A 576,716-nucleotide genomic window follows, 5' to 3' on the forward strand; every position below is an offset into this window, starting at 1 on the left:
GCCCTATGCAACGTTCTCAGTATAAGTCACTGATAGCTTCACAGTAATTTAACATCTGGGTATGAATACACACACCTGTAATTCTAGCTACTTGGGAGGCTGAGGCAGGAGGAAGGCAAGTTTGAGGTCAGCGTGGGCAATCTGACAAGACCCGTATCTCAAAGAAATTTTTAAAAAATGGCTGGTGGCTGGGGACATAGCTTATAGCTTAGTGGCAGAACACTTGCCTAGCATGTGCAAGGTCCCGAGTTCAATATTCTGTAGTGCAAAAAATAAAAAATTAAAAAAAAAATAAAGGACCCAAAACAAAAACTGCTTGTTAATGGGCTGAGGATGCAGCTCATTGTCAGAGCACTTGGCTAGCATGCCCAAGTCCCTGGGTTCAGTGCCCAGCACCAAAACAACCAGAACAACAACAAAACACTTATCAAATCACTACCCACAAATCATTTAGAAGCAGAGGTAACCATAGAAAGTAAACACACATATACTGCTTTTATTATTATATAGTTGTTAGTTGAATGAAAACAAATAGCTAAAAAGTTTTCCAGTGATAGAAAAACATACTTGGGTAAGTTATGGCACAATTTTTTGTGTATTCAGACAACAAAAATGTGTATTTTTGCACCAACTGCAAATGCAGAATTAATAAAACTAGGGAAATGAAAGGTCAAAAGGAGCCTCAAACACATCCACTATTTTAAGATTTTAGATAAAGAAGCAGAGAATAGAAAAAAAAATAAAAAAGAAAGAAACCAACATATACACCATGATAACAGTCTTTTTTTTTTTTTTTTAATGACTTCCTATTTCATCTCTTTTCTAAAAGCATTGGGACCCTTATTGTAGATTATGTATCATCTCCTCTTTGGCTATAAGGTGTGTAGTTTTGTTAACCAGAGACATCAATGAGTTCAGTTTCTGAGACCAGTCATTTAATAAATTATTGGGATCCTTGGGTCTCTGGAAGTTGATGATTCCTGCCAACCTATCTACTTTAGCAAAGATGGTCTTGTTAACTACTAGATTCGAGAGAAAAGCCTCTGACTCCTGCAAGAAAAAGACAAGTTGAATTAAGACAGAATAATTACACATGATAAAGAAAACTTAAGGAAAGCATTTTTTAAATTCTTCATCCAAGAACATACAAGGCTAAAATCCATTACTAATAGCAATTGCTGACTATAAAACGATAATGTACTTATCCTAACTAATGTTCTTCTTTTTTTTTTTTTTAAATATTTTTATTTTTTAGTTTTCGGCGGACACAACATCTTTGTTTGTATGTGGTGCTGAGGACCGAACCTGGGCCGCACGCATGCCAGGCGAGCGCGCTACCGCTTGAGCCACATCCCCAGCCCCTAATGTATGACAGTCAAAGGTATGAAGGGAACCTCAGTCTCTAGGGGGTCAGGGCTGAGTCGCATGTGCATTTCTCCAGACTCAACCACTGGTGCAGGGGACCAGAGCCTTGGCAAAACGTGTGTCAGTTAATTTCCTTCTCTATGTTTCCCCTTGAAAGGCACTCTGGTATAGCTTGTTGCCAGTGTAGAATTCATGCTCTACCATCTGGCACATAGCCATGGGTAAGACATTTTACTTCTAAGACTCTAGTATCCTCATCAGTGAGAACTGTTCCCCAATTTTCCTACAGAATGGGCTTTCCAGAGCGTCACACACTGCCGGATCTTTGTGTGCTAGTGTACATTCTGTCACCGTGAAACGCAAACCTGAAGGCAGTGCTCCTCTAAAAGCCCTTTTCAGATGAACTGTAGTCAAGTCTTCCTCAGTTTTTTTGTTTTTTAGGTGCTTAGGATCGAACCCAGGGACGTGTGCATACTAGGAGAGTGCTCTACCATGAGCTGCAGCCACAGCCCCTCCTCACATATTCTATTGATGCAGTTCATTTTTGTGGAAACCTAAACATATTTATTATATATACATGTCAGACTTCAAATTAGTCAATGTAAAATTAATATTTAAGTGAAGGATTTTTTTGGGGGGAGGGAAGTGATAAGGAGTATTTTGGGGATTGAGCCCAGACCACTGAACCATAACCCCCGTCTATTAAGTGATGTGAGCCACATCCCCAACCTTTTATTTTTTACTTTTGATGCTATTTTAATTAGCATAAATAATATCAGTAAAAAATTATTACTTAGGCTATTTTTTGGTACTCAAGCTTGAGAAACTTTCTATCACTAAAACTTACAATTAAAAAAAAAAAAAAAACAAAATTCTTTTTTTTTTCTTATTTAATGTTTACAAGTTGACTGATAAATTAACCAGACAATGATGGATAACCCACACAATGATGTTTACTACTTACATCAACAGACAGATCGAGAAGTTGTGCCATCCTTTTCATTGTTATCCGAGTATAATATTTGGCCATTATTCTAATATTCTGGTACAGGACAGAGGGCGGGGAACACATAACAGCTGTTAGTAAGACTGAAAGTCCATTCATTTTCATATCCAAATTACTTAAAATTTCAGACTCAAAGCTTTTAAGCTTCCTGATGTAGGGGATGGTATTCTTTTTTTTTTAGTTGCGGGGGGGGGGGGGGGGCTGGGAGGGAGGGATATGTGGGAGGTGGTGGTATCATGGATTGAAATCAGGGGTACTCAACCACTGAGCCACATCCCCTGCCCTATTTTGTATTTTATTTAGAGACAAAGTTGCACTGAGTTGCTCAGAGCTGAGCCTGGCTTTGAACTTGTGATCCTCCTGCCTTAGCCTCCCCAGTCGCTGGGATTACAGGCATGCGCCACGACACCTGGCTGGGGATGGTATCTTATTCTCCTATGTGCCCCAACACTTTGTATTGTATCTGGAACATAGACGGCTCAAAAGAATATTTCTTATGTGAATGAATCAATATTGACACAATTCTGTGAAGATCAAAGTTCAATTTTAAGACATATTACCCATTTTGAAGATAAGCAAGTAAGTATTAGAGTAAAAACATCTCTTTCCCCCATTCTTAGGAAATGCCTTCTGGTGTTTGTTTTTTGAAACAGGGTCTTGCTATGCTGCCCAGGCTGGGCTCGAACCTGTGATCCTCCTGCTCCAGTATCCTGAATAATTGGGATTATAGGTGTGTTCTACCATACTCAACTCGTTCTGGTTTATACACTATAAAATTTTGTCTTCCTCAAAACATTCTAAAATACAATTACCTTTTCTGAAAAGCCAAAAATAAGAGGGAAAAAAAAAAGATTAGAGGAGTTAAGCTCTGACACACTATGGGAAATACAGAGCACACATCTAAACAATAAACTTTATACATTACTACTACCTAGGGCATAAAGGGGAAACAAATCCTAAGGTGAAGAATTAAAAACATAACATCCTACTAATTAGAATTAAAAAAAATCCTGAAGAATCAGTTGATTACCAAATTTAAAAACTAATATTTTAGCTGAGCATGGTGGCGCATGCCTATAATCCCAGAGGCTCGGGAGGCTGAGGCAAGAGGATCACAAGTTCAAAGCCAGCTTCAGCAAAAGCGAGGTGCTAAGCAACTCAGTGAGATCCTGTCTCTAAATTAAATACAAAACAGGGCTGGAGATGTGACCCGGTGGTTGAACACCTCTGACTTCAAAAGAAAAAAAGTTTAGCCAGGTGCAATCGCACATGCCTATAATTCCAGGAGACTTAGGGAGGAGGAGGCAGGAGGATCACAAGTTCAAGGCCTTCCTTAGCAATTTAGTGAGGCCCCAAATAACTTAAGACCCTGTCTCAAAATTTTTAAAAATTATTTTCTTAAAAAAGTGCAGGGGTAGAGGATGTAGCTAGTGGGAAAGTGCTCCTGAGTTCAATCCCCAGTACTTTGAAGGAAAAAAAACCCCATGGTGGCATGCACCTGAAATCCCAGCTACTTGAGAAGCCAAAGCAGGAGGATTGAGTGTTTGTGAGGCCAGTCTTGACAACACAGCAAGACTGTACCAAAAAAGAAGGAAGAAAGAAAGAAAATTTAAGTGGTACGGTGTTTGCCAAGTGACTTGGAGGCCAAGGCAGAAGGATCACAAGTTCAATGCCAACCAATAAAAAATAAAAAGGGTAGGACATGGCTCAGTGATAAAACACCTCTGGGTTCAATCCCAAGATGATGCAGAAAAGTAAATTCACTAGTTGAAGGTTAAAATAAAAACTGGCATCTCTATCATGCAGATTCTTACATGTTCAACAACTCTGTTCTTCAAGTCTTTCCACCTTTTTTCACCTTCTTCTGTAGAAGCAAAAACATCAGTTGCAGGACTCTCAAGGGAACCTTTCCTTAATTCCATCCCATAGTCTTCAACAAGTGTAGACCAACGCATCAACTCCATTGTAGTAAAAAGCTTTAAAAGATCCCTGTGAATTATAGAAAATTTAATATTCTAAATCCATCAAAATGAAGGTTTACCATCCCCAATCCAAAAATCCAGAATCCAAAATGCTCCAAAGTCTGAGATCTTCTGAGACCTGACATGATGCCACAATTAGAAATTCTAAACTTGATTTCATATATTTGAAGGCAGGTTGTGATAATTTTAAAATGCCGAACTTATGTGTGAATAAGTATAAGAAAACGATTGATTTTTGGTAGTACAAAAAGTCACAGGAATAATGGTGTGACAGTGTTACTTTTGCTTTCTGATGGTTCAATATACATAAACTTTGTTTCATGTACAAAACTATTAAAAATATTGTTATCAGCCAGGCATGGTGGCATACACCTGTAATGCCAATGACTCAGGAGGCTAGGTCAGGAAAGTCACAAGTTCAAAGCCAGCCTTAGCAACTTGGCTAGACCCAGTCCCAAAAGAAAAAATAAAAAGAGCTAGGGATTTAGCTCAGTGATAAAGTGCCCCTGATTTCAATCTCCAGCATCCCACCAAAAAATATGAGTTTAGGGGCTGGGATTTTGGCTTGGTGGCAGAGCACTTGCCTTGTGGGTGTGAGGCACTGGGTTCGATCCTCAGCACCACATAAAAATAAATAAGTAAAAATATTGTGTTCATCTACAACTAAAAAAAAATATTTTAAAAGTATGAGTGTAACATACTCAAATCAATAAATGTAATTAATTGAAAGCCACATCACAATGAATGGGGAAAAGCCAAAAGTACTTCCTCTAAAATCAGAATAAGACAGGACATTCACTCTTATCACTCCTATTCAATATAACACTAAAAATTCTAGCCAGAGCCAGCACAGAAGTGCACACCTGTAATCCCAGTAACTCAGGAAGTTGAAGCAGGAGGATCCTAAGTTTAAGACCGGCCCTCAGCAACTTACTGAGACCCAGTCTCAAAAAAAAAAAAAAAAAAAAAAAAAAATCTAGCCAGAGCAATTAGGCAAGAGAAGAAAATAAAAAGAATAAAAACAGGAAAGGAAGAAGTCAAATTATTACTGCTTGTAGATGATATATATGATCCTACACTCAGAAGATCTAAAAACCTCCACCAGAAGGCTACTAGAGCTAAATAACAAATTTAACAAAATAGCAGATACAAAAATCAATAGCTTTCCTATATACCAGAAATGAAGCTGTTGAGACAACCTAGGAATAAATTTAATCAAGGAGGTGAAAGACATGTTTAATAAAAACTATAGAACACTGAAGAAATTAAAGAACACAATAGAAGATGGAAAGAAATCCCATGTTTATGGATAGGCAGAATCAAGATTATTAAAATGGCCATATTACCAAAAATACAGATTCAATGCAATCCCCAATGACATTTTTAACACAGTTTGGGGAAAAAAAACAGTCCTAATATTCATGGAAAATAAATATTAAAAAAAATTCTCTCTCTTTCTCTCTCTTTAATAAAAAAGATATTTAAAAAAAAAAAAAAAAAGAAAAAAATAGAAGACCCAGAATAGCCAAAGCAATTCTAAGCAAAAGAAAACAAAACAAAAATGATATTGGAGGCATCACATTACCTGACTTCAAATTATACTACAGAGCTATAGTAATAAAAACTACTGGCATAAAAATAGACATAGAGTGTGAAACAGAAAAGATGACAACACAGAGACAAACCCACACAGATACAGTAATCCCTGACAAAGGTGCCAAAAATATGTTGGCAAAAAAGATAGCCCGTTTAACAAATGGTGCTAGGAAAACTGGCTATCCATATGGAAAAGGATGAGACTATATCCCTCTCTCTCATCCTGAGCAAAGAATTAACTCAAAGACCTAGGAATTAATCCAGGAACTTTCCAGCTCCTACAAGAAAATGGAAAGTCAATATTCCAACACACAGGTGGAGACAAGGATTCTTTAATAGAACTCCTAAAGTTAAAAAAATAATACCAACAATTAATAAATGGTACAGCATCAAATTAAAAAGCTGCACAGCAAAGGAAACAAGAATATAAAAAGAGAACCTACAGAATGGGAGAAAATCTTTGCTAACTATTCTTCCAAAAGAGGATTAATAACCAGAACTCAAACTTCCAACAAAAAACCCAAATAACCTAATCAGTAAATGGGCAAATGAACTGAAGACACTTCTCTAAGGAAGAAATACAAATGGATAAAAAACACATAAAAATATCCTAAACATCTTTATCAGTCAGGGAAATGTAAATCAAAACTGCACTGAGATTCCATCTCACTCCAGTTACAAAGGCACCATCAAGCATACAAACAATAAACTCAGTGTGGTGGTGCACGCCTGTAAATCCCAGTCACTTAGGAGGTTGTGCAGGAGGATGACAAGCTCAAGGGCAGTCTTGCAACTTAGTGAGATCTTGCCTTAAAAATTAAAAAAGGCCTGGGCATGTAGCTCAGTGATAATCCCTAGTTCCAAAAGCAAATTAAAAAAAAAAAAAAAAAAAAAAAAAAAAGAGGGCTGGGGCTGTGGCTCGGTGGTAGAGCACTTGCCCTGCACACATGAGGCACTGGGTTTGATTCTCAGCACCACATAAAAATAAATAAATAAAATAAAGATATTGTGTCCATCTACGACTAAAAAAAATTTAAAAAAAGAAAAGAAAAAGAATATGAACAATAATAAATGATGGATAGGATATGGGAAAAAAAGGAACACTTACACTGTTGGTGGAATTGTAAATTATTACACTATGGAAATTATTATCACTATGGAAATCAGTGTGAAGTCTCCTCAATAGCATAGGAAAGGAAGCCAGGCATGATACATGCACACCTATAATCCTAGCTTGCTTGCAAGGCTAAGATAAGATGATTCCAAGTTCAAGGCCAGCCTTAGTAGCTTAGTGAGACCCTGTCTCAAAATAAAAATAAAAACAGTAGGGATGGGGCTGTAGATCAGTGGCAGGGTGCTTGCCTAGGATGTGTGAGGCACTGGGTTCCATCCTCAGCCCAACATAAAAATAAACAAATAAAGGCATTCTGTCCATCTACAACTACAAAAAAATTAAAAAATAAATGAAAGAAAGAAACAAAGACAAGACTAGGAATGGAACTATCACATGACCCAGACACACCACTCCTCAATGTCTATCCCAAAGAATTAAAGTCATTATACTACAATGATTCATGCACACCATATTTATAGCAGCACAATTCATAATAGCCAAACTATGGAACCAGCCTTGGACTTTAGGTGTCCATCAACAGAGAAATGGATAAAGAAAATGTGTATATATGCAATGGAATTTCATTCAGTCATAAAGAATAAAATTATGCCATTTGGAGGCAAGTGGATGGCACACTTTTTTATTATTATTATTATTATTTTTTTAGAGAGAGAGAGAGAGAGAAAGAGAGAATTTTAATATTTATTTTTTAGTTATCGGCACACACAACATCTTTATCTGTATGTGGTGCTGAGGATCGAACCCGGGCCGCACGCAAGCCAGGCGAGCGCGCTACTGCTTGAGCCACATCCCCAGCCCGTGGATGGCACACTTAAGAGCTTTATGTTAAGCAAAATAAGCCAAACTCAAAAAGTCAAGCGTTCTGTTCTCTCTCATATGTGGAAGCTAGAGAAGAAAAAGAGAAAAAAGGCAGTGATATGGACTCATGAAAATGGAAGGGAAAACAGCAGAGTAAAGAGAGCAGGGAAAGGGAGAAGGGGAGGGAAAGAGGAAATACTAGGGAATGACAAGGACCAAATTATATTGTGATAACAAATGCATGTATGAATATGTAACAATGAGTCCATTATGTATATTTATAGAAAATAATATAAAAAATAGAAAACAAAGGGAAAAACACTGTTGAAATTACGTTCAGGCTATGTTTATGAGGTATATATGAAACAAGCAAATTTTGTGTTTAAACTTGGGTCCCATCCCCAAGATATCACACTGTGTATATGCAGATATTTCAACAAAAAACTCTTGAAATCAGAAAGCATATCTGTTTTACATGACAGATTATCAAAAGTGTGTTTTTTGGTACTGGAGATTAAACCCAGGACACTTTATTGCTGAGATATACCCCCAGGCCTTTTTTTTTTTTAACTTATTTTTTAGTTTTCGGCAGACACAACATCTTTATTTGCATGTGGTGCTGAGGATTGAACCCAGTGCCGCACGCATGCCAGGAGAGCCCGCTACTGCTTGAGCCACATCCCCAGCCAACCCCAGGCCTTTTTATTTTTTATTTTGAAATAGTTCTCGGTAAGTTGCAGAATCTAGCCTTGAACTCACAATCCTGCCTTAGCCTCCTGAGTCTCTGGGATTACAGGTGTGTGCAGGCTGAATTTGGAAATAGTTCCGATCTCAAGCATTTCAGATAAAGAATTTTTAGCGTGCATAATAGCAAACTTCAAAAAGTCAACAGTTTTCATACCTTTCTATTTAGTAAAAGAAAACAAATTGAGGGCTTGGGTCGTGGCTCAGCGGTAGAGCACTCACCTAGCACATGTGAGGCCCTAGGCTCGATTCTCAGCACCACATAAAAGTAAATAAAATAAAGGTATTGTGTCCAACTACAACTAAAAATTAAATATTAAAATAAAGAAGACAAATTGATTGCTATTCAACTGATTTTACTATCACTTTGCCCATAATTCCAAAAAAAAGCACTGCCCTACATAACATTCTGCTCTCTCCTGTCAATCTCTGAAATAACTGTAAACACACTAATGAAGCAGATTAAAAAGAAAAAAAAAAACAACCTCTTAAAACGTAAAAACCCATCATGCTTATTGTGAGCATATCTGTTTTACATGACAGATTATCAGAGTGTGTACTTCCAAAAAACACAAGTCCTGGACTATTAACAATAAATTTATAAAAGAGCTAATTAGCTGCTCAAGTTGGCTTGATACAAAACTTCTAAATAAGTAGTTCAGAATAAACTATTATAATCTCATTACGTTAATTTCTAATGCAATACTAAAAACACCTTACCACTTAATTATTTCTAGTTTTCACAGATAAGAGAACATACAACCTTTGTGAGTTTGGCTTATTTTATTTAACATAATGCTCTAGTACAATCTATGAGCAATCGATTAAGGACTGTACACTCAGGTGAGACAATTTTCTTTCAAAATGGTTTTTCTAATGAGACATACTATGCTAATTACAAAAGCACTTACTTGTACTTGGGAATTTCTTCTAACTTCTTGTCACCACTTATTCGGTGAACCAAATCTGACTGTTCATTGTCAAAGGGAGCCAGGATAACATAGAGAACAACACTTTTCAGAGCCTAAAAACGTTAAACAACATAACAGATTATATTCAAGACTAAAAACGTAATGGAAACTTTGGCAAAAACTGAAAAATTATGGAATGATTATACATATTGGGACCTGCGACCCACCAGCAGAACGGGCCCAGCAACCCGCGGAGGGGCAGAGCCGCCCCACACGCCTGCAAGGTAGGCGGACCTGCGACCCACCAGCAGAACAGACCCAGTGGCCCGAATCTCCCCGGTTGGAGGAGGGGCAGAGCCGCCACCAGCGCCTGCTAGGTAGACAGACCTGCAACCAACCGACAGAACAGGCCTAGCGGCCCGCGGAGGGGCAGAGCCGCTGCCCGCGCCTGCAAGGTAGGCGAACCTGCAACCCACTGGCAGAAGAGGCCCAGCGGCCTGCAGAGGGTCAGAGCCGCCTCCCACGCCTGCAAGGTAGGCGGACCTGCGACCACTGAAAGAAAAGGCCCAGCGGCCTGCCGGCGTGGTAGGCACATTGCCCCAATTGGAGGAGGGGCAGAGCCACCGCCAGCGCCTGCAAGGGAGACTTTGCAACTATACAAGAGCAATATAAATATATAGGGGGAAAAATCAATAACACAACAGTTTCACCAAGCAGAAAGAAATGCGAACAGTATGAAAAGACAAGGAAAGAAAGGACCACAAACAATGCAGGTCAACTCAACTTTAGAAGAGGTAATATCTGCAGCAGATGGAATGTCAGATAAAGAATTCAGGATATACATGCTTCAGATGATCTGGAGTCTCAAGGAAGACATTAGACAGCAAAATCAGACAATGAAAGACCACTTCAACCACTTCGACAATGAATTACATAAGCAAATCCAAGAAGCAAAAGATCCAACTATACAGGGAGATAGAGGTTATCAAAAACAAATAAACAGAAATCCTAGAAATGCAGGAAGCAATAAACCAACTTAAAAACTCACTTGAGAATACTACCAGCAGAGTAGAACACTTAGAAGATGGAACATCAGACAATGAAGACAAAGTATTTCAACTTGAAAAGAACATAGACAGCTCAGCAAGACTGTTAAGAAACCATGAGCAGAACATTCAAGAAATATGGGATAACATAAAGAGACCAAACTTAAGAGTCATTGGGATACAGGAAGGTATAGAGGTCCAAACCAAAATGAGCAATCTATTCAATGAAATAATACTAGAAAACTTCCCAGACTTGAAGAATGAGACAGAATCCCAAATCCTAGAAGCCTACAGGACGCCGAATGTGCAAAATCATAAGAGATCCACACCTAGACACATTATAATGAAGATGCCCAACATACAGAATAAGGAGAGAATTTTAAAAGCTACAAGAGAAAGGAAGCAGATTACATTTAGGGGTAAACCAATCAGGATAACAGCTGATCTTTCAACACAGACTCTGAAAGCTAGAAGATCCTGAAATAACATATTTCAAACACTGAAAGAAAATGGGTTCCAACCAAGAATTGTGTATCCAGCGAAATTAAGCTTCAGGATGGAAGATGAAATTAAAACCTTCCACGATAAACAAACGTTAAAAGAATTTGCAGTTAGAAAACCATCTCTTCAAAACATCCTCGGCAAAATATTACAGGAAGAAGAAATGGAAAATATCAATGAAAACCAACAGCGGGAGGTAGTGCAGTAAAGGGGGGGGAATAATCAAAGAGGAAAACAAACCATGTTTAGTAACATAAATAAACAAATATGGCTGGAAGAACAACCCATATCTCAATAATAACCCTAAATGTTAATGGCTTCAACTCACCAATTAAGAGACACAGGCTAGTAGAATTGATCACAAAACAAGACCCAACAATATGCTGCCTTCAGGAGACGCATTTGATAGGAAAAGACATACATAGACTGAAGGTGAAAGGTTGGGAAAAATCATATCACTCATATGGACTTCGGAAACAAGCAGGAGTACCCATACTCATATCAAATAAAATAGATTTCAAGCCAAAGTTAATCAAAAGGGATAAAGAGGGACACTACATACTGCTCAAGGGAACCATACACCAAGAAGACATAATAATCATAAATATATATGCCCCAAACAATGGTACAGCTATGTTCATCAAACAAACTCTTCTCAAGTTCAAGAGTCTAATAGACCACCATACAATAATCATGGGAGACTTCAACACACCTCTCTTACCACTGGACAGATCTTCCAAACAAAAGTTGAATAAGGAAACTATAGAACTCAATAACATAATTAACAACCTAGACCTAATTGACATATATAGAATATTCCACCCAACATCAAGCAGTTACACTTTTTTCTCAGCAGCACATGGATCCTTCTCAAAAATAGATCATATATTATGTCACAGGGCAACTCTTAGACAATATAAAGGAGTAGAGATAATACCATGCATCTTATCTGATCATAATGGAATGAAACTGAAAATCAACGATAAAAGAAGTAAGGAAAAATCATGCATCACTTGGAGAATGAACAATAGGTTACTGAATGATCAATGGGTTATAGAAGACATCAAGGAGGAAATTAAAAAATTCTTAGAGATAAATGAAAACACAGACACAACATATCGGAATCTATGGGACACATTGAAAGCAGTTCTAAGAGGAAAATTCATTGCTTGGAGTTCATTCCTTAAAAAAAGAAAAAACCAACAAATAAATGATCTAATACTTCATCTCAAAATCCTAGAAAAAGAAGAGCAAAACAACAGCAAAAGAAGTAGAAGGCAAAAAATAATTAAAATCAGAGCTGAAATGAATGAAATCGAAACAAAAGAAACAATTGAAAAAATTGACAAAACTAAAAGTTGGTTCTTTGAAAAAATAAATAAAATCGACAGACCCTTAGCCATGCTAACGAAGAGAAGAGAGAGAACTCAAATTACTAGCATATGGGATGAAAAAGGCAATATCACAACAGACACTTCAGAAATACAGAAGATTATCAGAAATTATTTTGAATCCTTATACTCCAATAAAATAGAAGATAGTGAGGGCATCGATAAATTTCTTAGTCATATGATCTGCCCAGATTGAGTCAGGAGGATATTGACAACCTAAACAGACCAATATCAATTGAGGAAACAGAAGAAACCATCAAAAGACTACCAACTAAGAAAAGCCCAGGACTGGAAGGGTATACAGCAGAGTTTTACAAAACCTTTAAAGAGGAACCAATACCAATACTTTTCAAGCTATTTTAGGAAATAGAAAAAGACGGAGAACTTCCAAATTCATTCTACCAGGCCAACATCACCCTGATTCCTAAACCAGACAAAGACACTTCAAAGAAAGAAAACTACAGACCAATATCTCTAATGAACCTAGATGCAAAAATCCTCAATAAAATTCTGGCGAATCGGATACAAAAACATATCAAAAGAATTGTGCACCATGATCAGGTAGGATTTATCCCTGGGATGCAAGGCTGGTTCAATATACGGAAATCAATAAATGTTATTCACCACATCAATAGGCTTAAAAATAAGAACCATATCATCTTCTCGATAGATGCAGAAAAAGCATTCGACAAAGTACAGCATCCCTTTATGTTCAAAACTCTAGATAAACTAGGGATAACAGGAACATACCTCAATATTGTAAAAGCAAACTATGCTAAGCCTCAGGCTAGCATCATTCTGAATGGAGAAAAACTGAAGGCATTCCCTCTAAAATCTGGAACAAGACAGGGATGCCATCTCTCACCACTTCTGTTCAACATAGTTCCCGAATCGCTGGCCAGAGCAATTAGACAGACAAAAGAAATTAAAGGCATAAAAATAGGAAAAAAAGAACTCAAATTATCACTATTTGCAGATGACATGATTCTATACCTAGCAGACCCAAAAGGGTCTACAAAGAAACTATTAGAGCTAATAAATGAATTCAGCAAAGTGGCAGAATATAAAATCAACACGCATAAATCAAAGGCATTCCTGTATATCAGCGACAAATCCTCTGAAATGGAAATGAGGACAACCACTCCATTCACAATATCCTCAAAAAAAATAAAATACTTGGGAATCAACCTAACAAAAGAGGTGAAAGACTTATACAATGAAAACTACAGAACCCTAAAGAGAGAAATAGAAGAAGATCTTAGAAGATGGAAAAATATACCCTGTTCATGGATAGGTAGAACTAACATGATCAAAATGGCGATATTACCAAAAGTTCTCTATAGGTTTAATGCAATGCCAATCAAAATCCCAACGGCATTTCTTGTAGAAATAGAGAAAGCAATCATGAAATTCATATGGAAAAATAAAAGACTCAGAATAGCAAAAACAATGCTAAGCAGGAAGTGTGAATCAGGCAGTATAGCGATACCAGACTTCAAACTATACTACAGAGCAATAGTAACAAAAACAGCATGGTACTGATACCAAAACAGGCAGGTGGACCAATGGTACAGAATAGAGGACACAGAAACCAATCCACAAAACTACAACTATCTTATATTTGATAAAGGGGCTAAAAGCATGCAATGGAGGAAGGATAGCATCTTCAACAAATGGTGCTGGGAAAACTGGAAATCCATATGCAACAAAATGAAACTGAATCCCTTTCTCTCGCCATGCACAAAAGTTAACTCAAAGTGGATCAAGGAACTTGATATCAAATCAGAGACTCTGTGTCTGATAGAAGAAAAAGTTGGCTCTGATCTACATATTGTGGGGTCGGGCTCCAAATTCCTCAATAGGACACCCATAGCACAAGAGTTAATAACTAGAATCAACAAATGGGACTTACTCAAACTAAAAAGTTTTTTCTCAGCAAAAGAAACAATAAGAGAGGTAAATAGGGAGCCTACATCCTGGGAACAAATCTTTACTCCTCACACTTCAGACAGAGCCCTAATATCCAGAATATACAAAGAACTCAAAAAATTAGACAATAAGACAACAAATAACCCAATCAACAAATGGGCCAAGGACCTGAACAGACATTTCTCAGAGGAGGACATACAATCAATCAACAAGTACATGAAAAAATGCTCATCATCTCTAGCAGTCAGAGAAATGCAAATCAAAACCACCCTAAGATACCATCTCACTCCAGTAAGATTGGCAGCCATTAGGAAGTCAAACAACAACAAGTGCTGGCGTGGATGTGGGGAAAGGGGTTCACTTGTACATTGCTGGTGGGACTGCAAATTGGTGCAGCCAATTTGGAAAGCAGTATGGAGATTTCTTGGAAAGCTGGGAATGGAACCACCATTTGACCCAGCTATTCCCCTTCTCGGTCTATTCCCTAAAGACCTAAAAAAAGAGCATACTACAGGGACACTGCTACATCCATGTTCATAGCAGCACAATTCACAATAGCAAGACTGTGGAACCAACCTAGATGCCTTTCAATAGACGAATGGATAAAAAAAATATGGCATTTATACACAATGGAGTATTACTCTGCATTAAAAAATGACAAAATCATAGAATTTGCAGGGGAAATGGATGGCATTAGAGCAGATTATGCTAAGTGAAGCTAGCCAATCCCTTAAAAACAAATGCCAAATGTCTTCTTTGATATAAGGAGAGTAACTAAGAACAGAGTAGGGACGAAGAGCATGAGAAGAAGATTAACATTAAACACGGACGAGAGGTGGGAGGGAAAGGGAGAGAGAAGGGAAAGTGCATGGAAATGGAAGGAGACCCTCAGGGGTATACAAAATTACATACAAGAGGAAGTGAGGGGAAAGGGAAAAAAAATATAAGGGGGAGAAATGAATTACAGTAGAGGGGGTAGAGAGAGAAGGGGGGGAGGGGGGATAGTAGAGGATAGGAAAGGCAGCAGAATACAACAGACACTAGTATGGCAATATGTAAATCAATGGATGTGTAACTGATGTGATTCTGTAATCTGTATACGGGGTAAAAATGGGAGTTCATATCCCACTTGAATCAAGTGTGAAATATAATATATCAAGAACTATGTAATGTTTTGAACAACCAACAATAAAAATTAATTAAAAAAATGATTTTACATATTAATTTTAAATTTTGAACTCCAAAAGTACTAGGGGGAGCGAGGCCCAGTGGCACATGCCTATAATCCCAGTGACTCAGCAGGCTGAGTCAGGAGGATCTCAAATTCCTCAAATTCAAGGCTAGCTTCAGTAATTTAGCAGCGCCTTAGGCAACTTAGCAATATGTGATCTCGAAATAAAAAATAAAATTAAAAAGGGATAAGGATGTGGCTCAGTGGTTAAGCACTGGGGAATTCAATCCCTGGTACAAAAAAAGCATTAGGCGGGGGGGGAACCTTACCAGGCTGAATTTTTAATTTCTTTCTGGAATATTTAGTTTTTATAAATCCATTAAGATAAATATTTGCTACTTTCTAATTTAAATTACTACCTCGACTAACATTTTTTAAAACTTTTTTTTTTTTTTTTAATGTGCTGGAGATCCAATCCAGTGCCTCATGTGCTAGGCAAGCACTCTACCAGTAAGCCACAACCCCCAAAACATTCATTTTTGACAAAGGTATACAGGAAAAGTTCTTACAATAAGCTGGCAGCATAAACACAGAATATACACATAAGCTACTTAAAACAGCCTTTGTAAATGAACTTTCCAATGTAATACTGAATCTTATTTGTGATCTTTGTTAGCAGGTGACTAGCTGTACATAAAAAACATTAAACTGGAAACCATGGTGCACACCTATAATCTCAGCAACTCAGGAGGCTAGGACAGGAGAATCCCAAGTTCAAGGGTAAGCCTAAGCAAGGAGACCCTCTCTCAAAATGAAATCTAAGGACTGTGGACACAGCTCAGTGGCGGAGACCCTGGGTTCAACTCCCAGTGCTGCAAAACAAAACAAAACAAAAAATTAAGCCTACGTATCTTCAAAAGTGATATGTAATTTAAATTATTACCCAACTAGTCTTATACAGTAAGGATATACTGAATAGAAAGAAGCACCACAGAACTGCACTAAATTACTACAGTTACAATGTTTTGAAATAAGAAGACCCAAGATCTTCTAACAAGCATCAGTGTCAATTATTAGAATATCTTACCTGTTGCCACTTTTCGCTTTCTGCCTGTATACAGGGAGTATCATATATTGCTCTGTAGTGCTTACAAATAGACAAATAGGATCCCTCATGCTGATCCAGTTGAATCATTAAATTATAGTATTTCAACTTTAATTTCTGAAAAAAAAGTTGTCAAAATAAATTGGGGTTCATGGGTCTTATTCAAACTCTATTAAAATAAACACACAGTCACAAATATGCTCACCTCTGTGTTTTCTTCCTGGAAAAATTTGGTATTAATTTTCTTGCTGATAATTTGTGTCCGAATATAATCCTTTACGGCAAGGCAGAGCCTCATTTGCTCCAGAATAAATTCCACTCGCTCTTTTTTTTCCATTGACCCATAGGTTTCCACCTAGCAGAATAATTCCCCAAATAATATTATAATATTTAGTTGCAACAAAATTAAAAAGGCCACTGTCAAATAAGAATCTTCATGAACATACAGTAATGACAATTAGATAGCTCAATGGTAGAGCACCCTTGGGATCATTCTTCAGTACTGAGGGGAAAAAATGATTTACACCATATAATGTAAAGAATAAATAGGGGCTGGGGATGTGGCTCAAGCGGTAGCGCGCTCGCCTGGCATGCGTGAGGCCCGGGTTCGATCCTCAGCACCACATACAAACAAAGATGTTGTGTCCGCCAAAAACTAAAAAATAAATATTAAAAATTCTCTCTGTCTCTCTCTCTCTCACCTCTCTGTTTAAAAAAAAAAAAAAAGAATAAATCAGATTAACACGATGAAAAATGTTTCTGATGTAGTATTTGGTGTATAAATTCATAAAATCCAGGATGACACTCAGACAAGAAAGAATGAAGGCTATTATTATTTTATTTTGATCTGAAAATATTTTCACCATCTTTGTAATTGTTTATTTAGGAAAATTACAAATACACAAAATGACCACTGATGTTTCATTTACACAACTTTATGTACTCTCCACATGTCAATTACTTTGAAGCAAATCTTGTTCAACATATTACATGCAAATATTTCAGTATATATCTCTAAAAGATAAATTTTTTGGGGAAAAAAAACCTTATAGAAATATTTCTTGTATCACCAAGAATCTAGTCATTCTCTAAGTCTCATGTATTTTAAAAGGTGAATTAGAATCCAAATAGATTCACATGTAATTGGTAGCTACATTTTTCTTTTTTTCATTATCATTTACTTGATGAAGAAATCAAGTTAATCATGCTATCCTTTATAAAAGTATACACAGAGTCTAGATATTGCTGACTGCTTCTCTGTGGTATCATATCCATTCTGTGAACTGATAGTTAAACCTAGAAGCTTTTAGGGGAGGCTTGAGATTTTTGTGGGCAAGACTGTTTCAGAGAGGAAGTTTGGATCATGTTATCACATGACCTTCCTGGTTGAAAAATAGAACCTGGAAGCAAAATGGGAGACAGTAAAAACAAAACAAAACAAAAAAACCCTCAGTGGTTGCCAAGGTCTGGGGAAGGAAGGGATGAACAGGAAGAGCACAGATTTATAGGACAAAGAACCTATGCTGAATGATATAACCATAAGTGTTATGTAGCATACATTTCTGAAAACTCACAGAACATGCAACACCAAGTATGAACGCTAATGTAAATATGGACTTGGGAATGATAATGATGAGTCAATGCCTCAAAATAAAAAAATACAAAGGGCTAGGGACACAGCTCAGTGGTAAAGTGCCCCTGGGTTCAATTCCCAGTACTAGGAATGGACAGACAGGGACAGAACACAAACACACACACACACATACACACACACACACACACCTAAAAAACCAATTTGGTTCAGAAATTTATCAGATATCAAACACTCATTAGGAATAAAGAAAATGAACCAGGTGTGATGATACACACCTGTAATCCCAGTGACATGGGAGGCTGAGACAGGAGGATTCCAAGTTTGAGACCAGCCTTAGCAATTTATCGAGGCCCTAAGCAGCTGAGTGAGACCCTGTCTCAAAAAAACAAAAAAAAACAAAAAACCCCAAACCAAACAACAATACCATATTCCTAAGGCATAAATAAACAGTGCATGAATTAATTATTTTTTCTTTTCTTGGTACTAGGGATTTAACCCAGAGGATTTTACCCCTGAGCCACATGCCTATGTGGCTTTTGATTTTTAGACAGGACCTCACTAAGCTGCTGAGGCTGGCCCTGAACTTGCAATCCTCCTACCTCAGCCTCCAGAGTTGCTGGGATTATAGGTCCATGCCACTGTGCCCGGTATATTACTTATTTTATTTAAATTCCAAAGACAACTCAAATGTTCAAATAATGGCACATGCACACACACACACACACACACACACACACACACACACACACAAAATCAAGGTAAATGTGTTTGTCCTAACTTTTCTTCAAAACTTTTTAGAAGTTAAACGTAGTTGGCTTATTATATTATATAGTTTCCAGTGGCCTGAATAACCTCGCCCTGTTGCATTAATTCTTACTCTTGGTGATTCAACAAAAAGTGATGAGGCATCAGTCAGCTACTTCCATAAGACATTGGTAACTCAACAACTTGCTTTACAAATTCCAAATTGCAGCACCTTACCTGTAATTCTTGTAAAATGGAGGCTGCCTCTTTCACGTCACCATTTTGCTCTTTTATAGTTGCTAATGTTTTAGTCAGTCGAGCACGCTCAATTTCAACATAAATCTAGAGATAAAAGAAATTTATGTTATCAAAATTTCTGTAGAAAAGTGTTAAAATATGTTATAATTTAAAAGGTATGGGCTGGGGATGTGGCTCAAGCAGTAGCGCGCTCGCCTGGCATGCGCGCAGCACTGGGTTCGATCCTGAGCACCACATACAAATAAAGATGTGTCTGCCGAAAACTAAACAATAAATATTAAGAAATTATCTCTCTCTCTTAAAAAAAAATTTTAAAAGGTATAATTGAACTATTATTAGGTATAGGAGTACTTATCTTACTGCTGTTGTGCACTCTATCTGCCATGTATATATCTCACAAATACAATTTTAAAGAAAATGTCTCTATGAAATATTATCTATATTTTTCAGTTTTGCTTTCAGAACATAAATATGAAATGAGTATGTTTTAACTTATAATAGGACCATAAGCTATATAAATGGCACAAAAAAATGAAAAGTGGCTTTAAAAGAATTGATTATTTGAAAAATAACATACTTCATAAAGAGGAAATGCAGTTCAATGTCTACAATTCCACAATTCCACCATTGCTCTAAGTCTGATTTATCTATTTATCTTTTCTTTTCTTTTTTTTTTTTGGTGCTGAGGACTGAACTCAGGACATCATGCAAGCTAAGTATGTGCTGTACCACTGAGCTACACCTCCAACTCAATTCATCTTTATATATAAGACTACTTTAAAAATATCTGATCGGGCTGGGGATGTGGCTCAAGCGATAGCGCGCTCGCCTGGCATGCGTGCGGCCCGGGTTCGATCCTCAGCACCACATACAAAACAAAGATGTTGTGTCCGCCAATAACTAAAAAATAAATATTAAAATTCTCTCTCTCTCAAAAAAAAAAAAAAAAAAATCATAAAAAAAAGAGTTGAGAGTCATAGTTAATTTAAAAAAAAAATTTAAAAAAAATATAAAAATATCTGATCTTGCTAAGTATTAAAGTTTTTGGCATTTTTTGTAAATATATCTAACGTTAGCAGACTTATAATTTCTAAGAAATTAAACATTAAAAACTTAACTATAACCTTAAGAATCTACTGAATGAATCTAGACACTCTGCAGCAACCCCTTCCATCCCCCACTCCCTAAAACCTTAATTTCCAATAATATTGAAGTACTTAAAGTTTCCTAAATATACCATGTGCTTCTTACTTAGGTACCTTTGTATATCTTTCCCCCCATGTCTAACATACCCTACTCCCCACACCCTGGCCCTATATATTTTCTATTCATTTTAAAGTTACATAAAATTTGGAGTAAGTTCACTAATTCCTAGAAAAATCCGGTCTTACTAAGACTGATACTATTTAAATATATTCATTTGCATTTGAGAAGATACTAGAAAGGAATGTACAAAAATAATAACAGCTGTATTAAGCTGATACCATTTTATGAATTTCTTATAAAAATAAACATACACCCACAGATACTTAAAACTCACCTTTCCTTCTGTAACCATGCGGAGAGTATCGATTAATCGAAGTTTGACTGGGAGGTCTGTGATTTCTTCAACGTAAGTACAGCACTGTTGAACCATTTTTGCAACAGCCTAAAATATTAAAATTTATTCATAAGTAAAATTCATCCCTCATATAGGGAAAAAATGTATTCTAATGATGGAAAGGCTAAATGTCTAAATTTGGTCAAATTTGATCTTCCCAAGGGATTACTGTAGATACTGAAATGCCTATAAAAAACATTAAATCACATCAAAACCTTTGATACCTAAGAAGTACTGAATATCTAGGAACAATTCATAAAGTTTAGAAAATCTCAGATGCAAAGATGCAGCTTAGCATAAAAGCATGAAAAACATGGTAGCAGACTGAAGGGGAAAAACGGGAAGAGAAAAGAAGAGTTCCACAGTGGCTGGAAGTCCTGAGCAGCAGACACTGTGATGGAAGACAAGAGTCAGTGCATGAGTAGAAGGTAAAGAGTTCCATCCTCTGGGTGAGAAGGAGTCAGTCACCCATATTCACCTCAGTAAAATATGGCACTCATAGTCAGAATATCCTGCCCTTGGTTTCCTCAGAGGTAGTGTAAGAGGACTGGACTACATTCCCTCCACCTCTAATACTCTATGATCTAGGTCAAAGGTTGGCAAACATTTTCTGTAGATTTTTGGAAATATTTACCAAGTAACTACTTGTAGACCATATAGTTTCTGTGGCAAATACTCAACTTTGCCATTGTAATTCAAAGCTGACAGACAACATATAAACAAATCAATGTGGCTGGGTTCCAATAAGTTTATTTACAAAAATAGGTGGCAAGTGGAATTTGGTCTGTGGTGCATCACCTGCCAATCCCTAATCTAGATTTTAAATATCACATCATAATTACTGCTAGTAACTAAAACACTAAAGCCATCAAGAAAAATGGCAGGTATCATGTAAGACAGCAGAAAAGTAAACAGCATCCTTCCATCTTGGAAGGATTTCCATGAAAAATAATGAATGTTCAAATAGCTCAGGTCATACTTTAAACTATCTGAAAAATCAGTCGTTCAGAGACCAGGGGTTCCAGAAAACTAAGGTTGTTTTGTTTGTGTTTTTATTTTGAGAGAGTTTCACTATGTTGTCCAGCATGGCCTTGAATTCCTAGGCTGCTGATCCTCCTGCTTAGCCTCCTGACTAGCTGGGACTACAGGAGCACACCCAGCATGCTAGCTAAAGCTCAGGTTTTACTTACATTCACCAGCAAAGCAAAAACAAAGCAAAACAAAAAAAGCAACAACAACAACAAAATCAAATGAGTTAAAGACAAAACAGTATTATCAATATTTTAATTTGAAGTGAATATACTGCTGCTTTCTGAAAAAAATGTAGGTATGTCAGTAAGTCTTTAGGGAAGTAATGGTTGGAGTGATCCCTAAGCTCAGGTGATGGCAAGTAAGAAACCCTTAATGGAGCAATGTAGGAAAAAAGGTTACTTTCCAAGCCTGCTTATGCAAAAAAAGAACAATTTTAGGTAAGCAATAATTATGAGTCCCTAAGCACTTGCCCTATCTATGAAGATTTAACGTGTCATAGGGAAAAGAACAGACCAGTTCTAGTTCTGGTGTCATTAGCCAGCTGTGAGAGTGACTCCATTCCTTTCTCCAAGAAGCCCTCCCTAACATACTAACCATATAATTTCTTCCTCTGCTATCCCTTATACCTTTCATTACTCTTGGGCCACTTACTTATTAAATACTGCCCCATGTATGTGTATAATGTTTTATCAATCTTAAGGATACATACTAAAGGCATATCTTCATACTTCTGATTTAGATTCCTCACTAAGCTACAAGCTACTTGAGGTCAAGACTGACTAGCTTGCATGTTTCTTTATGTCCTCACATTCCAAGAGCCTTAAATATAAATCTTAATTTCTTCATCCAAAAAGTAATATGTTAAATAATACCTCCACTAGTTCAAATTATATGACACTATAAAATTAAAATTAAAGCTGTATTTTAGAGTATGTGTTTTGGAGAGTGATTTTATTTTTTTTATTATTTATTTATTTTTTTTTTTGGCGGTGCTGGGGATAGAACCCAGGGCCTTGTGCATGCAAGGCAAGCACTCTACCAACTGAGCTATATCCCCAGCCCCTAGAGTATGTGTTTTTATGTGAGTAGGTACTGTGTACTGAACCCAGGGTCTCTGGCATGGTGGGTAAACACTCTACCAGTGAGATATATCCCCAGCCCTTTTTTGGGGTAGGCAAATAGGTTTTATTCAAAGACAGCTCTGAAGGAAGTTGGATGAAACTTCATTGTTTCAAAAGTTCTATCTCCAAAGAGCTCTGCCCGCCCCCAACATTTTTTATTGGTACGTTATGGTTGTACATAATGATGGGATTTATTCTTACATATTAACACATGTACACATATGACAATATAATTTGGCTAATACTACCTCCTAGCACTTCCCTCCTAACTCTCCACCTCTAGCCCCTTGATTCCTTTCCTCTACTGATCTCCCTTTGACCTTCATGAGATGCACCATCTTTCTTTTCCTTTTTCCTCTCTAGCTTCCACATGAGAGAAAACACACCCTTGATCTTCTGAGTTTGGCTTATTTTGCTTAATACAATGGTCTCCAGTTCCATCCATTTTCCTACAAATGACATTTTTCTTTATGACTGAATAAAACTACATTGTGGGGTTGTGGCTCAGTAGAAGAGTGCTCGCCTACCATGCATGAGGTACTGGGTTTGATCCTCAGCATCATATAAAAATAAAATAAAGATATTGTGTCCAAAGGGTCCTCAGAGAGCTCCCTTGCCCTCCCACCATGTGAAGACTGAGCCAGAAGACAACCGTCTTCAAACCACAAATCTGGGTTCCATGTCAATGTCTTTGTTTTTGACTTCTCACTTCCCAGGAATGTGAGAAATAAATGTTTTTGTTTTTTTTTTTTAAAAAGATATCGTGTCCACCTAAAAACTAAAAAATGAAACAAAAAAAAACAACATTGTGTTTGTTTGTATGCCACTTTTTTAAAATCCATTCATCTGTTGACAGGCACCCCAGGCTGGTTCCATAGTTTGGCTGTTGTGAATTGTTACTATAAACATGGGTATGCCTCTATTACTGTACATAATGACTTTAGTTCTTTAGGATAAATACTGATTGGTATAGCCCTTTCTATTTTTATCTTGAGATAGGGTCTTGTTAAGTTGTCCAGGCTGGTTTTCAACTTGCAATCCTCTCCTCAATCCCCTGAGTAGCTGCAATTACAGGCATGAGCCACTGCACCCAGCTAGAATGTGGTTGTTGAACTGTCCAAATACTACATAAATAGATGTTTTTGTTTCTTTTAACCCTAGATGCTTTAAGGCTTCTAATTAAGTAGCTCTTTCAAAACTGTCCCATACAAAGCCAAGTCTTCTAGAAAACGGAAAGACAATTTTATCTAATAATCGTCTCTTAAACAACAGAACTGAGCACCAAAAGGTATATTTCAATGAATTTAACATTCACATATATTGGACCTCTCCAAAACTACAACTTTGCTAATTGTTAAATTTAGATAAATTAAAAACAGCCACATCAAAATAAATACTTACATCTGTAGTCACATAAATGCAACAGTTTTATTTGTAAAATTGCTGAAAAGAAAAATGCTATCACTACCAACAATTTCCACATGCAGAGAAACTAGACAAATCCTAGTTTGTTTTAATTAATTAAGCAAGACTTGGTAAGTGGATATTTAAGGGTTCTTCTAGTGAGCCATTCCATAATATCTTTATTTTACTTATTTATTTATTTTACGTGGTGCTAAGGATCAAACCCAATGCCTCAAGTGTGCAAGGCAAACACTCTATCATTGAGCCACAACCCCAGCCCTGCTATTCCTTTCTTAAGAAGTTGAAATCTGTGAGTTAAAGGTCTTTATTCATGGAATGTCTAAGATTTGGCATATGGGAACGTAATCAGATAGCTAAATATACTGGCAATTTACAACCTGTTGACATAAATGGGTGTGCAAATTTTTATAATCTAAATTATTGACCTGCATGTTTTTTCTTTACCCCAACTCATTCCTGACAGGTAGGCTCAATCTTTTTAACGTCTGGATTACTGTTTCAATACAAGCCAAGAAAATAACTTTGTAGTAATCAAAATGTTACCCAACCATATATTGTTTACTTTGGTGTAAATACTGGTAAATAGTGGTCAATAGCTTTATATTCCTAAAAAACTAAAAAACCAAAAACCAAAAACTCAGAATCTATTCAAGGCAACAGCTCTATAAGGATACAGTAGTACATGCCTGTCATCCTAGCTACTTGGGAGGCTGAACCAGAAGGATCACAAGTTCAAGAACAGCCTTAACAACTTAGTGAGAGCTTGTCTTAACAAATAAAAAGGGCTGACAATTCAGCTCAGCAACAGAGTGTTCCAGGGGTCAATCCTTAGTACCGCCAAACAAACAATAGATTCAAGCAGTTAAACACATAATTAAATTAGAACATTAGGGCTGGGATTGTGGCTCAGAGGTAGACTGCTTGCCTAGCATGTGTGAGGCACTGGGTTTGATCCACAGCACCACATAAAAATTAAAAAAAATAAAGATATTGTGTCCACCTATAACTAAAAATAAATATGTTTTTTAAAAAAAGATTATAACATTAAATTAAAAAAATCAATCAAGAAATTAGACAAAGCTGCACGTTTATTTTATTTTTTTGGAAGTTGTAAATGGAGAGAATGCCTTTGTTTATTTTTATGTGGGAGGATCAAACCCAGTGCCTCACACATGTTAGGCAAGCACTCTGTCACTGAACTATAGCCCCAACCCACAAACCTACATCTTTCAGTAAAATTTCATAAAAATATTCAAACAAATAAAGAAAAAACAGAAGTCATTTTGGGAATATGGCTAGAATTTTAAAATACCCACTAGAATGTTGTACTATTGACTTAACAAATTTTCAGCAGATTCATAGTTTTCTAAAAGTCCTTATTAAAATTTAAATATATTTGCTTTTTAAGCAATTATGAACTCACCTGTTTTAACTGACTCCGCCTTTTTGACAGAAGCATAATATTTTCATTAAGTAAATCCCATTCTTTAGCCTCATAGCACATCTTCACTACTGCAACTAAGATACGGGATGTAGAAACCATATCGGAAGCCTGCAAGAATGGAAATATATTAAAGGTAAAAGGAACAATGTAAGTGACACTAATGGTAATTGGGATTTTCACTATAATCTACTCACAGTACGTGTTTGTTTTTCTAAAGAGAGAAGGGTTTCAATAACTTCTTGAAGTCTTCCTTCCTAAAACAAAAGATAAAAATGAAAAACATGAAGATAACAATGAAAAATGACATCACCAACACAAACCAAATGTATCTGACCTAAACTGAGATGTTTCTGAAACAGAAATAGAAAAAAAAAAAAAGGCCTATTCTAGACAGGGGGAAAAAAATCTACAATTATCTTGTTTCTCTCCATTTCATAATAGTGCTTGCTTCTCCAGTGAATTCCTTAAGGCAGTGGTTCCCTACTTGGTTCCACAAGTTTTTCTAAATATGTAGAGAAGCCTAAGGAAAACTAAACCATAACAACAATGATGTCTCACCTGAGAAAAATGCCAAGTTTTTATTTTGGATTCTAATTTATCAAACTCAAGGGTGGTGGCACATGTTTATCTTTGCATTGAGACTCTAGCTGGTAGCTGCAAAACACTTTGAAGAATAAAAAGGGGAAAATAATTGCTTTCTTTACAAACTTACTGTACAGATGTTTTAAAATATGGAGCTATGAGAATAAAAAAAAGATATTGGTGCTACAAAGATAGGAAGCTCTGGCTTAATTTTACAAGGATTTTCACTCCAGTACCAGGGATTGAACCAAAGGGAATTCTACTACTTAGCTACATCTTCAGCACTTTCTATTTTTTATTTTGAGACAGGGTCTTGCAAAATTGGCCATGATGGCCTGGAACTTGCAATCCTCCTGTCTCAGCCTCCTGAAGTCACTGGGATTACAGGCATGCACTACCATGCCTAGCTTCAGTGACTTTTAAAATAAATTAGTAATTATGCTTACAGGGAAAGACCACATGAGAATACCTATACATGCTACATGAAAGTCCATGCTCTCAAGCAGATATTGACCCAACTGAATAGATCCCTTTATGTCAACTGATATAATAACCTCTCCATACCTCTATCATATGCAAAAATAGAACATTCCCCCTGGTACATACTTTATCAGAAACCATACATTTTGATTAAAAAAAAAAAAAAACCGCAGCACAAAAACTGAAATGATTAAGATATTCATATCAATAACAATTATGTACACAACTCTGCCAATGAACTGGAAACAATGAGTCGTTAAAAGTTTTTTGATTTAAAAAATTTTAAATGAAAAACTTAATGACATTCATAAATGATGAAAGAAACTATAAGAGTTTTTAAAATTAAGGGCCTAAATAATGTTAGAACTTTTCAAAATACTGCTGGCAAGTTTTAAACTATGTATTTTCTCTTCTGTTTTAGGTGGTGCTGGGGATGGAACACAGGGTCTTGTGCACACTAAGCACACTCTACTCTGTGCTAAGCCACATTGCAAGGCTAAACTGTGTATTTTCTATGCAGCACAGAATATGTACTGCACAACTACTGCCTGAACTTACTTTAAATCCAAAACCTGCACATTAACATATTTTAGCAATATTTCCTATGCAAAGGGAAACCCTAAAGAATCATATACAGAATAAACGCTGGCCAAATGTTCATCAGAACAACAATGAACAAATCTATAAATTTTCCAAAGTTGAAGGCTAAAAAAAAAAAAAAATCTTAAAAAAAAAAAAATCAAACAATCTTAGGACTAGAACGACGGCTAGAGATTACCTAATGCCATCCATTCACTTCAGAAATTAAAAAGGCTGAGAACCAGTTTAAGTGAGTTGGCTCAGTCACAGTGTATTAGCAGAACCAGACTACCAGCCTCTTCCCTCCCAGCCCCATGTTTCCTCCACTACACTGCAGTGCCCCCCCAACATACTAGTTGAAATCATGCTCTTTGTTTTTGATCAAAGTAATCTCCACAGGGAAATGGATGATATCTGGAAAACAAAGTATAAAAATTCAAATGCAAAATACATCTTGTTTACTGATAGTCATCTGTCACATTTACAATTGCTGTGATTATGTGACTATGATATAAAGAGTTTATTTTATTATATGGTATTCTAATTCAGAAGCACGGGTACTGCCAGGTGCCATGGCACAAGGCCTGTAATCCTGGCTACCTGGGAGGTGCAGGAGGATCCCAAGTTTGAGGATGGCCTCAGCAAGTTAATGAGACCCTGTTTCAAAATTTATGTATTTATTTTTTGAGGGGGGGGAGCGGGGGAGGGAGGGAGGGGGGAGAGAGAGAGAGAGAGAATTTTAATATTTATTTTTTTTTAGTTTTTGGCGGACACAACATCTTTCTTTGTATGTGGTGCTGAGGATCAAACCCGGGCCGCATGCATGTCAGGCGAGCGCGCTACCACTTGAGCCACATCCCCAGCCCCGTTTCAAAATTTAAAACAAGTAAAATAAAAAGGGACAGAGATACAACAAGAAGTGAGCCCTTGCCTAGCACGCACAAGATCTTGGATTCAATCCCCAGTACCTCAAAAACAAACACAGACACACACAAAAGCATGGATACTAAAGAACTGCACCCCATATGAGAGGGAGTCAGATTACTCTAAAGCCATGGCCTTCAGCATCAACAAGACATTAAATATCATCTTCTCAGAAAGGTGTTCTTGGCCAAGGCTCTGTAAAATCAGCAATCATTTAGCACCTCCTTTAACACTCAATCTTACTGACTTTCTGCTTTGCAATTACTCCAAATTATACTCTATTAATATTTACTGTCTTAGTACTCTCACTAGAATATAAACTCTAAGAGCAGTGACCAAGTCTCTGTTGTTGTAGCTCAGTGGGCCGCTGCATCACCAAACCAAGCACCTAATGCTGCGTCTGCAGATTTATGGTATATCCCTTAAAAAAAAAAAAACTTTAAAAAAATAGTTATAGATGGACAAAATACCTTTATTTTATTTATTATTATGTGGTGCTGAGGATTGAACCTAGTGCCTCACATGTTAGGCAAGCGCTTTATCACTCACTGAGCCTCAGCCCGGGCCTTAGTATACCCTTTTATATAGTTTTGGTGGGGCGAGCAGTACAGAGGACTGAATCCAGAGATGCTCTAACTACTGAGTTACATCCCCAGTCCTTTCTAATTTTTTATTTTATTTAGGGACAAGGTCTCACATTGCTGAGGCTGGCCTGAAACTTGTGATCTTTCTCAGTGGCTGGCCTCCTGAGTGGCTGGCCAACCTTTTATACCTTTTAGCAGATTTTTTTTTGTTTTATTTTGTGTTTTTTTTTTTGGTGGTGCCGGGGATTGAACCCAGGGCTTTGTGCAATCAAGGCAAACACTCGACCAACTGAGCTATGTCCTCAGTCCCCAGAATTATTAATGTATGTATCTCGCCAACTTAGAGGTTTATAAGTTTCATTAGGCCTGGATCCTTGTTTAAATTAAATTGTTGCTTTCCTTAAAACAACTTGCACATAGTATGTGTTCGTTCAATGGATGGACACTGACCTGAACTATTCAGCTGATATAAAAGTATGGATACTAAAGAACTGTCCCCCATAAGGAGTCAAGACAATTGTTGATTTTTACTGTCAAAATAAGGACAATGTACAAGTTATATGGCTGTTAATTTAATGCTATTTGAGGAATACCACCAAAAATTTCACTAAATTTCAAATCATCCCACTTTATTTTCCCAATTTTCAATATTCAACCCTATGGTTAAATGCCTTCCTCCTTCCTGTCTATTCACAAAGCTCCTGAAATTCTACTTCTGTGATGCTGCCTTTCAACTCATAGGGAACAAAAAGGCTATAGCCATCCAAAACAAACTTGTTAGAACATGCGGCTTCTGTGACTCATTCTTCTCACTAAAATAATCCTTGTAAATGAGGTAAATGACTAATAAGTTTGCTGAACATCAATGCATGTTGGATATCTGTAAAGTTTGTATGTTTGCCTCCTTCAACTCCTAAATGGATCCAATCTGTTAATGATTTGTTAAACAACCTAAACAAGAAAAGGACTAATAACAAGTTAACACAAACAGCTGAAACTTAAAGTCAAATGACTTATTTCTACAAAAAGTAAACTGTTTAACAATTTCACCTCCTCTTCACTGTCAATATTAACCTTGAGAAGCTGTATGTGACCAAAAGAAATGATAAGACATTAAGGGGAAGGAGAACTGAAGGATATAGTATTCAACTTAAGAATGTAAGTAGTCCCCAGATAACCATGTCAAATATACCAGAATGAAGAAGAGAATGGAAAACCCTTTGTGCACTAAGAGCTGCCAAAACCTTATCTTTATAGTTCAGAAAAGGCCCACTTTAATTGTTAATTCCTCAATATAAGGGGAAGAGATAACCATCAAGAACTAGTATCAGGGCTGGGGATGTGGCTCAAGCGGTAGCACGCTCGCCTGGCATGCGTGCAGCCCGGGTTTGATCCTCAGCACCACATACAAACAAAGATGTTGTGTCTGCCAAAAACTAAAAAATAAATAAAAAAAAAAAAAAAAAAAAGAACTAGTATCACTTTTATAATTTTATCTACCTGACAGTGTTCCCCACAATGCCAAAGAAGCATTAGAATGAAATGGCTAAAAATAATGCTCGGGTCTACACTGATCTGCTTACTACCTTGTACTCTGTCAAAAAACTTGTACCTCTTGACCCTCAATTCTTCAGAGAAATGAGCCTACTAACAGCATCCTCTCCATAGGACTGATACAAGAATTAAATCAATAGTTATAAAGATATTCCTGGAATATAGTATGTACATCATTATCATAGTAGCTAACATTTTTAGAAACTTATACAGCAATAAAAACCAGTTATTGTTATTTGCTAGGCAGGTCAGTATGTAGACACAGAATTGTAGATTCAAATGGCCTAGACTTGGCAATTTTACTACTAAGGTCTAGACTTTAGTTTGCTTTTTTTTAAAGCTTCTGCTATATAAGGTTTTCTCACCTAAAATATTCTTTTTTTTTTTTTTTGGTACTGGAGATTGAACTCAGGGGTACCTGACCACTGAGCCACATCCCCAGCCCTATTTTGTATTATTTAGAGATAGGGTCTACTGAGTTGCTTTTAACTCGTGATCCTCCTGTCTCAACCTCCAGAGCCACAGGGATTACAGGCATGCACCACCTCGCCCAGTACCACCCCACATATTTTTTTTTTTTTCAGTTGTAGGTAGATACAATACCTTTATTTTATTTATTTATATGTGGTGCTGAGGATCAAACCCAGTGGGTATTCTAGCGCTCCACCACTCTACAGCCACAACCTCAGCCTAATCACCTCATATATTCTTATTAAGTTATACCAACAATTTTTATCTTCAAATGTCTTCCACAATTAACATAAAAATTGTCTGAAGGAAAGTAAGTGCAAATTGATGATCCCTTAAAGAGGTGTGAAATATTGCAAAAAGAACACTATTCCCGTTGCTAGGAGACCTGAGCTCCCATAAACCATGTGAGCTGCCTGAACTCTATCTTCTAACCAGTGAAATAACAAAACTTCCTTCAGAATTTTTATTGATGGATTAAAAAAAAAAAAAAAGAATGTATTGGGGCTGGGGATTTAGCTCAGTTGGTAAAGTCCTGCCTAGCATGCATAAGGCCCTTGGTTCAATCCCCAGCATCACCAAAAAAAAAGAAAAAGAATATATGTTAAAATGTTCCACACATTCCAGAGTAGAAATGCAGTGTTACTTTTTTTCTCTTCTTTTCTTCAGCAGTACTGGGGACTGAACCCAGAACTGTATGCATGTTAGGCAAGTGCTCTACCACCGAGCTATATTCCCAAACCTTTTTATTTTATTTTATAGACCCTGCCCTCGAGTTTGCAATACTCCTGCCTCAGTCTTCCCAGTAGCTGGGATTACAGGCATGCACACCCACATCTGGTTAAAAAAATAATAAAAAAATTTTAATGTCTGGCAGAATTCTTAAAAATTAACATAAAATGAGGGCTGAAGTTGTGGCTCAGCAGTAGAGCGCTTGCCTATCATGTGTGGGACCCTGGGTTTGATCCTCAGCACCACATAAAAAATAAATAACTAAAGGTATTGTGTCCAAATACAATTAAAGAATAAATATTAAAAACAATTCATATAAAAATTAACATAAAATGAATAATATGAAAATCAGAGTAACCTTATTTATGCCTTTAATTTTACCTAGTGTAGTAGGCCCAAACATCCTTTGTTAAAAAACTTCCATTACTTATCTAACACCCAAAGGTATCTGGCCTTTGAGTGTGCAAGTCTTTTCCACTGTCTTGAACCTAACAATGTCTTAAATGAAGACTACATATGTGATCACTAGAACAACTGTGGCAGTGAGGCTTTTTTTTCCCTTACCATTCTAAAAGCTCTCTGACCACAGGAGCTCTAATATCTTTATACTTTCCAGATCTAACACTAGGTAGGTTTTGCACAGAGCAGGCTGTTATCAGAAGAAATTGGTAAAGAGAAAAATTTTTTCCCCTCCCAGTCTCAGTTGCACTTCTCCTAAAGCAAATAATTTGTTTCTTATTTATGGACACTATCCTTCTATGAATTCCAAGCAGAGGTGCAGATGCTGATTTGATACAATGTCTCACTAACTTGCCCAGGTTGGCCTTGAATTTTCAATCCTCCTGCCTCAGCCTCCAGAGTAGCTGGGATTAAAGGCTTGTGGCACTGCCCAGCTATCCACATTAGATATTAGATATCCATATCTAAGCATTAAGGTATTTCACATGGAAATTCATATTCCTGATTTCTCCCTCAAATTACCAGCATTGGTTAAGATCCATCTTCATCCTTAAATGGCAAATATCAACTGAAGATGGAAAATTGTTCCTCTCCCTGGGAAGTGCTCAGAAGTTCAGGTTCCTACTACATTTGACTCAATAGGTGAAACAAGATAGGAAAGAGCACAGCTTTAGAATTGGTCTATGGATTTGCATGCTGGCCCCACTACTCTATTAGCTGTATGATCTTGGGGTATGTGACTCAACTTTCCCGAGCTTCAGGTTCCTTGTCTGTAAAATAAGAGTAATAGTAATACCTATCAAATAGGGCTGAAGTGAGGATCAAATGAGTGTGTGTATGTAAGCACTCAGCAAAGTGCCCAGCACTATAGAAAGGACCTAATAATTGCTAATTGCTGGCAGCTCTCATCCGCCTGAAAATGTAAGCATTTTAATTTCTCCACCCTTATGAATAGATGTTTCTTTATATTACCTGGTGGAAAGCTCAGGGACAAATTTATGGCTACCCCTCAACAAGCATACCAAACCTAGTTAATATAGGCATATCAACTTCATCTCTCTCCACCCTTGCTTTTTAAAAGTTCTATTAAAGCCAGGCGTGGTGGCGCATGCCTGTAATCCCAGCAGTTTTGGAGGCCCAGATAGGAGAATCTTGAGTTCAAAGCCAGCCTCAGCAATTTTGAGGTACGAACCAACTAAGTGAGACCCTGTCTCTAAATAAAATACAAAACAGGGCAGACGAAGTGGCTCAGTGGTCGAGTATCCCTGAGTTCAATCCCCAGTACCACCCCCCAAAAATCCAATTAATTCATTTTCTTAAGAAAAGCATTAAAAAGGCTTCCATAAGAACTAAATGTGATGCAATGCTTGACACTCCCCTTGCCTATGAATTCACTAACTGTAACATTCTTTACAATAAGTTTCTTTTTTTTTTTTAAGACATTTCTTTTTTTTTTTTTTAATACTTTTTTTTTAGTTTTCCGCGGACACAACATCTTTGTATGTGGCGCTGAGGATCGAACCCAGGCCCCACGCATGCCAGGCGAGCGCGCTACCACTTGAGTCACATCCCCAGCCCTACAATAAGTTTCTTAAGGAACAAAAACAATATTCAGTGAAGGCATCCCAGGTGAATAGTAATACATGTTTGTGGCTGAATTGATCTTCAAGGACTGGGTATAATTCTTGGCAACAGTCCCCGATGGAGTTGATTCTGCTGCAACCAATCCCTATGAGGCACACCTAAGTCCTGAATCCTAGATTCTGCCTATTACTAACCTTGGACACCTAACTCTTGAATCTTGGATTATGTGAAATAATTATACACAAAGTTGCACGACACAGCACAGGGTGTCAAAATGTTTGGACCAAGTTAGTTTCTCTTCCATGGTAGAGGGGTTGGGGGTGTAGCTCAGAGACCTAGCATATGCAAGCCCCTGGGTTCAATACCCAGTACAGCAAACCAAACAAACCAAACACACACATGCGATTCCATGGTAGATAAGCATGTGGGCTATTTGTTCATCATCTCCCCTAATGGGCACTCTACCATTCAGCTACATCCCCAGCCCTTCAGTGCCTGCTTTTCTTCCTTCCTGTACTTCCCTAAGAATGACTCCTCCCTATCTCGATCTTACTACTTACTAAGGCTCAGTACAAATGTCAGCTTCTCCCCTGCGTGTTCCAGTGACACTCTACACTTGTAGAGCTCACCATCACGCATGACCTGACTAATTCGTTACATACAGGCTCGCCGTAAGTACAGGGGTCCTAGGTTAGTCATCTTTGCACTATCTCTTTCCTTCTCCTCCGGGTCAAAGGCCGGCACATTGCCAGGATTGACATAAATTCATTCGGTAACAGCAATAAAACCAAACTCTCTGATCTAGCCTGAATGCTGAAGCGGCCTTCACCTTTGCAAAATTCTACACGCAACGTTACTTAGAGCTTTCAAGAAAAGGGAGAAGGTACAACCGGTCCCCACTTGTACGGGAAGAAGTGACCACCTGTCGGGGAGTCTGGGAAGCTGGAAGCATTGGCGTCCTCTGGCTGCGGAGTCTCTCGGTGGCGGGGCAGACTTGGAGTCTCCCACCCATACAGGCCTCACCCGGGATGGGCAGGCAATAGGGGATGTGCGCTCCAGCCCGCAGGCCCCCTGAGGCCTAAGCAGGCTCGGCGCCGTGACTCAGCCCCTGGCGCCCGCCAACAGCCAGCCGGCCTCCCCTCACCTTGGCCAGCTTCTCGCACTCGGGCAGGCGCTGATCCACCGTGGCGCTGTAGTCCACCTCCATCTTGACGATGCGCCCATCAGCCCGCTCCGAGCCGCCGTCCGCCATGGTCCCAGCCTAAGAGTCCCCTGATGTCCCTCTGCTTCGGCCACCACTCGTCACCCACACCGGAAGCCGCCCGCGCACCCACACAGGCAGTGCGTCGGGAGCCCGCTCGAAGGACCCCCGCAAGGTCCCCTTCTCCGGCCGCCAGTCAGGCGCTACCGCGGACAGCCCTGGGGGCGGAGCGTCGGGCGAGGGGGCGGGGCTCGCCTCCCGCCCTCTACCGCCGACGTCTTGTTTTGTGCTTGGTAACGTCAGACTTTTCATCTGAAATTCGTGCTTAGGAAAGCGAATGTAACAGAGTGGCACATCCCAGGTCTTCTCACACCCCTGCTTCGAATTATAAATTTCTCGGAATCGCGGGCAAGTCACTTAACTTTTCTCGGATCTCGGTTTTTGTCATTTGTGCGTGAGGAACCTGAAATAAACCCTCCAGACAGACGTTGTAGGGTTGTATCTGGTCGAGAATCTTGGCGACTTAATCTGTGGGGTTTCTGGTGGCTAATAGGGGAAGATATGGCAGCGGTTTAGTGATACAACACAGTGCTTTTTGTTTTCGTTTTCACTCTAACCCACTACGTAGGAGGAATCATTAGACATTTTCTTTGTTATCCTCTTATGAACATCAAGCTAGAAAACGTATGTGAGTCTATTTCAATTCTCAAGAAGTTTTATTTGTTATCATCTGCATCCCCTGGGTCCATATAAAATAGCTTAGGATCCTAAAAAAAAAATTTAATGAGGTTGTATAGGGTATGGTCATATGGTCAACAGTAGCCAGGGGGGAAAAAATGAGAAATTCTGAAGTATTCTCTTATAGTAAAGATTCTCAGTTTAATTCGTGTCAATATCCCTTTATATATTCTGAATAGAACTTAATTTAATCTCTTGCAATGACAATCATGAATAATATGACCCATCTATAAACGAAACAAGATAATACTGTAGCAGTGATGTAAAGAGAAATAAATTTTAAAGTACTAAAATATGTCCAAGGTTTTAGGTTCCATCCCCAGTAATGCAGAATAAAACAAAACAATAATGCTGGGTGAGTGGGATTACAGGCGTGCACCACCTTACCTGGCTCTACTTGCCTTCTTAAAACAGCTACTTGGATGTCCAAGAGACACCTGAAACGTACAACCCAGCTGCTTTTCTTTCCCTCTGGCCTTGCTTCTCCCTAACTGAGGATATAACTCAGTGGTAGAGCACTTGCCTGGCATGTACAAGGCCCTGGCTTCAGTCCCCAGCAAAATATAAAGAAAGGAAAATTCAAACAAGTAGTCATCTTTTTGCACCCATACCCCAAAACAATAAATTTAAAAACTGCCTATGGATGCCTCAAGCATCATAAAGTCCTGCAATTGGCAATGTGATTTTTCCAAAATCCTGAATAACTTCTTTGTAAAGCTCTATGTCAAATTAAAAAAAGTAGTCTTCCTTTTTTTTATGCAGAAGAAACTTGGAAATTTTAGTTCACATTAAAAAATAGCTTAGTGTATGTAACGTTAAATTAGACATAAGTGCCTGGTGGGACATTGAAAAGTCTGATGGAATGTAGGACAATATTTTTACGGTTTGTTTTTTTTTTTGTGTGTGTGTGTGTGTGTATGTGTGTGTGACACTGGGGATTGAACCTGGGGGAGTACATCCCCAGATCTTTTTAAAAATTTGAGACAGGCTGGGGCTGTGGCTCAGGGTTAGTGCGCTTGCCTGGCTTTCATGAGGCACAGGGTTTGATTCTCAGCACCACATACAAATAAATAAAATAAAGGTCCATCAACAACTAAAAAATATTTTTTAAAAATTTGAGACAGATTCTTGCTAAGTTGCTCAACCTGGCTTTCTACCAGAGCCTCCCAAGTAGCTGGGATTACAGGCATGCAACACCATGCCTGGCTAAGGACAGTATGTTATTGTGTAGGCTTATTGCATTGCAGGTTGCCTAGCATCTCAGGTACATGCTATCTCCCTCCCCCCCCCCCCCCCGCAATGATTGTGCCACCTCCACATTCCCCTACAAATTTCCAAAACACATTCTGGGGGTCTGTGTTGTTGAGACATACTAGGCTAAGATGCTGTCTCCATATTCTGTTTTAATTTTTTTTTCCTTTTTTACCAGTACTGGGAAAGAATCCCAAGTTAAGTAAGTGCTCTACCACTGAGCTACATTCTCATCCACTTTAAAATTTTTAAAAAAATAATAATTTTTTGAGACTGAGTCTTGCTAAATTGCCCAGGCTGGCCTTGAACTTGCAGTCCCCCGTCTCAAACTCCAGAGCAGCTGGGGTCACGGTGTGCAACACTGCTGCTAGGTGAAATTGGTTTGACTAAAGTAGACAAAAGGATCTGGTAATGTGATTTTTGTGTGAAAGTTTTGAGAAGTCAAAAAGTAACAAAGAGGGCTGGGGATATGGCTCAAGCGGTAGCGCGCTCGCCTGGCATGCGTGCGGCCCGGGTTCAATCCTCAGCACCACATACCAACAAAGATGTTGTGTCTGCCGAGAACTAAAAATAAATAAATAAATAAATATATTTTTTAAAAAAGTAGCAAAGAAAAGAGGGAGTAGGCAGATTTATGGTTCCCAGAACTCAAAAAATAAGAGTGAGCCGGAGGTCTAAGAGGCAACTAGGAAATTGAGAAAACTCTAGATGGCTTCCAAACCAAACTGAAGCTCTTCCTTGCTAGGCTTTGAGGTAACAGAAAATAAAAAGCGATTTGAAATCTAAGGAAACAAGAAGTTGAAACAGTTAAGTTGATAAAGAGGGAGCTCAGTAGAAATCTGAGCAATGGTCAGAGAATTGAGAGTACTGTATGATAGAAGCATTGTGAATTCTTTATTTGAACGAGTCTGATTAAATCTGTGGCTTTGTGAGGAAGGAGTAGGTTTCAGAAGAGAAAAATTGGCTGTGGAGGAATAAGGTATCTAAAAGATGAGGGGGGGGGGTTATTCAGAAAAAAAGGCAAAATGAATATTGCAATACTCATTATTAAAAATGATGTGCCCACATATTAATGACAATGTTTGGTGTATTTTTTGTATTTGGCATTTCTGGCACATTCAGCTTATAGAATGACTGACCCAAGGTTCCTGCTTTTGTGAAGTGAACATTCTCATGGGAAGATAGAAAATAAACCTGTAAATATGTGCTGGGGTGGGGAATTGATAAGCACTTGGGAGGTGGTCAAGGAAAGTGTCACCAGTGAGCCCAGACTGGAAATGAGGGGGGTGTGTCTTGCAAACATCTGGAGGATGAAGATGCTAAGAGAGGCTACAGCAGGTGCAAGAATCCTCAGGTGTGCACAACCAAAGCCTGCCTGGACCCTGGGAAGGAGAACAAGAACGAGGAATTGGTTTTCATTCTGAGTGAGATGACAGTCCACTGGGGTTCAGAGCAAAGGGGAGACTTGAGATGACTTAACATTTCAAAGACTCAGTCTGGCTGCTGTGTGGTGACTAGATTGGGGCAGAAGTTGGGAGACTAGTCGGGAGGTTATTGCAGTAATCCAGGAGGAAAATGATGGTGATGTGGGAAGAAGCAGTGGAGGGTAAGAAGTAGCTGGATTCTGGATATATGTTGAAGATAGAGCCACAGTAGGATTTGCTGATGGACGTTGAGAGGAGAAAGGTTAAACATGTCTGCAAGATTTTGGCCTGAGTGTCTGGAAGGATGGATCTGCTATTACAGCAGATTAGGGAGAAGCAAGGCTGGAGGGACAGAAAAACAGCTCGGTTTTGGATGTATGTTTGAGGATCTTTTGGATATTTAAGTAACCGTTTTAAGAAAGCAAGTAAAGAGCCAGGTGCTGTGGGGTGTGCCTGTAATCCCAGTGGCTTCGGGGGCTGAGACAGGAGGATTGAGAGTTCAAAGCCAGACTCAGCCAAAAGCGAGGCACTAAGCAACTCAGTGAGACCCTCCCTGTCTCTAAATAAAATACAAAAAAATAGGGTTGGGGATGTGGCCCAGAGGTTGAGTGCCTTTGAGTTCTATCCCCAGTACCCATCAACCCCCAAAAAGACAGCAAGTAGAGCCAGGTAAGGTGGTGAATGCCTGTAATACCAGTTACCCAGGAGCCTAAGGTGGGAGGATTGTAATTTCAGAGCCAGAACCAGGCAATTTAGTGAGCTCTTGTCTCATTTAAAAAAAAAAAAAAAAGGGGGGTGGGTGGCTGGGGATGTGGCTCAAGCGGTAGCGCGCTTGCCTGGCTCGCGGGCGGCCCGGGTTCAGTCCTCAGCACCACATACAAACAAAGATGTTGTGTCTCTCTCTCTCTTAAAAAAAAAACAACAACAACAAAAAAAAAAAACTTGCAGCTGACTGGCACCTGATCCCCCAACCTAAAGGATCAACTGCAAGTTTCAAAAAAAAAAAAAAAAAAAAAAAAATCCCACTAAACCATAAAGAGAAAGGGCTGGAGATGTAACTCGGTGATGTAACTCGGTGGTAAAGGATTCCTGATTTCAAAGGCTAGTACTGAAAATAAAACAGAACAAAATAGGCAAGTGGATATGTATCAGTTTCAAGCTAAGAAAAGTCATTGGGCTAGAAATTTGGAATTGGCAGCCATTGCTATATGAATGGTATCTAAAGCCATGAAGCTAACATTACAGAAATGTTCCTGAAATGTTGTGTATAAATATTTGTTTTTATAAATTGCCTATCTTAAAGGTAGCTAGGGGAATTGCTGTTTTTGAGACTGTTGTGAATTATTTTGATGAAAAATTACATTATATTTTACCTTTGGAGTAAATCTCTTGGTCTTGTGTTGGAATTGCTTCCTGCCAGATGAATTAAGAGTCCCAGAATATGATGGTTCAACCTGATTTTTTCACTTTGCAATGATGTGAAAGCAATATGCATTCAGTAGGAATCATACTTTGAATTTTGAGTCTTTATATTTTCCTGGGATATCAACATGCATACCCAAGAATCTTGTGATACTGGGCAGGACAGCTGCTAGTCAGCGCTTAGATCACAAGGCTGAAGACCCATAGTTTAGAGTGGACTGTGTTGTTACCCTATGCAAAAAATGCATTTTTGACTTAGGTATTTTCAATGGGTTATGGGTTGATTGGGACACAACTCCATCAGAAACTAAGGAGCATCTGCCTAACAATTCAGAGTTACTATATTCCTTTCCTTTTGTTGCTGTAACAAATTAGTGCCTTAAAACAACAGAAATTTATTTTCATGGAAGTCCAAAACCAGTGTCACTAAGCAAGATTGAGATGTGGCACAACCACGCCCTCCGGAGGCTCTAGGGGACAACCCATTCCTTGCCTTTTCCAGCTTTTGGTGGCTGCCAGCCTCCTTCGGTTTGTAGCTTCATGAGCACTTTACCTCTTCCTGTGAAGATGAGATCTTCCTCTGGCCCTCTCTTTCACAGACACTTGTCATTATTTTCAGGGTTCACACAGATAACCCAGATTAATCACCTCATCTCAAAATTCATAATCGCATCACTTCTGCAAAGTCCCTTTGTCCATATAAAGCAACAACTCTAAGTTACAGGGATAAGACTCTTTGTCTTACTACAGTAGCCTAAACAATTTTTAAGCTGGGACATTGATAGGATTCATTACATACCTTTTTTTTTTTTTTTTTTTTTTTTTTGGTGTTGGGGATTGAACGCAGAGTGTCACGCATGCTGGCTAACATCTTTACCACTGAGCTACGCCACAGCCCTTTTTTAATATATTTTATTTAGAGACAGGGTTTTGCTGAGTTGCTTAGGGCCTTGCTAAATTGCTGAGGTTAGCCTTGAACTCATGATTCTCCTGCCTTAGCTTCACCAGCCGCTGGGATTACAAGTGTGTAGTTATTTACTTTTTTTTTTTAAATTTTTTTATAAGTTTATTTTATTTATTTATACATGGTGCTGAAGATCGAACCCAGGGCCTTGCACATGCGAGGCGAGTGCTCTACTGCTGAGCCATAACCCCAGCCCCCACTTATTGACTCTTTTTTTTTTAATGTTTATTATATTTTTTGGTATAGATGGACACAACACAATGCCTTTATTTTTTTATGTGGTGCTGAGGATTGAACCCACTCATGCTAGGCAAGCACTCTACCGCTGAGCCTCAATCCCAGCCCTTACTGACTCTTAATAGCAAATAATGTCCTCTTTTTTCCTCTGGCAGCATCTAATATGTTCCACATAAAGTGAAATTACATGATGTTTCTATGCATTTCTAGATCTATACTGACATCAATTAATGATAACATGTTAAATATTCTTTGACATTAAACCGGGCATGGTGCATAACCTGTAATCCAGCTATGTGAGAGGCTGAGGTAGGAGGATCCCACATTGAATTCCAGACTCAGCAACTTAGTGAGACCCTGTCTCAAAATTTAAAGAATATTAAAAAGGGCTGGAGAATGTAGCTTAGTGGTACAGTGCTTGCTTACTATCTATAAGTCCCTAAATTCAATCCCCAGTACTAGGGGGAAAAAAAACACTTTGAAATTCAAGAAAAGTTATGATTGCACAGTTGCCTCTCTTGAAAAACAATCAAGATCAAAATCAGTGTTTTCTTTCATCAGTATAATTTCTCTCCAGTGGGTTAAGCTTACAAACAGCCTCATAGTGTGAACAGAATATAAGATTGAAATTCCTTCCTTCCTTCCTTCCTTCCTTCCTTCCTCCCTCCCTCCCTCCCTCCCTCCCTTCCTTCCTTCCTTCCTTCCTTCCTTCCTGTGAACCCAGGACCTTGAGCATGCTAATACACACTGTACCATTGAGCTATACCTCTAGACCCTGGATTGGGTTTTCCTCTCCAAATAATGTTGCGATGCTAGACTTTGGGGTCTCACATGCCTGAAATGGGGAACTAATAACAAAAAAGTACAATGGTCTGAACACTGTACTTTTTTCCAAGTGGTTCTGTAGTAAAGACTTAGAGAGAAAATTAGGCCTTTATTCATCTCAGAATATTCCAATGTTTTACCAGTTTCTGGGGAAAAAATAGGTAATTCAATAAAAAGTCAAACTTTGATGAATCTATCACCAGCTTATTTATTAAAAAGAAGAAAAAGAACACCTGCACCTTTGGCTGTAGAACCTCCAGGTTTTTTCTGTGTGAAACAATTTGTAGCACATCATTGTCAATTCATTTTTATTTTATGAGCATTTACTACACAGCTACAAGCAATTCCACATCAAAGACATTCTTTGCATTTAATAGAGGCCTGATAAATGGGTCTACATGTAAGAATCGCCTTGGGACTTGCTTTGTATAGTTTTATTAAGAAAGTATTCTAACATTTGCTCAACAACCAAACAAGAACAGACATAGAGGGATTTAAACACACAGTTATACTTTGTTGGAATTAAGCAATTAATATTTAACAAAATAAAAATTAATTACAAAGAATAACATTTTATTTTCTTGAACTGCCCAATAAAAATGGGGTGCAGGCCAAAAGAACAAGTCACCATCCTGAAAGAACTCCCCAATGGCCAATTCAGACAACTATGAGCAACAAAATTAGTAATGTAGTATTGGTTGTAACTCAAAATATAAAATAAATTTGGCTGGGTGTAACATTTACCTAGCATGTGCAAAGCCCTAGGTTCTATCCCCAGCACTACACACACACACACACACACACACACAGACACACACACACACACAGTTAAGAAAAAAAAATTTTTTAAGGGACAAATAATTCAGAATTCCTCATTATAGATGTGGATATTCTTCCCTTAAGGAGGTGGGACCATATTGTACTCCCTCCCTTACAATATGGTGGGGGCTGGACTTAATGACTCAGAATAGAGCATGGAAAGGGAAAATAATAATTTTACTGTGGAAAAACCTGGCAGATATTACCTTAACCAAGTGACCAAAGATAATGTTAAAACAAACACAAAAGAGTCTTTATCAAGACCCTTTGATACTTTGGTCATGTAAAGCTGAAAATGGGAATAAAAGCAGAGGGACATCTGTGACATAACGATTTTTATTTCTTCTTTCCTTAGTTCTTATTTTGACAACCTGAAAGGTAGTCTCAATGAAAGCTTCCTCTTGGTGTAGCTAAACATTAGACAGGATTAACAAATGTTACACTAATCACCCATCACCCCCACACCAATAAGCCAAATGTGTGTGTGTGTGTGTGTGTGTGTGTGTGTATGTGTGTATGTATGGTGTATGTATGTGTGTGCACGCGCACCTTTGAGAGGTGTACATTTAGTGGGAAAGGCAGGAATGCTGACAAAAGTCCTACAGTGACCTCCACAACAAAAGAATTACCTGTCCCAGTACTGAGGTTAAGAATGCCGCAGTAAGCCAGGCACGGTAGCACACGCCTGTAATTCCGGAGGTTCAGAGGCTGAAGCAGGAAGGCGTGAGTTCAAAGCCAGCCTCAGCAATGGCAAGGTGCTGAGCAACTCAGTGAGATCCTGTCTCTAAATAAAATACAAAATAGGGCTGGGGATGTGGCTCGGTGGTTGAGTGTCTGAATTCAATCCCTGGTACCGCCCCTTCCCCCAAAAAAAACCCCACACTATTACATGCATATATCTAATAGATGTTTCCTGAGTGTCCAGCGTCCCTCACAGCATGCTTCACTTTACAGATGATGGAGGCAAATGTGTCTCCTCAGAGGCCCACCACCATGTTGGGTGTTGGAGAACAGGTGAAACCCTGGAGAGTAGGTTACAACAGTATATATGAAGGCCACACTTGCATAAAAACAAGAATCAAATGAGTAGTTCAGAAAAGTGTTTTGGGATTGTCTAGGAAGGTAAAGAGTTTTCTAGAATGGCTCTTCTTTGGAGGTAGGGCTTGCCATGGGCCTTGACTAACCCATAGACCTTATGGGTAGGAGAAAGGGAAGACGGGAAGAAGAACCATAATATTTTGCTTTGGAAGTACCAGGGATATTCTAGAAATAAAACACAATTGGAGTAGAGTCCCAAAAGCCATACTCTTTTTCAGGGACTATGTACAGTACAGGTGAGTCAAGCCCTTCATAGTTTTTTGTTTTTTTTTTTTTTTTTTTGCACACAGGCTAAGTGGTTTCAACAAGGAGGGCCTCATCAGAAAGCACTTGAGACAATAGGTTGGAAAACTCATGATTTTGATTTTGAAGTGCACCTGCCCCCATCCTGTGTTCTGAGTACACTTGCCTCCAGAGGTTGTCACTTATCTGAGAATATGTGCTGTCACAGACGCCCACAGCATACTGTTCTTTTCCTTTTGGTCATATCCCTCTGGTAACTTTACTCTTTGTTCCCCTTTTTTGCTCTTTGTGCCCCACCCTTATTGTTTTTATACATGATGATCACTAGCCACATATTGCACATTGTTAATAATGCATTCTTAATAACCATATGATGACAGCAACACCTTCAAGACCCTTTGTAAGTATGATAGCATCGGTTGAAAAGAAACAAAGATATATATAATTCTCCTGCCATACTTGCTGACGACTTAAAACATTTTTAAGTAATCGCTCTTTGCCAGTAGGTGGCGCTCTCCCCCTTAAAGTGAATGAGTTCTGAATGAATACTCCCCCTACGCCCTCCACCTGCAAGCATGGTTGTAGTGAATACTAATCTGTCCCAATTCCTGTCCAGATCTTTTGAATTCATCCTCTTCATTCTCTGTCTCGTCCTCCCCACGTCTCATATAGTGGTATAATAACATAATCACCTCTTGCCTCTGCTACTTCTAACCCATCCAGCACATTGCCATCAGAATCACTTTCCAGAAACACAGATTATCCATGCTTGGGGGACGAGCTGGGGAGAGGGATTCTCCGTGAAGGCAATGAGATGAAGCAGAAGGGTCAAACCGGAATGATGAGGCTTTCTCCAGCTACCAGATTTGTCTCGTGTGGCTAGGGAAGGGTAATGAGCTAATTGTGGAAAAGGGATTCAGTGCCTTGACGCTTCTGCCAAGTAGACCACAGAGAATCACTAAAAGATTATGAAGGTGGTGGGATTAGAGCTTTGTGCTTGCACAAGATTAATGCGACCAGGCATGTGGATGGGCAAAGGAGAAGAGAATCCAAAGGAGATGTCACCTTACAACAGGAGGAATGGGACAGGAAACAGAGTTATCCAGCAGTCTTTGTGAGTTTCCTATCTGCAGATTCAATCTATTGCCGAAGGAAAATATTTGGAAAAAGGCTGGATGTAGTGGCACACAATTGTAATCTCAGTGATTTGGGAGATTGAGGCAGGAGGATCACAAGTTCAAGGCCAGCCTTTCTCAAAAAATAAAAAAGGGCTGGAGATGGAACTTAGTGTTAAAGTGCCCCTGGGTTCAATCCCCAGCACCACAAAAACAAATAAAATACTGGGGTAAAAATGCATGTGAACATGTACAGATGTTTTCTCTTGTCATTTTTCTCCACAGTATAACAACTATTTATACAGTAGGTATATTGTATTATTTATTGTAAGTAATTTAAAGATAATTTAAAATATATGGGAGGTTGTTTGTAGGCTGTGTGTATATATTATACTGTTTTATAAAGGGAGTTGAACTTCTTGGATTTTGGTATCCACAGAGGATCCTTGAACCAGTCTTCCTGTGGATACAGAAGGACATGTGTACATGACAATTTACAGTTTGGGAAACTCAGAGTAGTTCCTTCACTCCATCAGAACCCTTCATTCTAGAATCAATGTCAGGAAACACCTTGGAAAACAGGAATGGAGCCCACACACCTGGCTGTGATGTCCTGTGTGCACGAGGATGGTGGCAAATGTATTGCATTGCCTTGTTACTTCTGCAAAAATGATCAGGTGCCCAGAGCTACACTTGTTTTCAAGTAAGAAGTAGAAAAAAGAAAAACAGCTTGAGCTGCTTCGTATCACAGACTTTCAATGTGTTATTATTCAACACTACAGTGTCAAATTTAGATTTTCCACCTCGAGGAATTCGGTTTAGCTTTAATTAGTTGCTGTGAATATTTCTGAGCCAACTCTGGGAGGCATTTATCTAGAAAATAGTTTCACTTAAATATAAACTGGATATAGGGTGTCATTTTCCTAGCAGGGTTTGTATGATGTTTAAAGTTATAAATTAATTGTAGTCATTGCAATGACCTTAGCCACAAGCCCATCATCATTATATTGGTTAGTGGATTTATTGATCATAATTTGTAATATTATACTATTGAGAAACCATCTGTAGTGCCATCCAAGCTCTTTGAGTAGCTGTAGGACCGTTAGGGTGTGAATATTGTTTGGAGAAAAGATGATGCTTACAATTATTCTCATACAGGCAACGGATGCATTTTTTCATCTAGCAACTTTTCAGAAAAACAAGCTCCAAAATACCAGACAAATGAAAAACAGACTTCAGCAGCAACTTGCTGCTTCCTGAGTAACTAAAGAATGTGCTTCTTGTGGTTAAAATGAAGGATCTGTTTAATATGGATGAAATAACAACACTCCAGGCATTTTCATTGACATTTCACTGTGACTTTCTGAACTTAGGAGTGCTGACATGAAAACCTATTCTTTCTGCTCGGCAAAGCCTGCAGTCAGATTGCAAAGCCGGGGCAGAAGAGGTCTAGGCGACGTCGGGTCCATGTCTATTTTTCTATTTATACTTATTTTTCATTCGCACTACCGCACTTCCCAATTTCCTGGGATTCCTTTTCTGAAACCAGTTAAGAACCCAGGAAGGGTTCTCAATCCCACCGCCTCTCCGCATTGGCCTTGCCTACTGGATTGTCGTGGAAACGTTAGTGGTGGGTATTTGTAAAGACTTTCCTAAGGTCAAGGGACACTTGTGTACCTTGGGTCCAGAAGCTTCCCAGAGTGGCTGGGTAGGGCACTGTGGCACCTAGGATATATTTGAAAACAGACTCAAAGCCCCCTTTTCCGATGCTCCCCGGAGCCTGGCGGGCTCGGCTCCGGGGCAGCCCTGCAGTCTGGCAGCAGCCCGGGAGAGACATGCTGTTTTGTTTAAATCCTCCACATTCTTTGCCATTTCCCCATTGGCCGGATGGGGCTACCCTCCCCGCCGCGGCCGCTGCTGATGTCAGCCTCGTCGCGTTCGCTCCTCCCGCACCCACCTCCCCGGCCCCAGGCACACTGCAGCTCTGCGCGGACTCTCCGGCCCCAGCGAGGTGGCTGCAAACTCGCGGGCACGCACCGCGCTCGGGGAGCCAAGGGACTCGGGGGAGGGGACGCGCGCGGAAGGCGCCAGCTTCCTCTCGCCCGCCCCTAGCAACAGCCAGTCGAGGTTGGAGGCACCCGGGGCCCCAGCACGGCAGAGCCGAGGGGTGGCGGCGGCGGTTGCTTCCCTTTTCTCCAGCCGAGCCCTGGAACGACTCAGGGACTGGCCCTAAAAAGAGCAGGAAATCTTGTTTACCGCCCGGAGAGAGGAGCCGTTCGAGCCTTTGTCTGGAAAGTCTGCATCTCCGGATCCGGCTGCAATGTGTTCCTGGTGACATTAGCACTGGGCAGACCGGTCGGAGGAGGCGGGTAGCCAGGGTCTGCTCTGCTTTCGAAGGCGGATCGAGAGAGTGACTTTTATGCATTTGTTTTAATTTATGGAAATTTCTTTTTTTCCCCTCCCTCGCTCGCTGCCGGGCATGTCCTGATCCGGCGGCCGCTCCTACCGCCCCAGGCTGCCGATCGTAGCGTTTCCAGCGGGTCTCCCTCCCTCACTCCCGACTTTGCAACACCGCGTTCCGGGAGGACCGACCTCGGCGAGGAAGGAGGCGGGGGAGCCACGAACACCGGACCCAAACCTTGACATGCTCTCGGGAGGAGAGGAGGAAGCCAGGAGCTGAGCGCACCGCGAAGGCTGCTTCGCCGCGGGTTCCGAGGAGCGCCCTGCCTTGCGCCTGGGCGGCAGCCTTGTTGGTCTGGGGGGGCGTCCCCCGCTTCCCGCCTCGGAGGTCCGCGGCCGGCAGGACCATGCTGCTGAAGGAGTACCGGATCTGCATGCCGCTCACTGTGGACGAGGTAGGTGCCGCGCCGGGCCTCGCCCGTTCCCGCCTCCCCCGCCCCGAGGTGCCGGTCTCCCGCCGCCGCCTCTCGGCCCGAGGTCCACTGCGGGTGTCAGGGAAACCCGGGTGGCACATTACCTCCCAAACCAGAGGGTTGGAGGGGGAGGAGGCAGAGGATTTGCCATTTCCACTTATCACCCCAGCGCGGGAGGGCGGCGTTGGGTGGGGCAATGGACTCCAGGTGGGCTCTTTGGAGGCGCCCAGAAACCAGACTGCTGGGGATCACAATGCGCCAAAAGGAGCTGGTGCGCCCCCTCCCTCCAATTAAGAAAACGAATAAAGCAAACCCAAGAACCCAAGCGCGCTCCGTAGTTGGGGTATCGGGAGCCCCCTGCCCTGGCTGTGGGCCCTGCCCTCCTGCCCGCCCTCCGCTGTAAGGTCGGCGTGCGGGGTGCTCTCAGGATCTAGAGGCCCGGAGCCCTGGGGGTCCGTCTAGGCGACTGGTGGTCGCTGCTGGCCTGGGCGCCGCTCCCGCCACGCGCGCGCATCAAGCCTCGGGGACCTGGGTTGTCCTTTTGCAAACCACCTGGATAGGAAACTTTCTGCGTCTCTTGTTTCTTCCGCCGCGGGGAGCGTGGTCTGCGGGCGAACCCGGAGCCGCGGGGGCTGCGGCGCCACCACAGGAGGGCGCTCGAGCACGCGGTGCCGGGCCAGGGTCCCGGCTCCGGGTCCTGCAGCTGCCGGGCGGGGGCTCGGTCTCCAAACGCTACTCGGCTTCCATTCTTCGGATCCCCCCAAGCAGCGAGCTCCATCATCCAGGAAATGGTGACTCATGAGGGTTATTCTGGCCCGGTCTTCCCTTGCGTTCCCCTTCTCCCTCCCCACCTTTTTGGTGATTTCACAACTGCTTAGCGTCTGTCCAGGGACAGCGAGGAAGCGTGAAGCCAGTCGAAGCAATTTGAAACTCACAAGTGTGTTTTGGTGTGGCAACACAAATGAAATCAGCGACCAAACTGTATTCGTATTTAAATACAATGCATTTAAGCGATCAGATATGTTATTGAGTCACTACTTTGTGAAAGGGGAGGTGCATTTTGTAAAAGGTCTATCTTCGTTTGTCATCTGGAACAAATGTTAAGACAAGGTCCTAATACAATCCAAGGCAAGATCAAAGTAGCCCGGAGTTTACAAAAGGTCTCACAGGGACACTGGCTGCTAAGGAGGGCGAGCTCAGCTCCCACCATCACCATCAACCAAGCTTGGGAGTTTGCTGGCCTTTGAGGAGGGTCATGAAGGGTGGAAGCCTTGTGGGTGGGCAGAGGTGTCTTTGGGGTGGGGCTGGGGGGTGAATCTGACCTTGTAAATGGAGAACAGCACAGCTTTGTGGGGCATGAGGGAGGCAAATGAATAGAAAAGGTGGAGATTTTGCACCTCCTGGGAGAACCCTTCAGAGTGGAGGTGTGTATGTGTGTTTGGTCTCCTGAGGATGGATAGGAGTTTGGAATCTCTGAACATGTTGGGACTGCATGAAATGCCCCCAAAATGCAGGTGATAGTCAAGAAAAGAACCAGTTCTAGAATCTTCTCTTTTAGCAACAAAATCTCTTTATGCTGGTTTATTTACATATTTATTTATTTATTGCGGTACTAGTGATTAAACCTAGGAGTGCTCTACCACCAGGCTACATTCCAGCCCTTTTAATATTTTATTTTGAGACAGGGTCTTGTTAAGTTGCTGCAGCCGGCCTCCAAGTTGCCCTTCTGGGGATTACAGGTGTGTCCAGCATGCTGGGCTGGCCTGGTGTTTTTCCCCAGGCGGAGTGCTTCCACAAGTACCCAGTGAAGTAATCTCATTTGAGTGACATAGGAGGAGGCCTTTCTTAACTGGCCAACAAAATCAGACTCCACCTGTACTAAATGTATAATTATAAATTATTTTGTGTATAATTCATTTGGACTAAAACAAGCATGATTCAGTTTCTGTGAGGTCATATGCTGAAGTCATTTTCTACTTTGTCAGAGGAGCAAAGGGGCAATTTACACAGGAGGGAAAGAATTCAGATTAATCAAATCGGATCATGGATAAGGAACGTAGGCCTAGCTTGCCACAAGTTAGGTCCCTGAGCTGAGCTGGTAGCAGATCCTCTGGTCTCCATCACTGCTCCTGGCACCAAGTCCCACTGACCTCACCACTGGACACTGGGAGGCAGCTTAGGTGCCTTTGAAGAAGACCTTCATCATCAGCTTAGCTAGACTTTCGGAGGCTTAGTCTATGCTTCAGTTCTTAATTCACTTTGGACCCAGTTCAACCTATCTGGAACTTCTGCATCTTGCTTCTGTTTAACCACCACAGTTAATTAGTAGCAGTGTCCGGTTTTGTTTTTTTTTTCCCCCAAATGAAGCAAATGCCTGTGTTTTGGAGAGTCAGTGTCTGTTCTTTGTCTCTGACCTTATCATTTGCCTATCTAACCTACTGCTGGTGCTGGGGAGTTAGGGGGCTGCTGTGTTATTATTCATATTTTGCAGATGAGTATACTTGTGTGCTCAAAGCTACACAATTAGTTAACAGCCAAGCCAGGAGAGTCCTGGTTAGGCACATTATTTGTTTTTCCTTAATCTGCTCTTTGCCTGTCAGTAGCATTGAATCCAGGAAAGGGAAAAACTATTCCGTGAAAAGAGATAGTTTCAGCACCCTCAACTAGATGAAAAATCAGAGGCCTTGAATTGTTATAGATTGTACTGACTTCTAATATTTCTCTAGCCTTATTTTAACACATAAAAATGTCCTCCAGTTCTAAGAAAAAAGAAGAGCCATGAGAGATCAAAGAAAATGAAGTTAAAATACAGTCTAGATCAGATGCTGTTGTGTGCAAACATTAATTTTGGGGCTGGGGATGTAGCTCAGTAATAAAACATTTGCCTAGCATGCACAAGAGTCTGGGTTCACTCCCCAGCACAACAACAACAATCATAAACACACACACATATATATATATAGAGAGAGAGACACGTGTGTGTGTGTGTGTGTGTATATATATATATATATATATACACATATATATACATACATCATATACATGTATGTTCATATGTATCTATATATTTTTAAAAAATATACAGATATATATGAATTTTAGAATAAAGAATTACAGCTGAGCATGGTGGCACATGCCTGTAATCCCAGGGACTTGGGAGGCTGAGGCAGGAGGATCTCAAGTTCAATGTCAGCCTCACAACTTAGCAAGGCCCTAAGCAACTTAGCAAGACTCTTGTCTCAAAGTAAAAAAACAAAATGGGCTGGGGATGTGGCTCAGTGGTTAAGTGCCCTTGGTTCAATCCCCAGTATGAAAAAAAAAATTACAAGAGGTAACATCCCATAGATTAATAATAATAAAAAAAAAACTTCATCGGGGTAGCCTCATTTGTGTTAAATGTAGTCCTCTCTGAACTAAATATAAACCTTTTGGAAAATTATGAACAGGGAAGGTCCCTAGGGACTGATGGTTGCTATAAAGAGAAAGTTGTCATTGTCTACATTTGAAGCATTTGGTGACATAGATTCTAGAATTTTAGACTGAGAAGAGCTGTTTAGCAGAGATGGTTTGTACTTGAGCCACTTCATTTTACCAAGAACCCTAGGACTTCAGAAGGCACAGCAGTTGCCATCTCAAGGCTAAGGACAGAATTCAGGCTGGAACCTGGGTCTTCCAGTTTCTGGAGGGAAGCTGTTTAACTGTTAGGCCACAGTGTCTGCAGTTTTCCCCCCTTGGGAAGTCCTTGTTGGAAGACAGTGTTGTCCCTAAGTCCTAGGTGTACAGCAGCTATGCTGGGCAGTCCCTAGATGAAGGTGCTTTGAGGACTCTGACCTTGTGTCTGCTTAAGGGACATATAACAGTATTTGGAACTGGAAGGGTGACTAGGGGACTCTATATTTGGAACTGCTTTCATATAACAAGACACTGGTTGTCTCCAGATGGTATGGTTTTGTGGGCGGCATTTGGATGTGTAGCTTGTGAAAGGTAATAGTGGAGTTTAGGACCTCCTTGCCCTCCCACCGTTCCTTGGGGCTGCTACTGGTCCTAGCATCCTACTCAGCATCCTCAGGATTCCCTGGAGCATGTGGGGGATCATCCCTCCCTGAGAAAGGTACTTATTAGTAAGATAAATGCCTCCACCAGGCGCAGTGTGGAGCACACCTGTCATCCCAGAGGCTAGGGAGTCTAAGGTAGGAGGATCATACTTGGAGGCCAGCCTCAGTAATTTAGTAAGGCCCTTAGCAACTTAGTGAGACCCTGTCTCTGAGTAAAAAATAAAAAGGGCTGGGGGTATGGCTTAGTGGTTAAGCCATACCAAAAGTAAAAAGATAAACACCTCCCACGAGCTAAACACATCCTAAAACTGCCCAAGACAGGCATCCTTCAATTTCTATTACTTCTTTTCTCTCTCTCTCTTTACTGTATAACAGTTCCTGTTGTGATTGCATTAATATTAATGTGTGTACTTTTAGAGATTTGTGGTCTTTAGGGATCTGGTGCACAATGAAGGAAAACAGAAACACTCCCCTCCCCTTTAAGAAATGAAGGAAGAGAAAGAAGAAGGAAAAAAACAACTTTTTCATACAGAATATTATTTTGTTCTTTGCCTGGCAGGGAGCCAGTGCACTTTACCCAGGCTCCTCCGGTCCCTGGAGAGTTCTCTTACGTACATTTCTGAGAACAGATTTGGGATTGGGGTGGTGCCACCTCTGGAGAGACACGAATGGAGATGCCAGAATGCTCCCAGAGCTCCTTGTTCTCAGTGTGAACAATCTATTGTGAAATGCATCTGGAAACACTGGGGCAGAAAGTCTTAAAGGAACTGAAAACGTTGGATAGTATCATTGACTTTGCTGCTTGTACAGAGTGGCACCCTTGAATATAAAGTCCTTAGACCTTCCTCAGAGCTCCCCATCAATGGACTTTGGGAAATGTATTTTTAAGAATGAACACTATTTTGACTTTTTTTTTTTTTTTTGTGGTGCTGGGGATCAAACCCAGGGCCTCACGCATGCCAGGCAAGCGCTCTCCCACGGAGCCTCATTCCCAGCCCAGACCCTCCTTTTATTTTGTGGTTTTGGACCTTTTTCTTTTTCTTTTTTTTTTTTCCTGACTGTTGGTTTAGTGGGAGGGACTGGTGCCAGCTCATGTCTTTGATTTCTGGGTGACCCAGGTAGCTTTTTTGCCTGTTCCACAGCCAGGGACAGTGCTCCTCATGCCACCCGGCTATATTGCAAGGCTGTGTCCTCAGCGGTGAGTGGCAGGGAGGGGAAGGAGGGCAGGATGAGTGTAAACCTTTCACCACTAATGGAGCAGCAAGGGGCAGATGCTGTCCTGCCAGCAGGTCAGCCAAGTTGACTTTGTGCATGAAGGACGCCGTGTTTTCCCTGCGCTTTGGGTGTGCATGACTGTCACATGAAACAGATTCCGGGCCTTGAGGGAAAAAAACCCCACACTGTCCTTAATGAAACCCCAGTTAAAAGTGGTAGTAATTAACTTTTGCTTTTGATTACAAAGACAGCGAGCAAGTCCCCAAGGTTTTTAAAAGTCAAATTAGAAAACCCTGCGTTTGATGGAATGAATATTATTGATATTCAGAGAAAAGCGAGTAGTCTTCCTTTCAGAAAGGCTATTATTTCAAGAGAATGAAGAATACTCTTTTTTTGTAGGTGTTGTTTCCCTCCTTTGGTACTGGCCATCTAACCCAGGGCCTTGTGTGTGCTAAGCATGGGCTCTAACTCTACCTCTGAGTTAGAGGTACACTCTCTACTCTACACTCTCCCAGCCCCTCCAGACAGCTGCAAAAAAATTAATATACTTTCAGAACTCAATCAGAGGTCTCCCCCCGGCACCCTAGAGTGTCTGGGAAGTGTATGCATGGGGGAGGGATCACAAAATTGTTGTTTTTATTCTTATTTATTTATTTATTTACTGGTACTGGAGATTGAACCCAGGACCACTTTATCACTGAGCTGCATCCTCAGTCCTTCTTGTTTCTTAATTTCTTCTTTTGAGTCAGGTTCTTACTACGTTGCTTAGGGTCTAAGTTACTGAGGTTGGCTTTGAACTTGTGATCCTCCTGCCTCAGCTTCCCATGCTTGTTTTTATTTTTTAAAATATAAAAAGTATATGCACAATGACAGACAGTCGGTGTGTTTTTCAGGAGTAGTAATTACTGGAAAAAAATATGTCCAGGTTTTTTTTTGCTGTAGTCACCTGAGTGAGGGCACAGGTGCCCTGGGAGGCCTGAGGGACTCTGGCCTGATTTCTGTGGCTTAGAGGTCTGCGGGGTTCAGGCATTTCTGAAACCCATTCTGAAAACTAGGCAACACTCCCGCCCCTGTTGGGAGAAAAAGACTGAATTCTAAAAAACAGCTGATTTATGGAGAAGTCAGGACAGTTGTACGCATTTTTGGCAAATTCCATCCCTGGGAGAGAAAAGGCAGATTTCAGAGTGCAGACTGCCAACCACCTGGCCTGTCTCACCCTGGAAATCAGGAATTTTGTGGGATTCCCAAGTGGAGATGTTTTCATAGGTTAACAAGACCAAGTATATGATAAATATTAAAACTACCAACCAATTTTAAATGTAAAGTTCTTTGAAAGAAATTATCTTGGAAATTTTACTTTTCATTCTATACAAACTCCAGTATATAGAAAAGTGCAGTTCATACAAACAGGGTTGCAGGGGCGCACCTCCAGGGGCACTATTTGCATGGAACCCAGTGGGAATGGAGGCTGGCAACCAGCCAGCTGCTTTTGTCTGCCCGTCACCCGCCCAGCCACTGCCAGTGTCATGCTTCAGCTTGACAATCTAGAGCAAGCTTGTGAGTCTATAAGGGGAATGTCATCTCAGAATCATCTTTCTAGATCATTCCATCCTGGGCTGGGGATAGAGCTCAGGATAGAGTGCTTGCCCAGTATGTGCAAGTATGGGTTCAGTTTCCCAGCACTGCAATAAATAAATAAAATAAAATAGTTTCCCTTATTATTTTCTTTTCTTTTTTTTTTATTTTAATATTTATTGTTTAGTTTTTTTGGCGGACACAACATCTTTGTTTGTATGTGGTGCTGAGGATCGAACCCTGGCCGCACGCATGCCAGGCGAGCGCGCTACCGCTTGAGCCACATCCCCAGCCCCTCCCCTATTATTTTCTATCTCCATTTCCCCATGTGCTGATTTTCCTCTTGGCATTGATCCTAATTCGTTCTTATTTTGTTATTCGTTTCCAAGGTCATCTTTTCAACAGGTCGTCCACATGAGAAGACACTGATACAATAGTTTAACTTATTTTCTTTGCATATTGAATCCTAGTGTGCATTTCCCACTCCCAGCACATCTCAGGCACTGGCCACTTGCAGGGCTCAAGCGCCACATGTGGCCTGTGGTTGTCACATGGACAATGCAGTTCTGCTCAGCAGAGGGTCCCACACAGGGTAAATACATGCTGGATGGATGGATGGAAACTGGGAAAGCCAGAAACTGGTGGGAAATCTGACCTTAAATATCTTTCTTTATACTGTTTAAAATTTTTCTGTTTAGGGGCTGGGGTTGTGGCTCAGCAGTAGAGCACTTGCCTAGCACGTGGGGGGCCCTGGGTTCGAACCTCAGCACCACATATACATCAATAAGATAAAGGTATTGTGTCCAACTACAACTAAAAAAAAAAAAAAATTCTGTTTAAAAAGTTTTGGGCTGGGGTTGCTCAGCAGTGGAGTGTTCGCCTGGCATGCGTGGGGTACTGGGTTCGATCCTCAGCACCACATAAAATACAATAAAGATATTGTGTCCTCTTATGATTAAAAAAACAAAAAGTTTCAACCACCTAAAATTTTACCAACTAGAGATTCTTTTATGTTAAAAAAACCATCCTCCTTTAAAAATTCCTTTGCAACACCCCTGAGAGGCTTGAAGTCCGTCATTCCAAGGAGTTAAGCAATCTGGCTTCTTTCCTTCCAACTTCCAGAGGAATATTATTTTTTTTTAATTACTATGTACCAGACCAGTGGTTTAAAGCAGCATCCGTCTTGTCATCTCCCGGTTTCTATCTGCATATGACCTGGCTGGATTCTCCGCTGAGGGTCCCAAAGCTGAAATCAAGGTCCCCCTCTGGCTGCCTTTCTTTCTGGAGCTTGGAGTTCTCTTCCAAGCCTGTATGGTTGTTGGCAGAATTCAGTGTCTTGTATTGTAGAACCAAGGTTGCTGGCCATCAATTAGAAAATGGCTCTGAGAGGCCACATGCCATTTCCTGCTCTGTGGCCTCCTTCACAGCCTGGCACTTTGTTCTTTCAAGGTCAACAGTTGAGCTTCTGCTTCAACGTTGAGTCCCTCTTCTCTCTTTTTCTGCAAGTACTCACCTGGTTAGGCTAGGCCCACCATATTCAAGGGAGGGGGATTGTGCCTGTGCAGGGTGTGCCCTCCAGGCAGCAGGAATCTTGGGGGACCATTCTGCTCACCACCTGGAGATTAGTGAAGTGAAAGTCTTCTCTGGAGGACAGAAGTAGTTATTTCTTGAATCTATAAAATTAGGGATATGGAAGTTCTAGGTTGGCCCTTTGGGCATCATGAAACTATTAATTTTTTTTCGGTACTGGGGATTGAACTTGGGGGCCCTCAACCACTGAGCCACATCCCCAGCTCTATTTTTTGTATTTTATTTAGAAACAGGGTCTCACTGAGTTGCTTAGCGCCTTGTTTTTGCTGAGGCTGGCTTTGAACTCGCCATTCTCCTGCCTCAGTTCCTGAGCTGCTGGAACTACAGGCGTGCGCCCCCATGCCCTGCATGAAGGTATTCTTTCCACAGATACTTTATTGAAACTCCTGCCGGGAGGACGTAATAAACAAGGCAGATGCGATCCCTGGCCTTCTTGAGCTCACAGGCCAGAGGACATTGGAGAAGATTGGAGATGGTTGCACAATTCTGTATCTACATCAAAAACTTTGAATTGGTATTAAAATACATCTCAATAAGGCTTTTTTTTTTTTTTTAATAGAGATGCTTATAAATTTGTTTCAGCAGTATAGACACCTATGTTCACAGAGGATCATTGATAGAAAGTGCTGACTGGGATATGAGTGAATTGAGAAGTTATGATCCCTGTCCTCAAGGAGATGGCTCTGGTTGTCCCGAATTTAAATGGCCTTCTGAAGGGAGCTTGCCCTCTTCCACAGCAGTGTGGGAAAAATATCTGCCAGATTTGGACCAGAATGACCGCAATGTAGGTCAGAACATAATACTTAGGGGAAAAAAATAATCACAGCTTGAAAGCTGTCCTATGGCCAACCGCAGGGCTGCAGAGTACCAGGGGGCCCTTCACTGACAGAGCATCCCTCCCCCAACATAGGGATCAGAAGGGGGGCAGAGACTGCTGGCCATCCTGAGCCAGAGGAACAGCCCCTCGGAACTCAGGTCTGTTCTGGAATTGGCTCCAGGGGCACCTCTGCCCCACATGTGCATTGACTGGGACAGCAGAATGAATCCTGGAATCCACAGCTCGGAGACGTCTGTACTGGGAGGAGAGTCCTTTGCCATACTTGTGTTTGGTAGATGACCTTCAAACTTCTGATCATGGGCTTTATTCCAAAGGTGGCTGTGTCTCAGTACCCAGGTTAGGCTGGGCCAATCTCCCAGGATGGCCCATCTCTAGAAGAAAGTCTCAAGGCAGGGGATACACTGTCGTGGCCACTGGCTTCAAACCAACGACAGAGGAAGGATTCTGGGGTCACCCACCACTTCCTGGCTGGCTGCAATGTCATGTAAGGCTGTTTATTGACTTAGAGACACTGAATTTGGAGCTCACCAAGATTTTGACATCAAATATTAAAGTGACTCATTCTTTAATTTCCCAGCACTTTGACCTAAAGGGCCTGTTCTGAAACCCTGTTTCAGACGTGAGTAGAAGTTGACTCATATCTACACAAGGAGCCAACCAAGTTCTTGATCACATTTCTCTAATGACTTTGGATCTTTTTTCTCTTTTTTATTTGTTCTTCTTAAGTTTGGGTGAAGCATGACCTTCCAAACTTCGTCATCATCTTTTATTCCTTTAGTGATCTCTCGAACCATCTATAGGATATTGTTTCTCTCCCAGACTGAATCATCTGGAGAAGAGAGGCCAAACAGACGTAATTTGATGACAGCCTATAATAATGTTGTTTAAGTACCTAATCTAGCGGCTAATCTCCCAAGATTGCTCCCCTACCCCATGTCATTCATACATGTACACACACGCACACGCACACACCCCACACAGGTCTGATCCCTGGATTTCTGAGCACTTTGTGCACTTATTTAAAAGAAAAGTTATTAACTGAGGAATGAGAAATCCCTATTAACTTGGGTGCTGCTATAATTAAGTTGTTTAAGTTTTCAAATATACTAGGTCTATTTGCTGGACTTTTTTTTGGAGGGGGTGTGTGCAGGGTTTCATTAAGTTGCTTAGGACCTTGCTAAGTTGCTGAGGCTGGCTTTGAACTTGGATCCTCCTGCTTCACCCGCTCTCATCTGCTGGGATTACAGGCGTGCACCACTGCGCCAGGCTGGATGTTTTATATTTCTCAACACCTCTCCATTATTTTCTAGTTTTAATTATATAGCAGAATATATTTCTTTATTCTTTTTCTTTCTTTTAAGGTGCTGGCCTTTGAATCTAGGGCTTCAGGCATGCTAGGCAGGTGCTCTACCACTGAACTATATCCTCAGTGCTATTTTTTATTCTTAAAATGACATCTGTTAAAATTAATTAAAAAAATGACATCTGTCTCTGGCGAAAAAAGAAAATGATTACAACTTGTGTAGTCATTTTACAGAGACAATGATATGACCTGTTCATGAGTCTTGTACCAGGTTTCCTGAAAAGTCTTGCGTGGGACTAGAGTGCCCGGATAGCTGAGGGGTGCCCGCCTCATCCTGCATATCTGAACCATCTCTGCCTCTGTGTCTATGCACATTGTGAAAGCACTTGCCCTGCTCTCGATGGTAATGGTGAGGAGCTAGACAGTTGTCCTGTGTCACAGATCTTGGTCAAGTGTGGCCTGGCAGCAGTTTTGCTGTTGTGTTTATAATGAAATAGTCAGCTCTGTATTCCTTGGCACTGCATCTTATAAAGGATCTGTTTGGAAACTGTGGGTGTTAAAACTTTGTGGTTTTTTTTTGGCACCAGTGATTAAACCCAGAGGCGCTTAACCACTGAGCCACATCCCTAGCCCTTTTTATTTTTAATTTTGAGACAGGGTGTGACTAAGTTGCTTAGGGCCTTGCTAAATTGCTGAGGCTAATTTGTGATCTTCCTGCCTCAGCCTCCAGAGTCCCTGGGATTATGTGCATGTGCCACTGTGCCTGGCTAAAACTTGGTTTCTTTCTAAGCGTGCCTGGGGCCTTGAGTTCAATCCCCAGCATCACACACACATACACACACAAAAAAAAAAAAAAAAAAAAAAGAAAGAGAGAGAGAGAAAGAAAATTTGGTTTCAATTTTATGTTCTTGGACTTATAGGAGTCAATTTTCATATGCAAAGGAGGGAAAGCGAGAAATTGCATTTGTTGAGAGACTTCCTGTTTCTCTTAGACTTCAGAAAAGTCTTATGAGTTAGATATTATCCTACCCATTTTACAGATGGGGATCATGGCTAGTCAACAGCAGACCTAGATTGACACCTGAGCTCATCCAACTCCTTAGCTAAACATCCCAGGGCTCTTTCTTCTACCCAGTTCTGCCTTTCTGAGATTCCTAACGGTAGAAAGGAACTTTCGAGATTATCCAGTTGTTTCATAATAAAAAAAACTCAATTTCATAGAGAATAAATTCAGGATTACCAAAGGAATAATTATGTCACAGCAAGAGGAAAAAAGTGGTCCATAAGTTTAATCTTGTATTAAAAGGTTCAATTTTGGGATGTACCTGTGGCAGAAAGGACCTGGGTTTTTTTTGATCTCCAGCACCAAGGGTGGGGGGGGAGGAAAAAAAATCAGTTTTACCTAAGTATTAAACCAAGTGACATTCCTCTGTTCAACTAAAATAAATGAATCATATTCCTCTTTGAAATAACTTTTGTACTTCATGCTCCAAAAAGAGAACCACCTCTACGCTCTTAAATTACTCCTTTTAATGGCAATAAAAACCCTTGGCATTCACAGGCCTCATGTGCAAGCTCTCATGAGCGCTTGTGAGTTCCTCCAAATTGGTGTCTGAGGATAACGACTGGATCAGACAAGCGTGCTGTGCTTCCATACGTTTAGTGGAAAACTTAAAATTGCATGTGGAGGCAGGCAAATTGGGAGGTATTAAAATGATCAGGTACCACTCACGGTTATGGAGTTACCATTCCAGCTGAGATGTTGCTCCTTGGAAGTTTTTGGCTCACTTTTATTTACTAGCATCGCCTCCTGAGCCAGTTGACAAGTTAATATCCTTCTCTCACAGTCACACTGTGTGGACTAAAATAAATGTTTCACTTGATAAGATTGCTATTTTGAGGAGCTGTAGCTCAGTGGTAGAGCATTGCTTAGCATGTTCAAGGCCCTGGCTTCAATTCCCAGCACCGCAGATAAATAAATAAATGAAAATAAAGATTTTAAAAATTTAAAACTATATATATATGTATATTTTGAAAATGGAGCTCTAAAAGACTTTTTTCAGAAATTGAGAATTCTTACAAAGACATTTACCATGATCAAGAATGTTAATGATAGGGCCGGGGTTGTGGCTCAGCCAGTAGAGAGCTTGCCTAGTATGCGTAAGGCCCTGGGTTTGATCTCAGCACCAACCATATAAAAATAAATAAATAAACGAAAGGTATTGTGTCTGACTACAAGCAAAAGTAAATATTTTTTAAAAAGAATGTTAATAATAGTTAGTATAGCGAATTTTATGCCATGTATTTGACTGTAATTTTCTTTTTCTTCTTTTTTTTTAGTACTGCGGGTTGAATCCAGGGATGTTTAATCAGGGAGCCACATCTCCAGCCCTTTTTTATTTAGATAGGGTCTTGCTGAGTTGTTTAGGGCCTCGCTAAATTGCTGAGGCTTTGAACTCACAATCCTCCTGCTTCAGCCTCCTGAGCCACTGGGATTACAGGCGTGCTCGGGGGCCCTTCACTGCAATTTTCAAAAATAAAAAAATCAGGGCTGGGGTTGTGGCTCAGTGGTAGAGCATTTGCCTAGCACGTGTGAGGCCCTGGGTTCCATCCTCAGAACCACATAAAAATAAATAAAATAAAGTTAAAATAAAAATAAAAAATAAAATATCGGAAAGTGGCAAGGATGTACAGGTGCAGTTAAGTGTGGTCCCCTTCCAATAGTTTAGGTTTTAACGTGTTTATTTCCATTACTGATAACATCTGTGACTGTCCTCTGAGGAATCTGAGGAAGGGTTTCTTCTGTTGTTTTCAGCATATTTGATAAACATACATTTCATTTCATTTATTTTAAACATTATTTTAGTTGTCAATGGGCCTTTATTTTGCTTAGGTGCTCAGGATCGAACCCAGTGCCTCAGACATGCTAGGCAAGCACTCTACCACTGAACCACAGCCACAGCCCCTAAACCTACATTTTAGTGTCATTAAGTGCACTCACATTGTTGGGTAATTATTGCCATCATTGTGTTAGTCTGTACTGTGTCACTGTAACCAAATATCCAATATAACCAACTTGAAAAGAGTTTATTTCATCTTACAGTTGGGGAGTTTTTTTCAATCCCTGGTCGGTTGGCTTGTTGCTCTGGGCCTGTGGGGAGGCAGTACTTCGTGGTGGGAGCACATGGCTAGGAAGCAAAGAGAGGAGGAAGGTGAAGGCCCAATATCTCCTCAGGGGGAACACTCTCCCAGGGACCTAACTTCCTCCCGACAGGCCCCACCTCTTAAAGGTTCCACACCTCCCGATGGTGTCTTAGTTTGGTGACCAAGTCTTCTATACGTGGGCCTTTGGAGGGACACATATCCAAACCATCGGGACCATGCACTTTCAGAACACTCTTTAACTGACAAAACTGTACATCAAACACTGACTTCTCATTTCCCATCTCCCATGCCTCTGGCAACCACTCATCTACTTTGTGTTGCAAAGAATCAGACTCCTTTGTAGGTGGTCAATTTTTTTTTTAAGCATTGGCTCTATTTTATTTTAAACTCATACATCTTGAAACAAACTGAAAAAACCTAAATTAAGGAATTTAAGTAGTTTTTTTTTTTTTTTTTTTCTGAACTCTGCCTTCTTTAAAGAAGGAAAATGACAAGATGGGCCGGTATGTGTTTTGAATAGCATTAATGAATCAATGAGTGACCTACTCCTTTGCAGCAATAGCCGAAGTGCTTGACAATTTTAATTCAGGAGAACTACTGTGTTGTGATTGAACAGAACAAATGCATTTTGTTCAGAATATTTACTAAAGCAGGTGAAAGTACTGATGCATTTTAGAAGCATTTCAGATGAGCAGGGTTGGCATAGACAAGTGTTCTACTAAAGTAGAAGACAGAATATTTGATGAAAGATAATGCTTTATTCCTGAACAAGGTAGAAGTAGACATTAATTGGACTCTTTCTCTGAGGAAGAAAGTGCAGTTAAAATGTTAGCTTATTTTCTTAGAATTTTATAAATGTTTAACCTAGGAGAAAAAAAGAGTTTAAGTCAGTCTGATGGCTTATTAATAAATTAACTTTGTTACATTTTCATTCTTGTCAATTCTCCTAGCGATGTCTACAAATAGAGCTTTCAATTCACTAAACTCACTTGCTAATGGCCTAGATTTCATTAGATTTTTTTTTTTTTTTTCTTTTGAGACAGTCTTGCTATTTCCCTGGCTGGTCTTGAACTCCTGGGCCCAAGCAATCCCCCTGCCTCAGCCTCCTGAGTAGCTGGGGCTACAGCTTGGACATCTTGAAAACGGGGGTCATCAGTAAAGAATTTTGTGCTTGAGGCCGGGCGCTGACAGCAGCATGGGAGGCTGAGACAGAAGGATCACAAGTTCAAGGGCAGCCTCAGCAAAACAAAGCACTAAGCAACTCAGTGAGACCCTGTCTCTAAATAAAATACAAAATAGGGCTGGGGGTGTGGCTCAGAGGTCGAGTGCCCCTGAGTTCAATCCCTGGTACCAAAAAAAAAAAAAAAAAAAAAAAAAAAAGAATTTTATGCTTGAACCCATTAGTGTATCTTCTGAAATCTGTAAATTCACCATAGTTAGTGCTCTGGGAACATAGGAACATTTCGCTGAGTTTGTCCTGATCTGATGCGGATGAAGAGCCTCATGTGACCTTGACATCATACATGCGTCACCATTCTGGATGATTCTATTCTTCATAGAAACTCTGTGGTGGCCCACAGTGGTTTTCAGTCCTTAAAGAATGCTGTGAAAATAGATGGTTCTTTCGTTTAATGAGACAGGTTTAAAGATATGAAAGGGGTTATTTAATCCTCCCACTCCCAAGGGCAAAGAGTGTGGTAACTAGAATTGCATTTGGTCTTCCGGGTACACGTTGTACCTGGCAAGCTGGAGACTCAAACCCTGGCCTATTGAAGGCTGTGACCAGTTCTGATTTTTTGATAGGATGCTTTTGCCCCTCAGAAAGAGGCACTGTGTCCAAATGAAAAATTTTCAGATTCAAGATTGAATTGCTCACCTCTTCTGGATCGGGCCTGACGGAAACTTGGCCGTGGCTGAGTGTAATTATGGTTTTGGGGTGGGATGACTATGGCGCTGCAGATAGGGATGCATTTAGGCACGCTTTCTTGCCAGGATCTGGCTGAAAAGGAGCTGGGGGGGGGTTGTTTTCTTTAAAAATAATAATTAGGCAATTAGTTGTCCAAATGGAATAATCCCCTTAAGCCTTTTCAAGGAAAGCACTTCCGAAGGGTCAAGTCTGTTTAAAATCAGCCATTATTTACCGAGGTGCTCGGCCCTTCGCCTACATTCTTCGAGGTGTTGTTTCTCTCTTTTTTTCAAATATTGGCTCTATTTGTCAGGAACCATCTTGTTTTTTTAAGGAGGGGGTTCAGGACTGGTTCTGAGATCAAAAGCAGCCACATCACCGGGCTGCCAGCAGCTTCCTTGTGGACTCATGCTAAGGACTTCCTCAGGGTTGGCCTGAAGGTGGAACGGCCCCAAGGGCCTTCCAGGCCCTTTTTATGTTGGAGACAAGTTAAGAAAAAAGTAAGAAGATGTATGGGGCATGTGGGAGCCAGGGTTAATGGATTGTGGTTTGGGGCCTGGAGCCCAGGCCTGTGCTGAAGGCTTCAGGGCTCAGCATCTGTCACCGTGGGCACCTCTCAGAGTCCCAGGCTGGGGAGACCTGCCCATCCTGACACAGACTGGACGGCTTTCCCTATCACCCCTAGACTCACATGTGGGTGTGTCTGTCTGCAAGCAGGACAGGTCAGCTTCCTTTCTGCTTTCCTTGGATCTTTTTGGATTGCAAATTGGCCACACCTCAAAATGTTGACACTGTAAATTCTGGCAATGCCCCTCCCTTCCCACGGGAAATATCATCCCTGAAAAGAGAGAGCAGTGCTTTCATATGTGATATTCCTTCCACCTTTCTCTGTTCTTTTACTTAACTAGTTATCACCTTTGAGTTTTATCTGCCTGAGCCAAAGTAACTATAAATAGCCCTACTTTGGGGTTTTGAGCCAGTCTCACCAAATTGCTCAGGTTGGTCTCAAATTTGTGATGCTCCTGAGTAGCTGGGATTACAGGAGTGTGCCAATGTCAGTCAGCGGTTTGGAGGCTGTTTTCCAGGTGGCCCTTGGGAAGACCAGAGGTATCCCTAGGATCTGAGTTTGCTCAGTGGCAATGTTGTGGCATAGTAAAACGTGCTGGGGCTCGTGCATCTGCAGCCTGCGGGGACTGTACGTTGCTGATTTAACCTTGTGCTCCAGGCCTGATGTTTCTGTTGCTATGGCAGTGCGCCTGTTGCTTGGTGTCAAGATGGCCATTGAAAATAGATAGGCCAAAATAACGGCTGAACAGGTGTCCGTGCCCCGTGAACTTGTTTGTAAAACTATTTTCTCAAGAAGACCAGTGCAAAGAAATCACACAACTGTGCCCTTCGCTGCATTTTTATAGTTTAGTGTGGGTTTTCTTTTCTTTTTTTTTTTCGTTTCCTTTAACACATTCCTCCCCCCTTTCCGTTTTATTTATAGACTTTTTCCTCCTTCGAGTAGTGCTATGCCAATTTTCTGTAGTAACACCAGAAGATTTCAGCTCGTTTCATTTAGCAGCGGATCTCCTTTCCTTACTTTGCGTAATTGGAGCCCTCCTCCTAAAAATAGCCCTTCTTTTCCTAAGGTGATTCTCATTATAGCTGATGTATTCTTTATTTAAAACAGAAGACCTCTTCTTCACGTGCCCCTTTTAATTGATGTGTATTTGTTCCCTACATAAATTTACAATAGATGAAATACACACATACCATATATGTAACAGCTGGACATAGTGGTGCACACCTGAATCTCAGTGACTTGGGAGGCTGAAGCAGAAGGACAATAAGTTACAGAGGCCAGCCTCAGCAACTTAGTGAGGCCCTAAGCAATGTAGTGAGACCCTGTCTCTAAATGAATAAATAAATAAACAAAGAGGGCTGGGGATGTGGCTCAGTGGTTAAGCACCCCAGTGTTCAATGCCTGGTATCAAAAAATGAAATAAAATAAAATAAAAAGTTAAAAGGGAGGGGATGTGGCTCAGTGGTTAAAGGCCCCTGGGTTCACTCCCCTCCACACAAACAGCCTTAAGAGGAACCTGAGCGTTAAGCCAATTCAACTTCCTACCCACTGTAAGACTTGTTTCTTTTGATCTGGGTGATCATCTTGTCTTTTGGCTTAAATGGGGGGCATGGCGGGGTGCTGGCTCTTGTGTGGTAGAACCTCTTCTTTGAAATCGTCCACTTTGACTTGTTAGCAGATACTTTCCTCTGTTCACTTGATGTCTCATTCCCTAGAACTCTCGTGGTCCTTTGCCCCTCTTTGCTGCTAACACAAACACTCGTCCCTTCCACATCCTGGCTCTTTAAATATTTAAGCAAGTCTATAATGTGGTCCTCAATCCTCTCTGGCACTGGCTTCATATCCACAATTCCTTTAGTGATTCTATTTATTTAATGGCTTGGCTTTGAGTCTCCCTCACCATTCTGTGGCCCGTCTTTGTTATTGCCCTTTAAACAATGTTGATCACAATGTTCTTTTTTTTTTTGGTACCAGGGATTGAACTCAGGGGCACTCAACCACTGAGCCACATCCTCAGCCCTATTTTGTATTTTATTTGGAGACAGGGACTCACTGAGTTGCTTAGCGCCTCACCACTGCTGAGACTGGCTTTGGTCTCAGCCTCCTGAGTGGCTGAGATCACAGGCGTGGTCCACAGGGGCACTGGACTGAACACAATGCTCTTGAGCAGGGGTCAGCCAACTTTTTCTGTAAAGGGCTAGAGATATCTTAGACTTGCAGGCCATAAAGTCTCTGTCTCAAACACTCAGCCTGGGTTTGTGACACAGCAGGCACAGACAATACAGAAATAAAAGAGCACGGCTGCGTCTGACATTTTAGTTACTGACACTGAGATTTTCGCGTGCCACACACTATTATTCTTTGATTTTTTTTTTTTTTCCCAATCATTTAAAAATGCAAAACCCATTTGTGGCTCAAGGGCCATCCAGAAACAGGTGGTGCAGGGGGTTTGGCCTTTGACCATGGTTTGCTGACCCCTGCTCCAGAGTAGGTGCTAGAGGACCGTGCTGAGATCGTGGGAGCTGTTCACCTCGGCAGCGTGTGCATGTTGGTACTTCAGTGTGAGCACTGCCATTGTCAGAAGCTGCCTCAAATTGCTGACTGCTCTTGATAGGGCAGGAGCTGCACTTGGTCTTCTCCAGGGCTCTCCTGGTGAAGCTCAGTGTCTCCGCCCTGTGTGTGTGAGAGCTACCAGAACCAAGCACATTTCCAGCAGCCATAGCACAGGTCTTTGATATCTAGACTTGGTGAGTGGCATCCATTGGTTTCAATTGTGACCCGTTTTATTTTTTAACTTTATTTATTGCTTTTGTGGTACTGGGAATTAAACCTGGACACTCTACCACTGAGCTGCATCCCCAGCCCCTTTGTTTTTCTTCTGTATTTTTTTATTAGTGCATCGTAATTGTACACAATGGTGGCGTTTGTTGTTAATATCTATATAAGCACACAATGTAAGAATGTAATTTGGCCAGTATCCTCAGGCCTTTTTATTCTTTGAGACAGGTTCCTGATAAGTTGCTTAGGGCCTCGGTGAATTGCTAAAGCTGGCCTTGAACTTTCAATCCTTCTGCCTCAGCCTCCTGAGTGGCTGGGATTACAGGCGTGTCCTCTCGTGTCCTATTTACTGACTGGTTTTGATGCTTGCTTCTGTTACCTGTTGCATTAGCTGCTCCTCTTAGCTCGGTGGCAGATGAGGTGCGTATGCCACTGACTATTCAGAAACATCTAAATCACAAGATGAAGTTCATTACTGTTTACCTTTGTTGCAGAACCCAGGAGGCATTTGGGTGTAGAAAATGAAACCCTCAATTATATTAATAAGCTTAAGAATGGATTATTCCCTACTTCCTCATTAGTTTTAATTTTAAAAATGAGGTTCTTATTAGATATTTTGTGGAACAGTTTAAGTCAGATTATAATTTAGCATGCAGAGGAGAGAATTTTAGAAAGAGAAGAATCCAATTTATTTTAAGTGTATAAACATTTAATTAAAGTGATATATTTATCTTTGTGGACATTGACTTAGCGAGGCTTTGCTTTCAGGGGAAGGAAAACACAGAGGGCCCATGACTGAGGAACATTCCAGGGTGCCAGATCCAGTGTTAATCATCTCTCTTCTCCCTGGCAGTCAGCCTTCAAGGTGGATTCTGCTGTCTTCATTTTACAGAGGCCGAAATGGATGTGCAGGGCTTTGCCCAGAGTCACCCAGATAGTCAGTGGTAGAGCTGGGTTCAAACCTAGGGATCTTTGGTTACAAATCCGTTTCCTTTCTCCCAAACCACCATTGTTTTCCACAGTCAAAGGGACGTTGACATTAATTCATTATCAAGTTAAAGAGTTGGTTGGGGATGTAGTTTCGCCATGGAGGGCTTGCCTAGTGTACATGGGACTCTGGGTTTGATTCCCAGCACTACCAAAAAGTTAATGGGATCCATACACTAAATATCCTAAAATAGATATGTGTTCCTGAAGTATTTGCTAGGATGATAGGTTTCTGGGTCATGCTTCTGAGAAAATTATGTAAGTTAAGAATAGTGACCTCCAAGTGATGGGACCATTCTAGTCAAAACTTGCGTACTTGCCATGTTTGTGTAAAAACATTTTAGATGTAAAAACAATTTTAGATGACCTTTAAGCTGTTTTAAGTCTTGATCGGAAACTTTGGTTGTTTATAGAAAGCACATACGTCTATCTAAACTTTATCTTGCAAAAAGGCGGTTCAAGATGTCATGTTATGAATATTCAGAAACTCAGATGTCATAGAGCCTAGATGGGAATGTGTGATAACCTCAGGGTGGCACTGAAATCAGAGCTTTCCAAATACATGACTTCAAGCGAGAAAGGAAGCTTCTTCAACAGGTCTGTGCACTTCATTAAGCACCCTGTCACCCCACCTGCATCCGAGTCCTCACAGTAGATGGATCAAAGGGAAATGAAACAGATTTGCAACTGAAGCTCAAGGGAAAATGTAGTTAATAATTGTTTAATTGTAAGAAATGGATCCAATGAACAAATTGGCTGGTTCTGGGAATGGCAAAACCCTTGCTGAGATTGTTCTTCGGGGAAGCTGGTTTATGGCTTCCTGGAGCAGGTGGGTAGCTACTTGTCACTTAGATTTTGGGGTCCTAGAGGGTGTTGATTGATCATTCCTCTAATGAGGGGTTGGCAGTGCTGGGGGTTGAACCTGGGGCCCTGTGCAGGCCAGGCAAGCGTTCCACCACTGTCCTGTCCCTCGTTGCCTCTTTTTGAACTTCCCACAGTGCCTTTCACAGAGCATTGCCCTTCGTGGTTCAGGCTGACTAACAGCTTATGGTCAGTAATATTCAGGCTTAATTTTGTTTGATTGTGGCTTGAAGAACAGGAAAAATGCATTGCTTTTTTTAAAAAATTTGGTTTCTTAAAATTGCATAGTAAATAAACAGGAAGCAATGCCTCCATCAACCCATTGCCCAGCTGAATAAGTAGAAAGACAAAAGTTCATTTAACATTCTATGTCCTTCCCTGATTCCAAACCCTTTATACATATGGATCATAGGAATGCAGTCTTCAATAGATTGCTGATTTTTATTTTTTAACTTTTTCTATTTTTTTTTTCCCATTGAGACTAGGGTGTAGTTCAGTGATAGATCCCTTGTCTAGCAGGTGCAAGGGCCTGGATTCAATTCCTAGTATGCAAATCCTCCTCCTCCTCCTCCTCCTCCTCCTCCTCCTCCTCCTCCTCACTGAGGTATAATCCCCATGCCACAAAAGTGCAAACTTCAGTTTGATCTGTAAGTACACAGAGTTTTTTTTTTTTTTTTTTTTTTTTTCGTATATTCCTAGGGTTATGCAGTCTTCCCCATTATATTAAATTATAGAACATTTTCATCACCTTTAAAAGAAATGCTGTACCCACTGGTAGTCACTCCCCACTCCCTCCTTTCGCCAACCCTGTCAACTGCTAATCTACTTTCTATCTCTATGGATTAGCCTATGTTGGACATTTCATATAAGGAGGTCATGTAATATGAGACCTTTCCTGTTAGACTTCTTGGCTCAGCATAATGTCTTCCAGCTCCATGTTGGATCATGAAGCACTGCTTCATTCCTTTTCATGGTTGCACAGTATTTCATCATACCCATGTAGAATATTTTGTTTATCTATTTATCATTTGATGGGTCTTTGGGTGGTTTCCACTTTTTGGATAGTGTGAATAGTGGTGCTATAACATTCATTTAAGAGCTTTTATTTAAACTTGTTTTTGATTCTTTTGGATGCATACCAAGGGGTAAAATTGCTGGGTCAGTAAAAATTCAAGGTCTAATTTGTTGAGGGAGTGCCAGACTCTTCCTCGCTGACTGCACTGTTTTACTTTCCCACTGATAGTGTCGGAGGATTCCTGTTTGCCAACACTTGTTACCTTCTTTTTAATCCTAGCCATCCTAGAGGAAGTGAAGTGGTTTTGACCTATAGTTCCCTAAGGGCTTATAATGTTGGGCACATTTTCCATGTCCTCTTCTCCATTTGTGTATTTTCTTTGAAGAAATTTCTACTCAAATCCCTTGTCCAGTTGCCTGTGTTTTATTGTTGAGCTGTGCGAGTTCTTGATGTCTTCTGGATGCGAGGCCCTCGTCAGACATGCCGTTTTCAAATATTCTCCCCCATTCTGTGTGTTGTCTTTTCATTTTCTTCTTAGTGGTCTTTGAAGCACAAGTTTTAAATTTTGATGAAGTACATTGTATCTATTTTGGCTCTGCTTCCTTGTGCTTTGGGTTTGACATCTAAGAAACCTTGGGTAGTTCAAGGTCACAAAGATATATACCTATGTTTTCTTTTAAGAGTTTTGTAGCTTTAGCTGTTGCATATTGGTCTTTGACCTCTTGTGAGTTAATTTTTGTGGGCAGCATGGGGTTGTGGCCAGATCCACTCTTCTGCAGGTGGATGTCCGTTTGTCCAAGTACCACCTGCAAGGCCAGCACTTACCACTGAGCTACAGCTCAGGCCTCCAAGCACCATTCGCCCCCAAGTGAAAAGCTTGCTCTTTTTCACTCACATTTTGATCTAAGGTTGATGCATAGAACCACAAATCATTCCTTTTTTATTATTATGTTTCATCCTTTATATGAAAGTACCATAATGTACTTATCGGTTCTTTGTTCCGTGTACATTGGGTTGTTCCCAGGGGTTGCTATCATGAACCCCGTTGCTGTGAGCCTACTGAACGTCTTTTACTACTCGGGCGTGAGATGCTCTCTAGAGTTTGCTGAAGAGTGTAGAGTACACATACGCTTTCTGAAGCGATTGCAATATTTATGCCGCTATCGGCAATGTGTTAAATTACATTTGGGAAAACTTAAGTTTTAAGCATTCTGTTTGTTTTGTGTCTCTGAAAAAAAGTCATTACTAAGAAGAAAGAAGTGGTATTTGCAAATAATTTGCCTGTTAGGCTTCTGATAGCTTATTAGTAAGAATTATGTTAAACAAGCAAAAGGCCAATAGCTAAAGAACCTAGTATCTCATTAATATCTCTTTAAATTTTAAAATAGTAAAGCATGTGAGCCTGGCTTGGTAGTGCATGCCTGTAATCCCAATAGTTTGGGAGGCTGAGGCAGAAGGATCTCAAGTTTGAGGCCAGCCTCAGCAACTTGGTAAGGCCTGAAACAACTTAGCAAGACCCTGTCTCAATCAATCAATCAATCAATCAATCAATCAGTCAAAAAGTCTGGGGATGTAGCTCAGTGGTAAAGCATCCCTGGATTTAATTCCTAGTACAATAAATAAATAATAAAATAAAATATTAGTGTATGCCTTAAATAGATCTTTGACAGGTTGAGATCATGGAGGTTTTTTTGCAAATATAGGAGTCTCCCCTTATTCACAGTTTTGCTTTCAGAGGTTTTAGTTAACTACAATCAACTGCAGTCTGAAAATAATAAATAGAAAGTTCCAGAAATGCACAGTTCATAAGTTTTAAACTGTAGACTGTTCTGAGTAGTGTGATAATGTGTCATGCTGTCCCATTCCCTCCCTCTTTGGATGTGAATCATCCCTTTGCTTGGCGTGTCCATGCTATATATGCTACCTGCCCGTTAGTTACTTAGTGATGTTCTCACCTCCCCCAACCACACTTTATTTCATTTTTCTTCAGCCTTTTTGCGTTCATGTACCTCTCTGGGGGTCACTCCTATTAGATTAGAATTTCCTAATAATAAGATCCATGTTGTCACATTTTCCAAATCCCCTGGGGTCAGCATAGCCTCTTTTACAATATGACTCTAAGTCCCCTTGTGTGACATTTAAAGTCCTCCCGGTTGCCTGGCATGCATGAAGTCCTGGGTTCAATTTCCAGTACTGCAAAAAAATTAAAAAATTAAATGAAGTCCTTCTAGGCTGACTTTGCCTAGCATTATACTCTGCTTTTCGTTGTATCTTGTGCTTTGGCCAAATCAAACTAATTACAGTTCCCCAAATGTACTATGTAGTTAACTTTTAATATCTCTTCATTTTATTGCCTTAGCTCTCTCAAAAATCAGAGCTAATGAAATGTTGGCTATTACAATTACACGGACATGGTTATATAATGGCTCTGCGACGCCCTTAATAAATGAGATCTACAGTGTTACATCTGTTGAACCCAGAAACTCATTCAAACTTTATTCTGTCTGATGCTTTATAAAGTTTTTCAAAGATCACATTGTACTCTTCTTTCTTCCTGATGATTTGCAGAGAACTTTGTTCAAGAGGGATAAAGTCCCAACGTAGAGGCCTCAAATATGCAATAGTCTTGTCTTTTGGGATGCAAACGTTATTATTCAGGCAAGCATGATTTCTTAAAGCCAAATTTGAATAAGCTTTGTACTTATTATATGCCTGAAAGTATATTGCCATTCTTTATTCTTTAGTGCTCATATGTTGAAAAATAATTGCAGAATCGAAGTGAGTCCCTCTTGATGGCATTAGTGGCTTTATAAGAAGAGGAAGAGGAATCTGAACTGGTATTCTTGCTTTGTCCCATGTGTGATGCCCTCCGCTATATCATGATGCAGCACAAAGGCACTCTGCAGATGCCAACACCATGCTCTTGGATTTCCCAGCCTCTAGAATCATCAGCCAAATCAACTCTCATTCCCAGCCTCAAGTACTTTGTTACAGCAACAGAAAACAGCAGCATTTATTCCGTTGTTTTATTTACAATGAACTTTGCAGAATGTCACCTCTATGAGGTATGTTTAGCTAAGTATACATAAACTTAAGAAAAACAAGGTGGTCATGAGGGGCTGGGGCCTGTGCCTTGTGTTTCCCCCGAGGCTCCTCTGTCTGCCCATCCTCTTGTCCTGGTTCCCAGGATGCAGATGCACTTGGCTTAGTCCCATCGTGTTTAATTTTTGCTGCACTGTCGTCCTCTTTTCAGCTCGACACCTACATCACCCTTCAAGAACAACTTCCATCAGTGATCTATGTCCTTAAAAGGAAATTGTCATGGCCTCCAGTGCACTCCTGGTTCTAGAGCCCAATGTGATGTCAGCAAGGAAAGCAGAGATGGAGCTGATTTGATCTACACTTAATTTCTTGTTTGCCAGCCTCGAGTCTCCTAAAGCTCATTGTCCTACAAACCTAAGTGTTTAAAGATCCAAATTCTAAATCTCTCTCCTCCCTCTCTCTCTCTCTCTCTCTCTCTCTCTCTCTCTCTCACTCTGTCTCTCTTGCTAGGGATAAAACCTTGGGCCTTTGCACAAGTACTATACCATTGAGTGGGGTCTGACTAAGTGCCCAGCCTGGCCCTGCACATTTCTCCTGCCTAAGCCTCCCTGGTAGCTGGGATTACAGGTGTGTGCCACTGCCTGGCTCCAGCACGCTTTGTACTGAAGGCAGAATTTCTCACTTGTTCAGTTGGTCTGTTTACGACAGCATTGCTCTGTCTGTCATGGGAAAAGACATTTAATTTAAGCAGCATATTCTAACTTTGCTTACTAAGTAGTGACCTAAAAATTACACTGCAGGAAAATGGAATTTCATGCAAAAAGTTCCTATCACAAGAGAATTGCTTTATTTAAAAATTTTTTTATTTGGGCAGGTAGACAGATTTCTACATGTTTCTGGAATCTTGCTGGAGGGAAGAAAGCAAAAAAGGAAGAAATCAGCAACTGGGGAAGGTGTCAACATAGGACTCTTTCCTAACACAGCCATGAGGAAAATGAGGGCCCTTACCAGAGAGAATAGGTGCTGGGGTCGCCTTGGGTTGTGTCCAGAGATGTTCCAATCCTGTGAGAAATTTGTGCTGCCCAGGGTTAGAATTTCAGTTTAGGTAATTAGCTATTTTATGCAAGCTTACCAGGTAACAGACAGAGGACAGCAGCCTCTTGGTCCAGGTTAACATTTGGTCATTCAGTGATACTCAGACTGTGGCTCCCACTGTAAGAAAGCACGCCTGGGGGAGAAGAAGGAAGGCAGAAAAGATGGCGGTAGGAGGTTGGAAAGGACAGGAGAAAGGTGCACAGGGTGGAAGAGTGGAAGCTCTAGATGGTTCATCGGTTCCGTCTCAGTAGCACAGAATCTAGATGTTTCCTGTTTCTGGGGTGGAGCACCAACATGGTGCATCTTGTACAAAGACAGATTTATAGCCAGCAGCTATCATCTCGAGTTGCTGTGCCTGACGCCTGGCTCCCTCTCTGTCTTGGCTTCAGTGCTGTGCTTCTGATCCAGTCAATCTTTTGTACAGTTTCTAGTTCTGACCTTCGATGTGGTGATCAGGAAATTTCTGAGAAAGGGAAGACCCTCTTTTCCCCGAATGAGAGGGTACATCGACTCATTAAAACAAACAGTCTTTTGCTCCAGAACCACCCACATCTGGCTATCCATGAGGCATGGAGTTATCAGAGACAAATCACGTCCTCATTTTGCTTGAGCTCTCTGGGCCTGACCTGAGTCTGTCTTTGATCCCCTAGAGGTAGCAGAAATAGCAATGTGTTTCAGATCAGAGCTAAAAAAAGGCATTCCATGGAAGGGAATATATTTTATTGATCAATGATTAGGAAGTCTTTTTATGACCTGCTTTGTATTAGATATGATTTGAAAACCTTCTGAGGAACATTCTCAGGAATTACTAAGTCACACATCAGGCCAGAAGTGAAAAAGTCTCAACATGTGACTAAATTCTTGGGGGTGCATAGAAATTAGTCACTTTGATTTTTCTACTTGTGTTTTTTATTTCCTTACTTTTAATGTTTTCTTCTCTTAGAAGCACTTAGTGTCTTGGCACTCAGAGTTATTTTCCAGTATTTCCTCTGGTCCAATCAATAACTCTCTACTTATATAGTCACTATGTGGTGGAAAGAAAATCAGAAATGCCTAATGTGGGTGCCTAATTGATTAAGAAGCCACTAAGAATTGCACTAGCCATGAATAATGCATTATCCATGATGTTAACTAGAATATACTGGGCTTGTCCCTTTTGGAGCTCTGGAGAGTCCTTCTGGGTACAGAGAGGAAGGTGACACTTCAGGAGACCTCTGCGCACCCCTCTAGCCTTTCTCCCTTCCAGGTAGGCTGGGTAAAGGCTTCCTTCCTCCTGGTGCTGATGAGAACTTGGCAGGAATGGAAGGCTCTGTTTATCTTCCACCTGTTTGGATCCCTCCACTCAGACAGCTTTCTCTCCATGCCAAAGACTTGGGAACAGAGAACAGTAACTTTTGGAACCCACCTTTGTTGTTCCAAATCTCTTTTTACCATGTGGTGCTGGGAAAAGTCAGGTTGCTATTCCAGATGGGCACCTCCATTCAGATCATGGCTGCTCAGTTGCTCTTCAACAGTGTCAGGAAAGTTACCTTCATTTTCCCATGCCTTAGTGTCTTTGCCTCCTTGAACTGCGGCAAAGATGCAGCGTCCATTCATCTAGTAATTATTTATCGACTTCTGGGAAGACAGTGTTGAATGAGCCAGCAGATCCTTCCCTGCCTGGCGCTCACAGTCTAACAGGGCCAAGGCAATTAGAGACCTTCTAGAAATAATATTGAGAAGCTAATTCCACATGTCGGTGATACATGAGGCCAACAGGAAATGACCTCAAGTTGAAGCAAAGACTCAGTGTGACAGATGAAGCCAAGAACCTGTGAAGGCGTAGAATCCAGGCAAGGTGAGCCAGTGGAACTCTCAGGAAGTATGACTCAGTTGTGACTGTCACTGAGAAGGCACAAACCACATTAACTGAAGAAAGGTGTGCCAGCACAGGCTGCCAAAGAAACAGGGAGACGCAGAGAAGAAAACAAAGCAGCACATCCAGGGCCTGTCCCAGGGGAGGGGAGGCCTGATCACCTGTGCAGAGAGCCTGGGAAGAAGCAGGCGGGTGGGGCTGAAGCAGGGATTTAGAAACTGAGTTTGAATTCCAGTTTTGCCATTTATTGGGTATTAACCTCAGACAAGTCACTCCACTCTCTCAGCTTTAGCTTGGTCAAACTATCTACTCTGAGCTGCCTGTAATCCTGGCCACTCAGGCCTCTGAGGCAGGAGAATCTCGAGCTCAAGGCCAGCCTCAGCAACTCAGCTAGATCCTATCTCAAGACAAAAAAAGAAAGAAAGAAAGAAAGAAAAAGAAAAAAGGTTGCAGATGTGTGACTGATGAGCCACAACCCCAGCCCTATTGCTTTATTTAGAGACAGGGTCTCACTGAATTGCTTAGTGCCTCGCTTTTGCTGAGGCTGGCTTTGAATTTGCGATCCTCGTGCCTCAGCCTTCTGAGCTGCTGGGGTCACAGGCGTGTGCCACCATGCCTGGCCTAGCTTTACTTTTTTCTAATATCAGAAAGAATCGGGTGAAGAAGAGCTGTGTTTTAATTATATTATTGCCAAGCTGCTCAGTGTTTTGCCGAGTTGAACGAAGTCCATTGATCTTTGCGGAGGAACGTGCGCTGCGGAGCCGAGTCAGCCTGTCTGTGTTATTAACTTGCTCAGAGCTTTCTGTGGCCGATTGTTTTTAAAAGCCCCCAACAAAACAGAGGCTTTTATTTAATAGAAATATTGTCAGGATGGCATTGAGATTGGGGTTTGATTTTTCAAATCTTTCAATCTAAATTGAATGAAGTCTTTTCTCTGATTTTTCTTTCTTTCTTTCTTTTTTTTAAATTTTTATTTTTATTTGTTTATTTTCATGTTGTGCTGGGGATCGAACCCAGGGCCTCATGCATGCAAGGCAAGTGCTCTATCACTGAGCTACAACCCCAGCCCTCTGATTTTTTTTTTTTTTTTTTTAATGTCTATAAGAATCACATGTTGGAGAAATAGGGCTGTCCCCTGAAACATGAGGGAAATTGGTTTTAGGATCCCAAGGATATCAAATCCAGAGGATGCTCAAGTCCTCATAAAAAATGCCACAGTGTTTGTATAGAACTCAAGCACATCCAAGTATTTTTTTTTTTTTTTTTTTTTAATGGTACTGGGGATAGAACTCAGGGATATTTACCACTCAGCTACATCTCCAGCCCCCCTCCCTTTAAAAATTTTTTTTTAGTTGTAGTTGGACACAATATCTATTTTTCTGTGGTGCTAAGGATTGAACCCAGGGCCTCGCACATGCTAATGAGCGCTGTATCGCTCAGCCCCAGCCCCTCCCTAGCCCCTTCTTATTTTCAATTTTGAGACAGCATCTCACTAAGTTGCTGTGCTGTCTGCAGACCACCTTGCCTCGCCTTCAGAGTAGCTGGGGTTACAAGCATGCATCACCATGCCTGGCTTTCCCACATACTTTAAATCATTAGTAGGTGATTTATAATACCTAATGCAATGTAAATGCTATGTAAGTAGTTTTTATACTGTATCATTTAGGGATAATGACAAGGAAAAATGTTCAGAATAGACATTTTTTAACAAGAATATTTTCCATCCATGATTGGTTAAATCTGCGGATGCAAGCTTGCAGATATGAGGGCCCATGGTGGTGGATCCTGGCCCCTGGGGAGGTGATATTTGCTTCAAGTGTCTTGTGACTTCACCCTGCAGGTAGAGCTTTCTTTTCCAAAAATAAGAACTTGGGTTTCACAACATCTGTTACTATTATTTACAACCTACAAGGTCTGTTGGCATTTGAGTGAGGGTGGGTGGCCAGGTGAGTCTGTGGGTTTCTGTTCAAGAGGAACACACAGAGAAAGTGGCTCTTTGCAAAGTGAATTCCAGATTTCTGCCCTCCAGTCAGGAAAATGTGGCCCATGGCTCATGCTCAGGCACTCGGAGCTCCTTCTGCAGCCCCTTCATCCTCAATTTGATTCAGTGCAGAAACATCTGGATCCATTTCATAGATGAGGTTCTGAGTGGATTCCTTGCAGCCATGAAAGTTAGGCTTCTCTAAAATTGGTTTAACGCCAATCCTAAACCTATTGGCATTCCAGTTACATTTTACAATTCTTCATGTGCCCCTTGAAAAGTAAACTTTCTAGAGAAAAGAGAATCACTGGTCCATGGTACAGGTACAAGGGGCCCTCAGAAATGGTCACAGCTTATTTGAGGTGTGCCACTGATTCAGGGGGCCCATTGCCTACCCCCTACCCCCAAATCCTTGCTGGAGGCTGCTGGTAGCAAACTTTTCCTTCCCTTCCCTTCTCCTCTCTCCTTCTCTGCCTTCTTTACTTCTGCAGTACTAGGGATGGGCCCCAGGGCCTCGTGCATGCAAACATTTGTCAAAGTATCAGGGAGTAAATGCATTTGACTTTGCCAGTCATACTGCAATCACTTGGCCCTGCTGAATGCCAGTGAATAGTTGTTTAAAAGTGACTTCAGAGAATATGATAGAGGATTGAATGTGACCGCCTTAATGAAAAAACTTAATAGGCCACCAGCCTACAATCCCTGGTTTGCTGACCCCTGCATAGACCATCATAAACTTCTTAGATCTTTTTGAGTATGAAAATCATCATTTGGAATAAGAAATTAATTTGACTATAAATGGTATATATTTCAGAAAAAAACAAGATTCCATATTTACAGATTATAACATTTTCCTAAAACTTATTTTATTTGTAGATAAATGTCGCACGTTTAATTCCTGAAAAATGAGTTCCTCTTAAAGGCTCAGTAAAGGTATCCATGTTTGAGATAAAAACAAATTCATTGATTGATGACTGAATTTCTATTCATCTTGAAGTTTCTTTTTACATGCGGTGAGTTCCCAGCACCAGGTGTGCACACCCATCTCCTTTGTAGCACATGGAAGCTATGAGGTCCCTATGAGTCCTTAATGGCTCGGGAGTGTCCTCTACTAATCGTGAGGTTCCGTGATTCACCTGGAAGGAGTCGGGTTGCCCCGGATGAGCCCAGGCTACTCCCAGGGCTCTGGGCATTGCCAGGCTCTGGCTACTTTATTCCTTGGATACATTGGGCACTTTCTCACTACTAAATCCTCCTCTTCACGAGAGTGGGATCTGGATTTGTCTCTTTTCAAAGTCATCTTTCATTACACACGAATATTGGCTGCACCTCGAACTTGGCTGTGAACTGATTATTCTCACCAGGGCCTGTTAACGAAAATTCCATCACTCCCACAGCTAAAAATAAATCATATTTAACACTTAGAAGCAAAATTCCAGGCAAATGTATAATCTGATTTGATTGAGTCTTTGTTGAAAATGTTAATGGTGAAATCAAATGCTTACCTTGAAGATGAAAGATTGATTCCTTCCTTTCTCTGACAAGGTGGATGGATAGAAACCAGTTCTACCCATCAATGGCTGTAATCAGAGAGGTCGGTAGATGCGTATGCATCAGAAATGCCATTAGTTCATCTTGGCATGCGCATTTCCCCCCATTTGTGGCAGACTATCATTGAGGATCAGTCTAATATTTAAACTGTGACGCTCCTTTAAGGATTTAGGAATATTTAGTGCTTGCAGCCAGTGTCTGTGTGGTATGAAAACATACTGCGCCTAGGATTTACAGATATTAATTGTAGTTATCTGTGAGAGATGGGATTATAGATGATTTTGAATTTTCTTCCTGGCTGGAGGTGTAGCTTACTGGTGGAGCACTTGCCTAGCATGTACCCTAGAAGTCCTGAGGTTGGTTCCCAGCACTGGAAATAAATAAATAAGTTTAATAATGAATATATATTACTTTAAGAAAACAGCCGGGCGCAGTGGCACATGCCTGTAATCCCAGCAGCTCGGGAGGCTGAGACAGGAGGATCTAGAGTTCAAAGCCAGCCTCATCAACTGTGGGGCACTAAGCAATTCAGTAAGACCCTGTCTCTAAGTAAAATACAAAATAGGGCTGGGGATGTGCCTCAGTGGTTGGGTGTCCCTGAGTTCAATCCCCGGTACCCACCCACCCCCAAAATATAAAAGATTTAAACTTTTTAAAAAATATATATTTTTAGTTGTAGATAGACACAACAACTTAATTTGTTCATTTTTTTTTGAATGTGGGGCTGAGGATTGAACCCAGTGCCTCCCACATGCGAGGCAAGTGCTCTACCACTGAGCCACAAACCCAGCCCTCAAAGTTTTTTGACTGTAACCAAAGTAAATATATTTTAAGTTTCTGACCCAGAACACACGTGCATTTGTGTATTTATAAAATCAAGACAAGAGTTTCGTGAAATATCAGTTAACCTTTTTGTACTTGTCCTAGATGTTTCTTACTTTTTAAATCCTGTTTTATTAAAGAGAAAGAAAGGCAGGAAGGGCAGAATTCGTGTATGAATCAACTTCATGAACTGCTGCTGGGAGAGTTGAAAAAGACTTCCACACTGGGGCTTAAACCCAGGCCTGGAGCATGCTAGAAAGACGCTCTACCACTGGGCCACATCCCCAGCCCTGTTTATTTTATTCTGAGACAAGGTCTCACTAAGTAGCCAAGACTGGACTTGAACTTGCCATCCTCCTGCCCCTGCCTCCTGAGTAGCAGGAATTACAGGTGTGTGCCCGCATGCCTGGACAAAAAGACTCATTTTAGTGTAATGGTTGCCAGTCTAATATTTTATGGGTCAATTAAAAAAAAAAACCCTTTGGGGATTGATATAAGTTCATCTACTTTTTATATTGTAAAGTAAGGATATTTTAAAGCTTCCTAAGTAATCATTTCTAGCATCATTATTCTTATATTCATTTGTTGTGTTATCAATTTGTTGAATCTATGAATTTTGTGAATCAGGGTATTTTCACATAAACATATCCCTGGTTTTACCTCAAGCTTTAATTCCTCCCATCTTTTAATGTCCTTTGGCCTCTGTGTAGCCCCAGCCCTGTTCAGGACAGGGACCCGGCTTGTCTGGCAGTTTGGCTCTAGGGTACAGTTAAACTGAAAATATTCCTTGATAGTACAATGAGTTTGCACCGTGAGCTTGCCGTTTCTAAGTTGTGGTTTTGGCTAGAGTTATTAATAAAGACTTGGACACTGAGCAGAATACTAAGAATAAGAAAAGGATATGCTTAAAATAGATCTCTTGTGCTTCGATTTGGTGTCATGATAATCTGTAAAACTGGGTGGGGAACCTAGCCAGGCACTGTACCACGGAGCCACACCTACAGCCCCCAGTCTTCTGTCACCTTGAATGCTAACACAGACTTCTCCCCGACCACAACTTAGAATCATAAACGTGAAGAAATGCCTGATTCACACGTCTCCACACATTGGATATCTCCAAGGAAGATTTGTCATTCTGCAAGATGAATCACTCTGAAAAACTTTTCCTTCCTTTGTCTTGAGCCATGACTTTCTTGACAGACAGCTGTAAGTGTATTTCTGCAGCACTTTAAAGTCTCTTTAGCTCCTGCGGACTCTATCAGCTTCTGCTCTCTCTGACCACACCCACCCCACCTCCTATTTACCAGGTGGATTCTCCGCCAAAAGAACACAGTCCTGTGCAGCTCTTGGGAAACTGAGCTGGGTGTTCCTGAAGAGGTCAGATCTCTAAGATGTTTTCTATAATAATAGCTAACATTTTTGTGGGCTTGCTATGTTCTAGAAACTTTGTTACAAGCTTGCAGAACATGACTTCATTTAATTCTTTTTTTTTTTTTAAAGAGAGAGTGAGAGAGGGAGAGAGAGAGAGAATTTTAATATTTATTTTTTAGTTATCGGCGGACACAACATCTTTGTTTGTATGTGGTGCTGAGGATCGAACCCAGGCCGCATGTATGCCAGGCGAGCGTGCTACCGCTTGAGCCACATCCCCAGCCCTTCATTTAATTCTTAAAAAACAAAAAACCCACAAGAAACAAAACAACCTTCCCTATTTTGGCTTCTTCAGAGATCTTTGTAAGTGTCAGGGGCTCTTTTGTATGGATTTCAGGTTGTACTGCAAGCTGTTTTACTCAATCAGCCTACCTCTATTTATTGAGTGATTATTATGTGCCAGATAGTTGTCTGGACCCAGACACACAGCAGTGACTCTAAAAATCTCCATGCCCTCATGGTGCTTATATTCTGGAGGGTGTTGGGGAATCCTGACATGGCCTATGGATGTAGAAAACGAATAATGTTGGAGTTAAGGCGGGAAGAAGGACCTGAGAGTGGAGTTGGGTGAGTGATGGGCAAGGTCTTTAAAGCACCCACATTCAAGCTGAGTCCTGACTGAGCGGCAGCAGCTGCACTTGTAGACATTTGACCAAAAAAGCCATTTGCTCCTTCTCTAAATGGTTTTTCCTTTCCTTTTTTTTTTTTTTTTTAAAGTAGTTTCCCTGTCTCCTCCTTGCCGTCAGCCTCAGATAGGGACTTGGCTGAGCCAGATCAAGGGAAGCCCGAGCCGGAAGGAGGTGGAGCTACAAATGGGGAGTAGAGTTAGCAGAGGCCTTAGCCGCAGGCTGTGGGAGTAGGCGTGGACCAGGCACTTGCCTGTACCTGCCTATGGGCAGGTGCATGTGGGCCTCCCTGGGCGATGGGAGCACCCCGCCTTTTGCAGAGGGTACAGCCAAGAGTTGCTGGTATTGGCACAAGCAGAGGTCCAGGCTGGATGGGAAGGTGATCAGTCAGCTGATAACTCTGCAGAGAGGGCTCTGCATCCTATGCCCACAGAGCATTTCCAGAGATCACTCTGCGGTCCCTGAGTGACGACTGCCTCTTTGGATCTGGTAAAGCCTGACCATTTGCACGTGCCTCTTCTGCCTGGGAACCCCCCTGCAGGCAGTTTCCCAGAGGCCTGTTCCAGGCAGTCTTTATTGAGCCCCCTAGTCCACGCTGGAGTCCATAGGGAGGCTGGCCAAGGGTTAGAAGCCCTGAGCTCAGGCTCTAGTGTCAGACTGCCTTGTTTTGACCCTGGATCCCTTTGGGCAAGTTGGGCACCCTCAGTAACTCGTGTGTAAAATGTAATTCATAATAGTACCTAACCTAAGATTCTTGTGAAGAGAAAAGCCACCCAGCAGTGTCTGGCCCCCGAAGTGTTGCTGGTTTGATATGTTAATTTCCCTCACTGAACTGCCCAGTCCTCCAGGCAGTCTGCAGTTTTGTAGTCCCAGGGCTACAAAATTCACTCAACAACATTTACTTCCAGGCCCTGGCATGCAGGGGTTGCAGCCACTAAGAACACAGACAAATTCTTGCCCTTTTGGGGCTGCCATTCTGCCAGTGGAGACAGACTATAAGCTGGTGAACACAGATATAAATAATTCAACTTCAGATAGTGGTAAGTGCTAAAAAGAAAAAAAATAAATTGGGGTAACATGATCACTCACCTAAGATGTGTGCATATGCGTGGAAGGTGCTCCGAGGAGGCTTTGGCAAGGATTTCACATTTGAATAATGATTAGACTCAAATGACAATCTGGGGGACAGTGTACCGGAGAGGAATCAGCCAATGCTGGAGTGACCTTGGTGTGTTTGAGTAAGGTAAAGCTGAGGGAGCCAGGAGGAGAGCAGAAGGCGGGAGGTAAGGGAGGGGACCCACTGGGCAGGCTGTGTAGACAGAGCCTTGGGACTGGCGGGGAGTTTGGAATGTGTCCCTCTTGCGATGGAGCTGCAGAGAGTTATCCGCCCAGGAGGGAGGTACGTATGCTGATGTGGCGAGTGGCGAGTGTTTGCTCTGTGGTGAGCTTTGCAAGGTTTGAAAGCAGGGAGGGCCTGGGAGCCCTGGAGTTGCGGGGATACATCCTGATGGCATTTGCTGAGAAGGTGGGTTCAGTTTTAATGATGACCTTCTGTCACAGGTTGATTAGTGTCCCCTCAATTCATGTCTACCTAGAACCTCACAATTGGACCTTATTTGGAAATAAGGTCTTTGTAGATGTAATAAGCACCTCAAGAGGAGATCATCCTGGATTCAGGGTGGGGCCTACTCCTAGTGATTGGTGTCCTCATGAGGAAAAGGCACAGAGACATGGAGAGGAGGCCATGTGAGGACACAGCGGAGGCTGGAGTGATGCAGGTGCAAGCCAAGAAGTGTCTGGGACTACCAGAAGCTGGAAGCGGCAAGGAAGTCCCCTTCCCTAGAACCTCTGGAGGGAGTTGGACCCTGCTGACACCTTGCTTTTATACTTAGACCTACCCCAGAACTAGGGGAATACGTTTTTGTTGCTTGGTAACCAGCTTGTGGCACTTGGTTACTTTGCCCCCAGGAAACTAATATAATGACTGACAGGTCACTAGTCTCTTAGGAAGATTTGCACTGGGGTGGGAGACACAGGAGATGGTCTGATCAGGACCCATGGCCACTCTGTAGACCTCCTTTTAGCCGATCATACCAAGAACTCAAAGAAGCACTAGGAGTACAGGGGAGGCCCCTAATGAATGAATGAATGGGCCTGAGAGGGGCTGAACCTGCCTCTGGGTCACTCTTACAGAGCCTCAGCCATGGTAATTGTGACTGGCCACGTGCTGAGTGTAGACAGGGTCACCACCCCTCTGCTGTGTGCCTTCTAAGCCTCTCTGGACTAAGAAACCAGATTAAGATCTTTGTTAAAATTTCTGTAAAGAGGACGGGTTTCCTGAGCAAGGGGCTTGACGCCTAGAAGGTGTGGGTTTTAGAATGCAGACTTTGTGCCATTGATGTGTTCCCCCCCCCCCCCCCCCCCCCCCCCCCCCCCCGGGCTCAGCAATGATGGTTCCTTCCTCCTTTCAGATGTTCCTCCAGCCAGTTAGAAGAATGGGAGATGCAGTCCAGAATCAAAACCGCCGGCCCCAGCAGCCGAGAACAGGCCTGTGGGCAGCTTCACTCTCCTATTCTCTTGTGTTCCCAGTTGAAAGTGCCGAAAAAGGAGAGGAAGTGTGAGGCCACCAATGTTTAATTTTATCGTAATGCTGCCAGAGGTCCACCCGCTGTGTTCCTATAAATTTCTCCTGGCCTGTCCTTGCAGAGAGTACAGGGACAGTGATTGGGCACTTTTTTCCAATTAGATAACGAAATGCACTCCCCACAAAACTCAGGTCCAAATGGTAGGGCTCCACAGGGCGTGGGTCTCTCCCAGGAAACCCGGCCCTTTGTCTTGGTGACACAAGCACCTGGTTAGGTTTGGACACACAGTAGATGCTGAATGTTTCCGTAATTGAAATCAGGATGAAACGGCAATACACGAGGTCCACCACCTAGCATGTCCTTTTACTTATGATTTTTCTACTTTATAGTGGTGTGGGACTTAGCATTTTGATATTTTCCTGTGTCAGCAATATGAAGTCAGATATTGTCTTAAGATGCTGGGCAGCTGCAGGCAGCTTCCAATCAGCCATAGACGAAGAGAACATTCCACTTATGATGTTTTTGGCTTTGGTGGGGCTATCAGGATGTAACCCATTGTCAATCCTGGAGAATCTCTACTTTATTTGACTGTATAGTCAAGAAGCATCTGATTTTCCTAGGAAATTGATCAGGCATGCATTACCTGGATGGCATCCGTTTCTTTTTTTCTTTTTCTTTTTTCACGTCATTTTGTTGCTAGGAACTTTGCAGTGTTCCCATATTATGCTGCTCTTTCTTCCTAAAAAGAGTCTCTGCTTATATCTAGAGTCTCCAATTATATCCAAATGTTCTTTGCTTTCTAATGTTACCAAAACCCTGCTCCACATACTGTCTTCTCTTTCTCCCCACCCCACCTCCACTCTCACCCTTTTTAGTCACTGTGTAGGGGAAAGAATATTCTACCGGGATCCAAACAGAAGGGAGTCTGAATTTTAGATCTGCTGCATAATAAAGGAGTAATCTGGGAAGCAGTTTAACCACTTTGAAGTGCCTTAGAAAGGTTATCCATAGGTAGACGGTAAGCCCTTAGACCAATGTCCAAGTACTCAAGGGTGTGGATTTCTTTGCTCTCTTTCTGTGTGTTTTTGATTCCTGGTCTAATCCTGATTTATTCCAAAATTAGGATTCTCTCTCTGGGTATCATTCCTTCATAATTACTCAGATTTATGTTTTTCTACTTGCTTGAGCTTTATGAGCTTTTATCCTTAAGTGATCCACTGATCCCCTCTATCTAATGACCGGCTTAATATCATACCAAAGTATTTCAAATCTTGCACTTCACCCATGCAACCACTTGACTCTTCTAACCCATTGTTTCTTTCTTTCTTTCTTTGCTGTGCTGGGGATCAAACTGAGGGTCTTGTGCATGCTAGGCAAGTACTATGCCACTGAGCTACATCCCCAGCCCAAATCATCATTTCTTGAGCAAGCCCTTTTTGATCTGATATTTTATCTTAGTTATTATCATTGCTTCTAAGTTTAAATATATTTTTTGAACCAATACATAAAAGGTATCAATTTCTGTGTCATTAATTGATCACCTGCCTAATGTTGATTTTTTTTAAAATCAAGCACTTTATACAGTTAATAAAGGAAGTATAGAATAGAAGTCAGAGCAGCTGTGTTTGCTGTTGGCCTGGCCAATATGGCACCACATTCACAGGAACAAAAGTTTAGAAATAATAGGATGACTTTGTCCCTCCAGCTATATAGTCTCAGTTCCTAATATTTATTTACCTTTTTGTCCATTGGTAGGGCAGAGACAATTCTGTGAAGCACATGTTTGAAGGTTTGATTATTATGGAAGCTAATTTCTCAAAGAAATAAGTACATTCTCCAGCTTGGACAGGGGTATAACATTACTCTCAGACATTCATTCATTCATCTTTTGACTAATGAAACTTCATATATATTTATGATATACTACATGGGTTTTTTTTATACACACACATTGTGGGATGAGTTTTAAAAATTTAATTAACTAATTTGTTCTTTGTGGTGTTGGGATTCAAAACCAGGGCCTCATGAAAGCACCCTACCACTGACCATATCTCTAGCCCACCTAGGGAATGAGTAAATGAAGCTGATTATCATATCCATTGAACATAATATTTTCCTAAACATGCTTGGGTGCATTCAAGGATTGCAGGGAATTTTTACACCCTGTTTTCTGATTTGGCATCTTTTGCCACACTTCTTGCTTGTAAGTAATCCAACCAGTGATGAATAAAGAGAGATGATAAAGGGGCGGGGGGCAGAAGAAGAAAAAAATAAATAGCACAAAAAAAGAAGCAAATGAACAATTTGGGAGGCTGAGATAGGAGGACCTTGAGTTCAAAGCCAGCCTCAGCAAAAGTGAGGTGCTAAGTAACTCATTGAGACCCTGTCTCTAAATTAAAAAAAAAAAAAAAATAGGGCTGGTGATGTGGCTCAGTGGTCAAGTGCCCCCTGAGTTCAATTCCCAGTTCCCAAAAAACAAACAAACAAAAAAACTTATGAGGCAAGAAGGAGGAGAAAAAACGTCTACTAAGATGAGACCCATCTCAGCCTGAAAGAGCATGAGGCTAGTAAGATGTGCCTCTGTATGAAAAATTTAAGAGGGCTCCAAAATAATTCCACAGTACTTTAAAATATCAGATTAATGCAAAATCCTCCTGCTGAACAAAGTATCAAGATGTTAAGACAGGATCTGACCCTGCACTGGCAACTCAAGGTATTTGCTTCTCTCTTATCTCGAAAGGAAAAAGATTGCTAATTCCTCTAAGCCTAGATTTACTTTGGGTTTGAGTTCCAACTCCATTGTAACCTTCTCTGTGACCTCAGGCGGACATCTTTACCTCTCTGAACTTCCTTTTGTGAAATGGAGAAAATGCTTTTGCTTTCAGGGCTTTGGGATAGTTTGAAAATTACACCTTGTAAGGCACTGGGTGGGTAGTGACATCCAATAAACAGCAGGTTTAAATAATTCATGATCATTCACAGTGAGTAAAGACCCTCAGGAGATATAAAGGGGCCCAGCTAAGCACATCCTGCGTGTGTCAGGGTTCACAGGGCTTCGTGGCACTTCCTAGGTTGTTTCAGAGTTCAGCTTGAACATTCACACATCCGCTCAGCGCTCTGTAACCCATTTCCTGTTTAGTCATCGCCCCTTGCCTGGCCGGGCTCTAGGCGGGCAACAAGGTGCCCCAATCATCTTGAGTTTCTCTAAGGCATTCCCCACACTGATGCCCCACGTGGATGGCATCTCACCTCGTCGCCACTGGCACTGCCTGCAGCCTCCGATGCTGTGTGGAGACGGGTTTCGGCTCCTATCATGAAAGCCTGAAGCTAACACAGGAGGGGACCTGTGGACCCAGCTAGGACTGGATGCAGAAACTGGAAAGCAGCTCATTTGTTCCCTGGAGCTGTCTGGGGCAGATGGAAGCAACAGTTTGGTCTTGTTCTACTCGGATCATAGCTGTGGAGACCAGAAAGCGGAGCCCCTCTTCAGTTCTTCTCCCTAGTCCTTCGAATGTGAGATGAGATGGGGAAAATGATGAAAGATGGTTGCTAAAATAACTTATTAGACTTTAAGAGCCTTAGTCCTATTGATCCTTGCTCCTGTCTGAATATTCATCAGGGCGCCTGCTGCTCAGAGGGAGAGATGGGGTGGGGTGATGGGAGCTGTGGGGGGTCTACACACATCTGCTCTTTGGATTTAAGCTCTGCTTTGCCACTTAAATCAGTTCACAAGAACTTATTGAACTGAGTGCAAAATGATACTGAAAAACAGGAGAATGGGACTTTTGTCTCTGAGGGTGTAGTTGGGTACAACTATGCAGATCCCGAGGCGAACTTAGTTTCCCACTTCTGCTGTTTTTCCATGTTCTCTTATTTCTGCCCTAGAAATATGGCTGGCTTCCCCTGGATTAGAACCTCTAAGGCCGGCGGACATGGTGGCACATGCCTATAATCCCAGTGGCTTGGGAGGCTGAGGCAGAAGGATCTTGAGTTCAAAGCCAGTCTCAACAATTTAGCGAGACCCTAAGCAACTCAGTGAGACCCCATCTCCAAATAAGATACAAAAAAGGACTGAGGATGTGGCTCAGTGGCAAAGCACCCCCGGGTTCAATCCCCATTACCAGAAAAAAATAAAAAATGACTACATGTAAAGCTTATGTGGTCAGTCTGTTCTGTGACGTTGTCAATCCTCAGGAACCTCGAATAGCTGGTAGGGAATTGAGCGGGCATTCCACAGATAGTAGCAAAAGATAAAGATGAGTCCGCAGAACAAACAGCAACAGCTTGTCTTTATTTATAAGTTGGGATTTTTTTTTCCCATTGTTGATTTTTTTCCCCATTTGATTTTTTAAAAATATTGCATTCGGGTTGGGGGTGTAGCTCAGTGGTACAGCATCTGTCTAGCATGCGCAAGGCTTTGGGTTCCATCCCCAGGACCAAAATAAATATATACCTCCAAATCTCTCCCTAATCCTGGCTCTTGTCTATTACAAAAGGCCATCCCAAGTTGCCTTTCTAGCAGACTGGTAGTCAGTGATCCTGTCTCTCCTGAGGGCTAAAACCCTGCCCTGTGGCTGGCGGTGGAGGCGCTTCACTGTCTGGCCCTAGGCAGCTCACCAGGGCATCTGCCCGGCCTGCTCCTGTTCCTTTCTTCTCTGACTCAGCCTCTTCAAGAGTGTAACCCGGCCCACACTATAATTTCTGCTCGAATTGTGCCCTGTCCCCAAATCTCTTCACCCAAAATGGCCCTGATTAGCTCTTGTTCTGCCTCAGATACCCCTTCCTGGCCGGGCTCCCCCAATCATGCTTAATTGCTCTGCTTTCCCATTGGACTCTGTTTCCACTCAATTCACCTGTTGGTCCTGGCGCTCAGTCTCTGACTGTGATTTATCTGTTTACCCTTGTCCTCAGTTCCACCGCCAGCTCCTGGAGGAGAGCAACAGGGCTTTTCATGTCAAATGAATAAATGAATACAGTTTGATACAGTGGAAAAAAAAAAGCAGCAGCTGCTGCAAAATAACCCATTAAAAACAAAAGTATGGGGCTGAGGTTGGTGGCTCAGTGGCAGAGCGCTCGTCTCGAACATGTGAGGCCCTGGGTTCGATCCTCAGCACACATAAAATAAATGAACAAAATAAATATATTGTGTCTATGTGTAACTAAAAACCAGACAAACAAACAAACAAAAAAGTGGCAGAGCGGACTCTGGTTTTACAGCCAGGAGACCCTGGGTTCGAGTCTTTGTCTAGTCACGATTCAGCTTTGTGATGCTGTAATTATTTTTAGATTTTTTTTTTTTTTGCTGTGGAGACTTCAAAAAAAAAAAAAAAAAAGCATGAATAGCGCAATCAACTCATGGTCAGTCTCTTTTCTTGTAAAACTATCCCACTTGCCAGGAGACTTGGGTCACACCTGTAATCCTAGAGATTCTGGAGGCTGAAGCAGGAGGATTGCAAATTCGAGGCCAGCTTCAGCAATTTAGAGAGACTGTCTCAAAAAGTAAAAAGATCTGAGGATATAGCTCAGTGGTAAAGTATCCCTGGGTTCAATTCCCAGTAGCAAAAAACAAAAAAAACCCAACCTGCTTCCTGTTAGCCCCCTGGATTATTTTGAAGCAAACCCCAGGAGCCACACCACTTCATCTATTATTAGTTTAACAAGAACATGACAATTTTAATTGAATGCAAACACAACATGAACCGTGTGCAAAGAAAAGGTCACCATGAACTCCGATCATGGGGAAGCCTTTTGAAGCAAATCATAGAAGACAGATGTGGATTTTGGCAGCCAAGGTTGGTAACTGGGAAGCTGTTAGGCATATATGTCAGCAGATCATCAGCAGATTGTTTAAGTGGGAATGGGAGCGGGACAGGGAGAGGAAATGGGAAGGGAAACCGTGGCCTGGAACGAGAGGTAGCTTTTTGGAAACCTTTTGGTTTTATGTAACAACGTGTGGTTTTGAAGGGTTGCATTCACAATTGTGGTGTGGGCTGGGGACAGTAGTACTCCTTACGTAATGCCCTTCAGCCCTGTCTTTCCAAGCACTTTCCTTATTAACTAATTTCTCTTTGAGAAATTGTGACAGGCACATTTAAAGAAACTGGTTCCTGCACCAGCTACCAGGCTCTAGTGGGGGAGAAATGAGAACTCAACTTTTCCACGAGCAGCTCTGTACCAGAGTGACCTGGCAACTCTGCATTTTTTCCCCACTGGGCTTAATCCTTATTATGAATAACAGAGGGGAGCTTTGTTATGCAGGGGAGTGGATTTCTGCTGCTGGGAGAATTAGCTGCAATCTTATTCAGAAGGTGCCTTCTGATGCAACAAGGTCTTTTGAACTGTGCATAAATAGGGGCCTTTGTTTGGGCATTTGGAGCACAGGCTAAAATTGCTCCAGAAGTTCCCAGCGACTCCAGGTATCTTTGGCTGATTTTTTCCCTGAGGCCACGAGTGGTAGTTTTCTCCATAGTGTTTTAGTTTCTGCCTCTTCAGCACTTCCCAAAACTAGGGCACAACCAACCATTTTACTGGAGACTTTTCTGCTTGGAGAGGAAAGCAATTCCTCTGTGTCCAAAGAAATGAAATGAAAATATATGCAAGCTAAGCTAGGATAACCCACAGAAATAGAGTTGTTAGGAATATGGAAAAGAAATAACTTAGTTTCTAATTAAAATTTATTTATATTTAAAATAATATTTGATCTAACTGAGCATGGTGACACACATACCTGTAATCCCAGCAGTTGGAGAGGCTAAAGCAGGAGGATTGCAAGTTTGAGGCCAGCCTCAGGAACTTAGCCAGACCCTACCTCAAAAAAATAAAAGGGGCTAGTGATGTGGCCTAGTGGTAAAGCACCTCCAGGTTTGATCTCCAGTAATGACACACACACACACACACACACACACACACACACACACACACTTGATCTATAGCCTGCTCTCTTGCCTTTGAAACCACCACTATGAGAAGAAGATACCTCTGCTTGGAAGGTGTTTGTTTTCCTGTTTTTTTTTTTTTTTTTTTCAACCTGGGATCCCAGATAGCACATTACTTTTCTGTCAAGGCAGACTTGAAATGAATTTGGCAACTTAATCCAGGTGTTACATTCGCTTTTGTCCCCTTAGCGTGCATGTGTCACTGGGTGTGTGAATATCTGTAGATCTTCTACCCAAAGAAAGGTGGTTTTTATCATAAGGAACAGAGAAGAATGGGACAGCTTCCAATTTTTTTTTTTTTTTTTAAAGGACTGTGGGGCAGCTCAGGGGTAGAGCACTTGTCTAGCATGCACAAGGCCTGGAATTCAATCCCCAGCACAAACAAACAAACAAACAAACAAAAACAAAAAACTGGGCAGCTTTCCTGACTTGCCAGAGAGGGTGTGTGATCTCTGCCCTGGATGCAGGGCATCGTGGGCAGCCCGTGGAAGGCCTGGGTTAGGAACCTGCCTTTGGTGGTGCTGCAGGCTTTACTCTGGTCTCCTCTCTCATTCATCTCAGGTGCATTTCTATCCTCACTGGTCTTTCTAGAACCACTGGGTCATTCTCTCTTTCTCATGCTTCTACTCCATCCTGAGAGCTATTTTGTTCTGGCACAAAGTCCTCTGTCACCATTCACAGTTTATCATTTTTATGTCACCAGCCTGAACCCCCAAATTACGGATCAGCCTGTTGTCCCATCAGATCAGCTCCAGTTGCTTCAGGTGTTGCTGGCTTGCAAAAATTAAAGAGGGCCATAACCACAAGCTTTCAACTGCAGACCACCCAGGTACCACCCACCAAGGGAACTTCAGACTGGCTCCAGCTGGTTCCAAGGCCCTATTGACATTCTGGATTACCTAGGTGTCTTTATAATGATAACAAACACACCCACTGGGCTCCATGACAGATCTGACCATGCCCAGATTAGAGAAGAAAAGATGGCACCCTGATTCCTGGAGACTCCCTCCCTTTTCTGTGAAGCACTCTGATAACAGCATGTGTACCACGCAGCCTCATCACCCAGTCCTAAAGTCCAGGCCCCAGGCCTACCTGGTAGAAGGTGCCTATAGAGCATGAGCTCTCCTCCATTCTTTGGCCATTGAATAGAACTCACCACCTGCTAGAACTGTTAGGTTGCTTACAAATAGAAGGAGGTAGGAGCTAGGAAAAGCAGCTACCCTGGCCAGTGATGCTTCCTAAGCTGCAGAGGCAGATGCATCAATCTTCAAAGCACTTATTGCTCTGCTCCTAACTCAGTGTCCAACATTTTATCTCTTTGCTCTTCCTCCCTGTCACCTGTGCATTGTCACCCACGCAATTAAAACCATTTGGTGGCACTTATTTAATTTGCACTTTCCAAGGGGTGATAGAGCAAGGTCCCTTGTCTTGTGTTTTCTCCTCCACTTTGGAAAGTCTTTGCTTTTGGAAAAAGTTAAAAGTGACCCAGGGGAGGGCTATTGGTGATGCTGAGACACACATCCCTTTAAAGCCTCAGCTCAGGTATTGTCAATGTCATCTGGAATTTGTCACCTTGTTGTGTTCTAATCACTCATTTGGGAACCTTACCAAGGATCTGAGGTTATTTGTTAAGCTGCTGTTAAAATAAGCTTTTCTTTTAAAGGGGAGAAAAAGTAAATGTAATAAGCACATCCCCTATATTTTCTTGGCAGATAGCAAAGAAAAAAATCTTCTTATCTTTACCTTGACAAGACATCTAGCCTTGTTGGGGGATTTTGCTTACAGGAGAACATCAGCCTTATCATATGGACATCTGGGGGAACTGAAACTCAACAGTTTTCTCTGTTTGGGGATGGGGAGTAGGAGCAATAAAATAATTAGGTACAGCGAGTTGTCAAAATAGTCCAATAGGAAAGCTAATGTGTCTCCTTTTAAAAGGTGAATCCTTTGATACACCTGTCACAATTGGTGCTAAAATGATATTACAAACACATAAAACTTTTGGACTGTGTATGTAGTGCAGTGGTAGAACACGGGCTTAGTCTAAACAAGGCCTGGCATCACAAAACAATAAACAAGCAACTATATTTCTGTGTTGGCCCAGGTTTTGAGTAATTGCTTAACTGTTTATCTTTCTAGAGATGAGATTAGTATGGTAGCCAGAGATTATTACCAACAGTTAAACAAAATAACGAGTCATATCCGGCAGCACTCACATTTCTAGTACACCCAATTAAAATCTCACTTCCAACACGGTGCAGTGTCCCACACCTGTAATCCCGGATACCCGGGAGGCTGAGGCCGAAGGATCACAAATTTGAGCCAGCCTTGGCAATTTAGCAAGGCTGGGGATGTGGCTCAGTGGTAAAGCACCCCTGGTTCAATCCCCAGAGTGTGTGTGGGGGTGGGGCGAAGGGGAAAATCATACTTCATGTTTGCTTTCATGACTGAGAATTAAATTTAGAATCTGTTTCCCGATTCATTTGTCTTTTTTTTTTTTTTTTTTAATTGGGTACTTTAGATGTTTTAGATGTCTTGTGTTTTCTTCCCTTTGCTGCCTATTAGATATTTAAGAACTCCACTTAGGAAGAAATAGGTACCTGAAAGGCAATCCAGGGCACGCGTCATGCCTCTCTTCCTCAGACCAAAGGCTGCGAAGGAGATTTTTATCATTAAAAAAAATAAAATGTTTTATTTTTCTAAATTGATGGCGGTGCTGGGCAAATAACCCAGGGCTCTGCCGGTGTTGGGCAAGTACTCTACCAGGAGCTGCTCTGCAGCCTGGAGACTTTTTTGCGAAGTTGTGGTAAAACAGACATGACATGAAAATTTACCATTTTGACCATTTTTAAGTGTGCCGTTTAGTGACATTAAATGCTCTCACGGTGTGGCACGCCATCATCCCATCCATTTTTAGCACTTTCTCACCGTCCCGCACGGAGCTGTACCCAGGACAGGATCACCCCAGGCCTCTCCCCCACGGATACCTCCCTTCCTCTCTCCCCATGAATCTGCCCATTCCCAGTAGCTCATTGGCGGAATCATCCAGATACCCTTTGGGTCTCTTTTCCTTCCCTTAGCACAGTGCTTCCCAGTTTCCTCTAGATATCAGCGTATTTAGGATTTTCTTTTTAAGATTCAATCACATTCCTTTTTATGTATATACCATGTTTCGTTTGTCCATTCATCTGCCGGTAGATGCCCAGGAGACACCTATTTTATTTTATTTTTTTCAGTGCTGGGGATTGAACCCACGTTCTCACTTGCTAGACAAGCCCTTTACCCCATCCTCCTGCCTTAGCCTCCTGAGTAGCTGGGCTTATAGGCATGCACCACTGTACCTGGAGTGGAGGAGTCTTTAAAATTTTTATTTTCAAGGGACTTGGGGGGTGTAGTTCAGCAGTAGAGCTCTTTCTTACAATATGCTAGGTCCTGAGTTCAGTCCATAGTACTGCAGGGGGAAAAATATATGGCCATTTAAAAGTCTTCCATTTTCTGCAGGACATGGTGGAGCATGCCTGTAATCCCAGCAGCTCAGGAGGCTAAGGCAGGAAGATCGGGAGTTCAAAGCCAGCCTCAACAACTTCGAGGTGCTAAGCAACTTATTGAGACCCTGTCTCTAAATAAAATACAAAATAGGGCTCAGTGATCAAGTGCCCTTGAGTTCAATCCCGGTACCCCCCCCCCCCCGGCCCCCGCCACCAAAAATAAATCTTCTATTTTCTAATATCCTGCTATTCTTTGGCCTTGGAGCTAATCTGAAGACCTTTCAAGGTTTCAGATGTTAAGGATGCAGCAATGAATGAGCTCACCTAGGCTTTCAGGGAACTTTCTCTTCTGGTGGGACAGACAGATAAGAAAATTGGCAACTTTGGTTTGGTGGGTGGCCACCAAGCAGAAGGCACAGGAGGACCCGTCTCTGCAGGTGGGCAGGGGAGCCTGAGAAAGGAGGCTGTTGCTCAAATTCCACGTTCTCTTACCTCAAAGGCTGGAAATAGGTGTGTGCAGACTTTTTATTTCTTTGAGATAGTGAGGGTGGCAGTGGTGGTCTTGCTGTGTTGTTCAAGCTGGCCTTCAACTCCTGGGCCCACCTCAGCCTTCCAAGTAGTTGGGCCTGGCCAAGTATGAGCAGACTTAAAAGGTTATGTGCACAAGAAGAATCTTTGAGTCATGCTGCAGTTTCTCGGCACCTAGGCACCGTCTCCTGTCAATCGCCAAGGTTTACCACTGAAGACTTCTCCACCTAACAATACAGCACAACTTTCTCACTCATTGGGCCATAAACAGGAGCATGTGTGCGATGTGGCCAACTTTCAACCAATATTCTCATCTACAGTACAGTACTTAAATTTTCAAAATCGGTTGTATTTCCATTTGTACATACAGGGAAATGGGAGAATATAATTAACTTGTCGTGGTGGAACGCCTGACATTTAGCCAGCTGCTCTTCTGTCTGTATTTCTTATGACTCTGTATATGATATTGTACAAAATTGCTTGGCTTTTCTATGTGTCTGACACTGTGGGAAACTGGGAAGGTCCTCAGGGCAGGGGACTGATTTGTGTGGTTTATTATTGACTAGAGTGGTGGAATCTATGTGCGTTTGGAGGGTCGTAGCTGCTGAAGACGGCAGGAGCATCTGCCACACCCTTAACTCAGAAGAACAGACGAATGCCCATATTGGCCATTTGAGAGTTTCAGAGACAGCTAAAGGATGCGTCTTGCTTTCTAGATACTCCGTCTATGTAGCCTGCACTGCCTCTGTTCCGTTCTGCTGTTCTGCTCTCCAGTCTGTGTATGTGTCCCCAGTTAGATCATCATTGGTGGCCTGTTTGTTTTCGTAATCTCCAGCTCTTCAGAACATCTGGCGATAGTCTGCTTTGAAGAAACCTACATAAGAGCAGCAACAGAGGGAAAGGCATTTGCTTGAGGCCTTTGCAGACATGTCCTTTGATGTCAGCGGAGGTGGGACTCTTCTTTACCTTTTCAATCTCGGGCCCTAATTTCTTGCTCTTTAGGTGACTCTGGATCCAAAAGAATCATCCTTTTTTTTTTTTTTTTTTTCAGTACTGGGGATTGAACACAGTAGAGCTTTACCACTGAGTTAAGTTCCCAGTTGTTTTTGAGACAAGGTCCTCACTAAGTTGCCGAGGCTGGCCCAGAACCTGTGATCCTCCTGCCGCAGACTGTCCAATGGCTGGGGTTGCAGGTGTGCACCACCACGTCCAGCTGGGTCTGAAGGAATCTGAATTCACTTTACATGTCTCAATGAATGTCCTTTTTGTTAATGATACCCCCAAACCATAGTTTCAGCCTTAGACTCTTTCCAATCTTGCAACTGTACACTAGATAATTGTATCTGAATATCCTACACTACCTCAAAGTCCTCCATAACCACAATTTATCACAACCTCCTTCCCCAAACCTACTTGACCCTTATCTCCTTTCATGACAGCACTATCTTCACAATTGCTAAGACCAGAAGAAAACAGAAGTTCTGTGTCCCCCTTTTCCACCACCTGTTAGCCTCATTTGTCCCTTCTTAGCCACAAGTGGTGTGCTCCAAGACCCCTAGTGCATGCCCGAAACCATGGGTAGTGCAGAATCCCATGAATACTATATTTTCCTTAAGGTTTAATTTATAAATTAAGCACAGTAAGGGATTACAACACATGTAATAGTAATGTAGAACAATTGTAACCACATGCTGTAATAACATTGCCAACGTCACTTACTCTTGCTTTGGGGGCTGATATTAAATAAAATAAAGGTTACTTAAACATAAGCATTGCAATATTGTGACAGTGACAGTTGATCTGTCTTAGGGCTACTAAGTGACCAGCAAGTGGATCGTGTATATAGCTAAGATACTGGACAGAGGGATGTTCAGGTCCCTGGTGGGTGGAGAAGGTCATTGTAAGATTTATCACCATATTCTGAATGGCATGCAATTTACAACTTACAAATTATTTATTTCTGGAATTTTTCATGTAGTATTTTCAGACTGTAACTGAAACTGCAGGTAAGGGAGGACTACTGTAGTTGGCTCTGTCTTTCAAATATCTCTTTGAGTTGACCTCTACCCTCTTTGTCTACCAGCCCTGCTTTTATTTATTTATTTATTTGGACATAGCTTCTTGCTTTTTATTTCTTTAAGTCATCTTCTTTTTGCATTGCCATATAGTTAACTTTCTACCTCTTTTTTTTTTTGGACTGGGGATTGAACCCAGGGGCGCTTAATTAACCACTGAACCACATCCCTAGTCCTTTTTATTTTTTATTTTGAGACAGGGTGCCACTAAGTTGCTTAGGACCTCACTAAGTTGTTGAGGCTGACCTTGAACTAGGGGTCCTGCTGCCTCAGCCTCCTGAGTCACTGGGATCACAGGCATGTGCCACTGCATCCTACTAAAACTCAGATTTGGTTGTCATTCATCCTCTCAAAATTCTTTGTTGACTTCCCTCAGCTGTAGACGAGCTGCCAACTTCCTACTGAGGCCTTTCTGCTTTCCCAGGCGGCCCCTCTTGAGCACACCTGCCTGCCAGCGCCCCGTGTCTCTCCTTTCCCCAAATGCTGCCTGAGTTTCCCTGCCTTCTTGCCTTACCACTGTCAAATCTCTGATTCAGCTGAAGGTCCCAGACATCATCACCTTAATTCACCATTTCTCTTTCTGCTGAAGCCTTCCCTTCCCTTTCTTCCACCTCAGGCTGACCTTCGTTCCTGTAGTTTGGTTTTAAACAACTTTATTGAGATAATTTGCATATGGTGAACTCACTCATTCTAAGCATACTGATGAGTTTCATTAAATCAATATAAATCCATATTTATGTGCAACCATCACCACAATCTGGTGTTAGGACATCTCACTAGCCCTCGTTGTAGCTGAGCCCCGTTCTCACCCCAACCCCATGCCTCCAGTTTTATTTTTTTCTAGTAATTTTATTTAAAAAGTTATATAAAAAGTGATCATTTGAGTCTGTGTCTTCCTTCAGTCCACACAATGTTTTTGTATTCATACATGTTGCTGAGTATATCAGTAATTTTTTTTTTAATCGCTGAGTAGAATTCCTTTATATGGATATATCACAGTTTGTTTACGCAATCACTCATTGATGGATGATATTTGGGTTGTGTCCAGCTTAGGGCTCTTGTGAGTAGAGAGTCTGTGATCTTTTGTGAGTCTTGGCGTGGATGCATACTTTCTTTCGTTTTGGTTAGAATTGTGGGGTCTTGTGTTACAGGTATGTTTAACTTTTACAGAAACTGCCAAACTGTTTTCCAAAGTAACTATTGTGTTTGTACATTCTGACCAGCAATGTTTGAGGGTTTTGGTTTTTCTACATCCTTGCCAGTACTTGGTATTTTCTGTCTCTTTGATGATTGTTCTAACGTGTGTGAGTGGTTGCATCTGAATGTGGTTATAATTTCCATTTCCTGTACTCTTTATTTAAAAATATTTTTTTTAGTTGTAGTTGGACAAAATACCTTTATTTTATTTATTTGCTTTTTTATGTGGTGTTGAGGATCGAACCTAGCACCTCACACATGCTAGGCGAGCACTCTACCGCTGAGCCACAACCCCAGCCTCTCCTGTACTCTTAACTATTTTAAGACTGACTGCTTTAAATTATAGATGTATTGGGATGGATATCATATATCTATCTATCTTCTGATAATCTGTGAGCTGATCTAACCAGCTGACTGGAGGGGCACTGTGCCATTGGGTAGAGAATATGGTAAGGATTTAGGGTTTGTTGAAAGAATAACCAAACTGAAACAATGAAAAGGGACCAATCCTTACATTATTTTTGGTAACAAAAAACACTGATAAATTGACTCCAGAGATGATATAAAAGTCTAATCATTTCCCCTGAGCAAACCCTTTGCCACAGTTTCTCAGAAGTTATAAACTTGGCTGGCAGTATAACTCAGTGGCAGAGTGCTCGTCACATGCATGAGGTCCTGGGTTCAATTCTCAGCACCACACACACAAAAAAGTTATAAACTAGACAATTAAATTTTACTCTTTTTTTTTTGTTGTTGTTGTTTGTTTGTTTTCCTTTGCTTTCTTCACCCATGATGAGAAGCAAATGAATAAAATAGAGACAGAATAGGAGGAGAAAAGAGAGTCTCTCTCCATGACTAAGTGCTGGTAGAATAGCTTGGGATAGGGCCATGTGGTTTGGTTACCCTGTGGTTCCAGGTGTGGGGGATTTTACCTCCACTGTGACTTCCTGCTGCTTTTCCAATCCTGGCCCCCAGCTCTGCCCGTTAGAGCAGGGGGTCTGCTAACATTTCCTCTAAAGAGCCAGAGAGTAAATATTCAGGCTCTGTGGGCCAAGAGACAACACAAATGATCCTGTGTAGGTGTTTATGTAATGACAGACAAAACAAAGTCCATGCTCTTATTTCAGGTCTACTAATACGAAGAGGGGAATTCTTCAGGGGAAGATAAGATTTCTCTTAATTAGAAGTTCAAAGCGGGGCTGGGGATGTGGCTCAAGCGGTAGCACGCTCGCCTGGCATGCGCGCGGCCCTGGGTTCGATCCTCAACACCACATACAAACAAAGATGTTGTGTCCGCCGATAACTAAAAAAATAAATATTAAAATTCTCTCACTCTCTCAAAAAAAAAAAAAAAAAGTTCAAAGTTAGTGTTTCCTAACTTCTTGGTAGAAATGTGGGCCTGTTCTCCTATAGAGCTTCACGGGAACACAGGACCTGCCTGCCTGAGAATTCACCAGGACGTGTTGTCTGGATTTTCCTTTATGAACTTGGAGAACTTCTCAGAGGAGGAAGCAGGTCAGGAGCATAGGCTGTGGGGGTACTCTGGGTTTGAATTCCAGCTCACCTCCAGATTGCCATTCTCCTGCCTCAGCCTCCCAAGTTGCTCAGATCACAGGCATGTGCCACTGTGCCTGACTCTGATTCTTTCCATTGCTATCTGTTCCCTCATCTATAAAATGAATAACCCCTGGATGAGGTGATGCACACCTTTAATCCCAGCGACTCTCTCGAGGCCGGGGCAGTTTCAAGGCCAGCTTCAGCAACTTAGTAAGGATGTAAGCAACTTGGTGGGACCCTCTCTCAAAATAAAAAAAAAATTTAAAGGGGCCAGATTGTAGCTCAGTGGTACAGCACCCCTGGGTTCAATTCCTATCACCCTCCTCCCAAAATAAAAGAGTAATAGTACCTATTTCACAGGATTGAAATTAAGATTGAACACAAAGACTTAGAATGATATGTGGCAAGTTTTATTCTTCTGATTGTTTTTCAGACCATTACAAGTTGTAAAACCTTTCTTAACTCATGGGCAGTACAAAAATGGCTGGCAGTCTGAATTTGCCCTGCAGATAGTCTTGGATCCCTGCATTAGAGTGTACACTGGAATTATTGCTACTTACTTTCTGAACAACAATTGCTTTTTTTTTCCCTAATTGCAAAACACCATATGCTCACCTCAGGAAACTTGGAAAACACAGAAAAGCACAATAAAACAAAAGTTATTCAGAATCTCTACCACCCAGAGATGCTTCATCATTTATATGTTGCTCTAGATTCTTCCAGCCTGTCAACTATACATAATACACATACCTTTTCAGATAAAACCCTGCTCCATGTTCTGTATGTTGCCTGGTATTCTTTTCACTTATCCACATAGCTTATTGTTACTAATATTTTTCTGTAACTCAAATTTTAATGACTGCTTCCTATTCTGTTACTCAAATATACTAAAGGCAGTTCCCAATGGCTTTTTCAGCATTAGTTTTAACTATAAATTAGTACATACATGTTTGTACACATCTCTGATTAATTCCTTGGGATAAATTACAAAAGCGTATCAGGGGGTTAAAGAATACCCACATTTTTTGCTGGGTGTATTGGCGCACACCTGTAATCCCAGTGGCTCAGAAAGCTGAGGTAGGACCATCTTGAGTTCAAAGCCTGTTGTAGGGACAGACGAGACAGGGCATCGAAGACAGCAAGAAACAGTTTTATTTGGCTGCAGCCAGGTTCAGAGGGCACAGCTTTTGCTGTAATCAATTAATCCCCTGAACCCCGAGTTCAGGTAGTTTCAGAACTTTACACCCAACATGTAAGGGGAAGGGCTCAGAAGTTCACATGAAGCAGCTTTTTCTTTCACTGTTCTGGGCAAGTTAGCCCTTCAAGGACAACACCTGAGAAGGGGAGAGCTTCTTCTCCCCTTTCTTTCCTCCCAAACCTGCCAGCTGTTACCATGGAGCCAAATTGGTAACTTCTCTTATCTTAAAAATGTAGACATCTCTGTGAAGCCCCAGCTCAAGGCCAGAGACCTTGTTTACACATTTCTACAAACTATTATACTGGATACATGTTTGTGAAAAACTACTAAGGGGGTGTTCAGCACCTAGAGTGCTGATTTCTTCCCAGCCAGTGGCCAAGTAAAACAGGGAAACACGAAAATATTGAACTCTTGTAGAGACTCTTTTGCTTACAGTCCTAAAATCAGCCATGGTGAAGATTTCTGGAGAAGCCCAATAAGACTTGTCTGTGAAGAAAGGGGGTGCCACTACAAGCCAGCCTCAGCAACTTAGCAAGTCCTTAAGCAACTCAGCAATACCCTGTCTTCAAATAAAATTTAAAAAGGGCTGGGGAGACTAGGGTTGTGGCTCAGTGGTGCAGTGCTCACCTCTCAAGCGTGAGTCAGCACTGGGTTCGATCCTCAGCATCACATAAAATAATAAATAAATAAACAAAATAAAGATATTGTGTAAAAATGTGGATGTGTAACCGATGTGATTCTGCAATCTGTATTTGGGGTAAAAATGGGAGTTCATAACCCACTTGAATCTAATGTATGAAATATGATATGTCAAGAGCTTTGTAATGTTTTGAACAACCAATTTAAAAAAAAAAGGGAAAAAAAGATATTGTATCCATCTACAACTAAAAAGGATTTTTTTTTTAATTTTTTTTTTTTTTTTTTAAGGGCTGGGATGTGGCTCAGTGGTTAAGTGCCCCTGGGAGCAATCCCTGGTATGGAACCAAAAGAAAAACCCCACACTTTTTAAGTCTTGGTGTACTTTATGATTTTTCCTGTAGGAAGTCAAATAGTTTATCCTCTTCCTATGTGCTATGTGTGAACACTGTCCTCAACCCTGGTCTTATAATTTTACTTGATTATTGAGTTTATGAATTTAAAAAAGTAAAACATTTCTTGTTTTGCCAACTCAAGTATTTTAAAATGAACCAACAAAAATGGAACTTGCATTATGTGCCCACTAGAAAGATTAAGCCTGTGTGTATATTTTCCCTTATTTCCTTCTGTTATTTTAGGAAAAACGCATTATAAATTAAAAAAAACAAACAAGTCTATCATTGTCATCCTATTTTACAGTCCAGGAAACTGACTCAGAGTGGTTAAGTTACTTGTTTAATTAGTAAGAACAGATAAGTGGCAATCCTGGGGGTTCTTTTGCTTGTTTTGGCGATTCCAGCCTTTCTTCTCTGGTAGGCATTTGCTTGCTATCTCTTTTCTATGTTGTATTTTAGATGTGCCTCTTGCAACTAGCATATAGCTTAATTAAAACAAAATCCCAAGACTAATGTTTTTTTGTTGTTGTTGTTTTTGTTTTTGGTACCTGAGATTGAACCCAAAGGCACTCAACCACTGAGCCACATCCCTAGTCTTATTTTTTCTTTTATTAGAGACAGGGTCTCACCAAGTTGCTTAGAACCTGGCTTACTTGCTGAGGCCCCCTTTGAACTCCTGGCTTTGAACTCTCCTGAGCTGCTGGGATACAGGCATGGGCCACTGCAACCGACTCCAAGTCTGATATTTTTAAACTAGCCTTATTTTTTAGGTTTGCATTGATAGTAATTGTTGGCCTTTTAAAAATTATTTATCTTTTTGCCTGCTATTTCCTATTCTTTTCCTTCATTTTCTCTTTCTCTTTCCCTCTCTCCTTTGAATTGTAGTTTATCAATTGCTCCCCCACCCCTTTTTTTTCTTCTACTGGCTTTTTTGTCTTTAAATGTTTATTGTGAGTACTTAGGATTTAATTTTGGACTGCTATCTATCTCACACATCCCATTTTATTTTATTTTTTAAAATTTAATGTTTTCTTTGTATTTTATTTGTTTCCCTCAATCTTTGCTTATCACTTCTACTTGGTCTCATATACACAGAATTTATTTTTCTTTTTTTGGTACCTGGGATTGAACTCAGGGGCACTCAACCACTAAGCCACATCCCCAGCCCTTTATTGTATTTAATTTAGAGACAGGGTCTCACTGAGTTGCTTAGAGCCTCACTTTTGCTGAGGCTGGCTTTGAATTCACGATCCTCCTGTCTCAGCCTCTCCAGCTGCTGGGATTAATGTGTGTGCCACCACACGGGCCAGAATTTATTTTCTAGCAATGTATCTTTCAGTGCATTTTTCATCAAATGCCTGTAAATGGTAGACACTCCCAGCTCTTGTTTGAAAACGCCATCCTCTGTCCCCATCTTTCAGTGACTCTTTCTTTGTAGGGAGAGTCTTCCCTTGATGATCTGAAAATACAATATCCCATTTGTCTTCTGAGTGCTCTTTTGTTCCTGAGAAGTCTGTCTGTTTTCCCTTTGTGGTAATATTTCATGTCCCTTTGACTGTTCTTGAAGGTTTCTCTTTGTCTTGGATATTCTGCAGTCTATGTGTGTATGAATTTATTTTTATTAATTCTGCTCAGAACTCAGTATTGTTTACATGGAGGGCCCCATGGCTTTCACAAGTTTGGGAAATTCTCAACTATTATCTTTAAAAACAGTGAAGCTGAGATCTCCTGTTTTGGGAAGCAGAGTCGACGTCAACTGACAACCCCAGATTCTACCTTTCAGGGTTCACTCCAAAGGTACACTTTCCCTGGGCCAATGTCTGAATAAACGTGGGTGCCCAGGCTCGTCCATCTGTGCAGGATTGACTTTGGTTCAAGGATTCCCCAAAGCTTTTACTCTCTCTCTGTCTCTCTTTCTCTCTCTCTCTCTGTACTGAGGGTTGAACATAGTGCCGCACATATGCTAGGCAGGGGCTCCACCACTGAGCTATGCTCCCAGCCCCCAAATCTTTCTTACAATTACATTTTACTGAGTCTCTTCCAACATGATATTTCTTCCTTCTCTTTGTCTTGCCTGCAGTGAGGTCTGAAGGCTCTTCCTGCCTCCTCCTGCTTCCTCCTCCTTCCTTCGTAGCTATTTCCCCAACATCTTCTCTTGGCATTTGCTTCTTGGAGAAACCAGATTCACACAATATCTCCATTTTCATCATTTAGTTCTTGTATGTACATGGACCTACTCATTATACTTTCTATGCCCTTAACTATTCTTTCATTCCTTTTAATGTAGTTCTCTCTTATCTATTTTTTTTCTGTCATTTATCTATTTCACACCTTTTTGTCTGATGCCCTTTGAGTAACTTCCTCAGATTCATCTTCCATTTTACTCAATTTTCTCTTCATCTATGTCTAATCTGGTATTTAACCTATCTATTGACTTTGCAATTCCAGAGATCACAGTATTTATTTCTAGGAGTTTTATTTGGTTTCTTTTCACATATTAAATTTTTCATTATATATGCATATTTTTGTATCAATTATTATTGTCATTTTAAAAATATTTTTGAGTTTTAGATGGACACAATATCTTTATTTATTTTTATGTGGTACTGAAGATCGAACCAGTGCCTCGTGCATGCAAGGCCAGCACTGTACCACTGAGCTACAGCCCCAGCTCTTTTTTTTTTTTTGTATTTTAGTTCCTCCTTTTCTGTCTCTCTCTCTCTCTCTCTCTCTCTCTCTCTCTCTCTCTCTCTCTCTCTTTCTCTTTCTCTCTCTCTCTTTTGGCACTGGGAATTGAACTCAGGGGCACTCAACCACTGAGCCACATCCCTATCCCTATTTTGTATTTTATTTAGAGACAGGGCCTCACTGAGATGCTTAGTGCCTTGTTTTTGCTGAGGATGGCTTTGAACTTGCAAGAACTCATAATCCTCCTGCCTCAGCCTCCTGAGTCACTGGGATTATAGGCGTTCGCTACCACATCTGGCCATTGTGTTTCATAGTTTTGAACATACTTATTTTGTATTATTTTTAAAATTGTTATTTTATTATTCTAAGTTCCCTGCCTTAAGAATCATTTTTGTTGTATTTGCTGTTTTCTGCTGATGGTGTATTCTAATTTTTAATTTCTTCTAATATTATTTCTAGTGGGGATTATTTTTTTTTTTCTGTGGGAATCTCATGAGGTCTGATTGTGGGACCCTTCCAGAACACTTTGTATTGCTTCATCTAGAGATCCTAAGAGTGCCACTAGCTTGGAGCCAATGTTTCTGCTAATGTCTTAGTTTGGAGCATCCTAAATCATCTTGCTTAAGGCTCAGATCTATTTTTCAGGGGAGGACTTTATTTTTCCAGATAGAGTCCAAGGACACAAAATTGTCCTCTGTTCCAGGGGATAAGCTTTCTGCTTTACTCTTTCTTTTCACTGAGGAAGCAACCCTTAGAGGGCCAAGTCCTTTCATGGTTTTGTCTAACTCCCTGCCTTAGGGTGGCTCAGCATTTCTTTTCCTTTGTCTGCTTGTATATAAAAACGAAAGTGTGAGATTTACCAGGAAAGTCTCAGAACACTGGTTGCAGTGGTTGCACTTGCACCCCTGTAATCCTAGTGGCTCGGGAGGCTGAGGCAGGAGGATTGCAAGTTTCAAGCCTGCCTCAGCAACTTAGCAAGGCCTGAGCAACCTGGCGAGTCTGAGTCTCAAAATACAAAAATAAAAAGGACTGGGGATATGGCTAAGTGGTTAGGCACCCCTGGGTTCAATCCCTGGTACCAAAAAAAAAAAAAAAAAAAAGAGAGAGAACCACTTTCCAATTTCACTGTTCTCTCCTTTCTTCTTCAGGTTATATTTGATCTGTATTCCTAGGCGTTTGTAATGGGAGGGTTTTGGTCTCTGCCCTGCCAGTGCCTTCACATCATCTTAGTTTGCTGCCCTATTGCAGAACCAGAAGTTACACTTGCCACATTGAGTTCTGGGATTTAGGGTTCTTAGGGGGCCTGTTTCTAAGCAGTGTCATTAGTGAGGTTCATCAGCTCACCCATCAGTGGAAGAGCAGAGTGTGGGAGATGCATATATAGAGATGCATGTTTGTCCTGCAGGGTTTAAAAAGAAAGCTACATTTATTTTCCAATCCATGGTAACTTCGTTGGTAAATTCAGATGGTTCTGTAGAACTTTTTTTTTTTTTTTCAAATAACATCTTAGAAAGAAAAAATAATTGTTTTATCATTATTGTTTCTTCTACTGCACAGGCCTAGTAGCAGAACTCCTTTTTTTTTTTTCCTACCTTCATTCTCTCAGCTTTCCCACCATCCTTCTCAATTTGTCCTTTGTCAATAAGGCAGAAAAGAGAGGTTGAAGTGATGTATGGGTATAATCCACCCTGCTCTGCTAAAAAGATAAACCTAAATGAAGTGATTTATTACCAGTGGCAGGTATTCTGCACCCAGGATTGTCTGTCAAAGTGAGTGCTTATTGATTTTCCATACCTTCCCTGTCAGACTCTGGGTTGCCATTGTTTGTTGGACGTGGTAAGTGGTGAAAGGTGGCAGTGTTCTTGCCCAGGCACTCTGCCGTGGGGGTCAGCCTTCATTCATGTTCTGGTGCCCTGAATTCCTCCTGCCTTTTGCCTTCTGCTGTGTGTATGGGAACAGAACCCTTCACTGCTACTTAAAATGCCTCAAATGAGAAACAAGATAAGTTTGGAAAATGCTGCTAGCATCTTCCTACTTGATTCAAATTGATAATGGGTCCCAAGAGAACAGCACAGGATAATAGTGCAGCTTTGGGGATAGGATATGAGTAAGTCCACTCTGTGTTAGATAAAAGATACTGAGCATCCCATGGGAACTAATGAAATAGAGAGTCTCCTGTCACTTCAGGGGATCACACACTTATCACATGAGATGTGTCTTTCCTGTTTTTTTTTTTTTTCCTTCAACTCATCCCATTGTGTTGCAAAATGATGAAGCAAAAATTTTCTGGCAAATATCACATAGTCTTTGGAGTCAAGGTCAGTGTCTTTGAGCTTCAGCAATATCCGGATAATAAAGAGATTGTCTTAAAAATCTTCGCATTTTTACTTGGGTGCCGTGACGCATACCTATAATCCCAACAGCTCCAGAAGATCACAAGTTTAAAGTCAGCCTCAGCAATTTAGCAAGGACCTAGGCAATTTAGGGTGACCCTGTGTCAAAATGAAAAGTAAAAAAAAAAAAAAACAACAACAACAAAAAAACAGATGGGGATATGGCTCATGATTAAGCACCCCTGGGTTCAATTTCTGGTGCCAAAACCAAACCAAACCAACCCTTAGCATTTTGAAAAGGCATGAACCTTAGATCTTTTAATCCAGTGTTCTAACTTGATGCCTGAGGATATTCCCTGACTTGCTCAGGGTCACAGAACCAGTCAGTCCCATAGCCAGCATTGCAGCCTGGGTCTCTCCAGTTCTTACACATCACTGTTTCTGGGAAGGCTTCTGTTTCATTCCTCTCCTGGGTAACAAATGTTCCATGTGCTTTCCCAACAGACCTCTCAAATTTAAAGAAAACTGTGCTGCTGGTGGCTCTCTGGGTTTGTTATCATTGATTGTTCCTTTGACCAGGAAGGGAGTTCTGTTTATTTGGGTGGAGTGGATTTAGCTTCGAGTTTTCTTTTTCTGTTATGTGTTTAAAATATAGTAATCTACACAAGAACAACTCATTTTAGGTACTTTCCAAGTACATTTTGTGCTAGGGAAAAAGACTGCCTTCATGAAATGAGATAGAGCTGGAAAAATTATTTATATGAAGTAATGATATTTCATAATTGGTAAATTTTTTAAGAAGTCTGTTTGGTTTGATTGCTAAATAATGATAGACAAATACAAAGATTATGTGTATTTATAGTCTGTGCATATACTGATGATATTTAATATTTAGCATTTATATTTTAAAACTGTAAGCATCCTGTAGTAATTCAGAATTATAAATAGTTGGGCTTAGTAAGTATCAATATATAGTAGCTAAAGAAGGATGGATACAGATAGCATTTCTTTGCACCTCTGATTGGCAGATGGGGGGATTGAAAGCTTGGTTCTGGCCAACTTAAAAAAAAAAATTTTTTAGGGCTGGGGATGTGGCTCAAGCAGTAGCGCGCCCACCTGGCATGCGTGCGGCCCGGGTTCGATCCTTAGCACCACATACAAACAAAGATGTTATGTCCGCAGAAAACTAAGAAATAAATATTAAAAAAAAAAATTCTCTCTCTCTCTCTCTCTCTCTCTCTCTTTCTTTCTTTAAAAAAAATTTAAATTTCTTATTTGCAATACTGATTGATCCCTTAGTTGAATTCATGGAATATATTTCCATAATGTGCATTTGTGACAACATTGATTCAGCTTTCCCTAAGTCAAAACCAGCAGTTCTCACAAGTCAAGCAAGGTTTTAACTTCATGGTAAGATCATTTTGTATTTCACACAGCACACTGACACTCTGAAGCAGCAAATTCAGTTTCCAGAAAGTCCTTAACTTAGGGTCAGGAACCGTTGCCGATATCAGGAGAGGCTGCTTGAATGTGACTACAGTGGTAAAAATGAAAAGATATTACATATGTTCACATAAACAGAGAAAAACATATAGATCTGTGTTGTGTTCATTTGCTTCCCAGTGTTCATTGGTGGTTTGATTATTCATCTAGCTGAGATGTAAGATCTTTTGAGCTTCTAACATAATAGTTATTCATGAAGGCATTTAGGCTGATGGCTTTCTCAGAACGTCCTGCTGTTCATGATGGACTTCATCTATATTTCAACGAATTTCTAAATGGGGGAAACAGAACATTTTTCCTTTGATTAATTCATTGGTTTTTTGGTCCTTAAGGACTCATAGGCTGGTGAACTCTAAAAGGAAGTCAGAAAAGGAGAAACGGTAAATTGGAATTGGAATCGTAGAACTGGCCCCATGAAAATCTTTGAACACTGTCCTAAATTCAACATCTGAAACACAATGGACCTGGTGAAGATTTATGAAAGCTCATTTAAAAAGCTAATTTAAAACTGCACAAGAGAAGCACAGTGTTATGAGTTTTAATAAAATTCTTGTGCTGTTTTTGACCATTATTTTACAACTCTCTGCTGTTGAGGAAGTTACTTTTCCAAAGAATCCAGTACTTTGCCTAGCAAGTTGCTGCCAGTTAGGTCACAGAGGTGTGCTTTGCCTTCCTGGTCTGTTAACTGTAAAACTAACTTATATATTATTCATATTATATATTATTATTAATTAATTATACATACAAATTTTTTGGTGGTGATGAGGATGGAACTCAGGGCCTGTGCATGCTAGGCAAGTACTCTTCCACGGAGCTACCCCCACCTGTAAAGGACAGTCTTGAAAAGTGCTAAGGAAAGACTTTGTGTCCTGATGGCAGCACCAGTGTGAAGCCCTGTTAACACCTGGCTGAAAGAGACTTGGTATCTGACATGAATCTTCCTGCTTTGTCAGTAGCCTGGGAGATTCCACCTGCCAATGGTGACATGCTCCCAACTTGGGACACGGGTGTCCACGAGCTAGTAAAACCAACCTTTTGTTACAGGATCTTTACAGAAGTCAGTCTATCACCCAGGAAGGCAGGGCCCCTCCTTGAACTGTCCTTCCTGCCATCTCTGTGAGGCAGAACAGGGAAGTGAGCCTCATCTCATTTTTGGAGGCACGGGCTGGGCTGGTGTCTGTGTCCTCTCTGCCTACTCGACCTCACGGGAGTGCTGAGGACTTCCAACTGGAAATTCTTTCCCCAGGATCTACCAAATGCTCCAAAACGTCACGGAAGCTTACCTCCCAGTGTCTTGGGTCTGGTTCCCCGGAAGTCAAGGGATTCTCCTGGAGGTGATCTATGGGGTTGGAGGTGGAGTGGGGAGGGTGGCAGGCTGGGGCAAAGCTAAACTCCAGGTGTTCTTGGGGAGCTTGGAAGCATGACTGGCACCGTAGAGTTGACTGGTTTCTGGGCACCTGGGCAAGGGTAGTCTTTTGTACCCTGCTCTCGTGTCAGCCAGTGATTGGTTTGAGCTAGATTGGCTCCCATTGGCATTTGGGACCCATTGGCGGCCGACATTCAGAGCAACCCGTGCCTTATGCCTCGTGTCTTTAAAGGGACTCAGGCAGGGTACCTAGGCACTGCCCATGACAGCAAAGAGAATAGGACCAGGCATTGGTCTTTTCATAGCACATCTTATTTTAAAACACAGCTCACCTCTCCTGCAGGTGTTCCTTTCAAAGTGTCCCTCTTACCTCCATATTCAATATTGTCAGCCCTCTCTTTTAAAAAGCTCCACCCCTGGACACAGGAATGGAGGGTCAGATGCCTGTGTCTTCTGCATGTGTGGCTTTAGTGCTCCCACCGGAGGTTGCTGGAGACTCTCTGGGCCCTGGTGCTGGCAGGAGGGAGATGATGAACACTTTAATCCCCAGCTGTCTTCTAACCACTTTCTTCCAGAGCCAACTGGAGGCTAATAGGCCTCAGCAGCGAGTATTAATTTTACTGCTCCCCAACAATCCAGCAACCAATTTGGTTTTATACAAGTATGTTCCTCTTGTTAACAAGGCTTTGACCTTAGTTTTTGCAAAATAATAACCAGCTCTTCTTGTGCCTTGAGTCCTTCTTGAGCCTGCTTTATTCCATTTTAGCTGAAAAGGGCTCTGAGCCACCTGGGACTTATTTTTGTGAACTCAAATTTCTTTCCAGTTTCAAGGTATGGGGAGGGCGGTGTGGACAGGTAAGAGAGGTTTCATTTGTACCTTTTTCATCTTTATTCTGACCTGGGAGATTGAGTATTAACTTAATGGAAGTTGTCACAGGTTTTTGAAAGGGCCCTGCTTGGTGACTGAGTGACTGTTAGAAAATTCTGAATTTTGGGCCCAGGTCACTCTCTTGCTATGCTAACCTGTCCCTTTAGGAATCAAATGTGTTTTGCTTTGCTTGTGCCCCAAACAGATCTTTCTCTACAGGTTATCTTTACTCAGGGAAAACACCACACTCTATCTAAAAAGCAAAGTCACCTGCCAGCCACCACCAGGTATATGCTATTTGGATATTGTGTCAAAATATCTCCATGATCTAAGAATAACACTCCCAAAAGGGTCAACCTGATCTTCTAGAAAGTTATCCCTAGGACAGTGATTAAAAATTGGTAAACAAGGGCATTTTAGACATCTGGGATGATTCTTTTTTTTTCCCCCTCCAGTTCTCTGGATTGAACCCAAGGTCGCATACGTGCTAGCCAAGTGCTCTACCACTGAGCTACACTCCCAGGCCTTTTAATAAACATTTTTATTTTGAGACAGAGTCTCACTAAGTTTCTGAGGCTACCCTTGAACTCGCCAATCCTCCTGCCTCAACCTCTGGAGTGTCTGGTATTACAGTCGTGCACCACCATACCCAGCTGAGTTGGTCCTTAACTATTAATGTGTAGAGACTCCTATTGGGTCAGAAATGAGCTTAATTCCGATGGTGTCATTGCGTGCATTGCATATCATGCTGTGTGCCAGGTCCTGGGCTCAGTGCTGAGGCAAAGACTACTAGGCAGAGAGGCTTCTGTCCAATGTTAGCCTGTGAGGAAAATGTACATCGATAACTAATCCCATTGATGTACATTTCACTGTGCCTGGAATAACCTTTAAAACAGAAACTGCAGAAGGCAGTGAGAGGGGAATGTGACTGGTCTAGGTTTCAGGTAATACTTAGTGAAGGGTTGTTTAGAGTTGTGGAAATGGCTGGGTAAAACCCCCAGCTGGGGAGGAGAATACAGAAGCCAGGTTTGTTTTGGTCACGGTCATTTGCAGGTTCAGTAGCTGAGCTGGAGATACCTACCAGCTGTTAGAAACACTGGGGTCAGAGACACAGCTTCAGGCCAGCTCTGGGAGCTGCTTAGGCAGGCGATGGTGAAGCCACAGGGATGGCGAGGAGGCTTCCTTGAGAGCCTGTGGAGAGGACCAAGAGAGGAAAGAGGCTGGGCTCTGGGAGACCACTTGGACCAAGCCTTCCCTCAGGCCTGTCACCTGCAGGCCTTAAGACAGTAGTGACTGTGATGAGACCATGTTAGTAGTTTGTTCCTCCAACACTGCAATTGCGCCCATCCCTGCAGGTGCCCAGGATGACTCTACAGTCTGTGAGGACTCCCTTCCCAAAGAAAGTGTTTTAGTCTCTGTGACCAAAAATCTGACAAGAACAATTTTATTTTATTTTTTTAAAGAGTGAGAGAGAGGGAGAGAGAGAGAGAATTTTTTTTAATATTTATTTTTTAGTATTTGGCGGACACAACATCTTTGTATGTGGTGCTGAGGATCGAACCCGGGCCGCACGCATGCCAGGCGAGCACACTACTGCTTGAGCCACATCCCCAGCCCCGACAAGAACAATTTTAGAGGAGGAAAATTTTATTTGGTGCTCACAGTTTCAGAGGTCTCAGTCCATGGACGGCCAACTCTGTTGCTCTGAGGAGCAGCCCAGGACATGGCCACAGGAAGCAGAGAGCGCACTTGGCTCACCAGGGACAAAAATATAAACCCAAAGCATGCCCTCAGGGACCTGCCTCCTGCAGCCACACCTTACCTGCCTTCAGTTACCATCCATTTAATTGCTATCTAGGATTTAATTAATGATTAGATAACTCACATCATCTAATCATTTCACCTCTGAACTTTCTTGCTTGTCTCACACATGAGCTTTTGGGGGACACCTCATTAACCCTGTAAACATGTAGATGCTCCCGTGGCCTATGCAACCTTCCTGCCTTTCAGCGCACACTGCACATGCCTGTGTTCTCCATCCTGGACTCCAGTTGTGGGGCTCCAGCCACCAGCACTGCATCATCACCCACAGCCTATTAGAAGCACAGACTCAGCAGCACCCCAGCCTGAAGCTACCCAGGGCACCTGCCTGTGGAAGGGTGAGAAGCACTGATCTGGTTACCAACTCAGTATCCCGAGGCTGGCCGGGACCCTGGCACACTCAGGCAGACTTCCCTGACTCTATTGGCAGCATTCACACCCGTGGGAGTGGAAGTCAGGGTAGGCACCCATTGCAGACAGCTGGGGCCTACTGGGACCTCACCTCTCCGCTGTGCCTTGTTGAGAGATTCTGCTTAAGCCTGGACCCAGGGTTCCTCCATGGAATTAGCACATTGCCTCCTTCTTCTCTGGTTCACTGTCTGTATCCCATGTTTAGGGACATAGAGGAAGCCCCAGAAAAATAAAGTAGGAAAAAAGCCACCAAGAATAAGGAGAACAGAACAAAGCAACAACAGGATTGAGAGATTAAAAAAAAAAAAAAAACAGCCCTCATTGCCATACAATTTATACTGATTTTAAGTGAATTCCTGATCTTAAGTGTACAACTTGATGAGTTCTAACAAATATATAGTCACATGACCACTCCACCATCAAGATCTAGAACATTCATCATTCCCTCTCCCTACCCCCAACTCCAAGCAGACATTGATCTAAGCAGCTACTGAATGTCTTGGTAGTTTGTTCCTTTTTATTGCTCAATAGTATTTCTCTGAATGGATATACCACAATCCGTTTACTCATTTACCACTTGATGGACATTTGGATTGTTTCCAGTTTTTGATGATGATAAGAAGACTTGTCATCAATATGAGTTTTTTTCTTTTTATTTTAAAGTAATTTTAGATTTACAGAGGCGTTGCAAAGATTATACAGAGAACTCCTATATAACCTTTTATTTAGCTTCCTTTAATGTTAATATCATGAGTAATTATGATACAAGCATCAGAACCAAGAAATTTAACATTAGTATCATACTATCAAGTCCAGATTTTATTCAGATTTCATCAGTTTTTCCAGAGTATCCTTTCTCCATTCCAGGATCTTATTACTATATCAAATTGCATTTAATCATCACATCTCTTGTCTCTAAACTTTGACAATGTTTTTGTCTTTTCTTCTTTTTTAATAACTTTGACAATGTTGATTCATAATGGTTGGGTGTTTGCAGAATACCCTTCAAATTGCATTTGTTCGATGTTTTCTGATCATCAGACTAGAATCTGGGTTTGGGAAAAAATACCCCCATAGTCCTCAACCCATAATATCAGGTTGTATGTGATCTCAGTTTGACGTCTCTGTTGAAGCTAACCTTGATTGCTTGGTTACCCACTGTCACAGTTATCCACTGTAAAGTCTCTAATTTCCCTTTCCACACTCTGTTCATTAGAAGTGAGTCATTCAACCCAGCTAACATTAAGGCAAGAGTAATTAAGCTTTACCTCCTAGAGGGAGGACTACTGAAGGATTTCTAGATGAAGCTAAAACCACCCCATTCATGCATACATATTTTTGGAGAAATGCTTCAAGCCTAGGCCAGGATCCTGTTCACCCCCTAGTTTGCCAGTTAATTTTAACTTTTATCAGTGGATCCTACTTCTTTCATCTATTTATCTCAATCCTTCCATGTTTATAACATGGAATTTTTTCCCTTTTCCATTCATTTCTCTATCCCATCATTTATTTATGTCAGTATGGGTTCAGAAATATTTATTTTGTTCTCTGGGTGAGAGGTGTTTCTAAAGTAGGAAAACAGCCTCTCTGGATCACAGGGAGGATGGAGTGAGGAAGATGACGGGCTTAGGGGATGAGCCAATGGCAAAGAGATGAAATTCTGAGGTGGTCAGCAAGATTGAGATGTACAAGGGGGGCCTTGGCAGAAATGAAGTCCTCAAAAGCAGACACAAAGGGAGCTTGGGAGCTTGATTTCCTTCCATGTTAGGAGGGAGAAACGGAAGGAGCTCACATTAATTAGCTTTTGCCTTCTCCGTCAAGATGTCTTCTGGAATTTTCATTTCGCTGGCCAACCTTCCGGGCCCCTGTAGCAGTGTTTCTCCCCGTCAGCACAGCACTGTCCACATTTGAATAAATGAACTGTAGTAGGAGCAGTCTTGGTGCTGGAGGATGATTGACAGCATCCCTGGCCTTTACCTCCTAGACGCAAAGAACGTGCTCTCCCGTTTCCCCAGAATGTCTCCAGGCAGCGTGGGGAGCAAGGTCACCCCGTGCGGAGAACCACTGATCTAAAATAGTATCCACAATCCTGGCACTTCACAAGATCCCTGAGCATCACCTTCGAAAGGCTAAGACCACGGTCTTTGCCTGTTCTTTCCCTGCAGAAGAGCTGAGGTGCTGCGGCGGGAGCCCCACCAATCAGGCAGCAACGGGGAAGGACAGGCCCCTTTTCTTAGGGATGGCTGAAGGTCTTTAGCCCATAAGCCACCAAAGTAGGAGGAAATGGAGTTCTGGTTGGCAGCAGAGCCTCTGAAATGGCTGTGCAAGGGTTGCTGTGTTCATAGCCCTGCCTCGCCTCGTGGTGGAGGGTTGTTTTGCTCTCCCTGTGGTTTCTGTGTGGGCCGTGAGAAGCAGTTTGGTTATTATGACAGTTGGGGACACACATAAGCTCTTCTCACAGGTTAGTTCCTGAAAGCCCATTTGTTAGGAACCCAGCGCGACACCTACTGAGCTGGGTGCACACTGGTTCCTGGTCAAGTTCTTTCCTAAGGCAGAGTGTGGGGGGGGGGGCGTTGGGGACTTTACTCTCTTTAGACCTCTTATTATCTAAAGATGCTCATATTTCAGCTGAACTTTTTTTTTTTTTTTTTTTTTAACCTTTGATAACGTTTTACAAGACCATTTCAAACTACCAAAGGTGGCAGAGATGAAGGAACAAGGCCAAGGCTCAGGCCTAAACGTCCTTGCACAGCCGCCGGTGCCATCTGTTGGCGGCTGGCAGAACTGATGCCCTTTGCTGTGATGAAGCTTTGTTGATTGCACAGAAAGTTGAAAGTTGGCAGCCGAAAACCCTCTTTCCACCTGGGAGCATAGGATTGGCAGGATTAGGGAGAATGGAAGGGGAGGGAATGCAGGTTGCTTTGCAGGTCTGTGTCAGGAATCAGATGGTGCCAGAAATCCAAAGCTGAAATAATTTTAGGAGGATTTTTCAAGGTACTGACTGAGATGCCTTTGGGACCTGAAATCCATTTTGGAGCCAATTGTCAGTTAAGGAATTGGGCTTTGGGGAGTTAACAGAGCAACAAAGAGCTCTCTAAGGGCGGGGGGGCGGGTACAAACAACAACCCATGGTGTCATCTGCAGAGTTCGAATGCAGTCATTATTTGTCAAATTTTATTATTGAGGGATGCAACTAACTCACTCTCATCAATGAAACTAAGAAAATCACCTGCAAAAGATCTCACATTCTATCTTTTCTCTCACAGTGCTCATTGTATATTTGTTTCTATGGCAATCCATTTAGGCCAATGTAGCTCCATGTTTCTGATGACAAAACTGAGATCCCCAGAGACTAAGTTTTGTAGGTCCAATATATCTGGTTGATAAAGAGAACCAGAATTTGTCCATCCAGGGGGTCCTCAGCCTGGCTGCACATTAGAATTCCCTGGAAAACTTTGAAAGTCCAGTGCTTAACCTCTCTCCAGATGTACTGATTTGACTGAGCTGAGCAGGCCCTGGTCAGGGTTCTCCTTTTGGACCAGCGGTGGATCTAGCACCACCTGGGTCTAAGTGTTGCTGCTGATGGCGGGTCTGTGGACCAGCAGAATCTGTGCTGTGGGAAGATTCTTAGGTGATTCTTGTGCCCTTACAGAACTGCCCATCTTTGTTGAAGATGTCTGCTATTATTTTATTTTTACCATATTGGTGGCATTCAAGGTGTGCTTCGGATGGTGTGCATCCATCCCATGCCTGGGGCTTCCCACTGCCCTTTGAGTTCCTTATGTCCCTGACCAAAGCCACGAGAGAACCTGGGAGCTCCCTTCCTCCTCCTGGTCTTGGTCATCGCTGGAGTAAAGCCCTTCACAGCCCCCAAATTCTGGGTGCGTCATAGCGTAGTCACCAAGCCAGGGCTGTGGCTGCCTTCAGTTTCCTCCTGGCGAGAGAGATGGCACTCCTGTGCTGGATTAACCCACCATGAGGGGTCAACTTTTATCCAGGTCCCAAGATGCTCTAGCTCAGATTCTGATTGTATTGGAAGTGACTTTGTTTTCTTTTTAAAATAGAAGGTCCTCAGTAAATGTTTTGTTTTTGAAGATTGGAATGAATTTGAGGCTCTGTGGGCACCTGGGACACATTGGGTATTGTACACAGGCTTCATCCCAGTTGGCCTTTGTGTCATTTGCAGGGTCCCGACTCTAGACGGCCTTCTTTCTCAGCAAAGACCCACCACTGTCCTTCTAAAAGAAATCTTTTAAGTTCATTTCTTGAAATCCAATGCCATATGAGAGCCAGTCAGACCTTTTCTAAATCTGTAGTTCCTTTTGGGTAGTGCCTAGAAGAGACACAGCGGTCCCTGTTCAAACTGTTTTTGGGGAACACAGAGCCCTGGCTCCGTTTCCACCCCTTCTCTGCTGTTCTTGACAACAAGCCCCCTTTGACGGAGGACACTTGTGAGGGGGGCAGAGCAGTTCCCTTTTCTATTTCTTCTTTTCTCCACGCTTCCCTCCACCGCTCTCCTGTACTGCTTCCAAACTTTCTCCCCAAAAGAAAACAACAAACCAAACTTGGAGGAACAAGGAAGGCTTGTCCCCATGGGTGAAGTTCCTTGAAAGGATGTCACTGAAAAATGGTTTCTGTGGCCCCTTTTCTTCTGGAAGCGTTGGGAGGTCTCTGAGGACCCGGCCTGGAGAGACCCGGGGCGCTGGTTAAATGCACACAAGCCCCCTTCATCAGTCACCACAGGTCCCTAGACCTTGCCAGTGCTTGTCAGCCCTCTGAATTCAGAGGCTTGGAAAGGGCCCCAAACTGGACTTGTGGCCTTCTTTAAAAAAAGAAAAAAATGTTTTTATTTCTTCCATCTCCTCCTCTTCTCTGCTGCTCCTCTCCCACCCCCAGTGCTTCTCTTCTGTTGCCCAGAGCAACCCCAGCAGCTGCTACCTCAGAGTGGAAGGTTACTGAGTCTTTTTTATTCACCGGTGCCACACAAAGAAACAGGGTTTTCTGAAAGCCTTCCCAGAATCAGACCACCTTTGGCATCTAGCTAGCAGCTCTGCATCAGGCCCCCTGAAGCTGAGACTCTGCCCGGCCCCACCTTTGGAGGTGTCTGTTTACCAACAGTGCTTTGTCAACTCTTTAACACGTTCCCTTATGTTCACACTGGTCCCCTCTTGTAGGGCGGAGGGTGTTACTGCATGGGATAGAGACCCAGGCAGGCGAGGGAGAGGACTGAATGATTCCCCTGTGTGGACTAGGCGGCCAGGCTGTAAGGTTTTTCTCTTTTGCCCTTTACCATAAGAGAAAAAGGAAGTGCCAAAGTTGTCATGGAGATAAATCATTAGCTAGAGTAATAGAGCCATCTTTAAGCAGGGGGAGTGGAACTGGCCCAGTCTTACATTAAGATATCTGAATCTCAGTCTGCAAATGAGCACATGATGTGATTCCTGATACTCATTCTTGTGATTCTTCAGAACCTCATTTGGAAGACACTGTTTGAATACCACAGCACTCCTCTGGACACAGAGACCAAATCGAAGATGATGACTTTTTTTTTTTGAAGGGGAGAAGAAAACATAAATTTGGAAACATAAAATAATGCTCTTTTATTTTTCTTTATTCATTCTATCCTGCCTCCTGATTTCTAAAAAGTACAGCTCCTTTAGATGCCGACCACTGGCGTGTCTTTTGAGATATTTGTCAATGACATGTGAAGCGTGCGCTGAGCGAAGGCATTTTCTCCTGCAATGTTCATTTCTATTTCAATGGTTTGCCTCAGTACTTTTCTTTAATTAATACTGTTTATGCTCACTGATGAATAATTCAGAGTCATACAAGCAACAGATGTCAGAGGATTCAAAATGACTTTCCCTGAATTATTTATTATTTCCAAAAAAGTAACAGGTTTGTTGAACAAGTAATTGGCAACACAGATGTAGATCAAGGTTTGTCAGCAGGCAGCGAGGTCTCCTCCATCTTCCCCTTCTGTGCATGTTGGTAACTGGGACTGCACTGTAGAAGGGAGTTGTGCCCCTGTGCAGGGAGCTGTTGATGCAGACAGGCTTGGTTTCTGGGAATGTCTATGCATGATGAAACCAAAGGGGAACTCGTCCAGAAATACAAAGTGAACGTGGCCCGCAGCTAGCTCTCAGACATAATGACTTCACACAGGTATCCAGAAAAAAGACGCATCTCTGTATGTAAGGATATATTAAGAATAGGGGGAGTGGGGTTGAGGCTCAGTGGCAGAGCGCTTGCCTTGCATATGTGAGGATTTGATCCTCAGTACCACATAAAAATAAACAAATAAAATAAAGGCATTCTGTCCATCTACAAAAAAAAAGAATAGGGACTCTCCCTATTCTCTAGCTGCAAAGAGGCTAGAGACCTGGAAAAAAGAAACAATCTGTCAGATGTCTACAAGTTTATGTGTAAGAATGAATGTTCTCTACAATGATGTTTAATAACAGAATTGTAAAAAGAAAAAGTCCAACAGTTAAATAAATTCTGTTAGATCCAAGTCATGGAATATTATATAGGCATTAAAGTTATATATGTGTGTGCACATATATATGTGTATATATATGTATTCTCTCTTTTTTTTTTTTTTTTTTTTTTGGTACCATAGATTAAACCCAGAGGTGCTTTACCACTGAGCCACATCCCCAGCCTTTTAAATTATTTTATTTAGATGCAGGGTCTTGCTGAGTTGCTTAGGTCCTCACTATGTTGCAAAAGCTGGCTTTGAACTTACAATCCTCCTGTCTCAGCCTCCCGAGCCGCCACTATGCCTGGCATACATATTCTTTTTTTTTTTTTTTTGGTACTAGGACTCATTTTTTTTTTGGCTCAGGCTCATTTGACCACTGAGCCACATCCCCAGCCCAATTTTGTATTTTTTTTATTTAGAGATAGGGTCTCACTGAGTTGCTTAGTGCCTCACTTTTTGCTGAGGCTGGCTTTGAACTCATGATCCTCATTTTTTTTTTTTTTTTTTTTGAGAGAGAGAGAGAGAGAGAGAGAAAGAGAATTTTTTAATATTTATTTTTTAGTTTTCGGTGGACACAACATCCTTATTTTATTTTTATGTGGTGCTGAGGATCAAACCCAGTGCCCCATGCATGCCAGGCAAGTGTGCTACTCCTTGAGCCACATCCCCAGCCCCAACCTCATTTTTGATTTGGAAAAATATCAGCATAGTAAATAGGTGATGATATTAGGTGAGAAAGGCTATAAACCAATATGGTTTCCTTTCTGTAGAAACATATATGCATGTGGTTTTAAATACATGGAAAAAAGTCTAGAAGGACCTACTACCCCCAAATATTAATAGTAGTTAGTTAGGAGTAGCAGGAGACAGGGTGACTTTGCTTTTGCTTCACATATTTATTTTCTCATTGTCTCTGCTATAACTGTGCATGTATTAGTCATTGTAAAGGTCAAGCTGCTGAAACAAGACATCTACCAGTATCGTGATTTGAAGAAGGGAATTTCTCTCATTTAACAGTATGAGATAGGAGAGTTTCAGTGGGCAGGTGGCTCGGTTCCATTCAGATACACATGGACCCAGGTTCCTTCTAGCCTGTGGCTTTTCCATTCCCCAAGGCCTAAATGGCCAAGGCTGTCATGAAGAGGAAGAGTGGGCCCAAGAGGTACACAACAGCTGTCTCAAGGTCCTGGTCCCAAAGTGGCCTGTATCACTCCTACTGCTATCCTTTGGCAGGGACATAGTCCTGTGGCTATACCCCATGGCCAGTTGCAAGGCAGGCTGGGAATAAAACCCTCATGATCATCTGTGTGTCCATCTGCAGCATACTATGTCAAGGAAGGAGGAGGAAATGAATTCTACTGACAGCTTTCAGTTGCTGCTAAATATATTGTCTATATAATAAAAAAATAATACAAAAAATTTAAAGGAAGTAGAATTTTGGATTAGATGACCTCGAGGGCATTTCTTTTAGGAATTAATTATACAGAGAGGTATGCAACTGGAATATTATCTTTCCAGGGGTGACAGTTTTGTTGAGAAAGCAGACCAATAAAAATTAGAATAGGCATAGGTAAAGGGCCTGAGGAATGTTCAGAGAGTACAGAGGAGAAAGTGGTCTAGCCACTAGCCACGCTAACAAAGAGAAGAAGAGAGAGAACCCAAATTACTAGCTTATAGGATGAAAAAGGCAACATCACAACAGACAATTCAGAAATACAGAAGATAATTAGAAATTATTTTGAAACCTTATACTCTAATAAAATAGAAGATAGTGAAGGCATCGATAAATTCCTTAAGACATACGAGCTACCCAGATTGAGTCAGGATGATAAAACCAACCTAAACAGACCAATATCAAGTGAGGAAATAGAAGAAGCCATCAAAAGACTTCCAACCAAGAAAAGCCCAGGACCGGATGGATATACAGCAGAGTTTTACAAGAACTTTAAAGAAGAACTAAAACCAATACTCTACATCTATTTCAGGAGATAGAAAAAGAGGAGAACTTCCAAATTCATTCTATGAGGCCAATATCACCCTGATTCCCAAACCAGATAAAGATACCTCAAAGAAAGAAAACTACAGACCAATATCCCTAATGAATTTAGATGCAAAAATCCTCAATAAAATTCTGGCAAATCGGATACAAAAACATGTCAAAAAGATCGTGCACCATGATCAAGTAGGATTCATCCCTGGGATGCAAGTCTGGTTCAATATAAGGAAATCAATAAACGTTATTCACCACATCAATAGACTTAAAGATAAGAACCATATGATTATCTCGATAGACGCAGAAAAGGCATTTGACAAAGTACAGCATCCCTTTATGTTCAAAACACTAGGAAAACTAGGGATAACAGGAACTTACCTCAACATTGTAAAAGCTATCTATGCTAAGCCTCAGGCTAGCATCATTCTAAATGGAGAAAAACTGAAGACATTCCCTCTAAAATCTGGAACAAGACAGGGATGTCCTCTCTCACCATGTCTATTCAATATAGTTCTCGAAATACTGGCCAGAGCAATTAGACAGACAAAAGAAATTAAAGGCATTAAGATAGGAAAAGAAGAACTTAAATTATCACTATTTGCGGATGATATGATCCTATACCTAGAAGACCCAAAAGGGTCTACAAAGAAACTACTAGAGCTAATAAATGAATTCAGCAAAGTGGCAGGATATAAAATCAACACACATAAATCAAAGGCATTCCTGTATATCAGCGACAAATCTTCTTAAATGGAAATGAGGAAAACCACCCCATTCACAATATCCTCAAAAAAAATAAAATACTTGGGAATCAACCTAACAAAAGAGGTGAAAGATTTATACAATGAAAACTACAGAACCCTAAAGAGAGAAATAGAAGAAGATCTTAGAAGATGGAAAAATATACCCTGTTCATGGATAGGCAGAACTAACATCATCAAAATGGTGATATTACCAAAAGTTCTCTATAGGTTCAATGCAATGCCAATCAAAATCCCAATGGCATTTCTTGTAGAAATAGATAAAGCAATCATGAAATTCATATGGAAAAATAGAAGACCCAGAATAGCAAAAGCAATTCTAAGCAGGAAGTGTGAATCAGGAGGTATAGCGATACCAGATTTCAAACTGTACTACAGAGCAATAGTAACAAAAACAGCATGGTACTGGTACCAAAACAGGCGGGTGGACCAATGGTACAGAATAGAGGACACAGAAACCAATCCACAAAATTACAACTATCTTATATTCGATAAAGGGGCTAAAAGCATGCAATGGAGGAAGGATAGCATCTTCAACAAATGGTGCTGAGAAAACTGGAAATCCATATGCAACAAAATGAAACCGAATCCCTTTCTCTCACCATGCACAAAAGTTAATCAAAATGGATCAAGGAGCTTGATATCAAATCAGAGACTCTGCGTCTGATAGAAGAAAAAGTTGACTCCGATCAACATATTGTGGGGTCGGGCTCCAAATTCCTTAATAGGACACCCATAGCACAAGAGTTAAAAATGAGAATCAACAAATGGGACTTATTCAAACTAAAAAGTTTTTTCTCAGTAAGAGAAACAATAAGAGAGGTAAATAGGGAGCCTACATCCTGGGAACAAATCTTTACTCCTCACACTTCAGATAGAGCCCTAATATCCAGAGTATACAAAGAACTCAAAAAATTAAACAATAAGAAAACAAATAACCCAATCAACAAATGGGCCAAGGACCTGAACAGACACTTCTCAGAGGAGGACATACAATCAATCAACAAGTACATGAAAAAATGCTCACCATCTCTAGCAGTCAGAGAAATGCAAATCAGAACCACCCTAAGATACCATCTCACTCCAGTAAGATTGGCAGCCATTATGAAGTCAAACAACAACAAGTGCTGGCGAGGATGTGGGGAAAAGGGTCCACTTGTACATTGCTGGTGGGACTGCAAATTGGTGCCGCCAATTTGAAAAGCAGTATGGAGATTCCTGGGAAAGCTGGGAATGGAACCACCATTTGACCCAGCTATTGCCCTTCTCGGACTATTCCCTGAAGACCTTAAAAGAGCATACTATAGGGATACTGCTGCATCGATGTTCATAGCAGCACAATTCACAATAGCTAGACTGTGGAACCAACTTAGATGCCCTTCAATAGATGAATGGATTAAAAAATGTGGCATTTATACACAATGGAGTATTACTCAGCACTAAAAAATGACAAAATCATGGAATTTGCAGGGAAATGGATGGCATTAGAGCAGATTATGCTAAGTGAAGCTAGCCAATCCCTAAAAAACAAATGCCAAATGTCTTCTTTGATATAAGAAGAGCAATTAAGAACAGAGCAGGGAGGAAAAGCATGAGAAAAAGATTAATATTAAACAGGGACGAGAGGTGGGAGGGAAGGGAGAGAGAAGGGAAATCGCATGGAAATGGAAGGAGACCCTCATTGTTATACAAAATTACATATAAGAGGATGTGAGGGAAAAGGGGAAAAAAAAACAAGGGAGAGAAATGAATTACAGTAGATGGGGTAGAGAGAGAAGATGGGAGGGGAGGGGAGGGGGCATAGTAGAGGATAGGAAAGATAGCAGAATACAACAGTCACTAGTATGGCAGTATGTAAAAACATGGATGTGTAACCGATGTGATTCTGCAATCTGTATATGGGGTAAAAATGGGAGTTCATAACCCACTTGAATCAAATGTATAAAATATGATATGTCAAGAGCTTTGTAATGTTTTGAACAACCAATAAAAAAAAGAAAAAAGAAAGAAAGTGGTTTAAGGGTCATGCTTTAAGAAAAAAGTTGGCAATTTTGTTTCATTGAACTAGCAGGATTATGTGAACTTCTGAAAGAAGTGAAACTCTGTTTTGTGTCATTTTTAGCTAGTGTGACCTCCTATTACACCATAGAACAAGTGAGTCATATTTGCCTACTGACCTAGCAATAACTTAAGATCTTAGTTGACCTTCATTTAACTATTGTTTATTCTAATTCTTGTTTTAAAAACTTTTTTTTTTTTTTTTTTTTTTTTGTACCAGGGATTGAACCCAGAGGTGCTTAACCAATGAATCACATCCCAGACCTTTTTTAATTTTTTTTATTTTGAGGCAGGGTCTTGATAAATTCCTTAAGGCCTCACTAAGTTGCTGAGGCTGGCCTTGAACTTGCAATCCCCCTGCTTTTCAGTCTCCTGAGCTGCTAGGATTACAGGCTTGCACAACTGTGCCCAGTTCTATTTTTTTAAATTAAAAGATCCTTGTTTACACACTTTGCACGTTTAATTTTCCCCCCAATACCGGGGATGGAACCTAGGACCTCGCCAGTGCTGGGCCAGGGTTTTGTCTATCACTGAGCTACGGCTCTTACTCCTATGGTGATTCTTGGTTAAATACACAGGATTTAACATAAATGAGCTTGGAAGAGCTGCAATTTAAAGGAAACTCTTGATTTCACAATGTAAAAGCTATCTTTTAAGTTGACATTTATAAATATGGGTTTTTAAGTTTTTACTATGGTTATTTCAAGTAGGATATGTCTAGATTTATTGGGAAGGCAAACTAAAAACATAGAGTTATAGGAATACTAACGTTAACTTCATCACAGTAGGATCAAACTTTGCATATTTTTGGACTTCCATCAGATTTTTCAGGCCTGGAGTTTAGAGGAATGAAATTAAAGATATCCTGGTTATATGCACAGAATCTCCTGAGGTCAAATGGTAGACTATGGTCTAGACTTACCTCGACTGTGGTCCCTTAAAACACTGTGGAGAACACACACCTCTGAGTTGGTGATTTTCTGATATTTCAGGATATGCAACAAAATATTTAAAGGGAGGCAGAATCATGTGGTGCTTTGGTAATCTTTTCAGGAAAATCAGGTTTTTGAGAGCTCTATAAGTCAAGAATTATTGCAAATGAGGCCCAGATTTGAAAATTACTGTTTTGCAAATTGTGCTTATTCTAGAAAGACAGATATCCATAGCTGGGAAGAACTTTAAAAATTGATCTAGTTGCCTGATTTTACAGATGAGGAACTGAGACACGAAAAGGTCAAGTCATCTGCTGGGGTTACGGAGTTCATCTGTGACAAAATTAAGGACTACGGTGCTCACTTCCAGTTCTCTGGTCCCCACACCCCACACTCTACAGGTCCTCTCTTTACATGATGGCTCTGGTGATAATCCAGCTTGCTTTCTACCAACGAAGGGAACCTCAGGTAGAATCTCCTCTCACCGATGCTGATCTGTAGGAGTGATGGTTTTGGACTAGGGATGAACCTGGAAAGAGAGATCCTGCCCCTTTCTGGATGCTTTGTGTGCAGAACACCTACAGGGATGATGAGGGACATCTCTTGATTCAAAGTAATAAAAAAAAACAAACAACAACAACAACAAAAAAACAATGGGCTGGGGCTATAGCTCACTTGGTGGAGTGCTTGCCTAGTATGTGTGAGGCACTGGGTTTCATCCTAAGCACCACATAAAAATAAAACAAAGGTATTGTGTCCACCTACTACAAAAAATAAAAAAATAAACACTTCTGGACTTGCAGCCTACTTTTTAAAAATATTTTTTTAGTTGTTGATGGACCTTTATTTTATTTATTTATATGCAGTGCCGAGAATCGAACCCAGAGCCTCACACATGCCAGGCAACTGTGCTACTGCTGAGCCACAGCTCCAGCCCTCAGGCCTATTTTGTAAAGGAAGTTTCACAGCCAAAACATTCTAGATAAATATATATATTTATTCTAACTCTTCTTCAGAATGCAGAGAATTGATATCTCACAATGACAACAAAAATAAAATATTTCTTTTTCAGGAAGTGGTCAAAGGGCTGAAAAGCAATACTATCTTTTATTTTTTTATTATTTTTTTAAATATTTATTTTTTAGTTTCAAGTGGACACCATCTTTTATTTTTATGTGGTGCTGAGGATCAAACCTAGTGCCTCATGCATGCTAGGCAAGTTCTGTACCACTGAACCACAAACTCAGCCTGGCAATACTATCTTTTAAAATATTTTTTTTTTTGCCCGTTTTTTGATCAACATTAAGATGAATTGCCACTTTGGGGGCTTGACTCTGGTTTAATTGTAACTTTTTTTTGGGGGGGGGGAATGTTTTATGACTTACAGGCTTATTGATTTCAAAGACCATAAACCCACCTGCCTGCCTGTCCATCATCCACTCGTTTGTCTCAGTGGGATGTTTCCACTGAAGAAGGGCCAACATCTTGGAGGGGTAGCTGCCAAGTCCCCAGGATTTCATACTGTGGCATGTAGATCCTGATTTTCAGAATACAGCTCTGTCACTTCAGTCAGCTCTGATGAGGGTCTATAACGTGGCCAGCCCTGATGGCTGTCGTGTGGTCCCCATATTCTCATCATACATTCTCTTTCCTGTGTGATGGGCATCATACTCAGCTCTGAGAGTGGCGGATGACTCCCACTCCAACTTTGCCAAATTCGATTTCTGTTGAAACTTGAGGTCATTTAAAGCCAACTTTTCTCTGGATTGAAAACATTAGCCTTTGTTGAAATGTTTCGTTGTTCTAAATTGGGACTATCCTGTCTTGACATCAAATCGTTCAGTCACCACATAAACTGGCATAATTCTCTCGGGGCTGCTTGTCAATGTTAATTTACATCTGACCTTGTTCTGGAAAATATTTGAGGCAGTGGAGCCCTAATTTTGAACAGGCTGGCTCTTGCTTTACCAATTAGCCTAGACCTGTGAAAATGTTAGTCCAAATAACCTAAGAAATAGGGGAGACAAAGTAGGAGAACTAAGAAAGTGTATAGATTTTATATAAACTTCAGATACCTCCCTTTAAAATACTAGCCTTTATTGATTGATTGATTGGTACCAGGGATTGAACACAGGGTCCTTAATCAGTGAGGCCCTTTTAAAGATTTTATTTAGAGACAGGTCTCACTGAGTTGCCTAGGGCCTTGCTAGGTTGCTGAGGCTGGTTCTGAACTCAAAATCCTCCTGCCTCAGCCTCCTGAGCCATTGGGATTACAGGCGTGCACCACCAGACCCTGCTAGACATTCTTTCGACTCTTTTGACAAAAAAGGTGGTTATATCTAGTATTTCCATCTTATGGATAGGGAAATCCAAAACTCAAGAGGCTGGAAAGGAGTGGCAAGCCAGGATTTGAGCCCAGGTAGTACAGCCATGGGATCCTGGCTCCCGACCACTTAACTGTAATGCCCTGTTATGCATTCGCAGGTGGTCATTCCATTGGAGCATTTGTTATGAGCACAGTGGGAAATGTGTGGAGCACGCTGGAAACTGTAGATACTTACAGGTTTATCTGGATTTGTGGATTAATTCCTATCATCTCTGCCAGGCCTTCAGCTAGAATTGTGTGAATGGGAGGCATTGGGTCCCTGAAGTAGTGGGCGTTTCTAAGAGGTAAGTGACCTGCAAAGTCAGTCTTGATCATCAGGAGTTGAGGATATTGGAGCTATAAAGAGACATTATTAAAGATGACTCTTAAGATGTCAAGAGGAAAAAAATGGCTTCTTACATCACACACACACATACAGAATATACAAATAGCACTGCTAGCTGAAGGCTAGTTTCTTGGGGGCAGTTTAAGTGCATTAGATTAATCTGCAGAGTAGATTAAGGGACTGTGGGATTTAATAACCTGTGTATTAAAGAAGGGCCGTGCCAATAAAAATGTAACCACTCTAATTGAATTTGGACCCAATATTAAAATTATTCTTTTGGTGATATTTTCTAAATGCATTAAATAAAATAACAAAAGTTGCAATTGAACTTCACCATGTGAAGGTTCTTAAGCACTAAATTATGTTTGTAGCAGTTTTTATTGTATTTCTTTGAAATGTACTAAGAAAATTCTCCTCTTATATAAATTATGGTCATGCTGCTGTTTAATGTGCCAAAAACTGTTCTCAGAGTCTTGGCAGGATTTTGGAATATAGTATATTACCTTCATCTTGGGCTATCTATATAATGAACAGTCAGTATATGTTGATGATGGTGTTTGTTTTATGAGCTGTCTTCTCCCTTTTTGTGAAGGAAACAATAGGCTGATGTACAATATGTGACGCTCAGCATGCCTTGGATGAAAAATGGTTGAAAAGTGCACCTTTTCCTCCTGCTCCCATGGCGAGTCTGTCTATAGTTTTACTAAGCTTGTGTCTGTCCAAAGGTCCTAACAAGAGGATGACACTGATCTGAGAGAGCACAAGTGTTTCTCTGAGATACTGCAGCCACATATTCCATGGGCCTCTTTAAGTTCCAGGGACTCCAGGGAACCTTGTGGAATCATGAAACAGAAATGGTAATTATGAGTAAGGGGGTCTTTATTTTTTCCTTTTGGTGCCGAGGATTAAACTCAGTTCCTCATGCATCATAGGCAGGTATTCTACCACTGAGCTATACCTTCCAGCTCTGGGTCTTTTCTTTCTTTTTTTACTGGGGATGGAACCCAGGGACAACTTTACCACTGAGCAACATTTTTTTTTTTTTAATGTTTTGAGACAGGGTCTTTCTAAATTGCTTAGGGCCTCACTAAATTCATGAGGCTCACCTCAAACTTGCCGTACTACTGCCGCAGCCTCCTGAGTCACTGGGATTACAAGTATGCACCACTTCTATATAAGGACAGCAGATGGTACAACTTTAGGGTGGGAGGAGGCAAGGAGGAATACAGGTGACTGAACAGTGTCTAAGCATTTGGAATGGTAGGGGCAGGCATTTAGGAACATTCCAGAAACCCCCTCTTGCTCTTCAGGCAGTCTTCTGGAGTCTTATAGTGGCATGTTCCATGTTAAAGAGTATTGTACAGTGCTGGGGATATAGCTCAGTTGGGAGAGTGCTTGCTTCACATGTACAAGGCCCTGGGTTCAATCCCAGGAAAACACACACTCACACATGAGTATTATACAATTTATTCTTTTTTTTTGGCACTGAGGATAGAACCCAGGGCCTTGCACATGCTAGGCAAGTGCTTTACCAAGGAGCTACATCCCCAACCCTTTTTATTTTATTATGAGATACGGTCTTGCTAAATTGCCTAGGCTAGCCTTGAATTTGTGATCCTCCTGTCTCAGCCTTCTTAGTAGTTGTGATTCCATGTATGCACCATCATGCCCAACTATAAAAATTATTGTTAAATAGTTACATAAGCTGGTGCAGAGGAGATGCCTATAATCCCAGTGCCTTGGGAGACTGAGGCAGAAGGATTGAGGATCACAAGTTCAAAGCCAGCTTCAGCAACTTTGTGAGTATTTTTACCCTGTCTCAAAGTAAAAAATAAAAAGGGCTGGGATGTGGCTCACTGGCAAAGCACCCCTGGGTTCAATCCCCAATACCAAAAAAAAAAAAAAAAAAAAAAGTTATATGAGGAAAGAAAACCAATGACATAAGATGTGAGTACTGGTTAGACCTTTAGCACATATAAAAAACAAAAAAACACACCATTTAAGTCAGATCCTTCTCCACCACCACAGAAAAGAACCCTTCCCCTTTTTTTTGTCATTGCTCAGAATTTGAGAAAATTCTTTCATTTTCCAAAGCAATCTGAAAGAATCAAGTATTTCTCTGTGTCCATCTGAGCTCAGCAGGATGCCCAAGTGAGAGGTGCTTTATTCAACTCCTGTCCAAAGATCTATTTCTGATGGAATTGTTAATTTGCAAAGTCTAGAAAGGGGAAAGTTTAAATTTTTTCAGCTGCCAAACTTTGGACTTCATGGTGAATCATCGGGACAGACTTTATAGGCCAAGTGTGAGTGAGCACTGCTCTGGGCTGGTGGAGGAGTGTGACAAGTTTATTTAGACGCCTGTCTAGAGTTCACAGACACAGGGGCCCAAAGATCAGCCTCCAGAGCCTGCGCGATCCCCTCCCAGGAAACCTTCCCCTCATCCTACTACAGGATCATCATACACTGCTCACGGAGGAAAGCGAAGCTGTGGGTTTTTTCCTTCTTTCTTTCTCGGGGGTATCTGGGAGGGAGAATGCTTACTCATTGGATTACTAAGTAGCTTAAAAAGAGCTGTTGCAGGCAGGATTTCACCCTTGCTGAAGTTTTTCTTTGCACCTAGAATACTGAGCAAAAAGAAAGGAAAAGATGAAAGAAAAGCCCCTCTTTAAAAATATATTTGAGCGGGCCCATCCAAGAGAAAACAGAGGTTTCTCAACTAACAAAGAAGTGGCTTTACTACAGTGGGGAATTAGAAGGCTCCACAATAAAATTATTTGGAAATGAAGCATCAGTTGGTGTGTCCCAGGCACAGGCGCATTGGAATGTACCTTGTGCTGTTGGAAGCTGGCAGCCTGGTTGTTATGCAACATGAGGCGAAGGCCTGCCAGGTGCCCTCAGTGTGCCCCGAGGAGCTGCAGGTTCTTTTAAGTCTCTCAAGTCAGCCAGTCTTGCCAGACAGATTCCACTGGCCTGGGATATGTTGGGCACAGGAATCAGGTCTTATGATTTTACAGATGACATATCTACCTTTGGGACTTTGTCCTCAGTAACCTTCATCAAATCTGAGGGAAGTCAAGGGTGTCTCTCTTCCTCTCTCTCTTTATTAATTTTTGAAATTGAGGTAAAATACACAATAGGAAATTTGCCGTCTTAATAATTCGGAAGTGTTTAGTTCATTGGCATGAAGTAGATTCACATCAAAGTCCTATCACTGTCATCCATCCACAGAATTGATTTCATCTTTTCCAGCAGAAACTCTGCACCCATTAAACAATAATGCCTTCCCTGTGTCCCCAGCTCCTGGCAGCTACCATTCTACTTTCTGGCTCTGAACTTGGCTATTCTAGACCCCTCATATATGCAGAATCATACCGTATATGTCCTTTTGTTCTAGCTTATTTCACTTAGCATAAGGTCCTCAAGGTTTATCCATATGGGAGCAACATGTTGGAATTTTGTTCCTTTTTAAGTAATATTCTATTGGACGTCTCTATCACATTTTGTTTATCCATTCATCCCTTAGTGGACACTTGAACTACTTCCTTTTGGCATTGTGAATCGAGCTTGCTGTGAACATGAGTGTGCAAATATCTGAGCCCTACTTTCAGTACTTTGGGGTATATGTCCATAATTGGAATTGCTGAGTTATATGGTAATTGGGCTCCCTGCACCCAAGAAAGAAGATTATCACGAGAACCTAGCACTGCCCTAAGATCAGATTGCTTATTCTGCTTCTTTCTCCTCATGGTTTCAGTGGGAAAGGGTGGCTTCTTCTTAGGCTGATGTCACTGTTGTAAACCTTCTCAGCCTCAACCTATATCTTATCACTTGCACGGCCCCCAAACAAAGGCACAGAGAAGATGACAGAGTGAACTGAAGATCACATCATGCAGACAACTCTCTCCCCTTCCCTTTCTTTCTTTTTTCTCCTTTGGAGACTACAGTCTGGGTCTAGATTACACAGCTACTGTAGTTTAAATTCTGAAATCAATGATGCTTCACATGAGCTGCACACAAGAATTACCTGCTTGCTTGTTGATGTCCAAATCTCACCTCTAGCAATTCCAACTTAATTGGTTTGTGGCCTGGCTTGGGCATGGGGATTTTTTAAAACCTCCGGTTATATTTGCCCGAGTTCCATAGCACCCAGGTGAATGAGTGAGCCAGAAGATTTTCTCTGTCTTCTTTTGGTTTTTCTTTAGAACATATCTATAAATCTGAAAAATCTCAGTCCCAATTTTAAAGACTTTGAAGTAGGCTCTTCTGATTGTTTTTATTTCTGTTTTTGTTTTTGCAGTGCTAGGATGGCACCCAGGGCCTTATGCATGCTAGACAAATAGTCTACCACTCAGCTATCCCCCCAGCCCTGAGTTTTTTTGTTCTTGTTTTAATTATCAAGGCTGCATGATATAATTTGAAACCAAGAACAAGGAAACCTGGGTCATACTCTTGTGTATGTCATTAGCTAACAAGGAATGATGAATTACTTGACGGGATCTCAGTTTTTGTTTTTAATTGTGGCTTTAATATTACAACGTGGATCAGAAAGCCAGTTAGAAGAGTGAGATTAATGATATTTTTAAGTGTCCCCTCTAGCCCTAATATGCTTGTGTGAATGAACAGGTGGAGTTGATGGGGAATGAGGGAGGCTTGAAGAGAGTCCACGGCATTAACGTCATCATGTTCTAGTACCAATGAGCACCTCGATAAGAGGCTCCCCAAGGGTGCTACCTGGAAGTTTTTGGTGCCCAGAAGCAGTCTGCAGGATATCGGTGAATAAAAGGATAAGAAATAAAGATCTCAGAGGATCTGTAGTCAATAAGAAAGCAAGATTGTCATACCAGGGATACAGTTAGAAAATGTTGGGATTTTTTTTTTTTTAAGTGATGGGGAAGACACAGCAGCAATCTGGTTCCACTAGGGCAGAGGTCTTTGTCTCCAGGAATATTGTCACCATGGGGCCACCATCCACATCATGCCTGGGAACTATTGAAACCAACATTTCTTCCAGGATTTTTTTTCAGACTTTATACTTACTTCTTTCCTCCTCTGATCCTATTCAAGGGCTATGAATGGCTCAGGGTTTTTGTTTTAGTTTCTTCTCCTCTCCAGATTAACACAGCCAGCGTGGTCAATTTGTGGTGCCAGGAGCTATCTTGGTGTAGAAAACCAAAGAATACAGTCTTGCCCTGGGTGCAAAATTTTATTTCCATAGGGATTTCTTAGGCTTCTGGGAAAGTGAGAGAGAGGTGACCTCCTCTCAGCTAAGCCTCTGGATCTGGGAGCCCAAGCCAGCCCTGTAGCTTGGAGCTGTCAGGATGACGCAGAGCAGCGTGTGAATGTAGCCGGCTGCTGCAGCTGTTGCACTTGACTCTGGGCAGACCGTTCCCAGGAACCCACAGGACACCAAGAACCGTGATGTAACCCAGATCTGCCAGATGTGGGAGCCAGCATGACTCATGCAGGGCGATTCATTAAGAAATGTTTTCTGGGTCATCGGGGCGCAGAGCATGGTCTGCCTCCCCTGCCATCTGGGCTTGGAGGAACCAACTCCACACACTAGGAATCCCTAGGTTCACTAACATCTGTCAAAAATTACAGCCTGGTTTTCTGAGCTGATGTGGTGCAGAGCCCAGGCGCTCTGATGGTCTCTGGCTTGTAATTTGTTAAAGGCTTTCACCTCTTTGGGTAGCAGGGGAAATCAGATAATAAAAACATACGTGTTAGGTTGCTGTGAGGTTTCCATACAACCTATTGAGATCAGAAATGGGTTGGGATGTTGCGAGGAATCAAAACCTCTGTGGCACTGTGCCAGTGAAATACCAGGAATTGTCCTTTTTGTTAGATGTGTGCATATACCTCATGGGGACTAACAAGCATTGTAAGCTGACATTTAAAAAACTCCCTACCAGGCTGGGCTCAGTGGTATATGCCTGTAATCTCAGCTACTCAGGAGGGTAAAGCAGGAGGATGGCAAGATCAAGTCCAGCTGGGCAACTTAGCAAGACCCTAAGCAACTCTGTGAGATCCTGTCTCAAAATAAAAAGGACTGGGGGTGTGGCTCAGTGATTAAGTGTCCCTGAGTTCAATCCCCAGTTCCCCTCTCATCCCCGACCCCACCATCCTGGCCCCTGCCAAACAAACAAACAATAGTTAACTCCTTATCAATACATAACAAACAGTCAGAAAAATGTATGTATTCATTACTGGGTAAATTTCATGCCCAGGGAACTGTAGTGGGTTGAATGATGGCTCCCCAGAAGAGGTGTCCCCCAAAGCTGTGAATGCTATCTTATTTGGAAAGAGGTCTTTGCAGATTTAATTCACTTTAGAACCTCAATATGAGATCATCCTAGATTACCAGGCGTGGACCCTGAATCTAATCCTAAGTGTCCTTAAAAGAGCCAGAGGAGAAGATACATTCACATGGAAGAGAAGATGGTGTGAAGGAGGAGGTAGGACTGGACTCCTGAAGCCACTAGAAACCAGAAGAGGAGGGCGGTGGATTATCTCCTGCAAACTTCAGAGGGAGTGTGACCTTCCTGACAACCTTGATTTAGGATTCCAGAACTATGAGAGGATACATTTTTGTTGTGTACATTTCCCACATCTGTGGCCATTTGGTATTTGCTGAGGAAATTTATACACCCCGGTCAAGAAACAGATTGTAACCAATAGGAGATGCACCTCAAGACTATCCCTACTTTACACCAGCCCAGGGTACCCAGTGTCCTGACTTCTTACCCCACAGGCAGGTTTTGTGCCTTTTGAACGTGATTAGATGGACACATTCAATACCGGCCCAAGATGTTGGACTTCTTTCCTAAAGCACTTGGTGAGATGTGTTATAGCATGGTGTGTTTGATCGTCTTCTTGCTGTATACAGTTGCCCTTCCTTATCTGTGGTTTCAGTTACCCGTAGTCAAGTGCTTTCTGAAAATACGACATGGAAAATTCCAGAAGTAAACTATTCACAAGTTTTAACTTTTATTAGAGTACTATTATTATAATTGTTCTCTTTTATTTTTAGCTATTATTGTTATGCTCTTACTGTGCCTAATTAATAAATTAAAATTTTATCATAAATATGAATGTATACATAGAATAAACAGAACATATATAGGATTTCATACTGACCACAATTTCAGATATCTGCCTGGGATCTTGGAACATATTCCCTACAAATGAGGGTGGGAGCTGCTGAACTCCATGTCTCAGAAAAGCCCATTATAGGGCTGAGCAAGCAGAGCATACCAGTCTCTGGGAATCAGAGTCGGGGCTGCTGACTGTGAATTTTAAATATTCTTAACCCATAACTGGAAAGATGAATGGCACAGCTGTTATATCCTCCATCTCCAGTCTCAGAAATAAATTTGCATCTTTTAGGAGCTCCAGTTTTAATTCTCCTCTCCAACTTTCAAGTTTTATGTTCTGTAACTTAGAAGGCACTCACATGATATGAAGCATTTCTAAATATCCTGCTTCGATGAGTGTGTGGAAATAGTGCTGGTGCTATGGAGAGAACTTAATTAAAAGCCAGGGTTCCCATCTGTCTTAAGAGAAACTACCTCTGATTTACCTGATGCTCCCAAACCTTTATGGAGGTGGTGGAGGATGGGTGTGGTGACCCCAGCTCCAGGAGATATTTTCCCTACAGACCTGAGATGGGTGTGCGGTGGTAGCAATCTAGTCTTCATTGTGAAAGATAAGTCTTTGTTTTCCTAATACAAAAGCAGGGCACCTTCCTGACAGAATAGGAAAAGCACAGGTCCCCCAGAAAATATCCACCAAGCCGTCACCCTCAGTTAACCATCATTGAATATATTTGCATATACAATTCATATGCAACCTTCTTCCTGCACAGTCATTTTATGTCTGTAGTTAACTGTCTCTTGATGCCTGCCATGTGCCTGTCCCTGGGAATATAGCATGAATAAAGGGGACACAATTGTCCCCTGCCTGGTGCTGACCTCCCAAGGGGAGCTTACATATACAATAAGTATGTACAAAAGTGAGATCTTAATGGCACATGCTTATTATCAACTTCTTCCACTAAACAACATGTGTCACCTCTTTCCATTGCAGCAGATATTCTGACATAACTTGTGTAGATTTATCAGTGAACAAAACAAGAACTAAATCCCTAGTGGGGGTTTTGTTTTGGCAATCAGGGGTGCTTTACCACTAAGCTGTGTCCCCAGCCCTTTTATTTTTTATTGTTTGGAGACAGGGTCTCACTAAGTTTCTGAGACTGGTTTTGAACTTGTGATCCTCCTGTCTCAGTCTCCTGAGTTGCTGGGATTACAGGCATGTGCCACTGCATGGCTTCCCCAGTGGTTTTGCATGTTGGTGGTGACCAGCAACATCCAATATGGTGACTGCTCTGTCAGCCTGGGTCCCTGAGTGCCTCTGAGAATCAGTATCCCTGTTGACTTGCATAAACAAGTAATGAATTTTGGCTGCTTTGAACCATGCAGGAGGTACTATTCGGTTTTTGTTGTTTTAATGAAATGCCTGAGGTGGCTAACTTTGTAAGGAAAACAGGTTTCTTGAGCTCACAGATTTGGAGGTTCAGGGTATGGTGTCTTCATCAGCTCAGGTCTGGATAGGGCCCTTTCAGCTATGTCACATCATGGTGGATGGCAATTGTGGGAGCCTCTGGGGGGGTCTAAGTGATTACATCTTGGTATAGGAAGCCACCAAGAGACTCAGGGTCAGGCTCAGGCTTTTTTGAAACTCACCTTCAAGAGAATTCACTCCAAGTCACAAATATTCCATTCTAAAGCCAGTGCCCCAATGAGCTTAGGACTTCCTACTGGGACCCACCTCTTAAAGACTCCATCTCCCAACATCCTCACTTTGGGGACCAAGCCTTCAATACCTGAAACAAACCACAAAGGAAAAAAAAAAACCCATAGGAGAAATCCTGAGATTGTTGTTACCAAGCATGTCCTGACTGATAGAGCTACCTGTGAAACATATAAAGCATCTTAAGGATAGAAAACAATTAGCTAGTTCTATTGTGTCATCACACTGATGTTAATAGAGAGGGGTTTTATTTGTTTGTTTAAATCCAAGTCTTATCATCACATACCACTGGCATTTAAAGGTACAGAAGAGGGGAGCAAAGATGGTGATTGAGTAAGATCCTCCAGTTGATCTCTCCCACAGACACATCGAGCTGGACAGCTATTCCCACAAACAACTACACTCAGCTTAGCTAAGGAAATCAGGTGAGAGACCATAGCGCCTACTTTTAATTCAACAAAACCAAAAAACACATGGAAGAAGGCAGGAAGGAGCCATCCATGTCTCTGGTTTGGAGAGGGAGAGAGAGAGAGAGAGAGTCCAAGCCTTGGACTTTAGGTTACTATAGAAATGTCCTTCAATGTGAGACAGTTTATCTATATTTGACCATCTTTTATTTGATTATTTCCTACTTTTTACACTTACAGTTTTGGAAATGCTAAAATATAAATCAGTTTTTGGTGTTGCTGAGAATTGAATTCTGAGCAGCAAATGTTGCTGGAATTATAGAGAGCACTCTTGGAGTAGTGCCACGTGTAGTACTTGTCCTTAGAGGAAAAAAATGCCAGGGAGCACAAGTTGCTGGGAAAAAGGAGCCAACTTTCAAAATATCACCCCTCTAACAAATGTGTGCGTGAGGGAGAGCTTTCTTTTCCCCGTTATTTTCTTCTTATTTCCTCCCACTATTTAAGTACAAATTCTTTTGTATAATAATTCCCCCTTGGAAATTATATGAAAAATATTTTTAGTTCTCTAGCTTCATTACCAAATATGCAGCTCTTAAACTAGTTCCAAGCAGCCTCTAAGTCCCATGCGTAGCTGTCTTTGAGTTGAGTCATATTAAGGTTATTGCTCGTCTTGGTGAAAACCACATTGCATTGGGCCCATTTGTGATGAGTGTCACTCAGATCCCAAGTCCCAGTCTCCCATGGTTGCTATGGAAGAGTGAGTCAACTGTCAGCCCAGCATTCAAATTGGGCTCAACTGGGAAGTGGAGACACCCGCTGATCCCCACTGGCAAAGCCTTCCTGAGCACCACAGGCGCAGTCTGTTCTAGAAAGAATGGGTTTGCACTGTCAGAGCTCTTCAAGATTTCAACCTCAGAGGCAAATGTGGTGATGCAAAAGAATATGATCACAGGAGGTTACAGCATTATTTCTGTTTTGAATAGAGATAAGAAAGTTGAGAGTGGACTGGGATGTGGCTCAGTGGCAGAGAGCTTGCCTAGCATGCACCAGGCCCTGTGTTCAATCTCCGGCACCACAAAAAAAATCAAAATAAAGAGACAGCTTTAAACAGAAAAGTGGATTTTTAAATTCTGAAGTAATACATAACTATTCCAAATATATTAGAGTAAGAGGTCCTCTTTGAGCTTTTTTAGTTTTGTTCCTCTCAGCAGAGCTTATAGTTAAAAAAAATGTGCTATTTACCCTTTCAGACTTTATTTTATGCATGTACAAATAACAGAAAGATGTATCTAGATTGTTTTTAATATAAATGATCACATTAAAACACTTTACTATAAACTCCCTTTTCAAAAACTTAATTTATAGCTGGACGTGGTAGTGTGTCTGTAGTCCCAGCTACTGCGAAGCTGAAGTAGGAGGATCACTTGAGCCTAGGAGTTCTGGGCCAGCTGGACAACATAGCATGACTGTGACTTCAAACCAATCATGCACTTGATTTAGAACAGAAGTCTCTCTGTGTGCAGGTACACTTAAATCTACTGCATTCTTTTTAGCAGCAGCTCATTAAACAGATGAATGAAACTTTATTCCCTTAATGACTGACATGCAAATAAGTCTTTGCCTCCATAAACTCATCTGTTTCTTTATGTTTTTATGCATTTGTGTGAATGTTTTCCCAGGTTGGATTCCTTACGTGGCATTGTTTGTCCAAATGAGGCACACTCTTACTTCTGATAGTCATTGCTGGCTGGCCTTTCTTAAGGTATACCAGTTTATAGTCCTACCAACAGTGGATGGGTGCCCATTTCTCCGCATGGTTTCCCATACAACCTTTTAGTCTTTAAAAATTTTGCCAACCTGTTGACTAAAAAATATGATTTAATTTGCATGTTCCTGATACCTAGTTGAGGTCAGGCATCTTGTGTTTTTTATCAATGTGTATACTGTTTTTGGAAACTAGTCTCCTCGTTTCTCTTGTTCACTGTTTCCTTTTGGGTTGTTTATCTTTTTAATTGATTTTAGGAACTTTTTACGTATTATCACTATTAATCTTGGGTATTTTGTCAAATACTTTATCTTGGACTATTGCGGTTGTTGGTATGAGAGTGCATAAGTTTTGTTTATAGTAATGTCTTTTATAGTAGAAGAATTTTAAATTATTTTAGAGTTGATCTGTCAATTTTCACTTTTGTTGTCTCCTGAAATTTTATGTTTTGTTTTGTTTTTTAATACCAGGGATTGAACCCAGGTGTGGTGTTAACCACTGAGTCACAACTCCCAACCCCCACTTTTTTTATTTTGAGACAGGGTCTTGCTAAGTTGCTTAGGACCTCACTAAGTTCCTGAGGCTGGCTTTGAACTTGCAATCCTCCTGCCTCAGCCTCCCGAGCTGCAGGGATCACACCCAGCTCATGTTTCAATTTGAAATTCCTTCCACATCCTCAGACAATAAAGATATTTTCCTCTAGTTTCTCACATAGTGACTTTAGAATCTGACTCTAAGTAAGATATAATTCCAGTTTTTCCTTTTGCCCCTGGTTTTTATTTTTAATGTTCTTCAGTAAAACTTTATTCCTCTCTTCATATAAGCCTAGCACATTTTTATTGTTATTGTTAAATGTATTTGTAGGCATTTTGCGCTTTTTAAAAAAAATTTATTTTTATTTTATTTTATTTTTTTAAGTTGTTGACGGACCTTTATTTTTATTTATTTATATGTAGTGCTGAGAATCAAACCCAGTGCCCCACACATGCCAGGCAAATGCGCTACCACTGAGCTTCAGCCCCAGCCCCAGCCCCAGAATTTTGTGCTTTTGGTTGCTACTGCAGATGGGAACTTTTCCAGAAAAGTCTGATGATTTGCCCAGATTCATTCAGCAAACAAGTGGACATTATATTTTCTGTTGATGTTTTACCATCACATTAGTCTGAATAGGACGGCAGTCCCGAAGAAGCCCACCTTCTGTGTGTTGTGGTCAGAGGCAGGTGGTCGGTGGTGGGTGGTGGGCTGGCAATGATGGGGGCAATGGGTGGGGGAGCAGGACCTTGGCTTTGTGTGTCTGGTGACCTGAACCTTGTCCATGGCTCCCCTTGACTGTTTTTTAGCAAATGTCTCCAGCAAGAAAGCAGTGTTGCTCAATAAAGGGAACTATGATTTTACCAAGGGATATTGAGTGAGTTCATCTCCCATTCTGATTGTGATTTTTCCCCAGTTACTTCTATCTCCTTCTCATCTGCCATATTTTCAGACTATCTATAGAGTTGCTAGATAAAATAATGGATGCACAGTGAAACTTGAATTTAAGATGTCCTGCTTGAGACATAGTTGTATTAAAATATTATTCAATGTTTATCTGAATTCAGATGTAACAGGGTACCCTATGACTTTGTTAAATCCTAATCCTGGAGACAAGAGCCCTACCCTCCAGGAATTTACCTTCTGGGAGGGAGAGACTCTACCAGGAAAAACCCTACTGCAGCCTGAGGGGTTTTCCAACTAGATTCCAGGCTCTTCTCTCCCACATGGCCTGACCCCTGCCAGGCTCATTTCTCACTGCTATCAGCCAAGCCTATTTAAGCTCTATATATCCTCCTGCCTTCTTTATTATGTTTACTTTTTTAAAAACTGTGATTTAAAAAAATTGATGTAACATCAATTTACCTGCTTAACAATTGTTTTTTTCTGTTGCAGTCTAGATTGAACCCAGGGCCTCATTCAGGGGCTAAAATTGAGGCTCAATGGCAGAATACTTGCTTTGCATGCATGAGGCCCTGAGTTCAATTCCCAGCACTGGGGTGCAGGGGGAAGAGGAAGGAAATCTTGCCACATGCTACAACATGGATGAACCTTGAGAACATCATGCTCAGTAATGGCATACATAAATAAGTCAATCACAACAAGACAAATTGAGTATAATTTCACTTAGGTGAGGTATCTAAAGTAATCAAACAAAATAGAATGTTGGCTGTCAGAGGTGGGGGACACAGGGAATATGGCAACAGTGTTCAATGACTATAGTCATCAATCAGGATGAAAAAGCTGTAGATTACTGATGTACAGCATTGTATCTATGGTTAACACCATAGTGTATATTTTAAAATGACTGGGCTGGGGTGTAGCTCAGTGGTACAACCTCTGTGCTGGGGATTGAACCCGGTCTCCATAGGTTTAAATAAATGCTTATATGCTGTTTCTCAACTCAGCAATTCTAGACCTATCTATTTTCTCCCCACTAATGTGGAGAGACAGAGGTTTTAATTTGCTTGTGCTATCCCTCAATTCTCCAGCCCTTCCTAATAGTTAACAATTTTAAACTATTATTTTTGTTCTTCTCTTGGTGACATTTATTACTCTGAATAATACATTTCTGTTTCTTTATTTATTTTTTTAATTTTAGGGAATATTCTCTTTCTATTCCAAGCCTTTTGTTTCCTTCCCTTGTTCTCTCTTGTTTACTTTACTTTGATGTTGTCAAGGTTCTGGATAAACAAACATGACATGTCTGTACAATGGGATGTTATTTGGCAATAAAAACTATGAAGTGCTGATACAAGCCCCAACATGGACAAACCTCATGCCAAGTGAGAGAAGCCAGACAGGACATGCTTCCCGTCATTCAGTTTTGCTCCTGTGCAACATCCAGTAGAGCTAAACCCACTGGGCTATTGGATTCCTTTTTTGGGATGATGAACTCTCTCTGAAATTAGAGAGCATTGGTTGTGTAACCTTGTGACTATCCTGAAAACCACTGAATCTTACACTTTGAGAGGGTGAATTCTGTGGCCTATAAATTATACCTCAGTTTTTAAAAGAGATTTATCAAGGATGATATTCGGATCTCTGATCCCCTACCTTTAGATTGTTGATAAAGTTGGACACTCCTAAGGCACACTGATGTGATTCCTGCCAGCTGAACACTGTCCCTCAGGTCTGGGTGCTCATCTTGCTTTCGCTATAGAATCAATATCAAAGTCCACAGCTCGGGGCGGCTGGGGTTGTGACTCAGTGGTAGAGCACTCACCTAGCATGTGTGAGGCCCTGGATTCAATTCTCAGCACCACATATAAATAAATAAAAATAAACATATTTTTAAAAAGTCCACAGCTCATCCGAAGGCCAATATCAACCTTCAAATGAATCCTTTTTTCTTAAGTACCATCAACAAAAGCTTCTTCCCCCCGGCCCCATGGATAAAACAACAACAAAACCAAACCATAACATACTTTCTTCATTTGTAGCTGTAATGTGCCCTTGGTCACATGGATGACATTGATCTTCAGCTCTCAGATCTATTATGGTCTTTTTCTTTTCTTTCTTTTTTTTTTTTTTTAATTTTTTTAGAGAGAGAGAGAGAGAATTTTTAATATTTATTTTTTAGTTTTCGGCAGACACAACATCTTTCTTTGTATGTGGTGCTGAGGATGGAACCCAGGCCACACGCATGCCAGGTGAGCGCGCTACCGCTGAGCCACATCCCCAGCCCCCTGTTATGGTCTTTTTCCAACCCACCAGCCACAGTCCTCTCTCCTTTGCTGCCTTAACATTTTCTTTCTTCCTTATTTTTGTTTTCTCTTTATTTTGCTGCCTTTTGAATTTGTATACCATCTTGCTAATTCCACATTAAGGAAGGATGTCGAGGGGAAGTAAGATTTCTGCATCTTAGCGTGCCCAGAATGATCTTTATTTTGATTTTCTACTTTGCCATCTGTACTATCAGTGCCTTAGTTTACCCATTTGAGTTAATAGTGAGGATTAAGTGAGTTATTGTGGGCAATGCTCTTTGACAGTTTCTGGTACATCATAAATTTATTTGGGATGCACCAACTGTCGATGTTCAAAGTTGAGGTGCATTAGATGGACCACAGCCTTCCGTACTCTGAAAATATCACATAGATTAACACTAAAGTAATAAGAGGAAAGTCAGTGTGGTGAAGTAAACAATCCTACTACCTTAGTTGTGCCTATGAGTAATTCCTTAGCATTCTGCTTTCATAAAACCATAATCAGTGGTTTAGGATTTACTTGTCCTATTTTTTTGGGGGGGGGGGTGTAGGTCACTAGGCTGTCCTCAGCCTAGTAAAGCACAGTCCTTTCCAGGAAAGGGATTTAAATTGTAATGTAAATTCAGTTTAGATATATGGAAACATTTTGGAGCTACTTACTAAGGAGTCTGGGATTCGGGATAGTGAAGATCTGAGGAAGAGAGACTGGCTCAAGTACGAAAGCAGAAAAGCCTGAAAGCCTCCGTGGCAGTCTATTGACAGCTTGACCGAGTGGAAGAGGATTCCCAGAGGCCTCCGGGCCACTGTCAGAAAGCGGTGCCTGCGGTGGGTGGGAGCGCAGGTTCCTGGCCTCACCTTGGCCTCTACTCATGAGAGAAACAACCCTACGCTAGGGAGAGGCTCCTGCCCCGAGTCTTGGACTAGTGTTGGACTCGGGGAAGGTCGCTGGGAAATTTGAGGGAGGTTGAGTGGCAGGGGCAGCGCCTGGGCAAAGGGAAGCGGGAGGAAGAGCAGAAAGTGCCTGGGCAATGGGAAGGGGAGAGAGTAGGAAGTGCCTGGGCAAAGGGAAGGGGGCTCAGAGCAGGAAGTGCCTGGGCAAAAGGAAGCGGGAGGAAGAGCAGGAAGTGCCTGGGCAATGGGAAGGGGAGAGAGCAGGAAGTGCCCGGGCAAAGGGAAGCCGGAGGAAGAGCAGGAAGTGCCTGGGAAAAGGGAAGCGGGAGGAAGAGCAGGAAGTGCCTGGGCAATGGGAAGGGGAGAGAGTAGGAAGTGCCTGGGCAAAGGGAAGGGGGCTCAGAGCAGGAAGTGCCTGGGCAAAGGGAAGCGGGAGGAAGAGCAGGAAGTGCCTGGGCAATGGGAAGGGGAGAGAGCAGGAAGTGCCTGGGCAGAGGGAAGGTGGGGGAGAGCAGGAAGTGCCCGGGCAGAGGGAAGGTGGGGGAGAGCCGGAAGTGCCCGGGCAGAGGGAAGGTGGGGGAGAGCAGGAAGTGCCCGGGCAGAGGGAAGGTGGGGGAGAGCAGGAAGTGCCCGGGCAGAGGGAAGGTGGGGGAGAGCAGGAAGTGCCTGATTTCTGAGGCCCAATGCCCTTGGCCAGAGTGTCTGAGGAACAAAACCCTAAAGGAGAGGAGAGGAGGCCCTACTCCAGAGCCGGAGGAGAAAGCTGGTGCCCCAGTGCACGAGGCCTCCACACTGAGCTCCAGGGCTTTATTCCCAGAGCAGCGGAAGAGACTTGTGTTGACAGCACCAAAGTCAGACCTACAGTGAGGAGAAGGGAACCCAGTGGGCTTGGCCAGTCCACCCTGGAAGCCCCTCCAGGGCCCAGGGGGAAGTGCGGGTAGCCTGGGCAGCTGTAGGAGGGAGAGAGCCAGTGGAGGTGAGTTGCTGAGGACGCAGTCTACAGGACTGAGGCCCCAAGGAGGATGGCCCCGGGTTTCCCTCAGGTGGAGCTAGGTGAAAGGTGATAAGAACTGGGTCAAATCATGCCTCCAGTGGAACCATTTGTCTCACCAAGGAGTCTGCCCAAGTGTAGCAAAAGGGACCTGCTCACGCTCACTGAGCTGGTGGTGGAGTCCAGGTGGCCTGGTTGTGGCCTGGAGAGGAAAGTGGGCCACATTGTCCACTCAGAACCGCACTTGGGTAACGTCTTTATAGGCCTGGTATTTTCTCCAACCTTCCAGGAGCCTGTGGAACATCCTCCCCGCAAAGCAACCACTTTACTGAACATGAGACGTTTTCATTTTGTTTCTACCTTGAATCTAGAGCAAGTAAAAACATGACAGCGCACTCCTGCAATCCCAGTTCCTGGGGAGGCTGAGGCAGGAGGGCTGCAAGTTTAAGGCCAGCCTCAGCAACTTAGCAAGGTCCTATGCAACTTAGTGACACCCTGTCTCAAAATAAAAAACAAAAAGTTCTGGGGATGTGGCTCAGTACTACTTGGTTCAGGCCCCAAGTACTGTAAAAAACAAAACAAAATCCCATGACAACAGTATATAAATAAAACACCTATATTGTTACTGTGATCTTCCTGTTCACTCAGGTAGCTGTATGAACAGCTTTTATTAAAGCAATTGAGAAGTTGTGGAGGCCGATGGCTTTGCTGTTTACTCCAGGAGCAGGCAGTCAAGTGGGCAAACTAGTGAAAATGTCCATGGAAATGGCGAGAAAGTCTTTCTGGAATCCCTTTCTTCCTGGGGCAAAGGGAAGTCCTGGGAAACATTTTAACAAAGCAGTGCTTTTGGTATTTTTAATTTGGGTTTTCTCTTTGCTTGGGCAGTCTTGCTAAAGTTTTATCCATTTTGCTGATCATTTAAAAGAACCAACTGTTGGGCTTATTAATTTTCTATTCTCTAGTTCATTAATTTCCACTCTTGTGTTATTTCCTTTTTTCTGGCTTGCTTTGGATTTAGTTTTTCATTTTGCAGTGTCTTCTGGTGCAGGATAGGTTGTTGCTTTGAGATCTTTTTTCAGTACATATATTTACCACTTTATGTGTCTTTTTAGGAAGGCACTGCTTTGCCTGCACCCTACATGTTTTAGGATGTGTGTAATTCTTTTTATTCATATCAAAGTGTTTTTTCACTTTTCCTTGTGATTTCTTCTTTGACTTATTGGCTATTTGAGTGTGTTTTTTAATTTCAGCATATTTATGAATTTTCCCAATGTTTACCTTCAAAGACCTAACCAGGACTGACTCTGCTTACCTTCTGAGAGAAGACTAGGTGGGACACTTTCAATATGGTATGGCTGTAATCTGAATTTTCCAAATTTCTAAGTTCACTCCATTGTTATTGAAGAATGTGTTTTATATGGATTTAGTTCTCTTCAGTTTATTGAGATTTGTTTTATGGTCTAGCATACAATGTATTCTGAAGACATCTTGCAGGTGCACTGAGAAGAGTTTATGATTATACTGTGTTGAGTGGCATTTTCTATGAATTTGTTAGGTCTACTTGGTTTATAAGTATTTGTTAGGTTCCAGTCTTCTCTGCCTAGTTGTTCTCATTACTGAAAGTGGGAAAATGAGATCTACAACTTTTATTACAGTTTAATTGTGTATTTCTACCATCAATTCTGTCATTTTTTGCTTTATGTATTTCAGGGCTTTGTTAGGTGCATACCTGTTTATAGTTGTTCCTTCTAAGGAATAAGCTTTTCATTACAAAGTGTCCTCTGTAGCTCTTGTAACATTTTTTTGCTTTTAAAATCTACTTCCTCTGACATAGCTAGTATAGCTAATTCAGTTTTCCCATGGTTACTGTTTGCCTGATATTTTTTCCATCCTTTTAATTCAAACCTGTTTGTAGCTTAGAATCTAAATTGTCTCTTGCAGGATCCTGTTTTTTTTTTGTTGTTGTTTTTATTGTTGTTTTCTTTTTTTGTACTAGAGAGTGAACCCAGGGGTGGTGTACCACTGAGCTACATCCCTGGGATAGGATCTTGCTAAGTTGCTAGAGGTCTTATTAAGTTGCCCAGGCCACCTCAAACTTGTGATCCTCCTGCCTCAGAGTCCCAAGTGACTGAAATTACTGTGATGCACCACCATGCCCAGCTGTATCTTGTTTTTAAAGTTGAATAATAACTTCAACTTTCTTATTGGATTGTTTAATCAACCCATTAGTTAGATTTAATTTTGCTTAATTTTATTATTGTACATTTGGATTTACATCTGCCAGTTTACTTCTTGCTTTCTAAATGTCTCCTACCTTTTTTGTTCTTCTGTCTTCTACCTTTACTGTTTTCTTTTGCATTAATCAAATATTTTCTGCTGTAGCATATTTTATTTTTCCCTCAGTGCTGGGAATTGAACACAGGGCCTTATTCATGCAAGGCAAGCATACTACCACTGGGCTTTATTTATTTATTTATTTATTTATTTTAAAGAGAGAGTGAGAGAGAGACAGAGAGGGAGAGAGAGAATTTTTTAAAATATTTATTTATTTTTTTAGTTCTCGGCGGACACAACATCTTTGTTTGTATGTGGTGCTGAGGATCGAACCTGGGCTGCACTCATGCCAGGCGAGCGCGCTACCGCTACCGCTTGAGCCACATCCCCAGCCCCCACTGGGCTTTATTTAGGAATGAAGCTAGTTAACTAGCTAGTTCCAGCTAGTTAATAATGTTATTGACACTATTTTGTTTTCATTTGAATTGGAATTAGTGTCTAGGGTTACTTGTGATATTTGAGGTACGTTTATATCATTGCCCGCCTATTTGTTTATTTTTTAAATAAAAGAAGAAACAGCATACAATAGCAAAACAGGAAATTCTCGTCAGTCCTTCTATTTTTCCCCATCAATCTGTAATATTAAGTGTGAGGCTTAAAATATAGTAGCTATCTGTGGTTTCCCACCTGTTTCAAAGCTTGATTTTTTTTTTTTTCCATAAAAGGGGAGGCAATGATGCTTATATGTTAGTCAGCGCACACCATGCCTGTCTCCTGGCATAACTGTGCTGAGACTTGGTGACAACAGGCTTGTAATAACTTAACACTAGGCTAGAGTGTGCAAGTCAAAGCAAAGGAAAGAATTTTAATTGCCTCTGTCATTTTGGCAAGATGATATTTTGTTTTATTTTTTTCCTCCTAACCTCTTATGACTGTAAATTATGTTTTGTTGTGCTTTGTTTAATCTTACTGTGATGACAAAAGTACTACATGTTCATGGAGACTATTTGAAAAATTCAAAAGAAAATAGAGATTCTATAACTCAGAGATAACTACTCTTAATATTTTGGAGAGCCTGCTCTCTTTCTCCTGAAGTGTTTATGTCTATACGGAGATATAATATTTAAGTGGCATTCATTTGGAGTTGTTTTATGCCTAAGAGTTACACAACAGTGTCTATTTGTTTTGTTTCTGATTATAGTTTTGCATATATTGTGGAAGACTTAATATGTATCCTGCCTTTTGTTGTTATTTTCCTTTTTAAAATTGTTTGTGACTGTAGCTTTGCTTTCCACTGTGACCAAAAGTGTGTACGGAAAGTTCTTTTAAATTTCCCAGTGTTGGGGTTTGGATTTAGATTTCAGATGCACCTAGTGAGTTTTTATGGGTGAGAGAGTGACAATGAATTATATAATTTCTTTGTGGACCTTATTTAGGCTTTTATTGTGGTCTATTTTTGTTAATGTTTTATGAACACGTGCAAAGAAAGGATAGCTTGTTGTTGTCAACTGACACCAGTTTTTGTTTGTTCTTCCCTGCTAAGACTTTGATCATCCTCTGTGACCATTTCTAAATCATTTTGTTATGATTGTGTCTTTTGCAAGTAAAATGTCACTACATTTAATTTTTTCCATCCCAGTATGAAATATGTACACACACACATTCTCTCTCTCTCTCTCTCTCTCTCTCTCTCTCTCTATATATATATATATATATATATATATATATATATATATATATATATATAATTTTTTTTTTTTTTTTGTTGTTGTCAGCGGACCTTTATTTTTTATTGATTTACATGTGGTGTTGAGAATTGAACCCCACACATGCTAGGGAAGCACTCCACCACTGAGCCACAATCCCAGCCCTGAAATATATACTTTAAATATGAAAAGTATGATTTGTTTGAATCCTTTATTGTAGCTTAGACTGTGATCTTACTTCTGCTATCTTACTTTATTTTTTAATTACTTTGCCTTCAACTTCTGTGGTTTGCTTTGTGCACTGTGTCTTCTCTAGTGATCTGACAGTTCACTTACTGTTGTAATTCTTGCTGTCACCTTTAGGTACTGGTAAAGCATTCTTAACCTTTGCTTTTATGATTTTCAAGGTCAAGGTCATTAGTACTTGGAACAGTACCTTTCCTTTCCCCCTTTATGATCTTTGGGTCTCCTTACTTCCTATGATAATGTGTGGAACTCTGAATGCTATCAGTACTTCTTTTACATCATTAATTTTGCATTAATTTTGGTGTTCAGTCAATATTATATTTATCATGATTATTTGGATGTCTTCTCTACCTTAGTTTTCCATGTCTTAGGCTCTTTGTTTTGATACTCAAACATCTAGAGCAGATCTTCAGTCTGTGGTTGTTTTTGAGAGCACCTGGCTGGTGGCATGCTTTCTAGTTCTTGCATTGCATGTAAAAAATAGTTTGACCATGTGCAAAATTTCATAGTAACTCTCTTTTCCTCTCAGATCTTCAGATGGTGTTTCTTCAAGTTATGGCTAGCAACACTCACTTCTACCCTTTACCTAACTTGCACTGGAGCTTGCCAGCATGCCATTACCTTGTAAGAGGTAAACTCTGTCCAGTTGTTGACCCTCTGACATTTCTGCAGTCTTGCAGCCCCTTTCTTGTTTTCAATAGCACTAGGCAAATCTCAGCCCTCTTCAGGCTCTTTCCTTTTTTGTCCTTCCTCCCTCAGATCATCACGGTTGAAACAGTGTGTTCCAGGTAGATATTAATTAGTGATTCAGAAAGGTCACTTTATTATGGGCAAATTCATAAATCATGTTTATACCTGTTTTTTTAAAATTAGTATATTTAATGTGAAATGAAAGTACAGAAGAAAAGGACAAGCAAGAAAAAGTGAAGTAAGATTTTATGCACCTTTCCAGATTAGGTGACACTAATTGTTCTGGGTTTATCCTCTCCCTATAAATTTAAGATATTGTTTTTAGTTTAGGTTTTTTCTTTCTTTTTTTTTTTTTCCTTCAAAATTGTTGCCTTTTCTAGTCTGATTTTTTGCCTGTGAGCAAAATAACTGACATAGAGGAAAAAAGACATATTCTGGCTCTTGTTTCAGAGGTTGCAGTCCTTAGTGGACTGCCTCCTTTGCTGTGGCCTGAGGTGAGGCAGAACATCATGGCGGGATGGTCTGGTGGAGGAAAGCTGCCCAGCTCCTGGCAGCCAGGAAGTACAGGAAGAAGGGTGAAGGGGAGTGGACAAGATAAACCCTCCCAGGACTTGCCTCCAGTGACCTCCAGTGAGGTCTCACCTCTCAATAATCCATGCAGATTATTGATTCATCAAGTGGATTTTCCACTGATGAGGTGAGAGCCCTCATGTAACACTCATTTTCTGAAAGCCCCACCTCAAGACATGGCTGAGACACAGGATTTTATGGGGGACAGAATACTATGGTAATACCATAGTATTACCCAATCATGAATTTTAGTCTTTGGGGAGAAGATGTGGCTCTCATAGGCTAGGGAAACAGGGGAAGCATCTTCTTCAGATTTAATTGACAAAACTTATAAATTCTGCCAATATATGTCACACCAGCTGAAACTAAATTCTTTTTTCCCATTGAAATAATTTACTTGCTATTTGAATGGTAAAGTAAATTCAGAACCAACACCTACTTTTGTTTTCTCATACTAATAAAAATTCAGTTCAACAAACATCTGAATATTTATTGTGTGCAATATACTGATGATAAACAAAAAATTATTTTTAAATTCTCATTCAAGAATGGGGCATTGATTAAATCATACTCATATAAGGGGATGTTTTACAAAACCATTGAAAATTTTTGAAGAATATTTAAGGATATGGGAAATGCTGATAATATATTCAGTTAGAAAAAGCACATTACAAAGTAATATATTCAGTGTAATTTCCATTTCATCTAAAAAACTCAAAACTAGAATTCAAAACTAGAAAGAATATGTTTCTAAATGTTAAAATTGTTTATTTCTGGATTTGTTAAAAAAAGCTTTACCATATTTTAATTTTTCTGTAACGAAAACAAGTTGGCTTTATGATCGTGGTGGTTTTTTAGTGACAGAATCCTGCTGTTTAGGATTAGGGAATGGGCACATTAATCCCCACTTCATGGATCTATTTTAATCTTTTGGGAAAGTGGTATCAAAGCTAGGCCTTGAAGGGATAATAGAATATTAATGGACAAATAGGCAAAAAGAAGGTGGACACACTGAGAGGAGTGTCACACTGGGAAAATGTACAGCAAATGAAGTGGGAGGCTGGACCGGTGACGCGAGGCCTGGGCAGGAGGTGCATCGGGGCTGGGAGGAGGAGCCGGGAGTTTGGGGAGTAGTCTGATTTTGCTGCATACACTGGGGGAAGTCATGAAAGGTTTAGTTTTTTTAAAAAAATATTTTTTCAGCTGACAATGGACTTTTTTACTCTATTTTTATTTATTTGTATTTATACCTGGTGCTGAGGATTGAACGCAGGGCCTCACACATGCCAGGCAAGCGCTCTACCACTGAGCCACAACCCCAGTCCTGAAAGGTTTATGTTTGAGGTGAGAGAATCCTAGGAATGGTAGATTTGTGTTTTATATGGGTGATTCTGGAAGGAGTGAGGACGAAGAATTGGATCCTGGAGATGAAAGACAGGAAAACAGGAGGGACTTGGCTCCTGGTGTCTTCTCTTTGGCTGGTCCTTCTTGGTTGCTTTCTGAGTTTTCTTTGTGCCTTCACCCCTTCATGGCGGGGAGGCTCCTCAGCACTGCTCCCATTCTTGTCAGGGCAAGGCTGCCCCCACCATCTGCAGGCTGTGTCTTCAGTCTTGAGCTCCAGCCCAGATCTGCTTCATTCCTAGGTTTCAAACCATATATGTGAATGATGTCCAGGTCACCTTCATCTAGTTGTCCCGTGTCTTCTCAGCCTCACAGAAACTTCTGTTCTTTTTTGCAAACCTGCTTCTCTCTCTGCCTGGTCCCTGGCATAGTCTTCATTTTCCTATCCTGTCAGTTATACAAGTCAGAAACTTATATGTCCTCACAAAAGACGCAAACAAGGGCTGGGGTTGTGGCCCAGCGCCTAGCATGTGTGAGGCTCTGGGTTTGATCCTCAGCACCACGTTAAAAAAAAAAAAAAAAAAAAAAAGATATTGTGCCCATCTATAATGAAAAAATAAATATTAAAAAAAGACACAAACAACTACTGTGTGGTTCCCTTTATACAAAGTACCTAAAAGTAGGCAAATGAAGCTGCTGAGAAAGGGGGAACTGGGAAAAAAAAAATGTACAGAGCACCAAATTTCACTTCTAGCAGAGGTTGCCCAACAGTGTACTTAATGCCACTGATTAAGGCTGAGGCAGGAGGATCACAAATTCAAAGCCAGCCTCAGCAACTTAATAAGCAACTTAATGAGACCCCGCCTCAAAATTTTAAAATGAATACAAAGAGCTGGGGATGTACTCAGTGGTTAAGCGCCTCTGAGTTCAATCTCTGGTACAAAAAAAAAAGAATATAATAAATTATTTTTGTGGGGGGCTGGGGTTGTGGCTCAGTGGTAGAGAGCTCACATAGCATAATGTAAGGCCCTGGGTTCCATCCTTACCACCACATATAAATAAATAAATAAAGTTAAAAAAAATAAATTATTATTTATTATCATTTTCATTATAACAAAAACCTGCTCACTTTGGTTGGATTCCAGTTCCCAGTTCATCCTATTGAAGGGACCCACTTTGGGGAGCATGGGGGCAAGAAGGAGGAAAACTGTTCAGCCCCTTCTGGAAATCAGTGTGTCCCTATGGAAGCACTATTGGAAGCAGTGGTTCGTTAGTCTTCTCTGGAACCTCATGATGTTATTTCTATGGGAGGATGAATTCGGAGCTTTGAAGCACTGCAGCCTGGAAAGGAACTTCTAGGTCACCATCCCCTCAGATTGGAGACTGATTAACTTTGGCAAGTCTAAGCACAAAATATGCTCATTTTTTGCAGAAGATTGGCCCTGGGTTCAATTACCAGTACCACAAAATTATCAAAAACTTCAAACCTTATAGAAATGTATTTCCCATAATCTTCTCTTAGGTGATCACCTTTAATTATGGACGCTTATATTTTTTTAGATTTTTCTTTTTCTACTCATATACTAGTACAATTGTTGCATTTTAACAAAACTCCTGCTCTACCTACTGTTTTGCAACTTGCTTTTTTTTTTTTTTTTAACTATACATCTGGGGCATCTTTGCATTTTGGCAAATAGAGACCTATTTCATGGGCTGGACACTATGGTGCATGCCTGTAATCCCAGTGGCTTGGGAGGCTGAGATAGGAGGCCAACCTCAGCAATGGCAAGGCACCAAGCAATTCAGTGAGACCCTGTCTCTGAATAAAATAGATAAATAAGTAGATAAACAAAATAGGGCTGGGGATGTGGCTCAGTGGTTGAGTGTCCCTCAGTTCAGTCCCCCGTAACAACAACAACAAAAAAGACCAATTTCATGAAAAAAATTTTTTTAGTTATAGATGGACATAATACTTTATTTTATTTATTTATTTTTATGTGGTGCTGAGGATCAGTGCCTCACATGTGCCAGGCAGATACTCTATCCTACCAATTTAATGGCTATATTGTATTTCATTATTTGTATATACCATGATTTATCTAAATGTTGCCCTTGATGGACAATTGGAGTCTTTCCAATTTTTGGCTGTTGCAAAAGGGTTTCTTTAGGATAAGTAGGGAGAGTAGGTTGGGCAAATGGTATGAGCATCTTATTTATTAATTTTCAGTACTGGGGTTTAAACCCAGGGTCTCATTCATGCTGGGCAAGTGCTCTACCACTGAGCTATTTACCCAATTCACAAACATCTTACATTTTAATAGATATTGCCAAGTCATCTTCCTAAAGGTTTTAACAAATTTCCTATCCTATCAGAGTGTTGGTTCCCTTTGCCTTACTCCAACATTGATTTTCTTTTTTTTTTTAAGAAAGAGAGAGAGAGAGAATTTTTTAATATTTATTTATTTATTTTTTAGTTTTCGGTGGACACAACATCTTTGTATGTGGTGCTAAGGATCGAACCCGGGCCGCACACATGCCAGGCGAGCACGCTACCGCTTGAGCCACATCCCCAGCCCTAACACTGGCTTTCTTAATCGTAACAAATCTTCACTGATAAAATTTTGTAGTTTTAATTAAAAGAAAAAAATTTTTTACATGTCCTCCCCTTGAACAACTCCAGGGAGATACTAATTATTTGAGGTTGGTCATTTCTCATTTTATTGGTCATTTGTATTTCCTCTCTAAATTCCTGTGTAGGCCTCTATTGATGATGCACTTGATTTCCTCATTGCTGTTGCCTGCCAGGAGGGAAAATTCATTTCCTGCCTCCAAAGCCCAGTGCAAATGATTGTACCCTGTCTCAAGGCTGGGCAGTGACATCCAACTCAGGATTTGTGCTACGAATGACCCACGTCCTTTCTCAGCTGTTCCACAGACTTCTCTAGTACTCAGTTTCCTCACTTGAACACTGATGTTGTCATTTTGCCTACCACATAGGGTTGTCTTCAGAATTAAATAGAATGATTTTCATAGGAAGTACTTGGGCCAGGCCTCTCATGGTGCAAATGTTCAGGAAGTGCTTTGTTGTTATTGCTATAACAAGTTCTTTTCCAGCCTCTGCCTTCTGTATCTTATCAACACTGAGAGGGTATTTTCTGAACAGTATCAATATTGCTTTCAGAGCAGCAGCAGTGTTGAGGTGGCCAAGGGTATAGGGTAAGTCAAGTATCTGGAACTGGAGCTATGTTCTTTTATCTTCTCTGTTTCTACGATCATTTGGGGCATGAACACTAATGAGGTGAGCTCACCCTGAATATATCACTTTCCAGTATTATTTGAGGGTACACCTCTGTTCACTCTCTTTATTATAACTAATTTATAAGTAATTGTAGGTTGCAAATTGTCTGGCTAAGTGCAGCTCACAGATTTCTCATGTTTATGGAGTATTATGGTACTTTGTGTATATTTCTTCTTCTTTTTCATAATTTGAGCCAATATTTAGAAGCTGGGGCATTAAACATAAAAGTCTCATTTCTGGAGAAATGAGAAGTAGAATTGGCTTTCTGCTGCCTGTTCTGAAAGGGGCTCTCCGAGGGCTTGCTTGGTTCCCTCTCCTTCCCATCCCGTTCATCTGGACCCTACTTTTAACCCAGAGTCACACTTGCCCCTGTTGATTGCTTATGCTGGACTTATACTTCATGGTATTCATGTCTCTACTAAAAGTAGGAAACTAAGAAAAAAAAACAAAGTAAAAGGACCATATTTGTTTGCATAAGTAAAGGATATTTCTATGTATTTAATGATGAAGAAAGTGTATATGTTAATTTTAGCCATTGACTTCATTCATTGACCTGACCTGACAAATCCCTGGAGCCAGAGATGAGACACCTTAAATTAATCACTCCCTTCTGCCCTAGGAGGCAGGCACTCCAGGGCCCTCTCTAATTCTTTTACCCCAAGTGTTCTGGACCTTAACCTGGGGAACAATCCATTGAGTCTCATGGTCCTATACATAGGACACCTATAAAAATTTAAATTGAGCTATTTTATAGGAGTTGCATAAAATTTTGTAGATGTCCTATGTATAGAATGGTGGGACATAATGGGTTAAAACATACTGTTACCTGGGCCTCCCCTTAGAGACAGGATTCATTTAGTAGGAAGTGCTGCCTGGGTGTTGGGTGTTTTGTTGTTGTTGTTGTTTTGTTTTGTTTTTTAAAAAAGCTCTCCTTGGACTGGAGTTGTGGCTCAGTGGTAGAGCACTTGCTGACATGTGTGAAGCCCTGGGTTTGATCCTCAGCACTGCATATAAATAAATAAAATAAAAGATCCATTTACAAATAAAAAATATTAAAAAAAAGAAAAAAAAAAAAAAAAGCTCTCCTCTGTGCAGCTTGGGTTGAGAAATTCAGCCCCCAAAGAGCAAGAGAACTTTTCTGAATGGGTGAAGAAGAGGGACATTTATTGGACTTGTGTCTAGGGGCATCATCATTAACATGCTGCTTCCTAGAATCTCTAGGTTTTCCCACAAAAACTGAGAGTCAGATGAGTCCTGGGATTCTGCTGCCCTTGGAGATGACCTACCCAGGAAGGCCAAGTAGGTGAATGAGACCATCTGGGCTGGTAATTCTTAGGAGAGAAATTCTTCCATCTTCTCCCTGGTGCATTCTTTTCTTGGACTCCCCATCCAAAGACCTAGAGGATCAGGCTTTGGCTGTAGACTTGGAGATGGGCAAGCATCTGGCTCTGAGACCTCAGTCAGCTTTCCCTGGGTAGAGGGGCCTGCCAGTTTCTGGCAGCAGAAGCCCCTTACCAGAGCTCTGCATCCACCTTAGGGTTTACAGCCAAAGCTCCACTAGTGTGAGCAGTGCCTTCACTAGGGCAGTCTGTCTCCCACTTCCTCCCACAGCATGGTCCACTGTGGCCAGTGAGGACCTGGTGCTCACGCCCTGGCATCTGGTCCCACCATCAGTCCCAACATGGTGGCCTCCTGGTTTCCAAGCACACGGAGTTGAGTGCTCCATCCCACGTTCTTGGGCACTTTGCACTTCCTTTTAGAGTCTTTATATTTTGTTATTTTAGTATCATTTGTTGTTTGTTTGTCTATTTCTCTTGCTAGAACCTGAGCTCCCTGATTGCAAGGACTGTATTCAATCCATTCTTATATTCATGGTGCCCAAGACATAATTGGTGTTCAATAACAATTTTCTAATGCATTTGATTTTTAAGAATTTTACCAGCTCTTTTACTATAAGAGTAGCTGTTTTCTATATGCTATTGAAATACAAACGAGAGAGAGAGAGAGAGAAGTTTGAAATGTGTCTCATATCTGAATCATTCCCACACCTATTTGACTATGGAGCTCTTTAACTTCCTATGGAATTGTCATTCCTTACTCTCATTCTGGGTAGATACCATTTATTAGTAGGTAGTGGAAGGCTTTTTACCTTTTGGGGGTCATGGACCTTTTAGGAAATGTGTGATTGAGGAGTGGTACACAGTTCAGGCACCCCTGAAGCCCATCCAAGATACTCTCCATGGTCAGGAAAAGAAAAGAAGGGAGGAAATTTCATGTGTGAGGGATCCACATAGGCCAAGACCCAAGAAGCTGGAAGAGATGGGGCTGTTCCGTGTTGATCATTTTGACCCTGATGGAGAGGTCTTGTGAGGAGGAGGAACCAGGGCTGAGTTGGGGGAAGCCACGTGGAATGCTTTAAATGCTTGGGGAAGAATTAGCAGATCCAAGGAATTGATTGACTCCGAAAATCAAGGCAGGTGCTGGGGCCGAGGATGACTTTACTAACAAAGTCTAGAGCCATGGTGGAATTATTTACAGAAACAGGAAAGCCTTGGAATGACAGCTTCAGCATGTCGTGTAAACCCATGTAGTGATCATGTCGAAATGCCCCAACACGCCTTTATTGTCTAGTGCTGAGTCTCTAGTCTCTAGTCTGGAAATTCATTTTAAGAATTGAATTTGCCATCTAGCTGGGCATCCTACCTTGAACAGTTAAAAATCAGATTTGTCTGACTTCTAATTTTAGAAGGAACTGGGCTGACCTTGATTCCGCTGTTGCTAACAGGAGCCCTGTTACCTGGGTGACTAGATTTACAATATGTCAGTATGCAAATACCATCTGCCCATGAGGAGAAAGCAGGAAAGGCCTTGCTCCTCCAGGGGCTGTCAGCAGTTCTGGAAATGTCTCCCTCTGGGAATGGACAGGAGGGCTTGCCGAAGAGAGCCCAAACCAGGGGAGGCGAAGTGATGCTTCATTTTCAGAGCCTATTCTTCATGCTTTCCCCACTGAGGAGTTTGGGCTACCCAAGGACAGCTCTGCAGGCCCATCATTAGAGGTGCACGCACCAAGCTTGAATTTCACATTTCTTCTCATAGAGGGAGCAAAAGACAAGTATGTATGTGTATACACACACACACACACACACACACATACACACACACACACACATTGCTCCAGTGGATCACAAAACACTCAGATCCAGATAATTGGAGTAGCTTAATGAAGACTTTGACCAAGCAATTCCTGCCTCCCCAAAGGCCATTAGGAATCTGTTTTCCATCTGATAAGAGTGTGAGCTACACAAAGAGCCAGCTGATCCTGATCCCGTGAGCTTTGAAGAAGGGTAAAATGACTCCACCTCCTTCCCCTGCACTTCAGGTCAGCTGAGTAAACCAAGGGATTTTTCTCCCATGGAGCATCTATATTCAGCTCTTGTCCTGTGTATTGTCTCAGGCTGGGGTTTAGCATCACATTTGGAAACATTCAACCCCGAAGGCAAGGATGTTCTGCTGTTCTTTTTCATGCAATAACTGTCACATCAGCTGTCAGCTGCAGGAATCTGTCCCACCCACACATTTGGTGAGTCCAAATTAGGTGGACTCATTAATTTTAATTTTTATTTTCAAATCTCAAGGACGTCCATGTGCGGGTGAGCGTCCTTTAATGGCTGTGTGTTGGAATTTGCGTGGGAGGAAGACTTTCCAGGAGCAGGAAGGAGGACCTTAGGCTCTTGGCTTCTAGTGACCAACTTCCCCTGCGGCCTCTTCCCTCTTGCCTTGCTTTTCCCACCTCGTTAAAAAACTCTTCCTGGAGTCATCTTAAAACTGTCAGCAGCATGCAGGAGTGAATAAAGTCCCTTTACTTACCAGAAAAATCTCACCCAGCCTTATAAAAAGCCTTTCTCTGGATGTCGAGCACATGACCAGGGACATTGATGCCTGATCAGATCCTAGAGCCAGGCTGCCTGGGTTCACATCCCAGCACTACTACCTACTAGCTGGTCACCTTGGGCAAGTTTCCTAACATCTCTGTGCATCAATTTCCTCATTTGCCAGCTAAGCATAAAAACTCTTACCTACCTTATGTAGTTGTGAGGATTAAATAAGAACAGTATATCCACTAGAGCAATGTGTGTTTGTGTGTGTGTATGTGTGTGTGTGAGAGAGAGAGAGAGATGCTGTGAGCGAGTAAATTCCCTGGATGTGATTGCAGGCTGTGATCCTCCAGTTCCCTCTTGCCACATGATTTCCTATCTGCACAGATCAAGCCTTACTGTCTTTGGGGCACCCCTCCCCCACAGCCATGCTGGTGCTGCTCTGTCCTTAGCTCCTTGCACATTTGCAGTCTGTGCTGCCTGATTAGCACACTTAGTTAAGCTGTCTCTGCATTCCCCTTCTTGTCCCTAGCCTGAAGTTTACTTCTTTGAGGTTCCTCTAGAGTAGTGTAAGATGCCCCAAGGCCAGAGAGTGGCCTGGGCTGTTTGTTCAAAGGATGATTGCCCAAGCCTACAACAGTGATGTGGGTGACCAAGGCCAGACTTGTACCATAGCTTACTGTTGGCCTTTGAAGCCACTTGTTTGACCTTCTTGCTTCTATAGGTAAACTAAAACCTGAAGTAGATATGAGACATTGTAGGTAAGTACAATTGCTCTGTAAAAAAGTCTGTTTTTTCAACAGGTTACACATTGTTACCCTATGACCCAATGATTCCTTTCCAGAGAAATGAAAGCATATGTCCTTACAGAGACCAATATACAAATGCTCATAGCAACATGACCCATGAAAACCAAAAGGTGGAAACAACCCATGCGTCCATCAGCTGGTGAATGGATAAAGAAAGTATTATATATCCATACAAATGAATATTATTTGGTGATAAAAGGAAGTTTAATTTTTAAAATAAGGGCTGGGATCTAGCTCAGTGGTAGAGTGCTTACTTAACATGTATGAGGCCCTGAGTTCAACCCCCAACACTGCAAAAATAAATTAATAAATAATAAATTACAAATAAAATGAAAGAAACCAGTCACAAAAGGCCACCTATTGTATGATTCATTTATAAGCAATGGGCTTATAAATAGAGACAGGAAGTAGCTTAGTGGTTGACAGAGGCTGGGAGTCAGGAGAGAGGGGAGTCACACTTCATGAGTATAGGGCTTTATTTGGCATGATGGAAGTGTTCTGGAATTAGGTAGTAATAATGGTTGCATAGCCTTATGTATGTACTAAAAACCACTGGGAGGAAAGCGTCTGAGCAACATCCATATTGTCTACTGCAGAGTTTAAAGTCTTTTTCAAGAGTAGCTGCAATCTAAAATAGAGTGGCTTAATTCATATGAAAAATGCAAATTATTAAGATTGATTTTGGGGGCTGGGGATGTAGCTTGGTGGTAGAATGCTTCCATAGCATGTGCCAGGTCCTGGGTTCTGTCCCCAGCCCTGCAGGGGGTAAAAAGGAAGTATGTTTTTTTTACCCCAAATCTTGGAGTCTAAGTTATATACACCTGATTCATAATTGAGTTCTGTAGGACTCTACGGCTTACTATATTGCAGTTCTATAATTTACTATGCTACTGGTTGGGCCACTAAAATAACACTGAAAGCAGCTTCTATAACAGAAATAGAAGCACCCTTTCAGGTTAGGCCCACCTCTACCACCTCCAGGCTTCCGTGGTCCTAATTCATAGCTGCGCCTTTGTGGTGCCCTGAACTGTTTGCAATGTGTTTGGGCCATTTTGACCTTAAAAGAGGCTTGATGTGTTGAGTTTGCACCTGGAGCATTTCCAGGGAACACCCTCCAACCCCCTGAAAAATAGCCATCTCAGTTCATTGGTGTTTCATTAGGAGTCTACTAATTGCTCTGCTGGTTTAAATAAGTACTAGGGTTGAAATCTCTCCCAGGTCTGTCTTGGTACTTATTTGGAAGATTTGATGCCCAAGTTCTGCCTCAAATGGGCTTTATAAGAATAAAGAGATCCCAGAGAAAACCTAGAGTTGACCTTAAAATGCTCTGTGATCACTTTTCACCCATTAGGATGGCTATTATCCAAAAAATGAGAAATGAGTGTTGGTGGGGCTGTGGAGAACCTGGAACCCTTGTGTATTGCTGATAGCAATGGAAAATGGTGCCACTGGTGTGGGAAACAGTTCAGTGGTTCCTCAAAAAGCTAAGTATAGTGCCCATAGTGCACACTTATAATCCCAGCCACTCAGGAGGCTGAGGCAGGATGATTGCAAGTTCAAGTCCAGCTTCAGCAACTTAGCAGGACCCTGTGTTAAATAAAATATTTAAAGGACTGGGGATCTAACTTTGTGGTAGAGTATTTGCCTAGCATGTGTGAGACCCTGGGTTCGATCCCTACTACCACAAAAAATAAAATAAAATAAATGTGGGATTACCCTATGATCCAGTCATTACACTTCTAGGTCTATGTTCAAAACAACTGGAAGCAGAAAAACTCAGATTCTTGTATGCAAATAAAATTCATTATTCACATAAGCCAAATGGCAGAAGCAGATAAATGAATAACCACATGTGGTCTGTCCGTACGATGGAATACCATTCAGCCTCAGAAAAGAGTGAAATTCTGACATATGATACAACATGGATAAACATTATGAAACATTATGAAATTTGAAAACATACTACACAGGGAAATAAGTCAGATGCCAGGAAACACATATTGTTTGATTCCACTTTATGAGGTCTCTAAAATAGACAAATTCATAGAAGAAACAAGACTATTAGAGAGTGGGAGAAATAGGGACTTGTTAAATAGGCACAGGGTTTCTGTTCGAGTTGATCTAAGAGTTATGGATTTCAGCAGTAAAATGGTTTTATAATCTTTGAATGTACCTAATGCCACTAAAATGTATATGCAAAAATGGTTAAAATGAGTAGGTATGGTGGCACATGCCTGTAATCCCAGATGCTCAGGAGGCTGAGGCAGGAGGATCACACATTTGAGGCCAGCCTCAGCAACTTAGCAAGACCCTAAGCAACTTACTGAGACCCTGTTTCAAAATTAAAAATAAAAAGGACTGGATATGGCTCAGTGGTTAAGTGCCCCTGGGTTCACTATCCCCTAAAAAAAAGTAAAATGCATGTGTTATATATATATATAGGCAAGGAAATAAAGACAAGACTCCTATTTTAAAAAAACAAAAACAAAAACAATACTTTTTGTTGGTCATTTCATCTGCTTTCTTTTTTCTCCCAACTCTTTGAAACCATGGTAAATATATTTCCCCGTGGTGTTGCCTAGGGGACCTGTTCGCACCCTCCCTCAGGAGGATGTACAGAGACAGAGTGACTGCCCCCTATTGATGCAGTGAAGGACCGGCCACCACTGGACCTTAAAAGTACTCATTGATAGAATCTCTCCAGGTCATTAGAATGAGTCCAAAGTGCAATAGAAGCTCAAGAAGATAGATTTTTTAATGTAGCAGTTCCTGGAAATGTACCCATCTACTCTGTTTTGCCTGTCTTCATTATCTGTCTCTGGAGAGCAGGACTTGTCAATCGTTTGCATTTCATTCCGCTTTTCTATTCGCGCCTCCCTGTCTACAAGCACCAGGTCCGTGGTACCCTCAGCCTATCCCCAAAGTGGGGTGAGGAAAGCTGCTAGAACCTTCCAAGCTTAGATCCATAGATAAGACTTGGTTCTGCTTCTCTCTCAACATTGCTGGATAGTTACCCCTGGAGTCTTGCTGTGCCAGCTAGCACTTAAGCAAGCAAAGAAGTTTGGTGACCTTCGGGTTGAAATTCTCTCCTGAGATCTTGAAGTAGCTTGAATGACTGTGAAAATGTTAAGGACAGCCACTGTTCACTTGTATGCAAAGCAGCAAGTGCTCTGCTTTGCATTCTGCTCTCGGGAAGGTCTCAAAGACACTGCAACTGACTACTGTCATTCCTTGGTGTCTTTCTCCTCTGAACCTGTACTACAGCTCCCCAGGATGCTCTGGGTTATTTTCATAACTGATTTCATGAAGGGTTGACTTGAAGTCAGCAGCACCCAAACAGGGAGTCCTCTCCTTCTGGAAAGACCCTGGTACCCTGATAGTTGATGAACCTCTGTTCTCAGGACTCCACGATCATGAGGCCAAGGTACTGAGATGATCATTGACAGAGGAGTTGGAATTAGATGGTGCAGGTTCCATGTCCCAGCAAAGTTCTGTCTTGGTTCTTTCCCTTTTGGGCCCGGTTATTGGCTACAGGTTTATGTTCCACAGCAAATGCCAGAGTCTGGATTGCTTGCAGAAGGTCAGGCCTGTCACCAGACCTCTTCATTTACTTGAATTGTGTTCAGTTTCACTTTTCTTGGCAAATCGTTAGAGAGCTCTGATTCCTGCAGCTGGTAGCCTTCTGTCTTCCAGGCGAAACCCTCAAGAAACCTTCTTCTTGGCCAGACACCAGGTCTGTTGTTCACAGCTCTGCTTCCAGTGTCTGTGAGGCCTGGCACACAGGACATGCTTGTTGAAAGAAGGATCCAGAAGGTACAAGTTTTAAGACAGTCTCCGAACCAATTTATGGAGGAACCCCATGTTCTGCCCCTAGAGCCAACTCCCCTAATGACTTTGAGTTCAATTCTACAAGTTCCTGTCTTTGCTCTCCTAATGGTTCTTCAGGCCGCCCACTAATGGCTGATTCGTTTAGCTTCTCATTTATAAATACAAAGCATGACACATACCTACTGCCTATTTTATATTATAAAAACTCTGTAAGTGCTGCATGATACCATTTTGGCTTTTCCATTTGTTAGTCAAATGAATCCTTGGGGCCAGACTACCACCCCCTAATGCAATCAGTGTTGGAAGATGCATCGAAATGTGTGCTTTTACTCATCACATGCTATAAAGCACATTGTAACTCTCCTGTGCTCTAGTGTAGATGATTCTCTGAGGGGACTGAGTGTACTCCAAACAATCTGCAGTCTTGCAGCCATCAAGGGGTAATGGTGTGTTCGCATCTGTATAAGATATATTGGGGCCCTTCCCTTGGAGTGAGTTGCTTGATTTCTATTCAGTTCAGTGCAAAACTTTGATGGGTTAAGCGTCACTGTACAGTGTTGCTTTATATTAGTTTGTCACAAAAGGGGGATTTTAAAAAAATTTAATATCCATAACCCAGCTTCTTCTTAGATCTTTTTATCAGCTTTTTCATTCCTACACCCTGGCATAATGACCTAGGTATTACGTAAACAAGACACCTCAGAGGACTGCTTATAAAAATCCGGGAGAAAAGATAAATATGTGATGATGTGCTGATATCCTGAAATATGAGCTGCTGGTTTGTATATTCTTTGTGGGATCGGATATTGGTTTTTGTGGGTTTATTGACCTGACAGAGTGACATCTGACGAAACACCTAAGAACTTTACACACTTTTTTTTTTCCCTCCAACTTCCCTGTCTGCATGGAGAAATCTGCACATTGAATCACAGAGCTTGGAAGACTGAGGGGTTAGCTGATTATGTCCTCACCCTGGGCAGAGCCCAAATCAGTCCCTGGAGGTAAAAGTAGACACTTTCCCCAAAAGAACTGGAGTTGCTCTTGCTGTAGTCAATCTCAGATTGAACCCAAGAGAAACAACCCAAGGGGAGGTCAAGGTCAATGAGGAACATGTCCTTGTAGACAGGTGTTAAGGTCAGAAGAATCAGAATGTGTTTTTGTTCAGGTAATCATGTTTTTCCTTCTTCTAGGGTCGTTAGCTGCAACACATCATGAGCAGCACAGACCAGAACTCTGTAACCATTAAACACTAACTGCCTAGTCCCCTGCGTTTCTAGTCCTGATATACACCATTCAACTTTCTATCTCCATGAGTTTGACAACTTCAGGCGTCTCATATCTGTGGAAGTTCTCACACTCTTGAGAATGCTTTTGAAAATGTTTGATGTCACTACCATCAAATGAAACTTCTGCAGAAGGAAAAGATAGTCTTGGGCAGATGGTCATAGTTTTCCTTTGATTTCTTTCTTTTTTTGGATGCAGTTTCTCTATGTTGTCCTTGCTGGTCCCAAATTCCTGGGCTCAGGCAAATTTCTTACCGCAGCCTCTCAAGTAATTGGTTCTACAAACATGCGCCACAGTGCTTAGTTAGGTTTTCTTTGGCCTCTGCATTATAAAAGTCTTTGGCAGTTGCCTCCCTGTCTTTCACTTCGTGGAACTGCAGCATAAGAGGGACATGAATGGAACAGATCTGCAAATCCAGGTCAGACATGGAGCAAAATAGAAGGAATGGTAGCTGTGGCAGTTTATATACAGTTTGATAATTTAGGAAGCAGTTGCATTTGTGAATTTTTTCTTACTTTATTCTCACCATGTCCTGTAGGTATTTTATTAGTCCCATTTTTAATGTCAACAAAATGTGGTTTGTCTAAGGTTACAAAGCCAAACCAAGGGCAGGATCAGGACACTGGCTCCACGATTTCGTTTCTAAAACCCCTGTGCTCTCTGCTGCAGCACACTGTGAACAATTATCACCTCTCTGGAGGCCCAAGTAAATAGCAGGGAAGGAAGGGCTTCTCCAGGCACCACCCTAATTACCGTGCTCTGCCTCACCGGCTTGAAAAAGCCTGGAAGCTTGTGGCCTGCTCTTGCCTCCTGACCAGCCAGCCTCCGTAGTCCTTTTTTTTTTTTTTTTTTTAATATTTATTTTTTAGTTGTAGTTGGACACAATACATTTATTTATTTTTATGTGGTGCTGAAAACTGAACCCAGTGCTTCGCACGTGCAAGGGAAGCATTCCACCACTGAGCTACAACACCAGCCCCCAGTAGAAATTTATGAGTTGCCAAAAGAGCTATGAGTTTTCTAATAGCCACACTTTAAAAAACATTTTAAAAAAATACCGGTAAAGTTATTTTTAAGAACATGCTGTAAACATGGTGAAACTAAGAACATGGTGGCCCACTCCTGCAATCAGAGTGACTTTTGAGGATAAGGCCAGTCTGGGCTACTTAGCAAGACCCCCAGCAAACTTAGTGATACCCTGTCTCAAAATAAAAATAGAAAGGGCTGGGGATGTAGCTTGGTGGTAAAGCGCCCCTGGCTTCAATCCCCAGGACCCCCCACAAAAAGAATATATTCTAGTTAGCCTCATATATCTAAAATACTACCATTTTAATAGGTATCAGTAGAAAAATTACTAATGAGTTAATTTTTTTTTCTCCTACTCCTCCTTTGGTAGTTAATCTTTAAAATCTAGGGTGCATTTCACTTCTACAGCAGTCTTGTGTCACATGCTAAATTTTCAATGGAGATACCTGATCTGTGTTTAGATTTTATAAAATTTCCAGTTGAAAGAGTGAAGTCATATACCCAAGATGTTTGAAATATAGTTAAAAGTTTTTAAATAAATGAACCAAGCATCTTTCTTTAAATTAAAATTGAAGAAAATTTGACATGAAGTCCCTCAATTACACAGGTCACATTTCAAGTGGTCACTAGCCACATATAGCAAGAAACTACTATACTCTAGTTAGCTTACTAGGTAGGTCCAGACTGGGCCCTGTACCCATGGATGGGGGTTAGCAAACTTTTTCTGTGAAGGGCCAAATAATAGCTAATAGTTTTATCTTTTAGAGCCATACATCCATCCTCTGTGAAAATTTCTGTACTCTGCTGCTGTAGTGTGAAAGCAGCCACAGAATGAATGAGCATGGATGTGTTCCAATAAAACTTTATTTAAAAAGCAGGCACCAGTGCACATAGTTTGCCAGCCACTAAAGCAGAACATTTGTCTGGTACTTTAGCTATGCTGTGGGATTATCGAAAACAGCTCTAGCCTCTAGCTTTTTGAGATGAGGCTATTAAAACCTGGGTCCTTTGCATCTTCTTCCCTGTGTGTAATTACAATTTTGACACCACCTGGCGTGAAGTTGGCAATGAGCCTGAACCCTGTGTGTTCTACCTTTCAAATGTTCTCTTCAATGCGTGCCTTGCACACCATGAAACAATTGCTTCACTGTGCTCTGAGGTTCATGTATTGAGATGGAGAGGACCGGAAGAAAGGTTTCAACAAATGCACCAGGGGCGATATGGATAATATGAGAACCTTGCAAGAATGCCAAATTATATCACCCTCTGCTTTTTCCTCTAGACACACAGCCAGACAGAGTGGCAAGAATCAGACACATTTCACAGATGGAAAAGTAACGTAATTTCATGTTGAGTCGGAGGCACAGGTGTTTCTCTGCCTGTTAGGTTATGTGGCATCCATTCATATTGATTGTAAAGGCCAAAGTAATTATAAATTCTGATTTTTTACTTGGGGCCTCGTCATCCTAAGTCATATCCTCAGGGAGTAAGTCCTCCTAGACAAAGTCATGTTTATTAGAAAGCAGTGGCTTACACTTGTCACATCCTGATGTTTGGAAATGGAGCTGGGATTAATGGAGGAAGAGAAAGGGGACAGGAGAGGGAGGACACTGGTCAGTTGGGAGGAAGATGACACCCAAGCATGCTAGAACTCCAGAGCCCAGCAGTTGGAGAAGCATTAAGTGAACGTCCTTTGTAGCTTGGAATTCTGTTAAACCTAGGACTTTGGGTCCTGTATTTCTTTAGGTAAGGATGAGGTTGAAGGTATTGATAGTGCTCAATTCATAATCCTTTGCCATACTCAGAATTGGGGCTTGGAGTCACCTTTTTGAAGTCTTAGTTTAAGGCTGAACTGGGAAGTTATTCAATGGTGCTCAGCATTATAGTTTGTAAAAGCATTACCTGATGAACCAGCTCTGCTTCTCCAGACACATTCTGTAGTTCTCTCTGGTACAAATTCTGCAGCACTTTGAAACACACCACTCCATGCACGAGTGAGAAAAATCTGAATCCCCATGATGTTATTTGACTATGGAGATAATTATTTGGGGTAGCTATTCTGATAGCTCACACAGAGGCTCAGCTTGCAGTGTGGTGCTGTCTCTAATCATGATTGCCTATAATGATGATTACCCAAACTCTGGAATTATAACAATAGATTTTACAAAGTGAGAGCCTAATTGCTCCTGCATTCCATATTGTGATCACAGATTAAGCAACTTTGATCTTTCAGTCAGACTTTTGTTACTCAACTTCTGAAATAACAAAGTTCAGAGGCATGACTTTCTGACAACCCCCATCCTTTTAAATCATAGTGTTTTAAATCAGACTTGTTAAATCAATTCACCTGTGAAAGATATAAGGCCCAAAGACAGGTGGAGTAGAAAGAGTATTATTGACCTGTGGTGCACAGATCCCAGCTCTGTTGTGTAGAAACTACGGAAAGCCTTTGACTTCTCTAAGACTTAGTTTCCTCAATTGTAGAGATCTACCTGGCTGAATCATTGTATTAGAAATGAATACAAAACACTTAATCAGTACCTCTTGCTAATGGGCAGTCACTAAAGTTATGCAATGCTGTCATCATCATCATCATCATCATCATCAATTCTGTTACCAAGTCTGAGGTCTTCAGAACCCTCTGCGTCTTTGGATTTTGAGGCCTTCCTTCAACATACAAGTTTGTTTGCAGTAGTGATCAGAGATGTGATATTTTTACTCAGTTAAGGATGGAACCTTGTAAGACATTAGTACAAAAAAGGCAAAAAGAAATAGGCCTCCTAGCTGGGCACTGTGGTACATGCCTGTAATCCCAGCGACTCAGAGGCTGAGGCTGGAGATGGCAAGTTTGAGGCTAGCCTCAACAATTTAGCGAGGTCCTAAGCTGTTATATCAGATATAGACCTCCAGGAGCCGAATCCCATGCAATCACACAAGAGTCTTTATTGCAAGCTGGAGCCTGGACTCACAACCATTTCTGACACAGCAGTCCCAGGGAGTGAGTCCTTTGTTCAGTGAGATTTTATAGGTTTTGGGGGGATACTCTATGCATCACAACATCACACAGCAAATCATTCCATACTGCGGGAAAGTCAAACAACAACTCTTAACATTGATGAGCACATTCACTGGTGGGAACAAGTTGGGTAGGGGTGATTGGTTAGTACAAGAGGGGGATTCCTTTGAACTGATTGGTTTAGGCCACGAGGGGTGTGCGTGCTAAACTACATGGTTTCCCAACATGTTATCAACCACCATAAACTCCTGGGAGGGTCATCTGGCATTCCAGGTATTTTCCCTGTCTCATACTGATTGGAGGTTGCTAGGGGGGTTGCTATGGGTCCTCACCTAGCCTAACTGAGTCGGGGACACCTGGCGCCTCAGACTTCTGTTATTTACAAACAACTCAGCAGGGTGGGTATGTGCCTAGGAGTGCTCTGGGGGGTTTTCCAAGGACAAGGGTCATGCCCCCTTCCTTGGATAGGCTTTGCTCTGAGGTAGAGGCTGGTTTCTCAAAAATGGAGTCACATTAGTTTCTCAAAGCAACTTGGTGAGACCCTGTTTCAAAATAAAAAGAATAAAAATGGCTGTAGATGTGGCTCAGTGGCAAAGATCCTCTGGGTTCATTTCCCAGTACCAATGGTGGCAGGGGGGTGGGTATGTGTGGGTAAAGAATAGGCCATCCTAAAGAAGGGACACTCCAGCCTGGCACACCTTAGTCCTGAGCAAGCACTGACGAATTCCCCCACCGGGCTCTGCCTCGGGATTCAGCACTGAATTCCCCCTTATTCAAACACTCACTCAATGCTGAATGTAGTTCTAGAATGCTCTGGGATTTGGCATTTTTAGGAGGATCCTCAGTGATGTAGAAAACAAGTGGTTTCAGGGCCAAACTGTTTTGCTGCTTATGTCTGCGAATCAATTTGTGCTTTAAAAACAAAACAACATCATAAACTGCCTCTGGATGGCCCAGCTCCAATGACCACAAACAAAGAGCAGAGCCAGCCTGATTTTCTTGGGAGGGACAGAGAGGACAGTCACAGAGCCTTGCCTATCTGGGTGTCTGGGCTTGAGTATCCAGCCAACCCCCGCACCTACAGGTCACCCCCAGACCGATGCTGTCACAGTGAGCTAAGGCTGGCGTCGGCCCTGCGCTGGAGACGCTAGAATGATCCGTGAGGCTGGGCCCTCCACTGGCCACCCGTGAATCAGCCTACACTGCCTCCCTGATCTGTTCTCATCCCTGCAGAGCAGGAAGCACTTGAACTGAGCCCAGCCAGGGCTGACTCGCTTCTGGCTAATGGCTTTTCTGTGTCCTGTGTTGACCTTGGTACTATACATTTTTTAATATGTGAGTGAGTTGGAGCTTTTGCAGATGGTCTGATGTTGGCCCAGCTCCTCTGTAAACCCCACACACTTGAAGATATGGACTTTTGGTTAAGGATGTCTGTTCCTGAATCTAGTCTACCCTTAGATGAAAAATCGAGATGAAAGTCGCGTAACAGCAGCATCCAGAACTTTCATAATGTTGTGCTTCCTCCATTGCCATCCAAAACACTTTTATCCCCCCGCCCAAAGAACCCTTCTACCCATTGTACTAATTTTCTAAGGCTGCATGACTAATACCACGTGTTCAGTGGCTTACAACTGTCCTAGAGGACAGAAGTCTGAAGTCAAGGTGTTGTCAGCAGGGCCTCTGCTTCCTGGAGGCTGTGAGGGAGAGTCTGTTCTTTGTACATGGCCATCATTTCTTCACCTTTCTCTGGCCTCTCTGACTCTGTCCAAATTCCTCTTTTCATAAGAAGGACACCAGTCACATTGGATTAGGGCCCGTCCTAATAACATTTTAGCTGGATTACCTCTGTAAAGACCCTATCTCCAAATAAGGTCACATTCTGAGGTTCAGACTTAACCATGTGAACTTTGGGGGACATACTTCAACCCACAATGCCCGTAAGCAGGTTCAGCATCAGTATGTCATTCTTTTTTATGGCTGAATAATTTTCCATCAAACAAACATACATTTTTTCAACATCAAGTCCAAAGTACCTGACAGTGAAGGCCATGCCCCTGAGCAGCTAAGCACCGTATTCAGGCTCCTGTTCCTGTCAGTGTAAGGTGGGGCATCGATCTCAAGGTATAGCAGATCTCCAATCTGCGAGCTTGTTCTTACTGCCCACTTTGAAAGAGCATTATAGTCTTTTTTTTTTTTTTTTTTTTCTTTTCCTTTTTGGGGCCTTTATTTTTGTTTATTTATATTGGTGCTGGAATTAAACCCAGTGCCTCACCCATGCAGGCAAGCACTCTACCACTGAGCTACAACTCAGCCCTGAGCATTATAGTCTTTGGAAACAAAAGTAAAAGCAGAACTGGACCTCAGGGAAGCTGGGTCAAGCTTTTGATCCTGATCCTAATTCCTCTTTAAAATGGATTTGATCTTCCAGTTTCCTCTTCCTGCTCTTATCCTCAGCACTCTCTTCTCCCTGCATCTGCACAAATGCACTCACATTGAAAGCATTTTTAAACACAGACCTTTCTGAAGAGGGGTGTGGCCCAGATGGGAAGCATAGTCCTTAGAGAAGACCCAGCCGGCTCCAGCCCACTCCTGTCGTCATGGTTACTGGGCCTGGCCCCTCAGCCTGGAGCTTCTTCACACTCCCCTCCCTGCATCTGCCTCAGCACCAGAGGGTCCTTCCACCGCGGGTGCACTGCTGGCTCATTCATTTCTCTCTCATGCACGTAGGCCCGGGAGATGTCTGGCCAGAGTCCTTTTGAGAACAAACCAGAGTCGTCATTAGCTTGCTGCAGACTCAAGGCCCGCTCCCAAGTCTCAGAGTCTTGGTGGCAATGACTTCTGTCTGTGTTACCTCATGCCTCATCTGCAGGAGGGACTGAGCAGGGTCACATCATTCTGCCTCTGACCCTCAACAGACTAGTTTCTCATGCAAACATCGTTTTCCTGCCTCCTGTCTCCTCACCCCATCAAAATAATTTTGTCATTTTGAAAGTGCACTGGGGAGCGAAATGCCGGCTGGCCCCAGCATTTTCAGAGAGGCAGGAAGGAGAGCGAAACATCCTGAAGAATAGAAAATGTTCCTATTGTATGTTTCTCCATTTTGTCATTTTTAGAGTAGGACATGTGGCTTCTGAGACTTGGGCTGGGAGGCCAGGCACCTACTGTGGAGTTGAATGAAAAGGAGTTAAAGATACTGAGGTTGGTTCTCATGTGATGTGCCCTTCTAGAGCTTAGGTTCTTAGACTTGGTTCCAGCCATCGTTGGCTTGGATATCTGGAGCTTGAAAAAGCTTCCAGGATCCCAGCAGCTTGGGAGGCTGAGGCAGGAGGATCACAAGTCCAAAGCCAGCCTCAACAAGTTAGCGAGAAACCTGCCTCAAAATGAAAAGGGCTGGAGATGTAACTCAGTGGTCAAGCACCTCTGGGTTAAATTCCCAGTACCCGCCCGTCTCTCCCCTCAAAAAGCTTCCAGGAAGCCAGGCACAGTGGTGCACACTTGTAATTCCAGCAACTCTGGAGGTTGAGGCGGGAGGATCACAAGTTTGAGGCCAGCTTTAGCAATTTAGTGAGGCCCAAAGTAACTTAGTCCCTATCTAAAAATAAAAAAAAAGGGGCTGGGGATGTAGCTTAGTGGTTAAGCTTCCGTGGGTTTAGTTCCTGAACTGGGGGAAAAAAAATAAAAAAGTTTCCAGGTGGTGTCCACATGCCTGTGAGAACTGCTATTCTAGGGCCTCCAGGAGAGGTGAGCACCTCCAGGGGTAGTAGAGGCACATAATCGTCCACGTCCAGCAATCCTGCTGGTTAGGCAGAAAGCAGGGACAGAAGCAACACACCCTAGGCAGCCTTTGGCCAAGCCAAACAGTTGACATGGACCTTAGCTCCATGTAACCCTTAGGCCCAGGATGGAACGCGAGACTCCTGCACTCCCCTCTCCTGCTGCTGTGGAAGGGCTGGTCAGCGCTGAACCTTAAAGACTGCCAGCCACCCCAGGGAGCCCTTGCCAAGGTGATGCGGAACACTTGCAGGAACATGCCGTTTCTGCATTCTGCTCACAACTAGTTCTCTTCCTAGTTCTTTTCTCCCAGAGAAAAGTCACATTAGGCACGAGTGCCTGCTTTCTTTTCTCGGCAGAAGGTGCTGATGTCATTAGTTGCTCCGGCGCCACGGTGGGAGGGGGATTTGTCCGAGGCAGGCTGGGGGGCTGACCTCTTTGTCTCTGTCTCTGTGTGCTTTGTAGTACAAAATTGGACAGCTGTACATGATCAGCAAGCACAGCCACGAACAGAGTGACCGAGGAGAAGGGGTAGAGGTCGTCCAGAATGAGCCCTTCGAGGACCCTCACCATGGCAATGGGCAGTTCACGGAGAAACGGGTGTATCTCAACAGGTAAGTCAAGGCAGTGGGCGATACACACAGGAGTCCCTCGCACCTGAGCCCGTGGTGCCATTAAGATAAAGGCTGTGAGTGTCCAGGAGAGAAAAGGTCACGTGGAGAGCCATTCACCCACCCTCTAAAGCCAGCAATCTCATTGCTTCCAAAAACAGACCCCACCCTCCGTGCATTCTGTGAAGTGGACTCCAGCTGCATTTTCAATGGAACTTACCTCTTCCCTTTCCCGCCCTTGGATGACACAAGATGAAATCTGACCTTAAGAATCAAATGACTTGTCTTGTCCCTTGTTTGGCGTCAACTATAGAAAAAGATGCCTAGACATTGTAGGGAAAGTCTGAGGGTGGCAGTGGTCTTGATTAGGAGGATTTCTATTTACTGTCAAGCAGCTACTCAGGTGTCCACACAGAGAAATGACAAAATGAATAGGCACCTGTGACCAGAGTAATAGTGAACCCAACTTTTCCCAAGTAGAGGCTGTCACCCTGCATTGGAAAGGAATCAGAAACCATCACTTTCTAATGCAAAAATACCATTTGTTTTGTGAAATGTATTCTTAATCTTTTGCTGTTTTCTTATCGCTGGTGGCACAGTTGATTATTAGGGCTCATCTGATCTTATCCACACCCAGTACACCTAGCCAGGCCTCCTTCTTCCCTTCACTTCTTTCCTAGGTCACATGAAATACATCGTACTAAAGTTAGCTTTCAACCCCAGCAAACCAGTGTGGTATTAGCTTTTCCACAGCTGACTTTATACCCAGCTGTGGCCTCTCTGGTTGGCCTATTTGTGATTATTCAGAGCCTTTCCAACTTACTCGCTGGCCAGCACCCCCAGTTCATTCACTGACCCTGTGAGTATTCATCCATTCTCCATGACTTGTATGTGCACAAACGATTCTCAGAGGAGCCATATTTGGATTTCACCATTCCAACATGGGCTTCACTCTCTGGCAGGGTGAAATAGGCCATTCTGTTAGCAGAGCAGGTGGAAGTTCCAGGTCAGTATCTTGGTGGCAATGGCCTGGGGCTGATAAAACCAAAGCCTTTTTATCTGCCCAGAGATGCAGTAGCAGGGAATTCCTGAGTCATAATGAAATGCAAATGAGATCGATCCCATTCATTTATTAGAAGCTGTGAATTCCCAGGATTTGGAACCAGTTCTACCAGCTGTTGATTTACAAGGAATCTCTGAGCTCTGGGTCTGGCCTGAGGATGGCTTCCTTACAGAGACAGATTTCTCTGTATGAGGTTTGGCATTCTTCGTGTGGAGGGTGTGAGGCAAATATTGAACAGTTTTCCCCTTTGGGATCACCTCTGTAGAGCAAGAAGGAGTGGAGGAAATGCAGAAAAATAGAAACTATGGAAAATTCCATTTCTTGGCAGGCGATTACATTCTCTTAAGTTATTGCCTGGGGAATGTTCTCTATGTACCAAAATCAAGAAAAATTTTAGAAACTTTGTAACTTTTGCTGAAACAGAATAAGAAGTATCCAGCTGTCTCTGTCATATCTGTTTTCTCTATCAAAATATATGATATTTATTTTAAAGGAGAGTCATAAACATCAGTAAAAAGGAAATTTGTTATAAATAGAATATGTGGACTTCCAGTAATAGTAACTAAAAAGATTAATGTAGACCCTCCCCCACTTCCTATGACAAACACAGGATGAAATATAACAATATAAAGCTGAACTCAAAACAAAGAAGGGGAAATCCTCAGGTAATAGAGAACGGGGGAGACTTGAACCACAGTGGTAAGCATACCGGTGAGTGAGGAAAAAGCCACGGGACATCAGAATCCAGCGTAGGCCCTGACAACTTGGGGTCAGGGGTGTCATCCCATAAGGGGGCAGGAAATGTGGCCTCAGGCCCACACAAATGGGAAGTTAGAATTGAGAATCGGGCATTAAAATCAGTCAAGGACTGAGAGGGGTTACTACCCAGAGATCCACATTGAAAGAACTACTGAAGGATGCACTTAAGTAAGAGGAAACTGAGTTCAGGAAGAAAAGAGTTATCTAGAAGTAATAAATAAATTGGTAAACATTTGAGCAAATATGAATGAGCAGAGAATATTTTAAAAATACTAACAATGACTAATTTGGGGGTATATTTATAGAATCTAAGTAATAGACAATAGAAGATAAAGGTAATTATGGTAACAAAAACACTCTAAGGTGCTAATATTGTTTAGGAATGGCAGAGAAATGTTTGTTGATTTAGTCTTTTTAAGGCAGGTAAGTACTTTCAGAATGTAAAGTGAGGGACTAGTAAAACAATAAATAACTTCTGAAAGAAAACATAATCAATCCCTAGAAGGCAGGGGAATTAAAAAGGGAAGCCAGCTGTGGATGTTGCCCAGTGTTAGAGCATTAGCCTTGCAGGCATGTGCCCCTGGATTCAATCTCCAGCATCATAAAATAGATAGAAAGAAAAAAAAAGGTATGCCAAACAGAAAACATATATTTTTGATGTCAAACTAAATAAAAATCTCAGATACTCACTTATTCCATTACCCTTGGAGGTAAGATCATGTGACCTAGTTCTGGCCAATTAAACATAAGGTCTTTCCCCAACTCCCAAGAGAAGGATGTTCAAGGGATTCTCTTTCCTCTTCAAGAGGCCTTTGATCTTTTAAGAAAGGGAGGAGGACCCTCTCAATTCTTGCAGTGCTGTTTCCCAGTTGATGCCAAGGCCAAAAATAAAATTCTTTTAACATAGAGGATCAGTTGCTTATATGATTTCATGCCAGTGTTTTCTTTATTATTTTATAATAAAACAGCCTTCAGGAAAGAAAATGAAGAAAAAAGAGGTGACTCAGGAGGGTGACTTCTGGGAAAATAATTGGTAGAACCTACCACATGAACCTTGATAACAAAACTGAAAAATAATAGGACAGAAAGAAGATTTATAGATGAATCTCAACTAAAAACAGGGAATTCCTGTGTAAAACATTAGCAAATCAGAATAATAACAACAAACCATGACTTGCTCAGATTTATCCCTGAAATTAATTTAACATTTAGCCAGGTATGGTAGAGCATGCATGTGATCCCTATAAAACCTGCAGGATTTATTGTACACTGTAAGTTTTAATAAAACTTTAATGAATTATGAATATGGTGTTGTCTTGCCAACATGATTTGGGAGTCTAAGGTAGAAGGATCACAAGTTCCAGGCCAGCCTCAATAATTTAGTGAGGCCCTAAGCAACTAGCAAGACCCTGTCTCAAAATAAAGAATAAAAAAGGGCTGGAATTGGCTCAGTGGCCCTGAGTTCAATCCCAGGTACCAAAAATGAAAATAAATTAGTAAATTAACATTTAATAAATCTTTCTGTGTACTTGTCCACAGTATTCAGGAACAAAATAAGGATCCTTGTTATCACCTTTTCTGTCTCACATGTGAAAGTCCTGGTCAATGCAATAAAACAAGGAAGGAAAGCTGGGGATACAGCGCAGTGGTAGAGTGTTGGCTCAGCATGTACAATACCCTGGGTTTGATTCCCTAGCCCCCTCGCACAAAGCAATAAAAACTTATTAAAGGAAAGGAAGAAACAGAGTTTCATTTGCAGATATGATTGAGTAACGGAAATTTCAGACATCCCAGATAGGTTAGCATCATATAGGAATGCAAGATTGCTGAGTATAAATTAATATACAAAAATCAATCAAGACCAGAAGATAGGAATGCCGGAAGAGAGATGTAGGCTCCATTTGTAGAAGACATTTTCAAACACACAAGTCATCTGAGAATGTGGTTGGTGCCTTATAGTCAATTATGCTGTTGTGGGGTTACTCCGGCATAACTGGGACACTCATAGGGTGCCTTCGCAGATTCAAACACCAGGCAGGTAGTTAAACACAGTAGATGGCTGGTTCAGTGGACAATCTGGAAGACCCTTCAGAACTCTCTACATTCAGAGTATTCAATAGACATTATCCTGACTCTCGCTCAGCATACACAAGTAACCAAAGAGGCAGAAGAAAAAAGAAGTATTTTTAGTTTCTTTTATACGTCTAAACTGGGTCCATCACTTTATAATCAAAAAGGCTTTTGACTTTTTTTCAAAGAGAATAGGCATACATTTTAGGACCAGGGAGGCTATGATTTAGCAATAGAGAAAGAATAATGGCAGGACTATGAATTAATAAGATGAATTCCTGTAATCATAAAACCAAAGCTATTACTTGGAAGTCACAACTTAGTCAAACGAACTCCTGTCCTGCACGCAGAGTTGTTTGACTACCATATTGGCAAGACAACACCATACTCATAATTCATTGAAGTTTTATTAAAACTTACAATGTACAATAAATCGTTCAGGTTTTATAGGGAAGCCCTTAATTAAGTAAGAACAACCCTATTTCCTGATTGAGGTAGGGTCCAAGGATACCTGGTTCCTACATTCATGAGTCTACCTGTCCATATTGTGAGTGTTCATAGGAGAGCAGGTGCTAAGAATGGACTGGCAGTAGCTGAGATGTTCCCAGTACCCCACTTAATAACTCACATGATTAAATATAGTCTCCTATGGACCTGAATTCATGAGCTGGCTAAGTGAATGGATCTATATGTGAAGTCAAATCGCATTTACAAACTGCTCTGTTACCCAAGGTTACTATTAGAGGCACTGGAAATACTCAAAGACTGTGTAATCATGACCTACTCCCCAGTTAATGTGGAAAGAAGAAAACTGCACAAAGGGGAGTTAGATTCAACAATAATTATTATCAAGCAAAGCCCAAACATCTGTGTTCTCTCTGGCTGGAGCATAAGTTACTTAAGCTGAAAAAGCAGAAATAGAGACTGTCTTCTAAGCAGAAAGAGTATTTCATGGAATAATATTAGGGACCCACATAATTATCTGGAGGCAAAAGAATGGGGAGGAATCCGATGGCTCCAGAGGACCAAGAGCGCAGTGATGACCGCCATCTCCAAATACAACCAGACTGCTTCCTTCTGCCACCTCTGCTGCCTCCAGCCATCACCCCCACGGTTCTGTGGATGCACCCCAATTGCCACTTTGTTCTTTCTATCCCTTGTTTCAAAATTTCAAATGTAAGCATCCTGTGGGTTTACAGACCCAGCCCTGACGACCAATAGCAGGGAAAAGAACTTCCAGACTGTTTTCCAGAGGCACTAGACCTTTTATTTATTTATTTTATTATTATTTTTTAAATTGTAGTTGGACACAATACCTTTATTTCACTTATTTATTTTTATGTGGTGCTGAGGATCGAATCCAGGGTCCCGCACGTGCGAGGCGAGTGCCCTACCGCTGAGCCACAACACCAGCCCTGGCCCTTTTCTATTTCTACTAGCAACACATGGAGGTTTCACTTTTCCCGCACAGTAGGTGAAACTGGCTATCGTGTGTCTCTTTGATCATAGCCATCCGGCTGGGTGTGAAGCGGATTCTGGTGGTTGTTTGTTTGTTTGTTTTTAATCTTTATCGATGTTGATGTCATTTATTTTATTCATTTATTTGTATGTGGTGCTGAGAATCGATCCCAGTGCCTCACACAGGCTAGGCAGGTGCTCTACCACGGGGCCATGACACCAGCCCAGTGTTTTAATTTGTATTTCTCTAATGACGAATAATGCTGAGCATCTCTTGTATATATATTGGCCATTTGCATATCTTCATTTGAGCTGCCTATTCAAATCCTTTGCCCATTTTATAAGTGTGTCAAATGTGATTTTAAAACGACATGCATCTCTCACATTTCCCAGGGACTGTGGAGTTGCTCCGCCCTCCAGCACTTCCTACAGCATCTGATACTTGGCTGGGTGCGCCATACACTGTGGTGGTTGCCTAATACATTTAGTATATTAGCACTAACGCATCGTCCCTTTACATGGAGTCTAATACAGAAGTACATTTGGTAGTTGTCCTTGGGTCTTTGATCCAGTTCAGTTGACCAAATAAGGGTCTTTCTTGTCTTGTCTTCAAAACTCCTGGTTTCAGTTGACATACAGAAAAAGGGGCGAGGCTTGGAATAGTGATTCTGAAGAAAACTGTCACCCAGAAACACATGATGGGGGACTTTTCTTTTGTCACCTTTTGTTTTCACTCCATCCAAAGCATCTCTCCAGTCCCTTCCCAATGAAGCCCATAGGGGGAGAAGGGAGCGGAGCATGGGAGGAAAGATAGAGCCTATTTTTAGGCTTGTTTTTTAGTCATGAGTGTCATGTTGCCCACCACCACGGCTGCTGGATTGTTAGGCTGTGCTGGCAGCTGCCAGTCAGGGAGCCTTGCCAGCTTCTAATGGTGATCCCGACTGATGCCTCAATTGATTTGCACGGGGAGAATAGCATTCTCCCCACTCCGTGCCCTTACCTTCCACGGCAATCTCTCCTGGCCTCTGGTGATTTGGTAGCAGAAGATAAAGCTTCTAGAAGTCATGGATCCTTTTTGACAGGGCATGCAAAGGCACCAGCTGGTCCTTTTACCTAACAGCACAGTGGTGGAACTTTGCTGCCATGGCTCTGTGCTCTCAATCCCATTTCTTCTTCCTATTCTATCAGCAGATTCTACCAACTCTGCTGAGCAAATCAATGCCATTTCCCAGATTCCCCAAAGTCAGCTTAATGCTTAGAGCTCATGTGGCTTTGGGAAGGCCACTGCTCAGGTGGTGGAGAGAGTGTCCCAGTAAGAGGTTCTGGCCTGATAGCTTGTTTCCATGCCAACTTCAAAGAAGATTCTTAGTCAGAAGAAGATTCATAGTCCTTTCTGACTTTTGGATATATAATCTTCATTCTTTGAAAAAAATACTCATGGAGTACCTTTCTAGATGCTGGGGATGCTACACTGAACAGAACAAAGGTCCTTGCCCAGGTGGGACTTGCTCTGTAGGTGAGAGTAGCCAAGAGTGCACTACAGCCACAACAGAGAACATTCTAGATTTTACATTATTAATATAATTTGCATATAAGGAGATATGTATGTATGTACATACATATATGAGAGTGCTATGGAAGTACTAGAGTGTGTGAAGGGCTTCCTCCTTTCATACCTCTCAGTCCAAGCTACTCTGTTGTGTTACCATCTCAATACTTAAGAACACTCCAGAAGTTTTTCTGGTGCCAGGCCTCCTCTTCCTCTGCTTCCTCAAGTACTCTCACAGGAAGTTATAGAGATGAAAAGTTTTGGCCTGATTGGGATCTTAAGAGGGCATCCAGCTAAGCATTTTCCACCTTGGCTCTGCCTCACCCCTGAAAGATGATGTTGACATGAGTGACTGTTTCCTGGGAGCTCCCTAGCCCGCTGACCACATTACCCTAATGCCGTTCAAGCAGAGCCTTCAAAGAATCTGCATGACACAGGCCCCCTTTCCCCAAACCTAACCCAGAGTTTAAGTTGGTGGGGTCTGTGTCCAAGTGCAAGGAACTTTGTTTCTAGGCAGTGCCTGTGGATGAAGCACAGCAGCTCAGCCTCCTGCAGGTGATAGCTATGGTCCGGAAACTCTGCTCATCTCCTTATTGCTATGTAAACAATTACGTTAAGAGCACAAGTGAAAGACCAGCCAGAACGACCATTTAGAAGAGTAAGTGAATGAATTAGAATAGCTGAAGAAGAAATTTAGAGACCTCAGAAATCACTGTTCGTACAACTGGATAAGGGCCATCAATTATTATCAAGTCATTGTCAAATGTCAAATTTCACCACAAAGAAGAAATGAAAGGTCAGAATACTCCTCCTGGATCAGAGGGAAATGAGGATCCAGGGTAGTGGGGTCCCATTTAAAATGAACTCCTGTCATTTGAACATAATCTCAGTGCAGAAAGAGACAGGATTTAGGTTTAGGTGTCTGTTTAGGAGAAAATCCCTGGTCTGTCTTTTCTGCTGGGAATGTTTAAGTTTCAGATTTCCAGTTAAGACTGTCACAATTCTGACTCCTGTTGAGAAAATGAAATTAGATTCCATTTAGACCACGTTTAGCCTAATGATGTTCACTGCCTCCTGGATCAGGTCCCAAGTGAGCATGTACTGCAATGTGAGATTAGATCCGAGGGGAAACTTGGAGACAATCTGGATGGGAAACACCAGAAGCTTCTGATGGACCTTTAGACTTTATTCCCAGAAGGTCTGAGAAGCAGCTAAACACCTTCAACCTGAGGCCAGTTCAGAACCCACCTTCCCCAGGCCTTCTAGTCTGGTCAGTTGTGATACAGGGAACCTTGGGACTACATGAGAGGAGAAACAGTGTACAAGTTCCTCAGTCTTGCTTCTGTTGAATTTGGAGCCTGGTAACTATTTGTTATGGTTATCATGGGGGGGAGACAAAAATACCCACCATTAAGAACCAGGACTCTAGGGTGACTCAGTGTCCCGATTTGCCTGGGACTGAGTGATCTTCTGGCACATGGGAATTTCAGGGCTAAACCCAGGGAAGTCCCAGGTAAGCCAGGATGAGTGGGCCACCTGGCTGGATTATGTTCTCTTTCATACTAAAGAAAGTAAGAAAACCAAACACTTTGAAGTCTGTCTGAGAGGCATTGACAGAGCCATCTTAGGGGAATATGAAGCAGTTGAATATCATGTCACAGTAGCATGTGTTCAGATTCTAGAAAAGCTTTAGAATTTAAATGTCTCTAAGTCCCGAGTGTTGGAGAGGTGGCCCATTGGGAAATTTGGTCCTGGCCTGAGCATGGATTAAGGACTTGACTCAAATTTGCCGTCCTTCTAGAAGAGAGGCTTTTGTTTGACACCTGGTAGTGAGTATGAATGACAGGCTTTTTCTTAGAATTGACAGTGTACATCGTGAAAGTGACAGCAACAGTGAGAACTAATTTAATTCCATTTTCCTTTGCAGGTCCTCATAAATCACTGCTGCAGGGGAAAATAAGTTTTACTTTCTCAGACATAAATGATTCAAATAATGATGTGTTCTGCGGGAAGGGGGACGGAAAGGAGGTCTGTTAGTGGGCTTAGAAATACTGAAATAGCATTGTGTTAGTCAGCTTTTTGTCACTACAACAAATACCTGAAACAATGAACTTATAAAGCGTTCAGGTTTATTTTGGCTTACAGTGTTAAAAGTTCTAGTTCATGATCAGGCAGACCTATTGCTTTTAGGCCTCTGTTGGAGGTTTCATGTGACAGTGTGGGAAAGGGGAGCTCATGGCAGAGCAAACTACTCACCTCATGGCCAGGAAGCAAAAGAGGAAGAGGAACTAGCTGGGGTACCCAAATCCCTTTTGAAAGACATGTCCCTAATGACCTAAGGACCCCACCTCCAAAATGTCCCACCACCTCCCAATAGTACCACCCTAGGGACCAAGCCTTTAACACATGGTCCTCCGGGGACCGTTTAACATCCAAACTATAGCAAACATCACGGAACTTGTTGCAAACAAGTGGTCCCAACCTGCTGTACTTGACCCAGTAAATGTCTTATACCAGAAGGGTTTCCTCTCCAGACATACAAAATCCTAGCAGCCATCTTGGCTGGATACTTGTGTTTTTTAGGGCATCTCACGGGAAAAGGTGATTGACAGTAGTTTGGCCTATCCTTCATGAGTTGGTGGATGCACAGCTAAAATGAAGTTTCTAGATTCTGGAATCATGACTTTTTGCAAATAGGAAAGGTCTCAGTGTGAATGGAAAATTGTCATTGGTTTCATCTTCCTTCCAGAAAATGGCTGTTACTTAGGAAAGTGGTTCTGTTGGGAGGCTTTTTAAATGCTAGAGAGAATGAATTATGGAGGGAGAAGGCACCTAGGCCCCCAGAGTGCTACACAGGAGGAGCCTAGTGCATTTGAGGAGAAGTGAAGCAGAGATGGAACCTCTCTGCACAAGAGAATTGTGGGAGCAGGCCCTGGGCTTGAAAGAGACATATGCACTTCATCTAAGCTAAAAAATGGCTTGCTTACTTTGAGAAGAATCTCCAACCCTGTTTCAGTCCATTAAAAGCATAAAAGCATATGTGCCCAAGACTCGAATCTGCATCTCCCTACGCATTCATTGGCGCATCACCCTGGGGTGTGGGTACAAACAGAAAGGACCCCAGGGGAAGTCTTGCTCAAGACAATTTCCTGCAAGCAAGCCTGTGGGATTTTCCCACTCGATGTCAACCTCAGTTGCCCTCCAAAGTCACTGATGGAATCAGTCATCAGCAAAAGCTATAAAAACCCCTGCCAGGGAGCAGCCCATCCTTTGAGAAGCAGAATATAAGGTAAATGAGCAGTTACTGTGGAGATGATTTTATGGGAGTGAGAAATTCTGCATTAGAGAAGCAAGAAGTGTCAGGTGGATTTTAAAGCAGCTTCGTTGTCTCTCACAGCCCACCTGAGACCCAGGGCTGTGGGCTGACACTCACCCATCTGTTTCAACCCTGATCAACAGCCCAGAGCTTTGAGTTAGGTCCGGCCAACCATTGAAAATACACATTTGTCTTTTCAAAAGCTGGGCCTGGCTACTGTCAGAAATAAGAGAAACAATTTGAGAAGATACACAAGGTACACAGTATTTGACAGGCCCTTGTTGTCATTTAGGTTTCACATCCAAGAGGGGTTTGGGATTTGGGGCTCGACTGGTTTGATGTCCTCCCTTCCCTGGTTTTATCAGCTTGGAATTCAGAATGCTTCTTGATGCTCTTTACTGCCAACACACAGCCCTAAGGGGCTGAGCATCTACGTCATCTCCCTAGGTCTCATCCACTGTGTGATGTTAGCATCCCAGACATTGCTGTAGGCCCTGGAACAGGAAAGAAGCAGAAAAATGTTGCTGTGCGGGGAGGGGGATAAAATCATGTAGATTAGTTTAAAAACTAGATTGCCTTATAAGTTTCTTAAATATTATAAGGATGTTTGAGGAATTCTCTGGGCCTGTGCTACACTGTAGGGCTTGCCTCTGAAGGAAAACACAACAGAAGTTAATTAGTCTTTCGTTTACAAAAGACCTTAGGACCTTGTGCCTTTTGAGGATGTGTTTTTGCAAGTGACTGTCCAGGCCCTTGCTCCAAATGAATGATTCTGTCGTTGGATTAATTTCCTGGTGCTGACACAACAAATTTCCACAAACGAAGTGGCTTAAAACAATATAAATGTATCCTCTCAGAGTTCTGGGGGCCAGAAGTCTGAAATCGAGGTGATGGAAGTGTTGGATTGCTTGGGGACTCTGCAGGGCATCTGTTCCATGCCCTCGGCCGGTTTCTGCTGTCTGCCGCAGTCCTTGACGTCCCTCGGCCTGCAGCTGCCCCACTCTGCTTTCTGCTGCCATCTTCACATGGCCTTCCCCTCTGGGTGTCGGAGTCTCAGATTTCCTCCTTCTTTCTCCTATAAGGATTCTAGTAATTAGAGTTTGACTAGCCTAATGCAAAATTATTTCATCTTGAGATCCTTAATTACATCTGCAAAGACCCTGCTTTTATATGAGATCATGGTCACAGTACGAGTTTACTGCATCATTTTGAGGGACACCATTCAACCAACTATAGCCATCAAGCGGTGAAGTTTTGTTTTTCTTCATGTCTCCAAGTTTCTCGCCTCTATTGCTTTTGTCCATTTTTGAAAGGCCACTCATACAGGTTGCTGGGTTGAAGCTGGCCTCTGTTTCCCTGACTTTGGGCTTAAACATCCCCGTAGACCACTTCCTCCACAGCACCCTAAGAGACCAAGGCCGGGTTGGCTGACTTCTCCAAACGTGGCACCTCCCAGGCTCCAAACTCTCTAATCAAAGAATCCAGGTTTACAGCCCTAGGAGCCTCCCTCCTCCAAATGAGGCTATAGCCTCCTGCCTTTATGCATTTTGAGAGAACATGAGTATGTACAGGAAATGCTCAGCCACAGGTAAAAGTGCAGGGATAGGGAAGTGAAGGGCATAGAGAGAAGAGATGCTTGAGAATCCATGATTTCTCTAGCAATTTATCCAGAAAGATCAGTAATGTGGCCAGGTTCTGAACAGGCTCTAATATCTTTTTTTTTTTTTTTTTCTTTCCTCTTAGCAAACTGCCAAGTTGGGCTAGAGCTGTTGTCCCAAAAATATTTTATGTGACAGAGAAGGCTTGGAACTATTATCCCTACACAATTACAGGTAAGTCCTTAGCACAAGCAGTATGCCACATGTGGTAAATGCCAGGACACAGCAGTAGTGGAATTTCACTGAGTTAGAACCGATAATCCATACAGGGCTGGCAGGGGGCGGGGCTCAGCTAAGCCATTCCATCTTCCTCCCGGGAGTGACTGTAATAAACAGCCATCAACAAGGGAGGTAGAGACCTAGTCCTAGTCGTTTGAGGTTTTATTACTCCTATTTCTCCCTGTGATTCATCTATAAAGTGGTTTATTTTGGGTTGTTTGAATTACAGCCCCACCCCAATTGATTATAATTTGTGTAAAAATTTCTGTTGAGTCTTTCTGCTCCCAGTGACTTCCTTTGTTATTGGAATAAAATATGAAAATCTTTAAGATCACCTTCCTCCTAGAGAAGTGCTTATAAACTCTCTGTACTGAATACTGAACCAGAACCATGCCCCCCCCCCCCCAAATCTAGGTTTGGTTCCTCTTCTTGAATACACCAAATTCCAAGATGCCGTTTGCACATTCTTATAACAAGCTCTTTGTACTGGTTATAAAAGCTACTTTTCCACTTAGAAGATTTCCTTTGTGGTTAATGAAATGCTTTACTGGAATTATTAGTCTTTAATTCTGCTTGTAGAATGCCAACTCTTGGGTTTTTAATTAGCCACAAACCTATAGGCTAATTGAATCTTGTCTTCCTATTCTTATCTGCCCAGCCACAGCCTATTAAAATAGTTTCAGAACAGAAATGGAGACATTAGTATTTATGAAAATCTAATTTTGGGAAGGTTTCTTTACTACATTTTTAATAATTATAGTTCATTTTTAATAATTATAACTCTGTATTTGTTAGTTCAGTGGTGTATGTTACACATAAATATGGTCTAAATCATTCTTATCTTTTTTTTTTCTTTTCCCTTTTCTTCAAATGAATATCTGGAATCAGAATACACAGTAAGTATCATTAAATTTTTTTAAATATCCAATGATCAGTGGAGTAATTGGAACATTCCTTGTATTTGTCTTATCAATGTGATAGTTTTTTTTTTAAAGGAATAATTCTGAATCAGAAATATTTAAGCATAGATATGATACCTTGTTTATATGTAATGCAACAATTCGAATGTTCTCATTTGTTCAAGAATGTACCTGGATAGTCACTTTATAATTAACTTTTGAAGTACCTGGATAGTCACTTTGTATAATTAACTTTTGCTTATAATTTTTAAATGACTTGACTGCTTTGTTGGGGATACATTCACTATCATAGAAGAATAGTTTCTAGCAACATGGTATTAAGGGATTTGAGGAATTATTGGGAGGTGGAGCTTTTATATTGGAGAACTTCAAAATGGAAAGATATATGTGTGAACAATTACCCTCAGAGATCTGGAGTGGACAGTTTCTGTGGCTTGATAAATATCTTCCTGCCCTAAGTTTCTCGAGTCATTATGTACACTAAAAGAGAAAGAGAGAGACCCCATATTATTGTGTTGTGATATTTTCAAATGGACCATTTTCCCCAGTGGTATACCATCCGGCTGTTATAACAAGAAAATGGTTAATTGAATTGTGATAAAAGTTTTTTTTTTTTTTTAATTTCAATCCAAACAACCAAAGGAAAGACAGATGGTAAAAGAAATAGAGGGAAATGATTCATCATGCCCTTAATATGGGCATAGTGCCTGGTGCATAGTAGGTGCTCAATAACTCATATGGTCTGACAGAGTGAGTGCATGAATGAATGATAGATACACAGGTTCCGAGGGCTGACAGGTGCTATGGAGTCATCTATACAAATAGTATCAGAGTTTTTCATACATTTAAGTTTATTTCATCCAAAGTACTATTGGTAATTATATCCCCTCATATTTAAGTATTAAAATCTTGTCTTTTATGAAATGATAGAATATATATAGTGGTTTTTGCCCAAATTAGGGGACTACTGCTCTCTCTTCCTTTTTTTTCCCTAAAATTTGGAAAATCCCTCCTTTCTAGAGCAATTAGCAGAAGGCTTCAGTAGCCTGACATAAGGGTTGGAAAACATTTTCTGTAGAGGGTTATATCATCAACAATTTCTGCTGTGTGGGCCATACAGTCTCTATCATAGCAGCAGCAGCTATAGACAACATGTAAACCCCTTGGCATGGTCATGCTCACCCAGGCAGTGGGCCAAGTTTGGCCCCAGGTGAGTTGGCTGACCCCAGGTCTAAGGCAGGGAAGGCTGTCAGCACACTGTCTGTGGCCACAGGCAGCCTGATGCTTCCCTGCATCAGCACCCCCAGATCTGCTGCCTGTAGCCATTGCATAATCATCACGAAGTAGACTTTGGAATGGGCTGAATCCTGTCTCCAGTGCCCATTGGGGGCTGTGTAGATTATCTTCCTTTAAGCCCCCATTTCCTTACTTGTATGTGGGGAAATGCAATAACTATCTTATAAGGAGGAGGTAAAGTTACATTACGTAATTCCTTGAAAACTTAGCCTGGTGTTCAATGCATGGTAAATATTCAACACAAGACATCCTTAAAAATGGAATCTCTACGGGAGTATAAATGGTGTTAGATTTTTGTCACTGTGACCAAAATATCTCATAAGAATGTACTATATAAAGGACTGAGGTTCAGGAAAAAGAGTGAATACATGGCTCTGGACAATGCCAAGGCAGTACTCTGGGCCAGCCTCCATTACTATAAACCTGGTCACTTCTGAGGACTTCTGAGGGGCTTGTGGTCTTTACTTCTTTCCAACTTCTGTCCCAGAGTATTCCTGTACCTGTAATCGGACTTTCATTTATTTATATTTTTATTGTAGTACGGATTGAACCCTGGGCCTCACACATGCTAGCAAGTGTTCTACCACTGAGCTACATCCCCAGCCCTACTTACTTTATTTTTAGACAGGGCCTCACTAAGTTGCTGAGACTGGCCTCAAACTTATGATCCTCCTGCCTCAGCCTCCCCAGGAGCTGGAATTACAGGCATGTGCCACTGGGTCCAGATAATTAGACTTTTAAAGATATATAATTTTTTAAAAATTCTTTTGGAGAAAGTTTGGGATCAAAATACACAAAGAGGAAGTTAGTTCCAGTTGCACCATCTCATACTCACTCTTTTCTATTGACTCAAAATATTACCTGGCCTCTTTTATCTGCTTTCTCATTATCCTGCTCCTATTTTTACAACCTCTTTCCCAGTTCAATCGTCTGTGTATTTCCGTCTGAGGTTAACTGTCATTTATTAAGTACCCGTGATATGTAGAACATCATGGCATCATTGGGGAAAGTCCTCCTGCCCCTTGGGGTCATAGTCCAGTGGGAAATAGCTAGACATTCCAGTCAAAGCCTGGGATCATCAGCAAGTCATGGGGTTTATGGGAACCAAGAGGCTACTCAGCTGGGGGCAGGCTGGCAACAGACCTGTCCACTGGGCTGGATGAGCTCCAGGCTGAGCTGCCAGCAGAGGACCTGACTGGCGGGCAGAGGAGTAGTTCTGGAGAATCCTGCCAGACAAGCGGAGCCATGTGAAAGCAAGGCCCTGGACTGAGGCCGAGGCTTTGGGTCTCAGGCACAGGGCTCTGGTCCCCAAGGCAGGATGCATCAGTGTTAGGTATGTCATCTAATCACGTGGTGCTGGGAGAGTTGATAAACAGAAATAGAGAATGTTGTTGGTGGGACTGCAAATCAGTATGACCACTCTGGAAAGCCGTATGGAGATTCCTCAAAACACTAGGAATGGAACCACCATGTGACCCAGGTATCCCACTCCTCAGTTTATACCCAAAGGAGTTAAAATCAGCATGCTTCAGTGACAAGCCACATCAGTATTTATAGCAGCTCAATTCACAATAGCTATGCTATGGAACCAACCTAGGTGCCCTTCAACAGATGAATAGATAAAGTGTGGTATATATACACAGTGGAATATTATTCAGCCCTAAAGAAGAATGACTTTATAACATTGGCCAGTATTGGATGGACCTGGAAATATCATGCTAAGTGAAATAGGCCAATCCCCAAAAGCCAAAGGTTGAATGTTCTCTCTGATATGTGGAAACTAATCCAAATTAAGGGGGAGGGAAGAATAGAAGTTCAGCGGATAAGACAACGGGGAATGGAGGGAAGGAAGGGGGATACGAAAAGGAAAGACATTGGAATGAATCTGACATAACTTTCCTATGTACACATATAAATACTCTCTCCCATGTTCGTGCAGGAAATGCAGTCCCCCTTGTTGGAATGGGCTGGCTGCGAAATAAAAGCTAAGAAAAATAGAACGGTGAAAGAACCATGGGATACAGAAAACATTTTTAGAAAGGGGGGGAGGGATGGGCTGGCCAATCTTAGGGATCGAGCTTCCTCACTGATAAAAGCAAAATGGAGGCCACACTTGCTTTATTTGTATCAGGGGACATCAAAGACAGGGATAAGGTTTTAAGGGCAGAGTCTTGCTTCACCCATCTCAGGTGCTGTGTGGGATCTCTGGCAGAGCTTGAGGGGGAAGTTCACCTGCATCAGGTGGTAAGTCCCTGTGGGGGTGCCACGGGACGTTCCGCTCATTAGGCTACGATGAGCAACATAGTCCACACAGCCCACGGACGGCTCGTGACAGAATAGACCACAGTGAATCTCACAACATGTACATCCACAAGACTGGATCCTAATTAGAATAAGATATATTTCGAGCATGTACTATATTAAAATGTTTTCTACTGTCATGTATAACAAAAAGAACAAATAAAAAAAATTTAAAAATAGAAAATGTTTAGCTAAATTTAAATTTCCAGATAAACAGTAAGTAATTTTTTAGCATAAATATGTCCCAAATATTGCACAGGACATAGTTACTCTAGAAGACTGTCATCTTAATTTTATCTGGCAACCCAATGGATAAGAGGCAGCCAGGTGGCAGAACTAGTCTTAGAGACCCAAGTATAGTAATCACGCTATGAGAATCCGCCGACTCGGTGAGGGCCAAGGGAAGAGAAGGGATAGGAACCGTATGAGCCAGGAAGCTGCCCTGCAGTTGGCATGCACAGTAAGTCAGATGCCCTGTGGGAACTACTGGGAGGGGGTCTCCTGCCTCAGTTGGGATTGGTTCAGGAAGTGGATTTATCGGGCCGAGTTGGGAGAAGTTAAACCGAATCAGATGAATTCATAACTGTCAGGGTTTTGAGGAAGACCAGGGCCACATTAAGTGTCATGGTTGAGGCACAGAGAACTGTAGAAAGAAGTGCCATCTGGTGAAGTGTGGTAAGATTCCTAGGAGCAGGAGGCGTTTCGGTGACTTGAGGGATAGCAAAGCCCCTGATATGTGGAAACTAAACCAAAATAAGTCACCTACCGCCCTTTGTCAGCTCGGGCTGATAGCAAAATACTATAGACTGGGAGCTTAAACTACAAGACACTTCTCACATTTCTGGAGGCTGGGAGTTCCAGATGGAGGTGCAGGTCAATTTGTTCCTGGTGAGGGGTCTCTGCATTCTCACATGGTGAGGAGAGAGAGCAAGCTTTCGGTTTTTTTTCTTCTGAGGGGACTAATCCCCTCATCTGAACCTCATTAGCTCCCCCAGGCCCATCTTTGGACACTGTCACGCTGGGGGGTCAGGTTCGTTCAGTCCCTAGCATGCCCACTCCAGCCCAGGAGGCAGGTGCTGGATCCTGGCCACCTAAAGGGCAGATCCTGGTGCTTGGAATGTCAGGTCAAGGTCTAGATTCAGTTCTCCTCAGGGACTCCACATTGTTGCTGACTAGTTTGCTTTTATTTTCCATCCCAAATATAGGACAGCTTTTCTTTCCACCTCCCCAGGACTAGGGATCTGGATTTTTCTCTGTCTGCCCCAGGTTTATTCCTTCAGGCTTACAGAGCACCTTTTGCAGCTGCCGCCCCCTGACTCAGACTCAGCTGTGTTCTCACACTGCCCACAACAGCCTGGGCTAAAGAGCCCACCCTGTGCCCTGAGTACAGGTCTGCGCCCAGGATGTATGACAGATGCTTTCCATGGCCTTCCTCTTCCTTCCTGTTTTAAGTGCATTTTAATTGAGCTCTTTATCCCCCAATCCTTTAATCCTAAATTCATCTTTTTGATGTCTTTCTCAATCTCCTTATTTCCTGCTTTCCACCCAAAAGAAAAACTTCTCCAATGCCAGATTCACACGTAGGGTCACTGTGCCCTTCCTTTCTCAGAGAGGCAGCCCCAGGGTTCTGAGAACTCTTGACCAGTGTCTCTGCCAGAGCGCTAGTGCGCCTGCACCTGGGATCACTAGGTCTGCGTCTGACTGTCCAGCCTGTTCCTTAGACCTGGTACTGCCCCCTTTTGTGACAAAACCCAGGCTAGTGAACTTTGTACTTAGGGTCATCTAGGACTTTGACATTTTCCTCATTATCAAGGCAGAAAAGCTTTTTCATCACTGTGAGTGGTTGTTTGTGTTTAGAATTCTATGGAAATGCCATTTGGCCAGGAAGTGGAAAAATATCTTTAACCTGATTATGGGAAAAATCTCAATTATATAGTAAACAAAGAAGAACACAATAACAAGTTTTCCAGAAGACTGACCATTTAACCAGTTTATCAAAACTTGCAGACTCTCCTGAAATTTGAAAAGGCACAAAGCAAGGTGCCCAAGGAGACTAGCTGCCTTCCAAAGTAATTGCCTTTGTTTTCTACTAGAGCTTAAAAAAAAAAAAAAAATTCTCTTGAAGATGAACATAACTCAGTGGCATCAATTTAGCCTCAGTAGTAACAAAGGAGAAAGGATTTTTTTCTCTTTTGTAGGAATTTGAAGACCTCAGTTATAGTGAGTTGATAACAGTGACCTAGAATGTATATATACATTGCTTCATGACCACTCCTCTCCATCACAATATCCTTTTATTAAGAATCCATGGAGAGCTGGCCACATGCCTGTATACTCTGCAGTTTGGGAGGCTGAGATAGGAGGATCCCAAGTTCAAAGCCAGCGTCAGCAAAAGCAAGCCTCTAAGCAACTCAGTGGACCCTGTCTCTAAATAAAATACAAAGTAGGGTTAGGGATGTTGGTCAGTGGTTCAATGGTTGAGTGCCCCTGAGTTCAATCCCCAGTTCCCCCCCCCCAAAAAAAAATCCATGGAAGCCAGGTGCAGTGGAGCATGCCTATAATCCCAGCAGCTTAGAAGTCTGAGGCAAGAAGATTGTGAGTTCAAAGCCAGTCTCAGCAACTTAGGAAGGCCCTAAGCAACTCAGCAAGACCCTGTCTCTATATAAAATATTTTTTAAAAAGGGGCTGGGGATGTGGCTCAGTGGTGAACCATCCCTGGGTTCAATCCCTAATACCAAAAAGGAAAAAAGAAAAAAAAAAAAAAAAAAAAATCCATGGAAGAGCAAGGACAAACGGGATACACCTTCCCATTAGTTAAAATGGTGACCGTTCCACAGGGAGAGAAGGCCATGAGGAAGAGTCCAATGTTATCCAACATTTTCATTATTTAGACAACACAAGTAGAAAAAGAAAATTGTAAGAGCGCAGGGAGGATGAAATGACTAATGAGAGCCTCAAACAGTATTAAGCTGCCATGAGAGATGGTATTGTTGAGGGCTGGTTTAGACAAGCCTGGGGAAGAGAGCAAAAACTGTTCACAGTAGAGAACCTGTCGTCAGTCACCCAGTGTAAACTCAGGTTATCTTCCCAGGAGTGGCAGTAGGGAGATTGGAGTATTTTTCTGGAAGCAGTGAACTGTCTTGGGTGGGAATTTCACTTACAATCTGGGCTTCGTGAGTTTCCCCAGTAACCCAAAGAGATATAGACCGATGACCTCCGTTCTTCAGCCCTCTCTCCCTTCTTAAGCCTCCTCTCCCTGACCTTCCAACCAAAGAGTAGTTGTAGCTACTAAACTGTATTAACTAGGAAATCAGTGATAAGTCCAGGGAAGAATACACTTATCCTCCCAGGCTGATTAGAGAACCACCTGGCCATCTCCAAGTGTCCCTTCTGTGGGGCGTGGAGATACAAGTTAGCTGATTAGGAATAACTTGTATCTACATCACAACTAGCTCTAATATCCAATTTTGTACTTGATTTTTGGGACAAGGGAAAGTTTCATTTCCTTAGGGACAGGGCCATATAAGCAGGGACATGTTAGGGAACAGCCCTGTAGTTGAGGGCACTGAAGAGGACCCTCATGGAGAAGATGATAGAGAATTTGGATGGAAGTAAGCTAGAACCATTTATAACTACCATTTATGGTGGTTCACAGCCAAGTAAGTAAGGGAAGGGACAGACAGAGCCAACAGATTTTATTCTTCCAGGGCTTCTCCAAGCCTTTACTAACTAGGGTACACTCTGGATCTCCAAAGGGAACTGTGGTATGCAATATTTCCCAGGTGTATTTTATTTATTTAGTTAGTTAGTTATAGGTAGACACAATATCTTTATTTCATTTTTATGCAGTGCTGAGGATTAAACCCAGCACCTTACACGTGGTAGCCAAGCACTCTACCACTGAGCCACAGCCACAGCCCCTCCCACACTTATTTATCCATGAATTTTGAATAAACATGCATAGATTTTGCAAAATCAACCTTTTAAAATGTACGGGAGTTCCAGAAACTTCCCTTAGGGCCAGGGCCCATTAAAGAAGCCAGTGGACCAATTCTATTTCAGTAAATATTATCCTTTTTTTAAATTTTAGTTATATGTTACCTGAAGGTTATTATTATTCAAACAACAAAGTTTTTTGAAGAATGCCAACAGTAATAAAAATGTTTTGTTGTTTTAGAATCAGGTGACACAGAACACGTAAGTTCCTTTTCAAGCAAAGTCACTTCTGTTAAGGTGCACAGCAAAGGCAGCAGGACACTAGGATACAGGGATTTGATGCATTCAGTGATGTTTCTGTGTTAGTCAGTGTTCTGTCACTATAACAAATTACCTGGGGTGATGAGCTTTTTAAGAGAAGAGGTTTATTTTGGCTCACTATGTTGAGGTTTCAGTCAGTGATGATTGGCCCTGTCACTAGACCTGTGGTGAGATAACACATCATGGCTGGAGTGCAGGGGGGCTGAGCAAAACTGCTAACCTGATGACAGCGATGTAAAAGAGGACGAAAGAGACCTGGAGCCCACTCTCTCCTTTGTGGGCACTCCACCCTCCAGTGACCTAAGGTCTTCTCATGAGGCCTCCCCCAAAGGCCTACTACCTCCCAAAAGCCCCACTTTGGGGACCAATCCTTTTAACATGTGAACCTATACAGCAGCTTATTCACAGATGTGCCAGGGCCCTTCTGTGGACCTGGAGCTTGTCTCCACAAATTAACACCTGGTGAACAAGAGTTTGGGACAGACAGTTTGTGTGCTCAGATTACCCCACTTTCATTGTGCTGGCTGTTCCCAAGCACTTCTTTGTTCTTCAGAGAAAATTAATCCAGCCATTTTGAGGGGAGAGAATAGAAAATATGCTTCTTTAACATAACATTGCAAGACTGTCACTCAGCATTACTTTGCATAGAAAAGAAAAGTATTTTTGTAGGGATGTTCAATAGAAGATTGTCCTAGGAGATCTCCTTTTCTTTGCTGTTTTATTTTCTAGTTGGTCTAAAAGAAAATATGATTTCTTTTCCACAGTTTACCAATATCTATGGAGTTATGTTCAATTCAAGTTGGTGAGAATGACACAAGTGGAATGATTTTGCAGGGAAGATTTCTTTCTGTAAAAATAAAATATATACCCAGTGCCAGGGCACACGCCTATAATCCCAGCAACTCGGGAGGCTGAGGTAGGAGGACTGCAAGTTCAAAGCCAGCTTCAGCAAATTAGCAAGACCCTGTCTCAGAGTAAAAAATAAAAAGGGCTGGGGAAGTGGTTAAGCATCTGGGTTCAATCTCTGGTACCAATAAAATAAAATACAAATGACTGTGGACAAACTCTAAAATAGAGCATTTCAGTGATTAAATAAAGCAAATGTAAAATTACCCCCCTATCTATTAGCCTTTGTAATCATTAAGATACTCTGAATTTCCATCCAGATAAGTGTTGCTGAAACATTCTAACCATGTTTTCACTTCTGATTTTATGGATATTTTAATAACAACAAATTTATCCAGCTGATTAAGAGGGATGGATTCTTGGGCTGGGTAGTGGCTCAGTGGTAGAGCACTGGGTTTGAGGTACTGGGTTCAATCCTCAGCACCACATTAAAAAAATAAATAAAGCTTAAAAAAAAAAAAAAAAAAAAAGGAGGGAGGTGATTCTTGCAGGTTTTAGCTGAGAAGGCTTGCCATCTGAAAATTTCCTACCTGGCCATATGCCTGCCTCCATCTGGAGAGTCACACCTACTTATTCCCATCCTGTTATTTATGTGCAATTCAGTTGCATTTGACGTGGTCAGCCTGTCTCTCTACATCTTTGCCTTGCATAATTGAGCTCAACCATCAGTATTCACAAGCATCCTCTGTTTTTTTCTGCCTCGAAGAGTCCGGCCCTCAATTGTAGGAACTTCATTTTGTGTCCCTGCTCAGTTTTCCTAGAAGTGCCAATAGCAGACCTTCGTCCATTCAGAAAAGATGCTTTCATTCACATATTCAGCTCCGTCTCCCTCCCAGCCTTGCTTCTCCAGCGAGTTGCTGTTGACTCAGCATGTCAGAGGACAGGACGAGGCTCCATCAATGACTGAACTAATGAATGAACAGAAGCCTCCGCGTGAGGCGCCGAGAGGCCGAGATGCATCTCCTTGCTGTGGGCTGAGAGGCAAGCAGCTGTTTTCCGGCTGTTTTAATTCTCTGCCTGCCACACACTCCCTTCCTCTCATCCTCCTCCACTTCTCCTTCAGATCCCACTATTCTTCTTGGCCACCGTCTTCTTCCTATACAGCATATATTTGAGGAGTGACTCTGATTCATCCTCATCTCCCTTATTTACATTTAATTCCTTGCCTCCCTCTCCTTCTCTTTGCTTTAAAATTCTTATACTTTTTTTTTTCTCTTCTTGCTTCCTCTCCTCAATTTCTGAAACTGCCTTCTTTGCAATTTTTTTTCCCAACTAGCCTGCCACCCGTCCTATCTATGGATAAAATCACACATAGCCCAGAACAGCAAAAGGACTCAAGAAGTTACCCCCTTATTTCCTTTTCATCCTTGCCTGAATAAAGACTGAGATTCTGAGCAGATGGACATTAGGCAGGCATACCTTCTTGAAATTGATGTGTGTATTAAAGATCTTCCATGCACACAACAGTTTTAAATTTTGCCTTCTAAGTATGGGCAAAATTTCTGTCAATGTGGAAGCATAAAAATTTCCCAATTAAGATGAAGAAAGTAGAAAGTTACTTTCACATTTAGATACTAGCCTCGCACAATGGCACATACTTGTAATCCCAAATATTGAGGAGACTGAGGCAAGAGGATCATAAGTTCAAAACCTATCTGGGCAACTTAGCAGGACCCTTGGCAACTTAATGAGATCCTGTCTCAAAATAAAATAAAAATGGTTGGGGATGTAGTTCAGTAATAGAGCATCTCTGGGTTCAATCTCCAGTACTCTGTCCACCTACTTCCCGCCCCAAAAGAGTGAGATACAAGAAAATAAAACCAAACTAGATCTGTATACAAACTATCTCTTCACACTCATTCATTACCACTGTCTCCTATTTTACAAGCAACAATGGACTTTCTCACTTACTTTTTAGTAGCTCTACCTCCAACATTCAAAAACCCTAAACTCTGTGTACTTGATCTTACTAGCTTTGTGGAACATTCTAGATGTGAGTCCTCTGTTGATAAAAGGTAGAAACATTTGCAAATCCATTTGTAGTAGTGACTCCATCTCAAGTTGAAATTCCCCATAGGGCCTTGGAGTTCATTTAATGTGATAATGTGGAATAGAATATCAGAAAGAGAGGTCATGGGAGAACTCCACTAGACAGAAGGTAGAGTCTGTGTGGACTTTTCGGTTCACTGACAGCACCATGTGCCACATGCTGACAGGATAAGATGGCAAGAGAAAAACGTGTGCAGTTCCTGTAAAAGTTAGAAGGAGCACCTGGGTGTGGTGGCGCACACATGCCTGTAGTCCCAGCTGCTTAGGAGCTGAGGCAGGAGGATCGCTGCAGCTCAGTAATTTGAAACCAGCCCAGACAACATAGTGAGACAGTGGAAGGAAAGAAAGCTAAAAGTTAATGATATTTTAAAAGTTTATAAGTACTTCATCAACCCCAAACCAGCTTCTCAAATATTCCCTTTAACTTTCTTGATTCCAAACCATCTTGTAAAGTGCTAATCTCAGACATGGGAGAATTTGGGTTGGTGAATGAGGCATTGAGTGGTTGGGCTGAGGGTTCTTGTCAATGAGTGGCTTTCAAACTGTCCTTCTCTTGGTTGGAAACATTCTGAGCATATGCCTCAGTGACCATCATGTTCCTGCATATTTTATTTACTGAAAGGACTCTGATGCCATTTGGAAAGTGGTTTGGGACTGGGGCTGTAGTTCAGTGGTAGAGCACTGCCAAGTGCATCTGAGACCCTGGGTTTAATCCCCAGCCCCACAAAGTCAATTAAGAAATAAAAATTAAAAGTGGTTTGAAAACTATTGAGTGTAGCACCACTTTATCCTGTCTGTCTCCAAAAGTCCATGTGACGTATGTGAGGCAGGAGCCACCCGAAATAGCAGTCCCCAGACCTGCATATTTGCCCTCCTTCATCTACTTGATGGTGTTTTTTGTAATGTACTCTTCAAGGTAAAGTGGACTAAAATTTTAAGAACTTTTTGGTAATTTTGGACTTTTTTTAGTGATAGTATAGTTATCTGGGGATATCATTGATGTCTTTATTTACTTTTTATGGGATTTGAATATTTTTCTGCTTATTGAAAAGGCTGATGTTTATATAAAATCCAACCATTATAAAAAAAGTTTTTCATGGTACTGGGGATTGAAACTAATACATGCTGGCAAGTGTTCTACCACTAGCTACATCCTCAGCCCTTTGTAGTTTTATTTTGAGACAGGGTCTCATTAAATTGCAGGCCTTGAATTTGAGGACCGCCTTTCTCAGTCTCCCTGGTCACTGGAATTACAGGTGTGTGCTGTTCAGTCTTTTGTTTTGTGTGCTAATGGGGATTGAATCAAGGGGTAGCCTATCACTGAGTTACTTCCTCCCTTTTATTTTTTGAATCAGAGTCTCATTCAGTGCTGAGGTTGTCCTTGAACCTGCAATCCTCCTGCCTCAGCCTCCAGTGTAGCAGATTACAGGGGTTTGTCCTGTGCCTTGCTTCACATTTTTTTATAAGACTGATAATGTAGTTAATGAGCATTTGTTTATTTGTAATTATTTTTTCTTTTTGCATCTGATAATTTGTGCCCTCCCTAGAGTTCTGCATAGGGTTTTTTTTAAAATATTTTATTTTTTAGTTCTCAGCAGACACAACATCTTTGTTGGTATGTGGTGCTGAGGATCGAACCCGGGCTGCACGCACACGGGGCTAGCGCGCTACTGCTTGAGCCACATCCCCAGCCCCTGTATATGGTTTTAAAAGCACTTCTACAATGTAGATTAATCTAAACTATCATATTTAGTTTCAATTTTTAAAATTATTAAATTAAAAAAATTTCTTAGTTGTTGATAGATCTTTATTTTATTTATTTATACGTGGTGCTGAGAATGCAACCCAGTGCCTCACACATGCCAGGCAAGTGCACTACTGCTGCACCACAGTCCCAGCCTGAGAAATTATTAAATTTCTAGGTGCTAGGATATTTTGGCATTTAAAGATCCACTACTGTGAATTTCTTAAACGAGTAATTACTTCTCCAATATATCTGTCAGGTAACTCCTGTTTTTCCTTCTTTGGGTTTGGGTGAAGCAGGGCACATCTGTCACGTGAGGGATACACACACGCACACATCCTTTTTCTGCTGTTAGTGGCCACCAGTCATACTAAGAAGCAAAGCCTGCGGCTCCACTGAGCTTCAAGCTCCGCTGTCCTGGAACCCTTTCGTGCTTTCCTGATTCTTAAGAGGCTGCCTGAACTCCAGGGCCAGACAACCTGTGTATTTATCATGTGACTCTGGGCAAGCTACTAGACTTCTCTGTGCCCTTATTTCTTCCTCTGTAACATGGGGGTCCTGGCAGTAGACCTTCCTGTAGTTGTATGAGCGTTAGTGCATTAATGGGCAGAATCATATGTAGCAAACACTTGAAAAGATGCCCACTGATAGTAGTCCAGTAGAAATAAGATTTCATTGATGCCTCAGTGTCGGGTCATGTCTGGACATGTGATATGTTGACCGTTTTTACTTTGGAAATCATCATTTTGGATCAACTCATCATTTTGATCCAAAGAAATTCCAGAACGTCCAAGGATAAAGAAATATGTGGGCAATAACAAATGCTGTCAAGGGTATAGAGAAATTGGAACCCTCATATGCTACTTGTGGGCACATAAAATGTGGCAGCTGCTTTGGAGTAACGTAGCCATCTGGCAGTTCCTGAAAAGGTTAGTTACGGCAGGATCCAGCAATTCTACTCTAGGTACATAACCAAAAGCAATGAAAACATATGCCTCTACCAAAACTTGTGCAAGAATGCCTCTGGCAACACTATTCCTAATAGCCAAAGTGCAGAAACAGATGGCCATCAGCTGAAGAATGGATAAATAAAAAGTGGTATATCCATACAATGGAATATTAGTCTTTTCAGAAAAAAAGGAACAAAGTACCTATACATGTAATCACATTGATGAGCCTTCAAAACGTCATGCTATGTGAAAGAAGCCAGAAACAAAAGACTGCATGCTATACGATTTTATTTATGTGAAACATCTAGAATAAACAACTCACAGAGTCAGAGAGTAGTGGTTGCTTATGGTGTGGTGTTGAGGGGAGGCAAGAACTAGGAAGTGACAGTCAGTGGGGGTGATGGAAATGTCCTAAAATTAGATCGTGGCAGTGGACACACAACTCTGTCAATACATTAACAAACATTAACTTGTATACTTGAAGTGGACAAATTGTGTGAATAAAGCTATTTATTTATTTTGGTGCTGGGGATCAAACCCATGGCTAAGCACTTGCTTTACCACTGAGCTACAGCCCCAGCCTCTAGATAAAGCAATTTTTAAAAAGGAAAAATCAACTCCTGAGATTGAGGGTACTCTCTGGGACTTCACCAAATCTGCAGAGACTTTATACCTGATTTTAACAAGCCCAACAGATGAGGCATCATGGAATAGGTCTTAAAAGTACACTATTAAAGAGAATATTGTTTTTGTTTTATATTGCCAACTGGTGTCACTTACAGTTTTTTGTTTTCGTTTACTAGGGACTGAACCAAGGGGTGCTTTTCCACCGATCCATATCCCCAGCCCTTTTTATATTTTATTTTGAAACTAGGTCTAATTTGCTTAGGGCCTCACTATCACTGAACCTGGCTTTGAACTTCGAACTGTGATCCTTTGGCCTCAGCCTCCCAAGCCTATAGGATCACAGGTGTGTCCCACCATGCCCGGCACACTTACAGTTTTTGCTGTGGGAGTACAATATCTTTGGACAATAATGTTCAAAATGAATGGTGCAGATTCTCCCAGCTTAGACACTCTGCTTCTGCAGGCCTGGGCCCTGGAGAGCCTCAGACTCCCATCCCCCAAGGCCTCTTTCTCAGCAGCCACCAATCCCTGTCCCTGAGCAGGTGTAGAAACAGCTAGGATTTCCAGCACCACCCAGAAACTGATTGAAACCCCCCCATGCATCTGACCCTTTCTCTTTAAGACTTTGGTTTGCTTATAGTTAGTTTTGTTCTCATAACTGTTTCTTATTTCCATAGCAACCCTAATCAATCACAGGACCAAAAATAGCTCTTTCATTTTTCCGCAAGCCTATCTGTAGTGAATTGGGGATGCAGCTCTGCCCTGCGTTTTGAATATGCTGCTTTCATTTCCCGGCTCTGAACCTGGAAGAGCTGTGTATGTAAATTACTCTTGGGGAGGCCCAGATGCCTTGCATCTTTCCTGGCATTCCTCTCCCTGACCACAGATCCCACCTTAGTTCTAAAAACTCCAAGTTAGATGCATTTAAATATTTAGCAAAGAAAGAACCATTCCCTTTCTGCACATTGAGTTTTAGGTGCTAAGAGATTCTACAGGTACCTAAGGATCCTTTTTCAATACGAGCTTCATCCCAATGGATTTCAATGGGTTTGGAAGGTCAATGAAAGATGCAGATACCAGATATACAAGAAGCCGGTCAGGGTGGGGAGCAGATGATAGCGACACTGATAGATTCTTCTGGTCTGGGAGGATCCAAGATAGAAAATCAAAGATGAAGTGACAGGAGAGCCCCTGCCCCGATGCTTTGATTTCTTCATGACTCTAGCTACTGTTTTTAAAGGGGTTGGAAGCAAAACAAACACTGGTTATAATTAAGAGAACACTTTCTTCTTTTTTTCTTTTGAGACAATTCCTTAGGCCCTCACTAAATTGCTGAGGCTGGCTTTGAACTTGTGATCCTCCTGCCTCAGCCTCCCGTGCTGCTGGGATTACAGGTGTGTGCCACAGAGCCCGGCTAGGGAACATTTCCTGTATGTCCTTTATTCTCCCTTCCAAGCTGCACCTCTGGTCCAGAAGAGAGAGGGAGAAAGATGCTTCATGAGAAAGAGGATTCCAGATATGGAGTGAGCCTGGGACATGAAGAGAGGGGCAAATATGCTTCCTTGATGTCCCCCAGGCTCTGGGACAGGAGCCCCTTATCCTGTTTCTGTAAGCAGTCACTGATGGTGGCCCTGGAGCTTCTGACATCGGCTTTTTTTATGCTGTTTCTTAATTTCTTGAGTCTCAGTCTTTGTAATTTAGCTGAGTGAACAGGGGGCATAAAACTTTTTAATCCAGGAGGGAAAAAAGTGACTGGAGCCCTGGTCGAGTTCTTGTTCCCCAGCATGTAGTTGGCAGGAGGTCAAAGGAATCTAAGAGGGGAAGGGAAAGGGCCCCTGCCCAGAAGAAGGAGCCACTGAAAACAGATCCTGGATAATGTGCCACATGCCCTTGGCAGCAGAGCAGGCCAGAGAGTCAGAGTGAGGCAGGAAGAGCCCAGATTTGCTCCATGGCTTGGCCACTGCGCTATGGGAATACCAGTCAGGTGACCTATCTATGGCCACCACTCCAGCAAGCCCACCACCCAGCTCCTTTTGCTCTTGGATCACTTATGGGTTTCGTGGAGAGAGGTGCCATGGAGTAGGCCAGCCTTTCTCCAGTTCCCTCTTCTGCCAGACACTGGCTGACCTTGAACATTCATTGTCTCATTAATCCTTACTTCCTGCTATGAAACTGGCATTGTCTCCATTTTATTGATAAGGAAACCAAAGCTCAGGAGGATTAAGGAATTTGCCCAATTTGTGAGAAACAAGCTGGGGTTTGAAATAAAGTGTGTTTCACTGCAAAACCTGTGTTTTTTTGCCTGACCCACCATACTTCCTCTCTGTGGGCCTGCAGCATGCTATGTGAACAGCAGCTAATGATGAGCTTACTGGCATCAGTTACTCATAAATATCTCCCTGGGCAATAAGCGATGGCCAGTGATAGGGCAGATAATATCATAGGTGAAATGACTAAATCAGAAAGAATATGAATTCCTCAGTGCCCTGGACTCTTCCGAGCTCACAGCGAATGATGCTTAATCGGATGAAGGCCAGGGGTGTGATTCAGAAGGGAAACAGTAGGCAGGTTGAGTGTGTTGGTTTTCTATTGCTGTGTAAAATTTTCACAAACTTAGCAACTTAAAACAACACAAATTTATTATTTTGCAGTCTCCATGGCCAGGAGTTGAGGCCCAGTTTAACTGAATCCTTGGTTAGGTGGATACTGAGCCATCAGCCAAGGCTCCAGTTTCAGCCCAGGCTCAGGATCCTCTTCCAAGCAAGCCCATTGGTGGCTGGCAGGATGAAATTCCTTGTGGTTGTAGGACAGAGGTCTCCTTTTCCAGCTGGCTGTTCTCTCAGCTCCCAGAGGCCTTCCTCAGTTCCTAGCCACCTGGCCTTCTCACGGCTTCAAAGCCAACAAAATAATTTCTGCTTTTAAAAAATGAAGTCATGGATACTGTGACAGAGTATCAGGAGTGAGCATCTCATCTCCTTGGTAGCCGTCAAAGCCTGTGCTCCCTGTGATGGCTCGAGGGACCAATCCAGGGAGCAATGTCCCATCACACACAGAAGGGGAGGATCACATAGTTTACGTGCACCATGGGGTGGGGTCTGGGGCTGTCTCAGAACTCTCTCCTGCATTTTGTGGGCCTCATGGAACTTGAAGCACCCTACGTTTTCAGATGACTACACTATAGAAAGCACAGAGTCTTCCAAATTCCTTTACCCTCTTCTAGTTTTAGGTTAATGGCTGACAATCCTGGTATCACTCTTCTTGGAGCAGGTTCAAGTGTGGTTATATCAGAGTGCCTGACTTCTTTTCCACTCCCACCCCCCATGACAGGTCCCTCAGTGGCATGGAATCCCCCTCACTCAAGGGAAATGTCAGAATCTTTATGGGATTGCACATATTTTGAGGAAGTTAAGGATTGGAAAAGTGAGAGTCTCACTTCTCCCTCTGCATATTTGAGAATGTCTAGGATAGAGGTATATTTGGTTGCAGCAAAAGTATTAATGTGAGCAAACTTCAAAGAGATGCTCGGAGGTCTGAAAACTGTGGAAACCATCACATAAGCCATTCCCTGTGGTGATGGGGTATAAGGAGGATCCTCCTGTTGGAGAATGACAGGATTGGAGCTCATTATCTGGTTGGTGATATGAAGTTGAAGACAATGGCTAAAGCTATGTAGCCACAAACCAAAGACTGCTTTGGGCTTCTGAACCCTAGAATCTTCAGAGGGAATCCACATTGCTAATACCTTGATTTCCACTTCTAATCCTCAGAACTGTGAGAGAACAGATGTCTTTTGTTTTAACCAATGAATTTGTGGTAATTTGTCCTCTCACCCCCATTCTAGAAAATTACTAGAGGGAAGGAGAACATTCAAGTTCAGTGCAGACATTTCAGGTCAGGTGTACCTGTGAGACCATCTAGGCGTGGCCTTTGGGCAGCTGAAATGTAAGAAGAGAGGCTGGAATTAGAGGTTGATTTGAAAGGTACCTGCAAAGAATGGTCATGGGCAAATCAGAAACAGATGAGATGACCAGGGGCAAAGTTTTGGAGCAAGAAGAGGATGGAGGGATCACTTCCACTGAAGGTGGAAGAGGGATTGAGCAGGAACTGCTGTAAGGACAGAGGAGTTGCTGGGTCATTTCAACCTCTGTAGGGGTCTCTAGGGTGCAGATGAAAAAAGTGTGCTGATTTGGAAATGTTTTGCAAATCAGTCATCTCCATACCAAATTGTAGTGGTTGAGAAGAGGTGAGAGACCAAAAGAGTAGAGCTGACCAGCACAGACTACTCTTTAAATATATTTGATTGTAAAGACAGAATTGGGGTTGGTTATAGATAAAGGAAGAAACAAAGAACTTTGTGATCATTTATTTTTTTTAAGAATATTTTTTTAGGCTGTGGGAAGGAGGCAGGGAAAAGATGTAAATTATCACTGAGACAAGGTTCCAGAGAAGAATCTTGGGAATGTTTATTATTACTGTGCACCTGTGACATGCCAAGTGCTATGCTGGGCCTTACCTGCCTGACCTCATTGATATTCTCCACAGAGAAGAGTATTATCCTCATTCTATAAATGGAGAAACTTAGGCTGGGGCTGATAAAAGAATTTGCCCAAAGCGCACTGTGTCTTGGATTTGAGCCTAAGTCAACTGGTTCAAATGTGTCAGGGCTTTTCTTGATATTATTTTGCATTGGGAAAAATACATCTTTCTCTGATTCACCAAGAACAAGAAGTATAACCTAATAAGCAGAAGTTTTGCAGTGGATGAAAGGGAAGTTGTAGGTGTTTCTGTCACAGCATCTATGTTCTCATCAAAGCCTGGATCAAAATGATCAGTTGTGAGATAGGAAGGGCAAAGCCAAGTGCTGAGGCCTGACACTTATAGATTGCTAGGATTTGTGTGCTGGAATTTTTACAACCATTAGCCTGCATGGGGCAGGCAGAAGTGTATCTTAAGATGGACATCTTACTGGAAAGAGTTTAATGACAGGTCTGAAAATGCCAAGAGCTACAGACTTCTAATTTTAACTTTTTAGACACTTGCACACTCCAGGACTTCAAGAACTAGCTGTCAGGTATCCCAAAGGGATTAGCAGAGAAAGCACTGACCAGCCTGGAGTTGGCCCATCCGGTTACCATCCTTCCACTGCCACAGGCAGGTGCGCTCCCAACCTCAGGGCAAGGTTGCCATTCTGACATGAAAATAACCTGAGTCTTTGACTCAAAAATAACAGCACCTGCTAATTTACATAAGAGTTTTGCATTTCATATTTGAGTTTAATACCCCAAATGCTAAAATTCATTTGTTTGACCTAGTTTAGTGGTTTTGGAGGTTCAACTGATGCAAAATCCTTATGATTTTCTACATGGCAACCCCTAGGTCTACTCACACCCTGCATGGCCCTGTTATCCCGACACTCATTGGATTGGCCCTCAGATGAATAATGGGTTTAAAAGTACAGAACTGATTCACTTGAAGGCTGGTTATTTTTAAGAGAGCCTCTAGGCCAAGACCCTCATGTTCATGAGTCTCTCAAAGCTCTGCTGGGGGCTTTGAATTCTCCAGGGTCTCAATAAGCAGACCCTCCTGGAACCCTTTGGAACAGGGCATGAGGGCCTCACCAGGTGAGAGATTGGAGAGAAATCAGCAGAGAAAGGTGTTAATGAATAATCACAGGGCCTCATTCTCCATAAAGGCAATCATTGGGATTGATTGTTTCTGTGTTTTCTTAGTCACGGTTCAGACTGCTTATTTCACTCAGATTCAGACAGATGAATGCAGAATGCACACAGGCATGTGATGCCAGGAAAATTATCCCTAGCATGTCCAAGACCTCTGCCTTCTCAAACGGATGCCCCCGGGGCTCTAAAACAGAAGCATGGTCATTGTGGGGATGAAGCCCAAGAGATGAGGGTAGGTGTTTGTGGACTTTTGGATTTTAGACGGTGCACTCTGTTTCCTTCCCATGCATGGGAGAGTGAGCTGATTTTCCAACTTGAACAAGTGAAACATAAATTGCTGGACCCCACTCTAGGGTTTGATTCAATTGGTCTAGTGTGCAGCCTGAGAATTTCCATTTTTAACTAGTTTGAGGGTGATGCTGCTATTGCTAGACCAGATTCGCCCCTGTGAGAAGCACTGGGGTAGTAGTCAAGAGCATGGACACTGGGGCCAGCCCACTTTGCTTTCACACCTGACTCTAGATGCATAACTGTGGTTATGGGCCATTTATTTAACCTCTCTGTGCCTCCATTCCTCATCTTGAAAGCAGGGGTGATGATAATAATAACAGTACCCACCCCTTAGGATTGTTGCAAAGAATACATGAGAGAGAATCTGAAAGTACTCAGACTGTGCTAAAGTTGAAAGCACATTCCCTGAGTAGTAGATAAGTACATAAAGGACCCAGCCTCTTGGGACTGTGATCAGATCAAGTGAAGTCTCATTTCCCCAACACCTGCAGCTCCCAGTGGACTCCCTGGGTCATTTTACCCATTAGCCTTCAATCCTTTATCCAAAAAGTAATGGCCAGCTCAGTGCTAGCAGGAGGGTAGTTACATCAACATTTGTCAAAATCCTCTTCTCAAGCTGCCTTACCTCTTAAGATCTACTGGATACACAGAAGGAGACAATCTGGAACACTAGGGCCGAGCTGCAGTCCGGGTTTGTAGTGTCCCTCATGCAGCCAGCAAGAGGGGCTGCCTTTTCTGGTCAAGCTCAGCTGCAGCCTCATATGGATCACTGAGTTTTGTTGAATGCTAACTCAGTGCTCAGCATTATTTATATTATATTTACATATTTTTATGTGTGTGTATGTGTGTTATTTTTGTTATTTTGTTTTGAAAATTAAACCCAGGGCCTTACACATGCTAAGCACACACTCTGCCACTATATTTATGCACATCATTTTATTTAAGCTTCACATTTTATTTAAGCCACTCTTAGTTAATAATTATTATTCCTGTTTGATACTACTGGGGTTCAGAGAAGTTGAATGACTTATCCAAAGTCATATTAAAAGCCAGTTCTGACTAACTTTTAAAGTTCTACTGTACTACCTCCCTAACTTTATATGAATATTTATATAAAAGTTAAAGCAGACCCCCCATTTATCCAATAGTGACAGTTGCTCCCCAAGGTTAGCTCTCCAGACCAGCGTTGACCTCTGTCTTAGGGATTTGCTTTTCCAAAGCTGGTGGCAGGACCCACAGAACATATTCCTTTTGGGTTCTCTCTCTGGCCTGACTTCTGGAAGAAATTGTGTTCATGCTCCTAAAGGTAGCTTTTCATAAGTGCATAGGGATATCGCCATAGTAGATCAACACTTCTGCTCTAGAGCCATGCTCCCAACCAAATGGTGAGGAGAGCAGAGGCTGTACTGAGCGTGTGCAGAGCAGAGAGAGCTTGTGCTAAGCATGTTTGTTTTTTCTCCATAGTGTTCCTTTCTGCCGAAATTCTCCATTCATATAGAAACCAAGTATGAGGACAACAAAGGAAGCAACGACAGCGTGAGTAGCCCTCTCATTCTGTGCTATCCTTGCCTCTTGGGCTCCGAGAGTCCCTCATATGGCCAGGGCCAGCACCAGCATCTGGAACCAGGACCCCAGAAATGTTCTGGCCTTAGACCTCTGAGGGTTATTTCCCTGGGATTTCCCCCTGGAACTATTTTGTGGCCTAGCTTTTTTTTTTTTTTTTTTCCTCATCTGTACATACCTCCAATGGGCCTCTGCATAAATCTCTGTAACCTGGAAAGGAGAACAGGGAACTCAGAACGCCAGGATCTGGCTCCTTGCTGTTAGATTTAGAACACATCTTCTCAATGACCATTAATATTTACTTAGAAAAATGAATATCATCTGGTACACATGTGCATGCTGTTTCTGTTGGCTGGACTATGCTTATGTTCACATATATGTGCATTCACACACATATCCCACATGAAAACTAGGATGAACCCCTGCAAAATGTTTACCTCGTGCGGCATTCAGACTCCAAACTAGATTTTAGGCAAGTACGTTGTTCATTAGCATTGCTTAAAATCCATCTTCTAACCTGGCTTTTATCCCAGATTCTTTGGGGTGAGATGATTCTAAATTCCCAACTTGAGAGTGAACATTTTGATGTAGCCAGGAGGCTCACCTAAGATAGGATGTGGGTTCCACAAGGACCTGTCAGGGAAAGAGTTTGGATCAAGAGGCTGCAGGGATTCACCTGCTCATTTCTACCTTATTGACATGTTTTGCATTCGTAGAAGATAAAGACTGGTGCTATGTCAAAATGGACAAGATTAAGAGTTTTGTTTTGTTTTGTTTTGTTTTGGGGGTACCAGGAATTGAACTCAGGGGCACTCTGCCCTATTTTATGTTTTATTTAGAGACAGGGTCTCACGGAGTTGCTTAGTGCCTCGTTTTTGCTGAGGCTGGCTTTGAACTTGCAGTCCTCCTACCTTAGCCTCCCGAGCCACTGGGATTATAGGTATGCACATATATGTTCACATATGTGAATGCACACAAATGTGAACATTATAGGTGTGCACTGAGCCTGGCGAGAAAGAGTTCTTGACAAGTTGACCTCTTTGATGCCTTGACTGAGGTGAGGCAAAATAGGAGGCAGGGGGTGTGGAGGTACCACAGAGCCATAGGACAAAAGCTCAGGTCTCACACTCCCTCAGCTTCAAATCAGTCACTGAGAAACTAGGAAAACCGATAGAAGGGACATTGGCCAGGCCCAACCTTTGGTTGTTTGTATTAATCTTCTAGAAATATCTGGGCGGAATTATATTCCTCTAGGAGGTACTGACGTATTTGTGAGGTAGACACTATGTTAACTTACAGGTTGGAGGGAGTGAACAGCAGAGGCCTGAGCCCTGGGACACTTTTTATGTGACCTGGCAACCTGACTGTTCTTCTGGGCTACTTTGTTCAGGACATTCTCCCCAACTCTGGGGACACAGGATGTCTCATTTAAGGTGGAATCTACTTGGATACAGCTTGGGAAGTTCCCAAGAGGTGACACTCAAGAACTACATTTCACACCAGCTCGGTAGAAGACAATCATTCATTCATTTCTTACTCAGCAAGGGTGGATCAAGCTCATTCTATTTACATGTCCCTGTATGAATTACATGGATGGTATTTAAAATGCAGACTCACTTTCCAAACTTCAATACTCATAGTTTATGTGGAGGACAAAGACCAACATATTAAATGGCCAAAACCATAAGTACAATAATGAACTTCCTTTTCTGTGAAGTCATCTCTTATCAACCCTTCACTTGAGCAGGGGATCTTATCTAATGACTCTCCTATTAACAGGAACTTGTACCTGATCACTTAGCTTCTTGAACTGTGCTGGGGAAACTGGAGTTCTTCAGGGATTGGCAAACTGCATTCTTTGTAAATAAAGTTTTATTGGAACACAGCCACACTCATCTGTTGTAATATTGTCCCAGCTGCTTCTCAGCAGCAGAGTTGAGTAGTTGCAAGAGAGAGATCACATGGCTGCAAAGCCTAAAATATTTCCTACTTGGTGCTTTCCAGAAAAAAAAAAAAAAAAAAAAAGATCACCAACTCCTGGTTCAGAAAAACTCAGATCAGAACAGCATTCACCAGATCTCAAAACTACACCACTTGATCCATCTCCCTGCCAGCTGTTGCAGCCATGTGCCTTATCCAGAGTTTCGGGAACTTTCCAGAGGAAAGAACACTGCTGCCTGGAGTGCTCCCCTCCCACTAAATATGTGAACCCCGTATTTGGTATTCCCTTAGGGTGCTGACCCAAACAGGAACTTTTGGACCATCCCATCAGCAGCCTGAAATTAAAGGCAGGTTGCTGGCCAACCTCCTCAAAATCACAACAGCATCATTAAGTGTTTAAAGCTTAAACTTAAACCCTTGTAAAATAATGGCTTTTTTTATGATTGGGAAATTAATACACAGTTATTAAAAGTTGAAAAATGTAAAAAAAATGAGAAAAGCTTAAAGGAAGGAAAAATCAGTAGTAATCACACAATTCAGAGGTGACTGCTGTTAACATTTTGGTTCACGTTACTGGTTATTATTCTTTTTTTAATATTTATTCTTAAGTTTTAGGTGGACATAATATCTTTATTTTACATTTATGTGGTGCTGCAGATCGAACCCAGTGCCTCATGCATGCTAGGTGAGCACTCTATCACTGAGCCACAACCCAGCTCCCTGGTTATTATTCTTTAACCAGTTCCTCCAAAATTGAATCATGTAATATACTGTTTTTAACAAGGCGTGATGCCCCCCTCCCCATCTGCTTTTTTTTTTAGATCTTCAGATCTTCTTCAATTTCTTTTTTGTTGTTGTTGTTTAAGTCTTTTTTTTAATATTTATTTTTTAGGTGTAGATGGACACAACACAATGCCTCTATTTTTATGTGGTGCTGAGGATCGAACCCGGGTCCCGCCCGTGCTAGGAGAGCGCTGTGCCTCTGAGCCACAATCCCAGCCCCTCATATGCTTTTTAATGACTGCACTGCCCTCTGAGCTCTGCTCATTGGATATTAAAGTAGGCCTGACCATTCTGACGTAGCTGTGCACTATCAGAAAAAGTTGGATGAGATCAGATCAGGCACCTGAGTTGCTTTTCCTGGCACAGTCAGAAAATAGGAGGGGAAATTTTGCTTTAAATTATCTTTTTAGTCTTTCTAAAAAATTCCTCTGCTTTCTCTCTTTTCTCTATGCCTCTCAGATCATCTCTCCAGGTGTAGAGGTACAGAGAGGAGAACATGGTGACCATTGTAGGGTGATAGGACCCTGTAATTTTCTGCTTTATCCTCTCTTCATTTCAAGTAGTCCAAAAAAATCATGAAATTATCATTTATTTTCGTGTATCCCCTTTTGGCAAGTGCTAAGTTCTTTTTCCTACTCCTTTAGAATTTGGCTTTTTTACTTTCCCTTTCTAGGACTTTAAAATAGCAGGTTACCCTTTCCAACGTTTCCAATACAAGGAAATGATAAACGATAAAAGATAAAAGTTCCCACCCTGGGTTATGGCAGTTTACCTGATCTGATCATAGCACATTGTACACATATTGAAATATCATACTGCACCCCATTAATATGTACAATTATGTATCAATTAAAACTTTTAAATTTTTTTTGGGGGGGGTACTAAAGATTGAACCCAGGGTGTTTAACTACTGAGCTATATCCCCAGCCCTTTTTATTTTTTTCTTTTGAGACAGAGTCTTGCTAAATTGCTTACGGCCTCACTTAGTTGCTGAGACTGGCCTTGAACTTGGAATCCTCTTTCCTCAGCCTCCCAAGTTGCTGGGATGAAAGGCATAATAAGTCACCCTGGGACTTTTAAATAAATATTTTTAAAATACGTATTATTTAGTTGTAGTTGGACACAATATCTTTATTTTATTTGTTTATTTTTATGTGGTCCTGAGGATCGAACCCATTGAACCCAGGGCCTCACACATGCAAGGCAAGCTCTCTATCGCTAAGCCACAATCCCAGCCCCTTAAATATTTTTAAAATATCAAATTGTCCACCTTAGAATTAGGGATGCTGACTCCAAGATGGACATCCCTTGCTGATGCCAAGAACTGGGCCTTTTTGAGCCTCAGGCTGACCTGCAAGAGAAACACTGACCCTCAGGTAGAGTGAGGACTGACTCTGGAAGAAATGCCAGCTATTGTTACCTGTGCTGCTGCCTCCTCCCCAACACGCTGACCCTGAGCCTGCCTGTGGGCCTGCTCCTTATCTCTCTGTTGTGGCACTCACCTTTTCCAAGTCCATGTCCTGCCACCTTGTTACACTGAAGAGGAACCCTGTGCGTCTGAGTCCTCGCCCCAGCCTCTGCCTGGCTCTGCATCCTCCATCCCCAAGTCTTGCTGCCCAGGCCATCAGACCAGACAGCCCCACCCCTGCTGGATTAGCCTTCTTTGCCAAGTCACCCTCCTCTAATTTCCATATTCAGCAGCAGCAGTTGATCATTCAGCTGGTTCAAGGTTGGTCCCAGGGAGGCAGAAAGGGGGGCTCCATAGGTTTTCATTCACACTTGCTGATGCTTCAAAATCAGAACACAAGAAATATAAATATTTATCTAATAATATTTTAATTATGAAAAGACAGCTTTCGAGGGGGGGGGCTGGGGTTGTGGCTCAGTGTTTAGAGGGCTTGCCTACCATGCGTGAGGCACTGGGTTCGATCCTCAGCACCACATAAATGTAAAATAAAGATATTGTGTCCACCTAAAACTTAAGAATAAATATTTTTAAAAAAAGAAAGAAAGAAAAAGAAAAGACATCTCTGTCCAGCCCATGATTTCAAAACTGAGCCCTAAGCCAATGGCATGTGCTTGTATGTGCTTGTAAGGTTTTTCTGCCCAGGATTGATCATGGAGGTTTGGGTGGGATCAGTTCAGAAAGCAGTGCAGTAGTGGGTGTTGGTCTTGTCTCACTGCATTGCCAAGTTATTTAATAAATTCAGTTCATCTCTTGGCATTTTCTGGGTGTCTGGTCTTATCTTTCAGCTCCCATCCTTCATGCTACTATCTGCACCCTGTTTCCTCCCTTACCTGCCAAAAATGTAATGAAATGGATGATGATAAGAAGCAATAATTGAAAGATGCTAGTGATAATCATATTGATTAGTGGTTGAATAGAGTCCATGTTGTTATCCCATTATCAATTATCATATAAGTAATTTTTTTAACATGACCTAAACTCTAGTAAAAAAAAAAAAAAAAAAACTGGCAGGATGACTAGATGGAAATACCTTCTCATCCTTGTTAAAAATACTATTAGTAAATTTATGATTGTGAAAAGCTGCAAACTGTGATTACATTAGCCAGGACACAATGGGGATGTTGTCTTAAATTGAGGCCCACTTATTTTATGCACATACTGATGAGAATTATTTAGGCCTTAATTAGTGCTGGGGAGGATGGCGCTATGCCAAGCTACGGTTCTGTTGTTTATCCAAGCCATAAATCTTCATCTGAGAGTCAGTGCTTAGCACGGCCTGGTTCAGCTGGAGGAGAGGCTGCTCCTGGGACACCTGCTGCCAGGTTACTGGGGTTCCATGAGGTTAATGGGGGCAGCCTGACCTTGCTTCCGCTTCCAAACAAAATAGGCACCATTTAAAGCAGTGGGTTTCAGCCTTGGCTGCAGGCTGGACTCACCTGAGAAGTTTTAATGGCTGGTGTCTGGGTCCTACCTGCTGGGATTTTGATTCTCTAGGTCCCAGGTGCAGACTGGTAGAAAACAAGCCAACGCACATGAAGAATGTAACACTCCCTTCCAGAAAGCTAAATTCTCCAAACAGGAGTGTGTGCAGTTTTAGAGTCCACCCTCTGTCCATTCCACAGTCTGAATATGTTCCCTTGGCAGGACACAGGACATGCCAACCCCACCTGCCCACTGTGAGGAGCTAGACCAGTGGCTGGCCATCATGGCTGCATATTAAAATCACCTGGGACAAGTCATGGACACCACCATCCCACCCCCATAGTGCTGTTCATTTGTCTGGGGTACAGTTTAGGCAATGGGATGTTTTTTAAAACTCCCCCAGGTGAATCCAAGGGACAACAAGACTGAGAGTTAACAGATTTAAGGAATAAACAATTAGGAAATCAGGTTCTACAAATGTCTTCACTTCTTCATACACCTGAAAACTGTTTAGGAAAAAAACTATTCGTTACCATCATCCCACCCCCATGGCCCTTGGGCAATATATATAAAAATATATTCTGGTTAGCCATATTTCATCAAGGACATTATTCCGCAGCTAAGAAAGTCCTCTGATTAGACGGAAAGAACGTCTAGTTCTTTTCCATTTCCTGGAAACTAAGCTCTATCTTTCACAGAGCTCTCCCTGGAGGTTGCTTGAAAGAAATATTCAGGATTAATATTTAGTTTCTAGTTCATCTATATTAAAAAAATCAGTATATATTGAAGTTCCAGCTATATGACCTTAAGCAAAACCCTTAACCATTCAGTCTTTATTTTTTTTTTATCAATATATAAAAATAATGTTTGCATCAGAGTATGGCAGATTCCTAGAGATTGGTTTATGTACAAGCTGTTAGGAACTATACAGATATTAGATATTGCTACTGTAATGGCCATACCTTGGGTTAACTGTGTTAATAACCTTTTCCAAATGAGACTCATATTTCGTCTGAATTATCATTAAACCATTTGTTCTTTAGCAAGTTTTGAGCATCAACTCTCTGCTGGGCTCTAGGAGAGATATCGCGGATACAGCAGTAAGACAGACCCATTACTCAGGGAGTCAGGGAAGCAGATCATAAACAAGTTAAAGAAAAGAATAACAGCTGTAATTAAATACTATACGGCAATAAACAGGATAGGGAGAAATCAGCTTGAAGCCACGTAGTCAGGAAGGCCTGTCAGAAAAGATGAGGAGTCCGAGTGGGCCCTGAGTGCAGCACAGAGCCAGCCATCTGAAGGACTTTGCAGACCAAGAGGACAGTTATGGACTTAGACATACCCCCCCACAAACACACACCAAAGTGATGTTACCTCTGAATGTGATTGTGTTTGGAGATATTTTAAGTTAAAATTAGGCCGTTAGGGTGGGCCCTAAACCAGTCTGACTGAGAGAAAAATTTGGACACACAGAGAAGTACTAGGGTAGCTGGATGGGTGGTGCATGCTTGTAATCCTGGCAACTCTGAAGGCTGAGGCAGGAGGATTGCAAGTTCAAAGCCAGTCTCAGCAATTTATTGAGGACCTAAGCAACTTACCAAAACCCAGTCTCTAAATAAAGTATTAAAAAAAAGGCTGGGGATGTGGCTCAGATGGCTAAACATCCTTGGGTTTGATCCTGGTACCAAAAGCCGGGGTGGGGAGGCACTAAGCTTGCGCGCGCTCTTGAGTGCGCGCGCGCACACACACAGGAAAGACCAGTGAGGACACAGCAAGGAACTGTCCATCTTTAAGCCTAGGAGAATGTCCTCAGTAGAACCCAATCCTGCTGACACCTTGACCTTGGCCAGCCTCCAGAGTTGTGAAACTGTCTTTTGGTTAGGTCCCCAACCCATGGCGTTTTCTTATGGCAGCCCCAGCAAATACACAGAAGCTGCAAGGCCAAAGGCCCCGCCCTATGACTCAGCCTAACATCTCCAGAACAAAAGGGTGATGTGATATTGTTTATGAAGTTTTTAAATAAAATTTTTATTTTGGAATAACATTTAATTTACACTAAGGTTGTAAAAATAATGTACACATCATGTTCCTGTGTACCCTCTCCCCAGCTTCCCCTGGTGTTAACATCGTCCCTAACCATGATGCACTTAGCAAAGCCACAGACATTATTAGAATTACACTAATTTTCCCACTGATGTCCAGTGTCCTCTTCCATTCCAGAATCCCATGTTGTATTAGGTGGCTTGTGCTTTTAAGTTTTTGTGGGTTTTTTGTTTCCCCTGTCTGTTCTATAAAGAGTGAGTGAGTGTTAGCAGAGCAAAAATGGAAGCTTGCAGGAGTCCAGCCAGTGGGCTGCTGCAATAACCCCAACCTAAACTGTAGATTGGACTGGAAAAGGTGGCAGAGGATTTAAAAGGGAGGGGTGGATAGGTTTGGAAAGCAGACTGATTTTCTGGTAGAATTGATATGGGCCATGAGAGGTGGGAAATTAGGAAGGCCTCAGGATTTCTAGCATAGTCTATTGACTGGTTGGGTGATGGTGACCTTTCCCTCTTGGGAACAGTGCAGGAGAAAATCAAGAGGAAAATCGAGCACCATCTTAGACATGATGTTTGAATTTCCTGTGAGACTTTCAAGAGGAAATGGCAGACAGGCATTTGGATACATGAACCTGGAGTTCAGAGGAAGCATAAATCGTGATTATGGATAGAAATGGATGAGATTATCCACGGAGTAGAGAGACAGAAAACAGAAAGTTCTAGATGTTCTAGTGTAGCAAGCTCACACCACATCCTGAGAATGATCTTCCCAGAAGGCTTTCAAATCCAGTTTCTGAATATTAGCTTGGCTAAGACTCATTTTCAATTATGGAATTGTTCTTGGTTTTAGAAAATGAGACTACTTCATTTAGTGACTACAGAAGTTGACCAGAGAAATCGAGATTCTCTTTGAATGAACTGCATAGACATCTGGTTGATTTGACAGAGCTCAACTTGCACTGCCTTGGAGAGAAATATTCTCCCTCTGACCCCAATATCTTCCTCTGGAAGTTACCAACTGACAAAAAGGGGATTTTCTCATTTTAGGAGAGCTATATTTGTCAAGGATTTGTTATTCCACTAGTCATCGTGAAGTTTGTCTCATTATTAGCATTTTTGACATCCAAAGGGCAACATGGATGGAAGTAGGGTAAAATAATTTATTAACACATCTCAAAATGTACGAAAATTAATTTGTGAAGCAGTTGTGCCAGGGAGAACTGTAGAATCCATATTTACAAGTCTCTGGAGTTGATTATCTCTTCCTTAAATGGCTTCTAATTGAAGATTATAGAAAGAAGAAAAGCATTTACTTTATTTTTAGACATCTCTGATCTCTGATGTCTTCAACTTTTATGGTTCTGTTTTTAACCTTAGATTATTATAACCAGCCACCTACAAAATCTGCAATTTTCTCTAATAAGTCAGTGCATGGCAAAAAGAGAGCTGCACAAAACACCCCCATTTGAGTTTGGAAGGATTGTTATTCACTTTGGCCTATGAAGTGGAAAGTCAGTACTCAGTCAGTGCCTAATGGTATCATTTTGAGGACAATGGAAAACAGATCATGTTTGATTCCTTAAGATGTGGTCATTGCTATTTATGGTACAGTTTGTGATCTGAGAGCTGGATGCTAAAAGACACAGGAGCAAAAGGAATTCTGTCCAGTGTGCTGATTTGTTTTCTGAGGCTCAGAGGCATCATCATAATGCAGCTTCAAAGGAGAAGAAGCTCCTAGGCATTCAAAGGAGCTAGAATTGTTGCTAGTACCCATTATTATGAATAGATACAGCTTACAGAGGTGTTTGCTTTCTCTCTGGGCCTGGTTCACCCCGGCTGTGATAAATTCAGAAAGACCTGCATATAAGGTGTTAGTGCCAAAGGTTAAGAAGTCTCTTAACCCTGGCTGGTCAAAGTCAGCATAATCAAAGAGATGGGGCAGAATCATGGTTGGGAAACTGGAGGTCGAAGCTAGAAAAAAAAAAAAATACCAACTGCCCAGGTCTGGATGACCATTTTGCAGTCATCCATGAACACTAAAACCATTGAATGAAACAAGTATTGGGGAACAGGACATTCATACTGTTTCAAAGTACCACTCCAGACATTCATTGTGTACTAATAATAAACATGGAGAAATCTAGTGGATACCTCAAGAAGCAAATTTTGCAACACTAATAATAGCACAAATTGACATACGTGCCTGCCATTGTGACCCACAAAGGGCAAGGCCTTACCGAGGATTACCCTTACTAACATCTTTTTCTTGAATGCAACCATAAGGAAATAATCACTCTACAAAATGAGGGAAACTCTACAAAACAACTGGCCAAACTCTTAAAATAAATGTATCATAAAAACACAAAACTAAAGCAAAACAAAGACCTGGGAACCATCCTAAGTAACACTAAAGAAATTTGACAACTAAATTTAATCTGATCTTTGATTCAATCCCTGACTTGGGTAGGGATTATGTAACAAGGAAGAAAATATGTTATTGGGACAACTGGAGATATTTGCATATGGACTATATATTGGGTAACAGTGTGGTCTAGTATTGAATCAATATTAAGTTTCTTGCCTGCGATCATTATGTAGTGAATAGGAAGGAGAATATCCTTAGTCTTAGATACAAGTTGACATATTTAGGAATGAAATATTACGTAGTATTCTCTTACTCTCATGTTTCAGGAAAAAAAAATATGTATTTAGACATACATTTTTTTTCTTTTAAAAAAGGTTTAATAGCCAAGCATAGTGACACATGCCTGTAATCCCAGCAACTTGGGACGCTGAGGCAGGAGGATCACAAGTTGGAGGCCAGTCTCAGAAAATTAGTGAGACCCTAAGCAACTTATTGAGACTTTATCTTAAAATAAAAGATAAAAAAGGTTTGAGGATGTGGCTCAGTAGTTAAGTGTCCTGGGTTCAATCTTCAATACAAAAAAAAAAAAAAGTCTTATAATAACAAAGGGCTACTTACCTGTTGCAATGAAATTTAAATAAATTTACACAAGGTCACACAATAAGTCTTTCATTTTTCTGTGTGGTGCAACATAGCAAAAGTTTTACATCTTCTCTATCATCTGTATGTCCAGATTTCATTAGTGAAACAGAAAAAGAGCCTAATCATCACTGTTTTCTATTTACCCAAAAGGTGTTTATGAAGAGGAGGGTTTTTTGCATTTTAGGAACCCTAGGTTCTGAGTAATTTTGCACTCCCAGCTGTGCCCTAGAGTTTTGCAGTCCTGTGGAGATGTTTAAGACTAGACTTGTAAGTATACAACTGTACTAAGAGCTAGAGTCTGGGTAGGCATCTCACCTGTATATTTCTACAACAAATAGTTAGTTCTTCCCCAACCACCATACTCACACTATATTGAGTTGCTCATTTAACTGTCCCTTTTTCCAACCAAGTTAGAGCTCTGTGAGGGCAGACACCATGTCGTCCTTGTGCAGGGTTTTATCCGGAATACCTGGTATGTGGTAGATGCTCATAGAAGTTTGTGTTGAAACAAAAGTCATTAAAGCAAGTCAGGAGCAAGAAGAGGATGCCTACTATCCAATATTTTAGAAAGCAATAAGATAATGTAATATGAAAAGAAAAAGAATATCTACTTTGGTGGTACATGTGCTAAAACTGGAATGATACAGAGAAAATAAGGTCCCATATTATAATGACATACAAATTTGTGCAAACTCCATGGATTTACATTAAAAAGTGTACATGATCTATTTGTTTTAGAAAAGGAAATGGAAACTAATGAGATTGGCCATAAACAGAAATAAGTGAACTTAAATATATTTTAAATTAATAAAATAACCACAATGAAGGGGAAGGGAAAAAAAACCTACCCCAAATAGTCTTGGATTCCACAGAATGTTGACTTTGTACCCTCAGTCTAAAAACAATAAGAATTGTAAATAAATATTAAATTCCTAATTACCTTAGTATGGGCTAACAACACTGAAGGTATTTTCTGTATAATGTTAAGTGAGCAAATGAACAAATGTAGAACAGAATGAAACAGAAGAAAATCACTATTTGCAACATCATAATTAATTTATGCAGTAAACATCACTGGATGCTGAAACTAGCATGAAAATTTGATATGAAACAAGATTTTTATGTAATCTTAAAGTATTTATCTGCAAATTATTAATGGAAAGGAGAAATATAAATAATTTTACAAAAGGGAAGCCTGGTGTAATGCCTATAATACCAGCTACTTGAGAGGTAGAGGCAGGAGGATCCCGAGGTCAAGGCAAGCTCTGGGAACTTAGCAAAACCTATCTTCAAAATAACAAAACAAAACAAAAAATATGTTATGGATGTAGCTCAATGGTAGAGCACCCCTGGGTTTTATCCCCAATACCACCACCACAATAATAATAATAATAATAATAATAATAATAATAATAAGACTAGAGAGACCAGACAGCTAATGGGATATCTAATCTTGGACTGACCCCTGAACTGGAGGTTACTGGGTCATTAGCAAAATTTGAATGTGGATTATGGCTTAGGTGATAGAATTATGTCCGTGTTAAACTTCCTTATTTTGATCATTGTATTGTAGTAATGTAAGAAAATTATCTTTTGTTTGGAAGCTTATCCTGGAATATTTAAGAGTAAAGGGACATGATACCTTTGAAGAAGGCAGATGTTAGTGATTCATGAATGAGGGTAAAGGGTTTTCAGAAGTTTTTTTTTTGTTTTGTTTTATTTTTACAGTTCTCAAAATATTTTACTAAATTTGAAAATATATTAAAATTTAAATTGAAGATGACTTATTAAAATTGAAATGAATGAATGGCATAAAGAATATAATTAAAGATGAAATGTTTTGTCATTTGTAGACAATGTGTCTAAATTGAAAATCTAAGAGAATTTTCAAATTCTCTTTAATTGTTAAAATATTATATAATTAAAAATATTAAGTTCAGCTGGGTTACTGGATATCAGATTCATATAAATATCAATATTATCCCAAATATCAGAAAAATTAATTAGGCACTGGGTTTGATCATCAGCACCACATAAAAATTATAAAATAGGGCTGGGGCTGGGGCTCAGTGGTAGAATGCTAGCCTAGCATGCATGAGGCACTGGGTTGGATCCTTAGCACCACATAAAATAAATAAAGATATTGTGTTCACCTAAAACTAAAAATAAATATTAAAATAAAATAAAGGTATTGTGTCCACCTACAAATAAAAATAAATAAATAAAAGGGCTGGGGATGGGGTTCAGTGGTTAAGTGCCCCTGAGTTAGATCCCCTATATGGGGATTATTTGTGTGTGTGTGTGTGTGTGTGTGTAAAGTTTACTAAAAAATGTGGACCAGATTTACAGACTTACAATAACTGTCAGTTTGGAGTGGAAGAAGGGCTTTCAACTGTCAGGTATAAATTTCTTTTTAAAAAAGGGGGTAGAATTGGAATGAAAATATGACAAAATGTTTGCATATGTTCATCTTGAGTTGCGGTGAGTGGCTGCTTTTAATATGATTCTTGGTGTTCACATTTCCAAAGTCCACAATCCCTGTTTCCTTTTCCACCATCCACAGGCATCCTTAGACATGAGTTGATAAAGTCACATGTCCCTGGAGGCTCTTGAGTTCACTTTTCCAAGGTGGAGGAGGGAGTGGCTACTGGCCCAAGCACCGGGTCCTTTGCCCAGTGGCCTTTACCCGGAGGTGGGGAGTTTTGGTTTCAGAGACTGTCTTTCCTTGAGTCTTACTCTCCTGTAGGGGATCCTGTATGGTGTAGCTCTACCTCAAGAGGTGCGATCCCCCTGTCCTGTCAGTCAAGTTAGTAATCAAGAGGATAAAGGCATGATGGAGAAAGGAGGCTGACCAATGGAATTTCATTCCCAGATCAGCCACTTAGCAGCTGGTTCAGACATGTTCCTTCATCTCTATGTGACAGGTGTCATAATTCCTACTCATAAGATACATACAAGGTTAACTGTATGAATCACGAAGAGGGCACAGAACCATATTTGGTACCCATAGCAGGTGTTAAACATTTGCCATGACTGGTGTTTCCATATTTCACCAATTCTAATATGGCCATTGGTTTTCATATTTTAGTAACCCTAAAAGTGAAATATGTTAGAGTTGATTGCATCATAAGATACATACATGAGGGGCTGGGGTTGTGGCTCAGAGGTAGAGCGCTCGCCTAGCATGTGCAAGGCCCTGGGTTCGATTCTCGGCACCACATAAAAATAAATGAACAAAATAAAGATATTGTGTCCAACTACAACTAAAAAATAAATATTTTTTTAAAAAGATACATTCATGATAGCGCTTTTTTTTTTTTTTGGATGGCAGTGGTATAACTGATGGCATCTTAGATTCAGTGAATTCATGAGTTAATTTGGCGTGATACCCCTTCCTTCCCAGGATGTTGAGATGTCCGTCAAGATGTCAGTCATAAGTGAACTTAAGCACTAATACAAAATGTGCACACTGAACTGGATTCTACCGTAGAAAAATCACTGAGTGATAAGTTATTCCACTGTTCAGTCCTGGAAGGTTGTTTGTTAACTTTTTCCAAGGCACTGCTGGACTTCCTAGTAATGCAAATGACTTGACAGATCTCTGAAAGAGGAACAGTTGAATCTTCTTTCCTGGGTAGGTTCAGAACCATCATTATTGTAAGAGGGATTGCTCTCTAAAAATCCCTGTGTGGCATCTATCTGATAAACACACCTTCAAGGACAAAGTCTTGGCTAGTATTTTAGTCTGCAAAAAAATGTGGGGCTAGGGGGTTGTAGAAGCTGAGCTTAGGGTAAAGAAGTCAATGATTTCCAATGAACACAGTTTCAAAGTAAGTTTTTCCTTTTGATACACTGAAAGCGCTGCTTCCATCTGCTCCTCTGCTTACACACAGGCTCTGCTTCCTAACCAACCAGAGTGGCAGGTGTTGCCCACCAAATCCTGTACTTGATCTTCTGAGACTGATTAACAATGCCATCTGAACAATATTAAGCTGTTAGATCATATTTAAATCATATTTCCCCACTAGTACCTATTGAAGACCTATTTATATTCCATCAGATTTTATGAAGATTTGGCACATAAACTTATTAAATGTAAACTTTATGGAGCTGTATCAGAAAATATTTCCTGGTGTTCCTGGCCCTTTAAAGAGATGGTCATAAATACCTTTGGAATATGAAAACCATTATGTGGAGTAATTTTAATTATCTCAAGTTATGCCCATCAGATTATTAACAAATAGACATTGAAAAGCACTGCTAAATACCATCACGGAATAGGTACTTCTGGGTGAAACCACATAATTGATCGCTCAGTGCTGAAATGGTTTATTATCATATCTAGGTTCAGAAACCTCATGAGTTTGTTACTGACTTCACCTTGGTCAGCATGTCAAAACTGGAGTGAAATACTGAAATGAAATATGAAACAATGAGGAAGGTCTTTGGGAATGAAGGACCCTGGAAAGATTTGCTTTTTCTAGTAACTTAATTTTGATCTATGGAGGAAGCCTTGTTTTCAGCACCCAACTAAATTTGCTTAGAGCCATCTGGGTGTCTTGGAATGGATAATATACTAGTCACACACATTTATGGCTTTGTTGGGGCTTTTTATAACAGAAAACAGTATTGCTGGGCTGGGGGTGTAGCTCAGTGGTAGAGTGTGTGTTTACCATATGCGCAGCCCTGGGTTAAATCCCTAGGAAAAGAAGAAAAGGAAATTGATTTCAAAAAAGGAAAAAGTAATCATATGGTACTTAGAAGTGACATTATTCTGTTTTGGCTAAAAGTTTATATAACTTCATCCTGCCTCTTTTTTGTAAGATGTGCTTGTTATTTGAAAAATCTTACTATTGGAAACAAAAACATTACTCTTTCCTATGTTTAAGGATCAAAAACTAATCAGTGACTCCTTCCGGGTACAGATTTTTGAGAGCTATGTTTTTTTGCCAGTTGTGTTCCCTAACAGCCCTGAAGACTGTGGCTTGTAGTACCCTCTTTTGTACATTTGCACCATGGGTTGTCAGACAAGGAACATAATGTACAATGGATAAAAATCGTATTACACCCTTGTGCAACTAGGGATGCCCAGTGTAAAGGACTTTCCAACTCTTCCTGTTTTATCTCATACCAAACTAGCGCCCCTACAGATAATGAATGTTTAGTTACTTGGACAAAGCCGAGAAGTGGTTTTATTGGGCAAAAATGTTCCCGGACTTGAACAGTTTCTCCTGCTGTGAGGTCAGCTGATGTACTTCAAGAGGCCTACAGCGTCTCAAGGGCTGTCAACACTGGCTGGAGAGAGAGAGTCAGACCTGTTTTCAACAGACCTAGATAGACTCATGTTTTCCCATCCAGTGTTTTGAAATGACAAGACTGTAAAGTCTTCTGGTTTGAAGATTATTCCCTTGGGTAGTCTTTATTCCCTAGAGACCTACTAAATTCTTGTGGCTTAAAGACTCTTCCTCCTCAATTTTCCTTGGTTTTTTAAATGACAAAGAATGTTCTGAACCAAATGGATATAAGCCATGTGTCCTTTCTGACAGGTCATAGATGTTTAGTAAATAACCATTATATTCCTCAATTCCATGTCCTTACCCTTGTTCAGGGTGAGAATCTGAGACATCCTTTGTTTTATATTGAAAATAGAGAATTGTCTCAATGGTGCATTAATTCATCATACAAGAAACGTTTGTGGAACATCTACTTGGCACCAGAAGTTGTCAATCTGATAGGGAGGCAAATGCTGTCATTCATTGCAGCCTGATTTGGTCCACAAGAAGTAGGCTGAGTCTGGAAGGACAGAGAGAGGTTAATGAGAACACAAGAGACTTTGACAGTGTCTCAGATGAGGGGGAGATTGTCCCAAGATTTAAAGCAGTGACTGTAGGAATGGAGAGGATTAATTAGGAAATGGGATGGGGCAGCTGGCTCTAGGGTCAACTACTTAGTTTTAATTCAAGTTTTTGTCACAGATGGAATGGGTGTCACCAACTATAACAAGGAATAACAAGGAATATTTTCAAGTGGCTTAGGAGACACTGGTCCAAATGTTTGTGTTCTCTCTTCTCCCCACCAATTTCCTGTTGAAATCCTACACACACACACACACACACACACACACACACACACACACGGTGATGATATTAGGAGGCAGGGCCTTTGGGAGGTGATAGCCTTAAGGGTGGAGCTGTCATGAAAGAGATCGGTGCCCTTACAAAAGAGGGCTGGGGTGTGGCTCAGTGGTGGAGTGCTCGCCTCACATGTGGAGGGTGCTGGGTTCAGTCCTCAGCACCACATAAAAATAAAGGTATTGTGTCCATATATAACTAAAAAAATGTATACTAAAAAAAAAAAAAAGAAAAAGAAAAAAGAAAAGGCTACACAGAGATCCTTTTTCCCTCCACCATGTGAGGACTGTGCAAGAAGGTACCATCCCTGAGCCACAAAGCGTGCCTTTGCCAAACACCAAAACTGGCTTGATCTTGGGCTTCCCAGCCTCTAGAACTGTAAGAAATAAACGTCTGTTGTGCATAAGCCACCCAGTCTAGGGTATTTTTTTATAGCAGAGAAGACCAAGATAAGAGAGGTTGAGCAGTTCAGTTTTTGTCAGTTGAACTTGAAATGCTCATGGAAATTTTAGTGAAAATAACCAGTAGGAAATTAGATACATAAATGCAAATCCAATACCTAGAGATATAGATTTGGAAGTCAAAAAGTAAAGGTAGTTTTGAAACCGTGGGAAAGGAGGATATTTTCACAGGAACACAAGAATGGTAAAAAGAGATTCAGGGTAGAAGCTGTGGGAAGGCCGATATGTAAAGAGAGAGAAATGAAAGAGCATTTCATGAGGATGGGTAAGAAGAGTGCTCTGAGAGATGCAGGAGAGTGGGATGCTTGGGTCACCGAGACCCAGGAGAGTGAGAACACCCAGGAAGACATTGTCACCAAATGACAACATCAACCAAGTCCAGTGAACACAGGATTTAAAGGTCCTGAGGGATTGAGCAATAAGAAGGTCATTGGTGACCTTTATGACAACGAGTGAAATGGTGGGGGCAGAAGCCAGCTTGTACTGTACCAGAGAAGAATTCCCAGATGTTTGGCTCTGAGCGGAAGGAAAATAATGGACCAGAAAGGGACCCAGGGAAGGGAGAAGCCTTTGCAGGACATCCTGTCTCAGTGGGAAACGGGCTCACGTTCTAATGCATCTCCTGTATTCCAAACAACAATGACAGATAAAATATCAAAAGAGGAAGCCAGATTGATGGAGCTAGACTTACAGATCAGAAACCTGGGAGGACAGAGGTGGGTGTGGAGTGGCTGGGGTCTGGGGACAGGTAGTGGCAGGCTTTGATGTGAGTCATATAAGATGATGGGACTAACAGTGACCATGTAAAATGGGAGAGCAGAGCCAGGCTCACTCTATGAAGGAGGCAGGGGTGGGGCTCCTGCTGGTACAAGGAGGCTGTAAGAAGCCCCCAGAGTTGCTGCCTGACTGTGGCTTGAAGTTGAGATTTTGCTCAAGGAGGGCAGGTGTGAAACCTATGGACTGGCACAAGGAGTGAGAAGACTGAAGATGGAAAAGACCCTGCAAGCCTACTATTAATAAAGAGAGCCAAGATGGCCAACGGTTGGAACATGAATTTGCTAGAAGTGAAAACAATTTTTTAGATGAATCTGGTTGAAATAGTATGTTGGGTGGCTCCAAGGGAAAAATAAAGAGTGTCCATTTTTTAAAAAAAATGGAAAATAAAGAAGAAAAAAAACAAGAAGTGGGTATTTAAAAAAAGAATCATTTAGAAATTTGGAGATTGAGTGATTGAAATGGGAGACTTAGTAGATAAGATAAACCCAAGGCTAGACAGCACTGAAGAGATAATTAGTGAACTGGAAAATAGTATTGAGGGATACAACCCATTTAATTGCGTGAAAATGAGATTTTTTTGTTTGGGTTTGGGTTTGTTTGTTTGCAGAGGATTGAACCCAGGGCCTGACACAGCAAGCGTGTGCTCTACTACTCAACTACACTCACAGCCCTAATAATTATTTTTATAAATAAATAGTTAAGGGGGCAGGGGAACGTGGCTTAGTGGTAGGGCACTTGCCTAGCATGTGTGAGGCCCTGGGTCCAATCCCCAGCAGCACACAAAGAGAAAAACAGAGTTAAATTAGGTGGAAAGACAAGAGAGTTTCTACATAAAAGTATACTTTGAGCAATAATAATAATAATACTTATTGAGCATTTATTTTCTAGATACCATTCTGTGTGCTTCCCATGGATTAACTCATCAATGCTCTCATAACCCTGAGATCTGTGCATTTTACACTTAAAAAGAGAGAATGTGTATAACTTACCCAAGGTCAACCAGCAGGGTGGTAGGAGTTGATCCCCAAACAGCCTGCCTACCCTTTAATCCCTCTCTAAATACTAAGGGGATAAGCAAAAATAAATCCATGGCTGGACACACTGTAATGAAAACTGCAGATTATCAAAGATTTTTTTTTTAACTCTCAAGAGATCACATACAGCCCTAATGGTATGTGTAACCCCATTTTCTGTAGCTGTAACTGAATATTATAAACTGAATAATCTATAAAGAATAAAGGTTTATTCAGCTTGCCATTCCAAAAGCTGGAAATGTCAAGATTGGGTAACACGTCTGGTGAGTCTTTTATTATTATTATTATTTTTTTTTTAGATATTGATGGACCTTTATTTTATTCATTCATTTATATGTGATGCTAAGGATCCAACCCAGTGCCTCATGCTAGGCAAGCGCTCTATCACTGATTCCCAGCCCCAGCCCCTGGTGAGCCCTTTTGATGGTGAGGACATTCTGCAGAGCCCCAGAGCAGTGCAGGACACCACATATTGACACAGACTGACCTGGCTTGGGCTTCCCCTTTACTTATAAAGCCGTCACCTTTCGATCAATGCCCCACCTCTATGTCCTTATTTAAACTTAATTACCTCCCAAAAGTCCCATCTCCAAATACCATAGTTGGTTTGAGTTTTCACTCTTAATACATCGCAACAAGGGATTAAATTTCAGCATGAGTTTGGGTGGGGACATTTAAGCCATGACATGGTTGGGTTCTTATTACATTACTAACAATGGCTGGAAGAAGTCAGGGATAGATTTTAAAAGTGAGCCCAGGGAGAGCATGGGACCTAAGAAGCAAGGGGGGCCCATCAAGTAACATTAACTCTTGGCTGAACCTCCAGGTAGGAGGTGGACGCAGAGGGCGGGGCTAGAAGCCTACTGACCTCTAGCTTCCTATAACTCCGGAAAGAAAGGTCATCCAGTGGGAAGGAAGAAGGGAGAAAAGAGGGTCAATGAAGGTCAAAGAAACCTTTGTGAGAAATAGATGAGAAAAGCCAGCGGACTGCTTGACAGTCTTGGCAGCCTGGTGATTTGGGAAATTCTGAATAAGTAGTGCCACCAGCCCACATGGCAGCATCTCCTTCCCAGCTGTGCTTCGCAGCCTGCATGCAGCAGCACCGGAAATGATTGAGTTGATTCAGGATTTATTTTCAGGGTGGGTTCTACCGGGTATGGAAAATCTGAGCAAATGAAGGTCAAAAACGAGCCTTAGAGTCCAGCAGAAGCTCTTGGGGATTGGAGAGTTTATTGAGGTGAGAGGAGGAAGGTGGCCTGGGACCCAGAGGAAGAGAAGGACCAAGGGTTGAAGAAAAAGTAATTCATTTTCAGATTTTCAAAAGAGGAATAATTGCAGGAGACTCAAGACCACAGCAGAGCTTGGTGGGGATTAGCTGAAAGGGAATGGAAGTCAGCAGCCTGGAAGGAACCTGGAAAAAAATCAGGAGGCTGGGCCTGTGGCATTGGTGCACTGCCCAACAGACACCGAAATCACAAGGTGTGGGCGTGAGTTGGGGTAAAGTTGAATCTGAGTGTGATCTGTAAGGTTTAGGTGAGGTGGTCCATGAACAACAGAGATCGTCAGTGAGCCATGTGGCTAGAAAGCATGGGCCTGGGAGGAGGAGGAGACCTTGGGAAGAGCAGCCACCTACTCTACCATTGGCTCTAACCTCTAGGAATTTTAATGTGCTTTTAAGTTTCTCCCAAGGAGTCTTTGAAATCATTTTCTAGAAATGGATCAGTGGTTCCAAACATGCTGCCTTTTCAGTCGTGAGCTCTGCCTTCCAAGGAAGACGTTTGCTCCTCCATTCCCTCTGTGAGGCCTGCTGCCCTCCCACAGTGTCCACCCTCCAGCCCGTGGTATTGCTATATTATCATGCAGGACCCACTGCAGACTCTGGGCTGCCTCTTACACCACAGCCAGTGGGCTCCTTTGATCAACCCGAGCAGTAATCACAGAATTCAATAGTCCTCTCACACCTTTCCCCGGGTTTCAAAGTCCAAAGCCAGAGCCACTTACTGACTTGGGTGATGATAGCAGGGCCCCACCTAATGGCCCTTTTGCAAAGTACAGATGGAATCAATAGGCTCACCTCTGTCCCTTTTTCAGTGGCGGGAAGATCCTGAGGGCAGAGGATAAAGTAACTTCTTCAAGGGAGAAGAAGTAACCATGATGGTGGCCACATGGATGCGGCCAATAGTAACGATGACGGTGGTATGGATACTGGCAGGAATGTTTACCAAGCATGAACCCAGCATCCTGCTAACCAGTCTGTAGTAACAGTCTCAATATTAATATTCTCACATTGCAGCTGACACCAGGGCTGACTGAGAGCCGGTGGTCTGCCAAAGACCAGAGCAAGCAGCTTTCAGACTGGGCTCCATTCTGGGTCAGTGTGGCCTCAGAGCACCAGCTCCCAGGTAGCTAGTGTGCTATATTTGGCTCTGAAAAATAAAATTATAAGACCATGTATGGAATCTGCTGCCTGAGTTTTTAAAGCCTGGTTGAAGGTCTAAGTACTATAGTGAGGAAAGGGAAATAACTCCCTTTCATCTAAAAGAATGTCAAAAGAAAATAAAATTTTTTCTCCTCCCAAGTCTTAGAGGATAGCAAATACTCCAGAAAGGAATTGTGCTTCTAATAATATCCTTATCGGCATGTGTTTGCAGTAACTCTTTATTAGTAGGAATTTTCTCAGAGATGTTTTGCCCTCATTACAGGTATTTATCACCTGGGATATTCAGAAAAATTATCTCTCCAACCATGTCTTTGGTTTTTACACATCTTCAGACATGGAAGGAGGACAGAGGTGGGTCATCTGAAGCTTGGCTTAGGTCAGATTTCCCAAGATTAGAAGGTGCTGTGGTGTGGTTAGGGTTTCAGCATGTCCCCCAAGGGCTCTTGTGTTGAAATTTTAGCCCCACTGTGAGGTATTAAGAGGGTGGAAACAATCCAACCATGGAGTTTATAGGTGAGACCTCTCAGAGGTGACTAGGATTAAATAAGGCCATCAAGGTGAGGCCCAATGATTGAATCCTGGGGCTCTAAAGGAGAAAGACCAGAAGATATCACACACATATACACACGCACTCCTTGTCTCTTGTCATATGATGCCTTGCACCATCCTGGGACTGCCAGCAAGACCATCACCTGATATGGGGCCTCAACCTTGTACCCCCAGAAAGTGAACCAAAATAAAAATCCTTTCTTTCTAAACTTACCCAGTTTCAGGTATTTTGTTATAGTTACACAAAACTGACTTAAGACAGAAGGTTAGGCCAGTATGCTAGTAACAAGATGCTGCTGATACTTGAAAGGGCGTGTTTCTCATGAAAAGGAGCAGATTCTGAAAGAGGATCTGGGTGGGAACACCGTGACAGGAGAGAGACTGGCCCCAGAGACCCAAAGGCAAAGGAAACAAGTTAAAAATAACACAGAGCTAATGATAAGCCCAAGGGCTCCTTGGCAGCAGTAAAGTTGAACGGAGAACTCTATTCCTAGAGCCTGATGTCTGAACAATTTATTTTTCCTGCCTCTTAGTCCCCACGTGCCTCCCTCAACTAAGATCAAGTGCCAAAGGACATCTCAAAATACCCAAAGCCAACACTACTCAGCAGATCTCCCCACGTGGAGAAAGACAGCACTGCAAAAGGCTTTGTCCTGAACCACTTATGGATTTTCCATAGCCCAAGAATGACTTTGAATACATGCTACAGCCAGCCGCTGCCCCGCCCGGGAACAGATCGCATTCCTAGCTCCACAGAGGGCTCACCAGGCACACTGTGGATTCCTCGGTTTTGCATCTTCATCCTGAAAACCTCCCGACCTTTTCTTAATGAAGATTTTAGCTAGGGGAAATTGCATTAGCAGCTCATGTACTTCTGCCAATCCTCTAAATTACGTTAGTTGTAAGTGAAGGCTGGACTGTAAGTCCTTGTGTTTGTTGTGGACTGTTCCTGGGAATCATAATGGACAATAAAATAATAACTAATGGACAGGAAGACTGCTTTGAAAGCCAGGTTGGAAAACTCCTATGGTACCAGACAGAGAAAATCTTCCTGCATGGTTATCAGGAAATCAGGGGGCACTCACAGAGCCCCCAGTAGGCACTAGCACCAAAGAATAATACCAAACACTCAGGACTGTGTATTATTATCTCAGTTAATATTCATAACACCGCATAAGGGGAATGTTGAATTTGCAGATAAAGGCACTGCTGTTGAGAGATTTTTCAATAAATTTCCCAGGGCCACATAATTAATAACTGGCAAAACCAAGGTTCTCAGTCTTTTGACTGGGTGTTGTTTCCACACTCAACCTCACCTACCCAGAAGTGGATGCTGTGGCCGAGTGGACCTCAGGGTGAATCCCCAGGGATAGAAGTTTTCTGGTGACTGAATTAATGGAACACTGAGTAGTGGGTGATATATGAGGCAGTTATTCAGAGTTTGGTTTAAAAGGTCTTCAGGGGTTGGGGATGTAGCTCAATGGTAGAGTACTTGCCTAGCGTGCATGAAGCCCTGGGTTCATATCTTTCACTCATATCCCTGCATATCTATCTATCTATCTCTCTCTCTCTCTCTCTCTCTCTCTCTCACACACACACACACACACACACACACACACACAAACACACACAATCTTTAGTACGTAAAGAGGTTTTACATAAGTCATAAAAGTTGGGGTTGAGAGAAATGAGAGACAGTAGTGAAAAAAAAGGGAGAAATATTTTCTTCACCAAGGTTTAACGAAAAATATCCCTTCCTCAAATACCCACTGTAGCATTTAGCTTTGTTTTTATTTTGTGGTAGTGATGGGGATCAAACCCAGCACCTGGCACATGCTAATCAAGCACTCCACCACTGAGCTAGACCCCAAGCCCTCAAGTGACCGTTTTTTACCCCAATCAGATTCAAATGCCTTCAGAGAGATAGTGTGAGATTTAGAAAATGAAGCATCAGGCTGACAACTGGCTTTTCCAAAGAACTCTTAAGGACCATGATTAAATTCAAATAAGTAGGGGGGGTCTGCAAATGCAGGCTGCAGACTGCTGGCCCACCCCTGGATGACCAGGCACTGGGCAAGGCCCCCCGTTGCTGGGAAGACTGTGTCTCCAACTCAGGAACATTTTTAAAGCTGAACTTCATAATGGACACCCTGCCCCAACCTGCTATCAGCAACCATGATATTAAACTGGCACAGAGCCAACAGCAATGGCGCAGAGCCAGTGAGGAGAGATTAGCATCGCAAGTAAGACTCTCCTGGCTCAGGGCCAGGAGAATTTTTTTTTTCCTTTTCATTAAAAAAATAATAAAATGGGAGAAAGAAAGGAGGAAAGGTGCAAAAGAATTTTTGTTTAGCAACCCTCAGATTGTTCTCGTTGGACATACAGACAAGCATGGAAAAGGATCACTGCTAGCCTGAAAAGTTGGCAGCTGCTTGACCTTGGTCTCTGTTAACCCTTCTAAGCTGCCCCACTCTGCTGCCCTGGGTTGGCCCGGGTGCAGAGGGAGTGCATTACCTCCATCACCGGGGAAATAGCAGCTAACAAGGCCCATTTTCCATTTGGAGCTGGAGGACATCTCACTTGAGCAAAACTTCGGGTTGCTGCTTTCTTGTGCCATGCTGCTCCAAGGAAGAACTGTGCATTGGTTGACTGCTTATGGCACCTGCTCCTTACTGACACAGCATCGTTTCAGTGCCCAGCAAGATGTGTTCCAAAAGGACTGTGTTCCAGTCCTTTTCTAACAGTTTGCTCCCTTTGGGGTGTAATGTGGAGAGGGAGTCAGCCCTGGGAGTTGTATCATGCAAAAAAGCCAAGATGGCACCTTCCAGGAAAGCTCTGGGGCCGTCTCCCTCACTCTCCCCCATCAGGGCACGCAGCCAGCTGCCCATAACCTGACCGCCAAACACAGGAAGGACTCCTCTGTTGCAAGCAAGACTCAGGGACTGGTTGATGAGCTTGGTGATCCTGCTGTCCCAAAACCAGCATAGGATGTGTTCTGACCTTCTTTTCAGCTTTCTTCTTTTGAAAAACGTCAAAGCTTCTGAGAAGTTTGCACAGATAGTACCATGATTCAAGATTTACCAGTTATTAATGTTTTTGTCCATTCACTTTGTCTCTTTCTCTCCATAAATATTTACACATTATTTTTCCCCAGAACCCTTTGCGAGTAGGTTACAGACATGAAGACCCTTTGCCCTTGAACGTGGCGGTATGCAGGTCCTAGGAATAAGGGCTTTCCCTTATGTAATCATAGGGCAGTGATTAAATTTGCAAGTTTAACATTGACACAATATTACTACCTGATACAGTTGTCCCAGTAAGGTCTTTTTATAGCAAGCAACAGTAAAATCCTTCTGATACATTCATGTTCCAAATAAAGCTTGCACATTGCATTTGTCACTTCCTTAAGTGTCCTTTATTCTGGAGCAGTTTCTCAGCCTTTGTCTTTTATGACACTGACATTGTGAAAAACATTGACTGTTTTGTGGCTGTCCCTCATTCTCAGGTCTCCCTCATGTGTCCTCATTATTCAATTCAGGCTGTGCATTCTCAGCAGGAATTCTGTAGTAGTGATATTATTGGGTCTTTGTAGACTTTCCTGATGTCCTTTCCTCAACATGGTAGCTTCCCTGTGTTTTATCTTCAGGACTTTGACAACACCTTGGCCTCCTTTGGTTTTCCACACTGTGTTCATCCTGGACCTGGTGTTGAGGTCTGGTGGGAGGGGCCAGTGTCAGCCAGGGCTCAGGCTGCCATGTTCATCTAAGCCCTGGAGAAGGTCAGGAAGAGCAGGAAGAATCCCAAAGCAGGGCAACTGTGGACTCCTAACTGGCCTCAAACTCCTGCAGAGTGCCTGAGGAAGCCTTTCTGGGTTATCCAGAACAGATATGGATTTGACTAGATTAGTAAAAACAGGCCATATTCCCTGGCTCCAAGGTTACCTTTTGTAGCCAAGTTTGGGCATTCCTTTAGGATGGTTTGACCTCTTAAATAGTACATCCATCCCACTTCTCCACTCAACTACTAAGGCCTTGTTTAAGGCCCTCGCCTCTTTCTTAGGGCAGTCTCTCACTAAACCCATCTCCTATACAGCAACCAGGGGCTGTGCCATCCATTTAGACCCCTTCCACAGTAGCTGCCATTGCCAAATAAAGTTCCAGAACCTGGTCCCCAAGATCCTGTGTCATCTGAACACCACTTTTCTTTGTACTTCTACTGTTCCATTTCCTAGCCTCAAACTATACTCCTGAAATATTGGGTGCTTCTAGAATCTTCAGCATCAGCATTACCTGGGAACTTGTTAGAATCCCAGGCTTCCCCCCAGACCCACTAAATCAGAATCTGCATTTAAGCAAACGAGATTCCCTGGGTGATTTGTCTGCATATAAACAGGTCGTACTATAAGGGCATGTCCTCGGTGGGGCACTTAAGTTGCGCCTCAGGCTCTGTGATCCTTGGTGTTGGGGCATGTTTCTCAAACTCTTCTGACTCAAATTCAATTTGAAAGTGTTTTTTTTTTGTGTGTGTGATTTTTAAATTCATTCTTCAGTCATATATAATGTTAGGATTCATTTTGACATAATTATAAAAGCATGGAATATAATTTGCTCTTTTTCTGTCCCAATTGTTTCCCCTTTCCTTTCCCTCCTCCTTCCCCCTGTTCCCTTCCCTCTACTTATTTTTCTGCTGTTTACTTGTAGACTTTTTTTTTAATTGTTAGTGTCTTGTGGGTATAAATGATGGTGAGAGTCACTATGGCATATTCACAGGTGTACACAGGAGAGTCAGGTCAGATTCAGTCTGCTGTTCCTCCCTTATCCCATCGCTCCTCCCTCCCGCTCAGTCCCTTCATTTAGTCCAATGGTCTTTCTTCTGTTTTGATGGAATCCCCTTCCTTTTCCCTTTCTCTCTTTCTCTTTATTTCTCCTCCCCCGCCCCCCCCCCCTTATTTTGTACTAGCTTCACCAAATCATAGAAAGCACTTGACCTGGGGCTTTCTGAGTCTGGCTTATTTTACTTAGCCTGATAGTCTCCAGTTCCATCCATTTACTGGCAAATTCCATAATTTCATTCCTTATGACTGAGTAATATACCACTATGTATATATACCACATTCTCTTTATCCATTCATCTGTTGAGGGGCACCTAGGTTGGCTCCGTAGCTTGGCTATAGTGAATTGTGCTGCTGTAAACATTGATGTGGCTGCATCCATACAGTGTTCTGATTTTAGATCCTGTGGATATATACCAAGCAGTGGGATAGCTGAGTCATCTGGTGGTTCTACTCCTAGTTTTTTGTTTTGATTTTTTTCCCTGATTTTGAGAAATAGTGGGTGGGCTTTATCTGAACTTCACTTTTTTCCCTTCACAATTTTTTTCTGAACTTTGACATCGTCTGCTACTTGTTGGCTCACAAGATATCATCTGGTAGGAGACAACAATGAATTAATTACCAACTAACAAATGCCAGTGTTAAGATTTAAAGCTCACAGTATTTAACAGTTAAGTTCAACATCAGCAAAAAATAAAATTTAAAAAAAAAAACAATAAAATGTGTTAAGCTTTTATTTACATATGAGATACCAGAGCCACATGTGCTTGTGGGCACTTAATGTCACTTCAGCAGTGACTGTCCTCTTGCTGGAACCCTGGGATGCTATCTGTCTAGACTTGCAGAATTCAGCAAAATCAAAGACTTTCACTATCACCCATTAAATTTATTTCATCTGCCATGTCCAGACATCTATCTAAACCGATAATAACCAAGACATTTATTTTGGATCCCCAGGTTGAAGGATGAATGTTTTTTAAAACAAAATTCACAATAGGCCTGTTACTACTTGCCACCTTTGACCTTATTTAAAAGCTTGGAATTGGAATTGTGGATGTGTAACCCAGTGGTATAACACATGCATATTATGGATCAGGCCCTGGGCTCAATCCCCAGCACAAAAGAAAACAAAACAAAACAAAAAACTGCAACAACAAAAAGCTTGTAGGTAACAAATAATTGTTCAACCTTTCCTGGAATGTTAATAATATATGACCCCTTAATTTAACAAAAGTAGCACCTATTGAGGTAAACCTCCTACAAGAGGTTGCACTCTCCTGGTGATGCCATCAGGGAGATATGAGTTGGGTCCTTTGGGAGCCCAAGAATTAAGCTATAACCACATGTTACCCCCCAAAGCGTATTCATGGTACACATTGTTGCTTTACTAAAAGATGATCCAGAAAGTCACTGTGATATTGAGATGAGTTGGTGAATTCCAAGCAGGTGGGGTAAGAAGAGCCTCAGGGCAAAGGAGGAGCAGGAGCCAGTGCACAGGGACGTTGAAACAGTAAGTGGGGCATGGTGATGTAGCTGGAGGCTCTTAGGGGGAAGGGAATCCTACCCAGAACTACGAAGTGAGAAGGGAGAACTTTCTAGATGAGTTGATGTGCCCAGGCATTTGTGTAACATCTGGGACTTTGCAGAGCACCTGCACACCCATTATCTTACCAGGTCCCGACTGCTTAGTGAGGAGATGGGACACAGACTGCCCACTTTCAAAAATGGAAGCCCAGAGTAGTTTCTAGGGTCACACAAATCATAGGTCATGGAGCCGGGAATTCCACCATAAACTGATATGTTATAGGAACATTGAAGAAACTAGGCTAGTCTATTGGAAAGAAAATTCATGGGCAGGTGCATTGATTGAATGGATAAGTGGATAATGGATGAATGAATGGATGGGTGGATGGATGGATGGAGATATCAGCCTCAGGGGAAAGAAAGTTAGGAGTCTGCAGTTGTCCACATGAGATGAAGATTAAAGGACTGTCAGGAAGATGGATTGGTGAGATGTAGAAGCAGTGGAGTAAATAGAACTTAGTGCTTGACCAGATGGGAGAATGAGGAAGAAATAATAGCATTAGCTGATGCCAGGGGGCTGGGGATGTGGCTCAAGCGGTATCACGCTCACCTGGCATGCGTGCGGCCCGGGTTCGATCCTCAGCACCACATACAAACAAAGATGTTGTGTCCGCTGAAAACTAAAAATAAATATTAAAAAAAAAAAGATGATGCCAGGTTTCTACCTTGTGAGATTAAAGGACCCCAAGGAAGAACAGCCTAAAACTTTAGAGTCAAAGGGTTGAGGTAGAGATGATAAATGTGGTTTTGAATGTGTTAATTTTGAGTCAAACCAGAGATTGGTGTAGTCATTTGACATCAACAGACCTGGACTTGAGGGAAAGTGTCAGGTATCCAAGAGATTGACTAGGTCATTAGCAATCAAAAGTCAACCTTTTATTATAAGTTTCACTATAATATTATTAACAACATAGCAGGAGAAAAAAGAAAGAAAAGTCTTAAACAGTGGGAAAATTGGTTTGTTTTATGTAAGAGCCATATAGTAAAATGCAATTCAGACCTTAAAAGGGCTTGTGGGTGATTTTTCCTCATTATAACATTGTCTGGCACTTACCATGGCCGGGCCAAAATAAAGTAGGCTTTCCCTGCTTTACGTCACTGAATCCTTACTACTGCCCATGTAGGGTAGAGCCAGTCCTGCTCTCACTGTACAGATCAGAAAATTAAGGCCCCGTTCTCTGTAGGGTGACCAGATCACCTAGCCATGCAGCGGAGCCTCTTAAACCCAGGTCTGCAGACTCGTGGCCGCCACACGGTTATTTACTCTATACAGTTTTCTTACTTTACTTTTCCATAATAAAGAGTCATGATTTATTTTTAAATTATTTTTAATTACTTTATTTTATTTGTTTATTTTTATGTGGTGCTGAGGATTGAACCCAGTGCCTCACATGTGCTGGGCAAGCGCTCTACCACTGAGCCACACCCCCAGCCCATAAAGATGTATGATTTTCGTAAGGAAAAAGGAGAAAAGAAAAACTTGTCTTTTAAAAATGATATAGGAAACAGCCCAAAGTGGATTCACAAAACCAAATTTGAGAGCTGGTCCGTTGAAGCAGTGGCAGCGTCCTCCCCACAGAGTTTGTGGGAGGACAGAATTGACAGGCTAGGACAAGAGCCCAGGACCTCACTGTACCACAGCCCGGCGAAGAGCCCTAGAAGCCAGCCACCTTCCCGCCTGCTGACCCAAGCCTATCTTCCCCCTGCTGGGAAACTCCTTCTGGTACCTTCCACAGTTGCCTGGGATGGGGGCCGACTGTGTAGCCCTGCCAGGAGGCCTTTCATAGTTCTCAGCTTTGACTCCAGAGGTATTTACAACCCATGCACATGGACGGAAAAACCAAACAAAACACACCTACCAGGAAGCTTAATGGTTTGTTCCTTGATTTGTTTTTTCTGACAGTAGATGCAATCTCTTATGATTCTTAAGTGGTTTTGGGCCAGCGCCCATTCCATTGTTTTGTCCAGAGAGGTTCGCCAGGAATGCGCTGGAAGGAGACTTAGGCCCCAAAAGACCTCAGGATGGTTGTTTGGCAAACAGAGAAGGAAGTCCTCTGGCCTCCAGCGAGCCGGCTGCTGGCCTCCTTGCCCTCTGGCTCTGTAGCTGCATCACCCACAGGCCTCAGCAAGCCATCTGTCCCATGTTACTCCCCTCCTCCTCCCTCAACGCTGAGGTAGGGAAAAGCATGTACTTGTAATTTTTCTGTCAGGAATTCTGCCTCTTTGAGCAAAGGATTCATTGTTTAGGCTCCAAAATAAAAAGTTTGGGGGAGGAGGAGATCAAAGTCACCTGGAGGAGGCAGACACCAAACATGGAACCATTAAAGGCTGGCCCCCACATGGGCCTGGGAGCACTTCCAGATTCAATATCAGTCTGTCAGCCTTAGAGGAAACCAGCAGTTCTGGTTCCCAGAGACCACCTTGCGAATTAAAATAAGAAGGAACTGGGAGAAATTGGGACTATTTTAAGCACAGCTTCTTAGACTTATTTTTGGAGGAATTATTGATCCTACTGCGGGGAAACCGTGCACCCGCTCCAGTGCCAATATCTGCACCCACACGTGGGAGGTGTTGGCCGGATCTCCTGAGAGAGTCCATGTCCAAAGGAGGCTGCAGCCCAGAGGAGGAATTTGGATTGAGGCAACTCTGCACCCAAATTAGACCAAGCTTCTGAAAGGAGCCTTGTCAGAGCTGCGCTGGGAACCAAAACTTAGAAGTGTTTTTTTGTGCCTTGAAAAGCCTGTAACATTTGTGACCCTGCTGTATTGCTTTAATGTACTTCTCTGTCCTCATAATTAGTTGCCACCACCTGATTAGAGCGTTGTTTTTCCAAACAGAATCTTTCTCTCATCGGTCACTATGCCACTTTGATTACTGTCTGGAACATTCTTTCTCGTCTTTCATCTCAGCCCAGTGAGCCCCAGATCATCACAGTACCCTGCGTGGGGCTTCAGGTCATGGCATGAAATAGTTCTCAGTCCTCCTCCTGGTTTGCCGGAACTCTTTTTAGACACGGGGGATAGAACAGAAGTGTCCCTTTCCTCAAAGGAACCATGCTGTGGATTCATACCCACTGTTCTCCTCTTCTACCCTTGGGTCTCCGCCCTGGCACTTTCCCAGACATTCTTTCCTCTTTTATCTTATTGTCCCCATGCTCCCCCAGGTGCTGCTATTGGATACTTTTTTTAAAAAAATGTTTGAACTTCACCCACAAGCCATGCCCTAAGTTATTCCTGTCCTGTCTCTTAGATATATTGTTGTCAGTTTTCTGTCTATTATTTTGAATTTTCTGTGACCTTGTGGGGGATGGGGGGGGGGGAGAAAGGGAAAGGACACATCTACCATTGGTCCCTCTGAACACTACATTCATGTGTTCTTCTCAACTTCTTTGACACCCTGTCTTCTGCCTGAACACTTAATTACAGAACAAAGGCCTAGTTGCCTTCACTTATGGCCTCTGGGGGGGCGGGGGGATAGCCTCCCTGGCTCCATCTTGACCTAGGGAAGGAAGAAAGGGTCCTCATCATGTCTTAAACTGCCATGACAAATGACACTAACCAGGAGGCTTGAAACAGCAGAAGTGAGCACTTACAGCTCTAGAAGCTAGAAGTTGAACTTGAGGTGCTAGCTGGGTGGGGTGGGGGCAGTCTTTCCTGCCTCTTCCACCTGATGGTGGCCCCAGGAGCTCCTTGGCTCGTGGCTGCCTCACTGCAGCCTCGGCCTCTGTCTTTACACAACCCTGTTCTCCCTGTGCCAACTGCCCTGCGTCTTCATTATGTCTGCATCACCTCCTCTTATTTTTTTAATATTTTTTACTTGTAGATGGACACAATGTCTTTATTTTTGTTTATTTTATGTGGTGCTGAGGATCAAACCCAGGGCCTCTCATGTGTGAGGCAAGCGCTCTACCACTGAGCTACAACCCCAGCCCCATCTCCTCTTCTTGTAAGGTCACCTGCCATTGGATTTAGAGGCCACCCTCTATCCAGGATTTCAGCCCAGGATCCTTAACTTACTCTATCTGCAATGACTCTATTTCCAAATAAGGTCACCTTGAGGTTCCTGGCAGACATGAGTTGGGGAGGCAACACTATTCAACCTGCTAGAGGAAGATCAACACCTCTGTATCGAAGGAAGAATCAACACACAGCAAAAACCTAGAAATCCTACTCCTGAGTTTTGACTCTAGAGAAATGAAAACTGGTGTTCACACAAAAATCTGTCCATAAATTCTTCCAGAAATGGGTTGTTAGGAATGGATAAACGAACCGCTCAGCATCACCAGGCATAATGGCATACACCTCATATCCCAGCAGCTCAGGAGGCAAGGCAGGAGGATTGCAAGTTCAAAGTCAGCCTCAACAACTTAGTGAGGCCCTAAAGCAACTTAGCAAGATCCTGTCTCTTTGAACAACCAATAAATTTCTGATGCTTAAAAAAAAAAAAAAAAAAAAAAAAAAAGATCCTGTCTCAACATAAAAAATAAGAAAGGGCTGGGGATGTGGCTCAGTGATTAAGCATCCTTGGGTTTAATCCCTGGTTAAAAAAATAAACAAATAACCACCAAGCATCCATACATATCACTTAGTACTAAAAACGAATGAATTTGATGCACATCTATTGTCCTGCATCCAGGGTGGATCTAAGCGTCATTGTACTGAGTGAGAACAGCCTGTCTCAAAAGCTACGTTCTGGATGATTCCATTCGTCTCAAGTTATTTTTTTTCTTTTTCTTTCTTTCTTTTTTATTTTTTGCAATGTTGAGAATTAAACCCAGTCTTAGGCATGATGAACCAGTGCTCTACCCCTGAGCTACACCTGCAGTCCCTGTCAGATTCTTAAAAAGACAAAACCACAGGGTTAGAAAACAGATCCGTGGTTGCCAGGAACTGGGGTGGGAGGAGGGTATAACTACAAAGCAGTTTCTTGGGTATTGGGACAGTTTTGGGTCCCCATTGTAGTGGTGGTTACAGGATCCATATGTGCATTAAAATTCATGAAATCCATACACATTCAAAAAATCAATGAAAAAAATAATGTTTCTGGGTCAGGGACAGATCACCATATCTTATTAAAGGTGTTGAGTTGTGATTTGTATTTGGCAAATGACAAAGTGGCACTTGATTCTGTATACAGTCGGTTTAATAATTTTATCTGTCCCTCACTCATAGGATTAGAGGGTTATGTGTCTAACTGCCTTTATGGGTGGTTGCTAATTTCTTCCCTGTACTCGACTGTTTTTCAAGTTAAAAACATGTGGTTCCAAGAAACCAGAGGGGAAAAGAACTCTGGAGGAGGTGCTTTCTGTGTAGCTTCACCCACAGAGGCCAGACTGAGCAATTTGGGGTCCACCACTGGTTTCTGGGTGCCCCAAGCCTTCCTGGCACAGAATTATGTTTAGGTGTTAAATTGGTTTAAACCGATAGAGAGCCGCATCAGTAGTGACAGTCATAACGGACAAGCCTCCTTTCCTGCCACCATGACTGCCCCAGTTTTTAAAATCTGCTTCCTCCTCATGACTCCAGGGAGCTGAGGAAGACACCTAGAACTCCAGCAGCCAGGGCCGAGGACAGCCACCTTACTCCACACTCATCTCTGATTTCCACCCTGTCCCACCACCAGGGGCTCCAGCCTTCCTGGGAAAGCTCTACTTGCCCTCCCCTTGCCCTCCCCTGACCCTCCCCAGTGGGATCTCATGTACGGTGGGCCTGTTGGGCCATTTTTCCACTCCCCGGATCAGCCTGGTTCTCTGTACCCTCAGGAGTGTTCCTGTGACCACTTCACACCCCACCCTCACACCCTCTGCTTCCTTCCCAAATTCCACTGAGACATCCTGAAGGTAACCTTGGCCCAGAGACAGCTCTCTGGAGAGAGGATTCTTGCAAAGTCCCTTCTTCCCAAGGTCTATTTAGAGCTTGTTAAAATGCCAACCCCAAGTTGAATAGTGGGAATAATTTCCTATGTTCTGTAGCACACAGTAGGGTAGCTATGGTGGACAAAATAGCTATTAGAGAGGGTTTTGAATGTTCCCACACAAAGAAATGATAAAGGTTTGAGAGGATGGATGTGCCATTTCCCTGCTATGATCTTAACACACTGTAAACATGTATTGAAATGTCACACTGTGCCCCATAAACGAGTACAGTCATTATATGTCAATTAAAAATACGTATTTTTAAAAAATTGGGGCAGGGGGTATAGCCCAGTGGTAGAGCACTTGCCCAGCTTGCAGGAGGCCCTGGGTTTGAGCCACAGCACCACCCCAAGAAAAAGTAAAAGTAAAAAATTAGAAATAAAATTCCCTGAAACCTAATCCACTGGAAGGTGATTGAGCTGTCCGTGAAGGACAGGGGCAGCGCAAGGAAAACAGAGATCCCAGAGGCCACCCACCCTGCCGGCCCTGCAGCTCCTCACCACCACCTGGGGCAGGGTTTTCTCTGACACTCTCAGGACTTCAGTCCGCTTTGCCACTCCTGCACCAAAGGCCTAATGATGACGCCCACCTGGGCACTCTCCAGAGAGGCACTGACGTTTACCCAGCTCTCCTTCAATCCGGCCAAGCCCTGGGGATGAGTTTCCTTACTCAGCCTTAATACCCCTAAAGCCTTTGGCGAGTGGAACATTTGATGAGGATTAAATAAAAGCAGTTCACCTCCCACTGGATTGCCAGATGGGGCTCTCCATTCTGCTCCAAGACCAAGGTCAGTTCAGGAGGGGGTCTGGGGCCATTTCTTTTCAGGCACCTCTAGGGCCCCCAGCTCTAGAAGTATGAGAAGTATCCTGGGCCTGGGCCACCTTGGATCTGTGTTCATTTCCCTCCTGCCTGAATTTACACTAAAGCGCTCCTGTCTGAAGCACACCTTTTAGTACTAGTGCATCGACCCTCTGTGTCTCCAAGTTCTGCATCGGCCAAGGCAACCAACTGCAGGTTGAAAACATTTGAAAAAAAAATTACCTCTGCCCTAAACATGTACAGATTTTTTTTATTGCCTAACAATATAATACAACAACTATTTGCATGGCATTTACATTGTATTAGGCATTAAAAATAATATAGAGAGGGAGGCTGGGGTTGTGGCTCAGTGGCAGAGCTCTCACCTATCGTGTGAGGCACTGAGTTCGATTCTCAGCACTGCATATAAATAAATGAAAAATAAAGGTCCATTAACAACCTAAAAAATAATGTATAGATGATTTATTAAAGTATATGGGAAGATGTGTTTGTTATGGGTAAATATTATGCCATTTTATATGAGGGATTTGAGCATCCAGAGGGGGTGCTGGAACCAACTTTTAGGCTACCTGGGCTACCAAGAGATGACTGTACTTTAATAACATATCTTAGGGCTGGGGTTGTGGCTCAGTGGTAGAGTGCGTCCTAGTGTGGTTGAGGCACTGGGTTCCATCCTCAGCACCACATTAAATAAATAAATAAATAATAAAAAACGAAGGCATTGTGTCCATGTACAACTAAAAAAATATATTTTTAAAAAAATAACATTTTATTTTTGTATAGCGTTGTTACTTAAATCAAATTTTCTTTCTTTCTTTTTTTTTTTTTTTTTTTTTTTTTTGAGATAGCGTCTCAATTGCCCAGGCTGGCTTTGAACCTGCACTCCTCCTGCTCCTGAGTAGCTGGACCCACACCTGGTTGTTAACATCTTGCATTAAATCTAGTCTTTACAAAATCTTAAGCCCCTGTGAGAGTGGACTTTATCTTACACATTTAAGAGGCACCCGGTGTTGAACAGTTAGTAGGTACTTCACAAATATTTGCAAACTCATTGATTGCCAGCCACCCAGCTTCTTCCTTTCTTCAGAGCACCATCCTTAAGTAATTCTATCTTCAGAACAAGTAGCAACTACCCCACTCGGTTCTGGAAAACAAAATGTTTTTAAAGAGGTCAGAGACGACTATCCTTTTCATCTTGGCTTAACGGCCATGTGGAAGACAGGTTGAAACGTTCCTGGGTTGGATCCTAGGGTGCACAGACGTAGGTAACAGTCACCATTGAATTGCTTAGCCATGAGAATGCCAGTGGCAAGAGGGTCGTGAGATGGTGGATTCTGTCGGTGATAACCTGGACTTTTTTCTTTATTTTTTTTCATGGCTCTGTTTCAGGCTCTTTCCAACTGGGTATTTATTAGATGAGAATCCATCTAATAAATGAACCAATTCTAGCCCGATAGGCTTAAAACATTAGTCAGCTACCAGATCGCCTTTCCTCTACCAAACCAATGGCCACTTTGCAAATGCAGAGCATTAGAATGAAAGCAGTGTTGAAGCAACAACTCTGCTGTCAGTGTCCCTTCTTGCTGACCCTGTCCTTTCTTGGTATGTCTTAGTTAATTGCTTCCCAAATGCCGAAAATAAAGTTATCATAGAGGAGAACAGCCACTTAGCTTAACAGGCCTCTTTGTCCTTTTACCATATCCCAAGCATAAAACAAAAGTGATGGGTAGATATCTCTCAAAATCCCTGCTAATCGGTCACCTCCGCCCTGTGTCCTCAGGTGCTCAGGCATATGGCAGGAGGATAAAGTTCAAACTGCCATAAGCTTGAACCATTTTTTTTTCCTATCTCAATTTTTTAGAAACAATAGACTTTATTTTTTAGAGCACTTTTATGTTCATAGCGAAATTATGGGAAGCACAGAGGATTCCCATCTCAGATTGGACCTTAAACCATGAAAGTTAACTATTGTAGAGAAGGGGGCTGCGGAATCTATGATTGTCAGGATTGTGCATCGTGGACTTATATAAGAGCTGTCCCAGGTAGAGGGACTGTAACGAGAGACATCACAAAATCCAGAAAACAAAGCTAGAAGTAAAACGAGAGATTTCAGAACCTCCGAAGACAACTGTGTTCAAGTAGAAATCTAGAGCACTGTGGAAACACATTCCATGTTTATTGATGTTTTTCTGCTGAGCACATTCTGGTTCATGAGATGGCTTGATCCTGATTTCCATGGCCATTCTCCCATAGTGGGATATTTAAACTTTTTTTTTTTTCTCTCTCCCTCCCTTCCCTTGCCTCTCCCCTTTGCCTTTATAATAATGTCACAGTGAAAATCTTTGTGCATAAACTTTTTCTTTACTCAAGTTTCTTATAATAAATCCTCAAACTGTAAGCTTACTAGGTCAAAAGGTATGAAGAATTTTTTTTAGTTGGATACAATACCTTTCTTCATTTCATTCATTTATTTTTATGTAGTACTGAGGATCGAACCCAGGGCCTGTGCATACTAGGCGAGTGCTCTACCGCTGAGCCACAATCCCAGCCGCATGAAGATGTTTTTTTTTTCTTTTAAGATACTTGATACTTACTCTTCATAATGCTTTACAAAAAAAGGAGAATTGCTCCCTTTTTTTAATCTATAAGATAGTATTTCTGTCTTCATACTGGCTTTCTCATTGTAGTCTTGCTCAGTTCATGTTAAAAGGAGTTTGTCTTCTTGAGCACTCACTCCCTGGTGGGGGTAGAGGTCAGGGCAGTCGACCAGATTGGCACCGAAATCCACTACAGATGATGTGTGGGTAGAGACAAGAAAGGAAGAGGATAAATACTTTTGCAATGGCTTCAGTATGTCCCTTGTTGGAAGCTTAGCCCCCAGGTGGCAGTGTCAATAGAGGGTGGAACCTATAAAATGGAAGGACCTAATGGAAGGCCCTTAAATCAAGGGGGCCATGTCCTGGAAAAACTCCAGTCTCTCCCTCTGGCTTAGTTTGGTGATGTGATCTCTCCTTCTCACACCTATTCCTGCCATCTACCATGAGGTCCTCCCTAGAGCCACGCTGAAGCCAGTGCCGTGACCTTGAACCTCCAGAACTGTGGCTAAATGAACCACTTTTCTTTACAAAGTTAACCTGCCTCAGGTAGTTAATTATAGCAATGGAAAAATACTAATAGAATATGTGTGACAAATACACAAAGATGGGAATGTTACTACAATTGATACTGGAAAAGTACCTCAAAGAGGTTGTGGTGGACCAGAACTCTGACAGCTGCTGCTCTCATCATTGAGAAAGCTCAAATAAATACTTTGGCTAAGTATTTTCCTTTGGGTCCTGGGTAAGCCTCTGTGGCAGAGTTGGCTTCATTCTGGATCCTGCCCTGAACTGGGTGTGAAGATCAGACAGTTTCACCCGGCTGTGTCCTCTAGTTATACCACGCCATGACCAGCTCCACTTCCCATTTCCTTGTTGCAGTCCCTCTGTCCATCACCCAAGTTGGCTGCCTGTGGGGTGCGGGAGCAGGAAAGGAGCAAGCCACAGAGCAAGAGACTAATGTAACCCAGGTGTCACTCAACATCACAGACTTAACTGGAAGAAATTTTAGTGGTCATCTGGGTCACTTGATTTCAACCTCAATAGGTCCACAGATTCTTTGAGAATCAGAAGAAAGTGGTTGAACCCTCTAGAGAGATACACCTTCCTCAAACCCATCCAGCTCAACTCAGCTTCCCCTATCACTCTCGGAGGTAGGGATGGAACCTAGGTCCTCACACATGCCAGGCAAGTGCTCTACCTCTGAGCTATGTCCCCAATCCATAGACTAAGCTTTTTATTTGACAGACATGGACATAAAAGCCCAAAGAAGATACAGGACTTGGCTAAGATTACACAGAGAAGATCACTGAATTCAAACTCTGCTCTCCCGATTTCCAGTGTAGGACCCATCAGCCCCATACGAGCAGGTTTCCACTCTATGTCGAGCCCTATATTGGGAATTATGGAAAATTATAATGCTCACAAATAAGGAAATGGAGCTCAAACCAAGATCAAGAAGTAAGCAATATTCCTGCTTTGGGAAGCTGGAGAAAAATGCCTTCCACTCTTCAACTATTTATTGAGCATCTATGAGCAACTCCTAAAAATCTCAAATAACTAGGAGATTCATAATTTGTTGGAAATTTAGACTCTGTAATCTCACACCCAAAGAGGATGTTGAGGTCCTCAAAGTGATTGTGTGTATATGTGTGACTTTGTTCAGGTGATGGAAACCTACCCTGAAGTGGTCTCTGCAGAGTTTAACTAATGCAACTTTCCCTTGCCTGGTGTCTCATGGACTTTGGCACAAATTAAGATCATATTAACAAAGGAGAGCAGGGTTGTCCAGAGGTGGTGCCTAAGTAGAGTCAGCTGCAACCTTAGTTGTTCAAAAAGGAAGAAGAAGAACCCCAAGTCTTAGGGCCACGCTAAGCAATGGCTGCCCAGGATATATATTTTATAAGTAGCAGGAAGAGAACCAGATTCAGATGTCATCATTCTAGAAAAAAGAAGGAAAATCTTGGTAGACTATTTGTCTCCTCAGTTGGATGCTAAGAGAAAGCCTTTTGTCATGGAGGAGCCTGGTTCTGCAGCCTGGATCCTGGAGACTTGCCTCCATTCTGAGCTTCTCCTGGCTCGTCGTCTCCCTAGCTTGTCAGCGTTCTCTTTTGCAGAATTTACTATATTCTGCCTTTAAAAAAAAAGCCACCAGGGATTGAACCCAGAGGTGCTTAACCACTGAGCACATCCCTAGCCCTTTTTATACTTTATTTTGAGACAGAGTCTCACTAAGTTGCTTAGGAGCTCACTCAGTTGCTGAGGCTGGCTTTGAACTTGTGATCCTCCTGCCTAGGCTCCCTAGTCACTGGGATTTCGGCCTGTGCCACTGCACCCAGCCTGTCTCTCCCACATGGTGGTGACTTTTTAAGGGGAGGAACTCAGCGCTCCCTGTCTTTCTAGTCCTTAAAGCCTAGGACAGCACTTGTATGCAATGAGTGTATCAATCAGGGCCCAATCGGGAGACAGAGGCCACACAATAATTTGAACAGAAGGAAGGAATATAAGGAATTATTGACTTTTGACGGGAGCAGTTATAAAGATGTCAAGAGAAGGATACTCTCTAGCTAAGAGATTACCTAAGGAAGGACCAAGGTGGAAGGTGCCCCTTTCCATGGCCGGGGCATCACTGGAGAGGTGCGGTTGTCACCCACAGGATCGGGGAGAAGTTCACCAGGTGGCCTGAATCCCAGCTGGTTCATACTCACTGGCAGCAAAAAGCCTTCCCAGACATGGGCAAGGTGAGGCTGGTGGACAGGTGTGTAGAGGAAGTCAGGGCACTCTGCCAGGGCAAGGCCCGAAGGGCACCGTGCCTGCATCAGGAGGGCCACGGTCAGGTGGTTCCCGGAACCAGGCCAGGCTGCAGGGTCTCTGGCTAACTCTGCCCTCTAGGCACACAACTGGGGCAGAGTATCACTGATTATCCCCACTCCCAGACTCCACAGCCTCCAGGATCCAAACCTGAAGAGTCCCCTTCTCCCTGCAGTGTCCCTCCAGTGCCCTCTACTGACAAGGCTTATGGTGATATGCTCTAGAGGGGAGAGAGCATTATGAGGTTCCAGTTGGTTATGTCAGAGCAGAGATTGAAAGTAGATTTAGACCTGAGAGGCAGTAAAGTGACTGCCGGTACAATGGGTAACCAAAAAAGTTTGAATTAAATTAGGTAAAAGCTGTCAACACCCCCACCCCAACATCTGATTATTTCCCTTTCTTTGAATCCCATCGTTTTGGGGGGTTTGTTTTTGTTTTTTTCTAGTACTGAGGATTTAACCCAGGGGCATTCTACTTCTGAGCTATATCCCAGCCCTTTTTATTTTTCATTTTGAGACAATGTCTCTCCAAGTTGCTGAGGCTGGCCTCAAGCTTGTGATCCTCCTGCCTCAACTTCCTGAGTAGCTGGAATGACAGGTGTGCACTACCACACCAGCAGAATCCCATACGTTTTGTGATTTACTCTCTAGGAGCTCATTCCCTTCTGGGGTGTTGTGTTTTTTTTGGGGGGGGGTATTTTTTGTTTGTTTGTTTGTTTGTTTTTGTACTGGGGATTGAACTCAGGGGCACTCAACCACTGAGCCACATCCCCAACCCTATTTTGTATTTTATTTAGAGACAGGGCCTCCCTGAGTTGCTTAGTGCCTCACTTTTGCCGAGGCTGGCTTTGAATTAGTGATCCTCCTGCCTCAGCCTCCAGAGTCACTAGGATTACAGGCATGCGCCACCGTGCCTGGCTTGTTTTTGTGTTCTTAATGAAGTACATGCCTTTCTTCTCTTGGCTCACCCTTAGAAAGATGAAAGAGAATGAGAGGGGGAAAAAAACATCTAGGACAACTTATTTCTGCACTCAACCTTGAACTTGTTTGCTTCCTGTCTCTTTTTGAGCAATCCACCTGTCCCTCCCAAACACTTTAGGAGGATCCCAAAGCACTTGGCTTGAAGTGGCAGCGGAAGGAATCAGGGCTGGTAAGACTCCAGCTTTGTCTGCCTTTAAAGAAGAGGTCAGACTGGGGAGTCTGAAGAGATCTGCCCAAGTAGCCTCCAAACATTTTAGAAGAAAATAGGCGATGGAGCAAACAGCAGAGTTGGGGAATGATTATCAGCGCAAATATTATTCAGAAAGCTTTCAGAAAGGACCAGTACTTTCCTCTGAAGCAAACCAAGAAGAGAACAGCAGTGAAGGGTCCTTCAGGTGCCGTCTTGTGGGAGATCGTGTGATTAACCAACCGGCACCAATTTTCAAGACTGTACACTTAGGCATCACCCATCCTAAATATTCCATTCTCCTCTGAAGAGTCTGATATAATTAGTGTTAACTGGTGGTTCCCTGCAGGAGCTAGCTCAGCCGTGAGATGGGGGTGCGGTTACAACTGCCTCTACGGATGAAGTGGTTTTCCAAGCACAATCTGTTTACTGTCCTTCAGAAGCAGACTCATCCCTTTAGACCAGAAAAAATGGCCAGGGGGAACTTAGTCTTTCTGCCAGAATTTCTATATGTATATTCTTTTTTCTTTTTCTTTTTTCCAGTTAATGGAGATTCTGGACCCGTGAAACCTAGAATAGACTGGCAGGGAGCCATCTCAGTATCTTACCAAGCTACACCTTGTCGCCCCTACATGTACCAAGGAAATTATACTTTTAATGGTCAATAAAAATACACATATTTATCCTTGGGCAGTGGGATGATGTTTAATCTTCCTTTTGCCGATCTTTTTTTTTTTTTCTGCTGATCTTTAATTTTTGTAAAATCACTATATGTAAAAAATTTAACCGAGGGCTGGGGATGTGGCTCAAGCGGTAGCGCGCTCGCCTGGCATGCGTGCAGCCCGGGTTCAATCCTCAGCACCACATACAAACAAAGATGTTGTGTCTGCTGAAAACTAAAAAAATAAATAAATATTTTAAAAATTCTCTCTCTCTCTCTCTCTCTCTCTCTCTCTCTCTCTCTCTCTTTAAAAAAAATAATGAAAACACACGCACATTTTTTTTCCTCTAAAAATTTAGGCATATCACTGCTCTTTGTCTCAAATCTAACCAGCCCCTTCCCAGCCTCTTCACTCCCCCTGTTCAGATTAACTGCCAAAAAAAAAAAAAAAAAAAAAAAAAATCAGCACACTGCAGTTTTGGAAGAGGTTCTTGGAAGAGATTTATTTCCTCACTCTTGATCTTCTAAAAACAGACCACTTTTTCTTCTACCCCTCACCAAGTGGTGATGGATGCCACACCTGCCTCTGAGGTGACAAAACCTAAGTGATGAATAAAAGCCTTTTATGATTCCTTATGATTCTCGCACATTCTGTGGCAGGTGAAAGCACTAGCCTGGGGCACTGGGCCATGTGAAGATGCTCTGAGGGGTGTTATTCTGCCGCAGGCATGGCTGTACCAAGCCACAGGCACCTTGGGGGATTTCTTCTGGCATCGCTAACCTTTGATATGTTGCTCTGTCCTTTCAGATTTTTGACAATGAAGCCAAAGACCTAGAGAGAGAAGTTTGCTTTATTGATATTGCGTGTGATGAAATTCCAGAACGCTACTACAAAGAATCCGAGGTAAGTGATAGATGGAGAACATGTAGAAGAGATTGACTGATCCAGTCATTCATTCATTCATTCATTCAACAGGGATTCAAGTGCCTCCTCTCCTGGGATCCTTCCATCTGTCTTTGTGTGGCTTTAGTTTGGTCTCCCATCTTGCTGGGTTATTTAGTGTGGGTCTCAAAATTAAGTCCCTGCTCCTCAGGGCTCATTACTGGCCTACCTGCCAATCACTTTCCATTAGCTTTCCTGTCTGCCCAACTCTGCTGTCAATCTGGGCCACACTGATGTTCACAGGGCTGAGCCATCTAGCACACTGGCCTCTCTGAAAAACAGCAGCCTGAATCTCCACCCACATGCTCTGCCAGGGCAGGAGCTATATTTTATTTTTATCTTTGGGTTTTAACATTTAAAAAAAAAATTCTCAAACAATCCTCAAAACTTTCGACTGCTCATGATGGTCTAGAACCTTTCTCTCAAAATAGCAAGCACTTTCAGAAGGCCTTCTCCTTTCTTCTTGGCTGAAAATACATTTAAGAGACTCTTTCCCTCTGATTTCCACCCGGCCAGAATTCGCCCTTTGCCCAGTTCTCCCTCTTGATTTAAATGTTGGTGCAAGTCACCATTTATATCCTCTTAGTATTTTATTAATGGCTGCTGACGGAACTTGAGTGACCCGCCTGTAAATAACGTCCCAGCCCTGCAATGACAACAGATGCAGGGCTATTTTTGTTGTTTAGCAACATGCAGCCAATCACAATATGTTTGGAATCAGGGCCCCAGACTCGTCCTTGAGCTGTAACACACAGACCTTGAAACTCTTCCCTCAGATTCATTAAGGCTCATAGAAGACGTTACAAATAATCCCGTTAAAAAGAGAATTCCACCAGGTCCCACAAACTGGGCTCCAGCGTGGTTCAGATTTGTGTGCCCTCACATTCTGGGATACGTTTGGATAGAAAAGTTTTGCCTGATCCTGGAAGATGTGTAGCTGCTTAATTGCAGGCTCATGGCTCTCCAGCTGCTGTTCCTTAAAGGGCCTGGGAGAGGCCCATGTGAATCTCGCTTGTCATACACATCAACACAAAGGCGGGGCACGTTAACATCATCAGCTTGTATTACACTCTGCAGCCAACTCCACCTGTGTAGTTTAAGAAGAATAAATCAAACGCTCTCTGCCCAACTGTGGACCTGCTGGCAAGAAGGGTGAGGCAGAGCTCCACCCGCCTTCTGTGGTTCCATACCAAGTCCAAGGAGCTTAATTGGGCTTTTCAAAGAAGGGCCCAGCATTATGAAAAGCACTGGGAGAAGCCATGGCCCCGTCATTTTCTGTGGCTCCTTCATGTAGGGTCTGCTGTCCTCTGGACACCTTGTCCTCTGCAGTAGCTCTGTGCCTTCCAGGAAGGCGGTGTTGCCAGAAAACTGAACTAATTTCAGCCCTTCCTCCCAGAATGCTTTGGTGTGGTCCTGCCTATTCCTCAGGGAGCACTTTTCTGATTCAGTGGAAAGTCTTGGGATAAATAGGGAATGGTAATGAAGAAATCAATGGTTCTCACTTAAGGTCACCAGGTGCCTGACTCACTTCCCTGTGCTTTGTTCTCCTAAGAACCACCCCTGGAAATTTTCTTTCCATTCACACTGGTGGAGCGCTGTTGTCGTGCTTGATGGAGTCATGCACGGACATATTCATACCTCTGCCCTGGACCATGAAGCATTCTTTCCTGCATGTAGTTTGACCAAGGAAATGAGAGATGGTCGCTCATCCAATAACTCTTAATGGAGTGCTCATTGAATTAAGACAGATACGTGGTAGTGAGACACTCATGGCCCTCCCTCATGACACTTCTAATGTAGCAGAGGAGCCAAACAATAAAGGAAATCCCCATGAATATGTAAGTAGAGGGTACTCTCAGGAGAGATGTTCTGGAAGAAATGACAGCAGTGCTGAGACCTGCAGGATGAAAGAGCTGGGGATATCATTCCAGGTGGAGGGCAGAGCAAGTAGAGAGGACCCCATGGTGACTGTTGTTGTTGTTATTGGTACCAGGGATTGAACTCAGGGGCACTGAGCCACATCCCCAGCCCTATTTTGTACTTCATTTAGAGACAGGGTCTCGCTGAGTTGCTTAGCACCATGCTGTTGCTGAAGCTGGCTTTGAACTCGCGATTCTCCTGTCTCAGCCTCCCGAGCTGCTGGGATTACAGGCTTGCACCACCACACCCGGCTCCATGGTGACATGTTTAAGAGGCAAACATAGTGGCCACAGACAAACAAGGGAAGAAAGGGATGAAGGAGGAAGGGGCTGTTTAATAGGCAGATTTTATTCAAGTACAGTGAATCCCTTTGAAGATATGGAAGATAGAGCCTCATAGGGTCTGATTTATGCTTCCCAAAGATTGCTCTGGAAGGAAAATACATTGAGAAGGGCAGAATGGAAATCAAGAGACCACTGAGGTCAGTAGAGTTATTTGCATTTTTGGTTATTTAGGCTGTATGCTGACTTGAACTAGATTACTAACAACAGACAGAGAGAGGACAGAGGGTTTTGAAATATAGTTTGAAGACAGAATTGACAGGGATCCATCTTAGATGGGCTATAAGGGTGAGAAAAAAAGAGGAGTCAAAATGACCCAAAGGATTCGGGCATAGACAGCAGGTAGATGGGGTTCCATTTACTGAAATAGGAAGATGAGAAGAGGAATGAGTTTTGGAGAAAGCTTGGTGGACTTTGTGAGGCCAGTGAGACATCTAGCATGAGGAGCAACCAGTCTGGACCGTGAGTGGGGGATCTGGCCTGGAGACCAATCAGGGTATCTGGTGAGAAGAGAATATAGAAAATTTTTTAGACTCCTGGGAATGGATGAGAGGGGGAAGGCATAAAGTGTAATGGGAATGGGGTTAAGGACTAAGCCTTAAAGGAGACCAGACAGAGGAGGCACCAGGAATCTACAAAGAACTGTCCAGAGAATGAGGAAGAACACAGGGAGGATGTGTCAAGAAATAGAGCAGAAATAAAGGAGAGTGGAAAACTGTCCCTCAGAACAGTTCCCAACTGGGGATGACTTTGCTTTGCATGGGTGCTTGCCCCACAACAGTTTTGGTGGTCACAACCTGGGGGGTGCTGCTGGTGGGTCAAGGCCAAGGAGGCTGCTAAACCCCCTATAAAGCACAGGACCACCCTTTACAATAATTATTTGGCCCCAAATGTCAGTAGTGCCAAGGCTAGGTCACCGTGCTCTAGAAAAAGAGGTCACTGCAGATGAAAGGAACTCTGGGTCCAGCTCTCACCATGCTTCCTATCAGGAGTCTTAGGGTGGCTTGATGAATGTGGAAGAAATGGGCCTCCTGGGGCTCAGTCCTGTGAACTCTCCAGTCCCACTTCCAGAGGATCTGCTGCCTGCGTCACGGGGAGAATTCCTCCTCCGTTGGCAGTCACACCACAAAGGGCTACAGGCATAATCCAATAATCCAGAGCCTGTAATAAAACCTAAGGAAGAGAGTGTCTGTGGGACTCCCAGTGACCCCCAACCCCACATCATCTGATCCTGAGAATCCCTGGCTGCAGTCTGGACTCACCAGCAGTGTGTTTTATAGGCTGTGTGGGTTGTGTGTACTGTGAATGTGACAGGGACAGAGAGTAAGAGAAGCAGCCAGTTGGCAAAATATTTCCAAATTTATTTCTGTTTGGCACATTGTAAACTATTAACACCCTCCTCCCCATCCTAAGAGTTTTCTTCTAATAGGAAATCTGACCTTGTTACTCTGCTTAAAACCCCTTCCTGGGCCACCTTTAGAGTTTGGCTCAAGCACGACTTCCCTTTAGGGAACTTTCCTGAGCACGTTGCTCCTCCAGCCCTTCCCTGGTCTGTGGCTTCTAGATCATGCCACCTCATGCTAGCTCATAGCCACAGCATGAGTTCCACGAAGCCAAGAGCCATCCTCCTTCTTCCCATACTCAGCAGCTACTGAAGCACCAGCTCTTAGCAGATGCTGCTCCCCAACAGTTGGTGAATGAACGCAAGTGAAGGCCAGGGGCTTTGTTTTTAAATTCCAGCAGTGACAATTTCAGAGAAAGTGCTATCAAAGAAAATGAATCTGTTGCCATTAAGCTAGCAGTTGTGAATCAGAGATCCTTTTTGTTTAATCTGAGGCTGACTGCCTTATGGGCTTTTTCTTCCAATCCATTCTTGTAAGTTGACTATGTCAGCATCGTAAAGAGCAACACACTTTCTCTGCAGAAAGCCAGGGAGCTGGTGGGCACAGTCTGCTCCAAGATTTTTTGATGCTGATGAATGCAGACCAGGGTTATCTGGGGCACTACTCTGTACCCAGCTACAGCCACACACACTGCTACTCAGGCCAAAGGAGGGGATTGAAGCCATTTCTTTGCTCGTCCCATTTCTCCCTGGAAACCTGAGCCACACAGTCAAGAATGTCTCTCTCATTAAGGTGACCAGAGTGGGGAATTTTCCACCAGCTGCCCTCTGCCTGACAGTCCTCAGGCTACCACTAACCAGGGATTCAGAAGGACACTTTGGGGACTTGGGATCAGCTGATAGCCCGGTCCAGAGCTCTCCGATTTCTCGTTTTTGCAGTGCTGCTATTTTTTGTCCAAATCAAGAGCTGTGTTTCAGTTCCCCAGAGCTTCTGAGCCTCAAGTTTTATTCTCATATCCATCGGACAACGCTGCAGGGCAGTGTTGTGATGTTAAAAAAAAAAAAAAAAAAAAAAAGAGAGTGATTTCTCAGACATGGAGAACACCTCCATTAGGCACCAAGACCTGCCCGCGCCCCATGAAAGTCAGAAGGCTGTCTGCGCCTAATCACCGGGACAGTTTTCATCGGCACCCCAAAGCAGCAGAGAGGGTGAAGCTGAACACCAAGCAGGTTGTACTTGTTATGCGGTTGATAAGTGGCTCTTGCTTCTGCCAAGATTCCCATCCGACTCTTTGATGCTCTGCCAAGATTTCAAGGTGAAGATCCCAGCAGAGGAATGAGGAACTCGGCACGCTAAGTCTCAGCAGGCCCGCAGAGGGCACAGGCAAAGAGACTGTTTCTGTAAAGCTGAGTTGGCAGTTCGGGGGTGCAAGAGCAATTCTCCACGCCCTGCCTACAGGACTAGTCCACCCGGACAACCTCCGAAAGTCAAGCTCAGAGAGATCTCACTTAGAGGCTGTTGGCGTCAGCTGGGGCTCCCTGGTTCACCGAGGTCCTGCATGAGCTTCAGCTTCCTTGATAGAATGGGGTGTGACCCGAGAAAATGGGGTCTTCATGGGCCTCTGGGGTACACCCTGCAGCTCCTTCCCAGAGGCACAGGTCGTGGGTAGGAATGCACAGCTCCCAAATTTTCAGACCTGCCTCCAGGGCAAAGGAGGGGAAAGAAAAAGAAATGTAATTCCCTAATGGAGAAAGTTCAGAGGTAGAGGATTTTTATGAGAATGTGCTGTTTTTTAATTTTCATTGATGGTGTAAATGCAAAGCAGTCTCTCGGCCAGTGGTTCTCTTCTGAGGGCAGTTCTGCGCCCCTCCCCCAAGAACATCTGTCAGTATCTGAAGACATTTTTGATTGTCACAATTGGATATGCAGCTAGTGGGTAGAAGTCAGGAATGCTGACAAACATCCCAGGACAGACCCCACCACACAGTCACCCAGCTTCAGTTGTCAGGATCAAGAAGTCCTGATTTTAACCTACCCAAAGGAAGGACACTTAGTAAGACCTATCAGTGGCAAGACTCATTAATGGATTTCTATAGTTAGCACTTAGTAAACACTAACTGTGTGCCAGGCTCCGTGCCAGGCCCTGAGAGTACAAAGACAAGATGGTATCAGCCCTGGAAAGGATTCCTCTGCTGCCTTTTGAATGTGATATAATCATTACAGATGAAGGAAACTTCTCTCCCCCAAGATGTTAAAGGGGTCTCTGTCTTACGGTAATAAACACAGCACAGTAATTTTAATGGGGAAATCGTACAATATTTTAACTTGGGTAGTAATGGAGAAAAAGACTTAACAGGAGGCTGTCCTTGAAATTGAAAGGGACTCATAATTAAATGTCTGATGGTTCAGAGGGGATTTGGGGACAGAATTTGGTTTAGAGTTTTCTCCTTGGCCTAGCTGACTGAGGTACCTCTTAAAATTGAGCCTGTACGTCTCTGGATTACCATCTTCCTGGTTCAAGAAATCCTTGGCAGCCAGTTTACTGATCACTCCACTAAATGTCCATTGAATTCTCTCTTGAGGGAGAGAGAACAGAACAAAAAGAGATACTTCTAACTTTTCCAATAACTGTCAAGGGTGAGAGATTAAACACTGTTTGCTAAGGACGGTGGGTCCCAGGAAAGGGAACAGAGAGGCCAGATGAGTAAATATTGTCGTCCTTAGCTGTACCCTTTAGCACAAAAGTGCTTTCTCCAAACCATTCGGCGCCCTGAAATTAAAAATATTTTCATTTTGGTCTGCATCTTGGCAGTTTAGGGTGGTAAGGATTTTCAATTATCTCCAAATAGCCAGATTTGACACAGCTGCCTCTTGCTGGGGTGCATGGTTAAGTTCAATTTGTTGTTGTGCCGTTACTCTCATCCCCCCCCCCCAGTCCATCTGTTTCTTTCTGAGAGGAACGCAGCTGTTTTGTGATGGGTTCCAACTTATTGGGGTCTGGGTGCCTCCTGGATAACAACAGGACGACTCACTATGCCCTTAGCATGGGGAAAAGAGAAGTCTCTGCATCTAAAGTAGTCCTTGAGCCCTTGCTTTCAGAGGGTCTGGGGTTGCCAGTGCTCTAACAAGTCAAGGGGGAAGCCCTTGGTGGATGTCTCTGGAAGGGGACTAGAGCAGGAGATCCTAGGGACAATCATGGGGAGCAATTTTCAATGCAAGTCTTGCGTCCTCAGGAGCTGAAGCAGTAATGCAGATGTCATTTCCCCAGAGGTCTACTCTGGGGGCCCCAGGGGAGCACAGCATGGTACCTGCAGCGTCATCCTGTATGTGCAGGGAGAGCCTGGACAGTCTCTTGGTTTTGTTCTTCTTTCTGTTCATCCTCTGCCCCCTTTACAAGTTGGATGACAGCTGGTACATTTACCCATGGCCGCAACGTTAAGAGGCAGTGAGTCTCAGACCTGCAGGCAGGGATCCGATCAGCCTGGCCAGTAAGGCTGGAAGAAAACTGCCATTTCTCTCGTCTCCAGAGCAGCTTCTTCTTGAGGACTCAGGGCAAGACACTGGCTGGGAGACCACAGGGGTAAAAATGACAATGAAGACGTGGCTCACCTTTAAGAAGTTCATGATCTGGTTGTGAAGATAACATATAATGGCACAAAGGGCTAGATGACAGTTTGGTATAAGAGAGCGGGAGAGGTGTATACCCAACTGCCAGGTGAGCTCTGCTGTCCTGAAACCATGCACCCACCACCAGGAGACTCTGGAGGGGGTGGGCATTTCTGGAAGTAGGAAAGCAGGTAGGGCAGGCTCTATGGGGGAGGTGGAATCTGAGTGGGGCCTTGGGGAAATAAAGGTTTGTCTTTATTATTTGCTCACAAATGAGTACATGATCCTTATTTTTTTAAAAAATCAAGAGATGTTGGAAAACATCAAAAGAACAAATAAGGGGCAGAGGTGTAGATCAGTGGTAAAACGCATGCTTAGCATATTTGAGGCCCTGGGGTTGGTTTCAGCACCAAGAAAAAAAGAAGAAAACAAATGTCCTATGATCCATCCTCACAGATAGAGCTGTGGTTAGGGATAGTGTCTGTAGTGTTTACACCTAAATATAATGCCCAATGCCTGTTTTATTAAGCTAAGCACACAGTATGCACTCTGCGACGTGTTTTATCACACTGACAGTGTAAGCTTGCCATCTTTTCTGTGGCAGCACACATCTTTCTGTCAGGTAAGTGGTTGTAGAATATGCCACATGTGTATCGTTCCCCATTTGATGGACACTTAGAATGTTTCCATTTTTTTGCTTTTATGGTACTGCAAGAAGCATATCTTTGGGGTATTTATAATGTGTCTGTAGAGTACATTCTAATAGTGAAAGTGTGAGTCATTGGGTAAATAGATTTAATTCCTCCTAGCTAAGTAGCCATATTGCCCTCTAACCCACACTTGTATGGAAGCAAACTAAAGTTTGAAGATGAATGAGATTAATAGGCAGTGTAGCAAATGGAGACAAGGGTAGCACATACTCAAGGGTCAGTGAGGAACTGCTCACCTGGAGCAGGGGGAAAGAAAACCTGGAATGCCAAGCCAAGGAATTTAGACTTTATTTTTTAGGTAGCAAAGAGCTTTCAAAGCAGGAGTCACCAGCAGCCACATAAGGGATTGCACTGGTGACCGCCCCAGAGAGACTGGCTCTCGAGGAGATCTGGCAGGCTCCTGGACACCAAAAGCTTAGGACCCTCCAAATCCATCAACCTATTCCCTGCTTCTTGCTTCTCCCTTTCATGAACAAATTGCCCTCTTTGATCCTGACAGCAATAATATTTTGTTAATGAGTAGAATGATTTAGAAATAAAGGAGCTTTAAGATGATAGTTTAGAAGACTAATTTGCAGCTCACTTCCTCAAGAAGTAAATAGGTGTTCTCTTTCAGACTTCATCCTTCCAAAAGAGAGGAAGCTGGGACCCAAGCTGGGACCCAAGCCTTGGTGAAGTCTTGCCTAGTGCTGAGTTCTAAAACCACTTCTCCTGTTAGGGAAGAAATTAAGCTAATAATGTAAAGCTGTAGCAATGTTTGCTTGTTTGTTTTAAAACCTTTATTTATTTATTTGTTTGTTTGTTTGTTTTTATTTGGTATGGAGGATCGAATTTAGTGCCTCACACATGCTAGGTGAGTGCTCTACTGCTGAGCCACAACCCCAGCCCCTATAGCAATGTTTTTAGCAAAGCCAGGGTACTAGGGGATTGGTAGTGCCCGACTCCATCTTTAAAAAAAAAAAAAAAAAAAAAAAGAGTTTCTGCTTCTTAATTTTTCAAAAGAAAAGCAAAATGTTTTAAATTGCTATAATATTTTGAATGAATGAGTTCCCCAAAAAATCAGTACCCACAGCAGCAGTTGCAAATCTTACCAATTGGATTTGATGGTGAAATACCAGACCAACTAAGTCAAACAAAATCAAGCCAAATGAATTGCTAAATGCCAGATGAAACCAAAGACTTGCAAGTCTCTGCCAGGAATGGAATTGCTGGCAGTGGCATTGGGTCATTGAATCACTAGAAAGAGCCTTTGGGGATGGAGTCTAACTCAGTGGTAGAGTGTGTGTTCAGCATGCACAAGGCTCTGGGTTCAACCCCCTAGCAGACTCCCAGAAGGAACAGACCAAAGAGGGAAGGAATTATTGGAGCAAAACATCCATAGGACAGAGAGATCACTGGACTTATCTGTACAAAGATAATCTGTAGAACCTATGAATTGGGGTTCCCAGCCCATACTCCATATCTGGGTGATTGACTCTAACATGAGGGGCCCTGGCTCTGGGAGGACTCCCAGATGATCACAGCCATTGTACTTCGTTGTCATTAATTCAGTATCTTGAATCCTTTCTTCCCTTCAAAAGAGTGGACGGGTGGAGAAAAGATGAGATGAAGTTGAAAGCAAGCCAAGACATGAAAAATGCATCATCCCTGGTACATAGTAAGCTTTTGTGATTTGAATGCCATTGAGATATGCACAGGGGTGGCAGGGACAATGGCTCAGTGGCAGCCATGTGCCTTTGGATGGTGGCTGCCATGAGTGGCACTCTGGGAGCTTGTTTGCATGTTGTTTTTTTACTTGTCAGCACCAGTGACGAGGAGCAGCCGAGGTATGATGCTAACAGCTCCCCTTCTCGGCTTCTCAAAATCCTCACAGACTCAGCAAGATCTTTCTGAGACTAAAGCCATTTGTGCTGATAAGATTTACCAAAAAAAAAAATGTGCTAAGACTTGTGTTGTTGTTTAACTTAACTCCAAATGGCTGTGTCTGACACTTCACCTCTGTGAAACCTTAGAAGTTACATTCACTGCTGGGCCAAGTTTGAGCAGTCTATGCCAATGGAGTCCCAGGATTTTACCTGTCTTAGTGCATTTTCTGCTGCTATAACAGAATATCACAGCCTGGGTAATTTAGCAATAGAAGTTTATATAGTCCTGCAGGCTGGGAAGTCTGAGAGCACAGCACTGGTCCCTGGTGAGGGCTCTGCTGCAGGATAACATGACAGAAGGGTGAGGGAGCCATTGTAAAGCAGAGAAGGGGTAAGAGGAGGCGGAATTTATAACAAACCCACTTGTCACCACTAACCTACTCCTGCAATAATGACATTAATTACTTCTTAATGGTCCCATCTCATACAATGGCAGTTCATTTCACTGTGAGTGTTGGAAGGGGCATTTGAACCACAGCAACACCCAAGACAAATTCGGCTTCCTATCTCTGTCTGCCATGCACCCTCTTCCCTGATGTATTTTAAGGAAAAAATAATAATAATAATAACATTTTAGAAACTTTAAAAGAAGGAAGCAGGAGCCAAAGGGCTACAGGCTCTCAGCCAGGAGTGAACACATGCCATCACGCTCTTCCTCAAGTCTCTCCAGTAGAGAACCTCCATCTGTGCTTTCCAGAAAACAAGCAGCAAATCCACAAGTTGCTCCAGACTGGGGCCAGGTGCATCGGCCCCTGCTGGTTTTAGTCTTATTAAATTAAAGCACCAGAACTTCTTGGCCCTTCAAAGAGTTTCCAAATCAGGTCAGAATCACATAGGGAGCTTTTCTAAAAGGAGATACCTAGGTCTTACCATTGGGCCAGCCATACCAGACTGGCTAGGATAGGACACAGGAATCTGTGTAAATGTACCAGGTTTGGGGAATGACCTCAAGCCAAAGCTTCCCAATGTTTTTCATGCTATGACATGTAGAAAATGATCAGTATTGACTGACATATTGGAGAGGAGCTCCTGGAACGGGGAGGCATATTCTGGTTTCCTGAGGGCCAAGGACACGGTATCTTGTCACATCTGTTATAAATGCCAGAAAAGGGAGCTTTGCCTAAGGGATCTTCATTTACTGTGTTCAGGTTTTTAAATGATTTTATGATACTTAGTTTGGGAGAAGGCTATAGCAGTGTAAAACTGAAAGACCGTCCATTCCTCCACTAAGGCCAAGGTCAGTGACTTCAGATTTCATTCCATCTGTTGGGAATCTGATACCATCATGGAGTCAGGATCAACACCTTCCTTGCTAGCCACCGGTATTAGTCATGATAGACATTTGTGCACTTTTTCTCCTAAGTTTCTTCAGAATTTGGGGTAGTTTCAGATTGACCCTCATCTAAGTATATTTCCTCCAGTCTACAACTAGGACTCTGTGATGTTGGAAGTGGTATTTTTCCCTTTGAGTTATGAGACCTGACCAGTGATCGTCTCTTCCACTTGTGTTTATTCAGACTCCCAAGTACAACTGTCCAGCCTTAATTCCAAAAATATCCAAGGAAAAATAAATGCTATTAAGGTCCTTGTCTTAGACTTTTATTTTTAAGGGGCCCAGAAAAAGACATATAATTACTAGCTCACTAACTTGGGCCTTAGGTTTTTTCCTAATAAATTTCTCTTTAGAGGGTCAGGAACTAATTTTTGAGAAAAATAATTGCCAATGTTAAGTTGTTTTTTTTTTTTTTCAGTTGTATCTTTTAATTCTAATAAATTGAAAAAATGACATTGTCTCCATCTTATGAAAGGGGAATCTGAGGCTCAGAGAATCTAAGTACACTTACTGGAAGTTTCAGGAAGCCTGAATTCAAACCCCAACATTTCTGACCCAAAAAACCATTTTCCTATACCTAGCTAGCCCTTCCAGATAAACCTAGAGAAACAAACAACTGTTGTCTTTGAAAAATCACTCCCAGAGATCATTTCTTCTTTAAATGTTCTAGCTAAACTCAAGTCTCATGATCTTAGGAAGGACGGGTAATGCAAGAGGAAGAACCTTGCCTATCCCTTGATGACCCGATCTGATGGAACTCCACTCCCTATCTTTGGAAAAATTTCTGGTCGCTATAAACATTTCAGAAAACATTAGATTGGGCAAAACATGCTTGAGTCTTGAAAAAAAAAACAAAAACTGGCCATCCAACAACTGACTAATACATAAACCCATTCCAAAAAGAAAAAATAGATGTAGTGGCCAGAGAATACATCCCACAGACCCATTGGAGAAATACTCCTCTCACTTTGTCATACCCACACTAGTTTTGGAGTTAAATAACTTATCTCGGTTCACACAATTGCTTCTAAAACAGAAATTCAAACCCAGAGCCAGGTATAGTTGAAATCCCAGTGACATAGGAGGCTGAGGTGGGGGGATAGCAAGTCCTAGGCCATCCTCAACAATTTTGTAAGGCCCTGTGTCAAAATAAAAAATTAAAAAGGGCTGGAATGTAACTCAGTGGTAGAATACCCCTGGGTGCAATCTCTAGTATCCATTTCCCCGGCGGGGGGGGGGGGGGGGGGAAGAAATTCAAACCCAAGGTGTCTCATTCCAAAGCCTTTTTAGTTCCCTCTTCAATTCTGCTCCCAGAATCTAGAATCCTACAGAGGTGTTCCTAGGCATGGTCAAAAATGAATGTTATTATAAAATAAAGGTTAGAAGCCACTCACTGCTTCACCTGCTTAATATCTTGAGATTCTAAGCAATATTAACAAGCAAAATTAGTTCTAAAGCTGAGATAAATTTGTAATCTCATCCAATTGTAAAACTAGAAATTCTTTATTATCTTTATTGAACATTTCTATCCTAGTTTCTGTTCAACAGGTTGGAGGTCCAAGTTTCCCAGAATAATACAGTACATGAAGATCTGGCAGGATCTAGGAACAGTTAAATCCAGTACATATCAGTGTTGCCCTGTTGCAACTCATGAAGAATATTTGTGAGTTTATTATCGGCTTTTGATTTCATAAACTTAAGTTATCTGTGGACCAAACTGTCCATTCTCAGTATGGATCAAGCCTACTAATGCTACTTTATAACCTGTGTCCAAAGAACACTGCTAAAATCGGAGTGGGTGGGGCACTCCCATCTCAGAGGCTGCACACTGAGCCACTTCCCACCAAGCTCCTTCATGGCAGGAGCTAGGCTCAGTGGCTTTAGGAGTGCCACTTCCCGGCCTCTCACTGTCACTTACGTTAAGTCAGGTTGCTCTCCAGTGTGCCCTTGACTCACCTTATTGACTCCAATTAGAGGTGATCTTGGTATCTGTTAGTGCCAAAAGGAACTGGTTAGCATTGTGTAACAGGAAGTTCGGGAGACGCCTCTTATTGCCCTGGAATTGGGAACCAGGCCCAAAGCTGGGAACAAAGAGGAGTTATGACCCTAGGTTCTTCAGGCAGCTGCTAATAACTGAGGCCAGATTCTTCCTGGAACCCATGAGGAGATAGCCTCTCATCTCCACTTGGGCCACTGGCCCCTCCCCCCTTCCTAGGCTGTATATGGAGATGAGGGAGGGGAGTTCCCAGAGTCCTTGCCTGTACACTTCTTGCCTAACCCTAAAGCCATGCAGTAAGAGTCTTCTAAGATTGTCTACTACAAAAGTTGGTGGGGACTTGCACAAATGGTATTTATGGAACTGGGAACATGCAGGCCCTCCCTTAACACCACCATCTTATAAGACTGAGTAGACTGGCAAGTGTCCCCAGAAGTTTATAGGAGAACATAGAAATTGGTGCCTATTATGGTTTGGATGTGAGGTGCCCCCCAAAAATTTCTGTGTTAATACATGAATATTCAGAGGTGAAATGATGAGGTTATGAGAGCTATAACCTGATCATTTCATCCTCGTTGGAATGCACTGATTGGTTGGTAGTTGTGGGCAGGTAGGATATAATTGGAGGAGGTGGGTTACTGGGGGCATTCCCTGGAAGGGTGCATCTTCCCTGTGGCCTCTTCTGTCCTCCACCCCCCACCCCTGCTTCCTGACCCTGCCATGAGCTGAGCAGCTCTCTTCCCCTGGGCCCTTCCCCCATGATGTGCTGCCTCACCTTAGGCCCAGAGCAATGGAGTCAGCCATTTGTGGACTGAGACCTCTGAAACTGTGAGCCCCAAATACACTTTTCCTCCTCTTAGTTGTACTTGTCAAGTGTTTTGGGAACAGCCATGCAAAAGATGACTAAAGCAGAGCCTGACACCCTTTTGGAGATTTCCAAAAGAGGAAGGCTACAGGAAGAGCCCATGGTTGGACTGAGATGGACATATGGGACAGCGAGTCTGGCAGTAGGATGGACATCCCCTTGGGCATCACACAAAATGAAGATAATAGTCATGAGAAGAAATCTGGGATGTTCCTCTGACACCAACCAATTCTCCAGTTCTCTAATTCTTTAATACCAGCTACATGTCCAACAATTCAACTCACTTCAATTCTGACATTTTCTACCTGGAATTAGCATTGGATCCCAGAAGTTAAAGAGCTCAAAACTCCCCAGTACAAGACTGCCTGTACTTCTGACTGACCAGCTCTTTATAAGGGCTTCCCACAGCCCATCCTTTGGGTTCAGTAATTTGCTAGACAGGCTTGCAGAACTCAGGTGAACATTTTACTCATATTTATTAGCTTATTTTAGAGAATATAATACATGACTAGGCAAATGGAAGAGATGCATAGGGCGAGGTCCTAAGGGAGGGGGAGCTTATGGAGCTTCCATGTCCTCTGTTGGTGCCCCACTATTACAGTGTAGCTCTGGATGTCACCAGAGGCCCATGTATGAAAGGCTTGATCCTCAACTTGGCGCTATTGGGAAGCATGGAAACTTAAAGAGGGAGGGGCCAATGGAGGAAATTAGGATATTAGGGGAATGCCTATGAAGGGCATTTCCTGTCTCTTTCTTTGCTTTCTGGCCACTATCAAATGAGCAGGTTGCTTCTGCCACATGCTCCCCAATTCTGCCACAGGCCCAAAGTAACAAGACCAAGCCACCGTGAATTGAAACCGTGAGCCAAAATAAACCTTTTCTCCTTATATATTGTTTATCTTAGGTATTTTATGACAGTTACAGAAAGCTGACTAACGTACCTGTCCTCCCAGGGAGTCAATGCGTTCACCAACTCAGAAGCTCTCCAATTCACTAATCTTATTATTCTAAAGTTCTTATGGAGCTCAACCACCAGTATTCCCTCTTCTCCACAGAGGTCAGTGGGCTGGATTGAGAGTTCCCCCCCTCTAATCACTTCCATGTTCTGAGGACAAGCCCCATTTGAGGCTATCTAGGGGCTCCTTATAAATAGCAAAGTCACTCTTATCTCAGGAAATTCCAAGGGCATTAAGACCTCTGTTCTAGGAACCAGGGACAAAGACCAAATATGCTTCTTATTATACACATGTTGAAATGAGAAAACAGGTCTAAAGTGCCTGACTCAAGCTCTGTGCAGAGCAAACCTTAGTAAGCATTAGTCCATAGGGTTGCTTTCCCGCCTCCCATCCATAGCTTTCTTTTTTTTTCAACATATCAAAAAGATATGTTGAAGTTCTACATAGGAGACAGGGTCTTCACAGAGGTAATCAAGTTAAAGTGAGGTCATTAGAGTGAATCCTAATCCCACCTCTCTTGGGGTTCCCTTCTGCCTTCAGCTCATGGACCCTACAAGGCGACCACCGTGGTCATCCAGGGCTAGAAACCACTGTGTGTGCTCAGATTTCCCATTTTAAACTTTCTCTTCTCATAGTGTTTCTGTATCTAAATTATAGTTGAGACTAGTTCAGAGCACACACTGAATCACACCCCTCCATGACCACTCTTTTCTGTCTTCCTGTGTCACATGTACTTAGGAGCCAGACTCCTTTAGTAGTCACATTGCAGAGGAATAATACAAATCACTGTTTGTGGGACATCCTAGTGCCAAGGGCAAAGGCTTTAAAAATAGCCTTTTATGTATTAACTACTAACAAAGCAAGAACTGACTTTTATGACCAAGATTTGCATTTAAGGTTTCTTTTTTCTTTTTATGCTGATGCATTGCAATTGACCTTTTATGTAAAGTTTTAGGTCCGTGCTCAAGTACATGGTGAAAGCTCCTGAGTTTGTTTGTTTGGGCTTAAGTTTTTTTAACAACTTATTCGAGCTATTGCTTACATACCATACAAGCCACTCATCTTGAGTGTATGATTATATTCACAGATATGTACAGCCGTCCATGAAATCAATTTTTAAACATTTTCATCACCCCAAAAAGAAAGCCTACAGACTATTTATCACCTGCCTGTCCTATTACTCACTTCTACCCCAACCCTAGAAAACCACTAATCCACTTTCTCTTCATAGATTTTCTTAATCTGGATATTTCATATGTATAGGATCTCTTATTAATATGTGGTCTTTGCAAACTAACTTCTGTGAAAGCCCCTTGATTTTTATGTGTATCCCTCTTAGAATTCAAATTCAAGCCAGGCACTGTGGTGCACACCTGTAATCCCAGCGGCTCAGGAGGCTGAGGCAGGAGGATTGCGAGTTCAAAGCCAGCCTCAAAACAGTTGTTTTGAGGCAACTTAGCAAGATCCTGCCTCAAAACAAAATGTAAAAAGGGCTGGGAATGTGGCTCAGTAGTTGAATGCCTGTAGATTCACTCCCTAGTGCTGAAAATAAAAAAGAAAAGAAAAGAAATCTTACACTGAATTCCGGGCTAAATGTCCATTCTTTAGAGCAAAATGAGAATAATATCTGCAACACCTTGGAGTCTTCAGTAAAAGTTTCAGAAAGCAGGAAAAAAAATCTAATGTATGGTGTACTCTATCAGCTCCTCCCTATTTTAGGACTAAGCATTGTGGTTACATAATGTCGCAATTCCTGGCTGGGGTTATTGCTTAGCCCTTTTTCATTTAACATTTATCAAAAACTTCTAATTTCAATTAACAGGGCAAGCCCCTGTTGGTTATTGTCCTTTGTGGTTCAAATTGAAAGTGTAATTAATCATGGAAACTATATCTCAGTGAACTTCAGCTAATAATATTGCCTTGGAGATGCAAACTCTGCTCCAGCTGGTCCAAGATCTCCTGTGGGCTTCTCTTTGCACCTTCCAGGTGTGAGATTGATTGTGACCCACATGGGGACGTGGTTCGTGTGGCTGCACTAAAGAGGCAGCCCTCAGATCACCCGGGTCTGCCTTGTCCCAGTGTAAGATGGTGAGGCCCACAGGCACAGCTGACCCTGTGGAGGGAAAGTCCTCTAAAGAAGATGTGCCAAAGGGAAGGAGCAACCAGCTGCCTGTCCTGCCCTGGGGAAACAGCCCTGGCAACAGCTCAGCCCCCTCTGTACAGATGGGTTTTAACTACAAGGGTCCTATTTGCCATCAGCCAAGCTCAGGGAGTACCAGCAGCATCCAAAGCCAGAAACCTCATTGTGATGAATTGATAAGCCCCCAGTCAGAATATAGCCCCACATGTTCCCAACCAGCCTCCTCTCCAGTAGAGTAGCTTGAGGCAAGAGCATTCTGAGTCACCCAGTGGATCCAGCTGCACTACCGTGGCATGAGCCGTGGAAGAGACACCAGGAATCTGGAAGACTTTCTATGTGAAAACCTTCCCAACCCATGGGCTGGGTAGAATTGTACCCATCCAAAAAGATATGTTGAAGTCCTAAATATGAGACAGGGTCTTCACAGAGGTAATCAAGTTAAAGTGAGGTCATTAGGGTGAACCCTAATCCCATCTGACAGATTTCCTTTTAAAGAGGGGAAAATCGGACACCAAGGGCACAGAGGGAAGACAACATGAAGAGACACAAGATGAATGGCATGTGATTGCTCCAGGTGACATTTCTGTAAGTCAGAGAATGCCAGTGATTACCAGAGAACCTCCAGAAGCCAGGAAAGGGACAACCAAAGCTGCATATCTCCAGGTTTGCCATTAGGGAAAGGAGGCGAACCACCCGCAGCCTGGTCATGTGCCAGGAGGAAAGGCCAGCACACGTCTGGGAATGGCTCTCAACTTCAGAAGAGAGCTTCTAAGTCATCTTTAGTTGCTCCTGCTATGAAACCAAAGAGAAAGGGAAATAAATTGGTTCTGAATGCTGAAGACTGTCTCATGTCCTTGGCCCCGGACATGTCCCACTAGCAAGAACCCTTCTCTTGTGATTCCTTTGTCTATTACATTGATGGACACTGACAGGTCAGAACTTCCAGAAAATAGAAATGCCTACCCAGCCTTTCACTTGCACAAGGAACCCTGCACGATGATAGGTGCTCATATTCATATTAGAGCTTATCATCATTTTCCCATCGATTCAACCATAGGAATAACAATTATAATGCAGAATAATCTCCAGCATGGTGTGTACCTGGTGCCTTTCTTCTGAAGAACTTAAGAGTTGAAGGAACAACATTACTGCTTCTCTAAGGGTGTTTTTGTTTCCTGTATCAATCTGGTATGTTTCCTGTACATTACGCACCCTGTACATCTGTGCTGGCCTGGGGACATTCCATCTCAAGCCCTTTTTATTTAGTCTCACTAAGTTGCTGGTTGTCTTGCTAAGTTATTGAGGCTGGCTTCCAGCTTGCACTCTTCCTGCCTCGGCCTCCCAAATCACTGGGATTACAGGCATGTGCCACTGCTCACAATTTATTAACACCATTTTAGGTTGAGGAAACTGAGGCTCTCTCTTCTGATGGATTGCTCCAGAATTTCAGATGAGCACATCCTGTCCTCATGGTATAAGAGTGTATCTCTGTCTATTCAGAATACTGTAACCAAATTCTACTGACAGGGTGGTATTATAAACAACAAATGTTTCTCTCTCACAGTCCCAGAGGTCGGGAAATCCAAGATTGAGGCTCTGGCAGAGTCAGTTTCTGGTTCCTGGTTCAGATGCACCTTCCTGCTGTGTCCTCACCAGGCAGAAGGGACAAAAGGACTCTAGTCACTTCCCATAGGCCTACATCCTAATATCATCACATAGAATCTGGGTTCTGGGCATGCACAAATATTCAGAGCATACCAGGCTGGGAACACAGGTCTGGGAGGATTGTGACTAAGTCATGAATCATTTCTGAGCTTCCAGGTCCTCATTTAGAACATAGAGATAATATTTGCACCTAAGATCAGTGGTTGGATCTTAGCTGTACATTCAGATCACCTGGGAAGCTTTTGAAAACCTAGGCGTCCAGGCGCCACCCAAGTCCAACGGGATTCAAGCACTGGGGCTTTGATTTTGCTGTTTGTGCCTCCTCCCCAGAGGTTCCTCTCACAGTTCTGGAAGCTAAAATTCCAAAATCAAGGTGGAGGATTCAGAGGACCATTCTTTCTTTCCTCTTCCATCTTCTGTGGCTCCAGGAGTTGCTTGGTTTGTGGCTGAGTCACTCCAACCTCTGCCTCTGCCCTCAAGAGACCTTCTCTTTGTGTCTTCTCCTCTCATAAAGACACCTGTCATTGTATTTAGGGCCCATTCACTTAATCCAGAAAGAATTCATATTCGATCCTTAGCTTAACTATATCTACAAAGATATTTGTTCCCAGGCATTCATAGGTTCCAGAGATGATGACATGAATATATCTTTTGAGGATCACCATTTATCCCATGGCAGAGAACTTTCATCTATTTTTGGATTGTTCTGGTTTGAGCTCCAGCAGCAGCTTTGAGACACTAAATGTCTTGGTTACACTGAAAGCAAGCTGTGTGTCCTTTTATAATGGGCTAAACCGTGACACATGGAAAGGCCCAGACATCAGAGGTGAAGGTTGAGATTTATAAACCTTGTTTTAAAATAAGGAAACCTGGAAATGAATGTTTAAGATGTAAAATAGTCCCGTTCTTTTTAAAGAGTGATGTAAGTAATATAATTGGGTTTGAATCAGGACCAAAATACTCCAGAAGCTATTGAAACACAACATTTAAAAAGCAAACTTAGGGACTGGGGCTGTGGCTCAGCAGTAGTGCACTTGCCTAGCATGTGTGAGGCACTGGGTTCAATTCTCAGCACCACATATGTATATATATTTTAAAAAAAAAAGTCTATCAACAACTAAAAAATTAAAATAAAAATTTTAAAAAGCAAACTAAATAAGAGTTGTAAGAAAGATGAACAGAGGGGGCTGGGGTTGTGGCTCAGCGGTAGAGCGCTCACCTAGCATGTGTGAGGCCCTGGGTTTGATCCTCAGCACCTCATTAAAATACATAAATAAAATAAAGATATTGTGTCCAACTACAACTAAAAAAATAACTATTTAAAAATCAAAAAACTAAATTAAAAAAAAAAAAAAAAGGTGAACAGAGCTACATGTGGTGCCCCACATCTGTAATCCCGGCAACTTGGAAGGCTGAGGATAGAGGATCACAAGTTCTAGGCCAGCCTCAGCAACTTAGCAAATCCCTGCCTCAAAATAAAAAAGGGGCTTGGGATGTAGCTCAGGGGTAAAACACCCCTGGAATAAATACCCAGTACAAAAAAAAAAAAAAAAAAAGAAAGAAAGAAAGGAGCAAAAGAAAAAAAGATAAATGGAGCAATTTAGAAAACCAGTGAGAAAAAGAGTGGGAAAGATTCCAAGAGGAATGAGCGCTTGGGGGTGGCAGGAGGGGAATTAGAGGGAGCAGGGAAAGTGTGGATCGATAAGTTTGCAGTTACCAGCTTGTTTCAGATAAGTCCTGGTGGTCCCATACCCCTTCCCCCGCCCACCATTTTGGGGTCATTTCCATTCAAACGCCTTCAGTGGGTTGTTCCTTTCTGATCTAGAGCTTAGATTAAAGCTGTCCTTTGGTAAACCCTTCTCCCTCATCTCCCTCCAGCTCTTTGAAAGTGAATCTCTAATTATAGGCCATGTTTGAGATTTACTAGATGAAATCAACAGCTGTAGATATGACAGGAGTGTTGCAAAAAATCGACACACTGTTGCCATAAAAAGCCCAATTGTTAATTGCTTCTTTGGCATCTGGCTATAACAGAAACACCCTTTTACTGTTTAATACTAAAAGTAAATGTGGAAAGAGCATGGGGCTAGATTTAGAGGAGGCTACCTATCATCGAGGGCTTGTGATTTGGGGGCAAAATATTTTATTTCTCTCAGGTCTCAGTGTCCCTGTCTACAAAATTGAGGACATGAAACCAAATTATCACTTTCAGGTTAAAAATTCTATTCTGGGAACTGGGGTTGTGGCTCAGTAGTAGAGCACTTGCCTGACACATATGAGGCACTGAGTTCAATTCTCAACACTGCATAAAAATAAATAAATAAAATAAAGGTATTGTGTCCATCTACAACTTTAAAAATTTTTTATTTGTTTCTGGATTAGTCTTTTTTTAATTTATTTATTAACTATTTTAATTAGGTATATATAATAGCAGAATGCATTTTGATTCATTGTACACAATTGCAGCACAACTTTTCATTTCTCTGGTTGTTAAAACTTTTTAAAATTACATTCTGAATCTTGAAAATACAGTGTACTTCTCATTCCCACCCAGCCTTTTCCCATGACTTTACTCTACAATTAACCTAATGCAATTTTACAATTTGTAATACAGTCAACATTGGGCTGGGGTGTGGCTCAGTGGTAGAGCACTTGCCTAGCACAAGTGAGGCACTGGGTTTGACCCTCAGCACCACATAAAAGTAAGTGAATAAAATAAAATAGTATTGTGTTCATCTAAATTAGAAAGAAAAGAAAAAAGAAAAGGAAGGGAGGGGGGAGGGGGGAGGGGGAGGGGAGGGAGGGCTGGGGATGTGGCTCAAGCGGTAGCGTGCTCGCCTGGCATGGGTGTGGCCCGGGTTCGATCCTCAGCACCACATACAAACAAAGATGTTGTGTCCGCTGAAAACTAAAAAATAAATATTAAAATTCTCTCTCTCTCTCTCTCTCTCTCTCTCTCTCTCTCTCTCTCTCTTTAAAAAAAAAAAAAGAAAGAAAAGAGAGAAAGAAAAAGTTTCAGCATCTGCATGGTTTGGGCTGTGCCAGCAATCTTTTCCACTCTTTTCTGAACTGAAATTTGCTGTCAGGCCCTTCTGTTCTCAGCCGCAATCCATCTGGGTTCCATTTTGCAGGGTCTTCTTTTATTCTTGAAAGTGTGGACCTGGGATATCCAGGAAGATTCTGGGTACCACTGCAGACTCAGAGATTGTGGGCTGAAGACACCAGCCAGGGCTGTCCAAGGATCAGGGCCGGAAGGTGGAGCAGGGTCTGCTCATCCAGGTGTTGCTATTTGCAGGCCTCTTACCTAGCCACAGCATGAGGCCCCTCAGGCCATTGCCCTGGTTTTAGTTCATCTCCCTGCCCAGGTGCCTGCCCATCATGCTCTATTCACTGGGTTCTTTGTCTCCTCCAGCCCTGGGTTGCTGGGAGCCTTCTGCTTTCCTCTGCTCACTGGCTCTATGACTATGCTTTATTTCCTCAGCTGCTAACCCTGAGGACAGCCTGTGTTCTGGTCAACCATAAAGTGGAAACCATGTCTTCTAAGCCTCAAGACAGCTAGCCATGTGCGGTTAATAATACCCATTATTTGCCTCCATTGTGGAAAAATCAGTAGGCAGTTTGGGAAAGAAACATGTATCAATACTTCATTTTTTGTTACAGCTAAATAATATTCCATTGAAGGGATATACCACATTTTGTGTATCCAGTCTTAAGTTGATAGATCTTTGGGGGTTTTGTTTTGTTTATTATGAATTTGAACATCCATGGACAAGTTTTTTTTTTTTTAATATATATATTTTTTTAGTTGTGGATGAACCTTTATTTTTTATTTATTTATTTTTATGTGGTGCTGAGAATTGAACTCAGTGCCTCACACACAACCCCAGCCCCACAGACAAGTTTTTGTGGAGATATATGCTTTTGGTTCTCCCCAGTAGATACCTAGGAGTGGAATTGATGGGTCAAATGTCAACTCTATGTTTAATATTGAGGAACTCCCTGAAATGTTTTCCAATATTGTCACACTCTTTTACATTTCCCTTGGCAATGTATGAGAATTCCAATTTCTGCCCATCTTTGCCAGCACTTATTGTTGTGCACCTAGTATTTTAATTAGTCTTTCACTTAAATATTTACTCAATTTGGGCTAAAATTCCAATGCACCACCCACATGTAGACGATGGGTTCAAAGAGGGCTCAGTCATTTATTCAACATCTATGATGTCCGTGACCTGTGGCAATAGGATCTACTGCCCTGGAGGGCTCACAGTCCAGGGGAGGTAGATGCGCAATTGCCATTAAAGATTGCTCACCTACTGGGCTAGGACCTGAGGCTTCTTTGGAACCTAAAGAAGGAGCTACACAGGAAAGGGTCCTTGGGGGTGGTGACACTTGAGTTCAACTTTCTCCTCAGCTCGTGGTGCCATGGGTGGATTCTGAGAAGGGAGCGATATAGTCGGGTTCTCTTGGGGGACCAGCATGGCTGCAGAGTGGGGAACAGTAAATAGAAGGATGGAAACAAGGCAGGGAGGATAAGGCCTGGCATTGGCCTAGTTTGGGACTTGCTCCTGGGGTTGTCCTGTGTCACCCCCTCAGAGGAGGCTGATCCATAAGGGAAGTCAAGGGCAGCCAGAAAGCCCTCGTAGAGGCTGGTACAAGGTGGCCCAGAGCCTCAGCCAGCTCCGAATGAGAAACCTGTCTCCGTTTGGGAGAAGCCTGCTCTGGCCTCTCAAGCCCCCGCTGAGGCACAGTCTGCCCTGAGTCACAAGGGCTGGGGCAGTCATAGCCCGTCTGATTTCCTGCTTCATCCCATCTACCTTTCTACACGGGGCCCCTGGCCTCTCCTGGGAGGAGAAGCCGGCTTTTCCGCTTCACCCTGTGGCCTCTGCTGTGTGTGGGAAGCCCTTTGCCTCCCTGGGGCCTGCACCCCCATCAACAAGGTCAGGTTGTGGTAGGGGCCCAGACCCAAGATTGTGCAGCAGACCCCACAGCAGCTTTCAGTCTTTTTTACAATAATTAAAATAATCTTATAAAGACATTTTAAACATAATTACTGGCATTTGTGCACTTTATTAGTTTACACATTCGTTTTTAAATACCTCAGGGGGGAAAAAATCCTCTAAGTACATAATAATCAGTAGCCAATTTCCACATGGCAATCATCGAGCAAATATTAAGAGGTTCGACATTTTTTTCAGAAGTCTTTTTTGCCTTTCTTGTTTCATTCTTATAATTGAAATTTAACACCCATCTTTTGTGTAAAACTCAGTGGATTTTCACATATTGCATCCAAATCAACATAAAATCATCCCAGAAGTTTCCCTCCTGTTCCTTTGCACTCACCCCCCAACCCCCAAACACACCAAGAGGTTACCTGTCTTCTACCTTTCATCACCATAGACAGGTTGTGCTTGTTCATGGGATTTGAATCACCCAGTGTATGTATGCTATTGCCTCTGGCTCCTTTTGTTCAACATTTCTGTGAGAGTCATACGTGTTCTTGCATGAAGCCACCAACACTTGTTCTTTTTCATTGCTGTATAGTATTATGTTATATGAAGATACCATGGTTTATTCACCTGGTTTCCTGTTAATGAACACTTGGGCTGTTTCCAATCTTTAGCTATTATATTTTAAACTGGTGTCAATATTCTAGTATAGTCTTTTGGTGGCCATCTGCACTCATTACTCCCAGAAATTAAATTACTAGATCATAAGTAAGCATGTGCTTGGTTTTGTAAATGTTACTGAGCAATTCCCCAAAGTTGTTGAGCCATTTTTCACTCCCATCAATGCATTGGACTTTTTTTTTTTTTTTTTTTTTGGTAAAGTTTATTTGATTTATGTATTGTTTGTTTTTGGTACTAGGGATTGAACTCAGAGGCGCTTAACCACTGAGCCACATCCCCAGTCCTTTTTTATATTTTATTTAGAGACAGGATCTCTCTGAGTGGCTTAGGGCCTTGCTAAGTTGCTAAGGCTGACTTTGAACTAGGGATCCTCCTGCCTTAGGCTCCTGAGCTTGTAAAGTTTATTGACATTAAAATCAAGAAAAATACATAATACAATGCCTCAAACCTAACTTTATTTTTCCCCTTTTACTGGAGCTTTAACCCCGTGGTGCCTTACCACTGAGCTATATCCTCAGCCATTTTTCATTTTGAGACAGGGTCTCATGAAGTTGCCAGGCTGGCCTAGAACTTGTAGTTCTTCTTCCTCAGGCTCACAAATCTTTCAATCACTTTTTTTTTTTTAATTTTTGCCAATTAATTACCTTGTAATCCCTCCCTTTTTAAATAAAGAAATCATAATCCATATTTCTTCTTTCCCTCCTCCCTTCTTTTCTTTTTTTTTTTTTTTTTTTAATTCAGTGCTGGGGATGAAATCCAGGGCCTCATACCTGCTCCACCACTGAGCTACACCCCAGCCCTCACACTTTTAAGTAACTGCACTATTCATTGCTGTTTAGTGTGTCCACACAGGTGTACAACCACAACCACCACCATCGTCTAATTCAGCACATTTTCATCTTCCCCCCAGGAAATGCCAGTTCCATTAGTAGTCACCCCACATCCCTTCCTCTCCCAAGTCCCTGGCAACCACTAATCTACTTTCCATCTCTATGGATTTGCCTGTTCTGGACATTTCATGTAGATGGTTAAATTTTTAACATATCAATTTCTATGACATTTTTTTTTCCCCTAGGATCCTAAACACTTCAAGTCAGAAAAGACAGGACGGGGACAGTTAAGGGAAGGCTGGAGAGATAGTCATCAGCCCATCATGTGCTCCTACAAGCTGGTGACCGTGAAGTTCGAGGTCTGGGGGCTTCAGACCAGAGTAGAACAATTTGTGCACAAGGTAAGTGATGCAGCAGCAGTCCCTAGGCTGTGGGCAGGGTTGCTGCGACCCTGACCCTCGGGTCAGAGTGTACACTGTACAACCACTGCCGAGTGCCAGCCAGGGCAGGCACCTGCACAGCATTTTATATATGGTTTGATTTTTCCCCACTGCCAGAAGTAGCTGTTTTATGCTTTGGCTCTCATTTTGCGGCCTCCATGTCCATTGGATGAGTTTATTTGGGAAATGGGGCTTTCAAAATGTACTTGTCACTTTGGCATTGGGCTAATCTACTTACAGGCAGAGGCCCTTGGGAAGGGGCCCCGGGGCTTTTCTGTGTCCACGGGTCCTGAGGATAATTCTACTCAGAAGATGTTGCAAAAGTAGGTGCCTGAGGCAGACAATGCCTCAAGAGACCAAATGAGCCACCCCAGTGCTCCCATTGGAGGGCGCACCTCAGCACTGCCGCTTACTGAAGAATTCTGTTACTGAAGTATTATTAACAACCTCAAAACACAGATTTCAATTGTATACTCACCTTGGCTTAACGTATTAATTTTGTGGCAGAAACCTACTTGGTGATGATTTCAGTTTTCTCCTGGTTTCTAACGTGAGGTTTTTCTGCCTGGGAAAAACTCATAGGAATTGCAGTGTTGAACATTGCACTTTATAACTTCTCCCATTTTCATAAAAATAAATACTCCCCAAGTTGTCTCTGTATTTCAGATAGGCTGGCTATTTATTTTTCCAGTTAAAAACTGATAAACACAGCTTTACAGAATTCTGTTGGGGGCACTGGAATTTTTCCCTAAATGTACTGAGCTCGTTTCTTAGATGGAATTTTCTACTGAGTGGGGAGCCAATTGACAAGAGAAAGTTTGGTTTTGGTTTTGGTTTTATAGTACTGGGGATTGAACCCAGGGACACTCTACCACTGAACTACATCCCTAGCTCTTTGTGTTTTTTATGTTGAAACAGGGCATTACTAAATTGCTTAGGGCCTCATTAAGTTGCTGAGGCTAGCATTGAACTTGTGATCCTCCTTCCTCAGCCTCCCAAGTCATGGGCATTACAGGCATGTGCCACTGTGCCTGGCCTCTGGTAGTTTTTTAACCCAAAATGATCTCCTCTTACTAGGGGACTGTTATCATAGTGCATTTTATTTCCTTTCGCCATGAATGTTTAGATCCTACCAGGGCTCATGCATTTCTTTTCTCACAGATGACTGGCCAGTTTTGAGAATCTGTGATTTTTAAAAATCCTATAAAAGGAGCTGGGGATGCAACTTGGGGGTAGAGCACTCCCTTACATGTGTGAGGCCCTGGGTTCCATCCCCAGCACCCATAAAAGCAAACAAATAAATAAATAAATTTAAAAATTAAAAACCTATAAGGACACTGCTTTATTTACAGGCATTCCATTGTCCGTTTCCAAATAAAATGCAGTGTCCAGGATGCGTCCAAAACACACACCTGCTCTGGCGCATGAGTTGCTAATGAGTATCTGGGGTAGCATTTGCATGGGCTTAAGCATCAGGATGCTTTTCTCTGAACACCTTTGTTTTTGCTTTTTTTTTTTCCCCTAGACTCTATTCACAGTTAAGGGTGGGGGATGTTCAAAAGCAAGCCATTAGCACATTATTGAATTCTCATTTCCATCCAACAGCTGTGTTGTGCTAAATGTAATAGGGTATATTTACTAGTGCCTCCATGCTGTTCTTTTGATTTCCACGAATTTTACACACTCAGCACTCAGTGTGTGCATGGCTGGGTGTTGTTTCTTATGGTCCTTATGTGTTTCCTATTTCCAAGTCATAAAAGCCCCACTAGATCTCTAGAGGCCTGGGGGAAAAAACACTTTGTTATAAATGCTTCCCTTATTTCTGCAAATTCACCAAATTAAAATCCTTCATTTATTAAAACATTCATGAACCTCTTTGACAGTCACTGGATTTGTTTGACAGGAAGACAGGAATGTTGGGAGGAGACTGTGGTTATCCAAGAAATGTAAAAAAAGTTTATTTATACAGGTTGCAAAAGAGTATCATGAAATAAAAGTATGTGAACAGCAACAGTCTTGGACACATACGCAAATGGTATATTTTGCTTTCCTCAGTCTTCTATTGCCAGCATGCGTCCCTGTAAGAATCAAGTTCATTCCTTTGTCTCCAATGGAGCTTACCGTTCCTATCATCTTCTATTCCAATTCAGGTCTCTTATTTCATCTCTCTCAAAATAGTTGACTAAACTGTCCCCCCCGCCTTCTACTACATGAAACTCAAGCCTAGAAGGATATTTACTTACTTGTGTGCTACACCTTGACTTACTTTTAAAAATTAACTCATTATTTAACATATTATATCAGAGAAGTGGGAAGGTCTTAACCTTGCTGGCAGGTCACTTGCTACCTAAAAAAGGGCTCTTGATTTCCAACTTTATCTTCCTGGCACCTGAGAGACAGACAAAAGTAGGAAAGTAGACACTGTTCCGGATAGAGATAAACGAAAAAGAAAACCTTAGGCTGGGGCTCCCAGAGATGCATTCACGTCACTGCTGTGTGACCGTCTTGTAGTTGTTAGTTTGTACAAACCCCTGGCTCGACTCTCAAATGCCCTGAAGTGATTAATTTACAACAAGTGTGTGCATGCCCTAGAAAGGACCTGGGACAAGCGGGCATGATACCTGCATGTCAGCCCGCAGTTGTCATCATCTGTGGACAAAGGGATTGAAGAATCCATATTGCCAAGACTCCCAGAATTGAAAACGACTATTTTCCAGAGAGTCCCGATCCAACCTGGTATTATTTCAACCTCCTTCTTTTCCTTTCTAGGTGGTTCGAGACATCCTGCTGATTGGACATAGACAGGCTTTTGCATGGGTTGATGAGTGGTATGGTAAGTCAGTTTCCCCGAAATAACTTGTAGAACAATTTCATGACATTCAACTTGGGCTTTCAATCCCTCTGGCTTCAACTCTTACCTAAAAGGACAACAAAGGCAGGCTCCAGCTTCCTATATTGAAACACCATCCACCAAACATAATAAAGATGTAATTATAGAAGCTTGGTCTAAAATAACCACAAAGATATTGACTAAGTAGGACCTTGGTATATTTGATGCTTACATAGTTGATATGCAGGGCTCTACCATTCTCTGCTGGATGGATTTCAAACCCATCCTAATTTATCCCAGACTTCAAGATCAAAGTTTTCTGAAGCATCATGTCAAGTAAAAGCAGTCCTTTGATTCAGAGAGCACTTGAAACAATGCCTCACCAGATACATACAGGTTCTGTGAGAATTCAAGGACAGACAAAGGCTTAGGTACCCGTTAATCCTAATTAAAACTATTGTTCTGACCTTTTTTTGTGATATGGGAAGGTTGAACAGGTTCTGCACATTGCCAGTAAATCAAAACAAGGTTTGCTTCATCCCAAGACGGATGGACCACCCTCCCCAAATCCTCAGCACTCTCCTTTCATCCACACAAATCCTCTGCATTCCCAGAATCAGTCATCAGATGGCTTCTGTCCCTGACTATAAATAGAAATGCATACGCCCAATGGGTGACTTAGGTTAGATCTGACTCTCAGATCGATTTTCTAATGAAATGCCCTCCTCTTTGGCCTTTTCCTAAGTCACATTACATTTGTTCTGAGTGTAACCTAGATTGCGTTTTTGGTCCTTTTCCATCATTATTCCGCCAATTCCCTCCCTTTTCTTAGCAGAAGGCACACAATTTAAAGTAAGAGGATATGCAGGACAGAATGGGCAGACAGTGACGGTTATTAATGTTGCTAGCTGTTTCTGAGCCACATTTGAAAAGGCATGGTTCTGTCGGCTGAGGTCTTTTGCTTTGTTTTGTTTAATCTTCCCAGATCTAGACCAGTTGAAAAGTAAATGCGTCTGCCTGGGTTTGTTCAAACACAGAGCACCAGTTACTCTCTCCCCACACCTCTCCAGGATGCTAAAATTTAGGCAGCAAGTTGTCATAAGTCTTCCATAGACCTGTCTGTTGGTGTTGTCTTTTTTGAGGCAGGTAGACAGAGTCTCCTCTGATGGTTAAACAAATCTTTCTGGGTGTTCTTTTTCCTGGGAAGCTTTTCTCAGATGGAACCCAGACATCAACAAAGGTTAGGAGCTTCTGGCCTCTCCTGACTTGTACTTCTCAGAGCTCATGGTTTCCTTGTTACCAGCTCCAAGGGAATATCCAAAGGATATTCCAAGAATAATAGGCTTGAACCAATTGGCAAGAGGACAGGACCTGAAGGCCCAAAATCTGCCACTTTAAAGACCAAGAGACAGGGCACTTGGTCCGGTTTCTCTCTAGCCCCAGAACGCCATTGAGGACTTTCCAGAAAAGGCAACATCTGATCAAGAGGACAAAGCAGGGCTAGGGGTGTAGCTCTGTGGTAAAGCGCTTATCTAGTATGCTCAAAGCCTTGGGTTCAGTCCTCACCGCTGCCCAGAAAAAGGGGGGCTAAACACTGCAAAGCTGTTAAAAAGGAAAGAGGGTTTGATTAAATACAGGATATTACCAGGGAAAAAAATCATGGGTGAGGGCTGGGATTGTGGCTCAGTGATACAGCACTTGCCTTACGTGTGGGCCCTGGATTCCATCATCAGCACCACATAAAAATAAATAAATAAAGCAAAAGTATTGCATCCATCTACAATTTAAAAAAATTTTTTTTTCTTTTAAGTCATGAGTGGGGCCAGGTTGTGGCTCAGTGGTAGAGCACTTGGCTAGCATGTGTGAGGCACTGGGTTCAATCCCCAGCACCGCATAAAAATAAATAAGTGAAATAAAGTTAAATAAATAAATAAATAAAGATAAAATAAAGGTATTGTGTCCATCTACAACTAAAAAGAAAAAATTAAAAAAAAAAATCACGAGTGGCTATCCAGTAAGTGAATGGCTAAGTACAGAGAATAGGGCTGATTCTTTCCTATCTCAGCTGCATCTATGGCAAGGAAGAGACTTAAAGGCATTTAGTTGAAAGAGAGAGAGGCTTGCCTAGCATGTGCAAGGACCTAATTTAAATCTCCAGCACTGCAAAATTGGGCAGGATGGAGAGTAAAAGGAAAAGAGAAAATTCTCAGATTTTTATAGAAGCCCAAAGCTAGAACACCAAACCAAGTGAATGGGAGCTCTCCAGCCTGGAGACCTTCAGGAATAGAACACCTGCCTACCTGCTTAGGAGGGAGGTTAACAGCTCAAGGAGTCCTATTACTCAAAAAGTCCTTTCTGTACCTGAGTGAAAAAAAAATAAAAAGAGTACAGGGCTGGGGTTGAGGCTCAGTGGCAATGCGCTTGCCTAGCATAGGTGAGGCACTGGGTTGGATCATCAGCACCACATACAAATAAATAAAATAAAGGTCCATCAACAACTAAAAAATATATATTTAAAAAAAGAGTACAGGGCTGGCGTTGTGGCTCAGTGGTGGAGCGCTTACCTTGCATGTGTGAGGCACTGGGTTCGATCCTCAGCATCACATAAAAAATAAATAAATAGATAAATAAAATAAAGTTATTATGTCCAACTGCAACTAAAAATAAAAAATAAATAAATAAAAGAGTACAGACTTTAGTGGATATAGATGATCAAAGCGCCTTATTCTCCCCAGCGTGGGTCTCCACCCTCTATATCCACATCCCTGGCCCCAACCATAACAAGTAGCCTTTTCACTCAGTAAGGGGTCTGAGAGCCACACCATCAATTTCACACTAACTACCCGCAGGCACCAGCAGCCAACTGAGCTGCCAGCCAAGAGTACAGTGGCTCCTTCATTACCTGATGCAGACACTTGGGAAATCAAATGAATGGAAACAGCCTGTGCCCACAGAGTCTTCTCAGCCACTTATTCAGAGAAATGCTGAAGACTCTGGGCTTTTTAGGTAAATGTGTGTGTCTTTGTTACCAAGGCCAAGCGCATGCCAGGATAACCCTGCAGTTTGGGGTACCTGAAGTTGCTTTTTCTTTCTCTGGTCTGGTCATTAGTAAACATGGAAAAGGCCTAAGGTAATGAATCCCTTGCCTATAGCTGTAATTCATAGCACTGATACTCAAAGTTAGGTCCCTGAGCCTTCAATATCAGCATCCCCTGGATATTTATTAGAAACACATATTCTTAGACACTCTGCCCCCTGCCCAGCAGGCTAAACCTGCCAATTCAGAATCTTTGGTGGGGTATAACTCAGCAATCTGTGTTTTAACAAGCCTTCCAAACTATTGGTTTATAGCATGGGCTGTATGCCAGATTGGATTGAAAACAACAGTTTCATTAGTTCAGTTCCAAACAGGTTAAACTGGAGAATTGTAGGTGTCTTCAGGGCCAACTGCAGGACTCTGATGCTTTGTGCGAATTAGAAAAAAAGCACCCCTTTTAAACAGATAAATTAGAAAAAGATGCTTCTTCTGGGCAGAGCCAGCAGGTGCCATGGGTTTGAGGCTGGATATCAGCCGCCTCCCCTCTGCTGCTGTGTGCCGGTGCAGTGCACACACCGGCCACCCTTACGCAGCAGAAGCCCTGGCTGTCTTTCTCTCTAATTAGACTCACCACCTCCAGTGCTTAATTAAGAACCAAGAAAAGAGACATTGTAGAAGATGGTGATCTTTTCTCACCCAAGGATTAATTTTACATCTTTTCGGCATTCCAGCATTTGGCTGTCACGAAACTATTTCCCTAAACAGATTTTATTCTGCCTGTGTTCATTGTGAAGTGTACCCCTTTCCATTTGGAGGAGTTGAGTTTGTCTTTCGAAGCGCTGATTGGTCTTTACCCATGAGCCTTGGGTCTCTCTGCATGACTGGAACACTAATCAGAGAAGCAACAACAACGCATTTCAGGAGACGGGGTGAGAGGAGAGGTGGATAAAAATAGCCAGCCCAGCTTCACAAGAGCATGTTTTTGCTTCACAAATCTGACAGTATTTTGAGAGAGGAACACTAAAGATTGCCAGAGGGAGCCTGTGACTGAGTGAAACCTAATGAATGTCTTTGAAAACCAAACTCTTCCCAAAAAGTATGAGGGATATACGAGGAGAAGTTGGGGCTGATGTAGATGAAACAGTCCTCATGAAAGTGACTTAGCGATCGGGCTGGAGCCCCTGGAGCAGGCCTAATCATGGTGAAGCAGGCTCAAAGCAGAGACAAGCCTGCTAGAGGCTAGCTCAGCTGGCTGAATTCACTAAGCCAGCATTTTCCAATGGCCCCAAGTTCCCTGAAATACAAACCTGAGCACCGTGGCTCTGTGCCACGTTTTAGGTGTGTGTGCTCAGGCTCATTTTTGCTAACGAGACAGCTCATAGCTTTCCAGAAGATTTTCAGAGGAATCGCTGAACCCTTCTTCTCCACCCCTAGTTGCAGAAAAAAATCACAACTTTATAGTTCTAGATCTTCATGGTCTGAATCACACGGAAAGGGCGTGCACCAAGCCTTTCAGTACCAACAAGTGGAGGCACCCTGAACTTTTTGTAACAAGCGTGTATTGATTCCATGATCCTTTTAAACGGTTAAACAGTGGCACTTCCCAGAGCATGGCCACCATTTTACTGGAGCTAAAGGAGTATCCAGTTTAATTCATGATTTCTAGATCCTCCCCAACACAACTACTTGTTCAAGATTTCAGTTTTAACCTAGTATGAAGAAAAAATGACCTCTATTTTAGCTGGAAGTAGAGAGAGATTATGTTTATAGAAAAAAGTAAAGGAAGTAGAGAGAGATTATGTTTATAGAAAAAAGTAAAGGAAAATGTACCATTGAACAGGTCATTGAATTCAAGTATGAAACTTTCCTTTTTACAACTTTGGCTACTGCAACTGTTCAGTACAGTAGAGGAGAATTTATGCTTGCAAACGCTTTGTTTCAGGGCATCTGTAATATCTCTCTATGTTCAAAGACTTGGATCCTAACGGCCTTTCAAATATATCATCTCACCTCCTCTTCCTATGAAGTCAGATCTGCCTTCTTTAAAAATAAAAAGAGGGACCGGGCACAGTGGCACACACGTGTAATCCCAGCCACTCAGGAGGCTGAGGCAGGAGGATCTCGAGATCAAGGCCAGCCGCAATAACTTAGCTAAGCCCTAAGCAACTTAGCGGAACCCTGTCTCAAAAATAAAATTGAAAGGATTGGTGATGTAGCTCAGAAGTAGAATGCTCCTGGGTTTGATCCCCCATACCACATAAAAAAAAAAAAAAAATTTAATAAAATGATTGTGCCGAGGTTGTAGCTCAGTGTAGAACATGTGCTTAGCAAGCATGAGTTCATGCGTCCACTCCCCAACTCCTCGAAAAAAAATAAATAACATAATTGAGAAAAGTTGCCACCATAAACAAATTTAAAAGAGTAGGAGAGGGGCTGGGGATGTGGCTCAAGTGGTAGCGCGCTAGCCTGGCATACGTGCGGCCCGGGTTCGATCCTCAGCACCACGTACAAACAAAGATGTTGTGTCCACCGAGAACTAAAAAATAAATATTAAAAAAAAAAGAGTAGGAGAAAATGTTTGCAACCCATGTAGCCAAAGAGGATTAATATCCAAATTATACAAAGAAGTTCTATAAACTGAAAATCTAATGCCTCAATAGAAAAACAGTAAAGAATATGAATAGGTAAATCACAGAAGAAATACAAGTGGCCAATAAACTCACCACCAATCACAAGAATTGTAAGAAAACAACAAGAAGTTATTACATTGCCCTATCTGGTAGCAAAAGTTTAAGAGAGCAATAGTATCCAGTTGGGATATAAAATGATAAAGTATAAAATGTACTATAAAATAGTAAGTATAAATAACCTATGATGTAATCATTTCACTTCGATAAATTTTTTTTGGGGGGGGTACGGGTTTTAAACCCAGGGGCACTCAACCACTGAGCCACATCCCCAGCACTTTCTTGTATTTTATGTAGAGACAGGGTCTCACAAAGTTGCTTAGGACCTTGCTAAGTTTCTGAGGCGGGCTTTGAACTCAGGATCCTCCTACCTCAAGCTATGGAGCTGCTAGGATTACAGGAATGCGCCACTGCACCCGACCTGAGAATTTTATTTATTTACTTACTTACTTATTAATATTTTTTAATTGTTGTTGATGGACCTTTATTTTATTTATTTACTTTTATGTGGTGTTGAGGATCAAACCCAGTGCCTCACACATGCTAGGTAAGCACTCTACCACTGAGCTACATCCCCAACCGAGAAATTTATTATTTTTCTATTTAGTATTTATTTCTTTTAGTTGTACACAGTACTTTTGATTTTGCTATTTATTTATTTTTATGTGGTGATGAGGATCCAACCCAGTGCCTCGCATGTGTTAGGCTACTGCTCTACCTCTCAGCCACAACCCCAGCGCCCCCCACCCCGGATAAATTTATTCTTAAGAAATATACATGTGCAAGCTGCAGGTATACTTCAGTGGTAGAGTGTGTTTGGTTTAATCCCCAAAACCAAAGAGAGAGAGAGAGAGAGAGATAAATATACCTATGCTCCTGAATTTATATACAAAGCTATTATGTATAATAATGTTTATCAGAGTTAAAAATTAGTCAGTCTCAATGTAAATGTCCATGAACAGGTCTATGGGTAAAGGCATTCTGGTGCACCCGCACCCATACTATGAATATTGTGCAAAACCATTAAAAAGAATAAGGTCAGGGCTAGGGCATGGATCAGTGGTGGAGCATTTGCCTAGTATGTTCAGGGCCCTGGGTTTAATTCTCAGCAGCACAAAGAAAAATAAATAGTTCTGTTTTACTGATATGGAAGTATGTACATTTTCCCTTAGTAGAAAGAAGAAACAAAACTACTACTTACTGGAATAGAAAAACATAGTAACTACAGTATGATTCCATATGTGTAAATGTAAATAAGACTATCTATGAGTTTGTGTGTGTGTGTGTGTGTGTGTGTGCGTGTGTGAGAGAGAGAGAGAGAGAGAGAGAGAGAGAGAGAGAGAGAGAGAGGGAGAGAAATGCCTATGACTTCATAGAATAAATATCTTCCAGCACATGCCTCAGTCTCTTAAGTGATTATCTCTAGGAGAAGCAATAAGATTGGAAGAGATTAATAGGAATTAAATCTTTTCTCTATTTAATTCAGTACTTTATGAAATTTTGGGGGGTACAAAATTCATGTATTACTTGAGTGATCAAATAAATAAATAATAACTTAAAACATTTTATTTTAAAAAAATGGTTGAAGCATGTAAGGCTCATATAGTCGAGGTCTATTTTGCTGCTTAATGCGAGCCTTTATTTGATAGTTTAGGAAACCTAAGAAGATTCCTCAATTCACAAATCCCCAGGACCAGAGCACTTTTTGCCTGGACCTCAACCCGGGCACCTGGCAGAGAAGAGGTTTCCACTAGGGCCCCATGCAGTGTGACCTTCACATCCTGGGAAATGCAACTCCGGCCGCTCTCTCCTTACCTAATATAGGACAAAAAAGAGACGATAAGGAAAGAAATGGCTTTTCCAAAGGACAAGGAGGAAATTTTGTCCCCTTGAGGTACAGTGAGAGAATTTACACCTCTGGAAGACTTCCTAGTGCTGATCATGTCAGTGAAACTCCAAAGATACTAGATTCATTTGCCTTATCAGAAGAAATATTGTACTGGTTCCAACGCTCTTAAATCAGACAATTAGCTCCAGTATTACTTGTTTCAGAAGCCTTGGTTTAAGAAACCTTTCTTAGGAAAAGCAAATTATAACCTTTCAAAATCTAAGTTAAGGGGTAGTTATTTACCAATTTATTTGCAACATAACTGACATAGGATTCCTTTCATTAAGAGTTTGTTTGATGCAAATGCTGGAACTAAATCGTGAGAAGCTCTTCTGATCATTGAAAATCAATCAATAATGAAGATGAATCATCTCTGAAAGTATAATCTGTCTTTGGGCATATGTAATTGAATTTTCTAAAGAATTGATTCAGATATAGATCTCAAGGTAATATATGTTATAAAAGCAAAAAAATGCACTTTACCAAATAACCTGGAACATTTTCACTTGATTAGAATTTCCATAAGTTTCCAAGGAATATTGAAAATTCATACATCATTTCCATACACATTCATCGTCTGTGGGGATATTTAAGGACTTAGACAAAGGTATTTTCCTTTGGCATCAGCAGGAACCAAATTATCATCCTTTAGAGAAATACCCTATTGTAAATGTTCATTCTTAAGTAGGTAAGATCTTTTTTTTTTTTCTTTTAGGTGCAATTTTCTGAAATTTGGGTTTTTGGTGTTTGTTTGCTTCGATTTGCAGTGCCAGGATCAAACCTATAGCCTCAAACATACTAGGCAAGCCCCACCCCCACATGTTGAAATTTTGTTCCTTAACTTTTCATTTTTTTCTCCTTACCAGCTCCAAATTGATGATATTCATCTTCTAATGATTCCAAATGAATAGATTTTTAAATAATATTCTGTTCTTTCTTATGTAATGCATAATTTAATGCATAATTGATGCAGAAAATTTAGAAAACATGGATAAAGAAAAAAGAAAGGCAATGAAGATTATCTAGAATTCCAACTCAATCACTGTAAACATTGTGCAATGTATGCTTTCATTGTTTTAAAATGTAGATGACGCTTTTCATACTAAAATTATAACGTGTTCAGTTTTGCCTCATGTTTTTTATTTAACAATAACTCAAGATTATCTCTACAAGCTGGGTGTGGTGGCACATACCAGAAATTCAGGAAGTCAAGACAGGAGAATCGAAAGTTCAAGGCCAGCCTCAGCAACTTAGCCAGGGCCCTAAGAAACTTAGTGAGACTCTCAAAATAAAAAATATAAAGGACTGGGGGTGTAGCCCAGTAATACAGTACCTGAGTTCAATCCTCAGTACCAAAAAAAAAAAAAAAAGAGAGAGAGAGAGAGAGAGAGAGAAAGACCAAGGCAGTAATGAACATCTTTGTTGTTAAATCCTTTTTCACATTCATAAAACTGCTACATCTTTGAAAGCACATAGTCACACTATTTAGGCCCTTCTTCTAACATTGAGCTAATTAGAGATAAAGAATGATTTCTGTTGGGATTCCCTAGAGCAAATAAAACTAAAACTTACTTGCTTTTGTTTTCCAAATTAAGAGTGTAATGACATTTGTATAGAGAAACTTATTTAAATTTTAGACTTTCAGGTGGCTTAATATTTATTCCAGGTGTGTTTAAGATATTTTGAAAATCAGCCATTGAAATTAACATGATTGTATTGAAGAATGTGTTGTTGTTAACTAAGTGTGTTTGTTCTAATCATAAAGCAGCATCTCCTATTGCTTCTCAGATGTCTCTGTTTTCTAAAAAAAAAAAACAAAGCATGCTCTTTGCCTGGCCAGACTGCTGCTTAGCATTCTTGATACTTATATTGTGTAATGACAGCATTTTTGATTAATGATTTTAGGGCAGGAGGGGGATTATCCGTTAAATAAAATAGCCCAGGTCTGGATTTAGAGCCATGCTCCATCTTGGCCCTAGACCACATAGAATTAAATCATAAGTTCTGCATGTCTGCCCTTTGGAAATGAAGAGAAATCTCACATGACACTTGGATTGATATAAAAAGACACTAAACCACATGACACAGAAAATACTTAAGGAAAAATTTCAACTGTGAATACCCATTGCAAATCCCCCACCAAGCCAGTTAGTGATTGGGGTGGTAGAGGAAGCAATCGATGGGCTTCCTTCATTGGTTAAGAGGCACAGCATTAAATTATGTCAAGGCAGCAATAGCAGAATGCCCATCTGGAGAAACTGCTGATAAAATGTAAGGAGAGGGGTGAGGGTGGGGAATAAAACCAAGGGAGTATTTAAAGTGAGACTAATTGTCAATTTTATGCATTTCACATACTGAAGATGGATGGGTTCTTTCTTTTAAGTTTTTTAAACAGTTGAACTAAGACAGGATTCCTCAACTTCAGCACTGTGGATATTTTAGATGAGATTATTCTTTGTTGGGGGCTGGAAGTCCTGTGCATTGTGAAATGTTCCCCAGCATCCCTGGCCTCTGCCCTCTTATATAGATGCCAGTAGAACCCCTTCCACAGTTATGACAACCAAAAATGTCACAAAATTGTCCACTGCTGAGAACTACTGGATTAAGAGATCATTATCCTGAAACACTGCAGACTGAGGCCAAAAATCATGTCATGTGCCATTTTATTTATAGATCAGTGTGGGTGGAAGTAGTGCCAGCCATCTTCAAGCTGTTAGGCTAGACTCAAAGCTCAGTGTAGACCTGCACTCTCTGATACCATGTATCTGTGCAAAAATGCATCCGTGTGAGAATGGCACCAAGCCTCTCCTGTACCGGAATGTCAGTGCTCTGCCTTCTACGTCCTCTCTCCTATGATAGCAGTGAAAGTGTCCCTTCTGTTGTTGAATGCATTGATTGAAAGACTCTCAATGTACTTGGAAAGGCATTTGGAAGGTAAGTATTAAACCAAATAATCCTGACCCTCTGTCCCCAAAGGGATCTTCTAACGAAGCTTTAGGAGATCTCGGGCTACGCACTGGCCACATGCTAATACTTTCTACCACCAAGCTCACTTCACAAGAATCACCCCTAAGTAATTTCCACTCTTCTCTGTTCTAAGTCTATTTTGACTTAACTTCCTTGCCCTTATTCCCCCTTTGGCTGGTTTAACTAACTTTATGATTTATTCCTCATAAAGTTAATCAGTTCCCTGCTTTTTAAAACCTCTCTGGCTACTGCTAAGCTACCATCTTTCCCTAAAGTCTCCCCATGGAAAGTTTGCATTTAATAACGGAAGTTGCCAACATCTTGACCTCTTTCAGATATGACAATGGATGATGTTCGGGAATACGAGAAAAACATGCATGAACAAACCAACATAAAAGTTTGCAATCAGCATTCCTCCACTGTGGATGACATAGAGAGCCATGCCCAAACAAGTGTATGTAGAATTTTTAAAACATGTTGCCCACCCTGTATGAAACAAACACGTAAACTGATCTTTGAAATACTGCAAATGCTCTTTTCCCAACCGTCCACAAAATCATGTCATTGCCCAGGAGACTGTTGGTGAAGATGCTGAGCTGGGTCTAGAGCAGGCAGTGTGGCCTCTCTCTTCCAGACATTTCAATTCTTTAAAGTTGCTTGACTTGGGGGTTGTTTTGGTCATAAAACCAAGAACATGGAGAGTGGAAACATATTGTGATACTAGTGAAATGGCCTGCACTGAACATAAAAAGAGCACAGGAGTAAAAATGGGTGTCGTATGTAAACTAGAACAACATGTCAGTAACTTTTCAAAACATAGTTAACACTTACTTGTTCGTTCAGAGGAGGGCTTCTGGCTCATCTGCTATTTTAGGTTTCTTTACATGTGCTTTGAAATGCTTCCTAAGGCTCTTTATAGCTATTTTACCCAATCAGTTCTTTTTTACTTAGGGTAATCTCAAGACAGAACTGCAGTCTGCACACACACAGGCTGAGTAGTGAAGGGCTGATCACGGGAAATGTGCTGAGCTGCACAGACGATCCAGCCTGGGACTTAGCAAAAGCCTCAGAGCCTGAGGTTATTTAGTCGCACATGGGAAATTAAGAGCTTGTGGTGTTCACCAGCATCTTAAATAGAGTCATCTCTACATCCTTTTTGCTAGTGAAAGGAAAAACAGTCAACAAAGAAAAAAGTAATCACCAAGTCATTCTTATGGGTCTTCAGCCATACAAAGAGCTGGGTTTTCTTTGGGGTCCAGCTTGAGTTGTCTGTCAGCCCAGGGCCTGGAATAATACATATTAGATTTAAAAAAAAAAAAATTCAAGAATGTAGGTAGAGAAAATTGAGAAGTGGCTTTTGTTGTAAATAGATGCTTTAAGATCGAGAAGACCTTCTGGTTGCACATTGGAAATTTTAGTTAAGATTTTAGAGCATGACTTTGGAATGTGCCTGAAAAGCTTACGGGCTGCCATTGGCTGCATGTGACTGCCCTAACTCTTCCTGCCCTGCTTTGCATGCAGTGATTGGGTTTGCAGGAAACTGTTGGGGCAAGACTCACTTGAAGTGTTTCCCTTCCACAAATGTACACATTCCGATAAGACTTCCCACTCCTCTCTCCCTGTTCTAAAGTTAGAAATGTCTTTAAGGAAACTATTCTTGAATTTTCTTCACTTTCAATTGCCTTTTCCTTTTGGAATGTCAGATACTAGTTCCTCTTCAACTGATCTGAAAGCTGATCACTATAAATATGACCAGACATAGGACCAAGCCACAGGGAAAGGGGACACTGGGGATGTCTCAAGGGCACCAAGCCAGTGCTTTTCACCTTCTCATTTCTTGAAGTTTGCAGCTTAAGGCTCTTTGCTTGGTTTTCTTTTAGTTTTACTCTGAGTATTATAAAGTCAGTTTCACTATGGACAATTGATAAGCTAGAAGTCCCATGCATTCGCTGGCTGCAAATCACAGTTGTGACTTCAGTGTAAGATATACCCTACCCACTGATAAGTTACACAAAGTGATTATTTTGAAAGCTTGTGACATTTCCTTTATTCTTTGGAATTCCATGAAATTGAGGATCATTTATCTTTTCACAGTCTCTCTACACTATCACAATGAAAATGAAAAAAAAAAAAACAGTTAAAATCAAGAAGCTGCTATGCATCACAAATAAAACCTGCATGGGTGCTAAATGAAATTTAAATAATCCACCTGAGCAAGGATAGATTAGATTGAAATTATGCAAAATTAACATCCCTGAACACAGCATAAGGAAATAACAGTCTTGTTTTCAATTGAGGGCTTTCAAAGCCTTCAAGGAAGGGAACTTCTAAGGGACTGGGAATGGAAAATTAAAATTCTGTGCTTTGGATGATTTCTGCCCCCTGATGGATGCATGAAGTAGAGCACCATGCACAGATGCTGGTTAGAAAGTCTAATTTCTCAAAGATGCTATTTGTTTATTCTCTCAAAAACACACCATACTTCAATTCAGTAAAATTTTTCCGAGAGTCTTGACTTTACTTCAAAGTAAATAACTCCTTTTTTAACCTTAATCTCATTCTTAGCTAACTGCCTTAGTATTTTTTAGAAGAGTAAATTGCCAGGTGCAGTGGCGCATGCCTACAATCCCAGGAACTTCAGAGGCCAAGGTGGGAGGATCACAAGTTAAAGGCCAGCCTCATTAATTTAGCAAGACCCTGTCTCAATAAAAAATAAAAAGGATTGAGGATATAGCTCAGTCATAGAGCACCCCTAGGTTCAGTCCCTAGTACCACCAAAAAAAAAAAAAAAGAAAACAAAGTGGTAAATTATAGGATATATTGTGAATTTTATATTATGTCAACACAGTTGTTATTTTTTATTTTTGTAAAAACTTTTCCCTTTCAGGAAATTTTAATAATTATTCAGAAGGATTTCATTTTATGGAAAGTTTCTGGTTTGCTCAGATGTTATAAAACCTAATGATTAATACTGTATCATGAATGTTCATTCCATACTTAATATTTATAGAATGGCTATGTGGTTTCACAACAGTTTAGTCATGCGGCATTACCTAAGGAAGTTTCAATTACTAAGTTCATGACAGAGGACAAGAGAAAATGAAAAATGAGTCTCTGGAAAGTCAAAATAGATGAAAATCCATGGGCAGCAGATTTCACCTTTTACTCAAAGACAAGCCCTTAGGCCTTCACTCGGTGCCTATTCTAATAAGCCCAGTTACCTGTTGCCCTATTCCTGGTAAATAAAATGTTAAAGGTTACCAGACTGGCAGTAGTTAATAGTAACTCTGACAGGACTGGGGGTGTAGCTCAGTGGTAGGGTGCTTGCTTGACATGCGCCAGGCCCCGGGTTCAATCCCCAGCCCTGCAATAAATAAATAATAATAACATTAATAATACAGTTTCTGAAAATGAGAAAAGTGATAGGAAGCTATAAAGAACAGAGCCTGAGAAGAGAATCATCCCTGGATAGTTGCACAGTGACACAATATAGCGTGTCTTCAAGGTAGTAAGTGTGTATGCACTAAATTCATTAGGGAAAGATTTATATCTTTTAAAATGCTGCTTTTAATTTCTCACTTAAGAAGGGTATTTTAGGTATTTGGAAAATCTACATCACCTGACAATGCCTGTTAAATGAAGCATCGCTGACTTATCTGTTGAATTACAGATAATGCTTTTTTCCTCTTAAAAACAATCCTTGCTCATTAAATGATCCTCCCTTTTCATTCTCTATTATTTTTCTTTCAAGTTGCTTTGAGAAATGGTTTTATTTTCTTGGCTTTGGGGTAATTTTCAGGTTTATTATTGTTGTCTTCTTATTTATATTTTAAGCTGAATTAAAACATAACAATCTCATAGCGGATACATAGTTAGGAAACCAGGAACAACAGCACCTCCGTGCCTCTTCAGAATACCCAAAAAAGAAAAAGAAAAAAAAAAAATGAGTGTATTTATTAAATAAGAAGACAGCATGTTGAGAAATTCTGACTATTTTCCTGAATTTACCTTAGAGAGATATATCAGGGTTTTTTTTTTTCTTTTCTTTTTTTTTTTTTTTTGATCTGAAGATGACAATAATATGTATCATTTCAGGACCACTGATTGCTTTAATTACTTTCTCTTTATAGAAGAGATGACCAGGTCTAATACTAGCTCAGTATACCCCACACCATACCCACAATGTATGCACACATGCACTCACACACATTTGTGTGTACACACACACACACACACACACACTCTATCTGGGTCTAGTCATGTACTCTTCTTTTAAGTATTTATCCAGAATACTCAAAATACTGGCTCAATAATGCTCTGGAAGATCTTAGATGGGTGTACACAAAGGAATATTGTTTGGAGGGTGTGTCTCAGTAAAATGGAAAATAACTGAGGATTTAGTATTTCCATGACAATTTGGGTTTGTGATCAGAAGGAGCCCCCTTAATGATGGGGTTCCCAGAGTTCCTTGGAAGCCAGGTGAAGTGATGAATCTGTTTGCATCTCTTCTAAGTGACAGCTCAGTTTTCTTTCTTTTTCCCTTTGAAGACATGACAATGGATGAAGTCCGCGAATTTGAACGAGCCACTCAGGAAGCCACCAACAAGAAAATTGGCGTTTTCCCACCTGCCATTTCTATCTCGAGCATTCCCCTGCTGCCTTCTTCCGTGCGCAGCGCCCCGTCCAGCGCCCCGTCCACCCCTCTCTCCACAGATGCACCAGAATTTCTGTCAGTTCCCAAAGATCGACCCCGGAAAAAGTCAGCTCCAGAAACTCTCACGCTTCCAGACCCTGAGAAAAAAGCCACTCTGAATTTACCCGGCATGCACTCCTCAGATAAGCCAGGTCGGCCCAAGTCAGAGTGACCTCACCCGGAGATCTCATGGGTTTTATATTTTCATTTTGTTGTTGTTGTTGTTGTTGTTTTATAAGAATCTTCTGATATAGGAAAAGACTGCTTTGTCACTCAAACATGTTCCTTTGATCTCTGAGTGTGCATGGGGTAAAGTAATTTCACAAATAATATGAATCCTAAGTATGCCACACAGCGTCATAGTATATTTAAGATGTAAGAATTGCAAAAAACCAGAAGGGATCTTCTGTAGACACAGCTATAAGTCAGGGAGGAAGCCTTGGTATTGGGCATTTGGTGAGGCTGGCATGAACTTCAAGGGTAAAAATATGAAAACTTCATACCACTTTGTTGCCAAGTGTGGTAAAATAGTAAAGTTGATTTCCTCCCATCAGACCTGAAATTCTCAAAAAATACTCTCAGGCATCACAAACCTAATTGTTAAATTTTGAACTGCTGACCACCAATACTTGAATACCAGTAGTTAATGAGATTTTGATTAATCTGACTCAGGATTTGGGGCCTAGTTAACTCCTTAAATTTTTGAAAATTTTAATTATGAACGTATAGAGGCTCCAAGTGCAATTGATGATAACTTATTTATACCTTTCACAGAATTTAATAATAAAGATTCCACTTGTTTCTGCCTTTTAATAACTTTCCCCTTGTGCCCTTGTGGCCTCCGAAATCTTTCAGAATTGCATGAACAAATGTGACTATAACCAATTTATTTTGGAATGGTTTAGTTTAGGAACCAAGAGACCCAGGTGAAACAAGCATCTTTTTTTCTGTACAGGTACCAACAAACCTTGACTTGTCAGCTACCATCATCCATTAAGATTCTCAGAATTTTCAACTAACTGAATAGAATTCATTGACTATTTGCCCATTTGAAGATATCCAAGGGTAGAATAAGCTAACTGGGCTTTAACACTGTTAGAGGTCTGGTATGCAGACCATGAAAAAGGGAATTGTCTCCCATTCCTCTCCTGGTTTTCCTTAGTCATCCAGACATCCCTGGGATGGATCGCCCACCACCAGACCTTAGAAAAGACTGTCATTCTCTTGCTCCTTCCTTAAAATCCAAGTTTTGGAGCCTGGGGGTGTAGCTCAGTCATAGAGCACTTGCCTAGCTTGTGGAAGTCCCTGGGTTTGATCCCCAGCACTATAGAAAGAAAGAAAGATCCAGATATTAGGAATGTTGCAGAAATAAGTAAATACTGCCAAGGGAGAGGAGAGCATGAGCAGAACTGGTGGCTCCTATTTGTAAAAAGAAGGAATGATAGCTGGGCTCAGTAGCACATGCCTGTAATCCCAGCGGCGTGGGAGGCTGAGGCAGGAGGATTGCAAGTTCAAAGCCAGCCTCAGCAAAAGCGAGGTGCTAAGCAACTCAGTGAGACCCTGTCTCTAAATAAAATACAAAATAGGGCTGGGGATGTGGCTCAGTGGTCGAGTGCCCCTGAGTTCAATCCCTAGTACCCACTCCCCAAAAAAGAATAAGAAATGATAATAAATGTCCATGAGTCTTGCTTTCATTTCTGCAAGTGGTGTGAATGCAAGATTCGAACAAGATTGACAGGAGGCAAGATCATTCATCAAAGTGGCAGAAAGAATTCTCTTTTTGTCCAAAGAGAAATCTGTCACTGTTGCACCTCACTGCCTTTAAACACAGAAGGAAGGGCAAGCAGAATCTCAGCATTGATATTTGTCCTTCACGAGAGGAAGAAAACAAGGCTACTGGGCAACTCCAGAGCCCACGCCCTAGCTAGCCTTTCTGACCGTCACCTCCAACCTCAGGAAAGGGGCCTTCCCAAAACAGAGATTCCAAAGGAAACAGTGTAGACCAAGGAGCAGATTCTCCTTCCCTCAGCCTCAGTGGTGGCCAGTGCCTGCTTCCCCCACCCCCGCCCCCAGTGCTCAGCACTCCATGTTGTCTTTTGCAGATTGACACCCCGCCCCCAAGGTGCAGGCGCTGGACCCATGAGCCCAGCACCATCGTTTCTTTATCTATAGTCTGACATTTAGCTTAAAGGAAAAATAGACCCAGTACTCAAAGGAAACCAGTCACAAATAGCTTAGATAACAGTGCATCTTTTCCTTAAGAATGATAGTATCATAGTAAGAAAACCTCTTTGCATGGTATGGAAGCATGAATTTTGCTTGTGGGAAAACTTAATCTTTTATCAAACCCCTTGGACTTTTCAATGGCTCCCTCTCCATGCAGTAGTACTTAATAAGAATGTTTGGCTTTAGAAAGCAAAATTCTACTTTCAGAAGACAAGGAGGTAGCGTATGTATTTGCTTACTGTCTGCAAGCTGAAATCAAGGTAGGGGTGGGATCATTATCTTCACATAGAACAAATTTATTCTGTGCAGGTTGTTAACACATCTGGCACCTAGTTTTTCCATTAATACCATTGCTATATTCCCTTTTTATAAAGTAGCTTCTGCTGTCAAAGTCAATAATTCAATATGCTTTAGAAAGCTAATTTCTGATTTCCTTTTGTGAGCTTTCTTTCTTTTATAGCCAGTATAATACCACAGACATCAGTTGCGAAGCTGCCCATGATGGTGTGATTCTTAAGTAACAAAGTGGGTGTGCTCTTAACATACGTTCAGTTTTTCTGTCTACATATGATTTGTGTGCAGTACAAAATGGGGGGTGCAGATATTCCTTTAGCTGCTTTGAATATTTAATCCAGTCATCACATGGCATAAATGACTTCAATATTTTACACATCTTGGTTTCCAAGTGTCTTTTCACCTTCTCCATATTCAGATTTGTTATTGTGGGATACAAGCCTGCGATGAATGTGTACATAGAACATTAATAATTCTTATAACGATGGAAATTAAATGGCTGCATGATGGAAATTTAGAAGAAGAAGAAAAAAAAGCAGAAACTTGAATTTGCTAAGCATGTTTGAGGAAAAATAGAATCCTTAACTCAGTGCCTCTGTCTGCAATGTGGAAACCTTCAACTTTACTCACCAAAATTGTATTATACCTGTATATATATAAATATAGGGTAGTGAGTTCCATACCACCAATTTTAAATCTCTGGTAGCCAAATGAAAACAAATAATCCATAGGATAACACATATGTTCACCCCTCTTCATCTCTGATGTTAGTGGAGACTATGAAAATGGCCGTAAGGTCCATTACTTTGAATGGGTTTCGAGTGTGAAATGTCTGTAGTTTTTGTTGACTGTAGTATAGCATTCTTGCCTTGGCTGTGCTTTCCTGGGAGAGAGAGAGAGGTCTTCTTATTTTAGTGCATAAACTCAGTCAGAAGTCACCTCTGAAGATCATTTCATTTTGAGCTGTAGAAAGACAAAGCAAAGAAAATGGGTAAGAATGAAGGAGGCTATGACACTTTTATTTGCCACCATTATCCCTGAAACCATAGGAGTTCATTGGTGAACTCGTTTATAAATGCTTCTGTTACGGTTTTGCATCTATGTGTGGGGGGAATGGTTTTGATTTGTTTGGAGGTATATATTAGCCATGTTTGGGGTTGTGAAAGTAAGTACCAGCCAGTCGTGGATGTATAATGAAGACACTTAAACAACCCAATAATACTCCTAAAAGTAAATTGTGTGATTTTATTTCAAAGTAAAATAATGAACTAAGAAAATAGATGCTGACAAATCTTGATAAATCATTTTCAGTGAAAGTTTCAGGATGATTGTTATTTATGAATATTTTTAAATTCTACTTTCTTGCTGGGCTGGGGATGCTGCTCAATGGTAGAGTACTTGCCTAGAGTGTGAAAGGCCCTAGGTTCAATCCCCAGCACTACATAAAAATAACAAATAAATATGGGGCTGGGACTGGGGCTCAGTGGTATAGCGCTCGCCTAGCACGCATGAGGCACTGGGTTCGATCATCAGCACCACTTAAAAGTAAATAAATAAAAATAAAGACATATGTCCACCTACTTTAAAATAAATAAATAAATTCTTTCTTTAGTTTCTCCCCCTGGCTTAGAAACAACAAAATAATAGGTCACTGAGTGGCTTAGGTCAATAGGAATTTTATGTTTGAGAAGAGCCAAAGTGTAACTGACTCTGTATCAAATGTGTAATCTGATAATTCAAATAGAGAGGAATTGTCTAAATGGTTTTAGTACTTTTCTGATCATCTGACAGTCTAGGTGACAATCTGCCATCTGAGACATAGTTCTTAAAAAAGATTGCTGTCCAATGACTGCAACCTGATCATCAGTAAACTTTTAAACTGTTCATTCTTGCTAAAACTCACGTAGCACACAATAGCACACAAGAGTTGGCATGCCAAGGCAAAACATACTGGCTTCTACCTTCGAAACAATCTGTTTGTATCTGAAATATGTTTAAGCTTCGTAGGAGTTAGTGCAGTAACAGAATGTGGTATGTTGAGTTTCTCAGATGCCATTATTAATTGTAATGTTGTTGTGAAGTTAACAAATGCTTTAGGATAAGCCTCTCGATGTGTCTGCCTGTTTCGGTTGAAATTAGGTCTGTTGGATTGGCCATCTCGCTTCAGTTCTTTGTATCTCTAGGAAGAGGTTCTCTGAGTTTATGTTATCCTGTGCCATTTGTGTAGCTTCAAGTGTAATTTTTAGTGCTTACATTTTGAGCTGGGATCCTGATTGGTTACATTAGTCAAAATACCACTGCCACTGCCGAAGGACCAAGTGTTACAGGTGACAAGCAAAGCAATCGGAAGTTGACACTCACATGTGCCATCCTGTGTCGTCTTATGGCTGTACGGTGTCATCCCCCTCCCCAGTTATTTATTATTGTTTATAACTTACTTTTTCTTACATTCTGTTGTAAATAAAGTAAAAAGCAATCTTCTTTCCAAGTGTAGCTTCCGCGCTCTGTTTCTCAGCTGGCGTCAAGGGAATGTTGGCCCTTAACTTGCAGGTTGATGGGAAAGAAGACATGGAGGAAGAGGGGACAAGCCTGTGGCTACTGCTTAGACCCAGTCCTAGAGCTCAGGTCCCAGGGAGCCTTGGACCCTGGGTGGGAGGAGCCTGGGTGTCTGCTCTCATTGTCCAGCCAAAATTAGTACCCACGGTGGGTCTGCAGCCCAGTGGGACACACACGTCCATCCATCTAGCAAGCACTTGATTCCCCCTCATCTAATGGGCCACGTACCCCAAGATCATCTATGGAAACACCACCCGAGGGCATCACATGGCAATCTGGGTCGATTTTAAGGTGAGCTAAATCCTCCCTCCGATGCAATTTCTCCATCTCAAGTAGCTCCTGTTGTGCAGTGTCCTCCGGGCGGGGAGGTGTGGGAACAGCTTCGCCTTATTGCTCCTCACTCATCAGCCAGCACCACATCCTCACGCCAGGCTCCCCTACTCAGTGCCGAAATGGCAGCAGCCTCTCTCTCCCATGGGTCCAGGCAGAGGCTTCCTATAACAGTGTGTGGTCAGTCAGCCTTCTCCATGGAAATATTTCCCCAAGTCCAGTTAATAAAAATGTTCTTGCTTTGAGCTCCATCTTCCACTTCGCCCCCACCCTGCCTTTTAACTCTGTTCAAAACACACCAACTTGCCACACAGGGTTGCCTGGATTCACCCCAGCAGGGTGTTTATTCCTGTGGCTAAGCCACACAGGGTTGTTAAATATTTGGGTGTTTGTAACACGCCCCCCCCCCAACTTCCTAGAACAGTGTTCATCAAAGAATTCTCTCATTTGAGCATGCCTCTTAGATTTCTGAATGGCCACATTCTTTTCTAACATTTCCTTGTTTCTTTTATCACATTTCTTGCCTCTGACCTCCAACTGCACCTCAGCCTCAAGTTCAGGCTACATCGTGTGTTCCTTCTCCAAGCCCTGTCCTGCAATATCTGCATGTGAAAATGTCTTTGTCAAACCTGAAGTTTTCATGGGTTTGGAACAACAATCACCTGTGTGTGCGCTGAGGTAGGGGTGTGTGTGTGTGAGTGTGTGTGTGTGTGTGTGTGTGCCTTAGTGTGGTGATCCAGGCAAATCCTGTTTTCGGGTTTGCAGATTGACTTAACGCATTGACCCTTTGACATTCCACTCTCCCATAAACTAGCCCCATCCATGGTGTGCAACTTACTGTAATACCTCATGCAAATCTAAGAATCTAACTATTTCCTCATTCCTGAGAAAGTTGAAAACAGGATGGTACTATGCCTTCACACTCTTGGTCTGTTTCCAGCATGGAAGAATTGAGCTAATGTAGCCAAAAAAAACCAGATGTGACCTTAGGACATCCTGAAACCGGCCATTCAGTGTAGCAACGTTAATCAGCTGAATTAAGCGCCTGAAATTTAAGGGATAATTTTGTTTTACACTGTTAGTACCAACTACCTGCTTTAAGGCAGACACAAAAGACAGAATTATCCCTTCCCCTCCTTTAACTTAACGTTAAGTTTCGTTTTTCCAAATGTAAAGTCAGTTGGGCCCATTTATGCCTTTTCCCCAGCCTCTGGGATATCTCTGCCCTTGGTATTCATGGTGTAAATAGCTTGAGCTCTGTGCCTTGAAGCCAGTATGATAAATCCTTAACTAAAGGAAACCTTGGATCTTCAGTTTCTCAAGACCATAGCTGGGGTTATAAGCTTATCATTTGTCACAAGTAGCTTCATCAAAGATTCAGTTATTAAACTTGTCTCGAACTTTGCCTCTGAAACATCCTTTCTCTTTAGCCTGTCTTCCAAATTTGTTCACTGAATCTTTTTGTCTTTCTTGGCCAATTTTCTAGAGTCTATCTCCTTTGGTCATCCTTGGGTGGCATGGCCAACCTCAGAGGGCAACGCTGACCACTATAACCCTACTAAGAGGCTGGGCCTCCTTTGACTTAAAGAAAAACATTTTCATGCTGGGGCTGTAGCTCAGTGGTAGAGCCCTTGCCTAGCATGTGTGAGGCCCTGGGTTCGATTCTCAGCACCATATAAATAAATAAAGGTCCATTGACAAATAATTTTTTTTTTTTAAAAAGCCAGGCATAGTGGTACATGCTTGTAATCCCAGCAGTTTGGGAGGCTAAAGCAGGAGGATCACGAGTTCAAAGCCAGCCTCAGCAAAAGTGAGGCGCTAAGCAACTCAGTGAGACCCTGTCTCTAAATAAAATACAAGATAGGTCTGGGGATGTGGCTCAGTGGTTGAGTGTCCCTGAGTTCAATTCCTGGTACTGAAAAAAATAAAAAGAAGGACGTTTTGCCATTGTCAGTGGAGGGGGTTTGAGGACAGCCACATTTGCTCTTTTATGATTTTTAAATCTTGTTCCAAAATAACTTTCCTGCTCCCAAGGGATTTTCCATGGAAGACGCGGGCAGTTTGCTGTGCCTTAGCAACCCATAAGAATCCTTTTCTGCTTTCGGCACACAAGCCACTCTCCTCAGAGCATTCCAAAGACATCTGGCTGCTCCCTGTGTGCAGAATGCCGTTGAGGGCGCTCCTCAGTGCTAAGAGTATATTTTGTCTCTTCTCAGAACAGCCCTTGAAAAGGTAAAATGACTTCTACAAGTTTGAATTTTCCCATCATCATCTTGGATTTGTTCTGTTTCTTTGTGTTTTGTGAAAATCTATGATACAAACCCAAGGAAGGGACGTTTCATCACCCTTAAATATTTTGGAGTTTGCTCTTTTGAGCCTGGATGTGGAGCTCAGGGCTAGAAGGCTTGCCTAGTGAGCTCAAGGCCCTGGATTCACAATTCCCCTCACCTCCTCCCGCCAAAAAGTTTGCTCTTTCTTGAGATACTTAACTTTCAACAAAAAGGATTCTGAATTGTTTGCATTTGGTACATGACTATCATTTTTGTAGCTACATAATATTCCATAGGATTGAAAACACATGATTTTACTTAAGCATTCCTTTCATATTTAATATGTAGGCATTTTCTGGATTTTGTCATTATGTGGTTTGCTATGAGGAACCTCTTTTAACATAGTTTATGTCTTCTTTTTAGTTATTTGTTTTGGATAAATTCCCAGAAATCAAATTACTGGGTCAAAGGATATTTTGTGACTTACCACCAACATGTCCTCCAAAGAAAATTGAATAAATTTGCAATTCCACTGACAGCATATAGCAAGAACATGTGCCTCTTTTCATATGCATTTGTGCAACAGGACCTGGGTTCCATCCCCAGCACCGCAAATATATATATATATATATATGTAAAACAGAAGGGCTGGAGCTGTAGCTCAGCAGTAGAGCACTTGCCTAGCACATGTGAGGCCCTGGGTTTGATCCCCAGCACCACATAAAACTAAATAAACAAAATAAAGGTATTGTGTCTGTCTACAACTAAAAATATTAAAAAAAAAAAAAAGTAGAAAGTATTTGCACATTTACAAGTTCATGATCCTCCAACTATTGAGCAATTGACAGCATCCGATTCCCATGGGAGTCCTTTGCTGGTTTAATGTATCAATAGGTCAAATACCCGGATTTGGTATTCGTATGATGCAGAGCCCAGACACAAAGAAGTGCTGATTCCTTCAGACTGTAAGTGACTTCTCCAGCTTCCTAAGCTGCAGAAACTGACTGGCTACTACAGACACAAAAGCCTCACTTGATCATGAGGAACTGTGTTTCATTGAATAAGCTATTTTCATTCTAAGTCATGTGTTTTTCACGTTTTTGGTGCAAACAAGCACTGAATGCATCTTTACTTGAGGATTTCCTGGGAACTGCCATATTGAGAACACAGAGTAGGGGCTTTGTTGACCTCCTTACCAAGAGAGAATCAGAGTACAAACTGGAGCTCGCTGTTATTTTAAGGTTTATGACCTCTCATTCAGGCAGACCTTGGTAAGGACAAGGCACAATCATGGTGCTGAGGACTGAGCCAGGGCCTCTGCATCCTAGGCAAGAGCTCTCCCCCTGAGCTGTGCCCCAGCCAGGCTTCTCCCTAAGCCTCCCACTTAACTTCTTGGGAAGAATGTAAAGCTAGATTGTATATGTGCCCCCAAAACCAAGGAGAATGGGCTGCACATCCCGCTCTCTGAAGCCATGCAAGCGCCATCCCTGGGAAGAAAGAATCCATCACAGGGAAGCACTATGGTCATTTCTCACACATGACGTGCACAGGTATAAGACCTGCCCACACATTAGTTTGGAATCTGAATGTTTCCGAACTTCCCAACTCCCCAAAACTTTCACCTTTAAAATCAAAGAAAGCGGGCTGGGGGTGTGGCTCAGGGCTGGGGATGTGGCTCAAGCGGTAGCGCGCTTGCCTGGCGTGCGTGCGGCCCCAGTTCGATCCTCAGCACCACATACAAACAAAGATGTTGTGTCTGCCGAAAACTAAAAAATAAATATTAAAATTCTCTCTCTCTTAAAAAAATTAAAAATTTTAAAAAACAAAAAAAAAAATAAAAAATAAATAAAATCAAAGAAAGCCAGGAGTGGTGGCACACACCTGTAATCCCAGCAGCTCAGGAGGCTGAGGCAGGAGGATCCCAAGTTCAAAGCCAGCCTCAGCAACTTAGTGAGGACCTAAGCAACTTAGCGAGAACCTGCTTCTATATAAAATATTAAGAAGGGGTGGAGATGTGGATCAGTGGTTAGGCGCCCCTGGGTCAATCCCAGGTACCGCTCCTTGGAAAAAAGAAAATATTCACTGAGACAAACAGTCATCTCAATTGTTTTTTCTGCTCTGACATATTCACTCCTCTCAAAAGTTTTTTGGCTATTTTTCAAAGCAGTGATGTTTGCATAATATAAAATCCACCATATTAACCATCTCAGTGCACAAGTCCACAGCATTAAGTACATTCGCTGTGTTGTACAACTGTCGCCACTATCCATTTCCAAAACCTTTTCATGATCCCATACGGAAAGTTACCCATGAAACACACCATCCCCAACACAAATACCCATCCCACCCCCTCCTCCGGGCCCTGATAGCTTCTACTCTACCTTCTCTGTGAATTTGCCTATTTTAGGTCCCTGTGTGTGTGTGTGTGTGCATGTATCAGTCCTTTTGTGTCTGGCTTATTTCATTTAGCATAATGTTTTTAAGGTTCATCCATGCTACAGCAGGTATTAAACATTTTAAAGACTTATTTTATGGGAGAACAATCTGATGAGACAGCAAACAACTACCCAACTATGTGCTGCATTAATAAGCAGACATTGTCTAATTATTAGACATTTTATAATGCTGAGTGATATTGGGCAAGTCACTTCACCTTGCTGAGCCTTCTTTCTTCAAGTGTAACAATGCTGCCTGTTAATAGCAAGTGACACATAATAAATCTGAATGGTGAGTATATAAAAATAAGATTGCCAGCTGGCAGTGGAAGCTGCTGATGAAGAACCATGAGAAAAATAGAGACAGAGCATACAGGCAATTAAAACAGAAGATCTATGTACTCAGCAGGTAGCTCACAAGACAGGATGACATTACCTGGAACACCAATACATGAAACTCCTTTTATTTGGGGTTTATTTTCAGTAAATCTCTGTTCTTTTCAACCACAGGAGCTAACTAAAAATAGTCAGTGTGTTAGTCATCTTTCTGCTACCATGACAAAATACCTGAGGTAGAAATGCATAAGAAAAAAAAGGTTTATTTTCACATAGATTTTAGTTCATGGTCACTGTTGCTTTGGGCCTGTGATGACAAGGTGTATCATGGGAGTATATAGAGGAAAAGGCCTGCTCACCTTATGGTGGCCAGGAAACAGAGAGGAAGGACTTATAGTCCCAAGGTCTCCTTCAAGGGCATGCCTCCAATGACCTAACTTCCTCCATCTCTTAAAGGTTCCAACACTTCAGGAGCACCATGCTGGGAAGACCAAGCCTTTTAACACACCAGATTCCAGATCTAAACAATAGCACTTGGGAATTACACTAAAATGCCTTTTCTAGAAACATGTTCGCAGAGAAAACATAAGAAATACAATTTTTGAGTTCTTTTTGGGATTTCAAAAAACCTTAATAACATCCCAAGTAGCAAGAAAAGAAAAATATTTAAAGTGCGATGTGTTTCTACTTGAAAAGAGCTACAGAGATAAAGTCAGATCCACGAAACCCGCTTCATTTCCATGCAGGCAAATTGTAAAAATAATTATGCTTTATCCCTGTAAATTCAACGAGGGTGCTTGGATCATTTAAAAAAGAAAAAAAAAATCTCCAGGCATGATGGCGCATACCTGTAATCTCAGCTGCTCAGGAGGCTGAGGCAGGAAGATGGCAAGTCCAAGGTCAACCTGGGCAACTCTGGGATATAGCTCAAGGGTAGAGCACTTGCCTAGCATGTGTGAGGCCCTGGGTTCCATCCCTCGTAGGACTGGCTAATTCATAATCACCTGGTGGATCAATGGGATTATATTCAGGTTCCATTGAGCAACATGACCTGCATTGTCCGAATATAAAAATGTCAAAAGCTTTTTTCTGATATGGTAGGTCTAATTTACATCTAAATGAAAAAGCTTTTTAACGTGATAAGACACCCCCTTCCATGCTTGAGGAATGACTTTTGAGACAGATCTGATTAATACACAGAAGTTAAACTAGAAAGGCCAACATTTTGCTAATTGGATTTGCTAAGCAATACCTTTGCCTCAGCGGAAACCCTTCAGCGGTTCCTTTTTACATAAAATTAAGCCAGAGGTGCGCAGAGAGGCATACACATCTGTAAAACCAGACTTCTCAAATCTGGATCCAAACACAAATCAAATATTTTAAGTGTTTTTAAGGAGATTCTCTCCTTCCCATTCCCACTGCACCTATCTGGACACTTCAGATGAAAACCAAGGAAAGATGGTTTAAAAAGGAGACCGTGTCAGTCCCCTGAAGGGACAACCTGGGAGACTTTCTTCCTAGAGGGAGCACTGGAACCCACCAAAGGGACCTCAGTGGAAGTAAAAATTAAGATGGCCAAGAGGGAGCGAGATTTCCCTGTGAGCCCGAGATCACGTTACACACAAGGCTCTCTGTTAAGCTTGCAGATAAAGATCACTGTCTGGAAGCAGGGTTTTGACAGTTTCCAACCACGAGGACTTCTGCTGACTTCCTGTTTCAAAAGACCCGTCGCTTACTGATAGCCCTCTGGTGACGCTCCCTCCTAACCAGTGATCACAGCTTCACCTGTGAACAGACCACGTGCAGGTACAAGCTGCGCACCTAACAAGGCCAACTGAAAACTGTCCACAACACACCTACTGCCCCTCGCCCCGGCCAGCTCTTCTTTCCCCTTTAAAACTCAATCCTCCTTTCCCTGCACCTGACTGACAATCTGCAAATTAGTTCTCTTCTCAAATAAAAAGCAGTCTTTGTTTTATCTAACCTCATTTGTGGTTTCTTGGTTTATATTTCTGAGATTCCACATGTTATTCTTCCCAATTTCTGGCCTTCGCGTTTTGGCTTTCCACGGATAAGTGGTCTCCAACTCACATGACCCGTGGGCACAGTGGCTCCTCAACCCGGTCCCAGCTGCCCCGTGGGACTCCATGCCTACGCCCAAACTCATGCCTCCTCACCGAGGAACTCCACTCCCTCCTGGGACAGGCATCCCCACCCCCCCTGGACAGTAGGAGCCCCCATTTCTCTTCCAGTTCCCAGCAGGTGAAGCTGTTTCCCCATATCTCAAGGTGAGGCTCTGGAAATGTTCTGGGGATGAGCCAGGCTGCTGGGGTTTCAAATGCTAACGGAAAGGCCATATTGATCAACCTCAGGGGCATGTCCATCACGCAACTGTGAAACTGGTTTCTGTGCACAACACCATTACCCTAAGGAAATATGGTCTGAGTTCAAAATGACCAACTTTCCCAACCTTCTGGAACTTCCAACTCTTTTGAAACTTGGGGGCAGCTCAAGGGTCTGCTTTATAGTTACTATGTAGATTGTAACTGATGCAAGAAGTCATCCATCTGTTTTGGGGGAGATAATAAACTTAATTTTACTATAATTGAATCTAATTTAATTCCAAGAAAAAACAATTTCTTGATATGAAAACACTATGTACACTATGTAAATTGCAAAGCACTGAGAAACAAAATTTGCCATTTCTCCTTATTTCAAAATATTAACATCAAGGTTTTAAAAATCTAGATGTAGCTAACATTTGCCAATGACGACAGCATTGGCACTGCCTTCAAACTAAATTTTAACAGAAAAATGAAAATGTTTGCATCGATGGCAACAAATGTCTTGTTTCTTCCCTACTCGATTACTAAGACAGAATTTAGGCAATTTATAAATCTAAACATACCAAAAAAAAATAGTCAACTAAAAGTTTAGGTTAAGAATAGGACTGATTTATTTGCACAGCTGGTTGAGAAGGAGTGATTTAGGGCATTGGTTGTCCTTAATCCACACATACCCTCATACTTACTCATGCTGGGCTTACAGAGTAAGAACCTGTCCAGAGTGGAGAATGACTTCCACACAGGTGAACAGGGAGCCTCGCCCAGACACACTTGGTCTTTCCCTTAGGCAGCAATGCCACCAAGAAGCATTGCCAGTACCCACCCCTGCCCGATGCCACTTGCCATACCTCCTAGAAGCCTCAGATGTCTTCATCAGCCCCACCCCCAACTATTGAGACAAAATATGAGTTGCCCCTCTTCTCAGCTGACCTGGTGCTTTGCCTTCACCTGAAATTCCTCTCTGCACTCCCTATGAATCGGTTCACAGGGTCAGTTTCTGCTTTAGCCCTCCTTCCTCATTCTGGTTCTGATAAAACTTACTCTATAATCTAGAACTTTCTTTCCTATTTTTTTTCTTTCTTTCCTCCTGTTCTTCCTGCCTTTCCTCCTTCCTCCCACATACCTAATGTATAACTGGACACTGGGAGAGGAAAAGCAGTATAAAAGTGAGCAAAAATAAATCTGGTATCTGACCTTATAGTCTGGCAGGAAAAAAAAAGATAGTAACTATACAGCCACACAGATAGATATCTAATTGCAATTTGATGCAGGGTCAATGAAGGAAAATTACATCATGTTAAAAGAGCATGTAACACAAAGAAAAGAAGATTGTTCAGCAGACCTGAGGTGAGTGGTGATTAGATGAATCAGGAAGAGCTAAAGCATCCCTAGCAAAGGACATGGCATGTACAAAGGCCCTAGGGTAGGAGGAAGCATAGCCTAGTCCACTCTCTGAAGAATACAGCTTGAGTCAGAAGGCAAGGGATATCTGATGAGAGATGAGCCCGAAAAGAGTGGTAGGGGATGGATCTTACCCAGCTTTTGTGACTTAGCAAATAAAAACACAGGATGCCAGTTGCACTTCACGTAAACAATATGTAATTGCATGGAACCTACTTAGAAAGTAAATTATATATGTGTGTGTGTGTGTGTGTGTGTGTGTGTGTGTGTATATATATATATATATATATATATATACATACATACATATACATATATATGTTATCTGAAACTCAGAGGTAGGAAAAGGTGGGCATCCTGTAATTTGGCAACCCTACTTGTGGATCGAGATAAGGATTTGACTTTGTTCATCCTGAGAACAAGGTATCAAAGGATTGTAAGCAGGAAGTGGCAAAATCTCATTAGAACTTTTATTCAATCACACTGGCTGCAGATGGCGAGAAAGCAAACCCAGTACAGGGAGACCAGGGAGCAATCTCCATGGTAAGAGAAAGGGTTTGGGATAGGAGAGAGGTGGATAGGCTGCGCCAGGCTTAGAAGACAGAGTCTACTGCAGTCCTATTTTAAATGCCTTCCATGGGCTAGGGCTGTAGCTCAGTGGTAGGACGCTTGCCTTGGGAGTGTGAGGCACTGGGTGGATCCTCAGCACTGCATAAAAAATAAATAAATAAAGATATTGTGTCTATCTACAACTAAAAAAAATATATTTAAAAAAATGCCTTCCACGAGCCTATGATGCACAATCTATGTCACCTGCCTGTTGATATAAAAATTCTAGAATCATATAGGTGACCAATTATTTGGCATCTCAAAGTTAACACAACCAAAACAGAAATCTGACTCCGACCTCACCAAACCAACCTTTGCAAACCCTCCTCGCCTGCCCTGACTTTTCATTTCAGTAAAAAACACTCGGATCCACCTGACACTCAAAGCAAATGCGCAGAACTGGTCCTTGATTCCACTCTCTGTCATCACCACACTGGACCATCTGCCAACTGGTGAATGTCACCTCCAGATGGCTCGCTGAATTAGTCCACCTTTTCCTCCCTCCACTATGACCACCCACCACGAGCAACCATCTTGTGCATCCATCTGAATGCTGGAGCCTAAAACCTGTTCTGTTCCCACTTTTCTCCTCTGTGAACCACCCTTCACTCAGGAGCCAGGGGCATCTTTTCAAAACAGAAATCAGACTGAACTTAAAACCCTTCAAGGCCGGTGGTGGCCCACGCCTGTAATCCCAGCAGCTCTGGAGGCTGAGAGAGGAGGATCGCGAGTCCAAAGCCAGCCTTAGCAATAACGAGGCGCTAAGCAACTCAGTGAGACCCTGTTTCTCAATAAAAGACAAAATAGGGCTGGGGATGTGGCTCAGTGGTCGAGTGCCCCTGAGTTCAACCCCTGGTATCAAAAGCAAAACAAAACAAACAAACAAAAAAAAACCCTTCAAGGACTTTGTACTTCATTTTGAATAAAGTGCCCACTCCTTACCCTGTCTAGTGGAAAGCCCTGGAAGATCAAGCTGGCGCCCCCCTCTCAGCACCATCGCCTTCCATTCTCCCCTCACCTGCCTCCTCCTTGTCCATCAGATCTCAGGGGAAGGGTGTCATCCTCATGTTCCACGCTGCCCCCACCCCATCCCACTGAGAGCGCTCTGGGAATAGGAACCTGGCCTGTGTCAGGTGAGACCACAGCTCCGAAGTGCTCATCATTATTTGTGGAAGGAATGAAGGCACTGGTACAGTGGGGGCCTGGGAGGTGAGGGGGAGGAAGCATCAGTGGGTCCTGCTTCCATCAAAAGACCTGTTCTGGGGGCTGGGATGTGGCTCAAGCGGTAGGGTGCTCGCCTGGCATGCGTGCAGCCCGGGTTCGATCCTCAGCACCACATACAAAGATGTTGTGTCCGCCGAAAACTAAATAAATAAATAAATATTTTAAAAAAAAAAAGAAAAAAAGACCTGTTCTGCTGACTCCAGCCTGATCCTCAGTCCATGACTGGGAACCACTTCTGACAGCCAGTGCTGCATTTTATATATATATATTTAGTTGTCAATGGACCTTTATTTAATTTATTTATATGCAGTGCTGAGGATGGAACCCAGGGCCTCTCGTGCTAGGCAGGCTCTACCGCTGAGCCCCAGCCCCAGCTCAGCTGTGCTCTCTTGAGCTGCTCTTTAGACTGCCACTTCTCCGAAGCTCTGATCATGGCTCAGGGACCCTCAAAATCCAGGCTGGACCCCTCAAGATGACAGGTTGTTCCTGAAGATTGTAGGGCTGTTGCGGGCACAATACCCTGCCCACCCACCCCCAACTCTTCAGCCAAGGGGTCTCCTCCCTCAGACCTCTCCTGTTACAATTCAGTTCTGAGGCCTGGGAACACAGCTCAGAAGTCGAGTGTTTGGCTGGCATGCACAAAGCCCTTGGTTTGATTTCCTGCAGGGGAAAACAAAAAAACATCTGCATGACTTCAAATTCCAAACACACACTCATTAGGTTGGCTGTTATTTTTTTTTTTTTAGAAAGAGAGAGAGAATTTTTTAAATATTTATTTTATGTTTTTGGCAGACACAACATCTTTGTTTGTATGTGGTGCTGAGGATCGAACCGGGGCCGCACGCATGCCAGGCGAGCGCGCTACCGCTTGAGCCACATCCCCAGCCCAGGATGGCTGTTATTAAGCACAACTAATACAAAACAAAAATAACCAGAAAATATCGAATGTCAGCAAGATGTGAAGATATCGGAACCGTTGCGCTCTACCAAGAGGAATGTAAAATAGTGCAACCATTGTACAAAACAGCATGGCATTTCCTCAAAAAATGAAACACAGCCAGGCACAGTGGCACATGCTTGTAATCCCAGCAGCTCTGGGGGCTGAGGCAGCAGGATCACAAGTTGGAGGCCAGTCTGGGCAACTTAGTGAAACTATGGCTCAAAATAAATTTTTTTCTTTTATCGTGGGGATTTTACCCAGGAGCACTCTTACACTGAGCTACATCCAGTTGTTTTTTTCAATTTTGTTTTGTATTTTGAGACAGTATCTTACTAAATTGTCTAAGCTGGCCTTGAACTTGGGATCCTCCTAACTCAGTCTCCTGAGTCACTGGGATTGCAGGTGTGCACTACCACCTCTGGCTCAAAATAGAATTTTTTTAAAGAGTCTGGGATGCAACATAGGGATAGAGTGCTTGCCTAGCATGCACAGGGCCCTGGGTTCAATCCCCAGTACAAAGAGAAAAAAAATTTAGATACAGATACTGAGGGTTGGCATGATTGGGAGGGCACTAGCCTCCCAATCATGGAAAGGTTGAAGTGTTTGCCCCCAAAATATGAGAAAAGATCTCAGGTTCTCTCCCTGTCTAATTTTTGCTGTGGAGATGGACTGGGGTTCCCTTCATGTTAGCATGAGCCTCACCACTCCTCTGCTGGTGGTTTATTGTAAAACTGACCGACCCTTTCTTTTTCTTCCTCCTCTCCTTCTCCACCTCCCCAACCACAGGGAAAACAAGATTAATTTCCTCCCCATTCCACACCAGGTTATTCTGTCCTTCCACTCACTGACCACAAGAGTAAAGGAATCCTGCCTGGGCTGGGCTGGGGCTCAATGGTAGAGTGCTTGCCTCATTGTGTCAGGCACTGGGTTCAATCCTCAGCACCACATAAAAATAAATAAACAAAGTAAAGGTATTTGTCCATCTACAACTAAAAAAAAAAAAAAAAGAGTAAAGGAATCTGTGTCCCCAAGACAAGCAGACCTGGGCAGCCAGCAGGTTGGAGCAAAGGGGCATGTCACGCACACGTCTGAATGTGAATCTTGCCTTGTGAAAAGCACACCTAGAGCCCAGTCCTAAATTTCCCCTATAAAAATCCTTGGTTACCCTCCTAAGGGGAACAGTAGCTCTTGAGACACTCCTCTGCTACGCTTCTCATTTGCTAACAAATTAATTAAACTTCTTTTCCCTTTTTTCTCAAAAACCTTGCCCTCATTATTTGGATTGGCACTGGGAACAAAGACGGAGCTTTTGATAAAAAGAGAAACCGTTGTCAGAGGTGTCTGTCTAAATTTTGATAATGTTGCTCAATTCCTTGCTGTGGACTGAACATTTACTTCCTTGATGTTTTGAGATTCTAAAACTCCAGAGGCTGGGACAAGAGGATTGCGAGTTCAAAGCCAGCCTCAGCAAAAAGCAAAGCACTAAACTCAGTGAGACCCTATCTCTCAATAAAATACAAAATAGGGCTGGGGATGTGGCTCAGTGGTCGAGTGCCTCTGAGTTCAATTCCCAATATTAAAAAAAAAAATAGTGAATTAAAAAAAAAAAAAAAGAAAAAACAACTGTATCTCAGAGCATCTTAGACCTTCTTTAAGAACCACGACAATTTTCACATGATAGGAAGTCTTGATGGCATCCACACAGCTACCCTCCACTTTCTTTGCAGAATATGAATACTCCTTTGACAAAACACTTACTGTACCCGACTCATGCGATGGTAAACATCACTCCACCTTCCACGACAAATCCGTATCGAGCAACATCTTCCTTCTTAAAGATGAGCAGGCATCCCTTCCTACCCGTTATAAAATTAGACTGTTCATTGTATATTTGTCACCTGCTTCTATTCTAGGAAATGAATGTGAGAGGCAGTACCTTCCCACAGTCTTCTCAGCTAGGGAGCCAAGTCGCATAAACATGACAAATAACGGAGACAGAACATCCACAGCACGGAGCATCTGCACAGGGTCACAGCTGCCTTTAAAGACCAGCCCTTACATGTCTCTCATCAGTGATGAATAGCCAAGCCCTGTTCTTGCTCTTTGGAGCTTGATGGACACATACTGGAAAGGGAATACTTTGACCTATTCCTAGCTTTCAGGAAACTCCCAGATCCCTTATTACAGCTGATGTCCTTTCCAGAAAAGATTACGATCTCCTTTAATAGTTTACCAAACTTAGACTCAAATTCACAGAAGGATATGAAGGCGCCATTGCAGCTTTCTCAACTGTACCCTAACACATCTATCCATTACCGTATTTTATCTATTACCATGGTTGGCAACGAAGAGCAATTTACCCAACAAACACAGTAAATCCCTTGTTTGGGTCAGGCAAAATATCTGTTGCCATGAATACAAAAATGTAAGGTCATTCATTAGATCAAAAAGTACATTTGAGGGGCTGAATATGTAACTCAGTGATAGACCACTTGCCTAGCAAGCGCAAAACTGTAGGTTCAATCCTCAGAAACACACAAACAGAATACATTTGTGATAATATGTAGTAAATACTAGGTAATGGGGATGTGCAGATATATCTGACAGACAGGGATCCCCTTCCCCCAAGAAGCTTATGACATAGGGAGACTAGATATGTGAGCGAACAAATGTAAACCAAGGTAAAAGAAAACAGGTAGGCTTGCTTAGACAAGGTAGAAGGATGGTGTCTTCATCCTCCTTCACCTGGATAACTACAATAACCTTGTAATGAATCTATTTGCACCCCAAGGCGTTTGTGCTGGTTGCTAAGGATGCTCTTGACCCAGCTAACCACATAATGAACTTCCTCACCTCCTTCACATTGCTACTCAAAAGACATACTTTCTCTAAGCGTGGTGGTGCATGCCTGTAATCTCAATTACTCAGGAGGATGAGGCAGGAGGGCTGCACATTCAAGGCCAGCCTCAGTAACTTAGCAAGTTTTTAAAAAATTGGTTGGGATGGAACTCAGTGGTAGAGTGCTTGCCTGGCGTGTGTGAAGCCCTGAGTTCAACCCCCGGTACCACATATGCACAAAAAAGTCCCCCTAGGCCATCCTAACTCAATTTCACATATACACATACTGTCCATTCACTCACAGATACTTTATTTTTTCCCTCTGAGCTTTATTTTTTCCTCCTTTTGTTGTGAAGCGTCATAACAACTCACATCTTCCTGAACCCACCACCTAATCAATATCTAACCTGAATATTTCATGAAATCCAAAAACTATCAAAAAATCAATTCCCTACTATTATTCATGAGTAAAGCGGGATGAGAAAATTCTTCACGTTTCGATGGAATGATCTACGTCATTCACATGTCTCTTCCAGTCCATAAAGTGAAAAAAAAAAAAAAAAAAAAAAAAGCAAACAGCACTAAGGTAAGCTCAGGGAGGACAGAAATTTCCTGTGGAGCAGAAAAGCAAAAGCTCCCTTGACCTTGATTTTCAGTACGAATACCGGCTGTGAAAGCTGGGCCTCAAGATCCTAAATAAGTAAATAAATAAAGCAAAGAGCAGAACAATGGATCTGCCATGCTGCCATTTACCTAAAGGGAGGGCACAGAAAACATACACACACATATGACTTGTGCGTATGCGAAATCTATTTAAAATGATCCTCTCCAGGGAGAACAGGGTGGCTAGAGATAGGGGTAGGAAGGTGCTGGGCACCGTTTTTCATGTCTGGGATCTTGTGACTGTGTCCCCTATTGTATTAGTGTGTCTAGGTGCCAAAACAAAGGGGCCGCAGACTAGGTGGCTTAAAACACAAGCATTTATTTTCTGAAGGCTGAAAGTCTGAGATCAAGACCTCATCTGGGGTTGCTTCTCCTGAGGCTTCTCTCCTTGGCTTGGACCTGCTGCACCTGGTCTTTCATTATAACAAAACCAACCTTATCGCCTTAGGGCTCACCTAACGACCTCATTTACCTTGATCACTTCTTTAATGTCCCTGACTCCAAATAGGTCAGATTCTAAGGTACTGGGGGTTAGAACTTCCACATATGAATTTGCAGGAGAGGAAGATAATTCAGCCCCTAACAGCCACTGGGGTGAGAGGGAAAGAATGAATATGAATGGGGGAAAGAAAGAAGGAGAGGAAAAATTTTTGAATTTACCTCCTGTTAACCTTTTCCAGGGCTAGAGATGAATCAAGGGTTGCTCCAGTTCTTAGCAAACATAAAACGTTCTGTTGCAAGCTTCTCACAGCTGTTCTTTTCCTTGTCCTAAGATGTCCTAAGCATCAGAGGATGGGGCTCAGCCTTCACTTCTTGGGTGGGAGCCCTCCCACTCCCTCCCACTTCTTCTTTCCACTAGACTCCTTCAGGGATCTTGCACCTGGCCGAGGGTCAAAGATTCAAGAAAGTTTTCAGTTTACCTCTTGTGCAAACTAAGGAGCTTTGAACCCTTCCTTCCCAGGTAGGTTACCTTGATTCCTGCACTACTCTTCAGTGCAAGTATTTGTATAGAACTTCTCAAAGTGTACAGGAACCTCTGGGAATGCAGAGATGCTTTCAGAGGGTCCAAAAAGACAAGCTGGATTTTTTTTTATGTTTATTTTTTAGTTGTAGTTGGACACAATACCTTTGTTTTATTTATTTTTATGTGGTGCTGAGAATCGAACCCAGGGCCTCGCACATGCTAGGTCAGTGCTCTACTGCTGAGCCACAACTCCAGTCCAACAAGCTGTTTTCATAACAATATTAAGATGTTATTTGCCTTTTTCTGTGTGCCATGGAACTATTCAGAAGCTACCCAACACAATACCAAGATGGATTGATTGCACAAGCAGATGAGAGAATCTGGTTATCTTTTTTAAGTCAGACTTTGAAGAGAGTATTTTAAAATGTAAAATAATGCTACCCTTCACACTCCATTGTTTTTAAAAGTATTTTTCATTAATAAAAGTGGTGTTTATGTTAACATGTAGTGAGTTTATTATTTTATAATCAATATATGCTCTTGTTCTATAATTTGTAATACAGTAAATATCTAGAGATACAACCCATGAAAATAACCCAATAATTTCTAAGAGCTCAGCTTGGTGGCTCACACCTGTAATCCCAGGGACTCAAGAGGTTGAGGCAGGAGGATCTCAAGTTCAAGGCCAGCTTCAGCAATTTAATGAGGCCCTAAGCAGCCTAGCGAGATCTTGTCTAAAAATGAAAAATAAAAAGGGGAGCTGGAGATATAGCTCAGTTGGTAGAGTGCTTGCCTAGCATGCACAAGGTCCTGGGTTCAATCCCCAGCACCACCATAAATAAATAAATAATAAACAGGACTCGAATGTAGCTCAGTGGTAAAGTACCTTGGGGTTTCAATCTTCAGTACAAAAGAAAAAAAAAAAAAAAAAAAAGACTGTAAAGGAGTCCTGAATCACTAAATTTGAGAACCCCTGCTTCAGTGTCTCCAAGCTGGATAAGGAAAGCATGATTCCAATGCTATCATCAGTACCAGAACCAGATGATACATGTTGCAATAGCACTGGTTTCCAAAGTCAGGGATTAAATTGTCTCAGAGAGTCAAGGAAGACTTATGGAGGAGAAGGATACTAGGCTGAACCCCCAAATAAGGGAAGTATGTACCAAATAGGTTCAGTAGAGGGGCTGATTGTGATGGGAGGAAAAGGAAGATTTCACAGAGACCACCATGTCTGTGCTGACTAAGACAGAATCTAGAGAATGAGAGAAAATATTTGCTAGCTACACTTCGTACAGAGGAGTAATGTTCAGAATATATTAAAACACTAAAAAAAAAACTTACCACCACAAAAAACAAATAGCTCAATCAATAAACAGGCAAAAGAATTAGACACTTCTGAAAAGAGGAAATAAATATAAATGGCCAAAAAATTTATGAAAAAATATTCTATATCTTTAGCATTTAGAGAAATGCAAGTCAAAACTACACCAAGATTTCATCTTTCTCCAGTTAGGATGGGAGCCATTAAGTTTAGAAATAACAATAAATGCTGGAGAGGATGTAGGGAAACCAGAACACTTAGACTGTTGGTGGGATTGTAAATTAGTACAGCCACTATGTAAATCAGTATGAAGATTTCCCAAAAGACTAGAAATGGAACCACAATATGACTCAGCTATACAACTCCTTGGTATTTATTCTAAAGAATTAACGTCAGCATATTATAGTAATACACGCAGACCTCTGTTTATATCGGCAGAATTCATATAACCAAATTATTGAATCAGCCTCTGTGTCTGTCAACAGATGAATGGATAAAGAAAATGTGGTATATGTATATGATGGTATTTTTTTAAAAATGTTTTTATTAGTTATTGATAGGTCTTTATTTATTTGCTTGTATGGGGTGCTGAGACTCAAACCCAGTGCCTCACACAAGCTAGGCAAACGCTCTACCACTGAGCCACAACCCCAGCCCCCCAACAAAGGAATTTTATTCAGCCATAATGAAGAATGAAATTATGTCATTTGCTGGTAAATGGATGGAACTGGAGATCATGCTGAGTAAAAGCAGCCAAACTCAGAAATCAAGAAGTGTATGTTTTTCTCATACGTGGAAGCCAGAGAGGAGAAAGGGGGGAAAAGAGGCAGGAGGATGGGATCTTATAAAAATAGAATGGAGACCAGTAGAGGAAGAGGACCAGGGTGAGGGATGAAGGGAGGGAAAAGGGAGGTACTGGGTGATGAAAGGAATCAAATTATATATTGTGTGCATGTACGAATATGTAACAACAAATTCCAGAATTATGCATAATTATAATACACCAATAAAAAAGAAAAAACATTCCAATAAACAAATAAATAAATAAAAAACAAAATTTGCCCAGGGGCCTTTCAACTTCACTTTTTTCATTAAATAGTTTTTAAATCTCGTAAAGTGGGGAGACTTCCCCGCCCCTGCCAAGGGGAACAAGCTGAGACACAGCCAACTCAGAGTCCTGCAAGGACTGTACAATCCTGAGGCAATCAGGAACAGCACCTATTAAGAGTTCACTTAAGAGTTTTCTTTCTTAATCTAGTTTATTCATGTTCAGCCACTTTCTAAACTCCTCCAGTCTTCACAAGCACACTGGCGCACAGCTGATTCAATACCCATTAGGCAAGACTACCCGCGCCTAGAGCACATCCGGGACCCGAGGGGGCGTGTCCCCGGGGGCGGGCCCAGGCGCAAAGCCCAGGCCCCGCCCACCTGGCGTCATTCGGCTCCGAACTCCGGTTTCGCCCGCTAGGGGTCGCAGACAGCGCGAGCCGATTTCAGGTTTGGTGAGCGCCCGCCCCTTTAGCCCCTTTTGGTGTCGCGAGAGAAAGCGCGAGGCCTGCCGGGAGGGATGCGCGGTCGTCCTTAGGTTTGACCAAAATGGCAGCCCTGGAAGAAGAATTCACGTTGTCCCTGGGAGCCCTGGGCGCCGGGCCCAATGGAGTCCTAGGTGTGGAGCCGAGCGACAAAACTGACCAGTTTCTAGTGACGGACAGCAGCAGGACGGTCATCCTGTATAAGGTGAGGGCGACAGGAGCGCCCCGGCTGCTGTCTCGCCCCTTTCTGAGCAAGGAGCCTTAAGTTCGGGTTTCTCAGCTTCAAAAAAGATTGGGAGGCGCGGGAGCAGAGACCCGGTCAGCCTGCCTGGGACCCCGAGCGAGGTCTAGAATCTGGCTGGACTGGGTTTTTTGGTAGAGAAAGGCATAATTTCCGAGTTGCTGGTGGCGGAGCGTCTCAGTGCACGTGGGAGACACCGGGAAAGGAAAGGAACCTATGTTTTCCCTGCGAGTCTCCCGGAGGTGCCCAGGCCAAGATTCCCTCCTGGGGAGTCTGTCACCCTGCTGCCCGCAGAGGGGTCCTGGGGCGATTGGGCGGCAGATGAGGACATTGACAGGCTGGGACACGAATTAGGCCTGTGTCTGTCCACTTCATCCCCATTCCTTGGGATGAGGGGTTCTTTGGCCATTGAAGAGGCCTAGCTTTTTTGGTGGCCTGGTGAGAATCTTAATTTCGAGTAGTTTGTATGTGGGTAACTGGTTCCCGCTACTAATCCCAGAGAAGAGTCCCAGGAAGTCGCAGGTCCCACCCCCTTTTTTCCGTGACTGGCAGCACACCTAACCTTGGTTTGGGTGGTTTGTAGAAAGTAGTTATTTTTATGTAGGCTGCTGAACATAATTTTCCCTGTCATTTAAAAGTTAGCTGTCTGCTGTGAAGTTTGGGGACAGGGTGACAACAATTCCCTGTACTGCTTGTTTAGACGCATTTGGTTACTCTATTGATCTTTACCTCAGCTGTCCAGTGAATTTGTACTGGCTGGTCGGAATTGAATGGACCTGATTCTAGTGATCCCTGCTTAATTTAAGATGTCCCTGTTTAGACCATAGTGAAATAAAATTTTAAATGTAAATATTAATTAGCAGTTAATGTACTTTATTTTTCACTTTAGTAATGTAGTTATTTTATGTTTTCATTTAATTTTTAATCGTGGTAAAAGACAAAATTTATCATCTCACCTGGCAGGGTGATGCATGCCTGTAGTCCCTGGGACTAGCGAGGCTGAAGCAGAAGACTTGAAAGTTCAAGGCCTGTCTGAACAATGTAGCAAGGCCTTAAGCAAAGTGAGACCCTGTCTCAAAAAATAAAAGGGCTGGGGATGTACCTCAGTGCTAAAAGTGTCGGGGAGTTCAATCCACAGTACCAAAAAAAACCAAAACTAACTCTGTACCTATAATAATTTTATCCCTCCATTCACTGTACCAGCCCCTAGCAACCATCATTCCTCTGTCTTTATCAGTTATCATTAGATACTTCATATGAGTGGAATCCTACAGTATTTGTCTGTGACTGCTTATTTTTTTATCTTAAGAAATTTGTCAGGGGCTGGGGATATGGCTCAAGTGGTAGCACGCTTGCCTAGCACATGTGAGGCACTGGGTTTGATTCTCAGCACCATATAAAAATAAAGATATTGTGTCCATCTTAAAAAAAAAAAAAAAAACTAAAAAATAAATATTAAAAAAAAAAGAAATTTTTCAAATATTGTCATTACAATGGCTTGTTTTTTGAAAGTCTAATTGTTTTTAATGTCTGAAAAATAACTTCTTGAATATTATTTTTTATCTTACTTTCATTAGGTTTCAGATCAGAAACCCTTGGGCAGCTGGTCAGTGAAACAAGGTCAAGTTATAACATGTCCAGCTGTGTGCAACTTTCAGACTGGCGAGTATATTGTTGTACATGATAATAAGGTGAGTTTAAAAACTTGCATATAATAATATATACAACACAAGTCAAATATTGATATACTATTTGTGGTTATTATATGTAAATAGAGAATGGGATACTTTTTAACTGTATGCTTTGATTTAAGGTTTTGAGAATATGGAATAATGAAGATGTAAACCTGGATAAAGTGTTTAAAGCCACAGTAAGTCTTTGGATTTTCCAAAATATTTACTTAGCTTATTGGTGATATAAAATCTTCATAATATAGTATATGTTATTTATATTAATGCCTCTGAGAAAGTAAGCCTAAGGTTGCAATTGGCTTTTCATTTTTGTTATCTTATGTTTTGATAACATACTCCAATTCATGTTATAGGTTAGAAAATATAAATTTGATTATCCCATGGGATTGATAATTTAATTCATGAATGATTATACTTATTTCCCTGAGTTTGGATGTTTGGGGTGTGTCTTTCATGAAAACAAGTAAACTTCCTGTGTACTTTCTTAGAATAGATAGAATAGACCTTTAATAGTGACCTGTAAAAAAAAAACTGTGACTAGAGGGCTGGGGTTGTAGCTCTGAGGTAGTGCACTCGCTTAGCATGTGTGAGGCACTGGATTTTATCCTCAGCACCTCATAAAATAAAATAAACATATTGTGTCTACCTGTAACTAAAAAATAAATAAATATTTTTTAAAAACAACTATATATGTATCTTTTCTACCAATGAATTAAAGTATGTTAAATTAAGTTTTCTTACTGATAAAATGAGGCTTTCAAATGAGATTGATTTCAAAGCTTCCTTCCAATTCTAAAAGTTTAATATAAATATAATTGACAGTTTTTTATAGTGGCTTACAATAGGGCTAATTAAGATGTAATGCCTTTGTTGCCTTGACCTTAAAACTTCTGTTCAGCTAGTTGTTTCTGTCCCCTGACTCTACTTTTTCCATTTACTTTGCACTAAAATGATTTTGAGTTTTACTCAATGGGTCTTTTTAACCTAATATATGGATATTAAATTTTCTTGGGGTTTCAGGCTATAGTTATAATTGGAGCATCAGTCTTTAACACCAAACTGTGTTTGTATCTCCTTTCACCTTTGGTTTTGGTAGTCTCAGATTTTAGTTCAACCTCCCGTATTCATAATGGGTAAGCCAAAAATGATTAAAAATGGTTACTTATGGAAGAGAGAAGGTGATGGGGTAGAAAAAAATAAGAGCATAGCGGGCTGGGGTTGTGACTCAGTGCCAGAGCGCTAGCCTTGCACATGCGAGGCACTGGGTTCGATCGTCAGCACCACATAAAAATAAATAAAAATAAAGGTCCATCAATAACTAAAAATAAATAAATAAATTTTTAAAGAATGAATAGACAAAATGAAGATATTGCATCCGTCTGTAACTAAAAAATATTAAAAAGAAAGAATAAGAGCAGAGAAATTAGACTTCAGATTGTGTGTTTGAATAGACTTGATATGAGAATTATACATAGTCATAAAACAAAATTAAATCAAATTGAAAACCAGTAGCTTAAGAATAATGTTTTATCCTACTATATCAGGTATAAATTGCTTTAGAATAAAAATTGAAATGTTCTTGATGTTTTTCTAGTTGTCAGCTGAGGTATATAGGATACACTCAATACAAGGGACAGAACCAGTAGTGCAGTTCAAAGAAGGTGCTGTTCGTGGTTTAGAGGCCTTGCTTGCAGAGCCCCAACAGAAAATTGAAACTGTTATCTCTGATGGAGAAGTGATTAAGTAAGTTATACTTATAAATGAATTTTTTTACCAAAATGGAAATGCATTGAGCATTTTTTTGTTACATTCTTTGCCATGTTCAAAAAGCATTTTTGGTTATAAACATAATAAAAGTAACCTAGGGCTGTGGTTAGAGCTCATTGGTAGAGCACTTGCCTAGTATACACTAAGCTTTGGGTTTGGTCTTCAGCACCACAAAAGTGAAAAAAAAAAAAAAAAAAAAACATTTATAAGACACTGACCAAAGTAACTTCCCCAAAATCCTCTAGCATGATAGATGATTGAGGAAACCATAGTCATATGCATCCAGTTCTAATGACAGAGAACTTAGATAGTCAGTTATTTGAATATGAAATGAATAATCACCAAAGACCAAAATCTTTTTGCTTCATATTCCTTGACTTCCAGGTTATAACCTTTTGCTCTGGAGGAAAGTACAGCTTGTTAAGTGAAGTCATGATAGTGCTTTTTTATTTTTTTCACATTTTTTTTATTGGTGCATTCTAGTTTTATGTAATGATGGAATTTGTTGCTGTATATTCATACATGCACACAATAGTGCTTTAAGACCTCTGCTTTCCCAGATTCTGGAATAAAACTGGAAAAATGACTCGCCCAAGTGATAGAAGGACATTTCTTGATTTCACATCTCTCTGATCCTCATTATTTCATCACATTTCCTGTTCAGTTGACTTGCTGCTTTTCCAGGTCCACCTGGTGGAAACTAAATTTCTACTCAAAGCAAAGACTTTTTCTTAGTAAGTGAACAATGACCAGCCTGATTTTTAGACTGCATGCCTTTGAGGTGTGAGCATCTGTGTTTGGGGAAGATCTTTGGGTACCACAGACTACCTAGCCGTCTTTGGTTATGAGCCCTATTTAGCTTCCTGTGGCTTAGTTCCCTCCATTACTTGAAAAAGACAAATAACATCCATCCTAATGTTTTCCTCAGAACACTAGTCCCAAAAGTAATTCTGAAGGAAAGGGGATGGGGGAAGTTGATTTAAGTTTGGAAAGTCCTCCATACTGTCATCTTTTTCTTGAAACTTTACAATTCACATTGTCACTTGGGGGCCAGGTATGGTGGCACACCTGTCATCCAGCAATTCAGGAGACTGAGGAGGATTACAAGTTTGAAACTCAGCTACTTTTAATGAGTCCCTAAGTAACTTGGTGAGACCCTGTCTTAACATAAAATAAATTAAAAAGGGCTGGGGAAGAGTGGCCCTGGGTTCTGTTCCCAGTACAAAAAAAAAAAAAAAAAAAAAGATTGTCATCTGGGAAGTTCAGCCTGCGTTTAATCCAGAGATGCATTTGACAGAAATGTCTATTTATGACCTGTGATACATATTTTGAAACATTGCATTAGGAATTCTTTGGTGCCTTTCTGACTCCAAAAGATAATAAAATAATAGATATTTTCTTAAATTTTATGCATAATATGTTTTAACTGATTATTCTATTTTGTAATTTTTTTAGGTGGGCAAAGTTTTTCATGGTATTTAGGCATCCTGCTTTAATTTTTATTACTGAAAAAGTAAGTGACATCTTTAGTTTTTGTCCATTGTGTGAACTTTTTAAAGTCACCTATATTATTTTTAAAACTAAAATGATAGCTCAGTGATTCTCTCAGAAGATTCTTAAATATTTTCAATCTTTTTAAACACTAAAAAGTATACTAGCTGGGCGTGGTGTTGCACACCTGCAATCCCAGTTATGGGGAAGACTGAGCAGGCATATTGCACATTCAAGACCAGTCTGAGCAACTAGACCCCTGTCTCAAAAAAGGCTGGGGATATAGCTCAGTGATAGAGCTCTGCTCAGCTAAATCTCCAGTACCAAAATATATATATATACATACACACACACACGTTAGAATTATTTCCATATTTATTTAATGTACTACACTAATATAGTTAATTTAATTGGACAGGAAATTTCTAAGTATTCATTAAAGTCATTAGAATGGAGTAACAGCCAGACTTTGTGGCGAATGCCTGTAATCTCAGCATCTCTGGAGGCTGAGGCAAGAGTATTGCAAAGCCAGCCTCAATAACTTTTTAATTTGTCTCAAAATTAAAAAAGGGACTGGGCAAGCTGGGCGCCGCCGCCGTAATATACACCTGTAATCCCAGCAACTCAGGAGGCTGAAGCAGGAGAATCGAGAGTTCAAAGCCAGTCTTAATAAAAGCGAGGCACTAAGCAACTCAGTGAGACCCTGTCTCTAAATAAAATACAAAATAGGGCTGGGGATGTGGCTCAGTGGTTGAGTGCCCCTGAGTTCAATTCCCACCCCTCCACCCCACTCCCAAAAAATGGAGCAACAACTTGTAATTTTAACATATTTAAATATAGTTGGTTGAAATAGAAATATTTGTAAAATAACATTTCTCTTTCATTGCAGCATGGAAGTTATTTTGCTTATGTACAAATGTTCAACTCACGAAACTTAAGCAAATACACACTTTTACTTGGACCAGAAGAAAAATGTATTACACTGAATTTTACTGCATTCGTGGATCGGAAATTCATCTCTTTGATGTCAATAAGTGAGTTTTCCTTAAACTTGTAGCAATTGTAGATAGAAGGATATCAGAGGTTAGTGTATAGTTTTCAATCTTGCAGTTTTCTTTTATGGCACTTCCCTTTTCGTGCTTCATTAACAGCATTTATTCCTCTTTGTTTTGCACTTGGCTATATTTGTCCGTGCATTAGATTAGTTGGTGCTGTGTTCTGAGTGGTATTGAAGTACTTCAGGTAGAGCACAGTTTGCTAATATTGTTTCTATAACTTTTATGCCTTAAAATTTATCATAAGCAATGTATAATGATATGATACCTATAATAAAAGAAAAAAAAAAACCTCTTTTATTCTTATAATAGGCCCAGATTTTTTAATAGAGAAATTAGTGGATCATATAGTATCTTTGTGGCATTGAATGGTCTATTACTCTCTTCCAGCCATCAGATTCAGTGTGCCTTTCTTTGAACTGACTGAGACAGGTGGATCAGAAGGAGACTTAACATAGAAGCCTTGGCCTATGTCACCTATGTCTTTTTCAAAGATTTTTATAATACCTTGGAATCTACCTCTATGTGATGGTCTGAAGTATAACCATAGTCTTATGACTTTAGGGCAAAAAGGGAAAACCCTTTTAACCCTTTTGTGGTTGTGGTGTTCTCTCAAGTCCTTGATGACTTCTTTTCAAGTTGTTTTGAAAAGGTGATGGTGCTAGGGAGAGCAATATTTAAGAAACATCCATATTATAATTGAATTTATTTGTTTGTTTACTTTTTTTTTTTTTTTTGGTTCCTGGGATTGAAACCAGGTGTGCTTCACCACTGAGCCATAACCCCAGCCCTTTTTTTTCTTTTGTTTTGAGACAGGGTCTTGCTAAGTTGCTTAAGGCCTCACTGAGTTGCTAGGGCTGACCTCAAATTTTTGATCCTCCTGCTGCAGCTTCCCAAGTTGCTGGGATGACAGATGTGCGCCTCCATATCTGGCTTCAATTTTAAATCTTTATGAAGTTTTTCAGTACCACATATGTTTTCACTAGGTATTTAAAAGGTTCTCTTCAAGCCAGATGTGGTAACTCATGCCTGTAATCCCAGCTATTAGGGAGGCTGAGGCAGAAGGATTGCAAGTTCCAGGCCAGCCCAGGCAACTTAACAAGAACTTGTCTCAAAATGTAAAAAGTCTGGGGATTTAGCTTAGTTGTAGAATGTCACTGAGTTCATTCCCAGTACCATATACATACAAAAGACACTCTTTATTCATCATTTCTAGGTCATTGGAATGCACTTAATGTTTTAGTTTAATGAACATTGAAGGAAAGAAGTCTGAACCAAAGAATCATATGAATCTATAAGCAGAACCATGTGAAATTGCCAAAATTCAAACTGACCCTTGAATCAAATGTATGAAATATGATATATCAAGAGCTTTTTAATGTTTTGAACAACTAATAATAATAATAAAAAAAAAAGAACTGACCTACAAAAAACAGCAATTTCATATAGCTTTAACGGTACTTGAGTAACAGAAACTCAGTGCTGGGGTTGTGGCTCAGTGGTAGAATGCTTGCCTAGCATGTGCGAGGTGCTGGGTTCGATCCTCAGCACTACATAAAAATAATGAAATAAAGGTATTGTGTCCAACTACAACTAAAGAATAAATATTAAATTAAAAAAAAAACTAGATCTCAATATTTTTTTTCTTTTTAAATATTTATTTTTAGGTGGATACAATATCTTTATTTATGTGGTGCTGAGGAACCACAGTGCCTCACACGTGCTAGGCGAGCACTCTACCACTTGAGCCATAACCCCAGCCCCTCAATTAATATTCTGATGGTGGGGCACTGGCTTCAATTCTTAGGACTAAAAAAAAAAATCATTTTTCCTAATCAGGGATATCTCTTATTAACTAGATTGTCTTTATTCCTGGTAGACCTCTCCCCATATTTTAAATTATTACATGTGTTTTCAGATTTGTTTTGTTTTTTAGTTGGACATAATACCTTTATTTTATTATTTATTTTTATATGGTGATGAAGATGGAACGCAGGGCCTGGCATGTGCTAGGCATCTGCCTTACCGCTGAGCCCTATTTTCAGTTTTTATTTCTTCGTTATTATAACATTATAATAATATTTACTGATTTTTTTATTATTATTACTAATACCCCTCTCTCCATTTGAAGGTTGTAGTTATTTTTTAAGGGAAAGCACAGAATGATGGATTATTTATCAAATTGTTAAAATGTTAGGAACAACCTAGTACATTAAATTATAACAGATAAAGAACTATACTTTACCCTATGAAACACTAATACTTGTTTCCTGCAGGCTCTGATGGATGTATATATGAAAGCTTGATACCAATATATCCAAGTGACACAGAAAAAAATCAGAGGGTAGTTAAATCACAGTTGCTTAAAGCCGTTGTGTCTGATAATTCTCGAAGTGATATTGCACTCACTGTCCTGGATCGAGATCACATAGCAGTCCTCGGACCTCCGATGCCAGCTTCTAAGGGTAACTAAACTCCAATCAGTTAAGAAGTTCTTTGCCTTTTTTCTTCAAATTTATTATACCTTTTAGTCTTCCCGTTCTTTTTAATTTCTTTATTACCACACTAATTCGTTTTCTTTATCACCATACTCAAGTTATTTGTGTGTAACTTTCTAATTCTTGAATAAGCCTTTGATTTCATCCTGCATTGATTAATCTTTCTAAAACACTTGTTTGTATTACTCTCTTGCTCATACTATGATGTCTTAAAGAAGTAAAATGACAGTCCATCAGCCTATAGGCATTTGAAACCCTGGAAAGCTTTGCAGTAACAGATTGAATTCTTAGTGACATTTCACAGCATGGAAATCCAGTGGACTTGGACAGTGTGCATCTTGGGGATTACTGGTATGCTTTTCATCTCTGGAACTTTTTTTTTTTTTTTTTTTTTTTTTTTTTTTTAGTTGTAGGTGGACACAATACCTTTATTTTGTTTTATTTTACATGGTGCTGATGATCGAACCCAGTGCCTCATGCATGCTAGGCAAGCACTCTATCTCTGAGCCACCACCCCAGCCCTGATCTCTGGAACTTCTAAGCAGGACTGTCGTCTCATCTCTTCACCCTCCAGTCTTCTGTCCATCTATTATGTGTAACACAGTTGCTCCTTGTCAGTGCAAGACTGAGGGACTCCCAGCTTGTGTTCTAAAATTCAGAATTTGGGTTAGCATCAGGTCTCTCCATAATGTAGACCCCATCTGCTTTTTCCTGCCTTGTCTTCTAATTTCTGGACTAGAATCCTCTTCTTTATTCAGGCCATCCTCATCTATGTACTTTGTTCTTGTGTTCCCTTTATTAAGATGGGAGCTACACACAGGGCTGGGTGTGTAGCTTAGTGGTAGAGCCTAGCCTATTCAAGTTCAGTCCCCAGTGCTGCGGAAAAAAAAAAAGAAAAATTAAATTGGTTTAATAGGGGCTACTAGTTTTAGCAAAACTATCATATGTTGAAAATTTTATATGCATTGTCTCATTATTTTTATCATTTATTTCTCCAAAAACCCTATGAGAGAAAGTACAGGTATCCCTATTTCACAGATAAGGAAATTGAGGTGTTTAGTAACTAAGTACTAGAACTAGGATTCATCCTAAGTAAGGTAGTTTTGTTATGCCATGTGCCCTACCACTCTCTTTTAAGTCCTGATTTTTTTTTTTTTTTTTTTTTTTTTGGTAGATGGGCACAATACCTTTATTTGTTTTTTATGTGGTGCCAAGAATTGAATCCAGTGCCCCATCCTCCCTCTTTCTTGTTCTTCCTCTACCTACCTCCCAAGCCTCCTCCCTCAAAAATCAGTAATCAATACTAGAGTTTTCTGTCTCTTTCCAGAGGTTTGGTGGATTTTTGTTTTTGTGGGGGGGGAGGGGTTGGTACCAGGGATTGAACTCAGGGGCATTCAACCACTGAACCACATCCCTATCCCTATTTTGTATTTTATTTAGAGACGGGGTCTCACTGAGTTGCTTAGCACCTCACCTTTGCTGAGGCTGGCTTTGAACTCGCAGTTCTCTGTCTCAGCCTCTCGAGTTGCTGGATTTACAGGCACACACCACCACACCTGGCTGGTCGGGTTTTTTTTTTGTTGTTGTTGTTATTGTTCTTTCTTATATATGTACAAGCTAATATTACTATTTATAAAGGTATTTTCCCTTTTTTAGACAAATGGCAACATGCCATATATACTATTGTATACTTTATTAACTTATTACATATATTTTAGAGATCCCCATTTCACCACTTATTTTAGCTTCCTTGGCCTGTCCAACCAGCTGCATAATATTTCATTGAATAGATATCTTACAGTGTATTTTCCTTCTAGCTCAACATTAATCATTCACTTTTTTTTCTTTTTGAAGTTAAAAGTCACATAACATAAAATGACCATTTTTAAATGAATAATTCAGTGTCATTTAGTAGATTGATTTTGTTGTTATGCTTCCCCTCATGTTATACAGCTCCCATCTCTATTAGTTTTAAGACATTTTCATCCTCCTAAAAAGAAACCAGACTAGTGGGCACAGTGCCACATGCAGGCACTGCTCAGGAAATTGAGGCAGGAGGATCACAAGTCAGAAGCCAGCCTGGGCAATTTAGAGAGATCCTTTCCCAAAAGTAGAAAGGACTATAGGTGTAACTTGGTGGTAGATGTCACTGGATTCAATCCCTTGTACTAAGCAGTTGCTTCCCATTCTGGGATCATACAGTAACTTTTATGCTATTTCCACTTTTGGGTTATTGTGATAATGGAATAAAAATATATGTACAGGTATATTTGAGTACCAGTTTTTAATTCTTTGGGGTATATACTTAACAATGGAATTGTTGTGTCATATGATAATTCAGTGTTAAACTCTTTGAAGAACCACTGAATTCCACGGTAATTAAATCATTTTACATCCCCACCAGTATTATACAAGTATTCTTTCCAATTTCTCTACATCTTCAGCAATATTTGCTATTTTCCATAATAGTCATAATAGTGGTTGTAGAGAGTGGTACTCATTATGCTTTTGATCCTAAACATTTTTCCCTATGCGTGTTGGTGATTTATACGTCTTTTTTGGAGAAATACCTATTTAAGTCCTTTTTCTGTTTTTTTTTTTTTTAATTGGGTAATTTGTCTTTTTGTTCATTTGTAAGAGTTCTTTATATATAATGGCCCTTATCAAGACATGTGATATCCACATACTTTTTTTCCATTCTGTAGATTGTTTTTTTACTTATTTTCTTGATAATGTCCTTTGCAGCACTGATGTTTCTAATTTTGATGAAATCCAATTTATCTATATTTTTCTTTTGTTGCATGTTATTTTGTTGTCATATCTAAGAATACATTGTCAAATCCAAGGTCATGAAGATTAACCCAGTTTTTTCTTTTGAGTTTTATGATTTTTAGTTTTTTGGGGGGTTTTTTTGTTTTTTTGTTTTTGTACTGGGGATTGAATTCAGGGGTACTCAACCACTGAGCCACATCCCCAGCCCTATTTTGTATTTTATTTAGAGACAGGGTCTCACTGAGTTGCTTAGCAGCTCACCTTTGCCGAGTCTGGCTTTGAACCCATGATCCTTCTGCCTCAGCCTCCCAAGCCACTGGGATTACAGATACGCTCCATCGTGCCCCGCAGTGATTTTAGCTTTTATATTTGTTATTGATCCATTTTCAGTTAATTTTTGTGTACAGCATGAACTAAGAGTCCAATTTCATTCCTGTGCATGAGGTTAATCAGCCATCCCAGCATCATTTGAATGGTCTTGGCACCCTTTTTGAAAAATCATTTGGCTATAGATGACTGTTCTATTCAGTACTGTTTATGCAAGTTTACAATAAATCTTTTTTTTTTTTTTTTTTCTTTTTGGTAGTGGGGATTGAACTCAGAGACACTCACCCACTGAGCCACATTCCTAGCCCTGTTTTTGTATTTTATTTAGAGAAGGGTCTCACTGAGTTCTTAGCGCCTCACTTTTTGCTGAGGCTGGCTTTGAACTCTCTATCCTCCTGCCTCAGCCTCCCAAGCCCCGGGGATTACAGGCATTTGCCATTGTGCCCAGCCTACAGTAAGTCCTTTTTTTTTTTAGTTTTAAGTGGACACAATGTCTTTATTTTACATTTATGTGGTGCTGAGGATCAAACTCAGTGCCTCAAGCATGCTAGGTGAGCACTCTACCACTGAGCGACAACCCCAGCCCCCTAGTAAATCTTAAGAACAAAAAATATGAGTTCTCCAACTTCATTCTTTTTTAGGATTGGTTTAGCTACTTTTACATTTTGTTTTGTTTTGTGTTTTTTTTTTCCCCCCTTTCTTTCAGGATTATTTGGCTGGCAGTTCCCTATGAGTTTCAGGATTGGTTTTCCCATTTCTTTTTTTTCCTTTTTTTTCCACACTGGGATTGGAGCTGTATTTCAAGCTGCTAGGCTAATGCTGTGCCACTGAGCTACATCCCTGGACCTTTTTGTTTTCATTTTGAGAGTCTCGCTAAATTGCCCAGGCTGGCCTCAAATTTATGATCCTACCTCAGCTTCTTGAGTAGTTGGGATTATAGATTCCACCTGGTTTGGCTTTTCCATTTCTGCAAAAAAAATAAACAGTTATAAATTGATAGGTATTGAATTGAATCTGTAGATTGCTTTATGCAGTATTATCATCTTGGCAATGTTAAGTCTTCCAGTTCATAAACATAGGATGTCTGTCCAGCTGTTTATGTTTTCCTTATCTTCTACCTCCTTAGCTAAATTTTTTATTTTGGATATTAATGTAAATGGAATCCTTTTTTTTTTTTTTTTTTTTTTGGTGGCTCTAGGACTCAAACCTCATGCTAATTAAGCAAGCACTTTTACATCCCCAACCCCTTGACATTTTCATTTTTAAATTTTTCACTTCTGTTATACAGAAACACAACTGAAGTTTGTGTATTGATCTTCTACCTTAAAATTTGCTGAATGCATTTATTAATGCTAGTCTTTGTGTGTATCCGGGTATAGTCTTGGCATTTTTTACTATACAGGATCATGTCAACTGTAAATATAATAAGTTTGCTTCATTTGAAATTTGGATGCTTTTTTCTTTTTAATTAATCCATGGAACTTCTACTACAGGATTGAGTAGCATAGGCAAATGGGAATCCTTGTCTTGTTCCATATCTTAAAGAGAAAGTCTTCAGTCTTTGACCATTGAGTATGATGATAGCCATGGATATTTTACAAATACCTGTTATCTTATTGTTGAAATCCCTTTCTATTTCTAGTTTTCTGAGTGTTTTTATTATGAAAGAGTATTAGATTATCAGCTGCATTTTTTTGCACACTGACATGATCATGTGGTTTTTTTCCTCTGTGGTACTAATGTGGTATACTACCCTTGTTGATTTTATTATGTTAAACCCATCTTGTATCCCTGGAATAAACCTCACTTGGTCATAAATTTTACCATGTTGTCAAATTCATTTTATTGGTATTTTGTTGAAATTTTTTTTGTATCCAAACTCATAAGGGATATTGATCTGTAGTTTTTTTGTGTGGTGTCTTTGGCTTTAGTTTCTGGGTAATATGGGCCTCATGGAATGAGTGAGGAGGTGTTTCCTCTTCTTTTGTATTTTGAGAGTTTAGTGTTAATTCTTTAAATGTTTGATAGGATTCATCAATGAAACCATCTGATCCTTGTCTTTGTTTTTGTTATTGTTGTTTGTTATGTTTTGTTTTTTGTATTGGAGATTCAACTGAGGGGCTCTTAACCACTGAGCCACATTCCCAGCCCCTGTATTATTATTATTTATTATTTTTTAAGGGTCTCGCTGAGTCGTTTGGGGTCTCTCTGAGTTGCTGAAACTAGCTTTGAACTCATAATCCTCAGCCTCTGAAGCTACTGGACTTATAGGCATGCACACTGTCTTGGGCTTTTTTTTTTTTTTTTTTTTTTTTTTTTTTTTTTTTTTTGGTAACGGATTTATAACCAACCATTAAGACCTGCGTTCTTCAGAGATCATCCTTCTTTCTGGTCCACTTAAGTTTCTGTGGGAGTCACTCTTTTTTGTGGTGCTAAGGATTGAACCCAGATCCTTGTGCATGCTAGGCAAGCACTCTACCATCTAAGCTATATCCCCAGCCTGGCAATCACTCTTTATTACCCACTTGCATACTTAATAAAACAAAACTTGTATACTTATCTATGACTCCTTACCAAAATTAACTACTCACGATTACCTTACCTTGCCCTAGTATATCCTCTATTTATACTCTGACTATATCTAGTTTATATGTCTTATTTTATAGACTGCCTCTCCATATGGAACATAAAATTTCAAACCCTGCAGACTTCAAAAGAATTACCACAAGGGACCAGTGGTCAAGTAAGTTTTTCACAAGGACTTTTTCAAATTTACTTATTTTTGTATCTGACAAATATTCTGGAAGGGAAGAAATCTCTTTAGATCTAAATTAAATTTATTTTCTGCCTGAAGGGTTATTTTTATGTGGTGCTGAGAATCAAACTCAGGCTTCACATGTGTGAGGTGAGCGCTGTACCATGGAGCCACAACCCCAGCCCTTGTTCATCATATATTTTTTTTAACATTTATTTTTTAGTTGTAGTTGGACACAATACCTTTATTTCACTTATGTATTTTTATATGGTGCTAAGGATCGAACCCAGGGTCTCGCACATACGAGGCGAGTGCTCTACTGCTGAGCCACAACCTCAGCCTCTGTTCATTATTTTTAAGACTCAGTTATAGCTACTAATAAATCAAAGGAGATGAATTAGCTAGTTAATACAATAACTTCTGTTTTTAGCTACTCTTTTTTTTTTTTTAATTTTAAACTACACCTGAAGTTGCTATTTTCCTAAGAAATTCGTCTTTTAGGTTATATGGTAAATATTGTCATGGAATTACTTAAATAATTAAAGTTGACCAGACTTCCTGAGACAAGGTCCTTGTCTATTTTGTATTCTGTTGTACTTTCTATACTTACCAAAGGTAATGAATAAATATTATTTAGAAAGTATATGTTCACATGCAAACAAAATATTTAGAGCAACAAGATATTATTGGTAATTTTAACAAAATTTGCTACTTGCAATTCCACCATTCTAACAAACTTGTTTGATTTCTGTCAAATTTTTTTGTTCATGTACCTATCTTAAAATTGAAGTCATAAGGGATGGGTCTTAGCTCACTGGTAGAATGCTTACATCACATGTGTGAGGCACTGGATTTGATTCTCAGCACTACATATAAATAAATGAATGAAATAAAGATCCATCAACAACCAAAAAAACTTTGTGTGTGTGTGTGTGTGGTGCTGGGGATTGAACCCAGGGCCTAGTGCATTCAAGGCAAGCACTCTACCAACTGAGCTATATCCCCAGCCCTACAACCAAAAAAACTTAAAAATTGAAATCATAAGATATAAAGTGTTCAATTCTATATCTTTCACTTAATACATTATTACATTTTGTGTTACAGTAACCTTGGAAATTATCGTATTAATAAATATTTAATAGTGACTATTAATTTTGAACAATTCAGTTGTTTGTTTGTTTTGCAGTACTAGGGATTGAACCTGGGGTACTCTGTCGCTGAGCTACATCCCCAGCCCTTTTTGTTTTGAAACAGGGTCTCACTATTGCTGAGGGTGGTCACCAACTTGCAATGCTTCCCAAGTTTCTAAAATTATAGAAATGCATCACCACAGCCAGCTCAATTATTTTAAATGTATATGTTTGTCAGATTTTTCTGATTTAAAAATACCATTTAGGGCTGGGGTTGTGGTTTAGTGACAGAGCGCTTGCCTCACAGATGTGAGGCCCTGGGTTCAATCCTAAATACCACATAAAAATAAAATAAATATATTGTGTCCATGTGTAACTAAAAAAAATTTTTTTTTTAAATACCATCTAAAGACTGGTATTGTGGCTCAACAGTAGAGCACTCACCTTGCATGGGCGAGACCCTGGTTCGATGCTCAGCACCACATAAAAATAAAGGCACTGTGTTGTGTCCATCTACATATTTAAAAAAAAAAATACCATCTAAAAAGTTTATTGTCTTTGCCTTGTGTTTTACTGAGATAATTTATAAGTAAGTTATAAGGCTTTATTGAGTTAGATATTAGAACAAAATGTGCTTATAGTTTTGATTACTGTTTTGCAGCTCTGGTATTATGGTGAAAATTTGTTTATGCTACATGGAAAAGTTCTAACTGTGATTCCATATAAGTGTGAAGTATCATCATTAGCTGGTGCTCTTGGAAAACTCAAGCATAGTCAAGATGCAGGTAAAAACTTACTTATATACGTGTTTGTGTACACATTTTATTAATAAAAACATCTTATTAACTCCCATTTTCATATGTAGATATTCATAACCTCTTATTGACTGAGTTTATTCTTTTTATATGTGTATATGATACCTGGGTATTGAACCCAGGTCTCAAACTTATTAGGTCAGTGCTCTGCCACTGAGCTATATCCCCAGTACACATAGCCTGTTCTTTCTTTCTTTCTCTTTTTAAGTTATAGATGGATGCAATACCTTTATTTTATTTTATTTTATTTATTTATTTTTATGTGGTACTGAAGATTGAACCCAGTGCCTCACACATGCTAGGTAAGCACTCTACCACTGAGCTACAACTCCAGCCTCCATATAGCTTATTTTTAATGTTGCAATTTGCTGCTGTTCATTGAAACTTCCTTGACCAAGGCAACTACTGTGGGAATGGTCCACATTGCAAGTACTGCTACAGACTGAAGAGACATACTCTCTCTCTCTCTTTTTTTTTTTGTACTGGGGAATGAATCCAGGGGCACTTAACCACTGAGCCACATCTCCCACCCACCCTTCCTTCCTTCCTTCCTTCCTTCCTTCCTTTATTTTTTAGATATTTTATTCAGAGACAGGGTCTCACTAAGTTGCTTAGGGCCTTGCTAGATTCTGAGGCTGACTTTGAACTCATGATCCTCCTGCCTTAACCTCCCACTCCTCTGGGATTATCGCATGCACCCACAATGCCTAGCTGACACACTTTTTAATGCCAATGTTTTTCTGACTTTTAGAGCCTGTGGGAGAGGAAATATTCCTCACAGTAATACCATTTCACTCCCTTGTTTACTTTCAGCCATCAACCTCATCTGGTAGCTTAATGTTGCTAGTGTAGGCATATACCCTTTAAGTATACTATACTTTACTGATTTGAGATTGTTAGTAGAATTACATGGACTTTAAAACCTCTCTCTTATCTCTCTCTCTTTTTTTTTTTTTTTTTTTTTTGCACCAGGATGATATTTTATTTTTTATTTATTTGTTTTTTTTAGTTGTAGAAGGACAAAATATCTTTATTTTATTTACTTATTTTTATGTGGTGCTGAAGATCGAACCCAGTACCTCATACATGCAAGGCAAGTAGTCTGCCACTGAGCCACAATCCCAGCCCCTCCCTAGTCTTTTTTTATTTTTCATTTTGAGATAGTTCTCACTGAGTTGCTTAAAGACTTGCTAAGTTGCTGAGGCTGACTTTGAACTTGCAATCCTCCCATCTCAACCTCCCAAGTCTCTGGGATTACAGGCATGTGCCTGTGCCTGGCTGAAAAACCTCTCTTAAATTGCACAAGTGGTTGTTGTTTAGTGTTCTTTGGTTGGTTGGATCAATAACTGTAGGTGAAAATATTGTTGAAATTTTATATTTTATGTTTTCTTAGGCACTCACACCATACCCCATTTTGTTAACTGGGAAACATCTCAGGGATATGGACTTGGATCACAGAACTCAGAGCAGTCAAGGAGAATTGTAAGTTTAGTTATTGAAAGAAAAATGTTAAGGAAAACAGATAATCTTCACATACTTTATTTCAAAGCTAAAATAAAACCACTATTCCCTAAAACAGAGTTTATTTTTGACACTGTGTGATTGAGATCCTAATCAGTTTACTTAATTTCCAGTTAAGGAGGAAAAAACTTGAAGTGAGTTTACAGCCAGAAGTTCCAGTATCAGAACAACTTCTATCAACCATCAAGGTAAATAAAAATACTGGAAATATGAAAAATCAACCCAAATAGTTAAAAAAAAATTCCATCTACTCTTCATTCCACCTCTTTTTTTGCACTTCTGTGCTATTGTGTTTCCTCCTGCCTCATCCTCTCAAGTTGCTGGGATTATAGGTGTGTGATACCACACCACCCATTTTTTTTTTCCTTTGGAGAAATGTCTGTTTAGTTCTTTTGCTCATTTATTGATTGTGTTATTTGTTTTTGTTTTTGTTTCGTTTGTTTGAGGTAAGTTTTTTGAGTTCTTTATATATTCTGGATATTAATCCCCTGTTGGAGGAATAGCTTTCTATGATTTTCTCCCATTCTTTAGGTTTTTCTTTATGTTCTTGTTTCCTTTGCTCTAAAGAAGCTTCTTGATTTGATGCTATCCCACTTACTGATTGTTTCTTTTTTTTTTTTTTTTAATTTCTTGAGCTTTAGGTGTCTCGTTATGGAAGTTGGTGCCTATACCAATATGATGGAGTGTTTTTGGTTTTGTTCTTTGGTACCAGGGATTGAACACAAGGCTAAACACTGAACCACATCCCTAGCCCTTTTTATTTTTTATTTTGAGACAGGGTTTTGCTATGTTGCTTAGGCTTGGTTTGAACTTACAGTCATTCTGCCTCAGCCATTCCCATCCATTCTACCATTTTTATTAAACGTTTTTATAGCTATAGCTTAATTTGTTATTGTATCTTAAGGTTGAGAGAATTGATTGAAAGCTTTGTCTTATTTGCCTCTTCACTATCATCTTATTACATTAGTGTTATAATATTGTCCTCATGAGTTTCTCATTGAACTTTTTATTGTTTATAATTTAGCCTTATGGAGATTTAGATTTCTAAACCCTTGAATTTTTTTGGTACCAGGGATTGAATTCAGGGGTACTCAACTACTGAGCCACATCTCAGCCCTATTTTGTATTTTATTGAGAGGGTCTCACGAGTTGCTTAGTGCTTCACCATTGCTGAGGCTGGCTTTGAATTTGCAATCCTCTTGTCTCAGCCTTCCTAATCATTGGGATTACAGACATGTGCCATCATGACTGGCTCTTTGCAGCTTTTTGTAGTAAATTGTAGTGTCAGTTCTTTTCATAGGAATGCATGAATACTGTTGGTGATTTGAAAAAAATGTTTTGCTAGGAAATTTTAAATTCAGAGCGACATTTGTTATTGCGCAAGGCCAAACTCTTCAATTCTGCCCTTTCAGAAAGATTCAGAAAAACACATTGAAGTAGAACTACGTAAATTTTTGGCTGCCAAGTGGACACCTGACTTTCATACACAAATTGGGGACATAGTAACAGGATTTTTGGGACGATGTAAAGCAGAACCATCATTTTATCCCAGGAACTGTCTCATACAGCTTATCCAAACACACACACTTTCCTACAGGTAGGTGTTGATATACACTTTATATGTATTACTCTTTTAACTTTGTTTTTTATAGTTGAGATTTTTCTTAACATATAAAATTATTTTAATTCTTTTTTTTTTTCTTAGCTTATGTTCTGGCTTAATGGAAATCGCCTTAGAAAAAACAGATGTACAGATGTTACAACTTTGTCTGCACCAGTTTCCTGATATTCCTGAGTCAGTCACCTGCGCTTGCTTAAAAATTTTCTTGAGGTAAGCTAAGATCTAGTGGTCTTTTTCTTCAGTACATTTTAAATCTCTTACATTATTTGGTTTCTAAGACTTGGAATCCTTAGGAAATTAATTTGCTAACCAGGTGTGGTGACACATGCTATAATCCTAGCAGCTTAGCAGGCTAAGACAGGAAGATCATATGTTCAAAGCCAGCCTTAGCTAATTTAGTGAGTCCTTAAGCTGCGTAGAGAGACTTTATCTCAAAATAAAAAATAAAGCCCATCATGGTAGTTCATGCCTTTAATCCCAGTTTTGGGAAACTGAGGCAGGAAGATCACAAATTTGAGGCTACCCTCGGCAACTTAGCAAGACCCCAAACAACTTAGTAAGACTCAAAGTAGGGCTGGGGCTGGGGCTCAGCGGTAGAGTGCTTGCCTGGCGCATGTGAGGCCCTGGGTTCGATCCTCAGCACCACATCAAAATAAATAAATAAAGGCATTGTGTACAACTAAAAGAAATAAATATTTAAAAAAAAAAAGACTCAAAGTGAAAAATAAGATCTGAGGATACAGCTCAGTTGGTGATAGAGTACTTGCCTCACATGCACAAGGCTTTGGGTTCAATCCCCACACCACAAAAAAAGAGTAAAAAATAAAAAAGGCTGAGGATATAGCCCTACATTTGTAGGTTCAATCCCCTGTATCAATAAAAGAAAGAAAATGAATTTTCTTCTAAATGTTCAAGTAATGATAAGAATTAACCTCTTGCTTTCAATTAACATAGCATTGGTGATGACAGTCTTCAAGAAATTAATATCAATATGGAGTCAGTTTTTGATTATAGTGATACCGAACAAGATGAGAAAATGGAAGAGCAACCTGAAATTCTTCAAAATGGCTTTAGTCCTAAAAATGGTAACTGCGGTAACTTTAATCAAAAGGTAAATGAAAAGCCTCAGAATGCAGCAGAGGAGACCACCTCATGCCCTGTATCGCCAAAAAGAGCAGCTCTATTGTATCCTTCGAAACAAGTTTCCCTTACACAATCTCTTTCTAGGGATATAGTCGTAAGCCACCTAAGCAACTTAGTGAGACCCTGTCTCAAAATATTTTTTAAAAGGGCTAGGGATAAAACTCTCTGAGGTTCAATCCTCAGTAATGTAAAGCAGGGTGGGGGCGGGGGGGGACAAGAAACCATACTGAATTAGAAGCTCTATCAGTTCTAAAAACTAGTATTTATATTAATAAAGTATTCCAAATGATCTCTAAACTAGGAGAATGTTTGGTGGTGAATATTTTCTAGATTAGATAAGTAATATTTTTGTATACAAATTTAGGAAGGGAATTGCTTGAATTTATACCCTTTATTTGTTGAAGTAAGATGCTTTCCTTTAGTCCTAAGTAGAAATGCAATTCTTCATTCAGCATACAGTGAGGTATTTCTTCTGCCTCACTTGAAGGACATCCCCGCACAGCATATCACTGTAAGTGTACATACAAGTCCCATAGAATTTTATTTCTGGTTTAAGTTGTTCTGCTTAACTTTGCCCAGCAGTTAGGACATTCTAAAGGTTATCAAATTATTTCATGGTGAAAGAATTGTGCCTAGGGAATAGAGTGATGTGGGGGTGATAGACCTTGGCATTTTATTTGTACCAAGCCTGAAAATCACATTAAGCCATCTAAGTTATAAATGAGTCTAAGAAGAATTGCTTAAAGAATTCTCTTGTTCTCTACCTGTTATTTATAAACAGAATAAACCCATTGGTCCTAAACTAAATGAGTTTCTCAGTGATGTCAGGGATATTATTTTATTTATTTTTTTGTCCCCAGATATCTAGTTTATTTGTGTGATATATGATTTGATTGGATGGCCTCTGAAAATTCTTTACGTCTATAGAAAATTTTTTACCAAGGTGGTAACTTGCCTTTCTTTCTTTTCTACCCAGCTATTTCTCCAGTATTTGTATTTCCTTTATTTGAAGTGTAGTGAAAATGCTACCATGACGCTTCCTGGAATACACCCGCCAACCCTAAGCCAGGTCAGATAACTTTTTTTCAGACAGGTTGTATGCAGTCTCAGCCTCTGGAAATCAGTAGCTGATTTTTCCTTGTCTCCAAGATTAGGGAGACTATTGTATCTCTTCCTTCACCATATACAGAGACCACTGGAGTTGGAGTAAGAACTCTGAATTTTCTTTGTCAGGTTCTTTGTAGATTTTTAGATCCACAATTCTATGCACAAATTTATCTTAATTTCCTGATTTTTACTTATGAGACTCGCCAGTCATTTTCTTACTGCTAGACATTGTGGTACATATCTGTAACTCAGGAAGCTAAGTCAGCAGGATCACAAGTGTGAGACAGTCTTAGCAACTTTTGAAACGTTGTCTCAGAATAAAAAATAAAAAGGGCTAGCAATGCATTCATTCATGCAGGTTCAATCCTCAGTACTGCCAAATGTCTGAGAGTGAGTGAGTGTGTGTGTGTGTGTGTGTGTGTATTATATATATTTATATATTTTCAAATATATGTATGTGAATGTATACATATATTCCTTCATGTCTGGAAATATTTTTTAAATACTTCTGATTATTTATTTTTGTATTTTTGCAGTGCTAGGGATTGAACCTAGGTCCTTGTGCATGCTGGGCAAATACTCTACCACCGACTCCAACCTGGCCCAAGAACTTTCTTTTATTCTTGGAATAGACTCAGACACGTTTCTGTCATTTTGTCAGTGCCCAGTTACCTTTGCAGAGTTGTGACAATGTGACAGTTGCCACTCCTACTATCACGGTTCTTATCCTTATTTTCCACATTCTTACTGATACCTAGTATTGTCAAACTTTTTATTCTTTGCCAACCAGAAAGTTAACAAAATGGTACCTTATTAATTTGCATTTCTTTGATAATGGAAGAGATACACTATTATATTTATTATCCATTTATATTTCTTTTTATGAAAAGGGCTTGCTGAGTCAGGCTCTTTGTGCATATTTCTGTTGCATTTCTAATCTAATTTTTATGTTGTTAAAAAGTACTAAACTTGCCAGGCCCAGTGATGCAAGTCTGTAATCCCAGCAACTCGGGAGGCTGAGGGTGGAGAATCCCAAGTTCAAGGCCAGAGTCAGCAAAAGTGAGGCACTAAGCAACTCCCTATCTCTAAATAAAATACAAAATAGGACTGGGGATGTGGTTCAGTGGTTGAGTGTCCCTGAGTTCAGTCAATCCCTGGTAATCCTCCTCACCCCCCAAAAAAGTACTAAGCTTTTCCTTTAATAGGGCTCATGTGATATGTAAAGGCTTTCCCACAGTAAGAGTATCTCATCTTGTTTTCTTAGTACATTTGTTGTTTTATTTTATTTATTTGGTTTTTTGTTTATTTTGGGTACTAGGAATTGAACCCAGGGGTGCTCAACCACTGAGCCACATTCCTCAGCCCTTTTTTAAAATTTTTATTTCAAGCAGGGCCTTGAGAAGTTGTTGAGGGTGGCTTTGAACTTGTGGTCCTCCTGCCTCAGTCTCCTTAGCTGCTAGGGTTACAGGCATGCACCACTGTAACCGACATAGGATTTATTTAGTGTAAAAGGTTTTTTAGGGATCAAACTCCCTCTCCACAAATGAATAACCGGTTTCCTTAATGATGATGTTGTTGTTGTTTTTAATTAGATTCTGATGAACCTTTATTTTATTCATTTATTTGTATGCAGTGCTGAGAATTAAACCCAGTGCCTCACACATGCTAAGCAAGTGTTCTATCACTAAGCTACAACCCCAGCCCTTATGACAGTGATTTCTGTATGTTAACTATACCATTTGAGGATATACAATTACACAGGATATTTTTATTAAGTTTTATTTTAGTTCGTAATAGCTCATCTGTGCTACCCAGTACCCCATCCTTTCCGAATAGAAGTTGAAGGGCTGGAGATGTGGCTCAGTAGTTGAGTGCCCCCCGAGTTCAATCCCTAGTACCAAAAAAATTTATCCTAAGCCAGGCCTAGTGTGCAGGGAAGACCAGCCTCAGCAACTTAGGAACACCCTATCCCAAATAACAGTCCCATGAAAAAGATTCAGTTATGCTCGCAGCATAGTAGCAAGTGTAAATGCATAAAATAAAGCCCTTTTGTGTTTCTTCAAGTTCCTCCATGTGCAAATCAAAATTGTCAGATTTTTTGGGCTGGGGATGTGGCTCAAGCAGTAGCGTGCTCGCCTGGCATGCATGCGGCCCGGGTTCGATCCTCAGTACCACATACAAACAAAGATGTTGTGTCTGCCGAAAATCAAAAAACAAATATTAAAAAAATTCTCTCTCTTCTCTCTCTCTCTCTTTTTTAAAAAAAAAAATGTCAGAGAACATTTTTTGTAACTAATTGATAAAATTATGGATTTATTACATGAATTAAAATTAGATTTATAATCTTAAGTTTCCTTTTTCTATTTATCTTCAGATCATGGATTGGATATGTCTACTTCTGGATGCTAACTTTACTGTTGTGGTAATGATACCAGAAGCAAAAAGGCTACTGATAAATCTTTATAAGTTTGTGAAATCCCAGGTTTGTGACTTTTTTTTTTTTTTTTTTTAATTTTTTATAGTTGTAGATGGACAGAATGCCTTTATTTTATTTGTATATGATGCTAAGGATCAAATCCAGTGCCTTGCACATGCTAGGCAAGCGCTCTGCTACTAAGCTACGGTCCCAGCCCCCAGGTTTGTGACTTTTTTATATGTACTAATTCTATTTGTACTTCTATTACAATTTGCTCTTAAAATTTGTTCATGGAGTAACTTGGATTATGTATAACATGTTCAAGGTCCTAGATTCACTCTCCAGCACCCCCCAAAAATTTTTTTACCAGTGAAAAATTCATTAATAATCATAGAAGACTTGCTTATTTATGTAGAAGTTATTGTAAAAATTACTCTGGAACTTCTTTTCTTTAGATAAGTGTTTATTCCGAACTCAACAAGATCGAAGTCAGTTTTCGAGAGCTACAGAAGTTAAATCAAGAAAAGAATATTAGAGGATTATATTCAATTGAAGTTCTGGAACTCTTCTGATATTAGCAGTTTTCCTTCATAGGCGTTTTATGTGAACTCTTCCTAATCATCCAGGCAACAAATGTTTTTTTTTTGTTGTTTTTTGTTTTTTGTTTTTTTTTTTTTTGGTGATCATCTCTCAGTGTCAAGAGAAAAGTGTCAGTGAGTATCTGGACGATCACGTATTGCTCCTTGGCAAGACTGCAGGTTTCACATGAACCTACTGTAGATTGTGGACAATGCTGGGGAGAGGGTCTGAAATTTTTTAAAATATGTGACATCCGATTTTAAGTAAACTTATTTGTGTATTGATAAAAGTCTAATTTCTTATCATGTATTTTGAATAGTATTTCTTTGAATTAAAAAAAAAAATCACCATTGAAGCAGTGATTATAGGAAGGTTAGCTTAATGATGAAAGTCCTAAACTGTCGCAGTGACTTGGGAGATTGAGGGAGTTAGAGGCTAGCCTTGGCAATGGCAAAACCTTGTCTTAAAATAAAAAGTGAGCCAGGCACAGTGGCACACACCTGTAATCCCAGCGCCTCGGGAGGTTGAGATAGTAGGATTGTGAGTTCAAAGCCAAATTCAGCAGAAAAAAAAAGAGGTGCTAAGCAACTTAGTGAGATCCTGTCTCTCAATAAAATACAGAATAGGGCTGGGGATGTGGCTCAGTGGTCGAGTGCCCCTGAGTTCAGTTCCTGGTACCCAAATAAGTAAATAAATAGTGCTTGCTTCCATGCAGTTCAGTGGTAAAGCACCCTTGAGTTTAATCCCCATCCCCCTACCCCCACAAAAAAGAACTGTTATGACTTATAGAATGACTACCATTTTAATTTAGTAGAAATTTTTAATTGCCTTTAAATACTAATTACAAATTATTTCTAGGTTGCATGTGATGTGAAATACTAAATTTAGAAATTAAGATTTTACTGTACGGTGACGCACACCTGTAGTCCCAGCAGCTTGGGAGGCTGGGGCAGGAGGATTGCGAGTTCAAAGCCAGCTTCAGCAAAAGTGAGGTGAAACCCTGTCTCTAAATAAAATACAAAATAGGGCTGGGAATATGGCTCAGTGGTCAAGGGCCCCTGAGTTCAATCCCTGATTTAAAAAAAAAAAAAAAAAAAATTTATAATGGCATATAGAGACTCTTGATTAGATAGGTAGAATTCTTCAAGGCAAGGCAAGGGCTGTGTTTTACCCTTTTCTACACACCTAGCACAAAAACATAGATACACAACACGTATGTAGTAAATGTTTATTCAATAATAGATCATCCTTGAGTACAAACTAATAATTCTAAGGGTTTTCAGTAGTTTTTTGTTCTAGAAAGTAGTTCATTTGCATTCACATACAGGCAGTATATCCTTAGACTATATGTTTTTGTTGTTTTGTTTTTTGGTACTAGGGATTGATCCCAGGGGTGCTTTATTACTGAGCTACATTCTCTTTTGAGACAGTGTCTGACTAATTTGCTGAGGCTGGCCTCAAGCTTGCAATTAATTCTCTTTCCTCAACCTTCCAAGGCCCTGAAGTACAGGCATGCACCATTGCATCTGGACTCTTGGTTGGTGTTTTTGTTGTTGTTGTTTTGTTTTGTTTTTATTGTTGTTTTTAATACCAGAGATTGAACCACTGAGCCATATTCCCAGCCCTTTTTTATATTTTATTAGAGACAAGGTCTAGGTGAGTTGCTTAGGGCCTCACTAAATTGCTGAGGCTGGGTTTCAACTCACAATTCTCCTGCCTCAGCCTCCCAAGTCACTGGGATTACAGGCATGTGCCATCGCACCCTCCCCCCTGCCCCAAATTATATCAAAGGTTTGTTTCTGCTTGGTTTGGGGATATCCCCAAAAAGCTTATGTGTTGAGGACTTGGTCCCTAGCACAGCAGTATCCAGAGGTGTGGCTTTGGGAAATGATTGGAGAATGAAGGATCTAACCTCATCAATGGATTAATCCATTTGACAGATTAAAAATCTGAATGCACTGCTGGGAAAAGATGGAAACTAGGCAGCTAGGGCATGGTTGAAGAGTTAGGACAATATTGGCATGCCCTTGAGGCCCCTTCTGTCAATCTTCCTCTCTCTAGCTGCCATGAACTGATAGCTTTCCTCCACTGCACCTTTTCACCATGATGTTTCTTTTTGAAGCTAACCGACCATGGACTTAAACCTCTGAAACCATGAACCAAAGTAAATCTTTCTTCTCTGAAGTTGGTCTTACTAGATATTTTGGTCACAGCAAGAAAAGCTGACTAACATAGTATCTATATAATAATAAAACAGTTTTTCTTTAAACTGGAGTTTTCTTTCTAGGAAACAATTTCCTGCTGTGAAATTTCCTGCTGTGAACCTTATCTGTTTTCTAAAGGAAATGTGAGCCAACAGCATTAATTGCTTTTTAAGTTTAGGTAATTTTGTTTGCTTTTTGCTTCCGTGGCTGCCTTTTTGTAAATGTTTGCTGACTCTAGCAATAGTGGAGTCCATTATGAGTCATATGTAGAACTGCAAAATAAAGATAGACTTTGGGCAGGGGTACAGCTCAGCTGGTAGAGTGCTTGCCTCCATGTACAAGGCCCTGGGTTCAATCCCTAGTACCACAAAATAAAGAAGAACGAAAGAAAATGAAGATAGACTTTTTCCCTGCACCTCTTTTTTTGAGCAGTTTAATTCTAAAAATGTTGCAAGAAAAAAACAATGGTCAGATACCATGGAGCATGCCTGTAATTCCCAGCGGCTGGGGAGGCTGAGACAGGAGGATTGAGAGTTCAAAGGCAGCCTCATCAATGGCAAGGTGCTAAGCAACTCAGTGAAACCCTGTCTCTAAATAAAATACAAAATAGGGCTGGGGATCTGGCTCAGTGGTTGAGTGCCCCTGAGTTCAATTCCCAGTACCAAAAAAAAAAAAATTTTTTTTTTTTTTTAAAGGTCTAGGCATAGTGATGCAGACATATAATCCCAGTGACTCAGGAGGCTGAGGCAGAAAGATTCCAAGTCAAAGAGCATTGGCAACTATGTCAGACTCAGTGGCGCACACCTGTAATCCAAGAGGCTCAGGGCATTGAGACAGGAATATTACAAATTCAAAGCCAGCCTTAGCAATTTAGCAGGGCCCTAAGCAACTTAGAGAGACCCTATCTCAAAAAATAAAAAGGGCTAGGGATGTAGAACAGTGTTAAAGCATCCCTGGCCTCAATCCTTGGTATCTCAAAAAAAAAAAAAAAAAAAACACATCCATGTACCCTTCACCAAGATTTGTTTTTTGGTTGCGTGTTTTCATGTTTGCTTTTAATTTTTCTTTTCTTTTTCTTTCTTTTTTTTTTTTTTCTCTCTTTTGTTCCTGAACTATTTGAGTTATTTGCAGACATCTAGACACTTCAGCTTAATCTCATACATTGTTTGCTGGGGATTGAACCCAGGACCTTGTGCATGCAAGGCAAGCACTCTACCAACTGAGCTATATCCCTAGCCCTTAACCTTAATCCTCTAAAACACTAGCCTTTTTCTGCAGTACTACAAAACATTGAACAAATTCAGAAAACTAGTATTTATGCAGTGCTAGTATCTAGAATGATTTACTCTCCTTACTCATATTTCCATGATTGTCCCAGTAATGCCATTTACAGCTGGATTCTTTTTCCCCCCTCAGATCCATGCAAGGATCGTTGCATTGTTTTGTTTTTGTTGTGTTTTCTAGTGCTAGAGATTAATCCTGGGGCCTCATTCATGCCAAGCAAGCACTTAGGATTGAGCTACATCCCCAGTCCTTGCTTTTAATAATTTTGTTCTTATTGATTGTTTTTTAATTGGAACAATTTGCCAGTTATTGTGTTTTTTAATTTAGGCCAGTACTTTGCAGACTATTCCTTCATTTGAGGATATAGTTCAGTTGGTTGAATACTTGCCTCGCATGCACAAGGCCCTGGGTTCAATCCCCAGCACCACAAAAAAAAAAAAAAAAAAAAGAATATTTCTTCATTTGGATTTGTCTAGTTGTCATCACTTGATTAGATTCACATTAAACATTTAAAAACATTTTTTTTGTAGTTGTAGGTGGACAGAATGCCTTTATTTTATTTGTTTATTTTTTGTGGTGCTGAGGATTGAACCCAGTGCCTCATGCATGCTAGGCAAGCATTCTACCACTGAGCCAAGCCCCAATCCCACATTAAACATTTTTGACAATGCTATAGAACCAGACACAGTGACACACACCTGTAATCTCAGCAATTTGGGAGACTGAGACAGGAGTATCACAAATGTAAGGCCAACCTCAGCAAATTAGGAAGGCCCTAACTAAGTATGATGTTATTTTAAAATTAAAAGGGCGGGGGGTATGACTCAGTGGTAAAATGCTCCTTAGTTCAATCCCTAGTATCAAAAGAAAAAAAAAAAAAGCTAGAGAATGGCACAGTCTCAGGATGTATGTCATAGAAAATTTTATCAGGGCATGGTTTACCAAATTATTTCACTCTAAAAATACCTTCTCCTTTTGCACTTTAAAAGTAATCTGTATGAATGGATTTTTAAAATGTGGCATTTATACACAATGAAGTATTACTCAGCACTAAAAAATGACAAAATCATGGAATTTGCAGGGAAATGGATGGCATTAGAGCAGATTATGCTAAGTGAAGCTAGCCAATCCCTAAAAAACAAATGCCAAATGTCTTCTTTGATATAAGGAGAGCAACTAAAAACAGAGCAGGGAGGAAGAGCATGAGAAAAAGATTAACATTAAACAGGGACGAGAGGTGGGAAGGAAAGGGAGAGAGAAGGGAAATTACATGGAAATGGAAGGAGACCCTCATTGTTTTACAAAATTACATATAAGAGGATGTGAGGGGAAAGGGAAAAAAATCAAGGGAGAGAAATGAATTACAGTAGATGGGGTAGAAAGAGAAGATGGGAGGGGAGGGGAGGGGGGATAGTAGAGGATAGGAAAGATAGCAGAATACAACAGTCACTAGTATGGCAATATGTAAAAACGTGGCTATGTATATGGGGTAAAAATGGGAGTTCTTAAAAAAAATAATAATAATCTGTATGGGCTGGTAGAGCGTGCACCTTGCACATGTGAGGCACTGGGTTTGATCCTCAGCACCACATAAAAATAAAGGTATTGTGTCCATCTACAACTAAAAAACATTTAAAAAGTAATCTGTATGTATATTTGAGAGACTCAGAGATAAATATGGTCTGGAAACCACTTCCCAAACAGTACTTTTAGATCCATCAAATTCTGGTTTTGTTTTTGTTTTTGTTTTGCAGTGCTGAGGGTGGGATCCAGGGCCTCGAAGATATTAAGCAGGTGCTCTTCCAGGGAGCTTCATCCCTAGCCCAGTCCATTCAATTCTTTTTGTTTTTCCAGAGGCATAGACAAAGGTTTATTTAGGAAAGCAGAGGCACATTCAAGGGAGAATGTGAGCCTTCTACAGAGAGAGAAACAGCAACCCGTTTGTGTGGGGTGTTGGGTTGGATTAGAGTGGAGCTGGGACAGGATTATGAAATTCCATGCCGGTTTTCCCAGTACTTGTCCATTGCCCTTGTGTGGGTTTTTTGGGGTTTTTTTGTTTTTGTTTTTGTTTTTGTTTTTGTTTTTTTTGCAGGCAAGGGCATGGATCTTGTGTGCAGGCCAAATATTCATGGGTGTTTCTTGTGTTTCAGTGGTTCATGGGTACTTCCTTTGATACTCAATATATCTCTCTTTTGGGTTCCCTTGTCTCCTTCCCCTCCCCCCAACAGTTTGATCCCTTTGTTATTTTTTATTTTTAGTTGAAGCTGGGCATAATAACTTATTTTGTTTATTTTTTTATTTGGTGCTGAGGATTGAGCCCAGTAGCCTCTCTTGTGGTAGGCAAATGCTGTACCACTGAGCCCCAGCCCCAGCCCTGATCCCTTAATCTTAAGGGTTAGTGAGGGATGAAGATCTGTCTTTTATGACTCCTTTAGACTGTCAAGGGGTAATGACCCTGCCTAGTCAGGGATAAAGGAGATAGACCCTGGCCTCAGTTATGGAGATGGGTTGGAATTCTTATATTGCCATTCCCTTAACATGAAATTGTTAGTGCCATCAAAGACCCCTATATAAGCCACCAAGAAATGTCACAGGAGCATAGATATAGCTAAGGAATTTCTGACGAGGTGGCAGCTCAACTCAATACCAGCAGCGTTCTTGGCATACATGATAGAAGAGAATTTCAGCAGTCCTGTGCAGAGCCATGGCCAAAGGTTCACTTAGGAAAGCAGAGACATATTCAAGGGAGATGTGGGCTATCTTGAGAGAGAAAAGTATTTGGGAAGGCTGGGGTTGTGGCTCAGTCAGTGGTAGAGTACTCACCTAGCATGTGTGGGGCACTAGGTTCGAACTTCAGCACCACATAAAAATAAATACATGAAATAACGGTATTGTGTCCATCTCCAACTTAAAAAAAGTATTTGGGGCAAAGAAAGGAACATATTTTCAAGGAGAATATAGGCCATCTCTAGGAGATCCTTTGAATTCTTGTCAGAATCAGTTAATTATTTTGGTGATTGTGGTTACAGATTATTAAGTTGTTTTTAGCATAAATTTCACTTTAAAATAGAAAAGTGGTTGGGTGCAATGGCACATGCCTGTAATCCCAGTGACTCAGAAGGCTGTGGCAGGAGATCTAGAGTTCAAGGCCAGCCTTAACAACTTACCGAGACTCTGTCTTAAAATAAAAAGTTAAGAGGGCTGGGTTTAGAACACCTCTTGGTTTAATCCCTAGCACCAAAAAATGAAAAGATGATCTAATAGATTCTAAATATTGGGCTGGGGATGTGGCTCAAGCGCGCTCACCTAGCATGCGTGCAACCCAGGTTCGATCCTTAGCACCACATACAAACAAAGATGTTGTGTCTGCTGAAAACTAAAAAAAATGGATATTAAAAAATTCTCTCTCTCTCTTTAAAAAAAAAAAAAAGATTTTAAATATTTATGGAATGAAATGAGTATGCAAATTAGCAGAAAATGGTATTATCCCAGAACATATCAAACATTCTTACCAAGCAGAAGATTCCTTGAGATTGTATGATATCTGGTGACCATTCAAGGCATAGAATTATGATTGGGATAACTTCATCTAAAAAAAAAAAAAAATACAGTGGTCCAGAGTCTGGAATGGATAGAAGTTTGTCTAAGGACAAAATTATTTGCATTGGAAAGAGAAATTTTTTTACTAGTATTTATGCTGAACAAGTTTGAAATAATGGACAATTAAGTGAGAAACCATAAAAACATACCCCTCTAGAGGGTGGGGTGTCTTTATGACATGTGCACATTGTTGCCATAATGAAATTTTTTTGGTGAGGGGATTATTGTTTCTCTCTTGCCAAACAACTGACACTGATTTACTTTGCCAGAAATGCAAATACCAGGATAGGGAGGGCCTGTGTGAGTGGTGATTGCAGTTTCCTAAACTGGTATAATTCTTATAAATTAACAAAATTAAATTCTATAAAATTTAATTTTCTGTAAGTCTAATTATGGCTTCCTTTTTTTTTTGATGGTGCTAGTGACTGAACCCAGGGCCTTGTGCGTGTGAAGCAAGCACTCTACCAAGTTATATCCCCAGCCCCAGAGATGGAACTTTTGAAACAATGAAATTCCTTCCATCTTCCTTCAAAGCTGGATTTCAGTAGAACCTATTTTTCTACCAGTTTGACCCCAAATATTTCTTGAGCAGTGAGCATGATGACCTAGTTTCCTCCTCCCTAGGTGGGATCTGTGCTGTGTCCAGTAACAATTGCAAACATGAAATGAAGGAAGTTTTCACAATGAAGTGAAGAAGCAAGGAATTGGTTAGACCCAGAAGCAGAAGGTCAAGATCTGAAAGGAAGGAACTTATCAGAGGAGAATCCTCTCCACCCCACCCTGCCCTTGGGAAAGTGAGCTTCCAAGAACTCTCAATTGCTCATCCCATCAACTTTCTCCACAGGTGTCATCAACAAGCAGGCGGTGTTGTAAACACATAGCAATTTTTTAGGGATCATAAAAAGCAGACATTTTTAAAAAGAAGAGAAAGATGGGATGGGGATGTGGCTCAAGCGGTAGCGTGCTCGCCTGGCATGTGTGTAGCCCGGGTTCAATCCTCTGCACCACATACAAAGAGGTTGTGTCCGCCAAAAACTTAAAAATAAATATTAAAATTCTCTCTCTCTCTTTAAAAAAAAAAAAAAAAAGGGAGAGAAAGAAAGGTAAAAAATGGTTCTGCCTTTATTCCTCAGAACCTAAGAATATACTGAAGGCTTGCTAAGGGCTGTACAAAAAAGCAGAAGGAAAATTCTTGTCTTGTGATAACTTTCTAGAAGAGACCACACAGCAAAAGCAAATCACAGTGCACATTTATCTTTCTATGTCAAATAAAGGTCACTGATAGTCTGTGCTTCTGGAACTCTGTAAAGGAGAGGTCTATAAGAGTGTCCCCCAAGCTTGACTTCATGAACCAACAAAATTTCCAAAACATGTTGAGATCTGACATGGGGTTGCCAAGATTTTATTTTGCTAATTAACTTTGAAAAACTCTTGGGACCAAGGTGTTGTGCAGTGGTAGAATGTTTATCTAGCACAGGCGAGACTGAATTCAAACCCCGGCACCAAAAAAAGAACTCTTTATGTTCCCCTTCTTTTTCACAGTTCAACTTAAACCTATGCAAATACTCTGCATCAGTGATTTTATTTCTGTTTAGAGCCTAGGTCTAAGAGTATTGTTAGAGAAAAGAATCAGAGCTAGTCTTTGAATGGGGAAGATTTATATGAATAGAGGTAAGTATTAAAAATATTTTAAAATATTTAGTATATTTGAGCATGGTGGCGCATGCCTATACTAACAGCTACTTGGGAGTTGGAGCCAAGGCCAAGTTAGCTACTGTTTCGAAATATAAAGGACTAGGGACATCGCTTAGTGGCAGAGTGCTAGACTGGCATGTGCAAGCCCCTAGGTTCAATTCCTAGTACAGCAAACAAACAAAAATTCAAAACTACAAAATAAAATTGAAATCAACACCAGTAATATGACATGATGGATTGGATTTTTCCAAAATTAGTTGGCTATTTACAGGGTGAATATGTTACAGATATAGCCCAGGTTCCTTTAAGTTTAGTTTAATCTACATTACTGAAAAGTACAATGACTCAGGTCCTATTTTTCTCTTTGATTATGTACTTTTCATTTATATAACATTTTCACTGACTTCAGAGTTTAGCACACTATGGGCTGAATGCAGCTGACTGCAGTTTTATATGGCTTATAAGCTAAGAATGGTATTTACATTTTTAAAGATACTGTTGGTGTTGCTCAGTGGTAGAGCAGGGACACTACTAGCAAAACTCAAGGCCTTGAGTTCAATCCCCAGTATACGTACACACAAAAAGGAAAAAAATCTAAGAGGAATATTTCATGGTACATGAAAGTCATATGATCCAATCAATAAATGGGCCAAGGAACCGAACAGACAAATCAACAATCAACAAACATGAAAAAATGTTCAACATCTCTAGCAATTAGAGAAATGCAAATCAAAACTACCCTAAGATTTCATCTCACATCAGTCAGAATGACAGTTATCAAGAATACAGACACTAACAATAAGTGTTGGGAGGATGTGGGGAGAAAGCAAATTGGTGCAACCAATATGGAAAGCAGTATGGAGATTTCTTGGAAAACTGGGAATGGAACCACCATTCGGCCAAGCTATCCCACTCCTAGCTTATACCCAAAGGACTTAAAAACAGCATAATACAGGACACAGCCACATCAATGTTTATAGAAGCACAATTCACAATAGCTAAACTGGAACCAACCTAAATGCCCTTCAGTAGATGAATGGATAGGGAAACTTTGGTGTATCTACACAATGGAACATTACTCAGCATTAAAAGAGAATAAAATCACGGCATTTGCAGGTAAATAGAAGAAGTTGGAGAATATAGTGCTAAGTGAAGCAAGCCAATCCCAAAAAATGAAAAGCCAAATGTTTTCTTTGATATGAGGATGCAGATGCATAATGGCGATGGTGGGGGGAGCATGGGAGGAATGGAGGAACTTCAGATAGAGTGAAGGGGAGAGGGGGCAAGAGAGTAGGAATGATGGTGGAGTGAGTTAAACATCTTTACCCTAAGTACATGTATAAGACACAAATGGTGTGAAAATACTTTGTGCAACCAATGTCTTGAAAAATTGTGCTCTATATGTGTAATATGAAATAAACTACATTCTGCCATCATGTATAACAAATCAGAATAAATTAAAAAATAAAAATATATGTGTTAAAAAAATTTGAAGCCAGGCATGGTGGCACATGCCTATAATCCTAGTGGTGGGAGGCTGAGGCCAGCCTTGGCCTTAATGAGGCCCTAAGCAATTGAGCAAGGCCATGTCTCAAGAAATATAAAAAGGGTTGGGAACATATACAAAGCACCCCTCAATTCAATCCCTGATACCAAAAGAAAAAAGTTATAAAAAGTTCACATTCAGGGGGCTGGGGATGTGGCTCAAGCGGTAGCGCATTCGCCTGGCATGCGTGTGGCCCAGGGTCGATCCTCAGCACCACATACAAAGATGTTGTGTCTGCCGAAAACTAAAAAATAAATATTAAAATTCTCTCTCTCTCTCTCTCTCTCTCTCTCTCTCTCTCTCTCTCTCTCTCTCTGTCTCTCTTTAAAAAAAAAAAAAAAAGTTCACATTCATTTAAACAGGACCATTCTCATTTGTTCACATTTTGTCTTGGCTAACTTTCACTACAGTGGAAGAATGGGAGGTATACAAAGAATTAACCTCACCCAAACAGGTGTGGCCTTTGCCTTGGCTTCTAGGAGTTAATTTTTTTGTTATTGTTGTTACCTGGGATTGAACTCCTCACTCCTCGGGACACTCAACTACTGAGCCACATACCAGCCCTATTTTGTATTTTATTTACAGACAGGGTCTCACTGAGTTGCATAGCACCTCACTTTTTTGCTGAGGCTGGCTTTGAACTCACGATCCTCCTGTCTCAGCCTCCTGAGCCCACTGGGATTACAGGTGTGCACCACCATGCCCCCTATGAGATAATCTTTAAACCTCAGCAGTGCCCTTACTTCTGTCCTAGTTTATCTGGAACTTTGAATCACACCAGATAATAATGGTGATTTATGGTGAGAGCTTAGGGTCACCCTCTGGAGAGGGTGAAGACTAATAGCCACATGGTCGGTTAATATGCTACAGGAGTGACCCCCAGTAAAAACCAAAGCCCCATTGAGCTTTCCTGAAGTACATTGTCATACATCACTACAGGTGGGGAAAGTTGGTGCTGTTCCTGATTCTACTAGGACAAGACCACTGTCCTCTGCAAGCTTGGGACTTTCTGGACTCTGTCCCATGGAACTCATCCCTAGCCTAATTTTAATCTGTTTCCCTGCACTATAATAAACTGTAACTATGAGTATCAGAACTTTCCATGATTTAGTCAGCTTTTTTGCTACTGCAACTAAAAGATCTGATGAACAATTTGAGGAGGAAAAATTTATTTGGAGGCTCATACGTTACTGGTATGGCCCAGGTTCCTCTGTGTTTTTCAGAGATTTCAGTCCATAGATACCTGACTCCATTCCTTAGGTCTCTGGCTGAGGCCGAACATCATGGCTTAAGAATGAGGTGGAAGAAAGTGGCCCAGGGCATAAGGATCAAGAAGCAGAGAGCTCCACTCAACAAGCACAAAATATGGCTGGGGATACAGCTCAGTTGGTAGAGTGCTTGCCTCACATGCACAAGGCCCTGGGTTCAATCCCCAGCACCAGAAAAAAACAAGGATCCTACCACCAAATTAATCCCTGTCAGGATTAATGTACTGAGTGGGTTAAGGCTCTCATAACCCAATCATTTCATCTCTAAACCTTGCATTGTTTCACATCTGAGCTTTTGGGGGACAACTAATATCTAAGCCATAACACATGAGTTCTGAGTCCAAGGAAATTATAAAACCTGTGGGAATTCTTGGGAACCCCCTAAATTGCAATTATTATTTATTTTTAAAGAGAGAGAGAGAGAGAATTTAAAAAAAAAAAAAATATATATATATATATATATATATATATATATTTTTTTTTTTTTTTTTTTTTTTTTTTTTTTTTTTTTAGTTTTCGGCGAACACAACATCTTTGTATGTGGTGCTGAGGATCGAACCTGGGCTGCACGCATGCCAGGCAAGCACACTACTGCTTGAGCCACATCCCCAGACCCCTAAATTGCAATTATTTTCAGAAGTGAGAAGTGCCAGGAACTCCTGAACTCAGCACTGTGACAGACAGCCTAAGGACACCCATCCTTCACACTGCTACATGGAACATTACCCGCTGCAGATTTTACTTGACAGTGAAACTGGCATTTCTTCTCACGCAGGAGCATTGGGCCTCTGCAGCCAAGGAAGCCTGTTAGTGTTAGCAGCTAATCACAGGAGGGGATGCGTGCCAGTGTCAGTGTTGGATCCCAGGGTCTCAGCCAGCAAAGACAGATTCTTCTTCACTACTGTCAAGTAGCATGTTTCATCTCTTAATAGTAGGCTGTGCCCTGCAGTTTCACAGCAGACCCAGCAGTTCACTGTCAAATTATTTCCAGATTCTTGCCTTGCAAATCTGAAGAATGAAATTTATGGCCAACCAAAGGCAAGAGTGTAATGAGTAGGTTTAATTCAAGTGGAAAGAAAAGAGACAGAACTCTTTCAGGGTAGGAGGTAACCCAGTTGTTGGTTGCTGCTTGAGTGTAGCCCTTGGGTGGATGCTATTGGTCCAAATTTATGCTAATCAGGTCTTAGAAAGTATTGATGCTATTGGATAGCCCTTGAGCTGAACTTTCAGGTCTATCTCCTGTTCTGTTTCCCTCCACTCCTTTGACCCAGGTGCCCTGGCTTGCCTCAGCCCTGGCTCACCATGCCTCAGAAACCCACTCATATGGTGGGCTCTGTGGGTCATAACATGTGCTAGCTGCCTGTGCTCCAGCCCACTGGGGCTGCTGCTCCAGAGTTGCTTTTCCCAGGACAAGGGTTTGGATTCAACAGGATATTAAGGGCAATGCCTGTCACTCTCTCAAACTTTCTTAATTCCACTGTCACACCTTTAAGGCATAGTGGAGTATGGATTGTTTTGTTCTTGAATTAGATGCAAATACGTTGTATATATTCAAAGGTAAAATCATACATTGCTGAAAGAACACAGTATATACATCAGCATTGCCAGGCTATGCACGCAACACAATCCCATGGTAAAGGATTCATGGTAAAGTAAATTCATGGTAAAGCAGCTGTCAGAAAAATTAGAACATTTGAGGTGGGGCTATAACTTAGTGGCTGAGCACATGCTTAGCATGTGTGGGGTCCTGGGTTCAATCACCAGCACCCAAAAGAAAAACAAGAAATAAATTAAAAATGGACTTTTTCATCACACTACAATTTCTTTGCAAAAATTTAAAATGAGGCTGCAACCAAAATAAGTTTCCAAGTACTTGTTAGCCAAACAGAAAGCCACACAGCAATGATGAGGTAATCAGGTTTAAGACTGTCAGCCTTTTAGCAAGAACAATTGCTTGAAGATTTGAAGACACTGTGCTCAACAAAAATAAGTCTCCTGGAGAAATATGGTAGCATAAGTTTCAGCAGGTTTTCTTGGTTCTTTGGTGTTTGTGGTGGTTGTTCGCTTTTTTTTTTTTTTTGGAGGTTGGTTTTTGGTTTGGTTTGATGCTGGTGACTGAACCCAAGGCATTGTACATGCTTAAGCATATGCTCTGCCTCTGAACCACACCCCCCCCCCCTTTCTTGGTTCTTAATGACTCTACAGGCCCTACTCATACTGCTAATATTTGAGATGTCAGTGCTGAGGTTGCAATGACTAAATAATTAGCCTCTATGACCAGATTATTATTTTTCAAAAATGTGCCCAAAGTAGAACATGATGGTGCTATACTTATAAGTGTACTTATAATCCTAGCTACTCAGGAGGCCAAAGCGTGAGGATTGAAACTTTGAAACCACCTCTGCAACTCTACTTAGACCCTGTCTCAAAAAAGGTCTAAAGCATATAACTCATTCAATCCACAGAACCACATATATATATATGTGAATATATATATATATATATATATATATATATATATATATTCACATATATATCTTTTATCATATGTATAATTTTTAATTTTTTTTTTCAAAAAATTTGAAGAAACTACTTTAGAATGGCTTCAAGTAGAATCTGCTAAGATATGTTACAATTGGTGGCAGTAAACATATATGGAGAGTGGAGCTGGGGTTGTGGCACTTGCTGAGCATGTGTGAGGCACTGTGAACCCATTCTCAGCACCATATAAAAATAGATAAATAAAATAAAGGCATTATGTTTATCTATAAATATATATTTAGAAACATTATATATATATATATATATATATATATATATATATAGAGAGAGAGAGAGAGAGAGAGAGAGAGAGAGAGAGAGGTTTGTTCAGATGGACTTACAAATGTTGTATTAAAAAAAAAGAGGTGGTTGAAGCCTAAGATGATTTGTTGCATCATTTAGAAGGTACTTTGAAGGAAATATTTGACTCTGTCATGTGCTATTGAATCAGTAATGTTGTTTTTTTTTTTAAAGAGAGAGTGAGGAGAGAGAGAGAGAGAGAGAGAGAGAGAGAGAGAGAGAAAGAGAGAGAGAGAGAATTTTTTTAATATTTTATTTCTTAGTTTTCGGCAGACACAACATCTTTGTTTGTATGTGGTGCTGAGGATCGAACCCGGACCGCGCGCATGACAGATGGGCGCGCTACCGCTTGAGCCACATCCCAAGCCCGAATCAGTAATGTTAATGTGAATTTCATTTCCTCTTATAGACTTAATCATCCCTATGTACCACCACTAACTACCCCTTTTTAAAACAATTTAACAAGATCCATGGAAGTTTAAAATATCTTTTTCTCCTCTGGGTGGTGCTAGGTATTAAGCCTAGGCTCTGACAAATGTTGGGTAAGTGTTCAGTGACTGAACTACACTCCCAGCCCAGTTCAGTTGTGTTACTACAGACTTTCTCTACAGATGTTGTCATGTATGTTCACAGAAGTATATACAAGATGGACTGGGGTTGTGGCTCAGTGGCAGAGCGCTTGTCTAGCACATGTGAGGCACTGGGTTCGATCCTCAGCACCACATAAAAGTAAATAAATAAATAAAGGTATGGTGTCCATATATAACTAAAAACATTAACAACAACAACAACAAAGAGACAGCTAGAGCCAGGCACAGTGATACTTGCTGGACTTCCCACCCATCCTATTAAAGACAGATTTAAAGACAGGTAGTTAGTGTAGTTAAGTAAATCTGTCTGATATCCAGTCTCATAAAGAAAATGGAGTCTAATCTGAGTCTTGAAAATCAGAACTACACCTGGGAGATTGAAATGTTAATGTCCCCAAGGCCGGGGCCCATTCTAAAGAATTGTTAATGAAGCAGCTCCCAGCAAATAGGGAGGTGCTAATCAAATCACTCTAGGCCCTGCCTGCCTGGATCACTCCTCCCCTGCCCCATGGCCCACCTGTTTTCCACCTTTGGGCCCTCCCACCTGCATCCCCCAGCCAAAGCCGGGTAATGGGAAATAAGCAAGACAAAGCACCGAAATGCTGGAGGACAAAAGAAGACAAAAGGGATAAGACTCTCCCATCTCTTGGATTCCACCTTTAGGATCCCCTTGGGAGGGTGGGTGTCTTCTCTGCTATTTAGTAAAGCCTTCTGCTTTCCACTCTACACTTGCTTCTCTGGGGTTATACCATTCAGGTGGTATCACTATTTTGCACAATAGGGGCCCCATTTTACATTCCTACCAGCAGTGCACAGCATTACAGTTTCTCCACATCCTCTAACATTTGTTATGTTCTGGGGTTTTTGATTGTTTTGCTTTTTGTTTTATGGTGCTGGGGATCGAACCCAGGGCCTTGTGCATTCGAGGCAAGCACTCTACCAACGGAGCTATATTCCCAACTCTTATTTTCTGTTTTTGATTTCTGCTTTGGGAGTTCTTCTTTAACAGTAGCCATCTTAATGAGTGTGGAATGATATCTCACTGTGAGTTTGATTTGAAAAGCATTGCTTTTAAGCGTGGCATGAGATGGCATGTGCCTGTAGCCTCAGGGATTCAGGAGGCTGAGATAGAAGGATTACAAGTTCAAAGCCAGCCTGGGAGTCTATGGAGACCCTGTCTGAAAATAGAGCTGGGAGTCAGACGTGTGAGGCTGTTGCAGGAGGATGGTAAGTTCAAGGCCAGCCTCAGCAACATAGGGAGGCCCTAAGCAATTTAGTGAGAATTTGTCTTAAAATAAAAAAATGGAAAAGGCTGGGGATGTGATTCCCAGGTAGTGTGATCCTGGGTTTAATCCAAAAGAAGACTTTCTACCTAGTTGCATTCTTCACTCAACTTCTTAGGGGTTTTGTTTAAATATTACCTCAACAAAGCCACCTCTCACATTCTTACTATTGCAGAGCTTGGACCTCACAGGAGATTAAAGCAGCATGAAACCCCTACCCCCAGCCAGGCTAGGTGGCACACACCTGTAAATCCCAGCAATTGGAGAGGCTAAGGCAGAAGGATCACAAATTCAAAGCCAGCCTCAGCATTTCAGCAAAAGCGAGGTGCTAAGCAACTGAGTGAGATCTGTCTCTAAATAAAATACAAAATAGGGCTGGGGATGTGGCTCAGTGGTTGAGTACCCCTGAGTTTAGTCCCCGGTACCAAAAAAAAAAAGAAAAGAAAAAGAAACCCCTACCCACTTCAAACCTTGATTCTTGCTATCAAGTCAGAACGACTTCAGACATGTTGCTCAGAGTAACAGGCATGAGTTTATTGAAGTTTATTGATAGGAAAAGGGAAAGGGGAACACTCAAATGAGAGAGTGGTTCCTCTGAGAGAAGAGATGGGCAGTGTACCTCTCTTGCATTCCAGTTTTATGGGGGATCCCAGAGATGTTTCCAGACAGTCCTGGTTAGATCTGCCTTTGACTTTTGACTGACAGCAGGATGACCTCAGACTTTCAAGTCCCCACTGCCATGACCTGTCTGGGTCACTTTGGCCCATGCTGATAAGTTCCAATTGGATTCTTTTTTATTTTTTAGTTTTCGCCGGACACAACATCTTTGTTTCTGTGTGGTGCTGAGGATCGAACCCGGGCCCGCGCATGCCAGGCGAGCTCGCTACCGCTTGAGCCACATCCCCAGCCCCCAATTGGATTCTTAACCATAAATTCTTACAAATTTTTGGTTAGGAGGATTCTCTCCCTGAGTTTTAGGATCTGGTCTTTGAAAAGGGTCACGAAATTCTTCCCCTTCAGGGTGACTTGGGTTTCTCCTATAGATAACAATTCGCTGAGGAATGTAACTAATATCCACTTAAACCAGGCAGAGCTACTAGGAAAAGAAAGTGTGTGAGGTCAGCACAGTGGGTGCATTTTTTCTAGATTATCTCTTAATCTCATGTTCCCACCACTCACATTTGTCTGTCACATGTCAGCATGATTTCACTTTTATGTGCAATCTAAAAAAGTTGAACCAGAGGCTGGGGGTGGGAACACAAAATTTCAGTTAAACAGGAGGAACAAGTTAATAGATCCATTGAACATCATAGTGACTATTTTATGTGTTCTACCACCAAAACCAAACAACAAAAAACTAGTAGTGGGCTGCGGTTGTAGTTGAGTGGTAGAGGACTTGCCTAACATGAGAAGACCGCGCACGTGCACACACACACACACACACACAAATATAGGCTAGTCACAGAAGCACACACCTGTAATCCCAGTGACTCAGGGTCGCAAGTTCAAGACCAGCCTCAGCAATTTATTGAAGCCCTAAGCAACTTACCAAGACCCTGTCTGAAAATAAAAAATAAATAAATAAAAAGGGCTGGGGATGTGGCTCAGTGGTAAAGCACCTCTGGGTTCAATCCCCAGCACCAAATAAATAAATAAATAAAACGGATAAGGTTCTAAGCTGTAGCTCAGTGGCAGAGTGCTTGCCTAGCATGTGTGTGACACTGGGTTCAATTCTCAGCACCACAAAAATTAAGGTCCATCAAAAACTAAAAAATATTGAAAATAAATACATGAAAAAAAACGGGAATGCATATGTTAGTTTGTTTTATCCATTCCACAGTGTGTGTATATATACATATATCTCATACACCCAAAAATACTTTCTAAGTGCATAAACACACCCAACTGTGTGTTTTCCTTCTACTAAAACAAAAGATTTTTTTTTAAAAAAAATGTAATTTCTTCAATACAAGTTAGTTCTAGGAACACAGCATTTTTGAAAAATTTATTTTTTCTTGTAGATGGACACAATATCTTTATTTACTTATTTTTATGTGGTGCTGAGGATTGAACCCAGGGCCTCACAGGCGCCAGGCAAGCGCTGCTCTACCACTGAGCTACAGCTGCGCCCCCACCGTCAGTTTTCTTTTACTTGCATCCTCCCAGGACACTACCTGATTGCTGGGTGGGCTGACCTCAGTAGCAGCAGAGATGCAAAGCGGAAAGCAGTGTGACTGGGAATCCTGAAGACAGTCCTGGGAGAACGCTGGCTCCAGGCTGCGTACCTGCTGAGTAATTCACATGCACTTTCTGCCTGTCCCTGGGTTCACAGACCTCCTCTTCCTGGTAGAAATCTCTCTATTGTAGCGCATATAATTCAATACTTATTCTCCTGGATTTAGAAATCGAAACCTTTTAATCTGCCTGGTGACCCTTACATTTGTATCTCCATCTTTATGTTCCTAGAATCAAATTTCCACTGCCTAATTAACATTTCCAATTAGATATCCCAGGCTTAAGTGCCCAAAATGAATTCTGAGTCCCCTACGCCTTGTGGAGCTCCCTTCCCTGCCCTGCCCCGCCCCAGACTCCCCGGGGAGGCCCTCATCTCCACACTTCCCTCCCCCTCCCCCAGCAGCAGGTGCTCTCCACCCTACCTGGCACGTATTTCCCACACGTCCCTCTCTGTTTCCACCTCTGGCTTCTCTCCTGCCCAGATAATCTGAAAATGATCCTCAAACGTAAATCAGATCAGCTCATATTCATCCTTAAAAAGTTTGTTTTGCAGTACTGGGGATTGAACCCCGGGGGTGCTTTTGATGTGGCTGGTTACAGTGAGGAGTTCTGCTTCCTCACGTGTTGAAGTTTGAACATTAGAGAAGCACGTTAGAGGCAAGGAGCATATAAAGCAGGGCTTATTTTATAAAGGGGTAACATAGATTCTCCTGGGAGGGAGAAGGAGGCCTCAGCTGGTATCCAGGTATCCCCAGAATCGAGGTGTTCTGCCCTTAGTATATCCCAGGCTTCCTTTGTTCTCCTGCCCTCTTCCCCTTATTTTCCTCCTTCCAGCCCACGTGACTGGTCCCAGGAATGCTCGATGGGGTGGCCAAAAGGTGGGAAAATGGTGCGCTGAAGGGGGAAGGGCAGGATGGACCAGCCAAGGACACAATAACAACCTGATAGCTCCCAGTAGGAAGGGGCAATTCCTGGGACCCGTTACCTTAGCAACAAGTTGGAGGAGGGGCAGATTCTTGATAAGGGTGGAGGAAGGGCTCTGAAGGAATTAACATTTAAGCCCTCTGGGGACAGTCTCCAACTTCCAGGACTCACTCAAAATTGGCCTCCTTGATGACCTGACTCCATTTACCTATCTATACTGACTGCCTGTCTCATTCTGGCTTCACTTTCTACCACTGAACTGCACTCCCACACCTTTTTATTTTATTTTGAGACAGGGTCTTGTTAAATTGCCCAAGCTGGCCTCAAATTTGTGATCTGTCTTCAGACTTCCTAGTCACCGGGAGTACAGGTGCACGCCACAGCACCTTTCTTTAAAAAGTTTTGATGAGCCAGTTGTGGTGGCACACACCTGCAATCCTAGCCACTGGGGACCCCGAGGGAGGAAGATTGCAAGTTCCAGGCCAGTCTCAGCAATTTAGGGAGACCCTGTCTTAAAATATAAAGAGTGCTGGGATGTGGCTTAATGGTAAACTTCCCCTGGGGGTTAAATCCCCTCTACAAAAAAAGTTTGGATGTAAGGATACATACTACAATGAATGATGGACTTGGGAAACTTGATGCTAAGTGCAATAAGCCATTCACAAATAACATTTATATAAAATGTCCAGAAGAGGGAAATCCTGAGACAGAAAGCAGATTACTGGTTGCCAGGGGATAGAGTTGAGGGTGGAATGTCCTTGCTTAGCATCTGGAAGGCCATCTTAAGAAAAAGTTTCACTTTCCTGCCCCAGGGCCTTTCTGAGAAAGGCTCACCATTGCCTCCTACCAAGCCACCCTTAACCGCTGCATTAGGACCCACTCAGCTCTGATTCCTGAGCCTGCCCTATAAAAGTCACGGAACCCAAACCTGTATTGCCTCTCCCTATTCATGGAGAGATGCCTTTATTTGTCAGCTCTGACAAATAAACTCTCCTGTGGGTCTTTCTTTCATTTCTCTGTCTCTGTCTTTCATTTCTCGTCCCCTCCACCCCACCTCATCCCACTTCCTGGTTCTTTGCTTTCTTTTCAGAAGACAAGGGAAGAATGGGAAGTGACTGCTTAAAGGGCCTGGGGGTTCCTTATGGGGTGATAAAAATGTTCTGAAACTGGATAATGATGATGGTTGCCCAGCACTGTAATTGTACTAAATATCACTGAATAGTACATCTTAAAATGATGAATTTTGTTTTGTGAATGCTACCAAAAATTTCTCAAAGTGGGCTTTAAATATTAAAATGATTGGGGTTTTTTTGGTTGGTTGGTTTGTTTTTGTTTTGTTTTGTTTTGTTTTGTTTTAAATAAAAGTGAGCTTTAAAGGCTTCTCATGTCCTATTTCAAAACAGAAGCCAAACTGGGCTGGCTTTGTAGCTCAGTGGCCGAGAGCTTGCCTAGCACATGTGAGACACTGGGCTGGATCCTGAGCAGCATATTAAAAAAAGTAAATAAATAAAATTAAGATTTTTTTTTAAGTGTCTAAAATAGAAGCCAAATTTCTTCCTATAGCCTACAAAGCTCTGCTTGATCTGACCCTGTCTAGTTCTTCCCAGCACCACCTGCCCTACACAGACTCCTAAGGCCACCTTCATTGCTTTGTTCAAGCTGTTCCCTCAGTGGGAAGTTCTTTCTCCAGCCTCCCACAGAGCTGCTACTTAGCCTTTTAGTTTCCATCTTGGAAAGGCTTCTCTCCGCCTCTGCTCTTTGCTGCCTTCCTAGCAGTGAGTGATCATGGCATTTGCTTATTTGTTCACTTCCTGCTAGACTGTGAGGATGGGATCAACTGGGCTCTGTATTCCCAGAATCCAGACCATTTCTGTGTAGAATAATTGAATGAGGCTTGGAAAGTTAAGAAGGCAGTATATTTTCTTTAAAAATCAATCAATCAATCAATCAATAAATAAATAAATATTTTTTGGAGTGATTCTCCCACTTCAGGCTCTCAAACAGTTTCTTTGCACTTTGCATTGGAGAAAAATTCATACAAATATATACACTCCCTGTGTAAGCCATCTTAAATCTACTCGGCACTTTCTGTATTTGGCCAGGAGTTGGAAAAGTATGTGTCAACTAGATGATGGGGCAAACATTCACTCTTGCTTAGCACTTGACCTAGAGCTGTTGATGACAGTCAAATCTGGCCTTCCTCTCAGGAATGGTCAGTCTCTCTGGTTGCAAACAGACCTCTTTTAGCACAAGTGTTAATTCAGAGCTGGGCCCTGTGGCCCACAGCTGTAATCCCAGCAATTTGGGAGGCTGAGACAAAAGGATTACAAATTCTAGGCCAGCATCAGCAATTTAGCAAGGTCCTAAGTAATTAGCTAGACCCTATGTCAAAATAAAGACTTAAAAGGGCTGGGGACATAGCCCAGTGGTAAACACCTCTGGGTTTGTAGTAAAGCACCTCTGGGTTCAATCCCCAGTACCAATAAAAGAGTTAATTCAGAAAAAATACAAATGTTTGCAAATTTTATTTTTACCTCCTTAGATTAAATAAGCTTTATTTTGTCCTGTGAAAAGAGATGGGAGTTGGGGGATAGCTCAGTAGTACAGCACTTGCCTAACATTTGAGGCTTGGTTTCAATCCTCAGTACCTACAAACCTACAAAGAAAGAAAAGAGACAGATATTTTTATAATTGTTCTTTTTTTTTTTTTTTTTTTTTTTTTTGGTCCCAGAGATTGAACTCAGGGGCACTCCACCAGTGAATCACATCCCCAGCCTTATTTTGTATTTTATTAGAGACAGGGTTTCACCAAGTTGCTTAGCACCTAGCTAAATTGCTGAGGCTGGCTTTGAACTCGTGATCCTCCTGCCTCAGCCTCTGGAGCTGCTGGGATTACAGGTGTGTGCCACCACCCCTGGCTTATTGTTCTTTTTTTAATTGTTGATTTTTTTTTCCCCCTCTAGTATTGATGATTGAACCAGGGTTGCTATACCACCGAGCCACATCCCCAGCCCTTTTTTGTTTTTTTGTTTTTTTATTTTGAGACAGAGTCTCCCTAAATTGCAGAGGCTAGCCTCTAACTTGCAGTCCTCCTGCTTCAGCCTATCAAATAGCTGGAATTACAGGTGCCTCCTTCTCCTCCTTCTCCTCCTCCTCCTCCTTTTTTGTCAGCGTTGGGGATCAACCAAGAGCCTCACAAGTGCTAGGCAAGTGCTTTACCACTGAGTTACATTTCTAACTCAGCAAGACAGGTATTCTCACAATGAGATGACCTAGTTTATTGAATAAAGGGATTTCATCAGGGCCAGAGATGTGGCTCCGTGGTAGAGCACTTGTCTAGTATGCATAAGGTCCCAAGTTCAATCTCCATATCACAAAAAAAAAAAAAAAAAAAAAAAAAGAAGAATTTCATCAAAGAAATTATTACCTGTCACCAGGCACACACACTCATAATCCCAGCTGCATGGAGGCTACAGCAAGAATATCTCAAATTCCAGTCCAGCCTTGGCAATTCAGCAAGATCTTGCCTCAAAATTTAAAATAATAAAAAAGGACTAAGGATGTAGCTCAATGGCAGAGCACCCATGATTTCAATCCCAGTATCAACACAAAAAAAAAAAAAAAAAAAAAAGAGAGAGAGAGAGAGAGAGAAAGAAAGAAAGAAAGAAAAAGAAATTGTCATCAGTAAAGCATTTACATCCATCCTGAGCAAAGAACTTTCTTGGTTGGCTTCAGTAGTGCTTCAGTTCATCAAGTGACCTGCCATGTTTTTGTTCATCTTTTTTTAAATTAACCTCTCCAGGTAAGTGTTACTCTTACTTCTGCTGCAGTAGAGACTGCCTGTGGAGCCCAGCCAATGCCGTGTGTCCACAGTCCCAGGTTCTTGTGATCCTGCAGGAAGAATTTCAAATGAGCCTCACAGAGTAACAAGCCAAGCTGGCATTTATCAGAAAGAGTGAGAAGTGAGGCCTGGGTTTGTGGCTCAGTGGTAGAGTGCTTGCCTAGCTTGCGGGAGGCACTGGGTTTGATCCCTGGCACCACATTAAAAAGAAAAAGAAAAAAAAAAAAAAAAAACAAAGGTGTTGTGTCCATTTAAAACTAGAAAACATTAATTAAAAAAAGAAAAGAAAGAGTGAGAAGTGAGGATAACAAGCAGCGTAGATGCTGTGTGGACCTCTCCTCCAGAGAGGATGGTGTGGCTCATACAGAATCTGAAATTTTAAGGGTTTTAGTTTCTTTGTTCTTGCCTTAGTTTCACATTGTTATGTTTTGGATATGAGGTGTCTCCCCCAAAATTCCTGTAAATGCAGGAGGTTACATGATTGGGTTACAAGAGCCATAACCTAATCAGTACCTCTAATTAGAATGGATTACCTGAGTGGCAATGTAGGCAGGTGGGGTGTGGTGGAAGGAGTGGTGGAAGGAGGTGGGTCACTGGGGGTACCCCCTGCAAGGATGCATCTTCCCTGTGGCCCCTTCCCCTATCTCTCTGCTTCCTGGCTGCCATGAGGTGAGAAGCCCCCCTCTGCCTCTAGGGTCTTCATCTAACATCTGAGCAGCCAGCTTAAATGTTAGCCGCCATTTTATGAAGTTTTCACTTTTCTGTACTTCCTCTTATCCCTGTAGGTGACCTACCCCATGCTACCATAACCCTAAGCCCATTCCCTGCTATTTGGCACCTGCCCATCTCTGAGGCAAGCATTCCCGCCCATCCCATAGCCCAAACCTACAACTCCAGACCCCTGCCCCACAAAAGCTGGTCACCTGAACATCTTGGGGCCTCTCTCCTCTCTATAGAGAGATGGCCTTTATTTGTCAGCTCTGACAAATAAACTTCTGTGTGGATCTCTGCCTGGTCTCCATCTTTGATTTCTCACTCGCCCGTCTCTTGCTTTCTCATTTTCCTTTCACTGCCAAGCCCTTCCGCCATGATGTTCTGCCTCATCTTGGGCCTAGAGCAATGGAGTCAACCAACCATGGACTGAACCTCTGAAACTGTGAGCCCAAATAAACTTTTCCTCCTCTAGCTTGTTTTTGTCAGGTATTTTGGTCACAGTGACACATTCCCCCTTTAAGTCGTTTGTTACCCTTTGTATAGCCCTCAGCGAATTTCCTTCGTTAGAGTCTGTGATGATGTAGTCACAAGAGGAGTGTTGAGGACCTGGTCACAGGGGGTGGGTGTAACATGATTTTGAAAGACTAGTTCTCTTAAGGAGTTATAATTAGCTATGGCTGGGGAAGGTTTGGCAGACCTGATGTTTGTCTGTTTTAATAAGGTTCCCTGTGAGTCCCAGTCAAGGACTACAGCCTCTCTTTGCTGTTGATGTCTGATGTCCTCCCTATAAGTTACCACCATCCCTCATTGTCCCTCCTCCATCCACTTGTTCGTGACTGACTAGCTGGATAACATTTCCACTTTGCAGAAGGGAAACAGGGTCAGGGAGGACAAAGGACTTGCCCAAGGTCGGGCCATCTGTGTTGATACCCCACTTAACTTTGAGCAAGTTGCCTGGTTTCATTAAGCCTCCTTTTCTTTGCTTTGCTCCAATCCTTTCCCACCTGCCTGGGGACGGGGAGGTGGGGTCTGCAGTGTGGATCACATGGATTGATGCATAGGAGGAGCCCAGCTTCAATCATAAACCTTCAATCTAGATTTGCTATTGTTGTGATTGTGCCATTTATGCCCTGTCCAAGGTGGCCCAGGATAGGCAAAGAGGGGACTGGTGGCCCCTTCACTCTGCTCAGCTTCCAAGTTTCTGGAGAGGTCTAACACTTGAGGGCTGAGACCTTAGGACCAGAAAAACCACAAACACATCCTTCTAGCTTCTCCCTCAGAGCTCCTCAGAACACGCACAGACACAGATGCTCATACAGTGGAATTTCCAGCTTGGAGAGGGGAAAGGAATGTGTATTGAGGTTCACCATAGCCAGAAAAATAATCTATCCTGGCGCCATTCCCAGGGCCAGGCGTTCCCAGCATCTTCCTGACCTGAGTCCACACCCAGACACACTCTGACCGCCCAGCCACTCTGCTGCTCTCGCTGAACCACCCTTTTTTGGGACATAGTATACACTGACAGGCCTCAAAAGGCAGACGTGAGAAGGCTCAGAAAAGGGAGGAAGGAGGGAGGCTGAGGCAGGAGGACTGCAAGTTCAAAGCCAGCCTCAGCAACTTAGTGAGGCCCTATGCAAGTCGGCAAGACCCTGTCTCTAAATAAAATATGAAAAAGGGCTGGGGATGTGGCTCAGTGGTTAAGTACCCCTCTGTTCAATCCCTGGTGAGAGAGAGAGAGAGAGAGGAGGGAGGGAGGAAGGAAGGAAGGAAAAAAAAAAGAAAAGGGAGGAAGGAGAGAAGACCACCTTCCTTCCATCCTGCAAGCTAATCTCTTGGACTACAGCCCTCCCCCAAGACCCAGGCTCTGCTCACCTAACCCCACAATGGATAGTGGGACATTAAATCTGTTTTGGAGATGAAACAGTCCCCAACCCTCCACTTTTTTTTTTTTTTTTAGTAGGGAGAGTGCTAGCACTAAAACCCAGGGACACTTTACCTCTGAGGTACATCCCCAGCCCTATTTATTTTATTTTTGAGAAAAAGCCTTGCTAAACTGCTGAGGCTGAACTTGAACTTTCAATTCTCCTGCCTCAGCCTCCCAAGTCACTCGGATTTTAACCATACACCACTGGGGCTAACTTCTCCTTCTTCTTTTTTTTTTTTTTTTTTGGTACCAGGGATTGAACTCACGGGCACTCAACCACTAAGCCCCTCCCCATCCCTATTTTGTATTTCATTTAGAGACAGGGTCTCACTGAATTGCTAAGCACCTCACCATTACTGAGGCTGGCTTTGAACTCAAGATCCTCCAGCCTCAGCCTCCTGAGCAGCTGGGATTACAGGCACGTGCCACTGTACCCGACCCTCCCCAAGTCCTTCTTCACACTGTTGACAAACAAGGATGGAGGATATCTCTGTTGTCTATTTTTCCTGTACAACCATAGTAACCAGATGTCTTGAAACTTTCATGTGCCTGAAAGCCTCCAGCCTCTTAATGGGGAGCATTGAATCTTATTGCACTCTCACATTCTTATCCACGCAGAGCGCTCCCTGCATTGTGCCCTGGGTATTTCCCTTTGCAGCAAGCCATAGACCCTGCCCTTCCACATGAAAGCAGCAGTGATTTCACTTTTCCTTTTAGAAATCATCACTGAGACAAGTAATTCTGCAGAGTTTGGGCCACTTTAAAAATAATTGGCTTATGAAGTGAAAATATTCTTTTAAACAGTCACATCAGGGCCCTGACTATTACAAGGCATTTTAGATATCTTTGTATGTGTGCACAGGTGCACGTGTGCGATAGATGGATTTTAGGGCCTCTGGGCAAGTGCTACCACTGAGCTATACTCTGCCTTTCATGGTTTTACCAATGAGCTTTACCAACGAGCTACATCTCTAGTCCTTTTTAGTTATTTTTTTATTTTGAGATAGGGTTTCTTGCTAAGTTGCTTAGGGCCTCCCTAAGCACCAAAAGAAGAAGAAGAAGAAGAAGAAAAAAAGGAGCTATTTAATGTTTTGTTTATTTATTTATACATACCAGGGATGGAACGCAGGAACACATAACCACTGAGCCACACCCCCCGGCCCTTTTTATATTTTATTTAGGGACCGGGTTTCCCTGAGTTATTGATTGCCTCACTAAGTTGCTGAGTCAATCCTCCCACCTCAGCCTCCAGAGCCCTGGGGATTACAGGCGTGCACCACCACACCTGGCCTACTATTTAGTGTTTTTCAAATCAGTTTAGAAGCTGGAAGTGGGACTCAGTGGGCTTGTCGAGAAATGTCTCAGTGGGCCCAGGTAGAAAGCAGGCGAGGATGCGATACATGGCCTTTGGGGACTCCTCACAGACCCTCAGCATTTCAGAAGCAGTGCTGAGGGATCTGGGGACCTGGTTCCAGGATAACTGAAGGGACCAATGGCATCAGACGAGCTGGGGTCACCTAGGGGTTTGGAGAAGAGCAGAACGTGTATCATAGGAGGGAAAGACAAGGACTGGGTCCCCAGCCATTACTGATCACATCTGGCAGACAAGACTCAGCAATGCTGTTCGTGGGTCTGACCAGGGGTAGCTCCAAAGAAGTGACTCAGGGGCTTGAACCCCTCCATAATTTACATTAGTTTCCCCAAAGTTACCCCAAGTACACCATAACCATTCCCATACACTTTTAAAGACAATCTAGCTCTCAGCTTTTTCAGACCGACTTGTGGCTCCCAAATCCCAGCTAAATAGAAATTAAGGGCTATCCCTGGCCCCAGGGAAGGAGCTGAGAGAAAAAAGTACCTAAGGATTACATTTGGGAGAAGTTAGCTACTCTCTCTGCGCCTCCATTGTTCTTATTGGTAGATTGAAGATGTTATTACATATAATTCTTAGGATTATTTTGAGTATTTCATTGATTCAGACACTCCTTTTGTTTGTTGTTTCCTCACAAACTTTTTCTTTTCCCCCTGGTACTGGGGACTGAACTCATGCCCGCTAGGGAAACGCTCCACCACTGAGCTACCCCCACTCCCAGCCCTGACATTCCTTTTTTTTTTTTTTTTCTCTGAAATTGGGATGCACCTTGAGATAAATGGTGTCTTGTATTCATGGTAGTCATTCCTCAGTATCTGCATGGGATTGCTTCAAGGACTCCCGTGGATACCAAAATCAATAGATTCCCATGTCCCTTTTTTTGTGACATGGAAGCCAGACATAAAGCTAGCCTCAGCAACTTAGCAAGGCCCTAAGCAACTAAGCAAAACCCTGTCTCTAAATAAAAAATACAAAGGGGTGGGGACGTGGCTCAATGGTTAAGCTCCCCTGGGTTCAATCCCAGGTACCAAAAAAAAAAAAAAGAAAAAAAGAAAAAAGTTCCATTCATTATTAGTTGCATTCTGGGATGTGGAACCTGTGGATAAGGAGGGCCAACTGCATGTATAGATCCAAGCCTTTTCTGTGACGTCTCCAGTAGCTCTCCCTACTGCCACCTATTCACTATGCCCCGCCCAGTTAGGGCCACCATGATGAGGCAGAGGTAATGGTGGTCGCCTCTTCAGCTGAAATGTTTCTTCCAATCTCTGAGTCTCCTCATCACTGCCTGTCTTGTCAGGTTCTTGAACATCTTATCTGAATCCTCCTGACAGACAGACAGACAACCTACAGGAACTTCAGGAAAGATGGTGCAGTCAACAACTGCTGGGGTCCTGTCCCAGCCTGTGCAACATCCATTCCTGCTGGCGCCATAGGAAACCAGAGTGTGTTGGTTAACCTGAATTTAACCTTGGAGTTCTGCTTCTGCACTAGCTCCCTTGGGAGCCTATGTGCTTACCCTATCTACAGATATTCGTTTTTGGCCAGGAGGGAGTACTGGGAATTAAACCCAGGGGCTTTACCTCTAAGCTACATTCCCAGCCCCCACCCCGACCCCCGCCTTTTTTTTTTTTTTTTTTTTTTTTGAAACAAGGCCTCACTAAGCTGCTTAGGGCCTTGCTGAGTTGTTTGAGACTGGCCTCAAACTTGCAATCTCCCTGTCTTAGCCTCCTGAGTTGCTGGGACTCTAGGCATATACCACTACCCCTGACCCTGATTTTGGACTTCTTTAAAAATTATTTTATTTATTTACTTATTTTTATGCAGTGCTAAGGATCAAACCCAGTGCCTCACACATAATAGGCAAGCACTCTGCCACTGAGCTACAGCCCCAGCCCCAATTTTAGACTTCTAATGTCTTTTTTTTAAGCTCATAAATATTTTCCCTGTGAGTTCAATGTGTACTTGTCTCGGCCTTGTTCTTCGACCAAGCACCACCGTAAATTGTGGCCCTTTCAAACTGCCTACGCAGCCACAAGGATCCCAAGATCCTTTCTTCCAGATGCCCCAATTCAAGCCTGTTCTCTGCTGCTTTAGCTGGTGGAGCCCATCCTTCCCTCAACCCTCATTTGACTTAGGAACTGCTGGAAACTTCAGGGTTTCAAAAGGTTTCTGTCAGCACTTTGGACAGGGGACTTCTTCCTTCTTGAAGGCTCTTCGCTGTTGCAAAACATTTAACATCCCTGGCTTCCACCGCAGGTGCCAATTGTGTCCCTAATGACTGAGACAACCAGAGAAAAAAGAAACCATCCCCTGACATTTCTAGAGGCCCCTGGGAGAATATTACTGCCCTTGTTCGAGAAAGGCCAGAACAAAGAAGACTGTAAATAAAATGTAGCACTACAGAATACTCTTCCAGGGCTGGGGGTGCAAGAAAGAAATCTGGGCATGGTGGGACATGCCTGTATTCCCAGCAACTGGGGAGACTGAGGCAGGAGGATTGTAAGTTCAAGCAGGTAAGAATCAAACTGGGAAGAAAGGAGGGTAAATACTCTAAAGGGGTCAGAGGGTACTTGGGCTGTCAAATGATACTTAGGACTGAGTTTTGAGGGTGGCTTGTCTGGCCAAGACAGGACCAGAACGGGGGCAGGTACCAAGCCCTTCTAAATCCTCCTAGGCAGGGCTAGGAGGGGCATCCCTTCACTCACCTGGTGGAATGTCTTTACTCTTCAGCCTTCTAGAAGGCAAGATGGAGGCCAATAATCCACCCAGCAGCCCATTCCTTTTTTTTTTTTTTTTTTGTTTTGGTACCAGGGATTGAATCCAAGATGACCTACATCTCCAGCCATATATATATATAATTTTGAGATAGTCTCGCTACGTTGCTTAGGGCCTTGCTAAGTTGCTGAGGCTGGCTTTGAACTTGTGACCCTCCTGCCTTAGACTCCCAAGTTGCTGAGATTACAGGCGTGTACTACCTCCCAGGAGCCCATTTCATTTCAGTAGCAGCAAATGCTGGGGCTGGTCCAGTGGGAGTGTTGTAGGGACAAACGAGGCAAGGCACCGAAGATAGCAGGAAACAGTTTTATTTGGCTGCAGCCAGGTTCAGAGGGTACAGCCTTTGCTGTAATCAATCAATCCCCTGAACCCTGAGTTCAGGGAGTTTCAGAATTTTATACCCAGTATGTAAGGGGAGGGGCTCAGAAGTTCACAGTCTGCAGAAGTTCACATAAAAAGCAGCTTTTGCTTTCACTGTTCTGGGCAAGTTAACTCTTCAAGGACAACACCTGAGAAAGGGAGAGCTTCATCTCCCCTTTTTTTCCTCCCCCTGCCAGCTGTTACCATGGGCCCATTTGTAACTTATCTTAAAAATGTAGACATCTCTGTGAAGCCCAGTTCAAGGCCAGAGGTCTTGTTTGCACATTTCTTCAAAGTACTATACTGGATACCTTTGTGAAAAATTAGTAAGGGGATGTCCAGCACCTGGAGTGCTGGTATCTTCTCGGCCAGTGGCCAAGTAAACAGGGTGACATGAAAATAGGAAATTCATCTACAATGGACTCTTTTGCTGACAGTCCTAAAATCAGCCATGATGAAGCAGGCTTTTCTGTGGAGAAAGGGGGTGCCACTTCAGGAGTTCAGTACCTTCTGCACCCCATGTCACGTAAGTGCAGGTCTATATAAATGGGAAGGCCTATTATGGCTCTGCAAGAACCAGAATGTCTATTTTTATCAAGATTGGGTGATGAGGCAGGTACAATGGCAAGTGCCTATTATCCCAGTCCCTATGGAGGGCAGGGCAGGAGGACCCCAGGTTCCAAGCCAGCCTTAGCAACATATGCGAGGACCTGTCTCAAAATAAAAAAGGGCTGGAATGTAGCTCAGTAGTAAAGGGCTTGCCTAGCAGGCAAAAAGCTATGAATTCCATTCTCAGGAGGGAAGAAAAGAAACCCCAAACTAGGTGATATGTGTATATCAGAAGGAATTCATAGTACCTCTCCTTACTTGGGGAGCCACCGATGGCAGAGCAGAGCCCCATAGTAAGAAGAAAAAAATGGTTCCCCAAAGACATCCACAACCTGTGAAGGTGTTGTTATATAGTAAGGGAAGGCTGGGGCGTGGTGGCGCAGGCCTGTAATCCCAGCGGCTTGGGAGGTTGAGACAGGAGGATCCCAAGTTCAAAGCCAGCCTCAGCAATAGCGAGGCGCTAAGCAACTCGGTGAGACCCTGTCTCTCAATAAAATACAAAATAGGGCTAGGGATGTGGCTCAGAGGTCAAGTGCCCCTGAGTTCAATCCCCAATTCCCAAAAAAAAAAAAAAAAAAAAAAGTAAGGAGGATCAAGTTTGCCAATGGCATTAAGGTTTATCATACAATATGAAATAGGTTTCATCTTCATCCCTGTCCCTGACAGAGTTTCTGAAACTATTAGAATTTTCCCAACCCCTTGGGTATCAGGGATTGAACTCAGGGGAACTTAGCAACTGAGCCCCTTGACTGGGGCTCCTAGGTAGGCTTAGGGTGGGGCTGAACCTTGCTTAAATATCATGCCTTGGGTGAGACACAGTGGTGCATGCCTGTGATCCTAGCAACTCGAGAGGCTGAGGCAGGAGGGGCAAGTTCATGGCCAATCTCAATAACTTAGTAAGACCCTTTCTCAAAATAAAAAATAAAAAAGGCTGAGGGTGTAGGTCAGTGTTAGAGTGCTCCTGGGTTCAATCCCAAATACTACACACCCCAAAAGAAATATCCATACTTTTGATTAGAAGCCTAGAACTTACAGCCCTCTGCCTCACCTCTGGAGCAGACTAGAGATCGAATTTTAATTATCAGTCATTTCCCTGAGATGAGACTTCCATAAAAACCAGTGAATGCTAAGGGACTTGGGGGAGTTTCTGGTTTGGTGAACACATCCCCGTTCTGGGAGGGTGGTTCTCCTCAACTCCATGAGACTCCTGAGCTCAGGACCCTTCAGGACCTGACCTTTCCTACTTCTCATCTGCAGGCTCTTTCTCATTCTAACATTTTTTTTTATTATTATTTTTTTATAATTGTAGATGGACAGCATTCCTTTATTTTATTTATTTTTATGTGGTGTTAAGGATCGAACCCAGTGCCTCTCACATGCTCAGCAAGCACTCTGCCACTGAGCTACAGCCCCACCCTCTGTCTAACATTCTTAATATTGCTGCAATTATAGGTGTGTGCCTCCAAGCCTGGCTCATTTAATTTTTTAATGCATTCCAAAGTAAGTTACAAACATCAATATACTTTATCCTTCATATCATTCACTTTTTCAGTGTTTGTTGATGGGTTTATATTTTGGGGGGGCATCAAATGCATGTAAAATAAAATGTACAGATGTTAGATGTGCTGTAAATACTTGGGTTCATGAAATATGGGACATCATCCTATGTTCTTTCCCAGTCAATTGTTAATCTTTCTAGCTTCTCCCCAGAGGCAATCACTGTCCTGATACTTTTCTCACCATAGATTTGCCTGTTCTAGAACTTTACATAAATGGAGTCAAATAGTAAGTACCCTTTTGTATATGACTTCCTTCACTCAGCATAATGTTTTTGGGATTTGTTCCTATTGTTTTTATTTGTTTATTTAAATTTGTGTCTTTATTCTAATTTGTTATACATGACAGCAGAATGCATTTCAATTCATAGTACACATATAGAGCACAATTGTTCATTTCTGTGGTTGTACACAAAGTAGAGTCACACCATTCATGCATGTACTTAGGGTAATGATGTCCATCTCACTGGACCATTCCCCACCCCATGCCCTCTCCCTTCCCCTCCCTCCTCTTTGCCCTATCTAAAGTTCCTCCATTCCTCCCATGCTCCCCTACCCCCATTATGGATCAGCATTCACATATCAGAGAAAACATTAGGCCTTTGGTTTTGGGGGATTGGCTTACTTCACTCAGCATGATATTCTCCAACTCCATCCATTGATCTGCAAACCTATTGTTGTATGTATCAATAGCTGTCCCTTCTTGTTACTGAGTAATATTCTATGGTGTAAAGTACCAGCTTGTTTAGCCATTTTTCTGTTGATGGACACCTGGACTATTTGAAGTCTTAGGCTATTTACAAATAAAGCTTTCATAAACTTTCTTTTTTGCAATCTTGGGGATTGAACCCAGGCCTTACACATACTAGGCAAATGCTCTACCACTGAGCCACATCCCCAGCCCTTTTAATTTTCTTCTGAGACAGAGTCTAAAATTGCCAAGGCTAGCCTTAAACTGTTGCCGAAAGCTCCATCCTTGTCCCCAATGTTAATCCGTCCTTGTCCCCAATGATAATCCAATAATGAGGACATGGTTTTGATAAAAAGAAAAGGAAGGTTTATTGCTTTGCTAGCAAAGAAGAAACACACGGGACTCCTGTCCTAAAGGCTCTGATTCTGCCCATCCGCAGGAACAGGGGGATTTTATAGAGGTGGTTCAGAGAAAATGAGATTCAGGAAAAATTAGGAAGGAGAAGATAAGGGAAGAGAAGTTTAGGGGAAAGAATATCAGAAGAGATCAGGGAAAAGAAGATCAGGGAGGAGAAGTTGAGGGGAAAAAGATTAGGAAAAAGAAAAAAACATGTAAGTTTCAAAGCCACAAGGGATATAGTCAAAGCATCAAGAGAACCCCTCCTACAAAACTTGTGATCCTCCTGCCTCAGCCTCCCAAGAAGCTGGGATTAGAGGCATGCACCACCACACCCAGCTCGTGAACACTTTTGTACAATTGTGTGTGTGTGTGTGTTTGTTCACATGTTTTCACTTCTTTAAATAAATACATAACAGTACATTTGCTGTGTCTTAAGATAAGGTGTATGCTTTTTTTTTTTTTTTTTTTTTTTTTTTTTTTGTGGTGCTGGGGATTAAACCCAGGGCCAGGGCTTTATATATGTGAGGCAAGCACTCTACCAACTGAGCTATATCCCCAGTCCAAGGCATATTTTAATCTTACCAGAAACTGCCAGACATTTTCCCAGAGTAGTTGTATCATTTTAAACTCCCACCAGATATGTTTGAGAGTTCTGCTTATTCTACATCATTGTGAACACGGGCTGTTTCCAGTCTTTAATTTTAGCCATCTCAGTGAGACCGTGGAAGTATTTTATTGTGAAATACTTCATTCAGGCATCTTCCCCTGATGTCTAAATGATGTGAGAGTGTTGGGTTTTTAAAAAATATTCTTTAGTTGTAGTTGGACACAATACATTTACTTATTTATCTCTGTGTGGCGCTGAGGATCAAACCCAGGGCCTCACCTGTGCTAGGCGACTGAGCCCCAGTCCCAGCCCCATGAGAGTATTTTATGTGCTTACTTGGCCATTTATTGAATTGTCTTCTGAAATCTTTAGTCTGTTTTAAAACTGGATGGTTTTAATAATTAAGAGTTTTTTCTTTTTTCTCTCCTCTTCCTCCTTCATCTTCTTTTTTTTTTTTTTAGAGAGAGAGAGAGAGAGAGAGAGAGAGAGAATTTTATTATTTATTTTTTAGTTTTCGGCGGACACAACATCTTTGTTTGTATGTGGTGCTGAGGATGGAACCCGGGCCGCACGCATGCCAGGCGAGCGCTACCGCTTGAGCCACATCCCCAGCCCCCTTCATCTTCTTTTTGAGTCAAGAGTTCTTTATATAGCATAGATACTTCTATTTTGTCAGACAAATACATTAAGCATACTTTCACTTAGTTGGTGGTTTATCTATTTATTTTATTAAGTAAACAAAGTAAATGTTTTCAATGTGGTTAAGATCCTAGCCCATCCCCAGCTAAAGAACTACCTCAGGATCCTCCTCCACTAGAAATGCCATTCACATCCTGGAAGAGGAACCTGCTCATCAATGCTGGGATTGCTACTCAGCAGAAGTAATGAGTCTCTGGAAGAGCAAATATTTCAAATTCTGATGTCTAACTTTTCAACTGATTTTTATGGTTATTGCTGCCTGTGTCTAAGAAATCTTTGTCCACAACCACATCATCCAGTTTCCTTCCAAAGCTTCACAGTTTTTGCTCTTATACATAGGTCTAAGATCCATCTTGAATTAATTTTTGTGTATAGTTTGAGATCAGCTGGAAAGGTTGACCTTGAGGATTAAGGGTAGGCTGATTTGGAGAAAATAAGAACAGAGTCATAGCCAGGTATGATGGTGTACACCTGAAGTCTGAGCACTTGGGAGATCCAGGTGGGAAGATCATTTACAACCAGGGCAACATATAGAATCTTGACTTAAAAAAAAAAAAAAAAAGAAAGAAAGCTGGGGTGTGCCTGTAATCCCAGTGGCTCAGGAGGCTGAGGCAGGAGGATTTCGAGTTCAAAGCCAGCCTCAGCAATTTAGCAAGGCACTAAGCAACTCGGTGAGACCCTGACTCTAAATAAAATACAAAATAGGGCTGGGGATGTGGCTCAGTGGTTTGGTGCCCCTGAGTTCAATTGCTGGTACCCAAAAAAGAAAAATAAAAAATGAAAAAAAAAATAAAGAATTGTTCATCCCTGAAATAAAACACATCATAAGGACACTACGAGAGGAATCACATCTTTCTTCTGAGGTCACTTGGGACAAACAGGGTGGAAAAATAGAAGATAAACCATCTAAATTCTTGACCCCTAAGAAACCCATTATAGAATGCTTTTTTTGGAGGGGTCTCCCAACTCAATAGCACAGACCTTTCACCCTGTATCTTGAGCATGCACAGCCAGAAACAGGTCTGGTTCACCAAACTGCACTTCTGAGGACTGACCTGGAGGTGGCGCCCCTGCAGTTAATCTGGAAATGCTGGACCCAGGCTCAGAGCCTTCTGCAAACCGATGGGGATGTCACCTAGCAGAAGAGGATTCCACAACTCAGAAGGCTGGGCTGGACCCTCTCATCCCAGTTGGAAGAAAGCAGGGCAATTGCCTGGCCTAACAGCACTCCCATGTCCTTAAACTTCTTTTTAACTTCCATGTCTCAGATCCAGAGGCACCTGGGTTTTAAATGCTATACTCCAATTTCTTCATAAAGCATTCCAAATCCAGCCTTGCCACAGAATCCTTCCATGACACAGCTTAAAAGCTCTTCTGATCACAATGCACTCTGAGTGTTTCTAAGGCAAAGATGCATCTGACACCTTTAATAAAGAATTGCAAGCATGCTTGGATCGAGGAGTTGGTAAGACTTTCATCACTGTGTCCTGTAGCCTGGCTGGCCCCTTCTCAGTTATGGTGAGCCTCCTCTAATGAGGGGTCAGGTTGGTGGCAGGGCTGCAGATGGATTTCATTTGTTCATTTTTGAGCCACTCTTCTGGCCAATGGATTTGATCTGTGCAAACAGGCTGAGGTATGTTTGGAAGAACACCAGCCAGTTCTTACCTCTGGTATCCAGGTCTAGTTTTCTGAACAAAAGAGAAGTTGGAGAATGAGCCACACAAGGCACAGTCCTGGGAGGAGCCTGTCCTTGCCTGGTCTGGAGGGCATGTGTATATGTATTCCCAGGGCAGGGCAAAGCAGATCCATTCCTTCTAGTCTCAATTTGTGGATACACTATCTCAGTAGCCAAGGTATGGGGAGCTTTCCCCCCATCCTCTTACTTATTTTAAGAGAAAAGAAAATCCTGCTGGGTACAATGGCTCACATCTGTAATCTCAGCAATTTAGCAAGACCCTGTCTCAAAATAAAATAATAACAATTAAAAAAAAAAAAGGCTGGAGATGTAGCTCACTGGTAAAGTGCTCCTGGATTCCCTGTGCTGGAAAAAAATAAATACCGAAGAAAGAAAATCCTATATGCCTTCAGCGTTTGCTGGTAAATGTGTAGTGTGTTTAATGTATCACCTTCCTTCTCCTAAAAAAAGGTCATTCGTTTGATGATCAAGCTAACATACATTCACTTTTGTGTAATGCAAACAAATGTTTAATAAAATTCTGAATCTCCCAAGATGTTGACTTTATAGCTTCCTGGATGAGAAAGTGGCATTTGGGAGGGTCTAGGGATAATGAAATGGCTGAAATTTCTCCAGGCAGCTTTCGTTGATCGGGGAAATAAAAAATATTCTGTCCCTCTATTGCTCCATGTGAATGACCCATTAAGAAGACTCTTCAGTCTTTGGGGCTTTGAAAAATCTGCACGGGCTTCCCTGTCTATCAGCCAGGCCACAAGAAGCAGCTCAAGTGCGATGGGAACCCCGTTCAGAAAAAAAGATTGTGTGTCACTTCCCCCTGGAAACGAAATTTGTTTTCCAGCATCAGGCCAGCAGGGCTGCAGATTCTTGAATGGGACGCCTGTGGCCGGGAGGAGGAGAGGCATCTCCCTCTACAGCTTAGTAACTGTCCTGAGGAGCTGGGGAAACGACAGCGGGTGTGGCTGCCGCCTGCAGCTGCCTCTAAGTGGGAGTTCCCAGGATGACAGGAGAAAAGTCACCAGGAATGTCTGAAGACAGAAGGACTTTATTCTCAGGCAAAGCCACCCTGGCTTGGGATGAATGTCTCTTCCCAGTTTGTTTCACTCTCTCCATTTTGATTCTTAATCATTTCTTTCTCTTCACTGTGAACGCGGTAATTGATTTCCTTATCAAGAGGCGGGGCGGTACATTTTTCAAAGCTTTCAGGGCGCAGAGAAAATCTAAAACCATTGTCTGGTAGACGGCAGCTTTCGCTGCAGTCATTTTTAGTATCAGGTAAGCCTGTTGGCAGGAGCTTTTCAAATTTTATTCATAAACGTTGTCTTTGACTGATTAGGTAAGTGATAACATTCTTTATTTTGCAACTGCATCATCCAGAAAAGGGGGTTTTTAACAATGAAAAAAATAAAGCTTGTTGGATCATTTTTAATGGTAATAAATTGGTTCCCAAAGATTTGATTAAAGGGAAAACTAGGTCAATCTAAGCAGAGTCCAAATGAGGGAGAAAGTCCACAGGGGAGGGGAGGATTGTGGAATCAGAGACTCAGTCAATGGAAAAAAAAAAAAATTAAGTGTAAAAATCAAAAAAAGAAAAACAAGTCTTGTGGGGTGGTGCGGTCCTGAAATCCCAGGGGCTCGGGAGGCTGAGACAGGAGGATCTTGAGTTCAAAGCCAGCCTCAGCAAAAGCAACTCAGTGACACCCTGTCTCTAAACAAAAATACAAAATAGAAAAAATAGGGCTGGGACTGTGGCTCACTAGCCAATTGCTCCTGGGTTCAATCCCTGGTCTCCATCCCCCTCCTCCCCAACAAAAGGAAAAACAAATCACCATTCTTTTTTTTTGTTTGTTTGTTTTTGGTACCAGGGATTGAACTCAGGGATACTCGACCACTGAGCCACATCCCCAGCCCTATTTTGTATTTTATTTAGAGTCAGGGTCTCATTGAGTTGCTTAGTGCCTTGCTTTTGTTGAGGCTGGCTTTGAACTTGCGATCATCCTGCCTCAGCCTCCGGAGTCCCTGGGATTACAGGTGTGTGCCACTGTGCCCTGCTCATCTTGCATATTTTCTCTGGAAATATAAATATAGATACAGAAGTATCTAGATATCTATGTTTATATATGTTACACAAAAGACCATTAACTTGCGACCAAAAGGCAAAGAATACTGGTGTTGTTTTTTTTTTTTGTACTGGGAATTGAACTGAGGGGCGTTTTACCACTGAACTACACCCCCACCCCCTTTTTAATTTTTACTTTGAGACAGGGTCTCCATAAGTTGCCAAGGCTGGTGTGATCCTCCTGCCTCAGCTTCTGGAGTCTTGGGGATTATAGGCAGCATACACCACAGCCAGGTTTAAGGGGTGCTAATTAAAGAAGACAAAGCAAATCCGTAATCCATCCCATCCCTCATAGAACTTATTTATTTTTATTAATTTTTACTTAGATAGGATTCATATACCGTAAAATTCAGCCTTTTCAGTAAGTGTACAATTCAGAGGGTTAGTATATTCACAAGGTTGTGCAAACATCCCTGCAATCTAATTCCAGAGCATTTTCATCACTGCAAAAAGACTGGAATCATAACGGTCACTCCCCATTTTCCCTCTCCCAGCTCATGGTAACCATTTATCTACTTCCTGTCTCCATGGATTTGCCTATTCTGGACATTTCATATAAATTGAATCACACAATATGTGATTCCACAAAAGAAGCCTTTTATGTCTGGCTTCTTTCTCTTAAGCAGGCTTTGAAAAAAAACTGTAGCAAGATACATATAGATATAATGTGTGTGTGTATTATATATAATACAAAATTTACTGTCTTAATCTTTTTTTTTTTTTTTTTTCAGTACTGAGGATTGAACCCAGGGGTGCTCTACCACTGATCTACATCCCCAGCCTTTTTTATTTTTTTTATTTGAAGACAGGGTCTGCCTACATTGCTGAGGCTGGCCTCAAACTTGCCATTGTTCTGCCCCAGTCTTCCTGGTAACTGGGATTACAGGGGCACGCCCCCACACCTGGTTTAGGTTTAACACTTAAAAATTTAAAAATAAATTTGTTCTAATTAGTTATACATGACAGTAGAATGCATATGACACATCATACATAAATGGAGCACAACTTATCATTCTTCTAGTTGTACATAATGTAGAAACACACCAGTTGTGTAGTCATATATGCACATAGGGTAATAATGGCCAATTCATTCTACTGTTCTTCCTACCCCTAGGTTGAACATTTTGAGGAGCTGCCAAAACATTTTCCACAGTGCGGCACCTTTCTCTATTCTCACCAACAATATATAAGGGTGCTTGTTTCCCCACATCATTGCCAACATCTCTTAATTTCTATTTTTTCTTTTTTCCCTTTTTTATAATCATTTTTTACCTTAATTAATTAATTAATTTTAACGTGGTGCTTTTTTTTTTTTTTTTTTTTTTTTTTTGCAGTGGTGGGGGTGAAACTGTATCTCGAACCACATGCCAGGAGATGCCAGGCAAATGCCAGGCAAGTATTCTATCATTGAGCTACAGCCCTAGCTCCAACATTTGTTATTTTCATTTAGAAAATAATTACAGTGGATATGAATTGGCATCTTATTGTAATATAGATTGTAATTTTACAATGTATTAATTTTTAAAATCAGAAGGCTACAGTGATTCTTTTTTTGTATAATCAATAAAATTTAAAAGAAATGCATTATTAAAACATGCTTATGTTTAAGGCACAAAACTCATCTAAGTTGATATGAATGTAAATAGGTGAATTATTCACATAGCTAACAGAGCATTAAAGGGTAAATTTGATTTGGGCTCAGACTAGCACGATTGATGGTATTCTTTTATTTTTTAATACTGGGGATTGAACCCAGGGGCACTTTACCACTGAGCTACATTCCCAGCCTTTTTAATTTTTTACTTTAGTGTCTGAGTGCTGAGGGTTTTGCTCAGCTGCTGAGGCTATCCTCGAACTTGTGATCATCCTGCCTCAACCTCCCAAATTGTTGGGATTACAATCATGTGCCACCATGCCTGGGACATAACTCATGATATTCTTAGGAGGAAGATGGAATGATACAGATTTAAAGCCTCTACAAAGCTGGTCATGGTGGTGCACATCTGTAATCCCAGCAACTCTAAAGGCTGAGGCAAGAGATCACAAGTTCAAGGCCAACCTGAGCAATTTAGGAGATGCTGTGCTGAAATGAGATAAAAAGGGCTGGGGACCTGCTTGCCTAGCATGTTCAAGCTTCTGGGTTTAATCCTCAGTCCTCCACAACCTCATAATAAATAAATAAATAACCTCCACAAGCTTAAAAGACAGTTAATGTTAGGTAAGCACTTTGATACTGAGCTATACCCCAAGCTGAAAAAATAGAAACTTTGAGTTTCCTATGTTACCAAGGTCCTCTGACAAATACTTCATGTGTATTATTTCATTCAGTCCTTAAAATAATCCCGTGCAATAAGTTCTATTTTTATCTTTATTTCACAACTTTTTTGGTGTGGAAAAAAACAAAAAAACCCTAATGCTTAGAGAAGTAAAGAATTGTGCTATTATTTGATAGTCCCGGGAATGAATCAAATCTGAGGCCGAGTAGTTACACTGGACTATACCGTGTTGCAGTCCATGAATTCTTAGTGTTTCATTAATAAAATAATAAATACCCGGCTGGTGTTGTGGCTCAGCAGTAGAGCGCTTGCCTCGCACTTGGGGTGTCCTGGGTTTGATCCTCAGCACCACATAAAAATAAATAAATGAAATAAAGGTATTGTGTCCAACAACAACTAAAAAATAAATATTAAAAAAATAAAAAAATAATAAATACCTGTAAACTCATTATAATCACTATTACTGCCACCTTTTATTCAGTGTTCACTAGGTTTCAGGGACCATGCTAGGCTTTTCTTTCCCTCTTTTTCCCTCCCTGCTGTTGGGGACTGAACCCAGAGCCTCATGCATGCTAAGAAATGCTCTATCACTCAGCTGCATCCTTGGCCCCATTGTAGGCTCTTAATGTGCATTATTTCTTTGACTCCTTGTAACAGCCCTATAAGGTAGATTTCGAGAGTCATTCCTATTTTACTAAATCAGAAGACTGAGGTTAAGAAAACTGCCCAGGATCACATAATTGCCCCCAACACATTTAGTGTTTTTATTGTTTCTCAAGCACGCTGAGTCCATTCTGTCCAGAATGTTCTTCCCTAGCTCTTCATGTGGACTGCCTCTTGAATGTTCAGGTTGTGGCTCAAATGTCACCACATAGAAGTCTACCTTCTCTGTCTCATCCACAGTAGCATTCTATGCCTACCAGCATGCAGCAGGTGTTAAAAAAAAAAAATGATCTCATGGGTCCTTTATTTGCAAAGCCCAGAACAACATGCTTTCTTGGCTCAAGTCTTCCCCAACTCCTGAGGATACCACCTTTAATACTGTCTGTCCTTACCTGTCAGGTGGTCCTAGTCTCCTCAATCCAGAAATAATCCTTTCCTTCACCTCACCGAGCTGTGTTCTCTTTTGTATATTCAACAAGTTTCTCTTGCACCTTTCCCATAACACACAGGTTGGCTGGAAGGGCATGGACCAGATGAAGTATGACCTCCACTATAGGTGCACTGGATGTGTAAACAAGCAAATCTAACACAGCCAGAGAGGTGCAGATGGGAGACACAGGTGGCCACTTGAACAGCACACATAACCAAAAATAAAAGGCATACATAGGTATTTCTCTGAGAAGAAACTCAGTAGACCAAAGCCAGGCATAAGATGTGGTGATGAACTAATCAAAATTAACCATCAACATATTTTAAAAGCTGTACAGTGATGCTGATTTCAAGCCAGGCACAGTGCTGCACGCTTATAATCCCTGCAGCTCTGGGGCTGAGGCAGAAGGTTTACAAATTAGAGGCCAGCCTCAGCAATTTAGCAAGGCCTTATCTCTACAAAACTTAAAAAGCACTGGGGATGTAGCTCAGCAATAGAGTGTCCCTGGATTAAATTCCCAGTATAGTAAATAAATAAATAAAGCCAATTAAAATGGTTATAGTAAATTTCTGGGTGTTTTATTTATTATTTATTTATTTCTGTAATTTTTTTTTCCAGTTGTAGTTGGATATATACCTTTATTTTATTTATTTTTATGTGGTGCTGAGGATTAAACTCAGGGCCTCCTCACACGTGCTAGGTGAGCACTCTACCACTGAGCCACAACCCCAGCCCCATTTTGGTAATTAAAAAAAAATATATCTTTATTAGTTATTGATGGACCTTTATTTATTTACTTGTTTATATGTGGTGCTGAGAATTGGACCCAGTGCCTCACACATGCTAGGCAAGTGCTCTACCACTAAGCCACAACCCCAGCCTGGTAATTTTTTTTTTTTTTTTTTTTTATTGATACTGGGAATTGAACTCAGGGGCACTCAACCACTGAGCCACATCCCCAGCCCTATTTTGTATTTTATTTAGAGACAAGGTCTCACTGAGTTGCTTAGTGCCTCACTAAATTGCTGAGGCTGGCTTTGAACCTGAGATCCTCCTGCCTCTATCTCCTGAGCTGCTGGGATTACAAATGTGCAACACCACGCATAGAGGTAATTTTTTTTTTTTTTTTAACAGCACAAAGATGTGTTTATCATGTGAAAATTTCTGAAACATATTAAGGACCTTGATGGTGCTGGGTGTGGTGATGCATGCCTGTAATCCCAGCAACTCAGTAGGCTGAGGCAGGAGGACCAAGAGTTGAAACCCAGCCTCAGCAACTTAGCAAGGCCCTAAGCAACTCAGCTAGACCCTGTGTCTAAATAAAATACCAAAAAAAAAAAAAAAAAAAAAAAGGCTGAGGGGTGTAGCTCAGTGGGTCATAGGGTGCCAAAAATAAAAAATAAAAATAAAAAAAAATAATAATTTAAAAAAATGTTTGATAGAGTGACAGGTAGATAGAGAAAATTGTGTATGTGATGTGTTCTTGGCTATGTAAATAGATCCAAAAAAGACCCTGGACTCTCCAGCCTGTGGGCTTAAATGAAGTCAAGTTAATCTTATACTCAAATTTCTCTGCCTCATTGCACCCACCTGTTCTTATAGATCCTTTCAAAGGCCCTGGGGACTCCCAAGCATTCATGAAATGTGTGTGCTTGATGGGGAGAGTCACCTTTCACAAAGGACACCTTCAAGTGGGGTGACCAACCACCCAGTTTGTCTGGGATGCAAGAATTTTAGTACTAAAACTGGGGATGGCCTTGGCACGGTGGGTTCAGTTGGTCACCCAGTTTCCCTGTGCAGGGTATTTCCATAGTTGCATGATTTTTAGGTACATCAGGTTTGTTTTCTCAGCTGGAGTCAAGCTATATCTCTCCCCAAACAGGTAGTGGCGGACTATTGGGGACAGAGTGAGCAGAATGGTGGGACTTTTATCCCTGACACCAGGGAAGTGAGAAAACTAGGGAAAAAATAGCTTGAGAAACAAATGACCTGAGCACAGGTCTAGACAAGAGGTGCTGGTCCGGGTCCCCTGAGTGCATTGGTTGGCAACTGCAGTGGCTGTCGGAGGGGAGAGATAGTCTGGGGGAACTGTAGGTAGGGTGGAAGCCCTACACACATCCACAAACAAACAAACAAGCAAACAAACAAAAAACCTGAGGGGAGTGGCCAAAGACATAAGACCCAGGAAACTAGGATTTGAGGTTCACAAATTTGGGGTGTGGTTTTTACAATCTGTCCTTGGTTTTCAATTTGGCAGTGACTTACCCCAAAGCCAGTATTAATACTGGATGATCATTTCCTATCTCATCAAATGGACTACTCTTCCTCTGCTTCTTCTTTTTTTTTTGGTGGGGGTGGAGAACGGGGGCTATTGGGGATTTTATTCAGGGGCACTTGACCACTGAGCCACATCCCCAGCCGTATTTTGTATTTTATTTAGAGATAGGATCTCACTGAGTTGCTTAGCACCTCTCTTTTGCGGAGGCTGGCTTTGAACTTGTGATCCTCCTGCCTCAGTCTCCTGAGCCCCCAGGATTATGGGCATGAACCACCATGCCTGACCTCTTCCCTTCTTCAAGCTCCCAAATGCGGGTGATTCCACCATGAGGTGCTCTTATCTCTCTCTCTCTGCACTGTCTTCTATAATACTTCCATTAATCCACCTGGCCACCATTTTCATTTTCTTTTTGGGTATGGGGATTTAACCCAGGGGTGCTTTACCATTGAGCTACATCCCCAACCCCTCTTTTATTCTTTATTTTGGTACAGAATCTTGCTAAACTGCAGAGGCTGGCCCTGAACATAAAAATCCTTCGGTTTTAGCCCTCTAAATCACTGGGATTACAGGAGTGTACCACCCCATCTAGCCTGGCAGTCATTTTCATTTCAATAAGGTTGATTCCCAAATTGTACTTCCAGTCTCAATCCTGCTAGAGCTCCAGTCCACACTTCAAACCATCTCCAGGACATTTCCTCCTCATTATCTCCTATCAATAAGCCAAATTCAGCACATCTCAGTAGGAGCCACACAGGATCCTAATCACAGATGTTCGCATTGGAAGAAAGCTTGGAGATGATCTCATCCAGACCTTGCCAACTAGGGAGCCGTAGCACCCACAGTACACAGCAAATGGGACATGGATAGATAGAGCCCTCAGAGCACCTGGAGCCTCTAGATCAGTCACTTCTATTGATTACAACCTCATTCTCTGACCAACCACAGAGTAGGGTCGCTGGTGAGCAGGAGGCCACCATCAGGAGTCAGGTGCACAGGACATCATTGCCTGCATAAATAAGGGGCTCATAGAGATGCTGGAAGAGTTTTTGACCTAGGTGCCCAAAGAGTATGAAGAACAAGTTAGTGTGCAGGAAGGGATAGTGTGTGTGGGTGTGTGAGTGGCGTGTGTGATGGGGATTCTGGTGCAGGCAACTCAGAGACTCTATTTGCACACTTTTATATTGGATAATTTGTGTATTTGTGGTGATGAAGCTCTCAGTAACCATGTCTAAGCTGGGAGGTGGCTGTTCTGATAATGTATATGTGTTCTATAAGAGCTTCATCATGTTATTGATTTTTTTTTGGTACCAGGAATTAAACTCAGGGACACTAGACCACTGGGCCACCCAGCCCTATTTTGTATTTTATTTAGAGTCAGGGTCTCATTGAGTTGCTTAGTGCCTTGCTTTTGTTGAGGCTGGCTTTGAACTTGTGATCATCCTGCCTCAGCCTCCCCAGTCGCTGGGATTATAGGTGTGTGCCACTATGCCCAGCTCATCATTATATTGAAATATTAGCTAGGAAAACATGTGATTAGATCTAAAATCCTCAAAAACTTTTCTCAGTATGTTTGTCAATGAAAGGAAAGAGGATTAAATATAATGTTTTTTGGGCAATGGGAATTAAACCCAAGGGTACTTTACCACTGAGTTACATCCCCAGTTTTTAAATAATAATAATAATAATATAATTATTATTAATTGGTACCAGGGATGGAATCCAAGGGTGCTTAGCCACTGAGCCACATCCCCAGCCCTTTTTATATTTTATTTTAAGACAGATTCTTGCTAAGTTGCTTAGGGTTTCGCTAAATTGCTGAGGCTAGCTTTGAACTTGTGATCCTCCTGCTTCAGTCTCCTGAGCCACTAGAATTACAGGTGTGCACCACTACACCCGGGTCAGTTTTTAAATTTTATTTTTATTTTGAGACAGGGTCTCACTAAATTGCTGAGGTTGGCCTCAAATTTGTGATCTTCCTGCCCCAGCCTCCCAAATCTCTGGGATTACAGACTTATGCCATTAAACATGGAAAATCTAGCTGTTTTTCTTTCTCCCTCTCTCTGTACCTCTCTCATTTTCTTCCTTCCTTTTCCTTCTTTCTTTCTTTTCTCCCCTCCTCCCTCTCCTTCTCCTTTATTTATTTCTCTTTCTCCCTCTCTCTCTCTTTCTCAGTTTTGGGAATCAAACCCAGAGTTTCCTGCATGCCAGGAAAGTGTCCTACTACTGAGCCACTTCCCTAGCCTGAGTATAACTTAAATATAATTTCTACTGCTGTAAATGTTTGAATAGTTATAAAAAAGTTAGTTTGATGTTTTTTTTTTTTTTTAATTTTTTTTTTCTTAATCACCTATCATTGTAAATAGTCGCTTGTTATTTAAAGAAATCACAGTTAGGGGCTGGGGATGTGGCTCAAGTGGTGGCGCGCTCGCCTGGCATGCGTGCGGCCCGGGTTCAATCCTCAGCACCACATACAGACAAGGATGTTGTGTCTGCCAAGTACTAAAGAAAATAAATGTTAAAAAAAATTCTCTCTCTCTCTCCCTCTCTCTCTCACTTTTTCTTTAAAAAAAAAAAAAGAAATCACAGTTAAAGAATCTTGATGAGGCTGGGCATGCCGGCACACGCCTGTGAACCCAATTATTAGAAGGCTGAAGCAGGACAACCACAAGTAGGAGGCAACTTAGCAACACCCTGTCTCTAAGAAAAACAAAAACATAAAAAGGATTGGGGATGTAGGTCAGCGGTAGAGTGCCACTATGGGGGGGGGGGCGGGAGAGCTTTTTTTTTTTTTTTTTGGTACTGGGGATTGAATTTAGGGGCACTTGACCACTGAGCCACATCCCCAGCCCTATTTTGTATTTTATTTAGAGACATAATCTCACTGAGTTGCTTAGGGCCTCACTGTTGCTGAGGCTGGCTTTGAACTCCTGATCCTCCTGCCTCAGCCTCCTTGGCTACTGGGATTATGTGTGCCACCATGCCTGGCAGGGCTACCTTTTTTAACACCTAATATCTTCTCTAATGCTATTTAAAAATTTTTATTATAATTACATCCTGTAAAGAATTTTAAAAACCACGTTCCATATGCTCCTCTAATTTTCACTGGGTGCTTTAACGTGAAAAGTATTGGAAACTTTGGAAAAAAGTATTGAGGCTGAGGGTACCATTCTAACCCAGCCTCTTGATTTGTGAGGATCTCAGGGCTCAGCATTGAATGACTTAAGGTCTAATTTTCCATCCAGTCTGAACCTCCTCCCAGGTTTAAGGCATCCCTCCATTAGGAGGTGTAGCCTGCAGCCAGTTAAGGGAGCAGAGATGCTGGGTTTGGACTCTCCGTGGGTAGACCCTGGACTCAAGCACACATGCCTCAGCCTTTTTCTATTTTTATTTTTGTATTTTTGTGGTGCTGGGCATTGAACCCAGGCCCAATACGTGCTAAGCACCCGTTCCACCATTGAGCTCTCCTAGCCCTCCACCTCAACCTTTTAACTGGAGGTGAGCACGGCTAAGAATCAGTGGCCAGCGTGCAGCCTTGGCACTATTACCAGGGAAGCTGGGCCTTGAGCCAGGTGGCAGCAGTCTTGCTGTCTTCTTGATTCAAATCTGTAGCCTGATTTTGAACCCTTCCTGGCTGCAAAGCCTCAGAGCCTCGTTCTTGGGCGCTCACAGTGACTCTATGCATGGAAGTAGGCAGGGCTGTTGCTTGCCATCAAGGACCTTATTGACAAATGGGTATCAGAGTGGCTGTAGAGCATAGTTCTCAGAGAAATGGGCTGGGGTGGTCTGTGATCGTTAGTCTCCTCTTTGGGGGCTGAGGGTAAAGATAATGCATCTATTATTTAGGTATGTGATTCTAATGAGTGCCATTCACACCCCACTGTTGGCAAACAGTGGAAACAGAATTCAACAAAATCACCCATGTCACTTGGAATTAAAGGCAAGTGTCTAGAGGAGTGCTTGTAGCCATATAATGGATGTGAAGAATTCAAGGACTGTGGGCGGTGTGGTTTCTTTTGACAGTACTGGGTGCTAGGCAGCTGTCTTTGAATTCATATATACCATATCTGCATGTGCTCCTTTATGCCATTTTCAAAGTGACCTGAAGCTTGCTAATGTTGAGCCACAAGGCAGAGCAGGAGGTTCTTCAGCAGATCCAGACTGCAGTGCAATTGGGCCTCCTGATCAAGGGTATTTAGTGATCCTCCATTCACAGTCACACTCTGGGATGCTGTACAGAGCTTATGACAAACCCCCAAAGGAACATAACTATGGATCTGCTTAGAGTTTGAAACCAAGTCTTGCTCTCTTTGGCTAATAACTATTCTTCTCTTTGGAAATTGCTTTTATTTTGCCCCTGGGTCCTGACAAAGATGAAAAGCCAGATGACCACATACCTGTGTAGCTTACTGTGAACTGAGTGTCTGTTCCACTTAGCCATAAAGTGCTTAGCACTACTCCTTTCCCCAGGAAGCATGGTATATATGAGCAGGTCTAAACAAGTTCCGGTGAAGCACAGATGTAGTGCAACGCCAAGCGTGTTTGTTCTCATCTCATTATCTCATTGCCACCACTCCCTCAATTCACAACCATGCCCTTCTGGAGAACTCCCGATGACCAGGGGATCTATGCATGGCATAGCTGGAAACGGCAGAACTACACTTTGTGTTCTTGAAAGACAGGGGCAAGAAGAAACCTTCCTAGTGGATGGAGGTTTGAGTTGTACAATTTTTTTTTTTTTTTTTTTTTTTTGGTTTCTGGGATTGAACTCAGGGGCATTCAACCACTGAGCCACATCCCCAGCCCTATTATATATTTTATTTAGAGACTGGGTCTCACTGAATTGCTTAGCATCCTGCTTTTGCTAAGGCTGGCTTTGAACTTTCGATACTCCTGTCTCTTCCCCTACAAGCAGCTGGGATTACAGGTGTGCGCCATCACTCGGCAACTTGAGTTGTACTCTTATGATTCTCTTTGCCATAAGAAAGACTATTCAACCCAGGGACCAGGTGGTAATGAACCCAGATTGGTGACAAGGAGGTTTGGGGGTGAGGATGTAGAACATCTCGGATTAGACTTAGAAAGTATTTGTGTCTCATATTGAATGCTTATCAAAATATTCTCATTGCTAAAGAAACTATAAGGAGCAAGTGGATGGACAGAGCTACCCATGGACATAAATCAAGCTCCTTCCCTAGTCAAGCCAGTGCCTGCCTACTGAGGACCTGAACAAAATGGCAATGAGGCTGGGACAGAGGTTATGACAGGCTCATCATAGGTTTCTCCCCCAGGCTAACCTGGCTGTTGCCACTGTGGAGTGCCCATTTAAAAAGGAATCATTATAATGGACTCGTCTATCATAGAGGGACAGTGAGTCAGTATCATGGGAAAGTGTTTATACTGAATTTGGATCTGCTTTTCCTGCTAGCTGCGCTTTTACCAGCATCACCCGATGTGGGTTTACTGAATACCTAACTCAATAACACGAGTTGCATTCATTGCTTAATGCATCAAGTTCATAATGAAAGAAGACTGTCCTATTAGATTCACTAATCTTATTGTACACACCAACAACCAGAAGTAGGTAGCTTCTTAGAACAGTGGAACAGCCTAGGAATCATCAGGAATCTGAGCCAGGTAGAAGGTAACAGCTTGAGAGCTGAGATTCCATTTATAAGTCTATAAGTAAACTTATACACTCTGTGGACTTTGGGCTGTATCTGTCCCCCCCCCCCCATATCTATATCTATATATCTCATATATCTTTTTTTTTCTTTTTCCTTTTGATACCAGGAGTTGAACCCAGGGATGCTACTGAGTCACATCCCCAGCCCTTTTCAAATTTTATTTTGAGACAGGGTCTTGCTAAGTTAACTTAGGGCCTCACTAAATTGCTGAGGCTGGCTTTTAACTTGTGATCCTCCTGCCTCAGGCTCCCAAACTTCTGGGATTACCAGCATGTGCCACTGCACCCAGCCTGTACCACATATATTTTAACGAATCTGAAAGTTTTTAAAGATGTTGACTTTTGCTAACATTTAAAAATCAAGAGTTCATGTGAAAACCACATTTTCATATTCTCTTGAAAATTCTCTAGCCATTTTAGGGCTGCATTCCCATAGCTGCTTTCATTAAACAAAACATGGGCACTTCTGTTTGCCAAATCCATCACCTTGCCCACTTTTCATTACTTATCTGGTCCCTGTTGGTATGTTTGTTATCCTTGATGTGCAACAGAACTACAGTGAATACATTTGGCAATCAGTCCTTGTAGTTTATTTATTTATTGGTAGTGGGAATTGAATCTAAGATGCTTTACCACTAAACTACATCCTCAGTCCTTTTTGAGACAGAATCCAGGATCCAAGTTGCTGAGGCTGGTCTGGACAATTTGCAATCCTCCTGTCTAATCCTTTCCAATCGCTGAGTCTCTAGAATTATAGGTATGGACCACAGTGCGGCTACTGTTTGTATTTTGTTACTGGGGATTGAACCCAGGGGTGTTTAAACCACTGAGTCACAAACTCAGTCCTTTTTATATTTTATTTAAAGACACAGTCTGAGTGGCTTAGAGCCTTGCTTAATTGCTGAGGCTGGCTTTGAACTAGAGATCCTCCTATCAGCCTCCCTAGCAGTTTGGATTATGGGCAGGCGCTACCACCTCCGGTTTAATTTTCACTTCATATATGTGTTTTATTTTCCTAACTAGACTGAAGTAAGGCAATTAGTGGGCAGAACCCTATTAACTATTTTTCTTTAATTTGCTCTTTGGTTGTCTCATATTTCAATAGATATTAATATAGGTTTGTAAAACCTCTCTCATCCCCAGAGCTAACCTTGGCCCCAGGAGTCCTCCTGATTTGGGGTGTGTGCCTGAAATTTCATCATCATGGTTCGTTCTAGGGGCCGAGCTGAGACCTAGTGGCTTGTCAAGTAAAGAAATTAAAGCTGTTTCCCAATTAATACAAACATAACATCTTGAAGTAGACTTTAGGCGAGATGCCACCTTCCACCGCGAAGGGGAGCGAGGCAAGTTCTGGCCGAGGTGGCAGAGTTCCTAGCTGGGTCTTCGGGAAAGGGGAGGAGATGCCGGAACGTGGCTACGTTCTGAAGGTCATCAGAGGCTTTCCGGATGGGGACCCTCTGCCACGATCCAGAGTGACCCTCCCTCGGGGTCCCGCAGCCCCGGGTGTGGTTCCTGGCAGTCCCCCAGCAGTGGTCAGTGGGATCAATTTCAGGACTCCACAATCAAGCCTTCGCAGTTTCACATTCCGGGGGCTGTCCTCCCCGGCCCCCAATTTCCCTCCGTCGCTGGAGCTGCCTGGCACCCTAGGTGGCTGGGGTCTTCCCCCTCGACACCCTCTAGGGCTCCGAAAGCGCATCTGTTTCCCTACGGGGGCTCGAGGGGCACGACTACCTGGGGCCTCTCCTAACCTCGTGTACGAGTCGCGGAGGTGGCTGTGCCGCGTTCGGGCTTCAGCCGGGACCGGGGGGGACTTTGGTCCCCCCCGAGGCTTCCGGCTGGGGCATTTCGCGAGCGGCGCGCCCCTCTCTCCGCTCCGAGCCGAGCCCGGGCTCCAGGGCTCCCCGCCCCCGACGCGTCGCTCCCGCGCTCCCCCTAGCGGCCGCCGCGCGCCCTCGCTCCGTCCCAGGCTCGTCGGCGGCGCAGCTCACGTGACCGCTCTCCGGGCCTGCGGCCGCTGTCGGTTCCCCCAGTCACCGAGCGAGAGGGAAGAAACAAGATGGCGGCTGAAGGCGATCCGGAGTGGGGCCCCAGCAATTCGGACTGAGCCTTCTCCCTCCACCCGCTTCCGCCGGCCGGGCCCCTCCCGCCCGGCCCCGCAGGCCTCCCCACCCGGCCCCGGCGCCCCCCACCGCCCCCTGCGCCCGCCCCTCCCCCCCTCCGCTTTCCCTTCTCCCCCCGCCGCGGCTCCGACATGAGGGGCCGGCGGGGCAGGCCGCCCAAGCAGCCCGCGGCTCCTGCTGCGGAGCGCTGCGCCCCAGCCCCGCCACCGCCGCCGCCGCCGCCGCCCACGTCCGGACCCATCGGGGGGCTCCGCTCGCGGCACCGCGGCAGCAGCCGGGGCAGGTGGGCCGCCGCCCAGGCTGAGGTGGCGCCCAAGACGCGGCTGAGCTCGCCCAGGGGGGGCAGCAGTAGCCGGAGGAAGCCGCCGCCGCCGCCGCCGCCGGCCCCCCCCAGCACCAGCGCCCCGGGCCGGGGGGGGCGAGGAGGCGGGGGCGGCAGGACGGGGGGCGGGGGCGGCGGCGGCCACCTGGCCCGGACCACCCCGGCCCGCAGGGCCGTCAACAAAGTGGTGTACGATGACCACGAGAGCGAGGAGGAGGAGGAGGAGGAGGACATGGTCTCCGAGGAGGAGGAGGAAGAGGAGGAGGACGGCGACGCCGAGGAGACCCAGGATTCCGAGGAGGAAGAGGAAGATGAGATGGAGGAAGACGAGGATGATTCGGATTATCCGGAGGAGATGGAAGATGATGACGACGACGCCAGTTACTGCACGGAAAGCAGCTTCAGGAGCCACAGCACCTACAGCAGCACTCCAGGTACCCACCCAGGCCGGTCGCTGCAGCCTCCTTCCCCACCTCCTCCCCCTCCCCCCTCGCTCACTCCCTCTCGTGTGCAGTGAGTGCATCCTGCTCCGGTCTCCCCCATCCCCGCCCGCCCCCCTAACGGAGGGGAAATGCGACGACACATCAAGAGGCAAAAAACTAGATTTACAAGAGGAAAGAGGCGCATTGTTCAAAATGGAGATTGCATTGTTGCAGTTTGCAGGCCACACACTCGCTCGCTTTCTTTCTCACCCCCCCAGCCCCCCCCTTTTCCTCTTCAAAATTTGTGCCAGTGCAGTGTCTCCACCGGCAGGATTGAAACTTTGGCACACACATACCCATTGCGTTCATTTTTCTCCCCTTGTTTTGGTGTGGGCTTTTTAGAATGAAGGAAGCCTCTTGTTTTGCAAACCTCTTTGCATTTCTAATGTGGTTTCTTGTAGATTTTTATTGTCTGTCTGTTCCTTAAAAGGGTATTAAGGATTGAGACGGTTTGTGGCACCCAAATACACACAAAACATGCTTCCCTTCTCACCCCTAGCTATGCGGTTTAAAAATTATGTTAAGGAAATGATCAGTTGAGATGGTAGGGGATCCTTATCTGGTCCTGTATATATGTGTGTGTGTGTGTGTGTGTGTGTGTGTGTGTGTTTGTATTCAAGTGCTAATGGGCGCGTGCAACAGTTGTTAGTCAATGGCTGGTTAAAAAACAAAGTCAGAAACCAGACCAAACCAAGCCTAATTTAGTGATCCATCGATTCAGAATCGTTTTGGTTAAATCTGAAGTAAAATGCAAAGCCTCAGGAACGTGGATCCTGACGTGATCCCTTTGCTTTGTTTGGGAAATGCAAGTTCTATGGCACCTGTTGCAGAAGATGTGCGGTTGATCATCCAGACATAATTGCTGGAGATGAAGTTTTGAAGTCACAGCAGCAGTGTCAGATTGATTACAAAATGACTTTTTCTTTTCATTCTATTTTTGAGGAAAAAGTCCTCCCTGGAACTGTAATGAATTTCTCCATGGTGAAGTCTCACCTGTTTTCTCACAGAAAAGTTTCTCCAGGCTGGTGCTGAGATGCATTTTGTTAAAAAAAAAAAAAAAAAAAAAAAAAAGCCACGCACAATTACTGATTTGTAGTGAATACATAGTTGTGGTTTACTACATTGTGAAAAAAACAACCTATAGCAACAACTTAACAGGCTTTTCCTTTATATTTTTGTTTATCTGGATTAACTAAATTAGAATCCAGTTGTAATTCATTTACTTTACAAAAGTAAAGTTTTTGAGGAAATGGGAGGCAATTAATGTGTGTCCTGTCACTTTCTGAGAGACTATAGAGTAGTAGGAATGGTTACTTTGAAACATTTTTATGAATGTTTAAATTCTTACTGGGTTAAGTATGGGTATTAGGCCAGATTAAACCTATTTAGGTAGTCATAACATCAAATGAGACAAGGTAATTTTTTTCTGAAAAGAATAGTTACCTGTCTTGTGGTGAGGAGATGCTGGCAGGGAGAAGGAAGGGAATGAATGAGTGTCAAGGCTTTATGTCTTGTATGTGGAAGGACTGTTTGCAACTTTTCATTTCTTGCCAAATTAGTTTTAGTGTATCTTTTAGAGTAAAAGGTTTTACTTTAAGAAATCACATGTTGATCCTCATTGTACCAAGAAACTGGAATTCAAACATGGAGACTGAATTACAGACACTAGGGAAGAAGTTTTTTTAAAGTTAGGATTGAGGCATTTTGGCAGAGCAGTTCAGCTAACTTTAATTCCTACCTGAAGGCCCAGCCAATAATATTTAGGATTGATGGCTGGGTATATGCTGAATTCCATTATTGTGGGTAGTTGTCCTTAAAAAAACAAAACAGAACAAAAAGAAACTTGTATATTTCTGATACTTCTGTGATGTTTTGTTCTTAGTGACACTTGTAACCTATCTTGTATATACTTGCCCTACGTTTATATGAAATTATTAAATCCTTAGGGGTAGGTGTTTGTATACACTCAGCATCTCCTAACAGTGTGTTTTACACATAGCAGGTACTCATCAAAGATTGGTTGGACAAATCATTGTTAGTACCTGAGAATTTGTAATAAGTGAAGTTTTGATAATTCTGTAGTGGATACCATAACTTAAATACTTTGGATTTAGGAAACTTAATAGTTGGTCTCATTAGATTTTGATAGACTGTTTGACTAGTGAATGTTTCTAATAGCAGAGTTAACTGTTTTGAGCTGCTGTTTCATAGGCTTGCCAGGCATTTTCCTTTTATTGGATTGGTGTTAATTTGAATGTTTTGCCTTTTGAATGTTACATTTTGTGTTCTGAACTTTTAGAATATGTCCACTGGCCTAAAATGAGTAACAAAGCATGGCAGTGAGTTGTTCAGGCTAAAGATTAGTTTCATTATCTGTACTTCCTGAAAGGAAGGCTGTCAGGTATTTATGTATATGTGTGTAAGATATCCCAAGAGCAATAAAAAAATAGAGTTGGTGGATATGAATTCTATGTAGTGTCAAGGCTAAAAGAGAAGTTTATTTTATTGATAATTTACAATAAGTGGGTTAGTTTTTGTATTTTAGAATGTTGGCATAAGCACTAATTAAATTCCTAGTATTAAAAATAGCTCATTCATCTGTTTATCTATTGGGTACTTTGTAGTACTATGTATTGAGTACTTTGTATAATTGTTGATACAAAGACATTGGCTTGCATTGCTAAAGCCATAGATTTAAATAAGTTTATTCATTGGAGATGAAATATTTTCCTTAAAGAAGGAAAAATTTAAATGGATACCTAAGATATTCCCATGACAAATGTTACGTAGGAATGTCAACTTTGAAATCATCTTGTTTGGCTTACACTAGAGACATTTAAATGAATAAAACCTTTATTTTTTTTTTATAAAATTTAGAATTATTTTGGTCAATAGGCTACTTTGCTAATGCATTGAGAAAGATTATATAGAAAATCTGTTTTGAATAGGCATTTGGTAAAGTTTTCTGAGCACTCGAAATGAAGTATTTGCTAATTTAAAAAAATTATATTTGAAAATTATATTTGAAAAAAAATTACACTTGAAACAGTGGTTCTTGCATTTAACTTGTGTGAAATTTCTAAGAATACTTACCTGCAACTTTGAAATTTGGAACCTCTGATCACTTCAGAAAGCAAAAACCCTGGCATTATCCTGGGAGACTTAAAAAAAATTATGTCCACAGTGGAGATCAGTGGCAGACATGCCATGAATAAACTATAGATTCATCTGAAACAGAATTTGCTACTGGTTTGGCAGTATTTATTCCCAGCAGTGTCAGCCAAATATCTTTTCAGTATACATGTAATTCCTGATTGCTACAAGTGAGGTACAAAGTACAGTGGAGATTTAAAGGAAGGCAAGATCATACTGGGTTCAGGGAGGTTGGTGTGGGCAGATGCTTCCTGGATGGGCTTGTGGATGGTAAGGACAGACTGAGGGAGGGAGTGAGCAGCATGAGCTCAGGCACTGATAGTAACAAGTGGGCAGTTGGTCGAGCCTGAGAATGTGAATAGGAAATAAACGGTAAAGTTCCATTGTATGTTGTGTTGGGCAGTTCCTAGAGAAATAAGCCAGAGCCATTTATTTCCTCCCTCATTTGTCGAATAAGGCTTGGGCCAGACTGGTGACCTCAGACTTTTTTCACTCCTGGGACACCCAAGGGGTAGGCTGTATTCCCATCAGCGCCATGTACAAGTGTGCATCACACCGACGTCACCTCACAAAGATATGGTTAAGCCCCTGCTGTAGCCCTTTCCCCCAGACTGAGAGAGTGACTTGTGAGGTGGTCTGAACCTCCCCCAATCTGTTTCAGATGTTCAATTTGGGTACTGAGAATCAGTCAGAAGATCTGCCAGCAGTGGGATAGGATGTCAGTGGTCTGCTAGAAAGTGTAGCATGGCTTCTTGCACAACAGGATGGATTGGAAGAGGATGTGATGGTGGGATCTGTGGATGGGTTTTTAGCCTTGGGTGGAAGATCTATCCAGAACCACTTCAGAATTCTTTGGGCCTTGATCTGTCAGAAGTGTAGAGCGAGAGTGGAAGCATCTGAAAGAAGGCAGTGTGTTCAGTACCAACAGGTAGGTAAAGATTATAAGGGAAACAGTGCGATGTCTTTTCAGGTATGAGCACCTGAAGAGGTTAAACATGAGAATTAAAAGAAAGTAAATGAGAGCCAGAAGAGTTTTTAAAAAGTTGGGCAACATGATCTATGAGTAGTACAGAGGTGTGTCCTAGGTTTGTGATAATAAATAGGCTTGCTTGCCTGCTCTTCTGGTACTTGCCCACAGGCATATTTGGAAATGGGTCTGTGTATTGAAAAGTGTGTGCAGCAGGATTGGGGGAGGTAAGGCCAGGAGATCTGGTCTCTTCTGTTAGGTCTTTCTTTCCTCACCCCTCAAGACCCTGTTGTCCTCTGAGTCACTATATGTCCTTCCAGGTGAGTGTATGGGAGTGAGAGGTTGGTGGGTAGTGATGGCCGTTGACAGCAGGAGCAAATCTTAGCTGATGTCCTTTTTCCCTCTGTTGCTTAGGCTCAAACCCCCCTTGCCATGAGAAGTCTTCCAGGATTCTTCTTGCTCACCTTGGTCTCTTCTCTTTAGTGTCTGTTTATTGAAGTGATTATAATCTCAACTTTATACTTTAGTTGTATCTTAGCAGAGACTCTCATTCTAACTTTTGTCATGTTTTTGGAAGCTTTTTTTTTTAAATACTGGAGATTGAACCCAGGGGTGCTTTGCTACTGAACTACATCCCCAATTCTTTTTCCTTTTTTTTTTTTTAATTTTGAGATAAGTCTCACTAAATTGCCCAGACTGGTCTCAAACTTGCACTTGTGATCCTCCTGCCGCGGCCTCCCAAATTGCTGGAATTATAGGCCTGTGCTACTGTGTCCAGTGGAAGGCAGAATATTTTTCAATAAAAAAAAAAAAAAAAGCAAAATACTTATACATGCAAAATGCACCAAAGACTGAAAGTAAACAATAGAGAAAGAATTAAAATGCATATTATTATATAGAGTTATGGTTCAATGGTTTGCTGGTACATATCTAAGATTATTTTTATATAGTCTTTTTTTTTAATGTATTGGGGATTGAACCCAGGGGCACTGGAACCACTGAGCTACATTGCCAACCCTGTTTTGTATTTTATTAGTGACAGGGTCTCACTGAGTTGCTAAGCACCTCGCTGTTGCTGAGGCTGACTTTGAACTCTTCTATCCTTCTGCCTCAGCCTCCCTAGCTGCTGGGAAAGGTGTGCTCCACCACACCCGGCTGTCTTTTTGTTACATTATTATTGTTATATTATTTAAATAACATTTTTGATTGCCCATAGTTTGCTGAAAAATTATAAGCACAGTAACAGTAATAGCTAACATTTTTTGGACATCTTCTAAATTGCTGACTGATTTTTTTATTTTTTTGATGCTGGGAGATGAAACTGATAAATGTTATAGCATGTATCATTACTATATTTAAATAGTATTTTCATTTTATATGACTACACGATGTTTTGCTTATCCATTTCATCAATTCATGGTCATTTGTTTTCAGATTTTGACTATTATGAAAAATGCCACTGTGAACATTCATGTACAGGTTTTTTTCTAGACATACGTTTTTATTTCTCTATACACATATACATAAGCGTGTGTATACATATATGTTTATATAAACATACCTAGGTGTGTGGAATTGTTGGATCATTGCAATTAAAAAAAATTGGGGTTGGGGCTATAGCTCAGTGGCAGAGTGCTTGCCTAGCATGTGTAAGGCACTTACTGGGTTCAATCCTTAATACCATATAAAGATGAATAAATAAAATAAAGGCATTTTGTTCATCTATAACTACAAAAAAAATTTTTTTTAATTTGTTTTTTTTCCCCCTGTACTGGGGATTGAACTCAAGGGTGCTCTAACACTGAACTACATTTACCATCTCATTTTATTGAGAACAGGATCTTGGTAAATTATTGAGGCTGCCTATGAATTGAAGTCCTCCTGCCTCAGCCTTCCTAGTTGCTGGAATTACAGATTTGTGCCACCATGTCTGGCTGCAAATTCAATATTGATAGATCTACTTCACCCAGACTTGTTTCATTGGTTAACAGTAGTTTGTTTGTTTGTTTGTTTTTTTCTTCCTTCCTTCCTTTCTTCCTTCCTTCCTTCCTGTGCTGGGAATGGAACCCAGGGCCTCATTCATGCTAGGCAAGTGTACTACCACTGTGCTACAATCCCAACTCTTGTTATAATAATTTTTTTTTAAAATTTATTTTTTAGGTGTAGATGGACACAACACAATGCCTTTATTTTTATGTGGTATTGAGGATCGAACCCGGGTCCCACCCATGCTAGGCGAGCGCTCTACCGCTGAGCCACAATCCCAGCCCTATAATAATTTTTAAACAGAATTCGCTTAGGACAAAAGTCAGCTGGATTTTGAGTCTTCCTAATGGTCTGTGATTATTGTATTGCCTTCAGTCAGCTTGGGGAATTTATTCCAGAATTATTTGCCTGATAAGGACAAGTGTAAGTGGGGGTCATACTGCTGATTTCCACTGGCAGTGTGAAGACTTGTGGCAGGTGTCAGGGGCACCTGCAATATATAAGCATACTACAGAATTTTAGTCTGTCATGATTTGTGAGAATTTGGTGATTCTAGATGAGTCTTTTTTTTTTTTTTTTTTTTTTTAGATGAGTCTTTTTTGATTGTCGGATCTAGAGATGTGATTTAAAAAAAAAAAATTACGGCTGGGGTTGTAGCTCAGTGGTAGAGCGCTTGCCTTGTATGCGTGCGGCCCTGGGTTATCCTCAGCACCACATAAAATAAATAAATAAAATAAAGATACGTGTCCATCTACAATGAAAAATAATATTAAAAAACTTTTTAGGGCTGGGGATGTGGCTCAAGTGGTATCGCGCTTGCCTGGCATGCGCGGGGCGCTGGGTTCGATCCTCAGCATAAAATAAAAGAAAAATATATATTAAAAAATAAATATTAAAAAGTCTCTCTTTTTCAAAAAAAAATTTTTTTAGTTGTTGACAGACCTTTATTTTATTCATTTATTTATATGCGGTGCTGAGAATCAAACCCATTGCCACACATATGCAAGGCAAGTGTTCTACCACTGAGCCACACCCCCTCCCATGTTATTTGTTGTAGCATAATGATTTAGGGTAGAATCTGGAACCACATTTCATGGGTTTAAATCTGGGGAATCTGTTTTTTTTTTTTTTTTTTTTAATTTGGTATTGGGGATTGAACCCAGGGATCCTTAACCACTGACCCCCATCCCCAACCCTTTTGAGTTTTTATTTTGCGATAGGGTCTTGGTAAGTTACTTAAAGGACCTTGTTAAATTGCTGAAGCTGGTTTTGAGCTTGCAGTCAGTCCTCCTGCCTCAGCCTCCTGAGTTGCTGGGATTCTAGGTATGGGCCACTGTGCCCAGCAGTTCCTTAATTTTCTGTGCCTCACCTTTCTCATTTGTAAAATAGAGATATAGTACTGAATTCAATGTGTTAGTATTAAATGGATTAATAGGAGTTGAAATGCCTGCAACTGTACCTGGCACATGGCAGAGTCAATCAGTGTTATCTCTTATTGTCTTGATTTTTTTTTCCCTCCCTTCAACTGTAGATGGTGATTCTGTGAAGATTGCTTATTATATAGTAGTGAAGTTGTATTTTATTGTGTCAAATACTGTCAGTTGACTCATAAGATAAAAATAGTTTGAGGAACACATTTAAGTAAAAATGCAGGTTAAGCTGTGCATGGTGGTGTAGGCCTGTAATCCCATCCCAGCGACTAGGGAGGCTGAGACAAGAGGATCGCAAGTTCAAAGCCAGCCTCAGCAAAAAGCAAGGGGTGGGGGGATCCTGGGGTTGTGGCTCAGTGGTAGAGCACTTGCCTAGCATTAGCATGTGTGAGGCACAGGGTTCGATTCTCAGCATCACATTCAAATAAGTAGAATAAAGCTTCATCAACAACTAAAAAAAATATTTAAAAAGAAAGAGAAAAAAGGCACTAAGCAACTCACTGAGACCCTTTCTCTAAATAAATTACAAAATAGGGCTGGGGGTGTGTCTGAGTAGTTGAGTGCTCCTGAGTTCAATCCCTGGTACAAAAAAAAAAAAAAAAAAAAAAAAAGCAGGTTAAAGTAGAGCTTTATTCTTCCCCCATGTAGTAGAAATGTTAAGTGTTGCTCATTTAAAAATTTTAATTCATCTGACATCAGATTTATTGCTCAACTCTAACAATGAGGTGACCACTAAAAATGTGTTTATATTTGTTCCATTTTTAATAACATTTTAATCAATATAGTTAAGATAATCTGGATCATAGTAAACATTGTTTTGTACTTGATATATGGCAAAATATTTCTTATCATTTTTTATTTGTCAAAGTAGTACATGAATATAGAGAAAAGAAATTAAAACAATGTTAAAAGTTTATGGCAAACAAAAGTAGTTCCCTGCTGCACGTCTTTTCCCTGAGGCCTCTCCAGAGTCAGGGCTTTCTCTCTTGCTGCTGTTCTGTCCTGTTCTGTTTTACTGCGGTATTTATTACAGTATTTTATTTTTAAAAAATATTTATTTATTTATTTATTTATTCTGATTTGTTATACATGATGGCAGAATGAAATTCATTTCATATTATACATATAGAGCACAATTTTTCAAGACACTGATTGTACACAGAATGATTTCACGTGATTCATGTCTTATACATGAACCTAGGGTAAAGATGTCTAATTCACTCCACCATCATTTTCACCCCTAGTCCCCTCCCTTCCCCTCCCTTCCCTTTGCCCTACCTAAAGTTCCTCCATTTCTCCCATGCTCCGAGCCACCCCATCACCATTATACATCTGCATCCTCATAGCAAAGAAAACATTTGGCCTTTGATTTTTGGGGATTGGCTTGCTTTACTTAGCACTATATTCTCCAATTCATCCATTTACCTGCAAATGCCGTGATTTTATTCTCTTTTAATGCTGAGTAATTTTCAGTAGGGAAACCAAAGTTTCCCTATCCATTCATCTACTGAAGGGCATCTAGGTTGGTTCCACAGTTTAGCTATTGTGACTTGCTACAAACATTGATGTGGCTGTGTCCCTTAATACGCTGTTTTTAAGTCCTTTGGGTATAAACTGAGGAGTGGGATAGCTGGGTCGAATGGTGGTTCCCTTCCCAGTTTTCCAAGGAATCTCCATACTGCTTTCTGTATTGGCTGCACCAATTTGCAGTTCTACCAGCAATGTATGAGTGTGCCTTTCTCCCCACATCCTCGCCAACACTTATTGTTGTCTGTATTCTTTAAATGAATTTTATTTATTTATGTATGTATGTGCTAGGGATTGAACTCAGAGGCACTTGACCACTGAGCCACATTCCAGCCCTATTTTTGTATTTTATTAAAGACAGGGTCTCACTGAGTTGCTTAGTGCCTTGCTAACTTGCTGAGGCTGGGTTTGAACCTGCAGTTCTCCTGCCCCTGCCTCCGGATCCACTGGGATTACAGGTATGTGCCACCATGCCTGGCTTAGAATCAATTTTTATTTCAGCTTCTAGATATTAATTTTCAAAAGCTATTTTCTTTGTTCCCCCCCTTTTTTAGAGAGAGAGAGAGAGAGAGAGAATTTTTAAATTTTTTAATATTTTTTATTTCTTGACAGACACAACATCTTTGTTTGTATGTGGTGCTAAGTATCGAACCCGGGTCGCACGCATGCCAGGCGAGCACGCTACCGCTTGAGCCACATCCCCAGCCCTCTTTGTTCCTTTTTTATAGCATCCTGTTCATTTTATATTTCTCTGGGAATACTAATAATTTTTAAAAAGTATTGATTTTCAGTTTACATATACATTAAAATTCATCCTTGTTAGTGTATAATTTTTAAGTTTTGGCGAACAGCCATGTAAGCACTACTTTATAGAAGGTCCCATCACTACTCCTCCCAAATGCCCTCGTGCTTCTTCTTTTTTTTTTTTTTTCAATTGTAGTAGAGCCTCACACAAGCTAGGCAAGTACTGAGCTCTATCCCCCACCCTTTTAAAATTATTTTTATTATCATTATTTTTTTGATACCAGGGATTGAACTCAGGGCACTCAGCCCCTGAGCCACATCGCCACCCCCACACCCCCCTTTTTTTTGGTACCTGAGATTGAATTCAGGGGCACTCATCTACTGAGTCACATTCCAGCCTATTCTGTATTTTATTTAGAGACAGGGTCTCACTGAGTTGCTTAACAACTTGTTTTTGCCGAGGCTGGATTTGAACTTGTGATCCTCCTGCCTCAGCCTCCCCAGCCTCTGGGATCACAGGTGTGTGCCATCATATCCAGCTTTTTAAAAATTTTGACACTAGAGTCTCACTAAGTTGCTGAGGCTGTCCTCAAATTTGTGATCCTTCTTCCTCAACTTTCCAGATAACTCAAATTCCATGCATGTCCCACCATTCCTGCCCTTGTGCTTTTCTGATCAACTCCTACTTCTGCCCTCTGGCCACCACTAATTTATTTTCTGTTCTTTAATTTTGCCTTTTACTGAATGTTATAAATGAAATTATATACCTTGTAGGCTTTTGAGTCCAATTTTTTTTTTTTGTTACCTAGTAATGCTTTAGAAATTTGGTCAAGATATTGCTTATATCAATAGGTCATCAGTTTTTGTCACAGCGTAATGTAGCCCATTATGTGGGTATACCACAGTTGGTTTATCCATCCACTAAGACATTTGGGTGTTTCCACAGTTTTGAAGATTATAAATAAAGCTGCCCAACTATAGTTTTGTGTGAACATAAATTTTTCTTACTCATCACTAAATAACTAGGAGTGGAATCACTGGGGTTATATGTTGAGTGTATTTCAGTTGTTTTATAAGCAATTGTTCCTGGGTGTGGTGAGCATGACTGTAACCCAAGCAACCCTGGAGGCTGAGGCAGGAGGATCATAAGTTGGAGGCCAACCTCAACAATTTTCTGAGACTCTAGGTAACTTGAAGCACCCTGTCTCAAAATTAAAAGGGTTGGGGAAGTAACTCTGTAGTAAAGCACCCTGGGATACAATCCCATCCCCCCAAAAGCAGTTGCCAAACTGTTTTCCAAAATGATGTTGCCATATTATTTTCCCAACAGCAATATATGAGAGTTCAGTCATTCTAATAGCTATGTAGTGTTTGTTATGTTTCATTATGGTTTTCCAATATCATTTTTATATATTTTACATTGTAATAATTTTGTTTATGCCAGTAATATACAAAGCCCATGTCACCCAGCATTGACTGTTTAAAACTGTCTATGGCCAAGTGTGTTGGCAGATGCCTGTAAATCTTGCTCCAGGGAGGAGGTGGTGAGGCAGCAGAATTGCAAGTTCAGGGCCATCTGGGTTATTTAGTGTAATCCTGTCTGAAAATTAAAAAAGGAAAAAAAGGGGGTGAGGCTGGGGATGTAGCTCAGAATCCTCCAGGGTTCAATCCCTAGTATTCTAGAAACAAAAAACAGGGCTGGGGCCGCAGCTGGGTGGCGGAGCGCCTGCCTCACATGTGTGGGGCATTGGTTCAATCCTTAGCACCACATAAAAATAAAGATATCGGGTCCATCTACAACTAAAAAAATATTTAACCCCTCCAAAAAAACCCCCAAAACCAAAAACAACAAGAACAACAATAACCATCTCTGCATTTCATAGGTTAAAATTCTATTAGAATCTGAATTTCTTTGACTACTTCATTGACTTATTCATTTCTTTTTTTCTTTTTCTTTTTTTGTTTTATTCATTTATTCAAAAAATACCTATTGAGTGCATGCTGTGTTCCAGTTGCTATCTTGGATACAATAGTGATTAATTATATCAAATATGGCCCCAGCTCTAATGAGGTTTCTCCAGAAGCAGGACAGGCATTCTGTGTAGCAGCAAGAAAAATGTTTTAAAAGGGGACAAGTAAATATAATTGTGTCCGCAGGACACAGAGAGAAGGCTTTCCTGAAGAAGTGATAGTTAAGCTCAAAGTTACAGTAACCAGGTAAAAGGAGGAGAAAAAGGGTTCTATACCACATGCAGTAGATGGGAGGGAAAAGCATGAGTACTTTTAAGTAAGGCATCATGTGATCAGATTTGTGTTTTTTAAAAAGTGTCTCTGAGCCAGGTGTGGTAGTGCATATCTCCCAACAAGTTGGGAGTCTGAGACAGGAGGATCGCAAGTTGAGGCCAGACTGAGCAATTTAGTGAGACCCTATCTCAAAATAAAAAGAACTAAAAAAGGACTGTGAGGATATAGCTCAGTGGTAAAAGTGCCCCTGGGTTCAATCCTCAGTACTGGGGTAGGAGGATAGTGGCACCCAAGTCTCTCTGTCTATGGAAAGAGATTGAATTGGAGTGGTTCAGATAAGAAGAGAATAAGGGAGCTAGGCTGTTGAAGTAGACACATCCTGGGTTGGCACTGGTGGGAAAATCATTCAGGAGTTAGAATGGCTTCCTAGTGATGTATTTGGCTGGGCTGGGGTGTGGTGAGGAGAAGAAAAAGGGATCAAGGATGACTGGACTTCTAAATCTCCCTTATTGTTGGTTTCCTTATTTTTATTTCTTATCACTTTGAATTTGTGCTTCAAGTAAGACTGAGTTCTTTGTAGTTGTCACAAATTGTAGTTACTCTCTGCTGTGCTGACTGTCTTCTTGTCACCCGTCACGCCCTCACCTTCTGCGGGCCTTCTCTATGGTTCCCCTTGTCTCATCGTGGGCTAAGTTGCTCTCCAGCCCCCGTGCCATTTCCCAGCACCATACATGCGTCTCTCTGTTGTTTAATTTCCAGTTATATGGGAGTTTTCTAGGTATCTTTCTGGGACTGCTTTCCAGTTTGATTTCATTATGTTCAAATAGCATACTCATTATCCTTATTTTGTTCAACATTTTTAGAGCTTTGTTTTGCACCCTGAAATATTGTCTGTCCAGGAAAATGTTCCATTTGCACTTGAAAATAAAGTGTATTCTGTTGTGGGCTGGGATAGTCCATTAATGTTAGTTAGGCAGGTTCTTTGGTAGTGTTAAGATTTTCTGTGTCTTGCAGATTTTCTGACTACTTGTTTTATCGGTTACTGGAGAGAGTAGTGTTAAGGTCTACAGCTAGTATCAAGAATTTCTTTCTCCTTGGAGTTCTATCAGTGTGCAGGTATTTTGAAACTGTTATCAAGGTCATAAACCTTTAAAAAGGATTGTTTCATCCTCTTGATTATTTGACCCCTTTATTGTTTTCTTTGTTAAGACATTAGACTGTGAAGTAGCTGTTAATTATCTGGCACCTTCTTTAGGGCTGGAGGGTCTCACCCAAGCTCCCCCTTTAGTTCCTGGCTCAGTCTCTAGTGTGCAGAAGGCAGCACAAGGTAACTGTTGACTGGGTCAAAGAAAGCCTCTGGGTTCTTTTCACCCTCTAGTTCTGGGCTGTGCAGTGCGGTAACCACACTATTTAAGTTAATTAAAAGGATGGGCTGGGGATGTGGCTCAAGCGGTAGCGAGCTCGCCTGGCATGCCTGCCGCCTGGGTTCGATCCTCAGCACCACATACAAAGATGTTGTGTCTGCTGAGAACTAAAAAATAAATAATAATAAAAAAATTCTCTCTCTCTCTCTCCTCTCTCTCTCTATCTCTCTCTCTTAAAAAAAATAAATAAAATAAAATGAAATTAAGCCTCTAGTTCCTCAGAGGCATTATGGACATTGCAAGTGCTCAGCAGCCACATGTGGCTAGTGGCTTCTGTATTGCACCACACACAGAGCGCATTTGAGTCATTTCATATCATTGCAGAAAGTTTGCTTGGATAATTGTGCTGTGGTAGTCACTGGGCCTCTGTTGGTCCAATAAGAATTTACCTGACATCTCTTTTCCTCTGAACCTTTCTTTGCCCCAAATCCTGTGCTGCCTGGGTAGCCTCAATAGTCTGGCTCTGGTCCTCTGTCAAGATTGTTGGCCCAGTTTTGTGTATATGATAGTATTGCATTTCTGTGGTAAGTGGTGGGGTCTTCTTTGAGATGCCTGTACATTATTTGATGTTCTTGGTGGTGGGGGTGAGGGGAGGGAAGAGGCAGTTAATAATGTTCCAGAGCCTGCCACAGTTCTGACAAAATCAAGGCAAATTTGGCAGTGTTAAGATTTTCTTAAGATCTTATATATAGATAAAACAGGAAGGATTAGGATTCAGACTTGGTTGAGGAATTTAATGTGATAACTCAAACCAGCATGGTGGTGGATGTCTTTAATCCCAGTGACTCCAGGAGGCTGAAGCAAGAGGATTATAAGTTTCGCGCCAGCCTTGGCAAGTTAGCAAGACCCTTAGCAACTTAATGAGACCCTGTCTCAAAATAAAAAGGACAGGGGATGTAGCTCAGTGATACAGTGCCACTATGTGCAATCCCCAGCACCGAAAAAAGAAAAAAAAGGGGGGAGAGAATTAAATCCTTCCTATGTTGTAAAATTAAAAGTTATAGTATGTGTACCAAATTGTAAAATACTAGTGTTTCCGAGTATGTCTGTATGTCTGGGCTATTTAATATGTAAAACCTCTTTCTCAAGAGTTACTGCCAAATTGGGTGTGGTGGTACATGTAATCCTGTAATCTAAGCCACTTGGGAGTCTGAGGTAGGAGGATCATGAGTTTGAGGCCAGCCTTGGCAATTTAGTGAAATTCTGTCTCAAAATAAAAAATAAAAGGACTGGGATGTAGCTCAGTGATAAAGGGCCCTTGGGTTCAATTCCTGGTACCACACAAAAATAAATACATGGTGACAACCAAATTATTTAGCTAACGGTTTTCAAGGAAGAGATATCCCCCCCCCCCCTTTTTTTTTTGACTGGAATGCTTTTTTGACTTAAAGGTTAAGTTGCAGCCATGGAACCTCCTGAAGTTTTCTAAGAAAGTTAAGTGTTTAGCCTCCTCTCTCCTCATGGATATGTTCTGTAATTCACACACTGGAGACAGCCTGGCCAAGTGACTCATACTGAATGGCACTTTTCAGTAGGTGCAGTTTCTATATTTTACTAGAAACATGGCTTCCTGCTTAATATGTTTCAATATGTTCACATTACCTCCTTTGAGGTCTGTTTATAGTATGTTCTATTTATGAAACTTAAAAGTATTTCAGAAATGCACATATTAATCAGTGTGGAATTTTTCTTGTCCTTTTTCCTTTCTAATGTGTGCACAACTATATTGAGACTTGTCTGAGGAAATAATTCAACATTAAAAATAGCTAATACAATTTTAGCCCCTCCCATCAGTTCAGTTTTCCCTGTTCTAGAAATCAAATTATTTCACACACTTCTTAAAGTCTTAGTCCTTTTTTTTAAGTTGTTGATGGACCTTTACTTCATTTGTTTTTACCTGCGGTGCTGAGAATTGAACCTAGTGCCTCACACATGCAAGTCAAGCTCTCTACCACTGAGCCACAACCCCAGCCCTACTTTTGTTATTTTTTATGTTTAATTTGATCCACTGTAATATCATACAATTTGAGCATTTAAAAAAATTTTTAACTGTTAGTGGATCTTTATTTATTTATATGTGGTGCTGAGAATTGAACCCTGTGCCTCATATATCTTAGGCAAATGCCCTACTGCTGAGCCACAACCAGCCCAGTACCTTTGTTTTTTCCTTAACCATGACCATACTCATTTTTCAACGTATTATATAAATAGTGCACATTTTAATATGATTTTTCTGTAATTTTAGATACGTACTCAAATTTTTGAGTTTGAATTTTCCAGGTGAGAGGCCTTCAATTGCTGATCCTCAGTAAACTTGGAAGCCTGACTTCTGGGTAGTTTGAGTTGTTGAGTTCCTCTGTCTCAGAAGTGGAGATTGTTGATGGTAGAGGTCATAAACTCGCACACTCACAGAGTCCTAGCATGTCAAGATGTGAACTGTCCTTTTTTTTACTTTATTAACACACAACTACATATGTTATTTGTATTAATTTGCCTAAAAATTTAGTTGTATTGAGGGACTGGGGATAGAACTCATTTCTAGTGTGCTTGTTTCACATAAATGAGGCCCTGGGTTCCATCCCCAGCACTCGCCTCCCCCTAAACAAACAAACAGAAAAATTTCAGTCCCTTTTTGCTTTTACAGACATTACTGTCCTAAATGTGTTAGACATGTAACTTTTTTTAAAAAAATATATTTTTTAGTTGTTGACGGACCTTTATTTTATTCATTTATTTATATCTTGTGCTGAGAATCAAACCCAGTACTCACATAAGTGAGGCAAGTGCTTTACCACTGAGCCACAACCCCAGCCCTAGACATGTATCTTTAGTCACTTATGTTGGTGTTTCTTTCTGTAGGGTGTTTTCCTAGACTGTGAGGAGTGTGTGCCCTTTGAAAGTCTAAACCAGGTTATACTCCCTTCACTTGTCTGTTGTAACCTTTTTTCGGTAAAGGGCCAGATAGGAAATCTTTTAGGCTTGCAGTCCCTGTTACAACTCTGCAGTTGTAGTACAGAAGCAGCCATAGATAATATGTAAATGAATGAGTGGTGTTCTAATCATATTTTATGGACACTACAATTTGAATTTTACTTAATTTTCAGATTACCAAATACTGTAATTTGGTTGATTATTTTCCCACTCATTTAGCTCTCCTGGGCTCAAGAATAACAGGTGATGGGCTGACCCTAATTGCTTATCTCCAGCTTCCTCACCTAAGTTTCAAAGATTTTCTTCTTTGATTTCTTTCAAATGTTTTATAGTTTTAGGTTTTATATTTAGATGTATGATTCATTTGTAGTTTTTTATAAGATGTGAGCTAGGGGAGTTACTTTTTCTATAAGATATGAGATAAGGCTTGAGATTCTTTCTTTTACATATAGATGCCTGGTTGTTCTGATATTCTATATTTGTTTATTTATTTTTTTGTGGCACTGAGGATTGAACCCAGGGCCTTGTGCATGCTACACAAGTGCTCTACCACTGAACTATATCCCCAGCCCATTTATTGAAATGGATCCTCCATTGCATTTCCTTTTCTATTGCATCTGTGTCAAAATATAACTAGCATGTTATGCTAGTCTGACTCTGTTTCAGTGATCTGTTCTTTTTTTTTTTTTTTTTTGAGATATGGTCTCCCTGTGTTGCTGAGGCTGCCCTTGCCCTTGCAGTCCTTCTGCCTCAGTCTCCTGGGTAGCTGGAATCAGAATCGTGCAGCACCATGCCCAGCCCCTCTCCATCCTTTTTTTTTTTCTTTTTTTTTTTTTTTTTTTTGGTACCAGAGATTGAACTCAGGGACACTCAGCCACTGAGCCACATTCCCAGCTCTATTTTGTATTTTATTTAGAGACTACAAAAGGTCTCACTGATTTGCTTAGTGCCTCACTTTTGCTTGAGGCTGGCTTTGAACTCTCGATCCTCCTGTCTTAGCCTCTTGAGCTGTTGGAGGTGTGTACCACCATGCCTGGCTCCTATCCGTCCTTTTGTTGCAATAATCTTTTTTTAATTTTTTGTAGTTGTAGACAGACAGAATGTGTTTATTTTTTATTTTATTTTTATTTTTTTAAAGAGAGAGAGAGAGAGAGAGAGAGAGAGAGAGAGAGAGAGAATTTTTTAATATTTATTTTTTAGTTCTCGGCCGACACAGCATCTTTGTTTGTATGTGGTGCTGAGGATCGAACCCGGGCCGCACGCACACCAGGCGAGCGCGCTACCACTTGAGCCACATCCCCAGCCCCAGAATGTCTTTATTTTATTTATTTTTATGTGGTGCTGAGGATTGAACCCAGTGCGCCATGCATGCTAGGCAAGTGCTCTGCCACTGAGCTACAACTCCAGCCCAGCAGTAATCTTGTTTAATAGTTAAATTTTGAAATAAGATAGGTATATCCAACTTTATTATTATTCAAAATCGTTTTGGGTTGGGTGCAGTGGTGTACACCTGTAATCTTAGCAGCTGGGGAGGCTGAGACAGGAAGATTGTGAGTTCAAAGCCAGCCTTAATAATTTAGTGAGGTGCTAAGCAACTCATTAAGATCTTTTGTCATCTCTAAATAAAATACAAAATAGGGCTGGGATGTGACTCAGTGGCTGAGTGCCCCTGAGTTCAATCCCTAGTACCCCCCCCCCCACCACCACCACACACACACACTCACAAAGAATTATTTTGGCTATTTCACTTCTTGTGACTTTCCATTAAAAAAATTTTTTTTTTTAGTTGTAGATGGACACAGTATCTTTATTTTTATGTGGTTCTGAGGATTGAACCCAGTGCCTCACGCATATGAGGCAAGCGCTCTACCACTGAGCTACAGCCCCAACCCCTCCATTTATGTTTTTTATTTTTTATTATTTAATAGTTGTAGATGGACAGAATGCCTTTATTTTATTGATTTTTATGTGGTACTAAGGCTCGAACCCAGTGTCTCACATGTGCTAGGCAAGTGCTCTGCCACTGAGCTATAGCCCTAGCCTCTGTGTTTTAATTAGTTTATTCATATCTACAAATCATTCTATTGGTTTTTTTTTTTTTTTTTTTTTTTTTTAGTTTTTAGTTTTTGTTTTGGGACAAAGTCTCAGTAACAGAGACTGGCCTTGAACTTGGAATCCTCTTGTCTCGGCCTCCCAAATTACTGTGTTAGCCACTATTCCCAGTTTCCTATTGGGATGTTTTTCATTGGGATTATGTTGACTTTCTAGATCAGTTTTGGGAAAAATGATATATTAATAATGCCGAATCTTGCCATCTCTTAATTCAGGTCTTTTTTCATCAGTTTTTTAGTTTTCCATCATATTGGTCCTTCATGTGTTGATTTTAGCACCTGTAATCTTAGCAGCTGGGGAGGCTGAGACAGGAAGATTGTGAGTTCAAAGCCAGTGATTTTTTTGGGTGCTATTATCATTGGTACTCTTTTTTTTGCACATGGTTCTGGGGATCAAGTCCAGGTTCTGCATATGGCAGGCAAGCACTCCCACCACAGAGTGTACACCCCCTACCCCTGTACTACTTTTTAAAATTTGAATTTCCAGTTATTTGTTATTAATAATAAAAAATGCAATTGGTTTTTCATATGTTGAATTTGTCAACTTGCTAAACTCACAAGTTTGTAGCTCTGTGTTTTTGTCGATTTCTTGGGATTTTTTTTGCATAGGTAAATCATCTTGTATGACAGAGATTGTTTTATTTCCTCCTGTCTAATATGGATCACCTCCCTGTATTGTACTGGCTAGGACATTTAATATGATATTGAGTGGTGAGAGTGAATGTCTTTGTTTTGTTTCTGGTATTTGGCTTAAAGCATTCAGTCTTTCACATTACATATTATTTAGCTGCTGTTTTTCAGATTGAAGATAGTTTCTGTTTAGTCGTTTTCTATTTTACTGAGAGTTTTATTAGTAATAGGTGCTGAATTTTGTTAAATTCTTTTTTGGGGCAGCTGTTCAAATGTTCATGTTTTTTTTTTTGTTGTTGTTGTTGTTGTTAATCTGTTGACGTAGCAAATTACATAGATTGTTTTTAAATATTGAATCAGGTTTGTATTCCACAAGTTAAATCCCACTTGGTTGTGATCTATTATCCTTTTTATATTGCTGAATTCTCACACATGGTACTATTTTTAAAATTTTTTCTATTATTGGAGATGGACACAATATTCATTTATTTTTATGTGGTACTGAGGATTGAACCTAGTGCCTCACACGTGAGAGGCAAGTACTCTTCTGCAGCCCTTTTCTATATTTTATTTAGAGACAGGGTCTGAGTTGCTTAGTGCCTCGCCATTGCTGAGGCTGATTTTGAACTCATGGTCCTCCTATGTTGCTGGGATTGCAGGTGTGCGCCACTGTGCCTGGCCACCCATTTTCTTTTTAAGTTGTTGATAGGCCTTTATTTTATTCATTTATTTATATGCGGTGCTAAGAATCGAACCTAGTGCCTCACACATGCGAAGCAAGTGTTCTACCGCTGAGCCACAAACCCAGTCCCACAAGTGGTATTTTTCAAGTTTTTTATGTTTGTGTTTATGAAAGATATTGGTCTGTAGTTTCCTTGTAATGTCTTCCTCTGATTTTGGTATCTGCTGGCACATGATGAATTGGAAAGTTTGCTGCTTTTTCTGTAACTACAGGTGATTGTGTAGAATTGGAATGGTTCATTTGTTAATGGTTTGGTAGGATATGCTAGTGAAGCCATCTGGGCTTGGAGTTTTCTTTGCTGGGAAGAAAATTTTCTCACTATGAATTCAGTTCCTCTGATAGTTTATTGCAGTTATAAATTCCTTTTGAATGGGCTTTGTTTTTCTCTCACGCAATTGGTTCCTTTTGAGAGGTCCTATTTGTGAACATAAAGTTTATAATAATCCCTTATTTTTCTTTTAATATCTCTATAATTTATAGTAATGTGCTTATTGAAATTTGTGTTCTCTCTTTTTTGGCCAAATTGTCAGAAATTATCAGTTTAGTTGATCTCAAAAGATGCAATTTTGGAGTTCATTGATTTATTTTTTAAATTTTTTATAGATTTTTTTGGTACCAGGGATTGAACTCAGGGGAGCTTAACTGCCGAGCCACATCCCCAGCTCTTTTAAATTTTTGAGGCAGGATCTTGCTAAGTTGTTTAGGGCCTCCCTAAATTGCTGAGGCTGGCCTTGAACTTGCAGTCCTCTGCCTCAGCCTTCTCAGTCACTGGGATTATAGGCATTCACTACCATGCTTGACTGTCTATAGTTTTTCTCTTTTCTATTTTGTTGATTTCTGCTTTTTATTGTTTTCCTCCCACTTGCTTTGAGTTTAATTAACATTTCTTATTTCTAGTTTCTGAAAGCAGAAGTTTAAGATTATTGATTTAAGACCTTTCTTTTCTATTATAAGCATTAATTGCTGTAAACATCCCTCAAACAATTTTTTAGTTGTATTTTGCAATTTCTGATATGTTCCTTCTGATATGTCTCGCTAAATGCTGAGGCTGTCCTCAGATATGTGATCTTCCTGCCTCAGCCTTCTGAACTCCTAGGATTACAGGCTTGCTCCACTATATCAGGCTTGAACCATGGATTTTTTGGGGGAAATTTTTTTTTTCTTTTTTGGTAGTTGGAGATGGACAGCATGCCTTTATTTTTATTTGTTTATTTATTTATTTATTTTATTAGTTACACATGACAGTACAATGAACTTGACATACCATACATTTGAATCAAATGGGTATAATTTCTCATTTTTCTGAGTGTACAGGTTGCAGAATCACATTGTTATTTGTTTATTTTTATGTGGTGCTGTGGATCAAACCTAGAACCTCACATGTATTAGGCAAGTGCTCTGCCACTTTGCCCCAGCCCCACTGCTGAGCCATGGATTTTTGAAGTGTAATAACTTTCAAACATTTGGATTTCCCAGATGTCCTTTTGTTAATGGTTTAACAGAATAATTTAATTCCATTATGATCAGAGAACTTAGTATGATTAATTTAAAAAAGAAACTGAAATTTGCTTTATGTCCTGAAATCTTTTTGGGTGAATGTTCTATTTGCAATTGGAAAAAAAGGTGTATTCTGTTGCTGTTGGAAAGGGTGTTCCATAAATGTCATTGATACTAAGTTGGTTGATAATGGTGTTAAGGTTTCTGAATCTGGGCTGATTTGTAGTCTACTTGTTCTGTTGATTGCTGAGAGAGGTGTTGAAGTCTGCAACTACTGTTAGGTTTTATTCTCTTTCTCCTTGTAGTTTCATAGGTTTATTGTACATGTATTTTGATGCTCTGTTCTAGGTGTATGAACATTTATAATTGTTTTGTCCTCTTGGTTATTTAATCCCTTTATCATTATGAAATGGCCTCTAGGCCTGGCAATATTTCTTGCTTTAAAAGCCACTCTTCCCATAATCTCAGTGACTGGGCAGGCAGAGGTAGAAGGATTCCAAATTTTAGGCCATGTCTCAAAATATGAAAAGGCTGTGGATGTAGCTCAGTGGCAAAGTGCCCCTGGGTTCAATCTTCAGTACTTACCCCCCCCCCAAAAAAAAAAAAAAAAAAAAAAACTAAACAACAAACTATTCATTCATTCTCTCATTTCTCTTTGAGTTGGTGTGTTTGGACCATTTACATTTACTATAATGGATATGATATGATTGGATAGAGGTTTGCCATATATATATATATATATCTTCCCTTACCCCTTTTTCCCTTTTATGTCTATTTTTGGATTAACTGAATATTTTTTTCATGTTTGATTTTAATTTATTGGACTTAATATCTGCTTTTTTTTTTTTTTAGTAATTGCTCTAGGAATTTCAGGACATACCTAATGTTCTGAAATTTAGAGTTAACATTTTAACACTTTAAATAAAATGTAAAAACATCACAGCCATATAGGGCCCCTTTATCTACCCCCATGGTATAATAGTTGTATATCTATCTGTGTATGTACATTGAAAACCCTGTAATCAGTGTTATAGTTTTTGCTTTCAACCATGATGCATACTTAAAAAAGCTTAAGAGGTAAAATAGTCTTTTGCTTTTTTTTTTGGTTCTGGAGGTTGAACCTAGGGGCATTGAGCCTTATCCTCAGCCATTTTTATTTTGAGAAGGGATTGTGCTAAGTTGGATAGGGGCTTGCTAAATGGCTGAGGCTGGCCTTGCCTCAGCCTCCCAAGTCACTGGGATTACAGATGCGCACCACTGCATCCAGCTACTGTTTTGCTTTTTAATTTACCCCAGCTCAGCTACTCACCGTTCGTTCGTTCGTTCGTTCGTTCGTTCCTTCCTTCCTTCCTTCTTTCTTTTCTTTTCTTTTCTTTTCTTTTCTTTTGTACTGGGAATTGAATTCAGGGGCACTAGACCACTGAGCCAGCTCCTCAGCCTTATTTTGTATTTTATTTAGATACAGGGTCTCACTGAGTTGCTTAGCACCTCCCTTTTGCTGAGTGTGGCTTTGATCTCACGATCCTCCCACCTCAGCTTTCTGAGCTGCTGGGATTACAGGCATGCACCACAATGCCTGGCCTGAAAATTTTATTTATAACATACACAGTTTCAAACATAAAGAAAAACTTGAGTGTAGCACGACAAATGCTCTGTGCATCCTTCACTTGGATTTTTAATCATTTTTAAGCATTTTTGTCACCTTTGTGTGTGTGCTGTCTTTAATTTTTAAATATTCTTTTTGCTCAACAATTTGATAGTAAATTGCAGATATCATGACACTTCACCTCCAAATAACTCATGTTCTCAAACTTTATATAATGATATATTTGGTTTCAAATTTCCCTAGGTGCCCTTACTGCCATTTTACCTCCCTCCTCCATTCAGAATTCACTCAAGGATCATGTTTTGCATATAGTTGACATCTCTTTAGTGCCTTTTAATTTAAAGCAGTTCTTTCACCTTCTGCAGGCAAGTTTCTTTGTGACAGTGACATTTTCTAGTTGTCCATCCAATGTCTTATTAAATGTCTGACCATTGGGATTTGTCTGGTTGTTTTCTACATGCATGGATTATATACCTTTGGCAGGAATACTCTGTAAAGGATGCTGTGTCCCCAGCACACCTCATTAGGAGGCACACCATTAATTTGTCCTGTTATTGATCGGTTTGGTCACTTGATAAAGATAGTATCAGCCAAATTTCTTCCTTTGAAGGCCCCCCCCACCTTTTTTGGTACTAGGGATGGAACCCAGGGGTGCTTTACCACTGAGCTACATCCCCAGCCCTTTTTAAAATTTTGAGATAGGGTATCACTCAGTTGTTAAGGCTATCCTTGAATTTGTGATCCTCCTGCCTCAACCTCCCAAGTTGCTGGGATTTGGGATTGCAGATGTGTGCTACCACACTTGGCCAAGTGTTTTTTTTAAACACTAGGGGAGAAAGGACAATGTAGTAAAGAGCATAAACATAGGAGACAGGTGGGTTTGTTTTTAGCTATAACTCTGGTATGGGCTCTTACCTTAGACAAGGCATTTAGCCTCTATAAGCATCTTTGAAAGGAAGTAATAGTATTACCTACTTCACTGAGTTTATCTGAGGATAAAATGAGATAATGTATTTAAAAGTGCCCAGCATAATTCCTAGATATAGAAGGCACTCTGAAAGCTAGCAGCTTTTGTGTTATTACTGGCATGAAAGGATAGGGCATGGGAACAGATGGAATGTGCCTTGTGAGTAAGTAGCCTTATGCTGGATTGGGACAGTATTGCAGATCAAAGGGTAAAGTCTTGGTATGTTTGGCAATTCATTGTCTTCTTTCCTTTCTTCTGGAGATCGAACCCAGGGCTTCATGTATGCTAAGGCTCTCTACCACTGAGCTATACTGCCAGTCCCTTGTACACGTGTGCATGCGTGCGTATGAAACAAGGGACTGGCAGTGTGTGTGTGTGTGTATTTAATTTTATTTTAACTTTTTGGTACTAGGGATTGAATTAAGGAGCACTTTACCCCTGAGCTACATCCCCAGTCCTTTTTATTTTTTTATTTTGAGACTGGATCTTGCTAAATTTTTGGGTTTGGCCTTGAATTTTAGATCCTTGTGTCTTAGCTTCCTGAGTCTCCCAGATTACAACAAACATGCATCATGATGCTTGGCTGGTTTCATAATATTTTAAAGGTGACTATTAAATTCTTGCAGATTATTTAATTTTACTGTGCCAATTATGGCTTATGTATGTATAACTGTAGATTAGAGAATTAGATTTTATTACATGTAATGTATTAATTTATGCTGAATGTGCAATTTCCTCATCCCTATTTAGCAATGCTGAGTTGTCCCTCTACCTGTAAATACCAGTTAGAAATAGGGGAGCATATTATATTATTTCCCCTTTAGAAACACACATTACATTTAGAATTCTTACGAAGTCTTGAAGTAAAATTATTCCTTTCAGAATTAAAAATAAAAATTTAGGTGTTGACTCTGAAGAATCATCAGTAACTTCTGGCAGTTAACCCTGGCATGACTTCATTCCTAGATCTCCACCCTCTGCAAGCATTTTGTTCACGGGTGTCACTAGTTCAACACATATTGTTTACTTCTGCAATACTGAAGTCACAATCTTTGTTCTAAAGAAGTTAACAAATGAACTCAGGGCACATGAACAATTGTAATAAAATGTGTTGATGCCACAATGGAGGGCTGTCCCCTCTGGTCAAAGAAGCACAGTGCCAGCAGGCGTACGGTAGCACAGACCGTGGAGGTGATGCACTTTTGTTTTTGGTACTGGGAATTGAACTCAGAAGAGCTCTACCACTGAACTACATACCCGACTCTTTTTTCTTTTTAGATAGGTCTCACCATTGCTAAGGCTGGCCTCCAGCTGGTGATGCTCTTTCCTCAGTGGAGATAACATTTGAGTGGGGCTTTGGAAAATGCCTTAGGTTTCTCAAAACTTTAGCAAAGTAAGGCAGTATCTATTTAAACTGTATAGACAGATTGGGTGTGGTGGGTCACACTGTAATCTCAGCAGCTTTGGAGGCTGAGGTGGGCTGATCACAAGTTGGAGGCTACCCTTAGCAGATTAGCAAGGTTCTAAGCAATTTAATGAGACCCTGTCTCAAAATAAATAAATAAAAGGGCTGGGGTAATGTGGGTCAGTGGTTAAACACCCCTGGGTTAAATTCCTGGTACCAGAAACAAAACACACACACACACACACACACACACACACACACACCTACCTCTTAGGGTTTTTGGATTTTAAAAATTGAGAAATTAATTAAACATACAGATTGTGACAACAGTGCATATTTTAAAAATTCAGGCATGTAGAACATTCCCTGCAGCAGTTAACACATGATGAGCACTTACAGCCAGTTCATCTAGAGTTCTAAGAGGGCATCCCAATGAGAGACTTTTCCGTTACAGAATACAAAACTGCAGACAGTTTTGCCCCAAGAACGGCTGGGTCCTTTAAATTAAAGCATCTGCGCATAGCAACAGAATTCCTCTATTAAAATAATAACCTGAGGTTGGGGCTGTGGCTCAGTGGTAAAGCACTCGCCTAGCATGTGTGTGGCGCTGGGTTCGATTCTCACTACCACATATAAATTAATGAAGTAAAGGTCCATCAACAACAACAACAACAACAAAAAGCTAATAACTTGGTAGGTGGTTCAGAGTCCTTGCCATTCAGGCTGAGGTTCACTCCCTCAACCAAGACTGTGCTGGAAATTCATTGATAAGTTGTTACTCTTTGGTTCTCTTTCAGGCAGATCACATTCCTTCCTTTTTTTGGGTAGGCTTATTAAGGTCTTTGATTAAACTTCAACTTCCTTTTACATCAGTCTTTTCCTAATCTTGCCTCCTGGGGCAACTTTTTCCTTCCCATGCTTGAGTTTCCACGAAAGCCCTACATTTTCTTGGTATGAGGAATATCCAATTTCTTTAAAGCAGCAGTTTTCAAATTTGGCTGCACATCAGGATTATCTGGGGAGAAAGATGCAAATACAGTTTGCTAAGTTGCTCCTGGGTTGTACAAATTTGGGTTATATTCCGAGAATGCTTAAAGGATGACTTTCCAGCATCTCTACTGCAGTCTTAGGAAGGATTGTTTTAAGGCAACTTCTCAAACTTTAATGAGTGCATGAATCACCTGAAGATTTTGAGATACCAGATCCAGTTAGTAGACTTGTGTGGGGCCTGAAATTCTGAATCTGTCTCAACATAATTTTGAGTAGCAAGGCTTGAAGGGAACTCCTGGAATTTCAGCTAATGTTTATTGATTTTTACATATCTGGATCTCAAGGGAGAATAAACTTTCTATGTCATAGTTGATTTTCAAAGTGGGGTCCCCTGGGCTGGGGGTGTGGCTCAGTGGTAGAGCACACAGCTTGCCTGGCATGGCCAAGGCCCTGGGATTCCATCCTCAGCACTTACAAAAAAAAAAAAAAAAAAAAAGCGTAGTCTCCAGAACAGCACACTTAATATCCTGAAAATTGTCAGATTCAGATTCTCAGACTCCATCCTTTATCTATTTTAATCAGTCAGCCCTCCAGTGGTCCCCATGAGGAACACTGTTCTAGGGTTTCTTACATAGTCCTTTATTTCCTTACAGAGAAGTCAAAACACATTTCTAACATTTGCAAGCAATGTAAAGGCACCATTTTTGTATAATTGTGGACTAGCACTTCAAAACTATTGATTCTTTCAGTGTTTATTAAGTAATATAAATTATGTGACGCTTTTTTTTTTTTTTTAATGTATTTGGGATTGAACCCAGGGGCACTCAGCCACTGAGCCATACCCTAGCACTTTTTTTGTTCTTGTTGTATTTTAATTAGAGACAGGGTCTCCCAGAGTTGCTTAGCGCCTCGCCATTGCTGAGACTGGCTTTGATTCTCCCGACTCAGCCTCCGAGCAGCTGGGATTACAGGCGTGTGGCGTCACGCCAGGCACAACACTTTTTAATATATACAACATAAAACTTTCAACCTTTGAGGAGATTATATTCTAGTGGTGTTGTTAGCTACCAGGTCATCTATGTATCCATCCACAAGCAGTAGAAAAACTATTTACATGGTTTTAAATTGTTGAACCTTTTGTTTCAATGTCTTTAAGATTGATCCATGTTGTTATATGTAGCACTAAAGCCCTCAGGACTGCTCAATAATATTCTAGCAAATGAATGTGTCACATTTTAACCATTTTCTTGCTGGTGGACATTTTGATTGTTTTCAGCTTGGTTGTTTCTTTGGTTTATAAATATCAAATGTTCTGCATGTGCATGCGGAAGGATACTTTCTCCAAAGGTATTTTTCAAACAGTGGGCTGCAACCAGCTTTTTAAAAAAGTAGGGCTGGGGCTGTAGCCCAGTGGCAGAGGGCTTGCTTAGCAGGTGTGAGGCCCTGGGTTCAATCCTTAGCATCACACAGAAATAAATGAGTAAAATAAAGGCATGCTGTCCATCTACAACTACAGGAAAAAAATAAATAAATAAAAAGTAATGGAGGGGGGCTGGGGATGTGGCTCAAGCGGTAACGCGCTCGTCTGGTATGCGCGGGGTGCTGGGTTCGAGCCTCAGCAACACATAAAATAAAAAATAAAGATGTTGTGGCCTCCGAAAACTGAAAAACAAACAAACAAACAAACAAATAAATAAATAAAAAAGTAATGGAGGGGCTGGGGCTGTGGCTCAGCACGTGCGAGACCCTGGGTTTGATCCTCGGCACCACATTAAAAATAAATAAAGGTATGGTGTCCAACTACAACTAAAAATACATTTAAAAAAAAAGTAATGGAGGAGTAGGCTAGGAGAGAAGAGATTATTGTAAGGCATATAGGAAGTCGGGGTGGTGTCATGCCTGTAATTCTGGCTGGCACACTCTCTAATACCAACTATTTGGGAGGCTGAGGCAGGAAGATTGCATGTTGGAAGCCAGCCTGGGCAATTTCGCAAGACTGTCTCCCCGCCAAAAAAAAAAAAAAAAAAAAAAGTACCTCAGGATGTAGCTCAGTTGTAGAATGCTTGTCTAGCAAGTGTGAAGTCCTGGGTTCGGTTTCAAGTAATGCAAAAATAAATAAGTAGTGTTTTGTAGAACTTTGGTTTTCAGTGGTATTTATACTGGATTAAGATGTGAAATGCGTTTCCTACTGTGATCATGAGCAAACAAGTTTGCAGGCTGTTTTCTCCGGGTTATATATAAGGCTTACACCTGATTAGCTAGAATTGTGATACCACTTGATAATATAAACTGGTAGTTTACTGATGTTTCTGGTGTTCTGTGTCCTTCCCAATAGTTTATTTGGTTGTTACCTTAAAATTTTTGTTCCTTGGCGAGTATGAAGCCGTAGCTTATTGTGATTATTGTGTTTTACTTGCTTTTTCCTGTTAACTAGTGAGGTGGAGGTAATCGTTTTTTTTAAATGCCAGGGATTGAACCCAGGTGTGTTTAACCACTGAACCACATCTCTAGCCTTACTTATTTTTTATTTTGAGTCGGGTCTCATTAAGTTGCTTAGGGCCTCACTAAGTTGCTGAAGCTGGCTCTGAATTCAATTTTTTTTTTAAATTAAGAGAAAAATATTATTAGATTAGTAATGAAAATAGTGACAACTATAACACTTACTGATATTAGTTAATTAATTAATTAAAAATATTTTCTTAGTTGTAGATGGACACAATATTATTTATTTATTTCTTTATTTTTATGTGGTGCTTAGGATTGAACCCAGTGCCTCACACATGCGAGGCAAGTACTTTGCCACTGAGCCACAATCCCAGCCCCATTTTAAAAAAAAAAAAATTTATTTATTTATTTTAGTTGTAGTTGGACACAGTACCTTTATTTATTTTTATGTGGTGCTGAGGATCGAACTCAGGGCCTTGCACATGCTAGGCGAGTGCCACAACCCCAACCCTGATATTTAAAAATATATTTCTGTGTGTTGCTACGGGGAAAAAATATACTTCTGTGAGTAGTCAAAATGACTTCACTTGCTAATTATCAGGAGTGGAGAGCTGTAAGTGGTTTAATTTTATGTTCTGTCTTTTATTTCCTGAGATCCATGCTCACTTAGAAGCCTGAATCTTTGATTTGATGTAATCCACCTTATATTTATATTCATACAAGATTATCAGTATTCATTATTAGGAACATTTTATTGATTTAAACATTAATGCTCCTTTTTTTTTCCTTCCCTTTTTTTATGGTTCTGGAGATCAAACCCAGGGCTTGTGGATGGTTGGCATGCACTGTACCAATGAGCTCTACATCTCCAGCACCTGAACATTAAATTAATATTCTTAGCCATTTACATAAATATTGCCCAGTATTTTCTTTTAAACTATTATAAAATACATCCATGAGATATTTAAAAACATATAAAAAGGTTAAAAAATTAATCTTTGTTCTTTTCCTGTCCCACATTTCTTCCTATAAACAAATACTTTTGAATGAGTCTGCTGGGCATGATGGCACATACCCGTAATCCCAGTGACTTGGAAGGCTGAGGCAGGAAGATCACAAGTTTGAGGCCCACATCAGCAACTTAGTGAGGCCCTAAGCAACTTAGTGAGACCCTGTCTCCAAATAAAAAATAAAAAGGACTGGGCATGTGGCTCCGTGATAAAGTGCCTCTGGGTTTAATCCCCAGCATTGCCCCCTTCAAAAAAAAAGATTCTTACGTGACCTCCATAGACAAATATTCTATCATTGTTCCCATCTTCTTTTCTTCCCTGTCCCTGTTTACTCAGATGACATCATTCTACTAATTGTTTTGTAACTATCTGTTTCTTCCATTTATTCACAGATATTCACAATCATTCACAGCTGCTCACCAGGGCTGGGTCCTCTCCATGTGGTCCTGACCCACCCTCTGAGCAAGAGAATTGGGACTGGTTTGGGGGTATCCTGTCCAAGTGGGCACAGGACACCACGGTTTCCAGTACAACAAGTTAAACTAGTGCTGGGTGCAGTGGAACACATCTGTAATCCCAGCTACTTGGCTTTGAGAGTTTGAGGCCAGTCTTGGCAATTTAGGGAGACCTTGTCTCAAAATAAAAAGGGTAGAGGATGTTGCTCATTGGTAGAGCTGCCCTGCCTTCAATCCTCAGTTCCAAAAAATAAAAAATAGAAGATCGTTTTGTTTTGGCATGTGGGAAATTTACCTTATGTTTTTTTAGCTGCTAGATTTGATTTCCTTGTGTAGGTCATCATAATTCATTTAACTACTGATGCATACTTAGGTTAAAAAGAAAAACTCAAAAGTTTAGCTTTTATAAACCATAAAACTTAATTGTACAAGAATGAATTTAATGTTAATTGATGTCTTTAAAATTACTCCTGAAAATTAGGAATATGTTTACCATTCCTCAGAAAGTATAGTAACAAGAAGAAGTAGCTAGGTGTGGTGGCTCACACATGTAATCCCAGTGACTTGGGAGTCTGAGGCAGGAGGATCCCAAGTTTGAGGCCAACCTTAGCAACTTAGTGAGACCCTTGTCTTAAAAAGAAAAAAAAGACTGGGGTATAGTTCAGTGTTGGACACGGGGTTCAATAACTAGTGTTGGGTTCAATAACCAGAACTCTAAGATAAATAAGTAAACAATAAAACAATTGTAATAATATAGGCAGTAATTTAGGAATAACTTGTTACTTTTAATGAGTTTTCACATTTATAAAGCAGGGCTGATTGTAATATTTCACAGACATGTTCAGAGGCTTACATAAAATACATATATATGTGTCACAAACTAATCTCCCCATTGTATATAGTGATACATTGATATACCTATATATGGCTGGGCCTCACATCTCATAAACTGGGGACTGGGTGACTAAAAGTTAACTGATTCCTTAACTGCCTGTCTCTAGACAAGATATTTTTTCCTCCTAGTGTTGGAAGTCCTCTTCTGGCTTCTTCCTTTCTACTTTCCTTTCTGCCTCTGCCCTGAGGCTGTGCTTTACTTTGGGACTCCTGTCAGGAAGGACTCTGGCAATCTACATGGTGAACTTGCTTCAGGTTGAGGGGGGTTTCTGTTTTGCAGCTGATGCTATGTGAGCTCTATTGTCCCCTACTCTTTTTTTTTTAAAGAGAGAGTGATAGAGGGAGAGAGGGGGGGGGAGAGAGAGAGAGAGAGAGAGAGAGAGAATTTTTAATATTTATTTTTTAGTTATCGGCGGACACAACATCTTTGTTTGTATGTGGTGCTGAGGATCGAACCCGGGCCGCACGCATGCCAGGGGAGCGCGCTACCGCTTAAGCCACATCCCCAGCCCCTATTGTCCCCTACTCTTGTCATCTTTTTTTTAAGATGTGATGGACCTTTATTTTATTTATTTATTTATATGCAGTGCTGAGAATCGAATCCAGTGCCTCACACATGCTAGGCAAGTGTTCCACCACTGAGCCACAACCCCGGCCCCATATGCTTGTTATCTTATCTGTAGATATTTTTTCTTTATGCTCTCATATAAAGAGTAAAAAGTATCTTTCACAAGTAACATTTATTTTTACTATAAACCAGTTAATCCCTCTAGGTAATTGAGAACTGATTATAATTGAATTTATTTACTTATTTTTTGGTACTGGGGATTGAACTCAGGGACACTTGGACCACTGAGCCACATCCCCAGCCCTATTTGTATTTGTTTTAGAGACAGGGTTTCGCTGAGTTGCTTAGCGCCTTGCCTATTCTGAGGCTGGCTTTGAACTTGATTCTCCTGCCTCGGTCTCCTGAGCCTCTGGGATTACAGGCATGCGCCATGATGCCCAGCTATAATTAAATATTTTTTTATGTATGATTTGGAATCTAGTGAGAAAGTTAACTTAGATTTTCTATAGACTTAAGAATGAGAGTTAAAATTAGAGCTTCCTGGTATTCTTCTTATTGTTGATGCTGGGATTGAACCCAGGGCCTCGTGGATGCTAGGCAAGTTCTATGACACCGAGCTCCACCCCCAAACCCTATTCTTGGTATTTTGAGAATTGGTGATGTAATAGAAGCATACTTATCTATTTTTTGAGGTATGTGTTCAAAGAGGAAAAATTGGGAGAACCCAAAATTTGTAGAAATGATGTACTAATTTATAATGATACTGTTTCTTTATTTACAGGTAGGCGAAAACCAAGAGTACATCGGCCTCGTTCTCCAATATTAGAGGAAAAAGACATCCCACCCCTTGAATTTCCCAAGTCCTCTGAGGATTTAATGGTGCCTAATGAGCATATAATGAATGTTATTGCCATTTATGAGGTACTGCGGAACTTTGGCACTGTTTTAAGATTATCTCCTTTTCGCTTTGAGGACTTTTGTGCTGCTCTGGTGAGCCAAGAGCAGTGCACACTCATGGCAGAGATGCACGTTGTGCTTTTGAAAGCCGTTCTGCGTGAAGAAGACACTTCCAATACTACCTTTGGACCTGCTGATCTGAAAGATAGCGTCAATTCCACGCTGTATTTCATAGACGGGATGACGTGGCCGGAGGTGCTGCGTGTGTACTGTGAGAGTGATAAGGAGTACCATCATGTTCTTCCTTACCAAGAAGCCGAGGACTATCCTTACGGACCAGTAGAGAACAAAATCAAAGTTCTGCAGTTTCTAGTCGATCAGTTTCTTACGACAAATATTGCTCGTGAGGAGTTGATGTCTGAAGGGGTGATCCAGTATGATGACCATTGTAGGGTTTGTCACAAACTTGGGGATTTGCTTTGCTGCGAGACGTGTTCAGCCGTATACCATTTGGAATGTGTGAAGCCACCTCTTGAGGAGGTGCCAGAGGATGAATGGCAGTGTGAAGTGTGTGTAGCACACAAGGTGCCTGGTGTGACTGACTGTGTTGCTGAAATCCAAAAAAATAAACCATATATTCGACACGAACCTATTGGATATGACAGAAGCCGGAGGAAATACTGGTTCTTAAACCGAAGACTCATAATGTAAGTAAATCTGATTGTAACTTTTATATGTATTCAAAATTAAACCATTTTCTTTCATCATTGATGTAGCAGGGTTATACTGCTGATGTGGTCTAAACTTTTGTAAACAGTGAGTTGTAGTTCATTTGTAGTTGAAGTGCATTAACACAGTTGAAAATTATAAAGAGGAGTGTATAAAGTTACAAAATGCTTACCATTGTTTCAGAAGCCCAGGCTTGGAAATAGAATGTTCCTGGGTGGAATGCCACTGTGGGCCTTCCTTGGGGCCTGTGGAAGTAATTTGTACCCTAATTTTGTTGGTAGGATCCTTTTCTGGCTCTCTCTCTTATTTTTACCATATTTGTGTTAAATGGAACAGCATGAGCAAGCCTCACTGTCGAGGGAAAGGTCAGCTTTGCCATTGCTGTTGCAGTCTCCCAGGAGGAGATATCCCAACAGACGGGGGTCATAAACTGGCTTCAGGTGTCTGTGAGTTCAAGAACTCTTTTGGGTTTTGATAGGCAAGGTCAGGAAAACACTGGTGGGTTTTCCTCAGGGGGTTGGGCGCGGTTGAGTTTGGGGCTTGTGAAGTCTACAAAGCCTTCCAGTTCTCAGGAATAGGTGAGATCTGAAAATCTGTGATGGAATGAAATGAATGTCAGAGCAGGACATGGAGGGGAGAACCTAAACTCCATCAGTTTTGCTATGGAAAAATCTGAACCCATTTTGATTCTTGATCTTTTAGTGGGTGATTGGTTTGGACTTAGCTGGAGGCTATGGAATCTTCTCTGCCCGAGTTCTGCAGGCGTGCAGTGATGTGCCCTTGTGTGGGTCTGTGTTCATCCAGTGGCTGCTTTGTGGGCATTTTCCACCCACACTGATGTCCTTGGTTCTGAGAGGTCTACTGATGACTTCTTCCTCTCCTTTTCCCTGTTGTGTTTGCCTTGATTTATTATTGCATTGAATGTTGGACTGCTTTTCTGATTTTTTTTCTTTTCAGTTTCTCTCTTTCTCTCTCTCTTTTTTTCTGTCCCCTCCTTGGGGTGTGTGTGTTGATCAATATTTCTAGAAGATTTTCTTACATTGTTCTCCCAGTCCTACTATTTGGTTTCTCTTTTCTGCTACCATGCTTTTCCATCTTTTTATTTTAAGAGCGCTTTTGTTATCTTCCTATTTGGAAATATAACAGTCCTGTTTTTCTTTTCTGTTTGTCCTGGGGATTGAACTCGGGGCACTCAACCTGAGTTGGGGATTTGCTTTGCTGCGAGACATGTTCAGCTGTATACCATTTGGAATGTGTGAAGCCACCTCTTGAGGAGGTGCCAGAGGATGAATGGCACTGAGCCACATCCCCAGCCCTATTTTATATTTTATGTAGACAGGGTCTCACTTAGTTGCTAAGTGCCTTCTTAGAACTTGGAGTCCTCCTGTCAGAGCCACCTGAGCCGCTGGGATTACAGGCATGCACCACTTTGCCTGGCAACAGTCCTGTTTTTGTTTCAGAGACATGTTATTTTCTCTTGACTTTTCTTGGGATGTTAATCATAGTCCCCCACCTTTGTTTAATCCATTTCTTCTAAATCGCTTCTTTTTTTTTTTTAAAGAGAGAGGGAGAGAGGGAGAGAGAGAGAGAGAGAGAGAGAGAGAAGTTTAATATTTATTTTTTAGTTCTCGGCGGACACAACATCTTTGTATGTGGTGCTGAGGATCGAACCCGGGCCGCACGCATGCCAGGCGAGCGTGCTACCACTTGAGCCACATCCCCAGCCCTAAATCGCTTCTTTCTATTGTTGATTTGGTGTATCTCTTCCATCCTCAGAAGTTTAAGGATAAAAAATAGATGATTTCTCCTTCTGATTAACATGGTAGAACTATATAGCTAATTGGGGAAGCGCTGAACAAGTGGTTGGGACTTAACACTTTTGGGTTTATCCATGTGGTGACTTTCCCAGTTTCTTTAGTTGGTGTCCATATCCTTAGCTTTCTCTGGTTGGTGGCCCAGAGAGCCTCTTCCAGTGTGCTAGTTGGTGCAGGCAGGTGTGACTGATGGCATTCTGGTAGCCGAGTGGTGAAAGAAAGCAGGCTGCATTTATGGTGCATGTAGCATTTTTTGTTGCCCTTAAAGCCTAATTTTCTAACCAGTACCTTTGTTCACCTGAGTATAGTGTCTCCTGATCCAGAGAACCTCATGTTTACCTCCCATGGAGACAAGACCTTTAGTGAATTAAAAAGGAGAGATGGTCTAGGGATCTGCTCCTTTAACCACTTTCACCTAGTTTTCTTTGCATGTGCAGTGCCTTTTGAGGGACTGGGAATGCGAATTGGGCTAGTTTGGGATTGGGCGTTCTTGGCTTTTCACTTTGGCAGTAATCACTTGTCCATCTGTTTCAATTTTTTGTTATCTCTTTTTTTCCCTGTCCTTAGGAGTTTGTCTCCCCTGACCCCCATATTCCGGGGGATTAAACTCAGGGACACTCTACCACACAACTATATTCTCAGCTCCTTTTTAATTGTTTTATTTTGAGATAGTTCTTGTTAAGATGTGCAGGCTGGCATTGAACCTGGAATCCTTCTCCCTTGGCCCCTGAGTAGCTGGGATAGTGGTCCTGTGCCATTGGGCCCAGAGATTGTATGTGTTTGAAAACATTTCTTTTTTCTTATTTTGGTATGAGGGATTGAACTCAGGGGCACTTACTCACTGAGCCACATCCCTAGCCTTACTTTGTATTTTATTAGAGACAAGGTGACACTGAGTTGCCAAGCGCCTCGCTAAATTGCTGAGGCTTACTTTGAACTGGCGATGATCCTCCTGCCTCAGCCTCCCCAGGTGTTGGGATTACATGTATCAATTTTTAAATGAATATTTTTGTCTCTTTCAGTTTGGATTAGTGTTTGTTTGTTTTTTTAATATGTGTAATTTTTTTTTCTTCTTGTTGCCCAAGTTTTTGGTTTTATGTTTATTGTGCCTTTTCTTTTGTGTTTTTCTTCTAGTTTTGAGCACTTGTCTACAACATCTTGTTGTAGAGATGGTAGCAAAGAAACAGATCTTTGTTAACAATGATTACCAATGGAGAGATAACTGGAGCCACATTTTGGGTTGAAGTTTAATGCAGTATTGTCATTACAAGTGAAAATTCAGTCACATTGTGTATCAGGGAGCCTGGTGCTTGTTCAGCCTCTTCTCTGTAGCCCTCCAGTGGTGCTCACTTGAGTCTGCGCTTGTTTCTCTGCTCCTGTGCTCTTCTTTCTTGTCCTGCTTCCTCAATCTTGCGGATGTTCATTTTTACTGCCTCTTTCTTTATTTCTTTTTTTAAATATTTATTTTCTAGTTTTTTTTTTTTTCTTTTTTAGGTGGACACAATATCTTTATTTTGTTTTTATGTGGTGCTGAGGATTGAACCCAGTGCCTCACGAATGCTAGGCGAGCGCGCTACCACTTGAGGCACATCCCCAGCCCTGCCTCTTTCTTTTCCACAGGTGCCCTTTTTGCCCATATAGTGACCAAAGGTGCTTTGTCCTTGTAGGCTTTAAGGCTTTTTACACAGTAAGCAGTGGTTGAGGCCTTCCTTAGTTTTAAAGACCTGTAAGTAGAATTAGTCGGTGGTGATTTAGTAATAACAATAGCCCAAAGCAATATTTATTGGGCACTAAATGTGTGCCTTACAGTGACCCAAACATTTTATGTACTTTTTTCATTAATCTTCACATAGTCCAATAATGTAGATGCGATGTTATTCTGCATTTTAAAGATGGAGTTAAATAACTTGCCCTTGGACTTGTCCAAGATCCTGTAGCAATTAGGAGATGGGACGGGATGTTTTTTTCAGAGCCTGTTCGTAAACGGGGGTGGGGGGATATATTTTAATATTGTTTAATTGTCAGTGGACCTTTATTTTATTTATTTATATGTGGTGCTGAGAATCGAACCCAGTGCCTCCCACATGCCAGGCAAATGTTCTACCACTGAGCCACAGCTCCAACCCCAAGAAAATTTTTAATACCTAATTTCATACTGCATTTAGTTTTCAAATGGTCACTTTGAAAAGTCTGCAACTTGCATTGTTTTAACTGTTTAAATCAAAGCTTATACCTGGGGGAGACTACTGTAGTGGTTTTTGTTATATGTCCACTGAGTATTTCTGAGAGCTTTTAATTTAGAAATAAAGGCACTTTTAGAAAATATAAAGTAAGTGAAGAAGTATTCCAGAAAAATTCTGCTACTTGATATATCACTGTCAGTGTATTAAACAGTATGTAGGAAAGAAAACTATGTACTACTTTGAAGGTAGTTGAGTAAGTGTGAGCTTTTGAAATACTGTGACACAAAGGACTTAAGAAGTCACCTTTTGCTGGGTGTGGTGGCCATGTCTGTAATCCCAGAGTCTCAGGAGGGTAAGGCAGAAGGATTGCAAGTTTGAGGCCAGCCTTGGCAACTTAGTAAGGCCTTAAGCAATTTAGTGAGACTCTGTCTCAAAAAATAAAAAGACTAGGAATGTAGCTTGGTTGTAAAATGCCTTTGGTTCAATCCCCTGTATTTTTTTTTCCACATTTTTTATCAATCCCTAGTATTAAAAATAAAAATTGTTACATTTTTAAGCACTTGTCTATGAATTTTTGGTACATTATTAATGAAGTTAAATATTCTACTCTTCTAAATTGAACAGTAAAATTATTCATTTGTTTCATAATAAAACTATTCATTATAAAATTGTTTTAAAAACTCAAAATTAGTCCTTAAAATCACCTGCCTTTCTTTCTCTTTTTTCAGTACTGGAGCTTGAACCCTGGGGTATGCTGAGCTGTGCCCCTGTCCCATCCTCTCTTGAGATAAGGTTTCAATTGTCCACGCTGGCCTCAAACTTGTGACCCTCCTGCTTCAGCCCCCTGAGTCTCTGGGGTAACAGACGTGTGCCACAGAGCCCCCAGTCAAATGGCCTTTCTTGGTGCCTAGTGAAGTGCACAGAATTGAATGATGATTTCAGACAAATAAGGATATCTCTTTTCATGCAGTGATGTAGTGAATATTTTCTGTGTAAAGTCAAATAGGAAACTTTAACATAGTTAGGATAATTAAGTGTTCTCTGTCAATAATTTCAGTAAACCTGGAAGATTATACATTTTTTTTTAATTAAAAAAATTTTTTTAGTTGTAGATGCACACAGTGCCTTTGTTTTATTTATTAGTTTTGGTGTTCAGGATGGTACCCAGTGCCTCACACATGCTAGGCAAGTGCTCTGCCACTGAGTCATTACCCCAGCCCAGATTATACATCTTTAAGGAAAATCAGATTAAAACTGTTTCAAATTATTTGTCCTCTTGTAGTAGATTATATGTGAACTCCTGTGAAAGTTTTAAAGCCATATACATTGCTAGGTAGTTTACAGTATGTGGAGGTTTAGTATATGCTTTTCTTGGCAGCCCAGGAACTTAAAATGATAAATCTCAGTGGCCTTGTTGACCAAAGTAAGCGGTGACTGCCCAAAACAAGTCTCTGTCAGTGAACAATGTTTTAATTAATATTAACAGGTCATAGAAAAATTTCCATTTTTTTATTGCCTTTATTTAATAAACCTTAAAATGTTATTTGCATATAATAAAAGAAAAGTTCTTATTTGCTGAGGTTTTCAGCAAATGACTTTAAGGCTGGTTTTAATTTATTGTGTAAGATGACCCATTTTTCTTAAATGTTGCTTTCATCCTGACAGCCCCTTGCTCTGCTATTGGAACCAGATTAGATTACTACCTTCTTTCGCTCTCCATTCTGAATGATATTATCTTGAACACAGCTTTTAAAACTCTGTTTTTTAATTTTCCAAATGAACTGAATTACATTTAAAAATATCATACAGCTTTCTACCCACAACTTCCCATTCTAGCTACTTTCTTAATAGTTTTGATTGTCATCAGACTTGTGCCTGAATCCCTTCTGGCCATATCCAGTTCTGTATATCCAGCAACCTTCTGGATATGTCCACATGACAGGCACCTCAAAGATGACACATCTAAATAAAAACTTCTCAGTTGCTCCATTACCTGCTCTTCATTCAGTCTTCTCATCAAGAGAAGCTAGAAACCTGGGAATAATCTTTTGTGATATATTTGTTATACCTTTAATTATTATTGTTGTCCTTATTTATTTATCCATTTATTTATTAAAAAAATTTTTTTAGTTGATGGTCCTTTGTTTATTTATTTATTTTAAAGAAATATATTTTCTTTTCTAAGAGAGAGTGAGAGAGAGAGAGAATTTTAATATTTATTTTTTAGTTGTCGGTGGACACAACATCTTTGTTTTGTATGTGGTGCTGAGGATTGAACCTGGGCTGCACGCATGCCAGGCGAGCGCGCTACCGCTTGAGCCACATCCCCAGCCCGATGATCCTTTATTTTATTTGTGTATTTATATGTGGTGCTGGGAATCAAATGCAGTGCCTCATGTGTACAAGGCAAGCACTCTACCACTGAGCTACAACTCCAGCCCCATCCTTATTTATTTATTTTTGGTGGTACTTAGGATTGAATTGAGAGGTGCTCCACACTGAGCATCCCTATTCTTTTTAAGTTTTGAATTTTTGAGACAGGATCTCACTAAATTGATGATGCTCTCAAACTTGAGATTCTCCTGCATCAGCCCCCCAAGTTGCTGGGATTACAGGTGTGGGCCACTATGCCCAGCTGGATGCTTTTTAAAACAGCAGTTTGGTAAAGACTCCTTTTTCTCATAAGATGAAAAACTTTTCAGTTACTTTCATTTGCCATTAGCAGATTTAAACTCTTAGCACAGGTCCCTAACTTTGTACACTTAAATCTCTTCCATATCCAAAACAATAAATTAAAAGTCAACTAAAACACCTAAAAGCCTCTGGGATTATCTGTTTCTTAGAGCTTGCTTTTCCTGAACCCTTCTCCTTGCATCATGAAGTACTTTGAACACCCAGTCCACCTGTAGTTGTTTTAATGATAGGGAAATAATGTAGTGGTAACTGATATTTTATTCATGAGGTATTGACACTATTCTGAGCACTTTACATAGCCGAACTTATTTAATCCTTACAACCAGCATATTGATATTAGAACTGTCACCTTGTTTAGCAGATGGAGAAGGAATAGAAGCTTTAAGTAATTTATTTACAAGATCACACAACTTGTAAGTGGTGGAATTAGAATTTGAACCTAGTCTGATTCCAGAATACGTATTCCTAGTGCTACCTTGGCCACTTGACTTGGTTTTTCCTCAATTGCTGAACTGCTAGTTAGCTGTATTAGTTTCTTAGTTTGCTGTAACAAAGTTCCACAAACAAGGTGGCTTAAAACAGAAATTTATGGTTAAATACTTATGGAGGCTAGAAGTGTAAAACTCAAGGTGCTAGCCAGGCCCCACCCACTCTGTAGGCTCTAGAAAAGGATCCTCTCTCCCCTTTCCCAGGTATTTCTTGGCTTGTTGGCAGCATAATTCCAATGTGCCTACCTCCACCCCTTCACTCAGGCTGGGCCTTTTCTATCAAATGTTCGTCAGTTTTTCCAGCCTCTTTTCAATATCTATTTCCAAAGTTATTCCCCATTTTTAGGTGTGTGTTACAGCAGCATTCTGTGTCTTGGTACAAAACTTTGGGAGTTTCCTAGGGCTGCTATAACAAAGCACCACCAATCCGTGGTTTAAAACAACAGGAAACTTACTATCTCAGTGCAGAAGGCAGAAATCTGGAATCACATGTCAACAGGATGGTTCTTTCTGAGGCTTGTGGAGAGACTGTTCCACACCTCTCTCCTAGCTTCTGGCAATCGTTGGCTCTTTCTTGGCTTGTAGACAGGTGCATCTCTTCAGTCTCTGCCTCCATCATCACACTACCCTAGCTTCTGTGTCTCTGTTTTTCTTGAGTAAGGACTCTAGTCGTTGGGTTAAAGGATGATTTCATTTCAAGACCTGTAAGTAATTATATCTGCAAAGACCCTATTTCCAGCCGCATGTTGTGGTGCACACCTATAATCCCAGTAGCTTGGGAGGCTGAGATAGGAGAATTGTGATTTCAAAGCCTTTGTAGACCTGTAGGAGCAGAGCATCCGTGGAAACCACATTATAACTCCAGAACCAGATAGACAGACAGACAGATAGACACACACACACACACACACACACAAAGGAAAATTAATATTGTCACTTTAAAATTAGGACAGATAATTTTGATTATATAAACTGTATAAATAAGCCCAAGTTGGGAATTGAGGTTGTGGCTAAGCAGTAGAGTCAGCATTCACCTAGCAAGTGTGAGGCCCTGGGTTTGATCCTTAGTACCACATAAAAATAAATAAATAAAATAAAGGTATAATCCCCAACTACACTGAACAAACATAAGTAAACAAACAAACGCCCAAGAACCTAAGGATAAACAAGCAACTTATCTTTGAAAGCATTAGCAATATTATTTACTTTGTTTTGCTACTTTGTGCTTGTAATGAATTCATCCTTCAAGCTCAAGAAAAAAAAGTTTTGACAGTGTGAATATCATCTTTGAGCAGAAGGCAAAACAGTTACTAGTATCACATTTTTAGAGGGAGGGACATTGACAAACTATACTTTTTGGGGAAAATATCAGGTTAGTGAAGTCTGGAAGACTTGCTATAAAAAGAATTATTGAAGTATTTGAGCAAGTTTAGTCTGAAATGGAAAAGCAGTAAAATTATAGATGCTGTGAGAGCTGAATGAAGTGTGGAGGAGGTGTTGGTTTATTTCATATACTGCTAGCAGGCAGAAGAGGACTAACTGGTGGAAATACTAGGAATTTGAGTCATCTCATTATAAGAAAAAACTTACTAAAAACAATTCCAGTGTGTAACGGACTGCCATATGAAGTAGTGAGTTCTCTGTTGTGGGTAGGAAATTCTGCAGATGCCAGCATGGAACCAACTCCACCAGCTCTTAGGGACCCTTTTTGTAGTCCTTGAGTTGCTTGAAAAAATTGACAGAATGTCTTCAGTGAAGGTTGTTTCTATAGCATCTCATTATTATGATGAAATCATAACACAAGTTACATTTTCTATCCCAAAAGATTTAATATAGAATGTTTTTCTTGTTCCACTGAAATATGTAAACAGAAGCTGGGCTCAGTGGTGCACGCCTGTAATTCCAGTGACTTGGGAGGCTGAGGCAGGAGGATCACAAATTTGAGGTCAGCCTGGGCAACTCACTGAGGCCATTAGCAATTTAGTGAGATCTGTCTCAAAATAAAAAATAAAAATGGCTGGGGGGGCTGGGGATGTGGCTCAAGCGGTAGCGCGCTCGCCTGGCATGCGTGCGGCCCGGGTTCGATTCTCAGCGCCACATACAAACAAAGATGTTGTGTCCGCCGAAAACTAGAAAATAAATATTAAAAATGTTCTCTCTCTCTCTCTCTCTCTTACCTCTCTCTCTCACTCTCTCTTTAAAAAAAAAAAAAAAAAAAATGGCTGGGGGATGGGTCCCAGTGGTAAAGTGCCTCTGGGTTAAATCTCCAGTACAAGAAAAAAGTAACAACAATAAAACAGTAAGAGAGAAGTAGACACATAGAACCACATATGTTTGGGATGTGTTCTCTGAAATGCATCATCAGGTGAGCTTATTGTTATGAACAATGAGTATGATGTCACTAGGCAATATGCTTGTATGGGACTGGCATCAGCCATGTGGTCCATTGTTGACTAAAACATCATGATACAGTGATGCATTTATGAATAAAGAAAAAATGACGCTCGTAATCCCAGCAGTTCAGGAGACTGAGGCAGGACGATCACAAGATCAAAGCCACTCTCAATAACTTAGGCTCAAAGCAATTTAGCAGGACTGTCAAAATAAAAAGGACTAGGGGTGTAGTTCAATGGTTTGAGTGCCCCTGAGTTCAATCACCAGTATTGGGGGAAAAAGAGAAGAAAAAATGTAAAGAAGTAATTCAAGATCTTTATAAAAAGGAAAACTCATAAGATTGGAAATTTTAGAAAATAAAGAATCAAACTGTCCTATAATTCTTTGGCTTAGAGCTCATTAAGTAATTTCAGATTTTATATTGTCACACAGCTTTTGTTTGTTGTTGTTTTTGTTCTGGTATTAGGAATTGAACCCAAGGGCCCTTTATCACAGAACTACTGACCTGCATCCTCAGTCCTTTTTGTTTTTTATTTTGAGACAAGGTCATGCTAAGTTGCTGGGTTTGGCCTCAAACTTGTGATCCTCCTGCCTTATCCTCCCAAGTTGCTGAGATTACTGGCATGCACCACCATGCCTGGCTGACCATCTTTTTGAAGTCTCCAGCGCCTTTACAAGTGAAAGGAATCTCAGGAGAGATTAGTCAGGAAAGGGAGTTGTGCTTCTCTCCAGTATGAGCTTTGATTGGTTTTTAATTATTTATATGTGGTGCTGAGAATTGAACCCAGTGCCTCACACATGCTAGGCAAGTGCTGAACTACTGAGCCACAGCCGGAGCCCGAAGCTTTGATTATTCTTAAGAAAAGAAGAGAGATATGAGACATTGTTGCTCAATTGAGATGGCTCCTTCAAGGACCAGAACTTAGCAAAACATTTGTACTGCCTAATGGAAATATATCTAAACTATATTAAAATGTGAACCTATTCACTATCTCCCATGTACTGAGCATAGTTAAAATTTTCTGATGGTTCAGTGGTTCAGCCTCATCTGTTTGTTACACTGATCTCTTTAGTTGATTAAGGTAAAACTGAACTGTCTGCCATCAGTGCTCTCACATGACTCCAGATTATGAGTTCATCTTTCTGTGTGTCATGTTCTTAGATGTCCTTTTTTTTTTTTTTGCTGATATCTCTCTTTCCACCACTAGTCCCAGATTATTTTATCCTAAGATGCTGTGGGCTAGGAAATCAAAATTAGTAGAGGTTGATTAAATGAAATAAAAGTAAATTGCATTTGAATAAGACACAAGGAAATCTCTCATGAGCTCAAATAATGAGTTTATAACATTTAAAAAATATATATTTATTTGAGTCTGGTAACGTTCTACCACTGAACTACCTCCCCAAACCTTTATTTTATTTTGAGAAAAGAGTCTTGCCAACTTGCAATGGCTGTCCTTGAATTTGCAGTTACAGGTGTGCACACTGTGTTTGGAGAACTCATGACATGTGAATGTATAATACTCACATATTGAGCACATATCTATGTGTTAATATATTTTAACTTTTCATTGGATAGATTAAGTTGTCAAATAAGTGACAAGTGTCTAATGTATTTCTCCCCCTTTTACAACAGAGAAGAAGATACAGAAAATGAAAATGAAAAGAAAATTTGGTACTACAGCACGAAGGTCCAGCTTGCAGAATTAATAGACTGTCTAGACAAAGATTATTGGGAAGCAGAACTTTGCAAAATTCTAGAAGAAATGCGTGAAGAAATCCACCGGCACATGGATATAACTGAAGACCTGACCAATAAGGCTCGGGGCAGTAACAAATCCTTTCTAGCGGCAGCTAACGGTAAGCAAGGTTTTCCTCATTTTTATTAACTTTGAAATAAGTTCTTGGGTTGAAATCACTATGAAATCACATTCTGTATATTTTACTTTTAGTATCTTTAGTTCCTTTCCCCAGGATAACCTCATTTTCTCAAACATAAATTAGAGATGCTATGTATTGTACTATTTTGTTTCTTGCTTTGGTCATATCTATACTCCACAGTCATTTATATCTTAGTAAGACTTTGTGGCACTTTAAAAAAAAAAACACAAAAAAACCCACCTTCATTTCTGGGGATGAAACCTATGTACTGGTGCATCTCCATTGAGCTATACCCCAGTCCTAATTTTTTTTTAACTGAAGATTGAATCCATAGACCCTTTACCAATGAATCACATCCCCAGCCCTTTTATTTTTATTTGAGAACAAGGTCCTGCAAGTTTCTGAGACTGGTCTAGAGATTGTGATTCTTGTGTCTTAGCCTCTTGTTGCTGGGGTTACAGGCATGTGCTACCACACGTGACCCCAGTTCTACTTTCAATTATAAGAAATTATATTTTGGGGACTGGGATTGTGGCTCAGCGATAGAGCGCTCGCCTTGCACGTGCAGGGCTTGGATTAGATCCTCAGCACAACAAACAAACAAACAAACAAACAAATAAATAAATAAAATTAAGGTATTGTGTCCAATTACAAAAATATAAATAAATACAAAAGAAATTATGTTCTCTTTGAATTAATTCTTTGCTTTCGTTTTTCAAAATAAAACTAATTTTCGAATAGTTTCAGATTTATAGAAAGTTGTAAAGAGGAGCTCGTGGGGGTAAACCTCAGTGGTAGAGCGTTTCCTAGCATATACAAAGCCCTGGGTTCAATCCCCATTTTCCTCCACCTCCACCCCCCCCAAAAATATGAAAGAAAGTTGCAAAGACAGTACAGACAGTTCCCATGTACCCTTTACTGTCTTCCATTAGTATAATACATTTGTCTCAAACTGTGAACCAATATTGATACATTGTTATTAACTAAAAATTTTTATTCAAATCTCCTTAGTTTTTACTTAATGTCCTTTGTTTTGTTTGGTCTCATGTCCTTATCCAGGATATACCACAACATATTTAGTTACCTTTGTTTTTCTAGACTGGAGTTTCTCAGACTTTTTACTTATTTTTGAAGACTACATTTTTTTATGAGTATAAATCAGGGATTTTGGAGAATGCCCTCAATGAGGGTTTTTCTCATGTTGTTTTGCTGGGTAAGTGGGGTTATGGATTTTGGAGAGGAAGATAAGAGTCAAGAACCACTGTCATCATCAATTCAAGGGTCCAAGCTCTCTCCTTGACGACTTACTATCACTGATGATTTTTTTTATTTTAAATATTTTGTTGTTGTTGTAGATGGACACAATATCTTTAGTGGTGCTGAGTTTAGAACCCAGTTTCTCACACGTGCAAGGCAAGTGATCTATCACTGAGCTACAACTCAAGTCCCTGATGATGTTAAAGTAGTGTTTGTCAGGTTTCTCCATTGTAAAGTTGCCCCCACCTCCATACCTTCATCCCTTAGTACCATCTTTATCCAAGCAAATTCAAGGTGGAGCCCATACTTAGGTGATGGGGAATTACGTTCTACCTCTTTGAGAGAGCAATAGCTATGCAAATTATATGGAATTTTTTCTGCATAGTAGACTTGTCTGTTTTGTATTTATTTAGTCATTTACTATTATCAGGACATATTTGTGTATTTATTTTAGACTTTGGATTATAATTCAGTATTACTTTATTTATTTTGTTACTCAGCTCTTTGAACAGATTTTCTTTTCTTTCTTTCTTTTTTTTTTTTTTTATACCAGGGATTGAACCCAGGGGCACTTAACCACTGAGCCACATCCCCAGCCCCAATTTTCTACTTTTTAAAGTAAAAAATGCATGAGTTTTAATAGTAAGTTGGGCCTGGTGGCTCACACCTGTGATTGCAGCAGCTTGGGAAGGTGGAGGCAGGAGGATTGTGAGTTCAGAGCCAGCCTCAGCAATTTAGTGAGGGGCTAAGCAACTCAGTGAGACCCTGGCTCTAAATAAAATATAATTGGTCTAAGGATGTGGCTCAGTATTGGAGTGCCCCTGAGTTCAATCCCTAGTATCCCTCCCTGCCCTGCCACCAAAAAAAAAAAAAAAAAAAAGTTTAAATAATACAGAAAGAGTGGGCAGTGGAAAGTGAATACTCTTTGTAACCACAGTCTCATTTTCTTTTTACAGAGGCAGACAGTATTTCTTTTTTCTTTTCCTTTTTTTTGGTTTTTTCCTCCCTGCAGTACTGGGCATTGAACCTGGGGCTTACTATTGAACTGCATCCCCAGCCCTTTCTTTATTATATTCTGGCACAGGAACTTGCTAACTTGCCCAGGCTGGCCTTGAACTTGGGCTCTTCCTGCCTCAGCCTTCTGAGTTGCTGGGATTACATGTGTGTACCACTTGCCTAGCTAGCTGCCTGTTTTGCATCCTGATGGCTATATTCTGTGTATGTTTACTAGATGTCACCTGTCTTTTCTAATAGTGCCTTTTAATTTTAACTTAGATAAAAATGAGGTAAGATTCTGTAAGTACACATTTACCTGCCTCATTCTGTTCTTCTGCTGTATGTATAATCCTGTTTTTCCCATTCTCCATTTGCTTACAAATAGAATGTTTAGATTTAATAAATGTATTCAGTTTTTTCCTCACCCACTCCACATCAGTGTTCTCTTTAGTTCATGGTTGTGTAGAGAATGGCAGTTAGGCTGTTACATATCAATACCTTTTGCTTACAAATATACTATCTTCAGAAACAGCTACCACAAATTACATTTATTTGTATCTGATAGTTGGAAGCATTTTTTCTATTAGTTTTTTATCAGAAAAGTTTTCATCTTCAGTAATTTAATTCCTTTCTCTTTCCTTCTCCTCCATGCTATTGATTAGAACATAGAAAGTTTTATTGATTTTGGCCAGGTTACTTCCCTTATTTTTATGAATCAGGGCATTTAAATGAACAAATCTCTTTGTGTTTTCCTTTGTCTTTTGCCTTTAGTCAAATAATAAAGAACCAGTATCCCAACAGGCAGTATAAAGTGTGTTTTTATTAAGTATGTTGAATTATAAATGTTTCAGAATGAACTTATTTGTTTAGAAAATGGTATATGCAATATTATTCATTATTAGTTAATTATCCTTTCCAAAACAAGAATGGATTATCACAAATGGTTAGTGGTCTGATTTGGGGGCATGTAAAAAACTAAAATCTCATGTAGGGGAATTGAATACAGGATTATCGTGTGACAGAACACTATTTGGAGACTTAAATAAAAACAGTGCCTGGGTAAAGAGGTACTTAAATTCACTTTCTCTGAATAAATAGCTGTTTAAAAGATAATCAATTTTGATGTTCATAGAACCTCAGAGAAAAATATGACTAGTCTGTCTGTACTTTTTTTTAAAAAAGATATTGTGTCTTTTTTTAATATTTATTTTTTAGTTGGACACAATATCTTTATTTTACTCATTTTAATGTGGTACTGAGGATTGAACCCAGGGCCTCACACATTCGAGGCAAGCACTCTACTGCTGAGCCACAATCCCAGCCCTCTCCCTATACTTTTTATATTTTAAATGGTCTAAGTATAGTAAGCATTTAAAATGTTTTTCTTTTTTTGTTCTTATCAAATGGTGCCTTGCCAAGTAGGGAGAAATAGTGGTTTGATTTGGAAATGATTACAGTGGAGGATCAAGAAACAGCTATGTGCCTTTAAGAAAAAGAGGTTATTGCTAACTAAAGTTTCTTTTCCACATAAAAAGTTCTTTTAAAGGGCTGGGGTTGTGGCTCAGTGGTAGAATGCTTGCTTAGCATGTGAGAGGCCCTGGGTTCGATCCTCAGCACCACATAAAAATAAAAAAATAAAGGCATCGTGTCCACCTGCAACTAAAAAAAAATAAATATTTTTTAAAAGTTCTTTTAAAAAAACAATCATTGAGAATTCTGATTGGTAAGTTTAGCAAGAATAGATGAAACTTGGGTAAATTAGAACTCACAGGCAGTCTATATAGGTAGGCAAAAAGATAATGTGAAAGGGATCCTGTGATGGCTTGGAGAAAGATGATAACACAATTGTGTTTCCTACAGTTGAAATTATTGTCCTGTAGCTGTTATAGATGTTCATTTAATCATTGGCTCTGAATTCTTATAGCAATTAGGATTAGAAAAGATGAGAATATGGGGAATTAACTCCAGCCAGCTTAAATATAATCACTTTACTAGGAAAGACTTTTTTTGGGGGGTGGTGGTGGTGGTACTAGGAATTGAACCTGAGAGTCTTTACCACTGAGCTACATCTGCAGCCTTTTTAATTTTTTGAGACAGGATCTCCCTTGGTTGCCCAGGATGGCCTCAAATTTGCACCCTCCTCCCTCAGTCTCCTGCATCACTAGAATTACAGGGAAAAGTCACTATTCTTTACAAGATTGGCTTGTTTTTTTTTTTTTTTTTTGGAGGTGCTAGTAATCAGACTTGGGGTGTTACACCATTGTAGGCGAGCACTCCCCCAGTGACCTAAACCCTCATTTCCTCTACAGGGTTTTTCTAATCCTGGCAAAACAGGCTAGACACCTACAGTTTAAGAAATATTGGCCAAAATGAAGATAGAAAACATTTAAGGAAAGATAAAAAAGAAGTCTAAAAATCTGCAAAGGAGTATCATGGGTACACATGGTATTACAAATGTTTCTTCTTGGTAAACATTATATTCTAATTGGTAAGCTTATTTCTCATGGGGGTACAGTTTAATAATTCTGAACCTACTTTATCATGTGTACCAGGATTAAATAAATAGCTAGATATTATAGATAATGAGAGCCAGTTTTCTCACTGTTGACAAATTACAAAAAAGCAAGATGACAGTGTAGAGTGAATCACAGATACATTCATACATGGACACAAATGCACACAGATAAATATCAAAATAATACACATGGGGGAAAAAAAGAAATAATATATTTGTATATGGTTTAGGACACAGACATACATTTCCTAGCTGTGTTGGTGAAGAGGACTAGAAGCAAGCAGGGTGCAGTGGTGCACACCTGTAATCCCAGCCACTGGGGAGCCTGAGGCAGGAGGATCACAGGTTCAAGGCCAGCCTCAGCAATTTAGCAAGACTGTGTCAAAATAAAAAGGGCTAGAGATTTAACTCAGTGGTAGAGCCCCTGCATTTAGTTCTTATTATTGGAAGAAAACAAAACAAAAGAACCTAGAAGCAACAACACTCCATTAGCGCAGGTACACCCAAATGATTATTTTTAAACATTCTCCAATCCAAAAAAAAAAAGAACTAAGGCTGCTTGGAGAGAGAGCAGATTCTAGGACTGGGGCAAGGAAAAGTACCTAGTAGCCTGGAGCAGCTTGTAGTACTGGAATATAAGCAAATGCATGATGAGTGTATGAATGGATGAGATGTGTGAAAAGGACATAGGCTTTGGAAAAGCTCCCAGTGATCAAAGTTGGATTATTTTCAGCAAAAAATAAAAATGATAGTGTTGGGTTGTAACCTAAATACTATCGTTAATACCCATGTGTCCATACTGATTTACCGTTTGGTCTGCACCCTGTTGTACTTTCTATACTCCGTAGTGTGCCCTGTCATATCATCACAAAGTTGAAAGATGGTTAGCACCCTTAGAGACTTAGCCACTCTCAGAGTAGTTATGGGATTTCAGAGAGAAAGTTGTTTGCAGATGGGCCTCTGCTTACTTTGTGTTTCACAGTGCTGGCAATGGAACCCAGCACTTGTGTATCCTAGGCAAGTGAGTTACACCCCAGCCCTTGACGGCTGCTTATTTTGCACTTGAGAAAATAGAGGCCCAGAGAGGTGAGGTAGGTTGCCTGGGTCACGGCAGATTCAAGTTAGGGCTGTACTGAGCCCCAGGCCTCTAGGTTTTGATCCTTGCATTGTGCTGCTCAAATGAGTTTGTGTCAGCTTCTGGTTTCTGTTCTGTGGCAGAGGATGTCACAGTAATCTACATGAAGTCTCAATTTCAAAAGTAGACTAATTTTCTCTCACTCTCTCTCTTTTTTTTTTTTTTAAAAGAGAGGAGAACATATGTTTTCTAGAGTGAATTGGTTGTGTGCCATGTACAAAACTTTGTTTGAGATGTGATTCTTATTTCATAGTTCACATGCTTTAAAAATATTTTTTCTGTAGCATTGAAACTCTTTAAGTGGCAATACTAAATTATATATGATTAAATATGAAAATAAAAATTTTAAAATTTGATTTTATTTACAGAAGAAATTTTGGAATGCATAAGGGCCAAAAAGGGAGAAATTGATAATGTTAAAAGCCCAGAAGAGATAGAAAAAGAGAAGAATGAGAATGAGAATAACAGCAATAAAGATGCTGAGAAAAGCAGAGAGGAGTTTGAAGACCAGTCCCTCGAAAAAGACGACGACGACAGAACACCAAATGATGATCCTGAGCAAGGAAAATCAGAGGGTAAAAGAATTACTTGGTTATAAAGAAATATTTTATCAGTATTATTTATAAAACCTAGTTCACTTGCAAAATTATAATGAAAACTTTTATTGAAAATAACTCCTTTTTATTTCTAAAGAGGTTAGGGTACTCTCTTCGCTTGTAACATGCATAATAGTTGTTTTATGTGTTGATGGACTTGCCGTGATGTTACACACATATCTCTACCTACACTTCCTAGGAAGTTGCCATTCCCTGAGATTTCTTGATGAAAAATTACTGTTTTTGTATCAGAATACACACTTTTATGACAAAATGTTTATTTTTTATATTAATTACCTAAACATTCTTAATATAGTAAATAACCCTAAGTAATTTTTGAATTATCCATTGCAAAAATATCCCAGAATCTAATTGCTTTAAAATGGCCATCAAATAGAAGCAGGTTTTTTGGTGATTGATCATTTTTAGTAGTTGGTTGAATGTGGCCATTTGTCCAAAAGCAGTTTTAAAGAATATCTTTAAAGTTTTGTTGTGCATTTTACTGTAGAGCCAACAGAAGTTGGGGATAAAGGTAACTCTGTGTCAGCAAATCTTGGCGACAACACAACAAATGCTTCTTCAGAAGAGACTAGTCCCTCTGAAGGGAGGAGCCCCGTGGGGTGTCTCTCAGAAACCCATGATAGCAGCAACATGGCAGAGAAGAAGGTGGCATCTGAGCTCCCCCAGGATGTGCCAGGTACAGAGGGCAGTGTATCAATGCCTCTGTAATGGGGGGAATCCTTCCCTTTGTAGTAAAAGCTGAATGTCACCTAGAACTCTAAAGTATGTGTTCATTCATGCTGCTTGCTTACAGTGCCATCCCTGATTGCTAAATTGTCACCTAACATTGGAAGTTTGATAAATGTTCTTGCAGTTAGTGCTTGAAACTCATCATAATCCTCATGCTTTTAAAACTTCATTAGTTGTTTTTGTTTAATACTTATTTGTATATTCTATCACCAGGCCATAGTGGCAGATACTTTGGTTTTAATTACTTACATATTAATGGCTTGGTGTTGAATGATTTGACCCTTCAGCTCTGTACATACTAACAAATTAATTTTATGTTTGCATGTGCTCATTTCAAATCATAATGTTATGACAGAAAATCCATCATCAAAAAACATTTTTGTAAGGTGTATTTTTATGTAATGTATGTTAACCAGTTACTCATATTTTAAGCTGTTTAAAATTATATTCAAAGTAAGTTATATTATTCTAAGAATGTCATTATGTGTTTCTTTTTGCTTCTTTAAAAAATGAAAATGTATTTTTATTGTAGTAGCCTATAAGTTTTTCAAAAGTTCAGATGAGTAAAATTTAGTACTGATAACCTGACAAAAATATCAAGAATCATAGTTGAAATCCTTAAAGATCTTTTTGTATGTATATAAGAATATCACCTATTTTCAAACTTTAGTAATTTCATTTTACTGCACCTTATGCTGAGTTGTGAATTTGATGTATTGGAAGATTAATATTTGAAAGACCTGTATTCTGAGTCTAAGTTAATGTCATTTAATCTTTCAAGGCTTCTGTGTTCCTATTTTATTACATGAAGGATATTAACAAATAGCAGTTGTTTTGGGGGCTACTTTCACTTGGGTACTTGTCAACAATGAACTGTTGCTGAAAGTGATAGATTAGGCTATTCCCTGGGCACCGTGGCCCACACCTGTAATCCCAGCGGTTCAGGAGGCTGAGGCAGGAGGACTGCGAGTTCAAAGCCAGCCTCAGCAATGGCAAGGCACTAAGCAACTCAGTGAAACTCTGTCTTAAAGTAAAATATAAAATGGGCGGGGGCTGGGGAATGTGCCTTAGTGGCTGAGTGCCCCTGAGTTCAATCCCTGGTACACACCCCCGCATGGGGGAAAAAAAAAAGATTAGACTGTGTGTCAGGCTGTACACGCAGACTCTAAGTCACAGCTAACAGCAGAAAGTCCACTGGACATTATACTGATTTAGAGAGTGGTCATAAGATGAAAAGCGTCTGATTGGCTTTGATAGCTCATGCCTGTAATCTCAGTGGTTTGGGAGGCTGAAGCAGGAGAATCCTGAGTTCAAAGCTAGCCTTGGCAACTTAGTGAGACCCTAAACAACTCATTGAGACCCTGTCTCTAAATAAAAATAAAAGAGATCTGGGGGGCTGGGGATGTGGCTCAAGAGGTAGCGCGCCTGCCTGGCATGTGTGTGGCCCGGGTTCAATCCTCAGCATCACATACAAACAAAGATGTTGTGTCCGCCAAAAACTAAAAAATAAATATTAAAAAGTTCTCTCTCTCTCTCCCTCTCTCTCTCTCTCTCCCTCTCTCTCTCTTTAAAAAAAAAAAAAAGAGATCTGGGGATGTTGCTCAGTGATTAAGTGCCTCTGGGATCAGTCCCCAGTACAAAAAAAAAAAAAAAAAAGTTGGAAATTCTGCCCTCTGGTAAAATTAATAAAAAACCAAAATGCATTTAGCCTAGAAAACAATAGTCTTGACAATTGAAAGTAATGTAATTGTCCTAAAATACTTGAGGGTCAAAAACTGGGGATGGGGAAGGGATTATGCTTGTTCTGTTAAATTGTGTGGGTAGAAATTATAGTGAAGATTATTTTGATTAAATACTTGCAGTGTTCTTAAAATTAAAGCTGTTTAGGGCTGGGGTTGTGGCTCAGCTGTAGAGCACTTGCCTCACACGAACAAGGCCCTGGGTTTGATCCTCAGCACCACATAAAAATAAATAAATAAAACAAAGGTATTGTGTCTACTGAAAAATAACTACAACTAAAAAATAAATTTAAAAAAGCTGTTTATAGCATAGAAATAATAAGTTCATTTCACTATAGACATTCACTAAATTCCTATTGGAGATTATTTCAGTGAATCTTTTAATGAAGGGATTGCAGAAACTGAGAGATCTGTAATTTGATTCTGTAATTTTTAAGTTAGATCTCTAGGTACTACCCAGTTTCAAAAAAAATTGCAATATTTTCCCTTTGATGTACTCAGGGTTAGAAGTTTGATAGTGAAGTACTATCCCCCCAAATGATGTGGAAAAATATTGCATTTTTAATGGAATCATAGTTAAATTCTTAGTAAAAACTTTAAAAAATATCATTTGCTCTTTTAGTAGGAATACTTAATGTAAATCTTAGACTTACTAGTGGGTTCATATACGATTTAGCGGTTGTGTTTTTTTGTTTTGTTTTTGTAGTGTTGAATCAAGGGCCTCACACATGATAGACAAGTGATTTGCTACTGAGCAATCCCCAGACCTTTTTACCTTAAGACAGTAGCTCCCAGGTCCCTGGGATTATGGGTATGCACCATCACATCCACCTACATTTTTTTTTAAATATTTTTTTTAGTTGTTGATGGACATTTATTTTTTATTTTTATGTGGTGCTGAGAATCGAACCCAGTGCCTCACACATGCTAGGCAAGTGCTCTACCACTGAGCCACAACCCCAGCCCCTACATTTGTTTTTTAAGTTTTTTATTTTCAGTTTATTTATTTCTTTGGAATATACTTTGTTCTTTTACTAGAATGTTTTTTGGAAAAACTATTATCCTAGTATCTGACTTGTATTTTTGAAGAATGCAAAATGAATAACATATAAAAAACACTTAGGATTGTGTCTGACACACACTGAATGCTCAATAAAAGTCGAGTATTGTTATCATTATTCCTGCTATTACAAATCAACTCTTTTTTTTTTTTTTTAGAGAGAGAGAGAGAGAGAGAATATTTTAATATTTATTTTTTTTTAGTTTTTGGCGGACACAACATCTTTGTTTGTATGTGGTGCTGAGGATTGAACCCGGGCCGCACGCATGCCAGGCGAGCGCGCTACCGCTTGAGCCACATCCCCAGCCCACAAATCAACTCTTTTGATGAGTGAGAAATCCTAGCAAGAAAATAATGAAATGAGTGAATTGTACTATATATTTAGTGATTCAGTATTTATTAATCAACGTAATTCATTATGATGTGGCTTATTGTTAAACTTGGCAGTTCAAATAGTATTTTCATGTATATGTCATGAAAATTAGTTATGTTCAAGCCCAAACCAGAATTTTTAAGGAAGGTGGAATGAGAATGAACAGTAGTTGTCAGTAGCTAGTATTAGAATGGACTTGGGGTCATTATCAGGATGAGAGTGTGGCTAAAGATTGCTATCTCTATATTTTTGCTATCTATATAGTAATAGAAATATTATTGCTATCTATAATAAATTCAAAATCTGGCCAGTTATCAACTCATACTTCTTTTAAAACAAAACAGAAATCAGCCCTGGTATCTCTATTCTCATGCCTGTTCCCAGAACATGAAAAATATTTTTAAAGACTTGTATTGAATATATCACACCATTCTTCCCCAAGTGCTGGGGACCAAGTTCAGGGACACAGGCACATTAGGCACGGCAAACACTCTACCACTGAGTCACATCCTTACCCTCATGCCAGTATTTAAAGAAGAATTTGGTTATTTTTATAAAGTGGATAAGCATTGACGTTGTCTCTGTCCTAAGAATATACTAGTGAGGATAAATCAGTGACTAAAGTGATGTGCAACTCTGCATTCTAGTGGATAGTAGACAGTCTTATCTCTGAGGTCAGGACTTTGCCGATGACTCTTCTGCCTCCCCCACTCTCTTCTCCACTCACTCCATCCGCTCTTTCTCTTTGCCTCCCTCCTTTCCTTGTTTTCTGGTCCAACATTTGATTAATGATGATGAATGTCCTGTATATATTTTTTAAAAATTCTTTAAAATTTTTAATTGTAGATGACACAATATCTTTCTTTCTTTCTTTCTTTCTTTATTTATTTATTTATTTTTATGTGGTACTGAGGATTGAACCCAGTGCCCCACCCATGTGAGGCAAGCGCTCTACCGCTGAGCTCCAACCCCAGCTCCATCCTATGTATATTTGAATAACACATACATGTACTTTCAGTAAGAATGCATTGTAAGACAATTAGGTCAAAGTTGTTTTTTTTTTTTTGGGGGGGGGAGTTGGTACTAGGAATTGAACCAGGGGAACTTTACTACTGAGTTACATTCCCAACCCTTTTTATTTTTTGAGACAGGGTCTTGTTAAATTGTTGAAGCTGGATATGAACTTGGAATCCTCCTGCCTCAGCCTCCTGAATTGCTAAGATTACAGGTGTGCACCACCACACCTAGCTAGGTCAAAGTTTTAATTTTGTTGTACCAATCTATATCTCTTGTTGTGTTTTTCTCTCCCACTGAATGATTTAATACATACATACATACATATTTGTGTGTGTGTGTGTGTGTGTGTGTGTGTGTGTGTGTGTGTAGATGGACACAATACCTTTCCTTTCTTTATTTTTTATGTGATGTTGAGGATCAAACCCACTGCTTCACTCATGTGAGGCAAGAACTCCACCACTGAGCTACAACCATAGTCCCCAATGATTGATTTTAAGTACTGCTCAACTATTTATTGTGAAATTGCTTCTTTCTTTTTTAATTGTTTGTGGTGCTGGGGATTGAACTCAGGGCCTTGTACATATTAGGAAAGTGTTTTACCACTGAACTATACCCCCAGTTCCTTCTCTTTTTAAGTTTTTTGTTTTGTTTTGTTTTTTGTATTATATAGTTTAAGGCTGTGTTATTAGGTACACCTATTTTTTTATATTTTCTTATTAAATTAACTTTTTGCTATTGTGAAATGTCCTTATTGTTTAATAAAATTTCTAGACCACCTTCCTTCCAGCTAGTATTTACATTTTATATATTTCCTGTAATAGTATTTTTTTTTTCTCTCTCTCCCCAACAGGGTCGTGCTAAGTAGCTCAGGTTGGCTTGGAACTTGCTATCCTCTTACCTCAGCCTTTTGAGTCAGTAGAATTACAGGCTTGGGAATTCCATGCACAGCTGAATTTGTTTTTTCTTTTAATAGTATGAGATTTAAAATCTGTGTAGAAGTATGTTCACTTTAAGAGTTCTAATAAAAGCGTGTGTACTTTATTTCAAGATTGACCTAAAGATAAAGTCTCATCAAAGAGCACTATCATTTTCATGCAGTTTGAAGATTTTATACAAAGGAAAAATGACAAATTTGTAGTGTAGAACTGTAATAAATGAACTCAAATATAGAAACAGATGGGTTTCATGATACCCATCCATTATTTTAGGTATAATCAGTGATCTGAAATATTTCATGTGGCTCAGATTAAAGATGAAACTGAAAATAGGAAAGTATTGATATTAAATAAAACTGGCTTTATTTCTATAACTATTTTTAATTGCTTTGAAAATATGTTCTTGGACATTTAGAAACTCTCAAATCTATCAACTTGAACTACAAAAACATTGATTAAACCTATTTCTTAATTTCTTGGGAGAAGGACACCTTCAAAAGAGTACTTTTTTAAAAATTTTATTAGAAAGGAAATTCATTGGTTATGAGGCTTTTTTTTTTTTTTTCTTCTTTTTTTTTTCCTGATACCAGGGATTGATCCAGGCGTGCTTTACCACTGGGCTACATGCCCAGTTCTTTTTATTTTATTTTGAGACAGGGTCTCTCTAAATTGCCCAGGCTGGCCTCGCACTTTGCCATCCTCCTGGCTCAGCCTCCCAAATAATCAGGATTATAGTGTATACCACCACATACATACTTTTTTTTTTTTTTTTTTTTTTTGGTAATATATTTAGGTGGACACAATACCTTTATTTTATTTTTATGTGGTGCTGAGGATCGAACCCGGTGCCTCACGCATGGTATGCAAGCACTCTACCTCTGAGCCACAATCCCAGCCCAACACATACATGCTTTTGCTTCATTGAGTTAATCTATATGATTTGCTAAAAAGTCTGTATTTCTGGCTGGGTGCAGTGGTACACTTCTGTAAATTCCAGAAAGCTAGGAGGCAACGGCAGGAGGATCACAGGTTCAAGCCAGCCTCAGCAATTTTGTGACACCCTTAGCAATTTAGTGAGACTCTGCCTCAAAAACAACAACAAAAACAACAACAAAAAAACAAACTTAATTGAAGTAGAGGACAGATGATGAAGCCTAGTGTTAAAGCACTGTAGGGTTCAATCCCTGGAACCAAAACAAAATAAAACAAATATATAATTTCTGTTCTTGGTTCAAGAATATTATGTTAAATGTAACTTGAAAAATTTCACTTAATGTTATTACTGACTTGTATGTTGCTGGAGTTCTTTTGTATTCATGCTTTATAATTTTAGTTTTCCTCAGTGTAACTACCAGCTTGTTTATTCTCTTTTCTGTTGCTGTGAATTTGTGTTGTGTTCTACTGAGGCATGCTTTTAAAACTCCAGCCACCATGTCATACCAATCCTACATATGTCACTAAAGAATTAAAGAATATGGACATTTTCTTACATAGTTACTGTGTCATTATCATTTTAATAAAGCTAACAGTTCCTTTATATCACCTAATATCCTATCCATGTTCAGATTTTTTCACTTAATTTTTTCCCCCAAATATTTGATGTGTTTGCAAATAAGGTGGTTCACACATGACATGACATGACATGACATTTGGTTTTCCTCTTCGTCTCTTGGTGTACAGCACTTTCTCGTTTCCTGACTTTTTGTTTCCACATGGTATTGAACTTGTTAATGAATTTCAGTCTATCCTATGGATTGTTCCACATTCAGAATTTGTTTATTTCTTTTCTAATTTTGTTTTTAATTTGTTCTAAAGTCTTGATTCAGTTTGGTTTCAACTGTTCTTGGCATGCATATTTCACAAGCAACGTGTTGGGAATTTTGTATTGGATCAAATGGCTCATGATGCCTGGTTGTGCTTTAAGAAATGGTAAAATTGATCAGTGAGTTGATGTAATGAGATTCTGAAGTTCTCTGTTAACTTCTAATTCAGTGGTTATCTTTCCAGAATCATTTATCTATTTGGAGGCTATAATATGGATCTTAATTCTATAATTTATTTCTATATTTTTTAAACTGAAATTCTCACATAAAGAATACATAAATAATTTTTCTGTAAAGAATATTCAGGCTGTTTGAATACACTGAAACATTGCTAGAACAGGAATAGTGGAATAAATGCTTAGGTTTTTTTGTTTGTTTGTTTGTTTGTTTTTTGGAACTGGGGTTGTTCTTAGGGTCTCTCTACCACTGAGCTACATCTCCAGCCCCCCCCCCCCCCCCCGCCTTTTTTTAGCTGAGGCAGAAAACCTTAGAGGCAAATGATCTGGTTTAATTCTCGCTAAGTTGTTGAGGCTGGCCTCAAATTTATAATCCTCCTGCCTCAACCTCCAGACTTGCTGGGATTACAAGTGCATTGCACCTGCGTAGTTGTTTCTCTTAAATTGTTGTTTTCAGAATTTGGAGTTGATCTTTCCTTTGTCTTCAGTGGTCATTCATGAGTTAGGGTCTTCTCTCTTTTTAAAGTATCAGTTTAAATTTACAAGTTTTTTTTTTTAAATATATTTAGGTTGTTTCATTCACTTGCAGTTGTCATTCATTTTGTATCTGTTCAACCGTGAAAGCCTCTTCATATTGACTTTTACCATTCATGACATCTTAGATGGTTTCTTGATATTTTGGTAAAGTAAGATGTTTGAGACTTGTCTTACAGGATTCCTGTCCTTGACCAGGGAACTCCCCAGCCCCGCCCCGCCCCGCCCCAAGAAGTTTTGGTTCCTTTGGTGGGGAAAGATATTCACTACCTCAGTTCAGACCCAGGGGTACTTTTTGCTATTAGGCTGTCATTTGCTCTGTGCTTGTTTGGTGAGTGTTAATAGGAAATGCACTGAGAGTGGAAAATATTTTTGAAAAGAAAAGGACCATCAGTCTAAATTGATATTTCAAATTCCTCTTCTACTTAGTTGGTTTTTACACATGTAGCTCTTTTCCCTTACATGAAAAGCCTTAATTCCTAAATTTACTAACTCAATTACATATTTTTATGGAGAATATATGCTAATGTGCATTAATAATAGTAAGGGGAAATGATTTTATATGTAGCTGTGTTTTCATAAAACCAATATTGCTGTTGACAGGAAATATCCCAAGTGGCTTTTAATTTATTTATTAATTTTTTGGTACTAGAGATGAAACTCAGGGGCACTTTACCACTGAGCTATATCCCAAGCCTTAAATTTGTACTTCTCCTGTCTTAGCCTCCTGAATACCTGGGATTGCAGGTCTATACCACTATGCCAAGCATTGAAAGTTTCCCCATCTTACAAAAGTTAACATACTGTAAATACTATGCTGCACCTTTCTTTTTCACATTTAACCTTGGAGATAATTTCAGTTGTGAATATAGTGATCTTCCTTGCTCTTTGCTAAGGTGCTTGGTAGTTCAGTTCTTTGTACTCTTTTATTGAACCACTGATGGCCATTTTGATTTTGGCATTTTGCTGTTATAAATAATGATTCACTGAATAGTTCTACAGCTAAGTAATTCAGAATTTTTGCAGTACTTTTTTGCACATGGGTTTGTTAGGTTAAGAGTAAATAAATGTGCTGGGAGTGGTTGCACACAACTGTAATCCCAGCAATTGAGGCTTAAACAGAATAGCAAGTTCCATGCTAGCTTTGACAACTTAGTGAGACCCTCTCTCAAAAAATAGAAAGGGCTGGGATATAGTTGCCAGTACAGCACACCTGGGGTTCAGCCCTTTCAAAGCAAAAACAGAGTAGCTGGGCGCGGTGGTGCAAGGCCGTAATCCCAGTGGCTGGGAGACTAAGACAGGAGGATCGTGAGTTCAAAACCAGCCTCAGCAATTTAGCAAGCCCCTAAACAACTTGGTGAGACCCTGTCTCTAAAAAAAAAAAAGTACAAAAAAGGGCCGGGGATGTGGCTCAGTGATTGAATGCCCCTGGGTTCAACCCCCAGTACCAAAAAGGGGGAGAGAGTGAGAGTGAAGAGTGGGGAGTGAGAGTGAGTGAGTGAGTGAGTGAGAGAGAGAAAGAGAGAGAGAGAGAGAGAATGAGAATGTCTGTGTAGTTTCCCTCAATACTGTCGCTTCCCTTCTCTGCTGTCACCCGTTTTCTACCCCTGCAGCATTGTGGGCAGTGAGTGGGACCCAGCTGTTTTCCACCTGAGTTTATCGGGAGGGGTTGATTTCTTCTAGGCTTATAACTACTTAAGTTTGTTTGTTTGTTCCTGCCTATGGGTACTGCCTCTCTCCAGATATTTTTATTTTGCGCTCTCTTAGCCCGAGTTAAGTGAGCATTCTTCAAGTTTAAAGGCTGTTCTCAATTCTTTTTTGATTATTCTTAGATATTTCTCTTTTCTGTCAGGTTGTTGGGTTTTTTTCCTGAAAAAATTTTTAGGAGGTCATTATACATTCAAGAAAGTCATTATGACGTCCTGTCAACCACCTTTTATTTTAGCTAGTTTAAAGACCAGCTATTGGCAAATGTGAATGGAGAGGGAGACTCTTAATTTCTGAACTGCTCTGGAAAGACTTCGGCTTTCAGTTCATGGTTGTGTTAATTTTGATGCACTTTTAGGAATCAAACTCTTAGTTTAGTGGTAATTGTTAAGTTGTTATGGAAAGTGAATCACCTATAGGCATTACCTGGGGATGTAGAGCTCAGGCAGAAAACCTTAGAGGCAAATGATCTGGTTTAAAACTCTTTCAGGTATAATGTAATACTTTTGAAAAGTAAGAATATAAATTTCAGATTTTAAAATAATATCTCAGCAAAACCACTTTTGCTGTATCTGGTGTACCATAAGTTATGCAGAGTAGTTGTATTAGTTGTTTTTTTTTTTCCTTCAGCTCTGGGGTATCTGACAGATTGTCTGCCTTGCACTATAGAATGAAATGGTAAGAGTCCATGAGTTAATAGACTGGTAGACTAAAAAAAATAACTCATAGGGTGGTGCTTACCAATTTCTTTTCATACAGTGCATTATTCATACATGATCAGCTTAAAAAAAAAAAAAAAGCTTTGTAATGAAATCCTAAAAGTTAAATGCCTTTTCTGACAACTAGTTATTTTTTGTGATTTCCAATTTAAAAATCAGATATTCTATTTTTCTAGAAGAATCTAACAAGACATGTGACAGCAGTAACACTAGTGCTACCACTACCTCCATCCAGCCTAATCTGGAAAACAGTAACAGCAGCAGTGAACTAAATTCTTCCCAGAGTGAATCTGCTAAGGCAGCTGATGATCCTGAAAATGGAGAAAGAGAATCCCATACACCTGTCTCTATTCAGGAAGAGATAGGTAAGAATATACACCATCCATTAAAGGGACTTTTTTTTTTTTTTTTTTTTTTTAACATTTTTCAGTTTTTTAGAATAAAAGTTTACTGGGGGTGGGAAGATTAAAATTTTTCTTTACACTTTTTGTTTTACTTTTACTTTCTTTTTAAATTTTTTTTTAAAATTTCAAACACATATAGCCCTGTTATTAAAAAAAAAAACAAAAAAAAAAAAACAGAAAATCAAGCTGGGTGTGGTGGTGTACGCCTGTAATCCCAGCTACTCGGGAGGCTGAGGCAGGAGAATCAGGAGTTCAAGGCCAGCCTGGCATTGTTGTGAGACCCTGTCTCAAAACAAAAAAAACACAAAGGAATAAAATAGAAGCCATTTTTGTACCCTTTTTCCAAGTGTAACCACCATCAACAACTTTTAGGTCTTTCTCTCTGCAGTTACATTCATATTTGTATGTTTACAAAGTTTTTTTGTTTTTGTTTTTCACACAAATGGGATCATTCTGCTTATATCATTCTGCATCTTGTTTTTTTCACTCACGAACACATGTGATGGGATCTTTTCATTTTAAATGCATTCTTTTTAACTGCTGCATGATGTTTGATTATTATAAATTGTGGTGCTTTTTTTTTTTTTTAACATTCTCAGCATTTGTCTTTGTGTACTTGGGCAAGTATATCTGGCAATATAGAAACAGTGAATGGAATTGTTTGTCAAATGGCAGTCATATTTTTAAAATAGTGATAGCCACTGCTTAATTGTATATCGAAAGGACTTTATACCTATAATTCACACATCTGTTTTTTCTCATCCTTAAACCTTAAATTTGATATCATCAATTCTATATTTTTGTCAACAGTAAAATGTGTTTTATTTTAAAATTTGCTTATCCTTCCTTATTAATATGGTTGAATTTCACATGTGTGTTGAACTTTCCGTGACGTGACTATTCTTTTTGATCACTTTTTCCTATTGAATTTTGATATTTTTCCTCAGTGAGTTTTAGGAATGCTTTACATATTATGGGTATTAATCTTTGATTTTTACATATATATTTATAGAGTAGTTTCTCATTTTAAACTCTGCTATATGGTCATCCAGGAATTTTTACATTTTTATGTTGTTAAATTTACCAGTCTTTGGTATTTCTCTGAATTTTATGTCTTATCAAGGAAGAATATACATGTACCTTACAGCCAATTTCTCATGACACTTCTATAACTTTGTTTTTAATCTATATAGAATATAATTTTGTATATTGTAGAAGGTGAGAAATGTGTTTTAATTAGGACATTTTCAATTGCAAATGATCAAACCAGTTTAAACTAGCTTACTTGAAGAGAAATTTAATTAGTTTATGTAATTGGGATGCCTGAGCCATCATCAGGCACAACTGGACTCCCAGGTATAATGACTCTTTCTGTCTTCCTCTCTTTCTTTCTCACCTTTTGGATCTACATATGTTTGTTTGTTAATTTCATTCTCTCCTAATACAAACAGGCTTTTTCCAAGTGGCAGGGAAGATGGCACCAGCAATTTGTATTCCTATCTTTCCAAGCAAGGTCTGTGACCCAAAGACAAGGCCCCTACTCCTGCTCCAAATCAAAAGTCCTTGAGGAAGGAATTTGAGTGGCCTATCTTGGATCATATTGTTCCCACCCCTGTGGCCAGGGCAGGCAAGGTATTATGATTGATGGCTCCAGCAAAAGTATGTGATTGGAGTGGGGTAGGAAATGGTTTTCCAAAGAAAGAGGGGTGCTGCAAAGATAGAACACAGTAAACACCTGCATCTCCACCCTGTGGTAGATTAGCACATGCATGTTTACTCACATTTATTCCAGACATACAGTTCAAAAATACCTCTGCCTAACACAATGCAAAAACCTCACCCATAACTGAAAACTTCCAAAAATCTCTGCCCCACAGTTACATTCAGCAATTGTAATTGTATCTTGATCCAAATCTAGGATTTCTGTGCTGTGCATTAATTTTGACAGGTCTTCTCATGTCTTATCTTGATTTTGCAGTCTGTAAGTCAAATTATAAATTCATCTGCCTCTAGCATTCATTATCCTGGTAGTGGAGGGTGCTCTTCAGTAAATCTAGGAGGATGAATGTGCATCAGAGGTGAGAAGTCTATGGGAAGATTCTCCTTCTGGAGGCCGTTCTGTTGTAGCAGCCTAATTCCTGCTGTTTTTTTTTTTTTTTTTAAACTAGGAATGGATTTCTTTAGGATTCAACAGTCATATACTTCAATTTGGCAGGTTTGGAGTTTTTTTCTGGCAATAGCACTCTGTTACAGATCCATGGGTATTCTGCTGATACCTTATTATTGATAATTAATGATAAGGTGTCAAGGTCCCTGAAGGTGAACCCCTTCACTTCCCTATTTTGCCTGGTTGGTAGGCCAATAGCCCTAGCCCTCAGGTGAATAGAGTCTGACTAGGCATTTGCCTCCTGACATCATTAAACAATGAACCTTGGAGACTGGAGGAGAGGAGACCTGTCCTTTGCCTCAAGCTTCATTGGAATGACTTACTCCTTTATAATAGGAAGAATATGGCCCTGGGCACAGTGTATTGGGTAAGGACCTCTCCTGTCAGCCTCGTTCCCTTTGCTCCTTCAAGTCTTCCCCTAGGGGTCAGTCATCTCCTTCTAAGCAAGCAGCAAAGTATTGATGCTGAGTAATATTGCATCATTGGCTCTAGGAGGAGCTTCCTTTCAAAAGCGCTGTGCCAGTCATTCCTTTTCTCTTTCTGGGAAGTCCAGTGCAGACCAAATGATGTGAACAAGGTCTTTATTATAGGGTTTTATAGATAGTCCTCGGAAGTAGCCACCATAGCTCAGCGTCTCGGTGTAGAACTCCAATAGGGCTAGAGTAGTGATTTGAGAACCAAGGGAAGACTAATGGTCTTACCAGCTACGTGGCTGCCTCACATTCAGGGTTACCAACTTTCCAGTCTTACAGCAGAAGATAACTCAGTTTCTTCACTCCATCTTGATTTAGTCAGTGCCAAATTTTGGAGCCAAAATCTTAAAATATTCCTCTGTATTATTTAGGACTTGCTGGTTTTGACAGAAACCCATCAAACTTGCTTAAAACAAGAAGGGAATTTTATTGGCACAGTTTGGTAGTTAGCAGGTCCAGGGCTGCTGGCAGCCTCAAGTATGTTAGGATCTGTATAGCTGAATAAGATTATCATGGTCTTCTCTCAGTTTTCCCTTTTCATATTTTCCTATTTCTTCTCTGGTGGGCTTATTGTTTCCTACCAGTGTCAGTTTTTTTCCATGTTCTAAGAGTAAAATTAGCTAGCCCCTAATTTAAACCCTTCCAGCTCACAAAAAGAAAAAAGCAGAGAACCTTTCTCCATCTCCAGATTGAAAGAACTGGAGTAGAATGCTGATTGGCTGGACCACATGGCCAATTCCTGGGACAGTCACTGTGGCTAGGTAGTGGTGTGATCTGGCTGGCCAGGCCGGGTCTGTTGTTCAACCCAAAGAAGCAAGATACTTGATTCATAGCCCTGACTGAATCATGATTAAAGTGGGGAAGAAAGCATTCCCCCAAAGGAAAGAAGCAGTGTGGAACAGACTAAATAAATGAACAAGTGTTTGCCAAACTGTCTTAACCTTTTTTTCCCCTCAAATGCACAGCAATTTTTCCGATTCTATCTTTGTCTCTTCTTACTTAAATGCCATCTTTAGAATATATTATGTGGTGAATTCTTGTCCTTTTAATTGCCAATGCCACACTGTCCTAATTTTTAAAAAAATCTTTAAATTAGAAAATTTGTATCTTATTCGGTTGTCTGGCTAATGTGGAAGTTGGACCATGATGCAGTAATTTTAATACACAGAGAAATATTCAGCCAAAGTGAAATTACATAGATACACAAAGCAGAAATTGCTCCTGGGCAGTTTAGTTCATCACTTTAAATTTTTCTATGAAAATGTTGAGAGGTCTTTGTATATTAAGAAAACTAATTTAGTTGATTTTTATAATAATAAGCTTACACATGTAGCAGTGAGAAAAAAGTCACTTAGTATTTCTAAGCTCAAAACTATTAGGAATTAAAATAAAATTTCCTTGAAAATCTTTCTAAAATTAATTGTATCCTTTCAATACAGGAATCCATATTGAACATATAAGGCAACATTTTGTTAGTGTGCATTTTGTGTCATTATGTTTGTTACTTGTAAATTTTGTAGCGGCCCCTTCTGTGTTCTAATAGATGAGTTCCAAACAGGTAACCTTGCACATTTATATTTTCTTTAAAATAATAAATGATTCACAGTAAAGGTTGACATGTTTTCTTTTAAGTACACTAAACAATTAGTGACATTTGCTTTGACTAGTCAAGGACTTTATCTGTCTACTTTCTGGATCTTAGATGTACACCACATATGAGTTTTGGATGAGGCGTTGTTCTTATACTTCCGTCAGCAATTACTTTGTGGCTTTTTCATTGATAACAGGTGACTTTAGATCAGAGAAATCTAATGGGGAGATGAGTGAGTCTCTTGGAGCTGGAAGAGGAGCATCTGGCTCCACTCGCATTATCACCAGATTACGGAATCCAGACAGCAAACTGAGTCAGCTGAAGAGCCAGCAGGTGGCAGCCGCAGCACATGAAGCAAATAAATTGTTTAAGGAGGGCAAAGAGGTATGTTCTTTCTATTTAAAACAAAAATCTCTGGAGTATGAATAATTGTAGTTATTATACCTTAAAAGTATATAGGCTTATAGATCTGCTTTTGAATTAGACTTTCACCATTTTCAAGAGTGTAGTGGGTAACAAGTATAAAAGCGTTAGGATTTTATTATGATAAGTATATTTGCACACCCAAATTTATTTCATGCATAAAAATGCTATAAGAGGGTGATACCAGATGATCGCTTTTTTGTATGTAATTCTAAAGAAATTAAAGTCTTTTATGCACATGATATGTGAGGGCTTTACTGAAGAGCTTTAGATTATTTATAATCACTTCAGGTGAGCTGTAGCTACAGGACAGGACATACCTAACCAAAAGCAGAATACAGTACATAGGATAGACAACATCCCAGCTCTAGTTATGAACAATGGGATCAAAGATGGGACTCAGTATCTCTGCCCCCACCTACTTGTGGTGACAGAACAGGGAACAAACTGTGTCTCCTGGATAGACAAATGTTCTTCCTCTTTTTTCTTTTTTAACATCATAGCAGTTGCTTTCAAGCAGTAAGTTTCAAAGTTCTTTTTGACCCTGACTCAGTAAAATAAATGTTTTTCTCTTTTCTTTTCTTTCTTTCTTTCTTTTTTTTCCTTTTTTGTGGTGCTGGGGATTGAACCCAGAGCTTTGTGCATGCAAGGCAAGGCAAGCACTCTACCAACTGAGCTAAATCCCCAGCCCATAAATGTTTTTTTCCTAGCAACTCAATACATCTAAAAGCTTTCTGAGTGTAGTATTTTTCTTACTATGACAGAAGCACTCTGATATTTTTTCTTGTAGTTTAGTGCATTTATTATATTTTATTAAAATTTAAATGAGATCAACCATTTGGTTCATGATACACTGAAAGGTTGGAATCAACTTTTTTTTTTTCCCCCTTCCCTTGTGGTGCTGGGAGTCAAACTTGGGTCTTGTGCTTGCTAGGCAAGCACTCTGCCGACTGAGCTACACCCCAACCTGGGGCTCAACTGCTTTTTGTTTTTTCTTTTTTCAGTGCTAGGGATCACACCCCAGGCCTCCCATATGCTACTGCAGTCAAATCAACTTTTTGAAACACTATTTTAAATTATCCATAGACCTTTTCTATTAAGACTGGAATGATAAAAAAATACAGAAGAAAATATATTTTTTGGAGAATGTATTTTAGATGTTAATAAATGTAATGCCTCTCTAAAGTAATGTTATAAATTTGATATTATGGTAGATGAATGATTTCACCTACAGTTTCATGTGCATATTTGAGATCACAAAAGTACTCACTAGTGTCTAGCACATACTTAATAAATGTTAGTTTTCTTTTCATGGGTATATCTTGGTTATTTGATCGTAAATTATTGGCTTTCACTTTTAGCTTTTAAGCTTAAACAGTTCAATCATAAGAGGCACCTTAACTCATTAAAATATTTGGTTACACTTATTAAAAGGCAGTTGACAAGACAAAATTTGCATCTCTGCTATGAATAACGAAGTTTTTAAAATTTTCTTGTTCAGGTACTAGTAGTTAACTCTCAAGGAGAAATTTCACGGTTGAGCACCAAAAAGGAAGTGGTCATGAAAGGAAATATCAACAATTATTTCAAACTGGGTCAAGAAGGGAAGTATCGCGTCTACCACAATCAGTACTCCACCAATTCATTTGCTTTGAATAAGCACCAGCACAGGGAAGACCATGATAAGAGAAGGCATCTTGCACATAAGTTCTGTCTGACTCCAGCAGGAGAGTTCAAATGGAATGGTTCTGTCCATGGGTCCAAAGTTCTTACCATATCTACTCTGAGACTGACCATCACCCAATTAGAAAACAACATCCCTTCATCTTTTCTTCATCCCAATTGGGCTTCACACAGGTAAAGGATACTAAGGTTAATTTTTTACTATAAATTACAAAACACTTTTAAAGTGATTGCTATGCCTTAAAATGTCATTGCCAGAGAATTAAATGAAGTCGGTTTGGTCAGACAGTAAGGAAGCTAGAGGCATGGGTGTACTTGTAACTTGCTGAATCAGCACTAGCGTTTGTATGATTATTTTAGGAACCAGTCTTTATCCCTAGAAATCAAGTGGAGTCCAGTCATTTCTGGTGGAGGCCATCAAGTCCAGAACATTGTAGAAGGACAAAGAATTGTGAGGACTAAATGATCTGAAATTCCTTCTAATGTTTAAAATGTGATTCTGTGAGCTTGAAACTTCCAGTTGTAGTATGTTTTTATCTCCACCTTGAAACCTTACTCACATGCACTGTAAGATGGAGTCACCATACATTATGCTTTTAACTTTAAGATCAACCAAATGAAATAATTTTTCTTCTGAAATATAGGGCAAATTGGATCAAGGCAGTTCAGATGTGTAGCAAACCCAGAGAATTTGCATTGGCTTTAGCTATTTTGGAGTGTGCAGTTAAACCAGTTGTGATGCTACCAATATGGCGGGAATCCTTAGGACATACCAGGTGAGTGAACTCTGACCCTTGTGAATGATGAATATTGGATATTATTCTGGAAGTACTTATTGATTAAGAATGAAAGTTCATGTGGTTAAGAGTCTTACTAAAGATGTCACACTTCTTGGCCTCCATTAATTCTAATTTGTGATACAGGATTGTAATAAAGATCAAAAGAGATCACATATGGAAATTATAAATTTTTTTTAAATACTTTCATTCATTTATTTATTTTTATGTGGTGCTGAAGATTGAACCCAGTGCCTCACACATGGAAGGCAAGCACTCTGTCACTGAGCCATAATCCCAGCCCAAATTATAAATATTTTTTTAAAGTAAAAAGTATTTTTTTTTAATAGGAAGAACATTCGTGTTTTTTGAGTGTCTGTTCTAGAATGTTCCAGTTACTGTTCTAAGGATCTGCCTTACACTCTTTTTTAGACTTGAATGACTGAAAATCTTATAGCTTCCAAGTAGACCCAAAACTGTGTGACTTGGATAGATAAATTCTGAAACTTGAATTTGTTTAGCACAGATAGACTTACACAGAATAAAACTTTAGTCTTCAGAAGGTTATTACAAATTTAATATATACTTTTAATAAATATAAATATAAAATATTTTTTTGCATTAAAAATGCAAATATTATTCAAGAGTATAATCAAAAAATAAGAATCATTCTACCTTCCCCATTCCTCTATGGAGTTCATGTAATTTTTATTTTTTGTGGTAGTGGGGATTGAACACTGAGCCATACCCCAGTCCCCCGCCTACCTTTTAAATTTTACTTTAAGAGAAAGTCTTGCTAAACTGTTGAGGCTGGCCTTGAAATTTTAATCCTTCTCCCAAATTGCTGGGATTACAAGTATGCTCCACTGTGTCCAGCACCCTATAATTTTTAAAATATAAATATGTTTTGCATTACTTTCTACATTTGTTGTATTTTATAATGAATCTGTTTTTAAGTAATTTTTTACCTACTGAACATTTTCATCTGCCAAAAGCTGCTTCCAGTTTTCTTTAGTGATTTCCCCACATAATCTTATTGCTGTTCCTGTCTTCCTCCTGCCTTTTTCCTTCCCATTTGGAATATAATTGCTGCTATTTGTAGCGTCCCCCACAAATGAATGGACTCAGTTTTCCCTAGCTACTGAAAAACAAGGTTAAACTAAGGTGCTGCAGAATTGTGCACTATGGGACAGGAGAGATGAGTGGGTGGCATGCTTCTGCTGTACTGTTTCTAGCCCTCTTTTATCAAGGTTGAGCCAGGAAAGAGAGTAACTGGGAGGCAGTGCTCTCTGTTTCTGTTGCTCCTTCTTACATTTACCTTCAGCCTTTCCCCAAACTGTTCTCTAGAAAAAGTGACCATCCTGAAACTTGTGTTGGTGCTTCAAGAACTATGATAATTGTTACTAAGTAAACCTTCCATTATTAGATGTAGTTTAAAATCACTAAATCATACCTTTTACTTATTTTTTTTTTCAAGTGCTGAACATTATAGTGGAAGATGGAATTCAGACTTTTTAATCCAGGTGTTTTTTTTTTTTTTCCTCCTTACTTTGTCAATACAAGTGACTGGTCTCAAAATGTTCTTTAGACTTATGCTCTTGAATTGTATTAGTGTAAAATCTGGTAATATTTTTTAATAATTATCGTTTATTATAATGTTAAGGGGAAATGAAATAGAATACTCTAATTAAATTTCTTTAAAAATTAGGGACCACGATTTAAGAAAATTAGAAATTAATAACAGGACTTCTGCTTTTGGCAATGGTATGGTTAACTAAATAGGTAACAAATTTATAAAACTGGATCCTCAAGAAATTCAAACTAATATTTTATTCAAAACGATTTTGAGGTATGGTACTGGGGATTGAATCCAGGGGCACTTAACCACTGGGCCATATCCTCAGCATATTTTCTATATTATTTAGAGACAGGGTCTTACTGAGTTGCTAAGTGCCTCACTGAGTTGCTGAGGCTGACTTTGAACTTGCAGCCCTCTTGCCTCAACCTCCCAGGTTGCTGGGATTACAGGCATGTGCCATTACGCCCAGCTCAAAAAGATTTTTTATTGTGATAATTAATAAAAAGCTTTGAAAGCAGTCTAACAGTAATAATATTTTTAAAATATTCATATGGGGCTGGGGATGTGGCTCAAGCGGTAGCGCGCTCGCCTGGCATGCGTGCGGCCCGGGTTCGATCCTCAGCACCACATACAAACAAAGATGTTGTGTCCGCCGATAACTAAAAAATAAATATTAAAATTCTCTCTCTCTCTCTCTCTCTCTCTCTCTCCCTCTCTCCCTCTCCCTCTCTCCCTCTCTCCCTCTCTCTTTAAAAAAAAAATTCATAAATTATTGGGTTGGGAATATAGCTCAGTTGGTAGAGTTCTACCAACAAGGCCCTAGGTTCTAATCCACAACACCACATAGACACACACACACCACCTAAAAAATAAAAATAAATTATCTTTGTGAAGAAATTTTTGTTGAGAAACATTAAATAATACAGAAAAAGTAGAAAACTTTCTCTTGTTTATGTACAGTGTCTTGACAACTTTAGGTTTTCTCCTATTAATATATAAATTGATTTTAATAACATTAAAAGTTTTAGTTGGGTTTTCTGTAGAATTGATGATACCAAAAAAACCAATAAGTGAAAAGGCAAATTTTAAAGACCAGGTGGGAGGGACTTGTTCTGCAAGGTAACTAGACTTCTTCTTTATTTTTTTTAAAATATATTTTAAAAATATATTTTTAGTTGTTCATAGACCTTTATTTTATTTATTTGTATATGGTTTTGAGAATTGAACCCAGTGCCTCACACATGGTAGGCAAGTACTCTACCACTGAGCCACAATTCCAGCCCCCTACAAGACTTCTTTTAAAGCTATAATAATGCAGTGGTATAGACGCAACGATAAACATAGACCAATGGTACAGCATAAAAAGAGTCCAGAATCAGACCAACCCATACATGAAAATGTAACACACGATTGAAGTAGCATTGACAGAGGATGAATATTCAGGGAAAGGTGAGGGGCAACAAGTTATCCGTGTTGGTGGAAAATTGGGTTCCGTGTTTTATACCACAAAGAAGTCAATTCCAGATGAGCAAATCTTAAATGTGAAAAAGCAAAACTTTAACAAAACTCCAAAGAGAAATTATAGAACATTTTCATTATAATCCTGGAAGAAACTCCCTGTTTGTTTCTCCCCGAAACCTGTTTCTTTTCCCCTTCTTCCTTTTTCCCTTCCTTCCTTGTTTTTATTTCCTGATACCCTTTCTTTCCTTCTATACTTATTCCTTTTCATGTTTTTTTCTCTCCTGACTCATTCATTATCTCCTGTGATATATATAAGGCAGACATTTCTTGAATTTACAAGCATGTTGCCAGATGAGAATGAGTGTGCAAGAGTGTGTATGTCTGTATACACTACAAGTGGGTTCCTATGTTTAATAAATGATACAACTGTAAGATTCTGTGTAACATAAGGTGTAATGTATAATAATAAAAGTGAAGCCACAGGCAGTGGTACATACATGTAACCCCTGCAATTTGGGAGGCTGAGGCAGGAGGATCATAAGTTCAACGCCAGCATCAGCAACTTAGTAAGGCCCTAAGCAACTTAGCAAGACTCTGTCTTAGAAAGTAAAAAAGGCTGGAGATGTGGCTCACTGGTTAAGTGCTCTTGGGTTCAATCCTCAATTATGTCCCCCGTTCCCAGCCCCCCTCCCTCCAAAAAAAAAAAAGAACATCTGTGAATTAACCACCGAATTTAAAAATAAGGACATTACCATGATTGCATCTGGTTTTCACTCACATTATCTTATTTCTCCCGAGAAAACCACTGTTTTAGGGCAAGGGGAGGGGTGATTGAACCTAGGGTCTTGTATATGCTAGGCAAGCACTCTACTGTTGAACTACATCCCTAGTTCTTTGTATTTTATTTTGAGACAGGGTGTTTCAAACTTGCCCTCGCTGGTTTCAAATTTGTGATCCTCCTGCATGAGCCCCCTAAGTAGGCAGGATTATAGGCATGGACCACCACACCAGCTAGATAACCACAACCTTAAAGTTTGTGTTTTATTATATGATTCCTTTATAGCAGTAGCTTGTTTTTTGTTGGATTTGGGCTGCTTGTATTATCCTAAAAGTCTGGGTCATGGACTGGTTGAATATATTTTTGTTTTTATTGTAATTAGTAGTATCTACAATATATTAAAGAACTCTTACACTTCAATAATATGAAAATCATGAAGCCATTTAGTAGGGGGAAAAAGACTAAAAATATAAATATAATTTACTCAAGAAGAGACACAAATAGCCAAGAAGGCTGAAAAGGTACTTAACTTTCATGGTAAGTTGGGAAATGCACATCAAAACCATAGGCTACTGTTCCACATCCATCAAATTGTCAAACTTTTAAAGAAAGAGTATATTAAGAAAGAGGTGACATAAGAGGAAGACAGCTCTAATACACTCTAATACAACCCTAATACAGATCAGTAGTATAATGAGTGGTGTAAAAAGTTAAGTTTGGTGAAAAAGTTAATGCAATTTTTGTATTTAATATCATGGAGGAACTATATTACATGTTTACACAAGGACACATGTTAGATGAGTGTTCCTTAGAATTTTATACTTAATGGTAAAATTTGAAAATAATCCCCAAATAGCCATCATTAGGCAAATTTAAATTTTGACATTGTCTTATAATGGATTACTATGTACCTGCAAAAGTCAAATTAGAGCAACAATTGTAATGAAATTGGATCTGTAAATATGGAAGAAAGTGAAAAGAGTTCTTTCACTAAAAATATGTAGCAAAATGAAATTAAACCTCTATCTCTCACCCTGAACAAATCAACTCAAAGTAGATCAAAGACTGAGGCACTAGAACAGAGACCCTGCGCCTAATAGAAGAAAAAATAAGTGCAAATCTTCAGTCTAGGATCTGACTTCCTTAACGAGACTCCTAAGGGACATGAAGTAAAATCAAGAATCAATAAATGGGATGGATTCAAATTAGAAAGCTTTTTAGCAAAGGAAATAATCAATAATATGAGAGCCAACAGATTGGGAGAAAATCTTTACCACATGCACCTCCTATAAAGCATTAATTTCTAGGATATACAAAGAACTCAGAATACTTAACACCAAAAAAACAAATAACCCAATCAATAAATGGACCAAGGAACTGAACAGACACTTCACAGAAGAAATATAGTCGATCAACAAATATATAGTGTTCAACATCTCTAGCAATTAGAGAAATGCATTTCATCTAATGAGATTAATGAGATTTCACCTCACTCCTGTTAGAATGGCAATCATCAAAAAAAAAAAAAAAAAGAATGACAATCATCAAGAATATAGGTGACAATAAATGTTGGCGAGGATGTGGGGAAAAAGGTACACTCATACATTGCTGGTGGGACTGCAAATTGGTGCAACCACTTTGGAAAGCAGTATGGAGATTCCTCAGATAACTGGGAATGGAACCGCCATTTGACCCAGCTATTGCACTCCTTGGTTTATACCCAAAGGACTTAAAATCAGCATACTACAGTAATTCAGCTACGTCAATGTTTATAGCAACTCAATTCACCATAGCCAAACTATGAAACCAGCCTAGGGTCCTTCAGTAGATGAATGGATAAAGAAAATGTGGTATTTTCTTTATCCATTTAGTGGAATAATATTCAGTGAAATATTATTCAGCTTTAAAAAAGTGAAATTATGGCATTTGCCAGTAAATGGATGGAGTTGCAGAATATCATACTAAGGAAAATAAGCCAGTCTCTAAAAACCAAAGGCCAATGTTTTCCTTAATATGCAGATGCTAATTCACAGTAAGACATGCAGGGTCTGGGTGGGGCACTAGAGAAGAATAACATTACCTTAGATTAGACGGAGGGAAGGAGAGGGGGTGTAGGGATAGGAAAGATAGTAGAATAAAACAGACATTATTACTTAATGTATATATGTGACTGCATGACCAATATGATTCTAAAACGTGTACTTGGAAAAATGAAAAATTATCTGTGATGATATATCAAAGTGCATAAATGCATGTCATGTATAACTAATTAAAACAAATAAAAATTAATAAAAATACTTGTAGTTTGATATTATTTGTTTAAAGCATGTATGCTAATATATTACAATATTATTGAGGGAATGTAGATATTTATGGTTAATGTTTTAAGAAATTCAAGGGCTGTGTGCTTGAAGCTTAAGAAATAATACTTAAGTAAAATATGATCAAGAAGTCATTATGAAAACTAAAACAATTTTGATTTGGATGTTAATGAAAGCTACATATATTGAAATTTGTAGGATGCAATTAAAAAGTTCCTAGAGGAAATTGGTTGTCCTCAGTGTTTGTATTAAAGAAGAAAAACTGCAAATTAGTTAGTGAGGAATACATCTATCTCAAAGAGGCAATGTAAAGGAAAGAAATGTTGAAGATAAGGACAGATTTAATGAAATAACAAACATACATACCTTAGATGTTTAAAATTATAATTCACAAACTTCTGATAAGATTATCAAGGAAAATTAAAAAGGAAAGCCAAAAAACTCAAATGACTGATATCAAGAATAAAGAAAGGAACCTACTAACCAATATTTCTGATTCTCTAGTACTAGCACTGGGGATTTTAAAGCTCTTACAGGTCCTCTGACAAAATAGCCAGGCTTCCTACATTCATAGAAAAAGCAGTCACCTTGCTTTACTTGGGGTTGGAGGGGGAGTAGGAAAGGAGATGCTATGGTGATCTGTCTTTAGACAGTAGGTTATGGGCCACACTTAGAAAAAGGATTTCTGGTTATATTACTGCATCTGTGATTGTTTAATTAAGTTGTTTGAAATTCAGGAATCAGAAAATTTAAAGTTTTATACCAAAATAGAAAATGAGGGGAATCTTGTAGATCATAATTTCTATTAGTATATAAAATGACAAACAAACTATGGTGCATACCTGTAATTTTAGTGACTTGGGAGGCTGAGGCAGAAGAATTGCAGATTGCAATTTAGTAAGACACTGTCTCAAAATAAAAAGAGTTGGGGACTCATGATGTAACTTGGTTGTAAAGTATCCCTAGGTTCAAAACTCAATACTCACCTCCCAAAAAAAGATAGGAAAAAAACTTGATAAAAAGAAGTAGGCAGGGGCTGGGATTATAGCTCAGTGGTAGAACACTTGCTTAGCATGTGTGAGGCACTGGGTTCAATCTGCAGCACCACATTACATAAATAAATAAATAAATAAATAAAATTTTAAAAAGACAAATAGAAAATTATGACCCTGTTTCCTTTATTAATATTTATCAGTGATGAATAACTAATAAATAGATGTGTACATAGGAAATCTTAAATAAAATATTAGCAAATATACTCAGGAAGAAATTAAAAGAATAGAAACGTGGATTCTTTCTAGGCATGGTTAACGTGGTCTAATATTAGATTAATATTTGAGAAGTCAAAGAAAGAAAAATTTATGATCAGTTCATTAGATGCCAGAAAAGTTTTGGTTTTGTCAGTTCATTATCAATTATTGTTGTTTTTTAAAGCTTAAATAATAATATAAAGTCTTTTTTTTTTTTTAATGGTAAAGATTTATTTCAAACTAAATCATTTTCCTTCTCTCTGCAACCTTTGAAGCATTCCCCTTATGGTGGAACAAAATAAAGATGCCTATTACTATATGTCTTTAAAATCTTAATTTTTTGATTCATGTAGATGGATAGCATGCCTTTTTATTTTTTTGTTTTTATGTGGCGCTAAGGATTGACCCCAGTGCCTCACATGTGCTAGGCAAGCACTTTGCCACTGAACTACAGCCCCAGCCCCCCCCACCCCTTTCAGTTCTCATTTATTTATTTATTTGTTTGTTTATTTTTTGCGGTGCTGGGGATTGAACCAAGGACCTTGTACATGCAAGGCAAGCACTCTACCGACTGAGCTACATCCCCAGCCCCTTTACTATATTTTGACTTTAACTAAAAACAATAGCCAGTGCAAGTTGCCAAGAGATATATGTAAACATTGCCAAGATATAGGCTCAGTTATTATAATTATGTACTTAGGAAATCCCCTCATGGCTGAAATTCTATCAGAAACAATATGAAAATTAAATAAGATTTGTGGCATACTAAATAAAAAGCTTTCATGTAAACAAACAATAACCATGTAAAAAACACCAGGGGCCTTACTTCTGAGTTAAAATAACAAATTAGATAAACACATTTAATTCTGTTCCTCGCTGACTTCCATCAAAGCGGGCAAAGGGCTGATAATGGAGCTGTTTTACACTGCAGTCAGCCAGGTACTGTGATTGTGGTGGGCCCTGTGTCTTCCTGGACATGCTTATGACTTTGCCCTCTAACTCACCAAAAAAGTTCTTATAAACTTTTGTTAAAACTACAGACAGACTGTGTGACACAGGAAGAAGGTCATATTTTATTGGAAAATCTTTGTAGTGACAATATTTCTCTTGCTCATGCAACTAGTTTTATGCTTGCTACTGAGTTTTCAAAAGCCAAACTTTTTCACTATTTGGGATATACACACAGGTAGTAAAACCGAGAGGAGATAAACAAGGGAATATTTAACACAAAAGTTGAAGTAGTAATTGCCAAGGGTTAGGAAACACAAGCTTTTGATACATTGCTTATTGGTAAAGTTCAATTTTTTAACTTTGTTGCATTTTATATATTTAAAAAATCTTGAGTGAAAAGATGCCAGCAATAACCAATTAAGCTGCCAAACTCCTAGGAATAAATATTCAGGACTTGCATAAAACAATCCTTAAAATTTGTCTAAAGTCTTAAAGAATACTTTGCCTTGTGAAGAGGATTTGCCCTCCTGAGACTGTGGGAGGCTTGACCAAAATGATATTAATAGTTCATCTAGAAAAATTAATGTGTAAGAATAGCCTTAGGAAAATGGATATTAAGAATAGGTGTTAGAGCATATTTTGAAACTAATCAAAATAATCCTGCTAAAGGAGGATGGGAGTGGAATAGATTAGGAAATTCAGAGAAACAGATTTAAATGCATGTGGGAATTTAGCAAGTGGTAGAAATCAAAGAGGGCATGTTTGGGGAAAATGTCACTTAGATCCTGCCTTAGCAAAAACGTTCAGATTGATGAAGATTTAAAAAAAAAAAAAAAAGAAAGAAAAAGAAAAAAGAAAAAAAGAAAAAAAAATCAAAACTCTAAAACAAAGAAAATTGGAATACAAAAGCATGAATTAATTTATATTTTTGTTGTGATACTTTCTTTTTAAACAGATAAAAACCCCAGATGGCATACAGGAGAAAAGTGGATACATGTATTTAAAATTCTGTGTGGAAAAATATTATAATCATATTCAAAAGACAGATGAAAAACTGAGGAAAAATATTTGCACCACAAATGGAAAATGTCCTTAATTGACAAAAGACCTTTTATAAATGAAAAGGACTAATAGTCCAGTACAGACAGGACAAAGGAATTGAACAGGCATTGTGCAGAAAAATAAATATGAAAGGCCAGTAGACATAAAAATGATTACTTCTCTCATAATTAAAGAACCATGGGATAGCATATTTTACTACTCATTTGGGCTAACAATTTGGAAGGTTGATACTAACTCAGCTCGTATGGATGTGCGGGACAACAGGTTGTCCTTGTAATGAAAGGGAGGCTGGAATGCACAGTTCTGAGGAGCAGTTTGGCACTGTCTCAGCATGTTAAGTGCAAGAATTTTTGGTCTCAGTCATCCCATCACTAATGAACCTAGAGGGATATTCCCCAAGTTTACCATGAAAGATATGCTATAAAAAATGTTGTATGCAGTAGTTTTAGTATAATAACAGAACAGAATCCTGGGCACTGCATGGATACCAGGAGTGAAGTTGATGCTCAGTCCATTCCTTGGACTCAGTCCATTCCAGCTCTCAGATGACTGTGTGGATGAGGATGGACAGTCTGCCATCCAGTGCGCCCACCAGAATGGAGTGGCTGCTGAAGCCTGCATGTTACCAGTCTGATAGAACGTCCTTTCTGTGACCTCCAGGCTACCAGTAGTGACAAAGATTTCTTCCTAACAAACAGGACTGAAGTCCTACCAAGCTCCCCTGTGATTCTGCCTCTTCCCATAAGGATCATCTTGATAGCAGTGATTTTTTTTTTTTTAACTGAAAAAAAGAATAGAATTTTCTCAGGGACAGTCAACATCACAGATTAGCTGTAATAACTATAATAAAATCTGTTTGTTATTAGCTGTTTTAGCTATCACACTTAACAGCTTGCCTCAGTAAAGTATAAATCATTTGAATTTGAGGATAGAAACCAAAGGCCCCAGAGTGTCATGGTGCTAGCATTTTCCACACAGTGCTCCATTCCAGGCCTCTCTCAGAAGATGGCTCGGTTATTATGGTGGACCTGGCCTTTCAGAGGTGGAAGAAGCCAAGGTAACAAAAACTCTGGAAAGTACTATTGGGTTCTGGCATTGGCACTCAGGGCATCCACCATGCTATGCCTCTGGAGCTTGTTTCACACCTGGTTCTGAGAGTGTTGGTGAATAGATGGTATTTGAGTAGGTGAGTTAGTTGTTACTGAGAAACTACCACCTTTCCCCTCTAGCCATTATGTTAGGAGAACCTGGAGGGGCCTTATGGAGAATGTTCTCTATTATAGTTGTGTGCAGTCAATAGTCATGAACTCTCAATCTGGGGGAACTATGTACTGAGGTCCTATGATCATAGGAACACAAAGACTTCTTAAAAAAAGGAGAAGGAAGGAGGGCAGGGAGAAAAAGGAAGAGAAATAGGGAATGTTTGATGTAAAATGAAGATAAAATGAATTCAGTTTTCCCCTCCTTCTTGCACCACTACACCAAGTTGACAAAAGGCCTCTATTCTTTCCCACGTAGGTGTGCGTGAGAAATTTGCTTCCTCTGGTTTGATTGGGATAAAAAGCAGTTTTGCCACGTGGAGCTCTTAGAGGCAAAAGCTCCTCTCTTTGTAGATTTTGGTTCATGTCTGTTTACGAGCAGTATTCCCACTCATGAAAATCTAGGCTAATCACCTAAATGTAGACTCCCACACAGGCCTGCACGTTACTGGTAGGTGCATAGGTGCCTGTTTTCTTGCCTGATAAAAGGGGGTGGCTGTGCCATTTGCCTCATGATTGATTGAGTTCATTGTGGACCTTCTTTCCTGATTCCTCCTGTCATCCAAAAGGGGGCGCCCCATGGACCTCTTTTTCTGTGGATATAGTAAACCAGAACTCTCTGTTAGTGGATCCTGTGAAGACTTTAAAATCTCCAGTGCTAGTTGATTAAAAACAAAAGCTTTTGGATTTGTTGGACTTTGTGGGAAGGAAAAAAACACTGAAAATATACTTTCATAGTGAACTAATTCAGTAAGATATAGTTTCTCCTTGCAACAGCATAATTTTTTAGTTCTTTTAAAAAGATCTTTTACTCTGAAAGATCTTCTAGTATAATTATTCACTGATTATAAAGTAGTTGTGTGTGTTCTAGCAGTATCCTGTGTGTAAATGCACAATAAACTATGTAAAAGGTAAAAGATTTACAAGATCTTAAGAGAAACCTGAGTGTGCATGATGGACTATATAAAGGGATACATAAATGATATATGCATGAAATCTTTCTAGAATAAAACAGAAGTCTTTCTTTCAGGAAGGTATATGAAAAAGATAGCCATTTTTGCCATTTTCTATTCTGACTTTTCCTGTTACAAAATTCTACATCTATTTATTTTTGTCAGTTGGCATTGGGTTTGTGGGATTACAACTAACCACTCTTTGGTTTTGTGCCTAATTTTCAGTATAGTGTTTTTTACCTTTTTTATTTTCTTCAAAGTTAAGTGTATTTCTGTTTTTGTATCTATGTGTTTTTAGGTTACATAGAATGACATCAATTGAAAGAGAAGAAAAGGAGAAAGTAAAAAAAAAAGAGAAAAAACAAGAAGAGGAAGAAACAATGCAGCAAGCTACATGGGTAAAATATACATTTCCAGTTAAACATCAGGTAATTTTAAAAAGTGTTAGCCACCATTTTTGAGACCTTTATTTTACAACTTCAAATAACTTATAATTTTCACTTCTCACATAACCTTTTAATTAATACAGTTGCGATGAAGTACATCTTTTTGATAATTTTATAAGCATAGATTCCTCTTACTAAAAAGTGTTTGAGACCAATTTGTTGAAACTGCTATTAAAAAAAAAAAAACTAAAACTTTGTTCAAAGTTTGCATTTTAGAAATAATTGTAAGTTCTTTTATAAAAATCTCTGATTCCCAGTGAAAATTAAGTTGATTGATAAATTCTGTTTGCCTGAATCTTGTTTGATAATGTCTAATGCCACACATGTTATGTTGTTTGATTAACTTGTTTTCATTTATACCAGGTTTGGAAACAAAAAGGAGAGGAGTATAGAGTAACAGGATATGGTGGCTGGAGCTGGATTAGTAAAACTCATGTTTATAGGTTTGTTCCTAAATTGCCTGGCAATACTAATGTGAATTATAGGAAGTCATTAGAAGGAAGTAAGTAACTGAGTCTTTTAATATTTATGTTTAATATGAAAATTTTAAATACTTAGTTTCTTTTACTAATAAAAATTATATTTTTTTCTGAATAACCACATTTGAGGGCTGGGGATGTGGCTCAAGTGGTAGTGTGCTCGCCTGGCATGCGTGCGGCCCAGGTTCGATCCTCAGCACCACATACAAACAAAGATGTCGTGTCTAAACCAAAAAAAAGTATATATTAAAAGAATTCTCTCTCACTCTTTCTTTAAAAAAAAAAAAAAACCCACATTTGATTTGTATTATTTTTTTATAAACTGATAGTATATTGGCCATATTTTGGATAAAAGCATTTTTCTGAAACTTCTGATAGTATGTGCAAAATTACTGTTGTCGCTTACTAATTAGAAACTCTTAAATTTAAGAAATTATCTATATTCACAGGATTTTGGTATCTAGAATTGCAGTTAAAGAAATACTATACAAAGGGGCTGGGATTATAGCTCAGTGGTAAAATGTTTGCCTAACATGTGCGAGGCACTGAGTTCGATCCTCAGCACCACATAAAATTAAATAAAATAAAGGTATTGTGGCTAATTACAACTAAAACAAATTTTAAACAAAGATGAAATGCTATATAAACAATTATTTATTTTTTTGAAACCACAGTCACTTAATTATAGTATTGCTTTTCTAAAATATTAAACTCAATTCTGGCTGACTTCTGGAGGAGTCACATATCTGGTAACCTCAGCATTATTGTACAATGCAAACCTAGAAAGGAAGTGATCAAGTCTCCTATCACAGTCATATAAATGAGCTTTGTTTTTGATTTACTATTGGCTAACAAACTTTAGCATTTAGAATCACAGATTAGAGATAGACTTTCCTTTTCAAAGACTAAATGACACACCAGTGTTAACATAGGCAGAAAGTGGTAAATCCCTGACCAGATCCTGTGACTCTTGGCTTCTGTAGCCCTGTTTACTGTCTGCCATGCAGTCTCTTCCCTTTGTTACCTAAGTGATTTTCAAGAACCACTGTGCTAACTACATATTATAATCTGCTGATTTACGTTATGATGTGTTCTTCCCTGTGAAACCTATATGTAGTGCACAATAGTGTATACTTACCTAATTAATCAATTTGGCTTCTTTGTGAATGGCTGTGATGAAACCTGGACTGGTAGATTTGTGCTATTGTTAATATAGAAAAGTTAATATTGGTTTATCTTTGAATAGGAAAAATACATACTTTATAAGTATCATTGGAATTTATTTTGTCAGGTCTAGTAGTATCTTGGAAATTGCTCAATGAAATTCTATTTGATAAATAGCAATAGTCAATACTCAGTTATATTATTATCAAATTATATCCATTATAATAAGTTCCAGCAGATTATTGCAAGACTCTTTTATTACCATTTTTGTTGTTCTAGTTATCTACTTAGGACTCAAAATCTAGAGAGCTCTTTAATTGTGTCTGAACTGGTTTGATACACATATAGTAAAATACAGATGATCAATGTACAGATTATTTATTCTTTTGCAGATTTACTTTATATCTACTTAGTATAAGATTTCTCATATTCAGATGCCAGACTTTATTTAGTCTGGTACCAAGTTGATTTTTTTTTTTTTTTTTTTTTTTTGTGCCATATAGGGTTTGAACCCAGAGCCTTGTGCATGCTACACCCCTAGCCTAGCAAGTTGGGTCTTTTTGAGCCTTTCTTCCCAGGTGGTAGCAGGGAATAAAGCAGCAGTGCATACTGCCCCTGGCTCTGGGCTTAACTACGAAATAGAAATCATAGTGGAGGCAATAGCAACCACCAATTAATGATGGCAGAACTGCCTGTTGCTATAGTAATAGCTAACCATGTCTGATTGGGTGATGGAGGCACATTTATGTTGAAAAACAGAGAAATGCACTTTGGGAAACTTTTGACTTGGCCCCTCAAGACCAGAGTGTTAGATGTGTTTGGTTGGATGTTATTCTCTGACCTCTGGCGTCACTTTAAAAATGGGCATTTATATTGCACAACATTTTTTAATCTTAGTAAAGATTAGATTTGAGATACTATTCATGTTAAATAGATTTTTTTTTTTTTTTAAATATGATGCTGGATATAGAACACGGGGCCTCACACATGCCAGGCAGGGACTCTCTCACTAAACTGTATCACCAGCCCATGAAGATCTTCAATGCAAGAAAAAAATCCAAACATTTATAGTTGTCTATTTTAAATACCAAGGTTCTTACAACTTGTAGAAGGGGCTACTACTGGCTTGTTTAAAAATTTTTTTGAGCAACTTAATGTAAAAAATTATAATGTAATTTTAGCTTTTTTGTTTTAGTGAAATATAGCTTACTGGAAAATACTTGGTTATTTCTATTAAACTGTATACATTAAAGTAAATTTCTAATATTGGAAATAATTGTAATTGACATAAATGTGGTTCTTTTTAGCCAAAAATAGCATGGATGAAAATATGGATGAATCAGATAAAAGGAAAAGTCCACGAAGTCCAAAAAAAATTAAAGCAGACCCGGATTCTGAGAAAGCTGAAGTAAAAGATGGAGATGCTGCAAAAGGAACAGACCAAAGTGAAATGGAGATCTCAAAGAGTACTGAAAAGAAGGACCAAGGTAAAGAGAGGCCAAGTGGAGGGCAGCCTCAGTGTGGTGAGAGTGCAGGGCATCAGATTCACACTACAGTGTGTCTGTGTGATAGGGTAACAGCTTTATTGAAACATAATTTATACATTTTAGAGTTCCCCCTATTGAAATGTAACTACAGTGGTTTTAGTATGTTTCCAGAGTAGTTCAACCATTACCACATCAATTTTAGAACATTTTCATCACCTGGAAAGGAAGTCTCATACTCACCAGCAGTCACTTCCCAGTCCTTTCTCAGATGTGCCCAGCTCACCAATCTATTTCTGTCTCTGTGGATTTGACTGTTTGGGACATTTCACTTAGGTGGAATCAGATAATATGCTTTCCTTTATGACTGGCTGCTTTAACTTAAAATATTTTCAAGGTTCATCCATTTTGTAGTATATTTTAGTACTTTATTTCCAAATAAATATTACATTGGATTGATTGGCCACATTTTGTTTATCCAGTCATTGCCTGATGGACTTTGGACTGTTTCCACTTTTTAGCTATTATGAATAATGCTGCTAATGAAATTCATGTACAAGTATTTTTGTAGAAATACCTAGGAGTAAAATTATTGAATCATATGGTAACTCATGTTTACCTCGGAGTGGAATTGCTGAATCCTATGGTAACTCATGTTTACCTTTTGAAAAACTAGTCTTTTGTTAAAAGTAGTTTTTAAAAAAACTATATGAGCTAGACAGTGCATGCATCTAAAGATACTTAACTATAAAGTACAAAATCTTCCACTAGTTTGTGCAATAGCATATCACATACTAAGTAATTTTCCATTATAGCATTCCATCTTTTAGATACTAAGAATCAGAATATTTGGATAATTGTAAATTTGTGAATTTAGAAATATATATTTTATGTGTTTTTTTAACCTTTTATAAAGTTTAGCCCTGTTCATATTTTAATCATGTATCGAGAGCTTTGAAATATTTACTATTTAAAAGCCCTGATGTGAAAAGAAGAAAAACAGGTCCTTTTAAAAATAACAGTCTCATACATTCCTCGTTTTAGAGTAGAAATTACACTTATTAAATGTCTTTATTTCACAGATGTTAAAGAACTTTTATATTCTGACATTGATAAATCCTTCAAGGAAGAACCAATGGAAATAGATGATGATGTGAAAACAGAGTCCCAAATAAATTGTCAGGAAAGTTCTCAATTAGATGTGGTCAATGTCAGTGAGGGTTTCCATCTAAGGACTAGTTACAAAAAGAAAATAAAATCATCCAAACTAGATGGACTTCTTGAAAGGAGAATTAAACAGTTTACACTGGAAGAAAAACAACGCCATGAAAAAATGAAGTTGGAGGGCGGAATGAAGGGCCCAGGAAAGTCTTCTCAAAGTTCTTTGAAAAGTCTTTCTGAGTCACCAGTAATAACAAAAGCAAAAGAAGGGTGTCATAGTGACTTGCTTAGACAAGAACAGAGCCCCGGTGTAGGTCATGATACAGCAGAGGACTGGACTCAGGGGTGCTCACAAAGTGATTCCTCCGTTCTTGGAATCAGTGATCCTAGTCTTAACAGAGACAAACGTCATCCAAAAGATCAGGCGTTAGATGATGTCTCCAGTCAGAGTCCCAGGATGAACTATCACAAACAAAATTCTATTGAAAATGACATAGATGAGAATGTCTCTGAACCTTCCAGTAAAGGCCAGGAACTTGGTAAGATTCAAACAAAAGGAAGTGATGTTTTCATTGATGACTCTAAACCAGCCAGTACAGATGATATTGATACTTTGATCTATAAGAACAAAAAACCACTCATACAGGGGGATAATGACACCATCGTTTCATCTTCCAAGAGTGCTCTACTTCCATCGGTACCTAAGAGTACTAGTGACCGAGATGCCCCATCTCTGTCAAAAGCATCGGACTTTGATGGGAAACTAGGATGTGACTCTGAATATAATAGCACTTTGGAAAATAGTTCTGATACTATGTCTATTCAAGATAGCAGTGAAGAAGATATGATTGTTCAAAATAGCAATGAAGGTGTTTCTGAACAGTTCATAACTCCAGAACAAGGTAATGAAAGCTTGGAGTCATTGAAATGTGAGTTTGTTTCTGATAAGTCCACTGGAAACTGTGATGACAGGCTGCAGGGTAAGGTAACTGAAACAAATGGTAAAAAAACAAGTCAACAGCACAAGTTAGAGGAGAGGCCAGTTAATAAATGTATTGATCAAATAAATCTAAAAAATATCACTGACAAAAGGAATAGTGAAAGTCGAGAGTCTGAAAAGAAAAGCCAGAAAGCAAGCACATTTCAAATAAATGGAAAAGATAATAAACCTAAGGTATGTTTGAAAGGTGAATGTTTGAAAGAAGTCTCCGAAAGTAAAATCATAAGTGGTAATGTTGAACCAAAGGTTAATAATATAAATAAAATAGTTCCTGAAAATGATATTAAGTCATTAACTGTTAAACAGTCAGGAGTAAAGCCATTCATTAATGGTGATATTATTATGGAAGATTTTAATGAAAAAAATAATTCAGATACAAAGTCACATGTACTGAGTTCTTCAGCTGGTGCAGGTAATTACCAAGATAGCCTTGAGGCGCTACCATCATCAACCAAAGAGTCTGACAGTACAGAGCCCCCCTCGCCTCTACCATCTTGTCCTGGAAGCAGTTCATTTAATCAGGTAGAAGATATGGAAATCGAAGCCTCAGAAGTTAAGAAGGTTACTCCATCACCTATCACATCTGAAGAGGAATCTAACCTCAGTAGTGATTTTATTGATGAAAATGGTCTGCCCTCCAACAAAGATGAAAATGTTAATGGAGAATCTAAAAGAAAAACAGTCATCACAGAAGTTACCACTATGACATCCACAGTGGCCACAGAGTCAAAAACCGTAATCAAGGTAGCAAAAGGTGATAAGCAAACTGTAGTCTCTTCTACAGAAAATTGTGCCAAGTCCACTGTCACAACCACCACGACAGTAACAAAGCTATCCACCCCCTCCACTGGCAGCAGTGTGGACATCATCTCTGTAAAGGAGCAAAGCAAAACTGTGGTCACCACGACAGTGACAGACTCACTGACCACTGCAGGAGGCACACTGGTAACATCCATGACTGTGAGCAAAGAGTACTCCACAAGAGACAAGGTGAAACTGATGAAATTTTCAAGACCGAAGAAAACTCGCTCAGGTACAGCTCTACCATCCTATAGAAAGTTTATTACCAAGAGCAGCAAGAAGAGCATATTTGTTTTGCCTAATGATGACTTAAAAAAGTTGGCAAGAAAAGGAGGAATCCGAGAAGTCCCTTATTTTAATTATAATGCTAAACCTGCCTTGGACATATGGCCGTATCCTTCTCCTAGACCAACCTTTGGTATCACATGGAGGTATGTGCTTTAGAATGTATTTGGGGGAGGGACAAAGGTTTAAAAAAATTATCTCAAAAAAGTATCTCATTTTCTAACAAAATGAGATAATAGAGATAAGATAGGGAAGCATCTGTTTAGTGACTAAAGTTAGTAACTGGAAGTAAAACATAGGAAACTTCCAACTCAGCCAGCTTACGTAGGTAATAACTTTACTAAGGAAAAAATGTTTAAAAAATTAAAATGTAAGGGAATTCTTTAACACGACTTTTAGTTTTAACTTTCACATGACAAAAAGAACATGTTGAACCTGGTTGTTTTTGTGTCTAACTTTGCAAGTTATTGCCATATTGTTTACTCTTGAACAAGATAACCACAGAATTGGATAATCACTACCTTTCTGGAATGTTTGTATTGTATAGGTGATTCATGGAAACCTAAGACATAAGGAAACATGAATATAAATTGTATAAAGTTCATCATAATGTGGAAATCTTCCTAATGTAGTTTATTTGCATGATAAACATGTTTGGAGTTCTGCTATTTATATGAGAAAAAGTACATCCTGCTATTCCTTAGGAAAGTTTGAAACCCAGAAATGGTTCTAATTTAAAAATTTCTGGGCACTTCAGGTATGGGACACAAATCATAAGTATATAGTATTGGCAGTTATAAAGTCATGTAGTTTTTATATTGGGAAGAGATCTAGAAATTCTTTTATAGATGTGTGATGATTTGTCTCTGACTCCAGAAGGGCAGCATTAGGAATTAGTGCCTGGTTTTCCTAAATCCCATTCTAGTATTTTATCTCCTGTTATCTCACATTTCACATATTTGTCCTTTTTCGTGTCTTTTTTTCTTATCTTTTCAATCTTATAATTGAGAAGGATGGAACGTAAACATTGGAAACAGAAGTGTGTGGGAAATATACTTGAGGAAATCAGGATTGATCTTAGTAGCTATTAGATTTTGCTAGATTCCTGAAATTATTATTTCAGCAAGTTACTAAGCAGATTTCATTTCTGTGTCTTTTTTATATGTTTCCAATTTCTTTAAAATTACACTTTTTTGTGTCCTTTATTTTACAGTCAGCTAGTATCAGAAAAGACCAAAAAAGAATGTAAATAAGTGCTCTCTATAAAGGAATTAACTTACTAATACAAGCAGTCTTAGTTTGTATGACCAAGTTTTTTATAACTCATCTTTTGATTTGAAATAAAATATCATCACTCCATTACACATTCAATAGAGACAGCTGAAAAGTACAATTTCTCTGCAGGGCCTGCAATGAAGGATTTGCAGAATCCTGCAGGGAATCAAGGAACTCTTCATTACAGTTCATGGATTTGTAGGATTACTCTGCACTTTTCTGCTTTCTTCATTGAGAGCGGTCCCAAAATGTATCCTTGACTGTCCTGCAGGTAACTTCTTTCCCACTGGAAAAGTTACTGTGTACAAATAGTTTAATTAAAATGACCTGGCAGTTGCGGAGGCTGGCCTTTCTGCTCTTTTCTATTCTGAAGTGGAAGGTAGGCTCAACTGGGAAGCGCTTTTCTCTGAACTATGGAGAAGAAATAGTCACCAATCCTAATCATGTGGCGCTCAGGGCCCTTCTCTGCACAGCTGGGTTTCAGGAGCCTTATATTATGTTTTAATATGCGTTGTGACACAATTTGTATCTGTGTAGTTATTTTCTCATCTTTTTCTTTAGTATAAGGAAATACCTTCCTGTACATTTTTTATAAATAATTGCCTTCAAATATATGCTAACATCTTAATTCGCTGTAATTGGGACAAACATAATCCCTACTGTCTAATGGAGGCATGGGTACATATGTAAGTTATTCTTGATTTTAGAATGCAATTTTTAAAAAGTCACTTTCAAAACCATGCATGTGAAATGCACTTTTATACTAACACTTGAATCAAATATGTTTGTTGCTTAGAGTAGGAGCTAAGAATGCCAACGGTGCATGTATGATTTGTGTTTATTTAATGTTAAGGCTGAACAGTATGAGAGAAGGAAAACTTGTCTCATAAATGCTATAGAGCCTCCTCTTCCCCTCACCCTGTCCATTCCCTTATTTCCTTTTCCCCAGGTCCTGACTTTGTATTTTGTTAAAACTTTTGAGCTGCTAGTTGTCCTCCACAATGCTGCCAGATGCATCTTCTTGAAATGCCGGTCTGTCCCACGAATATTCTGAGTGAGCCGAGGGACTTGCTGACTATTGCAGGGAGAAGAGGGAAAGCCTCTGTCACCTGTAGATCATACCTGTGGGGAGTACTTCCCTTTACATAGTAGTGGAGCCCTGAACATTGTCTTTTAATGCTCTTCCTTAAACCTTCAGTCTGGCTCAGCACATTCTGGTTTCTGCCTTCCTCTTACATGCCAGTGTCACCTCTTTCTGCATCTCCATACCCCCTCCTGAGCCATAATATATTGGATGTGGTGTCTGGGAAGAAGTGTGTGCTCTTGCACTTTCCTCTTTAGTGTTAGGTGTGCCCGTTGCCTTCAGTCAGCCCCATACCCTTAACTTGTCCTGGGAGAAGCCAGCAAATTGCTGACTTGACTGAACCCAGTCAGATGTCCCTCCCTTGTACTTCCTCTCTACAGCTCCTGAGAACACAGGGACAGATTAGAGTTCACTTCTGTGTCACCAGTTCCTTTCACATAGTCCAACACCTAGAAGGCACTCAAGCTTTTTATTTATTTTTTCATTCTGGGCATCAAACCCAGGCCCTGGCATGGGTTAAGCAAGTGCTCTGCCACAGAGCTTAGCTCTGTCAGCTATTTTTTGAATGAGTGATTGAACAAGCAGGCTGATGATCCACGAGGTGTGTTTCTCTCTTGATGTTAAAGCCATTTTAAAATAGGGATGCTTTGAAGGTATTATTTAGCCATAGAAAGCTAGTGGGGAAAGAAAGAGAATAAGTGTGAACTTTTCTTCCCATAGAAGTGTTCATTTGCTTTCTTCCATGAGAACATAGTTCCTCAGAGATTTTTATAGGGTATGGTCTGAAAGTGACAGACATTTTCCCCCTCTCAGAACATCCCTGCACTAGCTAACATTCCCCTCATGATTTAAGGAAGGGATGATCTGTCCAGCTTAGAAGAGTCACAGGGTAAGGCTGAGACAGGAGGATTGTAGGTTCAAAGCCAACCTCAGCAATGGCGAGGCACTAAGTAACTCAGTAAGACCCTCTCTAAATAAAAATACAAAAAAATGCTAGGGATGTGGCTCAGTGGTCGAGTACCCCCGATTCAATCCATAGTAACCCCCCCCCAAAAAAAAGATTCACAGAATGATAAGAAGTTGAAAAAATAATGGGATCTGTACGCAGAGATGGGAAATTAGAAAGCTGTAGAACTTTCCCTTTCTTACATTGTTTGTTTTTCCAACTAATGATAACAGTAGAAAATATTGCCTTTTCAAATGCTAAGCTGTCTGAAAATTTACTGACTACCTCTGTTAGTGGGAGGAAATTATTTTCATTTTATAGGCTTCCTATACACTGCAGTCAACCAATATATTTATTTACATAGTGTGAAAATGTTCAAAGACTATTTAATTATCTAGAGATCCTGATGGAGAATTGAATGAAGAATTTAATGCAGGATTGCATTAAAGCATTTCATGGTAAACTGCATTTTAGGGCATGATATTCATTTCGGTTGTAATTTCATTTTGAAATACGTCCTTTGTGTTAAAAATTTTCAACAACACCATACATAATGTTTAGGAGAAAGTATGGATGTAGATTCCTTTTTCTTCTGATTAGTAACTAATATGTTTTGTTCTTTTTCTAATGATGTTTTATTTTTTATGGGGTCCCCAAACTGTACTAACTTTGTTAAAATGTTATTAGCATTTGGAGTATTCATCATACTGTACTTTGTGTTCTGAAGAATCACTATTTGGATACAAAATTTTCTTTCCATTTGGGAAGGTCTTACTAGATTTTTCAAAGGGTTTTTACTTTTGTTTTGCTTTTTTGAGAAAATGTAAATAAATTAAATATTTTTGTTTCAACAAAAATCTAATTAGTCATGATTTTATCCTTCAAAACTTCTGTTACATTTAGTAACAGTTACTGATTTTTCTCTATTTGCTCTTCATACTTTTTCTAACATTTTGGAATTAATTTATGAAATCTTCATAAATCATTGATATGTCAACCTTCCAATGAAACATGCGATGCCCTCTTTACATGTTTATATGGCATTTAAAATTGTTGGATACATGTTATTCCTTGGAACAAAAGTTCTTCTTTTAAGGGACATGTAATGCCACAGTCTTATAAAACCACATTATAAATACAAAAGTCATAATAAGGACAAAACCCACAATCCTTCAGTTTGTAGAGAGAGGGGAGTGTTTGTGTTGTTGGTGTGTGTATGTGTATATATGTAGTTTTACTTGGGTTGTTCTTGCAGGTATAGACTTCAGACTGTTAAGTCCTTAGCAGGAGTGAGCCTGATGTTACGGTTACTGTGGGCCAGTTTGAGATGGGATGACATGGCAGCCAAGGCACCTCCAGGAGGAGGGACTACACGGACAGGTAAAGGGGTTTACTTAAGTTCAAAAGATAAAACCACTTGACCATTCCCTGAATTTTAAGCATCTCTGTTATTTATAAAAATACAGATTTTATGGCACCTGTCATAAAATCCCAGGGGCCAGGAGGAAAGGTCATATTATAAGGTGAGTCATCATAGGTGAACCATTCTAATTTCAAAATGATATTTATTATTGTAGAGTATAAGTCATTTAAACTGAAACTTCTGGACCCTGTGCTTGTTGGTTTGGTTCTAGTGTTTTTATTATGCTGACTGAGCATTACCACCCATCATTAAGCTATACCCAAAAGTATATAAAAATTCTCCATGTAGATGAATCTTAGTATTACTGCAGTCTAGGAGTGATGCTGTAGTCAGTAATTAATCAAATGTTTCTGAAAGTTTATTCCATAGTGTCTCTTTTTAAAAGCACCAGATATACCTCTTTGGTCTCTTAAGTTTTCTAGGTGGTTATTAATACTGTATGAATTAAATCACCATAGAAACATCTGAAACGGAAATCACAACAACAGAAATAATTAAGAGGCGAGATGTTGGTCCTTATGGTATTCGTTCTGAATATTGTATCAGGAAAATCATTTGCCCCATTGGAGTTCCAGAAGCACCAAAAGGTAAGGAATAGAAGAACTTCCATCCATTTGTTACTGACCAGTTAACCATATCTTTTATGAAATTTGATAGTAATTATTTCCTTAACTATTCAGCTTTCAAAAAAGCTCCCACTCTACCCCAAGACACACATCAGAATTCCATTAGGTACACATTTATGTCTACAGGTATTGTGCAGGCACAGGTAAGGTTCAGAGTGCCATAATAATACCTCTAGTCATGAAGATAAGGGATGTGGCTTTATGTCAGACCATTAGCTCCAGGAAGGGAGCTACCATTCTGTCTGGGTCATCTGGGTCCTGGCATCTTGAACAGAGTCTGATGTAAAGATTTATGGGCTCAGAGGTTAAAGTTATTGCAAAATATTCCAGTGTGCAGTATAGAAATAATTTAAAAGGTTATTTACTCAAAATTCATTCAGACTTCCATAAGAGATACTGTGTGGAAAATGAATAGGAGATCTGGCCCCTATTCTCAAGGAAGCAAAGAAAAAAATCATGTGTCAACATTATGTGCTAATGTGCTGCAAATAAGAAAGATTAATGGATGGTCCAGATTATAGATGTATAAATAGAGAAAAGTCAGTAATTCTATATGAACAAGAAATATATTTAGGAAAAATCTGTTAAGAAATTTATGAAAAGAAAATGTCATTAGGTTGAAACTTATTTTATAAAAATTAATTCTACTCTTGTGCACACATTTTTGAAAATTGATTAAATTGAAGACTTTATCTTGGTCACCAAAATGACAAGAATGGAGTTTTTGAAAGAACACCAAAAAAGTGGCACCTGTCCTGGTAGATGATGAAATATTACCATGATTAAAACAGCATTATCCCGGCACAGAAACAGATAGAGCTACAGATAGGAGGAGACGTTTCTGACAGGTCCTCCATCGCCTAGACCCCGTCTTCCAGTGCAGTTCCCTTTTCTTTGTCCTATATCACTTTGTATAGTCTAGGACCTCCTGCTGTTTCAGTTTCTTTCTGTTGCTTCCCTGTGATTGATTATATTGCTTCTCTGGCTCTGAACATGTGAAAAGTTTCAGTGTTTATCCTTCCTGTTTTATATATGTTTTAGTTGTAGACATGCACCGTTATTTCATTTGTTTGTCTTTATGTGCTTCTGAGGATCAAACCCAGTTTCTCACACACGCGAGACAAGCACTCTACCACTGAGCCATAACCTCAGCCCCCTTCTCCATTTTATTGTTTAAAATGTTATCATTAGAAGCTGTGATTTGATTTTGGTACTGGGGTTGAACATGGGGTGCTTTACAATTGAACTGCATTCCCAGTCTTAATTTTTTTTATTTTGAGGCAGTGTCTCACCTAAGTTGCTGAGGCTGGCTTTGAATTCGTGTTCTTCGCTGAGATTATAGGCCTGCACCACCATGTCCTGGTGTATCTTTTTTTTTTTTTTTTTTTTTTCAGTTGTAGCTAGACACAATACCTTTGTTTTGTTTCTATTTTTTCAGTGGTGCTGAGATTGAACCCAGTACCTCACGCATGCTAGGCAAGCGCTCTACCACTGAGCCACAACCCCAGCCCTGGTTTATCTATTCTTAATAGATTCAGATTTCTCCTTTATGTTGGGTAAATATAGTGAATCCCCCTTCTCAGTTCTGTGATACAGACATACATATTGCCATTGTTGTCTATGGCCAGGGAACCCACCCCAAGTGTGAGAGGAACATACTAGGTTTTTGAAGGAAGTTGTATTCATATTGGTGTTTGAAAGATAATTTGGTTTTAGTGAGATGTGGGGAGGGGACTCAGAATGGAATTCCAAGCATAGGGAAAAGGTCTGGTAGAAGAAGATTGGATTGTCTGCTTTTGGGGTGGTGGGAGGGAATTTAATCCAGGGGCAATTTACCACTGAGCTACGTCTTCCACCCCCAGCCCCAACCCCTTCCCCCCTTTAACTTTTTATTTTGAGACAGTTCTAAGTTGCTTAGGGCCTTGCTAAGTTGCTGAGGCTTGCCTTGAACTTGTAATCCTTCTGTCTCAGCTTCCTCAGCCACCGGAATTATAGGTATGCGCCACCTCCTTGTCGTACCACCTACTTTTGAAGTGAAATTTGATTGGAGCCCAGCCATACTTAGTTATGCATTGGCTTTGGCTCCTATCATGATACAAAGGCAAAATCGAGTAATTGCAACAGAAACCATCTGGCCCTGCATAGTCTTAAGTATTTATACCATCTGGCCCTTTAAGAAGAAAAATGTTTGCCAACCACTGCTTTTCATGATATGAGAGGTTATGCCAGAAGTACTCTAATTTTAGAAGCTATATTACTGAAAATATTCTGATTTCTTTTCCACAGAAACACCTACCCCTCAGCGGAAAGGCCTTCGATCAAGTGCATTGCGACCAAAGAGACCAGAAACACCCAAACAAACTGGCCCTGTTATTATTGAAACCTGGGTTGCAGAAGAAGAGTTGGAACTATGGGAAATCAGGGCATTTGCTGAGAGGTAAAGAAATGGTTACCACTTCCACAGATATTTGAGGGTTTTGTTACTTCAGAATTAAAGAACCACGATTTTAATAGCTTATTTAGTATATTCCCATTAATTTTATTTTACCTTTTGATTTCAAGTGGTGTGAATAGTTTATTAAGGTCCTGTTTCTAATTTTTAATGTGTTATTCATTGTTAGTTTCTGTTTTAAATGATTGATTGATTTATTTTTGGTGGGGATGGAAAACACTTATTTTAAATAGAAATAATTCCATGCTTTTGTATAAAACAAAGGTCCACCAGATTACATAAACATTAGATGCCAGATGTCTAATACCATAGATTCTGTTAAATTTCTCCCCTTTTTTTCGCCCCCTGCAGAGTGGAGAAAGAAAAGGCACAAGCAGTCGAGCAGCAGGCTAAGGTTAGTATGCAGAAGGTGGAGGCTCCCCTAAGACAGCAGCGATTGGCTACCTAGGAAAATTGCCTCCTGACAGAAATTTACATTTTGCAACAAAGTCATGCACCCCAAAAGCACAGTAACCATATATATGTGTGGACCTCATGTATATTTTTATTTCATTATGTGGTAATAACTCTGAGGGGTTGGGAATATAGCTCAGCAGTAGAGTGCTTGCCTCACATGCACAATAGGAGGTTGAGCCCCCAACACTGCAAAAAAGAAAAGAACTTTGTGATAACACCAAGCTATCGTTTTGCAAATAGTGTATGTATTTGGAGAGCATTGAAATAAATTTCTTTTATTATCTTTATAATTCCATGAATATTTTCAGAAATAATTTTTCCTGGAAAATTTCTATAGTCCATGAAAAAGCAAATTGTAGTAAGACTATATAGGGTTTATCAATCATAAAGCTATACTACTAGTTTCTTAGCATTTCCATACTGTAGTAAATGTAACGTAGACACCTAAATATTTGAGACCCTAAGAAAAGGTATGTATTTCTATTGAGAAGATACTTTAAAATTTTAGCCAAATTGAATATATAAACTTTTGGAACATAAAGTAGATCTATGTATATCTATAGTATTACTAACGTAGTTATACATAACTATTTAAAATTAGTTATTATATAAATCAGTGTTTCAAATTTCTGTTTTCTCACTTTTTTTAATATGTATTTTTTTAGTTGTAGATGGACATAGTACCTTTATTTTATTTATTTATTTTTTGGTAGTGCTGAGAATCAAACCCAGGGCCTTGCACATGCTAGGTGATTGCTCTATCACTGAGCCACAACCCCAGCCCCTGTTTTCTCTCTTTCTTTTTTTTTTTTTTTTTTAATATTTTTATTTTGTTTATTTATTTTTATGTGGTGCTGAGGCTCAAACCCAGTGCCTCACATATGCGAGGCAAGTGCTCTGTCACTGAGCCATAACCCAGCCCTGTTTTCTCACTTTCTATAAAACTTGTTTTTTCAAATTTTTACATATCTTTCAATTTACTGTATATTCTTATCTTCACCTAAAATTTGAAAAAAATAGCACATTTGGTTTCTGTAGATGTTATCTTTCACAGGAAGTTTATCCAAAAATCAGTTGTCTATTCACATAGCAACTGCCTAGTTGTTTTATGGATTTATTTTGTTATCTCTGCAGTGTTACATTTTTAAACTTTGTTACATTTTTAAATTTTAGTAAAGTGCATATTTTCAAATAGCCAATACTTCCAGTTTTGAAGTCCATAACCTCCAGTAAATAACTATTAAATGTATTCACTTTCTTTGCCTTCTTTTTTTTCTGATACCGACTGGTTCAGACAGATAAACTTCCTCAGTATCCAAAATTAAACTTTTGTTCTAAGGAATGAAAAACTATGCAAAGTATCTCACGTTATATTCAGGTGATTAGAGTGTGTACAAAATAGATTCAGGAGTGGATGTGATGTCATAGGTGAGCAATTTGCAATAGCAGAATATAGTGCATCATTGGAATTTGATCTTGCCTGACACCCCAGCTCCATCATGAACTAGCTCTGTGGCCTTGGACTAATTACACAACCTCTCTGCATCTCAATTTCCTTATCTTTAAAGTCACAATATGAGCAACCTTATTGGTTGATAGGAGCATTAAATAAGTTAATGAAGGTAAAACATCTGTTACAAATTGGCAGTAAATTCCATCCCTTGTTTTTACATGTGTACTCTTATGCTATTGGAAAATGTCAGCAATCTGTAATACAGTTCATCTTCAATCCTGTTTTTTTAAAGACCAGATTAGAATATTGTATATAGTATAAAGTATTTTTATGTGAAGTTGTTTAAACTGAATAGTATAAGAAGTTTAGAAAATAGTGTTTTATAGTTTTCAGCTTGCTGTGTTACAGGATTTGTCAATGGAATAATAATCTTAAATATTAACATGCTCCGTATGATTGGATAAATTAATGTACCATAATAAAACCGAAACCTTTTGCACTTCCCATCATTTGTTCTTTGCTCCAAATTTCACTGCTAAGTATCAAGGTGTTCCTTTCTTCAATAAAATTAATATATCTCCTTTACTTTTATTCTAAAAATTTGGATATTTGTGCAGGCCAGAAAAATTGGAAGATGTGTTATTTTCTGTTACGAACTCTTATAGTACTTGAAATATATGTAATGTAGAGAAATGAAAATACTGTCTTCCAGAAATTAAATTCAAGGCTAAATTTACATGGGCATATTTTCAGAAGTAAAATATCTTAGAAATTTAGTGCAGTTTCTTAGCGTAAGAAACATTGTGGCTGAACTTCTTGCAGAGTGGAATTTTTATTTAGAACGATTTTGGTTCGTGTTTTCTCTCCCTGACTCTTAGAAACGATTGGAGCAGCAGAAGCCTACAGTCATTGCAGCTTCTACCACTTCCCCAACAAATAGTACTACCAGCACCATCTCTCCTGCTCAGAAAGTGATGGTGGCCCCCATAAGTGGCTCAGTTACCACTGGAACCAAAATGGTATTAACTACTAAAGTTGGATCTCCAGCTACAGTTACATTCCAGCAAAACAAGAATTTCCATCAAACCTTTGCTACATGGGTTAAGCAAGGCCAGTCAAATTCAGGTACGCAACTATAGTGAAATGAAACTTTGCTTTCATTCAGGAAAAAGCATTTTCAGTCCTTTGCCTACTAAAATGAAACATTTCTTTAGAAAATTGTTTTCTTCTTTGGCTGGTTAAAAAAACAAGCTGTAACAGTTGGTTTGTTACAGATAATATTACATTAGCAAAATTCCTCTCTTACATTATTTCACTTGCAACATCTACATTGTTCACTTTGAGTGGAGAGGAATGTTTTATTAAAAATACAAGATGAGCCACATTTCATGCATTGGTACCCTTCCTAGAAGTCACTACGTTGCTGGTTATTTTAAATCTAAAGCTTATTAAATGTCTTATACCCCATTAGCCACCAGCACAGCTGCCACATCTGCTACAACCATTGCCAGCACAGGTCAGACGTTCCAAATTACAGGCAATCCAGTCACTATGGCAGGAAAAGTAATTACCAAACTGCCACTTCCTGCAAACAGCAAGATTGTCGCTGTAAATGTGCCAGCAACACAAGGAGGTAAGGGAAATGTGAAGAGTTTTAATTCACATTTGCCAGATCATACTGTTGCCATTATTTTCATTTCCTTTTCACTGATTTCAGTCCTCAGATCTCACATTTTATGTAGCCCACTATAAAACCCTGCCACACATAGTTTCTCCTCAGAAACAACCAGCACTTAATGCTTTTATGTAAAGGGGAAGTCCTTAATAACTTCTTCATCTTTTTTTAAGGTGTTGTTCAAGTACAGCAGAAAGTACTGGGTATCATTCCATCGAGTACAGGTACAAGTCAGCAAACCTTTACTTCATTCCAGCCCAGGACAGCAACAGTCACAATTAGGCCTAATACCTCAGGCTCTGGAGGAACCACCAGCACGTCACAAGTAAGAGTTCTTCCTGGGATGGTTCTCTTTGGAAGCATCAAGTGTTTCAGGTTGAAGGGTGTAGAGTGGCCTCTTCCCATATGAGTCTAGCTGATTTTTCTTTGTTTTTCATCTGTCACAAAGTACTTTTTGTAAAAATTCCATTTATGGAATTTAAGTAAAGCTGATACTTGAAGTGTTACTATTTAATATTTGTTAGTAGCACATTAGTATAGTTGATAAAAATAGGAATTACTTCTAGGATTTTATAAAGAAAACTGCATAAATCAGCAGTTAGCAACTGGACCTCCCCTCCTCTCGTCAAAAAAATGTGCTGTGCAGCCTAGCTAAGAGCTAGGAAGAAAGATAGTCAGATAGTCCGTGGCACTGTAAGTACTCTGTTATCAGCTGTTATGTAAAACATATAAGAAACGTTATTTCTAGTAGTAAAGCAAAGGTTTGAAGTTTTGCAGACATGAAAATGTTCTGTCTATAAGTAAAACTGGAATCTAATCTCCCTTAGTTTCTCATCTTACTCTTACATTGTCTGGGTTATAGCTATAGATTGGAGCTTAGATAAATAGGACTCGGCGTTTTCCTGTGAGAAGTAGTTACAGAGCAGAGTCTTGCTGGTTCTTTTCCTCCTTTCAGTCTGCAGATTGTTCTTGGTATCAGTGGCAAGGGATTTCATGTTATCTTATTTGGATTAAATTGAATTTTCTCTCCTTAAAATTTTGTTTTTGTTCCAATGCTTAATGTAATGAAAATGCAGTGTCCCAAGAGCCTCTGTTCATTTCTGTAGGCATGTTTATCAATATAGAGTGTTTAAAGATCTTGTGTTCTAAGTCCATCCTGCTTTAGTAACTTAAAAACATTTTTAATTAATTGCCCTTTGTGTCATTTATAGGTAATCACAGGGCCTCAGATCCGCCCTGGTATGACGGTGATTAGAACACCACTCCAACAGTCAACACTAGGAAAGGCAATTATTCGAACACCTGTGATGGTACAGCCAGGTATTCATCCATCTGGTATTATCATTTTACATCTAAGCAGCCAGTCCAGGAAGTCTGTAATACTCTGCATTGGGCACTCTGCATATTAGAAAATACCGATTTGAATTAATACTTCAGAGCATACTAAATTTCAAATCCATTATAGGATACATTTATCATGGGTATTATTTCAGTCTTGGCCTTGCCGTTAAGGAAAAAAAATGGGCTTTGTCAAGCAATAAAAATGTTAAAGAAACTTTTTTGGGGAGAGAGAGAGAGAGAGAGAGAATTTTTTAATATCTGTTTTTTAGTTTTTGGCGGACACAACATCTTTGTTTGTATGTGGTGCCGAGGATCGAACCCGGGCTGCACGCATGCCAAGCGAGCGCGCTACCGCTTGAGCCTCATCCCCAGCCCTTAAAGAAACTTTTAACGAATGGAATTGTGTAGGTTAAAAATCGTTGAAGTAAAAAAAAAAAAAAAAAAAAAAAAACCGCACTAAAGTTTGTATGGCAAAAGACAATCTAGAAAGGCTAAGAAACATAAAACAGCTTAAATCCAAATTATAAAGGTAGTGCTAGACCTTCATTTATCACAGTTAATGTCAGTGGCTTAAAACTACCATATTAAAAGTTGAAGTCTGGGGCTGGGGCTGTAGCTCACTGGTAAAGAGTTTTCCTCGCATGTGTGAGGCACTGGGTTCGATCCTCAGCACCACATAAAAATAAATAAAGATACTATGTGTTAGTCTATAACTAAATAGGGGGCTGGGGCTGGGGCTTAGCGATGGAGCGCTCACCTAGCACATGCGAGGCCCTGGGTTCAATCCTCAGCCCCGCATAAAAATAAATAAATAAAGGTATTGTCTCTAACTACAACTAAAAAATAGTTTAAGAAAATCTATAATTAAATAAATATTTTAACAAAAAAAATGTTGAAGTCTATAAAGATGGAGTAAAAACTAAAACACACACCTACACATTTATGAGAAATACTACCTAAAATCAAATTTCCAGAAAAGCTACAAAATAAAAAGATTTGCAAAGACATATAAAGACCACAGAAAGAAAGAAGGAATGAACAAGGAAAGCCCTACATAATATTCGATGTTTACAAAGAGAACAACAACACCACTAATTAAGACAAAATAATTTATGTTGGCTTAAAGATAAAAGTTGCAACAAACTGTAACCTGAGTCCTTATAAATAAAGAAGGATGTATATCAAAACTACTCAAAATCAAGGAGGCACCAGCAAGAGACCACAAATGCGCACCCACCTTTGTGCTTTCAGGAATGTACAAAGCATTCCTAAATATTTATTGGCTACTTGGTAGAAAAAAATCATTTTAAGTTACAAGTAAATCCCCAAAAGTAAAATGTGTATAGACCATGTTCTTGGTAATAAAGCTAGAAGTTAATAATAAGATCTACTAACCTTTATTTGTTTAGAAAATTTTCAAAACCTGTAAATAACTTTTGTTTCTAAACAATTTGTTTCTAAACAAATTTTCTAAACAAGTTGTAGAAATACGTTATCAAAAGCAACTTTAAGCCTTGATGCCAAAGCTGAACTCGGAGACATATTTAATTTATTCATTAAGTGTTTGAGCACCTACTCTAGGCAGTTGAAATTCATCTTAAGTCTTTTTTTTTTATTTTAGTTGTAGATGGACACAACACATCTATGTTTTTTATTTATTAATTTTTATGTAGTGCTGAGGATTGAACCCAGTGCCTCACTCGTGCTAGGTGAGTGCTCTACGGCTGAGCCTCAACCCCAGCAACAACAACACCAGACCCCCCACACACCCCCACACACCCCTCCCTTAAGTCTTAACCAGAAGTTAAGAAAATGTACTAAGCAAGTATTAAAAGGGAACAAAAGGGAGGAAATAAAAGCACAAGTACCAACAATTAAGAAACAAAAACGGAAAAAAAAATTTAAATCAGACAGATCTGTTGGAAGTCTTGAGAAATGGAAGGAAAATGCCAGTTCACAGAATTTGGAAGTTTGAGAAGGTGTAATGAAAGTAAACTTTTTTAAATCAAAAGGGAATTCTGAATAGGCATCTTTATGTTAAGACTTCTGGAATTCTCAGACTCCAAACTTAGGAACCATATCTATTTGAATAATATGGTGTAATTAAATATTGTGCTTATTAAATAAAAATCTCTTGTCCAAGGAAGAAATTTGGAAAGTTGCTACATTTTACCTACAAAAAGGAATTCTAGACAACACGGTTTCATGAGAAAAATTCTTTTAAATGGTTGGGAAATAATTTTCTTATTGTAAAACATAACAGGGCTGGGTCTGGGGATGTGGCTCAAGCAGTAGCGCACTCGCTTGGCATGCGTGCGGCTTGGGTTTGATCCTCAGCACCACATGCAAACAAAGATGTTGTCTGCTGAAAACTTAAAAAATAAATAAATAAATAAAAATAAAAAAAATAACAGGGCATAGAAGAAAAGATTCACAAAATATTTTATATTTGTTTTGCAGATTTAGTACAATTCTAATGTTAAACAGATCAGAGTCTTTTTTAATTTGTTTTTTAAATAAAAAGCAATCTTCTGCCAAGCATAATGTTGTATCCCTGTAATCCCAGCTACTTCAAAGCCCAGCCTGGGAGTTTTAGCAAGACACTGTCTCAAAATAAGAAGTAAAATACAGCTTAGTAGTAGAGGGTGTGCCTGGCATGGGCCACCTTCTCTTCCCCAGCATCCCCCTACTCCGCCCCCCAAAACACCATCTTCTACACCTAAGCAGCATTTACTTTAGAAAAGAAAGGATAATTTGTTATTTCAGTTAATATTTCAGGGATAGTTGATGAAATTCAATACTATTCTGATTTAAAATATAGCTGTCAGGCAGGTAACTAAAAGAAAAAATTAAGAAGAAAATAAAATTGATATTAAAGGGTAAAATTCTTAGAAAACTGAAACTTTTGATAAATTTCCAGATGAACTGTTTCTCCTTGATGTCATCTGTAGATGAAATCATCTTTGTCTGACACACATATGTGAATCTAGAGCTTCCAAACAGCCCATACCTGGGGTTTTACCATTTTTCTTCCCTTAAGTCTTAAATGCCCTGTGAGGGTAGAGTTTGATGAACTGCCCAACCTTGCTCTCCAGCTGTGCAGTGCTCATTTAATGTCCTTAACAAAGTTTGCCTTGACATAATTGTTTCTTTTTTTAGTTGTACATGGACACAGTACCTTTATTTTATTTATTTATTTTTATCTGGTGCTGAGGATCGAACCCAGCACCTCACACGTGCTAGCAAGTGCTCTACCACTGAGCTACAACCCCAGCCCCATAACTGGTTCTTAGTAGTAGTGACAATAATAACAACTCTTATGTACTGATTACTTCTGTGCCAGAATATATCTTCTTCATTCATAAATTCTCATTTAATCTTTATATAAAATAGGTACTGATATTATCCCCATTTTGTACACAAAGAAACAAGCTCAGGAGAATGTTGAGTAATTTCTCAAATTATTAAGCTGGATGGGACTTAGTTTGGATTTGTCTGATTTTTAAGTCCATATATTAATTTCTTCATTCAACAAATATTTAGTACTACTTATGTGTCAGACACCATTCCAGACCCAGACGAACTAATTAGCCAAAATTACTGCCCTTATGAAATTGAAAATACAAAGTAGATAATAAGCAGATAAATTATATTACATAATGTTGTATATATATGTTTAAAATATTATTGTATAAACAAAGTTTTACAAACAATAAAATGATCAGTACCTTGGAAAATGGAAAGGAGGATGATAGGAATTTTGAAGAGCTGGGGTTTGGGTGTGATTTTCAGGGAGGGTTGGATTTTAAAAAAGACAGCCAGAGAAAGGTAAAAATTAGAATTCATTGAGAAGGTGAAATTCTAATAAAGACCTGAAGAAGTAAGAGAGCTGAGAACATGTCTCAGGAAAGAGTTTCCATGCAGAAGGAACAGCAAATGTGAAGGCCTTGGAGTAGAAGTGGGCCTGATTCATTCAGGAAAGGCAAGTGATGAGGCTTAGAGAGGACAGACTGGGCGAGGCTGAGAAGGAATTAAGTTCCATTACACTGGAACTTAACGATCCATCTTCCCACTACCACACCAGCCTTTCTTAAAATGGGATTCACAGTCTCCCAAGTTCTAATTACAGTTATTCAATTTTGAATTTGGATTTTGATGATAATCTAAAACTAACACATACATATTGGATTATTAATGAGCTTCATAGACTTCATCAGTACCAATCCTTTTATCTGTTTATGATGACGATTTATTAGTTCCAGGTAATTAAATTAAGTGATAACTTTTCATGTATTGTTCCTTAAGCAGCAGTGCACAAGGACATAGTGTTGAGGTCCAAAAGCTCTCAGATTTAAAGCACTTGACCACTGTGTCTTTTGATTCTTCTGGAGTAAATAGATGAGAAGAACTAAGAAAAGTTTAGAAGGAGTAATAAAAGAAAACTTGAATTGCCAGTTGTTAAAACGTAAGTTCACCAGAGTTGGTGGCATGATACTAAAGAAAACTACACAGTAAGGTATAATTTAAAAGTTGTTGTGTATGAACATTTGCTGTATGACAAAAGTGTCATTTTTGAGTCAGTGGATTATGCCAGAATAATTGACTTACATTTTGGGGGTGGGAAATAGACTTCTGTCTCACAACATAACACCGTGACCAAAAACACACGTTGAATATGTGTCTAGTGAGAGAGACTGCATGATGGAGGAAAACTTCAAGAGTAATAGTTAAAGAAAAAAAATAAATAGCAAAACACCTAAATTAAAAAGCCTAGTCTACTTGACTACATTAAAATTTTTTATAGGTTTAGAAATAAATAAAATTGAAGGCAAAGTGGGAAAAATATATTATTTTAAAATGTATATTAAATAAGTGGGGAAATTAGAGAAATGGACAGAGTAATGAGAGTAGGAGTTCACAAATGAAGCATAATGACTTGAAACAGTTTAAATGCTGAATGTCTGTGGTAATTGAGGAAATTCAGGCACTGTGATACTTCTGATTGCTGAAGTATTTTAGGTTTTGAAGAGATGAGCACTCAGAGATGGAGTGGGAGTTTAAATTTGCATATACTTTCTTTTTTTTATTATTTCTTATATATGTGACAATAGTGGAGTGCATTACATAATTTTTTTGCATTACAATTCTTAATACACTTTTATACCACAATTTTATCAAATTGCAAATGCTTTCTTAAAACTCAGTATTATGTTCCTACTGTGAACCCAGTAATATATTGATATGAGTTTATTCTGAGGAAATCACCAGAAGCATACAAAAATTTGTAATGAAGGGTTTTAAATCCCCCCCCTTTTTTTGTACCAGGAATTGAATCCAGGGGCACTTAAGTCACTGACCCACATCCCTAGCCCTTTTTGTTTTTTATTTTGAGACAGAGTCTCACTGAGTTACTTAGGGCCTTGCTAAGTTGCTGAGCCTGGCTTTGAATTCATGATCCTCCTGCCTCAGCCTCCCCAGCTGCTAAGATTATAGACATGCACCACCACCCCTGGCTTTTTACTCTGTTTTAACAAAGAAAAATGGGAAATATTCTGAAATTCCAAATAGATTCATGTACAGTTTATCCAGTAACACAAAATGTCATTTAGCTATATTAAAAGTGTGTGTGTGTGTGTGTGTGTGTGTATGGAAAAAAGATAGGAAGTAAATATAAAAATTTTTAAAATCTGATGTCATTCACTAGTTAGTAATGAATCTATAAATGTCATTAGCTACCACATAATTACCTTTAACAGCAGGGGGGGATTCCAATTGCCCTTTTCTTCTAGTCTCACCAAGTTAAACAAGAAAATTTTAGAAAACTATAGAGGCATTTCAGTTAAAATGCATTCAGTGGACATTTATTGAATAATTACAATGAATGCATTCTTTAAATACTTTGCCCTAGTTTTGAGGATATAATGGCACTTGCCCTCTTGGTTCTCCAAAAATACCTGTTAGAGCCAAGTGCACACCTGTAATTCCAGTTACTCTGGAAGCAGAGGCAGGAGAATCTCAAAGATCACACTAGCCCAGACAACTGAAAGACCCTGTCTACAAATAAAAAGAAACAAAAAGGGCTGGGTTGTAGCTCAGTGATAGAACGCCCCAACAGTACTATCAGCAGAAAAGAAAAAAAAAAAAAAAGTAAGCTTATATTTAGAAATATAAGAAAAGGAAACCTTATAAGTGCCTTATTTTTACATGTTCTCTTTTGTCTTCCCTGTTGTCATTTTGGCTTTTATCAAAAAATATTTTTTTTGCACTCTACTAGAGATAGCAGGAACTAGATAATGGTTGCCACTAAAATAGACTCACTGACACCCAAGTGGGTCCTTTGGGTGTGGGACTATGTCTGTGAATGCATCCTTGGGCTGTTGGCATCTCAGTGTCTTTGAAAATTGAAAAGAATACATTTCTCTGAAGTGCTTGAGTTATTTGAATTCAAAATAAGGCTAAGGGCACATGAGCATTTAGGATATTTTGCTGATTGTACAGGCACTCCTCAGCAAGTCGTGACTCAGATCATCAGAGGTCAGCCTGTTTCCACTGCCATCTCTGCCCCAAGCCCAGCTTCATCAACACCTGGACAGAAAGGAGCATCAACTGCAAGTCTACAGCCTCCAACTCCACAGTCCCCTCGCCCCCAACAAGGACAGGTGAAGCTTACCATGGCTCAGCTTACTCAGTTAACTCAGGGCCACGTAAGTAATTTAACTTTATCTTTATTTTCTTATTTTATTTTTTATTTATATTTTAATTTTTATTAGTTGCTCGAGACAATACAATGATCTTGACATATCATTTTATTCATTTGATTCAAATGGGGTATGAATTCTCATTTTTCCACGTTTACAGATTGCAGGATCACATTGGTTATTCAGCCACGTATATACATACATTAACTTTAGAGGTGATCTTATTCATTCTTGCTGTAAGTTTAAAAACATGTCCTGATTTTTGATAGGTTTAAAAATGTGCTTATTTTAAGAAGGCTGCTTCCTGGAGTCCAAGAAGATTACTTAACCAGGTGCCATGGTGCACGCCTGTAATCCCAGCTCCTTGGGAGGGTAAGGCAGGAAGATCACAAGTTCAAAGCCAGCCCTTAGCAATTTAGCAAGAACATACCTCTAAATTAAAAAAAAAAAAAAAAAATTTAAAGATGGGCATGTAACTCAGTTTTAGAGCACTATCGGGTTTAGTCCCCAGTTCTGTAACAAGAAAAAAAAAAAAAGTGTACTTCTTATAATGCAAGATATAGTAAATCCCCCTGTGGAGTCCCAACTACCAAAGGTTTATTAGTTAGCCAGTTTCCACGGGAAAACCAAATTTTGACTACATTAAACTGGTTCCTTGGAAAATGCAATATTGTCTTCCAATATTGTCATCCATTATTGATTAATAGATTGAATGCAGTTCCCATCAAAATCCCAAGACGTGTTTTTTGTTGTTGTTGTTGTTGTTTTTTGTTTTTTGAAAGAACTGCACTAGCAGATTTTTAAGATTTAAATGAAAGTACAAAGGATCAAAAATAATTAAGGTACTGTTGAAGAATGGGAGGGTTTGTCCTGTGTGATAACCTTATATACATATTAACTATCACCCTTCACCAGTTCATAAAGTGAGTTACTAAGGCAGGGATAGACAGACTAACAGAGCAGTAGAATGCAGAATGTGACCTCCACTTATGTGGACACTTGTTATATGACAGGTGACACCACATAAAAATAAACAACTAAAGTACAGGTAGTGTGTCCATGTATAGCTAAAAATATATATATTTAAAAATAAGGGTAGTGGCGCTGGGGTTATGGCTCAGCAGTAGAGCGCTTGCCTCACACCTGCAAGGCCCTGGGTTCAATACTCAGCACCACATAAAATTAAATAAAATAAAGTTATTGTATACAACTATAAATATATATATATATATATATATATATATATATATTTATATAAATATTTTTTTAAAAAAATAATGGTAGTGGTTACCTCTAGGGGAAAGGAAGAGAATCAAGATGAGGGCACATTACATGGGAGCTTCCTGGGTATTGGCAACAATGACCAGAGTGGTGGTTTTATAGATAATCACTTGATAATTGTTCTTTAAATTATTCTTGGTGTTTTGTGTATTTTTGAGCTTGCACAAAAAGTGTAAATCTCAAGCTGGGCACAGTAGCACATGCCTCTAATCCTAGTGGCTAGGATTGGGAAGCTGAGGCAGGCAGATTAAAAGTTTGAGGCCAGCCTCAGCAACTTAGCAAGGCCCTAAGCAACTTAGCAAGACCTTGTCTCCAAATAAAAAATAAAAGTGCTATGGATGTGGCTCAGTGGTTAAGCACCTCTATGTTCAATCCCCAGCACCAAGGGGGAAGGAACATATACTTTTTTCTTTTTCTTGAAAAGCAAGAGTAAATAAGCTTTGAGAGATTCATGAGTATAGTGAGCTCAGTACATAGACTTTGTGGCATCAGTTTTGGCAATTGGGAATTGTGGGATTATGTTTCACTTTTGCTTTCTAATTCTTTGCCATGTTCCTGGCAGTCAAAGATTACTAGATTAAGGTTGCTAGGTTCTTGTCCTCATTTTTTTTTTTTTTTTTTTTGTAGTGCTGGTGAGTGAATCCAGGGCCTTGTGCATGCAAGGCAAGCACTCTACCAACTGAGCTATAATCCCCAGCACCCTTGTCCTCATTTTGACATTTGCTCAGACCTTTGTGACCCTCCTGTATTGGGGTTTGCATTTGATACCTGGAACCCTAAGCTTTTTTTACTTCAGGTCACACACACACACATACACACACACACTCACACACAATTTGATGCACATTGAGAAAATCAAAACTCAGGAGACCTGGGTTCCTTATTTTAGCTCATCTTTATCTTGGGCAGGGGACTTGACCTTTCTAACTGGACTTTTCCCAAGTCCATTATTAGTATCAAATGAGGCGGTATATATCAGTGTACTTGGAAAATGTCAGGTTATTTAAATTCAGTATTTTGTTGAGCCCATACTTATTCACTCCAGTGTCTTATTTTATAGATCAGGAAACTTGGATCTGGAGGATTGATGTTGCTCATAGATAGATATCTGACTGTCCATTTGAAGAGCTTGATCTGGAACTCCGGATTGTTGTTGTTTTTTTCCACCAAACACTCCACATATCCTTATTTTAGCTTGTCTAAATTCTTACTGATAGCATTCCTTAGATATTCAAATATATTTTTTTCATTATGGTGAGGGATCTTTACAACATGAAAATGATATAGTAAAATGCTTTACAGACTGGTGTTTTGAACACTGTTTACCTGCCGTGTGTTTTTTTTCCACAGGGTGGCAATCAAGGTTTGACAGTAGTAATTCAAGGACAAGGTCAAACTACTGGACAGTTGCAGTTAATACCTCAAGGGGTGACTATACTCCCAGGTCCAGGACAGCAGCTCATGCAAGCTGCAATGCCAAATGGCACCGTTCAGAGGTTCCTCTTTACCCCATTGGCAACAACAGCCACGGCAGCCAGTACTACGACTACCACGGTGTCCAGTGCAGCAGCAGGTAGACTCTGGGCTTCCTGAGAGAGCCACATGTTATTACCATTTGTTGCTGGGCTGATGGAGATGAGAGGATTAATACTTACCTTTAACAGGACAGTCCTCAAGCCAGTGAGCTAAGCAATTGACATAGCCTCAGAACATTTCAGTGCCTTGGAGCTTTCCTGTCTCTACTACCCCTTGTTTCCATTAAAAAAACAAACAAACATACTCACAAATAAAAAGAGGGGCAGAGTAACAGGTTATCATGAGAACTATGCCCGCACTTCCTCCTTGCCGAGCCTCGTAGGTGCTGAGGGTTGTCACAGAGATGATCTCAGGGAAGGTACCTACTCCAGCTCAGATTCTGTGATTACAGGGTCCTGTTATTAACTGCCAGCATCCATAAGAGAAAAGAGAGGCTTGATATTACCCTGGCTCAGAAGACCTTGTTCATTTCCAGAGGCTGCATCTTACTTTGGAAGCCAATTCTCTGGAGAGTTAGAAAAATATACAGAGGCCAGCCAAGAAGCAGGTCTCCCTCTCCCCAGTTCAGGAGAGTCCTAACCCAGGCATATCTAAGTGGATCTCTTCAAAGATTGTACTCTTTTATCCCAGAATCTAGAATTATCAACTTGAGGAAATCCCTTTCACATTCTTCTTTAACCACAACCATATGTTCTAGAATAATAGAAATGCTTTGTCTTTCTTTTTCACAGGTTCAGGTGAACAAAAACAGAATAAATCATCACCCCAGACACAGGTGCAACAAGCCAAAACCCTGCCACCAGCTCAGTCATCCAGTGTGAGTCCTGCAGAAGCCCAGCCACAGACTGCTCAGCCTTCAGCACAGCCCCAGCCCCAGCCCCAGCCCCAGCCCCAGTCCCCAACTCAGCCTGAAGTTCAGACTCAGCCTGAAGTTCAGACCCAAACAACTGTTGCGTCCCATGTCCCTTCTGAAGCACAACCCACCCAAGCACAGTCATCCAAACCCCAAGTTGCATCACAGTGCCAGCCTCAAAGTAATGCCCAAGGACAGTCTCCTGTTCGTGTCCAAAGTCCACCACAGACTCGAATACGTCCATCAACTCCATCCCAAGTGTCTCCTGGACAGCAATCCCAGGTTCAGACTACAACCTCACAACCGATTCCAATTCAGCCACATACATCTCTTCAGATTCCTTCCCAAGGCCAGCCACAATCACAACCCCAGGTACAGTCTTCAACTCAAACTCTTTCGTCAGGACAAACGTTAAATCAAGTTACTGTTTCATCCCCATCCCGTCCTCAGCTACAAATACAGCAGCCACAGCCCCAAGTCATTGCTGTGCCTCAGCTGCAACAAGTCCAGGTTCTCTCTCAGATCCAGTCGCAGGTTGTGGCTCAGATACAGGCTCAGCAAGGTGGTGTGCCCCAGCAAATCAAACTCCAGTTACCTATTCAAATTCAGCAAAGCAGTGCTGTGCAGACTCACCAGATTCAGAATGTGGTTACAGTGCAGGCAGCCAGTGTGCAAGAGCAGTTGCAAAGGGTTCAGCAACTCAGGGATCAGCAGCAAAAGAAGAAGCAGCAACAGATAGAAATTAAGCGTGAACACACCCTCCAAGCTTCTAACCAAAGTGAAATCATTCAGAAACAGGTAAAGTTATTAAGTCAAAGCAGCATGTTCAGTAGCTTGAAATATTGTGCTGTGCAGTAGACTTAGTGTTTGGTTGTGTTAGGTTTCCTAAATGAGACAAAAATCATTGATGTTCAAATAGAAGCAGCACTGGGTGGACCAAAAGCAGCAAATGACTGCAATGGTTTGGAACTCTTTTATTGGCTCTAGAGAGTCAGTGCTTATGAGTAACTTCCTATATTTCAGAACTAAGATGGGGGGGGGAAGAATTTTGAATTTAAATATCATTAATACAAAATTTGAAGATTTTAGCCTTAAAGCTACTTCAGGCATTATAGCAATTCATTTGAAGTTATTTGCAGTTGTCATTTCTTAGTATGCATAGAAACTACACAAATTGTAGAGAGATTAACTCATTTGCATTTCTAGCCACACCTTGTAAAAATGTTTTAAATACTGTTCCATAGCGTCAATAAAAAGTGGCACCATGTAAGGACATCTTGCAATAGCATTTTAGTAAAGCAAGGCAATTTAGATGATTGAGAATTATTCCACTACACTGCAGTCGCACATACATCCTCTCCCATTACTGGAGAAAGCTTTGCTTTTCGTCTACAGTGCACTCCATTTCGCATGAGCCAGGAATTTGAGTGTGGATTCCAGGTGTTACCAAGTCACAAAACTCTCTTAACCCTGAACTATCTCATTAAAACTCCTTTCTTTCCAGCCACACAGGATTATTAAAATGATTAAATGAGATCATGTTTGTGATTTTAACATGTAAGGTAATATTCCTATAAAATTAAGTTATGTAATTTGTTTATATGCCTAATCTTATCTAGCTTTCAGTACTGTATAATCTATGAATTGAAAATTTTTCCAATATCTTTCTTTATAATCTTTATATAAGGGGAGATGGGAACACAATTCTTTAAAATATATGCCTGGGAAGGAAGCATAATGTTAAAAACATGGCCTTTGGGGCATGATAGTTGGGTGAAAATTCTGGCTTTATTACTTATTATTTGATCTCAAGCAAGTTGGTTAATTTCTTTTATGTTTCAGAATTTATAAATGTACTTATAAAATTATATCTATGGTCAGTGTTGTTGTAAAGAATAAAATATTGTTAAGTGCCTATCTTAACATGAAACCTAACGTGTAGACCTTCTAGTAGCTGCTAATTTTATTTGTATTAATGATATAAAATTCTTACCATTTCTTTGAAAAACACATGTGCTCTGATTTCTACTGTTGTCATCTGTGTGCTAACTAACCTGTGGTCATTATAAAATGTGCACTTTTGGATTTGTTCTGTTCTAAAGGTGGTGATGAAGCATAATGCTGTAATAGAACATTTAAAACAGAAAAAGACCATGACTCCAGCTGAAAGAGAAGAGAATCAAAGGTAGGGAGAAACGCAGGGCCTCCTTCTGTGTTGGTCTCTTCTCTTTAGCCTGCATACACACAAGCGTTCTTATTTTGTATTTGTCCTGATTGAAGTTCATTAACTGAGAACACTTGGCACTAATAGTTGTGCATAATGGGTTTGAGTCACTCTTTGAAGCTTTTCAGTCATAGAAAGTTTGCGTATCTCCTGTAGGGACATAGAAGACTCATGTCTTAAACCTTGCAGGTTAAAACGCCCAGCATTACATAGGTTGTATATTTTTCTCTAGAATGATTGTCTGTAACCAGGTGATGAAGTATATTTTGGATAAGATAGATAAAGAAGAAAAACAGGCAGCCAAAAAACGGAAGCGTGAGGAGAGTGTGGAACAGAAACGGAGCAAGCAGAATGCTACCAAGCTCTCTGCTCTGCTCTTCAAACACAAAGAGCAACTCAAAGCCGAAATCCTGAAAAAGAGAGCACTCCTAGACAAAGATCTGCAAATTGAAGTGCAGGTAAGAGGGTGTGTGTATCCTTTACCTCTATGTTCAGTATTTAGTGTCTCATGCTATTCTTTTTTGCCTTGAACTTCTGATAAGCCTAAAATTTCCACTTACATTCTCGAATTTACATTCATGTATTTGGAGTACATCAAGTAAAAAAGGCATACGTATCTTTTGAAACAATAGAGCTTTTCTAAGTGTATTTTTATATCATATTCTCTGACTGGCCACTCTGAGAGATTAATCCACTGATTAAAATATTTTAGAACTCTGTTGAGAATAGCTTTTATAATCTTAACATCATCCTGCCAAAAGTTATTGGGACCCAAGTCCCATAAGAAAGATCTGACAGTACTGCAAAATAATGATAAGTATGAAAAACAAAGTGTGACCATTTAAATTAAAAAGATAATTTTCCCCTAACTTGTTAACTAATTCTGAAAGTGTTGCTGATGTACTGTTTTCTTGGGGAATTTATTGAAAAATGGAAGAGGGCATTTGAATATTTATGCATACGGACACAGCTATTTCCTCCCTTTTGTTGCACTCTCATGAAAGGGGAACAGTCATGCACAGCTTTTTAAAAGACAAGTAGGCGATCTAAAACATCTCATAAAATGTATAGTTTTGGGGTGAGAAATACAAGGAAAATATCCACCAGACCAGTGGGCAATGTTACATAACTGCGATGTTAGACATCTTCCCTCTAAAGTCAGAAACCAGGCAATGGTGCCAGCATTATTAGTTAACATCTCTGGAAGTTCTGGCTAATGTGTTAGGTCAAGAGAAAGAAACAAGAGGCAAAGATTGGAAGAAAGAGGACAACTTTTGTTATTATGTGTGACTTGAGTATTACATTGAAACCCCAAGTTTCTTAATTGTTTTTTTTTTTTTTTTCCTTTTTCATACTGGCAGTTGAGCCCAGGGGTCTCAACCACTGAGCTATGCCCACAGCCCTCATCCCCCCCCCTTTTTTTTTTGAGGAAGAATCTCATTGAATTACCTAGGTTAGTGTTGAACTTAAGATCTTGCTGGGTGCAGTGGCACACGCCTGTAATCCCAGTGGCTCTGGAGGCTGACACAGGAGGATTGTGAGTTCAAAGCCAGCCTCAGCAACTTTGAGGCACTAAGCCACTCAGTGAGACCCTGTCTCTAAATAAAATACAAAATAGTGCTGAGGATGAGGCTCAGTGTTTGAGTGCCCCTGAGTTCAATCCCCAGTATCAAAAAAAAAAAAAAAAAAAAAGTACGTTACAAAATAGTGTAATTAGTGTGATGTTGATTCATACACCAAGTATTAAAATTTAAGTTGCAGCTGGGTGTGGTGGACTACACCTATAATCCCAGCAACTTGGTAGCTGAGGCAGGAGGATTGCAAGTTCAAAGCCAGCCTCAGCAACTTAGCAAGGTCCTAAACAACTTAGGGAGACCCTGTCTCAAATATTTAAAAAAGGCTTGGAAAAAAATGCATGTTTCGTGTCCCCCATTATAAGTATCAAAGAGAATGATTCTTGCCATCCAACAAATCCCATGCTTTGTCTTTTTTATTCCTCTGCCTTTCCCCCTGTTTTGTGTTTTTCTTTTTTCTTTCTTTTTTTTTTTTTTAATTTTTTTCCCTTTAGCTATAGGTGGATAACAATACCTTTATTTTATTTATTTATTTTTATGTGATGCTGAGGATCGAATCCAGTGCCTCCCACATGCTAGACAAGTGCTCTACCACTGAGCTACAACCCCTGCCCCTACTTGTGTTTTTGATAAAATATTTATTGTTTATCTTTGACAGAACTCAAATCTTTATTTAGCTCTTCAAATGTGGTAGACATGTGTAATTTTTTTTTTTTTTCCCTGATACCAGGGATTCAACTCGGGCACTCAACCACTGAGCCATATCCCCAGCCCTATTTTGTACTTTATTTAGAGACAGGGTCTCACTGAGTTGCTTAGTGCCCCAACGTTTGCTGAGGCTGGCTTTTTTTTTTTTTTTTTTTTAGAGAGATAGAGGGAGAGAGAGAGAGAATTTTTTTTTAATATTTATTTCTTAGCTTTCGGCGGACACAACATCTTCGTTTGTATGTGGTCCTGAGGATCAAACCCGGGCCGCACGAACGCCAGGCGAGCGCGCTACCGCTTGAGCCACATCCCCAGCCCGTGAGGCTGGCTTTGAACTCGTGATTCTCCTATCTTAGCCTCCCAAGTCCCTGGGATTGCAGGTACATGGCCACCGCGCCTGGCCACATGTAAATTTTTGTCAGTTTGTTTTATAAAATTAATTTTATTTGCAGTAAAGTGAATTTAGGTTCTGTTATTGATTTTGTTGGTTGCCTTTTTTCATAGGTAACCTGTTTTCATTTTTTGGCAAATATTTGAGTGTTGCAGGCTCATCCTGAGTCAGAGGAGTTGGGCTTTTGCTTCCTCCCTTGAAGCCCAGACTCTCTCTGCCAACTTTGGCTTCCAGTAGGAAGCCTGCTCACAGCATCCAGTTCCAGGAGGCATTTTTAGGGCCTGTCCCCTGCTGTGTATTGGGTGCCACTTCCTGGTTCTGAACCTGGAGCCCAACAGGCCTGCAGTTTTATCCCTGCTTAGTTTTGTGTCCCTGTCCAGAGAGTTGTCTCTGTTTTATTCAGGCCTGAGTATAGCTTCTCTCTTTGCTCTTCTTAATATTTTGTTGCTGAGTTTATGTAAGTTTAGACAATTAATCTCAAGTTCATTTTTTCTGTCTTTTTAAATACAGAAGGTCTGTTGAGTTAGCCACACCACTTATGTTCTCACTTCCAGACTGTCTCTAGACTCTCCAGAGAAAATGGATTCATTACATAAACCATGCAGTTTTATTTGATAGAGTTTTCCTGTGTATTTTAACTTCCCAAGGTACTAACATCATGATTGTTACTAATGTACCTTAGGGCGTGGAGGCAGGTGGTGCGCAGAGGTAAAAAATACAGGGTAGATTGCTGTGTTGTTTTTCCCAGACTCATGAACCTTTTCTTCAGGGAAATCCTTGAAACTAACTCCCTCCTTCCCTCTTTCCTCTTGCTCCCTCCCTCCCTTCCTTCCTTTCTTATAGACCTCTCTTTTCATGATGTTTCTGCTTTATTTTTTTTTATTTATTTGTTTTTTATTTGAATAGTACTGGTGGTTTAACCCAGGGACACTTACACAACTGATCTACTCCCCAGCCCTTTTTATTTTTTACTTTTGAGACATGATCTCTCTTAAGTTGCTGAGGCTGGCCTCAAACTTGAATTCTCCCACCTCAGCCTCCTGAGTAGCTAGGATTGCAGGTGTGCACCACTGTACATGGCAAAGTGTTTGTTTTAAAATCTATAAAAACTTCTGTAAGTCCAGGAATTCATTTAAATTACCAGTTAGAGCCTTCTTTTCTTCATTTTGCTCTGGGGAAGCTAGTGTGTGTCTTTAGAATTTAAGCAAAACTACCATAATAGCAAAAAATGGGAACAGAAGAAATAATGAACAACATACAGCCACTGAGAGTCAGTGTTGGGCTTTCTGCGCTTCTCAACTATTCCATTATGAATAAGAGATTCAGGAGTCTCCCACTTTGTAAACCTTTAATACCTAGAATAACCTCAAACATTTATTAATATTTTTAAAAGAATAATTCATCTCAGTATAGCTCTAAGATCAATGGGATAGGTTTCTTTTTTTTTTTTTTTAAGGAGGGAAAAAGTCATTCAGGCTTCTGTAGAAAAATTTTCAAAGGAAATGTGAGTTATCTAGGGTTGGGGGTGTGACTCAGTGGCAGAGCGCTTGTCTGGAACATGTGAGGCTCTGGGTTCGATCCTCAGCACCACATAAAAATAAATAAAATAAAGGTGTCGTGTCCGTCTACAACTAAAAAATATTAAAAAAAAAAAATAAAGAAAAAAGAAATGTGAGCTATCTAAGGTGTTTACCTGAAAGCCTAAAAGTTTTTAAAACGAAAACAACAAAAAATGTGTTCAGAGTGTTTTTGATATTTTAAATTATTGTGGAAATTTATAAGTGTCTCACATTTTAAAGGATTTTCTTGTTCATGGCTATGGTTATTTGCGCTGTGTTTTTATAGTTGCTGATTGCAGTGGTCTTTTCTCTGGGTAACATAATTTGCTTTACTCATCATCTTGGACAGCAGAGTTGTGTGCAGGGAGTAATGTTTCATGTGAAAAAGTCAAGATTTTAATTCTTGGCAAAACTCATACTGCAAAAACAGCATCTTTTGTTTTTAGCTTCCCCCAATCTTAAGTGAGCTCATTCAGTCTCATTCACTTTGTGCTGATCAGAGTGCATTTGAGACTCATGTTCTGTTCACATTCTGTCTCCCTGTAAGGTCAAGAATGCGAACAGATACAAAACACAATACCCTAAGCAACCACTGAGTACCTGGACAGGACAAGGGCTGGCTGGTGGGTGCGTTCTTTCTAGGCATTTGCTCATCTTTCTGATTTCCCTCCTAGTAGATTTCTTTGTTTTGTATTTCTGGGCTTAAGATATAGCAAGAAGACTCTTAGAATTACTGAAACTCTCACATCAGACTGAACTTGAGCTATTGCAGGAAGTGGGGTCATGTAGCACCACCTGGCCAGGTCATGCCTATACATAATTCTAATGATCCTCTTACGTTGTCTTTAATTGACAACAGGAAGAGCTGAGGAGAGATCTTAAAATGAAGAAGGAGAAGGACATGATGCAGGCTGTGCAGGCCAGTGCAGTGGCAGCACCCTCTCCGCCAGCATCAGTGGCCACAGCACCCCCAGCCCCTCCACCCTCACCTCCCGCAGCGCCCCCTCCGCAGCACTCGGCCTTGCTCCCCACGCCCCCACTGCCTGCAGCTTCCCAGAAAAGGAAGCGGGAAGAGGAGAAAGACTCCAGCTCAAAGTCCAAGAAGAAGAAAATGATTTCTACTACCTCAAAGGAAACGAAGAAGGACACAAAGCTTTACTGTATCTGTAAAACGCCTTATGATGAATCTAAGTGAGTAGATTTTTGAACTCTAGTTTCTGTTCTTTAAAGTTTAGCTGTTAAATTGACAGTTTTGAAGAAAATGTGTGTATTGGTAACATTATAAGTGAAAATAATCGATTGTAAGGATAATAATGTTTCCTCTCTGATCTTACATATGATATTTTTAACTCTGACACTAGTAAAGTAAAATTTGCTATTTCACATTTATGAGTCTTGTGTCCTTCGTTATATTCTTTTCTGTCAAAAACGAGCTTTTTGTTGCTCCTTTGCTTCCTCCTATTCGCTCTGAATTAACTCCAAATCCATCAGTAATCTTTTGGAGGAAGTGTATTACTATCGATGCCCAGAACCAAGAAGGTCCTTTCTGGAGTCTCCAAATCCTAGAATTCATCTGAATATGACTGGTTCAAGAGGCTTCAAATTTGAGTGGTTCCCTTTTTTAAATTTTTTTCTTTTAAGCAATTCTCCTTTTTAAAAGAATATTGGAATTCTACAACATAAAATTTTTGTCAAAGTTCCAAACACCTTATTGAGAACAAAAGTCAGAAAATTTTATAAAAGAAAAGTTCCTTTCAAAGCTGAGTATAGTGGTACTTGCCTGCACCCTGGACTCAGGAGGCTGAGCTGGGAAGATCCCTTGAGTCCAGGAGCTCAAGACCACCCTGGGCAGTAGAGACCCCGTCTTAAAAAAAAAAAAAAAAAATGTTTCTTTTACCCATTCTTCAAGCATAAGACTCAAAAATTTGATAACCATGGCAGCTGGAAGCTGTTTTTGACAGTTGGGTGATTTGTATTTGGTAATATAAGCAAGACTTTAGAGACAGAAATCGTTTCTCTTTTTTTGTCATTACTATCATTAAATATTTAATTTTTATTTTGAACATTAAAACATAAGCCAGTTTTTAAAGCCACAATTAACCACAGTATTTTTTTTTACAGTGTCAAAAAGTTTGATTATGCTTTTAAAAAAAATGATCATTTAGAATTAGAATTGTTTAATGTCTACCTTAAGTGGGTGCCTGACCAATATGTAGGATAGACAGTGATCTCTTAATGATGACTGGGTGGCAGCACTTAACTGCTGCAGTGCTGCTGGGCTGCATTGTCATCTGTCTGCCAACACCAGATGAACACTTTTGTGTTGAGTTAAATACAGTTCAGTTTAGGCATCTTCACTTTTCATTGTCGTACCTCATTAGAAATTATACATAGTCTATAAAGTGGAACACAATTAACTGATTTTTCCCTCCATTTGGTATAAGTGTGCCTCACTTTAAGCAAAACCTACTAAATGATTCCCTCAACAAAACAGAACATGAGTTACTTTCTTTATAAAAAGACCTGCTTATGGAATTTCTTTAAATAATAAGGGTTCTTTGGCCTGTTTAAAATATTCAAATCATAGAAATTCATTTCATACACAACTTTTTTGGGATATCTGAGTTGCATAAAATGAGGTGCACATGTACATGTGCTCATTCTACTGAGATTGCCTCATTATTTTGTGGATATTTCGTATTTTTTAGTTTGTCATCATTAACATTTCAGTATACCTGGTTTGTTCATTCCCTGTTCTAGTTGGAATAAGTTTTTTGTTTTTTTTTAAGGAGTATTTCCTAATTTCTCAAACCTCCCTGGTTTGAGAATCTAGTGAAAGTAACTAAAAATTGAAATTCAAGCCGGGCGTGGTGATATATGCATAGCCTGTAATCCCAGCTACTCAAGAGTCTAAGGCAAGTGTGGTAGTTTGAGACCAGTCTGGGCAATTTAGCCAGACCTTGTCTCAAAAAATTAAAAGGGTTGGGGATGTAGCTCAGTGGTAAAGTACCCCTAGGTACATTCCCTATTACTGAAAAGAAAGTTGAAATTCAAGTCCTGATCTTACTTGGAGAACAGATAGCCTACCACATTGAAGAGACAACATAGAGAAATGCCTCAGAAGGTATTTCTGGTAATAGGATAAGCCACACAGCTGTGTGTTATTCCCTCGTATTTGTGAAGCAGGTCAGTTTGAAACTTGAAGACCCATTTCCACTCTTCTAGGTGAATTTACCAAGAAATGTCTTGGTAGAAAGAAGGGTTGTCAGTGGTGTCAGCACGGCCAGTCTGGTTCTTTGTGACTTACATTAACTGACTTTGGCATGGCGTTGCATCTGAGCGCCTGTCAACACTTTGTTAGAGACACTTTGATGTTTGTCATTAGGGTGCCTAATTACAAAACCTTGAGGTTGCCTACCATTACATACCCATACAGCCTCAGCTCGCCAGATACCGTAGGGCCTCCTCAGCTTCCACATAACTGTTCTACATCATTCTCCCTGCTGTGTGTCCCTGGTTTTGAGTTGAAGCAAGCAGTTCCTTCAGCACTCCTTACCAGTTAACTAACCAGGCGCTCTCCACATAGTCACATAGATTGTATTAACTGCAGAACTGGCCCAAGTCATCTTTTATGAAAGGTGACTTTTAATTAGATTAATGCCAACATTTATTTAGGAAACTTGGCAGAAAGTGAATTACTACATGTACCTTTTTAGTTTTCTTCTTCATATCATGTTTTGACCATTTATCTTCTGCACCTGGCTGACCTTGCATGTTCCTTGTAGTGTAACTTTTACTTGGTGTTTGCGCTTTGCTTTGTTTTCAAACTTAAATTGTGAGATACATTTTCAAACCTATCTAAGAAATAGCCCTGATATTGAAATGGCTTCTGTGGAATAGGTTTGACAGATGTAAGTCTTCGATTCTTTGGCTTTGGTTTTTGTGCCTGTTTTAGTTTTACACACATTCATTAAGAGGAAGACATTACCATCAGTGTGTTGTTTATTTTTGCAAATTCCAGTATGTTTTTAAAGACCCATATTTCACTAAACAGTGTGCTTGTTGAAATTGATGTGAGTGACCTTATGTTTTCACACTTGATATAGTGTCAGATGCTGTAGCTTGCCTAGGGTTAGCATGGTTGGACTTAGGGTGTTTAGCTGACTCATTGTAGAAAGTTATCCTGTAAGAAAAGTGAATCAGGGCCGGGAAGACAGATTTAAGTACCATGCAGCTCAAAATGACAATTACATTGTCATTTTCATTGTGAATACTTTTAGGTTCTATATTGGCTGTGATCTTTGTACTAACTGGTATCATGGAGAATGTGTTGGCATCACAGAAAAGGAGGCTAAGAAAATGGATGTGTACATCTGTAATGATTGTAAACGGGCACAAGAGGGCAGCAGTGAGGAATTGTACTGTATCTGCAGAACACCTTATGATGAGTCACAGTGAGTTCTGATAAGACCATCATATTTAATAACTTAGGAAGCCAAATTGCTCTGACTGGTTATTTATTTATTTTAAAATAAAAAGCAAGATATTTTGCTGCATATATTATACACTTACAATACAAATTCCTTTCCATTTTTTTTTTCTATTTTTCCCTCTTTACCTCCCCTTTGAAATTTATGTTGCTTCATAGTGAATGCTTGAGATGCACTGGGGAAAATGTGGTTTAATGGCAGATTTGATTCTTCAATATGTAACATAGAAATTAATGAGATTAAAATAGCCTGATTTGTTTGGACTTTATCAGTGTTTGATATGGTGCTTTATTGTAGGTTAGAAATGCTAATTTGGGTACAAGCTCTGAGACTCTGTTATTAGCTTATAGGATTTTGAACACCCATTTGATACTGTACTAGTTGAAAGATTTTGTGTTTTATTTTGTTTTGAGATTTAAAATCAATTAAATGTTTTATATTTTTCTTCAAATTGGTTCTTCAATATTACACAGTTCTCTTAATAAACTTTTACTGCTTGTTCTTAACATCATAAATACTAAATTAACACATTGGAATGTCAATCTCAAGAGTTTTAAAACAACCATAATACTAAAATTATTTTATACCCCAGGGTTTAGCACATTTTCACTTGCATGTTTTATTGTTTTTAAAAGTAAATTAGAACCAGTGTTATCCCATGTGTTTTGGTCTCACATTTCCATTTCGGATCTTACAGATTTTATATTGGCTGTGATCGGTGTCAGAATTGGTACCATGGGCGCTGTGTTGGCATCTTGCAAAGTGAGGCAGAGCTCATTGATGAGTATGTCTGTCCACAGTGCCAGTCGACAGAGGATGCCATGACAGTGCTCACGCCACTCACCGAGAAAGATTATGAGGGCTTGAAGAGGGTGCTGCGTTCCTTACAGGTGAGAAGCCACTGCGCCCAACATTGGAAAATGGAACCAACCTGCATGACTTTGGAAACTTTCTAGGGTTTGAACTTTTGATCTTCTGGTTCGTGGCTGTTTGCTGACTCCCAGCTCTTGGAGTGAAGAGCCTGATGGATGTCAGTCTTCCACATGTCAATGGCATGAGCTTCCCCACGGTACCCGTATCTGCATCCCATCTCAGCTGTTGTTTAGCTAACACTCTTAGTTAAAACAGCTAACTTGTTTTTAACTTAAATTCTATTCTTTTTATATTTTGCTGAGGATCTAACCCAGCACCCCACACATGCCAGGCAAGCACTCTACCTCTGAGCCACAACCTCAGCCCCTTAAATTCAGTTCTTCAACAAAGTTTTATGTCATGGCCATAGGTTGGGAAGAATTTGGTTAAATTCTAGTTATCTCTCATTCCCTTGTTTAAAAAAAAAAAAAAAGTAGACGGAGATCTCCATGGTTTACAAGATTAGGGAGTACTGGAGAAGTATGCGTATACAGAACATCAGATTGAAACTTTTCTTCTGTTGTAATCAGAATCACAGAAGTTGGAAGAGCTGAAAGGAGAATCAGAGACGCGATATGTGGTTGAATGTTGTTTAACGTCACATCTTTGCCACCTCATTACCCAGCAGTGGTAACCATTCAACACTTTGAACCCATCCACGCCAGCTTTACACAAGTGATTGCGTGCCAGCATCACTCCACTGGCAGGTCATCATGCAGAAGCCAGAGCACAGATGTGGTGACTCCCAAGCTAGTGCTCTCCCCACACGCCCCCCAAGGTCCTCCCACCAGCCTTGAGAGCCATTATTATAGAGTGTGCTCATCTTAGGTAACTTGTGACTACAGTGGAAATCATCTGATCTCAATAATTTCATCTCAAATTCAAAACTGACTTTTACAATTTAAGGATTTTTTGGTGTGGTAATTCACCTGAGAAACTGAAATAAAATTAGTATTCCTACCCGGCAGTAATGATAACCTATTTTTTATTATAGGCTCATAAGATGGCCTGGCCTTTCCTTGAACCAGTAGACCCTAATGATGCACCAGATTATTATGGTGTTATTAAGGAACCTATGGGTAAGTACCTGAGTAGGATATGAAGTTTTTTTCTGGAAATCTCAATAAATAGTTTTAATATCCATATAAAGTTCATACATCATGAGGATATCTTGAGCAAGGCTGGTGGGAGTATAAATTGATATGGTCACTCTAAAGGGTAAATTGGCAAGCTTAAATGTGTTTGCCCTTGAACCCAGCAATTTCATTTCTTAGGATTTATGTATGCACAAATGCTTATTCATTACAACAGTGCTTACAATTGTGAAAGTACTGGAAATGAAATGAATGACCATCAGCAGAGGAGTAACAAAATTCAATGATGTGAGTGGAGTATTATGCAGCTGTATGAAAGAATAAATGTCTAACCTTCTTCTCCTTTGCTGTCACCTCTTCCTCACGTTTTCCTGAAGGAGAGCAAAGTTGATAGACCTGCAATAGAGATGCAAGAGAATATAGATTAATTTCACATAAAAAATGACAATAAATAGTAGCTATAACTGACTATATTAAGACGAACAGCTAAGTGATTATTAAAAAGTAATGAATTTCTAAAAGAGATTACAAAAATTATAATAGATAAAAAGCTGCCAAAGGATTAGTTTCAGCTGATGGAAGAATTGTGCTCCAAAGCCATTGAAGCATTTTCCAAATGGGAAGGGTTTGTGTTTGGTGGCCACTTAAAAGAGGGAACGTCAAGAAGAAGCAGTGGGACTTGGTTAGAACTGTCTCTGATAGACGAGCACAGTCGCCTGTTGCTTGATGAGGAGGATGCGTTGGGCAGTTTCACCATGTTGTGAACATCAGATCACAAACTGAGGGGACTGACACCACTGGGAATTCTTTGCCGGTTACCTCCATGCTCTTGAATGTCAGATTAAAGGGGTTAAACACTGAACATACTTTGGGTTCATGTAGTCTTTGAGAAGAAATTCGGGATTGTTTGCTAAAATACATTAATAAATTCTAATAAAAATAATACGTACTAATTGTAAAAAATTTAGGAAATAGAAAAAGAGACAGGGAATCCAAGAGTAAATGCAAATGTATTCCTGAGTCAGTCATTTTCAGAGCAGTAGTTTAGTATTTAATTAAATAATCCTTAACTTTTTTAATCAGAATTCTTTTCTTGAAGAACTAGGTTGTTTTTCTGTTCTTTTCCTCTCTCAGTTTTGTTATATATATGCTTCATAATATCATCTCTTCTGTAGGTGCATGAAGATAATATAGCTCTCTAAGACATGTTGTTAGAGGAAGAGAAATGAACATTATCAAACAGTACCTAGGTTTTAAGCAGTAAACAATTGTATATTAAAAGTACATGAATGTGTTTAGAAATGTCTGGACTGATACAAACTAAATTGAAAGTAGTAGTTTCCTCTGGAGTATGCAGGTACCAACAGGAAAAATCAGCAGTAGCTTTTGGTTTATTGGTTGGCACTGGGAATCAAACCCAGAAGTGCTTTACCACTGAGCCAGCTTTTTATTTATTTTTTATTTATTTTGAGGCAGGATCTTACCAAGTTGTTGAGGCTGGTCTTGAACATGCAGTGCTCCTGCCTCAGCCTCCAAAGTTGCTGAGATTACAGGTGTGTGCCACCATGCCCAGCTATAAAAATAACTCTTTAAGTAATAATGACAATAATATAAATGTCCCGAAAAATAGGCAAAACAAACACAGAAAAAATTTTGAGACTAGTAGTAAAGACATGAAGAGCTACAGAAACACTTTCATTGTCCTAATAGCAGAAATTAAAAATTGTAACATTGGCTCATTACCAGAGGTCATTCACGATGTTACATTTCAGACTATAAATTGGGGTTCCCACCACGCCTTCCTCAGTTCCCTTACTTTGCTACAGTGATTCCTAGAACTCAGGAAACATTTATGTCTACTAGTTTGTTTTAAAGGATAGAGATGAACACTAGACAGGACAAAGTATAGGGAAGGGACAAGATTTCCGTGTTGCTTCTGGGGCACCATCTCGAGGAACCTGCCCATCCTCAGCTATCTGGATTCTCCCGGAACCTAGTCCTTTGGGATTTTTATGAGTGCTTCACTGCATAGGCATCATTGACCATCAGTGATCAGCTTAACCTTCAGCTCCTTTCTCCTCCCTGGAGGTCGCAGGTGCAGCTGAAAGTCTGGTAACCAGCTCCCATCCTGAAACTAAACGTCATACCTTTCTACCACTTCGATGACACTTATTGCTGCATTCTGCCTGAACTATTAATTATAAGCTGATAGGATTATTCATATCAGCTAATATTTTCCCTTCCATTTATTTTTAGTAGATACATATTAATACTGATATGAATGGTAAGTTAGTATCACTTATTATAAGGCAGCAATGAAATTGCATAAAGAATGATGTTATTTATCTAATACAGAATCATAAAACCACTAGTACAGAGATTTTGCTCATAATTCTAGATTCCCACTTCTCTTCGTGTAGACACTGTACTTGTTTGCATGTGAGAATTTATTATACTTAAATGTGCATAGATCCTTGTTGGTGTGGCTTCCTTTACCTTAAACCAATTAAATGAAGAGCTTTTCTATGTAGTTAATTAAAAGCACAAGAACCTTCTTAACAACAACCAGGACTTCTATTTTAGAACCTCAATCAAAAACAAAATTTTAGGGGGCTAGAGTTGTACCTCAGTGGCTGAGCGCTTGCCTCACATGCCTGAGGCACTGGATTTGATCCTCAGCACCACATTAAATAAATAAATGAAAAAAATTTCTGAAAAGGTGCTGGTACATTTTTCATGAATTACAAAATAATCTCCAGTGATAAAGCAGCTTTGTTCCAGGACTGTTTGAACAGTAGATATACATTCTAATTGGTCAGAACTGCAGGATGTATTCATATTAGAAAAAACCTTAAAGCTTTGAAACTTGTTTCCATTTTATGTTTTGAAGACCTTGCCACCATGGAGGAAAGAGTACAAAGACGATATTATGAAAAGCTGACGGAATTTGTGGCAGATATGACCAAAATTTTTGATAACTGTCGTTACTACAATCCAAGTGACTCCCCTTTTTACCAGTGTGCAGAAGTTCTTGAATCATTCTTTGTACAGAAATTGAAAGGATTCAAGGCTAGCAGGTAAGCACATATGTTCAGTTTCTGAATTAATTTACCTCCTCAAACTCTACACTGTCCCATCTAATAAATATGGCTAATACAGTTTATGGAAAATTTGAACCTTAAAGTCAAAATTAAAAAAAAAAAAAAAGCAAGACTTCACATTATGATATACTCTTAGGGACAAGTGGACAGGCTCAGCTGTGAGAAATTTCTGGGTCTGTTTTTGATATGCTTAAAAATTGAGTCTTTTTAAATTCAAAAGTATTTACTTCATGCTCCCAAAATGCAAGATGCCATCTTAAGTGCCATGGGGATGTGCATAGGCAGGCAGAGCTCTTGCTTTCCCTAAGTTTGTATCCTATATGGGATTGAAGAAATAGAAAGTGACCCTTCTAAGGGAAGGCCAGAGCGGGGATTTAAGCACTTTCTCCTTGATTTATGTGTGCTCTGTCTTTGAAATCATAAAATGTTCTGTTTCTCTGGATGTGTGTTCTGTAGGTAAAACTAGACTTTTAAATCCATGGGCCTTTCCTCAAAACTCTGATGACATAAAATCATTGAGCAACTTTGTGTGAAAGTCACTCAACTTTACCTTCATGCTCATCTGTTTCTGAACCTCAACCCCTTTCTCAGCCCATGATCTTCTTCCTTCCCATGGAGGCCTGGTTTCCTTTCTTATGATAACTGCCACCATTCTGTAGCCTTGAGATTCATTACTTACTCGTACCGCATTCACCAAGCTGCCAGCTTGATCATCCCTGGACATTTCAGATTGGCTGGGTTGGGGCCTAGACATCTATATATTATCTAATGGAACTCCTGAGTGATTCCATACCAAGCATAAAAATCAACATTCTGAAGCTGGGTGCCTAAAATCCCAGCTACTTAGGAGGCCAAGGCAAGAGGATCTCAAGCTCAAAGACAGCCTGGGCAACTTAGTAAGATCCTGTCTCAAACAAAAATATGAAAAGGTCTGGGAATTTAGTTCAGTCATGGCACACCCCTGGGTTCAATCTCCAGTATCCAAAAAAAAAGGAAAAAGATTAATATAAAATTTCTTATTTTTAAAAAAAGTTTAATACAAGTTTCCTGAGCTAATGAGAGATGTAGTACTTTAAATCCAAGCAGATCCATTCATCAAATAATTATTGAGAACCTTATAGTAACCCAGTTCCTCTATGGAACTTACATTCTTGGAGTTAGTGGAGAACAATTTGTAAACATAAAACAGATGGACAAATGGAAAAAGATCTATCCTCATTGTAAAATTTCCAAATGCCTAGGATGAAAGAAGGTCTTCTACAGAAGACAGTATATAAAAATAATAACTAGAACGACATCAGACATTTCTACTACAGTATGGGACTTTAAAAGTTATGAAGGAATACATCCAAAAATTTGAGGAAAAAATCTTTTTCAGAGGCAGAATAAATACATTTTTTTGATTATGTTATTATAGGGCACCCTTTCATAATACGTTATTTTAATATATGTGCATTAGCAAAAATAAGGGAGCAAATCAAGAAAGCAGAGGTATAAGAATTCTAACTCGGGTGACAGTTGTACAGCAGGCCTATGTAGCATGCATCTAATTAGAGAAGGAGAATGGACCTCTCCCAAGACAGAGGTGTCAAGGGAAAAAAAAAAATGATTCATATGTTAAATTTTGTACTAATTAGATCAAATTAAAAATTAAAAGATAAAAAATGTAAGGAATAAAAAGAAAGTCTATTAGAAACTCCATGAAAAACAAAAAGCTATAGAAGAATGCCTCCTTAGCAAAAACTAGATGCTACAGAGAAAGATATTCACAGACAATAATAAAACCGTTGCATTGATTTTCAGCTTTTAGATTAAGCCTATAGACAAAACACAGAAAAAAAGATACAATAATTACAGGGAAATAAAACTTGATTTCAAAAAGTAGGGTGAGAAAATGGGTAAGAGAGCTCAGTTCTCTTTTGTCATAGTAGGGTTTAAACAAAACAAAGTTGAGAAAGCAAGAAATAGCAGTATAAGAAATCTAACTACAAAGAGCTAAAAGATGGAAGGACTTGGCCTCAGGGAGCCTGGACTTCAGATTGAATGAAGATAGGGCAGAGGAATGTGACTTCTCATCACAAGCCCTCTGCTGTTGTGCTTTCTGATTTGTACCTCATGCAGTGAGTTATTTCTCAAAAATTGTGTTTTGAAATTGAAAAGGCCTTTGGAAGTAACTGGAAGGCAGAAGCTGGGATGTTTGAATCCCACTCTTACTGCCAAGTTTGAAGGAAGAACCCTGAGGATGAGGGGTTGCAGCTGCTGATGAAGGAGGGGATAGTGCCTAGTGTTCCTAGAGCGAGTGGCAAAACAGAAATCTGAGGAAGGAGAGGAGGCTTAGTAGCTGAGTCTGTGCAACAAGTGGGCCACTTAGTACTTTCTTTATTTGGTTGTGCTGGGGCTCAAACCCAGGGCTTTGCCCTGAGCACCTGCAGCACCATTAGGCTAAACCCCCAGCCCAAAGGGGCCACTTGGGAAGTCTTCTCACCTAGTTATTTAATGTAGCTTTTTATATACTCAAATTTATATAATTTTCATTAAAAGGTATGGAAACTAAATTGATGTTTGCTCAATTCTTCTTAAATAAGTTGCCATGTCAAGAGCTGTGTAAAGGCAAGTCACTACTGCCTTATTAGGGAGTTTGTGTTATTTCGAGGTTTACAGCTGAATGAAACATAAGTAAACTTGCCAATCATGTATTTCCAATATTTCCTTTGCCATATGTCCCCATTTTTAATTTATGATCTCCAATATAGTTTGCACATCATTTTCATTACTGCACTTTGTTATATAATTCATCATTTATACCATCCATGTTCTTTCTTTTCTTACAGATTGTGATATCTTTAGTCTGAATTTTTAACTGGAATCAGAACTGGATGTTGGGGTCACTTTTATTGTACCACGTGATTACATAATTCAAAATTGTCCCCCCAAAAGTTGAGATTAGTTAATATAATTTTTTAATGTTAAAAAAAGATGTATAGTGGTTAAAAAATTTATTCTAGCAGCCATGTTGAACAATGTATTTAAAATTGTAAACTCTTGGAATACTGTATTTATCTACTATTGCAATATAAAGTACTTTGAATTAGTCCTGGTAACTGTACAGTAATTTGGTTTACTAATGAAAGTTGTGAATAAAACTGTGAAACTAGAAAGAAGACTTTCTGGACTTTAATAGAAAAAAATGTGATTTTAATATTTCTATTTCTCTTCTTTTAATATAATTTTCCCTTTATATTTCCCAAATCAATGTAAATACACACACACACACACACACACACACACACACACACTCCTTTTACTACAATGATATGCTTCTGTAAATGTCTCTATATTTGTCCCGTTGGCTAAAAATATTGTAATCTTTATTAGACAAATACATATATATATATATATTTTTAAAATATTGGCTTTTTCCAGTGAGCTATCATGTTTAGTGTACAATGAAAAGTTTTAATATTATAGGTTAAAAATTTAATTGTTCTCTTCTATTTGCTTGCCAAGGATGAGTGAAAGAACATGGCTGCTTCCCCCAGACTGACTGCCTTGGCATTCACGTAGAACATCATTGTTTCCAAAAATGAAGGGTGCTTAATTGTTCCCTTTTCTCTGTATTCTGTAGGTCTCATAACAACAAACTGCAGTCTACAGCTTCTTAAAGTTCAGCGTGTTAACCTAACATAAAACACAGCAAGAATCTGGTTGTCTGAACTATTTTAAATTAAGGAGCCAGATGTTTTTAGTCAGGTTATCCTGACAAGACTTGACCTAAACTTCATTTTTATTGGTCATAACAGTCCAATTATATTCTTGGCCAATTTTGTCCAACGGTCAAGGGAAAAGCAAAGTCAACGACACCATTATCTTGTCAAGATCAAATGGTTTTACTATTGTGGCAGAAGCGGGAAAACTGTTTATTGAAAAAAAAAAAAAAAGAAAAAGAAAGCAAGAAAAAAAAAGATACTATGGGGTCAAGTGTAACTCCATGGAAATGCCACGTCTGCTCTTCAGTGAAGAAGCTGGTTTAGAGTCTCACAGAAAACTTTTGACTGTATTTATTTATTGTTGCAAAAAAAAAAAAAAAAAAGACGCTTTTTTATTGCTGCCCTCATTTGTCAGCTAATTATTTTTTCTTATAAAATCCAACCCCGGTTACATGTAATCCATCCTGTATCTTATCATGATTCCTGAAGGTAAAAGTACAAGACGACCTCTAGATGTCTTTTCTTTCTATGAAAGGAGCTGCTATGTACACATGTGCACACACACACAACTGGGAATCAACAATGAGTTTATTATTCATGGTAGACAAAAATTAAGCTTGCAGAAAGGTTGGACTGAGTGGTCCTGGACTACAGACTCTGCCTTGATATACCAGTACAGTTTGTCATTTACTCTGCACCAGGCTAAAATGAGCAAAATCTATTTGAAGGTATCTTGTTTGTAAACATTTGTCAGATTCTAATTTTTTCTTTTTGTATTAAAATTCAACTATGGATGTATATGAAACAAAATAAATGGAGATAATTTTTCTCCCACAGACGAAGGTGTCTTTGAATGTGCGCAATTATTATCTGTAAGCCTCTGTGGGAAGTGGGGGGGCTGCCAGTTGAGAAAGACAGAAGGCTCTAATCAGATGAGTTTCTCCAGGACAGCAGTGGCCCTTTGTTTTATAATTCCCAGTTTGTTGTCGCCCTGTCAGAAAATCTCCAGGGTGCTAATCCTGTTGTATTGCACCAATGATAAGGGTGATGTGACAGTACATGTTGCCTTTCCTCTGACTTGGTATGATTCCAGGCAAATGACCCTTTACACATAGCTACTTATGAAGGGCATTTTTAGATGACCCCATCCTCTGTATTTTTTGTTGTTGGTTGAGTTTGTTTCTTGTAAGGAAAAGAAGCGTGAGGAGTAGGGAGAAAATGGAACCCTGGAATTTAGGTGTATTTTGCATGTTGTTCCTTTCAGTGTTCTAACCTTACACATGATATTACTGCATTGTAACAATGGCTTCTCTAATGTCTGCCAGAGTTGGGTTATGCAGCTTTGCAAAATTTTTCTAATTTTGCACTAATTCATATTAGCTTTGTCCTACCGAGTTCTGGAACTTACCTAGTTATTGTTAGTTAAAAGTTTCCTTCTGTTTAATGTTGCCCTGCTATGCAAAATCTTTCCCAGACCAATTTCTTAAAGAAAGACATTGCTATAGAGTTCCCAGTTCTTTCTTATTACAGGCTCAGTGGACAGGTTGTTCTGGGTTAATTTTGTCTGATGAAGCCCATTCCTTTTTGTGCATAAAGACATCACTTAAACCTATCCTTACAAACTAAAGAAACTAACTGCTCAATATGGAAACATGAAAACAAAAGTTTTTGCTTAAAATATTAAGATGGAAGTAATTAAATACAAGTTACTTTGTCCTTTTAGTTTTTAAAAAATGTTACATATGTATGCACTGTGCTGATGCAAGAATTCTACATTTTAATGAACTATAAAGTTATTCTGCATCTCATCATGTCACAGTATTTCTGTAATATTTATTCATATACATATATATATATATATATAAATATATATGAGCTTAATCATTTAAAACTTGTTACGGCAAGAACTTTCCTACCTGTAGGCAATAGATTGCTATGTTTTTAACAAATTGTGGCAAATTCTAAACAGCAATTCTTTTTGTACGTAATAGGACATTTCATCCTAGAAAAATAAAGTAATGTTTTTGACATTGGATTTGGTGCAGTTTCTAATGAAACAATGGTTGGTTGGTTGGTTGATTGGTTGGTTGAGATATTTTCTAAAGCTGTTGGCATTGCCATATTGTACAAAAAAAGGTAAATTTTATGAAAATCCTGAGACCAGGAAGATGTTAATTTCATATGTGTATAATGATATAAAGCCTTTTGCAATTTCTATCACCATATAAATACATGAAGACATTTTATAGTTTTACCAACTATAGAGCTTTAGTCTTTCCAAAGTAATTTTTGAAAAACATACATTCTTATTTCAAAAGCTGCTTTTCTATGAGTATTCTTTGACAAGCTTCTACTACTCAACAAGATATTAAACTATTTTGCTTTCAGTAATCAAAGTAGTATAATGCATATTTGTGATACTGTTAGAATGTTTCTATCCCAGTCTTTAGGCCTGTAAATATACTTAATTTGCCTCAACAGATTTCTTTGGCTAAAAGTATTTTCAATGTTATGCTCTATCTGCCAAGTTTACAGTCCTGGAAACCATTTCACAAAATGTATTTTCATAATATTGGTAATGCTTTTTTTTCCTATCCAAATTATGTGGGATTTGTATATAATGTCCTACAGTAGGTTTAAAAAAACTGTGAACTCTTGGAGCTACTTTCTAAAGTAGAACAGTTTTTTTGTATTTCAAGTGGCCTGGAGTGTTATGTAGAGACCCTGAGACATGCCGTTATTTGTAACCTACCTTCCTAGAATCTGCAAATAAAAGTTCTTTCCCAATTCCTGTTCATTCCTGGCAGGCCAAATCCTGGTTTCTTTGTTGTGTTTCCCATATTAAAGAGCCAAGTGCATTGATGCCAGGTGCATTGGCACACCCCTATGATCCCAGAGACTTGGGAGACCAAGGCAGGAAGATCACAAGATCAAGGGCAGCCTCAGCAACTCAGCAAGACCCTGTCTCAAAATAAAAACGGCTGTGGGTATAGCTCAGTGGTAGAGCACCCCTGGGTTTAATTCCCTGTACTGCCCCCCGCCCCCCGCAAGAAAAAAAAAATTGAAGCCAACTCAGTGACCTTTTAAAATGTCTACACGCGATGGAGTTTGACAGAGCTACCTGTTGTTACAAGTCACTGTTCTCTGATCAAAGCTGTTCCCCAGAAGTCTCAGATTTCTAGTCCTTAAATTGTGAATGGTAATACATCATGGGCAAAGTAATGACTTCTAAGTATTTAGGGGGAAAAGTCCAGCTGAAGTATTTTTAATAATTTGAAATAGAGTGAGGCACTTCTAAATACTTAGAATAATATACCGAAAAAGACATTTCTCAGAAGATCACACCACTTGATCCAGTTTGGACCGAATTCTACTAAAGAAATATGCCATATTTTTCAAATGATAAAGGCCTGCTTTATCTAACATACTTCTTGTATGCTCAAATATGTTCTGAAATCGAGGTTTTGCACTGTAGGTGGCACATCAGTTTTTAAATGTTTGCATATATGTGTCCTTGGTAAACCTGGAAAAAAAAAAAGTTTAAGAGGAGGGACAGGGATTGTGACTCAGCAGTAGAGCACTTGCCTAGCACGTGTGAGGCCCTGGGTTCTATCCTTAGCACCACATAAAAATAAAATATTGTGGGGCTGGGGTTGTGGCTCAGTAGTAGAGCGCTTGCCTAGCATGCATAAGGCACTGGGTTCAATTCTCAGCATCACATACAAAATAAATAAAATAAATGTTCATCAACAACTAAAAAAAAATTTTTTTTAATATTGTGTCCAACTACAACTAAAAAGTCAGTATTTAAAAAAAAGTTTAAGATGAACAGTGCCAAATAATACCTTCAAAGGACAGTTTTTAAAAATTAGTTCCCCAAAAAGAAAAAAATTCATGTCTTGTAGATCTTTCCCTACTAAAAGAAAAAACAAGTACTTTTTTCCCCTTGAATTCTAAAGTAACAGTTTAATTTGGAGGAGGGTCACCATTGAATTACTCTTGAAGGCAACTGAGTATTTTATTGATGAGGGACTATTATGTGTGCACATAGGCACAAAGGGCTCTTCAGTCTTTGGAGCACAAAGCCATGTTCTAAGAAAAATCTATCAATGGGATAAGAGGATTAGAAACTACAATGAATTCATTAAAATTTTCCATCAAATTAAAAGATTGTATTCAAGGTCCTGACTGAATATTGAAAAAGAGATTCTACTTTGTATTTTGCCCAACCTGGAATTCCCAGTCTGTTCTCCACTGTCTCCTGTTCATGTCCCCAGCCCACTGCCATTCTACCTCAGCTGTGCCTCACTATTCCATGAATGATGGCCTTAGTTTTTATCCAGGCAGTCTCAAAATCTGGCCTGCATGTTTTTCTGGGATGTACATTATTAGCTGTGTGACCTCCAAGTGTCACAAATATCAGGGCTCTTGCATTTTTTTTTTTTTTTGTATTTCCAAAATATTTCATAAATAGTGTTATCAAATCAAACTAGGTCAAAACCTAACTAAGGTTTATTAAGAGTGATTTTTATCTCTCTTATTTACTATTGTGTTTGGTTTGGTTTTGAGACAGGGTCTAAGTTGCTTAGACAGGCCTCCAATTTGTGATCCTTCCACCTCAGCCTCATGAGCAGCTGGGATTACAGGGTGAGCCACCATACTAGGCTTTTTTTCTCTTAAACTAGGACCACTTATAAGTTTTGTCTTAAGTCTGACCATTTGGTATATTATTCTAAGTATTTAGAAGTGCCTCACTATTCAATAACTAATAGTTTATCTATCTGGCTATATTGGAATCTTCCTATCATGTTCCTTAAATCACCACGTAGTCTTCTGACAATTAAAATTTTGACTTGACTGACAGTATTTTATGACTGAGTTAATTTTATCTTAAAACTTAATTCGTTAGCTGTTTACTCTAATGCCAATAGTTATGTAATAAGGAAGCTGTTCCCAAGAAATTCTGGTAAATTTTTTTAATACATTTGTGCAAGACTCATTTTGGAGAAATTATCTAAAAGTCCCTCAGTAATATCAGAACCTCTATTTTCACGTCTAAGGCCATGTTTGAGGCAGAAGTATGAGATATTTTGTTTTACTCGATTGCTACTTGCTTCCTTGTCAATTTTCTAGTGCCCCATCTTGGACATCCTTTAGATATATAGTGCTTCTCCGGCCATTAACATTGTGAGCTCCCGGAGCAAGTCACCTTGAGACCAAACAGTCTGCCTTTCTCTGCAGTGCAGTTCTCTCTTTTGGCAGGAAACTTCATGCATATCGTTGTCTGTGTTCACAATGCTTCGAGTTAACTGAAGGACAGCTCAATCTTCTGAAAGAAATTGCTATTGGACTCAAATATAAATATCATTATTAAACTTAGCCTTTTTCAAACCATCCAGAAAATGTTTAAAATTCACTTGCTTGTGAGCTGTCATTGATGAAAATTGTTTTCAGGGTTTGGGAACCAAGTTTGAAACAAATCTTTTTCTCAAACCTTTTGGCTCATGCAGGCTAAAAAACCCAGGTGCATCCAGATCTGATTTCAAGGCAAGATTTACTGCTTTACAAACACAAACATGATACTTGATCTTAATAGAAAAATGACATCAGATACATCCAGAATACATTTAGCAGTGGAATAGCTGCCAGTTTGGCACACAACATAAGTTATTGGGAACAGGGAGGCATGAAAATATACTATATCTTACATTTTGGTACATCAGGAACACTTGCTTTGAATACTATTTTGCTTGAATTAAGCCCTTTAGTACTCTGCATATGTAAAATTTTAATACTTGTCCTGAGCGCTGACCTAGTGTTTGATCTAAATGACATTTCATACATAAATGTCTTTTGACTCGTGTGCTTACTGTTATGTACAGTTATAAATGTGATGATTTGAGTACAAAATTTGGTTTGATACATGATATAAACTATTGAAAGTGTATATTTAAATTTAAGAAATGTTTTTTTTTTTGTGAACTATTTCTACTGAAGAATGTATTAAATTAAAATAATTTAAAAACCTAACATGAAGCAGTGATCTGTTAACTGGACAGGTCAGGTATCTGAGCTAGGTGAATCACTGTCTGGGACTACATTTGAATAACTGCCCTTGAGCTCCCGAGTATACCATAAGAGGCCTTTTGTAAATAACAAAGTGACAATGTGAAGATTAGAGCTGGAACTGTACAAATAGTTCATAAAGTAGCTGTAGGCCTAAATTGTAAAGGAAGGCCCCATTTCATAAAGATAGACCTTTGATGTCTTTTTAAAGTCTCCGTTGCCCTCCATCAATGCTAGGATGGGTGGTTTCAAATGCACTGGGTGTGAACTGCACTTTGAACTTGCCGATCCCTTTTCCGGTTAAACCTTTTCACATAGCTGCTGCTGCTCCTGAGCAGTCCATCTCCTGGCCGCAGCCGCCCTCTGAGAACCTGGAGCAGAGCTGTAGGGAGCTGCCGTCTCTTGTGGTAGATGTGGCCCATCACAATATACCTGCTGCCTGAACAAAACAAACAGAACATCAGTTAATGGTGGCTTTAAGTGCCATAGAAAGACAAGAAATGCCTGAGTTTGAATTATATTATCTTGCTGCACATATTGAAACTCATGTAACCTACCGGCCACACGTGGGGACAGTCTAGTGACCTTTAGGAAATAGCCAGGTAACCTGTAAACAGCGGACATTACAGAACAGATGTCCTAATCCCAATGCATGGCAGAACTGCTTATCCCTTCTGGGAACAGTGTTATTCACTCCACCTGTTGATGTATTTAAGGGCTTGCTTCGTGCCAATCCCTACTTGAATTTAATCCCTTTGCGGGGCATGGGGGTCTTAAATCACAAGGGGTCGAAATTATAACCTGTCATCCAAATTCTATTAGTTACAGTATCCCCAAAAGAAGGTACAAATGGCAGAATAGAGTACGTCTATGAAGCGGTCATTTAGGTCAGTTTCAATACCAGGTTTAAATTCTGGACATGGCTTATTGCAACTGGAGGAATCTAGGGCTAATACGTGGATCCTGAAGAAAAACCCGTCCGGAGTGATGTACAGGCGGTTCATCTTGTACAGCCCGTCCTGGTCCACCAGCAGAGTCACCAGCCGGATCCCCGTGCCGAGCACGTCCACATCATGCACGATTCCGTTCACGGCTGCTTTCAAAACAGAGTTGGAGAAAAGCGTTACAGCGACTTCCTCTCTCATTGCCCCGCGCGACTTTAACAAATCACGAAATAGCCCAAAGGGCCGGGCGGGGCCTCTAGAACGTGCGGGTGGGTTTCTCTGGGCTCGGAAAGGCTCGCCTCGGCCTGGGACCGGCTCACCGAATTCGCTCTCGCAGTACGACTCGCGCTCGTCCAGGTCCGCCCTGCAGGTGCGCGCGCAGGGCTCGGCGCCCAGCTCCGCTTCCCTCGGCGGCGGCGGCGGCGGCGCGGGCGCGGGCCCCGGGGGCGGGGCGGCGCGCGGCCGGTTGGGGTGGGTGGAGCCGGCGGGGGCCTCGGCGGCGCGCGCGGGCGACCGCGCGGCCGGTAAGCGCAGGGTCCGGGCGCGGGGGCGCGGGGAGTCCTCCGGCGCGGGCGCGCGGCGCGGCGACGCGCGGTTCTCGGCCTGCCCGAGGCGCAGCCCCGGCGGCCCGGCAGGCGCGCGCGCCGCCTCCCGGAAGCCGGCCCGGTTCTCGGCGGGCGGCGGGGGCTTCCGGCGGCGGGGATCCGGCCAGGCGCGCGGAGTGTCGTCCGCCGCGCGCGGCCGTCGCGGGGCCTCCGGGACCTGCTGCACCTGGGGTCTGGGTGTCTCCTCCGTGCTCGCGCCGCCGCTGGGGTCGGGCTTTCGGTTGTGTGGCGGCGAGGCTGCGGGGTGCGGGGAGAGAAGTAGTGAGGGGAAGCAGGGGGCCGTGGGCCGGGAGGAGAAAAGACGGGCCTGAAGCGGAGGGAGGATCCCTGGGGGCAACCGAAGGAAGGGCTCTGGGAGAGGAGGAGACTGGGGACGAGGGAGAGTTCACAAGCACCTGTAAGAGCAGAGGTGGGGAGGCCCAGAGACCTGGAAGTGATGGAAAGAGAACCAGGAGGACGCCCCTGTGGTAAGGAGAGGGACACGTTTTCCTAACCCTCAAAGGAAGGAAAGGGGGGTCTTGCCGTCTAAGAATGGGGCCAACTAAGAAAATTTTGCAAGCACGGTCTGGGGAATCGAAGGCCTGATTGCAGTGTTCTCTTCTGTTAAGGAACCTTTTCAGATCTATAGTTTTTCAAATTACAGCTTTCTATTCTAGAACTCAACATTTTTTTATAGCATTAGTTAAATAGCAATTTTTTTACCCATATGTGTGTGTGTGTGTGTGTGTGTGTGTGTATATGAAAACATCCGGCTTTTTGCTATTTACAGTTTGTTGAGAAAGTACCAAGATCAAGCCCCAGGGGGAAAGTCTCATGTTACAGGTTCTCCTAATTGTTTAAGCGCCCCTGACAACAGAACTATTTGGTTTTCCCATCCGTATTTACACTATCCTCTGGGTCTCTGCAGAATCAAGCATTTGTGAGTGGATTTTTATCTGGCTTCTTGGACACCACTTACTGGTAAACCACAGCTTAGAAAGGGTTTTAAAAGATTGACTGGGAGGCAGAGGACCCTACTTAAGTGTAAAAGCACACATTGCTTCCAATTTTCTCCCCATTAGATGGTGGAGGAAATCTCCTCAATGGTATGATATGAAGATACACTTTTTAAATTATTAATGATTTTTCTCCAGCTCTACAGATAGGTCAGTGAGCAAACCTCAGCCAGCTTGGAAGCTGGGCAACGTTCCATGCCCAGTTACACAACATCAACCCCCCCACCCCCACCCCCGCCCTTTGCCTGGGTCCCAGTACCCTCCAATCAGACTCAAGAACTGGGAATCAGTCTTAATTTTCCCCTCCCTTTGCATTAAAGAGCTTGATCTGCCTATTTGGAGCTCTGGCAATACTTCATTTAAAGTGATTTATCTTGCCAAATTGATAATCTCCTTTAAAATCAGGTTTTGCCCAACAATAATGGCTGGTTACAGTTCATGTTTCTGCAAAGAGGTTGATTCTGACTCACTATATTGGAAGGGTGTATCCTCCACAGCTGAATAAAGTTCTGGTGGATGTCCAGTTCCTGACTGTCAACTGTTGACCTCGCAACTACTTCCCCGTTGATATCACCATCTGTTGTCATGGGAAAGATGATCTGATATTTGGGTTAAATGCCACTGAAGTCATTCATCTCCATTGGAAAAATAACCCAAAGTAAATTGCCCTGTGAGGTACGGAAGGTATTTTTTCCCAGAGATAACGAAGCGAATGGAGCATCCAGATAAAAGCAAAACAAAAACATGATTCTGTAGAGAACGCCTGGTTTCTTCATTTCCCTCAGTAACAATTTCATGTCATGCATGAAATGTGCGTATTGTGTCTTAAAAACAAACCCTGGCTCAGGTGTCCCAAGGCTATTCGCCAGGGCTGCGGGGAGAGGGGACAAGTGCCCGGGGCTGTCGGACCTCCGCTCGCCTTCACCTTCGCCCCAGCCCTCCTGCGCGCACCCGGCGCGGTGCCCACCCACGGCACCCGGGCGCCGGCAAGGCGGACCCCGCGCTCCTGGGCGCCCTGCAAGCCCGGCCTGGGCACGGCTCCCAAAAGGCGCGCCACGACCCCTTTTGACACTTTCCCTCCTCTGGGACGGAGCAACTACTTAACATGCAAAGTTTTCTCCAGCCTGCCTGGCTCGCCCGGGATCGTTTCAGTAGTTGAACCGGCTTCTCTCCAAAAAGGCCGCCAAGAGACACAATCTTGGGGACCCATTTTACCCCCTTTCTAACACGCGCACAGATCCAGAGTCTCCCCCTCTTGCAGGCTCCGACCCCTTCCTCGTCCCGCCCTTCGTCCAGTCCTCTCGCCAGTCCCCGCCGGATCCCCGCTCCTCTCGCAGCGCTCTGCATTTCAGCGATCCTACCTTTTCTCTCCGCCACCGGGGCTTCGGGGGATGATCCCACGATCAAACAGAGAAGCCAGAGGGCTCTAGCTGTCATTTTTGTAGACAGGGTTCCCAGGCGCTAACATGAGCCAGGGCTTTGGCTGGCTTTCTCTCCCCCCACCCCTGCTCCACACCCCCACCCCCGTTCATGCTAATGAGGGGCAGCCTTTGGGGAAACGGGCATCGCCGGCTGAACAGACCATTGGAACAAAACCGAGCAGCAGGGATCTCTCCCTCTTCCTCAGGGGGACGAGCACATGGCCTTTCGAAGTTGTCCCTGGCAAGGTCTGTCCTGGGATCTGTGGGCAAAGATAACATCATATCCTGAACTTTGAACCCGGGTGGGTTGCAGGCTGGGATGGGGTGACAAGGGAAGAGAATAAAGGTACTGAGGGGGCTGAGGGACAAGGCAGGGGAGAATGAGTGATGGGAACGTTTTTCTAGATTTAAGTCAACAACTAATAGAAAATCAGTGCTTTGAGACAGCTCTGGCTTGTGGAAGGAAAGAGGTGCCAGAGGACAGAAAATACATTCCAGAATGTGTGAGGCGATTCCCAGAGAAACCAAGTCACTGCCTCCCAGGTCTGCTGATATGCAACATCGCTATTTCAGAACTGGCGCGGGAAAGCCCTGGACAAAATAGTTCCCCTCTCTCTCCCCCTTCCGCCCTCTCTTCCTTCTTCCCTTGATTGAAATTGGTATTTCAGATTTATCAAGTGCTTCCTGAGTGGCTTTTACCTGCTAAGTACTAGGAGACAAAGCTGAGGAAAAAACACCTTCCCTGTACCCTGGAAAAAGGTAGAAATTTTTATTCTTTCTAAGGAAAACCCTTATTCACTGCTTAGGTCTGATTAAATGAGACAGCACTACTGTAAGTTGGTTTGGATTGGACAGAAACCCAAAGAGAAAACAAGGTCATCAGAGTAAATCCCCAGCCTCACTGGGGTTGTCCACAGCTTCAAATTGCAATAGAAAGAGATGGAGGAACTTTATCTGAAGTGCAAGAGCCAACAGAGAGGCGCAGCTGCTAAAACAGAAAACAAACTTGCTGCACCAAGAGCTTTTGTCTCAGAAGAATAGTGCTAGTGGACCGAACAGATTCTGGGGACCATGTTCTCAAAAAAAGACACTGGGAAGCTAGAGGAGAGCCAGAGGGTGGTGTGAGGACAGGATCTCATTCATGTTCAAGTTCTTGTGGAGGGACTCAGGATAGGCAGCCAGGGTACACAAAAGCACTGGTTTTGTCCTGTGAATGTACCGGAATGAAGGAGTTATGAAGTCACTGGCTTAACTTTAGCTTAAGAAAGAATATTCTTGAACTGGAGATGTAGCTCAGTGGTAGGCACTTGCTTAGCCTGAGCAAGGGCCTGGATTTAATCCTCCATACCACAACAACGACAACAAAAGAAAAAAGAAAAGAAAAGAAAAGAAAAAAAAAATCTTACCATCAAGGTCTCCAACAAAGCAGATGGCTTAAAGGGTTTGTGGCAATGAACTACCCACTGCTTGTGAACTCCAAAGAGGAGAATATCAGGGATAATGCAGAGCAAGCAGGTTCCTAATGGGTGTTTGAGGTTTGAGGGTATAGTGTGTTCAGAATGGTCATCTAGAAGGAGGCTCGGGAGCTGGGGGTGGAGCTCAGTGGTAGAGCCCTTGCCTGGCATGCACAAGGCCCTGGGTTCAATCTCCAGCACAAATAAATTAATGGTAAAGTAAAAAAATGGAAGAGCTGGCTGCTTTCTGCAGCTCAACTCAATTTGGTTAATGGACTGACTGATCAAGGGCCCAAACTCTTAAAAAAACAGATGCATGAACTAGACTATCATTTATTAATTTGGCATGGAAAGTTTGCTGTCAAAGTGAGTCACAGGTATAATTATGAATCAGAAATTTGCCTCTAAAGCACTAAATCAGACCACAGCTGAAGGAGGAGTCAACTAATCTTCTCTCACTCAAGTGCAAAGGAGCAAATTTTTTCTATTTCTTCCAGAAGAATGTCATTACTGCAAGTCCTGTGTACACCAGAGTCTGTGTTCACACTCCGTGAGGACAAGATGAACACAGGCAGCTTCGGGCTCTTGGGGCCCAGATTATCAGTATTTTCACATTGTATTCTTTCAAATGCTTTCTTTCTTTCTTTCTTTCTTTCTTTCTTTCTTTCTTTCTTTCTTTTTAAGCCAAATGGAATACAAGTAATTAGGTTTCAACTCTCTCGATGACAACCACATCTCACACATACTTTTATGAGATGATGTTCAAGTCACCCAGATCCAATTTGGGGTGTTCCTGAAACTCTGCTGTGGCAGGCATGTTCTGAATGCCCCGAAGCCACTCCCTGAAATACAGCAACAAAGAGAGAGCAGCATAGCTCCCAGGGTAGCAGTTGGAAGAACTTTCCAGGATTCAGGACTAGGTCTTGAGCAGCAGCATCTGCCTTGCAGATTCAGAAACCAAACTAGGGTGGAAAGCACAAACTGTTCAAAGGGATTTTTCTATGTAGCCGGAATGTGTACTTACGAATGTACAATGGAAAATTGACTCAGGCAGATGTGCATGCTCATGTCAACCTGCTGAGCACCCTCCTACAAACAAGCCACATGGGAAACCAAATTATCATCAGGGTGCTTTCTAATAGAAGCCAAAGTGCAGGGAATTTGTCATGTGATTAGGATGTTTAAGGCCTTGGTTTATCGTAGCCTCGTGTGTTCATGTGCACAATATGTGAGTATTCCTATCAGGTGGAAGAATCCAAGAGCCTAATTTGCATCCCCTTCTTTGACCATTTCTGGTATTTTGAGTGTATCTTTCTGCTTAGCAAACACTTATTGAACATCTACTATGTGTATGTTGGAATTTTCCAAGTGATAGCAGTGTTTTTATTATTCATGAGCTTCCTGAATCATAACTGAGTTTATGCTAATAGGTGGCTCTTGAAGGGTCTCCTAATAGCTTCAGGATGAGGATAGGTACCAGTAAGTCCATGATATGATCAGAGGGTTGAGACTTTAAAGCCAATCCAACAATTTTTAGGAAAGAGAGACTCTAGAGATTGAGTTCAATTCCATGGTCAATGATTTAATCAATCACATCTTCCCAATGAGACCCCAACTGGAAACTCTGGACTTTGAAACATCTTGGTTGATTTGCGAGTGGATATGCTTGTTGTACAGAGAGAGGACACATTTGGGACCCAACCAGATCTTGCCCTATGTGCTTCTTAATTTGGCTGGTCCTAATTTGCATCCTTTACATTAAACTGTAATCTCAAGCATAGCACCTTCCCTGGTTCTTTGAGTCAACCTAGAGAATTATGAAACCTGAGCAGGATCACGAGGATCCCCCAGATTTGTAACCAGTTGGTCTGAAATAAGGACAGTGTTGTTATGGCCCACACTCCACTTAATCAGTAGTTGGTGCTAACTCTGGGTGTCAGTGCTAGAACTGAATCACAATATACACGTTGGTTTCAGAATCCAATGTTCTAGGCGTGTTTCAGAAGCCGGAAATACTAATCACACTGTTCTTCAAAAAGAATATAATACCATTGCTTTGATTTCCATTAAGTAAATTATAATCTCATTTTAGTTCTCTTTCAGGAACATTCTTGACTGGGGCCAGGGTGTCCCAGAATTCTTCAGACTTTCACAGACAACCCCTAAACTTGTTCCCACAAGCACTAGGCTAAGTCCTGGATTATGAAGACATAAATCCTCACCCAAGTAGCTCACAGACTATTATTGGAAATAATATTAATACATGACGTGAAATGCAACATTATGGTACCTGCTAGAGAGAAAGGAGGAGTGGTTCAGAGGAGATGGAGGCCAACTAAAGGTTGCTGGGAGACACCATTTATGTGGGTTGGCCATCCACATCCACAGGTGCCGCCTCTGTGGACTCAAGCAACCTCTGATAGAAAAATACATATTTTAAATTGTACTGAACGTACACAGACTTTTTCTTGTCATTCATTATTCCCTACAATACAGTAGAGCAACTGTTTACATAGGATTTACATTGTGCTCCATATTACAAGTAAGCTGGAGGTGATTTGTTTTTTCTTTTGGTACTGGGAATTTACCGCAGGGCACCTAACCACTGAACCACATCCCCAGCCCTTTTTATCTTTTATTTTGAGACAGGGTCTCACTGAGTTGCTTAGGGTCTCGCTAAGTTGATGAGGCTGGCTTTGAACTTGCCATCCTCCTGCCTCAGCCTCCCAAGCTGCTGGGGTGACAGGCATACACCACCATGCCTGGCATGGAAATGATGTAAAGTCCACAAGATAATGTGTGTAGGTTGCTTGCAAATACTACTCCACTTTATATGAGGCACTTGAGTGTCTACAGATTTTGGTATCTGAGGGCATCCTAGAACCAATCTCCTAATGATGTTGAGGGAAAATGACACTGATTTTTATTGAATATTCCAAAATTTGGAATTAGAGTTTTCAACAAAACAAAACTTTCAAACCAAGCCCAGTGTCACATGCCTGTAATCCCAGTTATTTGAGAGGCTGAAGCAGGAGGATCACAAGTCTGAGGCCAGCCTCAGCAACTTAGGGAGACCCCTATCTTGAAATTAAAAAATAAAAAAGACTGGGGATATAACTCAGTGGTAAAGCACCCCCAGTTTCCATCTCCAGTACCACAAATAAAAACAAACCAAAAAACCTTCAAAAATCATTTCTAAGATATTGTTAAAATAGTAGTTGGAATAGTCACAAGAGGAAAAACTGCCCAAGAGAATGGTCACAGCTCCAGGTTCAGGATAACGAACTGGTCCTCTGGGAAGGAAAGGAAATTGGAGAAGGAAGGACTTGAGAGCCTCCCACTCCGTATTAGTCATTTATTGCTACGGAACAAAGTATCCCAACATTTTGCAGATTAAAACAACAAACATGTTATTTCATACTTTCTGTAGGCTGGCAATGGCCCTGGCTTCGCTAGTGTTTGCTCAGGAGGATTCAGTTAGCCCGGCAGTGGGCTGGGGCTGCGGTGTGATCTGCAGGCTCCGCTGGGGGAGGGCCTGCCTTCAGGTTCATTCATTGGCTGGCAGCTGTAGACTCCTGCTGGTTCTGGCAAAAGACTTCAGTCCTTGCTACATGGGGGAACTCCCCCACCCCATCTCTCTCTCCATATATGTACATACACATACATACAAACATACACATACATATATATACACAAACATACATACATATGTGTATATGTGTGTGTGTGATTTTTTTTTTTTTTTTTTTAATTGGAGAAAGTCTTTTAAGGATATCCCAAAAGACACCAGGGACACTGTTAAACAAAAGACAGATGGATTTTAGTGTACAAAACTTAAAAGTTCTATGGCAAAAAAAAAAAAAAAAAAAAAAAAAAAATACTAAAAAGTTAAAAATGAAACAAAATGTTCTGTTGAAATATTTACAACATATAGAGAAAATCATATGAACAGGCAATTAACAAAAGAAGAAATACAAATAGACAATACACATGTGGGGGAAATGTGCAATATTATCAGCAATCAAAGAAAAGCCTCAGAAAACAAAGGGAACTCTTAAAAAAAAAATTTAGAACAGTGTGGGGAAATAGCTGTTCTAACATTGCTATACTAACTGCTCTGCGTAAACTAATATGATACATCTAGGGGTCCAGTCAGTACTATGTAGCAAAAATATGGAAATGATCAAATAATCATAGCCTTTGACTCAACAATACAGTATATAGGAATATATAGGAATTCAGTCATTTAAAATGATCATGGGATCCTATAATTATTGAATTATATAGATGTTGATAGGTATTAAAGTTTTAAAACCATGTCATAAATTTATCTGTAAACAACAACAAAAATTATCTCTATACCATCATCCCACGTTTATATCCAGAAATTATGTAATATATTTACATGTACATAAATGCACAGAAAAAAGCTTAGAAACTGATATGTGAAAATATTTACAGTAGTTATTTCTGAACAGGATTATAGTTGAGGTTTTCTTTTTGCTTATCTGTAATATCCAATTATTCTGCAATCAATGAACATCTCTTCTTATAAAGACACTGATAGTTGAGGGACTCTACCCTCATCCCAACTTAAGCACCCTTCAGAGGCCGGGTCTCCTGATACCATCACGGTGAGGGTGAATTGGTGAGGCCGAGCTGGAGGGGGTCACACATTCAGCCCCTCTTCAGTGGTCCCCTCCTTTGCCTGTGGATTCAGCGGCGGGAAGAACCCTGAAGAGCCAGGCTGGGCAGCCTCAGCTTCACCCGAATGGAGCCCGCACCGTGTTTTTCCCCTTGGACTCTGGGACCTCGGCACCCACTGTGCTCCAGATCTCTGGCAAGAGAAGCCAACGTTTCTTCATGCGATTTATTATTTAATGGTCAGAGGCCTTTCACTGTGTATTGGTCATCTATTACTGCATAACAAATCACCCCGTCACTCAGCAGCTTGAAACAATAAACCTTTGTCACTCCGCCCTTTCTGGGGGGCCAGCCATCTGCGAGCGGCTGGGGACGGGCCACGCCCACCGCCTCCCGTCCTGGCTCTGGACGCGCGCATTCTGCCCTTGTCTAGATCCAGGGACCGCAGCGTTAGCCGAAGCCTTGCAGGCAACGGAGGCAAATCCAGACGCCGAGAAAGAGGCGCCGGGCTCACGCCCCAGCCTGTCCCTGCGAACAAGGGATGATTGTTCAGCCTCGCACGGTGCGACCCTCACCTTGGAGGGGCGCCCTCTGCTGGCCGCTCCTGCGACGCGCGGCCGGGAGCCTCCGCTAACCCTTTTCTTCCACCTCGCTGCCCTGAAGATGGGGCCTGCGGCTCTGGTTCTCAGCCCCTTTGTTGGAATTTCCAAGGAGAGTAGGAAAAACTGGCATCATTACTCATTTTTTTTTTTTTTTTTAATGCTGGAACCTGGTAAAACTTAAAAACAAAATTTTGAATATTAATGTTATTGCCTTGTATTTTAATATGGATTCTGCTGTTATTTTTCCGGCATTGCTAAATGAGTTTTGAAAAGCTGCACTAATGCGATACTAATAAAGATCTGTATTTATCCACATGTTTAAACATTAAAATTCCAACGGAACCAAGTCTTAAAAATAGGCCAAACTAATAAATGCTGTTAGAAGAGGCAGTAATTGACAGGGAGTCAATGGAGGCCTCCCCGGTGGGCCACGTCCTTCCTGTCTTTTGTTCTGTGATGTGGGGATTGAACTCATGGGCTCTCTACCACTATGCTACAATGCCAACCCTCCATTTTTAAATTCTTATTCTGAGACAGGGTCTCACTAAACTGCCCAGGCTGGCCTCCAACTTGGGATCCTCCTGCCTTAGCCTCCCCAGTTGCTAGAATTATAGGCTTGGAAAACTGCTGTCGGCCTGGAGTGATTTCATGGTCTGAGTGCAGTTGTTTAGTTTGTGAACCCTGAAGTGCTCACATGGGTGAGTTTTTCTGAATGTATCTTTCGTGTTGACAACAATTATTTAAAAAAAAAATTCTTAAGTAGAACAGCCTATAATTAAAAAATAAGGGCTGGGGCTGTAACTCAGTGGCACAGCGCTTACCTTGCATGTGTGAGGCACTGGGTTCAATCTTCAGCACTGCATACAAACAAACAAACAAATAAAAAGAAAAACAAAGAGATAAATAAATAAATCATGACCCTAATAAATACTTGATATTTATCTGACTCAATAAAAAAAATAATATTTTTTGTGAAAAATTCAAATAGTTTAATTTCTCCAAACAATTGGATCCATAGTCATATAATGCTAATGGGCACAGTCACCCAATTCTCTGTGTTATCCAATGAATTCCAGTATATGCCACCATGTATCTCTTCACAGGCCAGTCTGTCTTGTTCAGCATTATTAGGATTTCGGAATTAGGCCTGAGGCTCAAGAAAGGAGGCAGGTCTACATCCTGCTCACCCAAGGGTCTCTAGAGGCCATCTTTGACTTCCTCTCTCAATTTACTCCTGAGCCTGTGTGGGGAACCAGGAAGAAATCTCAAAAACGGGGACAATTGATGAGGCCCTAACATATTTTAACATGGCCCATCAATAATACAGCCATACAATTCCTGCTTGCCACACCTCCCAGGCAGCCTCTTAACCTCGGCACTGTGGACATTTTGGGCTGGACCATCCTGTGGGTTCTAAGATGTTGAAGAACATCCATGACCTCTACCCAGTAGTGCCAGGTGAGCCCCCTCCTCCCACTTGTGATAATTAAAAATGTGTCCAGACATAGCTAAATGTCCCCTGGGGAGTAAAACTGGCTGTCTATAAAGTAAACCAAACTGGACTGGTGCTGTAGCTCAGTGGTCAAGCACTTGTCTAACACGTGGAAGGTACTGGATTCAATCCTCAGCACAGCATAAAAAGAATAAGTAAATAAAATAAAGGTATTGTGTCTATCTACAACTAAAAAAAAAAAAAAAAAAAAAAAGTTAACCAAACTATCTGGATAAAAGAGATGATTGACCTTTATCATAGCAGAGCACTTTTAAATCTTCAAGTTGATTTTAAACCACTTTTAACAAATGTTATGTAATATATCTTAGTTTTATCTTTCTTCTCAGTCTTGATGTAATAAATGTGACACAGCTGCTATTAGTTAAAAGTTGTTGTTATCTTGGGCTGGGGCTGGGGTTCAGCAGCACGTTCGAGGCCCTGGGTTCAATCCTCAGAACTACATAAAAATATGAATAAAATAAAGACACTGTATCAAACTACAACTAAAAACTAAATATTAGGGGGAAAAAGTTGTTAACTTCAATGTTGCACGTTCTTGTCTCCTAGTCAAAGGGCATAAACTTTATATTGCAAAATTAAATGTGAGCCTGTGAATCTTTTACAGTTTACATCGCCTGAAATCCACAGTGGTGATAGAATAACTATGGAATATGAAAATGTACAAGATTTATGCAAAGGAACAGCAAGGGTGTTCAACATGGAAAGCATTGATGCCACTCTTGACTCAAATTTCTGTTTAAGAAATTAGCTTTTCCTATTTGTACAAAGGGTGGGTAGGGAGAGTAATTCCTTGGTGGCCTCATGAATCATCAGAAGAAACATCTATGACCCAAGCTAGAACAATTGTAACTTTCCCCTGGAACCTTGATTCTGGACAGAGTGGCATCTCTCTGGGATGGAGAAAATGATCAGTGGTGGCCCTCTGGCTCTGAGAAACAGTGCGTTTCCAGCTTCTTGTACTTTGGGGTCCTCTGGTGTATCCTTGATTCCTGCTGGGGTCCCCAAATCTGGCCCTCGGGCTCTACTTCCCCTTCTCCTTATGGGTGCCCCTCCCTCTTGCCTTTCCAGTGAGTTGTCAGGTACTCTGCCTCGGCCTGGTTTGCTGCCACTGTTGGCAACAAGAGGAAACTGGAGCCACTGATCAGTTTTTGCAGAAACAAGAAAAAGAGGTCCCTGGAAGCCTGGGGAAGAGTGCTTCAAGAAGGAAGGATTGGCCAAGAATTTGAAACTTTGGGGCAAGGATCGAAGATAAAAGCAAGACAAGGACTGAAAGGTATTTCTTCAGTTTTCCAACTCACAGGTCACAATTGGGAAGGGTGGCAGGGGAGTAAGGACAGAGCTGGAGAGGCCGTTGATCAGGTGGAGAGCATCCTGGAGGCCTCCTGGCTGGGTGGAGAGAGGGCCTGCAGGACTCCTGAGAGGTGCTGCAGGGCCCATGATGGCTTTCCAGGAAGGAGGCGCTGCAGAATGCCTTGGGGCTCAGAAGGAAGAGCCCGAGAGGGGCCTGCTGAAGACAGACAGCTGGGGGAGTGAACGCAGTGCGCTTTCCAGAGATCGCTAAGTGCCAGCTAAGTTTCCCAGAGAGAGGGTTCAGAGCGAGGGCAGTGGGAGGGACATTTTCTCCTCCTGAGACAGGAGAGGGAAGAACTCAGGTACACACCAGAGATGGAGGGAAGAGAAAAACGTGGAATTTGCACTGAGTGATCTGAATCTGGGGTATTCAGGAGACACTCCATCAGTGTTTGTTGACTTCAGCTGAACAAGCCATGGAGAGGGAGAGAGAAACTTCGGCCAGAGAGTTGCTGGGCTAAGGGGAGCCACGGAGGGCTGAGGTAGGCCAGGAGGGCGCCACGGAGGACTGAGCCACCCAGGGCCTGGTGAATCTGCACATATCAATATCCGTGAGCAATCTTGCATTTAGGGAACCAGGGTCACACTGTCACCATTTTCCCCCAGATGCTGTCTACAGATGGCAGGCAGGAGTTAATGCAGTTCAGACTTTTTCAAGCGCCTACTGCATGTAGAGTCCTAATGTGCTCACCAACTCCCACCTCTGAGACACCAGGACTGGGATGAAATGTATCCTCTGGTCTTTTCATTTGTTGATGCTTTCTGGTTTAAAAACACAGCACTAAGTTCCTAATCTTAAAAAGGGGGACAAGGGTGTCAGTTAAACCTCTCCCTCGGTGGTTCAGTTGTTATTGTTGTTTTAATACAGTTTTTATATTGGAATAATTTCAGACTTACGGAAAAGTTGCAAGATACTGCAAAGAGTTCTCATATATCCATTTTCCCTGGATTTAACAAGTTATCTTATCATGATCATTTGTCAAAACTAAAAGGGCTGGGGTTGTGGCTCAGTGGTAATGCACTTGACTAGCATGCCTGAGGCAGTAGGTTTGATTCTCAGCACCACATACAAATAAGTAAAATAAAGGTCCACCAACAACTAAAAAAAAAAAAAAAAAATGTTAAAAACAAAAAAAAGGGCTGGGGTTGTGGCTCAGTGGTAGAACACTTGCCTAGCACGTGCAAGGCCTTGGGTTCGATCCTCAGCACCATGTAACAATAAGTAAATAAAGGTATTGTGTCCAACTGCAACTAAAAAATAAATATTTTTAAAAAAAAACTAAGAAATCAACATTGTGGGCGGAGCTGGGATTGTGGCTCAGTGGTAGTGTGCTCGCCTAGCATGCATGAGGCACTGGGTTCAATTCTCAGCACCACATAAAAATAAAGACAAAGTCCATCAACAACTAAAAAGACATAAAAAAAAGAAAGAAAGAAAGAAAGAAATCAACATTGCACATTACTATAGATCTTACTGATTTTTTTCCCACCAAAACCCCTTTTTTCTTCCTGTTTGAGACTCAAATCCAGTTTACCACAGTGGCTTTAATGTGTAGTTGTTTTCAAGGAGTAGAAATTAACTCGGTGACATTCTTTTTGTACAAGTTTGCAAGAAGAGTTTAAACTTTTCATGTTAGTGAACTGATCTTTAACAATTTGAACTCAATAATTTGTAGAAAACACACACCCAAACCCCTTTTGTTCTAATTACAGTATTTTTATTCATAATACTTGAGGAAAAGAACCCATAAATTATGTTTATTGTGCTTGAGTGTTGTAACAGCAGAGCTGCTTTTCTATAAAATCTGTTTAGCACTGGCAATCTGGAGGCAGCCCAGTTGGATCCACTCACACACCCCTTGGGATTAGGATGAGGAGAAAGTTTTGCAGATGTAGCTGCCCAGTGTGAAGCTCAGCCAGAAAAAGTAGACAGTAAAAGAGGTGATACCGTTTGTCCAGTTTTCAGTTTTCTAAGAATTTTTACTTTCAAAGTCAGTACAGACCCTGGGTTTGATCCCCAACAACGCAAAAAAAAAAAAAGAAAAAAAAAGAAAGAAAAAAAGAAAGAAATATAAAATCCGTGTGGATAAGAAACAAATAAATCTGTATAAATTAAGCAAGAGTAAATTCCTATCTGTAAATATACACAATATGATATAATTGTGTAAAAGTATATAATAATTGCATATATTAAAAAAGTATATATACACAATTATGCCTGAATAAAGCTGGGGGAAGTAATTTTTATTATTTAGAGAAAATTTTATTAATGTCTATAATCAAACTCACGTAGATAAGACCTTATTGCAGTGCAACCCCTGTACAAATGAGAAAAAAAAAAAAAAACAAGTTTAACGTTGGGGGAAATGCTTTTAAAATGAGAGCAAATTCCTCTTTTGGGGGGAGATTTAGTGTCCACCTGGAAGATTCGTTACAGTGGTTTAAAACGCTCTCTAACTTTGTATTACAATCGCTCTCAATCGCTGCAGAGAAACGAAATGACTATTGGAAAGTCGACTTTTTTTGTTTATCATCACCTTTCTCTCCACCAAAACTAATCTCCGTGCGACCCAGATGGGACTCGAACCCACAATCCCCAGCTCCGGAGGCTGATGCCTTATCCATTAGGCCACTGGGTCACCACAGGATCCGGGTTCTCACACCTTCTCCTTACGTGATGCCATCATCCCGGCACCGCCCCCGCGCACCAACGTCTCGCGTAAGGGTGGCGTGTGATTTGGAGGCTGCCCCAGCGGCAGCAACGCGCGCCTGCGCCCTCCGGCGCCTGGCCTGCCGCTGGGCATTCACTGCGCCTGCGGAGTCGGTCCTTAGCGGCCGCTCTCGGCCTGTGGCCGGATTCTCGGGAACTTAGTGTGCTGCGCGCGGACCGCAGCTGAGCTGTCTCCTTTCCGTTGAGTTCTTCGTGAAAGGTTGCGAATACTGGCTGTAGAGTTGGCGCCACAAGTGAACTTTAAGCAAAATCCCAGTGCCTGCCTTTCTCTCCTGTGCTCGCATTCATTCGTCCCGAGCAGGCCCGCGCGTCTGCGTTTTCCAGCGTCCCCCGGGACTGTGCACTGAAGGGCGGGGAAGAGCTCGCAGATCAGGGCCTCCGCTTTACTGGAACCCCAGCCCTAAACTTCCTGAACCTCGTCGCCCCCTCCCTCCCTTTCTCTCTTGCTTTTACTCAACAAAGATGAGTTTGTTAATCTGTGTGCTGGGGACTGTTGGCCCATTCCAGGGTGAGCAGGCTTTTTCACCCCAACAGAACTGCAAATCAACCTGCCCTTTCTCCCAAGAACCACTCACCTAGATCCATTTTCCTCACTTCTCCTCTTTGCCTCCGAATTAAAGGTTTTTCTCTTCATTTAAAAATCTTGGATAAGAATTTAGAGACTTCCTGGTTCTATGCACAATATCTCTATGCTCGCTGCATGTGGATGCTGCATTTGTAGGATTTAAAAATATTTGTTTTCTTCTTGCACGTGTAGTATTTGTCCTTTGCAACTTCCAAAAATAACGTAAAAACAAAGAAAATTGAAAGTGGCCCTAGTTTTATCATTTGGAATTAACTACTATTAACATTTTTGTGTATATTTTTTATTTTTTGTGTATGGTATATCACTTTCGTTACCTCTGGCCTTTGAACCATGGAATTGCTTTTCATCAAAGCTAAGAAGGTATTCATTGATTGACATTTGTACTGATGGTGTTGCAGAAGCAATGATGGGTAAAACTGGCACCTTAGCAAATTGAGGCTCTACTGGTAATCAAACTCTTCACTTTCTGCACATGGTAGGAGGAAAAAAACAGCTTTACTTAGCAACGTGGCAGGTAAAGCTGTAAGAATAAATAATTAAGTCTCCATTCTCAAGCATATATCTTTAACTTTAACAATCTAGAAAGTATTCATAAGTCATGTCTGCATTTCTGCCCCATACCAAAATATGATGGTTGTCTTTTGAAAAAAGATGTTTGAGAGTAGGCGGGACTAGCTGATTTGTTAATGGGAAGTAAAAAAGCTTTTAGTGACAGACAAACTATGATTGTTTGGACTTGGGCATTCTGCAGGTATTTTTTAGAAAGTGAACAGAGTAAGCATGGTACTCCAAGAAAATAATGGACACTATTTGTTGTTAATGAAACAAGCTTTCAAGAAAACATTTTAAACATTGATATTTTGTGTCTACTACCATAAGCTTAGTAGTTTTCAAATAAACATTTTCCTGATGACATAGGTAGTGTTATGAGTATGATTTTTAAAGAATTTTAAGTTGTAGATGGACACAATATCTTTCTTTCTTATTTATTTATGTATTTATTTTTATGTGGTGCTAAGGCTCAAACCCAGTGCCTCATACATGCTAGGCAAGAGTCTACCACTCAGCTACAGCCTCAGCTCATGAGTTTTGTTTTGTTTTTTGTTTTTTGTTTTTTTTTTTAGTACAGTGTGGTTTGTGAACACTTGGAAGATCTGCATAACTCATAGTTCAGTATATTCCAAATGTATATTAGAAAATAATGCTTGAGTTAAATAATGCAGGGGTACAATACCATATAGAATAGTTTCACTGCCTTAAAAATGTTGTGTGGGCTGGGGTTGTGGCTCAGTGGTAGAACACTTGCCTAGTGCATGTGAGGCACTGGGTTCTATCCTCAGCACCACATAACGATAAATAAACAAAATAAAAATTATTGTGTCCATCTATAACTAAAATTTTTTTAAAAAGGATGCTCTGTGTTCTATCTATTCATTCCTCCCTCCCTATCTCCCTCCCCCTAAAAATCCCTTCCAACCACACTAATCTTTTTACAGTGTCCAGGGTTTGATTTTTGTTGTTCCCCCCCCCCCCCCCCCGCCTTTGGTACCAGGGATTGAACCCTGGGAGCATTCAACCACTGAGCCACATCCCTAATCCTTTTTATTTTGAGACAGGGTCTCACTAAGTTGCTTAGGACCTAGGTATGATGAGATTGGCTTTGAACTTGTGATCCTCCTGCCTCAGCCTCCTATTCAGTCTCCATAGTTATGCTTTTTCTAGATTGTCACATACTGTAGTTGTAATCATAAGTATATGGCTTCTGCAGATTGGCTTCTTTAACACAGCTATATGAATTTAAGTTTCCTCCAAGTCTTTTTGTGGCTTCATAGCTCATTTATTTTTATCATTGAATAATATTCCATTTTATGGATATACTACAGTGTATCTATTCATCTACTGCAGAACATCTTGATTGTTTCCAAATTTTGGCAATTAAGCTGCTATAAACATTTGTATGCAACTCTGGGGTAGACATAAGTTTTCAGCTCATTTTTGCTAAATAACAAACATCATGGTTCATTCTCACTAGCAATGAATGAGAGTTCCTGTTGGTCAAACACTTACCATCATTGGTGCATTATCAGTGTTTTGGATTTTATCCATATTAACAGTTTCTCATGGTATGTAATTATATCTCATTATTTTGATGATGATGATGATGATGATGATGATGATTTTTTTGTGGTACTGGAGATTGCACCCAGGGCCTCATACATGCTAGATAGGTGTTCTACCACTGAGCCATATCCCCAACTCTTTTATTTGTTTTGAGATACAGTCTTGCTAATTTGCCAAGGCTGGCCTCAAATTTACAATCCTCTTGCCTCAGTCTCCTGAGTAGCTGGGATTACTGGCATGCACCACTACGTCTGGCTAGTTTCTCATTATTTTAATTGGAAATTCCCTAATTTCACTGTGCAATGTCTTGGTTGGAGCAATGTCATATGAGGATCCATGACAGCAATACTTGCAGAAGCTGGGTGTGGTGGCACATGCTTATATTCCCCAGGAGGACAGCAAGTTCAAAGCCAGCCTGGGCAACTTAGGGAGATCCTATCTCAAAATAAAAATTGTGAAGGACTGAGGATGTGGTAAAATGCCCTTGAGTTCAATCCCCAGTTAAACACACACACACACACACAGGACTTGCAGAAAGTGAATGAATGTTGGTGCTGTCAGCAGAATGACACACCAGAAAGTAAACAAGATCCAGTCCAATTTCAGTGTCTCTACTGCCTCATCCATTTTTAGTGTCCTGACCACTAAGTAATTGAGTCATCCTTTCAAGGTGTGAAGTCAACAACAGGACTGGTTAGACACCCAGCAGAAGAGGTGGCCTCAGTGTCAGGAAGGGCATGTTCCCGAGCCTTTGTCTCTGCTGCCTTGGCCAGGTATTTTATGATCTTATTAATCAAGTTGTGTTCTGGCTAGAGAAAGACACTGAGAGACATCCACAAAAGACATCATCATGGCCACCTGGATATTAAGAGCCTGTCCCACGGTGGATAGCCCAGAAGCTACAGTTTAGAACTCCAATGTCTCCCAAAGGCCCATGGGAGGAGGTTAGGTTGCTGGGGGCATCCCCCAAAGGGGGTCATGGGACCCTGCCCCTTCCGCTCTCATTTTGATTCCCAACCACCATGAAGTGAGTGATTTCCTCCAACATGTGCTCCTGTCATGACAAACTGTCCCTGCCACAGGCCTAAAGGTGATGGGGCCAACACACGGCCTGAAACTGAGTCAAGTCAACTTTTTTCCCTGGTAAATTGATTATCAGGTATTTGTTCCTTAGTGGAAAGTTGACCTCACACCAGGAAAAGATCAAAATCCAAATTTAAAAGTTTCTACTGAATGCGTTTTGTTTTTGGTAACATCATAAAAACCACAAAATCATAAAGTGAACTGTTGTACATCTGGGACCATCTTTCAGTTGCCAGAGGCAGAAAAGCCAATCCAAAATTGGCTTCAGCAATAAGGCATTGTTGTGGCTTAAATATGAGGTGTCCCCTCAGAGCTCCTGTGTGAGACAGTGCAAGAAAGTTTAGAGGCGGAATGACTGGGTTAGGGGAGACTTAACCTAATCAGTGCATGTGTCCACTTGAACGGAATACCTGGGTGGTAACTAGGCGGGTAGGGTGTGGTGGGAGGAAGCAGGTCACTGGGGACGGGACTTTGGTGTTTATATTTTTCCCTGGTGTTTATATTTTTCTTTCCACTTCCTGATGGTCATGTTCCCAGCTGCTTTCCTCCATCATGCCCTTCTGCCCTCTGTCACGCCCCCTGCCTTGATAAGGTTCTGCCTCATCTAGGGCACAGAGCAGTGGAGTCGGCTGTGTATGGGCCAAGACCTCTGGAACCTTGGGTGCCAAATAAAATTGTTCTCGTTGGGTTTTTTGATCACAACAGCAAAAAACCTGACTGAAACAGAAACTCACTGGCTTATACAACTAAATCTAAAGATAGGTTTGCCTTTAGGTGTGTCTGGATTGGGGGTTTAAAAGTGTCACCAGAATCTGGTCATTCTCTTCTTATTCTATGCTGTTGTACTGTTCCATTCTCAAACAGGTTCTTTCCTCAGTGGGAGATTTACAGGAGCTCCGACTTTGCATACATGACTGTAATTCCCAGTGGTATAGGGAGTGCACCTGTCTCCTATTAGTCTGAGAATTCCCAGTTCTTTTTATCTTTTTGTCAGCGGGGTACTGGGGATTGAACTCAGGGCACTTGACCACTGAGCCACATCTCCAATCCTATTCTGCATTTTATCCAGAGACAAGGTCTCACTGAGTTGCTTAGCACCTCGCTTTTGCAGAGGCTGGCTCTGAACTCGTGAACCACTGGGATTACAGGCATGCACCAGCCACCACGCCCGGCTTCCCACGTCCAGTTCTATTAATCCAGATTGAGTCATGGGCACTGCATGAACCAACCACCTTGATTTAGGGAAGGATTACTTTCCCAGGTTTATGCCAGCTGGAGTCCATCCTGGGGGTGGAGTCCGCCTTGCCCAATCACATGGTCTGGTTTGAGTGAGCACCAGTTCCCTCAGGACACTCAGGAATTACTCTTGTAGCAGAAGAGTGATTATCTGCTGGGCAGTGTAAACAGTTAACACCCATCATGCCAACCAGCTAGCCAAACTGGTTTTTAGTGTTCTAGTATATAGATCCTCACCTCAAGCTATCTGTCCTTTTAGGAAAATGGTATATCAGAAAGAGTGCTGCTCAGCTGGGCGCCAGTGGCGAACACCTGTAATCCCAGCTACTTGGGAGGCTGAGGCAGGAGGATCATGAGTTCAAAGCCAGCCTCAGCAACAGTGAGGCACTAAGCAACTCAGTGAGACCGGGTCTCTAAATAAAATACAAAATAGGGCTGGGGATGTGGCTCAGTGGTTGCGTGCCCCTGGGTTCCATCCCCGGTACCAAAAAAAAAAAAAGAAAGAAAGAAAGAAAGAAAGAAAAAGTGCTGCTCAGAGTTCTGCCTGTGGGAGTTTTAGTGCTTACTCTCCTTCAAGGCCACCTCCACATGAGCCATCAACTAGGAGCAGTCTACTTTGGCCAATGCCACGTGATGCAGATGTGTTTTGCCCACTGAAGTGCTCATTGGATGATACAAATGTCTCCTGAGGCAAGAAATCAGCAGCTGAAAATGTTAATCTCTTGCTCCTACAGTTTTTTTCTCCCTCCTGGGTCTGCTTGGTCCTGTTCCCTCCTCCCTGGCTGCTGCTTCACCCTGGAGCACTGCTGTGTCCACCCAACTTTATGGCTAGGGACCAAATGACCCCCAGCTCACCCTTGGCAGCTCGTGCTACCTGGCTTTTCAGTGTTCAGCAGTTACTTAAGAGCTGTTTGCCAGAAAGAGGGGAGTTATCGGTTGAAGAGTCCCAAACGCGGCACTAATCTCTGTAGTTCCCCCAGATGCAGTTTTGCTTCTGAGTTCCTTTTTTTTTTTTATTAATTTAGTTCTTTTTTTTTTTTTTTCAGTTGCTGATAGACCTTTATCAACCCATGACAGGCAAGTGCACTCTACTGAGCCCCAGATCCAGCCCTTAACTTAGTTCTTATTTATCTGCTTATTGGAACTGGGGATTGAACCCACGGGAGCTCTACCAGTGGCTTTCCCACGTCCAGTGGCCATGCTTCTTACAGTAAGGTGAGGAAACTAGCGAGGGTCCCACCAGCCATTGAGAGTGTCCATTTCAACCACAGACTCAGGAACTAACAGCCCCAGACCCAAATCAGTGGCTTGAGGTTAAAAACCACTTTTATCGTATGACCCTACAGGTTCTACCCTGACTGTAGTGCTATTCCAAGTCCTCAGAATCAGTCATATTTCCCTTCCCTCCAAACCCAGTTATTGTTGAAAGGGCCATGGATCCCTTTAGGAAAAATAGGATGGAGGTACCCAGTTTGCAAATGTGTTATAACCGTTCCTTCCTAAAGGGTAACTACCCTTTAAGGACTGTGGGTTTGTGATATAGCTCATATATGGAGATTGGTAACTGGGGGCACATAGTTCTCCAGGTCCTTTACTGCAGTGTTTATTTTAATGTTCACCAGGACACCTAGGGATGCTGTTGAGGGCAGATTCTGACTGAGGGTACTCGGGAGAGGCCCGAGTGTTTTAACTTGTTGCTGATGCTTCAGGGCCGTGGACCATGCATTGAATAGCCAGGAGCTCCCTGTGCCCTGTCACCTAAAGACCCTGGCAGGTTGGAAATCCACTGGCCGTGCATTTCATCAGTCACAAAAGTTAATCCCTGGTGTGGTTTCAGAAATCTCTCCCATCTCGTGCAAACCATAAAGAGTCTGCCAGCCCACCCACTGAAGGCAGTAAGCTTCATTAATCCATTCCTTGAGGCAAAAATTCTGAATTTGAGCTTGTCGTTTTCTTAGTTCATATTGGCTAATCCAAGGTTTTCTTAACCTCAATCTGAACAATTCTTTTGTCAGGGTTTGTTCAGTGTGTTAAGCAAAAACCATTGGCTTCTCGTCACTGGATACCAGCAGCATCTACCTCTCAAGTTACAACCAAAAATGTCCCTAGACATTGCCATAGGTTCCCTAAAAGTTACTGGAAACCATTCAACATGAGCTTGTCTGCTTGTCCGCTGAGCCTACCTCAGCTTTCCTCAGCTCCTTTAAATGTGTTTATTGCTACAGCTGTTCTGTCCCCAATACTTCCCTTTCAGTGGGTGATAACTCAAGTAGGTCATTTGCAATAATGCATTCCGTGGACTGCCATCTCCCATATCAGAATATTGATGAAACCCCCACCTTTCATTCCATCTCAGTCTCTGATTTAATAGCTCCAAATGCCTCTTGTTTCTCTGTGAGTCTATTGCCAACTTCTTTTTTTTTTTTTAATTTTTAATATTTATTTTTTAGTTTTTGGCGGACACAACATCTTTGCTTGTATGTGGTGCTGAGGATCGAACACCGGGCCGCACGCTTGACAGGCGAGCGCGCTACCGCTTGAGCCACATCCCCAGCCCTATTGCCAACTTCTTAATCCTAGTGTCAATTGTTCATTCCGTTCGGGAATTTGCGCTGCTAGCAACAGAAGACTACTTTGAACTGTCTTAATTAGACTCACTCTAGCTGCTGTAAAAGATCAACCCTATAATATCTGTGACTTTTCACAAAAGTCTCTTTTCCCCCCTCTTTCACGTAAAACTTAAGGTTGGAGTTTCTGAGTGGTAGGTTATACAGGGACCCAGAATCCTTCCAGTCTCAACATCTTCCAGATATGGTCCCAACGTGGTTCTGCTTCTCTGCTTCAAACCAAGAAAAAGGAGGTAGAAAAAACACACACTCATTTCCTCAACTCGGATTCAGAAGACAAACATATCACGTTCATGTGAATGAGATGGATGGTTCCACCAAATCTGAGACTGAGAAATAGAGTCACTGGCTAGGCGGCCACTCTCCAACAATAGTTATTCTAAATGGAGAGAGGAACGTGAGCTTTGGTGGAGAATCAGCCATTGCTGCTCTGCTCACGTAACTCAGAAAGGGGGTTGTTTGAGGGATGCGCAGTTCACAGAGCTGAAAGATGAGTTAACAAGGAGGCCTGGAAGGAAGGCAGAAACTAAAGGATGTCCACCTCAGCAGCAGGTGGTCCCTGTCTCTCTCTCTGGGCTGCTGCTTCCTGACAATCTGAATGGATGTTATGGACTGAATGTTTGTCTCTCCCACCCCAGCTTGTAAGGGGAAACCCTGACCCCCATCTACCCCCATGTAAGACACTGTTCCAAGTGTTGGCAATTCAGTAGGGGACAAAACAAAATAGATCAAAACTCTTGCTCTTGGACTGGAGTTGTGTATCAGTGGTACAACACTTGCCAAATATGTGAGGCACTAGGTTTGCTCCTCAGCACCACATTAAAAAAAAAAAAAATGAAATAGAGGTATTGCACCCATCTACAACTGTGTATATGTGTGTGTGTGTATATATATTTCCAACTCTTGCTTTCATTGAACTTCCATTCTAGTGGAGTTAGAGTTGGGGGTGATGGTGTCAAAATCCTATTTTTAAAAATCTTTCCAATATAATCAGAATCTATGAATACAACCGGCCTCAGGCTTGAACTGACTAGGCTTTGTTTCAAGGATCTACATTTTGGATTTGCTTCTCTGGAGGAATTCTGTACTCAGACTCCCATCATCACAGCACACAGTCCAGTAGAAAAGAGGGAACATCCCACTCTCAAAGGTTTCAGTGGACATTTGATCTCCTTGTTACATCTTTATCACTGTCTTAGCCTTGTGTTGCTATAACAAAACACTAGGTATTAGCTAATGTACAAAGAAAAGAGGTTTATTTAGCTAATAGATTTGGAGATTCAAAGTGCATCCCCATCTAAACTACAATGGCTGAGAGCATCTGTTCAGCTTTGCAAGGGCCTTCTTGTCTACCTCACAACTTGGCACATGGCATCATGGCAGAAGTACTTTTGAGAAGGAACAATAGAAAGATCACAAGGTGAGATAGGAAGCAAAGACATATTCAGGGCCAGGCTTATTTAATTTAATTAATTTATTTAGTGGTTTGGGGGATTGAACCCAGGGGTCCTTTCCCACTGAGTTACCTTTTTTTTTAGTTATATATGGACACAATATCTTTATTTTTTAAAATTTATTTTTATGTGGTGCTAAGGATAGAACCCAGTGCCTCACACATGCTAGGCAAGTGCTCTGCCACTGAGCCCCAGACCCAGCCCATATCTTTTTATTTTTGAGGTAGGATCTTGCTAAATTGCCTAGGCTGGCCTCAAACTTGCAATCCTCCTACCTCAGCCTCTGGCCAAAGTCCCCTGTGAATGACATTAATTCCTTCTGAGGCAAGCCTCCAATGACCTAACTACCTCTCAGTAGGCCATATTTTGAAGATTCCACCACTTCTCAAATATCACCACACTGGGATTAAGCTTCCATTGGGGATTCCCTCTAGTCATAGTCAAACCACACCATCACAATCACCACACCAATTTTTGTGTTTGGGAAATGGAATGTTCCCATTGGTTTAAGCCAGATGAGGTCCTTCCTGCATCCCCATCTAAACTACAATGGCTGAGAGTTGGTAGAGTGTGGTTCCTCAGGACAACACTATCTTTCTTTCAATTGCAACATTTACATTTTACTTGTGTTTCAGGTCATTTTCAAGCACTGGCACAGAATAGTGAATGAGAGCAAGGATCTCATTTTTCCTGAATCCTGACTCTGTCATTTGTTGGCCATGTGAGCCTCGACAAATTATTTAAGCACTCAAGATTCAGTTTTCACATCTGTTGAGATAATAATAGTTCTACCTCAGAAAGGTGTGACAAATATATTAATTAATGTACTACACTCAGAACACTTTTTTTGGTACTGGGGTGCTTTATTACTAAGCTCCAACCCTAGCTCCTTTTTGTTTTCCCCCACAACATCTTTATTTTATTTATTTATGTTTATGTGGTGCTGAGGATCGAACTTAGGGCCTTGCACATTCGAGGCAAGCACTCTACTGCTAAGTCACAACCCCACCCCCACCTCCTTTTTTTAATTAAAAATTTTTTTTTTGACACAGGGTCTCACTAAATTTCTGAGGCTGGCTTTGAACTTGCAATCCTCCTGCCTCAGCCTCCTGAGCCTCTGGGATTATAGGCATGTGCCACCACACCCAGCTCAGAACACTTCTGGGAATATCTACTATTTTCAAGCAAAAGAGAAACCAGTTTAACAGTACAGGAAACATTGGATCACATAAGTGTGCAAACCTTCCGAAGTATCACCGCAACCCTCAAACATAGGGCAGACTGTTGATCAGAGCTTGCAAGATTTTTCTACAAATGTTCTTACTCAAATTTCTAAGGATTGTCATTCCTATTTAGAAGAAGAGTGCCTGTTTTCCTACCTTCAAGCATTAAACAAAAGAAATAGGCTTCCCAGGTGGATGAATTTAGGTCATGTGCCTGCCCCTGAACCATTCACAGTAGCCAAGAAAATGCCTTGCAGTGATTGGTTTAGGGATGAATTCCTTCCACATTCTTGCACTTAGAGGGATGGGATTATGTTGACTGCTAGTAAGAGCAACCCATCATGAACTCCTTGGCAGGGACACACCAAATGAGGCTGGCATGAATGCCTGCAAGAGAGGAAAAAGTTCACTGTTTGAATTTACTTGTAGTAAAATAAATAAATAAATAAATAAATAAATAAATAAATAAACAAACAAACAAACAAACCAATATAACTTTCCCACAATTACTCTCTTTTTAAGACCCAGAAAAACTGCAGGAAAAAAACCAAAAGTGGTCCACGATTTGGATGCTTATAACTATCTTTTAAGTATTTTTTAATGAAATACATGGCAACAGTTTGATAATTTGCTGTGATTATGTAAGAGAATGTCTCCCCGCCCGGTTGAGATACATTTAGAAATATTTAAGAGGTAAAGGGACATGAAACAATCAAAAGGCTCAACGATATATAAAAATCAGTTATATGTATGCATGTATACACATGTCTACATAGAAAATGTGACAACATTAATATTTGGCAGATCTAGGTCAGGTTTTGCCACTCTGTATTTGAAATAAAGAGGTTGAAGAGGCATAATAAAAATTTTGTGAACATATCTGTGGCTTCTACATGTTCTCATGACACAATTAAAAATATATGTATTTATGGAAATTGAAGAATGCAACACAAATCTGCTCTATGCCTTCCTTCCACCACGTCCAGAAACCCTTGCCAAGACCCTTCCTATGAGGAAAAAATGCAAATCAATATTTTTATATAAAGACTTTTTTTAATATGATGAGTTTTAGAATAATTTTGTAGCATTTAAGGCAGCAGCACAGGAAAAAGACACGGGACCACACACTGCAGAAACGCGGGGGACCCCTAAACTGGGGCCGGCAGCGGCGGGGAACCGCCCCTTCGCGCTGCACGCCGGGACCTGGAGTTTGCCCACTCCAGCCTGCAAAGCGCTCTGGGATCGCCCGGCCACTCCCTCATCTCGCGAGGTTGTCCTCCCCTTCTTTTTAGCCGTCTGTCCCTCCCCACCCTCCCCGCCTAACGTGTTTTTCAAATCCACCAATGGGTGCCCAGCTTAGGCTCGAACCAGCCAATCGGAGTGCGGAGTCACCGGGAAATTTAAATCGCGCCGGCCGGCTGCACGAGGCACACCGTCTCTGGGCTGAGCCGCGGTGGACGTTTGGAGGGCAGCCGATCCGCAACCTGTAAGCCCCGCACCGCCTCCTGTGGAAGCCTGAGCCCGCTGTGCAGGTACAGACTCAGGCCACAGCCGGGTCGAGCGAACGGCTGCCAGCGGGCCACCCTGGCCTTGCGGATGGCGGGAGGAAGGCCCGGGGTTTTATCTGGGCCTGGCCTTGGCCTCCCAGGTTGACGCGGCCTTGGGGCGTCGGTTGTTGACCAGGCGGGTTAATTTCGCAATGCGGGGTTGGGGCTCTAGGGATCTAGGCGCTGCAAAGCGCAGCGGAAGCCCTAGCGCGTCGCGGCCCAGGGAATCCAGGAGACAGGACCGAGGGCGAATGTCCCGGGATGGTCAAGGTGGCCCTGGCCTCTCACCCATTCCCCGCTGTAGGTCCCCCTTGAAGGGGTTGAAGACACAGGGCACAGAGGCTGAAGATGAGGCTGAAGGTGGCAGTTGGGGAGAGATCTCTCCAACACATAGGCCCTAGGTAGGCTGTGTCACAGTGTCACAGCGCCGTGGACGAACATAATGGAATGAAAGACAGCAAATTGTAAGGAGGGCTTTGACTTGTCATCCTTTGGAGTATGGTTTTAGGTGTCTGAGTCTGACGCACAATTGAAGTCATCCTGATTGGATGCATTCACTGGAAATCTTTGGAAATGAAAATGTGTGCAAGATGCTGAAGATGCTGCAGCCCAATGTCACAAGTTTCCAGTGTTGGCAAGATGAAGCGATTTTTATTTAACTAGTGTGGACACTGGGCTTACTTTGATCATTTTAAAAGACAGTAGGGCAGGGAGCGCCTTCAGAGGCCTTCCAAGGACATAGGTTTTTACTGTAAGTCAACTGTTCCATTAACTAATGGACTTTAGAGTATGTCTACACTGTCCAGTGAGGTGGTGAGCAGAACTTGTGGCTTCTGAGCACTTAAAAAGTGATAGTTAGAATTGAAATATGCAGTATGCTGTGTAAGACACACTGTGTGCTATGTGAAATACACATACGATTTCCAAAATGTGTAAAAAAAAAATGTAAAATATCTCAATTTTTAATATTGATTCCATGTTAAGTAATATTTTGGATATGTTGTTAAAATATTAAAATTAATTTTGCTTGTTTCTTTTTGTTTTTATGTCCTTACTGGAAATTTTAAATTTATATGGCTTGGATTATATTTCTGATGCTTAGTTTCCTATTAGAGAGGCAGGGATAATTCTCCTTTGATTAAAACCACATCCATAGTGCTGGAAACTTGAAGTGCCTTCTTAGTGTAGAGGTGGATTCAATTTTTGCTTGATAATTCTTATTTGGTTTTCTTATTGACAAAGCAAAATAATAAAAGAGATTTTTTTTTTCCTCTCATTTTTTTAGCTTTCTCCCTTTGTCTCATACCATGTCCACCAATGAGAATGCTAATTCACCAGCTGCCCGGCTTAACAGATTCAAGAACAAGGGAAAAGACAGTACAGTGAGTATCTCCTGTTGTTTTTCTGTAATATTTGTCAAATGAGAATATACTTGAGAAGGGGTTAAGACTTAGAAATATTTTTTTTTTTTAATGCCCTCACTTGGCAACAAAAATTGATGTGATAGGTGAACTGATCTGCTATCTTTTCTCAAGGAAATGAGGCGGCGCCGAATAGAAGTTAATGTGGAGCTGAGGAAAGCTAAGAAGGATGACCAGATGCTGAAAAGGAGAAATGTAAGCTCCTTTCCTGATGATGCGACTTCACCACTACAGGAAAACCGCAACAATCAGGTAAATATAATGTAGTTCATGAATTATTACCATAATCCAGAAAATCAATATGGATGTTTCTTTGAAATTTACATAATAATATTCCATAATATTATGGTTTTTACTATCAAATCAGTGATGATTTTTTTCTGCTCCCAGTCAGCAATTCTTATGAGTATCTTCTTTCCTACTCATCCTCTATAATCTACTGAAGCTGATTCCAAACTCTTTTGAATTCTGACCTTCCTGCAGTTTCCCTGCATTTCTAGCTACTAGCTGGGTACCTTGACCTGTTTCAATCAATGTTAACTGTTCAGAACTAACCACTTTGCAACTTAATTCAGAATTTTTTTATGTTCTATTTTTATTTTTTTGGTTTTCTTTATTACCAGTGTTCAAATCTTTTTCTTCCTGAAATATTTATGGTAACTTCCAAATTTATCTTATTCCCTTTATTCTGTGTCATATGCTCTTTTCTTAAAATTTTTCCAACACCACAGTTGTGTGCCACACTGTTTCCTTTAACTAGACTGCAAATATGATGGTGTTCCTATAGGATTATGTGGAACTGGAACAGGAATGCATAGCTAAAGAAGAGATAAGAGAAAAGAAAAATTGCAGGAAAGAAAGAATTCTAAAGAAGTAAAGGATTTAACAAGTTTTTGCAGACCTCAACAAGCTTCTTAAAATGTTTGAGCTGAGCATTGGAGTTCCTGCCTATAATCCCAGCTATTTGAGAGTCTGAGCAGGAGGATTTTAAGTTCAGGGATGGTTTGAGCAACCAATTTATCCAGAACCTATCGAACCTATCTCAAAAAAAAAAAAAGAAAAGAAAAGAAAAAGGGGGTGTGGGGATGTAGTTCAATGCCCCTGGGTTCAGTCCTCAGTATGAGAGGGGATCAAAAAGATGGACTCCACTACTGAAAATGACTAGAGAATGTTTATGGTACATTTTCTCCTTATAAGTAAACCTATTATGAAAAACAACAAAAGCAAAACAACATGGGCACATTTCTGAAAAGAATTACTCCTCCTTAAAAAGAGCTTGAGCTGTGCATGGTTGTGCTCGCCTGTGATCCCAGCGACTCCCAAGGCTAAGGAAGGAGAATTGTGAGTTCAAAGCCAGCCTCAGCAAAAGTGAGGCGCTAAGCAACTTGGTGGGATTCTGTCTCTAAATACAATACAAAATAGGGCTGGGGATGTGGCTCACTGGTCGAGTGCCCCTGAGTTCAATCCCTGGTACCAAAAAAAAAAAAAAAAAAAGCTTGAGGCAGGTTCTTCATGAGGTATTCCAGAAGGCACTGTTACCATAGTAAATGCCAGCTTCATGTACAATACTGCTCCTGTGGACCTATGTGGGCTGAGATGGGGATGTGGAGGATGGTAATACATGTAGTGCTGACCTGTACAGGCCTAGGCTGATGTGTATACTCATATCTTAGTTTTTAATTTAAAAAAGTACGTAAAGATCAAAATGGAAAAAAGCTAATAAAATGAGGATAAATAAAAAGCATTGCATATCTAATGTGTTTTGTATTTTAAGATAAATTTTAGAAAATCAAAATGTTCATAAAGTATAAAAATTATAGGAAGCTAAGTTTAATTATTTATTAATTTATCGAAGAAACATTTTTTATAAATTTAGAGTAGCCTAAGTGTCCAGAAGTATATAGTTTAATGTCAGACCTTTTAATTCACTCATTGGCTCAGCCAGTACAAACTTCTAGTCCTGCAAGCTCCGTCATGTCAAGAGCCTTGTACCTTTTTAAAATCTTTTCTCTTGTACCTTTTTTACATTTAAATATGTCTGGATGCACAAATATTTGGCATTATGCTAGAATTGCCTGTTGTATTCAGTACAGAAACATGCTATATGGGTTTATAGCCCAGGAGCAGTAGTTATGTACCATACAGCCTAGAGTATAGTAGGCTGTACTTTCCAGGTTTGTGTAAGTACACCCTATGATGTTTGTACACGGATAAAAATCACCAAACAACACATTTCTCAGACTATCCCCAGCATTGAGTGATGCCTGTTTACTGTTTTAGGCATGTTCTCTCTCTGCTAAATATCAATATTCTATGAAGGACCTCAATAAATTAGATCTAGTTAGATCTTCAGATATGTCACTTTCATCTTAAAAAATACTGGGCACTGTCCTACACTTGAACTCAGGACCACTGACCCACATCCCATTAGAGACAGGGTCTCACTGACTTGCTTAGTGCCTCACTTTTGCTAAGTCTGGCTTTGAACTCTGGATCTTCCTGCATCAGCCTCCTGAGCTGCTGGGATTACAGGTTTGTGCTACCAAGCCCTGCTCCTTTTAAATTTTTTTTAATTCTTCTTTTCTAGTTGTAGATGGACACAATATCTTTATTATTTTTATGTGGTACTGAGATCGAACCCAGGGCCTTACTCATGAGAGGCAAGCGCTCTACCACTAAGGTACAACCCAAGCCCCCCTTTTAAATTAAAAAATATATATATTTTTTGTAGTTTTAGGTGGCCAGAATGCCTTTGTTTTCTTTGTATGTGGTACTGAGGATCGAACCCAGTGCCTCATGCATGCTTGGCAAGTGCTCTGCGGCTGAGCTACAGCCCTAGCCCTGCTCCTTTTAAATTTTTGAGGGTCTCACTAAGTTGTTGAGGCTGGTCTCTACTTTGTGATCCTCTTGCCTCAGTCTGCTGAGTAGTTGCAATTACAGGCATGCAACACCATGCCTGACTCCTGCCTGCCTTTTCTAGGATTCTGTTACTCAAATCCCTTCATCTTATAATAACCTAAGGCACTGTTTTTGCAGAAAGTACTGAGCGAATGCTGTCTAGGAATATTTAAGTTTTTGGTATCAGGCTTTGAACTCAGGAGCATTTCACCACTGAGCCACCTCCGTACCCCACCCTTGCCTTTTTTTTTTGTATTTTAGTTAAGACATAGGTCCTTGCTAAGTTGCCAAGACTGGCTTTGAACTTGTGATCATCGTGTCTCAGCCTGCTAAGCTGCTGGGATTACAGGCCTGTGCCACTGTGCCTGGCCTATAACATTTATTTTATTTGTTGTCTTGTCACATTTTTACTGTTAGGTTGTAAGCTCCTAGAGAAAGGGGTACTTTTGATTTTAGTACCTGGGATTGAATCCAGGGATGCTGAGCCACATCCCCAACCCCTTTTTTTAAATTTTTATTTTGAGATTTACTAAATTGTTTAGGACCTCAGCCTCCTGAGCCGCTGGGATTACCAGTGACAGCAGTGGCACCTAGCCAACACTGCTGACAGAATGCTTAAATAACTTGAGACTCCAGTGAAACACCAAATTTCAGAACTGTTTTACATATAAAATTAATATTTAGCAGGCAAAGTTAAATGTAGGGCCAAAGTTTTAGTAACTTACTATAAATCCAAGTGTCTAAACAATGGCAAGCATGGATTATATTTTTTAAATTTGGCCTTAAAATAATCTGTAAATTTCCCTTTTTCTTTCAGGGGACTGTGAATTGGTCTGTTGATGACATTGTCAAAGGCATAAATAGCAACAATTTGGAAAGCCAACTCCAAGCTACTCAAGCTGCTAGGTAAGTCTTATGTTCTCTAGTACCGGCAACCTTAAGATATTATGAATTGTTAGAATTTTTTGGCAGGAAGGGGACAACTTTAGGCTTATTTCAAATTTTTCCTAAGGTAAAACCAGGTATGGTGGCACACATCTGTAATCCCAGCACCTCAGGAGACTGAGGCAGGAGAATCACAAATTCAAGGCCAGCCCAGCAACTTGGAGACTGTCTCGAGTAAAAAAATAATAATAAAAGAACTGTGGCGGGGCAGTTATAGCTCAGAGGTACAGCACCCTGGGTTCAAGCCCCAGTACTGGAAAAATTATTTTTTTCTGTAGGTGATACTTTTAACTATAATTTTCTATAATTCCTTAAAATTCCACCTTCAGTGATTAATTACTGTTAACTTTTTGGTGTACTTTAAAAATATAAAAATTCTGTCCAAGTAGCATTTCAAGTCAAATTTTTTGCAAGGATGCAAGGAAAGTAATCTACATTACAGTCAACATTTATATTTTTGGAAAAAAGGTATTTAGCTGTACCACATATGTAGCACCATATGTCATCTCTTCAGCTTGTTATGTTTCTGGTTGTCTTCAGGATGTAGTGCTCAGCAGGTAGTGCTTGTTTAAAAGATTGTCTAAAGTTCTAAATGCTCAAATTCCATTTTAAATTGTTTTTTCACACAAATGTCTTCTGTTAATCACCTTTAACTTTTGTTTCTCTTTTTCTTTTCTCTTAGGAAATTGCTTTCTCGGGAAAAACAGCCCCCCATAGACAACATAATTCGGGCTGGTTTGATTCCAAAATTTGTGTCCTTCTTAGGCAGAACTGATTGTAGTCCTATTCAGTTTGAGTCTGCCTGGGCACTCACTAACATTGCTTCTGGGACATCAGAACAGACCAAGGCAGTGGTGGATGGAGGTGCTATCCCAGCGTTCATTTCTCTCTTGGCATCTCCCCATGCTCACATCAGTGAACAAGCTGTATGGGCTCTAGGAAACATTGCAGGTACTTCCACTTAAAATTCTTTTGACTGAATATATCTAATCATGAGGTGGGAGAAGGGCTGTGTTACAAGTTATAGTGACTTATGTGTCAAGTTTTGAGCTTGCTTCTGGCCCTTATTAGGGATGTGAGAGGCATCTAAAAAAGGCACCAGAGAGGCATCTAAGTAAGTTAGGGAGTTTCTGAGAATGTGTTCAGTCATTGAGTGTTGATGGTGCTGGACCTGCAGATGTGATTAATCTTGCTTTTGTTTTCAGGTGATGGTTCAGTTTTCCGAGACTTGGTTATTAAATATGGTGCGGTGGACCCACTGTTGGCTCTTCTTGCAGTTCCTGATATGTCAACTTTAGCAGTAAGTTACTAACATTAAGTAAAGCTACTTGCATTTTTATTCTGATTTCTCCTGCCTTTCAAGACAGGCCCTCATTACTTTTTTCTTTTCCCTCAGTGTGGTTACTTACGTAATCTTACCTGGACACTTTCAAATCTTTGTCGCAACAAGAATCCTGCACCCCCATTAGATGCTGTTGAGCAAATTCTTCCCACTTTAGTTCGTCTTCTGCATCATGATGATCCAGAAGTATTAGCAGATACCTGCTGGGCTATTTCCTACCTTACTGATGGTCCAAATGAACGCATTGAAATGGTTGTGAAAACAGGAGTTGTGCCCCAACTTGTGAAGCTTCTGGGAGCTTCTGAATTGCCAATTGTGGTAAGTTAATCATTAGATTAGAGCATATAAATAAGGAGGATAACTGATTGATAATATTGAAATATTATTAATTTTCAGGCAATGATGGGACTCTTGCTTGTCAAAACTTTTAGGATAGAGAACTTTTTTTTTTTAATATTTATTCTTAAGTTTTAGATGGACACAGTATCTTTATTTTACATTTATGTGGTGCTGAGGATCAAACCCAGTGCCTTGTGTATGCTAGGTGAGCACTCTACCACTGAGCTAAAACCCCAGCCCTGGGATAGAGAACTTTTGAACAATATTGGAAAAAGTAAAAGGTAACCATCGGAATTTTTTTTTTCTTTCTTTCTTTTTCAGACTCCTGCTCTCCGAGCCATAGGGAATATTGTGACTGGAACAGATGAACAAACTCAGGTTGTGATAGATGCAGGTGCACTTGCTGTCTTTCCCAGCCTGCTGACTAACCCCAAAACTAATATTCAGAAGGAAGCTACATGGACAATGTCAAACATCACAGCTGGCCGGCAGGACCAGATACAGCAAGTCGTTAATCATGGATTAGTCCCATTCCTCGTTGGTGTTCTCTCTAAGGTAGCAAAATCTTAGGATTTATTTATTTATTTTATATACTTTTGGATATTGATGGATCTTTATTTTGTTCATTTATTTATATGTGGTGCTGAGAATCCATCCAGTGCCTCACACATGCTAGGCAAGTGCTCTACCACTGAGCCACAACCTAAGCTCCAAAATCTTAGGATTTAATCAGATAACTGTTGGTATTTATAGGCAGGCTTGCTTGGTAAAATTTTTTCTTTCCAGTACTAGGATTTGAACCCAGCAGTGCTTTGCCCCAGCTCCTTTATTTTTGTTTCTTTCTTTTTTTTTTTTTTCTTTTTTCCTGGGGAGATAGGCTCTATTAAGTTGCTGAGGCTGGCCTTTAACTTTTGATCCTCCTGCTTCAGTCTCTCAAGTTATTGGAATCCCAGGCCTGTACCACGAGGCCCAGCAAGATTCTCTCTCTCTTTTTTTTTTTTTAATTTATTTTTTAGTTGTAGATGGATGTAATACCTTTAATTTTACTTATATATTTTTATGTAGTGGTAAGGATTGAACCCAGCGCCTCACACATGCTAGGCAAGTGCTCTACCACTGAGCTATAACCCCAGCCCCACAGCAGGATTCTCAAAGAACACTGTTGTATAACTGAGTAATAGCCATTAACCCTTTTCACTCAAGGTTGGATAGAACCAGTTGGGTAGTTTTAGGCATTGTTTTTGTGATATCTTATTTCTTTTGACTTTTCTGAAGCAAAACCATTTTTTTTATGTTTATCAGGCAGATTTTAAGACACAGAAGGAAGCTGTATGGGCTGTGACCAATTATACAAGCGGTGGGACAGTTGAACAGATTGTATATCTTGTTCATTGTGGCATAATAGAACCATTGATGAACCTCCTAACTGCGAAAGATAGCAAAATTATTCTGGTTATTCTGGATGCCATTTCAAATATCTTTCAGGTAAGTTCTAACAAGGTGGTGTTTGTTTGAGTTTGTTTTGTCATGATCATTTTACTTTTAGACTTGGTGGGGGCAGCTAAGTATACTCAGTATACAGAAAGCCTATTGGTGTGGAGCCACATTCTCTTTTTTGAAGAGATAGGGTATCTTGCCAATGCTACTCTTGAATTCCTAGGCTTAAGCCATTCTCCTGCTTCATCCTTTGAGTAGCTGGGACTATACTATACATGTGCACCACCATAGAACAAAGAGATAGAAAGGAGATGGGAAAAGGATGATGTATTTGTCTTAAAGTCAGGTTCTTCAGGGGAGATTATCCATACCACATTTTGGTGAAATCAAATTTGAATGATTTATTTATCTAATTTTTTCTTTTGATTCCATCTCTAATTCAACCAAGCATTCCAGCATCTGGCACTTTGTCATAGTAATTGATGGTAGTTAAGTGCTACTCATCAACTTCTATACTTCTGATTCTGGAGATTTTTACATATAGAGTGAAGTCTGGAACAGGAATGCTAGTGTTCCAGTCTCTGCATGTAAACAATTCATCAGTATGTGGCCAGTGTTCCTAATCACTCATCTAAAATTCCAAAATTATTTTGAAGCAAATCATGTGTATATTTATTTATCTCCTAAAAATTGAGGATTTTTGAAAGAAATTTAACTTTGCTTGATGTGATATGCCCTACCCATAATCCCAGCTACTTGGGAGGCTGAGGCAGGAGAACTGCAAGTAATATTCCTATCAGAGAAATCTGTTTTTAGCACATCCATGATAAGCCATGTTTGTCCATAGACAGTGATTCTTTACCTTCACTACACTTTGAGATTATCTAGGGTGTTTTTACAGAGGAATAATTCTGTTTCCAGTTCAGACTGATTGAACTCGAATGTAGTATTGCAACTATCACAGTGTTGTTGAAGCAACTGTTAAGGGTTTATTTCTGTCTGCTACATATTAGTATGAAAACATGGATATTGTTTTTGGCATTGAAACAACAATCAAGAGTATAGGCCAGTAAACTTTGAATTTTTTTTTAGGCTGCTGAGAAACTAGGTGAAACTGAGAAATTGAGTATAATGATTGAAGAATGTGGAGGCTTGGACAAAATTGAAGCTCTACAGAACCATGAAAATGAGTCTGTGTACAAGGCCTCCTTAAACTTGATTGAGAAGTATTTTTCAGTAGAGGTAAGTAATGGTGGTAATATTAATAACTTAGAAAATACACATGTAAAGTCAAGCCCATAGATTTTTTTGCCTTCACACTTTTTAAAATGAGCCCTGTGTTCTTGTTCAGTAGAGCGAACTTCAGTGTTTGTAGGATTTACTGTATTTATTTGCTTCTCTAATATTTGGCTTGATGGTGGGTATTATTCAATTTGCTAGTTTACTTTCTAATGAACAGACTTGGAAATCTTAGAATATCCCAAGGCTAAGTTTATGAATGTCTGTGGAAGTTGATGGAGAAGTGGGCCAAACCCAGTGCCGTTCTAAATTGTTTCCTTGCCTACTAAAAAGTGATGGACGGAGAAGAGAAATTTCAACTTTTCCGTCACTGTAGCAGCATTCCTTAGCCCATTCAGAACCTTCTCTTGGGCACTAATGAATTGTTAACAGCCCTCTTCCTGCCTGTGTCAGATACTAGAATATGGTGCATGAATAAAGGTGAAATGTGCACATGAAAATCTTAGGAATAAATGTACACTTCTTTGCTGGGTGTGGTTGTGCACACCTCTAAACCCGGATCCTTAGGAAGCTGAGGCAGAAGGATTGCAAGTTCAAGGCAAGCCTGGGCAACTTAGTGAAACCCTGCCTCAAAATACAAATGAAAAGGGCTGGGGATGTAGCTCGGTGGCAGAGCACCCCTGGGTTCAATCCCCAGTACCACAAAAACAAACAAAAGAGTAGGTGCAGACTTTTAGACAGGCTATTGCTTAGAAGTGTGCCATGTTTGTTGTTTATAGTATTATTATTTTTTTTTTTTACATTTTCAGGAAGAGGAAGATCAAAATGTTGTGCCAGAAACTACCTCTGAAGGCTATACCTTTCAAGTTCAGGATGGGACTCCAGGGACCTTTAACTTCTAGGCTGTACAGCTGAGGCATAAAGCTTGTTGTGTACTATGTTCGGTATAAGTTTGTCTTACTGTTTCTCTACTAAGAGCTCTTTTTAAATGTGGTTTGTTATTGTAGCACTTTTTACAACAAAACTATACTTGAACAGTTCCAAACTGTACATACTGTATGAAACTTGTCCTCTAAATGGGTTTCTTATTTCTATGTGGAATTTCATATCTTACAGTGTCCTGTAAATAAAGATTAAATTCCACCCTTTTCTTTACTTCACCATGCCTGTGTGTGCTTTATAACTTTAGACTCTTAATTGTAAATGAAGAGTAACCTAAGCTAACTGATGCAACTAACCAGAGGTGATTCCTGGTTGCAGGCATCACTTGATGTCAGGTTTGTGATGTCATCAATGATATACCCCGTCTGTTCCTGCCAGATTTTGAGCCTCCTGGCTTTGGTCTAGGATTCTTCCTCTTTTGGTCCTAATGGTTCCTAAGGCTAGTCTAGAACTTGTGATCTTCCTTCCTTGGCCTCCCAGTTTTTAAGTACTGTGATCAGTTTTCTGCTCATTAGATTGGTGGGAAAGATAAGCCAAGTCTCCACTGCTGAAATGTGAAGCACTGACAACTGCTTTTCCCATGGAACCCATGGTGGTGGAGGTGGGGATGTGGGTGTAACAAAAAAGTGATTTATGACCTGTAGGGCTACTGTATTCAGTAAAGAACTGAATATAGTATTTTTGTCGCTAGTAGTACACTGCAACAGATTTCCATATACCTTCTCTTGACCACATAAGAATATTTCCTCACCCTAGTTCACTGATACACAAATATCATTTTGCCTTTTGCAGATAACAGGGTTTTTTAAAGTCTTTCAATGGAACAGAATGTTTAAGACTTATCTTGTTAGGATACAAAGCTAAAGGACACTGGCTAATGTGTATTTAAAACACTTTCCACAGCCAAGTTCCCAACATGGAACACTAAACCTCCATGTTACATGTTTGGAGCCCTGGGTCATTTTCAGCTTTTTCTGTACAAAGATTCCCAAAGGGAGGAGAAACCTTGGCTCTACCTTCCTACCTACTACTCACTTCCCTCCTTCCTTTCCCCAACCTGAGTCCTTTCCTAGAAGCTGGATCTTCAACTTGACAAAAAGTAATGTAAACTAGGACACTCCAGGTTTCTGCTTAATAACTTCAGGGGGACTAGTCCAGTAGTCACGCTGATAAGTGTAAGGTCTGGATTTGTTAAAGGCATGACTTAATGGTGAGGTCATGGATAAGAGATAGCTAATTTCCAAAAATACATCCCATATTTTAGATAAAATTCTTAACATACTAGTTTCCTTAGAGTTGTTTGAAATCCATAGAAGCAGGGATGTTTTCATTTAACTCATCTGTGGGCCAAGTTTTGTATCTTTGAGAATGACTACATAACAATTTTTTTTTTTTTTTAGGAATTTAAAATATTTTAATTTGTTTTAATTAGTTATAGATGACAGCAGAATGCATTTATGCACTTTGATATACACAAATGGGATAGAATTTCTCATTTTTCCATGTGTACATGTTACAGAATGATATTGGTCATGTAGTCACATAGATACATACAATAATAATGTCTGTTTCATTCTACTCTCTTTCCTATGCCCACATCCACTTCCCTCTACCTAATCTAAGGTAACTCTATCCTTCCCTAGTGCCCCCTGCCTTATTGTGAATTAGCATCCACATTACAGAAGACATTTGACCTTTGATTTTGTGGGATTGGCTTGTTTTGCTTAGCCTGATATTCTCCAACTCCAACCAATGCCATAATTTCACTATGAGTAATTGAGCTTATATACCACATTTTCTTTATCAATTCATCTATTGAGGGACCCCTATTTTGGTTCCATAGTCTAGCTGTTGTGAATTGACTGCTATAAACATTGATTTTTAAGTCCTTTGGGTATAAACCAAGGAGTGGGATAGCTGGGTCAAATGGTTCCATTCCAAGTTTTCTGAGAAATCTCCATACTGCTTCCCATAGTGGTTGCACCAATTTGCAGTCCCACCAGCAATATGTGTGTACCATTTTCCCTACATCCTTCCCAACATTTATTGTTGCCTGTATTCTTTTTTTTTTTTTTTAAGAGAGAGAGAATTTTAATATTTATTTTTTAGTTTTCAGCGGCCACAACATCTTTGTATGTGGTGCTGAGGATCGAACCCGAGCTGCATGCTTGCCAGGCAAGCGCGCTACTGCTTGAGCCATAACCCCAGCCTTGTTGCCTGTATTCTTGATGGCCATTCTGACTAAAGTGAGTAGTTTTGATTTGCATTTCTCTAGTTGTTGATCAATTGTATTTCTTCTTTTGTGAAGTGTCTGTTCAGTTCCTTAGCCCATTTATTGATTGGGTTATTTGGTTTTTTGGTGTTAAGTTTTTTGAGTTCTTTATGCTTTATCACAGGTGCATGTGGTAAAGATTTTCTCCCAATCTATAGGCTCTCTCCTCATGTTATTGATTGTTTCCTTTGTTGGGTCGAAGCTTTTTAATTTGAATCCATCCCATTTATTGATTCTTGATTTTACTTCTTGTGCTTTAGGAATCTTATTAAGGAAGTCAGATCCTAGGCCAACATGGTGAAGATTTGAACCTATTTTTTCTTCTATTAGGTGCAGGGTCTCTGTTCTAGTGCCTAAGTCTTTGATCCACTTTGAGTTGATTTTTTTGTGCAGGGTGAGAGATAGAGGTTTAGTTTCTTTTTTGCCACATATGGATTTCCAGTTTTGCCAGCACCATTTGTGAATGTTTTTGGCACCCTTATCTAGTATGAGATAACCGTATTTATGTGGGTTTGTCTCTGTGTCTCTATTCTGTACCATTAGTCTACAAGTCTATTTTGGTGCCAATACCGTGCTATTTTTGTTACTATAGCTCTGTAGTATACTTTAAGGTCTGGTATTGTTATGCCTCCTGCTTCATTTTTCTTGCTAAGGATTGCTTTATCTATTCTGGGTCTGATTTTTCCAAATAAATTTCACGACTGCTTTTTCTATTTCTATGAAAAATGTTATTGGGATTTTAATAGAAATTGCATTAAATCTGTATAATGCTTTTGGTAGTATGGCCATTGACAATATTAATT

At 40.7% G+C, this 576,716-nt stretch overlaps 6 protein-coding genes, 3 non-coding genes and 1 pseudogene across 27 annotated transcripts; 6 read left to right on the forward strand and 4 right to left on the reverse strand.

Moving 5' to 3' along the window:
• Positions 1–462: 462 nt before the first annotated feature.
• Psmd12 (proteasome 26S subunit, non-ATPase 12) lies at positions 463–35,199 on the reverse strand. Its single transcript, XM_076870588.2, has 11 exons — positions 34,989–35,199; positions 26,093–26,152; positions 25,878–26,006; positions 20,817–20,924; positions 19,256–19,360; positions 16,886–17,035; positions 16,663–16,797; positions 9,538–9,650; positions 4,186–4,360; positions 2,330–2,407; positions 463–1,050 (listed from the first exon to the last, which is right to left on the reverse strand). The coding sequence occupies exons 1-11, from the start codon at positions 35,094–35,096 to the stop codon at positions 841–843; spliced, it is 1,371 nt and encodes a 456-aa protein (XP_076726703.1). The 5' UTR covers positions 35,097–35,199; the 3' UTR covers positions 463–840.
• Positions 35,200–47,157: 11,958 nt separating this feature from the next.
• Positions 47,158–300,643, forward strand: Pitpnc1 (phosphatidylinositol transfer protein cytoplasmic 1). The gene is made up of 9 exons (XM_076871332.2): positions 47,158–48,036; positions 173,635–173,783; positions 185,739–185,827; positions 186,761–186,768; positions 208,356–208,427; positions 251,699–251,794; positions 277,339–277,494; positions 280,303–280,366; positions 295,491–300,643. The coding sequence occupies exons 1-9, from the start codon at positions 47,989–47,991 to the stop codon at positions 295,805–295,807; spliced, it is 999 nt and encodes a 332-aa protein (XP_076727447.1). The 5' UTR covers positions 47,158–47,988; the 3' UTR covers positions 295,808–300,643.
• A 1,588-nt stretch (positions 300,644–302,231) lies between these two features.
• LOC143409243 (small ribosomal subunit protein eS25 pseudogene) lies at positions 302,232–302,560 on the reverse strand (annotated as a pseudogene).
• A 15,268-nt stretch (positions 302,561–317,828) lies between these two features.
• On the forward strand, positions 317,829–317,901 carry Trnaa-agc (transfer RNA alanine (anticodon AGC)). The gene has a single exon. It is a non-coding gene; the product is annotated as a tRNA-Ala (tRNA).
• A 2,030-nt stretch (positions 317,902–319,931) lies between these two features.
• Nol11 (nucleolar protein 11) lies at positions 319,932–345,146 on the forward strand. Of its 5 annotated transcripts, XM_076870373.2 has the most exons (18): positions 319,932–320,124; positions 321,738–321,851; positions 321,974–322,030; positions 323,446–323,594; positions 325,074–325,131; positions 325,999–326,143; positions 328,441–328,629; positions 334,428–334,504; positions 336,308–336,431; positions 337,855–337,943; positions 338,096–338,170; positions 339,395–339,579; positions 339,688–339,813; positions 340,558–340,788; positions 341,179–341,257; positions 341,723–341,815; positions 344,228–344,335; positions 344,725–345,146. In XM_076870373.2, the coding sequence occupies exons 1-18, from the start codon at positions 319,984–319,986 to the stop codon at positions 344,839–344,841; spliced, it is 2,157 nt and encodes a 718-aa protein (XP_076726488.2). In that variant the 5' UTR covers positions 319,932–319,983; the 3' UTR covers positions 344,842–345,146. The 5 variants fall into 5 exon arrangements, with proteins under 5 accessions (XP_076726488.2, XP_076726489.2, XP_076726490.2 ...); XM_076870374.2 differs by lacking the exons at positions 323,446–323,594; positions 325,074–325,131; XM_076870375.2 differs by lacking the exons at positions 319,932–320,124; positions 321,738–321,851; positions 323,446–323,594 and having other exon boundaries at positions 321,980–322,030; positions 344,725–345,145.
• Positions 345,147–397,057: 51,911 nt separating this feature from the next.
• Bptf (bromodomain PHD finger transcription factor) lies at positions 397,058–529,712 on the forward strand. Of its 14 annotated transcripts, none has more exons than XM_076871612.2 (32): positions 397,058–397,883; positions 430,439–431,261; positions 442,493–442,716; positions 449,009–449,215; positions 449,745–449,933; positions 460,246–460,434; positions 464,901–465,088; positions 466,629–466,984; positions 467,455–467,586; positions 479,499–479,628; positions 480,010–480,148; positions 482,597–482,776; positions 483,856–486,166; positions 490,581–490,705; positions 491,207–491,335; positions 493,661–493,811; positions 494,178–494,220; positions 496,614–496,860; positions 497,207–497,368; positions 497,584–497,735; positions 498,622–498,730; positions 505,250–505,455; positions 508,081–508,303; positions 508,998–509,917; positions 511,222–511,304; positions 511,576–511,801; positions 516,432–516,763; positions 519,853–520,026; positions 520,760–520,952; positions 521,969–522,053; positions 524,959–525,145; positions 528,001–529,712. In XM_076871612.2, exons 1-32 carry the CDS (start codon positions 397,259–397,261, stop codon positions 528,005–528,007), a joined length of 9,447 nt encoding a protein of 3,148 aa, XP_076727727.2. In that variant the 5' UTR covers positions 397,058–397,258; the 3' UTR covers positions 528,008–529,712. The 14 variants fall into 14 exon arrangements, with proteins under 14 accessions (XP_076727727.2, XP_076727726.2, XP_076727735.2 ...); XM_076871611.2 differs by having other exon boundaries at positions 528,795–529,712; XM_076871620.2 differs by having other exon boundaries at positions 508,998–509,491; positions 528,795–529,712.
• Positions 428,153–428,275, forward strand: LOC143411092 (small Cajal body-specific RNA 23). Its single transcript, XR_013092808.1, has one exon.
• A 4,701-nt stretch (positions 529,713–534,413) lies between the features above and the next one.
• Positions 534,414–538,930, reverse strand: C11H17orf58 (chromosome 11 C17orf58 homolog). 2 transcript variants are annotated; one of them, XM_076869884.2, is made up of 4 exons: positions 538,848–538,930; positions 536,207–536,728; positions 535,844–536,035; positions 534,414–535,381 (listed from the first exon to the last, which is right to left on the reverse strand). In XM_076869884.2, exons 1-4 carry the CDS (start codon positions 538,921–538,923, stop codon positions 535,191–535,193), a joined length of 981 nt encoding a protein of 326 aa, XP_076725999.1. In that variant the 5' UTR covers positions 538,924–538,930; the 3' UTR covers positions 534,414–535,190. The 2 variants fall into 2 exon arrangements, with proteins under 2 accessions (XP_076725999.1, XP_076726001.1); XM_076869886.2 differs by having other exon boundaries at positions 535,844–536,038.
• A 12,106-nt stretch (positions 538,931–551,036) lies between these two features.
• Trnar-ccg (transfer RNA arginine (anticodon CCG)) lies at positions 551,037–551,109 on the reverse strand. Its single transcript has one exon. It is a non-coding gene; the product is annotated as a tRNA-Arg (tRNA).
• An 11,845-nt stretch (positions 551,110–562,954) lies between these two features.
• Positions 562,955–573,854, forward strand: Kpna2 (karyopherin subunit alpha 2). The gene is made up of 11 exons (XM_076870155.2): positions 562,955–563,063; positions 564,364–564,460; positions 564,614–564,751; positions 568,215–568,303; positions 569,025–569,293; positions 569,548–569,642; positions 569,739–570,002; positions 570,345–570,578; positions 571,326–571,508; positions 572,553–572,702; positions 573,509–573,854. The coding sequence occupies exons 2-11, from the start codon at positions 564,386–564,388 to the stop codon at positions 573,599–573,601; spliced, it is 1,590 nt and encodes a 529-aa protein (XP_076726270.1). The 5' UTR covers positions 562,955–563,063; positions 564,364–564,385; the 3' UTR covers positions 573,602–573,854.
• Positions 573,855–576,716: the final 2,862 nt, after the last annotated feature.

This window comes from Callospermophilus lateralis, chromosome 11 (assembly GCF_048772815.1).
Source record: "Callospermophilus lateralis isolate mCalLat2 chromosome 11, mCalLat2.hap1, whole genome shotgun sequence".
In the NCBI taxonomy this organism is placed as follows: Eukaryota; Metazoa; Chordata; class Mammalia; order Rodentia; family Sciuridae; genus Callospermophilus; species Callospermophilus lateralis.

Coding starts and splice junctions, on each gene's coding strand:
- Bptf (XM_076871611.2), top strand. CDS start 397,259: ATGAGGGGCCGGCGGGGCAGGCCGCCCAAGCAGCCCGCGGCTCCTGCT. Junction 479,629..480,009: donor CATTTCCAGTTAAACATCAG/GTAATTTTAAAA, acceptor CATTTATACCAG/GTTTGGAAACAAAAAGGAGA. Junction 494,221..496,613: donor CAGTCGAGCAGCAGGCTAAG/GTTAGTATGCAG, acceptor CCTGACTCTTAG/AAACGATTGGAGCAGCAGAA.
- Kpna2 (XM_076870155.2), top strand. CDS start 564,386: ATGTCCACCAATGAGAATGCTAATTCACCAGCTGCCCGGCTTAACAGA. Junction 564,461..564,613: donor ACAAGGGAAAAGACAGTACA/GTGAGTATCTCC, acceptor TCTTTTCTCAAG/GAAATGAGGCGGCGCCGAAT. Junction 570,579..571,325: donor TCGTTGGTGTTCTCTCTAAG/GTAGCAAAATCT, acceptor TATGTTTATCAG/GCAGATTTTAAGACACAGAA.
- Nol11 (XM_076870373.2), top strand. CDS start 319,984: ATGGCAGCCCTGGAAGAAGAATTCACGTTGTCCCTGGGAGCCCTGGGC. Junction 321,852..321,973: donor TTGTTGTACATGATAATAAG/GTGAGTTTAAAA, acceptor CTTTGATTTAAG/GTTTTGAGAATATGGAATAA. Junction 339,580..339,687: donor ACACACACACTTTCCTACAG/GTAGGTGTTGAT, acceptor TTTTTTTCTTAG/CTTATGTTCTGGCTTAATGG.
- C11H17orf58 (XM_076869886.2), bottom strand. CDS start 538,923: ATGACAGCTAGAGCCCTCTGGCTTCTCTGTTTGATCGTGGGATCATCC. Junction 536,729..538,847: donor CCCGGTGGCGGAGAGAAAAG/GTAGGATCGCTG, acceptor CGCACCCCGCAG/CCTCGCCGCCACACAACCGA. Junction 536,039..536,206: donor GTACTGCGAGAGCGAATTCG/GTGAGCCGGTCC, acceptor CTGTTTTGAAAG/CAGCCGTGAACGGAATCGTG.
- Psmd12 (XM_076870588.2), bottom strand. CDS start 35,096: ATGGCGGACGGCGGCTCGGAGCGGGCTGATGGGCGCATCGTCAAGATG. Junction 26,153..34,988: donor AGTGCGAGAAGCTGGCCAAG/GTGAGGGGAGGC, acceptor CTTTTGTTTTAG/GAAGGAAGACTTCAAGAAGT. Junction 19,361..20,816: donor GCATGGTTACAGAAGGAAAG/GTGAGTTTTAAG, acceptor TTTTATCTCTAG/ATTTATGTTGAAATTGAGCG.
- Pitpnc1 (XM_076871332.2), top strand. CDS start 47,989: ATGCTGCTGAAGGAGTACCGGATCTGCATGCCGCTCACTGTGGACGAG. Junction 208,428..251,698: donor ACAAAGGAAGCAACGACAGC/GTGAGTAGCCCT, acceptor CTGTCCTTTCAG/ATTTTTGACAATGAAGCCAA. Junction 251,795..277,338: donor GCTACTACAAAGAATCCGAG/GTAAGTGATAGA, acceptor TTTTTCCCCTAG/GATCCTAAACACTTCAAGTC.